This window comes from Triturus cristatus, chromosome 10, assembly GCF_964204655.1.
Source record: "Triturus cristatus chromosome 10, aTriCri1.1, whole genome shotgun sequence".
Classification (NCBI taxonomy): Eukaryota; Metazoa; Chordata; class Amphibia; order Caudata; family Salamandridae; genus Triturus; species Triturus cristatus.
Window position 1 is genome coordinate 232,842,045 of NC_140593.1, and position 576,716 is coordinate 233,418,760.

Here is a 576,716-nt window from a genome sequence, read left to right on the forward strand (position 1 = left end):
AAGTGGAAATTATAGTTAGGTATTCAAAATAATTTAGAAATTCACTGAAAAAAACATAGGTTAATGGGATGTTATAGATGTCCCTTCAGAGTCGAGTTATTGCACTATATCAAGAACCTAATATCTAGGTGAAATTTAAATGAACAAAACCACTGAAATTCACCAGTTATAGTTATCTCAAGTAACTGTAACTCGTGCCCTAAGTAGCTATAGCTCGTACCCCCGCCATGCACAGTGCTTTTATCAATGATGTGAGTGATGTTATCATTGATGTCATAGAACATGTCATGAGTGATGTAATATGTGAGATTATTAGCAGTACTTGGCTTGGTTTGGAAAACCCTAATGAAACCACTACTAAAATCCACAAAAAATAAATACTGAAAACAGGATAGCCTAGAAACAAGACATTCAGCAAAACACTCTCAACAAAAAACATCATTCAAAAACTCTACTGCTTTTTTCGAAATAGGCTGTTACAAATCTGACCACAGACCATTTACTGTAGTAGTCCATGAGGACAAAATCCAATTGATACTGAGAAGACAGGAAATTAAAAGGTACTGCAATGTCTATGCCCAGTTTATTCCATTCCCTCGCTGGAAATTCATTAGGATTTAGAGTAGAAGTGCAAACTTTGAACCTTTTCTTAGAGGTGTGACAAATTATGCAATCCGTGACAGCTTCCGCAATATCTTTGTCCATTACAGGCAACCAGAACCCATTTCATACTCTTTTCTTTGCCATTGTGGTACCCAGATGGCCTTCATGAGCTCTTCCAATCAACTTGTCACACACCAAGAGGGGGTATCAGTCTGCTCCCTCTCAATAGGATGCCGTTTTTATCTGACAATTAGTCTGCAACCTTAGCATAACACTCATGTGGACACTTCCTTCCTTAAGTCAACCATCTTGAACAAACCTTGTCACTATTTCTAAAGCTTCTTCTTGTTCAGCTGGTTTCTTCCAAAGATCCTGAGTACAAGCATTCATTTGTTTGAGCTCAGCTGCAGTTACAATTTTTTTTCAACATTATCATCTGCACTCATAATCTCACCAGCCTCAATAGGATGCCTGGGCCTAAAGTCTGCCCTGTTGTTAGTATTCCTACTACAAAGTTTTGCTGGATCATTGTCTTTGCTAATCTAGCTATATGTGAAGAGGCCTTTTCAATGTTTTCCCTGTTTGTGGTCTGTCTGCAGAGTGAAACTTCTGCCCTAAATATAACAACAAATCGTGTGTACTGCTACTGCCCAGTAGTAGCATGCTAATAATTCTTTTTCTATCACAGGATAGTGCAAATCTGAACTGCTCAATACTCTTGACACAAAACTGACAGTAGCTTCATCCACACCTGTCTTTTGAATGATAACAATTCACCAGCCATGCTTGCTTCCATTAACTGTAAATATACAGAGTAAGCTAAGGTCATAGACCCTAAGCACCTCAGCATTTGTCATTTCACATTTTACCTTATCAAATGTTACTTGACAGTCATCACCCCCATGAGAATGGCACGTTTTTTTTTTAAACCATGTTTAAGAAACTTTGGGGCATATTAGCAAGGAAGTGGCGGAGAGAGGCGTTAGCCTTCTTGGCTTAACGCCTCTCTCCGCCACTTCAGAAATGCAAGGCTGCACCATATTATCAAGGATATGGTGCAGTCTCGCGTTTCCCCCTGTGATGGTGCTAAGTTTTACAACTTAAAGCCAACGCAGGCACCCTTGTACCAGAGTGCAGGAGTGTCTGCGAGCAGGGAGGTTTGCTAATGTGCAGGAAGGTGTCCCTTCCTGCACATAACCAAACCTAAAATGCCAGTTTGTAACTTACGTGTGTGCTGCTTCATGCAGCACACATGTAAGTTACAAAATGGCATTTTAAAAAAAGGTTTGTTTATGTATAGGAAGGGACACCTTCCTGGACTTAAACAAACCATGGTATTTTGATTTTTCATGTGTGCTGCACAAGGCAGCACACATGGAAAAAGCAAAAAAAGAGGAGAAATAAAGCATTTCTCCTCTTTTCTCCATCTTAAGACCAGGATTTTCCTGGTCGTAAGTTCAGCGCTGCCACCTTGGATTTAATTAACACTATCCAAGAGATGAGTTCATCGTCCAACAAGAGTGAACTCATGAAATTTTTAGGGGTAGTTGAGTATTACTCGAAATTGGTAAAGAATGTTGCTAATTGTGCGGCAAACATTAGATACCTATTAAAGAAGGGTGTTGATTTCAAATGGACTGAATGCTGTGAAAAGGAATTCAAGGATATCAAAAGTAAACTTAATGCTGCGCCATCTCTTGCTAGCTTTAACCCTCTGATCAAACCAATACTCATCACTGATGCAAGTGAAAAGGGTTTGGGAGCAGTCTTGCAACAGCAAGGTGAGGATGGTATGCAAACTATTATGTGTTTGTCACGTAGTCTCAAAGATCCTGAAACTAGATATTCTGTTGTAGAGCGTGAGTCCCTTGCAGTATATCGGGCTATAAAAAAATTGAAAAAGTTCCTTTGGGGTATTAATTTTGAAGGGAGAACAGATCACAAGACCTTTGGTGGAAATATTTAGCAAGAAGGGTCTAGATTCAATATCCAGCAGAATAACCAGATGGGTGATAGGGCTACAAGAATATAATTTCATGATAAAATACATACCAGGAGTTGAAAATAATGTAGCAGATGTTCTTCCACGTCTCACGCCCATAAATTTATCTGATGAGGATGATTGGGAAGATTCTAATGAATTGGTTTGTGTCATTGATCAGAAAATTATTTGTGAAAAAGATGGTGTGATGAAATGGCTATGGATATTGTTCTAAATGAAATCTTAGATCTGGTTAAGAAGGGTTGGAACAGTAACAAGCAAGGATCTGAGGACACTAAAAAGTTTTGGGCAGTGCATAATGAATTGTCAGTAGAGAATGATCTCTTATTTCGGGGAACGAGATTAGTTCCTCCCAGTAGTCTTAGGAAGGAATTAATAGATCTAGTTAATTCCTCTCATGCAGGTATTACAAAGAGTAAGGAATGATTGAGGATGTCATATTGGTGGCCAGGCATGGACATAGAAGTTAAACGTACAATTCATGATTGTATTCCATGTACATTGAGTGATAAGTCCAAGAGCACACGTGTTCAGCCAATGGTTTTAAGGAGACGTCCTTCAAATCGTTGGCAAGATATTGCCTTAGACATTCTTGGTCCAATTCATAGTAGTGGGTCACAAACCTTTATTTTAGTGGTAATTGACATGTTTTCACGTTGGCCTGAAGTTTTCTTTTTATCAACCATTGACACAGCTCACATAATTAAATGTTTGAGAAACTTGTTCTCTAAAGAGGGAATCCCTGAATCCATATTAACAGATAATGGAGTTAAGTTGGTGTCAGATGAGATGAAGAATTTTCTAGCATCAAAGGTATTGTACATAAGACGTTTTCTCTCTACCATCCCGAGGCCAATGGAATGGCGGAGAGAGTTAACAGAGTAATTAAAGAGACAATTGCATTATCTAAGTCCTTGTCTCTAAATTAGAAAAATGAAGTACTTAGGAAAGTTGAGGAGTATAGATTGTCTCCTCATTCCACCACTGGTAAGACACCTTTTCTTTTATTCTGAGGGAGAGTTCCTAACACCAATGTAGAACCTACATTAGTTAATAAATATGAGTTGGGTAAAGGTAAGGAAAAGAAATGTAACAATGACATGATTCAAAAAAGATAAGAAGAAAAAGGAAAATTAAGAAAATTTTATTTTGATGTTAAGAAGCTGTAAAAACAACTAAGGTTGTGGTTGGTGACTTGGTGATGGTCAAACGTCCTGGCTTGATGGGTAATTCTGTTGCAAAGTTCATGAAACCCATGAAAGTTATTAAGGTATTCAAAAATGAAAGAAGGACGACGAACATTCCTGTTCGGACAACGCAAAAGATGAAGAATTCCTGTCTTTCAATTCCAAGACCTCGAGACAGGTAACGATTGATAGACAACGTTGGCATTTACTTTTGAATGAAGTTGTTGCTGTTTACTTTTGAAGCACGGTCACACCAAGTAAAACCCGAAGGAGAATACCAGCGCTGAAGGCAAAATCAATTGAGCGCTAAGCCATGCACCAAACAAGCAAAGTCGAGGAGTGTCGCCAACAAAACACGCAATAGCAAGGGAGAGTCAACAATATAACTGATGTTCAAACTCTTCAATTAAAATGTTAGCAACTAAAAACAGAGTGCAGTCAGAAATCGGGTTTGAAACTGCATTAATTTCCAACAGCTGATGTATTCCGCTACTAACTTCAGCGTGATGAAATGCTGCCAAAAATAGAAATGTCACTCATAACCTAAGTTATTAATAAGGGAATGTCAATCAGTATTAAGATGAGCCCGCATCGGTTATGTATGTATCCAGAATTTAATACATATGCGGCGAAGCTCCCAATCTTTAGTAAAAATAAATTTTTGGACAAATCTTGTTAAAATTTGAGTTGTCAGGAGTTATCCTAATACTCACAGTCACATTAGTGAAATCCAAGGAGAAAGGTCTTTAGGAAGATATGTTGAGTTCATTCAGAGAAAAGACCTGTTTTCTAAAATCAATGAATTCCTCACCAGTCTTCAGTGTTGACATCTCACATGGCATCCAGCCAACTACGCCAGTGAAGAATTCTTCTTAAAAGACATTAAGACACAGGTAAGTTGATTGAAGTAGGTTTAATCCATAGAGATCCCATCCATACAGAAGCTGGCATCAACAGCAACTCAACCAGTTTACTTCCAAATCTCCTCACATAGAATTCAGTGACATCTCAGATGACACCACTAACATTCCTAACCTGACATCCAGTTATAACATGAGGCAAAGTAAGTGTATGCCATACTAATGACATACTACACACCTATTATCGCCACACTTGATAATAGGTGGCAGCGTCGAATTCAATGAGTGTTACGGTGGAACGCCCACCGCAACACCTACTGAACGCCCCCTTTCACAATAAGTTTAGCGTGAAAGGGGCACTATTATCAAGGCAGAATTAAACCACTTAACGTGGCTTTAAGCCACGTTAAGTGGCTTAACACTGCCTTGATAATAGGGAGCTGACCCTATCGCCACCACGTCACAAAAAGTGACGTTGTGGTGGCGATAGGGGCTTGATAAAATGCCCCTTTTAATTTTAGAGGCATAGTCAGGATGGAATTTCAAATAGAATTCACATAAGTCAACAAAAGAACATATTTTGTCTTTTGAGGATGGACATTGTACTACAGCCCTGACTAAACCAAACATGGGCCTTATCCCCTCATTGGGAAATTATATCATCCAAAAATGTGATTTATTTTTTCCAAAATTCAACTTTTTACTCATTTAGCACCACACCTGCTCAGCAAATATATTTAGGACGTTGATCGTGCTCCTGCAAGTGCTTAGCAAACACTAATACATATCTTGGAATTTAGTAACACCTTCACATTACCCTTTGAAATACTGATGGTGCTTATGCCAGTCCAATTGGCATTCAATAGTTTTTAAAAGTGCCAATTGGGGAACTGGTTGCAATGAAATGTTTAGAACCTTCTTTCAAATCAACTTGGTGACAGGTGGAGGCCAAATCGATTCTTGAGAAACGTTCAGCACCTCGCAGTATTTCCAGTAAATCATTCATCTTGAGTAGAGGATCTGAATCAACCCAGATCTCTTTATTGAGACGGTGTAAATTCACGGAAATTGTCATATTCCAATTAAGCGTCCAAACTACTTCTAATAGAGATAACCATAATGTTTATTCTACAAGTTCAATGGCAGATTTCTTGCTTTGTTTTATCAATTCCTTTTCCAAATCTGTTCTCAAACTAAATGGACCTGCTCATACATTGTGTTTTACTGGAGGAGCATTTTCTTTCACTTTGATATGATGCTTAAACCCCTTTATGAACCCTAGTTTATTTCAAAACACTCCAGGGAATTCATGTTCATCAATGCAATTTGGTCCTTGATGAGCAATACTTGTTCTTTGGCACTCAGTCTAGGAGCCATCCTAAATAGTTGTTGACTAAACCATCTAAAGACGTTTAGGCATCAGATCGCAAAGTACAATTTCCCTTGAATTTTACACCCCTTAAGTTCAGTGAGAAATCGGGTTGTTGGTTGAGGAGGGTGTGATGCCCCCCAGGTCCTGGATACCTGACTAGCACCAGAGTGTACTCCTCCTTGTCCAACTGAGGATTTCCTCAAAAATGAAGCAGCGCAATGCAACTCGACACAGAACCTCGCATTACAGCATCTCTCGGTTCCTGATTGGCAGGCTTATCAGGACCGGCACAGCATGATGCAGCTTGACACAAGAACTCACATTGCAGCAACTCTCAGCTCCAGATCGGAGGCCACATCGGAACCGACTCATTGAGACACATGACCTTGCATCTCAGCCCAAGTACAACCAGGTACACTTTCCAGAGGATCACACTCAGTCCTTTACCCGGCTTGTGCTCCATCTTGGTAGGTACAAACTTATGATTTTGTCCCGGTCCAGCCAAATAACCACAGTTGACACCTTGTGCTTTTTGGAGGGTTCTTTTTAAGACATTGTAATTTCATATGTCCGGTTCTACTGACTGGATTTTTTTTATTTTGGTGTCAATTTATTTATTGAATCCCAACTACATTTTTAGGCCTGGCCTTAGCAAAGACTTTTTGTTTTTACAAAAAATAAATCTGAAAAAATACATATATATGTATACATATGTACAGGGGCTTTCAGTCATCCCTCTCCGTCCATTGGTTGTATGTAGTGTCATTCAAGATTTGTTTCTGCCCACCGCAACAGCATAAGGGAAATGGGTCAGCCCACTTCAGCCAATGCCCGCACTTACTGTGAGTAACTGTATTTTTCCTGTGCAAAATGTAGCCATCCGTACATTAAGCAGTGCACATCAGAGCCAGGGCTCAAGAGAAAAGTTTTTTTTCTTAATTCTTTTTCCTAGCTGCCAAGGCAGCACCGCTTCCAGCGCACTTTAATGCCAGGACTCGAGAGAAAAATGTTAATTTTCTGAATACTCTTAACGCTCCTTTCCACCTTCACAAGCTGTGCCTGCCAGACAGAACTGCAATAGTGAAATAGCAGCACTACAAGAGATCTAAGAGTTGGGGCAATGCTTTGTAATGGATTTAGATGCCAAAAAATGCCTAGTTATATGTAATGGGTGTCCCAGTAAACAGGTATCCCCTCTCACACTATAATTTATTGTTTTAGGAAGTTCTGCCTGAATGCCTGGTTTCTACTCCTCAAACGATTATATAGCCCAGAGCTGGCTGGGAGAGTGAGACAGGTGGGAAGTTGGAGAAGGTAGGAGAGCACAGGTTACAAGAATAAGGTCAAGTCAAGCTACAGATTGATGGAAAAGGCAATTAGCATGTCATGTGTTGACATGATAATGCCTCTTAATTTTTTTCACATTTATAGAAAGCTAATAAAATTAACATTCCCCAATTTTTTCCGGTTTAATAGGATATTCCTATGTCCGGAAATTTATTCCAAAGCTTGGCCTTGTTTTGAAAGTAAAATGCTGCAGTGTATTTGCTAATTGGCAGACAGATCTCTGAATTTTGTACCATAATTTTCAATTGTGAATTGCATTTCTGAATAGTGATCTGCATTTGTCTGTACTCTGTACAATTACTCTCGTGAAGTTGGTATTAAACTGTGCTCTTCTGCTAATCATAGTGCGTTAGTTTTTATCTTGTAAAGAGTTTGATTCGAGTTTCTAAAACTGTGGTGTGAAGTTCAAGCATTTTTATGCCTAGCATAAACCAAGATCTTTTGATTTTTGTAAAATTATAATATACTTATAGGAGCTTTCAGATGGCCCTCTTCTACCATTGATGCAAATGTGTCATTCCCATTTTTCTTCCACCCAATACAGTACACGGAAAGAGGAATGGGTGAGCCCACTTCAGCCATTGACTAATTTCACTGTGTGTGACGACATCCTGCTCTTTCACAAGGAGCATATCTGTGCACAAAATAGTTCCCTTTGGCGCCATGGACTACTATGGCTATGCGTGCTTTTTGAGCCCAAAAAGGTATTTCTGTTTTTATGGAGTTTTTGAGGGGGTTTAAAATTGTCAAGGGCCAAACCGCTCCCACAACCATGTTTTATGGACACCATGGCAAAATCAAAACAACATTAACAAAGTCAAAAACCTGGCAACCAATACAAGTCCTAATGCCTTTGCCAGTTCTTTTACTTTTATTGTATTTGTTGACTGTTTAGCTCATTTTATTATTTACCCCTCGCACTAAATCCTGATACAGGTCCTGTTCATATCCCTGCAGAAAAAATCATGTTGAATTAGTCAACAAACTGTGATGTCTCACTTGTTTTATTGCTTTGTTATGAATTGGTTCTACCTGCACTTTATGTGTTTTCTCCTGGTCCAGGCTGGTCTTTTGATTTAGGATTAGAATCGCTTGTGATTTAAATTTAAAATATATCTTTAATGAAGTGAGATGCAGGTGAACAAACAGTGTGTGAAGTAGAGCTGTGTATCTTACTTCGTATTCATATACTATGGGCCCGATTCACAGAACTAACTTAAGACAAAATCCTAAATTTACTACCATTTTGGTATTCGCAGAAGGCCCTTACTCATTTTGGTATTCACAGAAGGCACTTACTCATTGATGAGTAAGTGCCTTCTATGAATACCAAAATGAGTAAGTACACTTACTCATTTTGGTATTCACAGAAGGTATTTACTCATCAGTGAGTAAGTGCCTTCTGTGAAAACCAAAATGAGTAAGTGCCTTCTGTGAATTCCAAAATGAGGAAATGGTAGTAAGTTTAGGATTTTGTCTTAAGTTTGTTCTGTGAATCGGGCCTGATGACCTTGTACCGCTTCAATCTACATATTCATGACTCTCACTGTAGGCTATAACCATTATTAAGGCCATGTCTTTATATGGTACGAGCATTTCATATTTTATGCTTCATATACTCAATTAGAATTCAGGGCTAGTGCATAAAACAAAATAATTGAATACAGTCATAAATAAATAAATAATCAATCAAAGTCGACTGCACAATTGATAAATGTTAGTTCACCACAGTTCTGTAACCTTCAATGAGTGAAATACATTTTATAACTGATTAGAATGTTTTAATTTCTTGTAATCTTTGCAGCATCATTTTCTTTTAATTTTTTGTATTTCTTCTTCCCTTGTTTTTCATGGTGATTCTTCTCACTACTTCTAGGAGGCTTCTGTGGGCACAGTGGTGCTAGAATTTCAGTAAAAAAATTGTGGAATTTCTTTTCACACCTCCGCCTGTATCTTGGACTTGTAATTGATGTAGTCGAAGGTTGTGGTTCTTCTGAAAAACAAAATTAATTTAGTAAGTACGCAACTTCATAATGCACAAAGGGAGCTACAAGCAGGCATGAATGTCTGTCAGTGCGCAGGGTATATGCCTCCCCCTAAAAACAGTTGAGACACATCTCACAGTGTTGGGCCATGCACACCTTCCAATCAGTCCCGGAGCTGACTATGCCACAATACAAACCAAACGCTGTTGATCACAACTCAGCCCTGGGTCTTTTATGTTGCTAAGCGACCTTAGTTTGAACACTGTTTTCTTGAACTTGGATGATAAAGCCATACTGGTAAAAATATGCAAAGTTTGAATAAAATCAATAGTTTCTACTTTGGGCTAAAAATGCATGTGTTACTTGTATGTTTATATTTGACGGTTTGTAATACACTATAAGGAACGTAAAAGCGACTAGGCTACAGGTGTGTGAAGTGATATGATGGTTAGAGTTGGATTGGGGTGTATACATGGCAGTTTCCAGTACACCTGCCTTGATTTGCTGAGATGGTTGTAAATCCTTAGTAGTTGGGTTAAGGGTCCATCAGAAGGGTCACTGACTTGAATGTAGACTTCAGGAGCAGTCTGCTCCATATTACTGGATGTCACAATTTTCCACCTGCACTCTTGAGCCTGCCAAGAAGGGTCATGGCCAGGGGACTTTCCAATGTCCGTCTAGGCTCTCTGGGGCATATTATCAAGAACGGCGTTAAAGTTATAGCCGCTTTAGCGGCAGGAAACTGCTGCTAAAGCGGCGATAATGGGCTTGATAATATGCCCTTGAGAATTCCAATAGAAGCCCATGTTGACACCAGAACATGGGCTTCTATGGGAATTCTCAAGGGCATATTATCAAGCCCATTATCGCCGCTTTAGCAGCAGTTTCCTGCTGCTAAATCAGCGATAATTTTAACGCCGTTCTTGATAATATGCCCCTCTATCTTTCGGACAGATGAGAATACTGGTTGAAGGCTTTTGAAAAATGTTGAGGACATGTTGATCTTTAGGACAGCCAAGTTGTAATTCCTTACAAATACTATATTTTCTATTGGCCCAGCCTTCTTGATTTGTCCTTATCTTAATTTACATGCGCTTGAAACATATTATGGTCTTGAATAATATTCCAGATCAATGACGTTCTGTGTGACAGTCACGGAGTTTTTTTTCAAAGACTACATTTCCTAGAAGCCCTTGTTCCTAGGAAATTTTCCTCATTCGCTGCTGATAGGTGGAGGAATCAGCACATTTGTGGCTTGCGTGCGCGAGTGATTACTCCTGATATATATGATCATGCTTAGCTCTGCATTGCTGTAATTCATAATTCTACATGCTTCAGCAACTCCTTGAGCCAGGGCACTTTTTAGTGTTTCTTTGTTTACTGAATTAGATGTGTTATCACTGCATCCCCATCCTAAATTCCTGATGCTTTCATTGAGCTGTGTTATGTCAGTTCATGATTTTCTATCCGTAAGTCCTTCCAACCTAGTTTTCTAATAAGCTCATTTCCTTTCCCTGTGTTCTTAACATTTTTCCCAGCATGTTAGCTTTGGTTTTCTATATTACTGATAGTATACGTGTAAAGATCCACCCCAACACAGGATAAGTGATGATGATCTTTATTTGTAGCAAGTAGAACATGCACCTCCAGCTTACTCTTCCAGCTTTACAGTACTAACACTCCCTTCAAAGATCAACATTCTAACCTAGCAACAAGTCCTACATTCCACTACTGAAAGAACTCTACACATCTTCCTCCTTACATATTTTATAAATAAATAGAAAATAGGAAGAACATACAATAAGAGATTATGAGCATTCTATTATAAGTCAAATACGAACACAACAGAAGTAACATTAATCCCCCACATTCCGATCTGGAGCATTACATTTAGAAACATTACCAGCGCTCCAAGCAGAACCATCAATCATAATGAGAATGTCTCTCTTCACCATTTTGATTTGTATCGGTTGCGAAAATTTACTTTCACCTTTAATGACAACTCCCCCTCGTTTTATGACCACCCAATCTCCAACTTTCAAATCATGATTCTTGACAGCTTTCTTGATATTGTAATACCTTGCGACAGCATGTTGTTGTTCTGTCACATCATTCTTCACCGCCTCACGATCAACCCACCACACATTCTTTGTTCTTAAGCCAACCTGGGACTTCTTTCATACCTGGTTCCCGTCCCTTAAGAGAGACAAAAGGTGACACCCCCGTCACTGAATGTGGTGTCACCCTATACGACCACACCAATTTCTTAAGTTCTTCTGACCACGATAAACCATTAGAAATAGAGAGATGGATATTATCCATTATCAAACGATTAATTCTTTCTACCAACCCATTGGCCTGAGGCCTGAATAATGCAACCCTCTCATGATTGATCCCCATTCCGCAGAGAAACTCTTGCATTCTTTTGGAAACTAGCTAAACCCCATTATCTGACACAAGTGTCTTGGGAATTCCTTCATTCATAAATATTATTTTCATAAATCCAATCACCTTCTCAGTTTCAATACAATCGGTGCTTTCCACAACAAACCATTTCGAGTGCTAGTCCACCAGGACCATCAAGAATTTTCTACGTGAACCAAGTTTGAAAATGGGGCCTAAAAAGTCAATCGCTACCCTCTCCCACGGACGCATAGGAAACCCTGGACACGCTAGTGGCGGTTGCCTTATGACTTTCGTCTTGTCACTTCTTGCACACGCATAACAATCCTTGACAACATTTTTTATCTCATTGTCCATACCCGGCCACCAAAATGACTGCCGAACACGTCTCTTAGTCATGTTCCTGCCCAAGTGTCCCTCGTGAGCTATGTTCACAATCTTACCCCTGAGACTAATCGGTGGTACTAATTGGTTTCTTCTCCATAACTTTCCTTCGCTTACACTCAATTCCGCTTCAACATTCCAATAACCTTTGAAACGAATATCTTGTATATGACTGTCTTTCCACCCTGCCGATACACAATCCATAACTTCTTGTAATACCACATCGTTCAACAAACCAGACTCCCATTCTTCTTTATCAAACTCCTGCTCATCATTACACTTAATTACTTCTACACTATCCTCCAAATCTGCATCAACAACATCTGCTGGCATTCTGGACAAGCAATCAGCTATGACATTTCTCAAGCCCTTCATGTATTCCATTTCAAAATTGTATTCCATTACTGACAGAATCCACCTAGAAATCCTTGGTGTGACATTACCTTCTAAGCCTCTACCTCCTTTAAACAAGTGTATTAAAGGCTTGTGATCAGTACGAACCTTGAAAGGTAACCCCCAAACAAAGTAGCGGAAATGCTTAATACCCCAACAACAAGCTAAAGCTTCTGTCTCTATCACAGAATATGATGCTTCCGCACCTTGCAGCCTTCTGGATGCAAATCCGATAACTCTTTCTTCATCATTGTACACTTGAGTTAGAACAGCTCCAATGCCAACGGCACTAGCATCTGTAGTAATAAATGTTTTTGCATTTACATTGAAGTGTCCAAGAGTAGGAGCATGGAGTATACCACATTTTATAGACTTAAAAGCCTTGTCACACCTTTTGTTCCAATCAAACACAACACCATTCTTCATTAACAGTCTCAGAGGTTCTACTATCTCTGTGAACCCGTTCACAAACTTGGAGCAGTATTCTGCCAGTCCCAGGAAGGATTTCAATTGTTCCTTATTAAGTGGAATGGGGGCATCACTAATGGCTAACACAATACTTTTCTTCGGCCTGATCCCTGCTTCGGATATCTCATGACCTAAATATGTTACGGAATTCTTCCTTAGTTGACTATTTTCCTTCTTAATTGTAAGCCCATGTTTTTCCATTCGTTTCAAAACTTCATCCATCACCTTGTCATGATGCTCATCACTTTTCCCTACGACCAGCACGTCGTCTTGAAAGAACAAAACATTGTCTAACCCAGAAAACACTTGCTGCATAACCCTTTGGAACACCGCTGAAGCAGATGGCAAACCAAATGGCATCCTGCAATAACGAAAGGCCCCCAACGGCGTTACAAATGAAGTGAGATGCCTTGATTCCTCGCAAAGATCAATTTGGTGGTAAGCTGATGACATATCTATCACACTGAAGACAGCCCCACCTCCCATGGCAGTCAACATCTCAGAAATGTTAGGTAGCGGTTGTCTATCTACCCATATATTACGATTCAAATCGCGCAAGTCCACACACAAACAAATTTTATTCCCATCCTTGGGGGCGACCACAATGGGCGCCAACCATTCCGAAGCCTCAATGGGTTCAATAATCCCTTGATCTAACAACTTGTTCAATTCATCTTGGAGGGGCCCTCTCATCAAGTGAGGAACATTCTTTACTTTATGAACAATCGGTACGGCGTTTTTCTTTAAAATGATCTTGTGAGAAAAATTCACTAGTTTTCCTAACTTGTCAGTGAAGACATTGGAGAATCTTTCCATTACATTAATTTCATAATTATCAACGTTGTGAACAAAGGTGGATTTAACTGGTTCACTAGCATTTGGATTTAACATAATCCCCAGATCCTTCTGATGACGCCAACCAAGCAAATTAGAACCTTGTTTCGTTAAGTATACTCGCTCATAAATTTTTTCTTTTGCAAAACTTATTAACATCCACTTGAAGCCCAAAATCTCTATTGTCCTACCCCCATAACCTACAGCCTTAATGTCGGGAATATTCCAGTCTTCTACTCTACTCTTTTCTCCCCACACTTCGAGATACATATCTTTGGACAACAGTGTATATAGGCTTCCAGAGTCAATCAACATTTTCACATTGTTCATGTCTAAGCCAATAATAGAGTGAGGCTTTTCCAATTTATCAGTGCTTTCCAAGGGAATATCAACATCATTGACGACACTACAACTTCCCTTATTAGGAAGAGATAAGCCATCCACACACAGCATTAGCTCCTGAACGCTTTCACAGGTATCGTCAATCTCTTGTACATATTGGGTTTTGGCATTGCATACTTTAGCAAAATGTCCCCTTTTTTCACACGCTCTACAAATAGTATTTCTGGCCATGCACTTGGTGCTTGAAGCTATATGGCCAGGATCACCACATCGATAACATTTAAAATTACGTATAAAGGTCGCTGGCATCATATTTCTTGAACGTGTGGTCACAGGTATTACCTTATTTGCACGGAAAGTGTCTACAGGTTTAATTGTAGGTCTAGATTCTGTTTTCCCTAAACTTTTCACAGTTTTAGTTTAATCAACGCACGCATGTATCTCTGATCCCTTAGAATTTAAATCTTTTGGTATTATCTCCTTTGGTACTACCGAGCTACTACACTTCTCGATCTCTCTTATCCAAAGATCTGTATGCTCAAGCCCCTTCGCTATTTGTATCGCTTCTTCTAACGTGCAATCTTTGATAAGGAGTTTTTCGCGTACCCTTTTATTATTTGTACATCTTACAATTTGGTCACGTATAAGTGAATCTGCCAATCTTTCGAAGCGACAAGTTAGGGAAAGTCCCCTCAGAGCACCCACATAAGTTGCTATGTCCTCATCTGGTTTTGTGTACGACAAAAAAATTTGTGTCTTTCTAGCACAACATTAATTTTAGCGACAAACCTCACTTCTAGCATCTGCATACTCATTTCATAAACATTAGTTGGTTGACCATCACCCATTCCTAGGGAAATCTCCGGCAGATCTTCATACAAACGCCGCCCTTCTACACCTAGGTGATGAAGCAAAATGGCTTGCTTGCGTACTGGGCCATACTTGTCTGCACCTGTTGCCAGAATATATGTTAGAAACTATTTTTTCCATTCTTTCCAAAGAATGGGAGGATCCCCAGGAGTGGGAAGAAAGGAAGGAGGAGCTGCTAACCCTTGGTCTGCCATGAAGGATAGGATGTGAGTACCCCTAATAAATTCGTAAGACACAGTACAACCAACTTTTACCTGTGGAAGAAATAATTAATAAATATAAATAACGGTTAGAACAATAAATTACTGTCTATATAGCTTGACAGTTCTGTCACTGCAGAATTTCGATGAGCCTTTTTTTCCTGTGGAGTGAAGAACACGACGAAAGAAATCACTAAACTGGTTTCAGAAAGTAAAATGTTGGTTGGACGCTTTCCCAACCTTCTAAAATGGCCGCCGTACGTGTTGTGTGTGACGTGCGTCATTTTTCGAGGGTGGTTGGGCACAGAAAACCAGGAAACAAGCAACTTCCTTACGTTCTTCCGCACGCATGGATCTTGCGCACAGACAGGAACTCGGGTGAAAAATCAAAAGATGCCGCGGTGATTTACGAGCGGTTAGTGGAAATCAGTTGGTTGCAATTTATCGATGCTCTTGATATGGTAGTTGGAAATCCACACCCCACAAAATAAGAAGTCTAGTCCAATTCCTCGTGCTGTACACACACACGAGGCGGAGATGAAAATGTGCACTTAATCTCTATTGCTTAGCAAGTGCCGTTAACTTCATGCGTTGCACGCACACGGTATTACTATTCGTGCTCCATGCTAACCAACTAACAAGTGTGGCCAAGAGGAGTGAATTTCCATTTTAGGCAACCAGTGGTGTAGGAACAGCAGTCCAATATCAGCAAACGTAACACGAGCCTAACTCACGCTGCGTTGCACACACACACGAATCAGGAACCGCGATGTGCACTCGACATTGAAATCATTCAACGAGTGGGAACGGGTCCAATTCACCTTGTGTTGCACCCACACTTGAAGCAAAATTATTTTTCCTCCTCCACACAAGGCAGTATATATAGATAGTCACTGTTAAGTAAGTGGGGGTTCAGTTGATAAAGCGACAGATCTCTGAATGCTGGAAAGTCGTAGAAGTAGGAAGCAAGCTTGAATTCAAACAAGATACAAAGTACATACCCAAACTTAGTATCTTGATAACATATCCAAGGAAATACAGCTCTTGAAGCAGTGGGTTCTTCTTCATATGAAATTTGATTAATCCAGGGGTGGAGGTACTTGCTGTCTGCCCCCTGCGCAGATTTAGTCCATCGTCGCCAATGTAAAGATCCACTCCAACACAGGATAAGTGATGATGATCTTTATTTGTAGCAAGTAGAACATGCACCTCCAGCTTACTCTTCCAGCTTTACAGTACTAATACTCCCTTCAAAGATCAACATTCTAACCTAGCAACAAGTCCTACATTCCACTACTGAAAGAACTCTACACAACGTTTCCCCTTCTTTAATGTTTACCAATATTTCTCACTTGCTCCTAGCCTTTTGTGGTTGTATTTTGAGCTCTTACATTCTTATGATTTGTGGGGCTTGCTTCTAAGCTATGTGTTTCTCACCCAGTGTGTATTATTTTAAGGCACCTTGTATAACATTACAAAAGTTGTGTGCATGCTTCTACATGTATGTTCTATATACAGAAATATTTCAGTAAGCTGGCCCCAATTACAAACACCACAAATACTATTTATTTATTTGCACCTGCAAGGAATTCACAAAACAGTCCTGGCAGACATTAAAGGGTTTATAGCTCCAAATTTCTCTGACACCAATGCAGTAGTAATTCCCAGGTAAGAGGTAGAAAGTGGATGGAAAATGTCTGGTTAGCCTTGTACGTTTGTGAATGCCCTCCAATCCAATCCTTTTCCCATCCTGGAAATGTCTAGAGATTTAATCTAGAAATGGGATCGAAATATTCCCCTTTCAAGATAGCAAAAGTGAAGGGGTCACCTCCAATCTTGGAGATGTAGAGAAAGGGGTTTTTCCATGGAAAAAAAATGTTTTCTCTCAGAAGAAAAAAATGTAAGCTTATATATTGGGCTTAGTTTCCACAGTGTGCTATGCAGAGTGATAAATTCACAAACTGCGAGCCAGAGAATATGTTGCATGTAATTCCGAGAAATATACCTATAAACCACGAGTACTACTGGAAATGCATATGAATTAAAAAAGCGGCAAATCTGGAGACTTTTGTAGGAATAGTTTTACAGTTTTAGACTTACCACATTTTTGTGCATTACCCTTTGTATCTATAAACTAATTGTGGCTGAGCAATGTTCTGAGCTCCATACTAACCATGTGAGTCTACCAAGCGCTTTATCACATATCTCTTTTAGCATTAATGTTGAGCTCTGATTACCTGCACACCATGGCAGTAGTTATTGTGTATGTTAAACCTCTTCTTTAGAGCTTTGACTTCCTTTTTTACCGACTGCTGGTCTTCTCTATTGGGGTAATCTTTACCTTAAACAATCTATGTGGATCTTTGGCAGCTCTCTATATATTATTTGCCATTTCTCTCCTTTGTAAAATGTCACAGCCAATACCATGACGCTGGATAAGAGCAAAGATAAGATTAGAAGCTGAGCAAGACTTTATAGATATAGTTATTATAATACTAATAGATGTTTGGTGTTTAGACAAAAGATCAGGAAAAAAATATTGTGTGGACTAAAAATCGTGTCATGAATATTGAGTCAAAAATATTGTGAAGGTAAGTTTAAAAATGTAAGCAAAGTTTTAGCATATATAACTCCACATATATGTACTTGGGTGATATATGTATATAGTCACGGTACATAGATGTGGTGTTGAGAATAGTAAATCTATACTTACCTATTTGCACTTACCTTCTCAATATTTTGGTCTTTGATATTTTTGACATAGTATTCTATCCACACAGTATTTCTGTTACCGATATTCTGTCAGTAAACCAGATGTTTCATACAGAGTACTTCATACTCTTACATTCTGCACCCGTCTCTCTACTACGGGCAGTTATGGTATATGTAGTTCAGTTTATTCGCATTTCAGTTATTTTTACCTAAATATTTATAATGCTAAAATCTCATGTTGTGTTTCCTTGACTAACAGTAATTTCTACGATAAAAAGAATCCCCTTATTTTGTTTTTTCTAAAGGAAATGCTTTAAGTTTTACAGCTTTGAGTCTACCATGATGGCTTTAGGTGTGCATCATGTTTGCCATAAATACAGAAAGTTGGCACTCTAGTTTTTCATTAGAACACTGCTGGAAGACACAGTTGAACACTGTGGAATCAGCTGACAGGCTGTTGTTGCTATTGGAATTACATGTTTTGAATATCAGACTTTATTCTCACATGGCTGAAGAAGAAAGTGTTGTGTAGTTCTTTTAAACCTATATAGGATCTGTGTGTTTAGACAACATATACTGCGGGATTGATGACCAGACAAATTACAGACACCCCCACGGGTATGTTTGCCTGTATACCAGCTAGCTCACAGTGCCACTGCAAACTCCTCTTACCAAGGAGAGAATAGTTCTTGGCAACTATCGAACATGACAACTCTGTCCCATCACAGATCGTGGAAACAGTACAGTACTTTTTGTTCAGTCACTCATGCTCACTTTGTCTCAGAGAGATACACAGAATAAACAGTGGGGTCGTTTTTCAATAAGCATTTATTGAACCAGCATCATTCTAATGTAAGATAGGTGTGCTGAAACAACCATAAGACCAAAACAGATATAAATGATTGTAAACACCAATAGAGTAAAAGGATTGTTGATTCCTACCATAGTGCTAAAACAAGGAACACTGGCAGGTATAAAAATACATGACAATAAAATGCGTACTCCTACGATGCAACCCTATCTGGATGTACCTAAGTGTACCTAGCATGTATGTAGGTGTAGAGCTAAGAATTCCTCTAAGATAAAGCCAACCCCAATACCTGAAGTGAGAGACTGTGGGACCCTGTCTTGGTCTCTTGCTGGACACCCCGCGGGGGATGTCAGACCACTGCGAGCTGGAGTGTCTGCGTGCAGGAACCTCAGCGTCTCTCGTCAGTTTGTCAGCATGGACGTCCTTTTTCTCCTCTCCCTGCCTCAGCAAAGATATGGTGTTGACATACCCAAAGTGGTATCCTCAGGGGATCTGCCTTGCTGTGTCATGTTGGACTAAGATGACGGAAAGGATTACCCTTATACATAGCTATTATGCAGGAGATGGTAGTCCTGCTGAGATTCCAACAATCCTCATGCATAATGAACGAGGCTAGTTTTTGGAGGAAACCCCACGTCATTTAAGCAGTACCGTAACTAGGTAATGGCAGGGGAAATACAGGTGAAAGGTCTGGTTACTCCCTGAGCCTATATCGGGGTACCTGTATGAAACATAACAATAGTGTCAACTTATAGGACTTGTACTCACTCTCATTTTAGCTTCTAGAACACCCAGACAACCTCTATGAGAAAATCATGAAAGAAAACTGTTTTCAGTTAAACATTGTTTACTGTATTCCAGCAGGGATCCACGTTTTTCACAGGGTGAAAAATCACTTGGAGACTCACCAGAGTTCATAAAATGGGTATAACACCACTAACAAATGATTATGTTGTGGCTAAAATCATTTATCGCCATTTATATGTGCTCCTTTTGTGACCCTCCAAACCTGACACTTATTACATTACTACATTACATTTCAATGAGGACCATTACCCCAAGTCCTGTAATGACTTTTACAACCTGTTGTCCATGTTGTGCCCAGCTAATGAAGGGGAATCCCTTTGGAACCCCTACATGCCAGGGTGGTCTCATCTAGCCCCCTTATTTGTTTTTTTAGATTCATTTTCAGGAGGCAGGGACCATGTTCCAGAGTCCTATAATGGCTGCCACAACATATTATTCATGTTGTGGTCAGCTAATCAGGATTGACTAGTCTCCTTTAAAATAGTAAATCAAAGCATATTTGGCAACCAACTGTCCAGCTATGTCAACTTTTTAAAACTGCTTCTTGACCTCCTTAAGCATCTTTTTAAATGCATGTTTTCTAAAAGTGAATAAACATATTTACACCCGATCACACAAAGCAGGCTTTCTGAGTAAAGTTCCAACTTTTTGCCAAGTTAAATGTAATTCCGTTCAGCCGTTTCTTCAGTACCTGCAACAGAAGCTTCCTATAGGAATTAACAGGGGGGAAATCAGATATTAACAAAACCATCAAATGCTCTGCGTACGGAAACTCTGACCTATCCTATATATATATATAATTACCAGCACCTACTGAGGCTTTATTTTCAAGAGTCCCCCCAAGCAACACTTACCCGAAAAACAGCATCTTGGGAACTGTAGTATTTTCAAGAACCACAGTGCAGTTGCTAGCAGTGACCACCGGTCAATGGACTTCCGCCAATGGGGGTGACCTCTGAGTATTGAAAAGTGGGGGAGGAGCTGCACCTTGATCACAGCGGCATTTGAGAAAGGCCATGACGGCCGAAATGCATTATGCGTAGCTGAATAGAATAAAGATTTCCGAGCATCATTCCCCGAGTGGCCTCTACCTCTTCGTTTGGAGTGGGAAGCAGTTTATGTTGTTGCGCCTGCCAGAGGCGCGTTGGAGGCTCTGTTCCACAAAGAGGCTGAAGTTTTCACTGGCACCGTCTGCTACGGCAGAATTCTTTGCTGTCAAGGTATTGACTTCACTCCGGCTCGCCAGGAACTGCTAATCATGCCATGGGCTGCTGCGTACAGCGGATCGTTACTTAACGAGGTTGTCAGGTTTATTGAAACCGCGACTCTCTGCCCGGCAGACACTTGCAAGACTTGGTTGGAACATTGAAGGGGACGCGAGGAGAATCATGAATTCAATCTGTCAAGGGCTCATGAACTCTCAAAACGCTTTTCTTATAATTACCAGCACCTACTGAGGCTTTATTTTCAAGAGTCCCCCCAAGCAACACTTACCCGAAAAACAGCATCTTGGGAACTGTAGTATTTTCAAGAGCCACAGTGCAGTTGCTAGCAGTGACCACCGGTCAATGGACTTCCGCCAATGGGGGTGACCTCTGAGTATTGAAAAGTGGGGGAGGAGCTGCACCTTGATCACAGCGGCATTTGAGAAAGGCCATGACGGCCGAAATGCATTATGCGTAGCTGAATAGAATATTGATTTCCGAGCATCATTCCCCGAGTGGCCTCTACCTCTTCGTTTGGAGTGGGAAGCAGTTTATGTTGTTGCGCCTGCCAGAGGCGCGTTGGAGGCTCTGTTCCACAAAGAGGCTGAAGTTTTCACTGGCACCGTCTGCTACGGCAGAATTCTTTGCTGTCAAGGTATTGACTTCACTCCGGCTCGCCAGGAACTGCTAATCATGCCATGGGCTGCTGCGTACAGCGGATCGTTACTTAACGAGGTTGTCAGGTTTACTGAAACCGCGACTCTCGGCCCGGCAGACACTTGCAAGACTTGGTTGGAACATTGAAGGGGACGCGAGGAGAATCATGAATTCAATCTGTCAAGGGCTCATGAACTCTCAAAACGCTTTTCTTATAATTACCAGCACCTACTGAGGCTTTATTTTCAAGAGTCCCCCCAAGCAACAATTACCCGAAAAACAGCATCTTGGGAACTGTAGTATTTTCAAGAACCACAGTGCAGTTGCTAGCAGTGACCACAGGTCAATGGACTTCCGCCAATGGGGGTGACCTCTGAGTATTGAAAAGTGGGGGAGGAGCTGCACCTTGATCACAGCGGCATTTGAGAAAGGCCATGACGGCCGAAATGCATTATGCGTAGCTGAATAGAATAAAGATTTCCGAGCATCATTCCCCGAGTGGCCTCTACCTCTTCGTTTGGAGTGGGAAGCAGTTTATATATATATATATATATATATATATATATATATATATATATATATATATATATATATATATATATATATATATTACCTACTGGCGGTCGCCAGTAGGTAGTTATAGTTAGGACCCTGTTTCCATAGGAAATCCGCAACATTCTATTTGGAATAACTTTGGCGCCGGTCGACGAATCCTCGCGAAATTTTCAAAATAGGTGGGGCGCTACGCTCCGCTCCTACCCTGAAAGTCTCGGGGGGATTCGTCAAGCAGGGGCCGAGAAAAAAGGGGGGTCCCAAAACGCGTTTTCCCCATGCATTTTTCCATAGGACCTTTAGACACAGCTACAGCCCGAACGGCTGAACAGAATTACTTGAAATTTGGCAGAGAGGTAGCCATAAGGTCAAGGAAGTGCCTTTTGCAGGTCTGGTGTAAATCTGTTCAGTATTTCCTGAGAAAATAGCATTTAAAAGCATATATATATGTGGGCGGAGCCTAACCACACATCTCATCCTGAGATCTGATTGGCTGTCAGCACTTCATCCAAGAAGTGTTGGCAGCCATCTTGGGACCAATATACATGATAGCACCTCATTAAAAAGCATTGCAGTTAATAGAAGGTTTTAAGACTTTAGTTACATTATACATCATTTGTTGATGGTACCATACTCATTTTAGGAATTGTGGTATGGTCTAAGGTGATTTCACCATGTGAAAAAGCCTTCTGCTGGGATATCATGATTGAGAGAAAAATATTTTCTCATGATTTTACCACAGAGGTTTGGAAGGTGATCTATAGGCTAAACTGAGAGCTTATTTTCTGTAAATTCACATTATCTTTCTCAGTCATGTGAGAATGAAGTCTGACATTCTCAGTAAAACATGTACATCCAACAAGGGCAGAGACTGTCAGTTGATTCCTTTGTGTTCTACTGCAGCTTCCCAGAGTGTTCCAAAGAACTACTAGAGCGCTAACAGTCCTACTTATGATAAACGTATGGCACACCTGAAGCCATCTTGCTTGGATTAAAGTGGTAACTCTTAAAACATTTAATTTAAAAAGGAACAAAATGAGGGGGTTCATCTTTCCATAAAAAGTATGATTAGTGCTGCAGAAAGAAAAATTAGGGCACATTTTGAGTGACTTCTCAAATCCTCTTCTATTTCATTAAATAATTCTGACATGCAGACTGAAACATGCACTTTCAATACCAGCAGCAGTTTTCCCTGGTGAGCAGTAGCTTTACTACAGTGATCTAATGAGCAAAAAGAGTGCTAACATTCTGAATTTATGGCAAATGTGTGACACATCTGAATGCCTTCTTGATGGAATCAAAGTAAAAAACTGAAAGTATTTCCTACTGAGGAGACTGCAGTAAATAAGGAAATTAGGAAACTTCATAACAAATAAGTCTCCCAAGATGGCCACCAGAGACAAAAGAGCCCAAATGTAGCCCAAATATCACCCAGATGTAGCCCAAGTATAGCCCAATGACAGAATGTCCCAGAATGTTCTTAAAAACAACTAGAGCGCTTACTGTCTTCATTATGACAAAAGTATGGCACACCTGAAGCCATCTTGATTGGAATAAACTGGTAACACTTAAAACATTTAATTTAAAAAGGAACACAATGAGGAGGTTCATTTTGCCATAGAAATTATGATTAATGCTGAAGAAAGAAAATGAGGGCACATTTTGAGTGACTTCTCAAATCCTCTTCTATTTCATTAAAACATTCTGACATGCAGACTGAAACATGCACTTTTAATACCAGGAGCAGACTTCCATGGTGCAGTAGTTTTACTACAGTGATCTAATGAGCAACTAGAGTGCTAACATTCAGAATTTATGGCAAATGTGTGACATATCTGGATACCTTCATGATGGAATCAAAGTAAAAAACTGAAAGCATTTCCTACTGAGGAGACTGCAGTACATGAGGAAATTAGGAAACTTCATAACAAATAAATCTCCCAAGATGGCCACCGGAGACAAAAGAGCCCAAATGTAGCCCAAAATCACCCAGATGTAGCCCAAATATAGCCCAATGACAGAAGTGTGCAAAACACTTATTATTTTGTGTTTTTGCAGTGTTATATAGTGCAGACTTGTCAGGTATTGGAGTGCTTTACATGAGCATTGGTTACATCACACAAGAACAAATTCATTTTGGTTGTAGACATGGGGAGACTAAGTGATTTGACCAGAATCACAGAATGTCGAGCTGAAGCAGAAACTTCAACCTGGTTCCCCAGTTGCAAAGTCTGCAGTTCTGGAAGTAACACCACATCCTCTCCCCTAAGTGCAACATTTAATCAAGTGGTCAACTGGATAAAAAAACATAAAGATAACAAATAATTTAAAAGTGCTTTGTCGCTATTTGAAAACTCAGAAAATATGTCCTTATTTTAGTCTTTTAGAGCACTAACCATAATTTTGATGCCAATAAGACCCTCTCATATATGTAATTTATAAAGGAAATGCTCTAGTTATTACAGTTTTGATTACATCAAGATGATGTCAGGCGTTCCACACTTTTGTAATAAATATAGAATGTTAGCAATCTAGTTGTTCATTAGGATACTGTTGAGAGGCAGAGGCCAGGGGCACGGACTCTGAAAATTGAAGGCAGGTAGGAGGGTGCAAAGGCAACAATTTAACCACACTGAGCAGGCAGGAAGGGCCGTGGAAGCACAACAGACTATGGAGGGCAGTGGAAAGGGGGGCAGGGGCAACAAACCAACAATACAGGACTTGCAAGAGAGGCTGTTGGAGGGAAGATCTATTACGGGTCAAGGAAGCTAGGGGCGGTCCCCAGATCCCCGGGAGCCACCACAGAACTGAGCAGGAGAGTGAGTCAGGGACAAAAGGGGCACCTTAATTTGAGCCGGGGTGCCTAGGAACGCTTGCTCCAAAAATGAAGAAAACAGACATATGAGACATGGAATTGGAGGCAGAATACAATGGCAGTTTAATGAGAAGATGCAACTTCAAAGAAACCGCAGAATAGAGACATAAAGTACAAAATACAGAATCCAGATAATCATACAGCTGTCATAATATTCTCTGTATCTCAATTAATGTACTGACAGAGAGAGAGAGAAAACACATCTATAAATGCATCATGAGAAACAAGTTACACCAAGGAAAATGTTACCTAGGAACACTCACGTTTACTCTTAGAGCAAGCATTCCTGCAATTACAATACAAAATCTTTTAAATGCAAAAGTAAAGAGAACAATGGTTAAACATAACATGACATTTCATATAGGTAAAATAGAATAAGATACTTCAAGCAAAGCAGAGCAAGACATTTTAAGCAAAGGAAGACAAGAGCTCCCAGCTCTTGGGGAAAACCTGCACTGCCTGTTAACCTACATACAGACGGCGAGGTAGTCCGTCGATATCTGTGGGTGCTCCCTTTTTATATCATTTTGTGGGCTCCTTTGCACGCTACATCTACCTACGTATGCTACCCAAAAGCTTCGTCTGCAGATTTTACCAGACATTTCGTCATTTACCCACTTAATGCTGACAATGGACTGGGTGAAAAGGTCAGTCTCTCAGGCCAATCGCTTATCGTAAGTTCCATAGAGCAAGCAGAAAATAATGGGTATTGTACGGGAATTCAATATATTCATGTATAAAATCTCCTCAGTTCTCCTAACTTGACGCTCTGCGGTTGCCACTTCCTTAAAAGCGGGAAACCTGCCCAGGAAGCAAGTACCAGTCCAGGATGCAGCCTACTGTATGTCGACAGCTTCAGGGGGATGTTGAACTTTGATACCGAGCACGGAGCACTCGGGTAGGGTGGGGGCTACTAGTTTGGATCAGAAGGCCTCGCAGACCTGCCTTCAGACTGCTATACACTAAAATTGCAGAGCTATGGTCAATTTAACAAAGAGGCCTACATATTGAACAGAAGGGCCTACACAGGGGTTTTATGCTGGCTGAGTGGTAAGGATGTCTCAGGATAATTATATAGCAACACAGGACCCGCTGGTCAATTTAATACGGCCTACAAATGCAGCTGGCAGGGCAAGGACAAGGGTCTCATACTTCAGGTGTGGACAGAACGGGCCAGGGGCCCCCTGTGATACAAAATCTACCCTCCTTCAAGGCTGTGGCAATGTAATAGACCATTGTGGGCAGAAGGAAGAGGCAATGGTAGTACAACCATACATGCCAACAGACCCGATTCAGCCAGGAAACGTCCAATGTTTTTAAGCTCAAATGGGCTTTATTTGATCTGTCTCCTGTCTACAATATCCTCTTTTTCAATGTAACTCAAAGGGGAAAATCAATACCCCAGTTTTTTTTCAAAATCTCCCTCTTACCAAGTTCAAAATGTTCGCAAGTATGGTACATTGGATCATGGAAGGAAATGGGATAGGGACATGGACTTGGATAACAGAGGACAGGAGGGACATGGAGAGGTGCACCAAACTGACCCTGCAGGGCAGGCATCGGGGTTTGCAGCAGCACAATACACCACACAGGGCATGCAGGACGGGAGTGCAGCACAACAATCCATAGAAAGCAAGAGGGAGGGGACAGGACCATGCACATGGACAACAGAGAACAGAGGGGCAAGAGGCAATGGTAGCTAGCTGACCATAATGGACAGACAGGAGAGAAAGCTGCAGCATAACAGACCATAAAGGGCAGGAGGGACGGATCAGAGGCATTACAATGGAACAGAGAAGCCAGGAGGGAGGGAGTAGGGCTGGGGGCAAGGGGGCAGGGCAGGAGCAGCAAGATAGCCATGGAGGTCAGGCAGGATGGGCACTAGAAGCAAGACACACCATGAAGAGCAACAGTGAGACTGTGATGGCATACACACAGACCATGGAGGGAAGGTGGGAGGGGGTCAGGGGCAGCTAACTGACCACACAGGGAAGGTGGGAGGGGCCACGGCAGCACAGAAGACCATGCATGGCAAGTGGGAGGGTTAGTGGCAGCACAATGGCTATGATGGGCAAGAAGGAGGGTGGAGGGGCATGCACAAAGGACGATAGAGGATAGAAGGGAGGGTCAGGACCTGTGCACAGACAAGAAAGTTCAGGGGAAGGGACCTCACAACAGACCACACGGGGCAGGCAGGAGGAGCAGTTGCAGCACAACAGACCAGGGAGGGCAGAAGGGTGTGGCAGTACAATGGACCATGTAGGACAGGAGGAAGAGGATAGGGGCATGGCATGTGGACAGGCAGGGTGGAGGTGGCAGGGACAGGTTACAGTCATCTGACAATGCTAGGCAGGTGGGAGGGGAGTGGCAGCTCAACAGAACACTCAGAGTAGATAGGAGTGGCAGGTCCATGGGACATGGTGGGCAAAAAGGATGGAGCAGGGGCATGCACAAAGACATCGGAGGGCAGGGGGAAGGAGAATAGGGGCAGCAAGCTAAGCACAGAGTTTAAGCAGGAGGTCAATGATGGGGCATAGAATTGGGCAATGGAGGGCAGGAGGAGTGGACTGGTACATCATACTAAATTGAGGGCAGTGGCAGCACATCAGACCATGCATGGCAGGAGGGAGGAGGCTAGTCCATGGATTCACACAACAGAGGATAGGGAGGAAGGGGATGGGGCAGCAAGCTAACTGTTCAGAGAAGGCGGGTATTAGGAACGTTATTGTTTTTAAAACATTGTGTCTGTGCGAACTACTTAAAATATGAACAAGTATGCAGCATAATCTCACTTTTATTCAGGAAGAAGAGGACGTTTGTGACTGTGACTCCGGGCTCACTTGGCAGAAACACCCCCTGACCCTCCACCCCCTATCGCAAAATGTAATGCCCGTGAAAAGGGTAGGTGAACACAGTGTTATATAGAACATAGTCCTGAGAGCACGATTGAAAATGAAAACTAGATATAGTGTATGGTATAAACTATGCACCAAAAAGTGTGATATAAGATGAACCGGGCGTGAAATATAATATGCAATACATTGTGCGCAATGACAGATTCATTGGAGAGCGCGAGATAGCACAGGCACTAGCGTGTGCTATGCGATATGCGCCTTGGAGTGTAATATGCACAGGGCAGTGTTGTGTAACCTAACTAGTCTCTAAAGTTGTAATATAAAAAATGTGCTGGGGAGTGTAACGTTGCATATGCACTGTGACAAAGATATGGATCCCAGATTGTAATATGTATGGCATAGCACTGTGCGTTATAACATAGGCATCGAGAAAGGCACGTTAGATGGGGCAATATAACCCGTGCAAAGACAAGTGTGGCATGACATATTCACGGGGTGGTGTTACAGTGCACATGGGCTAGAGAGTGTCATAGCATATGCACTAGCTAGTGGAATACAACACAGAGGTGTGTGGCACTCAGCAGGCAATGGTGGGTGTAACACAGCATTGGGCTCTGCCAGGAGCGCGCTGTGACTCTCAAGTGATGTTCGTCCCCTTTCCAGAGAGTAAAACAAAAAGTATTACACATCCGGCAGTGGATGTGTGTTTTATTAACCGTGAGGGGGGTTTCTTGCATAGTTTTGGTCGAATTTTTGTCGAATCCCCTTTGAATGGCTTGGTGTGCATGTGTATTAAATGTGCCCGTCAATAGCTACCCATGTTTGTATAAATAAACGACAAGGGTGTCTACCAGGATTAGGCACGGTAGGGCATCAGACATGTCAGAGCTTCACTAGTGGTGTAAATACATTCCACGTGGATTCATTGCATGCATAGTCGCCTTTTAATGAATATCACGCAAATCGTCATGGTGATAGGTACGTACGGTTTGTCCAGCATGTCCTAGGTGTGTCTATAAATATATATTTTTTAAAAATAATAAAAAACAGTGGCCGGCCCTGGGGATTGGGGTCAAAAAAATATAATTAGGAGACTGGCCCTGGGGGATGGGGTCATCAGGGCCAATAAATTAGAATAAGAAGGGGAACCAAACAGCCCCCCTTCTTAAAAAACTAAAATAAATAAAAGACTGGCATCGTGCCGGAGGCCATGCCCCCTCCGTGCAGCACTCTGCAAACGCGCCCCCAACAGGCATCTCCAGTATGCGCCAGGGAGCTGCGCTGCAGCCAGGTGTTCTGAGGCCAAGCCCCTTTTTACACCTCTCTGCAACGCAGCTCTGTGGCGCTTACTGGAGGTACCTAGTGGTCTAGTTTGACCCTAGGGACCCTTAGGATTCAAGGGGACTTAATCTCTCAACTTAGAACAGCCACAGGGCGCGTTTACACAGTGGTGAAGGGAGGGGACGGGGCCTGAGGTGACATGTGCAAACACGCACTATGGCACGTTTTAAATTGGGGATATAATTTCCCTTCAATACTGAGGGCCCCTGGGGGCTAACTAGCCCACCAAGTGCTTCCAGTAAGCGCCACTGAGCTGCATTGCAGAGAGGTGGTCCAGGCCGTGCCACTTTTTACACCTCTCTGCAACGCAGCTCTGTGGCACTTACTGGAGGTACCTAGTGGGCTAGTTGGACCCTAGGGACCCTCAGGATTCAAATGAACTTAATCTCCCAACTAAAAACGGACACAAGGCGTGTTTACACAGTGGTGAAGGGAGGGGACGGGGCCTGAGTTAACGTGTGCAAAAACGCCCTGTGGCCTGTTTTAAGAGGTAGTTTTAATCCCCATGCCCTATTATATACTAGGGGCTTACAGAGGAGGTCATGCTAATCACAGGGGGACCCCAACGCATAATGTTCCCTAGTGTATGTAGGTGTTTTCACTGTATTCTAAGTGTCTTTTAACATAGCACTGGCTCTAGGACTGGTTAGTCAGACTCAGTTACCACCAGTATCCGTCTGAAAAAGTTGAGGGTACAGGATGATTTTGCAACAAGGCTTCTTTCTGCTCTTCTTTTTGTTCTTTCTGCACGTTATCCTTCTTCCTGCACTTATCTTCGTATTTGAGGACTTCTGTTGCTTCTTTCTGCACTTCTTTTGTTTCTTTCTGTGCATTTTTTCTTCTTTCTTCACATGTCCTATCTCTGTAGGCATAGTTAGAAATTAGCATTTAAAAAACCTTTGAAATTCACAGAAAAAACCATAGGTTTCAGGCACGTTATAGTTAGGAATTAGCATTTAAAAAACCTCAGAAATTCACTGAAAAAACCATAGGTTTCAGGGGTGTTATAGTTAGCTGGACTTTTCACTTGTACAAAACCATTGAAATTCCCCCGTTATAGTTAGTTCAGCTAACTATAACTCGCGCGCCCGCAATGCACTGCTGATGACGTCACATATTACATCACTCATGACATGGTCAGTGACATCACTCATGACATCACTGATGACATCTCAAATGACATCACTGATGACATCACTGATGACATCATCCTTGTGATAGAGTGGCAGACCTCCTCTCACCCTAATATAACCTTTGATACACACATTCAAAAATAGAGACTAAAATTTTCAAAACAATGGACATACCAATACCAGTTACAACAACCTCTTCAGTAATTCTAAGATCCACATACACATCCACTCATTCACCAACAGTCCTATACAGTCACTCATACATGTACTCACTCATCATATGTACTCATACACCTATACATCCTGTTACACAATGCCACTCATCCATAGAGTTACTCACACACATAGTCACTCATGCTAATAAAGAATCAAACATACATTTACTTGCATATACAGTTATACACACACCACCATACTTACTTCTACGGAAACTTACACATACTTAGTCTTTTAAACAATCACTTAAAGAAACACATACTTATTCATACAGGAACTCTTTCAATCTCTCACTCTCACATATACTCACATATATACACCAATAGTCACATATACTAGTTTAAAACATATGTAGTTACTCATAAAGACACTATTGAGACAGTCATTCACTCACTAACACACCCATACACACACTCATCCACCCATACAGTCCTGCACACATGCTGTGTTCAACCCATACAAACAGTGAGTCACTCATTCATGCACCTATGCACTACGTAATACCCCCCACTGAACCATGCAGACACTCAGACTGATACTCAAAAAACCAACTAATAACCTATATAGACACCCATGTAGCTACTCACCAACCCATGCAGCCACTTATACACAAAGTGAGAGACTGATACAGATATTTACATATTTAAACATTACTCACTAAGCCATGTATTCACTATGATACACTTAATCAGTCAGTTACACAATCAATTTTTCAAAAACAAATCATCCATTTAGACACTTATATACCCATTTATTCTTCCATCGACCTTGAGATATACATATATAAAACATATTTAATTTTCAGAAAAACACACATTCACTGGATGATGTCATCAGTGATGTCATCAGTGATGTCATTTGAGATGTCATCAGTGATGTCATGAGTGATGTCACTGACCATGTCATGAGTGATGTAATATGTGACGTCATCAGCAGTGCATTGCGGGCGCGCGAGTTATAGTTAGCTGAACTAACTATAACGGGGGAATTTCAATGGTTTTGTACAAGTGAAAAGTCCAGCTAACTATAACACCCCTGAAACCTATGGTTTTTTCAGTGAATTTCTGAGGTTTTTTAAATGCTAATTCCTAACTATAACGTGCCTGAAACCTATGGTTTTTTCTGTGAATATATATATATATATATATATTACTTCCACTCCTTTCCCTTGCACTCGTTGTCGCTGCAAACAGGAGCCCAGACCACGATTAAGTGCTTCAAAAGGAATCTTTATTCGTCCGCTCTCAGGTAGTTAGACAGCCATTACGCGTTTCGAGCCCGTGGGCCCTTGATCACATGACGCTGTTATCACTCACACCTGGGCTTTTTAAACATTTTTTTCAAAAGTGCATTTTTTTCTTTTTAAAGTGACAAGGTGCTTGCTAGAGTTACCAATGGGATAGTGCAATATACAGGTAATAGACATAGAGGATATATTCCTATCTTTTGTGTTTGACATACATAAATACCACAATGTTAATATTTAAAATTCACTTCATTGTTGACAATAAATATATAAATAAATATATAAATATAATTTAATATATATACAATTGTGTAAAAAAGGGGAAAAACGCTTTTGATAAAATGTCATCTAAAAGCAGCCACTAATAAATTCTTGTGAAGAGTTTTTTTCCGCTGAAACATATTATTGTATTCAATAATCAATTTGGTTGTAATGACATAGTGTCTTAGTTTCAATAGATATTGGCAATTCAGTTTATAACATTAATGTTATTAGAGAACCCAATTATGTCAAACCTAGAGATGTTTTTTGCTAAAACCCCTAATGCATGTTGTTTTTTGGTAACATTTGGCGTGTGAAAGTGTCAAGTGCTTATTGTGTTTTTTCCTACCTCGTCCCTACCCAAAACGTGTGACAGTGATAAAGAACAGAGAGGCAGCTTGCAGGTTGCTTCTATATAAAATATACTATAGATATTGAGTCATTTGCAACTTATTTTTAAAAATAGATTAAAAGGGCGCATATTTTGGAAAAGTTGGGTCTAAAGGCAAGTGTATAAATCCTCTGTGCTATTTAGGCCTACAGGTTGTTTGCTGTCCAGTTGAAGAATGTATCTAGTTTCCAATAATCTTAGGGCTTTCTCCCTGTTGCCTCCTCTCTTGTTGTGTGGCACATTGTCAATCAAAAAGTATTTTAAACCTTTGGGATCTCCATTGTGGGATTCTTCAAAGTGCCGTGCCACAGGGTATGTGTGATCTTTGTTCTTGATGGCTCTCATGTGTTGGAGTATACGTTTGTGGCCTTGGAGAACTGTGCTCCCAACATATTGAAGGCCACAAGGACACTCCAGCACGTAGATCACATATTCTGTCTTGCATGTCAGAAATCTGTGTATGGGGAATTCTTTGTCACTAAAAGGTGTTTTATAGGACCGTTTGTTTTCTCCATATTGACATGCTTTGCATACCGTGCACTTAAAAAAACCCGTGCGTTGTTCTAGCCAGGTGGTTTTTTTACATACGAAAGGGTCATTATGGACCAACTCGTCCCTCATCGAGGGTCCTTTGCTGTATGTGATTGCTGGTTTGCTCGCTAGATAATGGCCAATGATGGGATCACCTAGTATGAGTGGCCAATTGTCTTTAATGATTTTACTTATGGCCCTCGATTGTTTGTTGTATTCCAATATAAAACGGAATGTTTCTAAATTGGAAGCAGTTTCATTGGTGGAACTAACATTAATGCTGTTGTTCTCTGTCTGTGGTGTCAAAAGGCAGTCCCTACTGATTTTGCTGCATCTTTTTATGGCCATATCTATAATTTTTCTGGAGTATCCCCTCTCAAGAAATCGTTTGGTGCTTGCCACCTGGGCACTAAACAAATCGTTCTCATTGCTACTTATACGCTTCAATCTTAGCATCTCCCCATACGGTATACTCTGTATAAGATGTCTAGGGTGGGAGCTAGTGGCGTGTAGTATGGCATTTCCCGCCGTTTTCTTGCGGTGAAGTTTAGTGGCAATTGACCCCTCTTTTATGTATACCTCAACGTCAAGAAATTCTGCCCTTTGCTCACTGATATTGGCTGTAAATTCCAGTTTTAAGTTATTGGAATTAAGTTTATTGACGAACATCTCTGCCTCTGACCGGGTCCCCTTCCAGACGATAAAGAGGTCGTCAATATATCTAAGCCAAAGTTTTACATGTGTGTTTATGGTTTGTTCATGTTCTTTATGGAGGACCAACTCCTCCCACCAGCCCATGTGTAAACATGCATAGCTGGGGGAGAAGCTGGCCCTCATCGCAACGCCCCGTAGTTGTTGGTATAGAGTATTTCTATACATGAAAATGTTGTTGTTAAGACAGAACTCAGTCATGTCTTTGAGCATTTTGTTATGATTTGAATAATGTGAGGGTCTTTGGTTGAGGTAATGTAATAATGCCCTGATGCCATCTTGATGAATAATAGACGTATAAAGTGAGGAGACATCTAAAGTAATTAATAAATAGTCATCATCCCAACTGAAGTCTTTGATTTTGGATAAAAAGTCACCAGTGTCACGTATATATGATGGTAGCTGATGCACAAAGTTCTGGAGAAAAAAGTCAACATATTTGGATGTTCGTTCTAGCAGGCTGTTCCTCGCCGAAATAATAGGTCTCCCTGGTGGATTCGTGGGATCCTTGTGTATTTTGGGGATGAAGTATATTATTGGGGTTGTTGGATGGTCATTGCGGAGATAGAGGTATTCATCCTGTGTGAGCAATCCTGCATTTTTCCAAGTGATCAGCTTCATCCTGTAAGTGTTGTAAGTGTTCCTCAGGGATAACTGATCACTTTTGCGGTAGCATACTCTGTCTTGTAGTTGTTTCATGGCTTCATCATTGTACTCGGATTTTTTCCATAGGACTAGATTGCCACCCTTGTCTGAATTTCGAATGACAACATCAGAATTGTTTTTTAATCTTTTCATCAATATGTGATATTGAATCTCAGTCTTATTCTTCTTGGTTCTGGCTATTCTTTGTGTCCTGTGATTGAGTTTTTTTATTTGACTGACCACATGTTCCTGGAAGATTTCGATTCCATCTCGAGGCATAATGGGATTAAAGGTTGAAGTAGGTATATATATATATATATATATATATATATATATATATATATATTAAGATATTAAGACCAAGAATCATATATATAATGATAACAATCATATATATAATGATTTCATGGAAAACATTAGCCTCAGCACGAGGCTGATAGGCCAGGCCTAAAAAGAATGAAAACCACAGGTCAATCCCTGGAATTTCTTCATATAGATTTAAGGAGAGTTAAATGCACGTCTAATTATGAAATTATTCCAACTCATCCTAAAATGGGCATATAGCTTGTTTCTGATGCTTGATCGGAAAGAAAATCAAATCGGCACTGTTCATGGCCTACTTTACTGCGAAAACGGTGTTATTGCAGAAAACTAGGAATTCAAGTGAAAAACCCTGTGGGTTTGGATTTGTTCCCTTTCCATTCTGCTTTCCATTTTTGAAGCTGGGCATTTGTGGAGGCAACGGTTTACCCAGCCAGTGGGGTATTTTTTAAACTGTTGTGGAGAAAGAAACACCGAGGTCTTAATCACATGGCAAATGCAAAAAAGATTGCACTGTGTAAGCTTTTAGCTGTCCGCGTTTAGATGGCGTTAAGCTCCCTGTTTGCAGCGAGTCACTGGTTCAGACTTCTGGACCTGTATTTCTTGGGGAGATCGCCTACAGAAAGCTGACTTCCTCTGCAGGGCGTATGTGCGAGGTGACAAGGTATCTATCTGCTGCAATCGCCCATCAGAGCTCAAAGAGTGATTATTGTAATTCCAAAATCTTTACATTGCACATCTCAAATGTCAGCTGACGAGTGTAAGGAGCAAGCTGGGTATGCAATCACTGAGCCAGTTTCACACAGCCATTAGCACGTCAGTTCAATTCACATCAATATTGTTTCTGATTTGCGTCTAAGCTACAGAATAACAGATACACATTAGAGTAGCTCCTCTCTGTTGCTAGCACAAGATGATACAAACCTATTGAAGAACCATGTCAATGAAAATAAAGGGCTAGTGAGTCAGTTGTAAGATGCTTTAACCAGTATCCTCCACCAATGACCCTGGGTATCAAACAAGCTGTGGGTGAGTACCTCATACCTAGTACTGAGCATGAGTATGAAATATGAAAAGATGTGGTATGTGGTTGTTCTAAATAAGAAATAATCTTCTTTATTTGAGCATCTTCAAATAATACTGACAGGAAAGTAGACGTCTTGCAACTGTGAAAATTAAAAACTCTACATTTCACCAATACACTACATTCTACCTCTTACATCACTATGCATAACATTCCACACGCTCCTTAGTTCTGTCAACTGTAAGTGAGAACCCCACACATCTTTCCCCATTACATGAAACTAAACTACAACAGCAAGAACAAAATACACTTGCCCTCAATACATTTATACACAATAACTAAATGAGAACCAAATGCATCTTCCCCTCTAACATTAAACTAAACTGCGACAGCATTAACAAAATACATTTGCCCACAATACATTTATACACTATAACTAAACACTATAACTTAACCTGGCCAAATTGAGATAACATAGATTATTCACATACAATATAGCAGTTCTCATGGATGGTCACTAAATTTAATGGAAACGGAGCGAGTCCTAGAGAATATAGTCACCAAATTTAACAGGAACAGAGCGCACCCCAGAAAACCTTCACTAAACATCTTGGGGCAGATTTACAAGCCCTTTGCGAGACATTTTCGCCACCGTTGCGTCACTTCTGTGACGCAGCGGCGGCGTAAAACATGCGCCATGTTGCGCCATAGTTACAAAGTGACGCATCCAGGGAGATGCGTCATGTTGTAAAGCCCTGCGCTACATTAAACCTGCGTCAGCTTTAATGTATGCAGGGTGGGCGTTCCGTCGGAAAAAGCCTCGGAAAAGTGACGCAGTGAAATCTACAAGATTTCACTGAGTCACTTTTCCGACACTGCTGCGTCAAAAGCCTGCGCCTGATTGAAGCAGGCGTAAGGCATGACGCAGCATGTTAGGTATGGACAGCCCCTGAGCATTGCTGGAGTTGCGTCGTGCTTGCAACACGACTCCATCAATGTGCCGCCCTTATGCCATCAGATGCGTCACGCATCTGTTTATCCTTGCGCCACGATGCGCTGCATTGTAAATGCGGCGCATCTGTGGTGGTGCAAGGGTAAACTTGCGTGACGCATCTTTCCTGGCGCATCCCTGCTGATTTGCAGGGATGCACCAGGAAACATAAATCTGCCCCCTTGTTTATCTACATTCTCACACACACCCTTCACTCTTTTTCCACGAAAGTTGGAAACTCTTTTCTTATTCCAATATTTACCATCTTCTAGGATAATGGGATGTTTCTAACAGGAACAGAGCACATTCTAGATGACCTTCAGGAAACATCTTGTTAATCCACATTCTCACTCACACCTTCCACTCTCTTTCCATGAAAGATGGAAACCCTACCTTTATTCCAACATTTGCCATCTTCTAGGGTTACGGAATGTCTATCCACTCTCATCACCTTCTTTGGACCGAGAACCTGAAGTTTTTACTTTTTCCCACCAAAGGTTTCCTAATCTTTACCCAATCATGTTCTTCCACAAACAAACGCCAAGACACATCCTTCACGTATTTTTGTGAGCTTCCTTCCTTCTTCCATTCACATCCTTAAAGATCTCTTCAGCTGGCATTTTCTTGCCCATCCAAGCCCTGTTCATCTTTGAGCCTGGCAATATCCCTTTTAGTAGAACAAAAGTAAAGACACTTTGGTTTCAGTATTAGGTGTGGTTTGTATTATCCACAACAATTTTTTCACCTCATGCAACAATTTTAATCCATTCACCAATGATACCTCTATGTTTTCCTAAATCACCCTGTTACAGCATTCCACAAGACTATTGCTTCTAGGATGATATGGTTACATGCTTAATTCCAAAACCTTATGAACCCCTCAATCCCACGAGAAACACATTGTGGTCCATTATTTGATACAATTTCATCAGCAACACCTTCCCTCAAGAACAAATTCTCCAAAATACCATGAACCATAGAAGATGTAACAGTGCTCACAAATGCCACTTATGGCCAACGAGAATAATAATCAACAAGCACAACACCAAATTTGACATGTCAACTGGGCATCCCAAAAGGACCAATTATATCAATAGCTAATTTGGACCAAGCTTTATCAGGCATGAGAATAGCACAAACATAACTAGGAATTGGTATCCCCTTTTTGTCACTAGGCACATAAATTGAACATTCCCTTCCAAAATGATCAATATCATGATCTATGCTCGGCCACCAAAACAATTTCCTGACCCTTCTTTTCATTACTCACTTCCCAATGTGCCCTCCATGAGTTACATTTATAACCTTCAATCTCAAAGACTCCGGAACCACCCAAATGTCTGATCTACAAACGCAATTATTAACAACTGAAAGTTCCGGTCCTACATGTCTGGAAACATCCAAGATAGCATCCAACCTTTTGACTTTGAGCCAACCGTTCTTCATTTGTTCCATCACCACATTGTCATCCTGTCTTAATGTCTATACAGCCAAAAAGCCTCTGTAACAGGATCATTGGTTATTTGTAACAACTCACTGACCACAATCTCTTTGTCCTCTTCACACAAAATATGTTTTTCCTGATCACTTCCTAACGGCAATCTTGAAAGACAATTGGCCATGACGTTCTTGATCCCAGGAATATATTCCATGTGATAGTAAACTTCTTGTTGTCTATATTGCTAATTAGCAATTTTGAGAGTGGCTCTGTCTGCCCACTTTGTAGTGAACATGTCCACAACAGGCTTGTTATCCACTCTCACACCAAATTCAGAACCCCACAGATATTGACAAAAATGATGCAAGCCTCACCAACAAACCAGAGCCTCATGCTCTACCAATGAATAGGATGCCTCAGCACTTCTCAAACTGCAGCTAGAAGAGACAACACCTCATCCTTTCCCTTCCTCCTTTGTAATAAAACAGCACATAAAACATACTGACTTGCATCTGTCACCTCTGTGCTGGGATCCTTGGTATTGAATGGCTTAAGGGGAATGGCACTAGCCACACAACTTTTGACATAATTTGAATTGCATCAAGCCCTTGAAGAATCGCGATTGAACTGTTCCATCTGGGACAGGAGCTTCCACAATAGCCTTCCACAAACTATCCTTAGGGTCTACGCAATGTGCAGACAACCTATGTCTCAAGGAATCTGTAAAAACATCTGAGACTGCCACTGCTCACCCGATTGCGGATTCAGTGGCCCATCTAATCGCTACTGCAGCTGAGCAGGACACAGAATTGCCAAAACAGTATGAATCGTTCCAGGACATTTTCAATGCTAGTATGAAAGAAACTCTATCTCCGCATAGAATTTATGACTGTCAAATAGACCTTGTGCCTTGGTCCAAAATTCCATACAGTTGTATCTATACCCTAATGGAGCAAGCAAAGCAACACATACTGGCATGCTTAGATCAATGTTCGAAAAATGGATTTATCAAGCCTTCCTAGTCTCCAGCTGCTTCACTGTTATTTTTTTGTCACAAAAAGTAATGGTGAATTATGTGTATGTATTGACTACAGAGCCCTGACCAACATCTCTATTAAGAACCGCTATCCGTTACCACTCATCCCAGTACTGCTTGACCAAGTGAGACCAGCCAAGATTTACCAGAAAGTACACCTCAGAGGCACCTATCACCTAGTGCCCATTTGTGCTGGTAATGAGTGGAAGACTGCATTCTGCACAAGGTATGGCTTGTTAAAAAATAATGTGAAGCCATTTGGGCTGTGCAGCGCCCCAGTGGGGTTTAAAGTTTTGGGAATTAAGTTCTCTAGGAGTACTTCGACAGAGATGTCATGGTCTACATTGACAACATTCTTATTTTTTCTGCCACCATAGAGGAACATATAAATCACATCAAAACCATACTAACCACCTTACGACAAAATGGATTGTATTGCAAGTTGTACAAATGCACCGTTCCTACCACTGAAGTGGAATTTCTAGGTTTCATTTTGACACCTCGAGGTATCAGCATGGCAGAGTTGAAACTCTAATCAATCACCGAATGACCCAGACCTCGGAATGTGGAGGACATACAAAGATTCTTAGGGTTTTTTTACAGGAGATTTATAGATCATTTCACCACCAAAGTTGTTTCCTTAACCACACTGCTGAATAAGGGGGTTCCATTGCTATGGATCCAAGAAACTGAGCATGCATTTCTCCAAATGAAGAAGTCATTTACAACTGACCCAGTTCTTAAGCATTCTGACACCAAACACCCATTAATTATTGAAGCTGATGCATCTGATAATGCCATAGGCGCCATTCTGTTCCAAAAAGATCAGAATACCAACCAACTGCATTCCGTGGCATACTTATCAAGAAAACTATTGGCAACCAAGGGCAATTACACCATTGCGGACCTATTGGTGATTAGCCTAATATTTAAAGAATGGCAACACTGCTTGTTAGGCGCCACATTTCCTGTAACGTCTACACAGACCATTGAATTCTCCCATTTTAACAGTGTGCCAATGCATTGATGCCCAGAAAGTTATGCTGGACCTTGTTTTTTTAAGAGTTTGATTTCCAGGAATACATTCTGTCCTGGCAGTGCTGATAATAAAGTGGGACTCTATCCTGCTCTGAACTCCCCAATGTAGAACCTAGTGAACCTCCCTTCATGGTAGCTCAAGAACAGATCATCAAGGTCACTGCTGTTTTTACCAATGACTTATTTTGTAGAATTCAGAAGGCCTTATTCATGTCTCAATTGGTGCACTGGTGATAGCAAGACAAGAATCGACAAAACACTGGATAATCTACCATTCCAGGGCAAATTGTACATTCCTATGAAACAATTGCGAAAACAAATACTGCAATGATGCTAGGATCAACCACTGCCTGAACACTCAGGACATGCGAAAACTGTATAGTCGGTCAGTTGTTATTTCTGGTGGCCCACTTGGAAGTCAGATACAAGCACATATGTGCGACAATGTGACACTTGCAGTCGAACCAAAGCTGATCATTCAAAGAAAAAAGGGTTGCTACAACCACTTCTCACTCCCGAATGAGCCTGGGAAGATATGGCAATGGACCTTATAACCACCCCACTGAAAGACCAAGATAAAGATATCATCTTGGTGGTTGTTGATCGTCTATTGAAAATGGCTCACTTCATTGCCAGCTCAGGATTACCAACAGCAGCAGCAGTTGGTACTCACCTGTTGACCCAAGTAGTATGCCTCAATGGCTTACCAAAGTCCATTACTTTGGACAGAGGCACGCAGTTTACTTCCAGGTTCTGGAAAGCCTGTTGGGTCACCCTCAACATTCAAAGCCATGTGTCTACAATTTTTCACCCAGAAACAGATAGCCAAAGAGAAAGGGTGAACCACGTTTTAAAACAATACCTACGTACGAAGTTATTTGTCAGTCGTACCAGGTTCTTGGGTGGATTTCCTATGGGAAGCCTAACTCGCCTATAATAACCTGCAACATTCTGCAACAGATATGGCCCCTTTCTATGTGAATTATGGTCAATATCCTCACTACATGCCTTTACTTCACCCACTACCAACGGATCATGTACCTAATGTGACTTACAAGCTGAAAAAATTGTCAACTATGGCCATCCGCCTTCATCGCACTGTACTGGAGACCAATGTATTGTATAAATGTTTTGCTGACCAAAATCACCAAGCAGGGCCAAAGTATCACACAGGAGATTGTGTCTGGTTATCCACAAAAAGCCTCTGCTTAAAACACCAGCACAGGTTTCAGCCACAATATGTAGGACCCTTTCTAGTTGTGAAAACAATTAATCCTGTAACCTTCAAATTGCATTTGCCTCACACCATGAAAGTATTTCCGGTCTTTCACACTTTGAAGCTAAAGCCTGCAAGACCCACTGTCCGTTCTTGCCAGCCACCTTCCATTGTGGTAGATAACTGTTTGGAATATAAGGTATGGGCCATCAAAAATGTCATGCTATAGTACTTTGTGTTTTGGAAATATTATGGCCTGGAGGAGGACTTATGGGAGCCTTGGACTACCATACATGCACCACACCTCCTGCAGCATTTCCATGCCACGCACAAAGTGCCCCGTCCATAATGTACAAGATGGACTTTTAGTAACGGGTACTGTAATGGTTGTCGAGGTGACACCCTCAGAATGCTACTATATGTGTGCCTGATGGCTGTATGGTGCACTTTACACTTATTTAGAAAATTGGTGGCTCTATGGACACTCTATTATTGGCACTATGCAGACCTTTTTAGAACATTGTTGGCTCTATGGACTCTGTCTAGAATGCTGTTGCCCACTGGTGATATGAACAGTATGAGAATGGAACAACATAACCATATGCACCAATATACTGTGTTTAAGTAGAGCACTTAGACTGTTATTGTTAAAGCTCATCTTGCATCTGACATGTGTTACTGTTCGCACGCACCACCTTTTGCACTGATCAGCTGTTGATTTCCAGCCCAGCCCAGAGCATAGTGAAATCTCTCTGGATGTCCTCCAGGACATCAGAGAAGCGTGGCAGCCATCTTGGGCGTGACCGCTGCTATAAAAGACAGCCGCACCCATTGCCAGTCACTTGTAATTGACACCTTTGCGCCTGAGAAAACCCCTTGAACTGTGTTAAGAACTCTAACTTGAATCCTGAGCAGTTGTAAAGTGTGTAGTAGATGCATTGCACAGGTAATTGCAAAAATGAACATTGTGTAAATGAATCAGAGTGAATGACAAGAGCCCGTTGATCTTGTTACTAACTTGACCTTTAAGTGAATAATTGTTCTTAGTCCCCAGTTAGGAGAAAAAGAGTTACTCATCTAAGGCCTCCATTGTTATTTCACATTGGTTTTCAGTGATATTGGCACCAGTCATCTAATAAGACTCTGTCTCATTGCATGTCTCCCCCTCGCCACAGTAGCCTCCCTTAAACATTTCCCTTCATCTGACCACTCCGACCTTCTGTTTATAGTGCAGAATTTGTGATGCCGGTAGGTGGGCCTATTGGGGGTACTGTTCCTGATGAACCAAATTCTTGACATTTTAACATCATCCTAAATAAAGAGCTGCCCAGAGCATCAAAAACCATGTATATTATCTCCCCCAAAATGTGCTGTAAGGTGAGGGGAATAATGAGAGATCTAAACTTGGTAGATATTTGGCATAGGAAATCTGGAACGTCTAAAGGGTTCACCTTTTACAGTAAAATAATATGGACACTGCCCTAGAATTGATTATTTCCTCATAGATTAAGCCTTAAATGACCCCGAAGAGTCAGTTGCCTATCTTCCAACTCTGCTGTCAGACCGCTCCTCTGAAATCATAAAATGACACTAGGCAGAGGAGACTAAATAGGGTCTTGCTCTTGGAGTTAAACCGAGGTTCATAAATGACATATAAGATCACTGAGTTTTTTGTGGAAAAAATGGGCACAACTAGTCAGTCTATTACTTGGGACGCATATAAGACTTACTTTAGGGATGTAATAAGTAACCTTTCAAGAAGCCGAATGTCAGAATTGCTAAAGCAGAATGAGGTGCTTAGGACGAGAATCCCAATGAAAGAGATAGAGATCCAAGGTGTTTCGATTGATGACACTTCTAAAATAGCAGCTCTTCATCTAGAATGGCAGGAAATGCAAGTAGAATACGAGGAAAGGTTGGCAAGGAAGAACAGGATAGGTGGAGAGCTAGTATGTTGCAGCATTTTACATACGGGGAACATTGTAGTGCCATTTTAGTCTGGAAGACTAAGTCAGATAGGACCAAGAACTTCATACCCTCACTAGTCGACTCCGATATAGGAAAGGTTTCAAACAATGTTAAGGAGGTTGAGGGAGAGATCCTGAAATATATGGGATTGCTGTATAGAAAACATCTCCCAGAGGAAAATGAAATTAAAAAATGGTTAGTGGATCAAGAGCTCCTGGCGTTAACAAAGGCGCAGGTCAAAACTTTGAATTCGGAGATCACTGACAAGGAAATACGAGGATAGGTCTTGAGAAAAAAGGGTAGCAAAGCATCTGGGCCCAATGGCCTTCCGGCCAAAGTCCGTACGTTTTTGCTGGATATATCAATATAAGTGTTTAAGGCATTGTTTAATACAAACTATCTCAATGGAGAGAAGTCGCCTCCTTCTTGATCGGAGGCTACCATTGTAATGGTGTTGAAACCAGCCAAAGAACCAAGTAGAGCAGCATCTTATAGACCAATGTTGCTACTAAATAATACTGATTATAAGATCTTCACAAGCATACTGGCCAACATAGTGGCAGACGTAGTTAGAACCATCGTTCACTCCGATCTGAGGGGCCTCTCCTAGGACGATATTTGAATGAACTGACTCATCTCTTGATTGGCACAATAGATTTAGCAGATGCTCAGAATAGTCCTTTGACAGTTGCTGCCCAAGATGCCACTAAATATTCAATTGGGTGTATCCTGGGTAGTCCTGAAATGTTTTGGGTTTGATCAAACAATGATTAAGACATTACAGAACCTAAATGATGCCCCAGTTGCTAGTGAAGGATGTGCTGACAGAGAATTCCCTATTTCAAAGGGTACTAGGCAAGCTTGTTCCCTTTCACCATCATTATTTTATTTGTATATTGAACCATTTGCCCCATGGATCAGGACAGACACCACCATTATTCTGTTTTGTGCCCTGGGTTTCACGGTCAAATTGGCACTCTGTGCACATGATATCTTGTTATATACTAGTAATCCTACCTATTCAATACCTAAAATAGTGGAGTATGTTGAGTAGTTTGGCAAGATTGCGAGGTGCCAAGTAAATAAGGAGAAAATGGAGGTTATGTTATGGGATGGGGGGAGAAAAACACAGAACTCCAAAAAGTAGATGAGGTATCTGGAAATTCAAATAGTACATAAATTGGAGGATATCCCCAAGGTTAATTTGAAAAAAAGTTAGCTGTGAAGTGGAGAAGCTCCTGTTGTGATTAAACAATCTACTACTGACAACCTATGGGAGGGGAAACCTCGTCAGGATAATGGCGCTTCCAAAAGTCTCTTTTTGTGTATAACACCATACCCTAATGTTTCCAAAAGACCATTTTAGTAACAACAGAGTAAATTAAGTAGTTCTCTTTGGGAGTGTAAGGGTATCTGGCTGTCATGGAAAAAGCATAAGAGAAAACTGACTGGTAGAGGTTTGGCAGTACCTGACTTCCAGATGTATTGCTATGCTTTTCAATTAAAAATGTGTCAAATGTTAGCTAATGGGCCGGATAACTCATCAATGGTCAGATTGTACGCAGCAATGGCTAGGACAAAGTCACTTTCTGTACAAATGTGGTAATCTCAAGTATTTTAAGAAGTCAGCTTAAAGGTCCTAGTTGTTGCATTAAAGGTATGAGTCTGCATCAAAATAATTCTCTATGTTCCCTACTATTCATCCTCGCCCCCAATTTGGGATTCACCTGGAACCCCATAATCTTTAAAAGATGCACTTAGTAGGCCTTTGAAACAAGCAAGGTTAAAGTATTGGAAGAGACTTGAGGGATGGGAACGGGCTGGTAGGATGGGATACAATTGCAGCGCTTACTAGGGGAGAACTCTCAAAGTACTTCAGCTGCAGTCATGGTGGTCATCGCAAATATGGACTGAGGAGGCTGGGGAAGAGTGGTAGGGCCGTTTGGATAGTAGTACAAATTTGAAGAACAAAGTAGCATTTTGGTACTAGGACCTTCTTGAAGCTGAAGACAATCATTGTCTAGAACCATATTTGATTTGGAAGGATGACCTAGCTTAAGACTGATATAAGACTATTGTGGCAAGTACCTATAAATACTCTATACTCTGTTGTAAAATGTACACTATTAAAGAGAAACCATCTTTTTACCATCCATAAGGGCTTATTGGAGTCCATGCAAGCTGGCAAAAGTAGTCGGCACGGCGCCTGCTTACCCAAAATGCAAAGCTCCACAGGCAGGTGACATACATATGGTTTTAGACTGTCCTGCATTGTCTTCTTACTGGAGCAAAGTGAGTAGAATCCTAACTGAAAAAACTGTCCACTATATTAAGGTAAATTGCCTGTTGGTGATCTTTGGCAGTGATCTAGTTGCTTAATATCATGGTAACCCAGGCGAGGCTTATCTTTTATCTGGTTGTGTTGGGGAGGGGAGAAATATGCAAAGTGTGGAAGTCAGTTGACCCAAAATCCTCGGATGAATTGTTGAAATATGTTAACTATGTCTCTCAAATGGAAATTGCGTGTGACACAGATAGCTATGAGAGAGTCTGGAAGAGCTACATTGATCGGCAATAAGATATGCCTTGTCCAATGATTACCCCTCACATGCTGTACCCGTAGAGTCAGCAAGCTACTGGAAGCAATCCCAGTAAGTCAGTTTCTTCTATTGAGGAAACAATGTTACTAGAAACTGATGGTGTAATAACGACAACAACAAAAAATGGATCACAACCTAAAACAGTCAAGCAGAAATTCTGAAGCATCAATAAATTCAACTCTTCCCATTTCTTTGGTGGAAGTGGGCCTAATATTTATCTCACTGGCTGAAGCGTAGTTAACAATCTTCCAGAAGAGTGGAATATTTCTGAGTGTATTGACCACGAACCCTCCACAGACGAAGGTGACCAAGGACAATTGGTTATGCTTAGCAGAGGCTCTTGCACCATAAATCAGATTTTGGAAATAATGCCTGAGTGCAAAACTGGCATACAAAACAAATTGACCCCTTTTGCATCACTCCTCGTTCATTATGGTGGCAATCCACAAATTATCTTAGTGGGTAGAATGTAATTTTGTTTACGAACATCGGATAGAATAGGCATCTAATAAAACTGGACCAAGGAAAAATAAATTTGTCTGTATATATTTTTTGAGAAACGGGCAAGCTAACTGTCACAGAAAGGCTGACTATCAGATAGCATAATCATATTTATTTCAGTGTGCCATAATCTCACAGTTACTCCAGTCAACACTGATTTCGACTATATTCAGATATTAAATCTCCAATTCAAGATGTGGGAAACTAAACAAAAGCTCATGCTATGCAATGTGTACGTCCCTCCAGACAAAATACGGAAAACAATGACTCAAAATACTCTTCTGGTTTTCACCACTAATCAGCTTACACATGACCAAAATATGAACTTCATGCTAATGGGTGACTTTAAGGATATATTTGAACTTTCCAATGCAATACTTGCTTCAACTGAGGAAAATAATAATTTACCTATACCTAAAATGAGCTCTAATTTCAAGATGAGAAATAGAGATAGTGAACGCTTTTGGTTCCTACTCACAACCTTCACACTGAGGAGCCTTAATGGAAGGATCCAATCAGACATTCCATCAAGGACAACCTGTTTCTCAGGAAATAGGAGAAATCTTCTAAATTACACCCTGGTAACTATGCCCATTTTGAACAGGTCTTATCATATCTATTAATTGATTGATTCAATAGCAACCACTTGCCACATATGTCACTTTGACTTTATATAATCTAGCTACTTGCTCCTGAGACCTTTAGTCTAGAAATGGGAATCACAGCCTACAATGGCTAAACTGATCAAGGACAATATTGAATGAATATGTAAAATGAAGAGGTAAGCGAGGGAAAACTGTACTTGACCATTCTACTTTATCATTATGCCCAGTAAGTTACACACTATCACCTTGAAGTGATCTCCTCAAAGATCTACAGAAACTTTCCAACAATACCAGTGCCTCTCTAAGAAATAAATGGAATATGCTTTTCAACAACTTAATATCCAAAGTCCCAGTAACTTCCTGCATCTTCATTTGTTACGGCATGTTTGTGGTTTGGAAGTTTAGGAACCAGGAATAATTATTTTTGAAGACTTGGCATACCTATAATCCTGACTAGGGTCTTTAGAATTTGGAGTGATTGTGAGCACACTCCTAGTTACATGGTGTTGAGTGATTAGATTTGGATATGACCAGATGTTACAATGTTTGTGTGGGGTTAACTGTAGCCAGTGATGTGCAAATGTTTTGAAGAAGCCTGTGTTCCCATTTTTTGACTAATCCTGGGCAGATACTTCATAAGTATTTGCCTTTATTTGGTATAAAGACTTACCATTAACAGCCACTACGACAGGTTGTGAACCAAGTGATATTGTGACCTTGTCTTTATACATACCCAAAAACATATGGGGTTTCCCCTTGTATTTGTTTCCACAAACTATATATATCTGTATACATACAGTATGTATTTTTAGAGCATCAAATGTATATTACTCTTGTGTGTGGCATGTCTCCTCGGGCATGTGGATTACAATATTAGTCTGTTATGTAATATAAGTGGCTCATGTAGACCTTTCAGCATGGATGCCCTCTGCACATTATTACTGGCTCTCCCACCTTTTCCTCCTTTTAAGGGTTTTTTATCTTTTCTTTTCTGTATCTCTCCTATGATGGCTGTATAGGACAGAGATCCCTCCTTGAGCCACATGCCAAGATGGGTGGAGGCATGACACTCGACTATAGTGGGTAAGCCCCTTCACTTTTGTGGTATTAAGTATCATTACTGTTGATATGTAACTTTTACCCATGCTGCCTGCCAATAAGGAGGCAGGTGCATACAGGGCTTTACTAATGAAAGCATCCAGTAATGAGAAGGGTTTCCAACTTAATGCCCTCCGTATGGCTCTTCTAAATTTGAGATTAGTCAATAACATTCAATGAATAGTCTGTACCTTAACCATCTACACCCAGCATTTATATTTCTCTGTGAATAATTTTTGTTTATATGTGTCTGCCTACAGGTTACCGCCTGTGAATCCTTCACCCTCTGACATTACGTGGGATCACTGGATGGTTTTGTATAGATTGTGAATATAATTTATGTCTTTTTTGATTTAAGGATTTTTTGAGCAGCAGCATCTCTAAGTCCTTAAGAAAGCCTTGATACCTTCTGGGTCATTGACTAAAAACATGTCGACCATTCTGTGACACACAAGCTGGTCTAATGATTACCGTAGTGCCAGATTGTTTTTGATCCCAGCCCAGGGACGCCCTAATAAAGCTCCTTCGAACCCTGTAGTTAGTTTTAACCATCACTTTCACTTGCTCTGCTGCCTTCACCACCGAGTTCCACAATTGGGTATTTAGTATACCTCTCTTAGTACAAAAACATCCCTGAGCTCCGCCCTTTCAGTGAGTGGGTTGCAGCCCATATCGTGACTAGGCATCAAGATACGAGGAGCATCCTTTTAAAATAGCCAGACTCCAGTAATTTGGGACACAATTTCACACTGTTGGTCATTGGGGTTTGATTGGAAATTAGGAAAATGGCTGTTGTGGGTCTAGACGTGGACTCCGTTTTCTGCATCTTTCTCTTGAGACCGATATTATCTTTGTCATTACTTCACTGGCCCCTTCTGCTGTAGATTGAATGCCTTGCCCCTCTCTCACTCCACCTTACCCTTGTCCTCCACGATCGTCTTCAAAGAGTTTCATTATCGTCTTTGAGAAACTCCCACAGACTCCACCCAAGGTCATCTGCTCTGGTCTCTAGCATGTAGCCTTCTTTTTCTGGCACTTTGTGTGGCAGGCATGGGTATCTTCTACAGCTTTTCACAGCTGTTGTTTACGGGATAAGGAGGTTTCTGACCTCTAGGGGTTGATGTTCTCCACCATACCTTCTTGTGAGATGGTAGTATGGGAGGACCACTGGATCTCCAGGCCTGCATACCATTCTCTATTTCAGTGTGTTTTTTTCCTCAACTGCCTTCCTGCAACTATCACCTCTTCTTCTTCAAGCTGTTGCCCTTTAGGTATGTATTTTCCCATCTGGGGGGATGATGCTGGTGAACAGCATTTTGTCTCTGGACATCTTGCAGGATAAAGAAGAGGGACATGTGCATTTCTCTATCTTTGGTACTGCAGGTGCAAGGTGAGCGCTTCACTGTGCTGTTGACAGGCTTTAGAGACTGCCATCCCGATGTCCTTCCTACCAACCAGATCATAATCATTGTTTCTGTGTCAGTGGTAATGGGGGAGTGCTATGCACTTCCCAATCACACTTTGATCTGGAGCCACTTATTAACCACAATGGATGGTGCTCAGTGAGCTATCTGAGTTGTCATCTGTCTTGCGGTTCCTCTATGTTGGTGTATGCTTGATAGAATGGTATTCAGCCAACATTCTGTGACCAAAGGATGAAGGGCTTTCAGATTTTCAAACCACAATTTGCATTGTTTCAATGCCAATGCAAACAAAATTTTATGACCTCTGGTTCGATTATAACAACGCATTGTGTCACTGTTAGACCTGTCTGCTTCTGGGAAGACTCTAACCACCATGATTTATTTTTTTGTTGTCCCCCTTAGCCTCCCAGGGTTTCTATTTTTATTTTTACATGTGTCCATCAGGAGTTTTCAATGCTGTCAGGGGGCTAGGTGCTCCTTGGCGATGACGCCATTTTTCCCTCATAACCTGTGAGGCCTAGTCAGGCCCCTTGAAAATCTAGGGACATCCAGAAACCTAAAATGGTGGCCACCAACTGCCATAACGGACACTACTGGAAAACAGGCCATAGGCTAACATAGGGAATTTTCTAGAAGCAACCAGTGACTTCTGCAGGTCCCAGGCCACCCTATAAAAGGCCAGTGACCAGCAGCCATTTTGTGCATTTCTTGGAATGACCAGTGTGGAGAGAGGCGACTGGAGGAGGAGGATTGTGCACCAGTTGTGACAAGATCGACCTGCGGGGCCGGCTGTCGCTTTACTGGGAAGTGCCCCCACCTTGGCTGACCAAACCCCACTGTTTCAGCAATCATCTTCAAGTTATCAGAGACTCTGCGACGAGTCTGTTAAGGACTGACATCCCTGAAGTGTGGCTACCAGGGATCTGTTCGACCTATCCTGAAGGTCGTGGGTATTGAGTACAATTGAGACCCAGCCCAAGCTAACTGACCCTAGATTCAGGGGGTAACAGACAAAGATACGCGTGACTGCAGCGCCCCAGTTCAACACCCTCCCCTGTGGGTGAAAGCGGCAGAACCAGCTGACGTCCCTACCTGGAAGCGACGCTGCCGCCGAGAGCATTTCCTGACGTGAGGGCATCGGAAGAGGGAGAGCCCATCTGTCTTGCCTCGTCATTTGAAGAGCTCCGTTGAGGCGCCGGAAGAGGCGGGAAGCGAAGCAGAGCCCAGCTGATCGCCTGCGAGGTGGTGAGGAACGCCGTCGCATCGGACGAGGTGCGCAGAGCCGGAACCGGCAAGAAGGACCCAGCGCGTCGAAAGAGGCGGGCGCTAGGCGGAGTCAGGAGAGGCCGGTCGCGTCATCGGAGGTGCGTCAAGGCAAAGCTCCAGCCAGCGGTAACATCGAAGAGGCAGAAGCGCCGCATCGGTCACCTCTGTGAAGCGCCTCGGTCTGAGGTAGGCTTCTCTGACACGCCTCGACATCTGCGGGAAGACTTCCCTGGCACCGCGTGACCCGGGCAACACCAGCTGCATTGACCAGAGCCTAAAAGTAAGCCGGGTAGAGAGGGAGCGGGAGGCGGAAGCATCGGGTGTCTAAAGACATCAAAGCGGGGGATTTCAAAACAAGGCAATTGACTTGAAAGCCGCCAGAACTACATACGAGGAACTGAGTTACAGAACTGCCCAGACCACTTAAAATCTATCTCCTAACTAGATAAGAGGGGGAGAGCGGTGTGCAGGGAAAATTACAAGGCTCACTAGTAAAAACCCTTATAGCCTGTTATTAATTGAGGAAGTAGAACCTCCACCAGTAAGGTGCAGCCTGTGAATTGACCAGGGGGGAACCTTGTTGATTCTGCTTTGTCTTCTTTTAGCCACATGGCTGGGGGTTTATGCTGAGAAGATCCACCCCTGTGGTAGAGGTCTGTTGAGTTGAGAAGAAGGCTAAGAGCTGAGGGGTAATGTACCTGCTTAAGAGTGGTTAAATAACATATTGAAACTGTAGAGTGCAATCTCCTATCTGTAACCTCATAGTGGAGTAGTGTATTGTACCATAGACAGCCACTTATCACAAATGTAATGTACCTTTGAATCTCATATATTGACCGGGAAAAGTATTGAATGTGATTTGAAATCTATGAGAACTGTATAAATTAATTATACACGGCTTTTATTCTAAACAAGAGCAAGAAAGTATATTATTTTTATAAAAGGTAACGGTATTTTTCCAAACAGAGGTGTTGTGTCTTTATTTTAGTGGTTCATCACTGTGTTACTGTGGGTAAGACTTGTAAGTACTTAGCCAACGCCTTGAGCTGTAGACCACTACTGTGCCAGGCTACCATATGTGGGCTTGGGTAATCTAGGTCCAACAGTCACATTACATACAACGGAACAAGGGAAAGATTAAACAAACATGTCGCTTCTCAATCAGAAGGCATCAGGAAAAATAAATGTTGTGCCATGAATGAGTTCCACTTCTTAACATGTTCAATTTCCAGGTTTCCAAATGCAGTGGGATGTCCCAAGGAACAATATGGGCTGTAGTTTTGCAAAATAATAAGATAAAAACGAAATGAGTACCATTGGCACATTCGGTTAAGATAATATATAAAGTTTAAATGTAAATAACTCTTCCTTTCTAGCACAAATTTTGACACCAATGACTGTCATTTTGTATGCATGTGAACCATGCATGTAAGGACACAGTATTGAACCAATGGTCCAATGGGAGCCACAAGCTCACAATGGGAAGTAAAGCGCCCACAAGCCATCAAATAAGAAGCAAGTAAATGAAAGTGACAATGAGGCCAACTAATGGTTAACATTAGGCAGACTCTAAGCCTATTGCAAGTTAGCAAAATAATTTGCAACAGAAAGCATGCGCTGTATTAGGTGTGACCTAAAAAGCACCAGGCAGTGAGCAAATACCCCTGCCTCACCCTCTGTGATGTCATGAAATAATTGCATAGCTTCACATTTTCTCTCAATTTTACTTAATATCTTGTGACAGTACAAAGCCATTTTATTTGATTTGATGTGATTTAAATATTTATAGAGCGTGACTGTCACTCCGAAAGGAGCATTCTGGTGTTATACGGAAAGGAGCGAAGGGTGTCAGGTAGGCATGAGTTGTATTTCAGTTATACAAGTGAGGAACAGAATGCATCAGTGGACGCAAATACCCAAGTCTTCAACGCTTTTCTAAATTGGGTTTCTGATTCCATCACGCTTAGTTGTGTAGGCATGAGATTCCATGCTCTGGTTCCCAAAACAGCCACAGATTTTCCTCCTTTGGTTTTATACCTAAAGGAAGGAGGTTTAGGAAGATTTGCTGTGGAGCATCTGAGTGTCCTAGCAGTAATGTAAGGAGTGAACCTAGCTGCTAAGTATTTAGGTCCTAAGTCTCTAAAGGCTCTAAAAGTGATTACCAGGAGCTTAAATAGAATTCTTTTTTGGATGGGCAGCCAATGAAGAGTTTTAAGGGCTGCAGATGCCAATGATCGGCGTGACATTTTCAGCGCCAAGCAGGCTGCTGCTTTCTGCACAACCTGTAGCTTTTTTACTACTTGTTTGTTTGCTCCTGTGAAAAGACTATTGCAGTAGTCTAATCTAGACAGGGTAAGTGCTACTGCCACCATCTTCCGTACAGAGTAGGGAATGAAATCAAAAAGCTTTGTGAGGGTTTTGATAAGGTTAAAACACAGTCCTGCCACTACAAGATCCTGTGGCCGAAACGAGAGAGAGGCATCGAATTTCACCCCCAGGTTATTAGCAATTTCTATTGTCTTGGGTGGAGCAGGTGTGCCTTCTGGCCACCATTGGATTGGGTTGAAGGGATTGTCCTTCCCTATCAACATTTTCTCTATATTATCCGTATTGGTTTTAAGATGGCTGAGTCCCATCCAACGGATGACCTCTGTTAGACATTGCCTAAAATTAAGCTCTGTTTTATTAGAGTCATTGTTTAGAGCCAAGATCAATTTTGTATCATCTGCATATGAGGTTGCTTCAATGTTGAAAGATGATATCAACGAGATTAGGAGGCCATGTAAATGTTAAACAGAAGAGGGATGAGAGAAGCCCTGTGGGACATCTGAGGTGATAGAGCGTTCGGTTGAGTAGAATGGTCCTAAGGTCACTGTTTGTCTGTGGTTGGTAAGAAAAGATTGTATCCAGGCTAAAATGGTAGAAGATATACCGCAGTTTTTGATTCCGGATAGAAGAATGTCATACGAGATGGTATCAAATGTGGCTGGCAAATCCAATAGGATCAAAACCACATTTTTCCCTTTATCTAAGGTTAATGTCAACATATTCACTATTTCCAGTAGTGCAGATTCGGTTGAGTGTTAAGGGCGGAAGCCGGATTGGCTGTGGTGCAATATCCTGGCTTTCTCAAGAAAGTCAGTGAGCTGTCCATTAATAAGTCTTTCTGTGATTTTACCAAGGACGGGTTATAATGATATCGTGCAAAGTTTGGACAGTGTGGAAAGATCTATATTCAGATTTTTTTTAATGGTTTAACAACTGCCAGTTTCCATTCTGCAGGGATTTTTGCTGTGGTTAAAGACGAATTTACTATGTTGTTAATTACTGAGTTGACAGTATCTATGATCTTGTGAAGTACAGCAGGGGGGCATGCATCAAAGGGAGATCCTGATTTGCAAGCGATGATAGCTTGACGTGGCTGATCCAATGAGATTTTATCAAAAGCCTGGAAGGATGATCCTATATAGGTGGAAGCGGGCTTTAAATCTAGCAACTGTCTGTGTAGGGAGTTAAATTCTTTTTGAATGTTAAGGATTCTTTGTTCAAAGAAAACAGAAATTTGATCACATAACATCTGTGATGGGGGAATATCCTTAGCTAACATTTGTGGGTTTAAATAAAGACTTTACGGTTGTAAAAATCATTTTCTGATCATGTTGAACATCTAATATTTCTTTTGAGAAATACTCTTTTTTTGCTAGCTTAATTTTTCGGTGGCATTTTTTCCTACTTATTTTGAAGAGGTTTAATTCTTCAGAACGGTATGCTCTTCTTCACCTCCGTTCCAGTTGGTTGCACTGGAGGTGGAGCTCTGCTAGTATAGGCGTATAGCAGGGAGCTGAAATTTCGGATTTATGTTTGTTTGTAGCTTGCTCTATGGGGGCCAGTTCATTACTAATTGCTGTCATCCATGTATTAAAGTGTCATGTGTCATCTAAGGTGTTCCATGATAGAGTAGGTAGGGATGCCCTTGCTAAATGAGGCTACTCTGGATTAGCTAACATCTTAGCGCTTAACTTTTATGAAGTTAAACAGTCCTCTTTAATTTCTTTTTTTGTCAATTTGCACCACATTCTTTGTTTGGGGATAAAGTTGAATGCAGATGAAAAATCCTGAAGGGCCACATAAAGTATGGAGAATTGCATCACCATACTGTATTTGTGCAGCAGATGCAGGAAAACTAAGTCTATGGACCTTATATGCTATTCCCATCCGCAAAACAGGGATGTGCAATTTGCACACCGATTGTGAATTGGAACAAGATTTGTGATTTGACCGACATAATACCAGATTGTTTTTCAAATTGCACATTTGCAGGGGGTCACAAAATGACCTGTCTAGTGAATATTAATTTGACTGGTTGCAATTTGCCACCTTCGCTGATTAGCTTTAAATGCAGGGATTGAGGCCTTGAAGAGACAATAGATCTCCATTCCTGCATTTGCATTACCAAATGAAAGACATTTTTTTAAAAGCAGTCCGTGCCCATTAAAGAAACCATTGCTATGTTTACAAATAAACAAATCCCACTTAAGACGACAGAGCAGGCAGGGATCCTCTGGACAGCTGGGCGAAGCTCATGGAGTTTCACTCTGCGGAATTCTGTGGATCTACTAGAAACCTCTGCCAAATTCTGCAGAATTCCACTGGCGGGAGGAGTATTGCTCAGCCATGTATAGAAGCATTAACATCCACTGCCTCTCGCATTTTCCCAATAGTCCATATCCATTCAGGACAACCCTACCACTTTTCAATATGGCGCTCAATCGAAAGCACACCCCTCTGGAGTTAGTGCTCCTCACCCTCCGGTGTGCCCCTCAGCACACAAGTTCTCAGACAACACTGACAACACTCACCTTTGCATGTCCTCCTTATGACCCCAACACCCCTCGGTGTTGCCCAAGCTTCGATCCGTCTCCTTAGCTCCAGGCCTCTCTTCGGCCTGTTCACTGCCTCCTCCGGGTCCCTTGCACTGCCATATTCCCTCTGTGCTCCCAGGCAGCACCAGTCAAGTGGGTTAGGGGTTGGAGTGCGAATGGGAAGGGAATGGTCTTTGTTGACTACTTTTCCTGAGGCTGAGAGACAGCGGTACCAGATGGGTCTCTGCGGATCACAGATGTGCAGACAGATCACACTGGAAAACACACTGTGTGAATGAACGTGGCCCCAGGGATGATACAGGATGCTACGGCACAGCTCAGTGTGCACTGTAAGTTCGGTCACACCGGTCTTGTCAGTGGCACATTTACACACTTGCTCCAGTAGCTCAGGGTCTTGTGTGCGACCCTCGGACGCTTACACTTATCGGTCCATGGTGATTGTGAACCCGGGGTTGGGTCAAAAACTGCTGACAGGACCACAGTCTGGCCTAGGAGTTTATATTATAGCACATTTGGTGACCAATGTAACTTTTTAAAATGTTCCAGTCCAGGAGTATGACGAAGAACCCAATCCTTCCCGTCCATTTTGTGGGTGGAATAATAACAAGCATTTGCAATGCATTAGGTCTCGCATTTACGCGAGTTTGAGCTATTGACATTGCAAATAACAATGCCTATTGGCATTGTCATTTACAATGCCAATAGCTCAAACTCGCGTAAATGCGAGACCTAATGCATTGCAAATGCTTGTTACAAGTTAAACTCGGTCAGATGCGCGGCTTGCAGCTATTTAGAGAAATCGTCACTTTAGGACCAAGAGCAATGAAATGTGTTCATACCAGTGGCGGCCGACACAAATAACAAGCAGGGAGGGGGTGGCAAATGGTGATCACTTTCGCGGGCGCTTTGATGTCCTCAGTGGCCGCGCGGCTCACTGAGGACATCAAAGCGGCCGTGAAAGTGATCACGCAGTGCTTTTCAGGCTGCCAAATGGTGCGCGCGCCCGGCGCACATGCACTGTAGTTGGAGGCCTGAAAAGCACTCGTTTGCACTTCCAGATCCCCGTTTTCTATAGCTCTCGCCAGAGCAGCGCTAAAGCGCTGACTCAGGCGAGACCTAAAAATCCTGCTTGAAGGTATGACTCATCCAAGTTATTCATCTCTAAGTCATTACAACATTTACAGTCTCCTAGAAGAGGTGACAGTTTACAGAAATATTGGCATTAGGGGGGAGTACCTGAATGTTGTGTTGTGTACTCAGACCCCCGATTCCCTCAAACTCCGTCCTAACCCTCCATGATCAGCCCATACACAGATGGCAGCACCAACGCTCAGACGTGAACTCCACAGCAGGAGGGGCTCTGTGAGACTGAGCGCAGTCTGACAAAGCAGGGCACCTGATTAAGTCACATGGGATGTCACAGGCTTGCCTGTCAAGCCTTGCTTTGGCCTACGTTTTTCTAAATAGTCTTTTGAGCTTCTCAGAAACAGATACAGGACTAACATGACTGACACACCGGAAGTCTCCACTCTGCCTGCGGTTTGCAGAGTTTTTGCCAAACTCTACATTTCAAGCAGAGCACAGAGTGGCAAAACTTTACGAACTCTGCCGGCGGAGCTGAGTTTACTGCCCAGGCCTGCCTGCTACCCACAATCCTGCTGTAACTTTTCCGAAAGGGAAAGATGTTTCACAAGGACAGATCCCTTCGCAGATCAGTACCAGCTCCATTGAGGTCTCTGTATCCCACCAATGGTTTACAACCTCAATTAAGGTCACAGATCATTAAAACATCCCTTTCAAAATCACGCATGGCAGGGGGACGCCCCTTTCATGCCCCAACTCATTTGCAATACAGACAGGGTCACAAACGCCTTTACATGAGCCAGAAAGACTATTCTGACTCATAAAAGGGCTTTTGTAAACACCAAAAGGTGTTTTTGCAGACGCACACCCTGTCATTGTGTGAATCACAGGCTTCGGTCCCTCAAAATACCTTTGTTCATCAGGTCCTTAATCTCTTGTGGACAGACCTGTATGCACTAGGCTCACTATTTTCATTTTCTTTACCAAATTTTCAACCTGCGCCAATATTATTGTACAATATAAGTCACCATTAATATCAGTGTTGCAAACTGAAAATTTCTTAAAGAACACCACAAGATGTGGAAAACCACAACTCTATGCAAAAACAACAGTTGATGGACAGAATGCAGAACAATGTCATACATTCACCCCAGTACAGAGATCTGGGCCTAAATCCATCGTTTTTTTGCTCACCATGCCGTTCCAGTTTGAACCCAGCCATATGCAAATCAGTCTTGACCCTGTGCCTCATGGGTACAGTCCAGCCCGAACTGCCAAGCCAGGTCCTCCCTGGACTGGAAACAAGCATCCTAGGACTGGTTTCAGGGTTTCACCCCTCTTCAGCCAAGATAGCTTGATTCCAGTGGCATGGAGAGCACGGGACTCACGTCTGAGCATACCCGTCCCACTCGGGGTGACAAATGCAAAAATAACAGTTGATGGACAGAATGCAGAACAATGTCATACATTCACCCCAGTACAGAGATCTGGGCCTAAATCCATTGTTTTTTTGCTCACCATGCCGTTCCAGTTTGAACCCAGCCATATTCAAATCAGTCTTGACCCTGTGCCTCATGGGTACAGTCCAGACCGAACTGCCAAGCCAGGTCCTCCCTGGACTGGAAACATGCATCCTAGGACCGGTTTCGGGGTTTCCCCCCCTCTTCAGCCAAGATAGCTTGATTCCAGCGCCACCTGAGTCAAGCTATCCTGGCTGAAGAGGGGTGAAACCCCGAAACCGGTCCTAGGATGCTTGATTCCGGTCCAGGGAAGACATGGCTTGGCAGTTCGGGCTGGACTGTTCCCATGAGGCACAGGGTCAAGACTGATTTGCATATGGCCATGTCTGAACTGGGGTGGTGTGGTGAGCAAAATAACAATGGATTATACCCAGATAAGTGACTGGGGGTGAATGTTTTGCCAATGTGCAACATTCCGTCCATCATCTTGTGTGTTTTGCTGTTCACCCTATGTGGGAAGGGTATGCCCAGACGTGGGTCCCGTGCTCACTACACCACCGGATTCAAGCTATCCTGGCTGAAGAGGGGTGAAACCCTGAAACCAGTCCTAGGATGCTTGATTCCGGTCCAGGGAAGACATGGCTTGGCAGTTCGGGCTGGACTGTTCCAATGAGGCACAGGGTCAAGACTGATTTGCATATGGCCATGTCTGAACTGGGGTGGCGTGGTGAGCAAAATAACAATGGATTAAACCCAGATCTGTGACTGGGGGTGAATGTTTTGCCAATGTGCAACATTCCGTCCATCATCTTGTGTGTTTTGCTGAAAACCACAACTCTTCCAGATGCTTGAATATCTCCTGTGAAATCATATTACGCACAGATGCCTTTCTCTTTCTCAAGTTTCTGACTGTCCCCATTAACTTTCCTTTGCAAAGAGGTCCTCAAACTTCACTGTAGCCAGTCACTATCCCCAAACGTGTTTCCATTGGCTCTGGTCTCTCCTCTTTCTCTAATGTGAGGCTGCTCCATCTAGATCAATAAAAAAACATGTCACTCTGGAAACTTCAGAAATAATAGCTTTTAGACTATATACTGCATTCCAGACTTTTTGCTTTTTTCAGTCTGTTGCAACAGCCTCATCTGTATGCCATCTTTTACATAGCTTCTCCTTCTTAGAAACCATAGATTTATATATTGTGTGAGCTGCCTTGATGTCACGTTTCATATTTGCATACTGTTTGAGATCCTCCGTTCTCTGCTTGCACTCATTATCTAACCAGTCACCTGGCTCTGCAAAATATATGTGATATGTTTCATTCTATTGCATGTTTACCTGGTGTGACCGAGGATGTTAACCTTTAATGGATTTTAAATATTTGACAAGCTCCTTCTGATATATTTCTAACCTGGTGCTTATTCTTTAGTCAATTCATCTGCTCTGAAGGTGGCCTGCCAATTTGACTCTCCATCAGACTCTCACAGTTGAAAAAAATTCCTAAATAATGTTTATATCTTGTATTTCTGGGTTAAATTCCTCTGTGTTCCTTTGTGTGTAAGAAAGGAGGGCACTGAGATTACTTTCTACATTCAAGTCTATTTCTGCATTTTCAGATCTTGACCAATCATCTGCTCTCAGTAGCATAGAATGTATCACTGTGCTTTCCCAATGTGTTTTATTTGTTGGAATCAATCTTGCAGTTTTTAAAGGGATTCTGTTTAGAAATTGAACCCTCTTTCTTGCACAAGGAATTCATACATTTTCCCTCTGAATTCTATTTTGGCAAATGAAGTTTGAAAATGGTAATGCACCGTGTGTTCTTAATGTCAACCCCATCATTTGAGTAACTGCTCATTTACCTAGTTTTCTATGAAATCTTGTCACAATTTGTTATGTTTCCATGATGGTTTCTTCTTTTTCTTTTCTCCCCTTCCCCTCTCTTCTCCACCTCCACCCCTACATACATTGTTATCACATTGGAGCATTTTACTTAAACGTTTCAAGGTGACAGTTTAATGGCATTTGATTGGTGAATAAAACTGTGCTTTCTTATATTTTCTACTTGTTACCTCGTACCTTGCAATATCTTCTGCCTACGAGCGACTGGAGTTTTGCCTGTTACATCTCTTCTGAAGGTCAGGCTGCAACAGCCATCATCTCCTCTTCTTCACTTATGTTGATGAGGTCCCTGCTGTCGCTTGGCACAGCCCCTCATTTCTAGCATTGAGCGCCTGCTCTCTTCTACTTGCTCGTGCTACTCTGCCTCCTTCAGCTGTCTTTGCGATGCACAGGTCTGCTGTGGCCCCCTCAGTGGGAGAGCCTTGTGGGTGTGTACCAAGCTTTTCCCTCCTCAGAGCATTCACCTGTCAGCTGAAAGGACCCACACAGTGTCTTCTCTAAGGTGCTCCAAGAACCGTTTTGGTTCTCGGTGGCCCTTTTATGTCTTAAGTATTTGCAATAGAACATATGTGTTCCAGCTTCTAAGTAAAGAAGAATTTATTGACAACTTGATCCTCTATTAGCAACCTGTTGAACACGCCGCGTTGAACACTATGCAGTGTATTGGGTTATTCACTCGTATTTGCTCCCATTAAAAAGTCCAGTGACACTTGACAGTGCTTCTTGTTATTCTGACTTGGCATTATACTAACCTTGGCACCTTTTCCTTTGTACCCTCTCTAACATTCAATTTGATCAAGCACAAACGTTTTTGCAGAATAATGGGAACCACCACTAGAGTTGAAAAAAAATGAAGAATTTTCAATGTACTTGTCAACCATAGAAGCAGAAATAAAAATTATAATAGAAAAGAGGAAAAGCATTCTGTTACACTTACTAGGGTCAGAAGGGCAAGAAAGCTTTAAGTCACTTCTTAAGGTGAAGGCCTAGATGATCAAGAAAACTATGATGTCCTTGAGTAAGCCATGCTGAGATTAAAGTAATGTGTCAATGCCATTATCAGTAAATCATTGGAATGCTACCATTTCTATACTCACCAACAAAAAGAGAATAAGAGTTTTGATGACTTTATCACAGACCTTAGAAGTTTATCCAAGGCTTGTTGTTTTGGTAACATATGACAAGAAACCAGTAATAGTCAATGCAAATGATAAGCATATTAAAGAACACCTCTGAGTCACGAGAGACCGCTTGTTAGATGATGTTATCAAATCCCTAGAAACAATAGAACAATGACAGGCAGCTTAAGCAAGAAAAATACGTTTATTACTCCTGTTTCAAAACCAACAAAATCTATCTTGCCAAACCTTGCAAGAATGACTCCAGATTTAGTTGTTATAGCTGCAGGAGCAGTTCTCAGGTAGCTAATTTCAAAGGCTTCTCTGCTCTTAAGAAAGAATTTGACTTTAAGAAAATCTAGGACACTTTGCAAAAGTGTGTTATGAGGCAACAAATCTGTGAGAAACAAAATAGCTCAAATTGCCCCAAAAAGATTTCTAGTACAGACAAAGATGTGGAAAACCAAGATGGTTATAGAGGAATAGTGTTGATGGTTCAAGGCTCAAATGAAATCCACAAAGGAAAACCTTATGTACCTCCTCTGTGCCCACGCATTGTTTTTTATATTGAACTAACCATGATGGCAGACTCCGGTTCACCTTTCCCCATCACACCTAGTTCAACTTTTGACACTTTGTTTTATTCAAAAGTCTTGACACTTTCTGAGCCTGATGTAAGGGCAGTGACATGCTATGGGAACTTGTTCAAGTCCTTCTGAAATTGTGTGACAAAAGACAAATTCAAAGGGAGAACTGTGATGGTGAAGTTTTAAGTGGCATAAAGAGGTGTTTAGATTCTAGGATGGAGGGATCAGAAACTCTAGATGTCTCTTAATCTTAGTGGGATAAAACCAGTAAGGTTATCACAGAAAACGAGTATGGCGCTAAATATTTAGTTCTTTCCCTGAGGAATTTAACAATAGAATTGGCAAATTGAAGGGATTTGCTCATCAGATCAAACTTAGGACAGGTGTCATTCTAGTGAAGGGGAAACTAAAATGTTTTGTTCAGTGTATGTAATGACTTGCAGTCTTTATTAGAGAAACTACAGAAAGAGGACATAATAGAGAAAAGAGAGGGACAGATGTATCATGCATTTTACACGTCGCAAATGGCCCATTGCAACATTTGTGACTAGTAAAATGCATTTTTAAATGTACCAACCCTATTTTGCAAGTCACTAACCTATTACTGACTCGCAAAATGGGATTTGCGAGTCGCTGTTAGGGTGGGGCGTGCCAAGGAGCGCCCCTTCCTAATAGAGAGTCGCAATGGCATGTACCCATGAATATGGTTGCAAAACATTTGCAGTTTACCATCAATTTCAAATTGCTGGTAAGCCATTCGCAAATGGCCGAGGTACCCAGCCTCTTTGTGAAAAGGGGTGCGTTCATTTTTCAGGGCAGGCCCACGGATCACTGCCCACTCTCAAAAAATTAAAAGAAAACTTTTAATTTTTATTTTTGAAAAGTATTTTATTTTCCGTTAAGGAAAACGGGCTGCATGTTTTTTTTAAATATGCTTTATTTAAAAATCAGTGATAGAAATGGTGATCTGCTGACCCCAGCAGGTCACCATCTCTGTAAATGCTGGCCATTCCCAATGGGTCAAAAATTGCAAACCTGCCTCATGAAAATTAATGCGACAGGTTCCTTGTGACCCATTTGGGAATCACAAACAGTGTTTCAAACAATGTTGTACATCAGGTTTTGCAACTCCCAAATTTGTGTGTCACTAAAAATCGCAATTTGCAAGTCGCAAACCCTAATGGTTGTATATCTGGCCCAAAGTCCTCAGACTGGATATCCCCAGTTGTTCTGATTAAGTAAAACAGCGGTGATTTGAGACTGTGTGCAGATCTCTAGCTCTCAATGCCAGTATATTAGTAGATAATCATCCTCTCCCTAAAATAATGACTTGTTATCTTTGTTGGAAGGGGGCCAAAGTCTTTTCTTCACTAGACATGCGCAGTGCTTATCATCAGGTGGAAGTTGTTAAATCCTCAAAATATGGAATAAACAGCCTTTTATTCATTGCTATAAATCATGAGTTGTGGGAGTTGTAGTTCATGTATTGCAGATACATTATAGAAACAAATTCATATCTTGCATACGTTAAAAATACAACCCTGGCGTAGTCCAGAAAATATGACAATGTATGATTGTAAAACCTGTAACTTTCATCACAAATAAAAGTATCCATGGGATTATACAAGGTTATAACTATTACAATCTTTACGGGTTGGACATCACTCGTCTTTTATTAACTATCATGCTTGACAGTAGAAGAGTGTCTTGTCTTATTTCTTGGTAAGCTGTGCTAGGGGTATTTATGAAACATAGTGTCACCATCAAGAGGACCACTGATAACATTCCTGCCCCTAGTGGATTGGCAAATAATTTAAATCCTTCAGGACTAAAGGTGAATGTACAAATGTTGAGTTCTATGCTTGATTACAACTCTAAAGAGATATGCACATGAGAAAAAGAAAGTATCAAAGTGAAAACATTGGTGAAAATCCAATTGATGCCAGTGAAAGTTCTACCTGATACACAAATACAAATACAATTCTTTGTCTTGGTTTTGCCTGTTCAGGGTTTTAGTTCTATATATTCTGACGTGCTTTGATTCCATCTTTCTCAGAGAACTAGGGGGTGATTGGTTGCTTGTGTACTGATCAATAATGTTGAGCTATAGGATAACTGTATCATTGATTTTTATAGCATGTAACTGTTCAAATATGCAGTTTATTTTTCAGCTGACATATACTGTCAATATACATCATTATACACAGGCTTTGAGAATATATACCTGTTAGAAATGGGGCTTCTGGTTGGCTAGGGTATAAACCTAATCCAGGCAGAACCCACCACTCTAGCACGGCACCAAGTCTATGGGTATGTGGGTGGTATTTTGAACAGTTGACTCAATATTGATGCCACCACTGGACTCGACCTGCAGTGCTGGTAAGGACCCCGACGAGGACCCTGAGATTAGTGAGGACTCAGAGAAAGAGGATTCCCAATCCACACCCCAAGAAGGCAGTGACACTGAACAGTTTGAGGAGGAGGAAGAAGATGACTGGGCAGAGATGCCAGTAGAGAGAGAGAACCCCATAGATAGGAAGTCCCTTGCTGGGTCTAGTGCCAGGAGCAGTGTCACTGCCCACACGATGTACCCTGAGGAACTCAAGGATGGCCCGACAGAGATGGACCTGAGGTTGCAGCTGGCCCAGTTGGCTGCAAAAGAGAGAGGGGCAGAGGCTGAAATAGCCTTAGCTGAGGAGAGGCTGGCAGAGGCTGAAAGGGCCTTTGCCAAGGAAAAGCTTGCCCTTGAGGAAAGGAAATTGGACCATGAGCATAGATTGAGTGTTCTGGACTTACCAGCACTGCAGGTCGAGTCCAGTGGTGGCATCAATATTGAGTCAACTGTTCAAAATACCACCCACATACCCACAGACTTGGTGCCTTGCATCAAGGAGGGGGATGATATACATCAGTGGTTGCAGGAGTATGAGGGAGCTCTGGTGGTGCACAGGATCCCTGAGGAGGATTTGGGAACTGTCCTGGGGAGTTATATTCCTGAGGATGGGAGGGATACCCTACTGGCTCTAGAAGGGAGTGGCAGGCAGAGGTATACCGCCAGGAAGGCAGACCTGATAAGAAGGTATGGCTTCACCCCTGAAGAGTATAGGTCAAGGTTCAGGGGCAGCAGGAAGCTGTCTCACCAGTCTTGGGAGCAATTTGTGGAAGAGTTTTGCAAAGCACTGGATGAATGGGTGAAGGGTTGCACAATAAACACTTTTGAAGGGATGTGCAATCTGATTCTAAGAGAGCACATGTTCCGTTGTTGTTTTCCAGGATCACGCCGGCACCTGTTGGAGTGTAAGTTCTCTGACCCCAGGGAACCTGCAAAAGAGGCAGGCCTCTGGGTGAGTACCAGAGACTCTGGAAAAGCACTTACGAGTGATCATAAAGGGAGTGACTCCGGTTCCCCCCAATCGAGGGTAAGAGAGGTTCATAGCAGCCCAGACAGTTCTCAGTGTAGTGGTGTAGGTAAAGGGTTCCATGCCCCGTCTCAAAGTAGGAGAAGAGGTGCCCTATGCATAATCCCAGCTCCTGGATAGTACCTCAAGGGGGCACCAGGAGGGGAGTCTAGTCTGCACTGGAAGACAAAACACTGAGGAGGACCTCATAGTGTCAGAAGAACATGAGGGGGGGGCAACTGATACTAGCATCTAACCAGTTCTGGTGTCTGGCAGTACCACTCCAAAGTGGAGAGTGCAGAATTCCAAATGGAGGGGTAGGGGGAGGAAGGACGCCCCTTCCTAATAGCGAGAGTCAAAAACACTATTTTGTGTGTCAGTGACTCGGAAAATAGCGTTTGTACATGCCAGGACCCTTTTTTGCAGTCGCAAACAGGCCGATCTCCCATTTGCGAGCACAAAAAAGGGTTGTACATCTGGCCCTTTATTACTGTTAATCAGTGCTAAAGTGCATGTGCTCTTTCCTCTAAACAAGTAATGATTGGTTTACACCTGTTTGGCACATTTCATTTATTTGTAAGTCCCTTGTAACGGTGTGTCCCATATACCCAGGACATATAAATTAAATGCTACTAGTGGGCTGCAGCACTGCTTGTGCTACCCACAGAATTAGCTTTTCATACCTGTCTAAGGCCTGCCACTGCAGGGCTTGAGTGTGCAGTTTACTGCCACTTCAACCTGGCATTTAAAGCTATATTCCAAGCCATAAACTCCCCTTTTATTACACATTAGTCAACCCTAAGGTAGGCCCTAGGTAGCCCTAAGGGTAGGGTGCTGTGTAATGAAAAACTAGGACATGTGCCTTTAAGTGTGGCATGTCCTGGTAATGACAAACAGCCTATTTCATTGTTCTCTGCTGTGATGCCTTCTCTTCTCATAGCCTAGCATTGGGAATTCCCTTATACATTTTTAAGTGGTAATTTCTGATCAGAAAAGAGTGGTGTTGTCATATTTGGAATATTTAAAACAGTGGTGATAAATCTTACTAACTGGTGTAGTTGGATTTGACATTACTATTTTAGAGATGGCACTTTTAGAAAATGGTTATTTCTCTGTGCTTCTGACCCTTTGTGCTTTGCAGCCTGACCCCAAAATATGTCTAGCACTGGGTGACACCTACACTTGGTGCATACTTTCCAGATAGCCAGAACACCAGAGGGACTGGGTTTGACAGGGGATCTTCTGCATTAATTTGCAAACTGATGGTCTTCCTGGACTAGGAGAGGGAGAGGATGTTCCCCCTTTATATTTGTATAGGTCCTGCCCTCACATAAAGGGCTGATTTACCTCCTACTGATGTCTGGGGCCAGGGCTGGGTTGAAAGGGATTGTTGCACACTTCTAAAGGTTCCTTTGAAATCACCCCTGTATCAAAGAAGATTTTGAGTATAAGTACAATGGGTCTGACCCCATGTTATTAGACATTGTGTGAACTTGTAACTAGATGCTGCTGGCTTTAAAAACTGCATTTTGCCAGAGGACTGCTGTGCTGCAAGAAGGAACCCCCATTTGGACTGCTTGCTTTGTTGTGCTGTCCTGCTGCCTGGTGGGTTGCTGGGGGACTGCCACTTTTCATCTTGCCCTATGTGCTGGACTGCTGCCTGCCTGCTCCTGAGTTCTCCAGGGACTTGTTGGCTTGCCTTACCGAAGTGTTCTTTTCGAATCTCAGGAGTTTGAAAAAGGGATTCCATTGGAACCGTGCTTCCTGCTGTAATTTCGGATGGTGTGGCTCCACAGATCCAAGTCACACCACATAAGCTGATACCAACAAATTGAAGCAAGTTTCAACAACACATTGGCTGTTGAAGCCTGGCCTGGGTTGATGGTACACAGACATGAAGCTTGTTTTGGATTGGCGGTTCAAATTGAGGAACCGCAAATCCAACAATTTGTTTTATAAAGCACAGCAAAGGGCCAAGTTATGCCAAGAGAAGCCAGTGTACACTGGCAGTTGTCTACTCCTGGTGGGCTGGACCTAGGGCCTGGACAGAGGCCATGCATTGCAGGCAACCCATCCTGGGGTATGGCAAAGATTGTGTGCAACAAAGATGACTGACCACAGCAGATTGGATGGTCAGTCCAGGCCCTTAGAACAACACATCCGTAGGTATGGCCATAGGCTGTGCACAGCTGGAGTTGTTTACTTACAACAGGCTGGATGCAGAAACAGTCTAAAGGTCAGACCTTGTGGGGAATGCCCCAGCGCACAGCTAAATGCTGTGCGCAGCAGGAGTTGCCCGCACATAGCAGGATTGGTTTCAGGGACTGGCAGGATGCCTGGCCCTAAAGGTAACACCCACTGCTCATGGCCAAAGGTAGTGTGCAGTAGGGGGTTGTCGACTGTGGTGATTAGTGCACCAGGCCCTGTGGCCATCCTCTGTTGTTTAATCCCTCTCACAAACGTCCTTACTTTCACACACTAGGTCACTGATTCTCTCATCCACTGTTTATCTCACCTGTCTCCTCTCGTGCACATCACTTGCACTCATTCTCATTCATACTCACATACAAAATTAATGTGTATCTTTTTTTATCCATTAAAGTTGGCTTTAAAAAGACCAATTCTATGATAACGTTAGGCCTTTATGGTTTGTTATTTGTTTAGGAAAACAAAACAAAAATGCAACTTCAACAGTATTAGAGCAACTGGAAAAAATGTATTATTTATGTCTTCTATGTGGAGGAGCTCTTAATTTTTTTCGGGCTCTCTCACTTTGCTCTCTACAAGAGATAACTGTCGAGCAGTGCAAGTTAACAGTGGCAAAGCAGTAGTCAATCTCATCTTGCTTTTGCTGTTGTAGGGCATCTTATAACAATCTCTAGTCCGGCAGGATGGTGTGCTGTAATGCTGAGGCAGTGTAGTTGCCTTTTCTTCATCCCTCTTCCTCTTCTTTGCAATGTACTAGCATTTATTCTACGCATTATGATGTTTGTCATCGAAGGAGCCCCAAAGCTCAACGTGCCTAAGCTCCACCCAGATCGGCTTCTTCTGGTGCACGCCATCTTTTTCAATTACAGTTTTTTTCACCTAAAGGGAGAGTACAAACATTTCCACACTGCAGACTCTGGTGGTGATTAGGCCTGGGAGGAATTTCTATTACGCCAGAGTAAATGGCATAATTACAGTAATTTTGTGTAACGAAAGTTACGTGAAATTACTGGCGAGTACGCCATTACTCCACATTGTGTCATTTCAGGTAGAAGTTTTGAAGCAAGATGTGCCATTCGGGTAATTGTTGAACATGAACATCATTTCTGGTAGATTTTTTACGTAAGCAAACTTTTCGGGTAATTTTAGATCACAAACAAATCAGAAATGGTACGGCAGTGTTTTGGAAGTGAGCTGCAGTTCCTTTAACTTAGGCAGTCCCAAAAAACTTTTTTTTTTACCTGAGTAGACCATTCAGGTAATTTGTGAGTGCAAACCTACAAATCCAAATGCGAGCAACTGAGAACCAACTCAAAATTTAATTTTTGAGTTGAATATTTACCCAAATGGACTGAGTGCAAGATCAGACCTGGGTGTAATTTCAACTACTCAGATAATCAGAGAAATTTAGGTAATTCTGTGTTACTCTTTGATGTGGAATTATCAATAATTATGAAATTACTCCTGCATGCCTAGTTATGAGTAATTTGGGTGGGGGTAATCCTACCGCAAGAGCATAATTAGCAAGCGGGCGCTCGTTATTTGTGTTGTAGTACATTTGACACTAATTCTTAGCAGAAAATGCATCTGGATGCAAGGATGCATTTTGAGCTAAGCAATTAGCGCTAAATACAGGGAGTAAATTGAGGGAAAATACCAACCCAAGGGAACACTTGGCAAGTGCAAGTGACTGCTTGTGCCCGCTATTTGTATTCTGTGGCATTTAGTGCCATTTCTTAGCACAAAATGCATTCTCCTGCCCATTTTGGACACGAGGAGGCCTTTTTGCGCTAAAAAATACCCTAAACACAGAATTGCTCATCTAACGTATTTTGGCATAATCTCGTGGAATTCTGATGTAATTTCACGTGAGTATGCTACATGGAATCACGCAGGTTACACCCACCCCATCAGAGATGCATCTTGCATAATTATGTGTAATTTCACATAAGTGTATGGTAATTTTGCGTAAGTACGCTCCACAAAATTACCCAAGTTACGGCCACCCATATTTATGATGTATAGCCTCGAAGTGCATGTCTTCCTGTTCTTCATTGCTCTCCTCTAGATGTTCCTTTGGACCTTCTCCTATTGTGCCTGATGAGACGTCTTTGCTTAAGAACTAAAATGTTTGAGTCTCAAAAAGGAAAAGCACAACCATAAGGCAAGATAGTTTTTTGCTGCAAAGCTCTCTTATGGCAAGGAATGTAAAGATATGTGCAAAAAGACAAGGACTATTCCACAATGTGGAAATGTACATTCTCAAGAAGCAGGGAAACCTCTCCAATGGTCTAGATGGATTTGCAGATCCACCTGGTGCCTGATGCATCAATTCACAGAAAGCTTAAAACTTGGAAGCAGTGAAATGTACCACTACAGGTTTGAGTTTTAAGTTGCATTTGGGAATCCCCAACCCTCAAACAATAAAGTGAAATTGCTTTTCTAACCAAACACAATTTTGTAATGACTTACAGGATTAGTGGTTCCGATTTTTGGGTTGACAACACTTGGAAAGAATTGGTTTTCTGATCTCACAAGAGCTGCAAACGCAGAAAGAGAGTCTTAGCACTGTTTCATTGTTTCTATTGGAAATGCAGAGGATTCTTAAATCCAGGAACACCTAAAAATTGAATGATTCATTTGATTGGCTAAACACTCTAAACAAGTCCAGCTTTTGCAGGACACCATTTTAACTGTGTTCTCTAAGAGAAGAAAACTTTAGCTGTAACCAACATGGCAGCTCAATAGACTGAACAAAGCCACTAACTAGCAGGAACCAGTCAAGGTTGGTCCTCTTCTGAGAGTTAGCAAGATGATGATGTTGTGGTACTGGCGTCAACTTCAAGGGCTGGTGGTGTTGATCGTTCAAGATGAGAATGCCAGGTGTGTAAAATCTTACACTCTTCAGAGTAGAGAAGAAAGAGAATGGCCAATATGTCATGTGTATTTATGTGGCCAATCCCATTGGCATAGCCAGTGTGTCAAGGACCCTAGCATATGGAAGCAGATGGGTCTCCTAGCTTCTGTTTGAAGTGTAAAATACAGTAATAATCAGGGATCAGTGGGCTCCTCAAGCCTCTGGGCCCCTGCTTCCTCTTCACCTGCTGCACCAAAGGAAGCTGCACCTCTAACCAGGTCCGGCAGTGTGGACATCCAGGGATGTACTTATATCCTGCATGCAGCATAATCAAACACCTCAGATTTATGCACCCAAACAAGTACTCCAGAGTAATGAAGGTGAGACAACAGCCACCCACAGTGTGGTGGGTGCAGGGCCTGTGATCAACAGGACATGTGCAGTGAGGGTTGACAATCTGCACCAAATTGGGCACAATTCCAGTTCAGAGGTCACTTTTGGTATAATCAATAATGCCTCCCGTGATGTCATACAAAGTGCAAAGAGGTGGCATGAGTTATGGTTTACAACATAAACCATAACTGGCAAATTTCAGTGGTTTACTCTGTTTGAGGAAACTGTGGTCTCTTCTATAGGAAAACACCTGAACTGAATTACACTAAATTTGTCATGTATCTAGAACTTTACTAGTAAAGTGGATTGCTTGATTTGGGTCAAAATCCAAACAGTAGTTTTTGCAAAATCAGCAATAATTTTTTTTATTGCGTGTGCTTCAAATAGTTAAAATATAGAGAGATCTGGAATATTAGTTTGTGGACAGTCCTTGAGGTCACCGACTATGGACAGATCCAGTTTAAAAAAATAATGGCTCACCTTTTGGATGATGGAAATTTTCTCTCATCGTTCATTTCAGATCTGCAAATTCAGAGCTGAGTTAGCAGACCTGTGAAAAATTGGGTTGTTACTTCAGGGGTGTATGAGCCCTTCACAAGCAACAGCCACAATCCCTGTCAGGGTGAACCACAAACGTCACAATATTAACCTCTGCTTAACCCTCTGGTAGCTTTCCTCTAAAGCAGTCAGGTTTAAAGTATGCAGCACTGAGACTGTATTAATGTTAAAACACAACACAAGACAAATCCCACACTAACTTAGAAAAGTAGAGTAAAATTCAATAAATTGATACACAAACAACAAAAATTAAATCAGCAGAATCGAAGTCATGAATTTTGAAACGTTTTAGTGCAATCTAGTGCCTAAAAGATCAAAGCGCCAACCAAGGACATCTAATCACGCAAGACTGGGGCAAAGTCGAAGGTCGGCAGCTGACCACAATGGAGCGTGGTCCAGATACATGCGGTGGATTGGGCCCAGTCTCCACTTACCTTCAGAGTCAGAAGAAATTTTAAAGAAAAGGTGAAAGAAGGTTAAATGTAGTAAGGCAAGGCAGCTGGCCATGTCCAAGGAGATGTTGTTATTGGGGAGTCACTGGGTGAAGCTACCCTTCCAGACAGGAGCCGCTGAACAGGATTTTCTGCTGCAAAGAATGTGGCAAGAGCTACCACGAAGTTAGGCCAACCGGCAATGCACCTTGGGTGGATTGACGAGCAGATAGTTCCTAATCTCCTCTCAGTTCTCAGAACACTTATTGGTAGAAAATTCCCACAAAGTCCCAAACTTTAGATTTTTGCTGGGTGGGAATTTTTAGCACTACTTCCTAGTGTCCAACACTGGGGGGCACCTCTTGGAGTGTCAAGACTCACTTCGGGCTAGGTCAAAGTGCACTATAACAGTTGCTGAAGATTTTTGTGTCCCTGTAGCTCTAAATAGGAGGCCAGAAAACTAGCTCTTGAAGACATTCTGGTGGTCCAGGGTTTAAGCAGAGAAGCAGGTCTAAAGGTGCAGGGCAGTCCTCTGAGGGCACCGGACAGACAGCAGGACAGTCCTCTTGGAGCAGCAGGGCAGTCCTCTGAAGTATACAACTGACCTCAGTCATCAGGAAAGTCCTCTGCAAGTCCTCCACAGGTCCAGAAGTGAACTACGGAGTGAGTCTCAGGGTTCTATTTTTATATCTGGTGCCAGCTTTGAAGTGGAAGAATCTTCTGTAGCCCCCCTCCCCATAGATGGAGTTTCCTGCTTCCCTGCCCAGGCACCATAGGGTCTAGGGCCATGAAAGGCTAGTGCAAAGTATTTTGCGTGTGTGCAGAGGCAGCTCTTTTAAAATATAAGTGGGGCTGTGCACAACTCCGCCCCTCCGATTCTGTCAGGATGGCCCATTCTGCCGACAAATAGCCTCCCTTTGTTTTACTGTCTGGGAGGGATATATAAAGGCCAATGGCCAACTACACCTAGTCATGTGACCCAGGATACAGGTTGCAGGCACCAATTGGTTAGGAAAAGAAAATGGCAACTTTTTAAAGAGGGATTTTGAAAAAATGTGACTTAAAATCTGACTTTACCATTAAAGAGAATTTTAAATTAATACTCCTGAGATTTCAAACGTGACTTTTCTACATGTTCCTATCAAATGTTAGCCCTTATTCAATGTAATAAGGTAACCCAATATTATCCTATGGGAGAGATAGGCCTCAGAGTAGTGAATAACAAATGTGTGAAGTTTTCACCACTAGGACATGTAAAACTTAAAAACTTAAAAGTACATGACCAACTTTTCAAATACAATGCTCCCTGCTCTATTAACAAGGAATTTTTAGGCTTGGCTATAGGTTTATTTGCCATATCGAATCTTCAATTTGAAACGGCATATAGGTTGCAATGGCAGGCCTGAGGCATGTTTTAAAAGGCTTCTTAAGTGGGTGGCAAAATAAGTACCACAGGCCTACTTGTAGCATTTAAGTTACAGGCCCTATTGTACCATTGTACTAGGGACTTAACAGTAAATTAAATGTGCCAATCAGGTATAGGGCAGTTTTACCATGTGTTGAAGAGTAAGGACAAGCACTTTAGCACTGGTCAGAAATGGTAAAGTTCACAGAGTCCTAATTCCAACAAAAACAAATTCAGAAAAATAGTCGGGGTGAAGGCAAAACGTTTGCGTGTGACCCTGCAGAGAGGGCCAAATCCAAAGAGATCCAAGTTCTCTGATAGGCTGGTCTCCACAGAAAAAATATCTGTTTTGATATCTATTACAGGATGCTTCCTGAAAATTTAGGTCATCTAAGGGGCCAGAGTGAGAATGCCATGACCCTCAGGCTTTTTGGGGAGCCTCAAAAGGCCGCTAGAGTTCAAACTTAAAAGAAACTTACTTCTTCTCTCTTAGACTGTGACCCCAATACAGAATTGACACGATCAAGATCAGTGTAAAGCCCCAACTCCAGACAATTTGCCTCAAAGATCAAGGACTCTAAATCAAATTTATCAGCCCTGGTAAATTTATAGACCTATGTTGTGTCCCAGGCTGTAGTTCACAGACTCAGTGCAGAGTTTGCAATTTTTAAAACTTATGGACCCAAGTTGCATCTTCTGTCATAGTTCAGAGGTTCAGTATGGAGTTTGAGATCTACACTCCCTGTGGTGTGAGTCTATGTTCTAAAAATTAAGTCTTTGAACTTTAGGAATATTTGGACACCATTTAAAAACAAATAAAATGCTCTATGTTCTGAATAAATACTTTTTTGTGGTGTGGGCTGGGCTCTAACTGTTTTAGGAGGTGTTTTCCTAATGAACTCCAAGTGCCCTACCTAGTTATAAAACATAGTAAATCTGTACCATAAATTTACTTCTGTGGGCATGTGCAGATTTACTAATTTTTGGAATTCCCCAATTGCCAATGGAAGTAAGATGGAAAACTGCACCTGGTGCAGATTTCATGCAGAGTCCATTGAGAATTATGTGATTCTTAACTTTTGTTTCCATTCTCTCTGTATGGAGTTTCCTAAAGAGGGAATGGATTCCCTCATGCAAATGCACTTTTTTTCTCAGCAGTGAATATGTTCTTATGGAGGAAGGCATTCATATATATCCCCACCAAATATAGAGAGTAATCCATTCTCCTTCCCAACCTGGAAGGAGAGTTTTGACAGCTGTGTGAGGGAGTAAATCCTAACAATTCCCAGGGTGAGAAAGGGGCAGACTGTAGTTTGGGAGTGCAAACAAATGTCCATGTTTGTGGTCTTTCCAAAACTTTTGATTCAACCCACACCTTTAAATGCCAATTTTCCCACCCCTTGAATTGGATTATGGCTGTGGAGATGTCAACAGGCATGGCAGACACCTGAGCCCCTGTGAATGGGCTTAGGACTGTCAGAAATTTGACTGTGAATTCCTGTCAGGCAAAGAAAAACGAAATGGGTAATAAACGTAAAATATACCTTCAGGAATAGAATTCTTTCTTTTTAAAAATGAGCCACCTCTGTGGGTTTGAGTTTGAGTCCACAGACTCATCACACCTATCAATGAAGGAGGGTCTTCATCTAAAGTCAGATTTATGGCAGAGTGTGAAGATGTTTCCACAAGTGTAAGAATATTCTGAGGTTTTCATTGACCAAACTTGATATGTCTTACCACAACATTAAAAATTTCTTCTTGCATAGAACCAAGGGTTTTATCCACCATTTTCTAAAAAGCAGGATACCTGTGCAGGTCAGAAAGGCAGACACAGCTACTTAGAAAATGGAACAGTGACTGACATAGTTGATATGGAGCTTCCTGGAACACATTGTGCTTCTCCTAAAGAAGAAGTGATTTACTTTGTGGAACCCGAGAAGCACACAAAGGATTCCTATCTTTGGTAGTTTTTCATTGAGAGAAAAAACTGAATGTGAGAAGGGTTATCTGCAAGCTCTGTGACTAGAAATTAAGCAGGGGACATTGAGGTCTGTACTTCTTTGGAAATTCAAAAATGATACAACACCTAAAGTTGAGGCATGAGAATCTATTTGAAGTTCTAGCATGAAACCAAAACATGTAAAATAAAGGACACAGAAATATCACAAAATGTTTCTGCACAGGTTCTGCAGCAGGCAGAGCAGGAACCAAACCACATCTCAAAATCATTACCTTATATAAAATGGAGTGCAAATGTGTAGTTTGGAGAGCAGAACCCTAGGATTGGGAATGTGAAGATAGAAGAGCACTACAAAAAAATCCTTCTTTAAAAATATGTTTGAAGTATATAAGTGGCCATATGCCACTGACCACATTTGCACCCAAATTCACTAAAACTTTTTTTTAAAAACTCAAAATAAAAGGTTCTTTTCAGAACCACCCACAATTAAAAGTATTTTTTAAATCCTATGCCCTTCAAGGCCACCGATTGTGGGTTGGGCGCAAAGCTCGGTCAAAGGCAACGCCCTATGACTGTACCTCGCTGCACAAGTCCAATTTCTGTGCACAGTGGACAAGGACCACCTGGTGAGGTTGGGTGAGGGGTCTGGCCATGTGCCATGTATAAATGTCATGTGCTGAGGGGTTTATCGCCTGCTGTAAATTGGACACAGATATAAATTACACAGGGTACACCCGGTAATCCTCTGAATCTGTACTAAGAATATGCTGATTGTGACTGATGCGCATATATATATATAGATATACGGTCCTTCCAAAAATATATTGATGTGGGGAGGATACCTAGAGGACTAAGGATCCTCACAGCCCCCAGTTATGAGGACCCCAATCCGGATATTATGAGAGAGGAGGCAGAATGTAATCTTGATTCGTCCAGGAAATTAACACTCATACTTATCAAATATGCAGACATTGACAGACCAAAATTATTAAAGGAAATTAATGACATCAATGAGGAATTGGATAAAATGGAATCGAAGGATGAACAAGAAAACCTGCGTAAGGAAATGATGGTGAGAATTTAAAAAGATGAGGACAATATCAAAGAAAGAAAGGCTTTTACATTTTTACGGGACAAACAGGATTACGAATTAGGACAAATATTTACCTCTGCAAAGCGTTATGACGCCATTAGGACATCGAAGTTCAAAAGTGTAGAGGGGCAAACCAAGACAATAAGAGTAACCCTGGGCGTAGTTTGCGAAGTAGCGCTACGCGTAGCTACGCGAACTGCGTAGTTCACTGTGCAAAATAAAATACTGTTCGTACTGATTGCACAGTGCTGGATGCTTGTCCGCACCATGCAATCAGTGCAAACTGCATCTTGCACAGTGCAAGCGGTCATTTTCTGCCGCTCGAGTAGATTTCTACTCGAGCGGCAGCTTTCTCAACGCGGACTGGTAGTTTCTCATCGCGAGCGGTCGCGAGCATACGCGACCACTCGCAATGAAAAACCTGAACTCCCTGCATTGAGAGGCTCGCTGGGAGGTTTATTTTCCACGCTCGCGATCGGCAGCTTGATGTTGCTGATCGCGAACGAGGAAAAAGTCTCGCCGGGATGTCATTTTGTTTTGCTCGCGGTCGCCAACTTGGCGTTGAGGACCGCGAGCAACCAAAAAATGACCGCTGCACTACGCTACACTACGCGTGTTTGCACTGTGCTACGTGCAATTCGCGTAGTGCGAAGTAGCACAAACTTCGCAAACTATGTGAGCGTAGCGTAGTGCTTTGTCCAGGCTTAAATAAGAGGACACAGAGATGAAATAGACACATCACAATCTGAGGCAAGCTCATTGGGAGACAGTGAGTCTGAATCTGAGATGCGCAAAACCAGTGATGAAAGACAAACACCTAAACCATCTCCGGGGGAAGAATGACATTTTATGTGCCACGAAAGAAGGCAAACCTTACGGCCAAGGCCACAACAAAGGAACAACACAGAATGTATGCCAACTACAAGCGCCAACAGAGGCGCAGGGCAAACAAGAGGCTGTCAAAGATCGAACAGGAGAGGAGGCAGAAGAGTATGGTAACACATCCATATCAGACTGAAACATCAAACAATACAATCATCAATTTGACCAATGTGACCTTGTCAAGACATGACACCAATATGTTAAATTTGGGACTATCATATGCCCCTGGAGTAAACTTTGATTATGCAACAACGAGACTAGATATCTAGAAAGGGGTCAGAAAACTGAAATTAAAGAAATATCATATACAAATGAAGACAAATAAAGAACAAAATAATGCTTGCAGAGACTTAAATTCTGATGAAATGTCCAACAATACAGCTGTTTCGCAAACAGATCAAAAGCTGCTCCAAAATATGGAAAAGCTATGGAATGACAATACCAGCGGGACTTCAGTTGATACAAGGCCAATGCTAGCAGCTTGCAGTACCACAAGGGACACACAACGAACCTCGTTCAACCCCATCATGATCAGGGATTCAATGAATCTATTCCATGAATCCACAACAACGCAGATTAAAAAACTCAATAGAGTGGTAGCTATGAAGGAAAAGAACGTAAAAAATAAAGATCAACAATATAACAATTTGATCAAAGAACTGAAGGAGAGTAATGAGATTGTAGTTCGCAACAGTGACAAAGGGGGCAATATTGTCCTCTGGCCACAAAAACTTTATAATAAAGGAGCATATAGTCAGCTCAATGACAGATTGTGTTACAATCGGAGCAGCCAGGCCAACCTCAGCGTTTCATGCAAGGAATACCATGGTAAATTACATACATGGAAACATGCCAACCTCATCACTGTAGATGAAAAAGAAAAATCCCACCACTCCCTCACTGTACTTCATTCCAAAGATGACAAAGATCTAAACAATCCCCCTGGCAGACCAATCATCTCTGCCAGGGATGGTTTATTGAAACATACTACTAGATACATTGGCTATTTCCTACAAGATTATGCCAAGATGTTACCAACATATGTACGTGATACAAGTGACTTTTTAAGACAGATCTCCAAATTTGAATGGCAAGAAGACTATATATTCATAGCATTGGATGTAACATCGTTGTACACGAGCATAGAACACACAGACGGAATTGAAGCAATTAAATATTACTTATCACGCAGACCGGAGCAATTTAAACAACATAGTAATATGCTTATTGAGATGATAAATTTCTGTTTGTACAACAACATTTTTATGTTCAATAGCCAGCTATATCAACAGACAAGAGGAGTAGCCATGGGGGACAGCTTCTCACCCAGTTATGCCTGTTTGCATATGGGCATGTGGGAGGAGCTGGTCCTCAGGGGCGAACACAATCATTACATGTTGGAAAATGTCAAACTGTGACGACGTTACATTGATGATCTTTTCGTAGTATGGCGAGGAACTGAACTAGAAGCTATTAACTTTGTGCATGCCTTGAATACCAATGAGATCAATTTATGGTTCACTGCTACCATTAGTTCAAGTTCGATAGAATTCCTTGATACCCAAGTGTATATCAAGGATCACAAAATAGAAACTAGGCTTTTTAGGAAGAAAACAGCTGGAAACTCAACGCTCCATGCGAGCAGTATGCACCCCAAACACCTTATAAATAGCATACCGTACGGCAAAATGCTTCGCTTAAGGCTAATCTGTAGCACAGAAAGTGAGCTAGTGGTAGCTCAAAACAATAGCAAGAAAAGATTCCTAGAGAGAGGGTATCAGGAAAAATCGATTGACGGGGCTATAATGAAATCTATGGAGCATAGTAGAACAGAAGCCTTAAAAGAAAAGCAGGGGGACATTAAGGAACAGGAAGATAATAGCTTTCTTATGATTATGAAATATAACAATCAACATAGAACAATACAAAAAATCATACAGAAAAATTGGGCCATGGTACTCTGTGACCCAATAATTGGTCCCCGGCTTTCACAAAAAGTATCCATTACATACAGCCGAGCCCCCTCAACACTTGATAAGATAGTGAAAACAAGTCCTTAAGTGATTGAGAGTGGAAGTTGGTTACAAATGAGAGAAGGCTTCTATAGATGCAAAACATGCAAGGCATGTACACATGGTATCAGCAAGAACACCTATGTTACACCGTTCAGTGACAGAGAGTAAAAAATCACCAAACTTTTGACCTGCAGAGCAGAATTTGCCGTATATGTACTGCTATGCCCTTGTGGGTATAGGCAGCACGGTCCTGCAGGTACATAAACGTATTCTCCAACATTTGTACGCCATAACGAATCAAGACAACACCTATCCAGTGGCATGTCACTTTAAAGAAAAACATAGTTCCAACAATGCAGATCTCAATTACTATGTAATAGATGCTATCCCTCCAAGTAGACGTGGCGGAGAGAGAGTCATGTAACTTAGGAAGTTGGAGACGAGATATATTTTACAACTCGACTCTAAGGTCCCACAAGCGCTCAATGCAACTGAGAATCTGCATACATGTTTGAGTTAGGACACTGAGATAGTCACAGCAAGTATGTTTCTAGAGATAAAGATGAGTAATATCCACATAAAATCATCAGATGGCAGGATAATGCAGTATGAGATGAACGGTTTTTACACAACTATAAATTTAGGATTTTAGCTAATTGATTATTTAGTATTTTACTTATATTTATTGGTGGCAATTGTTATTTATGTATTTATGTATATATTTATATTCACTTAAAAAACCATAGGTTTCACACATGTTATAGTTAGGTGGATATTTCACTCGTAAAAAAACAATGAAATTTCCCCGTTATAGTTAGTTCAGATAACTATAACTCGCGCGCCCGCAATCCACTCCTCATGACATCACATATTACATCACTCATGACATGGTCAGTGGCATCACTCATGACATCACTGATGATATCATCCTTGTGATAGAGTGGCGGTCGCGCGAGTTATAGTTATCTGAACTAACCATAACGGGGGAATTTCATTGGTTTTTTACGAGTGAAATATCCACCTAACTATAACATGTGTGAAACCTATGGTTTTTTAAGTGAATTTGCAAGGTTTTTTAAATGCTAATTCCTAACTTTAACGTGTGTGAAACCTATGGTTTTTTCAGTGAATTTGTACGTTTTTTTAAATGCTAATTTATTTATGTATTATTATTTTTTTGGTTTACACCGTGCGCGCACGGTGTGCGCACACCCGCGGTTTAAAAAAAAAAAAATTCTGCCTTCGGGGTCCTTCAGGGACCCCCTGACAAAGGCTAGGGGGTCAGGAACTCTCTACCCTGCCCCCTTTTCACGTTCGCCACCTTCCTTTTTCACTCTCGCACTGAAAACAAACAAAATGGCGGCCGACACTTCCTGATTTCGACCGATTCGAACGTTGACTAACATGTAACCACCAATCAGAATTACGCTCACGCACGTTAGGGTGCTCGCACGGTGCGCGCGCGGTGCGCGCACGGTGCGCGCGTATAGATATTGATATGCTTTTAAATGCTATTTTCTCAGGAAATACTGAACAGATTTACACCAGAAGCAAAAGGCACTTCCTTGACCTTATGGCTACCTCTCTGCCAAATTTCAAGTAATTCTGTTCAGCCGTTCGGGCTGTAGCTGTGTCTGAAGGTCCTATGGGAAAATGCATGGGGAAAACGCGTTTTGGGACCCCCCTTTTTTCTTGGCCCCTACTTGACGAATCACCCCGAGACTTTCAGGGTAGGAGCTGAACGGAGCGCCCCATTAGTTTTGAAAAATTTGCGAGGATTCGTCAACCGGCGCAAAAGTTATTCAAAATAGAATTTTCAGATTTCCTATGGAAACACGATCCTAACCATAACTATCTACTGGCGACCGCCAGTAGATAATATGTATATATTTATATATTTACATATTTATACATGTGTACAAATGCAGATTATTAAATTCCGATTGTGTTTTTGTAAATAATGTGTTGCTAACTCAGTCTTATTTGTATTTATATATTTATATTGTATGATTGTTAGCCACATGATTTGTTTGAGCATTTACGCGTAAAAAATGTCTTCTATGTCTATGAATTATTTGATTGGACACTGTCACTTTAAATGGATTGAGCACACGAAGTAATGCTGTCATGTGATCAAGGCAGGGAGCTGTCGAAACGAGTCATGGCGACTTACTAAGGAAATAAAATAAGAAAACCAGCACTTATCTTGGGTCCACTCTCGTTTGTTGGTGTTGAGAAACTTGATGAGACGAGACTGTTTCAAATGCAGGATGATATGCACATGTATTTGTACATAATTATTTGTGGGATCATACACAAAATACCCAAATGCCCACATATATAGAGACAATCACTTGTTCAAACCATATCTGATCAATACTGCCCATCTGCACTAGCGGTATCTATCAACATCTGTATATATATCTGGAAACGAATAATTTAGTGGATAAAAATGAGTCTGTAAAACAATATTAAGACAAACTGAGTTGGAAACATGAATAATGATGATTTAACCCCTTCAGCGCGGCGCGGATTTCCGCGCCACGCTGAAGGTTCCGTGCGCGGGCGGGGCCATGACGGAACGGTTCCGTCATGCGCACAGCGCAACCGACGTGCATGACGAAACCGTTCCGTCATGCGCGTCGAACGGGTTAAAAGTAGATTTGTTTACATTTTAGCACATTGCACTTTACACTTAGGCACTTTTTTCAATTTTATTATATGAAAAACCAATCAGGATACAGAAAATAACAAAATTTGCATAAAACATACTGTAAAATGGGATTTATCCAGGTATTAGCAAATGTTTTGGTATTTTACCAGAATAGAAATGAAAGTCTATAATTTGCTGCTATTTTTTTAAATGTTCGAAATGGCCAAGACAATTCAAGGAATTAACAGAAATATGTAAAATTCCTCATATGCAAATAGATGTGAATAAGCAACGCAAACGGAGATGTCTTCTGTGTCTATAATCATGTGGTATCCTGAACGTGAGCACACTTCCCTTTAAATTTTGCACTTACCCAAGTATCCATGTCATGTGATCAAGGCTCTACGGAGCCGAAACGCGTAATGGCGACGGGTGAATAAAATACCTCTGAGCACTGATCTGGGTCCGTGTCCGTGATTGTTTGGATGAGAAGGTATCCAGCCAGCGGAGTTTTCATTATACAGATATATATATATATATATATATATATATATATATATATATATATATATATATATATATATATATATATATATATATATATATATATATATATATATATATATATATATTATATATATATATATATATATATTATATATACATACATATATACATTACCTACTGGCAGTCGCCAGTAGGTAGTTATAGTTAGGACCTATTTTCCATAGGAAATCCGAAACATTCTATTTGGAATAATGTTGGCGTCGATTGATGAACCTTTGCGAAATTTTCCAAACTTTTGGCCAGCTCCGGTCCACTCCTATCCTGAAAATTTCACGGTGATTCGTCAAGCGGGGGCCGAGAAAAAAAGGGGGTCCGAAAACGCGTTTTCCCCATGCATTTTCCTATAGGACCTGTTGACGCAGCTACAGCCCGAAGTGCTGAACGGAATTACACCAAATTTGGCAAAGAGGTAGTCCTCAGTTCAGACTTGTGCCTTTTGCTCAAATGGTGTAAATCCGTTCAGTAGTTCCTGAGAAAATCAAAAGTAAAATCACATATATATCTGGGCGGAGCCTAACCACACATCTCATCGTGAGATCTGATTGGCTGTCAGCACTTCATCCAAGAAGTGTTGACAGCCATCTTGGGACCAATATACATGATAGCACCTCATTAAAAAGCATTGCAGTTAATAGAAGGTTTTAAGACTTTAGTTACATTATAAATCATTTGTTGATGGTACCATACTCATTTTAGGAATTGTGGTGTGCTCTAAGGTGATGTTACCATGTGAAAAAGCCTTCTGCTGTGATATCATGAATCATGTTTGAGAGAAAACTATTTTCTCATGCTTTTCCCACAGAGGTTTGGAAGGTGATCTATAAGCTAAACTGAGAGCATATTTTCTGTAAATTCACATTATCTTTCTCAGGCATGTGAGAATGAAGTCTGACATTCTCAGTAAAACATGTACATCCAACAAGGGCAGAGACTGTCAGTGGATTCCTTTGTGTTGTACTTCAGCTTCCCAGAGTGTTCTAAAGAACAACTAGAGCGCTAACAGTCCTACTTATGACAAACGTATGGCACACCTGAAGCCATCTTGGTTGGAATAAAGTGGTAACTCTTAAAACATTTAATTTAAAAATGAACAAAATGAGGGGGTTCATTTTGCCATAGAAAGTATGATTAGTGCTGTGGAAAGAAAAATTAGGGCACATTTTGAGTGGCTTCTCAAATCCTCTTCTATTTCATTAAAAAATTCTGACATGCAGACTGAAACATGCACTTTCAATACCAGCAGCAGACTTCCCTGGTGAGCAGTAGCTTTACTACAGTGATCTAATAAGCAACTAGAGTGCTAACATTCAGAATTTATGGCAAATGTGTGACACATTTGAATGCCTTCTTGATGGAACCTAAGTAAAAAACTTAAACTATTTCCTACTGAGGAGACTGCAGTAAATGAGGAAATTAGGAAACTTCATAACAAATAAATCTCCAAGGATGGCCACCAGAGACAAAAGAGCCCAAATGTAGCCCAAATATCACCCAGATGTAGCCCAAGTATAGCCCAATGACAGAATGTCCCAGAGTGTTCTAACGAACAACTAGAGCGCTAACAGTCTTACTTATGACAAAAGTATGGCACACCTGAAGCCATCTTGATTGGAATAAAGTGGTAACATTTAAAACATTTAATTTACAAAGGAACAAAATGAGGGGGTTCATTTTGCCATAGAAATTATGATTAGTTCGGAAGAAAGAAAAATTAGGGCACATTTTGAGTGACTTCTCAAATCCTCTTCTATTTCATTCAAAAATTCTGATATGCAGACTGAAACATGCACTTTTAATACCAGCAGCAGACTTCCGTGGTGAGCAGTAGCTTTACTACCGTGATCTAATGAACAACTAGAGTGCTAACAATCAGAATTTATGGCAAATGTGTGACATATCTGAATACCTTCTTGTTGGAATCAAAGTAAAAAACTGAAAGCATTTCCTACTGAGGAGACTGCAGTAAATGAGGAAATTAGGAAACTTCATAACAGATAAATCTCCCAAGATGGCCACCAGAGACAAAAGAGCCCAAATGCAGCACAAATATCACCCAGATGTAGCCCACATGTAGCCCAATGACAGAAGTGTGCAGTTTTATATAGTGTAGACTTGTCAGGTATTGGAGTGCTTTACATGTGCATTGGTTACATCACACAAGATCAAATTCATTTTGGTTGTAGACATGGGGAGATTAAGTGATTTGACCAGAATCACAGAATGTTAAGCTGAAGCAGAAGCTCCAACCTGGTTCCCCAGTTGCAAAGTCTGCAGCTCTGGAAGTAACACCACATCCTCTCCCCTAGGTGCAACATTTAATCAAGTGGTCAACTGGATAAAAAAAACATAAAGATTACAAATAATTTAAAAGTTCTTTGTCGCTATTTGAAAACTCAGAAAATATGTCCACATTTTAGTTTTTTAGAGCACTAACCATAATTTTGATGCAAATAAGACCCTCTCATATATGTAATTTCTAAAGGAAATACTCTATGTATTACAGTTTTGATTACATCAAGATGAATTCAGGCGTTCCACACTTTTGTAATAAATATAGAATGTTAGCAATCTAGTTGTTCATTGGGATACTGTTGAGAGGCAGAGGCACAGACTCTGAAAATTGAAGGCAGGTAGGAGAGTGCAGAGGCAACAATTTGACAACACTGGGCAGGCAGGAAGGGCAGTGGCAGCACAACAGACTATGGAGGGCAGTGGAAAGGGGGGCAGGGGCAACAAACCAACAATACAGGACTGGCAAGAGAGGCTGTGGCAATATAATAGACCATTGTGGGCAGAAGGAAGAGGCAGTGGTAGTACAACCATACATGCCAACAGACCCGTTTCAGCCAGGAAACGTCCAATGTTTTTAAGCTCAAATGGGCTTTATTTGATATGTCTCCTGTCTACCATCTCCTCTTTTTCAATGTAACTCAAAGGTGGAAAATCAATACCCCAGTTATTTTTCAAAATCTCCCTCTAACCAAGTTCAAAATGTTCGCAAGTATGGTACATTGGATCACGGTAGGCAGGAGGAATTGGGGTAGGGACATGGACTCGGATAACAGAGGACAGGAGGGACATGGAGAGGTGCACCAAACTGACCCTACAGGGCAGGCATCACGGTTTGCAGCAGCACAATACACCACACAGCGCATGCGGGACGGGAGTGCAGCACAACAATACATAGAAAGCAATAGGGAGGGGACAGGACCATGCACATGGACAACAGAGAACAGAGGGGAAAGAGGCAATGGTAGCTAGCTGACCATAATGGACAGCCAGGAGAGAAAGCTGCAGCATAACAGACCATAAAGGGCAGGAGGGACGGATCAGGGGCATTACAATGGAACAGACAAGCCAGGAGGGAGGGAATAGTGGTCTGCACATGGAAACAGAGGGCTGGGGGCAAGGGGGCAGGGCAAGACCAGCAAGATGACCATGGAGGTCAGGCAGGATGGGCACTAGAAACAAGTCACACCATGGAGAGCAACAATGAGACTATGATGGCATGCACACAGACCATGGAGGGAAGGTGGGAGGGGGTCAGGGGCAGCTAGCTGACCACACAGGGAAGGTGGGAGGGGCCATGGCAGCACAGAAGACCATGCATGGCAAGCGGGAGGGTTAGTGGCAGCACAATGGCTATGATGGGCAAGAAGGAGGGTGCAGGGGCATGCACAAAGGACCATGGAGGATAGAAGGGAGGGTCAGGACCTGGGCACAGACAAGAGACTTCAGGGGAAGGGGCCTCACAACAGACCGCGCAGGGCAGGCAGGAGGAGCAGTTGCAGCACAAGAGACCAGGGAGGGCAGAAGGGTGTGGCAGTAAAATGGACCATGGTGGACAGGAGGAAGGGGATAGGGGCATGGCATGTTGACAGGCAGGGTGGAGGTGGCAGGGACAGGTTACAGTCATCTGACAATCCTAGGCAGGTGGGAGGGGAGTGGCAGCTCAACAGAACACTCAGAGTAGATAGGAGTGGCAGGTCCATGGAACATGGTGGGCAAAAAGGATGGAGCAGGGGCATGCACAAAGACATCGGAGGGCAGGGGGAAGGAGAATAGGGGCAGCAAGCTAAGCACAGAGGCCAAGCAGGAGGTCAATGATGGGCCATAGAATTTGGCAATGGAGGGCAGGAGGAGTGGACTGGTACATCATGCTAAATGGAGGGCAGTGGCAGCACATCAGACCATGCATGGCAGGAGGGAGGAGGCTAGTCCATGGATTCAGACAACAGAGGATAGGGAGGAGGTGGATGGGGCAGCAAGCTAACTGTTCTGAGAAGGTGGGTATTAGGAACTTTATTGTTTTTGAAAGGTGTGTCTGGGCGAACTACTTAAAATATGAACAAGTATGCAGCATAATCTCACTTTTATTCAGGAAGAAGAGGACGTTTGTGACTGTGACTCCGGGCTCACACACCCCCTGACCCTCCATCCCCCATCGCAAAATGTAATGCCCGTGAAAAAGGTAGGTGGACGCAGTGTTATATAGAACATAGTCCTGAGAGCACGATTGAAAATGAAAACTAGATGTAGTATATGGTATAAACTATGCACCAATAAGTGTGATATAAGATGAACCGGGGCATGAAATATAATATGCAATACATTGTGCGCAATGACAGATTCATTGGAGAGCGCGAGATAGCACAGGCACTAGCACGTGCTATGCGATATGCGCCTTGGAGTGTAATATGCACAGGGCAATGTTGTGTAACCTAACTAGACTCTAAAGTTGTAATATAAAATATGTGCAGGGGAGTGTAACGTTGCATATGCACTGTGACAAAGATATGGATCCCAGATTGTAATATGTATGGCATAGCGCTGTGCGTTATAACATAGGCATCGAGGAAGGCACGTTAGATGGGGCAATATAACCCGTGCGAAGGCAAGTGTGGCATGACTTATTCACGGGGTAATGTTACAGTGCACATGGGCTAGAGAGTGTCATAGCATACGCACTAGCTGGTGAAATACAACACAGAGGTGTGAGGCACTCGGCGGGCACAGGTGGGTGTAACACAGCATTGGGCTCAGCCAGGAACACGCTGTGACTCTCAAGTGAGGTTCGTCTCCTTTCCAGAGAGTAAAATAAAAAGTATTACACATCCGGCGGTGGATGTGTGTTTTATTAACCGTGAGGGAGGTTTCTTGCATAGTTTGGTCGAATTTTTGTCAAATCCCCTTTGAATGGCTTGGTGTGCGTGTATATTAAATGTGCCCATCAATAGCTACCCATGTTTGTATAAATAAATGACAAGGGTGTCTACTTGGAGAGTACCCACCGGCGGGGGCACTGGGATTAGGCACTGTAGGGCATCAGACACGTCAGAGCTTCACTAGCGGTGTAAATACATTCCATGTGGATTAATTCTATGCATAGTCGCCTTTTAATGAATATCACGCAAATCGTCATTGTGATAGGTACATACGGTTTGTCCAGCATGTCCTAGGTGTTGCTATAAATATATATTTTTTTAAAATATTAAAAAACAAAGATGGGGTCCCCGGGGCCATAAGTGGCCTGGGGAGGGGGGCAAAGCAGCCCCCTCCTAAAGAATAAAAAAAAAAGGCCATGACCCGGGGGTTGGGGTCCCCGGGGACGATTAAGGCCTTTGGAGGGCCAAATGTATTTTTTTCAACAAAAAAAATTAGGGTGCAGGCCCTGGGGGATGGGGTCCCCAGGGCCAGTAAATTAGAAAAAGAAGGGGGGCCACACAGCCCTCCTTCTTAAAACAAATAAAATAAATAAAAGACCGGTATTGCGCTGGAGGCCATGCCCCCTCCTTGCAGCACTCTGCAAACGCGCCCCCTGGCCAGTTGTAAGTTGGGGAATTAATTCCCCTTCAATACTGAGGGTCCCTGAGGGCCAACTAGCCCAAAAGGTATCACCAGTATGCGCCAGGGAGCTGCGTTGTGGGCTAGTTTGACCCTAGGGACCCTTAGGATTCAAGGGAACTTAATCTCTCAACTTAGAACGGCCACAGGGCGCGTTTACACAGTGGTGAAGGGAGGGGACGGGGCCTGAGGTGACGTGTGCAAACACGCCCTGTGGCGCGTTTTAAATTGGGGAAATAATTCCCTTTCAATCCTGAGGGACCCTGGGGTCCAACTAGCCCACCAGGTGCTCCCAGTAAGCGCCACTGCTCTGCGCTGCAGAGAGGTGGTGCAGGCCGTGCCACTTTTTACACCTCTCTGCAACGCAGCTCTGTGGCGATTACTGGAGGTACCTAGTGGGCTTGTTGGACCCTAGGGACCCTCAGGATTCAAATTAACTTAATCTCCCAACTAAAAATGGCCACAGGGCGTGTTTACACAGTGGTGAAGGGAGGGGACGGGGCCTGAGTTAACGTGTGCAAACAAGCCCTGTGGCGCGTTTTAAGAGGTAGTTTTAATACCCTGCCCCATTATATACTAGGAGCTTACAGAGGTGGTCATGCTGATCACAGGGGGACCCCAACGCATAGTGTTCCCTAGTGTATGTAGGTGTTTTCACTGTATTCTGAGTGTCTTTTAACATAGCACTGGCTCTAGGACTGGTTAGTCAGACTCAGTTACCACCACTATCCGTCTGAAAAAGTTGAGGGTATAGGATGATTTTGCAACAAGGCTTCTTTCTGCTCTTCTGTTTGTTCTTTCTGCACGTTATCCTTCTTCCTGCACTTTTCTTCGTCTTTGAGGACTTCTGTTGCTTCTTTCTGCATTTCTTTTTTTTCTTTCTGTGCGTTTTTCTTCTTTCTTCACATGTCCTATCTCTGTAGGCATAGTTAGAAATTAGCATTTAAAAAACCTTTGAAATTCACTGAAAAAAACATAGGTTTCAGGCACGTTATAGTTAGGAATTAGCATTTAAAAAACCTTAGAAATTCACTGAAAAAACCATAGGTTTCAGGGGCGGTATAGTTAGCTGGACTTTTCACTCGTACAAAACCATTGAAATTCCCCCGTTATAGTTAGTTCAGCTAACTATAACTCGCGCGCCCGCAATGCACTGCTGATGACGTCACATATTACATCTCTCATGACATGGTCAGTGACATCACTCATGACATCACTGATGACATCTCAAATGACATCACTGATGACATCATCCTTGTGATCGAGTGGCAGACCTCCTCTCCCTCTAATATAACCTTTGATACACACATTCAAAAATAGAAACTAAAATTTTCAAAACAATGGACATACCAATATCAGTTACAACAACCTATTCAGTAATTCTAAGATCCACATACACATCCACTCATTCACCAACAGTCCTATACAATCACTCATACATGTACTCATACACCTACACATCCTGTTACACAACACCACTCATTCATAGAGTTACTCACACACATAGTCACTCATGCTAATAAAGAATCAAACATCCATTTACTTGCATATACAGTTATACACACACCACCACACTTACTTCTACAGAATCTTACACATACTTAGTCTTTTAAACAATCAGTTATAGAAACACATACTTATTCATACAGGAACTCTTTCAATCTCTCACTCTCACATATACTCACTTATATACACCAATAGTCACATATACTAGTTTAAAACATATGTAGTTACTCATAAAGACACTATTGAGACAGTCATTCACTCACTAACACACCCATGCACACACTCATCCACCCATACAGTCCTGCACACATGCTGTCTTCAACACATACAAACAGTCAGTCACTCATTCATACACCTATGCACTGCGTAATACCCCCCACCGAACCATACAGACACTCAGACACTCATACTGATACTCAAAAACCAACTAATAACCTATATAGACACTCATGTAGCTACTCACAAACCCATGCAGCCACTTATACACAAAGAGAGAGACTGATACAGATATTTACATATTTAAACATTACTCACTAAGCCATGTATTCACTAAGATACACTTAATCAGTCAGTCATACAATCAATTTTTCAAAAACAAATCATCCATTTAGACATTTATATACCCATTTATTATTCCATCGACCTTGAGATATACATATATAAAACATATGTAATTTTCAGAAAAACACACATTCACTGGATGATGTCATCAGTGATGTCATTTGGGATATCATCAGTGATGTCATGAGTGATGTCACTGACCATGTCATGAGTGATGTAATATGTGACGTCATCAGCCGTGCATTGCGGGCGCTCGAGTTATAGTTAGCTGAACTAACTATAACGGGGGAATTTCAATGGTTTTGTACGAGTGAAAAGTCCAGCTAACTATAACGCCCCAGACACCTATGGTTTTTTCAGTGAATTTCTAAGGTTTTTTAAATGCTAATTCACTGAAAAATCCATAGGTTTCATTGGTGTTAGAGTTAGCTGGACATTTCCCTCGTACAAAACCCTAGAAATTCCCCCGTTATAGTTAGTTCAGCTAACTATAACTCGCGCGACCCCGCAATGTACTGCTGATGACGTCACATATTACATCACTCATGACATGGTCAGTGACATCACTGATGACATCACTGATGAAATCCCAAATGACATCACTGATGACATCACTGATGACATCATCCATGTAATAAATTAGTGCATCTTAATATAACCTTTGATACACCGACTCAAAATTTCAGACGGCCATTCTCAAAAACCATAGATACTCCAATAGCAATAACTACATACACACTCATTGACTCTTAGGTCTACACACACCTCCACTCACTCACTGTAGAGTCACTCATACTTACAGTCACTCAGTATAGGACTATCATATGCATTTATACACCTATATAGACACTCAGACACCGCCAATCATCCATAGACATACTCACACACCTAGTCAATCATGCAAATAATTAATCACACTCCAATTTACTCACCTATACAGTTATACACACACAAGTTCACGTACTCATAAAAATACTACCACTTTCTTATGCTCTTATACAATTACTGATACAAGCACACACTCATCCATACAGCAACTCTCACAATCACACACTCTCACATATACCCAGTTATATACTCTTACACACATATACTCTGCCTTTCACATATGTAGTTACTCACGCATGTACCACTGAGATATACATTCAATCACTAACACACCCATACATACACTCACCCAACCATACAGTCCATCTCAGATGCACTCTTAAAACCATGCACCCATAGAATCACGCACTCACACATGCACAGAGTCACACACACCCTACCCACACAAACACTCAGACACCCATACAAATACTCAGACAACCAATCAATAACCCATATAGACACTCATATAGCTATTCCCAAAACCATGTAGCCACTTATACACCAACAGACAGACAGATACAGACATTCACACAGTTTAGTCACTAGTCTGCAGTAAGATACATTTAATGACTCACTTATAGAGTCAGTCACACACCTAGAAAATCATCCATTCACACACTTATACACCCACTCATTCTTCCATAGGTCTTTCCCTATATATATTGAACATATTAAAACTCTACAGAAACACAGACTCACTGGATGACGTCATCAGTGCTGTCATCAGTGATGTTATTTGAGATGTCATCAGTGATGTCACTGACCATGTCATGAGTGATGTAATATGTGACGTCATCAGCAGTGCATTGCGGGGGCGCGAGTTATAGTTAGCTGAACTAACTATAACGGGGGAATTTCTAGGGTTTTGTACGAGGGAAATGTCCAGCTAACTATAACACCCCTGAAACCTATGGTTTTTTCAGTAAATATATATATATACGTCAAGGTGTATTGAAGAATGAGTAGGTGTATGAGTGTCTGTATGGATGATTTAGTGTGTGGGTGACTGACTGTATAAGTGAGTGATCAAACGTGTCTTAGTGAATGTATGGGTGAGGGACTAATCTGTATGAGTGGCAGTATTGGTGAATGAGTGGACATCTCAGCAGCTGTATTTGTGAGTAACTGGCTGTATGAATGCTTGTATGGGTGAGTGAGTGGATGTATATGTAGACCTATGAATTAATGAATGAGTATATACATACTGGTATTGGTCTGTCAATGGTTTCAGGAATGTAGTCTGAAATTTGGAATGGGTGTGTGATAGGTTATATTGGGATGTGCGTAGGTGCAGCAGAGATTATGTGGAAGATGTCATCAGTGATGTCATCAGCGAAGTCATTTGAGATGTCATCAGTGATGTTACTGACCATGTCATGAGTGACATAATATGTGACATCATCAGCAGTGCATTGTGGGGGCGCGAGTTATAGTTAGCTCAGCTAACTATCACAGCTGAATTTCTCTGGTGTTGTGTGAGTAAAATGTCAGCGTAACTATAACATCCCTGTAACCTTTGGCTTTTTCAGTGAATATCTAAGGTTTATTGAAATGCTAATTCCTAACTATAAAGTTCTTGAAACCTGTGTTTTTTTCAGTGAATTTTGAAGATTTTTTTAATGCTAATTCCTAACTATAACGTCCCTAAAAACTGTGCTTTTTTCAGTGAATTTCTAAGGTTTTTTAAATGCTAATTCCTAACGATAATGTCCATGTAAAGAGGCAAGAGAAGTGCAGAAAGAGGAAAGAAAAAAGCAGAAAGAGGCAAGAGAAGTGCAGAAAGAGGCAAGAGAGGTGCAGAAAGAGGCAAGAGAGGTGTGGAAAGAGGCAAAAGAGGTACTAAGGAGGCAAGAGAGGAGATGAACGAAGCAAGAGGGGTACAAAAAGAAGAAGAAATGTGCATAAAGAGGCAAGAGAAGTGCAGAAAGAGGCAGGAGAGGTACAAAAAGAGGTGCAGAAAGAGAGGGGCAGAAAGAGGCAAGATAGGTGCAGAAAAAGGCAAGGGAGGTGCAGAAAAAGGCAAGAGAGGTAAAGAAAGAGGCAAGAGGAGTGAAGAAAAAAGCAAGAGAGGTGCACAAAGAGGCAAGAGAAGTGCAGAAAGAAGCAAGAGAGGTGTAGAAAGAGGACAAAATATGCAGAAAGAGGCAAGAGAAGTGCAGAAAGAGGCAAGAGAGGTGGAAAGGAGGCAAGAGAAGTAATGAACGAAGCAAGAGAGGTGCAAAAAGAGGAAGAAATGTGCATAAAGAGGCAAGAGAAGTACAAAAAGAGACAGGAGGAGTGGAGAAAGAGGCATGAAGTGCAGAAAGAGGCAACAGAAGTGCAGAAAGAAGCAAGAGAAGCACAGAAAAGTACAAGAGGGGTGCACAAAGAAGCAAGAGAGGTACAAAAAGAAGAAGAAAGGTACAGAAAAGGAAGAAATGTGCGGAAAGAGGGAAGGGTGGTACAGAGAGAGGTAAGATAAGTTCAGAAAGAGGCAAGAGAAGTGCAGAAAGAGGAAGAAAGGTGTGGGAAGAGGCAAGAGAGGAGCGGAAAGAAGCAAGAAAAGTACAAGAGAAAAGCAGAAAGAGGCAAGAGAAGTGCAGACAGAGGCAAGAGAGGAGCAGAAAGAGGCAAGCGAGGTACAGAGAGAGGCAAAATAGGTGCAGAAAGAGGCAAGAAGGGTACAGAAAAGCAACACAAATGCAGAAAGAAGCAGGACAGGTGCAGGAAGAGGCAAGAGGTATGCAGAAAGAGAAGTGCAAAAAGATACAAGTGAAGTGCAGAAAGAGGCAACAGAACTGCAGAAAGAAGCAAGAGAAGCACAGAAAGAGGCAAGAGGGGTACACAAAGAAGCAAGAGAGGTGCAGAAAGAAGCAAGAGAGGTGCAGAAAGAGGAAGAGAGGTACAGAAAAGGAAGAAATGTGCAGAAAGAGGCAAGGGTGGTGCAGAAAGAGGTCAGAGAAGTGCAGACAGAGGCAAGAGAAGAGCAGAAAGATGCAAGAGAAGTGCAGAAAGAGGAGGAAATGTGCAGAAAGAGGCTAGAGAGGTACACAGAGAGGCAAGAGAGGTACAGAAAGAGGCAACACAAGTACAGAAAGAGGCAAGAGAAGTGCAGAAAGAAGCAAGAGGGGTGCAGAAATAGGAAAAAGGGTACAGAAAAAGGAAGAAAGGCACATAAAGAGGAAGAAATGTACAGAAAGAAGCATTAGAAGTGCAGAAAGAGGTAATAGAACTGCATAAAGAGGCAGGTGAAGTGCAGAACGATGCAAGAGAGGAGCAGAAAGAGGCAAGAGAAGTTCAGAAAGAGGCAAGAGAGGTACATAAAGAGGCAAGAGAGGTGAAGAAAGAGGCAAGTGAAGTGCAGAAAGAGGTAAGAGATCTGCAGAAAGAAAGAAGAAAAGTGCAGAAAGAAGGAAGAGAGGTGCGGAAAGAGGAAGAAATGTGCAGAAAGAGGCAAAAGAGGTGAAGAAAAAAGCAAGAGAAGTGCAGAAAGAAGCATGAGAGGTGCAGAAAGAGGAAGAAATGTGCAGAAAGAGGCAAGAGAGGTATACAGAAAGATGCAAGAGAAGTGTATAAAAAGGCAAGAGAGGTCCAGAAAAAGGAAGAAATCTGCAGAAAGAAGCAAGAGAGGTGCAGAAAGAGGCAAGAGAGGTGCAGAAAGAGGCAAGAGAGATGCAGAAAGAAGCAAGAAAGGATGAAAAAGAGGAAGAAGTGTGCAGAAAGAGGCAAGAGAGGTATAGAATGAGGCATGATAATTGCAGAAAGAGGCAAAAGAAGTACAAAGATGCAAAAAGAAGCGGAAGAGGTACTGAAAGAAGCAAGAGATGTGCAGAAAGAGGAAGAAAGTTCAGCAAAAGGAAGAAATGTGCAGAAAGAGGGAAGGGTGGTGTAGAAAGAGGTAAGAGAAGTGCAGAAAGAGGAAGAGAGGTGTGGGAAGAGGCAAGAGAGGAGTGGAAAGTAGCAAGAGAAATGCAAGAGAAAAGTAGAAAGAGGCCAGAGAAGTGCAGAAAGAGGCAAGAGAGGTACAGAAAGAGGCTGGAGAAGTACAGAATGAAGCAACACAGATGCATAAAGAGGCAAGACAAGTACAGAAAGAGGTAAGAGAAGTGCAGAAAGAAGCAAGAGAAGTACAGAACGAAGCAAGAGATGTGCAGAAAGAGGCAAGAAGGTGCAGAAGGAAGCAAGAGAGGTGCAGAAAGAAGCAGGCAAAGTACAGAAAGAGGTAAGAGAGGTGCAGAAAGAAGCAAGAGAGGTACACAAACAGGCATGAGGGGTGCAGAAAGAAGCAATAGAGGTACAGAAAGAGTAAGAAATGTGCAGAAAGAGGCAAGGGAGGTACAGAACAATGCAAGAGAAGTTCAGATAGAGCTAAGAGAGGTCTAGAAAGAGGCAAGAGAGGTTCAGAAAGAAGCAAGAGAGGTGCAGAAAAAAGACAAAATCTGTAGAAAGAAGCAAGATAGGTGCTGATAGAGGCAAGAGATGCAGAAAGAAGCAAGAGAGGATCAAAAAGAGGAAGGGAAGACATGTGCAGAAAGAGGCAAGAGAGGTACAGAAAGATGCAAGGGAAGTGCTGAAAGAAGCAAGAGACGTGCAGAAAGAAGCAAGAGATGTGCAGAAAGAGGCAATAGAAATGCAGAAAGAGGCAAGGGAGGTGCAGAAAGAGGCTAGAAAAGTGCAGACTGAAGCAACAGAGGTGCAGAAAGAAGCAAGAGAAGTGCAGAAAGAGGCAAGAGAGGTACAGAAAGAAGCAAGAGAGGTGCACAAAGAGGCAAGAGGGTGCAGAAATAAGCAAGAGAGGTGCCAAAAGAAGCAAGAGGAGTAAAGGAGACAATAGAAGTGCAGAAAGAGGCAAGAGAGGTGCAGAAAGAGGCAAGAGTTGTGCTGAAATAAGCAAGAGAGGTGCAGAAAAAGGCAACAGAAGCACAGAAAGAGGCAAGATAGGTGCAGAAAGAGGCAAGGGGATGCAGAAAGAGACAAGAGAGGTGCAGAAAGAGGTAAGGGGATGCAGAAAAACCAAGAGAGGTATAGAAAGAAGCAAGAGAAGTGCAGAAAGAAACAAGAGAGTTGTTGAAAGAGGACAAATGTACAGAAAGAGGCAATAAAGGTGTAGAAAGAGGCAGGGGAAGTGCAGAAAGAGGCAAGAGAAGTGCAGAAAGAAGTTTGAGAGGTTGAGAAAGAAGCAATAGAGGTACAGAAAGAGGAGGAAATCTGCAGAAAGAAGCAAGAGAGGTGCAGAAAGAGGCAGGAGAGGTGCAGAAAGAGGCAAGAGATTCAGAAAGAAGCAGAGAGGATCACAAAGAGGAAGAAATGTGCAAAAAGAGGCAAAAGTGGTATTGAATGAGGCAGGACAAGTGCGGAAAGAGTCAAAAGAAGTACAGAAAGAATGCAAGGAAGGTACAAAAAGAAGCAAGTGAGTTGCAGAAAAGAGCAAGAGTTGTGCAGAAAGAGGCAATAGAAATGCAGAAAGATGCACGGGAGGTGCAGAAAAAGGCTAGAGAAGTGCAGAAAGAGGTAAGAGAGGTGCAGAAAGAAGAAAGAGAGGTGCACAAAATGGCAAGAGAGGTGCAGAAAAAAGCAAGAGATGTGCAGAAGGAAGCAAGAGAGGTGCAGAAAGAAGCAGGTGAAGCGCAGAAAGAAGCAAGAGAGGTGCAGAAAGAGGAAGCCATGCACAAAGTGAGGCAAGAGAGGTGCAGAAAGAGGCAGGAGAAGTGCAGAAAGTGGCAAGAGTGGAGTAGAAAGAAGCTAGAGAGGTGCAGAAAGAGGCAAAAGTGGAGTAGAAAGAAGCTAGAGAAGTGCAGGAGGTAGCAAGGGAGGTGCAGAAAGAGGCAAGAGGGATACAGAAATAAGCAAGAGAGGTGCAGAAAAAGGCCAGAGAAGCACTGAAAGAGGCAAGAAAGGTACAGAAAGCGGCAAGAGAGGTGCAGAAAGAGGCAAGAGGGTGCAGAAAGGGGCAAGAGAGGTGCAGAAATAGGTAAGGGGGATGCAGAAAAAAGCAAGAGAGGTGTAGAAAGAAGCAAGAGACGTGCAGAAAGAAGTTAGATAGGTTCAGAAAGAAGCAAGAGAGGTACAGAAAGAAGATAGAGAGGTTCAGAACGAAGCAAGAGAGGTGCAGAAAGAGGAAGAAAGGTGCAGGAAGAGGCAAGTGAGGTACAGAAAGAAGCAAGGGAAGTACAGAAAGAAGCAAGAGAAGTGGAGTAAGAAGTAAGAGAGCTGCAGAAAGGAAGAAAGGTCAGGAAGAGGCAAGTGAGGTGCAGAAAGAAGCAAGAGAAGTGCAAAAAGGAGAGAGTGAGGTGCAGAAAGACACAAGAAGCAAGAGAAGTGCAGAAAGAGGCAAGAGAGGTGTAGAAAGAGGCAAGCGAGGTACAGAAAGAGGCAAGAGAAGTACAGAAAGAGGAAGAGAGGTACAAAAAAAGGCAAGAGAGGTGAAGAAAGATGCAAGAGAGCCGTAGAAACAAGCAAGAGAAGTGCAGAGAGAAGTTAGAGAGGTTCAGAAAGAAGCAAGATAGGTGCAGAAAGAGGAAGAAAGGTACAGGATGAGGCAAGTGAGTTGCAGAAAGAAGCAAGGGAAGTGCAGAAAGAAGAGAGTGAGGTGCAGAAAGAAGAGAGTGAGGTGCAGAAAGAAGCAAGAGAAGTGCAGAAAGAAGCACAAGAGGTGCAGACAGAGGCAAGTGGGGTACAGAAAGAGGCAAAATAAGTGCAGAAAGAGGAAGAAAGGTGCAGAAAGAAGCAAGAGAAGTGCAAAAAGAAGAGAGTGAGGTGCTGAAAGACGCAAGAAGCAAGAGAAGTGCAGAAAGAAGCAAGAGAGGTGCAGAAAGAGGCAAGCGAGGTACAGAAAGAGGCATGAGAAGTACAGAAAGAAGAAGGAAGGTGCAGAGAGAAGCAAGAGAAATGAAGAAAGATGCAAGAGAGCTGTAGAAACAAGCAAGAAAGGCTTGCGCACCATTAATACAAATTTAACACCCACATTTAGCAGTAAGTAACACATGACCATTCCAACTTTGCGAAGAGCCTTCCATCAGAAATAAGCAAGAGAGGTGCAGAAAAAGGCCAGAGAAACACTGAAACAGGCAAGAGAGGTACAGAAAGAGGTAAGGGGGACGCAGAAAAAAGCAAGAGAGGTGTAGAAAGAAGCAAGAGAAGTGCAGAAAGAAGTTAGAGAGGTTCAGAAAGAAGCAAGAGAGGTGCAGAAAGAGGAAAAAATGTCAGGAAGAGGCAAGTGAGGTGCAGAAAGAAGCAAGAGAAGTGCAAAAAGAAGAGAGTGAGGTGCAGAAAGATGCAAGAAGCAAGAGAAGTGCAGAAAGAAGCAAGAGAGGTGCAGAAAGAAGCAAGCGAGGTACAGAAAGAGGCAAGAGAAGTGCAAAAAGAGAAAGAAAGGTACAGAAAGAGGAAGCCATGCATAAAGAGAGGCAAGAGAGGTGCAGAAAGAGGCAAGAAAGGTGCAGAAAGATGCAAGAGAGCCGTAGAAACAAGCAAGAGAAGTGCAGAAAGAAGTTAGAGAGGTTCAGAAAGAAGCAAGAGAGGTAGAGGAAGAAAGGTGCAGGAAGAGGCAAGTGAGGTGCAGAAAGAAGCAAGAGAAGTGAAGAAAGAAGAGAGTGAGGTGCAGAAAGAAGAGAGTGAGGTGCAGAAAGAAGCAAGGGAAGTGTAGAAAGAAGTTAGGGAGTTTCAGAAAGAAGCAAGAGAGGTGCAGAAAGAGGAAGAAAGGTACAGGAAGAGGCAAGAGAAGTGCAAAAAGAAGAGAATGAGGTGCAGAAAGATGCAAGAGGCAAGAGAAGTGCAGAAAGAAGCAAGAGAGGTGCAGAAAGAGGCAAGCGGGGTACAGAAAGAGGCAAGAGAAGTGCAGAAAGAGGAGAGTGAGGTGCTGAAAGACGCAAGAAGAAAGAGAAGTGCAGAAAGAAGCAAGAGAGGTGCAGAAAGAGGCAAGCGAGGTGCAGAAAGAGGCAATAGAAGTGCAGAAAGATGAAGGAAGGTGCAGAAAGAAGCAAGAGAAATGCAGAAAGATGCAAGAGAGCCATAGAAACAAGCAAGAGAGGTTTGCGCACCATTAATACCAATTTAACACCCACATTTAGCAGTAAGTAACACATGACCATTCCAACTTTGCGAAAAGCTTTCCAGCATGCTGTAACACGTGTCGCTGAGTTTTGGTAACATTTGAACGTTTGAGCTAGAAACAAGGTTTATTTTGTTCAAATCTGCAGATTATGTGGCAGGTGATGGAGTATGAGGCAAATGTGAAAAATGTGTAATTATGTGAAAATCGGTGCACAACATACCACATAATTCCACTACACACTATGTGCATCCACTCCACTCCACTACAAAAAATCACCATCACCCGCGACCCAGCCATTTTTCTTTTTTCAAGGGATGAGGGCCGAGCGGCCCCCCTCCCGGGCCATTTTCGGCCCCGGGACCCAATACCTTGGGGTACGGCCACAATGCTGGAGACCGCCGGGGGATCCAAGGCCCCCACGGTCCCTGCCGGCTCCCAGCCTCCTGTGGGAGCCGGCATTGCTTTTGGGAAAAGGGAGCTGCTGACATGCAGCTTCCTTTGCCCAAGCAATTCCACTTCACTTCATGGAAGCGAGAGCAGTTTTCCTGCTCTCTCTTCCATGAAGCATAGCAGAAGAGTGCTATGACATGGCGGGAGTTGTGCTCCCGCCATGCCATAGCAAACTGCAATGTCCCTGGGGTGGGCATCCCGGGACATTACTAGAGCAGGCCCTGGGGAGTGGTGGTCCCCCGGGCCATGGAGGGCTCCTTGGGGGGCTGTGCAACCCGCCTCCCATCTACACTGTAGGCCCGGGGAGGTGGTGGTACTCAGGGTCGGGGGTCTGCAACAGAACCCTATATTTAAATAAAGTGTGCCCCGGGGAGGTGGTGATCCCCAGGGCAGTGCGGGGGGCTCGAGTCCCCGATGCTTCAGTTTTATAGATAGCCCCAGGGAGGTGGTGGTCCCAAGGGCTACAGGGGGCCACATGGCCCCCCACCCTTAATCATTAAAGCCCCAAGGTGGCGGCCCCATGACAGTGTGGGGGAGAGCAGGAACCTGTGGGGGGCTACGTGAGCCCCCCGCATTAAATGATGAAAGACCCGGGAAGGTGTCTAAGTCTATTTAACTCATTGCCCCTGGGACCTCACCCTCCTTGGGGCTTAAATTAACATAGCGCTTGGAGACTGCGCTTCGTGTTTTTTTCAGCAGGATTCGCGCACCCACCGCAACTCTAGCTTAAAATTTATTATCTAATCAAAGGCTAAAACATAAACCCTTGTGCACCCAATCAATGGGAGAGAAACGAGGAAGGAGAATGTATACGTGTCAAACACTGTAGCAAGAACAAGTACACACCAATATTATAAGTACAGAAACAGGGGGCCCGATTCACAAAGGTAAAGTGAGACGAAAGTCTAACTTTATGACTTTCGGCATTCACTAAGGGCATTTACTACTCGTAAATGCCCTTTCTGAATACTGAAAGTCATAAAGTTTTACTTTCTGTATTCACATAGGGCATTTACGAGTAGTAAATGCCCTTTGTGACTACCGAAAGTCATCAGGTTAGACTTTCATCTAAATTTACCTTTGTGAATTGGGCCCCCTATTTTCTTAAACAAGAAAACTTATATCACAAAATGATGTTTCTAATGATGAGCTATACCAGGGGAGCTATACCCGGGGAGTGCATTTGAAGGTGAGGTACACCAAAACAATCAGGAAAAACAGACAAAGGCTTGCTATACAATGGTGCAAACTAATTGTACATTGGCAAACAGTCGACTCAGTGTTTATGCCCATTCACCATTGTATTTAATCAAGCATTAAAATATGTAGGCATCAACGGTTTGACATGTTTCAAAATGATTTAGGATCTGGCCTTCATCAGGATAGAAGAAAGGCATACATCCTAATTTATATTTGTAAATGATGTGTTTCACATCATCAAATAGTGGTAATAAAATAAATATCCTGTATGGCCAAGGGCGGGCCCGTCCACACCCGTCGGAGCCCGGAAGAGGCTGGGCTGGGCCACCCCTCTCATATCTACTCCCTGGCATCTGATCTCTCCTTCATGCCATCAGCTATTGTGAAGCTTATTGCTATTTCTGGCCTGCTACCTGTGTTGTATTGTACTTTTGCATCTGGGCTACTTGAGTTTGTCTTCACAACATGAATAAACGTAGAGTAGCTGGAACCTTAGATGCATTCATCGTTAGGGCGGACTCTCTGTTCACCCATGAAATTGAAATGACCGAGCACCGCCTTTCTTTGGACCCCGCAACGCTACAGACCCGTCTATCACTAGGTGGCCCCAACTCAGGCAGTGTACCACATTCAACTCCACAAAAGTCACCGCCTATTATGATTCGTTCTGTTTGCCCAAATTCCCCTCCGCCAAATCTGGATGTATCTAATATGGCTGCCCCAGTTGTGTCTTGTATTAATACCAGAGCACAGGTTGCTAAGTCCCAAAGAAACGCCAAGGTGAAAGCCCCACCGATTAAACGGAAGCGGAGCCCAGTAACTTCAAAATCAAAAAGTACAAAGGGCCCTCGATCTGTCAATCCCGTAACTGATCATGCAGCCATTTTAACTAACTCTACAGGTACCCAGACAGACGCCGTTTTCACCAACCAAGACATGGAATTGATGCAGACACTGTTGGGGACGTTGCTCTTGTAAGCATTGAAGAGAAACCTCTGGAAACGGCCCTGGTTCATATTAAGGAGATGTTTGATAGGAATCTCCTCTAGGGAAAGCTAAAACACATGGACTCTGCAATAGCTAATTTAAGTGGCAGCAAGGTGAACTGTCTTTCTGACGACGTTGGAGGGGGAATTTCGTTAATGCCGGTGGTTAATAGCCTTGGGTCCAACCCACAATTGCCAAGTTCTACTCTGCATAAAGACATTCCATCTGTCATTTCTTGTTTAACATGCCGTAACTCAAACGAACTTCCAGTGTTAGATCCTAGTCTTGAGCAGAGGAATTTGCAAGACATGCCCTAGCACCTAATGCAAATACTCTAGATCCAGGTAGTAGTCATCATAAGTATCCACATTTTGGCACTAATTTAAGTGACCCAAGTAGTAGTGCCACGGACTGCTCTAGGAGTAGCTGCCCTAGACCCAATGTCGATGTTTTGAGCCTCTTGTCCTTATGTGTTGGTTCTGGCTGGTGTCCCAAATCTTACTGGGGACCAGAGGGAGTCTTGGGTTGACCTACGTAACAAGTCTGTGGATTGGTTAAGTAAGCACAAAAGATTCCACCCCTCAGACATGAATGAGATTCTTATGGCTAGACGAGTAGGGTGGGTTGTCCATCCACTAAGAAGGGGGACCCCTGAAAAATGATGCGGGCAGGACTACCAGGGGAATCATCAGGTTACAAAGGAAAGAAAGAGTACCTGCCACGGGTTGATCACAATAAGGCCCTAAATCAGGGTCCAGATACTAAGGGACCACAACCAATGGGCAAACCGAACCAAGATAGAATGGAATGGAGACAAACAGACAGAGTCTAAAATAATTTGAGTATTTTTAGAGAAAAAGTCTTTTTTATTTTATTTCATCATTAGTGTTTGTGTAGATATGAAAATCATTAATTTTATAAAGATTGTAAAAAATTAGACAGGATAAATCAGAGGAAATAATCAAACAAAATATCCAACAAATACAATTTCAATGTAGCGAATTACTAAACAGTCCCACAAATGCTCCTTCAAACGGACAATCATTCATACTATCACATATCCGACAGCAACATCAAACGACATGTAACATTAATACATATTCGTAAAAACACATAACAGGTTGAAATGGTCGTTTAACAACTGAAATTTAAGGAATGGACTTAGAACAGTCCATGCGGCTAAAAGGCACCAATGAGCACGTTTATGGTAGCCGTGAGTGCGGTAACAGAATGCCAACGCGCGTTTCGGTGAACAAGCCCCAACGGGGGCTGCACCTTCATCAGGGCAAAGGAGAGCAGGGATGGTGGGACAGGCACACCTAAAGGTCAGTAGTTTTCCGTGTCGAGGACTCAGCCACGCACTAGCAATCAAGAGTTTTAAACAGTAGCCAACGGTGACGGTAATTCTTCAAAAAGATAGCGGGTATCTAATGGCTGAAGGAAACCTCAAGCGATTCAGAATCCGTCATTTTAGTCGTCCAGGAGTAAAGGGGGAAGGTTATCCTTTTACGGGGTACTGGATGAGCGTACCAAGGGTCCCTCAGCCAAGTAAACTGATACAAAATTTGGGTAGATGAGAGATGAGGATGGAAGCACCCAATTACACTCGACTAGGAGACGACCACACGGGCTCGAGGCACAGATCTCTACGGAGGCACAGCGAATAGGCGGCTCCTCATCTCTCATCTACCCAAATTTTGTATCAGTTTACTTGGCTGAGGGACGCTTGGTACGCTCATCCAGTACCCCGTAAAAGGATAACCTTCCCCCTTTACTCCTGGACGACTAAAATGACGGATTCTGAATCGCTTGAGGTTTCCTTCAGCTTTAGATACCCGCTATCTTTTTGAAGAATTACCATCACCGTTGGCTGCTGTTTAAAACTATTGATTGCTAGTGCGTGGCTGAGTCCTCGACACGGAAAACTACTGACCTTTAGGTGTGCCTGTCCCACCATCCCTGCTCTCCTTCGCCCTGATGAAGGTGCAGCCCCCGTTGGGGCTTGTTCACCGAAACGCGCGTTGGCATTCTGTTACCGCACTCACGGCTACCATAAACGTGCTCATTGGTGCCTTTTAGCCGCATGGACTGTTCTAAGTCCATTCCTTAAATTTCAGTTGTTAAACGACCATTTCAACCTGTTATGTGTTTTTACGAATATGTATTAATGTTACATGTCGTTTGATGTTGCTGTCGGATATGTGATAGTATGAATGATTGTCCGTTTGAAGGAGCATTTGTGGGACTGTTTAGTAATTCGCTACATTGAAATTGTATTTGTTGGATATTTTGTTTGATTATTTCCTCTGATTTATCCTGTCTAATTTTTTACAATCTTTATAAAATTAATGATTTTCATATCTACACAAACACTAATGATGAAATAAAATAAAAAATACTTTTTCTCTAAAAATACTCAAATTATTTTAGACTCTGTCTGTTTGTCTCCATTCCATTCTATCTTGGTTCGGTTTGCCCATTGGTTGTGGTCCCTTAGTATCTGGACCCTGATTTAGGGCCTTATTGTGATCAACCCGTGGCAGGTACTCTTTCTTTCCTGAGTAGGGTGGGTTGGTTATTCTCCCAAGAACATAAACAGTGACTGTACTGTATTAATTTTCGCAGGCCCCACATGTTCCGCCGCCTATTAAGCATCCGTGAGCAACCATTTACACAAAGCTCTAGTATATGTGTGCTTCCCTTTGGTTCTTTTTACAAACCACAATTCACACCTACTAGGAATGTTTATGCACCGCCTTTGGTAACCAATAGGTTTCAGGCCCTTTCTAATTTGGATGCTCAGGATTGACAACCACCTTTATTGGTAGACCAACCACATTATGTAGAAAATCTCTTAGGTATTGTACCTTCAGCCCACACCGTCATGTCAGTTGACCAGCAACCTATAAATAAGGTCAACGCTGATACTGATCTGAGTGTCTAAAGCTGGAATGTAGCAGGTTTACGGTCGAGGCTTGGTGACCTGGATTGGCTGCGTTTAATAGCGGAACAAGACATAGTTATGTTCCAAGAGACCTGGGCCGCTCATGAATTACATATTGAGGGGTTTCATTGTTTTATCATAGTTGCCCCCACTCCCAAATTTGGCCGACCATCGGGGGGCCTATTCATTGGGATCAATATTGCCGCTGGAGGAAGTTTTAAGGTTCTATCAACCAACTGCCGCAACTTCCAAGTTTTGACTTACAATAGGAGAGTCTCTTTTTATCTGATACATTTTTACAATAATGATTTTCATTCTACTCCCAATAGGAATTGTATTGAGCTCTTTGATTTTATTTGTAATTTAGACTGCCAGCAAGGTTCAGATGGGATTACTGGCATTCACTTGGGTGGTGATTTTAATGTGAAACTGATAGATATGCCGCATGGTGTAGGCACACACAATATAAGCCCCCCCCTCTCGCAGGGGTACAGAGTTGACAGCATTCTTGAGCTCGTATAATCTCGTCAACGTTATGGATGATGTGGGCGCTTCACACGTTACCAACCATCAAGTACCAACATTCAGAGGAAGGGGTTGTTCCTCAATTATAAATTTTATTTTCATTTCCCCCCTCCTTGCGGATCACCTAATGGCTGCAGAAGTTATTGTTACGAGCCATGGGGACCACAGTCCAATCCAAACAGTATTGAGATTGACCCCTCGGCCCGTGTTCTATTCTGAATGTGGTGCCAGAAATATAATGCCCTCAACTGACAACTTAAGATTAACATGGAGGAGTGTGGATAGTGGCGAACTGTTTCAGTCACTAGTGAAGGCTAATATGCACCTTATTAATTCATGTTTATCGACTCTGGACCTGCACCCAGAGGTAGTCCAGGATTTTACTAAACTCTGTTTGGCAACCAAAACCCTTTTGTCGAAACCCATTCCTATGGCAAAACAAGGCCCGAGATGGTTCGACCAGGAGTGTTCTGAGGCTAATAGGAATCTGCGTAGGGCTTTATCGTCAAACCCAAGGTGTACCACAGAGGTGAAAATGGCTAGACGGAGGTATAACATAGCGATTGCTAACCGTAAAGGAGCACTCTTAAATGATCGCTGGGAAGCTCTATCTAAGGCTGCCACTTTAAAAAAGAGCAACATATTTTGGTCTGCTGTGAGGGATTTGCGATCTATCGGCCAGCTATTAACCACTATTAGCTGTATCATTACGAGAGAGTCGTGGGAAAACCACTTCTCAAAAATGTATGCCACCCCCACGTATTTGGCCCATTGTCCAGCATACAGATAACTCTGCCTGAGGTGGAAGAAGCTATCCACCAGAGCCTCAGAAATAAAGCCCCTGGCCCTGAAGGGTTACTCATAGACTTAATCAATTGGAAACCAGATTTTTGGGCACCTCTCCGTTTAAATGTTTTTAATAATTTGGCACATGCTCCGATACCTAGCACCTGGGCCACAAGTATCATCGTTCCAATTTTTAAAAAGGGGGACCGGTCCCAACCTAATAATTATAGGCCTATCTCCCTGATCGACAATATTTTTAAAATACTGGGCCGAGATTTATATAATAAGATTTTGGAGTGGTCAGAGGAAAGTGGCATTTTAGAGCCCTGTCAACTAGGTTTCCGTAGTAAGGTTGGCTCCAATGAACAGTGCTTGAATCTTAAACTGGTCATTGGAAAATATACCATCGTGCGGGCCTCTTCAGTCTATTTGGCCTTCATGGATTCGTCCTCCACTTTTGACCTTGTTAATAGGTCAAAGCTCTGGTCTATCCTCCTGGTCTATGGACTGGATGAGCCTTTGGTCCATTTTTTAGCGCACCTTCACATAGATCTACGGGCCCAGGTAAGGATTGGTTGTGGGGGCGAGGTCACTGGAGCCATTAAGGTAGGAAGGGGGGTCAGACAGGGATGTGTTCTGGCCCCACTCCTCTTCATTATTTACATTAACGGATTGAATAAAATGTTAAAATCCACGACCTAAGACGTCCCCAAAATCAATGGGAAAACTCTTCCTGTACTATTATACGCAGATGATGCGGTCCTCATAGGCCGCACTCCGAACTCCCTGCGCATCTTAGTACAGTCTTTTGTTAACTATATGGATAGCCTGGACCTATGTGTCAATTTAAAAAAATCTTTTATAATGTTATGTGGCCCTGGGAAATGCCAGCTTAGCTCTATCACTGTGGGCAGTCATACATTGGCAAGTGCTAGCACCTTCCCTTACCTTGGGGTGGTCTTTGCTGCGAACGGCTCATGGACTGAGCATATGGCTCACTCCAGGAGCAATTTCTCAAAGACCATCAATTCAATTCTTAGTCTTCCTCGCCCAAAGAGTACAGGTGCTATTTAAAAAAAACTTTAATCACAATGTGTCCCAGTAGCCATGTATGGAGCTGAGATTTAGGGTAACGCCAATAGCTCCTGTATCCAGCAAGAAAAGAATAGACTTTGCAGGAAGCTGTTGGGTGTCCCAATCTCTAATCCACAATACATTTGCCACAGGGAACTTAATTTAAATTATATAGAAGATTTTATAAGTGCCTGCCCTGCTTTTTTCTGGTTATTGGTTTGGAAGAACCAGGCTGCTTCTTTAGCTAGAGAGATTATCAGCGACTGTGTGAGAAAGGGATGGATATCACTTCGCTGTCTGGAGTGCACCAAAGCCTATGTAGTATTAATAAAGGCTGTATTTTTCTAAATCCCAGTACAGCTGAAACTCTGCATAAAAATGAGCTCAGAAGTGCACTTTATTCATTATACAATATAGAAAGGATTGGTATGGAATCTAAAAAATCTCTTGTCTTCAGCTACATGACTATAGAACAGCATAGGCATCCCCTACCTATCTATCTCACCTTACCTATGAGTCACTGGGAAAGGAGCCTTTTATTTCGGCTTAGAGCAGGTACTGATTAATTTGTATTATGTTTTCCTCTTGGTTACCATCCCAATCTCGATCATGTACCCTGTCCATGTGATGGTGTGAGCGGTCAATCAACTTTACATTTTTTGTTTCTTTGTAAATATTATTTAAAGTACACCTAGGGGCTTTTAAATCCATGTTTTAAAAAGAACAGGCCTATTAGCCTGGATAATGCCTACTTCTGGTTACTTACTTTGGCCGATGAAGAGCTGGTTTTCCGCACAAGTAAGTTTTTGAGAATTTCCAGCCGAGCACGCAAGACGATGTCTAATCCCTTAGCTCTTATATTTATGTATGGATATTTTGTATAAATTAATGTATGAATTGATATTTTATATTATTGCTAACTGTCTATTGCTACTGGATTTTTACTCTCCATTTGTCATTTTAATTTGTTATGTTGCTGTGCTTTTATGGATACCAAGTTATCCGAATAAAGTTTCTGAATCTGAATCTGAATCTGTACGGCAGAGGACTGAGGAATGTAGTACAACCCATGGTTAAGTATCTGAGGTGTAGATACTGTTGCACCCAGCTGAGCTAAGATGGCAGTCTTTCATTTTAGTATAAAAACGTGCCCATTAGGGTTCAAGGAGAGATGGAGTACATCACCAAAAAATTGAATTTTCCTGTAAAAGCACATTTAAAATGAAGTTTGTTTTGAATATGTTTATAATCTCAGAAAGTTTAAACCAATAAGTAACAACACCTACAAGCACAACAGCTTTAAATAGCACCACATAGTCAAACCGAAAAGCAATGCCATATTTATAGAGTTCTCATTGAAAGTGTTATTTGGAATGTGATATTGAATCTTACCTCTACCACCATTTGTGTCATTTGTATTTGCATCGGTCCCATCAAGTGTGAGATCATGAGCATTACATTTGGTGTGCAAATTATGGTTTTCATGTCTGTTGTGTGATATATAGTTTGTGAGCTCACCTTAACTGGTGAATATCAGTGGTTTGTCAGTTTTAATGTAAGGGAAGGGGTAGCATGACCCACTCAAAGCTTTATATTTCTTGGGTAATGGTCTATTGCACACTCATTAATGGTAATATATAGCAGATTACATACAGAGCATCAACAGATAAACTCTTTCTTTAAAGACAGTGAAAATAAATGTGACTCAATAACATACACTCTTTAAAACGAGTGTACTAATAAACACAGATTCCGGTGTTTATTTATATTTTGAAAGGTGGTATTCCATGTTATTACCAAAGATAAGCTTAACTTACTTTAGAAACAATGTTTAATCCTCCCAAATTCCAGTCTAAAAACAGTACATAGAAGAAATCAATTGGCCCCATGTTCATATGACCTTGCTATTGTGGTTTTACCCCACTGTACAGATTGAACCCTTTATGCTCATGTTTTGGTTAAATATTTTTATTTATAACTACTGCACAGGTAGTATGGCTCAAGCCAAATATGCAGAAGTGCAGAGTGAAATGTGCTACTTGTTACTATTATTGAGAGAGGGAACAGGTATCACGAACCACTCAAGGTTTTGTCTCTTGTGAGTTACAGACCCTCCCATGCACACACACACACATTCAACAAGGGTAATAAATAGCATGTTACACTCAGCACAAATGCATACATGCCATTTATGCTTTTTCACTAAGAAAATATACCTATATATAAAATAAATATATATATATTTGTTATAGGAGACTATTTATGGTTAAGCACTCAAACAGCTAAAAAACAATTTCTAACATATTCCATACATATTTTGTAAGCAACTTCAATTGGAGAGAGGTATGGCGCAGCTGCCAGGGCGGCTGACTCCAGAGCACAGGGCTCACAGTTCGATATCCGGTGCCAGTGCCAGTGGCAGCTCAGCTTAACACCCTATGACTCTGGGCAATAGTTCGCTTAATCTCCCTGACGGCACCCAGCGCTTTGAGACCCTTAGGGGTGATTAGTTCACGCTTTACAAATACCAGATAATTATTATTATTATTATTATTATTAATTGAAGGTAAGATATGGTGATGATTTTCATTCTGAAAGCCACAAGAAGTTGCAAGATATGCTTAGACAAACTTGCCCCAAGTGCACTGCTCATTACCTTACGCATGATGTCACAACTGACATCAGAAATGGTATCCCGATAACATCACTGGTGGACATAATGTATCACCTCACCATGGACATTGTTGATGACATCACTGAGGAAATCACATAAAACCTTACCTTCAGCCAGGCCATGGGCTCAGCTCCCATGTGGACATAAACCATTACTCATATCCTTTGACTGAGTGCAGGTGAACAGAGATACAATGGAGTAGAGACCAACTAAAACAGACAATCCACCCAGCCAGGCAAGGAACCAGATTTCTCAACTGGCATAGTTCAAGACAAGTGTTGGGACTGGCACTTTCTGTAGGGTCATTCCATATTTTTTCCATTTTTTTCTGAACCTGTTTTTGCTAGCTTTCATGACACTTTGCAGTCTTTCTTCATAACCAGTTGTAAAATTCTTGGGCTCTCTTTGTTAAACACAGTAAGATTGGCACATTTTATCTACTTAAAAACCCTGAAATATGGTACTACATGTACTCAAGGCCTGTAGATTAAATGCGATATGTGAACCGCAGCACTCATTGTGCCACCCACTAAAGAAACATTGTAATATATGTATCAGGCCTGCAACTTCAGCCTTTAGTGTAGTTTTAAACAGAAAGTCACCCTTAAGGTAGGCCCTAAAGGCTCATAGGGCAGGGTACATGATATTTAACATGTAGGATATATGTAGTTAAGTTTTATATATTCTGGCAGTGAAGCATTTCTAAAGTTATTTTCACTTTTAGAAAGTTGGCATTTTCCTGTCAAACCCAAATGTGCCTTTCTACCAGTGTCCAGGGCCACGTCACTATGAATGGCTCTCCTGTTGTGGGTTTGTGCATTTCTTCCACACATAGGGACAAAAAGAGGCCTGGGTGTAGAAGGGGTGGATCTTCTCGACAAGATGGCTGGGGAGGATCTCTGCCATGACATGATTACACCTAAAAGGACCTAGCCTGTAGCACACACATAGTAACCTGACTTGGCTTGCCTTTTGTCACCCTAAACGGTTTGGAGACAAATCCAGGGAAAGAGGAAGAACTGACCAGAACCAGTCTTTGGGGAGCCCCCATTTAAAGGCTGGCCCTAGGTATAAATATGATACCTTCAGAACCTTCCATTAGACCACTCCAGGACGTGTAGAAAAGTCAGAGGAAAAACTGCCCTTCTGCCTGAAGAAGGGAGACTGGACCTGCTTTCATTGAACTTAGGACTCCCACAAGTGACTCCCGGGGTCGTTGGCTGACCTCTTGTTTGAGCTACAGGGACACCATAAGCTTCCAGAGGCTTTCCCTGCAACTGCCCAGCTGGCCAGTGCTACATGGACCTGCCTGAGCCCTGCTACTGGTCTCTGCTGGATTAAATCTTGATCCCCAAGAGGTGCTTCCCATGTCCTAGACAAGAGGTCTTCAAACTGTGTGGCGAGCCCCCCTGGGGGCCATGGCAGTGTTCCCAAGGGGCTGCAAATGCCTCAGTTAGAACTTGTAAATGAAAATGGCTGGTCAGTGCATATCTGTTTATTTGCCGCAATTACGGGCTGTCTTCATTTATAAGCAGCAGCTGAAGTGCATGGCAGGGTCTGTTTTTTCACCTGCATGTAACTGCGTATAAAATAAGGCACTCCTTAATGAAAAATAATTTCAAGTTAATACTTATGAATCCTCAATTGAATAATGCAATCACTGCAGATATCTCTGTGTGAGGACTAAGAATTACAGAATTGAATCCTGGTGGGCATCGTGGGGAAAAGGGGTTTGTGTTTAACTCGTGCTATGAGGTCCCAGTCTGTAACAGAAAACATTGTGAATGTGAATATGTAAATCATTATTTTAAAACTGTATTACACACAGTATAAGCTAGGCACTGCAGAATAGTTTACTCAAAGCCCCTAGTACTATGCGGCAGGGGAGTGCCAAGGGTTGACAAATTTATGCAAGAAGAAAAGGCAAATAATGCGGCATATTTTCTGATGCTGTTACTTCATTATTTCATACTTTTTACACATGGTAATACTATTTGGGCAAAGATGTCACCTCATTAGTACCAGTTTAACAACCAAATACAGAAATAAGCAAATGAAAGGTGACCAGTTAATCTTTGTGAAGGGCCATCCACTAAGAGGGAACATATGTTGTCATATCTTTGTAACTTTCGATCCATTTGGCCTAGCAACAAATTAATTTTCTAAAATCTGCAACTTATGCACCAGCTGAAAGATTATGTGGCAAATCTGCCAGATCTATAATTATGTGAAAAAAGCCACAGAATTGTATAATTCCAGGGGATCTGAGTTTAGTATTTAGAAGGGCTTTCGAAGCATCTAGTTAGTAAAAGGTAGTCAGACTGTAGCTAGAGAAAGTATTTATTAAAAGGACACTTTCCAGAACTCAACACCCTCGTGTCACTTATTATCATGAAACTTGAAGTGACTCCATCAATTAAGGCAAGATGCACTATTCGTGTTGAGTAGTGTCCCCCTTAGCACAGCCAAATGGCAACGACGTTGCAAAAGATAAACAAAGTTTGTCACAAAGTTTTCAAAAAAATTTCCAATTCAAAGGTTTATTGAAAAACAATTCCTCGGTATGTAATTCCACGTTAAATTCACGGGATTTGTAATCTGTCACAATGATTAAACCAAGGACTTGTAAATATCCTCAATGCATTTCGGGTCTTCAAGGACCCTTCATCAGGAGAAGCCCTATAAGTACAAAGGAGAGATGTGTCGGCCTATTTTATAAAATACAACGAATGAAACAAAATTACAAGCTCGTGACATAGAGCCTAAGTCATGTGAAAAGACAAACATGACGGTGAAAAATCTCAAATGTGAGGGTAAAGGATCAAATACTGACGTGCAGGAAGGTATTCCAAAGTGAAAAAATAATAACAATGAAATGACGGTAAACTAATTGTGAAGGACAAAATGGTGAAATACTGGAGAGTATCCCAAAGTGTATCAATTGTGATGATATGTAAAAACGGAAAAGTGCCATGCTTATAACAATCGAAAAGATAAGGAAAATAACCATGCTAAAACAATGGTGAATAAGTGCCGTTAAAAAAGACCCCTTGAACCGCTATCCAAAAAGCGTGCTACAACTCAATACGTTATAAGGAAACTAAGTAGCATACACTTAACGAGACGTACCTGAGAGGTTAGCGTAAACTAAATCGTCAAAGTTTCCCCGCGTATAGAAAACAGTCAGCGTGTACTCGTGTACCAAGACTCCAACGAGTATGTGGGTTAGTAGAAAGTGACGAAAAGCTTTCTATTATCAAGATAAAGGATCGTAAAAAGTGAAAAAGGAGCCGTCTGTTATCAGAAGCAGTACGGCGGCCATATTGTAATGGTGTGTTTAACACAAAAAGAATGTAGCGTTTCGGCTGTCAATAAAAAACAAGCATTTGCAATGCAATAGGTCTCACATTTATACGAGTTTGAGCTATTGGCATTGTAAATGACAATGCTTTTTATTTAAGTTTGGTTTTTGTAAAACATAAATAAATGGCACTGTCATTTACAATGCTAATAGCTCAAACTCTCGCAAATGCGAGACCGATTGCATTGCAAATTCTTGTTGTTGAAGGTTCTGTTGTGCACAAAACCAATATGTAAAGATGGCTTTGGGTCAGCATATTACTTGTGATTTGTTGACTTTATGTTTATCTGCCGCTTCATGACGCACACCGTACTCGTGTAGTGATGCAGGAACAAACATATGTCATCATGCTGGAGTCTAAGCCAGAATGGCCTCCACGTCATGACATATGCATGTGCATTTTTGGTGTTGTATGTGTACATCATCATGCTTTTATCAGATTTGTTTTCTCTCATGCTATTTAGCATCTGCAACAAGTCTGTAACTCCGTTCAAAAGTGAGACCTATTGGCTTTGCCAGTGCTTGTTTTTCTTATTTTATGCCATTTTTAAGTAAGTTCAGTGTGCATTGGACAATGTTAAAATAGTATAGATTATTTTAGGTCACATTGGGGCATACTTTGGTTGTTTGGTTATTTCAGTTCTGGCCAGGTTAATGTACCAGGTTAGGTTATTGGCCGGGCCAATGGAATTGTGCGCAGGGGAGGACCAAATTATGTGGCAGGGTCGACCTCATTATGCAGCAAGATAAGGCAAGTTATGTGACCTATTGAGGAACATTTTGTGATAGTATTGCTTCATATTTTTTTCATGTTAACACAATCTGGTCAAAGGTTTCACCTCAGTAGTACCAGTTTAACACCAAAAAAGAGTAATAGGAACATGACCAGTCAACCTTTGCATAGGGCCTTCCACTGCGTGGCAACATGGGTCGCTGCGTTTTCAGAAAACACATTTTTTTGTATTAAAATCTGGAGATTATGCAGTAGATGATGGATTGTGTGGTTTATGCGGCAAATGTATTATTGTGCATACAACACTGCCGCCGCTGAATCACATAATTCCAGTGGTTCTGATTATTGGATATTTTTGTACTCACTATTTCCCAGCTTTTTGGCGCTATGGAAAATGTATCAATTTAGTAGCAGCTAGAATATCTGCTCTGCCGAACTTTCCGGTGAACGATGATTGTACGCATTATGTAATAACGCAATAATGTAACTCGTGATTATAAGAAGCGCTACAATACCTTAGGGCCGAGTTCGCGCTAAATGAATCTAAAAACAAACAAGCATTGAAAATGCAATAGGTTTTGCCTTTGATTAAGTTAAAGTCATTTGCTTTGCTAATGGTATTATATAGCAAAGCAAATGGCTTTAACTTAATGGAAGGCAAGACCTATTGCATTTAAAATGCTTGTGCTGTGTTGCGGTCCAATTTCCCCCTCTGGAAATTGTATGAGGGGGTAAGTACAGTGGAACCCCATCCCTTTTTCTTGGGCCCTACTTGACAGATCAAGATCACCCCAAAAGTTTCCAGAAAGGAGCTGAGGTAGATTACTTTGCTTTGTCGAAAAAAAAACCTGCTTTTGGCATATTTGTTCGGTAAGACTGGGGAAACTTAGATGGTACTAGGGGGCTTATTTGCAAGCCCCTCACACCACCGGTGCATCACTTTTAATGGGGAAAGGTGACTTACGGGTGGTGCAAGGGGCTTGTAAATAAGCCCCTGGGTGTCCTCATAAACTTGTGAAGGGTTTCTGGATTACATTGACGAGATGAGCCCCATAAAAGGTTTTAAAAGGCCTGGCTGTCAGGAAGAATGAAGTCAATCCAGAGTGGATTGGCTTCAAGTGGTGCAAATTTTTTTTGCATGGAATTGTGTGGTGTGAAATTGTATGGCGTGCAATTGTGTGCCATGGAGTGAAATTTTGAGACATGGTATTGTGAGGAGTGCCACTGCGTGACATGGAGTGCAATTGTGTTGAGTGGGATTAAGTGTTGTGGAGTGGAATTATGTGACGTGGTGTGGAATTATGTGGTGTTGAGTGAAAGTGTGTGGCATATAGTAGAATTCTGTCGCATAATTATGTGGTGTAGAGTAGAATTAGGTGGCGTGAAAAATTGTGGAGAAGAATTGTGTTGCATGGAATTGTTTAACATGGTATTGTGCGGCATTGAGAGGATTGGAATTATGCGACATGGAGTGGAATTATGTTGCTTGGATTGGAAATATGAGGGTGAGTGCACTTAGGTGGCATGGAGTTGAATTGTGTGGTGCAGAATTGTGTTGCATGGAGTGGAATTGTGCAACGTGGAATTGTGTGGCGTGAAATGCAATTGTGTGATGTGGAGTGCAATTGGGTGACATGGAGTGCTAATTATAGCATGGAGTGGAATTATGTGACATGGTAATGAATTGTGTGGTGTTGAGTGGAATTACGTGCCGTGGAATTATGTGGCATGGAGCCGAATTATGTTGATTTGAATTGTGTGGCATGGCATTACATGCCATGGATTGGCTTTAAGTGGTGCTGTTTTTTTTGGCATGGAATTGTGTGGTGTGAAATTGTATGGCGTGCAATTGTGTGCCATGGAGTGTAATTTTGAGACATGGAATTGTGATGAGTGCCACAGTGTGACATGGAGTGCAATTGTGTGAAGTGGGATTAACTGATGTGGAGTGGAATTATGTGTGGTGGTGTGGCATTATGTGGTTTGGACTGTAAGTGTGTGGCATATAGTAGAATAATGTGGCATGGATGTACGTTATGTGCAATTGTTTCGCATGGCAAGGAATTGAGTTGAGGGGAAATATGTTGATCAGAATTATGTGGCACGAAAGGGAAGAGGCATAATGTGACATAGATAGCCATTATGTTGTAGGGGCTGAAATTATGTGGCATAGTATGTGGCATGATGTGGATTTATATGTTGTGCACTGAAGTGGAATTATGTGGTATGGAGTAGAAAAATGTGGCATGGAATTGTGTGAGTGGAAATTTGTGGCCTGAGTGGAATTCTGAGATGTGTAATTGTGTTGCATGGAAATTATGTTGCATGGGGTGAAATGATGTGGTATGGAGTGGATTGAAAAGAGGTGGAGTGGAATTATGTGACTTGGAGGGGTAATATATGGCATGAAATTATGTGGTGTGGAGTTGAATTACGTTGCGTGGAACTTGGTTGCGTGGGATTCTGTGATGTGGAGTCGAATTGTGAGACATGGAATTGTGCAGCATGGAGAGCAATTGTGTGGCATGAAGGGCAGATGTGTAACTTGGAGTGCAATTGTGTGATGTGGAATGCCATTGTGTGGAGTGGAGTCATGTAGGGAGGAGTGGAATTATGTGACACACATGGCATGTGACTCGTGTTGGTTTGTACAGATTTCTATCTGATTTTCGTAGCGTTTCGCATTCTTGGGGCCCCATAGGTCATTTAAGTGCCTGCTGCATGTTTCCTCTGACATACGGTCACTTGAGAGCAATGTATCGGAGTTCAGAGTTGATCAACAGGACCCGATGTGTTCTCGGGCTCTGAGGGGAAACAGCAATTAAGGAGGATGTCTCTGTCTCCCTTAAGGCCCAGGGAGGAGGGAGATGCGAGCAGAGCATCAAAGGGCTGGGTGAGAAGGGAGGGGGGAATGCAAAGGTCAAAGCGCGAAAGTGAAAGTAATTCTGTCTGCCGTGTGGCACAGTGGCGCCTGTTGTCTGTTCCCAGCAGAGAAGAAGGAGCTGTAGAATCCGGCTTCATGCGCTTGTGGAGGAGGAATAATTATTCTGAAAAGTTTGCCTTGTCTCCAGGTTACCCAGAGTTTCGTCCAGACTAAAACCTCCCATGCTTGTTCTTTGTAAATATATAGAGCGCGTGCATGTTTACATTGAGGCAGAGAGCAATGGGGTTTTGGGGGTGGTGGGGGGGGATGGTTGTGGAGGAGGGAAGGCAGCTGAGAAAAGTATCACGGGGCAGCTGGCCGATCGCCTTGGCACTGATGTATGTCTGTGTATATCTACCTACTCACGGCTAAACTTTCTTTGCAGAACAAATAAAAGTAGAAATGAATGCGTGTGTGTGAATGTGTGAGTGCGTGTGTGTGTGTGCAGTTGAGTGAAGTTCGCATCAAGTTGGAAACTGATGCCTGCCAAAGCATTAAGCATGCAGGATGGCTCTCTCTGCTGTCTCTGCGTCTTTTGACACGCCTCTATGTTCCTTGGACAGTTTACCCAAATGTTCTTGTAACTAAATAATTTTTTATTGTAAATGGCAGACTCCATGAGAGATCAATCCAGACAGAGGCTTCGTAAAGAAGCAATGGGGTTTGGGGGGGGTGGGGGGTGGTTGTGGAGGAAGGGAGGCAGCGGCGAAAATTAGCAAAGGTCAGCTTGCCGATTGCCTTGGCACTTATTTATGGCTGTGTATATGTCACTGGTCACGGCTAAAGTTTCTTAGCAGGGCCTGCATGTCGGCCTTGCTTCAATGCGATCTCTTATCAGCACAGGGGTCCGTCAGCTGTGGCCAGTGTGCCCTGCAGCACTCACGTCTTTCACCCCTGTCAAGAGCCTCTTTCCAGTTACCCTGCAGAACATGGGTACATTCATGCGTGTCCACTCACCCCATGACATACCCCTCCTGGCAAATAATAAATAATATTTGAGACACGTTCCCTAGCTAAAATATTTCAGCGTATTTCCATTGATTAACTCCAGCTAATACAGATAGATGTGGATACCCTTTTGGCTGACCTAGAGGAGGGGTGCTGTTTGACAGGATGTTTTATATAACTGCAGCTGGGAGGAGAGAAGGGAGGGGGAGTCAATCCGAGGAACAGGCTCTGTGTTCTCCGTCTCACCCCTGGCAAGAGCCTCTTTCCAGTTACCCGGCAGAACATGGGTACATTCTTGCGTGTCCACTCTCCCCATGACATACCCCTCCTGGCAAATAATAAACAATCTTTGAGACACGTCCCCTAGATAAAATATTTTAACGTATTTCCATTGATTAACTCCTGCTGATACATAGAGATGTAGACACCCTTTTGGCTGACCTAGAGGAGGTGTTATGTTTTACAGGATGTTTTCTATAACTGCAGCTGGCATGATGACAGGGTTAAGAGGTGTAGAGAAAGAGGGTTTAAGAGAGGGATAGAGAGAAAGCTGGAGAGAGAGGTTTAGAGCTAGGGGTACAGAGAGGAATAGAGTGTGAGTATAGAGAGCGATGGGTAGAGAGACAGGTATACTGTGAGCAGAGAAAGAGGGTTTAAGAGAGGGATAGAGAGAAAGCTGGAGAGTAGAAATACGTGTTGTCAAGTAGAGTGGAAATATGCAGAGTGAAATTTTGCCGTGTGGGGTATGTTGAGTGTCTTGGAACTGTGTGGCATGGAGCTGAATTGTGAGATGTGGAATTGTTTGGCGTGGTGTGGCATAGACTGCAATTGTATGGAAATGAATTATGTTCCCTGGATTTAAATTATGTGGCATGGTGTGGAATTAAGGGATGTGGTGTGGATTTAGTTGGCATGGCGTGGAGTAGGATTATATGGTGTGGAGTGTAATTGTGTGGAATGGAATTGTGTGTCATGGAATTGTGTTGAGAGGAATGGAAGTATGTGTCATGGAATGGAGTGTAAATATGTGGGCTTGAATGATATTATGTGGTGGACTTTAATTATGTCCCGCTAAGTGGAATTATGTAATTGAGTGGATTCATTAATAGTGGAGTGGAATTATGCGGCATGGAATTACGTTCCATGGAGTCTAATTATGTGTTGTGGCATGGAATTAATTGGTGTGGATTTGTTTGGTGTGTCCTCCAATTGTGGGGTGTTGAGGGAAATTGTGAGACATGGAATTGTGTGGCGTGGTATGCAATTGTGTGACATGGAGTGCAATTCTGCAGAGAGGAAGTATGGGGGTGGAGTTGAATTATGTGATGTGATGTGGAATTATGGGGTGTGGTATGCAATTATGTGGCATGCAATTCTGTGCCATGGAATGGAATTATGTGGTGTGGATTTATGAGAAGTGGAGAGCACTTTATTTTGCATGGAATTATGTGTAGTGGAATTTGTTTGCATTCACTGAGATAGACATGTTACTGTGTGGCGTGAACTACAAGTATGTGACGTGGTGTGCAATTGTGCGGAGAGGAATTAAGTGCCGTGAAGTGGATTTATGTAACATGGTGTGAAATCAAGTGGTGTGGCATAGAATTAGGTGGCAAGGAGTGGAATTATGCTCTGTGGAGTAGAATTATGAGATGTGACATGGAATGGTGTGGCATGGAATTGTCTGGTGTGGAATTGTGTGGTCTGAAATTAGTTTGGTTTGGGGATCTTAAATTTAGGTGGTACAGTGTGGTCCAATGTGAAATTACGTGGTATGGAGTGGAATTATGTCTCATGGAGTGGAATTATGTTGCATGATGTGGAGTCGTGATGTTGCATGGAGTGAAATTGTGTGGGCTGGAGTTGAATTGTGTGGCATGGAATTGTGGGGTGTTGACTAGTGGAATTATGTGTTGTAGAGTAGAATTAGGTGGCGTGAAAGTATGTGGAGAAGAGTTGTGTTGCATGGTATTGTGCGGCATTGAGAGGATTGGAATTATGCGACATGGAGTGGAATTATGTGGCTTGGATTGGAAATATGAGGGTGGAGTGCCCTTCGGTGGCATGGAGTTGAATAGTGTGGTGCCGAATTGTGTTGCATGGAGTGAAATTGTGTTTCCTGGAGTGGAATTGTGCACCGTGGAATTGTGTGTCGTGAAATGCAATTGTGTGATGTGGAGTGCAATAGGGTGACATGGAGTGTCACTGAGTGGAGTGGAAACCATATAGCCTGGAGTGGAATTATGTGACATGGTAATGAATTGTGTGGTGTTGAGTGGAATTACGTGCCGTGGAATTATGTGGCATGGAACCGAAATCATGTCGATTTGAATTGTGTGGCATGGCATTACATGCCATGGATTGGCTTTAAGTGGCGCAAATTTTTTTTGCATGGAATTGTGTGGTGTGAAATTGTATGGCGTGCAATTGTGTGCCATGGAGTGAATTTTTGAGACATGGAATTGTGAGGAGTGCCACTGTGTGACACGGAGTGCAATTGTGTTGAGTGGGATGAAGTGTTGTGGAGTGGAATTATGTTACGTGGTGTGGAATTATGTGGTGTTGAGTGAAAGTGTGTTGCATATAGTAGAATTCTGTTGCATAATTATGTGGTGCAGAGTAGAATTAGGTGGTGTGAAATAATGTGGAGAAGAATTGTGTTGCATGGAATTTTTTGGCATGGTATTGTGCGGCATTGAGAGGATTGGAATTATGCGACATGGAGTGGAATTATGTGGCTTGGATAGGAAATATGAGGGTGTAGTGCACTTAGGTGGCATGGAGTTGAATTGTGTGGTGCAGAATTGTGTTGCATGGAGTGGAATTGTGCAACGTGGAATTGTGTGGCGTGAAATGCAATTGTGTGATGTGGAGTGCAATTGGGTGACATCGAGTTTCACTGAGTGGAGTTGTAATCATAGCATGGAGTGGAATTCTGTGACATGGTAATGAATTGTGTGGTGTTGAGTGGAATTACGTGCCGTGGAATTATGTTGCATGGAGCCGAATTATGTTGATTTGAATTGTGTGGCATGGCATTACATGCCATGGATTGGCTTTAAGTGGTGCTGTTTTCTTTGGCATGGAATTGTGTGGTCTGAAATTGTATGGCGTGCAATTGTGTGCCATGGAGTGTAATTTTGAGACATGGAATTGTGATGAGTGCCACAGAGTGACATGGTGTGCAATTGTGTGGAGTGGGATTAACTGATGTGGAGTGGAATTATGTGACGTGGTGTGGAATTATGTGGTTTGGACTGAAAGTGTGTGGCATATAGTAGAATAATGTGGCATGGCTGTACGTGACGTGCAATTGTGTCGCATGGCAAGGAATTGAGTTGAGGGGAAATATGTTGATCTGAATCATGTGGCACGAAAGGGAAGATGCATTAAGTGACACAGAGTGGAATTATGTTGTAGGGAGTGAAATTATGTGGCATAGTATGTGTCATGATGTGGATTTATATGTTGTGCACTGAAGTGGAATTATGTGTTATGGAGTAGAATTATGTGGCATGGAATTGTGTGAGTGGAAATTTGTGGCCTGAGCGGTATTCTGAGATGTGGAATTGTGTTGCATGGAAATTATGTTGCATGGGGTGAAATGATGTGGTATGGAGTGGATTGAAAAGAGGTGGAGTGGAATTATGTGACTTGGAGGGGTAATATATGGCATGAAATTATGTGGTGTGGAGTTGAACTACGTAGCGTGGAACTTGGTTGCGTGGGATTCTGTGATGTGGAGTCGAATTGTGAGACATGGAATTGTGCAGCAGGGAGAGCAATTGTGTGGCATGAAGGGCAGATGTGTAACTTGGAGTGCAATTGTGTGATGTGGAATGCCATTGTGTGGAGTGGAGTCATGTAGGGAGGAGTGGAATTATGTTACACACATGGCATGTGACTCGTGTTGGTTTGTACAGATTTCTATCTGATTTTCGGTTTGTACAGATTTCTATCTGATTTTTGTAGTGTTTAGCATTATTGGGGCCCCATAGGTCATTTAAGTGCCTGCTGCTTGTTTCAAGGGCTGGGTGAGAAGGGAGGGGGGAATGCAAAGGTCAAAGCGCGAAAGTGAAAGTAATTGAGCAGAGCATCTAAGGACTGGGTGAGAAGGGAGGGGGGAATGCAATTAGCAGAGGAGCAGCTGTGCACGTGCATGTGTTCTCGTGCACTCAAGGTTTAGGCCAGCCAAAAGTGTGGGTAGCACTTTGAAAATCCCACATATAAAATGTCTCTTCGAGCCTTTGGCTCGCGAGACCTAATGAATAGAGATACCCTGTCAGAAGTTAAAAGGAAAGCCACAAAAACGAAATGAAGGCAAACAATTAAGAGATGCCGCAAATGGACATGTGAGACGGAAAAAGATCGTAATATCAATGGCATTAAATAAAGTTGAATAAAGTTAAAGATTGAAAAAAGAATAAAAAAAGAGCAGGATGGGTAGAATACAGAAATAAGTGTAAAAGAAAAATTAAAGGTTAATAACTCAAATAGACTTAGGTAGACTTGATGTATCAAGGCAATGTGAAAAACACTAAAAGCAAACAGATAAAAAAGGAAAGAAAAAAGGAAAGAAAAATGGATGAAAATTCAAGAGGATTGGATGCACAGAGCAAAGTTTACAAAAAACAACTAAGTTCAATGCGGTCATTCAGACCGTGTGGAGCCAGAGAGTTCATTTTGTAAATCCATGCTGTTTCTTTCTGAAGTAGATATTTACGGTTATCTCTTCCTTCTTTGATTGGTACCATTTCGCATACCAAAAATCTCAATTGACTGATGTTGTGACTCATGGCAAGAAAGTGCATGGCTACCGTGGACTTGGTATTTTTGTTACGGATGTTGCTTTTATGTTCTGTTAAGCGAACTTTGATTTTTCTCTCAGTCTTACCTATGTACACTAAGCCACATGGGCATTTGAGCATGTATATGAGATTTTTTGAATCACATGTCGCTGTGACATGCAGCTTGATTTTAAAACCTCGTGTTGGATGTTGGGTCGAGTTACCCTTAATGATGCTGTTGCAATGTCCACAGTTATGGCAGGGTATAGTGCCTTTATAGGGTGAAGTGGATTCAGTAGCTGGATGAAAGCGCAAAAGTTCCATCAGGTTTTTACTCCTTTCATATGCAAAAATTGGATTTTCCGCAAATATATCCTTGAAGTCGGGTTCAATCTGTAGCATTGGCCAATGCTTCAAAATGTTTTTTTTAATATTGAAACTCACAGTAGAAAATTTAGTGACCATTACTGATCTTGATGTTGACTTCTTGCTGTCACGGGTCTTTAGCAATTGTGATCTGGGTTTGGCTTGGACCCTTTCCAAAGACGTAAGCAAGGTTTCTTTGGGATAACCACGATCAGTGAAGCGTTTTTCCATGGTCAGGTTTTCTTGTGCCAATTGAGATGGTTCAGAGATGATTCTTTTGACTCTGAGAAATTGGGAATATGGTAAATGTTGCTTCAAAGATGGTTGGTGGAAGCTTGAAAAATGTAACAAGTTGTTCCTGTCTGTACTCTTTCTGTGTAAGGTAGTTTCAATCCGGTCATCTTTAATGTACAACAGTACATCCAAATAGTTAATGAAGTCATTGTGAATGTTGTGTGTAAACTTCAATCGGTCATTGATCCCATTGAGAGCCTCAATCGCTTCGATTAGAAGTTGTTCAGAGCCTTTCCAAATTAAAAAAATGTCATCGATATAACGTAGAAATAATAACATGTATGGTTTCCAATGAGTGTTGTTGAGAATGTGATCCAGTTCAAACTTGTGCATGAACAACTGTGCGTAGCTGGGAGCTGCACAATTGCCCATGGATGTACCGTTCAGTTGTAAATAATACTTGTTGTTGTAAACCAAAGTAGCTGTGATAGAGTGTAAAATGAAGTAATTCAAGCAGGAATATTTTATGGTCTTCCGGAATAGATGATTGTAACAAAAAGAATTCAATGGCTTCCAGGCCGAGATCATGTGGGATAGTGGTGTATAATGAGGTTACATCGATGGTGCAGAAAAGAGTATCAGTGTCCCACGTGATGTCACTTTCTTGAATGATATTCAAGAAATGAGTGGTGTCCCTTACGTAAGTTGACATTTTCTGTACTAAGGGTTGAAGGTGTCGGTCTAAATATTTACCTACAGGTTCATGTATTGAACCACGAGTTTTGACGATCGGTCTCATGGGTGGATCAGTGAGATTTTTATGGATTTTAGGCAACATTCTTAGAGAAGGACGTGTTGGAAAATTTTGTGTGAAGAATTTTTGTTCTTTTTCTCCAATGGTGCCACAACGGACTGCTTTGACCACAATATTTTGTAAAACCAATTGTATTTCAACTGTCGGATCCGCATCAAGTTCAGAGTAAGTAGTGAGATCTTGTAGATGTTCTTCTAGTTTCAATCTGTAATGAGTGGAATCCATTAAGACTAATGCTCCCCCTTTATCGGCATTAAGAAATGTAAGGTTTGGATTATCCGCCAATTTCTGAAGAAGTGCTCTATCTTTTACTGTCAGATTACAGTGAGTTGTTCTGTGTGGTTTGAATAGTTTCAATAAATCACGTTTGACAAGAGTCTCAAAAGTATCAAGTACTTTATGGCTGACAGGAGCCATGTAGGTGCTTTTGCTTTTCAAATCACCCAAGGTATCAACAGGTTGTGATTGAGGATCAGTCAAAACATTATCAAAAAAATGTCTGAGTCTCAATGAGCGCATAAACCGGTAAAAACTGACTTCTGTCTCCAATTGATTGGAGAAATAGGTGGGAACGAAAGAAGAACCTTTTTGAAGCAGTTTGACCTGTGACTCATCTAGGGGCACAGATGAAATGTTGATAACTAAGTTTTCTTGATCAGTTATCGATGACTCCTTGTGACTCTCTTGTCCAAGGATGGAGCAGTCGGCCTTCCGTTTTTTGCCCCTCCTGGGTCTGCGTTGCCTGATTGACCAGTCCCTAAAAAAGGAACCGCAGTTGAAGTTGTTGAGGCAGACGTGGATGGTAGTTCTCACTACTTACTCTGAACTTGATGCGGATCCGACAGTTGAAATACAATTGGTTTTACAAAATATTGTGGTCAAAGCAGTCCGTTGTGGCACCATTGGAGAAAAAGAACAAAAATTCTTCACACAAAATTTTCCAACACGTCCTTCTCTAAGAATGTTGCCTAAAATCCATAAAAATCTCACCGATCCACCCATGAGACCGATCGTCAACACTCGAGGTTCAATACATGAACCTGTAGGTAAATATTTAGACCGACACCTTCAACCCTTAGTACAGAAAATGTCAACTTACGTAAGGGACACCACTCATTTCTTGAATATCATTCAAGAAAGTGACATCACGTAGGACACTGATACTCTTTTCTGCACCATCGATGTAACCTCATTATACACCTCTATCCCACATGATCTCGGCCTGGAAGCCATTGAATTCTTTTTGTTACAATCATCTATTCCGGAAGACCATAAAATATTCCTGCTTGAATTACTTCATTTTACACTCTATCACAGCTACTTTGGTTACAACAACAAGTATTATTTACAACTGAACGGTACATCCATGGGCAATTGTGCAGCTCCCAGCTACACACAGTTGTTCATGCACCAGTTTGAACTGGATCACATTCTCAACAACACTCATTGGAAACCATACATGTTATTATTTCCACGTTATATCGATGACATTTTTTTAATTTGGAAAGGCTCTGAACAACTTCTAATCGAAGCGATTGAGGCTCTCAATGGGATCAATGACCGATTGAAGTTTACACACAACATTCACAATGACTTCATTAACTATTTGGATGTACTGTTGTACATTAAAGATGACCGGATTGAAACTACCTTACACAAAAAGAGTACAGACAGGAACAACTTGTTACATTTTTCAAGCTTCCACCAACCATCTTTGAAGCAACATTTACCATATTCCCAATTTCTCAGGGTCAAAAGAATCATCTCTGAACCATCTCAATTGGCACAAGAAAACCTGACCATGGAAAAACGCTTCACTGATCGTGGTTATCCCAAAGAAACCTTGCTTACGTCTTTGGAAAGGGTCCAAGCCAAACCCAGATCACAATTGCTAAAGACCCGTGACAGCAAGAAGTCAACATCAAGATCAGTAATGGTCACTAAATTTTCTACTGTGAGTTTCAATATTAAAAAAACCATTTTGAAGCATTGGCCAATGCTACAGATTGAACCCGACTTCAAGGATATATTTGCGGAAAATCCAATTTTTGCATATGAAAGGAGTAAAAACCTGATGGAACTTTTGCGCTTTCATCCAGCTACTGAATCCACTTCACCCTATAAAGGCACTATACCCTGCCATAACTGTGGACATTGCAACAGCATCATTAAGGGTAACTCGACCCAACATCCAACACAAGGTTTTAAAATCAAGCTGCATGTCACAGCGACATGTGATTCAAAAAATCTCATATACATGCTCAAATGCCCATGTGGCTTAGTGTACATAGGTAAGACTGAGAGAAAAATCAAAGTTCGCTTAACAGAACATAAAAGCAACATCCGTAACAAAAATACCAAGTCCACGGTAGCCATGCACTTTCTTGCCATGAGTCACAACATCAGTCAATTGAGATTTTTGGTATGCGAAATGGTACCAATCAAAGAAGGAAGAGATAACCGTAAATATCTACTTCAGAAAGAAACAGCATGGATTTACAAAATGAACTCTCTGGCTCCACACGGTCTGAATGACCGCATTGAATTTAGTTGTTTTTTGTAAACTTTGCTCTGTGCATCCAATCCTCTTGAATTTTCATCCATTTTTCTTTCCTTTTTTCTATCCTTTTTTATCTGTTTGCTTTTAGTGTTTTTCACATTGCCTTGATACATCAAGTCTACCTAAGTCTATTTGAGTTATTAACCTTTAATTTTTCTTTTACACTTATTTCTGTATTCTACCCATCCTGCTCTTTTTTTATTCTTTTTTCAATCTTTAACTTGATTCAACTTTATTTAATGCCATTGATATTACGATCTTTTTCCGTCTCACATGTCCATTTGCGGCATCTCTTAATTGTTTGCCTTCATTTCCTTTTTGTGGCTTTCCTTTTAACTTCTGACAGGGTATCTCTATTCATTTTTTATTGACAGCCGAAACGCTACATTCTTTTTGTGTTAAACACACCATTACAATATGGCCGCCGTACTGCTTCTGATAACAGACGGCTCCTTTTTCACTTTTTACGATCCTTGATCTTGATAATAGAAAGCTTTTCGTCACTTTCTACTAACCCACATACTCGTTGGAGTCTTGGTACACGAGTACACGCTGACTGTTTTCTATACGCGGGGAAACTTTGACGATTTAGTTTACGCTAACCTCTCAGGTACGTCTCGTTAAGTGTATGCTACTTAGTTTCCTTATAACGTATTGAGTTGTAGCACGCTTTTTGGATAGCGGTTCAAGGGGTCTTTTTTAACGGCACTTATTCACCATTGTTTTAGCATGGTTATTTTCCTTATCTTTTCGATGGTTATAAGCATGGCACTTTTCCGTTTTTACATATCATCACAATTGATACACTTTGGGATACTCTCCAGTATTTCACCATTTTGTCCTTCACAATTAGTTTACCGTCATTTCATTGTTATTATTTTTTCACTTTGGAATACCTTCCTGCACGTCAGTATTTGATCCTTTACCCTCACATTTGAGATTTTTCACCGTCATGTTTGTCTTTTCACATGACTTAGGCTCTATGTCACGAGCTTGTAATTTTGTTTCATTCGTTGTATTTTAGATAGGCCGACACATCTCTCCTTTGTACTTATAGGGCTCCTGATGAAGGGTCCTTGAAGACCCGAAATGCATTGAGGATATTTACAAGTCCTTGGTTTAATCATTGTGACAGATTACAAATCCCGTGAATTTAACGTGGAATTACATACCGAGGAATTGTTTTTCAATAAACCTTTGAATTGGAACATTTTTTGAAAACTTTGTGACAAACTTTGTTTATCTTTTGCAACGTCGTTGCCATTTGGCTGTGCTAAGGGGGACACTACTCAACACGAATAGTGCATCTTGGATTCATTTATACGTCCTGGTTTAGGAGATGTTTTCCTCTACAGCACGCCTCAACTTGTGCAAACTCATCATACATTTGGTGTGCGTGGTTTCCCAACATTTTTCCATCAATTAAGGCACATACTGGGTCCCAAGCAGCCCTTACATTTAATGAATAAGCAATTGCACACATTTACACTTCTTTCAGGTAGATGAGGAGACAGCTTAGCTTGAACCTCAGAGAGATGACAGAAGGGATATGAGACAACATCAAGGCCCATGTTTTTAGGAAAGAGCAGAGGAGACATCCTGTTTCGCAAGGCAGTAGCTATCAGTAGTGCAGCAGGTAAAGTGGCTCTGGATCTTAGGGTTTTCAGGGGCCCACTGGATCAGAATCATGACTGTCCTACTCCCCAAAAGAGGCACCATGCCTTGCTAGCATTAGAGCTGAGGAAATCCCTGCTGCAAAGTGAGGGCAACATGTGGGGGCCCATTTTTTCGGAAAGGGACAGAAAGTTTGTTTCAGGACTGGGGTGACTGATAGACATGGTTGCAAAGGCAGAGAGACAGCCTGCTACTCAGGGTTGCAGCTAGCCTATCATTTATGTAGCAGGTACAGTTGCATTGGGGCCCAGGGGTGTGAGGAGCCCACAACATCCTAATTATGTGAGGTGAGTTGTTTGGTCAATTTCTAGGGTGAGATGTATTTGCTCTTTCAACCTGCTCACATTTAGTGCATGATTTGAGCAACAGAAAGGTACCCCTGAAATGATCTTGTGTTCTGAGCCCCCTGTGCTCAGCCTTACCACTCACGCTCCACCAAGTCTTGATAAAAAGTTTTGGAGGGGGGCCTGACTGCAAAACATTTTCCTTAGTGGGGCTTAGAGCAAGTAAAATGGAAGACCTCTGTCCTAGACCCTTGGCGGGCATCAGTGTGGACTACTCCTACTTCAAATCTACAGAAATCTGCACACCAGGTGAAAATACAGATGTTTGGGGCTCTTCACAACCGCAAGTGGGCTCCTCACATGAGCAATGGTCACTCTGTCACCTGCTAATGCAAAGTTAAAAAGCGACCTGCTCCTCAGGCCACATAGTGACCATCCATATCAACTGCCAATGCGAAGCTCCAGCGACAACAGTGACCGCTCCTCGAACTGACATACATCTCCTGTCAGCCCCCACCAACGTGAAGCTCCTGCAGAGGCACATCACATGGACTTCGACTCTAAGAAGTTAAACTGTTCAGTGGGATGAACCTGGTCCTGTTTCAGAATTGGGCTCCATTGCGGTTGGCTTGAACTTGTGACTTTGACCCAGTCGAGAATGACCAGATGACAGCGATTGGTGCTTAGAGCTTCTTGGTACTATTTTTACCTGAATCTTTAAAAATGCATAACTCCATATCTGCGGATTGGACTTTTTCCTTTTGGTGTAATTTGGGATATTCTGTTTCACTCTAATTTTCTAAATTGGTTTGGGATTTTTCTTGTTCTGTGTTATTACTTTATTACTGTTTGAGTGCTGCATAACTACTTTATACATTGCCTCTAATTTAAGCCTGACTGCTTTGTGCCAAGGTTTAGCACAGGCTAATTTAGTGACTTGTGTGATTAACCCGGACAAGGATTAATTAAGTTTGGCCCTCACTCCCCTCAACAAATGCCCTCATTTCTTACATTGGTGGCAGCTGTGGGATCCAGTACTTGTGTTTGTGCAGCGCCAATCACTGATTTGTGTAAAACCAAAAATCTCTTTTAAAATTCTGACATCAGAATCGATTTTTTTTATAATTCTCCTTGATTGGCCTTTTTTTGGAATTCAATACCTCCGTCACATTTGTGCACCTGTAATACTGGCAAAAATGAAATTGGAGATCAGCATCGTTTCACCACACCAAAAGGAACCACGAATAACGTGCAAGCTGATGAAATTAGTTTAACAGATATGGATGCAACAACCAAAGTCAAGACCAAGGAATGTCTCTGGGAATGGAGATGGCCTGGGGAGGAGGAGAGAGTCCCCTCTGCAACCCTGAGGGACATCTTGTGGGCAGCTAATAGAATGCATGATCTCTGGGGCACCCAGGACAATGCAGAAGTCACAATCCAAAAAGCAAAGGTAAACCAAAAAGTGAATGCTATTATGATACTAAACACTGGAACCATAACCTTGAGATGCCCACTTTAATTATGGGTCAAGATACCACATGTTATGGCCCTTTCACAGGATAGCAATATTGCAACAGAGATGGGATGCTGCAAAACTGATCAAGTACTCGACTCAGATAGTCACAGCAGTAAGCGGTAGCTGAATGTAGTTTTGTAAGGGTCCATGACCAGAAGGGACCACTCAAAAACGGAAGACTGTTGCCATCAAGGAAGATGCCTGTAGTTGGCTATCAGACAACACGCATGAACTTTCTGTGCTAGGAAGTAAAGAAACACTCAACAGTAAAATGAACACATGAAACTGTCCATATACCTTTCACGCACAGGTATGCCATATAGGTGCCAATGTTTTGGTCCCAACATCACCCATCTCTGATATAGCACTCACAAATTCTATCCAACAGTACTCATTTGACAGAACCTTGTGCCCACATGCACCACAGCCTAGTTATACCATATAGTTCGGTAATACCATGCTCACATCAGTCCCCTCCACCAGGACACACCACACACCAACCTATAGCAGAAAACAGTAAGCTGCAACTCCTTACATCCTTCCAACCAGTGGCAGCTTGCCCTTATGGGCATCAGGTATTACCCCTAACCCCACCCCCACCATGTTTATGATCTATGTTTATTATACCATTAGTGTGAACTAACTTACTATTCATTACAGGTATAATTTTAACAAAGCAGACTATTGCTGAAGCCAGAGTCAGTAAATGGCTGATAGCTGGCACAAATGCAGACAGGCACATGCACCAGCCATCAGGGAGATTGTTCAGCTATGGAGCAGACCTGGCCCTAGACTCAGGGGCCTGCTGAGCCTCATGGTCTCCCCATTAGTGACGCGCTGCAGTGTCACTGATACAGGTAGTCCTAGGCGCTTAAAACTTAAACTCTGCAGGGCTACTCATCTATCACGCTGCCTGTCACCTCAACCTCTACCCCCCTCTTTGTTGCAGGGTGAGATGGGGTCAGGAATGCCACTGATAAAACCTCACCCTGTGATGAGATGGGAGCGGGCGATGTGAAAAAGCAAGAAACTGGTAGCGGAAGCCTGCACATCAATGTTTAGACTCCATCTTTCAGTATACTGCATCTGTGATCGAGGGGGGGGGGAGAAGTTGTGTTCCTGTGTACCAGAGCCACCATAGGAAGGTAAGTTAATTAAAAAAACTCTGAAATGTTATGTGTGTCTGTATATGTGTATATGTAAATGTAAATATGTGTGTGTGAGAGAAAGAATGAATTACAGTGAGCGAGTGAGAATAGGTGACAGTGAGTGACAATATAACTGTGGTTGAGAATGAGTAAGAGTGAATGAGACTGTATGAAACTAAATTAAAATGAGAGTATGTGAGATAGAGTGAGTAAGAATGAGAGGGCATGAGTGTCAGTGAGAATGGGTGAGTGAGAATAAATTAGGCTGAGGGAGTGTGAGTGGAGTGTTGACATACTTGAGTGAAAGCTTGGTAGTGTGAGAGAATGTGTGCATGTGAGTGAGTAAGAGTGAGTCACAGGGAGTGTGTAAGTATAAATGGAAATGAGCGAGAATGAGAGCGTGAAACTGTGAGGGTGAGTGTGAGTATGAGTGTAGTGGCAGTGAGTGAGGATGAGAATAAGGAAGTGTGGAATTATGTGAAGGAGAAAGAGTCAGGGAGTGTGAGTAGGTATAATACATTGTGAGAAAGTGTGAAGGAGAAAGAGTAATGGAGAGTGAGTGAGTGAGTGAGTGAGTGAGTGAGTGAGTGAGTGAGTGAGTGAGTGAGTGAGTGAGTGAGTGAGTGAGTGAGTGGGAATGTGAGTGAGTGAGCATTTGTGTGAGCGTGTTACTGTTGTGAATGGGTCACTGGTCGTGGCACACTTGCGGTGATTCTTGGATTATGTAGGCATCCATAGCAAAATGCTGGCACTTTAGAGGTAATTCTTGGCAAATGAGATAGCTGGGCAACAAAAAAAAACTGCTGCTGGCACATTACATGTGATTCTTGGAATAAGGGGAACTCTTGCCAATGGCGTTCTGGACCTAATTCTTGGCATAAGGGGCACCCATGGCAAAATGTGGATGCACTAGAGCAGCGGTTCTGAACCTGTGGACCCTTGGGGGTCCACAGCAGCTACTCAATGGGCCCGCAACTAGAGGTAATTTTTGACTGGAATAATTGGGCACCCATGACATATGGGGAACATCCATGACAAAATGTAGGCTCTGACATTCTATACACCATTTTCACATATTTTACCCATGATATATGGATGAAGTCAATTGCAAAATTCTGGTGCTGACATATTGTATGTAATTATTAGCATAAGGGGACAACCATGACATAAATAATACATACAAGACACTTCTGGCCCTGGCACAATGAAGATAATAATTGTCTAGCTGATTGACATGCTTCTGGCCCTGGCACAATAGAGATAATAATTGTCCAATAGGGGGCGTGGTCTGGCCACGCAGGAAGATGGCCGCCTGACAAGTGAGCTCCGTCGCGGGATGGACCCTTAACAGAAAAATTCCTACCTCACGTCTGCTTTGGAGTCCTCTTCTTGTGCCCTGCGACAGCCGGAGAGTGGTGGGCACGACTTGGGTGTGCTTCCGGCGATGTGATGGCGAAGTCTCCCCGGTGTTTGCTGCTCGGATGACGGAGTGGTGTGGAGCTGCGCGTCCGGCGGGGCTCGCCTGACGTATTTACACAGGCTGCTTCTCCTTCCTCCTTAAGCCGCGCCTATGCCACGAAGACCGCCTGCCCCCATGAGACCGCGCCTTTGCTGCTACTGAAGAGCGCTCGTCTCCTCATGAGGCCGCGCCTTCGCTGCTGACGACGGGCGCCCGCCTCCTCATGAGGCCGCGCCTTCGTTGCTGACGACGGGCGCCCGCCTCCTCATGAGGCCGCGCCTTCGTTGCTCCTGACGACTGTTTGCCTCCTCATGAGGTCGCGCCTTTCTCAACCTGCCTGCAATACTTCTCTTCAGGAATGTCACCTGACAGGAGTTAGATTTTTTGGACGTGTCGTCGCTCAGCCACTGGTAGGATAACTTCCTTCTATACTCCTGTTGTGGCACACATGTCATTCGCCTCATTCAGCCAATGAGCATATTATCAGGCCAGCAAGCAATTTGCGCTTCATCACGCTAAACTGTTCTTCAAAGCTGGGAAATTTTTTGCTGCAGTTACAGCTTCGCGCCTTTTTGACTTTTGGTTACAATTGACGCTTCATGGCCTCCTTTAGCGCAGTATATATGTCCTACACAAGAGAGTGCTTTCTTCTAACGCCATTATAGCGCTCATGTCAACTCCTTCAGTCAGGCTGTGCCTTTTCTGCTTTGACTATGATTACTTTGCATTCTACAGCCCTGTTCATATTGCTGTGCATGTAGCTGTGCTTATTGTTATTACCATAAACACGCGTATGATGTTTCATTTTATCTTACCTCTATTTACATACCTGTGAATATAGCGACAGTTGTTATCATATTTACAAGTGTAGGCAGTGGGGGTCATTAAGCAATGATACACTTTTACATTTTACTGTCTAGAAACGCGTTATAAGTTTCTTTTTGCTTATTAATGCTGTACATATACAGTTATCAGGTGTTTCTTTTGCATGTCTTGGTGTTGTTCTGCAACTACATATAAGCATTCCTTGGCAGCAAGACGGCTTTACGTTCTTTCAAAGTTTTTATTAAACATTCTCCTCAAATGCCTGCCTCTAAGCAAGAAAACAAGGCTTCTAAACCACTTTTTTTTGCAGAAGCTCTCAAGCAATCCACCAGTATGCCTACAAAAGGCAATGCCTCCTCTCCTTCCGTCTCACCTCAGGCGTCGACCTCTAATGGTGGGCAGGCGTCGGCGGCAGCTTTGCAACGTATCCTGCACGAAATATCCGAGGTCAGTCGTCGGTTAGATGACATGCACCTCACAATCACATCACTAGCTGAAGAGACTAAATCTATTAAGACAGAACTCACCACCTTTCATACGAAGTTTGAATCCCTTGATTCTAGGGTTTTGGCAGTGGAGAATCGATTGGAATCTCTTCCAAATCAAGACCGGGACCTTTTACTCTTCCATAGTAAACTCATTGACCTGGAAGACAGAAGTAGGAGGGACAACATTCGTTTTTTTGGCTTTCCAGAACGCATTGAAGGGCAGAATTCCAGTGTATTTCTGTGTCGTATACTCCCAAAGCTAACTGGTATTCCTTTCAATCCACCCCTGGAGATACAACGTGCTCATAGAATTGGTCCTCCACGTGATGATCCTGCCGCACGTCCACGACCGATTATTGCCTGTCTTCTTCGTCATGAACAAACAAGACAAATATTATCTGCGGCTCGGCTGCAAGGCTCCTTTTCCTTTGAAGGTCATCGCATTTTTATGGCAGCTGATTTCTCCAAGGAAACTAATGAGCGGCGGAAAGCCTTTCTCTCCATGCGACCTCAACTGCGTCAGCTAGGTATCAAATATGGCCTATTCGATCCAGCACGCTTTCGCGTTACCAAAGATGGAGTCTCTAAGGACTTTTTCGACCCCGAACATCTTCAACAGTTCCTGGACCGTCTTCATCCTCAAGAAATGGAGGTTCTTACTACACCCTCACAGCAAGCTCAGTTCCATTCACCCTCTAAGTCTTCCACTACATTGTCAGATCGCAACAGGCGCCCTCCTAGCAGCCCCCGACCAAGGGGAAGGGATTTTGAACGTCTTCATCGCTCACAAGAAGATAGGAAAGCTGCAATTCAATCGGTCTCGGTTGCTACGTTTTCACAAGATCTACAGAGAGACAAGTCACGGTCTCCTCTTAAAACTCCTTCGGATGCGGACTGAATAATCCTTTCACTTCTAGAAGTTGTTGTCCTTAATACTATTGGCAGTTAGTTGTAGATTCTCTTGTCTTGAGAGTCTTATTTTTTACTGTTAATTATTTACCACATTTTTCACATGTTTTGCTGTTCTTATAATATCTGCTTGTCCCTTTTTTACCTCTCTCTTTCTAGCTTTTCATCTTATTTTCTTTTCTCCTTCAGCCTGCTTACTGTTATTCCTCTGCCTAATAATAATTCCACTCTTTCTTCTTCTTACATTCATTGCTTTTCCTGTTACAATTTATTGCCTTAAATATTTCCCCAACAATTTTGTATCTACTGGGGCGTCTTGGCGCTTAATGGTTTAATTACAGTTTTATTATTCTACTTGCATGATTCCATGTTGGTTTATTTAAACACGCATTGTATGCCTTATGATATTAGGTTACTTTACATTTAATTATCACTGGATTCTCAACCTCTATTTTGCTCTACCTACCTTTTTATTACACCTAGGTTCTTTTCCACAATGTTATTCTGGGCTTCCCTTCTACATCATTATTACTCTCCTAATCTTTTCTCTTTTCTGTGGGGTCCTTTCCCGTGGCGGTGCTCTAGTGCGCCCAGGCCCGCGGGTAACAGTCTACGGTCTCGTGTTCTCTCTTTGCTTTTACTCAATATTTTCTAGTTCTCTTTAATATTATATCACCTCTCTAAACCTTATCTCTCTTTTTCTTCTTTTTTCATCATTCTTCTTATCGCTTTTTTCATGTATTCCATTTAAATCGTAGTTTCGTTTCTATTTATTTTATCCCTGTTTCCCTTTCTTTTTGTCATTTCTTTTCTTTTTCCTTTGTTTGTTTTAACACGTTGTTTTGTGCTTCATTCTACGGTTTCTGATATTTACGTTGTTCTAATATGGCAAAAACACACTCTCTTAATGCAATTACTTGGAATGTACATGGTCTCACCCATTACATAAAACGGAAAAAAGTTCTCTCCTACCTTCAGACTAAGCATGTAGATGTAGCCTTGCTTCAGGAGACCCATTTGGATGCTCTAGAATCAGACAAACTTTGTAGGGATTGGGTGGGTAAAGTTATACATAGCAGCATTCAACAAGATGAATCCACGGACACAGGCCCCCTCCGCAAATGTGGAGTTGCAATTCTTCTTCGCAAGTCCCTTCCGGTCACTGTTTCTAAAACATGGTCAGATGTAAATGGCCGCTATGTTTTTGCTAAACTTAAAATTGGTGATTCTCACGTTTGTGTAGGGTCTGTATATGCCCCTACAGGTACCAAGAAAACATTTTTTCTTCAACTATCCCGATTGTTGCTTGAAATTAATGCATCGCAATATTTGATTGGTGGTGACTGGAACGTGACGCAGGATTCTATTCTAGATAAAACTGGTCCATTAGATAGGGGTAATGCGTCAGATAGAGCTTTGCTAGGCGATATTGTGTCAGATATCGGGTTGGTTGACCATTGGCGTATCAGTCACCCAACGGATAAGGAATATACTTTCTTTTCGTCGACTCATGGTACGTTTTCTCGCCTTGACTACTTCCTTATCTCACAGAACGCAGTTAAGTTGGTCACAGATTCCTGCATCCTGGAAGCGGCATTGTCTGACCATTCTCCGGTTCTCCTTTCCCTAGACCTGGGACTTTCTAATCCTGGACGTAAGCCCTGGCGAATGAACATTCAGCGCCACAGAACTCCTGTTGGTAAATCCCAACTGCAGTCACACCTTCAAACTTATCTTTCTAATAATCAGGGATCCGTGACTTCCAGCAGGACTCTTTGGGCTGCTGCTAAGGCTACTTTAAGGGGTCAACTAATGCGCGATGCAGCACTCGCTAATAAGCAAAATGCGAGGAAGCAAGTGGAACTCGAACATGACATACAAACCTATTCTCGCCTATATATCACCTCTCCGTCCCTACAAAATCGGAAATTGCTTGAACAAGCCCGAATGGCCTTAAATAGTCTTTTTACATCTAAGGCAGAATACGCCTTACAGAAAATGAAAGGTCGACATTATGAGCAGGGAGAAAAGGCGGGAAGGTTATTAGCCGCACAGTTGCGTCAAAGGGAGGCATCTATGGCCATTCCGGCCATCAGATCTGCGCAAGGACACTTGTGCACAAAACCTCATGACATTGTCAATGAGTTCGCCTCCTTTTATGAATCCCTCTATACTTCTGATAATCGAATGGATTCGGATAAGATGACGGCATTCCTTGCGAAAGTGCATCTCCCTTCTCTTTCAGCGGATGGTAAGGCCATCCTTGAGGGTGAAATAACCAGGGATGAGGTTTCCAGTGCGATAGCTGCTCTGCCCTATCACAAGGCCCCAGGTGAGGATGGGTTTCCTCCTGAATTCTATCGTTGGGCGGGTCTCAATATTATTGACACTCTACATGCTGCATTCCAGGAGGCGGATGCTGCATCTTCACTGGGTTCCCTTTCTAACAAAGCTATCATTGTCGTGCTACCAAAGCCGGGCAAAGATCCCCAGATTTGCAGTAGTTATCGTCCCATTTCTCTGTTGAACTCTGATATTAAAATTCTGGCCAGTATCCTTGCGTCTCGTTTGCGTAAAGTCTTACCTTCTTTGATACATCATTCCCAAGTAGGCTTTGTACCGGGACGCTCTTCCCGGAATCATCTGCGTTCCCTGTCCCATGCACTGTGGTCGGCTCAACATCTCACAGATGATGCGTTAGCCCTTTCACTTGACGCAGAGAAAGCGTTTGATCGCATCGAATGGAACTACCTTTTCACGGTCATGGAAAAATTTGGCTTAGGTACAAAATTTATTGATAAAGTGCGTTTACTTTACGATCATCCTTCTGCTCAAGTGAACTGTGGTGGATTTCTATCTGATACCTTTACAATCAAGAGAGGGACACGCCAAGGTTGCCCACTATCCCCCCTTCTGTTTCTTTTAGCTATGGAACCTCTAGCTGCAACCATCCGTCAATCTGATGAAGTTTCTGGTATTCCCCTCCCTATTGGACATTCTAAAATATACCTGTACGCTGATGATATTTTACTCACCCTTACTCGTCTTCCTCGGTCGATCCCCTCTCTTCTTCAAATTATTAATGATTTCTCTTCCTTTTCAGGTTATAAGATTAATTGGGACAAAAGTGAGGCTCTACCTATTTCTAATGGTACCACAAAAGCTGCCATCTTTGGTTTTCCTTTTCGTTGGCAGGCCTCACGCCTCAAATACTTGGGTGTCCTAGTTAATAAAGGGTTACAGGACATGGTTACAGATAATCTATCTCCTCTTATCTCCCAAATGCGTCGGGATTTTGATAAATGGAAGGCTCTGGGTCTTTCTCTCTGGGGTAGGGCTCAGGCTGTTAAAATGGTTACTCTTCCGAGATTTATTTACATTCTAGGCATGCTTCCCCTACAGATTCCCTTATCCTTACTCCGATCAGTAGATGCCCAGATTAAAACCTTCATTTGGGGTAATGCCAAGCCACGTCTTGCTATAACTAAGCTGAAGGCTCATCAGTTATCTGGTGGCATTGGTCTCCCATCCATTGAACACTACTCCTTGGCGTTACATATCTCCCAACTCTCATATTTTTTACCTGGTATTAAAGACTTGCCACAATGGGTCCAAATAGAACGACATCTTCTATCCTCAGAATCGAATCTTACTCCTTTGTATGGTAGTGGCACTAGCCGTCTTGACCCGAAAAATCCGATTTTATCTGCCATGCATAAATCCTGGCAGAGAAGTCATAGGCTGTTGGGTTCGAATCCAAGAATTCATATCAAAGCCCCCCTATGGAATAATTCGGGCATTCGTATCAATGGTCGTATGTTATCCTGGCCTGAATGGCGTGCTGCAGGTATCCTCTATCCGGATCAGCTTCTGCATGATGGGGATTTTAAGCCATTCTCTCAGCTAAGAGTAGAATTTGATCTTCCCCTACACCATTCTTCTAAATACCTCCAGCTTCAGCAATGTCTGAAGATCCATATGGGGTCACCGCCATGGATATTACAAGATTCCCCTATTTTATCCTATTTGCACGTTTGGGGGAAATTTAAAGGTGTTACCTCCGGCATATATAAAATTTTATCGTCCCACCTCTTCTCTAAACCCCTTTCACATGATCTTCAGCGTAAATGGCAAGTTCGCCTCTCAATTTCCTTTTCTGACATTGAATGGGATCTGATTCTGGAGAATTTGAACAAGGGAGCCCGTGAATCAAGGCTTAAATTTTGTCTTTTTAAAATACTACACGATTGGCACTGGTCTCCAGTCAAATTGCACAAAGCTGGCCTTCTTTCCCATTCCAATTGCTGGAGATGCTCCAATTCAGGTTGCGATATTACTCATATCATTTGTGATTGCCCTAGTATCCGATCTTATTGGGCTTACATTGGTACTACTTTGAATTCCACTATGCCCCTAAAATTGCCACTTACACCAACTAATATCCTCCTGCATGATGTCCGCCACTCCCCAAAGCTCTCGAAGCCACAACTCCGTCTTTTTCATATCTCACTGGCTACTGCTAAAATATGTATCCTGCGTCATTGGAAATCATCTTTGCCTCCCTCTCAGGAAGATTGGTTGGTAGCGATGATACAGACTGCCTCACATGAACGCACAATCTATAACCTTCAGGATCAAGCTGACACCTTTCTCCGAATTTGGTCTCCATTTCTTAAATCAAATTCTGCTAACTCCCCTGCTTCTACTTCTATCCAAGCACATCATTAATCTGCTTTTACCCTCTCTTGTCCTTTGTTTATTTCTTTTCTTTTTCTTGTCTTCTGTATTCTCTGTTTTATTCGCTACAGTGTTCATCTGTCTTTATCTAATCATTTTACCTTTGTTTTATCTATTTATTTATATTTCCTGCACTTCTATTGTCTAAGCTCCTTCCCTTTTTCCTCCCCTTATAGGTTATGTCTTTATAATATATCATTCTATGTCTTAACATAATTATTACTTCAATTAGTATTTATATATTTAAATGCATATTTATATCATATTTATCTAATATTTATTCATCAGTATCTTTTTGCATTATTTCTCTCAACATGGATCTATTTTCTTTTCATTTTCTGTTGTTTATGCTTTGATGTATTTGTTTTATAAAACTTTAATAAAAAAATTTCAACACAAAAAAAAATAATTGTCCAATAGATGGACGTGTGCAAAAGGCAGTGAGCACTGTTATGGCTATTTGAATTGTGCTGGAATCAGTGGATGTTAGTGATTTTTTTTAACTAGTGGAAGGAAATACTTGCCCTGAATTCCAGTGAATGATTGAGCAAAGACAGCAAGGCCAAATTGTTCTAGGAGAGTTTGGGGGAAGTTCTTTCCCGAAGGAAAGTTTTTTTTAAATGGGCATAAATGCTCTCTATTAAAGTACACACTTCACATACATTTCCTCCATAACCAAATGGTCTGAAAGGACTTTCTTTATATATTGAAGCACTTTTGGAGAATATCAAGCCAATGAATTCCAAAAGGTTGACCCCGTTTTTCAAAAAGTTCAGTTTGTGCTCCTATACATCAATTCTATTCTACAGTTCTTGTAAAGTGCATGGCTACCCAAAGACCTCCCTGTGCTAGAACAGATATTGCATATCACCAGACCACCATGGAAGGGGGGGGACTAGTTTCTAAACAACCACGTTTTCAGTTTCAGAGATTGGCTTATACCAATAGATCGGTTGATAAAATAAAGAAACAGAGGGAGTCGCCAAATGATCTGCCTCATTAATGTTCATTAAGCAGGTTGCAAATTGCAGCTCCCACCAATTTACTCCTTCGGAAGGGCTGGTGGTCTGCATGGGACAGAGGACTACCATCCCTCTGAAAGTGTTTCAAAATATTTGCTTTTGAAGGAACCCAAGATTTTAAAGGAAATGGGGCCACTTAAAAAAAAAAGATTTCTATTTTGAAAATCTTCAGTGATAGCAGGCAGTAATGTCCTGGACCACTGGCCACTCCCCCCTGGAGCTACCACCATGATTTCCAAAGGAGACCCATTCCCCTTTGTGAATCAGTAGCCTTCACTCATTGGGAGAAGTTCAGGGCCAGACTGGGAAACAAAACCGGCCCTGGCAAAGTGCTCGGCCGGCCCCCACGGGGCTTGGGAATGCTGCCGAGCTCTTTGCCAAGGCTGGTTTTTGGCCGATTTTGTTACAGGGCCGATTTGGCAGCTATGCTGCAAAAACAGCCCTGTAACAAAAACGGCCCCTGGGCCGGACTGGCCGTAGCGGGCACCGGACAATCCCCCAGTGCCCCGGACGGTTGGGGCCGGTTTTGGGCCCTTGGGGGCCGTTTTTGTTACAGGGTCATGTTTGCAGCATAGCTGCAAAATCGGCCCTGTAACAAAATCGGCCGAAAACCGGCCCTGGCAAAGAGCTCGGCCGCACCCCCAACCTCACACGGGGGGCGGCCGAGCACTTTGTCAGGGCCGGTTTTGGTTCCCAGTCTGGCCCTGAATGGCCCCCAGGGGCCCAAAACCGGCTCCAACAGTGTGGCGCACCGGGGATTGCCCGGTGCCCGCTACCGCCACTCCGGCCCTGGGGAAGGTAAGTGGTTAATTGTTTGCAATTGGATTGATGGTTGGAAACCATTGATATATAGGTTACAGATTTTCAAATTAGAAGGGACATCCCAGACACGCCCTGTCCAATTGCCAATTGGTAATAATTTCTAAAAGATTTTGCAAGTTGCAAAAACTGGACTGTATCCTAAATGGGTTTAGTAACACTGTAACCCCTCAGAAGATTTGTGAATGGTAAAAACCTTTGTACACAGACGTGGCCCTAAATTCCCAGTGGATTCCAGTGGCTCCTTGGAAGTGGTTACAGGCCTGCGGTTACGTCGACTTGTTACAGTTGGACCAGTAGAGTTATCGAGCTCCTTTGCAGTTGTTGATGGCCAAGGTTGTACACAGGGTCGGATTGGTAAAGCGGGCACTCGGGCAATGGCTGAGGGGCCGGTATCCGAGTTCCAGCTGTGGGCTGCTTTTTTGGGCAGCCTCTGGGGGGCCAATTTGGGCAGTGTCTGTGTTGTTCAATACCTCCAGCGTCACAGTGGGTGCCTGAGTGGCCTTTCTGGAGGCAGATGGGTGTCCATTACCTCCTTTTTATCAACAGGCAGAGGTGTCATTTCCTTTCTCTCGCTAGGCCGGCCCTTTAATGTATGCATATTGAGCAGGGGAAGGGGGCCTGAGCAGAAGTGGCTTCACTTGTTTTCTTGTGTGGTTCACCAGTGTGCACTAATCTGTGCATTTTTTATTTTATCTAAGTAAAGAAAACATGCCTCTGTCAGATACCCGACCCCCTCTTCTTTTTATAAAACTTCACGGAAGCAGTGTTTTGAGAAAAGGCAATATGCAAATGTGGGCCGCTTTTTTTAACGTGACAGCGGATTTTTAATCCCAATCCAACCCTGGTTGTACAGTGTTCATATCCCCCACATGGTACATCAGAGTTAGACGCATACACAAATTGGCAGGGACTGAACTAAGCCCACAGACCGTCCGCGTTGTGTGGCACAGTGCACTGTGGGATTGCAAACGAGCGGTCTGCACGTGCAATGAGCTGACACTGTGCCTCGAGCTGGAGTCAGCGAGGGCTGGGGCAGTGCGGGGGCGCGGGGAGGGCAGGCCGCGCGCCACCCTGCTGCTTTTGCAGAAGGCATTAGACTGCAGCCGCGCGCTGCCTTCATCCCACGCCTGTTTCCATCATGGATACCTGACAGCGACACAGTGTTTGTGGTGCCTGGACTGTGTTGCACGCCAGATTTGTAACAACAGTCTAAAGACGAGTATCATGGGAACGGCGTTATAATCCCGGAGTTTAAGTACTTTTTAACAGACCCCACGAATCCTGCCTTAAATGGACTGTCAATAAATTGCCACTTTCTGCAAATGAATGGCGTCTTTAGCAAGACGCGCCTCTAAACAACTAGGAAGGGATAATGCCGCACTTTGCAATCTTGCAAAATTCCCTAGTCAGTTTACTGGGCTGATGTGTGGGTATTACGGGCTGCCAATAACAGGTTTGAAAGTGATCGCTGATCAGCAGACGCTTCTGTGTGCTTGATAGTTTATGGTATGGCTCTGATGGGGCTGTTCAGCAGCATATCATTGAGTAGACCGGTTTATGGGAACTCTGTATTAGCTCAAAACAACATAACAGCAGAGTTGTTGGCCTGGTGGTATCGGCGTGATAATGGCTCGGTGAGTTTATCACTCGCCCTGAAACATTCGGTGAGGGCAAGGTCGCCTCAGCCACCTATCCTCAAAAAGTAAAAATACTGCGTGCCATTAAATTGGACAATGCAGTGCCATTTGCTAAGGACAGTGCTGAGAAACGCAGAAATGTGGCATGAAGCGCAAACAAGGTATTGCCTTTAGGTGCTCAGCTAGCAATGACAAGCGCTGTTTTTTTCAGTGTGCTACTTGTGTGGCACTTGTGGGTATGCATTGTTAACACGTGACGTCACATTGCAGGTGTTAGTTCGCTTTTCCTGCCTGGGGTGTTGCGATGATCAGGGGCCGCCTGTATGCCTTTTCCATTAAAGCAGGATAGACATGCAGTTCTACACTTACAGTGAGATCAAACAATCCAATCTCGGAGGGTGCTTCCTCGTGGGAATCGATAGATCTCTTCCGGCTTTCAGTCAGTCGAGCCCTCGGTGAAACAATGGCTCTGTTATTTTGTGAAGCCACAAACAATGATTACAAAATGGCCGCCATCATGAGCACTTGAGATTTGTAACCAATTCATTATATGTTAAATGAAGGGATGCTGTGTTCTTTTCTACCATTCGCATGTTGTCCAGTGCGGGCCACAACGACCATCGCACATGGTTTGATGCGTCCTTTCCATGCCAAGATGGTAAAAACCAAGGGGCAGATTTATGAGCCCCATGCGCCACTTTTGCGTCACTTTTAACATGGGAAAGTGACGCAAAAGTGGCGCAAGGGGCTCATAAATCTGCCCCCAAGTGTCCTTTTATATCCTGCGACACAGCTTTCCTAGAATCATTTGCTCAGTCATCAATGGATTACACCGCCATGCGCACCTAAATGTATTTGCAAAGTCACCGCTAAACGTTTGCACGCAAATAGTATTGCCCGAACTGCAAAGAAATTGTGCACAAAATCGGTTTACGTTTTGGCCGCATTTTAGTTCCATGGAAAATCTTGTGGGAAGGCCTGTAAGTCTGCAGCCCCCACCCTCTCCATTTAATTCCAGACTCCCAGAATGCCCGCGCTTTTTACAAGAGACCGAACTTTTTGGATCCCCTTCAAAAATGACGCCAAAAAGCAAACTCTAGCTTAATAACAAGCAGAACTCTGTGGAGACTGCGAAGCACATAATTCTAGGTGCAAAACCTTTGCATGTCATTAAAATGTGTAGGTCGCTTAACGGCTGCATTCAGGATGCCCAGCCCGGGCCTGCCGCTGGCAGCATATTTGGACAAACCACTGAAGAATGAATTCATTAAAATATACATTTTGTGGTCACAAAATGCCCAGCATTCTGGGAGTCATTCAGTCCTTGCATTCCCAGCAGTTTACAGCGGAAGCTGCCGGGCCTTCGCACCTCAGCTGAGAATGTGGAGACATGTGGGTGTATTTCATGAATGTAGGCAACATAGCAGCCACGTACCCTACCGCCCCTGTTAGTTACACGCTACACGCGTATTATCTACGGCTGTTAGCTAGGCCTGGGTGGAATTTCAATCACACGAGAGTAATCCGAGTAACATCGGTAATTCTGCGTTACTATTTGATTGAGGATCACTGTTAATAATGCAATTACTCTCTCAAATAATTAAGAACAATATGGGGAGGGAAAATACCACTGTGGGAGCACATCAAGCAATTCTGAGTGACAGCTAATGCTCACTATCGGCGTTCTGTTGCTTTTAGTGCTATTTCTGAACACAGAATTAATTCTCGTGTATTTTGGACGTAAGGGTGTATTTTGCACTAAATGCCAGGAGTAAGCTTGAGATGAATCCCAACACAAGGACACATGTATTTTTTGCTCACCATTCATGCTCTCTTGCATTTAGCGCTATTTCTTAGCCCAAAATGCATCCTTGCTTCCATTTTGGATGCGAGGAGGTTTTCTCGCGAAAAGAAAATACTGCTAAATGCAGAATTGCTCTTCTTGGGTAATTCACTATCTGCACCGACTCATTCTCTCTGCACGACTAGTAAGGCAGGGGCCGGCATCGGACACGCGGCATGTTTGACGGTGGTGCCGGCCCCCGATGATGACACAGAGGCGGGCCCGTCACGCGTTATTGTGATGCAGCGGCTGCGCCTCATTAGGGAATGGTTTGTCCGGTTCCGGCCCCGAAAGTGATAATAATCACTTCCGGGGCGAACGTCGCCAAAGTGCCAGGGGCCGTTTAGAACCGGCTCATGGCCTGGATTTTGGGGCAAATAAAAGGCTGGGGAGCGGCGAAGTCTGCCTCTTTGCTCACCGCAACCACAGCCTGCAGCAGGACTCGCTCAGCCTCGCTAGGAGGCTGTATTTAAATTTCACCCACCCACCATCCCCTAAAGCAGGGTTTCCAAGGTGTATTGTTGTGGTTTTTCTTTTTCAGGTTGACTTGGTTATGTTCATCATGTGTATTGTTGTTTTCTTTTCCCTTGTTTCAGGTGATTATTGTTTATTTTACAGGAGTTGTTGATAGTCGTATTTATAGTGCTATTCCTTGGTCATGATTGGTGAGCATTACATTGAAGGTCTTTAGAGGGCGGCGCCATTCTTGAATGGGGTCGCCAAAGGGGGAGGGAGAAGTGGTCTCTCATGGAACTCCAGGGGCAGTTACAGACGGTTGGCTGGAAGGGTGCGGGGGGAGGGGAGCTACGCTTTCCAGTAGGCTGGTTGGCCACCCCGCACGCGCACAAAGGCGCAAGTAAACGGCGTATAACTGCAAGGGCCCCTTATGGAGATAATCTACGGGGCGTAGGTGGTGCTTGGGGGGAAATACCCTCCCGGTAAACGGACCCCCTGCGCATGTGCACTCCGGTTGGAGGGCGGGCATAGTTTGATCAGGATCTGGCGGCAGTCATTGACCTTGCCGTAGGCTCAAATAGGGATACGCAGAAAAATAAGCTTTCTTTGATTATGGTATGTTTAGATTTGGATAGGAATGTCTATGTATTAGAGATATGTTAAGGTTTGCAAACATGACATATGTACCTATCAATGTAATCAATGTAATGCGATGGATTTTTTCTGCGTATTGTGTAAATAATGTATATAAAAATAGTTTGATTATTAATTTTAATAAATACGGCTGGGGATTTAACTACCACCTAATCCAAAAAATCCCTTGTGATAAATGATTTGCCGCCTTAGGGGTGCATGGGAGACGGTAATCCTGGCACCGGTAAAAGGGGCCATTCAGTAGGGGTTGTGGTCATAGGAAGAGGGGGTCTAGGCCGTACCTGGCCATATGAGTCAGGAGTCAAGCTCAGGAGAAGGTTCTCTGTATTTCAGAGTCACATTAAACAGGCCGTGCTGAGGGTGGGAAACAACGGAGTTGGAGACAAGCTGTATCATGTGACCAGAAACCCCCAAAACAATAGACTTACAACCAGGCCTTGAAACAGGGATGCAAAAACAAGGTGATGGGTGGAATGCTTGAACTAATCTCGGCCACTGGCAATCGCTCGGCCACATCCCAAGCTATTGTTTTTCGCCCACCATGCCACCTCAGTTTGGACCCAGCAAGATGTAAATCAGGCTTGACCCTGTTCTTTATGTGAACAGTCCATTCAGCCCGAGATGTCAGGCCAGGTCCTCCCTGACACAGAACACAAGCAACCCGAGACCGGTTTTGCCCTAGTTATGGGTTCAGCAGCCGGGTACAGCTTGGTTCCAATAGCACAGCAAGCACAGGGAGGACCTGGCTTGGAAGGTTAAGGATAGACCGTTGCAATTGGAGCACTGTTAAGACTAATTTGCACAAAGATGAGTCCAAACTAAGGTGACATGATGTGCCAAATAATGATGGCTTGGGAATGCGGCTCAAGTGTTTACCAGTGGCTGAGGTTTATTCAAGCAATCCATCCATCACTTTCTTGCACACTTTAGTGTGTTGCCCTAAGAGTCACAAGTATGCCCAGACATCGGTCCAGTGCACACTGTGTCACTGGAACCAAGCTGTACCTGGCTGAAGAGCACATAACTAGGACAAAACCGGGCCTGTGTTCCAGATCAGGTAGGACCTGGCTTAGCAGTTTCGTCGAGCAAAAGAGCAATGGATTGGGATGCAGCCCTGAGTAATTACCAGCGGCTTGGATTAATTCAAGCGTTCCATCCATCACTTTTTTGTATGCTTTAGTGTGTCGTCCTAACAGGGATGAGCATGTGTACTTTGTGTGTGTGTATATTTGTATGTATGATGTTTCCTTGTCTGTGTGTCTGTACAGCTGCTTTTATTGCACTAAAAGCAGTTGTTTAAGAGCCCATATTTCATATATTTGCAGGTGAGTACGTACCTATGTAAACGTGCATGTGCACATGCATATACATGATATATAGGAGCAGGTGTATGTGTGTGTAAAAGTTATATATATGTATGTGTATACGAATGTGCAAAGCTAGGGGCATATCAGCAACAACCGGCGATAATTATCGCTAAGCGCACTTAGCGCTAGGATAATTATCGCTGGCTAGCGTGGATTTTTATCGCTGAGATAGCGTGCTCTTAGCAACGCTTATCTCAAAAGCGATAAAAATCCTAGCGCTAACTGCCTAACGTGAGATTATCGCTGGAAACCCAGCGGTAATCTCATGAAATGTGGCGTTAGGTTGTTGATAGGGACTCACAAACTTAGCCATGATATCCACCTTCCATAGGATATCATGGCTTAGTTAGTCCTGAAGCAGGCGTAAGGAAAGTAGCGATAACAGGGGTTATCGCTACTTTTCCTGCCGCTATGCTTCATAGCGTGGGGCTTGATGATAGGAGAAATGTCGCTTAGCGACATTTCTCCTGTCATGTTAGGTCAGGAACGCCCACTTTGCATCTCATTAGAGATGCAAAGCTGGGCGTTAAGAATAGGTGCGCTAATGCAAGTTTGACGCGTTAGCTTGACCTTGCTAATTAGGCGATAAAATTATCAACGTTTTTCGGCCGAAAAACGGCCGCAAAAAAGGCGATAATTTTCTATCGCCGCCTTGTAAATATGCCCCCTATTACTTTGTGTGGCTATGTCAAATGCGTGCATACTACCTCATTTCTTATGTCTTTATAACTATATACTGTAAAGCGCTCTGATACCCTCGTGGGTCACGTTTGCGCTACATAAAACCTTATAAATAAATACATAAATATGTAAGTGTGTATGCATGTACATGTCTCCTCTAGCTACAACTGCAACCGTGAAACACGCCCTTTCACCGCAAATCAACAGATCATATGTGGAAAGGTTTTGCATTCTCGTGCACACGTTAGTGCATCTGAAATAGAACAACAATGTAAACGTATCAAAGAGTGCACGCGGTGAATGCATGGCGATGACTCCGCTTCTCAGCACACTGGTTTACACAGTGGTGAACAGTGAACAGCGGCTCGTAGGGCCAAGGTCTGTTCCAAGAGGGAGTTCCATACACACTCTTACTTGACAGAGACAAGTGGGGTGGGCTGGGGTGGTGGGTCCCGGACTACGTACCCCCTCGCGAGGTAGACCCTCCCCCCAGGCATTACCTGTAATATGGTCTCATCTGGAGGCCTTGCAGAGCCTGGAGAAGCGAGAGCCCCTCACCCTCCGCGCGCTGCACACCACAGCAGACGAGGGAGCTAGGGGAGGCGAGGGGACGAAAGAGGAGATGAGGAAAGAGTGAGAAAAAGGGAGAGAGAGAAAATGAAAAGTTAGAAGGGGAGGGAGTGGCAAGAGAGAAATTGGTATGTAGAGGGGTAGGGATGTGAGAGAGGTGATAGATGGGAAACATGATAAACAATGGAGATAGGTCGATAGAGGGAGAAGATGGCCAGGTTGGGGGTGGGGGGCGAAGAGCGAGAGGGATACGACCTCGAGAAGCGAATCCATGGGCCTCGGAGAGCCCAGGGGGCGCTACGCGCATTGTGCAACTTTTAAGCCGTTTTCAGCAAACACCGGACAGAGCCCTGCCGCAGGCGAGGCTGCGCGCCAAGAAAAAACACGGTGGGCGCTGAAAAGGGGAGCGCGAATGCCTCGTATTTGTTTATCCCCGCATCCCTGCCTCCCTTTTCACATTCATTTGAATAGCTTTCAAGCTCGGAGATGGAAGCGCGCCTCCTGCCCCCTATTTCAGCGGCAGCGTCCTGGCAACAGAGCAATTTTCTATCATCAGCGATAAATGGCGTCGAGCAGAACATTCTGATAAAAAGGAGAAAAAAGCTTCAGCCCGAGAAGCCCCTGATTGCTGCCCTTCCTGTCTGTCATCCCCGCACCAAATCCTCCGCTGCGAAGCCGATCCGCGGCTGTCAGAGCTAATAACGTCTGCGGGGAGGGGGCACGAGGCGCCCCTTTATTACAGGGAGTGCTCATTTCAGGATCCCAGCGGCTTGCTGTGGTACCCGCGAATTATCGAAAAGCAAGACATAGGAAGTTATCCGATGAAACAATTATTATTGTCATAGCAGACAATCAGCAGCACAGGTCCTAATGTTCCCCTGGTTAAGTATTATTGGTGTTAGTCTATGGTTCATTAATTGCATATAAAAATATGTGCTCATACTCCTGTGCATAGTATACACCAGCCCTACCTACCTACCTACCTACCTACCTACCTACCTACCTACCTACCTACCTATCTATCTATCTATCTATCTATCTATCTATCTATCTATCTATCTATCTATCTATCTATCTATCTATCTATCTATCTATCTATCTATCTATCTCTTTGTCTCTCTATCTATCTTTTTGTCTGTCTTGCTATCTACCATATTTGCACCTGGAAATATGTTTTTATTTATAAACTGCCCGGTCTGTCATACTTCCCGTTTGCCTCTCGCCCGCTCCAGCTCTATATTTCGTTCTCTCTCCTCAGTTTCTCTCACACACCTTTCTCCTCGATCTCCGTGTCTCCTTTCTCTCCACTCTGTCTGTCCAGATGTCTCTCTCTTCTTCTCTGCTGCGCTTTCTTTTCCCTCATTTCCCTCTTTTTCCTGCCATTTATTTTTCTGCCTTCCACAATCTTTCCTCTCTCTCCTTCTGTCGGTCTCACACACACCTTTCTCACTATAACCCTCCCTCCGCCTCTTTTCTCGTTCTCTTCTCATTTCCCCCTCTTTGTCTCCGAACCCTTTCTATGAATTGTTCTCACTTCACCATTTCTCCTCGCTGCCTGTTTCTCACTCGCCTCTGCCCCTCCCCCATATCTCTCTCATTCTTTCCCTCTCTCCCTTTCTTTCTGTTCCTCCTGTCCATACCTATAATTTTTCTCCTCGCTCTACAGTTTTGCATTTAATAGTTCAAAAATCTCGTTTGATTCTGTATTTCTATAAGAATCGATCCGTGACTCCAGCCATCTCTTTACGCGACGCTTTCTCAAATATTCCAGATTCGAAATTCTCGCTTTCAAAACGGTTCGAAATTCTGGGCAATTCCAGACATTAGGTTGGAATTAATTATTTGCATGTATTTTTTTTTTAAACGGTTGATCGCAATCGCCACTTAACATTATTTTATAAACACACTCCTACATTGTTTCCTTGCAGTGTGTGTCAGAAAGTTACCGCCACTGGACAGGACGCAATGTCTGAAACTCGGGGCTGATCGCATGTGGACAGTTTGAAACGTGAATTCACCCTGGTGTTTCGCGCAGCGCCTTGACACTTGCATTCATCCTGGTGTTTCATGCAGCGCCTTGATACCTGCATTCATCCTGGTGTTTCATGCAGCGCCTTATACGTGCATTCGTCCTGGTGTTTCGTGCAGCGCCTGATACGTTTATTCATCCTGGTGTTTCGCGCAGCGCCTTGAAACGTGCATTCATTCTGGTGTTTCGTGCAGCACCAGCGTTTGCATAAGAACCCAATGCAAAGCCGTTAACTAGAGGGTAAAATGTGATTGTGTTTACTAACCCGTCGTTGCTATCCCCGTGCATACAGAGGCAGACTATGCCAAAATGTTAAGCATCACAGCACCAGAAACATTATTTTCGCTTGCATTGGACGGGGTCGTTTACTCGTTTCGCGAATTTCCGCGCTGGCAGTTCGCGCGAAGTGTCTTGAGGAAGTGCCAGATTCACGGACACCGAAAAGGAGCGAGAAGAGAGAAACTGTCAAGAAATGATCACGGTCGTATTCGATGGAAGAAGTACATACAATGTGCCCACAATAGCCATCATAATACAGATGCCTGAATAAGTGGAAGAGCCGGATTCTGAAATAACCAAAACAGCCCTAGGCTGGCACATGAAATGCTCCCGGGGCGGCCTTTGTGGGTACCTCAGCACCCTTTATCTTAGCCACTGGAGATGATGAGGGGCTTCTCCACGTGGATGGAAGGTATCCCAGAATGTCAGCGCTTTCAAGAGCCCACATCTCAATAAATTGGCTATATATATATATATATATATATGTAAATATATAAATATATAAAATATATATATATATGCATACATATATAGATATAGGTATAGGTATATAGATAGATAGATATTTATATACATATATATGTTACTGTGTCACTACATCATATATATATTATATATATATATATATAGATATATAGATATATATATATAGATATATATATGCACTTATGCACTTCACCAAATGTCACCAAATTCCCACGGCTGCTGCTGGCTGACAAGCAGGACACGGACACCAGATGTTCTTCTTTATTTGCTGGCGCTTAGCATGGCTGATGACGCGTTTCGACCATCAACTGGGCCTGAGCACATATATATTGCAGCTGGCTTCCGTCAGTACAGAAACGTGTTTAAGAAGGCAAAAAAGTATTCGCTAAAACTCCACAAATGATGTCACCAAAGATGTAAATGACCTTTGGTTCTCTTTACTGCTCGCCGCAGCAAACCACATAGTAAAGGCCATTCTGCTTACAATAAACATGTTTTCGGGGAGGAGGAACATATACCTTTTCATGCTACATTACACCTAAACAAACCGTGTGATATAATATGTACCGATTGGATAAAGTGCGCATTATGGTCCAATAATAGCATGTTCATGGTTGTGGTGACATTTCCAGGCCGGCAGTGTTTGGGGGTGATTCAGCTAGCAGCAGTCCCTGAATATTTTCTTTACAGGCCGCCAGCTCACCGTTCGGTGGAAATGGAAATATTCACTACTTGTGAATAACTCGGAATCTACCCATATGTGCTGTCCTTCAGTCTTTCACATTATGTTGCAACCACCAAAGACTTTTAACTGTGTTATGCAATCGCGGTTAGCTGCTCGGTGCCTTGAGTACGTGGATTTTAAGTGTGGGAGCTGCACGTCACCTGCAAAGCCAGCGCCGCCTTGCCTCCTGCAAGATCAGTTTATTGAGTAAAAACTGCTTGAGTCATTGTAGCACTTATTTTTAAGCGCTTTGAAACGGTAGCCGAGCTGCACGAAGATACATGTAAAATATATTCTTATTTCTGTCATTAGAAATAGTGTTAAAAGTAGCAGCAGCTGGGTTAATTAAATGCACGAATGCTAGGCACTCCGTTTGAAAGTACACAGACCAGGTCCCCACCTCTGCCCCGCCGGGAAAGCGCCACCCAGGAATAATAACGGGTTTTTGGAATACAAAGTGACACAGCGGATTTGAAGAGAATGCATATTTGGAGGCTAGAGAGCGCTCCAGCGTCTGTTTACATGTATTAGGTGTACCGCTGTGCCAGGGCCACAGAGGCAAGTCGTGAAATGTACTCCTTCCGGGTCAGCCTCAACAGAGCGAGGTGTGCAAGTGCTGTGTGCCTGGTAGACCAGGGCAGGCATCGCCCTGCCGGGGTCTGCTGAGGGCAGCGTCGCTGGACTGTCCAATCAGGAAGGAAACAGAGCGAGGGTGCAGGAGGCGTCTGGGACTCCCCCCACTGGAACCTGTACATTGTATGGGCACAGAGGCCAGAAGCGTGCACGCACCTTTCCTTTGCACCTCACAGCAACCAGGAAACTGGCCTGCCAATACGCACATACACGGAACCAAAGGCCTTACCCAGGCCGTGCTTTCATTACCCATCACCTTTTATCCAGGACGGCAGGCAGCAGTGATTTAAATGGGCGGTGGGTACTCTCCGGTACTGGGGCCCTGCACTTCCTTAATTTGAAAGGGACACCACGGGCAGAATAACTTTCGCCACTGAAATAAGTGGGTCAAAGGAAGCTAAAGCGACCTGGTAAGGGTCACACGGTGCGTCATTCAATGAAGCCAGGAGGAGAAAAGAGTCATGTTTCACAAGCACACATAGACACCAGCCCACAGTCCCTCCAAGTTGGCTTTCTAGGAAAGAATCCGCTCAGAGAGAGAAAAACGCGGTTCATTCTTGACCAGAACGTGAACGTGCAGCCTGTTGTCGAGAGTGACTATTAAAGCTCAGGGCAGTGACGTGTTGGGTTATTGAAAGAGAAATACAATTTCTCAGGAACACACTGAAGCAAAGCACGGAGGCAGAGGTAGCGCTGGTAGATGAAGAAAGTGACGAGGTCATCATTGAGAAAACAACCTTCGTCCTCGGGAATCGAACCTGCTTTTTTTAATTATTCAAAATTAAACGTTCACGTAAAATGTCGATCCTTTACTTTTAAAAACGACTTTAATCCATACGCAACTTAATACAGCACACAAAATTAGGAAGGCACACAATGGTAACCGTGCCTCTCTAGCCTCCCTGATCTAGATATTAGTGTAAAAAAAGTGTTTGTGCTATTTAAAAAACGAATACCTTCCGAATATGATAGACGAATAATTTCCTGCGGTCCACTGACGTTCTTTGATATGGGCAAGAACTAAAGCCTTCATCTGCCCAACATTCAAGCGCGCATGCGCACAGGTTGCTTCGAAGCCGGCCCAGCAACCAAGGCCAACAAGCAAGATGCTCCAAGGTGTGTTGAGCCACACTGGGAGATTGCACAGCAGCGCACACCTCGGGGGTTATTTCAGCAGCTCGTGCAGAGTGTGCAGGAGATGTGAGCAACAATCCAAGGCCCAGAGGTCAGAAGAGCATGCCTAGCAGGAGCGCTGATTGTCTCTGCACACCAAGGGGCCCAGGATTCAAAGGGCGTGAGTGCATGAGCTTGTTTGGCCCTCTAGATTTTCTTTTGGGCCCGTCACAGGGGTGGAGATAGATACTTAAAAGCACCATAACTTCAAACTCGCCAATAGTAGTTAGGATTTTCTTTCCCTGGGGGTGGTTACAGCTGCCTGCGTTGTAATATTTTCCAGCTATAATAGGTGCTGGCACCTCGATGGGACACGGGCAGCAATAACCAAGTGGAACACAATTCCATGTGCCACACTGGCAGTGCCAGGGCCAAATGACTCTCCACAGGCCCTTGTAGGACTTGATTCCTCCCCTGGGCCCAGCACAGCCCTCACGGCCATAACTGACTCTAGCCCTGCTCAGCTCAGGGCACTTTTCAGGCAGCTGGGCTGGAGGTGCAGGGCAGTAACTCCCTTCTCCTTAGAGGCAGCGCACCCTCCATGCAATACAACTTATCTCCTAGCAAGGATGAGGCCCAGGCGCACTTCCAACCCTCAGATGGAAGGCAACAATCAGAGATTCTAGCCTTGGAGCTCACACGTCTTCCCACCCACACTGGTGCGTGGTTCCTTTCTGTCAGTGGCAAGTCCTGGCACCTTCAGCAGGCAACTCCCTAGTTTTTATCTCCAGTGGTGACCAATAGGCTCTGGATGGAGGCCACCAAGCGGACTGTGCATGACTCCTGTGTGATGGCATCACTCAAAGGGCATGGACGCTTGGAGGCTTCCTCCCAGCCAGGTTGAGCCAGCCCAGCTACTTTAATTGGAGGACCTGGCGAACTCAGCTGCTTCTATTGTCAAGCATCTGAGGCAAGGAAGCCAGGAAGAGGGGGCAGCGTTTTGAGTGCCCTGGCAGTGAACAAGAGGCTAACTTCAAAGGAGGAGTGTGACACCCCTCCCACAGGATACTGCAACCCCTAAAGTGAGCCTCGGAAAGAGGCTCCGGACTGTACCACTTCCGGTGTAGGGGTGGAAATGTGCCGTGCATGTCTCTGGAGAGAACACAGACCTAGCCTACGTTCGACTGCTGATAAAACCCGGCTATGTCTCTTCAGTTGTTTTTTTGTGCCTCATTAAACACAACAATCACAATGAAAGCCTCCATTGTAAAAGGTTTGAGATGCTAGAGGTGGCTTTGAGGTCAGGCAGGACACCCAAAGGGCTCTTCCTTTTGGAGGGTGACTACTGTCCTCTCACGAGGTTGAGATAGACAGGCAGTGGTGGCAGCATTCATTCGAGTGGGAATGGCGCCCTTTTTGCCTGTCGTCTTCAAGGGAGTGATGCCTTCTAGCCTCTCCTGTTTAAAGGTCTGCTAGTCTCCCTCAGCGAGGCCTTCCCTCCATGAGTGTGAGGTATGGGTTGGCAGTGTGACACTTTGTGTGGTTAAACTATGGAGCATTTAACATTGAGCGTGTGTGTTTCACTGGTTGGGCACAGGAATCGACCTTGGGGTTCCTTCAGTGCATCATTTTGAGCCGGTGCTTACTGGTGGGGACCAGGAGCACTTATTTTTGGAGACTTCCACTTATTTGTCAAAATCGGGGGGAAACACACACATCAGAAACACTGAAAATGAGCTGCAGGCCCCAGAGGGTTACTAAGCCTTCCCCTAGAGATGTCTGCATCTGGATTCTGGAGGCAGAAGGATGGAGATGGACATTCTTTCTTGTGTCTCACTTGAGAGTAAACCCTAGACTTGTTCTACCCCCCACAGCCCAGTCCCCTACCCCCACCCCCCTCCCACCTTTCCACAAGGTCGTCACCAGAATAAGGTTTAAGAAGCTGGACAATAGGGATACATTCTCATTCACTTTGAAATTTAGCTTCCTGTTTCCGGCTTAGGCACTCCCAACTCCACTTCTCTTCCTGCTGCATTTCGGTGACAAAGACGGTGGCTGAACAGTCTGGTTTTATACACAAAAAATCAAGATCTGTTTGAAATCTGCTGTAAATAGTGATCCATGGCAGAACCCTGACAATTTGGACATTGCAAAGAATTGACTGGTGAAATGGCGAATGAATACCGAATAGTTGCTTGGCTGAGAGAACAAGGGATTCTCATGACTAGTGTCAGGACTTCCAAGACAACTTTGTGCCACAGTCAGGGTCCTTCATTTGTGGCTTCACTTTCAATATGGGGAAAAACCAGAGACAAGGCCCTGAAAGGAGAGCTGTAGATACCCTAAAGAAGGGGGGGGGGGGGGGATATGCACGAGGAAGGAGATTGCAGGACCACATGACCCAAAGGAGAGCATGCTTTACAGAATCATCAGCCCACCCGCCTGGTGACCAGGAGCTGGACATGGAGCCTGGATCCCAAACCATGCTGGAAGTGGATCTAACTTTAGGAAAGAGGTCAACCTGCTGTGAAGTGGGATTGTGCCACTGGAAGAGGATGTTATTTAGAATCGGAGGCCATAGCTGTGCAGGGAGGACACATAACCGAAATCAATGCTATATGTGTCCCTGGGGGCAAATCTACTCCAGAGGATCCCTTTGTGGTGACCCCTCTCTGGTTCTACACTTCTCTCAGGTCAAGTGTTAACAGCTGTACTTGATGCTCAGTTTTTGGTTCATTAGTGAGGTGGCACCAAAACACCAGAGGTAAATCACTGCACGTGTCTCATTTGGAACCTAGTCAAACCTGATTGTTCTGGGTCCCCTCCTACCTCAAACCAATTGCCCCAACAGACTCCTAGATGAAACAAAGATCTTGGAAGCTTCACCTAATCCCTCCAATTTGACTAGCCATTCACACCAAGTGTTTCCTGGCTCCATCCAGGCAAACACGCATCCAGCTCCTCACTCACAGAGTATACACAGACCCTCTATCCACAGGCCATGCAGATGAAGTGAGAAGCACTGGCTAAGGGAGAGTAGCAGAGCCTTTTAAATAGAAGAGGCCAATATGAAACTGCTCTCTTGAAGGACACAGGTACAAGATGCTGCCCCTTCCTCTGTGAAGCCATGATGCAATTCCTGTCGGTCTGGCAAATCCACCAAGATGGCACTGACGATGATGACCTTCATGATTTCAGAGCCCTGCTCAGGGGTAAATCGAGAGACCCTCAGTGAACATGTGTGATTGTAGTGTTTAGAGGCAAAAGTAATCAAAACAAACAGAGATTTTGGGAAACCACATAGGACAGGGCAGCCAGCCCTCCAGAGCCACTCAAGGAATATTTCCATTACAACAGTCCCTAACATCTCCTTATCTGAAATGGTGGCTGGGGGACCTGGGTACAGTATGACATGAGACCCTCCACTAATCCATCGCATCAACAGCCAATTATTTAATTCAACATTAGAGGGCAAAGGAGCTTCCAGTAATTCCTAGGTTACTTGCGGTAATCTTCATTACTGTGCCTCTTGGTCATCCTCATCACAGCCCTTACTTCGTGGGAAGTTAACCTCTCCTCAATATAGGCTTCTGCATAGTTAAAAAACTGCTGACTAATGAACTTTTTTTTAAAAACAACTCCAGTTGTGTTTATTCCATGCATACAATGCTGTGTGGAAACCCTTCACAACCTTCCCTCTTTCAAGCTAATTTAAATAAATATGTCCTGGGTAGAGGAGAGGTGGGATTTTAGAACTGTGACAAAGATGACCCAGATTTGGAGTAATTAAGATTACCGGTAAGTAAGTTAGGTATTACCTCTTTATTGTTTCAGTCTTGTTACCACCCTTATTTCATGAAGACATCGTCCTTTTATGAGCAGAGCTATATGAGTAACTCAAGTAATGCTTAAATAATGTATATTTTCCTAGTAAATTTTGAAGGAAAGTCTTCATTTGATTAAAGACATGGAAGGGACTATTATGCTGTCTAATCTTGCATTTATTTGTATAGCAGCAGTCACAAAGAACTGTGAAACAACAAATCCCAACAGGCATAGAGAATACTTGTCAATGGGACACAAAACGTAGTTCATAGTAACAGCCAATAGGAATACTGCATAACCTATCATACCTATGTTGACTGCGAGCAGTCCTCTTTTCTTGAGCAAGCAGTTAAGAGAATTAGTACACAAAGGAAAAATAGAGAACACAATATAAATTCCAAAGCAAAAGTGAACAGATCTTGGTAAAAGTCAGTGAATCTGAATGCCAACGAAGGAGCTGGAAATCCAAAAAGATATGTGAAATCCGTGGCAGAAGACTTTAAAGAAGAAGCCTGAGGGTCTGCTGAGTTGTTGTTAGTCGGCCGCAGGCGGTTTTGCAGACGTAACTGTCAGGGTGGGAAAACACACCAAGTTGTTGCAGCATTGATGTGGGATAATACTTGCCTCCGTGTTTTTAATAAAATTGAGACTTTCCCTCATAATTTGTTAGGAAAATACACATTTTATTGCAAGACTGGAGGCTCCTATTATGCTTTCTTAAAGCATGTTAATTAAAATAGACAGCTGATCTCAGAATGTCCTCAAGATGGGAACCCACCCAGAAGGCTTTAGATGCAATAGTTCCCCTGGAAGAATAGGCCCCAAAAATATTAGTATAAATCCCTGCCAGGGACATGACCCCCTTAACCCAACGGGCGAGGGCAGGGGAAGAGACTGGTTTGTGGGGTTTTCTGTAGGAAATGAGAATTTAAGTGTCTGAGGATGTTTTAGAGAAATAGTATGTTACTCATCAACTTTGAGGCAATTTCCAACACAAAGTTTTAGTTGATCAGGGAAGTACAGGTAAAACACAGTAGTCAAATGAGTTTTTGTACGTCTGGTTATAGTAAAAAGCACACCTGTAGGAGTAAACTGGCGAGAAGAAATATCTAAAGCTTCAACATTAGATAGACGCTTTATTGATATTAGACACAACAACATTATACGTTTTGCAGACAACAATTTTACTGAGAAATTGCTATTATCAGGCCAGGAGATAAACAATTTCAAACAACATTAACATCCCCTTTTTGACTATATTTAGGAATAGGAGGATCTCAAAATGTTACTCCCTTTAACAGTCGACAGACTTGTGGATTCTTACCTACCAGTTTTCCTTTAATTGTTCATGGAAATGACTGACCTGTAAACGTTTATCCTTCGATAGGTCTGACCTGCACTTGCTTCAGCTGTGAGGAAATTGACAATATAAGTTATATCAGCTGAAAAGGGATTGAAAGATTTTCTCAGACACCAGCTTAAGCATAAAGACCATACTGAGTGATAAGCTTTCGTGGTACCTGGAGCCCAGGATTTATTGACATACTCTGTAGCTTCTGGAGAAATGAAAGGGAAAGACTGGGAATTCATGTTATCTTCAAAGTGAAAAGAGAGAGGGAGTTGTCTAGCACTACATTGTGAGGCTGACCCGATGGGTCCAGGAGGAGATCAGGAAATTATGGTAACAGGACTGGGAAGTTGATTGTTAGTTCTAGGAGAGGAAGGAACCATAGCTGAGATTGCTAAAAAGGAAATACGATAACCAGGGTGGCCTGCTGTCATCTGCCTTGAGCCAAGACCCTGTTGATCATAAGCAAAGAAGAAAAAGCGTAATTGATGTCTTGGGACCAGTCTTGCAAGAAGGTTTCTGAAGCCGAAGCCACGGGGTCTGGGCACCAGCTGAAGACCTGGGGAAGGTAAGAATTGTGTCAGGTCGCAGAAAGATTAATCTGGAAAGGACCCCATTTGTGAAGTAAAGACTTGAAGATGGATGGATGAAGTCTCTAATCATTTGAATCTCAAAGATAATGAGAATGCCAGTTGGCTATGGTGTTGAGGTCTCCTGGTAAGTATTCTACGTGAACTGAAATATGATTCATAAGACAAAACTCCCAAAAAGTTTTTCTAGTTCTGCAAGGGGTCTGGATTTGGTACGAACAAGATGATTAATGTATTGGACTGCGGTAATGTTGTCCATGCAATGGAAGAATTTACTCTGTTCTTTGCTAGGCTCCTGATTTCAAAGGAGCTGGCCAGCATCTCTAAACAATTGATGTGCAATGTGGACTTTTCGTGAGATCATGCACCCCCAGTTGAGACTGGTCCACATTGGGCTCCCCACCCCGTCCGACTTGCATCGGATTCTAATACAAGATAGATGTCTGACGCAAAGACTGTCGTGCCGTTCCAGGCATCTAAATGTTCTATCCACCATTGGAGCACTAACTGAGCTTCTGAGTCTAGACCGATGGAGTTGGAATAAGGAAGACCCTTGCATAGGTGTTGAATGTAGTGGCGGCTGCTGCCAATCTAAAGTGGAGAGGCGGCACAGTAATTGGGGGGGAGCTAGGGGAATAATAATAAATAAAAAATGCTTACCTGCCACTGGAGCTGCCGACCACACCCGGCAGTCCATGGGACACAGCACATGCTCTCCAACCAATCCAGACGCTGCTCTCATGCTATACCTAGCATGTGAGAAGTGCCTGGATTGGACTGAGCAGGCTGGTCTGTCGCTTGCTCATGCAATCCAGGGAGCCTGTGGCTTTTCTCCAACCCGACTAAGCAACACAGCTGGGTTGGAGAAATGTAAGTGCACATGTCTGTTTGACATGCCTAAGACGGTCGGCCAAACTGACATGTGCACTTATAGGTGCCCACCACTCCACCTCCCTGCCATGTCCCGGCCCAGCCCCACCCTAAACTCCATGGCTCACGCTGCACAGGCAGTGATAATAAAAATGACAATACAATTGTTTTATTATCATTTTATTTTACATCTGCTGGCAGTGAGGCAATGCTCTTCCGCTATTATGGAGGAGTCGCGCCTGGTCGAATCTTCAGTCTTTGGAGGGCTTGATAGAGGAAACGGCCTGAGATAATGGCCTGGATGGAAGAAGAAAGACGACTCACCATTCTAACTGAAGATTTGATAGAGATGGATGAACTGCGAAAAGTGTGGAGAATCTCTGACTTGATGGTTTTGACCTTTGAAAGAGGTAAGTGAAGCATTGTGCTGGGAGAATTGATCAGAACACCTAAAAATTCCATTTGAGTGGAAGGAACATTAATTTATGTCCCTGTATTTATGAGGAAACCTGGATCTGAAGGAAGAGGGCAGGTAAGGCGCACCTATGATTGAAGAGTATGTACATTTTGGCACATTAAAATAATGCCGTCTAGTAAATGATAAGTCTGATCCCGTGAGATCGGAGATAATCTACAACTGGTTTCATGAGTTTTGTCAAGCACCATGGAGCCAAACAGAGACTGAAGGGGAGATACGAGAATTGATATGTTTTCCCAGTCATTGGAACTGAAGAAACTGGCATCTGTTGGCGTGTTCTCCTCTAACCTTTGTGGCTGCCGGCCTCATGTTCTGACCTTGTTTTGCTAGCCTTAGGACTTGAGCACGTTTGGCACTGCCATACAGTGTCAAAGCGCTGTGCTCATTATATACATACTATAGATCGGTGTATATATGATTGGCTGATTCGAGTTAACAGCAAGTCCCTTGTCGCGGGGTAAGACCTATACCTGGGGCATGTATTTCAAATGTGCCTTTTTGGGCCTGACTCACTGGTTAAACCATCCATGGAGGTAGCTTATCAATTGTGTCACAGGTTTGCCCTGGTGCGGCATGTGTGCACTGATCACTGTTACTTGGTTTGGCATTTAAAAAGCTATGTGCCAAGGTTTTGCATGTATCCTGCTATATCTGAGTTCTCCCTGGTGACAGGGTGCAGTGTTGGGAAGAGGTTGGGCAGGTGTGTGTGTGCGTTACCTGCAAGAGGGATGAATGACACAAAGTGGTGTGTTCAGTACAATGGGGCCCGCTTCTTGCATTGGGTTAGCATGATGGGGTGTAGGGAAAGCTTTTGAACATTATTTCCTACGGACAGAATAGTAGTAGGGTAATGGCTGGTATTGATGAGCTCGTAATGGCGAATCCTCTCCGGTAGTGCGAGTGGGTTCGATATTATGGTGATGGAAATGCCACTTTGGAAAAGTGGGCATTTCGATGCTCATGGCGCTGTATGCCTGTCAACATGTCTCCTAATTCACAACTGGGTGCTAAGGGAACAGCACATCTGTGCATTTCTGATTGAAGGCCATAAACTAAGGGCTCAAGGGAAAATACCAACATCTGACTCTTAGAGAGGGCCTGTGCATTTTAAAGGTAGCCTTTTGAGCTGATCATATCTTCAAAGGCCTTTGTGGGTATAACTACTGGGGCTTCCGCCTCTGAATGTAAAGATGCTTTTGGAATTGGAACCATACTGCGCTGGTTCGATACTGGGACATTGACTCAAGGAATTATCAGTGCAGGAGGGACTGCAGCTGGAATATCTGCAGACCTTTGGTGGCTTGGAGCTTGTCGTACTCCAGGAAGGGGGCTATCACTTGGTGGATTTTGCCTGGACATTACTGGCCTGAAGCTAAGTGCCAACTGTCGTGGCCTGGGTCTCAAAGCACTCTCCAAGGGCTGGTGAGCTGGCCTCCTGTCCATGAGATCCCAAGGACAAAAAGGATCTCACTCTCTCCACAAGATCTTAAGGACCGCAGTGGGTGCAGTAGAGACAGGTGGAAGTGATCATGGTTGGGACAACGACCTTCCTGATATACACCATCATCTCGCAGTGCAAGAGGAATGTGCGCACAAAGATCAGCAGCCATCTGAGGTGCCTGGACATGAGGAGTTCCAGGAGTACAGGGGAAGTTTGCAGAGTCCGAGGGACCTGTGCTTGCAACCAGGGACCCTGTGCTAGCTTGCGTTCCAGAGTGTGTAGTTTCCGAGGGGAACCTGAGCAGGGAGTTGAGACTGTCTTCAGCCTCCAGATCAGGAGGAAAACAGTGACTGACATCGCAGCCTCTGTCTGAGGTCATTGGCTCCCTGTCCCTGGACCCACCCATCCCACAGGGTGCTTTGTTGTGGAAAACACCATGGCGAGACCCAATGGATTTAATTTCCCTTGTGGGCATCTACAGCTGACTGTCGGCGTCTACAGCAGGTCACACTTCAGCTTGAGGGGAAACATTTCTCCAAATGTGGAAACGCACCAGCTTCAAGGGTCACAACATTTTATCTACAGGGGGAGAGTGATCCTTCACTCGTGCAGGTGCGTCAGGCTCCTGGGTTTTTAATCTGGATTTACAAAACTAAGTAACTGTTTCTTTCCATGTTAGGTGCAACTGTCTAGTCTACAGGGCACCAGCCGGGGCAACGTGTAGCATTGGCTGGTGGAGTTGAAGGACTGAAGGGCTGGGTCATGAGAGTAGTCAAAGACCTGTAACTGTTTGACAATTAAGTATAACTGTTGAGTGTATATGCAATGTGTATCTCGTTTTGATTTCAGTGTGTGTGTGTTATACAAAGACAAGTGTTTTTATACATATGGTGTGGGTGTGAAGTCTGTTTGTGGCGTACGCAGTGTGTTGCAAGGAGGGGTGTTGTGCTAATACTTTACACTCAAGCCTGACTCTTTACTGCCAAGTTACCAGCGGGTGTGCACAGGTTTTCAGACAAGTGTATCGTACTCATCCAATTTGGAATCGTGGATTCTAACTGGCTTTGATATGTCCCAGCCAGCCCAAAATCGCTGGGTCTAACATTTGGTGGACGCAGTGGGATAGGAGTGGGTTGGCACAATCCCTAGCAACACAGAGGTTCACTACGACTCTGGTGTACAATATTGTTTTCCTACCTTGGGTTACCTTTCTGTGTAGCTATTCTAGTTAGGAACCCTTTCTGTGTTCACAACAGCCATGTCTAAGTTGGGAAAGTCAGCAGATGTATCTGCATTAGGGGAGTTTGAGGAGATTTAACTGGATAAGTTGTAGACTTATAGGATACCCCAGCTCAAAGTGTTCTGAAGAGACCTGAAATGTTCTTTTCAGGGCCTCGGCAGGAAGGAGGAGCTGCAAAAGGCATTGAGGGCCTGACTGGAGGCCAGAGGTACAGTTGAGGATCCCAGTGAGTGTGAGTTAGTGGAATCTGACAAGCAGGAACTGCCGAAGGGGAGCGTAGTACCCTCCAGGTTGAGCAGTAGTGGCTCCTCTAGGAGTCTATCATGAGAGGAGCTGGTGGACAAGCGGGAGAAAAGCAAGCTCAAGTTGGAGCTGGCCAAACTTAGGCGGGAAAGTGAGAATGCCCATGTGGCGATGTTAGAAATGAAATTGATGTTGGCTCAAGAGTTGAGCATGAGAGAGCTGGATGTAAAAAAAGCCAGGAGGGCTGAGTCCAGCCCAGATGGTGGCAGCGTTTCATCTGTGTCTTCGGATAAATGAGTTCACATACCTAAGGGGCTGGTGCCTGATTATGTAGTAGGGGATGGCATTGACCGGTGGTTTGGAGCCTATGAAAAAGCTCTACAAATGCACAGGACCCCTAAGGGGGTTTAGGTGGCGAGTTTGTAGAAGCATATTCCACCGGAGGAGAGGGATACCTTGTTAGCCCTTGCAGGAGGGACCGGGTGAAGTATTCCACCCTGAAGGAGGCCTTGGTCTGGAAATATGGGCTGAGAATTACAGGCAAAAGTTTAGGGGTAGTGTGAAACTGATTCCCCCGACCTGGGTAGATTGTGTAGATTAATTTTGCAAGGCGTTGAAAGGTTGGGTGAAGGGCAGCAAGGTGGTCGACTACAAGGGGCTGTACAATTTGATTGTGCAGGAAGGCATGCTTAGCCCTTGTTTGGCTGAGCTGTGCCAGCACTTGATTGAAAAAAGGCTTTTTGATCCTAGAGAGCTTGCTGAGGAAGCAGTTCGCTGTGTTAACACCCGGGTCCACAAAAAAATGTCTGGTGGGCATCCCGCAAAAGGTGGGTTAGCTCCACCCAGACAAGGAGGAGGGGACTGGAATAAAAGTAAGGAGGTCTTTCCAGGCCCCCAGACTAAGTCCCCGGGTAAGGATTCCTAACCCTCTGGTAATAAGAAGAAGCAGTTCCCTCCAGGTAAGCCTGTAGGGAAGGGAACCCCCCAGTGCTATGCCATATCTAATATGGCCATCGAATCCTGTTGGAGTAAGGAATCCCTGAGATGGATGATCATCTCCATCTTGAAATGATGATAAATTCGAAACGGCTTGAACTGTCAGAGATTGATGACAGGTCTCATCTTTTTGTTCTTCTTTTTTACAATGAAAAGGGAACTGAAGAAACCTGCAGGGTTGGGAGAGGAGAGTTGAATCACTTTTTTTGTGTAGCAGAGACTCAATTTGTAATGAGATGAGACTGGACATTTTGGAGAAAATATTTGGTGGGGTTGGAGACACAGTTTGAAAATGTGTTGTATAAAGTTCTATAGGTTAACAGTGGAGGGTGTTTAAGACACAAGGATCTGAATTTTGGTCAAAACAAACTTAGTCGACCTCTACAGGAAGATGGGCAGAAAAGGGACTAACCTTTTTGATTGTTGTATCAGTAGATCCTTTGGCCACTTTCACGGAAACCTCTGCCTTTTTGAGGGTAGAACTGAGGCTTGTATTCTTGGGAACTCGTGCTGTAGGAGGCTCGAAATCCTAGGTTGCGGAAGTTGCGGCCGGCAAAGCAGATCATGCCTTTGCCTGACCTGGCAAAAAGCCGTTGGGAAAAGACTTTCTTGAGCGACTTGTCAAGGAAGGCAAATGTAGACACATTTTTGTTAAGTTCCTTTATGAAAGAATCCCCAAATAAAAGTCCTTCTGCCTTGATTCCTAGGTCCATGGTGGCAAGGTTTGCTAAATTGGGATCCAGCTTTAATAAAAGACCTTTTCTCTGGTCATGTGTAATGGCAGGTTTGCCATTGCCCAGCAAACAAAAAGCTCTTTGAACCCACATAGGGACATCCTCAGGATCAACATTAGAGTTTTCTAGTGTGGCAGCTTCCGCCATGTCAAAAATACAAGACAGTGGCCCTAAAATGTCCAATTTCTTGTCCTGGCAGGTAGCCTAGGCTTTGTCAACTCCTTTTTGGGGATCAATGCCAAATTTAGAAAATATAAGCATTAACGGGTCAATTGTAGGAGTAGCAGAGAAATTTGAAGGCAAAGAGTGTCTAGATCTTTCAGATTTTAAATTGGCCCTAGTTTGTTGTTAAGAAGAAATCAGAGTCTGAAAGCAATAAAATCTCCCACATCCTCAGCAAGAAATCATTCCGTGGAATTAGGGTGGTGTATGAGCTTGGGGTCACACATAGGAACGCCATCTGTGTCCAACACGTTGTCCCTCCAAAACGATCATGTGTGTGCAAGACCACCTTTTCCCCAAAATCATCTTTGTCATCATCTGTATCCGGATCAACCAAGTAATCATCTGTGTCGTTAACATTTGAAATGCGAAGTGGAGACGATTTGTTAATAACATTTTATAACTTAAATTTACATTTGGAATCTGTCACCTTATTCCTCTCCTTAATTGGAGGCTGGGAGGAACCAAGTCCTCATCCTTGTGTGAGGCAACTTCACTAGTCACAAGTGCAATATTAGGTTTAGATTTCAATTGAGCATTAGTAGCCACAATGGGATACCCCATAGCTTTGCGTTTTCTGCATTCTCCGCAGAATGGACCAAAATCGTCTTCAACATCAGATTCATGACTGAATTTTCAATGTTCTTGGTAACTTTATACATGGAGGCAGCAACAGCCTGCTCCACATAGGACTGCATAAAATCATTTAAATTGTCCTTAAAATTATCCCCATCCTCATCATTCTCCTGTAATAAAGAAGAACTATTTAACTTCATAATAATTTTGGGAAAAATTGTCTGGCAAAAAAGGGGTTAAAAAGAAAGAGGAGGCGAGAAACACTGTCTCCTCCTTATGGGTGTGAACACGATGAGGAAATCCTGACTAGAATAACAAGAGGCGGAAGGAAGGAAGTCTGCGCCGCTGCGAGGAACCAATACTCAGAGACTCCGCGTAAGAAGAGCAGATGCCGATCGGAGTTCGGGGGTAAAGGCTACCTGAATTCAGGAGCAATAACAAGAAGGCCCGCAATAGAATGCGTAAACTCCTGAGAGGCAAACCTGACGAGGGAAACATCTCAAACACGGCAGCAAAATGGCTAATGCTATGAAATTGAAATATCAGTATTTGTAAAGTGCGTAGCTACCTCTGAAGTGGTGTCCCGGCGCTGGGGGCCCTCGGGATTAAGCAAGCTATTGCCCAGAGTCACTTGGTGCTGGGATAACCTGCCGCCAGCACCGGGGACCAAACCGTGAACCCCGTAGTCCGGAGTCAGGCACCCTGGCCGCTGCGCCACACCTCTTCTATTGGAGATGCATAGTCAGCGCGTGCCACTCACAACGTGCAAGGGGTTAAATTGCAACGATACAGCGATTGTGAAACAAACAGCGACCAAAGTAAGGCATTAATAACTTAAAAAATAAGAAATACAACCACCACAACAATATGAAGTAGATAACAGTAATAAATAGTACGTATCTTGACTGCGTGCAGTGAGAAAAGAGAACTGTTCACAGCCTACATAGGTATTATAGGTTATGCTGTATTCCTATGGTTGTTACTATGGACTATGTTTTCTCTATGCCTGTTGGGATTCGTTGTTTCACAATTCTTCTTGCTGGTATACAAATAAATGCAAGATTAGAAAGCATAATAGGAGACTCCGGTCTTGCAATAAAAATATATTAGTCAATAAGCATTTTAACAGAAATTTTTAGTGCCCAAACGTAGAAGTTTTTAGTCCACAACCCAAAGATGAAGGAAACAACGCCCACATCATAAAGTGGAAATGAACTATTTAAAACCGAGTCAAAAGCCCAGACCCAGGGATTACGGGAACACCGCATCACGAGAGGGAAAGGAACCAACGACAAGAAGGAAAGATGGATAAAGAATACCCATCCCCCTCCTCAAATAAGGAAAATAAATATACGTCAAATTGTAATCTCTCCATGTAAGAAGAAAAGTCATGTGGACTAAAGGGACTAAAACCCAATATCTTGCCCCATCAAAACTGGGAACAACAAATGTAAAAGGTGAACATTCATGTGGACAAAAGGGACTAACACCCAATGTCCTGCCCCCACAATTAACAAGGGACAACCTGGAACGTATGTGCTTTCCGTGGGAGGAGAAATGTCATGTGGACTAAAGGGACTGAAACCCAGTGTCCTGCCCCCAAAATAAACAAGGGACAACCTGAAAAAAAGCATATATGCTCTCCGTGTGAGGAGGCACACAAGGATAAAACCCTGCAACAACAAACAAATAACGTGCGCCACAAGGTGTCTTATGCACACAGGGAACCCAGCCCTGCATCAAAATTGATTGTGTGGCACAAGGTGTCTTACGCACGCAAGGAAAGTGTCTCCTTCCAACATGTTTAGTGTAAATGGGATCATGACCCATAACCAAATGTAGTGGGACAAGACCCATACAAACCAACCCTGCGTAAGGGTTAAACGTAATGTAAAAGTGCAGAGACTCAAAAACAAACCCCATGTAAAGGTTACAAATGTAAATGAGAACAGTGCCCATGCCCATCCCTCATGTAAGAGAGTAAGAAAAGGAACCTAAACTGTGGCATACTATAAACTTTACGATAATTACTTTAGGTCATGGAAACACCAATTATATTACTGTTGTATATACTTTTAAACTGTATACGATCGCCGGTGAGCGAACTCTCACCCGAGTACCACCACCAATCCCTCTGCTCACAACAAAACTAACCACAAATATGCTGTAACCAAAGAACATTAACAGTGGAAATCAATGCTGACAATAACATTGGAAATCAATGCTGACAATAACATTGGAAATCAATGCTGACAATAACCACTCTGAAACTAAATATGAAGAATAAAATCCTCCAGTGACCGATGTCTTCGTGCGTTGACAGCAAGCCATTGAAAAGTCACTGCTTAGACAAAAACCTTCAACAAAGTCAAGACAGAAAAAGAAGACTCTGGGGCAGTGTCGTGTGCATCCTGGGGTCACTGCCAATACCAGCCGTGTGTCTCCAGTCTCTCTAACCGTGCAAACTTTCTGTCAATAAACATCCAATAAATGATCTTGTGTACCAAACAACAAACTGTGGAAAACCAGATGAGAAGGAGTGGAGCCGATCCTCTCACTGCGACATCTACAAATGTTCAACTGTCAATAATGGAGGAACAACGTGGTTGGCATATCGAAGACAGATCACCATAGGATTAAATGTACCTCCGCCAACCCTAAGATGGTGGCACGTTATCGACGTCGCACCGGGTGGCTCCTGGTGAAAGCATGCTTTCCAACGTTGACAGCAGCAGGCTGTAGCGCGTAGAGGAGTGTCGCCACAGAAGATCCGTGGCAGGCAGCAAGTCATAGGTAAGTGCGCGTGCTGATAAGACTCGCGGCTGAGTCTTTCAAAAAGTCAAGTAGCGGTTGAACTGGCAATGTAGCTCAAAAGACTAAAACAGTAAAAGTCAAAAAATGCCTAACCAGTGATGTCCCAAAAATAGCACCGAGACCAGGGCAAATCCGCAAGAGTAGCCAGAGTAAACTATATGTCAAAACGTGCTAAATTAAAGCCATCATAGTCAAAGAGGTCTCAGAATAGTAAAAAAAATTAAGGACAATTAATATCTCACCTCTCTTTGTCCCTAAACATTTGAAATACATTGCTGCTGTGTGGTATACTTCTTACTGTACTGTCAGCTAGGGCTACTATAAAGCCATGTGTTTGCACACCTCCATGTGTGATTTTGTTCAAATCCCAGAGTCTAGGAAACAGTGCTCCAACGCAGACGGAAATAAGGCACCCACATGTTAAAATTGTAAGATTTGTTTGATATAAATTGTACTTGCGAGGCACACACTGCGCAGCATCCAAGAAATAAAAGTAGTGTCTCACTGTACTTGTATGCTTGCTCTGCGCAGCATCCAAGAAATAAAAGAAGTGGCTCACCGTATTTTGAGTTACAAATCTTGTTGTAGTTGCCTCTTGAGACAGGGTACAGCACGCTTGACTAGGGGCTGTCCATTGTAATGGACACTGGTAGGGCTGCACTGCACGCTGTACCAATTTCCTTAGTTCCCTGTGTAGCATAAAGTGTTTCAAGAGATCTTCTTGTGTAGTCACAGGTGACTCATACTTGTTGCGTCTTTTGCTTGTTGACTGTGCCTGTAGTCTTCTCCCTGTTGTAATTTCTTCTCAACATGTTGTAGAAGGCATCTTGATGTCTTTGAAGTCCGCTTGTAACAACCGAAGAGCGTGGGGATGTCTTCAACTCGTTGCCAAAATTAATGTAGTAATGATGACACTCTGGTAAGTTGTAATCCAAGTAGGTTTATTCACAGGTAGTATCAGTAAGTCCGTATCAACAGGTAGGTCATCATTAACAGGTATATAGGTCCTGTAGGGCAGCCACACAAGAAGCAGCCTGCTAGCTGCGCAGCCCCATCCACCAACTGTCACTCCTCAACCAGTCACCCAGGCATTCTACTCAAGGTCCAATCACCAACATTCCATACATAAGACACACACACAGGCTGAGCATCTAGGACAAAGAAACATAGGGAATAAAACATCATGCAAGAATACTACAATAGATTCCCCCTAACTTGTTGCCTTTAGATCTTCCTGTTTTGCTGACTTCTTTTTTACTGGCCTTAGGACTCTGCACACTTTACCACTGTTAAACAGTGCTAAAGTGCTTGAGCTGTCTGTTAAAAACATGGTAACATTGGCTTATACCCAGTTGGCATGTTTATTTCACTTATAAGTCCTTAGTAAAGTGCACTACATGTGCCCAGGGCCTCAAATTAAATGCTAATAGTGGGTCTGCAGCACTGATCGTGCCACCCACTTTACATGTCTAAGGCCTACCATTGCAGACCCTGTGTGTGCAGTTTAAACTGCCATTTTGACATAGCAAAATAAATCTTTTGCCAGGCCCAAACCTTCCTTTTTAATACATGTAAGTCACCCTGGGGTAGGCCCTGTAACAGCCCAGAGGGTAAGGTGCAATGTATTTGAGAAGTAGTGCATGTACTTTTAAGTTTCAGATGTACTGGGAGTAAAACAACTCTTGAATTAACTACTGCTAGGCCTACCTTTCCCATAGGATAGCATTGGAGTTGCATTATTACATTTTATAATTTTAATATCCAAATGGGTAGAGATATCCAGTTCATGTTTGGTGTCCCTGGAATCCTAATTTTAAATCCTAATTTATGGCGAAGTTAGATTTTAAATTGCAATTCTGAAAATTCAATTTTTAGAAAGTTGACATTTTCTTGCCTTTGCCATTTGGTGCCTGCAGCCTGTCTCTCGTCACATGAGTGAGTATAATTGGCAGTTGGGCTTTGTGTATTCCTCCTAGTCAGCCAGACACAATGGGAGCTTAGGTGGGACTAGATGGGCCATCACTGGCAGGATGGGAGGGAGGAGCTGGGCCCAGACTCACTTACACCTGAATAGACTGTTGTCTGTCTCCGCACAAAGGGCTGCACACCCCCTATAGTTAGTCTGGAGTCAGGGCAGGGAAGCCAGGGCATATGGGCATTTCAGAGGCATGTACTAGAAGCTTCACCCCACTTCAAAGGCGCTACTATGCATAAAAGAAGGACATCAGAAACCAACACTTCAGTACATTTCGGGACCTGTGGATACTCAGCCAGAAAGAAAGACTGCTGTGATGCTATAGGGACAGCCACTCTGCTGGACTGGTGCTCTGAAGGAACTGCTGCCCTGCTATTCTGCCCTCTTCCCTGGGTGATGAGGACTGGACCAGCATCATTTGAACCCAGAACCAGAGTGAGTGGTCTCCTGATTTGAAGCCTCAGGGACATAACAGGCTTCCAACAGCCTTGCATCTCCACCTGGACTCTGTCATCTGTGAGTCTGCCCTGCCAAGTGATGCCACCCCAGTCCTGGACCCCTGGAAGAGGGCTTAAGCTGCTTTGCTAGCCTCTGTGGTACCAGCAGAACTGATGGAATTCTTCTGCTCCGTGGCACAACCTTGAGCAGAACTGACCCATTTCTGTGTGGATTGGACCCATCACAAAGACTCACATTGCTGACTCATCACCTTCATAACTACCACTGCACAATACATTTTCAGTGCAGGCCCTCATATCGCTCGTCAACGAAAGCCACAATGATGACAATGGACTCGGCATTGCAGCCTCGCAGCTCTTCGGAACCGACGGATCACCCTGACTGTCCGCCGCATACACGATGCCCGACTTCACATATCAAGCCCCATCAACAGGATCCTCGACAATGACACAGGCCCTCGCACTGCAGCCTCGCTACATCTCGGAACCAGTACATCGCTTCATCTGCAGGACGCATCTTCGACGTGGACACCCACAATGGTTTGCAAACCAGGATTCTGTTTAGTGGGTCTAATTGTGTCACTGTAGTCGGCTCACGGTCCATCGCGGTTGGCCTGAGCTTCTAAATTTGTCCTGGTCCAGCACGACCAGATCTCCACAGTTGGCGCTTTACACCTTCTGGTGCTATTTTCTCTAAAAAAATTACAATTCAATATCTCCATGTCTACTAATTGTATTTTTGTTGTGTTAGTATTGTGTTATTTATTAAATTAAGATTTGTTTTTCTAACTTGGTGTGGGATCTTTTTTGTGCAGTGTTTTCACTGTTTTATGGTTTGCACAAATACTTTACATGTTACCTCTAAGGTAAGCCTGACTGCTCTGTGCCAAGCTACCAGGGAATGAGCAGATGATAATCTGGATGTTGCTTGTGCTTTACTCTGACTAGGAATGTAGTTCTTGCTTGACCAGGGCTCACACCTCAGTCAACCAGTAACCAAATGTCTAACATTGATGGCAGTGGTGGGATCAGGACTGGTGTTTGTGCAGTGTCACACAGAGATTTGGTGCGCACTACCATCCCATATCTAAGACCAATTCGAATTTTAAATTCTACTTGATTGGCTTCTTCCCACCCCCCTCCCCCCAAATTCTTTCCCTGACTTTTGTGAGTGAAACCACACCTGCAAGAATGGAATTTGAGCTGGCAAACTTGGATACCTACACTGCAGCCCAGCTCAAGGAGTTCTTCAAGGAGAAGGGACTTCCTGCACAAAGCAACACCAAGAAGAGAGAGTTGCAAAAGGTGCTGCGGGCCTGGGTAGAACATAACATTATATATGTATTTGTAAAGTTCACATTCCCCGTGGGCATCTTGGCGCTGAATAACAGATTTTTATTTTTACCCACCTCAATGGTATTCATTTTTTCGAACTCAGAAGGATGAAAGGCTGAGTGGACCCACCAGGATTTTAACCTGAACATGAGGTCAAACACAGGCTCCTACAGTGGGTACATTAGACCACTGAACCACCAGAGACAACCCAGAAGCCCATCAGTCAGTGGTTGAAACCACAAAAGGGGATGATGTGATGGGTGAAAAGGAAGAGGGCCTCCCTGAGATCCAACCTGCAGTTGAGGAGATGGCATAGCCCCTGGAGTGGAGACCCCTGTCAGGGCAGGGAGCGGTGTCTCTTCCCGTAGCCTGTCCCCAGAGGAGCTGGAGGAGAGGATCGAGGAGAGGGACTTCAAGCTGGGGATGGACAAACTCAGGCTGGAGGAAAATAAACTGGCAATTGACATAGCACAGGAGAAGGCTGAGGCTGAGAAGGCCTGGCAAAGGAGAAGGCTGAAGCTTGGGGAGCCTTGGAAGGGAGGCAAATAGCCATGGAGGAAAGGAGAATGGCCCATGAGCTAAGTTTCAGAGAGCTGGACCTCAGGGCTAAGCAGGTGCAGTCCGGCAGTAATGGTGGCAGTGTACCTACAGTGCCCTCTAGAGGGCCCATGTTCCTAAAGGACTAGTACTGGACTTTGCTGTGGGAGACAACACTGACAAGTAATTTAAGGCTTATGGAATTGCCTTATAGATGCACAAGATCCATAAAGAGGATTCTGTGGTGGCATATCCCTAGGGAGGGGAGGGGCCCCCTACTGGCCCTGAGAGAAGGGATACAGGATGAAGCATCCCCACAGGAAGGAGACCCTTGTCAGGAAGTATGGTATGACCCTAGAGAAGAGCAGATAGAACTTTAAGGACAGTCAGAAGCTGGCCCAACAGACTTGGTTCGATTCTGAAACAAAAACGTGGCAGTCAGGTAACACAATGGCGCACCACCTGAAGTATGCACCGTAATACTACAACCCTATTGCCCACCTCTAATGGCCAGCTGCTCATTGGCCGCACATTAGAAATATTTTACACAGAGAAACAGGGGCAACAACCAAACATGTATACATAAACAAACATTCCAAGATACGACTAGTAGATCCTTTTCATGTGTTCATCCAACAAGCTACAGCGCAGCCAACGCGTTTCACCTTAACAAACTCTTCCTCAAGGCAATTTCATCCACCCACTTGTATCTTCTACAGATTCACAATGTACAATCAAGAAAACAATGGTCCATTCTTCAGGTATATATTAAGGTAGAGTTCTATGCCAGTATTAATCATTCCTTCTTTTCCAGTGAAAATCTTAAACCTTGTATGGTGAAGAGACTTGCGTATTCAAAGTTGTGCAATTAGGCATTCACACAACACTTGTGGCCATTCTCCATAAGCTGAATCTAGAAGATTCTTCCCAATGATAAAACTTGTAAATGGAATCTGGAGGCGCCTTGCTTCAAGATTTAAGGGATTATATATATCCACTGTGTAAGGCGCAAACAGTCTTGCGTCATAATCTAAAAGAACGGACCTGGGTTCATAGTGTGGATTCCATTTGCAAGGCACTGGATTTTTGGCTGAAGGGCAGTGCAGTAAAGGATTATCAGGGGCTGTACGATTTGATTGCAAATGAGCATATGTTCAGTCTATGTTTTGCAGATCTGTACCAACACCTGATTAACAGTAAGCTCTCTGACCCAGGAAGCTTGCTAAGGACAGGCTGAGTCAACACCAGGGTCCATAATAAGGTATTTAGGAAGATCATCACAAGGCTGGGTAGGGGCCCCATGAGAAGAAGTAGAGGGGGACAAACATAAAAGCAAGGAGTCCTCTAAAGGGCCCCAAACTAGTTGCACATGTGTGGACTCCCACCCCCCAACTGAGAAAAAGATGAGATGGTTCACTGGCAGAAAGTCTTTAGGAAAGGCACCCCTGCCAAGTGCTGTGAGTGCCAACAGGAATGGCACCTCACGGGGATGCCAAGTGTCCCAAGCAGGCACAGCCTCCCACCGGTGGGCAGAGACTGGGGTTGGCTAGCGTAGCATAGCGCTTTGGGAGGAGATTGTCCCAGATAGTGTGGGGGGCAAAGTGGAGGTTACCCTAGTGCCCCTGGGTAATGGAGAGATGGTGCAGAGAACTCACATGCTTAGTAATACTAGGAAATGCAGGTAGCGGGTCACCATCAATTGAAAGAGGGAGGAGGCTTTTAGAGACACTGGAGCCTGCATGACAACTGTCAGATGTCATATGGTGTCCTCAGAGCAGGTAGTCCTCAATGCATCCCACCACGCTGTTGCAGCTGACAACCATGAGAGTCACTATTCAGTGGCTCTGGTTCTGTTTGAATGGGGGGCTCTAAAGTTCCTTTAGGGAAGCTGTGAGTCCATCCATGTCTGTGGATGTTCTGCTTGGCAATGAGCTGGAGCACCAACTGGAAGGAGGTGGAGCTCAGGTCCCATCTGCAGATGTGCGAGTGGGAAAGCCTGACCATACATTCAACGGCAGCCTGGGAGGGTAGTCAGAAGGACCTGGAGCCTGGAAGAATGGCCTAGATACCAGCCACAAACAAAAGAAGAGCAGGAGGTGTGTGAAAACCGCTCCTAAAATTCCCACAATTCGGGAAGAGGCTGACCTTGAGGTGGACAACTCATAGTCTACAGGAGAGGATGTTGCCACTCTGAGGAACCTACCTGAGCTGGCCAACTGGCAGAAGGAAGGGGGTCACACCAGGACCCCTTGCAAAATGGTTTCAGGAGTGGCCACAGTACAGAGTCTGTTCTTATTAAGGCTGCAGACAGCATCGCCGCCAGGTAGATCAGGGTGGGGCAGCCATTCTGGTGATGCTTGATTTGTCTGCAGCATTCAACACCTTCCCTCCGTTATGTATGATCCAATGCCTGCAGCATATCGGTGTCTGTGAGTTTGCATTAAAGCTCCTGTGCTCTTTCCTTACCAACAGAGTGCAAATTGTCAGCTGCTGAGTTTTCAAGGCAGAAGCCTTTAGTCTTCCTTGTGGGGTCCCCCACAGCGCCTCCTTAAGTCTGACTCTTTTTAATGTGTTTATTGCTCCTCTGGCTGAATTGGTGCGCTGCTATGTGTGCCAGGTGCTGCCATACACAGATGACACCTAGATCATCGTGTCTAATTCCAACAACCTGACTTCTGTAGCTGAGAAGTTGAATCACTGTACGTCTAGCATTAGTAAGTGAATGAAAGACAATGCCCTAAAACTAAATGCTGACCAAATAAAGGTATTGGTGTTTGGCCCTCAGGAGTCTATTTGGTCTAACATCTGGGGGCTTGAGGATTGTGTCCTCTTCCCACTCTGGTCAAATTAGCCAAAAGCCTGGGTGTTTGAATGCCTTGAACTTCAATACTCAGAACAGTAGCGCTACTAGCAACTGGTTCCTCATCATCCGGACCCTTTGACAGATCTTCTGTATATCCCTGTGGAAGTGCGCCAATCAGTCATCATCACACCAGTCACCTCGTGATTGGATTATTGCAAATCACTGTATCTCAATATCAATGCTTTCTGCCTTAACAACTTCAAGTCACCCAGAACGTGGCTGTCCGACTTATCCTTAACATCCGAGGAGCCTCTTGTTCAGAGAAGGGATTAATTCCCTTCACTAGTTTACAGTCAGAAAGTGGATTCTTTTGCTGACTCTTTGTGGGGTCTTTCTTGCCCTGCATCAGAAAGATTCCAGCCAACTTAATTCTCTGTTCCACTGGTACACCCCTGGTAGTCTTCTAAGATCCTCCTTCTGCAACAAGGTGTTGGTGCCCAGATTTTGGAAGGCCAGAAGGGGAAGCCGTTCCATCTTGGTGACTGCTGCCAAACTGTGGAATACTTTGCCTGACCATATTTTGGAAGCTGACTCACTTGCCACATTTAAAAAACTCTTGAAAACATGGCTTTTTTCCTCCCATATCCTTTACCAATCTCTGGGGTGACTTTAGACTGCTTCAGGGTGCCTTCCAACAGTGCTTTGACACCTCAGGGCATAGTGAGCTCTATAAATTCTTTTGAATTTCATTTCATGATGAGACATGAGGTGGAAATTAGGAACCTGGTGGAAGAGTCCAATATTGACATAGCCTTCATAACAGAAACATTGCATAGGTTGGCGTAGGAGGGAGGGAGCTTAGCAGTGATTCATGAAAAGAAACTTGTTGCTTCACCTGGGACAATGGACGGGCTATTAGACACAAAGGGTCTCATTTACGAGCCCTGTGTGCCGCTGGAAGGTCACTTTTAATGAAGTTCTGGCAACTAACACTTCAGAGTCATATGTATGAGGCCACGTAAAGCCACCCTGTGTGGCTTTTCATAGCCTCGTAGATATGGTGTGAGACAACGCAGCGCAAGTGACTACGTTGCCTCACACTGTGATGGGGAGGTGTGCCATGGGTGTTACAGTGAGTGTTCCCACGTAACACCCATGACATTTTACAAATTCACAGATATACAACATGCTGTAAACCTGGGAATGCATCAAAAGTCTACACCTCCCCATTGGTGGCATAAGGGTGGTTTTTGGAAGGAAGGTGTCCCTTCCCCCACAAAAACAACCTATTTTCAACACAGGCACCCTTGCACCATGGTGCAAGAGTGCCTGCGATGGCGCTAGGCAGCCATGTGTGTGCCAGAGCATTTAAAGAGGGCAAGAATTAGCCTCATCTCCTAGATGCAGCGCATTCTTGCCCTTTTCATTTGATGTAGGGCAGCACAGCAGGAAGGCTTGTGGTGCTTCCCTGTGCCAAACATTAGTGAACATGTGCCAGAGTTTCTACTTTTAATCATCCTGCCAATCTCTAAGGAACTGATCATGCTTCTACTCAAATTTAGATCTCCCAGTCCAGGTGTAAGTTTTATGGCCTCTATTCAAGAAACTTTGGCTGTAGCTCATCTTGACTTTAGTGACCTCATTTTACTTAGACATTTTAATCTTCATTCTGCGGTGGACTCCGATAAGGCTGCTTTCGATGACAACAATATTTGCACAATCTTCTGCATGCCTCAGTATATACATGAGCCCATTCATTTGGCCGGTAACATCTTAGACCTTATACATTCGGGTGAGGATTTAGCTCTATCCTGGAGCTGACTTGGACTGGCCATAAGGCTATCACTTTTAATATTAATCCAAAGAAGAATAGGCAGGTAAACTCTGGGACACCCTCTACAATTACTTATGGGCTTTGGTCTAAAGTAGATCCAGGTCTTTTACTCACCTGCTTGAAAAGTCAGTGCCTGAACCCCATGAAAATAGCAACACCTTTGCGGAAGACTATAATGCTTGGCTCACCAATGCATTAGACAAGATCTTACCTGTCAAAAAATTCATAGCACACCACTCCCTCAGAACGGTGGTAAATGGCTGAACCCACTCTGGCTAAAAGAAGACACAAGAAATTAGAGAAGCTGTGGCGACGCAATAAGAGTACAGAAGAGGGATATGCTCATACACAGGCACTCAAGCACTATAAAGTCCTAATTAAGAAGGCAGGCTAAATACTACCAAAAAAGGATATTCAAAGCTAAGGATCCCACTGAAGAGGGGTTCTCTATTTATAAATCCCTGGCACTATGCTACTGCCATGAAGCTGCACACAGTCGGTCGCGTCTGATGACAATGTACAATGGTTGGGCAACAGCGGCGGAGTGGAGGGGTGGGGGGGGGATTAATGATTAAAAAAACGTAACTTTTGCCGACTAGCCGGCCACCTTGCGCCTCTGAGCTCTTCCTACTCTCAGCAGCCCCATCGCGGACTCCCCATCGAATCCAGACGCTGCTTTCATGCTATGAGAGCAGCATGGGGACTGGCCTGGGCTGGCTAGTTTGACGCTTGCTCAGGAACAGGGAGTCTCTGCTATTTTTTCACCCGGCCGTGGAATACAGCTGGGCTGGAGAAACCTACATGTGCATGACTGTTTGAGCGGTCTAAGACGGCCGGCCAAACAGACATGCACATTAAAGTATCCACCACTCCTCCTCCCAGTCCCCGCCCTGTCAATAGAGCACTGCCTGGCCCCGCCATGCCCGGGACTCCGCAGCATTGGCTGACAGTGGAAAATAAAACTATTATAAAATTGTTTTATTATCATTTTATTTTTCATTCCACACTAAGTGGGGCGACGCTCCTCTGTCATTACAGCGGAGCCGCCGCTGTACACATGTCCATCTAACAACATAACAGGTTTATTTACCAAACACTGCCCGACTAGGCACTTCTGTTTTTCAGAGGCCTTGCTGGTTAATGAATTGAGGTTCCATGCGAAGCGAACTGGAGGCCAGACATTCTCGGTTGTCACTGCTCTGCGCTGGAATATCCTACCTTTTACTCCTCTCGCGGAGCCCAACCAGGCTGCAGTTCTGTGAAGCACTGAAGCCTCATCTATGTCAATTGTAGTTCTCCTCTTCAGTTACTTGCTTTTCTCAGGTGTAGCGCCACTGGTAGCTGCACACTCTATAAAATTTAAAACATAAACACAAATAAATTAACATTTGCATTTGAAGTATTAGTACAGAGCCATTGGGATCAGTACAAACTCATAGCTTATTATTCTTCAATTATGGACCCAGTCGCGGCGGGGCTCCCACCATATTTACGGTTTGTAGCAGCTGCCACAAATCTTGTTGAAGCAACTGAAAATATTGTGTTGACTTCTCCTTTAACTGTTGCTGTGCTTTTTTCTCAGGTTGCGATCCTCGTCACAAAACCCCAGCACCTCTCTACAGCACGATTGTCTCAATATGAACACTGTTGCGGTCTTCTTCCCATATTACCATGGTCCTGTGTCCTACTGGCTGAGCAGAACAACTTCTCTGAATAACTGAGCTTGCAAAAGAGAGGTAGAGATCAGCTGGCTCCATAAAAACACTGCAGACATGACAAAGCGATTTGCCTGTGTAAATAAGTGGCTAACTCATACTAGCCACAAATGTTGCTCGCTTGCAGCAAAGACACACCCAACCCGCAAATAAAGCAACAATTTTTATAGTGTTGAATTATTGAATTGTAGTCTTATTACTTATGAATTGCCTTGTTTATTTGTGATGTTGTAATAAACATGGCCTCTTTTACCCACAGCACTGTTTACCGAATCATTGATTTGTGGGTTGTGATGGGAGCGGGGCTGGGAGCGACCTGGGGGTCCGGTTCCTATGGAGCCTGGTCTATAACACTGGAACATCCAAGCATTTTAACACTACCAAATGCTCAGCGCCATCAACTTGCTTTGCACCTCCAAAAGCAGACTGCATCAGAACAGAGTGAGGGGGATGCAGGGTGGGATTTGCATGCAGCATCGTATGCATGGAAGAAAGACTAACAACTGAAACTGGATAAAAAAACGTTTAGTCAGCATTTGTTGCACCAGGATATTAACTGGTTTAAAAGCCTGTCTCTAGGAGAAGGTAACACCTTGTGAATTAAGGATGCTGACGAGGATGAACAGAAAAGGAGGTACAGCTATTTATATTCATACAGAGCTTTGCCGTCAAAGGCTGGGGTGAATCCAACTCTGTAAAATACCCACATGGGGCTACCCATCATTGAACACTTTCCCATTCTATGAGTGATTCGGTGTATTATTTGTGAGGCTTTTGTTTTCACCCTATTTTTTGGGCTGGAGAGTGACTGGCCACAATGTTATGCTGTGTTATGTTATATTTTATTATATGTCATGCTCTGTGTAATTGTAAAGAGTGCATCTCACCCGGGAGGGTATCCTGGCGCTAAAGAGGAATGGGGGGGGGGCAGAGGGTGGAGGGACGGGAGCGTTGCGGCCTTGACTGGGTCCTATGTGAAGAAACACGTTTTCAGTATTTTTCCTGAATTCTAGGGTTGAGCTGGCAGTTCTAATGTGGAAGAGGGGTTCATTCCAGGCTTCAGGAGCCAGGTAGGAGAAGGCCGAACGCTGTGGATGCACGGGACTGTGGCCAGCAGGAAGTTAGCGGAGACTTCTGGTGTACATGTAGAAGCGGATGAGGCTGTTCAATGGAAGTCTGGTGTCATTTCTGGCATTTCGTGTTACACGTAAATAAACTAGATTACGCAATTACGCCATATCTCCTAATTGAAATTGTGTTTGGGTAAAATCCTATTGCAATAACAATGTGAACAATTTTGAACATGCGAATGGCTTTTTTCCACATTATGGGCCTCATGTAGGTAGCATACCAGTTACCACTTCTAAAATACCGAACGATACCGAATCGGTATTTTAGAAGTGGTAACTGGTATGTAGGTAATGAGTCGGTATTTTTTACCGAATCGTTACTAGTCGGTAATTACCGAATCGGTATTTACCGATTCGGTAATGAGGCATACCTTCCCATTGATGGGAAGGTATGCCTCATTAAGGGTGGCAGGGTGTCACATTGACACCCTGTTGCACCCCTGATTCGGCCATGTGTGCACATGTGGCACACATACATGCCCTAAGGGCATGTATGTATGCCACATTGCACACTGCTACGCGCGTAAAAATGCATTTACACATACATTCATTATTTACCACCAACTATAAGTTGGTGGTAAATATCGACTCTTAAACACACACACACACTCCCCCTACATCTCGATTTTGCTTTCGGAATTTACCGAATCGGTAAAATTACCGATTCGGAAAAGTTACCGATTCGGTAACATTACCGATTCGGTATTATTACCGAATCGGTAATTTTACCGATTCGGTAAATTCCGAAAGCAAAGTTTGTCCCCCTACATACCAATGGCCAAAATACCGGTCGGTAACGGTATAATTACCGAAAATCGGCCGTTACCGACCGGTATTTGGCTTCCTACATGAGGCCCCTATATGTGCTTTTGCACTATATCATTTTAGGAGCTGGCTGGAATTCTGAAAAATAACACTTCATTTTGCATTTCTGGGGAGGCATTTTGCATAATTCCCGCACACAAATCTTTGCAAATGTTGGTGTTTTCAGGAAAATTTAGCACTGTGCATGTAAAGACATAGAGCAAGTACAACAGATAATTTCGGATTAAATCAGCTGGAAATCATTCTATTACTTTTAAGCACACTTCTGTTTAATTCACCTTTAAAATGACCACAACTGGGCTGTTGGCTTCAAACGACTCAGTTGTAATTTTAGCATCCAGTCCAGCTGGAGGCATTTATTTAATGCTGTTCGTATACAACTGCGGTGTCTGTGGCGTTGGTCCCCATGAAGTATTGTTTGGGATGTTTATTCCAATTCCTACTCATTTCACGTTGCTTATAACATAGGAGGTCAGGCCTGACCAAGTCTAATTTGGGAGTGTTTATCCATTTCATTACTCTTTTTTGATATGTTTATAACATGAGCAGGAAGGGCCCATCAGGACTTTTTTGAGGGTGGGTGCCCCAGTGTGTTTATAACATGGGGGGGCAGGCCCTTCATCAGGTCTTATTGGGGGTGTTTATCCATTTGCTTACTCTTTCCATTCTGTTTATAACACAGGGAGACATACAGGCCACCAGGTCTTATTGAGGGCATGCTTACCAATTTGAATCTTTTCATTATGTTTATAACATAGGAGAAACTCTCATGCCTGTTAGAAGTAGTTTTAGGGTACCACTGATCTATAACTTAGCCCTCATCCTGGGGTTAACCACATATTCAAAGGTGTCCAAATGCTGTATTATCTCCCCAGGTTGGCTAACCTCTCTCTCTTTCTCATCCTAGGATGCCCTCTTCCAAAGGAGGTTGCTATTACCCCCTGGTCCCCACGTCCTCGACACCTTCATAACAAGTGAGATTTACTATCTCACCGACAGAAAAAAAGAACGAAGGAATGCTGGACCTACCCTCCCCCTCCGACTGGGAGTACATAAGGCGTACTGGTCCCAGCATTCCTCCTGTTGTTTTTTTCTGTCATGCTGACAGTTAGATGGACGTGGCGGGAGCGGGGGCGCTCCTGCCTTTTGCTGGATTACTTACGCGGAGGCTGCTGGTTCGGTCTTCGGTCGGCGGTCCTTCGTCAGAGGCCTCTCCCTCCCTGCCGGGCTTGGGGGGAGTGGCGCGGGCTTTTCCTGGGTTGTTTCTGCCACGCGGCGGTGGTGATACCGCATTGGCTTTCCTCTGGCCCGATGGCCGCCCCTCCTGGCCTGCCGGGCTTGCTAGGGGGTGGCCGGTTTGCTGCTCCCGGATTGGATGCAGCTTCCTTCCCCTTCCGGTTTTCGGCATGCCTGACTTCCTGTTTTGGCGGCTGGATGGATGTCAGGCGCCTCGATGTTCCCGGCTGTGGGCTGCTCGTTATAAACTGGCCGGTGGGGTGAGTACCGCATAGCGGTTTTGTGCTGTAGGGTTTCTTGGTTTTTGGCTGTGCTTTTTGTTTTCTGCTGCCATGGGGAAACGTTCGAGGAAGAGGCATCATCGGGAGTGGTCTTCCTCTTCTTCTTCTTCTTCTGCTGCTTCCAGGTCTCCTTCCCCTGCCAGGTCTCGACGCCGTGATGGTGGTGGAGATGCGCGTATTAAGCGCTTAATACGTGAGACTTTGACTGAGATGGGTGATGTTGGGTCCCGTCGCAGGTGCTCTGCTCCGGTTTCTTCCGACTCTTCTGGCGATGAGTCTGCTTGGTTGGGGGACGGTGATTTGAAGGGCAAATATGTGGACAAGGACGCTTTGCTGGGTATTCTGAAGCATGCTAAGGAGAACATGGGGTTCCCTGATGAGGACGCTCCGAGTACCTCTAGGGGGCCTTTGTTACGTCACTTTCAGAGTGCTGCCACGGTTGATGTTCCTGTCCATCCATTCATTAGAGATGTTCTGAAGCGTGAGTGGGCTGATCCTGATCGCATTTTGATTCCGCGTTTCATGGCTCGGCTTTATCCTCTGCAGAATATGGCTTTGGACCTTCCAGATTCTATCCCTATTGACTCCTTTGTGACTAGTTTGGTGGGGCGCACTTCCCTGGCTGCGGACGCCGTGCTGAAGGATCCGGTGGATAAGAAGGCTGATGTTGCGCTCAGGAAGGTTTATTCTGGTTTGCACCTGGCCTTGCGGGCTGGCGTGGAACATATGTTTCTCAATCTCTGCTGTCTGACCTGAAGTCGCTCTATCAATCGTTGGACAGTGCCACAGACTGTTCCGGTTTACTTGAGCATATCGAGCGTCAGGTGGAGCTCCTGTCCGATATCTCCTTTGACGTGGTGTGTGCTTCTGCACTGTCTGGCGGGGCTTGTGTGGCGTCTCGTCGCAGTCTTGTCCTTAAAGACTGGAAGACTGACTCTGCACAGAAGGCGTGCGCTTTTGTTTGCCTTTCCAGGGTACTATGTTGTTTGGTGGGGAATTAGAGGCCAAGTTGCATAAACTGTTTAAGGAAAAGAAACATTCTTCTTCGTTTAAGGTCTCCTCTTCTGCTCCTGTCCCTTCTAAATCCAAGTCTTTCTTTCGTCCTGCCTCTCGTAGACAGTTTGTGAGAAGCCAGGGAAGGTTTGCTTCTGGCCGTGGTCGGGATCGTAAGGCTAAGTCCCCTCCGCTTGCCAAGCCGCGTTCCTGACTCTTTGGCGGTGGTTCCCGGGTTGTTGGTTGGAGGGCGGCTGCGCTTCTTCCTGACGGCCTGGGTTCAGTCTTGTTCCGACTCCTGGGTGTTGGAGATCATTCGCCTGGGTTATACTCTGGAGTTTTCGGTTCTTCCTCCAGATTCCGGGGTTCGGCCGACTCCCTGGCCTTCGTGCCGTTTGAAGCGGGCTCATCTCTCTCAGGGGATTGTGGATCTTCTTCGGAAGGGTGCCATTCAGGAGGTTCCTGCTTTTGAGATGGGAGAGGGCGTTTATTCCCTGATCTTTCTGGTTCCCAATAATACGGGGGTTTCCGCTTGGTTTTGGACCTGAGGGTGATGAACAAGTGGGTGTCCAGGGTTCCTTTTCGCATGGAGACTTTGCAAAGGGTGATTCCTTTGGTGCTTCCGGGTCACTTCATCTGTACCCTGGATCTTCAGGATGCTTCTTACCATGTTCCGATCCATCCTCGGTCCCGCCGGTTTCTGCGGTTTTGTGTTCTGGGGTGTCATTATCAGTTCATGGTGTGCCCTTCGGTCTTCGGTCGGCGCTGAGAGTCTTTACGAAGGTGGTGGCTCCTTTGGTCACGTGGCTTCATCTCCAAGGGGTGATGGTGTATCCGTACTTGGACGACTGGTTGGTTCATGCTCCCTCTCGGGTCCTGTTGTTGGAGGCCCGGGAGGTGGTGTGTTCGGCGTTGCAGGCCCATGGTTTCCTGATCAACTTCCCCAAGTGTCAGCTGACGCCGTCTCAGGACATGGTTTTCATTGGGGCCCGCTTCCGTTCGGATCTGAACCGGGTGTTCCTCCCCGAACCTCGGGTTGTGACATTGGTGTCCCTTGCTCTGCGTTTCAGGGTGGGGGGTGCCTTTCCGGTGCACCTTTGTTTGCGTCTTATGGGTCTGATGGCGCCGACTGTTTTTACGGTGGCCTGGGCGCGGTTTCATCTGCGTCCACTTTGGGTGTACCTCCTGTCTCTCTGGAATCCCCTGTCCCGCGATTTGGAAGTTCTTATTCCGGTGTCTCCTGTGGTCCTCCCGGTTCTTCTGTGGTGGTCAGTGAGGGGCCATCTGTCACAGGGTCTGCCTCTGCAGTCTTCCCCTTCTCTAGTCTTGACGACGGATGACAGCTCCTTGGGGTGGGGTGCGACCTTGGGGTCTCGATCCCTTCAGGGTCGTTGGTCCCTCCTGGAGAGCCGCCGGTCGTCCAACTGGCGAGAGCTGACGGCTGTGTCCCGGGCTGTGTTGGGTTTTCGGGGTCTGTTACTCGGTTGGAACGTGTTGGTTCGGTCTGACAATATGGTGACGGTGGCTTATCTCAATCATCAAGAGGGGGTTCGTTCGGCCTCTTTGAATGTGGTGGTTGTTTCCCTGTTTTGTTGGGTGGAGGGCCATCTGCTGTCTCTGACAGCAGTTCATATTCGGGGAGTGGACAACTGTGTGGCGGATGTCCTGAGTTGTTGCTTTCCGGATTCTCTGGAGTTGTTTCTCACCCCGGTTGCGTTTCGGCGTGTGTGTGGGAGGTTTGGGCTTCCTTTTCTGGACCTCTTTGCCTCCCGGCACAATGCACAGCTTCCTCGCTTCTGTTCCCGGTTTCTGCAGGAGGGTTGCTGGGGGGTGGACGCCCTGTCGATTCCTTGGCCATCCTGTCTCCTCTATGCCTTTCCTCCTCTGGCTCTGGTTCCCCGATTTCTGGCCCGTTTGTGTCAAGAGGATTGGGAGGTGGTGGTGGTCCTGCCGTTTTGGCCTCGGAGGTCCTGGTTTCCGACGGTTCGTCTTTTGGCGGTGAGGGGTCCCTGGTTTCTTCCCCTGTCCCCGTCTCCTCTGAGGTCTTCCCTGTCTCTTCTCCGATTGCGGCTGTCGGTGTGGAGGTTGTGAGGCAGGGTTGGAGGCGGCGGTTTCCCGGAACATTTAGCGGTGGCCCTTCAGCGTTCCCGGCGGCCTTCTACCCTCAAATCTTATGATCGACATTGGGGTAATTTTGGTTGTTGGTGTTCGGCGTTGTGCCTATCCCCTTTTGTACTGTTCCTTGCAGGCTGTGCTGCAGTTTTTGTGGGAGCGTTTCGAGAAGGGTTTGGCTGTGTCCACTCTACGTGCCCAGTGGGCCGCGGTTCGGGCGTTTCGTTCCCTGTGGGGAAAACTTTCAGATGTTGGGGACCTGGTTTCTCGTCTGCTACGCAGTTTTTCAATTTCTCGTCCTGTGCCTCGCCCTTCCTTTCCCATTTGGGATTTGCCCTTGGTTCTTCGGGTTTTGGTCGGTCCGCCTTTTGAGCCTTTAGCTGAGGTGGATTTGAAGTTTCTTACTCTCAAAGTGGTTTTTCTGGTGGCCGTCACCTCTGCTCGTCGTCTTGGGGAGTTAGGGGCCTTGATGGCGCGTGAGCCTTTCTTGTCCTTCACGGAGGGTGGGGTGGTGCTTCGCCTTGATTCTTCTTTTGTGCCGAAGGTTTCTTCGCAATTTCACAGGTGCCAGGAGTTGGTCTTGACTGCCTTGGGCTCTGTTTTGGATTCTCCTGGTGGTCCCCGGTGGTCCTTGTTGGATGTGTGCAGGGCTTTGCGCGTTTATCTTGATCGCACGGCGGTGTTTCGCAAGTCGGACTCCCTTTTTGTCTCCTTTGGGGCTGCTTCACGTGGGGGTAAGGCTTCTTCTGTGTCGATCGGGCGTTGGCTGAAGCAAGTCATTTCCTTGGCCTACTCTCTGTCTGGGTCGCCTCCTCCTTTGGGGGTTCAGGGTCGTTTCTACAAGGGGGGTGGCTGCCTCTTGGGCGGAGGTTCGGGGTGTTCCTCTCTCTGAGATTTGTAGAGCTGCCACCTGGGCCTCTTCTAATACTTTCATCAGGCATTATCGGCTCCTCAATCTGTTGGGGGATGATGGGAGTTTTGCGTTGGGGGTATTGAGCTCTGTTCGCTCCTGATGTTTTTTTCTTTTTTGTCTCCAATAAATCTCTGGGTTTGTTTTGCTGTCCTGGTGGTTTGTTGTGTTTTCTGGAATGAATGCCGTTGTCTGCTTTGGTATTTCTCACTTGTTATGAAGGTGTTGAGGACGTAGGGACCAGGGGGTAATGTCCTATTACTTACCGGTAATCTTCATTACTCCGGGTCCCGTAGTCCTCGACACCTTCATGACTTCCCTCCCTCCCTCCCTGTCTGCCGGCCTTCATTGTGGCTTGGTATTTCAGGAGGAAGGCTGGGACCAGTACGCCTTATGTGCTCCCAGTGGGAGGGGAAGGGTAGGTCCAGCATTCCCTTGTTTTTTTTTTCTGTCGGTGAGATAGTAAATCTCACTTGTTATGAAGGTGTCGAGGACTACGGGACCCGGAGTAATGAAGATTACCGGTAAGTAATAGGACATTTCTCTCCTCTGAACTGCCAAGAGGCATAGTTTCCATCCAGGGGTCCTGGGAGCCAATTGGAAAACCCTGAGCTCCAGTGTGAGAGGTTCGGTTAACTCATGAAACAGGCCACACCTAAGGAGATCCCTGGCCCAAGGTGGTGCGAGGACCTTAGATGTTTGCAGAAACCAGGAGTCGGATCCCTGTGCTAGTCACCAAGCATCTGTACGAAACGAAATATGTGATCATGAGTTTGGAATTTGACTCGAAAGCCAGTGCTCTCTATTGGGGAAAATGAGCTATGGAATCGAGAGACACAACAAGCATTGTCTCCCAGGGAGAATAAGATATCTCAGGCAGATATGGGCTAACAGGTAAGTCTCATTAGACCAGTAATCACACACTCCAAATACGACAGGGAAATCTAATTTAAGGATAGATGAGCATGATTTGATTAAGGGCATAACTATGACCAGTGCTGAAAATGGAAAATAGAAGTGCAGGTACTCTTTACATAGAGTACCTGCTAGTTTCTGAGACGTGCCAGTACTCTTCAATTAAAAGTATTGTATTTCTCTTGAGAAGTGTCGGTACTCTCCCTCTCAAAATAAGAAAGTGCCGGTACACCGTACCAGACAATACCGGCTCATTTAAAGCACTGACTATGACCGCTCTTACATAGTCTCCAGTCCACAACATCCCAGGGCCCAGATTTAATAAGTTTTGGTGCCACACAATGCAGCAGGACAACTTGCTGCGCTGCATCAAACAGACAGAGCAGGAATGCACCATATTGACTAACATGTGCACTTGTGACTGTTGAGCGCCAACCCACGCCCCCTTGTACCATGGTGCAATGGTGCCTGCATTACAGGCAGGATTGTTTTGCATAGGAAGGGGCACCTTCCAGCACAAAAACAACCCTCAGAGGCATTTCCCTCTATGTGTGATGTGGAATGCAGCCCATGTAGAAAGAGGAAACAACAACGGGAAATAAAGGTATTTCTTCTGGTAACACTTCACCTGGGAAAGCGCAGCATTTTTACGCATTCCCAGGTTTACTAGTCTTAGCAAATCTGGGAATGTGCCACAAAACATGGATGGATGCCTGGGATTTGCCCTTCCCCTTGCATCATGGGAAATGGGTCTTTTTCAGGTCTGGTTGGGACAATCTCCCTGCTTTCTTACAGTTTCATTTTGCTTATAAACAGAAGACATGCGCGCATAACATTTTATTTGTGGGTATTTAACCCACCCCGCGCTCTTTTCATTCTGTTTATTGTATAGTAGGGCTAGAACCATCCGGACTCGTTTGGACGTCCTGACCCGTTTCTTCTGTTTCCAGTTTTTTTTCTAGCTTGGGAGGACACACATCGAATAGGTCTTATTTGGTGGTTCCGACCCCGTTTCCTGCCCTTTTCCCTCTGGTTTACCAGGGGACACCAGGCTCTCAATGGGTCTTTTGGGGTGTGCGTGTCCCTTTTCTTACTCGTTTTAGTCTCTTTAGACCATGGGAGGTCAGGCCTTCCTCGTTGTTTTTTGGATGTGCGCTTCCCTGTTCTCACTCCTTTCAGTCTCTTTATACCACGGGAGGACAGGCCCTCATCTGGTCCTATTTTGGGCGTTTATCACATCTCTCTCTGTTTATCCCACGTCAGGCGCTTCCATCGTGTTTACAGCCCCCCTCCTCCAATGATTGCTAAATTCTGCTGCCCTAAAGGTAGAGCAAATAATTGTCTAATGACCCCGAGACATAAAACGTGCAGGCCTGTGAAGAGCGCTAAAAATAAAGATAAGTAGCGGGAGAGGGCAGCGCCATTATTGGCTGCAATTACAGAGGCCACTTTCACCGGCGGACGAGAAGCAGACGCGGGTTTCTGTGTGACAAAGAGGCGCGAGCTCGCGGGGGCGCAGACCTGTTCATTTAGCCAAAGGGGGGCCGAGTAATGCCCACGTTGAATATCACCGATAAGAGGCGAGAAATCGAAACGGACCCCGAGATAAAGCTCGGGAGCTCAGAGAGAAAGAGGAGGTACAGTGAGAGGGGGACATTGGGGGTTCAATGGCGCATCCACCACACCGACATCTAAGCGCAGTAGAATACGATATGTGAGGTCTTCGCTTTGGGGTGTCACTCAGCAGGGGAAACTGGCCCTCGAAAGGCTTCCAGGCGCTATTTAGATCCTTTGGTGATGAGCCGGTGTCAAATTATGGCTCGGTGGCACCTGGGCGGCCACCTGGACCGACCACGAACTGTGCGTTGGGCTCAAATGTGAAGGGCTGCTATAGGAAGGCTTGTCACCAGAGGGGCGCCGTAAAGAGAATGTTGGTAATGCTGCTGGCCATTTAGAAAGTGCCAAGGCAAACTGGGCTGCCTCCAGTGCTGGGTCTTGTGGCTCAGTGGACTGATGCGTCCCCTGTAGCGGCCTGTGTTCGACCTAATTGTCACAGGCTGAAATCCGGCCTTGCCCACTCAGCCTTTCATCTTTCCGAGGTCTATAAAATTAGTACCATTGAGTTGGGTAACAATAAACATCTGCTATTCAGCGCCAAGATACCCTTCTGGGTGTGCGTTACAGATACGCGTTATGGTGATAATAATGCCCCCCTTGCTGACAGCCGGAGGTGCAGGTAAGCCTGGAGCTGAGAGTTTTGGAGTCCGGGCCTTGCATACTCGGGGTCCCTGCTTCATCTTCATCACAGGCAGAAGAGCCTCGGCATGTACGTGAGAGGCCTGGGAACAGCACCGGCCTCGTGCTGCCAGGGCATCAGTGCACGGAGGGCAGAGGAGGGATGAGGGGAGGGGGAGGGGGGGCTCAGCTGGTGAAACGAAAGTCGAGGGAGTGCCCGCCGAGAGCCGCCTTTATTATGTCGATATGGTCTGAATGGAGTTAATGTACTATTTTAAAATAGGATCTTGCCAGCTTAACGCTGCAGGCGTCGGAGGGAGGTGCGTCACACAGGTGCCTGGTGAGGGCAGGGAGGAAGGGGTTGTTAAACCCCTCTGACACGGAAGAGGACTGACTGCTTTCTACGCCCTTTCCTCGAAAACACATGGCTCATTCTCCAAAAGTCAGGAATGGACTACCAGTGCAAACATCAAGCAGCCATTCTCTGGACTTTGGGCTACAAAGGCCCCTTTTGGACTGGAGTGGGAGGCCCCAGAGTAGGCAGCGGCGTGTAGGCAGTTCTCCGGTTTGTAGTGAGACCCTTCACTGAGGCTGGGCCTGGCTGAATACCAGTTGTAATTCGAGGTTATGTGTAATTTCACGTGTATTGCGTCATTCCTGCAAATGATGTCCCATAATACCTGCATATGACATCATCTATGTGAATTACTGATTTCTTCGAACACAATTCTTTGTCTCAGCCTGATTTCCGGTCCTGCGGGTGAGCAGCCTCTGAACACGACGGTACATTTGGGTAACACCAACCCCAAATGACTCTACAGGCTCGACTGCCCTCTGTTTGATATTAATAAGCATCACTTTCATAAAGGAAAGTTAAACCTGAACATTCCACTGAATCCACACCACACTTTTGACCAATCCTCGCTTACAGCAATCTCTTATTTCTACAGACAAAATATACATGTATCACAGCATAAAACGACTGCACTGCAAACTCACCTAAACCTAATTAAACCTGTTCCTTTCTTTTTACTCCAGCAAGCAAACAGTATGTCCGGTGTTTACTTATGTATTTCAATAACACGCTGTCCTGTTTGAAAACCACATATTTCATGTGTGTGTGTTTGTGTGAGGGGGAGGGGTGTGCCTGTTTATTGTTCTTCTATACTGACATTAAGAGGTTCTTGGGGCATTATAAACTGCATGTCTGAATGCTGAGAGGTTTGTAAATACCACCAGATCCTCGAGATGACAACCTAGGGGCACCTTACACAGTCAGCCTAAAATGTATCTTTTTATTTTGCATGTTTGGGTTGGTGAAATTAGTCTGGCAGCGTTGCTGATTTTCAAACAGGGAAATGTTTACTGAATGCAGCCCTGAAATATTGGACTGGACAGGTAATGGCCAAAGGGAAGATAAATGTATTTAAATATGTAGTCTGAAATACACGGTTTCAAATAAGATGTGCTTTGCTTTTGTAAAAAAAAAAACACAACAAAAAAACATTTTAGTTATAGAAATTAGAGCTTGTCGATGTTACTCTCAGCAACGCTGAAGAGACAAAGGGCTTCTCTGTTATTAGAAATGCAGCTTTCATACAGGATTAAATATGCTCGCACCTTTCAGTCAAACCTGCAATGTTAAGTTAACTTTCGGCCCTGATTGCCTGTGGAATGTTCACTTGGTTCCATTTAGAATGTTTAGGTTCTGGTTGGCTGTTCACAACTAGAGTGTCATTTAAATAACGAGCAATGGCTGAACTCAGAAGTGTTCAACGTTTCCCTTGTAATGTTCAGCTAAGTAACACCTGGTTCCGTTGAAATCTGAAAGGCCTGTTTTGGTTTACTTTTCATGATGAAGTGACTAATGAAACAACGGGCTGGGGTGAAGCTCTGCAGAGGTTGTCTGTTATAAACGGTGTTATTTCTGCAAAGTGTGGTATATATTTTTCGAAACCAGCGAAAAAAGGGCATAGATCAAACATGTAACTAAGTATGAAAGTTTGAGTAGGGGCAGCTACCATGCGAATCTGTGATTTATAGGCAGGACAACTGAAATCAAGTGATTCTGCGGCAGTTGCCTTTTCCACATATTTCATGATTTGAGCACTCGTGCATCTGCCAGATAAACCACCACCTTCTTTCACCAAAAACACTGGTTCTACAGATGCCGCATATATCAGGCCGAAGAGGTGACACATGGCTACCGTAAACCGACGTGGAGGTCGCGACCTCCGCTGCCGGTGGCCTCCAGGCCCGGCAGGGGGTCGATGGTAGTGATAGTGAAATGTGTGTGACGTGTGATTGCATTTCTCGTGCTGTTGACAAACACCCGTCTCCTTTCTAGGTGAACTACCAAGCCCTGATTTTGGTAAACGCAGGGGCCTAGAGACATCTTTTAGATAAAAAAAGCAAAAAAACAATCATTCACTTACGAAATACCATAAATGTTCCGCCTCTCCAAATAAAGCTATTTTCGGTGGGGTTACGACGACGTACTGATTTTACGTTACTGGCATAAGCGTAGGAGCAGCGATTGTGCCAAAGCCATTATTTCAGAGCCTAACCGTTTTCGACTAGTTTAAGGTGTATTTAACATAAAGAGAAATTCAAACGTGATTTGATTTTTGGTCGGAACACCCAACACTTTGGGCGATATATGTACAGGCTTAACAGGAGATCCCAAAGTCACATATATGCGCAAATACGTCACTAGGCTTTGTTATTGTGTTAATAACGCGGCAAGATCAGACATGCTCATTTAAAAATATAGCCAAACTTTGAGTCCCTTTTCCGCCATAACACGATCTCTGTTTTCGTGATATGGATCTTAAAATTAAAATGTATACATTGCAATATGTATACATTTGTGCTAAAAAAAAAAAGTGCGCGGCAAGACTCGTACCCAAATAAAGGCCCCAGGAGCCCCGAATGAAAGGATGCCGCCGTGTATATATTTTTAATTAATTGCGCCGTGCTCTAGGCCATTGGTGAGACGCTGCCCGGTAATCTCTGTTCTAAATATAGCTCCCCGGCTTCCTGCTGGCGTTTGCTTCCACATGTGGCAGGGCACATTTATCGTGTCCAACAGAAAAAGATTAACTGCGACACACCCCTGGGTGCGCGTCGCTCTCGGGGTTGGAGGAGCGCGTTGCCCTCGCGCTGGCGCCTCTGTGTGAGCACCGCGTGCGGCGGGCCCAGCGAGTCACGGGTCTGGGCTCGCCACCTCGGCGCTTTCTTACACGATGCACGGTGAAAGGGAAGGCGGTGGCACAGGACAGGGTGTTATGGGGAGGCGGGTAATGCAGCTACATAACCTGGTGTCACGGGGAAACAGGTGCGTGCAGGGAGGCGCGAGCATGCAGTCTCAGGACAGGGAGTCACCGGGAGACCAGGGTGGTGCAGTAACCGGACAGTGAGCACAGGGAAGAAGGACATGCAGCCACAGGAGAGGGAGTCACAGGGAGGCGCGAGCATGCAGTCGCAGGACAGGGAGTCACAGGGAGACAGGGTGGTGCAGTAACAGGACAGGTAGCACGGACAGAAGGTACATGCAGCCACAGGGCAGGGGGTCACAGGGAGGCAGGGCATGCAGCCAAAGGACAGTGAGCCACAGGGAAGCAGGATTATGCAGCCACAGAGCAGGGAGTCACAGGAGGACAGGGCTGTGCAGGCACAGGACATGGAGTCACTGGGAAGCAGGGTATGCAGTCACAGCCACGTGATAGGGAGCCACAGGAAGACAAGGTAGTGCATCCACAGGGCAGGGAGTTACAGGAAGACCGAGGAGTGCAGCCACAAGACAGGGAGTCACCGGGAGACAGGATTATGCAGTCACAGGACAGGGAGTCACAGGGAGGCAGGAGTATGCAGTCAAAGTACAGTGATACAACAAACAATTGATGGACGGAATGCTGACAATGCAGACATTCTCCCCCAGTCAAGAGATCTGGGTTAAATCCATCGTTCTTTTGCCCACTACACCACCCCAGTTTAGACATGGCCATATGCAAATCAGTCTTGACCCTGTGCCTCATGGGAACAGTCCAGCCCGAACTGCCAAGCCATGTCTTCCCTGGACCGGAATCAAGCATCCTAGGACCGGTTTCTGGCTATCAGCCGTCATCAGCCAGGATAGCTTGACTCCAGTGGCGTAGTGAGCACGGGTCCCACGTCTGGGAATACCCATCCCACTTAGGGCGAAAAGCGTTACAACAAACAATTGATGGACGGAATGCTGACAATGCAGACATTCTCCCCCAGTCAAGAGATCTGGGTTAAATCCATCGTTCTTTTGCCCACTACACCACCCCAGTTTAGACATGGCCATATGCAAATCAGTCTTGACCCTGAGCCTCATGGGAACAGTCCAGCCCGAACTGCCAAGCCATGTCTTCCCTGGACCGGAATCAAGCATCCTAGGACCGGTTTCTGGCTATCAGCCGTCATCAGCCAGGATAGCTTGACTCCAGTGGCGTAGTGAGCACGGGTCCCACGTCTGGGAATACCCATCCCACTGTTTGTTGTAACGCTTTTCGCCCTAAGTGGGATGGGTATTCCCAGACGTGGGACCCGTGCTCACTACGCCACTGGAGTCAAGCTATCCTGGCTGATGACGGCTGATAGCCAGAAACCGGTCCTAGGATGCTTGATTCCGGTCCAGGGAAGACATGGCTTGGCAGTTCGGGCTGGACTGTTCCCATGAGGCACAGGGTCAAGACTGATTTGCATATGGCCATGTCTGAACTGGGGTGGCGTAGTGGGCAAAAGAACGATGGATTTAACCCAGATCTCTTGACTGGGGGAGAATGTCTGCATTGTCAGCATTCCGTCCATCATTTGTTTGTTGTAACGCGTCAAAGTACAGTGAGTCACAAGGAGGCAGGGCATTAAGCCACAAGACATGGAGTCACAGGGAAGCAGGGCATGCAGCCACAAGACAGGGAGTCACCGGGAAGAAGGTGCATGCAACCACAGGGCAGGGAGTCACAGGGAAGAAGGTGCATGCAGCCACACGGCAGGGGTTCACAGGGAGGCAGGGCATGCAGCCACAAGACAGGGAGTCACAGGGAAGAAGGTGCATGCAGCCACAAGACACGGAGTCACAGGGAGGCATGGCAGGCGGCCACAGGGCAGGCAGTCACTGAGAAGAAGGTGCATGCAGCCACAGGACAGGGAGTCACAGGGAGGCAGAGCATGCAGCCACAAGACAGGGAGTCACAAGGGAAGAAAGTGCATGCAGCCACAAGACACAGAGTCACAGGGAGGCAGGGCATGCAGCCACCCGACAGGGAGTCACAGGGAAGAAGGTGCATGCATACAGCCACAGGACAGGGAGTCACAGGGAAGAAGGTGCATGCAGCCACATGACAGGGTAGTGCAACCACTTGACAGCGAGTCACAAGGATGAAAGGCATACAAACACATGACAGGGAGTCACAGGGAGGCAGGGTAGTGCAGCCACACGACAGGGTGGCACAGGGAGACAGGGCATGCAGCCATAGGCAAGAGAGTCATAGGGGGCAGGGCATGCTGCTATTGAACAGGGTGTCATAAGAAAGCAGGGGCATATACCCCCAAAACAGAGTGGCACAGGGTAGGCAGATTCATGCTGTTGAAGAACAAGTGCTGGGGAAGGCTAAGACGAGAAAGAGTGCGTCAAGAAGTAAATAAAGTGCAGACACACAGAGGCAGGACATGCAGTCTTAGGGCACAGTGTCATTGGAAGACAAAAGCGTGCAATCTCGATGCAAGGTGGCATGGGAAGGGACGAACATCGGGGTCACATGATTGCCAAGGGCATGAAATCACAAGACAAAGTGCAACACGGACAGAGGCATGAAGCGACGGGACAAAAGTGCCTCAGGGACGCAAGAAAGGGCAGAAATAAGAAAATGTGTCATGGGGAGGCAGGGGCATGCAGCCACATAAATGAGTGTCGCGAAGGTAGGAACATGCACCTATGGGACATGGTGTAACAGAGAGAGATGGGCATGCGACTACTGGGCAGAGTGTCACGGAGGTAGGATCATGCATCTATGGGACAGGGTGTAACAGGGAGAGGTGGGCATATAGCCACAGAAGAAAGTGTCACGGAGGTAGGAGCATGGAGCTTTGAGACAGGGTGTAACAGAGAGAGATGGGCATGCGGCAACAGAAGAGAGTGTCACCGTGGAAGGAGCATGCAGCTATGGGACAGGGTGTACGAGAGAGAGACTAGCATGTGGCCACAGAAGAGAGGGTCAGGGAGGTAGGAGCATGCAGATATGAGACTGGTTGTAATAGAGAGAATGGGCCATGTGGCCATAGAAGAGAGTATCACCGATGTAGGAGAATGCATCTATGGGACAGGGTGTAGCAGAGAGAGTTGGGCATGCAGCAACAGAAGAGAGTGTCCTGTAGGTAGGAGCATGGATCAATGGGACAAGCTGCAACAGAGATACATGGGCATGTGACCACAGAAGGGAGTGTCCTGTAGGTAGGAGCATGCATTTATGGGACAGGGTGTAGCAGAAAAGATATGGGCATGCTGCCACAGAAGAGGGTGTCACAGAGGTAGGAGCATGCATCTATGGGACAGGGTGAAATAAAGAGAGATGGGCAGACGGCCACAGAAGAGCGTGTCCTGTAGGTAGTGTTGAAATAGAAATGTTTTAGTGGAAATATTTATGCATACATTGTCTCCCTGCTTGCTGTGCTTGTTCTGTAAAGACTCTGATGCCCAAACTAAAGATTCCAGTACATGACACTAAGACCACGGTTATGATGATGCAGAATATATAAGATCTAATGTCAATGGTTGAAGCATTTTTTAATATTGATAACGCATGTATCAGCTTGTAGTGATAGCCCTTCTATTCTGTAAGAAGACATTTGCTTTTAGACTGTAGCAAAATAGGTTGGTGAATGCTAAAAGGAGGGTTTGTTGAAATAGAAATGTTTTAGCCGAAATCTTTATGCATTGCATGTCTTAAGTTAACATTCTTGGCACCATTTTGTATTGAGCCGACATTTTGAGCCATGATCGAAATTAACTTCTGTCTCACTCTGTTCGCCTCAGCAGAAAGCAGCTGCGATATTTTTCTTTATTTCTCCAAGGTTGAGCTAAGCTGTCCTAATGAATAGACTGTTTTGTCATCACTTACCTTTTTCACTAGAGAGGCCTGCTCCCACCCTTAGAGCGGTGAGCACAGGCAGAATAACCTTGACGTTGAGATAGCATGTACCCGGTCCCAGGATTGCAGCTCATCCTTCTGTATCTTCTTTGTTCACCATCTACCAACTGGAAATGTCCAGTCTGGGTGTGTCTCTAGTGATCCTGAAGATGTACATTATGTGTTACCACGTTTGCAGATGACAGTCCCTCTACAGCAATCTAAGGAGGCTGGTCAGACCGGACTCCACTTGAGCGTATCTCCAATAAATACCTTTGTTTGTATTCTTTACTGTCTGACCGACTCTTCATTTACTAGGAAGGCTGAGAGGTGGTTGCGAGGAAATTTGGTCACTTCCTTCATTTGGCACCCGAACAGGGACTCCATTGGGTGAACCATCCTTGCTTGCGGACGGTTGAGGAGGATGGGGCCACGTCAGGTCGTACAGGCAGAGCGGGAATCCCTGCATGAGAGAGTCTTGAACTCGCAGCTGCCCCGTCTGTCTGACTGGGCGGTGCCTTGTCCAGTGATCATCCCGACTGGGGTCCTGAACGGCGAAACCCTTGGATCTGACCGTTTGGTCCGAAGAGTCGGCAGTGGAGGATAAATACGTTTGACCTGTGTGCATCAGGTGAGTTTGCTTTGGTTTTTAGTGGATATGGCGCCATTTTGGTTTGTATTTGATATGGTCTGAGGACCGTCTTTGGACATGCGCTTGAATTTGTTTGAGTTCTTTATGAACTGTGTACCATAGTATTTGTATTTAATGAGGTCTGAGGACCGACTTTGGTAAAGATATTTGCAAAGATCTGCTCAGCATAAATGGTAAACTTGTTTTCTTTTGAAAATGCTGTGTCTTAGTAAAGTATTTTGGTTGGGCTGTCGTTGTTGTCCTGCTGATGCTCGATTGGAAGATGGTCAGCCAGTGCCTCCAGAAGGCACTCCAAATTTTGACATGTACGTAAAACATGGCCTTGGCCCTATTATGTCTAGTACGTTATGGCACAAATATACGAGGGACAATGCTGAGTTGCAGTGGCCGTTGACGGGCACTTTTGATGAACAGAAAATTAATTTTATGCAGGACAAATTGTTTGCGAAAAGGAGTAGGCAGCCTTTTTTTGATTCCATCAGAACATGGCAAAACGAAGATAAACAGAGGCGAATTAAAGCAGAAAAAGAGGTCCGGAAGGGGAGAATGCAGACAGTGACTCAGATAGCTGTAGTGCATGATAGAGAGAAAATAGAAAAAGGAATAGAGTGTGCTGATAGGAAATTTTGGTTACAATGTGAAAAGTCTTATGTTGCCCGAGAAGACAATGATACATTTGTGGAGGAATTGTTAGATACTCGACTTCCACCCCCATATGTCCCACAGAAAATATATCCTGCTATCCCACAGCCTCAGTCATTTGTTCTTTCTGTCTCTGCTGCTTCTGTGTCTTCTACTGTTGATCAAGCTGTTGTAGCAACAGTCCCTTCCGCCTTTTCTTTGACTTTGCATCCTGTGGCTACTATGACTGCCAGTCTCCCTGATACGCCTATTGTTTCGGCATCTATCTCACCAGCCCTCACACCTACGACACAGTCACTAGAGTTGTTGGTGCCTGTTCCTTCTGTTACTACTCCTTCCCTGTTCCTCCATTCCCCGACTTTACTGAGTAGCGAAACTGCCGTACGTGGACTATTGGACGGAGACTGGGCGACTGCTAGGAAGCGACTGGCGCGGATATTGATGCGATCGGATGTGGGAGATGAAGAGAAAAGGGTGGTAGCCAATCAGGCCACTCAGTGGGCTCGCCACCACATTTACATTTAGATGTGTGGAGTGTGATGAGAGATTATGAGCCGTTTGTGCAGCAGCATGCCCTGAAGCACATGTCCGCTACTTTGATGTAGCACCCCAGATTATTTATGATATTAGGGACCATGTATATGGTGCAGATATGGCACCTAGTGAAGTTTTTAGGTCTCGCCTGACCCAGCGCATGCGCTGGTCTGGCAAGACTTATTTAGAGGGCTCCAAAAAGTGCTACCAGGCCAGCCTAGAGCTACAGTGCATGTGTGCAGGCGCACGCCGCGCTTTACCGCGATTACTTTCACTTTCGCGGCCGCACAGCCGCTTTGATGTTTGATGGTGATCGCGATTGCGATCACTTTCACTTTCGCGGCCGCAGGGCCGCTTTGCATAGCCAATAGGTCTCGCTTTTGGCACCTTATAAGTATTTAGTTATGCAACTGTTGCATGGCTAAACACTTATAAGGTCCCAAAGGCGAGACCTATTGGCTATGCCTGTTAATAATGTTGTGACGCTGGTCGCTTATCTAGGTAGGCTGCTTGAGAAGAGCCTGAAGACAGTATCCCAATTTCCGATGACGGAAGTCTACCCCATATATCACCCTGAAATACCAGAGCTACGGGATCAGCATAACATTATTATTAAGACCATGGGTAGAGGCTCGGTTCCGAGAACAATGGGTTTATACTCAATGGAAAAGGAGTGAGGTTTTATCCCTTAAGACTCATCTACCTGATCCTAGGAAAAATCCTACTGCATATTATAAGGAATTGACTGAGGCTGCTTCATCGACAGTGATGACACTTGCGGATATTGAGATGTTCTCTGGTTTACTGGTGCCCGTTGATATTTGGAGGCAGGTGCACACACAGGACCACGTTGTGGAATTGGGTGGTACCTGGGATCAGATTAAAGCATGGGACCAGGAGAGGAAGCCTGATGAAAAGCCTAAGGCTGAGATACTAGCTTTGCTTGGCCGAATTATTACCTATATGCACTCTCTTATTCCACCAAGAAGGGTAGATTGGGACAAGTTAACGGCATGTCATCAGAAAAAAGATGAAAGTGTGTCTGATTTTTTCAGTCAATTTGAAGGTGCGTTTTTGGATTTTAGCAGACAGGATTTGTCGGTGGAGGGAGGCGTCCGATTGTTCGTTAATAGATTTGTTACAAACTTGCTTCCTGAGATCGCGACTCGGTTGCAGGCCTCGGAGAGCATTTGGACCACCTCCTCCCCTTCTGTTATATTGAGTATGGCACAGTATTATGAGCACAGGGAAAATGAGGAGAAGGAGAAGGTGGAGAAAAAGCACAAATAATTGAAGACAAAAGTGTTGTTGCAGCAGGCTTCTCGAGGGAATGGTAGAGGACGTGGTGGTACGGCCCGACAGCTATCTCGAACTAGTAGGGCCAAATCAGTGTGCGTATTGTAAGGAGGAGGGACATTGGCGTAGCGAGTGTCCGGTGTTGTTGCAGAAAGTCGCAGCCCCGAGAGGACGAGGTTTTCGTGGACAGAGTCATGGAGCTGGTGTACAGGATAGAGCTCAGCATGGCGCAGCCTCACAGGACCGTCCCAATAGTAACTACTTCGATGACAATAGGGGCAGACAGTATTATCATGATGACTATGATATAGACGAGGTGACAGGAATGTCTCACAGCTGGACAGCCAGGGTCAGAGTGAGGGACCAGTCCAGATACCTGTTGATCAGCATGGTCCTTACGTTACTGAAGATTTGCATGGCTCAGCGAAAAAAAAATTGGTGGATACAGGTACAATGAATAGCTCTATTTCTTGTTCACTGGTCCCTGGGGCAGCTCTGTCTGGCCGCAATAATGTTTCTGTAGGATTTTCTGGTGCACTCGCTGTGAGCCCCATTCCCAAGCCTCTTACATTGGCTATAGGTCATTTCACAGTGGATTCGCCATTTTTGTTGATGTCTAATTGCGGAGAAAATCTGATGGGCTTATATTTATTAAAGAAGTTGCACACAACCATTTATTGTTCCCCGGAAGGTGTTTATATGACAATGGGGTAATCACTAGAAGGCACTGTTCCGGGGTGGGTATGGTCGTGAGTCAACCAAGTCCAACCACAACAACAGAAAAGAAAAAGAGATAGATCTAAGGGTCTTTGATCTAGGGTGAGGTACTCCGGATGGGGGGAGACAGCAAAAGTGTCTCTTGTTGCCCTCACACACCCCGAAGGATGTCATGCTTCATCATCGGGCTGTGCTCCTCGTCGGGCCGGCGGTGCAATGCCCTACGGGTCCCCCGAAGGGTCTCTTTAGCGGAGATCTTTTAGAGAGCTGCCGATGGGTGCATGCGGGTATGTGGAGGGAGAGTACCGGGGTCAGTGGTGAGGGTAGTGTGTGCAAAGATAAAAATACCTAAGGGTTACCTAGGGGAGTATTTTAATAAAGAGGTACCCTTGGTACAATAAAAATCGTGAGTAAATTGTTACTTTTCAAGACGTAATGTGTCTGTGGTAACTGGAGAAAATGGTCGACATGTTTCGCGCCTTTAAGTGGTCAAAATGATCCCTGGCGTTTCATCAGGACCAGTAGTGGTGAATAGTGTGGAAGAGGTGCACAGACTAAGTGTAGTGGGAGGGGTAATAATCACCCTCTCACTAGGCAACAGGGGGGGGGTGTTTAAGTGTCTCCTAAACAGGTAGTGTGTGATAAAGGAGTCTGTTGTGCCCCCTTTGCACTGGACCTATAAAAAGAGTTGGGATTACTCCTTGAGTTTAAAGCGGCGTAGGAGGCCCACACCATCTAGGGGGGTTGCTCAGGTGACGGCACTGGAAACCTGCCCGGTCCAGACGCCAGCTCGAAGCTCGAAGGCGCGAAACATGTCGACCATTTTCTCCAGTTACCACAGACACATTACGTCTTGAAAAGTAACAATTTACTCACGATTTTTATTGTACCAAGGGTACCTCTTTATTAAAATACTCCCCTAGGTAACCCTTAGGTATTTTTATCTTTGCACACACTACCCTCACCACTGACCCCGGTACTCTCCCTCCACATACCCGCATGCACCCATCGGCAGCTCTCTAAAAGATCTCCGCTAAAGAGACCCTTCGGGGGATCCGTAGGGCATTGCACCGCCGGCCCGACGAGGAGCACAGCCCAATGATGAAGCATGACATCCTTCGGGGTGTGTGAGGGCAACAAGAGACACTTTTGCTGTCTCCCCCCATCCGGAGTACCTCACCCTAGACCAAAGACCCTTAGATCTATCTCTTTTTCTTTTCTCTTGTTGTGGTTGGACTTGGTTCACTCACGACCATACCCACCCCAGAACAGTGCCTTCTAGTGATTACCTCATTGACTTTCCGGTGCATAGGCACTGGACCATTAACCAGCTCCTGGTCCCCCCCTCTTCCTTTTTGTTGATACTATATGACAATGGGTCCAAATGTGGTCAGCTCTAAGCAGTCTCTGTCCAAAGATGCAGCCCTCCCTGCTGAATTTAAGGATGTGCAGCCCACGGTGTGGTCAACGGGTGACACTGACGTAGGACTATTGCAGATACCCCCAGTTTCCATTAACGTTAAAGATAATGCCATTTTGCCTCATATTCCTCAGTACAAGATACCGCAGGCAGTGGAGAGAGCTTTGTTGCAAATTATACAAGACCTGATTAAGTCAGGGGTCGTCGAAGAGACAACTGCTAATGTGTGTAATAGCCCTATCCTTCCCATTCTTAAGAGGGCACCTTCGGGTTCCTCTGAGGATCATCCAGACGTTTATCATTTTGTGATTGACTTGCACAAATTTAATAAAATTGTGGTTCCTAAGTTCCCGGTGGTACCTGACATTACTGCCCTTCTGACAATGATTCCTTCCTCTGCTAAATTATTTTCTGTCATTGATCTGAAAAATGCATTCTTCAGTATTCTGATCCATCCAGACAACCAGCACTTGTTTGGTTTTACGCTAGCTGGCAGAAGCTTTAGATTCTGTTGAGTTCCTCAGGGCTATATTGAGAGCCCTAGTACATATAGCCAAGCCTTGAAAGCCCAATTGGACTCCCTCACGCTTCCTTCAGGTAATGTATTGCTTCAATATGTAGATGACCTTCTCAGCACTTCTGACACTGAAAAGGGTTGCCAAGACAGTATGGTTAAATTGTTGCTGCATTTGGCACACCACGGACATAAAGTGTCCCTTTCCAAATTTCAATATTGTTGACAGGATGTCACCTATTTAGGTCACCTACTGTCGAAGGAGGGTAGGGGATTGACCCCTGAGCGCATCAGTGCCATTGTTAAAATGCCTATCCCTAAAACTCAGAGGGAGGTGCGCGCTTTTGTTGGCATTACTACTTATTGTCGCCAATGGATCCCTAACTACTCATTACTAACAAAGCCTTTGCTGGCATTAACTACTAAAGATGTGCATGAACCCTTGCCTTGGATGCCTGAATGTCAGCAGTCTGTGGAGCAATTAAAAGTTGCGCTTTGTTCTGCGCCTGTTCCTGGTATGCCTGACTACACAAAGCCGTTCGTTCTGTACGTACACGAGACGACTGGTTGTGCGCTCTCTGTTTTAACACAGGCCATTAGAGGAAAGCAACGGCCATGTGCCTATTTTTCTGCTCTTGCTGACCCTGTCGCAAGAGCCCTCCCGAGCTGTCTAAGAGCGGTCGTGGCTGTAGCCATCTCAATAAGACAATCGTCTGGGCTCGTACTTGATACTGACCTCACAGTCATGGTGCCCCATGCTGTGGATACCCTTTTAAATAAAACCAAGACGCATCAACTCACCAGTGCACGTCTGACCGGCTATGAGTTGACTCTCTTTGCACCACATGTCACGATTAAAAGATGTGCCACTTTAAACCCAGCCACTTTACTACCCCTCCCTTCCGAGAGTGAGGAAATTGACAAACAGGATTGTATCTTTCGGACAGAGGAAGAGACGAAGGGATGGGTAGACCTGACTGATGTTCCTTTATCTGACCCCCAAGGGGAACTATATGTCGATGGCTCTTGTTTTAAGTTACCAGATGGCACTACCACTGCTGCATATATATATATATATATATATAGAGGCTTTTGTATCGCGCTCTGCTACTAAATAGTATAGTATCCTGGCGCGGAGAGAAAAGGAAGGGGGCAGATCACAGTAAATGCAAAAGAGGGACAGCCATTAGGCGTTGATGTTAAAGAGGTAGGTTTTTAGGCCTTTCCTAAATGCCATGATGGAAGGGGCTGTTCTCAGTTGCAGGGGGAGGGCATTCCAAGCTCTCGCTGCTCTAACAGAAATGGATTGTCCACCAAGCCTACTATATTTGAACTTTGGTACAGTCATTTGATGAAGATTGCTTGATCTGCAGCAGTTGAGACGTCACAAGTTCCCTATCAGTCGGCCCAAGCTGTAGAGCTCATTGCCCTTATTCGAGCCTTTGAGTTGAGTGAGGGACTGGCTGTCAATATCTACACTGACAGTTAGTACATCTTTGGATTTGCCCATAATTGTCGGTGGCTCTGGGCAGAGAGGGGGTTTCTCACTTCCCATGGGCTGAAAATCCAACATGGCCTTCTTATACATAGGCTTTTGACGGCTTTGACACTCCCCAAGAAATTAGCGATCATAAAGTGCAGCGCCCACAAGACAATCACTGACAATGTGGGTAAAGGGAATGCCTATGCAGACCAGACAGCTGAGGAGACAGCCTGAACTAAGATGAAAAAGATGTTTGTGGCAGGTCTCGCTAGGTGTGTGCCCGAGGAACCATGTTTGAGGATGCGCTGGAAAGTGTCAAGGAGATACAGAGTGAGGCAACGTTTGAGGAATTAGCAGTATGGCAGGAAAGTACAGCACGTTTGGATAAGGAAGGGTGTTGGACTGATAAGTCAGGGAAGCAGAGATGGATGCTGCCAGATGCATATGTTCTTCCTGTAGTTTCCATGGCGCACAGGCCAGTTCATATTAGTGCATAAGTTATTTGCAAGTTGTTATACCCTGTATGGAAAAATGATAACATTCCAAAAACTGCTGCCCATTTGGTCAAATATCGCATGGTGTGTATGATGCACAATCCTGGAAAAGGTACCCGAAAGCCACCTGGCAACTTTGCACTTCCCAATTTCCCTTTTGAGGTCCTTCAGAAAGATTATATAGAAATAGACAGAGTCAACAATTTGAAATATGTGTTAGTGGTTGTTTGTGCATTCAGTAAATGGGTTGAGGCTTACCCCACCAAAGAAAATACAGCCATAGCGACTGCAAAATTACTCCTGAACGAGGTTTTTCCTTGCTTCCGCTTGCCCCGTTTGATTTGGAGCAATAACAGAAGTCACTTCAACGCGAGAGTCATTCAGTTAGTTTGTGAGGGACTACATATCAGACAAAAATTACATGCTGCGAATCACCCCCAGTCAGCAGGTTTAGTTGAGAAGTACAATGGTACTCTCAAACTGAAATTGGCAAAGATTCAGGAGAGCACAGGGTTGCAGTGGCCAGATGCTTTACGATTATCCCTTTTATCCACAAGCACTACAGCACATTGCAGAACAGGACTGTCACCGTACAAGGTCATGTTCGGGCACCCAGCAAATGTCTGGGGCATCCCGCATCCTCGTCAGTTTTCAGAAATTGAATATCCTCTGTTAGTGGATTATCTGTATGAGTTAACCAAAAGTCTGCATTCTATTCACCAACAGATCCAGGATTTTCCCCCACCAGTACCTGAGGGGCCAGGACATGACATTCATCCTGGTGATTATATATTGATCCGGAATATTCAGAGAAAGAAGAACCTGGAGCCGAGGTTGAAGGGGCTAGTCCAGGTGCTCCTTGCCACCCGCACGGCAATCAAAGTCAACGGCCGAAAGAACTGGATTCATTGTCAGCATTGCCACAGAGTGCCTCTCTCCTTGCCCTATGATCAGTGGGTCAAGAATGGATTAGGGGACTCGGAGTGGGAGCAAGTCCCATGATTTGTCCCCTTTTCGGATGCTAAACTCACATGGACCCAAACTGAGGCTGTGAACGATGAGGTACTAAATGCAGCAGTACCCCCGGAGATTAAGTCAGTTCAAGAGTCTCCTTACACTGGCCCCTCTTTGTCTGACCCCCTTTTTACTGACCCCTCTGTGCCTGGAGTAGCTAGGTACAATTTGTGCCCCCGACGGAGGAACAGTGCGCCAAAGGAGAAGTCAGATTAGTAGGTATGGACTGCGCAGGTCAGGGTTTACCTTACCTTTGGTACCAACAGTAATTTAGGGACAGATGAAATTGGTGCATTGTTCGGACACTGGACAGGATAGAGCGATCGTGGTCCCTTGGAGGGGGAGTAAGGTATCCTGGACGACGTGGGATTTCTTCAAGAACTAGGATCGAACAGCTCCACTGCCAGTGCTCAAAAGCGCCAACGTTGATGAACAATAGGAGTCTACCAGTGAGGCTCAGATGGACACTGGGAACACTCGTCCCTTTTTGTCATCAGTCCCATTGTACTCCCTTTCCCTACTTTAGAATGTGCCTGTTTGGTCAACCCATTTCTGAGGAAGAACAGACCTTTGCACCTCCGCGTCACGAGCGGGGTTGGCCCGCGAAAAGAAAAATAGTTTTTGCATCAATAGTTGTTATAGCACTAATAATTGTATTAGGGATATCGTTTTTCCTGGGTAAGAACTATCTCCTGCATTCCCTGATTGGCAGAACGCCTGATCCCCCTGAACACATGTTTGTTACTTTGGCCCCTCATAAAGGGGAGCATCGAAAACCTTATGCAGATTGTTAAACCTGGCACCATTGACATGGGTCTTCCCTACATTTTTTGCCTTTGCCTCTGTGTTTTGCTGTATGTTGGACTCCTTTTTGCTGGTCTAGATGCTTTGGGCACTTTGCCACTGCTGTTCAGTGCCAAAGTGCAAGTGCTCTCTTTGTAAATTACTGTTATGGATTGGTGTTTCCATGATTTGCTATTTAATTTACTAGTCAGTCCCTAGTACAGTGCACCGTGTGTGCCCAGGGCCTGTAAATCAAATGCTGCTAGTGGGCTGCAGCAATGATTGTACCACCCCCAGAAGCAGCCTGCAAAACGTAACTCTGGCCTGCCATTGAAAAGCCTGTGTGCAGTCTGGAACTTCCATGTCATCTTGGCAAGTGCACACACTTTCCAGTCCCTTAACCTTCCCTTTTCTACATATTAGTCACTCCTAAGATAGGCCCAAGGTACCCCTGTGGACAGGGTGCATTGTATGTGAAAGGTAGGACAGGCCCTAATGTGTGTGACATGTCCTGATAGTGAAATACTGCCAATTTCGTTTTTCACTATTGCAAGGCTACCTGTTCCCATAGGACAGAATGGGGAGTTTGGTTATAACATCTTATAAATATAACTGGCCCTGGGAACAAGGTGGAAAAATAAAGTTTAGTATGCCTGAACTCAGAATGTTAAAATTCATCTTATAGTGAGGGTGATTTTTACATTCTGTATTTTAAAATACCACTTTTAGAAAGTAGGTATTTTCTTGCCTAACCATCCAGTGTGCCCCTGCTAGGTTTGTGTATTGCATGTCTGGCTTTTGGATGACAGGGGCTGGAGAGGAGCAGCAGTTCCAGAAGTCTGATGAGTCAGGCCTTAGGCCTGGTCTTCATTTGGAGTGGTGGGAGGAGTAGCACCTGCACCTGAATAGGGCTGTGCCTGCCTTCCACAATGATGGCTCCGCCCGCCAGGGCTCACACTGACAATGGAGGTTGTTGTGCACTTGCAAAGTGCCCCACAGAACTGGTTTTGGCTGGGTACAGACACTCTCTGCCTTCAGAGAACAAAGGATTTTTGGGTATAAAAAGAGGGGCCCAGACCCCAGACTTTTAGATCACTTCTGGGAATCAAGAGGAAGCTTTTCCAAGGAGAAGAGCCGGAGAAGCTGAGGAGGAATACTGCCCCTGTGCTGTTTGCTGTCTGGGGTTGACCTGCTGTGGCTACTTGCTGCCAAGGAAAGAAGAAAAAGACTTTGCTGTTTGCTTTGTCACCTGCTTGAAAGAAGATCTCCAAGGTCTTGAAACTGAGCTTGCCTCCTGTTCTGAAGTCTCAGGGACACAATGACTTCACCACCAGCTCCCCTGAATTTACTTGCTGGGAATTCGAATCTGCAAAGAGGTGCCTGCGTCCAATGCTACTAATTACTGGATCTGTGGATTGCTCCCCTCAGTTACACATAAGAGTGACATTCTATTATCGATGCCATTATCCTATCTCGGAAGTTGTGAAGGGTGGATTGAACTGTTTACTATGGTGTGTTATCACTTTCAATTCTCTGCTATAAATATGACACCTGCTGACTCTCGCACTGCGGTAGAATTTATACGTTTCCATCAAGGGTTTACTTCAACGGGGTTAGGAGAACAAGGAACACCTGGTACATTGTCTCCAACAGCTTGTATGAATGTATTATGAGAAAGTAAAGAAGGAAACATGGCTTCAAAATTAAATTTTAGATTTCCAAGGGTTCAATACCACTGAATATTTCCGACCTTTCCAAATCCGCAATATTACTAAGGACAAAGTAATGTTGGTGTCAGTAGTTAACACAACAGCTGGTTTCTGTGTTCAGGGAATTGGCAAGGTAAAAGTGAGAGAGAGTAATTGCAATTATACGTATACGCTGAGTATGATTAGTAGCCCACCTTTGCTCCCAACATCTAATGTCTATTTTGTTTGTGAATCCCAAGCTTATGTTAGGCTTACTAGGGGATGGTCAGGTATATGTTACATCTCTTTTCTTTTCCCCCCGGTGTATATAGCGCAGTCTAATTACCATAAGGACCATCGATTGCAGCGAAGGAGTGCATATCTGCCCCGAGTTAGAAGGGTTATCAACACAGAAGATATAAATGAGACAGAGATCACTTTGCAACAGTTCACAGACACCATGAAGGGTATTGTACCCTTTTGGGGCCCCATGTCCAATAGTCTCAATATTTGTCGATTCACAAGAGTTGTCAAAGGGGTTAATAATACAACAGCAGGGATACTGACGAATATCACAGCTGAGCTCCAGGCTACGAGGCTTGTTGCTTTACAAAAACGGATGGTGTTAGACATCATCCTTGCTGATCAGGGAGGGGCCTGTCACATCATTGGCAGTAGCTGTTGTGTATACATCCCAGACCATGCCCCCAATGTGTATGCTGCCATCCAGAAGCTACACAGGCTCTCCTACGACATACAACAAGAGAATAGCACTTGGACTCTATCTGGATGGTTCTGGAGTCTATTTACGTCCTGGGGTTGGAAGATTCTTATCTTCTTGGTTGCAATTGCTGGTATTATTTTCACCTGTTGCCTTTGCATAATTTGTCTCCCTGCTTGCTGTGCTTGTTGTGTAAAGACTCTGATGCCCAAACCAAAGACTCCAGTACATGACACTACAACCACGGTTATGATGATGTAGAATATACAAGATCTAATGGCAGTAGATGAAGGCATTTTTTAATATTGATAACGCATGTATCAGCTTGTAGTGGTTGCCCTTCTATTCTGTAAGAAGTTATTTGCTCTTAGACAGTAGCAAAATAGGTTAGCGAATGCTAAAAGGAGGGTCTGTTGAAATAGAAATGTTTTAGCTGAAATCTGTATTCATTGCATGTCTAAGGTTAGCATTCGCGACACCATTTTGTATTGAGCCGCCATTTTGAGCCATGATCGAAACTAACTTCTGTCTCACTCTGTTTGCCTCAGCAAAAAGGAGCTGCAATATTTGTCTTTATTTCTCCAAGGTTGAGCTTCGCTGTACTAATAAATAGACTGTTTTTTCATCAAATACCTTTCTCACTGAATAGGCCTGCTCCCACCCTTAGAGTGGCGGGCACAGGCAGAGTAACCTTGACGTTGAGATAGTATGTCCCGGTCCCAGGATTGCAGCTCATCTTTCTGTATCTCCTTTGTTCACCAGCTACCAACTGGAAATTACCAATCTGGGTGTGTTTCTAGTGATTCTGAAGATGTACATTATGTGCTACCACGCTGGCAGAGGTCAGTCCCTCTGCAGCAATCTAAGGAGGCTGGTCAGACTGGACTCCACTCTAGTGTATCTCTAATAAATACCTTTGGTTTGTATTCTCTACTGTCTGACCAACTCTTCATTTACTAGGAAGGCTGAGAGGTGGTCGCGAGTGACCTGGGTGTCCCTTATCGGGTCACTTCCTTCAGTAGGAGCATGCATCTGTGGGACAGGGTGTGACAGAAAGAGACTTGCATGCGGCCACAAAAGAGAGGGTCAGGGATATAGACGTGCTGCCACAGAAGAGAGTGTCACGGAGTTAGGAGCATGCGTCTAAGGAGCAGGGTGTAATAGAGAGAGATGGGCAGACAGCCACAGAAGAGAGTTTCCCGTAGGTAGGAGCACATTTCTATGGTAGAGGGTTTAACAGGGAGAGATTGGCATGCAGCTACAGAATAGAGTGTTAGGGAGGTAGGAGTATGCAGCTCTGAGACAGGGTGTAACAGAGAGAGATTGGTATGAAACCACAGAAGATAGTGACACAGAAGTAGGAGCATGCACCTATGGTACAGGTTCTAGCAAGTAGAGATGAGCATGGTAGAGAGAGTGTCAGGGAGGTTGAAGCATGAATCTATGGGACAGGCTGTAACGGAGAGAGCTGGGCATGCAGCCGCTGAAGAGAGGGCCACGGAGGTAGTAGTGTGCATCTCTGAGACAGGGTGTAACAGAGAGGGAGGGGCTTCCGGCCACATAAGAGAGGGTCAGGAAGGTAGGAACATGCATCTATGGGACAGAGAGTAACAGAGAGTGATGGGCATGTAGCCAGAGAAGGGAATGTCAGGTAGTAGTAGCATACATCCATGGGACTGAGTGTAACAGAGAGAGATGCACACGGCCCCAGAATAGATGGGTCAGGGAAGTAGGAGTATGCATCAATGGGACAGGGTGTAACAGGGAGGGATGGGCACCCCCACAGCTGCAGTCAGTCTATAGGGAGGCCTGGACAGCGGGACAATTGCCCGCCACTGCCAGAGAAGCGTTGATTATACCGCTCCTGAAAAAAGGAGGGGACCCGGGGGCCAGGACAGCTTATCGTCCGCTCTCCATGCTAACGGTGGACTATAAGATTCTGAGCAAAATACTGGCCGAGCGCTTATTGGCCCACATGCCCACCCTGATTCACCCGGACCAAGCTGGGTTCATTCCGCGACGGAACACGTCGACGTGTATCCGGAGACTGTTGCAGGTCATGGAGGTGGACAGCGTGGATTACCCAGCCGCCTTGACCCTGTCGGTTGATATGGAGAAGGCCTTTGACAGCGTGGAGTGGCCGTATTTGTTTAGGGTCTTGCAGGAGTTTGGCTTGGGGGATGGGTTCGTGCGTTGGACGAGGTTGCTCTATACCAACTCGGTGGCTAGGGTGCGAACGGGGACCACGATCTCGGCTCCCTATCCTGTACGTCGGGGAACGAGGCAGGGCTGCTCGCTATCGCCGCTGCTGTTTGCCCTGGCAATCGAGCCGCTTGCGGCCCATGCCCGAATGGGATGCGCGTATGCTGGGCTGATCCTGCGGGGGGAGACCCATTATATTTCCCTCTACGCGGACGATTTATTGCTTTTCCTGGCTGACGCGGAGGGGGCCCTTCAAGGCGCTAGGGTGCTACTGGAGGATTTTGGGCGCCGCTCGGGCCTAAGGGTCAATTGGGACAAGACTTGCGTCTACCCCATTACTCAGTGGGAGCGAATTCCCCCCTCCCTGGGGGCGATCCGCTGTGCGGATAGTTGTCTGCCGTATTTGGGAGTGCGCATTTATCGCACCCAGCGCGACCTGTTGGAGGGGAATGTGGGGAGGGCGATCGCGGGCCTGGCGGGCAGTATGGGATTCTGGAGCACTCTCCCGCTCTCGGTGGCCGGGCGGGTGGCGCTGCTGAAGATGGTGGCGCTCCCACGCCTGTTGTATTTTTTCCGCACACTCCCTGTCTGGGTGCCGGTGTCACTCTTCCGCAAACTTACGGCCATGGTTACGGGCTTTATCTGGGGGGCGGGCAGACGGCGGGTGGCGCTGACCACGCTGCGCCGGCCCAGAGCCGAGGGGGGGCTTGCGGTACCTGATTTCGAGTGGTACTATTTGGCTGCCCAGCTACAATGGCTCACGCAGGCAGTGGCACGGGAATTTAGAGGCCCCGAGGGTCCGCAGGGTAGAATGATCCCGCGACACGTGCTTTCCTTTATCGTTTTCCAACAGCGACTCGAGCTGTCACAACTAACGCTCGAAGAGCGAACGCTCCGGCTGTGTTGGAACCGGAGCCTGCGGAGGGCCGGCGCTGCTCGCCCTTACGCTCCGGAGATCCCCTTGGGTATGTGCACGGCCCTCCCCCACGGCGGGGACTGGTCGGGGCTGGCCCGCTGGGAAGATCTAGGGATACAGATGGTGGGAGACCTGTACCTAAATGGAGAGCTTCGGCCATTCCAGGAGCTGCAGGACTCCTTCGGGATTCCGAGGGGCGACTATCTCCTCCACGCGGCCTTGGTGGCGGCGCTGCGGAGGCACTGGGGAGTGGGGCTCTCGGAACCGCAGACGGCGGCTGGCTGTCAGTATGTGGTCATGGCGGCGGGCACATGCAAGGCCATTACTTGCCTCTATCAGAGAATGGCCACGGAACATCTAGCTCCTTTGACTGCGCTGAAGGATAAGTGGGAAGCCGATATCGGAAAACCTATCCCGGAACTGACATGGCCTGCACTTCAGAGACGGGCCTGGAAGAGCACGCGTAACGCCCGGTTTCAGCTGGTGCAGTATTTCACCCTGCATAGGGCATACCTGACGCCGGCTAAATTGTTTCAGTATTTTGGGGGCCCCATGCCGCAGTGCCCTCGTTGTGGAGAGGAGGGGGCTGACTTTAAACACATGTTTTGGTCCTGCGATGTTTTAAGTGGCTACTGGGAGGAGGTCGTCAGATGCCTGGCCCAAGTGACAGGGCGGGAGTTGCGGGTGGAGATGGGAGTCTGTTTGCTGCTTTGGTTTCCACACACGCCGCGCACGAAAATCACTAGCAAGTTTTGCGACCTGGGGCTGGTGGTGGCCAAGCGAGAAATTACGCTCCACTGGAAGTCGAGGACGGGTCCCAGCGTCGCGAGGTGGAGAGCGACATTTACCAAGTGGGCGGGTAGCGAGGGCACGTTCAGGCTGCAGCTTGCACTTAGGCGAAACGATGACAAGGCTCTGGACATGGCTCGGGCGTGGGAAGCACTAATGGTTGATCTCCAGGGATGGGGAACAGCGGGGGAGGGAGGCCCTGCGGCACTGGAGCAACAGGCAGGTACTTAGGGGTGGGGGAGGCTAGCTGATTGGCTCATGGGGGCCGGGGGCTCTCCTTTTCCTCTTTGCCTGGGGCCTGTCTGTGGTGGCTCATGGCTCTTAATACGGCTCCTTCTGAGAGAGGTTATCCTGGTAGTAGTCGTCCCGGCACACTGACATGTGGGTGGGGGGGGGCTGTATTATTTCAGGGGAGGGTTTGGGGACGGCGCATTGGTAGGTGGAAGTGGCCCAGATTGTATTTGGATGTGATTTTATAAGCGGATGGCGGCCACTGGCCAGATGAACATTGTGGATGTCAATTGTGTTTGAGTAATGCAATAAAAAATGTTTTTGCAAAAAAAAACAGGGAGGGATGGGCATACATCAACAGAAGAGAGTGTCTTGTAGGTAGGAGCATACATCTTTGGGACAGGCTGTAATAGAAAGACATGGGCATGCGGCCACAGATGAGAGTGTCACAAAGGTAAGAGTATGCATCTATGACACATTGTGTAACAGAGAATGATGGGCATGCAGCCGAGGAAGAGATTTTTACGGAGGTCAGAGCATACAACTATGGGACAGGGTGTAACAGAATGAGAATTGCTTGTGGCCGCAGAAGAGAGGGGCAGGCAAGTAGTAGCATGCAGCCATGGGACAGGGTGTAACAGAGAGATAAGGAGATGCGGCAACCGAAGTGTGCATCACGTGGGTTGGAGCATGCATCTATGGGACAGGCTGTAACAGAGAGAGATGGGCATCCAGCCACAGAAGACAGTGTCCTGTAGGTAGGAGGATACATCTATGGGAGAGGGTGTAGCAGAGAGAGATGAACATACAGCCACAGAAGAGAGGGTCCTGTAGGTTGGAGCATGCAGCTATGGGAGAGGCTGTAGGAGAGATACATGGGCATGTGACCACAGAAGAGAGTGCCATGGGACAGGCTGTAACAGAGATACATGGGTATGTGACCACAGAAGAGAGAGTCAAGGAGGTAGGAGCATGCAGCCATGGGATAGGGTGTAACAAAGAGATATGGGCATGCTGCCACAGAAGATAGTGTCAAGGAGGTAGGAGCATGCATCTATGGGACAGGCTGTAACAGGTAGAGATGGACATGCGGTCACAGATTAGAAAATCCTGGAGGAAGGAGCATGCAGCTGTGGGACTGGGTGTAACAGAGAGAGATGGGCATGTGGCCACAGAAGAGAGGGTCAGAGAGGTAGGATCATGAAGCTATGAGACAGGGAGTAAGGGAGAGAGATGGGCATGCAGCCACAGAAGAAGTGTCATGGAGGTAGGAGCATGCATCTATGGGACAGGGAGCAACAGGGAGAAATTTGCATGCGGTCAGGGAAGAGAGTGTCTTGTAGGTAGGAGCATGTATCTATGGGACAGGGTGTAACAGAGAGATATGGGCATGCTGCCACAGAAGATAGTGTCAAGGAGGTAGGAGCATGCATCTATGGGACAGGCTGTAACAGGTAGAGATGGACATGCGGTCACAGATTAGAAAATCCCGGAGGAAGGAGCAACAGAGAGAGATGGGCATGTGGCCACAGAAGAGAGGGTCAGAGAGGTAGGATCATGAAGCTATGAGACAGGGAGTAAGGGAGAGAGATGGGCATGCAGCCACAGAATTTGCATGTGGTCAGGGAAGAGAGTGTCTTGTAGGTAGGAGCATGCATCTATGGGACAGGGTGTAACAGAGAGATATGGGCATTGGGCCACAGAAGAGAGTGTCAGGGAGGTAAGAGCACACAGATATAGGTCTGGTTGTAATATAGAGATAGGGGAATGTGGCCACACGAGAGTATCACTGATGTAGGAGAATGCATCTCTGGGACAGGGTGTAACAGAGAGATTTGGGCATGCGGTGACGGAAGAGAGTGTCCTGTAGGTAGGAGCACGCATTTATGGGACAGGGTGTAACAGTGAGATATGGGCATGCTGCCACAGAAAAGAGTGTCATGGAGGTAGGAGCATTCATCTGTGGAACAGGGTTAACAAAGAGAGACTTGCAAATGGCCACAGAAGAACAGTCATGGAGGTAGGAGCATGCAGATATGGGAACGGTTGTAACAGTGAGATAGGGACATGTGGCCGTAGAAGAGAGTATCACTGATGTAGGAGAATATATCTATTGGACAGGGTGTAACAGAGACAGTTGGGCATGCAGCAACGGAAGCAAGTGTCAGGGAACTAGGAGCATGCAGCTATGGGACAGGGAGTAACAGAGAGAGTTTGGCATGCAGCAACCAAGAGAGTGTTCTGTAGGTAGGAGCATGCATCTATGGCACAGACTGTAACAGAGATACATGGGCATGTGGCCACAAAAGAGAGTGTACTGTAGGTAGGAGAATGCATCTAGGGGACAGGGTGTAAGAAAGAGAGACTTGCATGCGGCCACAGAAGAGAGGGTCGGGGAGGTAAGAGCATGCAGATATGGGACTGGTTGTAATAGAGAGATAGGGGCATGTTGCCATAGAAGAGAGTATTGTGAGAAGTTGGCCTGGTATATGCTGTCCACTAGTTATAGTGGGCAACTTGCACCAGTCCAAACAAACTTTATTGATGATTAGGTTTAAGACAACCTTTATTGAAAGCTATCTTAGTGGTAGCTATGGAGGGCAGCCTGCAGGCTAAGTCTCGAAGGAATGTAAAGCAGCTTGGTTTACCAGATTATAACCTCTTGAATGACCAAATGAAAGGAGAACCACACAAGGGGGCAGATTTACAAGAAAGTGACGCATCTGTAGAGATGCGTCACTTTCCCTGCACCAACATGCAATACCCTTGCGTCACCATGGATGCGCCGTATTTACAATACGGCGCACAATGGCGCAAGGATTGACAGATGCGGCAGAAATTCTGACGCATCTGTTGACGGAAAAGTCACGCATTGCTGGAGCCTTGTCGCAAGCACGACGCAACTCCAGCAATGCTTAGGGGAACCCTATGCCTAACATGCTGCATCACTCCTTACGTCTGCTTCAAGCAGGTGCAGGGCTTTGACGCAGCATGGACGTAAAAGTGACTCAGTGAAATCTTGTAGATTTCACTGCTTCACTTTTACGGGGCTTCCTGTGACAGAACGCCCACCCTGCATACATTAAACCTGATGCAGGTTTAATGTGGCGCAGAGCTTCACAACGTGACGCATCTCCCTAGATGCGTCACATTGTAAATGGGCCGCAACTTTTACGCTGCCACTGCGTCACAAAAGTGACGCAACAACGGTGCAAAAGTGACGCAAGGGGCTTGTAAATCTGCCCCAAGGTATATATATACATTATCTACTGGCGGTCGCCAGTAGATAGTTATAGTTAGGATCGTGTTTCCATAGGAAATCTCAAAATTCTATTTTGAATAACTTTGGCGCCGGTTGACGAATCCTCACGAAATTTTCAAAACAAATGGGGCGCTCCGCTCAGCTCCTACCCTGAAAGTCTCGGGGTGATTCGTCAAGCGGGGGCCGAGAAATAAGGGGGGTCCCAAAACGCGTTTTCCCCATGCATTTTTCCATAGGACCTTTAGTCGAAGGTACAGCCCGAACGGCTGAACAGAATTACTTGAAATTTGGCAGAGAGGTAGTCCTCAGGTCAGGGAAGTGCCTTTTGCAGGTCTGGTGTCAATCTGTTCAGTATTTCCTGAGAAAATAGCATTTAAAAGCATATAAATATCTATACGCGTGCACCGTGCACGCACTGTGCGCGAGCTAAATTCTGATTGGTTGTTAGATGTCGGTAAACATTGGAATCGGTTGAAATCAGGCAGTGTCGGCCGCCATTTTGTCTCTCGCACTGAAAAGGAAAGGGGGAAAAGAGGTGGAAAACGTGAAAAGGGGGCAGGGAAGAGAGTTCCTGACCCCCTAGCCTTTGTCAGGGGGTCACAGAAGGACCCCCAAGGGGAATTTTTATTTTTATTTTTTTCGAAGAAAAAAAATCGCGGGGTGCGCGCACCGTGCGTGCAGCGCACCGTGCGCCCAAAGCGCGCGCACGGTGCGCGAAGCGCACCGTGCACGCACGGTAAAAAACCTTGAAAAAAAAAACTTTTATAAATACATAACTTAGCATTTAAAAAACCGTACAAATTCACTTAAAAAACCATAGGTTTCACACACGTTATAGTTAGGAATTAGCATTTAAAAAAACCTTGCAAATTCACTTAAAAAACCATAGGTTTCACACAGGTTATAGTTAGGTGGATATTTCACTCGTAAAAAAACAATGAAATTCCCCCGTTATAGTTAGTTCAGATAACTATAACTCGCGCGACCACCACTCTATCACTAGGATGATGTCATCAGTGATGTCATGAATGATGCCACTGACCATGTCATGAGTGATGTAATATGTGACGTCATGAGCAGTGGATTGCGGGCGTGCAAGTTATAGTTATCTGAACTAACTATAACGGGGGAATTTCATTGGTTTTTTACAAGCAAATTATCCACCTAACTATAACCTGTGTGAAACCTATGGTTTTTTAAGTGAATTTGCAAGGTTTTTTAAATGCTAATTCCTAACTATAATGTGTGTGAAACCTATGGTTTTTTAAGTGAATATATATATATACATATACATATATATATATATATATATTACCTACTGGCGGTCGCCAGTAGGTAGTTATAGTTAGGACCCTGTTTCCATAGGAAAACCGCAACATTCTATTTGGAATAACTTTGGCGCCGGGCGACGAATCCTCGCGAAATTTTCAAAACTAATGGGGCGCTACGCTCCGCTCCTACCCTGAAAGTCTCGGGGGGATTCGTCAAGCGGGGGCTGAGAAAAAAGGGGGGTCCCAAAACGCGTTTTTCCCATGCATTTTTCCATAGGACCTTTAGACACAGCTACAGCCCGAATGGCTGAACAGAGTTACTTGAAATTTGGCAGAGAGGTAGTCTACAGGTCAAGGAAGTGCCTTTTGTAGGTCTGGTGTGAATCTGTTCAGTAGTTCCTGAGAAAATAGCATTTAAATCAATATATATATCTGTGGCAGCTTACGGTGCGCTTACCGTGCGCTTACGGTAAGCTTACCGTACGCGTACGGTGCCGGGCGCGAGCGCGATTCTGATTGGCTGTTAGATCTTAGTAAACATTCGAATCGGTCGAAACCAGGAAGCGGCGGCCGCCATTTTCTCTCTCGCACTCTGAGGGGGGGAGGAAAAACAAAGGTTGAAAACATGTAAAGGGGCAGGTTAGACAGCTCCTAACCACCTATCCTTCATTAAGGTGTTCCAAAAGTACCCCCAATGCCAAAAAATCAATTCTATATTTTTTCGAAAAAACGGCGATTACGCTTACCGTACGCGTACGGTAAAAATTAATTATAAAAAAAAATTATCCACATTTCCCACCCCCCGTGTGCAAAAGGTGCCCGCAGCGCACCTTTTGTGCACGGCTTATCCCTTAATAGAACATTTAATAGTTTACCTTTCACAACGAAGCGCATAATATGTCCTCCGTGTGCGGACGGTGCGCGAAGTGCATCGTGCGTACATGGCCCATCCTGCGTAACGTGGGCACGCGGTGCGCATAGCGCACCACGTGCCCACCGTGCGTGCACGGCACTAACTGCGTAAAGTGGGCGCGCGGTGCGCAAAGCGCACCGCATGCTCACTGTGCGCGCACGGTGCGCGATGCGCACCGTGCGCGCACGAAACGAACTGCGTTAAGTGGGCGCGCACGCCACGAATGGCGTAAAGTAACTTAGCATTTAAAAAACCGTACAAATTCACTGAAAAAACCATAGGTTTCACACACGTTATAGTTAGGAATTAGCATTTAAAAAACCTTGCAAATTCACTGAAAAAACCATAGGTTTCACACATGTTATAGTTAGCTGGACATTTTACTCATAAAAAACCAATGAAATTCCCCCGTTATAGTTAGTGCAGGCAACTATAACTCACGCGACCGCAATCCTCTGCTGATGACATATGTGTCTTTATGAAAAAAAAATATTTGTAATATATGTATAGCTAAAATTTAATGGAAGAAGACATGGGCAAATAAGTGTCTAAATACAGTATTAGCATCAGCAGAGGATTGCGGTCGCGTGAGTTATAGTTGCCTGCACTAACTATAACCGGGGAATTTCATTGTTTTTTTATGAGTAAAATGTCCAGCTAACTATAACATGTGTGAAACCTATGGTTTTTTCAGTGAATATATATATATATATATATATATATATATATATATATCCCAGCATTTGGCTTACTTTGTCGAAATTATGGCGCTGCACACCCGTGCGGTGGCCTTACGGTCGAGCCAGACCGTTTCCATATGTATCCAAACCCTTCAAAAGAAGAAGTCCAGGGTCGCACTCCGCAGAAGTTTGTAATATAAAATCTTTTTATTTCATTTCTTCACCCATTTGTGATCACAGAAAATCCACAAAATCAACGCGTTTCGGTCTTGACCCAAGACCTTGATCACGATAATGTTCCCCCACCTAACTCTCAACATATAACGATTCTTACAGAGCCTACGGCACTTCCTGTCATGTGATAGGAGGAGCATTATGGGATTTGTAGTTCTCAAAATTCAATCAATACACATTGAAACAAATCATCGATAAATAATATATACATAGTTTACACAAGAACCAATACTGTTTGAAAAAATACAAATCATCATTAAACTGGTTGTGTCAAGTTCCAAACATTTTTTGGTGCCCATCATTGAATTCAATAACAGTATTTCTCATCCTGTTTTGTTTCCATTATTACAGAAATAGTCCAGAAATCTAGTGCATTTATCTGCATCTGTATGCCAAACCTTCATTATTTGTTCTACCAATTATTATGTTTATATTTTTTTAAAGATTTCATATTTGTGATTCCTGCACCTGTTTATTAAGTCCCCTCCAGTGGGGTGTCTTGGTCTTACGTATGGATCTCTCCCATCTGCCATTAATACATTTCTAGATTAGCACCAATACAATAATACGGGAAAGACAAGAAAGAAACGAAAAAATGTCAAAAATATATATATATATATATTGATGATAATCAAAGAGTCGAAACGTAGCAGTCCAGTTGCATAAAGTTTAAAGGGTCTTGAAAAGAGTTCTCTTCAGAGGTGGCTGTATAATTCCTCACTTTGATTAAGGCCATTAGGTGTTAATGTCCTGAGTTTGATGATGTAACGAGATTATTTTTGGCGCAAGATTTTTTCTCTGTTGCCGCCTCTGATGTTCAATGGAATTGTTTCAATGCCATAAAATTTCAAGAGTTTCCAATTATTCGTGTGGGCTTGTTCCATGTGTTTTGCCACAGCGTTTGTGGTGTCCTTATTTGTTATAGCTCGTGTATGTTCTAAAATAAGCTTTTTAAGTTCACAAGTAGTGCTGCCCATGTATTTTAATTTGCATGGGCATTCAATAACATAAATTGTGAATTGACTTTTGCATGAGATGAGTTGTCTAATTTGCCAGTTTTTTCCATTTGCTAAGGTAAACTCTTTTGTTGGTTTGGCAATTTCACACACCTTGCAATTCTGGCATTTGATAAAGCCATTGGTTTTTAGCCATTGTATGCTCTTTTTCCCTTTGTAATGACTGTTAACCAGTCGGTCTTTCAAATTTCGGGCTCTACGATATGTTATCATAGGGTGATTAGCAATGATTTTACTCACAGTTTCATCCATTTGCAAGATCTTCCAATTTTTTCTCAAAATCTTGCTTATTTTTTTGGCGTCATTTGAATAATCCATGATCATTCTTATAGGTTCAAAATCCAATTTAGTCTCTTGTTTGGATTTCAGACATTCTTCTCTTGATTTGTCATCCGCTCGTTTCCAACATTTTTTGATCAGTGTTTTATTGTATTTTCTTAATTCGAATCTTTTTGATGTTAACTGACTCTGATTCTTCCATTCATCCTGTTCTGTGCAGATCCTGCGGATCCTCAAAAATTCACCATAGGGTATACTTGCAATGAGTGAGGGTTGATGAAAACTATTTGCTTCGAAAGTGGCATTAGTGGCTGTGGTTTTCCGATGTAGTGTGGTTTCAATTTGGCCATTTTTATGTAAATTTCTGTGTCCAGAAAGATTATCTTCTCATTGCTTATCTCATAGGTGAATTTGAGTTTTGCCATGCTGGAATTTAGAATCTGGAAGTATTCGCCAAATTCTACTTTGGTGCCATCCCAAATTATGAGTAAATCATCTATGAAATGGTTCCACATAATTATTTTATTAACATACTGATCATGTTGTGGGTGCCAGGCTACTTCTTTTTCCCACCAGCCCATCACTAGGCAAGCGTAGCTTGGGCTGAAGGAAAAACCCATAGCCGTACCCATGTTCTGGCGGTAGATTTCATCCCCAAAGACAAAGATGTTTTGCGTGAGGCAAATAGATATCAGTTCCAACAGCTTTTTGTTGTGATCGTTGTAATGGATATTCCTTTCCTTTAGAAAAGATTCACAAGCCTTTATGCCCATTTCATTCTCAATGTTCGTATATAGGGCTATGACATCCATAGTAATGAGGTGATAACTGTCTTGCCATGGTGTGTCTTGTAGGTTTCTCAATAGATTTGTCGTATCCTTTATGTATGAGTTTAATCTACATACATAAGGTGCTAGGAAAAAGTCAATGTAATTGGCTATGGGTTCCAATAAGGTGCCTTTAGTTGATAAAATTGGTCTCCCTGGTGGTCTTTTGGAATCTTTATGTAACTTGGGAAGGAAATAAATTGTCGCGATTATCGGAAATCAGCTGTTGGATTCAGTTTCAATTTCTCATAATATTCTACATCCTTTAATTGACGGTGTGCTTCTGTAGCATAGGAAAGACGAAAACATCTCATTACAGGCAGCCTGCACCCAGAAGGGAGCAGGTTTGAGCGAGAAAAAACGAAAATCAAAATAATACCCTCAATTGACACCTGGAAATAAAGTTGATATCTTTCAGGAAGCAGTAGTACAGGATATACACAAAATGAGAACATCTAAATATGTGGACAACCTGACAAAAATAGAAAGGGAAGCACTTACATGCCTCACAGAAGATAACCAAATTGAAATAAAAATTGCGGATAAGGGAGGCAATATAGTCGTTTGGGATTACAGCGCCTATGCTACAGAAGCACACCGTCAATTAAAAGATGTAGAATATTATGAGAAATTGAAACTGAATCCAACAGCTAATATAAAAAGACATTTGGACAAAAAATTATGGACATGGGCCAGGAACAACTTGTTAGATGAGGATGAAGTGAAATACCTTACTGTTCAATTTCCGATAATCGCGACAATTTATTTCCTTCCCAAGTTACATAAAGATTCCAAAAGACCACCAGGGAGACCAATTTTATCAACTAAAGGCACCTTATTGGAACCCATAGCCAATTACATTGACTTTTTCCTAGCACCTTATGTATGTAGATTAAACTCATACATAAAGGATACGACAAATCTATTGAGAAACCTACAAGACACACCCTGGCAAGACAGTTATCACCTCATTACTATGGAAGTCATAGCCCTATATACGAACATTGAGAATGAAATGGGCATAAAGGCTTGTGAATCTTTTCTAAAGGAAAGAAATATCCATTACAACGATCACAACAAAATGCTGTTGGAACTGATATCTATTTGCCTCACGCAAAACATCTTTGTCTTTGGGGATGAAATCTACCGCCAGAACATGGGTACGGCTATGGGTTTTTCCTTCAGCCCAAGCTACGCTTGCCTAGTGATGGGCTGGTGGGAAAAAGAAGTAGCCTGACACCCACAACATGATCAGTATGTTAATTAAAATAATGTTGTGGAACCGTTTCATAGACGATTTACTCATAATTTCGGATGGCACCAAAGTAGAATTTGGCGAATACTTCCAGATTCTAAATTCCAGCATGGCAAAACTCAAATTCACCTATGAGATAAGCAATGAGAAGGTGATCTTTCTGGACACAGAAATTTACATAAAAAATGGCCAAATTGAAACCACACTACATTGGAAAACCACAGCCACTAATGCCACTTTGGAAGCAACTAGTTTTCATCAACCCTCACTCATTGCTAGTATACCCTATGGTGAATTTCTGAGGATCCGCAGGATCTGCACAGAACAGGATGAATGAAAGAATCAGAGTCAATTAACAGCAAAAAGATTCGAATTAAGAAAATACAATAAAACACTGATCAAAAAATGTTGGAAACCAGCGGATGACAAATCAAGAGAAGAATGTCTGAAACCCAAACAAGAGACTAAATTGGATTTTGAACCTATAAGAATGATCATGGATTATTCAAATGACACCAAAAAAATAAGCAAGATTTTGAGAAAAAATTGGAAGATCTTGCAAATGGATGAAACTGTGAGTAAAATCATTGGTAATCACCCTATGATAACATATCGTAGAGCCCAAAATTTGAAAGACCAACTGGTTAACAGTCATTACAAAGGGAAAAAGAGCATACAATGGCTAAACACCAATGGCTTTATCAAATGCCAGAATGGCAAGGTTTGTGAAATTGCCAAACCAACAAAAGAGTTTACCTCAGCAAATGGAAAAAACTGGCAAATTAGACAACTTATCTCATGCAAAAGTCAATTCACAATTTATGTTATTGAATGCCCATGCAAATTAAAATACGTGGGCAGCACTACTTGTGGACTTAAAAAGCGTATTTTAGAACATACACGAGCTATAACAAATAAGGACACTACAAACGCTGTGGCAAAACACATGGAACAAGCCCACACGAATAATTGGAAACTCTTGAAATTTTATGGCATTGAAACAATTCCATTGAACATCAGAGGCGGCAACAGAGAAAAAATCTTGCGCCAAAAAGAATCTCGTTACATCGTCAAACTCAGGACATTAACACCTAATGGCCTTAATCAAAGTGAGGAATTATACAGCCACCTCTGAAGAGAACTCTTTTCAAGACCCTTTAAACTTTATGCAACTGGACTGCTACGTTTTGACTCTTTGATTACCATCAATACATATATATATTTTTTTTTTAAACATTTTTTCGTTTCTTTCTTGTCTTTCCCGTATTATTGTATTGGTGCTAATCTGTAAATGTATTAATGGCAGATGGGAGAGATCCATACATAAGACCAAGACACCCCACTGGAGGGGACTTCATAAACAGGTGCAGGAATCACAAATATGAAATCTTTAAAAAAATATAAACATAATAATTGGTAGAACAAATAATGAAGGTTTGGCATACAGATGCAGATAAATGCACTAGATTTCTGGACTATTTCTGTAATAATGGAAACAAAACAGGATGAGAAATACTGTTATTGAATTCAATGATGGGCACCAACAAATGTTTGGAACTTGACACAACTAGTTTAATGATGATTTGTATTTTTTCAAACAGTATTGGTACTTGTGTAAACTATGTATTCATTATTTATCGATGATTTGTTTCAATGTGTTTTAATTGAATTTTGAGAACTACAAATCCCATAATGCTCCTCCTATCACATGACAGGAAGTGCCGTAGGCTCTGTAAGAACCGTTATATGTTGAGAGTTAGGTGGGGGAACATTATCGTGATCAATGTCTTGGGTCAAGACCGAAACGCGTTGATTTTGTGGATTTTCTGTGATCACAAATGGGCGAAGAAATGAAATAAAAAGATTTTATATTACAAACTTCTGCGGAGTGCGACCCTGGACTTCTTCTTTTGAAGGGTTTGTGTATTGACCTCTTTATGAGATTAGAGAGCAAGGCACACAATATTACAGTTCTAAAACGACAGTAAATAGCACAATATACAATGGGCCCCAGGGGGAGACCAAACCATATATTAAGAAAGGTGGTATAAGAACCACAACTTGACTAGACACAGTGCCTAGAGGATGTAGAATCACTGGGACCCCAAGGAACCAGGGAACCCACGGTGGATGCGTGCAGTGTGAGAACACAGCCGCGAGCTCCGTACAATCCTATTGGAAAGTCGCGGTTGGAATTTTAAAGATTATGGACACTTAGGAGAGGACTTGGAGCAAACCCTTTTAGCCTTAGAAGGTTCTAAGGCCTGCACCCATGTGAGCACTGGAGTACTCGTGTTACCTAACCCAGGGAAGGCGGGTGCATAGGTGTCAAATGGTGTCGGGAAGCTTCGCTCTTTTCAATGGCGAGTTGCTGCACTGTGCTGCTGCAGTGGAGAATGAAAAGTGTCCGATGTGATCCAAGCCTGGAATGAAGACGAGACGAACCTGAAAGCAGAGTCTTGTTCACTCGACAGTGACCAAGGGCACGATAGACGAAGGTCCACCGATGTCGGGTGTTTCAGGTGCGATGAGGTGAAGCTTGAATCCACTGCCACGGGGTACAAAAGGGGGTGGTGATGGACGGAGCATCAGAACCAATCAAACACTCACACCCAGTCAACAGATCTGGGTTTGATCCATCACCGTTCTTTAGCCCACTCTGCCACCCCAGTTCAGACATGGCCATATGCAAATCAGTCTGACCCTGTGCCTCATGGGAACAGTCCAGCCCAAACTGCCAAGCCATGCCTTCCCTGGACCGGAAACAAGCTTCCTAGGACCAGTTTCTGGCATTTCAGCCGTCTTCAGCCAGGCTTGCTTGAATCCAGTGGCAAAGTGAGCAAGGGACTCACGTCTGAGCATACCCTGCCAACTTATGGCGAACAAAGCGGTTCAAAAGGGGGTGGTAATGGACGGAGCATCAGAACCAATCAAACACTCACACCCAGTCAACAGATCTGGGTTTGATCCATCACCGTTCTTTAGCCCACTCTGCCACCCCAGTTCAGACATGGCCATATGCAAATCAGTCTGACCCTGTGCCTCATGGGAACCGTCCAGCCCAAACTGCCAAGCCATGCCTTCCCTGGACCAGAAACAAGCTTCCTAGGACCGGTTTCTGGTATTTCAGCCGTCTTCAGCCAGGCTTGCTTGAATCCAGTGGCAAAGTGAGCAAGGGACTCACGTCTGAGCATACCCTGCCAACTTATGGCGAACAAAGCGGTACAAAAGGGGGTGGTGATGGACGGAGCATCAGAACCAATCAAACACTCACACCCAGTCAACAGATCAGGGTTTGATCCATCACCGTTCTTTAGCCCACTCTGCCACCCCAGTTCAGACATGGCCATATGCAAATCAGTCTGACCCTGTGCCTCATGGGAACAGTCCAGCCCAAACTGCCAAACCATGCCTTCCCTGGACCGGAAACAAGCTTCCTAGGACCAGTTTCTGGCATTTCAGCCGTCTTCAGCCAGGCTTGCTTGAATCCAGTGGCAAAGTGAGCAAGGGACTCACGTCTGAGCATACCCTGCCAACTTATGGCGAACAAAGCGGTTCAAAAGGGGGTGGTAATGGACGGAGCATCAGAACCAATCAAACACTCACACCCAGTCAACAGATCTGGGTTTGATCAATCACCGTTCTTTAGCCCACTCTGCCACCCCAGTTCACACATGGCCATATGCTAATCAGTCTGACCCTGTGCCTCATGGGAACAGTCCAGCACAAACTGCCAAGCCATGCCTTCACTGGACCGGAAACAAGCTTCCTAGGACCGGTTTCTGGCATTTCAGCTGTCTTCAGCCAGGCTTGCTTGAATCCAGTGGCAAAGTGAGCAAGGGACTCACGTCTGAGCATACCCTGCCAACTTATGGTGAACAAAGCGGTACAAAAGGGGGTGGTGATGGACGGAGCATCAGAACCAATCAAACACTCACACCCAGTCAACAGATCTGGGTTTGATCCATCACCGTTCTTTAGCCCACTCTGCCAACCCAGTTCAGACATGGCCATATGCAAATCAGTCTGACCCTGTGCCTCATGGGAACAGTCCAACCCAAACTGCCAAGCCATGCCTTCCCTGGACCGGAAACAAGCTTCCTAGGACCGGTTTCTCGCATTTCAGCCGTCTTCAGCCAGGCTTGCTTGAATCCAGTGGCAAAGTGAGCAAGGGACTCACGTCTGAGCATACCTGCCACGGGGACCAGGAGATGTCAACGATGACCACAGTCCGCAGGCGAGCTGTCTCACGAAGGATGTCGAGTGCTGGGCAGTCGGTGTCCGGATTGGAGACCCCAACAAGCCTTGGCAACGAGCAATCTACGCGGTGTTAGTAAAATGGCGTTGGTGTGGACCAGCAAGGTCCTGTGGACTACCCAAGCGATGGAGAGTCAGGGCACGTCTGGAGCAATCAGGTAAGCCAGTTGAAAGTTAAAGTACCCTTCTCAGGATCCCACAAGTCGACGGACAAGGGATCGCGAAGGGACCTCGAGAGGAATCACTAAATACCAGCCCACGGGACACTTGAGGAGTATAGGCCAGTAATCTTCAGTGGAATCCCTGCTCTGGGTCTGGACTACAAGTAGCCCAAAGCACAGCTTCAGGGATCACCAAAAAGTATATGCTGCTGCAAATGTGCACGGCGGCCAGGGGTTCGGGTTGCACGGTCCCCACAAGGGCTTTGGATCTCAGGATTGCAGAGAGCGTGGATCGGCCGTGGGGAAGCTTGAAAATCCACCTCCTGTGTTGCAAAGTCTTCGTAGTCCTTCAGGATCTGTGTAGTTGCAAACCGTACAGATGCGTCTTTGGTGCCTGCCTTGCAGGGGAGTAACTCCTTTACTCCAAGGGAGATTCTTCGGTCATCCAACATCGTGTAGATAGTAGAAGTTCTGGCATTCTGTAGCAGAGTTTTGTCCAGGTAAATCTAAAGTCCTGTAGCCAGGGGTTCCTACTTCATACCCAAGGAAGGGGTGGGACAAACTCTGGGTACCAACCTATGGGAGGGTCAGGAAAGAGGGGTGGCTACACCCATGTCTTTTGTCCAGTTTCACGCCAGAGCAGGGGTTGGTAGCCCCTGCAACCGGTTTGAGCTGGACTTTGCACAGGGACACCAAATGTGCCCCCAGTGCAGACATCAAAGCACACTTGGAGTGCACCCACCCAGCCCCAATACACTAAAGTTTGTCTGGGAGGTGGTCACACCTCCCTGTGACAGAAAACCTATTGTCCAGCCATCCCCTGCTGGAGTTTCGTCCAGAAGCAGGAGGGCAGACTTGTGTCTGTGGCTGGCAGCATCCATTTTGTGATGCCAGGGTCTGTGAAGCTGGTACCGGGTGTACCGGTGCTGTCATGTTTCTCCCTCTAGTAGGGTAGTAGTTACTGGTGTGAAGGTATGATTCCAAGGTGTTTGACACCAAACACGACATGTTTCCATGCAGCCATTCCAAAGTTATCATTTACCGCGAGGTTATAATGCACCTAAGAGTATAAGGTTTGGCTGCATCACAAACAACCCCAGAATAGAGGTTCCGAAGGCTGCAGAGGGGCTCTGCTCATGCATTGGCACCCTCCCACATAAAACCCAGCACCCTGCCTTCAAGATTGATAAGGCCTGCCATAGGGGTGACTGATAGGTTTATATGTGCAGTGATATGGATAGATATAGTGAACCTATATCTAAGTAAGGGGTGCATACGCCACCTTACACAGGCTGCTGTAGCAGACCTGTTGTGTCATTTTGAAGGGTCTCTTTTGATCAATCTCACAGCGGCATTTTGCACCATCTGCAATCTTCTGATCAGATATCCAGGCAGCCCCAGGTAGAGGCTATTCGCATAATCCAGCTTCGATGTCACTGAGGCATGAACAATGATTCTGCGACAACTCTCCAGACGTAAGTGTAAAAATGTTCTCAGGCTTCTCAGTATACCGAAGCACGAGGATGCAAATGCCGTACTTGGGTTGTGAACATCATGTCGGTTTCTCATTTCACGCCTCGGTTTTTTGCAGTGGTTGAAGGGCAGGGGGGGAGTCCCATTTCATCCGGCCACCACAATCTGGCTGATGGGGAAGCTGTCTTGACAAAAAACAGGACCTCAGTTTTCTCTGCGTTGCACTTTAATTTATTATTGTTCATCCAACAGATGCCCTTTAGACATCCCTAAATCTTGAGAAGGAGTTAACTGAGTGGGCCTTGAAGGAAAATACCAACTGGGTATCGTCTGTGTAGGAAATAACTTTTATTTCCCATTTGGCAATGAGCGAGAAGAGGGGAGCCAAATATACATTAAGGAGTAAAGAGCTCAGGGCCGACCCCTGTGGTACCCCACACGGTAGCGGTTTGGCTTCTGACTTAAAAGGATAAAGAGTGACCCTTTGCCTGTGGCCACTCAGATAGGACTGTAGCCAGGAGAGAGCCGTCCCCTTCACTCCCGCACTTTAAAGCGTGGCCAGTAGGATTTGGTGATCCACTGTATCAAAAGATGCGGACAAGTATAGGAGCACTAGCATGGCTGAGGCACCTTTTGTCCGCAGTCATTCTAATAGACTCTGCCACCTCCAGCAAAGCTGTCTTTGTGTTGCAGCAGGCCCGAAATCCGGACCGCGTCTCGTGTAAAATGTCACCCCTATCAATGAGATTGGACAATTGACGTTGAACCAATTTTTCCAGTATCTTAGCCAGTGCTAAGAAGTGAGATCGGGCGATAGTTGTTAAGCTCACCCGGGTCAAGATTGGGCTTCTTCATTAGAGGCAGTAACATAGCATGCTTCCAAGACTCAGGGAAGGTGCCAGTTGCTAGTGAGGTGTTCCATAAGTGGATCAAGGTGGAATTGATAAGGTGGTTCAGTGCTCTCCACAGTTTAGAGGGGCAAGGATCTTCTGGAGACCCCAATTTCCATTTCATGAACTCTACCAGGGATTCCTGTTGTGAGATGGGGGAAATTCTGAGAAGGAAATCTCCTCCTCATGGGTTTCCACATCTTCTAATTCAGTTGTTTCCATTCTAGTTGTGAAGGCATCATAGACCTTCTGGATTTCATCCTCAAAGAAGTCTGACAGCTTTGCACACAATGACAGTGACTGAGATATCTTGCTCTCAAGTGCTATTGGCTTAGTGAAAGAGCTAACTAGCCTAAAAACGTATTTATAGGAGTTCTCCACGGAATTAATTTGATTTAAAAAGTAGTCTCTTCTAGCAACCCTCATAGATTTATGAAGTTCTTTTAGAGCTTCCTTAGAAATCAATTTGGCGGATGGACAATATTCTTTCCTCCATAGGGGTTCTTTTTGTTTGCATTTACTTTTTTCCACTCTGAGTTCCTCAGAGAACCATGGGGCCGAAGAGGTATTTCTAGAGGTTCCACCTAGCCGAGGTGGGGCTATGTTGTCCAAGGCGGCAGAGATCCACCCGGCCACGGCAGTTGAGTCCATGTTAGGGTCGTTGGATAATTGAGATTGACTTTTCAACAATACTGGGCCTAAGGATTCCAGCGTCAGTTTCTTCCAGTTCCTTTTTGGTATATTACGGGTTTTTCCAACTACTTGTGGTGTTTCCCTAATACATGAGAAAGGGACCAAAAATGGTCTGTCCAAACCATTTGTTGCAGGGACTCAATGACCAAGGACGAGATGTTAGATATGAAATATTATTTCCGTAGCCTGAGCCAGAATTTTCCAGAATGGGCGTACTCTTTGAGAATTGGGAATGTATAATATCTGTTTTTATGTTGGGGCGAGTAAGTCCCTCGCCAATCATCTCAGGAGACTGGTCAGACTGGGCTCCGCTGCAGCGCATTACTAGTAAACTATTTGATTTGAATTCTCTGCTGTCTGACCAACTCTTCAATATTGGGAAGGCGCAGAGGTGGTCATGAGTGACCCGGGTGACCCTAATCAGGCCACTTCCTTCATTTGGTGCCCGAACAAGGACTCCATTGGGTGTCCCATCCTCGCCTGTAACCGGGTGTGGAGGATGGGGCCGCGTGAGGTCGGGCGGGTGGATCGGGGATTCTCACATGACTGAGCTTAGTTCTCGCAGCTGCCCCGCCTATCTGATCGGGCGGCGCCTCATCTAGTGGTCATCCCAGCTGGGGTCCTAAAAGGCAAAACCCTTGGAATTGGCCGTTTGGCCTGAAGAGTCGGCAGTGGAGAATAACTTTGTTTGACCTGTGTGCACCAGGTGAGTTTGTCTTCATTTGTGGTACATATGGCGCCGTCTTAAATAATTTTGGATATGGTTTGGAGACCATTTCTTGATTTGTTTGTGAACTTGATAGGTCTGCGGACTGCTTTGGAGATACAGGGTGTCTGTGGACCCTCTGCCAGGTGACTTGGTGAATTTGGCTTTTTCTTGAAAACGCCTGGGGTTTGACTAGTGTTTGGGACTTGTGATGTGGAGTCTGATTTGAAAGTTGGTGCAGGACTGGCTATTGGTCTTTGAGCGTTCGATACGATCCAAGGACGGACCTGTGGGAAGAAATTGGTAAGTCACTTGTCGGGTATAAGTAGCAAACTTGCTTCTCTTTAGTCTTGAAGATGCCCTGTCTTAGCAAGTTCTGCTGTTTGAGGTGCCGTTGTTGTTCTGCTGGTGCTCGATTGGAAGAGAGGCAGCCTGCGCCTCCAAAGGGCACCCCAAACTTCAATATGTACGTGAAGCACGGGCTTGGCCCTATTATGTTTAGTACATTATGGCACAAATATTTGAGGGACAATGCTGAGTTACAGTGGCCTTTGACAGGTACTTTTGATGAACAGAAATTGAACTTCTTGCAAGATAAATTGTTTGCAAAAAGAAGTAGGCAGTCATTCTTTGACTATCTTCAGGTATGGCAAAAGGAAGCTAAGCAAAGACGAATAAGAGCGGAGAAGGAGGCCCGGAGAGGGAAGACGCAGACAGTAACTCAAAAGGCTATAGCATACGAGAGAGACAAGATAGAGAAGGGTATAGAGTGTGCTGACCGGAAGTTTAGATTGCAATGCGATAAGGCTTATGTTGCACAAGAGGAAGGTGATCCCTTTGTGGAGGATCTGTTAGATGTACGGCCACCACCTCCTTATGCCCCACAGAGAATATATACAGAAGCTCTGCCAACCCAGCACCTCGCCTCCCATGCTCCTAACTCTGGTTCCCCTGCCCCTGCCTCGGCTGCTTCAGATGAGGCACCCCTTGTTTCCTCGCTGGCTCCATCGGCCGAGACTGCAACGATTACGGACCAATCTGCTGTGCCTGTTGCCCCAAGCTCTTCTCTACCTCTCTCGCCTACACCCACCGCACAGACATTGGTGTCTCTAGTTACTGCAAAACCTACGAGTATGTCCTCTCCTCACTCCCTCTCCAAGCCCTTGTTGTGCGCTGGGACACCGGTGTGGGCACTGGATGATGGGGATAGGGCGGCTGCTAATGAAAGAATAGGGAGAGTGTTGATTCGGTCTGATGTGGGTGATGCAGAGAAGAAGATGGTGGCTGACCAGGCCTCCCAGTGGGCCCGGAGTCCGATTTACAGTGTAGAGGATGTGTGGGGTGTACTGAAAGATTATGAGCCGTTTGTGCAACAGCATGCCCCCAAGCATATGTTGGCTACTCTGATTGGGCTGTGGGAGCAGTGTTTTAATGGTGTTGCCCTCCCCAAATTATTTATGACATTCAGGACAGCATGTATGCGGCTGGCATGGCCCCTAATGACGTTTTTAGTAATGTTACCACGTTGGTTGGATACCGAGGCAGATTGATCCGAAAGAGCCCAACTGTAGTGTCTCCGTTCCCGATGAGGCAAGTACATCCCATCTACCACCCCAAAATACCAGAGCTTTGAAATGGGCAGGACCATGTCGTCAGACAGCGAGTAGGGTCCCGTTTCCAGGAACAGTGGGTTTATACTCCTTGGAAAAGGAGTGAGGTTTTGTCTCTTAAGACTCAGCTGTCTAACCCTAGAAAAAATCTGACTGCTTATTACAAAGAGTTGACAGAGGCTGCGTTGTCGAAGATGATGACGTTGGGAGACATTGAGATGCTTTTTGGTTTGGTAGTGCCAGTTGATATTTGGCGGCAGGTGCATATGCAGGACCACTTAGTGGAGTTGGGTGGCACTTGGGGTGACATCAGGGCATGGGATAAAGAGAGGAAGCCTGGTGAGAAGCCCTAAGGCTGAGATACTAGCTTTGCCGGGCCGAGTTATCATGTATATGCACACCTTGATCCCTCCTAGAAGAGTAGATTGGGATAAGTTAACAGCATTTTGCCAGAAGAAATATGAAAATGTATCTGACTTCTTCACCAGGTTTGAAGAGGTGTTTTGGGATTTTAGTGGTCAGGATTTGTCAATGGAGGGAGGTGTCCGGCTGTTTGTTAACAGGTTTGTTACGAATCTGCTTCCTGAGATCGCGACTCAGTTGCAGGCATCAGAGAGCACTTGGACTGCCTCCTGCCCATCAGTAATATTAAGCATGGCACAGTATTATGAGCACAGAGAGAACGAAGGGAAGGTAGAGAAAAAAAATAAGGAGCTGAAAATGAAGGTGTTGATGCAACAGGCGTCCCGGGGGAACGGTAGAGAACGGGGCAATGATCCGGTCTGGCAGCTGCCACACACTGGCAGCAATTCTACGCATGTGGGGCCAAACCCATGCGCATATTTTAAGGAGGTGTAGTGAGTGTCCGACGCTGTTGCAAAGGGTTGAGGCTCTGAGTGGGTGGGGGTCCAGAGGACGGGGCCGGGGAGCAGGTGGCTATGGTGGAGGCCGGGGAAGTGATGAACAGCCAGGTCAGTCTGAGCAGAACTATTGTGATGATCCGAGTGGGCGACAGTGTTACCATGACGATTATAATTTGGACGAAGTGTCGGGACTTACCCACGGCTAGGACAGCCAAGGGCAGGGTGAGGGATCAGTTCAGATCCCTGTGGCTCAGCGGGGACGTTATGTTATGGCTGATCTGCAAGGCTCAGCGAAGAAATTCTTGGTGGACACAGGCTCTGTTTCTCGTTCACTGGTTCCCGGGGCAGCCCTGTCTGGCCAAAATAACATTTCGGTAGGCTTCTTAGGTATCCTGGTTGTCAGCCCCATCTCTGAGCCACAGACCCTGACTATTGGCCCTTTTACTGTAGATTTGCCCTTCTTATTTACATCTAACTGTGGAGAGAATTTAATGGGTTTGGACTTGTTGAAGAAGTTACATGTGACTGTTTCGAGCTCCCCGGACGGTGTCTATATGAACATTGGACCCAATGTAGTGAATTCCAAGCAATGTTTGTCAAAGGATGAGCCCCTTCCTGCTGAGTTTAAGGAGGTGCCGACAACATTATAGGCTACAGGTGATACGGATGTCGGGCTGTTGCAGATATCCCCGGTCTCCATCACAGTTAAGGACAATGCTGTTCTGCCTCGTCTTCCCCAGTACAAAATACCAAAGGCAGGGGAACAAGCGCTAGTGCAGATTATACAGGATTTGATTGCGTCTGGGGTTGTTGAAGAGACGACTGTGAATGTGTGCAATAGCCCCATTCTACCCATTCTAAAAAGGGCACCTTCGGTTTCCCTGGATGATCACCCCGATGTCTACCGCTTTGTGATTGATCTGCGTGAGGTGAATAAGATTGTGGTCCCTCAGTTCCCTGTTTTCCCCGAAATCACTGCTCTTCTGACCATCTCCTCTGCCACATACTTTTCTGTCATTGATTTGAAGAATGCGTTCTTTAGAATCCCCATACATCCAGATAGCAGGTATCTGTTTGGGTTCTCCCTGGCCGGCAGAAGTTTTAGATTCTGTCGGGCTCTTCAGGGCTCTACTGAAAGACGCAGTATCTATAGCCAAGCTTTAAAAAGTCAATTGGACTCCCTCGTCCTTCCCTCATGTAATGTCCTATTGCAGTACGTGGACGACCTCCTAAAAGCTTTGCATACTGAAAAGCGTTGCAAGGATGCAACGTTTAAAGTATTGTTACATTTGGCCTATCATGGACATAAAGTGTCCCTTTCTAAATTTCAATATTGTCGACAGGAGGTCACCTACTTAGGTCACCTACTGTCGAAGGAGGGAAGGAGACTAACACCTGAACGCATCGCTGCTTTAACTAAAATGTCCATCCCTAAGACGCAACAGGGTGTGCAAACCTTTATAGGTATTACTTCGTATTGCAGTCACTGGATCCCTCACTTCACTTTACTAACAAAGCCCCTGCTGCGCCTAACCACTAAAGATGTGCATGAACCCCTGCCTTGGACACATGACTGTCAGCATGCTTTTGATCAACTAAAAATAGCGCTTTGATCTGCCCTTGTGCTTGGCACTCCAGACTATCAGAAGCTGTTCGTGTTGTATGTACACGAAACGGCCGACTGCGCGCTCTCTGCCTTAACACAGGCCTTTGAAGGTAAGCAAAAGTCATCTGCCTATTTCTCTGCTCTGCTTGACAACGTCACCAGATCCCTCCCGAGCTGTCTAAGAGCGGCCGCGGCGGTGGCCATTTCTATCCGACAATAAGCAGGGCTCGTCCTTGATACTAATCTCACAGTCATGGTCCCACATGCTATGGACACACTCTTGAACAGAACAAAGATGCAGCACCTTACCAGTGCACGTCTGACTGGCTCTGAGCCGACCCTGTTTGCACCACATGCCACCATTAAAAGATGTGCCACCCTGAACCCAGCCACATTACTACCCCTCCCTTCTGAGAGTGAAGAGATGGACGTGCATAATTGCATCTTCCGCACTGAAGAAGAGACGAAGGGACGGGTAGACCTGACTGATGTTCCCCTATCTGAACCCCAAGGGGAGCTATATGTTGATGGCTCTTGTTTTGAATTACCAGATCGCACAACAACAGCGGCCTATGTTATCATCACCTTACGCACTGTAGTCGAGACATCACGAGTTCCCTATCAATCTGCACAAGCTGCAGAGTTGGTGACCCTTCTTCGTGCCTTCGAGTTGAGTGAGGGACTGGCTGTCAATATATATACTGACAGCCAGTACGCGTTTGGAGTGGCTCATAATTTTGGGCGGCTCTGGGTGGAGAGGGGGTTCCTAACGTCCCATGAAATGACAACACAGATCGGCCCACTAATACAAACACATTTGTCAGCCCTGGCACTCCCTAAGAAGTAAGCAATAGTGAAGTGCAGTGCTCACAATGCAATCACGGATGATGTTGGGAGGGGGAACGCATTTGCAGATCAGATAGTGAAGGAGACAGCATGGACCAAAATGAAAAGGATGTTTGTGGCAGTTCCTGCTAGATGGGTGCCCGAGTGTGCGATGTTTGAGGATACACTGGAAAATGTCAAGGAGATTCAGAGTGAGGCAACAATTGAGGAGTTAGCAATATGGCAGGAGAGCACGGCTAATTTGGATGAGGATGGGTGCTGGACTGACAAATCCGGAAAGCAGAGGTGGATGCTACCGGATGCATATGTCCTCCCTGTGGTTACCATGCTGCCTGGCCCGGCCCACATTAGTGCAAAAGGGCTTTGCATGCTGCTAAACCTTGTATGGTGAAATTACAATATTCCCAAAGTCTCGGCTCATCTGCTGCATGATCTGCCTGATACACAATTCTGGGAAGGGTACCCCCAGGCCTGTTGGCAGTTTTGCACCAGCTTCATTCCCTTTCGAGGTTCTCCAGATGGATTTCATCAGAACGAGTCAACAACTTGAAATATGTGTTAGTGGTTGTCTGTGCATTCAGTAAATGGATTGAGGCCTACTCCACTAAAGAGAACACCTCCATGGCGACGGCGAAGGTACTATTGAAAGAGTTCTTCCCGCGTTTTGGTTTGCCCTGTTTGATTTGGAGTGACAATGGCAGCCACTTCAATGCCAAGGTCATCTAATTGGTGTGCGACGGGTTGCACAATAGGCAAAAGTTTAATGAGGCGAACCATACCCAATCAGCAGGTTTGGTCGAGAAGTACAATGGTACTCGCAAGCTGAAAATGGCCAAGATCAAAGAGAGCACAGGATTGCAGTGGCTAGACGCTTTAACCCTAGCACTAATGACAACGAGAGTCACAGCCCACTCTAGAACAGGATTGTCCCCGTATGAGGTCGTGTTTGGCCGCCCGGCAAACGTTTAGGACGCCCAGCGACCTTGCATGGTTTCTGACATAGAATACCCCTTGCCTATAGAGTACCTCTAGGAATTGACTACAAATGTGTGTTCTATTCACCAACAGATCGCTGAAACATTGCAGCAAAATCCAGAGGGGTCCGGGTCACGAGATACAGCCAGGCGACTGGATATTGATGCGGAACTTCCAGCGGAAGAGCGGCTTGGAGCCACACTGGAAGGGACCCCTGCAAGTCCTTCTAGCTACCAGGACAGCGGTGAAGGTTGATGGAAGAATTGGATACATAGTACCCATTGTAAGAGGGTACCTCACCCGTAGCCCTACGACCAGTGGGTCGCGGACGAGATTGGGGATTGTGAGATGGAGCATTTGCCACGGTTCATTCCCTTCTCGGACGCCTGGCTCACGTGGGCACCAACGGAGGAAGAGAGCCATGCAGTGCTGAATGCGGCAGTGCCGCCTGAAATTAAGGCCATCCAGGAGCCCCAGCCTGTTGGCCCATCTGTGATTGCATCACACCCAGTTGAGCCCCAATCCATTGACCTGCCTGAGTCCGATCCTTTGCCCCCTGGTCCCTTTGAGCCTGAACCTCTGTTCTCTGACCCAGCAGTACCTGGAGTCTTGAGGTACAATTTGCGCCCCCAAAAGAGGAGCAGCACACCAAAGAGAAAGTCAGATTAGTAGGGATGGACTGCATTGCTGAAGAATCGGGTGAACATACCCTGCCCGTGGTACCAACGATAGCTTAGGGAAAGGGAGATTGGTGCATTGTTTGGGCAGTCAATGAACAGGGCGAATGAACTGCGTTTCTGAGGAGAAAATACTTTGCCCTGCAACGAGGGATCTGGATCCAAGCTAAACGAACGGCTCCACCGCCGGTGCTCAACAGCGCCTACGCCTAATGAACAATATATTGTCTTATTTCCTTGCTTTTATTCCAGCTTGGCTCCAAGTTTAAGTCTTTTCCACTGCTTTAAGAGAATGTATCCCTCTGGTCGCCCCATTCAGGAGGAAGAACAGCCTTTCGCAGCTCTGCGTTCTGAGCGGGATGGGCCTGTCTGGTCCTCCTGGTCTGTGAAAAGTAAAGCTGTGTTCGTAGCAATTATTCTGATTTCTTTAATAATAATACTTGGGGTGACGTATTTTCTTGAGGGGAAATATCCTGTGCATACCTTGATTGGTACTACGCCTGTTCCCACAAACATATCTTTGTTACTCTGCCGCCTCACCAGGAGGAGCACAGGAAGTTCTATAAAGATAATGTGTTCATTCAGACCTTGCATCAAACTCACACTGCTTATAATACAACAAAATGTTGGGTATGTGGCTTGTTACCTTCAGTAACTCATAGAAGTGAGAACTTTCTATCCATGCCATTGTCATGTGTTAGTAGCTGTGAGGGGTGGTTTGCATTGCTTAGCATGGTCCGTTCATTTCACCAGGCTGATACATTGGAACGAAAAAGTACTAGTTCCTATACCCTGACACAAACTGTATGTTTCCGGAACAGAGTACCCCCCAGTGCTCCCACAGGCCAAGAGCCATTTGGCAGGATGTTCTTGAGTTTTTGCATGCATGCGTACAAGGGAGTGAGGAAGGGAAATTGGTCTCAGGTAGAAAGGGACAATTTCCTACATTTCAATGCATCAGAATACTACCAGTCCTTTCAGCCCTGCAATGTTATTGAAGATAAGCCGATCCCCTTGTCAGTGGTGGATGTCACAGCTCCCTTCTGTGTCCAGGGGGCTGGGAAAATAGAGGTAGGGAGAGCGGATGCAACACTACTTATAGCTTGAGAGCAACAAATAGTCCACCCCTGATTCCGCCACCTAATGTCTATTTTGTTTGTGGAGCTCATGGTTATGTTTGGCTTCCTGAAGGGTGGTGGGGCAGATGTTACATTTCTTACCTCTTGCCACCCGTGTATATAGTCCCTCCCAAATACCATAAGGACCATCACCAAGTGTGGAGATGCCTATGTACTCCGGATTAAGAGAATTATTAGCACTGATGACATAGATCAGACAGACCCCACACTACAGCAGTTAACGGACACAATGAAAGGCATCATACCATTCTGGGGCCCTATGACTAATAGTCTTAACATTATACAGCTCACTACGGTGGTGGAAGGAGTCATTAATATAACTGCAGGAATTTTGACAAATATCACAGTAGAGGTTCAGGCTACGAGACTTGTTGCGCTTCAAAATTGGATGGTTTTAGACATCATCCTTGCTGATCGGGGTAGGGTCTGCTGCGTCATCGGCAGTAGCTGCTGTCTGTACATCCCTGACCACGCCCCCACTGTGTACGATGCTATACAGAAATTGCATAAAATAGCCTCAGATATACACCGAGAAAATGGTACATGGTCATTTACGGGATGGTTCTGGGGCCTATTTACCACTTGGGGTTGGAAGATTCTTATTTTTCTGGCCGCCATATCAGGTATCATTTTGACATGCTGTCTATGCATACACTGCCTCCCTGCTTGTTGTGCCTGCTGCGTATCACTGCTCAAGACGCACCCTAAGACCCCAAGGCGTGATTCCAATGCTAAGGCTATAACGATGCAGGGTATTCAGGACTTGACGGGCATTGACAAGGGTATTTTCAAATATTGATTATATGTGTTTCACATTTTAGAATATTAGTTTCGACTAACAGTCCATATGTTAGCAATGGTGGTCTCTGTGAGAATGCTTTTTCCTCGCTTTAGAATTGTAAAGACCCTTACCTGATGGCACCAATAAAGCTTAGCATGAATGCTAAAAAGAGGGTCTGTTAGATTTGAAATGGTTTTTCCGTAATGCACAGACTCGAAATGTTCCCTTTGCAATGCTCATACTCTATCCCGTGCTAAGTTAGCATTCGTGGTGCCATCTTTCTTGGTGCCATCTTGTTCGGTAACTGAGATCGAGCTCCCTTCCCATAATGCTTGCCTCAGCAGAAAGGATGTCTTTGCGCCTCCAACCTGTACTTCTCAAGGTTGAAGCTTCACTGCACTAATGAATGTATTAAACATTGTTGCATACCTTTGCTGTTAGATAGACTCGTTCCCACATCTTAGAATGGTAGGCAGCAGCTGAACTGCCTTGAGGTCGAGATAGCATGTACCCATCCCTGTGCCACGGCTCATCCTTCTTTGCTGCCTTTGTTCGCCGTAGCCTGAGCCTGAATTTTCCAGACTGGGCGTATTCTTTGAGAAATGGGAATGTATAATATCTGATTTTATGTTGGGGGGAGTTAGTCCCTCAGCAGTAATCTCAGGAGACTGGTCAGACTGGGCTCCACTGCAGTGCATTACTAATAAACTATTTGGTTTGTATTCTCTACTGTCTGACCGACTCTTCATTATTGGGAAGGCGCAGAGGTGGTCGTGAGTGACCCGGGTGACCCTAATCAGGCCACTTCCTTCAGGGATATTTGAGAAAACTAGATCTAAAATGTTGCCAGCACAGTGGGTAGGGAAGCTTACATGTTGGGTGAGATTTGCACCATCGAGTGACATAATCAGCTGAGATGCATGAGTACAGTTGGGATCCAAAATATGCAAATTAAAGTTTCCTAGGACCGTATAGTTAGCCTATTGTAGTGAGCAATGAAATTACAAAGATCTAAAGTTAAGCTGAGAGAGCCGCCTGGGGGTCCATAAATCAATAGTCCTGCGAGAGAGGATGTGGGTCCAGTCCTTATGCAAAAGTTCAGACCTTCAATCGTGCCCATATTTTGTCGCTCTGTAGAAGAGATCTCCCAGGAGTCCCTCGCAATGATGGTAGGAGTATGCATCTGTGGGACAGGGTGAAACAGAGAGATCGACATGCGGCCACAGAAGGGAGTCACAGAGTTAGTAGCATGCATTTATGAGACGGTGTAACAAAGAGAGATGGGCATGCGGCCACAGAAGAGTGTCCTGTATGTAGGAGTATGGAGCTATGGGTCAGGGTGTAGCAGAGACAGTTGGGCATGTGGCCAGAAGAGAGTTACTGATGTAGGAGCATGCATCTATTGGACAGGGTGTAACAGAAAGAGATGGGCATGCTGCCACAGAAGAGAGTGTCCTGTAGTCAGGAGCATGCATCTATAGGACATGGTGAACCAGGGAGAGATGGAAATGCTGCATCAGAGGAGCGGGTAATGGAGGTAGCAGCATGCAGCTGTGGGACTGGGTATTACACAGAGATATGGGCATACGGCCGGAGAAGAGAGTGTCACAAAGGTAGGAGCATACATCTATGGGACAGGGTATAACAGAGAGAGATGGGCATGAGGCCATAGAAGAGAGTGCCCTGTAGGTAGGAGCATGCATCTGTGTGCCTGGCTGTAACAGGGCTGAGATGGGCATACAGCCACAGAAGAGAGTATCATGGAGGTAAAAGCATGCATCTATGGGACAGGCTGTAACAGAGAGAGATGGGCATGCTGCCACAGAAGAGATTGTCCTGTAGTCAGGAGCATGCATCTATAGGACATGGGGAAACAAAGAGAGATGGGCATGCGGCCACAGACGAGTGTCAGGGAGGTAGGATCATGAAGTTATGAGACAGGGAGTAACAGAGAGAGATGAGCATGCAGCCACAGAAGAGAGTGTCCTGTAGGTAGGAGCATGCAGCTATGAGAGAGGGTGTAACAGAGAGGGACTTGCATGTGTCCACAGAAGATAGTGTCATGGGGTAGGAGCATGCAGATATGGGACTAGTTGTAATAGAGAGGTAGGGGCATGTGCCCACAGAAGAGAGTTTCAGCACTGTAGTAGAATTAATTTCTGGGACAGGGTGTAACAGAGAGAGTTGGGCATGCGGCAATGGAAGAGAGTGTCAGGGAGGTAGATGCATGCATCTATGGGACAGGGTGTAACAAAGAGAGACTTGCATGCGGCCACAGAGAGAGTGTCATGGAGGTAAGAGCATGCATCTATGAGACAGGGTTTAACAAAGAGAGACTTGAAAGCGGCCACAGAAGAGAGGGTCGGGGAGGTAAGAGCATGCAGATATGGGACTGGTTGTAATAGAGAGGTAGAGGCATGTGGCGACAAAAGAGAGTATCACCGATGGAGGAGAATGCATCTCTGGGACAGAGTGTAACAGAGAGAGTTGGGTATGCGGCAATAGAAGAGAGTGTGCTGGAGGTAGGAGCATGCATCTATGGGACAGGGTTAACAGAGAGAGACTTGCATGTGGCCACCGAAGAGAGGGTCAGGGAGGTAGGAGCATGGAGCTATGGGACAGGGTGTAACAGAGAGAATAGGGCATTCGGCCACAGAAGAGAGGGTCAAGGAGGTAAAATCATGAATCTAAGAGACAGGGAGTAACAGAGAGAGAGGTGGAGATGAGCCAAAGGAAGAGAGTATCATGTAGGTAGGAGCATGCAGCTATGAGACAGGATGTAACAGCGAGAGATGGGCGTGTGGCCTCAGAAGACAGTGTCACAGAGGTGGAAGCATGTGTCTATGGGACTGGGTGTGACACAGAGATATGGGCATGCGGCCAGAGAAGAAAATGTCACAGAGGTAGGAGCATGAATCTATGGGTCAGGGTTTAACAGGGAGAGATGGGCATGTGACAGCAGATGAGAGTGTCCTGTAGGGAAGAGCATGCATCTATGGGACACGGTGTAACAGAGAGAGATGGGCTTGCGGCCACAGAAGAGATTGTCAAGAATGTAGGAGCATGCATCTATGGGACAGGGTGTAACAGAGAGAGACGGGCATTTCTGCCATAGAATAGAGTACCTTGTAGGTAGGAGCAAGCAACTGTCGGACAGAGATTCACAGAGTTAGTAGCAAGTATTTATGAGACTGGATGTAACAAAGAGAGATGGGCATGCGGCCACAGAAGAGAGTGTCACAGAGGTAGAAGCATTAATCTGTAGGAAAGGCTGTAACAGAGAGAGAACGGCATGTGGCCAGGGAAGAGAGTCACAGAGGTAGTAGCATGTATCTATGGGACAGGGTGTAGCAGCGAGAAATGGGTATGTGCCCCAGAAGAGAGTGTCATGGAGGTAGAAGTATGCATCTGTGTGACAGGCAATAAGAGGGCTGAGATGGGCATGCTGCCACAGAAGAGAGTGTCAGAGAGGTAGAAGCATTAATCTATGGGACAGGCTGTAACAGATAGGCATGAGGCCACAGAAGAGAGCGTCCTGTAGGTTGGCGCTTGCAGCTATGGGACACCATGTAACAGACAGAGAGATGGACATACTTCCACAGAAGAGAGTGCCCTGTAGGTAGGAGCGTGCATCTATGGGACAGGCTGTAACAGGTAGAGATGGACACGCGGTCACAGATTAGAAAATCCCGAAGGTAGAAGCATGCAGCTATGAGACAGGGTTTAACAGAGAGAGATGTGCTTGCGGCCACAGAAGAGATTGTCAAGGATGTAGGAGCATGCATCAATGGGGCAGTGTGTAACAGAGATAGATGGGCATTTCTGCTATAAAATAGAGTACCTTGTAGATAGGAGCAAGCAACTATCGGACAGAGATCGACGCGCGACCACAGAGGAGAGTCACAGAGTTAGTAGCAAGCATTTATGAGACTGGATGTAACAAAGAGAGATGAGCTTGCGGCCACAGAAGAGAGTGTCACAGAGGTAGAAGCATTATTCTGTAGGAAAAGCTGTAACAGAGAGAGATGGGCATGCAGCCAGGGAAGAGAGTGTCCTGTTGGTTGGAGCTTGCAGCTATGGGACAGGGTGTAACAGAGAGAGAACGGCATGCGGCCAGGGAAGAGAGTCACAGAGATAGTAGCATGTATCTATGGGACAGGGTGTAGCAGCGAGAATGGGTATGTGCCCCAGAAGAGAGTGTCATGGAGGTAGAAGTATGCATCTGTGTGACAGGCAGTAAGAGGGCTGAGATGGGCATGCGGCCACAGAAGAGAGTGTCAGAGAGGTAGAAGCATTAATCTATGGGACAGGCTGTAACAGATAGGCATGAGGCCACAGAAGAGAGTGTCCTGTAGGTTGGCGCTTGCAGCTATGGGACACCGTGTAACAGACAGAGAGATGGACATACGTCCACAGAAGAGAGTGCCCTGTAGGTAGGAGCATGCGTCTGTGCGACAGGGTGTAACAGAGAGAGATAGGCATGCAGCCACAAAAGAGACTTTCAGGGAGGTAGGAGAATGCAGCTATGAGACAGGGTGTAACAGAGGGCAACTTTCATGCAGCCACAGAAGAGAGTGTCCTGTAAGTAGGAGCATGCATCTCTGGGACAAGGTGTAACAGAGAGAGATGGGCATGTAGCCACAAAAGAGACTTTCAGGGAGGTAGGAGAATGCAGCTATGAGACAGGGTGTAACAGAGGGCAACTTTCATGCAGCCACAGAAGAGAGTGTCCTGTAAGTAGGAGCATGCATCTGTGGGGCAGGGTGTAACAGAGAGAGATGGGCATGCGGAAACGGAAGAGAGTCACTGCAATAGGAGCATGGATCTATGGGAGAGGGTGTAACAGAGAGATATGGACATGCGGTCAGAGAAGGGAATGTCACGGAGGTAGTAGCGTGCATCTATGGGACAGGGTGTATCAGAGAGAGACTTGCATGCAGCCACATAAGAGAGGGTCAGGTAGGTTGGACCATGCAGCTATGGGACAGAGTGTAACAGAGAGAGATGGGCATGTGGCCACAGAAGAGAGTGCCATGACACAAGCAGTAAAAGCGAGCTAACAGAATGAGGCCACAAAAGAGAGTGTCTTGGAGGTAGAAGCATGCATATATGAGACAGGCTTAAACAGAGAGAGATGGGCATACGGCCACAGAAGAGAGAGTTATGTAGATAGTGCATGCATCTATGGTACAGGCTGTAACAGAGAGATGGGTTTGCGGCTACAGAATAGAGTGTTCTGTTGGTCGGGGCATGCCATTATGAGTGTTGGTGTTACCGGGAGATGGACATGAGTGTCTCAGAGGTAGGAGCATGCATCTATGGGTCAGGGTTTAACTGGGAGAGGTGGGCATGAGGCCACAGAAGAAAGTGTCATGGAGTTAGGAGCATGCATCTATGGGACAGTGTGTAACAGGGAGAGACCGGCGTGCGGCCACAGATGAGTGGGTCACGGAGAAAGGAGCATGCATTCCTGGGACAGGGTGTAACAGGGATAGACCGGCGTGTGGCCACAGAAGAGAGTGTCATGGAGGTCAGAGAATGCAACTATGAAACAGGGTGTAACAGAAAGAGATGGTTGTGTGGCAACTGAAGAGAGTGACATGGAGATAGGAGCATGCATCTATGGGACAGGGTGTAGCAGAGAGAGATGACTGTGTGGCCACAGAAGAGTGTGTCACGGAGGTCGGGCGTGCATCTATGTGACAGGGTGTAGCAGAGAGATGGGTATGCGGCCCCAGAAGAGAGTTTAAAGGAGGTAGGAGCATTCAGCTATGGGACAGGGTGTAACAGAGAGAGATGGGCAGATGTCCACAGAAGAGATTGTCATGTAGGTCGGAGCACACAGCTTTGAAAGAGGGTATGACAGTGATAGATGGGCTCGCGGCCACAGAAGAGAGCGTCGGGGAGGTAGGATCATGCATCTATGGGACAAGGTATAATAGAGAGAGATGGATGTACGACCACAGAAGAGAGCGTCAGGGAGTTAGGGGCATTCATCTATGGGGTAGGGTCTAACAGAGAGAGATGGGCTTCCAGCCACAGAAGAGAGTGTCAGGGAGGAAGGAGCATGCATCTATTGGTCAGGGTGTAACAGAGAGAGATAGACATGTGGAAACAGAAGAGAGTGCTCTGTAGGCAGGAGCATGCATCTATTGGTCAGGGTGTAACAGGGAGAGATGATCGTGAGGCCACAGAAGGGAGTGTCTGGGTGTAGGAGCATGCAGCTATGAGACATGGTCTAACAGAGGGAGATGGGCTTCCAGTCACAGAAGAGAGTGTCCTGTAGGTAGGAGCATGCAGCTATGAGACACTGTGCAACAGGGAGAGATGGGCATGCAGCCACAAAAGAGAGTGTCAGGGAGAAAGGAGCATGCATCTCTGGGACAGGGTGTAACAGAGAGAGATAGACATGCGGAAACAGAAGAGAGTGCTCTGTAGGCAGGAGCATGCATCTATGGGACAGGCTGTAACAGGTAGAGATGGACATGCGGTCACAGAAGAGAAAATCCTGGAGGTAGAAGCATGCAGCTATGAAACAGGGTTTAACAGGGAGAGATGGGCGTGCTGCCACAGAGATGAGTGTCAGTGAGGTAGGGGCATGCATCTATGAGATAGGGTCTAACAGAGAGAGATGGGCTTGCAGACACAGAAGAGAGTCTTGTGGAGGTAGGAGTGTGCATCTGTGGAAACAGGGTGTAACAAAGAGAGACTTGAATGCAGCCACAGAAGAGAGTGTCAGGGAGGTAGGAGCATCCAGATATGGGACTGGTTGTAATAGAGAGATAGGGGCATGTGGCCACAGAAGAGAGTATCATCGATGTAGGAGTATGCATCTATGGGACAGGGTGTAACAACGAGAGATGGGCATGCTGCCACAGAGGCGAGTGTCAAGGTGGTAGGGGCATACATCTATGAGATAAGGTCCAACAGAGAGAGATGGGCATGCGGCCACGGAATAGAGTGTCATGGAGGTAGGAGCATTCATTTATGGACAGGGTCTAACAGAGAGAGATGGGCATGCGGCCACAGAAGAGAGTGTCGTGGAGGTAAGAGCCTTCTTTAGCTCACTTGGGCATCCTAGTTCAGACCCAGCTATATGCAAATCAGTCTTGACCCTGTCCCTTATGGAATCAGTCCAGCCCGAACTGCCAAGCCAGATCTTCCCTGGACCAGAAACAAGCATCCAGGCATCGGTTTCGGGGTAACACCCCTCAACAGCCTGGCTAGCTTGAATCCAGTGGCTAAGTGAGCAAGGGACCCACGTCTCGGCATACCCTGCCAACATAGGGCGAACAAAGCAAACACAAGGAGATGATGGATGGAGCGCTGAAACTTTTCAGACACTCATCCCCAGTCACAGATCAGGATTGAATCCATCATCATTCTTTAGCTCATTTTGCCACCCCAGTTCAGACCCAGCTATATGCAAATCAATCTTGACCCTGTTCTTTATGGGAGCAGTCTAGCCCGAACTGCCAAGCTAGGTCTTCCCATGCATCTATGGGACAGGGTGTAACAGAGAGACATGGGTGTTGGACACAGAAGAGAGTGTCAGGGAGGTAGGGGCATGCATCTATGGGACAAGGTGTATCAGAGTGAGATATGCATGTGGCCACAGAAGAGTGTCACAGAGGTAGGAGCATGCTTACATGGACAGGGTGTAACAGGGAGTGATGGGCATGCTGCCATGGTAGAGAGGGTCACGGAGGTAGGAGCTTGCATCTATGGGACAGTGTGACAGGGTGTAACAGAGAGAGATGAGCGTGCGGCCACAAAAGAGAGTGTCAGGGATCTATGGGACAGGCTGTAACAGAGAGAGATGGGCGTGCGGCCACAGAAGAGAGTATTGGGGGTAGGGGCATGCATCTATAGGACAGTGTGTAACAGGGAGAGATGGACATGCTGCCATGGTAGAGAGGGTCACGGAGGTAGGAGCTTGCATCTATGGGACAGTGTGACAGGGTGTAACAGAGAGAGATGAGCGTGCGGCCACAAAAGAGAGTGTCAGGGATCTATGGGACAGGCTGTAACAGAGAGAGATGTGCGTGCGGCCACAGAAGAGAGTATTGGGGGTAGGGGCATGCATCTATAGGACAGTGTGTAACAGGGAGAGATGGACATGCTGTCACAGAAGAAAGTGTCGGGAGGTAAGACCAAGCAGGTATGAGACCTGGTGTACCAGAGGGAGGTGGGCATGTGGCCACAGAAGAGAGAGTCTCGGAGGTAGGAGAATGGATCTATGAGACAGGCTGTAACAGACAGAGATGAGTATGCGTCCACAGAATAGCATGTCAGGGTGTAGGAGTATGCGGTTATGAGACGGGGTGTAACATAGAGAGATGTGGATGCGGCCCGAGAAGAGAGTGTCAGGGAGGTTGGAGCATGCATCTATGGGACACGGTGTAACTGGGAGAGATGGACATGCTGTCACAGAAGAGAGTGTCAGGGAGGTAGGAGCATGCAGCTCTTGGACAGGGTGTAACAGATGGAGGTGGGCATGCGGCCAGGGAAGAGAGAGTCTCGGAGGTAGGGGCATGCATCTATGGGACAGGCTGTAACAGAGAGAGATGAGTGTGCGGCCACAGAAGAGAGTATCAGGGGGGTTGGCGCATGCATCTATGGGACACGGTGTAGCAGAGAAATGTGGGCATGCAGCCACAGGAGAGTGTGAGGGAAGTAGGAACATGGATCAATGGGACAGGCTGTTAGAGAAAGAGATGGGCATGCGGCCACAGAAGACAGTGTCAGGGAGGTAGGGGCATGCATCTACGGAATAGGGTCTAACAGAGAGAGATGGGCATCTTGCCACAGAAGACAGTGTCACGGAGGTAGGAGCGTACATCTATGGGACAGGGTGTAATAGAGAGAAATGGGCAGACGGCCACAGAAGAGAGTGTCAGGGAGGTAGGGGAATGCATCTATGGGACAGGCTGTAACAGAAAGAGATGGGCATACGGCCACAGAAGAGAGTGTCAGGGAGGTAGGGGCATGCATCTACGGAATAGGGTCTAACAGAGAGAGATGGACATGCAGCCACAGATAGAGTGTCATGGAGGTAGTAGCATGCGTCTATGGGACAGGGTGTAACAGAGAGAGGTGGGCATGCAGCCACGGAAGAGAGTGTCAAGGAACTAGGAGCATGCTGCTAAGGGACTGGGAGTAACAGAGAGAGATGGGCATCCGGCCCCAGAAGCGAGTGCTAAGAAATCTGCTTTGCACATTGCTATCGGGTCAGATTGACATGAATATGTTTTTTTTTTTTTTTTTTTTTTTTTTTTTTTAAAACCTTTATTCGTGCATCTTAAAAGAACAAATACGGGCCTACAACCGTCAGGCCGGCCACGATACAGTAATGCACTGATACCCACATTACAGCCCCCGTGCATCAACGGTCAGGATTAACAACAGGTTATGAGTCACATACTGGAGATATCTTTGAAACCCGGGGAAGGAGAGGTGAAGGTTAATTTTAAGTTTTTTGATAATTTTATCAGAGAAAAAAGTCAATGAAGGATAGGAGCAAAGGAGATTCGAGTCCGCAAGATAGCTTCACCACACGGGCGAGCAGCAACATCAGTAAGAACAACAATGGAAGTAAAATCTCAAACAGTGAGGCGGTGCAGAGATATATCAGGATAGTCACATGAGCAAGTACGCGCCCCTCCAGAGCCGCCCCCACTCGATCCACCCCACACCCGGACCCCGAATCGAAGAAAGTAGAGCACAGAGACATAAAAGAAGAAAGGCCCATAGAACTAATTGAGAACAGAGTATTACCCCCCCACCCTACACCAATGCGGAGGCTACGGCCTACCCCCCCCCCAGCATAGTGCCTGTCGCCCAATGAACCCGAAATATAGAGAAGAGAGAAAGTAGGAACAGAGTAAAGAAGGGAAGAAAACAGAAAAGAAGGTGGGGAGGAGCCCACTGGACACCAGAGCGCCCCGAACCATCAGCCAGTTATGGCCCCCACACACTGAGAGCCCTCTACTCCAAAAAACGGCATGCAAAGATACCATGGCACCACAGTTTAAGCGAAGGGATACAAGTCGCGACGAGTGCGCGCAAAACATACATACAGTTCCAGTTCCAGGCCAGCCCGTCCATAAACCATAGCGATAGAAGTCAGTCTAGCCCTGGCCCGATCGCGGGCTTGGGATTAAACCAGCTCCTGCGTGAAGGCCCCGTGTCCCGAGCAGACAAAGACAAGATGGCCGCTTGTGAGAGGATGGTGAAGTAGGATCACGAAATGGCCACCGACCATCGATTGAGGTCCCTCGTTGCACCACATAAAATCCAAACCTGGCAAGTAAGGTACAGGAGTTCCCCAAAAAGGCAGCAGTGGGCCACCGCGGACGGTCCCTCGAAGCCGTCAGGTATCGCTCAGCAGGATAGCCTCGCGAACGCGGTGAGGCAGGGAACAATGAAGCAGGCAGCCATGACCAGGGGGACAAAGTATCCGCAGTTGAGGTGGAGAGCGGTGGACCCTGGGCGCCGGGAGCGCTAGATGAAGGCACCAGTGTAGCACAATCATACACCGCCGTTGCGTCCCCGCAAGAGGACAAGAGCACCGGGAGACCCACGCCCCGTGGATGACAAACAGTGCGCTCACGACCCGCAGCCGACAGTATGGGGTCAAACCGCTCACTCAGCGCCTGCAGGCCAGCGCACATCTGTAGTTGAAAGTCCCGCAGGACAGCCAGAACGGAGCCGCATGTCAGCGGAAGCTGGGCCCCAACATCGGCAGCAATCCGGGACGGCACCGTGGAGCTGGTGTCCGGAAGAGGGAGGGCGAAGTGGGCAGCGGGCGAGACCGGAGTATCACCCCACAGCCGCGAGCAGGCACTCAGCGCCATGTTTTGCCGCTATACGTTGCAATGGCCAGGGGGGGGGGGTCGTGGCAAGGGGTCAATTCCCCTCAGGTCTACGCCGCAACAGGAAAGGCCGACAGTCGCTTCTCTTCTCGCCGGTCCCCCTCGCCGCTGGCTAGGCAATAGGCAAAGGGGGCAGCAGCCTCCCACAGCCCGGTCCTCAGAGCGGGGCAGGAGACCCACCGCACCGGGGCCCACCCCACCGCTCCAGCCCGTCAGGCACAGGGTGCAGAAGGTGTCCGGCCGTCTCTCCCCAGGCTCATCCGGCAACGATCCATGGTGCGAGGCGAGATCGGGACCGCGGGGCTCAGGTTAGCGCTAGCTGGTCCGGTAACTGCGGAGCTTCCAGGAGGCCGGCAAAGGCCGTAAGGGCGCAGGGTTTCAGTGCCGAGGACAAAAGCACCCAGAACTCGGGCATCCGGGCGGGTTGAGACTCCGGGAAAGCAGCAGCGCGGTCAGCGCGTCTTCGCACACGGTGCACCTCAAGAATCGGCGAGGATGGGCATCAGGATAGTAGTCCGAGGCCACGGACCGACGGAGCCGGGCGCTCAAGCGTCTGCTCCGGTCGCCATCTTGGCTCCTCCCCCATAGACATGAATATGTTTTGATTTGGGACCACTTCTCTATTAAGGCATTGATTCCCACTTGTGGTTTACACTTGCATCGTATTGAAAGCGCATGTCAATAGAAGCAGCACTAAAATTGATTGTATTGTTATATTGGTGTATATTTGGATTTCTCCCAAATCCGGCACAATTTTTGGATACCACAGTGCACTATCTTGTAGTTGCTTCATCTTTGTATGATACTCATGAACAGGCACTAATTATGCTGAACAACCCTGTTCTTTGCTTAATTACAGATAGTTGAAAAATCAGGTACTTGATGTATATATCAATTGATACCATGCCAGGCAATTGATCCTCAGTCCTGATGCTGATCCCATATTGTTACGGGATCAAAACATCGTCAACATACACTCTGGCCCGGTACACTATGCTTTGTAGTATTTTTGTTTTGGGTGCAGTAGTGTTTTGCTTTCAATAAGAAGTGACGTAAAGGTGTAATATTAATGTTGGTCACTGTTTTGCTTGCCTGTATATGTCTATATGTTTTTTATTGCCAGTTTTTAACACCTGGTTTTCTGTGCATTATTGTTTTTTTGCTCATTGTTTGTTTCAGTTCATTGTTTGTTTGCTCTCTTGATCTTTGGTTTTTGAAATTATTCCGGCTGGGTAATTCATATTTTTGTTTGAATTGTGGTAATAAAATTGAAACCTCTGTTCAGTGAATCTGTTTATGTAACTGATTTTTGTATCCAGAACAACTGCATTTCATTTTTTGTTAAGGGGTCCTTTTCTCTAGAATTAGAGAGATAGGAGCATGCATCTATGGGACAGGGTGTAACAGAGAGAGATGGGCATGCAGCCAGGGAAGAGAGAGTCTCGGAGGTAGGGGAATGCATCTGTGGGACGGGGTTAACAGGGAGAGATGGGCAGGTGGCCACAGAAGAGAGTGTTAGAGTGGTATGAGCATGCAGCTATGAGACAGGATAAACAGGGAGAGACGGGCAGGCGGCCACAGAAGAGAGTGTCAGGGTGGTAGGAGCATGCAGCTATGAGACAGGATAAACAGGGAGAGACGGCATGCGGCCACAGAAGAGAGTGTCAGGGTGGTAGGAGCATGCAGCTATGAGACAGGATAAACAGTGAGAGACGGGCAGGCGGCCACAGAAGAGAGTGTCAGGGTGGTAGGAGCATGCAGCTATGAGACAGGATAAACAGGGAGAGACAGGCATGCGGTCACAGAAGAGAGTGTCAGGGTGGTAGGAGCATGCAGCTATGAGACAGGATAAACAGTGAGAGACAGGCATGCGGTCACAGAAGAGAGTGTCAGGGTGGTTGGAGCATGCAGCTATGAGACAGGATAAACAGGGAGAGACGGGCAGGCGGCCACAGAAGAGAGTGTCAGGGTGGTTGGAGCATGCAGCTATGAGACAGGATAAATAGTGAGAGGCGGGCAGGCGGCCACAGAAGAGAGTGTCAGGGTGGTAGGAGCATGCAGCTATGAGACAGGATAAACAGTGAGAGACAGGCATGCGGTCACAGAAGAGAGTGTCAGGGTGGTTGGAGCATGCAGCTATGAGACAGGATAAACAGGGAGAGACGGGCAGGCGGCCACAGAAGAGAGTGTCAGGGTGGTTGGAGCATGCAGCTATGAGACAGGATAAATAGTGAGAGGCGGGCAGGCGGCCACAGAAGAGAGTGTCAGGGTGGTAGGAGCATGCAGCTATGGAACAGGATTAACAGGGAGAGATGATTTATGAGGAGTCCACAGATTGGGTTGACTAAGAAATTAGTTAATTGGCGCATATTGAAAAAGCAGGAGAGGAGTAATACCTCTGACGCCAAGAGGATTACCTCTGAATGTATTACTGTGAATAAGAAGTGTACATACTTGTAGCAATAGTCAGGGGAATTTATTTATATATGATACATTGTCATGTATATAAGATGTATATATGTTGTATGAAGTTGTATATAGAGGTTGTTGGGTAATGAACTGTCTTGTGTTTGTTTATGAATATATTAAGTGTAAAGTACTCTGATGTCTACTAAGAGATATCTGCTTCTGAAAATCAATTATTGAAAGTTTTGTTAAAAGAAAAAATAGATTGCCAAGAAAATTCATTGTTTCTTGTGTTTAAATAAAACAAGAGATTTATCCCTCTACGCCTTTTTCTTTATACATACTAACAGGGAGAGACGGGCAGACGGCCACAGAAGAGAGAGTCAGGATGGTTGGAGCATGCAGCTATGAGACAGGATAAACAGGGAGAGACGGGCTGGCAGCCACAGAAGAGAGTGTCAGGGTGGTTGGAGCATGCAGCTATGAGACAGGATAAACAGGGAGAGACGGGCTGGCAGCCACAGAAGAGAGTGTCAGGGTGGTTGGAGCATGCAGCTATGAGACAGGATAAACAGGGAGAGACGGGCTGGCAGCCACAGAAGAGAGTGTCAGGGTGGTTGGAGCATGCAGCTATGAGACAGGGGAAACAGGGAGAGACGGGCATGCGGTCACAGAAGAGAGTGTCAGGGGGGTTGGAGCATGCAGCTATGAGACAGGATAAACAGGGAGAGACGGCATGCGGTCACAGAAGAGAGTGTCAGGGTGGTTGGAGCATGCAGCTATGGGACAGGATAAACAGGGAGAGACAGGCATGCGGTCACAGAAGAGAGTGTCAGGGTGGTAGGAGCATGCAGCTATGAGACAGGATAAACAGGGAGAGACAGGCATGCGGTCACAGAAGAGAGAGTCAGTGTGGTTGGAGCATGCAGCTATGAGACAGGATAAACAGGGAGAGACGGGCTGGCAGCCACAGAAGAGAGTGTCAGGGTGGTTGGAGCATGCAGCTATGAGACAGGATAAACAGGGAGAGACAGGCATGCGGTCACAGAAGAGAGTGTCAGGGTGGTAGGAGCATGCAGCTATGAGACAGGATAAACAGGGAGAGACGGCATGCGGTCACAGAAGAGAGTGTCAGGGTGGTTGGAGCATGCAGCTATGGGACAGGATAAACAGGGAGAGACGGGCATGCGGTCACAGAAGAGTGTGTCAGGGTGGTTGGAGCATGCAGCTATGAGACAGGATAAACAGGGAGAGACGGCATGCGGTCACAGAAGAGAGTGTCAGGGTGGTTGGAGCATGCAGCTATGAGACAGGATAAACAGGGAGAGACGGGCATGCGGTCACAGAAGAGAGTGTCAGGGTGGTAGGAGCATGCAGCTATGAGACAGGATAAACAGGGAGAGACGGGCATGCGGTCACAGAAGAGAGTGTCAGGGTTGTAGGAGCATGCAGCTATGAGACAGGATAAACAGGGAGAGACGGGCATGCGGTCACAGAAGAGAGTGTCAGGGTGGTAGGAGCATGCAGCTATGAGACAGGATAAACAGGGAGAGACGGGCATGCGGTCACAGAAGAGAGTGTCAGGGTGGTAGGAGCATGCAGCTATGAGACAGGATAAACAGTGAGAGACGGGCAGGCGGTCACAGAAGAGAGTGTCAGGGTGGTTGGAGCATGCAGCTATGAGACAGGATAAACAGGGAGAGACGGGCTGGCAGCCACAGAAGAGAGTGTCAGGGTGGTTGGAGCATGCAGCTATGAGACAGGATGAACAGGTAGAGACGGGCATGCGGTCACAGAAGAGAGTGTCAGGGTGGTTGGAGCATGCAGCTATGAGACAGGATAAACAGGGAGAGACGGGCTGGCAGCCACAGAAGAGAGTGTCAGGGTGGTTGGAGCATGCAGCTATGAGACAGGATGAACAGGTAGAGGTGGGCATGCGGTCACATGGCAGTGTGTCACAGGAAGAAAGGGGAGTGCTAGTAGAGGGCAATATGTCGCAGGAAGGCAGGGGCGTGGACCCACAGAACAGGGTATGGAAGGAATGCATGGACGTGCAGCCAGGGCCATTTGGGATCAAGGAATGTCACTGGTAGGGTATCGGCATGCAGCAGGTGGCAGGATGTCACATGGAGGCACGGGGTATGAAGAAAGAGAAGAGGGTCTCACAGAGCCGTAGTAGCGTGTGGTCTTATCAGAGGGTGTGAAAAGAAACAGTGAAAGGCAGTTACAAGTCAGGGAGTCATGAGCAGGGGGTGCAGCAGTGTCGTAGATGTGGAGGTGGAACAATACAGCCACAGCTCAAGGTGCCAGGCGAAGAGTAAACATGCGTCCACGGGACAGGGTGCCACAGGGGGGCAAGTGCATGCACCCATCGGGTAAAGGTGACGCAGGCAGGACAAGCAGCCACGGGACAGAGTATCAGGGGCTAGCATAACCATTGATGCACGGGGCAAGGTGTCACAGGGAGGCGAAGACACGCATCCACAGGGGAGAGTGTCGCAGACACAAAGGACGTGCACCCCCAGGAGAGTGTCCCTCAGGGAGAAAGGGGCATGAATGCTTACAGAGGCACGAGCCACGGGACCGCTTGCCACGGGGAGACAGGAGCATGCAACCAGAAGACAGGGCCCAGGCGGGCACATGAGAAGGCAGTAACTGGACAATATGCCCCAGAGTTTTCTGAGTATGTAGGCATGGGCCTCGAAGTCACGGGTAGAAAGACACATGCGGCGAGAGGGCATTGCGTCACAGTGACAAAGGGGCATGCGGCAACACAACATGGCGTCACTGAGCCGCGAGAGCATGGCCGGCGGTGTGACGTCATCTCTCTTTGCAACATGGCAGAGGGCTGGGCCCAGCTCGTCGGGGTCCATGTGTCAGGATCGTGTCCTCGAAGCTCCCATCTCTACAGTCTTTTGGGCACATTTTTCCTACAGTATTGGTTCAGTGGCTTTAGAGAGGATTGGCTGGTCGCTGTCTTTAGTTCTTGAAGACTGCGCCTGCACGGGCCGGGTGGAGGGGGTGGACAGGCTCAGCTCACCGACAGTTTAAGCAGTACATTGGTGCTGTCTCTGTTCAGGCCAGTGACTGCGGGAAGTCCAGTGTGCTACAGCACAGCCAGACCCTACAGTGCGCCGAGAGGCGCTGCTTCAAGACCCCCACCCTCTGTGCGGGGACTACACGCAGACAGGCGCTGCTGCAGCCAGGCATGTCATGGGCAGTAAAACCAGCCAAGAGTGAGCGGGGTGGACGAGAGTCGGCTCAGCGTCAGAGCTCGGCTTCTAGTCGCTATATGCATAATGTATTTCAACAACGAGGTCCCTGATTAAAGAAATGCACATGTGAGTAATAAAAGTGCACGCATCGTATAGACAAGTGAGAATATGTTTACCTTCACAGGCGCATAATGCTCGCCTACACAAGTGCATGCATTTTACGTACAAAAGTGCACGTCTCTACCCACCAGGCAACTTTTTGCACTTACACGTGTTCTGTTCTTACCTGTACGTGGGTTTACTTAATTGCACGCGCGCACGCCTTTCAAGCGTGATATGGTTTTACATTGCCAATCCGGCTTGAGGTTTTTAAATGTCACCAGAACACAGACAGCAATATACGACCGTGTAAACATGTTACCAGTTTATAATAGTGCATATTTATTTTGGAGGCTGCACACAAACGTGTTTATTTAAACGAGGACATTTTTTATTGAAAATTGCAAGTGAAAAATAATAGTGTATTATACAATCTTGTTGTCTCTAGAAAGAAGGCAAGAAACTCTCTAATTTAGCAGTTAAGAATTAAACCCTTCAGGGAAAGCATCCTTTGCTTAGTTCGAATATATACATTCCGTCCGTAGAAGGGAGATTTTATTGGACGTGTTCTCTACAAGGTGCGCAGCTTGGAGCCGGAACTTCCAGGGTTTGTTTAACTTTCATGAATGGAATGTCCATTCAACAATGGCGATTCACTGGGCTCGGGATATTTATATGTGTCTGAGCTTTCATTGCACACAATACAAGCAGTATAAAAGCACCGCGTTTCCCAGGGACTCTGAAATATGGAAGCTGTGTCATTGGTCCCTGTGAAATTTCGAAAATATTTCAGCTGTCCCTTTAAAATGTGGGCTTCGGAAATCTATGAACAGCTCTAACCACGCTCTACCGCTTTACACCCATCCATATTTTAATCAGAAGTAAGTCTATACATTCAAGGTAAATTAAACCTATAAGGCCTAATTGTGTACTACACACGCACACAAAGACAGACGCACACACTCTCTCACACAGGAACCTGTGAAATATAGGCAATATGTCGAAGTTACCTGTGAAATATGAATTTCATTATGATAACGAAAGCCCTCGAACCACTCTGCAGTTAGACATGCAGGATATTATATGTGACAAGGTTATTTAAGTTATCAAGCTGCAAATGTATATTGTTTTATACATTTCGGCCAGAAACAAAAATGTTGATAAAATCTGCTAAATTTGCGAATCATATGGCATGTTATATAGCTAATTATGTGGCAAATGCATTACATCGATAATTTTGCTTTAGGCTCAGAATCTCCTAAATCCACTAACTTTCACTCGCTGTCCATTGTCTCATTAACTCTTTATTCAAGAAAGGTTATCACAGCCTAAACTTTCTAATTCCAGTCATGGCCCATTGTTGGCTGTTTTTTTTTAAGAATAACAGATTTTTCAAATCAATAACGACTACAAAATAAATATGTAATGCATCAATTCATAACGGATACCATCTATAATATGGTTGTATATTACAATCTCAGAATTCTGGTGACATTCACAAATCACTCCGTATTCTCTGTATATACACATTTGTGTATAGACATGTTTAACGTGCGTGTGTATCTTTAGGGACTGGTACACGTGTCGTCTATGGGGCCATCAACACATGCATACACCTTGCCAGGCATGCCCGAGTGTGTACCTAAAGAAGTGCAAACGGCTCACGTGTTCACACGCGCGTGAATCCTGCCAGGAATTAATCAATTTTCCGCTGGACATTTCGAACATAGATCGGTGCGAGTGATTTACATTTCCCCTGACTGAATATCAATGAATTGGGAATGGTTTCAAGGTTCGTTTTCTCCCCCAGTATGGCCATTATATTCTTATTATTTTCCGTCCAGCGCCAGCATTGAATCCTAACATCGTTTGCACCTTTGTATCGGATGTATGTCGTTACAACGCACACTTTTACAACGCATGCACTTATTAATTAAAATCCGTTTATTCGCGGTGTGTAGCGTTTAACATACCTGGCACTCTAACCATACACAAAGACCTGTGGGGCACTCCTGCCGGTGTGGGCTTGTATTAATGACTTGTGTATTTCACCGACTTCCTTCCCACTGGAATCGAAAAAGATTCAATCCGAAATTCCTGCACCTCAGCACAAACCCAGGCAGCGCCTACACCTGCCGGCTCTTCGAGGAAGCGCTATCCTGACAAAGACGACTCTTGCCCCAGCCCCGCGGCCCTCTCAGAATAACAAAAGGCGGCGAGCCCTTTCTGGGGCGGGGACCGCCCCTCTCCAGGGGGGTAAGAACACCCTACACCAGCCCGCTGCCCCCGAACAATGGGCGCCTTTCAGGTGTCCCAGCGGGGGCAATAATTAACCAGGCGGCAGATGCCCCCTGGCATGGAAACCGGACTTCGCCACCTCGGGTTAGGCCGACACACAAGCCTCTTTACAATGGCGTCGCCTCTGCACCCGAGGGTCTTTACAATCCCACGGGGTGTGGCGCCCTCGGAGATGGCCTTTCTCAGGGGGACACCTGCGCCAGGGAGGCAAGAGAGCTATTTACAACACCCGCCCCCGAGAGCTCCTCTCGTCAGGCAATGAGGCAACGGGCTCGAGGAACTGTGGCAACGGAGATGCGGCCACAACTTGCATTCTTGTGTGAGCCCTTGCTGCGAGGAAGACGTGTGTGCACGGATATGTGCACCTTTATTTTCCGCTACTCTAAACACCCACCAGTATACATATGCACCAACCTCACACAACAAAGACACACAGACACACATAAGAATGCAGATTGTTGCTGCGGCTCTCCTGCCTTTTAGCCACAGTTCTAAGCATCTCTGTGGCGCGCGTTGTTGGGTCATTCCAACGTTTGGAAACACACCCGCCTTTGTGTTCGAATGTGCATTTCTCGCTTGTTGAATAACAATTGTGCTGGAATAGGGGTGCGTCTAGATGTTGTTTTGTTTACTTGTGTCCAGATATACATGTGCTGCATCCCTTCAGTTTACGGGTGTTTTCTTTTTATGTAGATGCACGTATGGCGTTACTGGCATGTATATAGGGATATTAGTGGCATGCATGTTAGCACACAGACCTTTATTATAAAATGTACTTTTTGTTTTGTCAAACATTCATTTTTATTAACTTGAGAATTTATTGTTCTATTTTTCATACTTTATAAGAATGTGTTAAGGCTGTTTCACTGAAAATGTGCCCCTAAATATAAGTGCACTAATTTAATAAAATGTTGAGTGTGGCCTCTTTTAAAATACCTTTAAAGCAGTATATTGCTGGTGCATGTTTTGTGAATTACCAGGAATTGCATTTGTTCGAAGGAGGCTGATATGAAGGGAGAAACGGACGGTAATGTGCGCCCTTGTTTTTCCTACAATATCCATGAACTGGCAGAGGCCGTGGGAAGGGGCGCAGGGGTTGGTGCGTTCGGGCGCGCGCACCTGCAGGTAAGACACGGGGGGGCGCTAACAAAGGGCCCCGACTGCAGCAGACGCCCAGCCCGCCCTGCCGGTGCCCACGGCAGGTCCCAGCAGGCCCCCACCCTCGTTCCTCGCCTGCCCCCTCCGTATCAGCGAGGCCTCTCCATTCAGGGCAGCTTTGTGAGCGCCCGGATCGAGTTACCCTCCCGCGTGTTAAAGTGCGGACTCTTGTTAAAAGCAGCCGAGAACAAGGCAGGCACTTAAAGCTCCTTTCAGAGGCACTGGAGCGGGCCCGGGGGCTCGAGGGGTTAAGCGAGGCGCGGGGCAGGCGCGGGGCTCTGCCGCAGTCCACCGGGAGGACAGGCAAGGCACAGGTGACAAAGCAGGCGGTCTGAAATATGCAAAAATATGCAGCTGTCATCCATCCACAGTCAAACATAAGAACATGGCATGTGTATCCTTCCACCCTCGACCACAAAACAGGGGACATGAAGACATAATAAAGCAAAATGTCGTGAAATGTGAAACATCTTCAGTAGCCGTAGGTCCAAGCCGCACAGTCCAGTGCAATATGAACATACTTGTATTTTATGCTTCCCAGTGACACCAATCCTCACCCTCCATCGAGCACCAAAGGGAATTCGAAGACGTAGGTTACATTACAAATAAGAGCAAAAATGTTGTGGAACTGTGCAAACACCTTCCATTTCCACAGGCCCAGCTCCACTGCTAATGAAATGTACAAATGGTTTCATGGTGTGCCTCCAACTGGGTCCTTGTGCCACCGTCCGCCGAAGAGGAAAGGGAAGACGGACTCAGGGATACACCACAGCAGGAGGTTATCTGAAGCGCGCAAACACCTGAAGTTATCCCAGCTCCACAATATGGCGAAATGTAAATACGTGCATTGTGTGCTTCTGAACAGTCGCAATATGAGGCAGTTGTGGGGTTAAATGTATCCGAGACGTTTTTGAAACCCACAGTGTATTATTTAAATTAAAACGATGGCGCCGCGTTTTTTCCTCTCTAAGGTGAGATGTGAACTGGCGCAAGTTGCGCCAGCTGCCGGCGCACGAGATGTCTGTCCCGTGTCCGCGTCTCTCTTCCCGACACCGCTGCCCCTTCCATCCATGGCACCGTCAGACAGCAGCCCCTACCTGGCTCCTCGCATGGGGTCTTCACGAGACAGGCCGAGGGGTCGCCCCATCGTTCCCGGCCAGAGGCGGCAGCTGCGCGGGGCGAGAGACCCCCTGCGCGGCCCTGGAGTCTTCGTTCAGTCCATCTCTGAGCAGCAGTGACGACGGCCGCAGGATCCGCACATATAAATCCGCTCGCAAATAATACATAGATTAATAATAACAAGGTATGAAGTTCTTTTTATAGTGGGGGAGCGAGAAAAGGAAGAGAATTGAAACTAAACGCGGCAGTTAGACAACCATTTTGATAAGAGGATAATTGAGGCGACACTGGTGTATAATTAGGGGATAATTTATGCTATAGCCACTTTTATTCCACCTCCCAAAATAAACCCTTTCCATAATCATTACACGCAAATTGTTCTGAATTTTATAGCAGCAATTTCGAACAAAGTACGGGCGGTTAATCATGGGAAATTTCCGCGTGTTTCCTGATTAGGAGGGTAATTGCTTCTCTTCAGACAGGGAAAATACCTGTAAAATGGCACTATTTTCATCATTAGCCATGTTGACAATTAAATAAAAAATCAATTGGGATTGTAATCTGCTGACGTCGAGGAGGAAGCCACTCGTGCGCGGGGAAGTTTGTGCTGTAATCAAGGTTTGCTGGGAGCGCTAAGCGCCAGGGTCATTTGCATACATTGGAAGCGTCGCACTGGACAGCCTCTGTGCCCTGCAGGCATCGTGCGGCTGCTGCTCCCAGCCCCTCTTACGGATAACAGTGTTATCGGATTTATAGGGCTGAACCTGCTCTGGAGAAAGGCACGCTTGAGATTCACATTAAGCGTCCATTGTCCGCCTTGAGAGCGTTTTTGCAGGCGGCGGGACGCGGTTCGCAGACAACTCTCCTGCAGTAATGCGCGCAATTAGGGCCCTGTCAGTGGGGTTGAGGCTGGAGGCCAGGTGAGCTGCGCCCCTTTTCGGATGACACCTGAACGGAACTGTGCTTCGATCCTGCATGAGTTGAGGGGCTGAGGAGGGCAAACCCACCTCACAGTGTCTGTAAAAGGGAAGCTTGCATGAAAAGAACCCACGTAGCCGGGGCCACTTGGGTGCAGCGTGGGGGGTGCACGCGCGCGTGCAGCAGGCGCAGGAAGGGCTGGAGGTCTTACAAGGTGCTGGCACGGGCGAGGAGAGGCTGATCACGAAGGTGGGCATAGCAAACAACAAATACGGGTGTTTAGCACGCAGATAAGGGATGCCTTCACAAGGTGGGCGCAGCACGAGAGACTGGCTCAACACAATAAGGCTGCTCCTTAAAGGACCAGCGCCTAATGTCGACTTAAACACACAGGGTGCATCCGTGCGGTGCAGCGCAGAAATAGGTTGCTCTGTGAAGGCGGGCTTGGCACACACAATGATGCTCTGTGAGGGTGGGCACAGCACACAAAGAGGCTGCCATGTGAAGGGTGCCTCGGCACAAGATGTGGACTCAGCACGCAGGATCTGTGAGTCGTGAACGTGGGCGCAGCACAGAGGGAGTCCTTGTGTGAACGTGTGACACCACTTAAGGATGCTGCGCAGTGAACCTGGATGTTCTGTGGCGCAGCACCGCGGATGGTGGTGCTCTGTGAGGGCAGCCAGAGCGCAAGGGCAGCTCGGCGTGTAAAGAAGGCGCAACGCCCGAGGAGGTTGCGCTGTGGGGGTGTGCCGGAGGATAGCACCCGAAGGCGCGGCTATCCGAAGGTAGGAGCAGCACCACAGCAGCAGCGGACCAGGCACTAGTGCAGCAGCCCCGGGACTGTGACGTCACATCTTGAGTGACCAATCGGGAGGCGATGCCCTTTGGAGACAAACCATTCTGACTTGTGGTGTCTGGGCGAAGTCTAAAAGCAGAGGCGCAACTTTAGCGGCAGCGGATCCACCTTAAAGCGTCCGCCTTAAACTGCGAGGCACAAAGGAAAGCCCGGCGCAGAGAAGGGGGAGCGCGGGAGCCGGCGGAGCCGGGCTAGGGCCCCCATGCGCCGCTGGCGCTAGGAGGAGGGGGCGGGGGAGGCGCTGGCGGGCGGCCGCGCACAAACTTTGATGATGACCATGACGGCCATGGCTGACGGCTTGGAAGCCGCCGACTCCTCCAAGTCCGCCTTCATGGAGTTCGGGCAGTCCGCCTCCCAGCAGCAGCAGCAGCAGCAGCAGAGCTCCCCGGCCATGGCGGCGGCCGGCGGCCACTACCCGCTGCACTGCCTGCACGGCGCAGGCCCGCTGGCGCACCAGCACCACCCGCAGCACGCGCAGCACCAGCACGACGGCTCGTCCTACTCCGGAGGGGGCTCGTACGGCCGACCCCCGCTCGCAGCAGCGGCCTCCGTCTACCCCTACATGGGCCACTCTCAACACAGCCCCTACCTGCAGCCCTACAGCAGCGGGGGCGCGCAGAGCAGGGCCGACGACCCAGGTGAGGCCCGGGCACGGGGAAGGGGAGGAGGGAAGGAGGGGACCTTTAAGGGGCAGCCACGACCCACTCCGCTGAATACCGGGGTACAGCACGAAGGCAGACAGCACAAGGAGAGACAGCAGGGCTCGGGGATCAGGGCACCACAGGCCCACACTACTGAGGCCAGCCACTGCGCCTGGGACGTGAGAGGCGTCAGGGCACGGGGTCAGGGCACAAGTGACTGCACACATTACTGACACCAGTCTTTTGACCACAGCACCAAGGCAGAGGCGAGACAGCAGAGCTCGGATATCAGTGCACCACAGGTCCACACTGCTGAGGCCAGCCACTACACCGTGGACCTGAGCGGGGGCAGGGCACGAGCTCAGGGCACAAGTGACTGCACGCTACGGAGATCAGTGCATCACTGGGGCGATAAAAGTGATCATGGCACGGGGGCCGCGTTCCACTATTTCCACGCTACTGAGATCAGCCACAGCACCGAGGCAGGAGTGAGCAGTGCATGGAGATCAGTGCAGCCCCGGCCGCGCACTGCAGCCCCGGCCGCGCACTGCTGAGAGCGGCCACAGCACCGAGGTAGGAGTGAGCAGTGCTTGGAGATCAGTGCGCGGCCACAGCTTCGGTAGAGGGTTCTGGCACGTGTATCAATGTGCCGCCACCGCCCAGCTTCAGGGCAAAGCACACCCGGACACGCATAGGCACCTTGGAGGAACATGTTGGCCGGGTCCACTCCACGCACAGGGACAGAGCGGAACGGGGCAGGCGTGCCTCAGTACCGCAGACAGGGTTCCGAGCACTGCGCTACCGCAGGGCACTGCACGAGCCCTAGAGCTTCAGTGCCAACAGGGCAGTGCTCAGTGCAGTGCACAAACACCAGGGCTTCAGTGCCACCCACAGGGATCTGGTCACCGCGCTACGGCAGAGAAGGGCACAGACCAGTGCAGGGGCACCAGGGCATCAGTGTCACACACAGGTATCTGGGCACGGCGCTACCGTAGGGCAATGCGAGAGCACCAGACCCTCGGTGCCACACACACAGTGATCTGCGCAGCGCGCTATCACAGGGAAGTGTTCAGTGCAGCGCACGAGCACCAGGACTTCGGAACCACACGCACCGATCTGGGCACGGGCTACGAAGGGCAGTGCTCAGTGCCGAGCAGTGGTCCCCAGTGCCACACTCACTGGTGATCAGGACAGAGCTTATGTTCCAGAGATCAGGACGAGCAGATGAACCTGGCAGGCCTGTAGGAGGCGCACAGACATGCGATGGAACAGGCACCGGGGGACTGGGGCCTCGAAGCAGGCATTACTAGACTCTAGGCAGAGAGCACACATCGGCGGAGTCACGGCACTGAACAGGCGTCCTTTGAGCAAGCCATCATTTGAGTCGCCAGCCAGCACATTGGACAGGCAACGCGTCAGGGCACTGAGCAGGCCTCGGCACAGTCGCAGCACGGGACAGACGTCGTTATCTTTAGGGAACCGAACAGGCATCCCAGTCAAGCAATGGGCAGCGCCGTAGATATCGTCACCTCTAATGCTTTCTTTTTCACACTCGCTGTTCAGCGGTCCCTGCACAGGTACCCGTGATGGTTACCAAGGCAGCAGGATGCCTGCCTGGGCCGAGGGGCAGAGAGATGCACAGGCAGGCACAAAGTGCACATATTCATAAACAATTATAGTACGCATCACGTGACATCACCGATGATAACAGGAGACCCACGAGCGCCTTAAAAATGCTACTTTAACACATGCGCTCACGTGGACATCTAGCACTGTCCGACAAGATTCTATCTTATTGCAACGGTACTTGGCGTGCATCCTGCAGAGGCTCTGTAGCGCCTAAAGTGGCTGCAGTGCAGCCAGGCGCCTTCCTCGTTGTCCCAGCAGCACGCCACTGGCCCCGGAGTGATTGATAGTCGAGGTGACAGGGCATTGTTTACATTTACGTGACCCCACTGCCCTGTTCCGACACTGTCCGGCTACATTACACCCGAACACCCAGGGGCTCCAGAAGAACACAAGGAGCGGACCCAAAGGAGCGCCGCGAAGCCGGCCACAGGAGCACGTCACTGTGAACTGCAGCCCGGTGTTTACAGGCAGAAGAAGGCACGTTGAAAGGTGCTTCCACTGTAAACACGGGGCCAGCCTGCTGCAGTGTGCTGCGAAGGCCGCCGGCCTCCAAGGGGAAAAGCCATCACTGCGGCCAAAGAGGCTGGAGACAGTCACAAGAGCAACAACCCCCATGATAATGACAATGGCTGTGTTAATAATAACAACAATACGGGTCAGAATAATACCTGATAATACACTAAAGGGACTTCAACGCGTATTAATAATAATAATAATAATAAAAACAATAACAAAAACAAAAATAATAATAATAGTAATAAAAATGGTAATGCTGATGATAATAATAAGTGTACTAACAATATTTGCATTGTTGTTGCTATTTACTATGTTGTTACTGCTGTTGCGGTTGTTATTTTTTATGTCGTTGGTATTAGTGTTGTTATTTTTGATAGCACTGTTATTATCGAATGTGTATGCATAGCTGGCAGCATTTTATCCCAATTCAAGTGCAGTAGTAGTACTAGAAGTAATCATTTATTGTTTTAGTTTATATTAAAACCATATAGATTAAAATGCATTACAAACATACATTATGAATCAGTCCTACCATAAAAAACCCTTGAAATGTACAATAAAATATAACAATACAAAAATGTCAGAAATAGCAGGGCATGGCTGTAGAAAACAGAGTATAAAAGCCAGAGTATATCAAATAAGAACCACTCAGCGGCTGACAGCCCCCACATTTTTTTCGCCTTATTTACCAATCTAGTGACCAGCATGACATGTTTAGGGGTGTCATCTTTAAACCAGAAAACGGTTGCCTCTTGTATCGTCCTTATGCCTTCCAATTTCAAGGTTGGCCTTAAGTGCGTTATTGGAAACTCCGATAAAGCTGGACATAAACAAAGTATATGCTCCGGAGTTTCCTACACCCCATTGTGGAGTCCACACACATGCGACACGCTCCCGCTTCTACTCCATATAGCATCAAATTGCATAAGTGGTAAATATAATAGCTTTAGGCGCAGGGATGACTTCTTTTGTGCAGCAGTGTGCCCATTTTTTTCTTTTCACCCACTTTGGGAAGATAAAGGAATGCATCTTCCCCTTGTGCATACACATATTCAACTGTAACAGAAAAACACACTCATTTTGAACACACGTTTTCACTTAGTTGGCCGTGTAAATGTATTAGCTGTTTTTATGTGGGTGAATGACACAAAAACACAGACACATAGAAAGAGGTACGAATATATCATGTCCATGTGCTGCATACGAGTCGAGTTCAATTAAAGCAGCGTGCAGCATGCCCGTTGTGCACGAGACTGTCCCTTCTAGTAAGAAGCTGCACGAGGCCTTTGTATCGGGATGAGTGCTCTGGTGTTGAAAGCAGACAGCCCCAGGCACGCGGAACAAATTTTCTTAATGACATATATCAATGTTTTGTTTTCAGATCAGCAAAAAACAACAGTGATCGAAAACGGCGAAATCCGATTCAATGGAAAGGGAAAAAAGATCCGCAAACCTCGAACTATTTACTCGAGTCTCCAGCTGCAGGCGCTGAACCACCGCTTCCAGCAGACGCAGTACCTGGCGCTGCCCGAGAGAGCAGAGCTGGCCGCCTCCCTGGGGCTGACGCAGACACAGGTAATGGTCAGGTGTTCACCCAGGGTCAGGCCCGAAGCTGGTGAGGGGCTGGGACCTCGAGAGAGCCGAGCAGGGCTCCCTCGAGGCTGACGCACACACAGGGGTACACCCAGGGCCAGGCCCGGACCTGAGGAGGGGCTGGGACCCCAGAGAGCCGAGCAGGCCTCACATGAAGCTGAGGCAGACACAGGCAATGGCTGCCAACCTAGGAGGGAGGGTGAGATCCGAGCTGGCCGCCTCCCTGGGGCTGACTCAGACACAGGTAATGGTCAGGGGTTCACCCAGGGTCAGGCCCGGAGCAGGGGATGAGCTGGTGCCCCCCTAGAGCCGAGCAGGGCTCACCTGAAGCTGAGGCAGACAGAGGCAATGGCTGCCAACCTAGGAGGGAGGGTGAGATCCGAGCTGGCCGCCTCCCTGGGGCAGACGCAGACACAGGTAATAGTCATGGGTTCACCCAGGGTCAGGCCCGGAGCAGGGGATGGGCTGGGACCCCAGAGAGCCGAGCAGGGCTCACCTGAAGCTGAGGCAGACACAGGCAATGGCTGCCAACCTAGGAGGGAGGGTGAGATCCGAGCTGGCCGCCTCCCTGGGGCTGACTCGGACACAGGTAATGGTCAGGGGTTCACCCAGGGTCAGGCCCGGAGCTGGGGAGGTGCTGGGAACTCGAGAGAGCCGAGCATGGCTCCCCTGATGCAGACACAGGGGTACACCCAGGGTCGGACCCGGACCTGGGGAGGGGCTGGGAGCTCGAGAGAGTCGAGCAGGCCCCCTTGAAGCAGAGGCTGCCAACATAGGAAGGAGAGTGAGACCCGAGTTGGCGGCCTCCCTGGGGCAGACATGGGTAATTTCCAGGGCTTCTTCTAGGCCAGGCCGGGGCCTTGGGATGTGCTGGGACCTCAAAAGAGCGGGGAGCAGGAAACACCCCACCCCCACCACACACCCTCTCTGGAGTCTGACAGACAAAGGTGTTGGCCAGGGCTCCCCCCAGAGGGTTCGAGAACTCATGTGATGCGAGCAGTAGCTCTCCGGGCTGAGGCAGACACAGTCAATGGCTGCCCACCCAGGAGGCACGGTTAGTGCGCAGAGACGCAAGCAGGCCCTCCCCGAGGCAGAGGCAAACAATGACTGCCTGCCCAGCCCAGGGGGGAAGGTTAGACCCGAGAGAGACGAGCTGGCGGCCTCCCTGGGGCTGACAGAGACAGGGGTAATCACAGGGCCTTTCACAGTCAGGCCCAGGAAAGGGCTGAGACCCTAGATATATGGTCTGCACCTTCCCTGGGGCTGACACAAATGTCACTCTAGCATTTCTAAAGCGCCTACTACCTCCATGTGGGGCACTGGCAGCAAGCTACAACCATGGGATGTGGTCGGGGGAAGGGTGCGTTTAATTTGCACCTAAGCAGGAAGTGTTTCCGGGTCATGCAAGAGTGAGCAGAGAGGTGCCCGCACCTTGCCTTGGAACAATGCTTTGCCTGTGATGGATGAGGGCTGTGTGAGAGGGTTGCAGGTGCACAGTATAAAGTGTACCGTCTTTGCGATTTGTCTGTCCAGTTCCCAAATATTGTATTTGTGATGAATGTGTATTTTGAGTCCAATGTTTACATGCTGGCTCTGAGATCTGGGAGGTGCTGCGAATATTGCGATGTGAGATAGCGATCCGAAGCAATGGACTGGTTTACAGCCATCCTTTGTATGGCCGCCTTAATAGGTTTCCAGCTGAAACATGTCAACTAATCTGAATATATGACTAGTCCTGACCTGTAGGTGTTGGCTGTCTTAGACTCCTGCAGTGGCCAGCAGTGACCAGCAGGCCTCTCTAGGCACAGCATGCCAGTCCAACTGGGCCGGAGTGGGTTTTTACAGAGGCTCAGCTGAGTGTGTCCCATTCATGCTGGAGACTTACTGTTTGCATAGGGACACAGGCCAACCCATGAGTGGCCCAGACCTGAGCGAGGCCGATCCGCTCTGTGGAAGTAGAGTTTAGGTAAGCCTAGGAGAGACTGTCCCCACAAACCCAGGAGTGGCTGTCGCACCCCCAGGAGTGGGAGTAGGGGAGAGACCTCAAGAGAGTCATCGGTGCGCATAAAGACACGGGCAGTGGCAAGTCCCTGGGCCTGCAGAGGAGGTGGTATCTGAGGAGAGTGTAGTGTGTGGTGTGTGGCGTCCTGTGAGACGTCCTCTGGGGCCTACTTCACAATTCTGCGACGGATGTCGCTCATCCCACATGCAGACCTTTAGTATAATGGTCTTTGCAGGCACCATATCCCTGACTCTCCAGCACCGGTGCACGTGCCTGTTCAGGTACTAGTCGAATATCCCCCCAGTCAGGTTAGGAACCCAGTCATTCAATCCTGTGAACCTATGACAGGTACCCGCAATGGAGAAGTATACTTACAGGTGAGTAACCTTTCCTTCTTTAACACCGAATCATGTATAGATTCTAACGCTTGAATCGTTCCCCATAATAAACAGAACACTATTACTAGTCTACGAAAAGTGGAATGGGTGGATCACGCTGGAAGGCACGTGTCCGAAAACTGTAACCACAGAACATTCCCTCTCACCCTTCACATACCCTCTGACACCCCATGCAGTCTCTCGGACATACACACAAGCGTAGACACACAACCCGCGCTCATGTCCATGCCAGGAGTTAACGCATCGAGTGACACCGTTGGAAGGGAAATGCCACCCGGCCTAGTTATGGGCGCGCGATACTCTAGGGGTTTGAGAGCATCAAACGCGGAGCGGGCATTCGTTCATTCACACTGAATATTGACCCGCTGTTGGTGTGCCCCGGGCTAATCTCGAACAGCGGTCACTGCACTTTCGAATGACAGCAAGTCTCAGACTTGGTGTGGGGACCGGTTGTAGTCAAAGAGAGACGGAGCGGTCTGACCAGCCATCGCCCCCATTGCCTTGCTCTTGCCGAAGTAAAGGATTGTTTGCCCTGGAGTTAGAACCTTTAAGACTTCCAGAGGTTTACATCTGGGCTCCTCCGCAGGAAGCAGGGGCCGTGGCCGGCTGCACCGATTCGGTTCACAATGAGGCCGTGTTTGGAGAAGCGTTGGTGTGTTTTGCTGCTGGACATTTGTGGGTCCAAACCTAAGGCGCGCGCACCCGGATATTTGCAAACTATTACGAACCTTCGTGCCCGTTTTCATTTGTCCTTTCAGTTGTACCAGAACAGCTGTCCATCTGGGCACTGCCCACAGCGCGGCGGTACATGTGGTGGGCACAGCACCAACCGGCTGTTTACGGTGCGGCTGTACGTGTGGTGGGCACAGCACCAGTATGTTGTACACAGAGCGGGTGTCAACACTGGCACTGTGCCCCTCTGTTGTACAGAGAACGGCTATATGGGCACTGTCCAGAGCTGCTGTACACGGAGCAGCTGTATTGGTGGCACTGTGCCCCCTGTAGAACACAAAGCACTCTCCATCGGGGCACTGCCGCTAGCTGTTATACACAGAGCAGCTGCACGCGTGGGTACTGCACCCCTCTATTGTACACGCATAGGCTGCCCATCTGGGCACGGTACCCCTCTGTTGAAACAGAGCGACTGCCCCCCACAACCCCCTTCTACACACGCTACTGCACGTCTAGGCACTGCACCCTACGTGCCTACACACCGCGGCTACCGTCTAGGCGCTCGCTGCACCCTACAATGTACTGCAACTCTCTGGGTGCTGCACCCCTCTGTGCACTGCCCCTCTGCTCTACACGCAGCGGCTGGTGATATAGAGGCTGCTCTGTTGGCTACGCACTTTACGTACTGCGCCGCTCAGGTGTGCTCACGGATGCTGTGGGGGTTGCTCACCATTACGTATTGCACATTACTTCTGTGCACAAAGCTGCAGTCCATCCAGGCGATTCTGAGCTCCTCACCCCGGGCTCGAGACCGAGCAGGACGGTGCTCCTGCCCGATCTTTCACTGTCACTGGCCTCCAAGCCATCCCAAACCCCTGCCAGCAGCACCCAGGCGCTGAGCCGGCCTCACTAAACCCAAAGCCTGCAATTTGTCCCGTGTGACGGACTTCAGCCGAACCTGGCTACACTCAAAACAGACGCATGGTGAGGAGCGAACCCGCGTGGTGCACACAGACTCAGCATGAGCGCACCAGCACACGGACGCACTCACGCATACACACACCGGTCTGCCACAGCTCACACGGTGCATTTGAAAAACCTGGAGTCCTTCCAAACGTAAAGCAGCAAACACGTGTGACGCTGCACACTCAAACTGGCATAGGTTTGGCTTCCAACATTAAAATATGCCATTCATTCATTGGGCAGCAGTAGTCTCACAGACGGCATGTATATATATCACACACACACACACACACACAGTGTGTGTATGAAAAAACTGCTTTGATGTAACCAAAATAAGACTCTCAGCGCTTAGCAAAACTCCACACAATAACTGATGAACGCCGCATATACACATAGATACCAACAACAATAATAGCAATAATGATAATACACTTATTTGACTATTTCCAAATATATGGCAGAGTCGCGCTTACGCACACCAGCGTGTGGACATGCCAAGGCGTCATTCAACACGCCAGTTAAAGGTGCCATCTTCACCTAAGAACACCCTTGTCCTGTTGAACCCCAGATATTTGCAAAAACAACAGTTGATGGACAGAATGCAGAACAATGTCATACATTCACCCCAGTACAGAGATCTGGGCCTAAATCCATCGTTTTTCTGCTCACCATGCCGTTCCAGTTTGAACCCAGCCATACGCAAATTAGTCTTGACCCTGTGCTTCATGGGAACAGTCCAGCCCGAACTGCCAAGCCAGGTCCTCCCTGGACTGGAAACAAGCATCCTAGGACCGGTTTCGGGGTTTCACCCCTTTTCTGCCAGAATAGCTTCATTCCAGTGGCATGGAGAGCACGGGACTCACGTCTGGGCATACCCGTCCCTCTCGGGGTGAAAAATGCAAAAACAACAGTTGATGGACAGAATACAGAACAATGTCATACATTCACCCCAGTACAGAGATCTGGGCCTAAATCCATTGTTTTTTTGCTCACCATGCCATTCCAGTTTGAACACAGCCATATGCAAATCAGTCTTGACCCTGCTCTCAATGGGAACAGTCCAGCCTGAACTGCCAAGCCAGGTCCTCCCTGGACTGGAACCAAGCATCCTAGGACCGGTTTCGGGGTTTCACCCCTCTTCAGCCAAGATAGCTTGATTCCAGTGGCATGGAGAGCACGGACTCTCGTCTGAGCATACCCGTCCCACTCGGGGTGACAAATGCAAAAACCCCAGATATTGTCTCATGGATTGAATTAAATAAATTATCAAGGAAAATAAGAGACGGAACCTCTGGGGAGTGAGTGTGTAAGGAAGTGCGAGTCCACGGCGGTTGTGTCTGACAACACAGGCCGCAAAAACCCCTTTCACAGCAACCGAGACTCAAAAATCCAGACTGCCAAAAACAATATGACCCCGGTGTCTCGCTACAGACAATGCATCCTTTACTGCAGACCTAAATCCAGTCCAACAGTTTCCACACACACTATTGTGTTAGGGAGGAGAACCTGGGTTACACAACCCACCGCACATGTTATCACACACAAAGAAACAAAGGCACACATGGCCCATATTAGTGCTGCACACGCGCTAACATGGTTGCCTTTTCCCTCATTCATTTGCTCATCGAACCCATAAATCAGCTACACCCCCATTTCATGAAATAATTCATAGTGCAATGTCGAGCATGTAAAGAACACTGTTTGAACGTGTCGGCGTGCCCTTAACCAGGCGCATCTATCTGAAAGTCACATGTAAATATCATTTGCGCAATAATGGAGGCATTTGGAAGCTACTACTGCGCTTCACTTAAAAACATGTTAATATGCATCAAAATCCTGCCAGATAAAAACAAGAAAGTTTTCGGGAAATAATTTAAAGATTATTTACACAAAATAAATGCAGCTAAGTAGTAGCTATTGTCAATATGAGTCGCGTGCCTCCCCCCCTCAGACCTCGGGCCTCTTCCAGACACACAGGCCGGTGTTACATGGTGTGTAGGCGGTGTGTTGGGCAGTGACTTTGGGTCAGCAGTGCTGTGTGTTGTCCGGGTCGCTACACCAAAGGAGTGAACAAAATAAACCATGCCCAATTCCCTATTGTCAGGACGTGTGCAGCTTGCTTTGGCATACACATTGTCTGTGAGTTCAATTTAGAACAACGGCAGACTTTCACTTTCATTTTATTGTTCCATTGGGGGAAAGTGAAAGTGAATTGCACCAGGCTGGTGACCAGGCAGGATCCGGGCTGAATCGAAAGTATGTATGCACTTTCCTATCCTACCCACCGTGTAGATTGAAGTGGGCATTGGAAACCACGCTCGTTTGCTCCGAGGAACCTATGAGAATGGCGGGCTTAGGAAAGCAAAGCTGTTCCAACGCCTGGTTCAGGGGATTTTACAATGGACCCGCGAACCACTGGATTCGCGGTTCGAGAGATTCGGGGCGGGACGGTGGGACAGAGTGAGAATGGGATGTGGAGGTGTGATGGAGAGGGGGGGGGGGGGGGGGCAGAGAAAGAGCTTGCTGCTAGCCCAGGGGATTTGACGCCTATTCTCTCTCCCCCCACAGGTGAAGATCTGGTTTCAGAACAAACGCTCCAAGTTTAAGAAACTCCTGAAGCAGGGCAGCAACCCCCACGACAGCGACCCGCTGCCGGGCACGGCCGCCCTGTCCCCGCGCTCGCCGGCCCTCCCCCCGGTCTGGGACGTTTCCGCCTCGGCCAAGGGAGTGAACATGGCGGCCAACAGCTACATGCCTGGGTATTCGCACTGGTACTCCTCCCCACACCAGGACACAATGCAGAGATCCCAGATGATGTGAAGCGGCGCGAGGAAGGGCCAGGTGGGCACGCTCGGGTGCCAGCCCCAGTGACAAGCCCGGGGATGCGGAGTCGTCGGCGTCTGGGTGCCAGGCTCACCACTTTCCACTTGAATTCAGAAACTGCCCAGGGTTCACTGAGCAGCCGCGGGACTCTGCCCGGGATGTGCCCTCTGGGTGCAGCGAGGACGGCAGCACCCCCTTACAGAGGACGAGGGCACCGGACGAATGCCCTGCCTGGACACTGCTCTGCAGCCCGTGAGCGTCACACTATGTGTGGACTTCTCTGAATCCGCGTCGTTTTTATACCTCTGTAGTTTATACCTCTGTAGATGGACTATCGAAGGGAATCTGTGCCCACTCATTACAACACGACCACAGCTCGAGAATTGCACGTTTGTGAAGACGAGGATGAGCACAAAGTAAGCACCACACCGGAAAGTGACCCACAAACCACTGTAATGATGCCCACGCAGCGCCCGGCAAGAGAAGCAGAGGAACGCACGATTTGTGAAGGATTGGTGTGCTCCTGGGGGCATTCGTTTGCAATAGCTAGGGACATTTATATCAAGCAGATGTCTGTATATATTGTTACATTTTAGTTGTATATACTTTGTATGTTTCTGTCTTCTTTCCTATTTGGAGTAAAGCCACAGAGCGCCCAGAAGCCTCCTGTACTTCTGTCCGTTACATTGAGCTCCCCAGGTTCACCGGTGGCCGTCCTCGGGCGAGAGCCAGCCCCCCTCTCTTCCCCCCTTCCCCCGGAGTAGCAGCAGTGTTCATTTTCAACGTGTTTTTGATTTATTTTGACTCCATTATAAAATCTTAATTTTATATTTAATCTCAGCATTTTGTGACTTTTGTTCCTAAAGTGAATCAAATGTACGCAGCATGTAACTCTCCATATACCACTTCCCCCAGAATAGAAATTGTCAAACACATACTCTGGCAAGAAATCCCACCAGCTGTTCACAAAAATGTAAACACGAGGCATACATTCTAATGTTTTCCCTGTTCCATAGATAATGCATATCTATCTACCCATCCATCCATCCATCTATCCATCTATCCTTTCTGCAACCTATGAATCTTTTTGCATACATGTATACATATTTGCATATATATTTGTATATAAATACTTGTGCGGCACACACACGCATGTGCATATTAATATATATGTGATAACTTGTACATGTAAATAAATGGAGTCCTAGAAACACAAGCTATGCATATTAATATATATGTGATAACTTATACATGTAAGTAAATAGATTCCCAGAGGTACACATTATATATATATATATACATACACACACACACACACAGATGAAATAAGTTCGTGCCCCCAAGCATCAATTTACAATAACTTGAACAAGTAAATAAATGGATTCCTAGAGATACACATCATGCATATTAATATATAAGTGATAACTTGTACATGTAAGTAAATAGATTCCCAGAGGTACAAATTATATATATATATTATATATATATATATACACACACACACACCCAGATGAAATAAGCTCGTGCCCCCAAGCATTATTTTGCAATAACTTGAACAAGTAAATAAATGGATTCCTAGAGATACATATTATGCATATTAATATATATGTAATAACGTGATAACTTGTACATGTAAGTAACTACTAGAGGCGCAATATATATATATATATATATATATATATATATATATATATATATATATATATATATATATATACAGAGAGAGATTAAATAAGCTCGTGCCCCCAACCACCAACGTGAACACGCACTCTCATGCGCACACCAGAGCGCACATCTAGGCACACGCTGTGAAGAGCGTGCCCTCCCATTATCGTGTAATGGGGGCACATAATGAACATGAAAAGAACTCTCCCCATTACGGCAGGAAGCCCCTCGCTGTGAGAATTAATGGCTGCGGAGCGGGCCTCCTTGAAATTGCCAAGCTCGCAGCCACGGAGCCATTTCGCCGAAGTCAATGGGCCTGCTCGGAGTGCTCGATATAATGACAGCCGCGCACGGCGCACCGAAAGGACACTGTGTGCAATTAGACACAAAGCAGCGCGACTTACCCAGCCCAGGGCGCGGTGGGCGCTGTGCGAGCCGCTCGGCGCTGTCACGGGCGGCAGCGCGGTCCGGCCCGAGCAGTCCCGTCAGCTTCCCTCTCCCACATTGTTACTCTGGGGAAGAAAAGAGGCCCCCTTCTCTCGCCCTCGTCCCACTGTGAATCTTTGGGTTCGCGGCTCCCCGGGATCACTCCCAGACAAAGCCTCCAGCTGCAGCCCCTTCCAGTTTGAAGCAGACATTGGGGACAATTTAAGGTTTTTATCCGCAAGAACGTTTCTTCCATTCTCCTAAATGCAGCCATAATTAGAGTAATTTTTCATGTAGCCCGCTGATTACAGCGTTTTTACCGTCAAAGATAATTACCTGTAATTTTCTTCCACTTTTAATACTAAAAAGCCATCTTTATTTAGATTCAGGAACAGGAAAGGCGAAACAAAAGAGGGAAATTATTCTGTTATTCATACACAAATTGCAGAGATGTAGGGCCTAAAATTGAAAATTAACCAAAATTATAAAACTGGAAAGAATGGAAGAGGCTTGAGTAGTGCAGCTGGGAGCGAGGCTCGCTGAATTATTCAAACATCGGTGTAAGGCAGGGAGAGGGGGGTGGGTGGCAACGCTCTAAAAGCAGCCAGATTCTGGCGGGTACAGGGCCGCCGAGTACCCCAGAGAGAGCACCAAGAAGGGATGGGGAGTATTGGCGGTCTACTCTCCAACGTGCTCACGCAGGCACGCACGCACTCAACGCACGCAGGCACGCACAGGCGTAGGTGCATGTTTATATCTTACTATGATGGATATGCGTTCGAAGTGTGGGCGCCTCCTGCATGCTCTCAATCGAGAGCTCAGTGAAAAAGAGTGCCCCAATACCGTATAAACCCCCTTCAACAAATATTGATGAATTTTCAGGGCTTTAAGTGGGGTCGGTCCCTCGCGGGTCTCAGATCCTGGAGCACTTAAGAACAGACATTGACACGTGTCCCTTTAGGACCCTTTTTCATCTCCTCAACTTAAATGACAGAAATACTGATCAAAGTCTGATCAATAAATGTAGGAAATAAACTTTAATGTAGTTCATGTCAGATCTGGTTCCTGTTTATATTTCAAGTTTTACTTAATCTTGCACTCCCTAAGTATGTTAGCTATTTCCAGGATATTGTGTTTCTGTATTTATTTCGTGTAGCATATTTGACTCGCCTGCAGGCCACGGTTTAGATTAAGAGCTCTGGAGTCGAGGCTGAAGCAGCGCTCGTCATTGGGGTCGAAAAGATATTTCAAATACATGGCCATCCAGTCCTTGGCCTCTCTGCATAGCATATAGCGCAAGTGTCACATATTAAAATTGCAGTTGTCATTTTGTACAAATGTGTGGCAGGTACAATGACCTTCAAAAGTCGACCAAGCACAAGTAAAAGAAAATGCATTGCTTACAGGTGAGTGCGCGTGTTATGTGCTCAGGACGAGGGAGATCTAGTGAAGGAGATGTGAGAAGGTGCATTCACAAGAGTGTGAAAAGAGGGTGCTAAGAGTTGGGGTGTAAGATATGAAGATGAAGGAGATGTGGAGAAAAAAGGGTGTACATGTCTAACATAGAGTAACCGTAACAGGAGTGATTGACACACTGACGATCTCTACCCCTCCCACAGGCCTCAGAAATGCGACATTCACAGTTTTACAGTGTCAGAACTGAAACATTGTATGCATTATTTTCAACAAAATCATAGTTGTTACTCATTTATCTTAAACAACCAACCACCATTGACAAAGTCAACAGTACTGGCTGGTTTTCCAGCGGTGTATTTTAGGTCACTTATGTTATGTATCTGATGTGATAATGGCTCATGGGGGAACCAACATTCGGGGGGGGGGGGTAACACTATAGGTATCGTAGATATTTAGTTTATGTGTGTAAGCAACTCCCTTGATTACATAAACCACGCCCCTTTTAGAGACCCTCGACTTTTCTTCATCCCACTAAAGCCCCGTGAATTGCCTTACAAGACTGGCCAAATGTGACATAAGGGGCCTTCCACCATTAGCTAGCACGGTGCCACGGGTCCTAATGCACCTAAAGAAATTGCCCTTTCTCCAAACCTTGTTTGGTCCTCAAACCCTCGGTGCCGCTGGACCCGCTGCACTGATGACCACGCCTCCCGTGTCCCAGATATGAAGAGGCCTCTGACTACGACGGGGCGCGAGGAGCCCTGCCTAGTGGTAAACATAAACAATTAAGTGATTGAAAGAAGCTGGGGATAATCAGAGTTGTGGAAGTCTGGTCTCAATGGGGAGGGAACGGGGGGCGGGCGGCAAACACAAAGCGGAGAGGAGGCCTCCTCTGTGCCAGTGTTACCCCTTGGACACGCACCGCATCTCAGTGAACTGATAAATAGGTGCGCTTTGCACGATATACATGTTCATAACGTAACATAGGTTATCCTTGGAATATTAGCCCCCCCCCCCCACACACACACAGACACAGAATCCCTCCTGGAATTGACACAGCAGTTCCTGCCCTTCCTTCTCCTCAGCCGGTGACTCAGCAGTCCCTGAAGGAGCTGGATCCCCCTCCCCCCCATGACAAAGCTGTCCCCCGGGCGAGACTCGTAGGAGATGCCACAGCTGCTCCAAAAGTGTCGACGTAGTCACCGCTGGAGTAGTCACTGCTAGCCCTAAGAAGTAGCTGCTACGAGCAGACGCCACTCTGCCCTTCCATGCTTTGTCTGCCCTCTCTCAAGGCTCAGCCCTTTGTAGAACCGCCACCTCAGACACAGCAGCGGGCATGCACGCTTCCAGCCTCACATCGGCCACAGCAGTCCCTGAGGGTCTCAGTCCGCTCTAGAGCAATGGTAAAATAACAAAGAAAAGGGAAACATTGATGTTGCGGACTTCACCTACGCAAGATTCATAACGTCAGCTGTTTGCAACGCTGCGAAGCCGCAAATCTGTGGAAACGAGCGCTCCAGAAACAAAAAGTCACTGACCTACTCACTGACAAGCAACAGCTGCTGAGAGTTCCCAATTTATGAACAAGTCCGGCAAGCGAGGGGGTATGAGTCTGCAGAAACGATGCACTTAGTAGTACGGCGGGGACACACGATTTGTTATTTTAAAATGCCAGCAGCACGCGGAGGAAACGCTTCTTGCGCGCATTCTGCGCGACATTAGCGCGCACGCTGCGGAAGTGTGGCGTTGCGTCTATTGTTATCTCACAACTGAAACATGCACCCCATATCTGTGTGTACCTGCGACGGAAAGCAAAGCTGCAACCGAGCTGCGAGGAGAGAGCGGAGGTACCAGAAAGACTTACCCGTCCATGGGCTGCGGAAACAGTGCCGAGAAACCTGCTTCCAGCCGAAGCGCTGCAAACGCGGCGCCTGCATCTCAGGGCAGACGCTCTCCCTCTAGATTCGTGGTTGAGCGAGCACATCCAGGTGTGAAATTGTTTGCACACCCCGGCACCTCTTATATTGCCAGCAAAATTAGCTGTTATTACTGTCACTGTTTAGTGATGGTTAGCTTGATACATATACAAAAAGCCCCGCTGTAATCAAGACCGGCGCATCTTTGCAAATTGCAGATAATTGTAAACGTCCAGATTATGGTAATAGCAGCCTAATCCAGCCTGCAATATAATTATTACGGAGTGTTACAGCTGAAGCTGTCCAGTAGGGCCAATTCAGCCATTATACAGGCCCTGCCTTTGCACCGCAGATGCGCTGCTGAGTGGTAAATGTGGCATTGCAATTTCACGGGGCACTCACTGGGTAATGGCAAGAAGAGTGAGGGCTGGGGAGTGCGACGCGAGCCCTCGAAGCAGCATCCCCGGGACCCGGAGAGACGCGAGGGCCCTGCACTCTGGCTGGGGGGCCAGGCGTCTGCTGCTGCAGCCAGCATTCTTCAGCAGCAGGCCCTGCTGTGGCCGGAGCAGTCCCGGGTGTGCCCCAGCTGGAAGTGAAAGGCTAAGGCCTGACACCGAAGGATTATTAAGGATAGGCAAGGAAGCTGGGCTACTAACGGTACAGCGAGTGCAAGCAAGGGGGGCAGGGCCAGCGAGACACTTGTATGCGAAAGGCAATACAATTCAAATACCGACAGTTCTGTAGGAGATAGGCAGGGAAGCTGGGTCACCAAAACAGAGTGATAAATACAATAATGGATAGGCGGGGAAGCTGGGTCACCAAAACAGAGTGATAAATACAATAATGGAAAGGGAGGGAAGCAAGGTCACAAGCAAGAGGACAGGGCCCCGAAGGCCAGTTAGTGAAAGACCATTCGAACCAGGCGTGGAAAGTGGAATAAGTGATAGGTATCACTCAATCATTCATAACGCACTGCATAGCACGAGTGAGGGTCTCAAGGAGCTGGGGTTGCTAGCTGCTGCGAGGTGATCTGTTCATTTGAGCAGCCAGGTCTTGAGTTCCCTCCTGAGATGCTGGAGCGACGAGGTGGTCCTGAGGTGCAGGGAAAGGTTGTTCCGAGCTTTGGCTGCCAGATGAGAGAAGGAGTGTCCTCCGCTGTTGGATCAACGGATCCAGGGTGCATCTACGAGGAAGAGGAAGGCGGATCATAGGTGTCTGGTTGGTTGGTGGAAGATCAGGGGCATGTTGATGTTTGCTGGTCCTTTGCTGTACAGGGCTTGGTATGCGTGGGTCAACATCTTGAACTGGCATCTCTTCTGGATGGGGAGCCTGTGTGGCTTCTTAAGGTGAGGTGTGATATGGCTCTGTCTTGGGTTCAAGGATGATTCTTGCCTCTGAGGTTTGTATTGTCTGTAGTCTCTTGAGGAGGTGTGCAGCGACTCCTAAGTAAACTGTGTTCGCGTAGTCCAGACTGTTGGATGCGAGGGTCTGGATGGTGGTCCTTCTGGTGACAAGTGGGAGCCTCCTCAAGATCTTTTGGAGCACGAGAAGGGTGTGGACGCAGGCAGACGAGACAGCATTTCCCTGTTTCTTCATGGATAGCTGGATGTCCAAGATGATGCCAAGGTTACAGGCGGAGTTTGTTGGGTCAAGGGGTGGTTCGAGTTCTTCTACCCCTGGAATGGAAGCAGGATCACTACCAGTAGAGTAAGTGAAAGGCACGTAGGTAATAGAATGTAGACAAAGGAAAAGTAAAAGAGCTCATGGAAACTAGAATTATAACACACAACAGGAGGAGTATAGGGCCACTGAAACTCAGGAAACTGGGACCAGTCAAAGTACAGTAAGTGAAAGACAGGAGGGCGTTGGGGGGTAAGTACAGTAACTGAAGGGCAAGCATGATTGGCAGGGGAAGCAGAAAAGTGAAAGGCAATCGGATAGTGTTAACATAAGGACAGTAAGTGAAAGGCAAAGAGGCTTGGCCAGAGAAAGTGCCGTAACCTAAAGGTAAGTGAGTATGGCCTTTAAAAGCACAGTAAATAAAAGGCAGGATGAAATTACCAGTCGAAGTAGTGTAAAGCAGAGGGACAAGAAATTGAACCGCCCCGAGTGAAAAGCTGGAGGACGCGGCCATTGCTGGTGAAAATGCAATACAGTGAAATCTAGAGTCACGGCCAGTGGAGGTATGGAAAGAGAAATTAAAAAAGACAATGCCCATTGAAGAAGACTGGTTCCAAAGCAGGGGACATGGCCAGTTAAAACAGAACAAGAGAACAGTGAAGAACACAGGTAGTACACTACAGTAAGTAAAAAGCATGAAGACCTAGTTGGAGAAAATATCTGAGGGCAAGAGGACGTGGCCAGTAAAGGTATGGAAAGAGAAATGAAAAAGGACTTGGCCATTACAAGTAGACTGGTTCTAATGCAGAGGGCAGAGTCAGTTAAAGTTCAATAAGTAAAAAGCGAGAGTTCACGGCCAGTAAAAGCACAATAGTGAAAAGCAAGAGGACATGGCTGGTGAAAATATAATAAGACAAATTACAGAGGGTTACTGAAAGGGGAGAGCTAGTGAAAGTACAATATGTCAAAAGAAAGATGGGAGAGTCAATGAAAGCGTAAAGAGTTGAAGGCAAGAAGACATGGCTGCTGAAAGCACAGAAAATGGAAGGCAGAAGACATGGCCGGTGAAAGCACAGCAAATGGAAGGCAGAAGACATGGCTGGTGAAAGCACAGCAAATGGAAGGCAGAAGCCACGACTGGTGAAAGCACAGCAAATGGAAGGCAGAAGACATGGCTGGTGAAAGCACAGCAAATGGAAGGCAGAAGACACGGCTGGTGAAAGCACAGCAAATGGAAGGCAGAAGACATGGCTGGTGAAAGCACAGCAAATGGAAGGCAGAAGACATGGCTGGTGAAAGCACAGCAAATGGAAGGCAGAAGACATGGCTGGTGAAAGCACAGCAAATGGAAGGCAGAAGACATAGCTGGTGAAAGCACAGCAAATGGAAGGCAGAAGACATAGCTGGTGAAAGCACAGCAAATGGAAGGCAGAAGACATAGCTGGTGAAAGCAGAACAAGTGAAAGGTAGAAGCCACGACTGGTGAAAGCATACCAAGTGAAAGGTAGAAGACATGGCTGGTGAAAGCACAGCAAGTGAATGATGGCAGACACGCTGGGGAAAGCACAGCAAGTGGAAGGTAGAAGACATGGCTGGTGAAAGCACAGCAAGTGAATGATGGCAGACACGCTGGGGAAAGCACAGCGAGTGACTGATGACAGACACAGCTGGTGAAAGCACAACATGTGAAAGATAGAAGACATGGCTGGTGAAAGCACATGCAAGTGAAAAGTAGAAGGCACAACTGGTGAAACCACAGCAAGTGAATGATGACAGACACAGCTGGTGAAAGCACAGCATGTGAAAGGTATGAATTGAAATTAAATGTATTGGTATAGACCTCTTCCGAGATCCACAATATGTTAAAATTGTAGATATAGATTTCCAATTCCATAGTACCATGATATATCACAAAATACCTTATATACAAAAGAGATCATTATTCCTATTTGATACATCTCTAAAATAGCAGGAAAAACATTTAAAAAAAGTGAGAAACTTTGTAACATACAAATTTATCAGGTGGGGTTCTTATAAGCTCAAGCAGATCCATAGTTGTAAAAAGCTGCTATTTGGACAGACAAATAGGACATGTACCAAATCTTGGATTCCTCCAGTACACAAATCAAATTGGCCGGTTTTGTCAAAGTTACCGCCCCAATTTTTTTGTGAAATCTTTTAGCGGTAATGTCCTCAGTCTTAGCATCAGGATGCAACGCCTAACCTTATGATCCAATGTAAAACTCAAATATTTTGGGATCTCTTTAAAATCCACCCTAGCTAGTGGAAGCTTATAATGCGATAACTGTTGACAATAAAGGTTATCCACTTCATACCTCAATCTCGGAGTCGATTTTTACAGAAAGAACTTCAGAAGTACTGGAGACCAACTTTGTAAAAGATTTTTGGAGCATTGGAAGTGCTCCAAAGCAATCTCTAAATTTCCTTTAAACGTATTTATTCCTGGATCAGCCTTAAAAGTTTCTTGACGTATAATTGCTCTCAATGTACCTTCAGGTGCATGCAGTATGTTATAAACCCATCTGACAAGGTTTGCCATAGCTCTTGTATATGCACTCACTACCCCTAATTCCAGACGGAGTGCGTGAATGAGCATACGTAAGAGCTTTCCCTCCTTGAGATTTAGAAAACCCCATTGATTTATGAAAATATATTCTAAACCATACATTTCGTTTGTTTGTTAAACTTCCAGGAGGGCTGGAAAATGTCACCTCCCAGTGGATAAGTAAAACTTTTTTTATAGCACTCGCATGGGATACTTTTTTTAATTCAGTCCATTGAAAATGCGAAGCAGTTCCAATAGACTGGGAGGAAACTCTCCCTAAATATCTACTGGGGTTCCTCCCAATTTCCAGGTAAAAGATATAGCTTTTTTCCTGCCTCTAAATGGTACTATTTTTGTTTTTGAAATATTTATTCTTAAAAAAAATTATTTGTGTAATTAAAAAGTGTCTCCATATTGCGCTGTACCGCAATTGGGGTTAAATCAAATGTAACCACGTCATCAGCATACATTAAAAGATGGAATTATTTGTGATGCTAATTGAGGTGGAAAATTATTTACCTCCTGGAAACGATCCGTTAAATCACTAAGAAATAGTGAAAAGAGGAGGGGAGCAAGTAAACATCCCTGTTTAAGGCCGTTTTGCATGGAAATCTCTTGAGTTGAACCCTTATCTCCTCCCATCTGTGCCTTACACCATGTGGATGTATGCAGCGCTACTATTATTCTTAATAAGGTTATCAGAATACCTAACTTCAATAATTTTCTCCATAGGGAAGGCCTATCCACCTTATCAAAAGCTGTAGAGAAATCCACAAATAAACTGTAGACTACCTGAGCTGTACTAACTACTTATTTATCAATAATAGTTTGCAGGATAGCGATATTATCAATCACAGAGTGATTTCGACTAAAAGCTTCTTGGACCATAGGAATCAACTTCCTGGCTGTGTCCCAGTCGTTCAGATGGTCCAAAACGCTGGCCGCAAATATTTTCCCTGTAGCATCAAGAAGGGCAATTTGGCGCTAATTACACAGGGAAAATCAGGAAACTTTTTTCAGTAGATGGACCACTAAACTGCCCAACCATGAGCCCAGAATTTGGGCAGTTTGATAGCAGTACATAAATAGAGGGGCCAAGAATTTACTCCATTCTTCAATGTTTTCCTTTAGGACCTGCACTGTGGTCCTGTCTGGTCCCATTGCTGCTGTATCGCTCCCTTTTCTTCTATATACGCCAATTTGCTACTCAGTAGGTGACGTTATCTGCTGATTGATCTTGCTGCAGGTTCCATCCCATAGAGATTTCCCAATGCCAAAAGTTTGTAAGTTTTTTCATACAGTTTGGATAGGTAAGCAACCCATTATTTTTGTGGGACGGTAGTTGCAGAATTTTATTTCCACTGGCTTCTGCAATTATGCCCTAGAATGCCTTGATGTTTTTTTGTCGCACTGCTTCTTGCAAGTCACATCTGTCCATTTTCTTTCATGCAGAGCCTTTTTCATCTTTTCTTCAGGGTGGAAATTTCGGCCTTCCTAGCCGGAGAGAAGTTTGTAAATTGGAGCCTGATTAGCCTATTTAATTTCCTAGAAAGGAGGTTTACTATCGAGTATTTCTTTATAAAAGGGCTATTTTCAATGGGAAGAGGCTTCCTCTGCATAGTACTCGATTTTAACATTTTAGTAATTTCAAAATAGGAGATTGGATTGGCTCTCTTGTTGGTTTGCTCAAGCAACTGGAACTCAATTATCCTATTAATTTCTTTGTTAATTTTCTTCTGATTCTCGCTGCTCCAAAATATTCGAGCTGGCTTTTGTTTGACTAATACCTCTCCCCTACCATGTGATAGAGGCCATGTAGAAACTGGCTGAAGACGGAGGACTATTTCTAGAAGAAATATTGCATGGTCACTGCTTTGGACAAATTGTGTAGAGAAGCTGCAAAATTGATTGAATAAGTCATAACTGCTGATAACATAGCCAGTATAGATAGACCTGTTGGTCCTGCTCACGTGTATGAACTTGGCACATCTCCTCTCATTCTCCCGTTTAAAATTATCCAGTTGATTTCATTGATTTGTTCCAATCTAATTTCCCTCTTTTATTAGCTCTGACATGGTCTGGGACAACTGCCTCCGGGATAGAGCAGGATTCTTCAAGTTCGGAATTCCGAAATGCATGCAATAAAGAATTAGATATTTTTGCGTTGAAATCACCCATTAGGAGTATCTGTGTATTCTCATTTGAACCTAAGGTGATATCTATTTGGACGAATATGTTTGAGAGTATTGTATTGTGTCCACACTCAGGAGGAAAATAAATGTTAAACAGAATTATTGACTTAGCGCAATCATTTTTATCTAAGCTTTTTAGTTTAAGACATTGAACATTAGGGCTAGTTAGATGAATTATTTCAAAGTCCCAGCTTAGTTCTTCTGCTAACCGGATAGCCAAGCCTTCCTTTGCATGTCCTCGTCTGGTCCTTGTAGCTGGAGTATTAAAGACAAAGTAGTTTTGTTGGGCAAAATTATCGACTAACCAGGTTTCCTGTAGGCAAACTAATGAAGGTTGGATACCTAGCAACCAAGATATTTTATCAAGGTTTAAACCTGCTATGTTCCACGAGACGTTAGTGGAGTTTTGTAAAAAGGAAGCTGGGCAGTCTTTTCTTGTTTGTTTCCTTTGAAGATGTTTGGTAACCACGACCATAGATTATCATTTTGACTGTAACTTGTGTGTTTTTCATCATCTTGGTTCCATATCCGTCTACCTTCATTCTCAATGTTTATTATTAGTTTATCCGGCAGTCCCAGTCTACACTGTTCTTTTAAAATTTTAGTAGTCTAGTAATTGACTTTAGACTTTCTTGTGTCTGTACCAGGTGACTCTGGCACGAGTTTGTTTCCTACCGTTACTACATAAAACCCTTTTTTATGTTATTTTTTGCTTTCTTTCAAAACAATAGCTGGAATCCCGTTAGTCCAGAATGCCACCCGGGCTATATTGATATCCAGACTATGAGGAAAAGTCACCAACTTTATCTCTGGTGATGTAGGCGATAGTAGAGAGGGCGGGCTTCTTAGTAACTTTAAAATCTTCTGCCAATTCAATGGATCATAAGATGTGGAAAAAAGATCGGTTATCTCAAGCGTTTTAGAGGAAATTTGAAGGTCAGCCTGTGCTGTTGGCACTGCACATGTGTTTACATAATTTATAGACAGTTGCGGCCAGTGGTTGCTCCTGATTGAGCCAATGTTTTTAAATACTGGTGCCAGGGGATTTAATTCCTGCAGAAGGTCTTGACTAGTAAGTGAGCCTCTAATAGCTTGCTCTAGGGTATTCACAAATGAACAGATTTCTTTTTTCCCCGCTAATTTCTCTTCCTTTTTTTCCGACTCTAGCGGATTTCTTTGCAAATTTTCAATTGCCCCTTTTCTTTCTCTTAATGGTCCCTACTTTCATTCTGGTAGGGGAGTTCTTTAATGAAGTTGACTTTTGCTCTAACTCCTCATTTGGCTTCATCTCTGTTGATGGATCCATTATTCTTGATTCTTGATGAGTTGGCTTCTTTTTAATGTTAAAGATCGGATAACTAGGGAGGGTTTTCCTTCTGATGTCTTTTAATGCTGTTGTTAGATGCTCTTGATTGACTGTTACTTCTTTAAAAAATTTCCATAGGGAGTACACTATCTCTGTCTTTTCCTTTTTGTTTTCCTTTATTATCTTTCTCCGCTTTCAAATAGGCTTATCTACTTTAGGATCAATAGTTGTTTTTCTATTTAAGACTTTTATTTCCTCAATGCCTTAAGTTTTTTGTACCTCTGGCTCTTCCCTTTGCCCTATTTTATGTTCTGGTCTTCCAACAAGGAGGTTAATTTGATGGTCCGCTAGATATTGCAAAACCGTTGATTGCATTTCCAGAAGATGGTCCATATTTGTTGTAGATTTTTATAACAATAGAAAAATTGATTCAATTATGTTCTGGAAAGTTAAAAAGGCATCCGATAGGATTTCTTGTTTGCAGTAGGAATCGGTATAGACAGAGGACAGAAATGGGAAGAGTGGAGAGTGGGATAGATTATCCTCTACATTAGATGGATTACTTAGAGTACTACCGAACAGTTCCAGCCTCTCTTTAGGACACGTAACCTCACTTTTACGCAAATATTGACTTATGATTATATCTGGAAGTGTAAAATCTTGGATATAATTTCCTTTTTCAGAATCCAAATGGGCCTGTCTAATTGGATCTTTCAAGGTTGAACTATTTAATTGGTTCTTTTCTTTATTTGATTCCATCGGGGTCTTTTGTTGTTTTTCCTCATTTTCTCTTTCTCCTTTGCGCCATTTTGTCTTCCTTTTTCTTCTACTTCAATATGGAGTGGCTTGGAGCCTTGCGGTAATGGAGGAGGAAACAAATCTGTAATTGTATGAGATCTTGATAGGGCTCCAATATGTGCTGATCTCATTTTGCTTTTCCTCAACAATTGCTCCGTTCCTAATCTTTTCATGAATATTCAGCTCCTTAATTTTTTAAATGCCATTCTTTGCATTTTTATGAGACTATATTTATTTCCATGGTGGCATTAGTGGCACTGGCCTCCAGGGTCAAGCGTCTCAATATTTATTTACCCCCTCACACTCCCAACGAGGCTTTGGGCTGAAAGAAGAGGGGAGGCTAGACTACTTGCAAGCTGCACCTACTCGCATGGGGGCTGATCCTGTGTATTAGCATTTACCGCCCTCCACCTGTACCGCTTACGGAGGGTCTCTGCATTGTTCTCAAAGCCACCCCCAACCTCACGGGTGTCAGGACAACAAACACTAGGAGTATCAAACAATATTCCGCCAGAAGGTGCAATCAACAATCAGAAGGTCAGGCATGCAAGACTATAGTTGGCTGGATCACGTAAACCCATAAACAGATCAAAAGTTACTTCCAGCAATTGTACTCCAGGATTTCTCCCACCGTAATCCATATAGCAACTTTCATAGGCTCCTTTGCTCTCCCCTTTAATCCTCTATTTTTCCATGGACAACCAAAAGCCCATCTGCTCATCGGCTAGACCATAAAAGAGGCAAGGTCCGAGATAATTGCACAGCTAGCCTGAAGGTGCCCAGGCTGTCAGAGCCCTGATCGGCTCAAGGGCTGTTCTCCTCGCCTTGCGACAGCTGCTTTCTCTGACAGCTTTTCCAAGATTGACAGCACTGCTGGGGCTGAGGCTGTCTCCAATCCCTCTCCCGAACCGCAGGCCACACTCGGTCTCCACTACACCATCTCACCTTTGCACCAGGCCGGCTCAGCGGGTGGGGGCACCAACTCTGGAAATTTGAGGGAGATGCAGCTGGCCTACGGATGCAGCGGAGTTTACCAGCTCTACACATTCATACACACAGCACACATTTGGGCCCATATACATTCATTCACACAATGAGCTAGCAAATATCCACTGGTCATCAATTTTATTTCACCTTAGGAAACCTTTACACCAGTATTCTTACCATTCCTGTCTCCTGAGTAAATGTACGTGCGACAAGATCTAGTCGTAGATTAGAATAGGGAGGAAAGACAACAATGCATTTAACTTCAATTTAAAGAACCATAGACTCAGGGAAAGTTTCAAATGTTTATCTGAATTAATAATTGTGTGAGTCAAATCAAGATACACACGAGTAGACCAGAAATCTCCATCAGGCAAAATAGTACCATTAGCTTATAATCAGTTTACACTAATTAATTCTTCCAATGACAGCACCAGAGGAGAGAAAGAACAGAAAAGCAAATAGAGAGCATTTATCCTACAATATATATTTACCTAGAATAGTGTGAGGACCCCGACATCAGAGTGTCAGAGTTTCGGGATGGGAAAATGACCTCTTCTAGTGTAACACCAGCGTTACACCCCTCTCTGGTGCTACTCTGTCCGGTTCAGGTGCGTCCGGACCTTTCCCTGGATGTGCCTCCTGGGTTGTTCCGCAAATTTCCCTAGTGTAGGATTCTTCAATAAGGTTGCAGCAAAATTGGGCTGCATCTCAGCACAGCTTCAGCACCTCCGCATCAAGTGTGTCTAACTATCTAGAACTTACCTCTGTTATACCAAATTCAAGTGTATGTTCCACCCCCAAATGTTTCAATTCTATGTTCACCTGCAATTTGATTTGAGTGCAATATTTTCTTAAGTCCATTGTCTAATTCCCCGCCCCTTAATTTTAATACCCACAAGCTTTATTCCCACAAGCATTTCATATTAGGATCGATAATTTTAAGGTACAATGTTGCGGGGTCTTCCTTTCGTAGGGTCAGGAGTTTACTTTCTCATGTCCTTGCTGGGTTTGGGTTTTAGCAGTCCGTCAAATGACTTAATTGACTTGAGAGCAGAACTGTAGGGCGCATGCTTGGTTGCCACAAAGGATGAGGACATCAGTTACTCTCCAAGGCCCAAATGCGAACTATTTATAAAGTCAGAGAGGAACATGTTAGAATACAAAATTAAATGAATTCACTGTATACCACTTACTTATACTCTTACCCCATTTACTTAATAAACCCTTTGCATTAATAGCTTAGTAGAACTTGCATGGGTTAGTTTCAGCTCGGCATGCGCATTAGTATGTTACTTTGAAGCGGCCATATTAGAAGCTATTGCACAGCTGCAAAGATTTCCCCCCAAGCGACAGAAGAACGTCACACCACATGATGTGGTAGACGCATGCGCAGAAGACTTCCCGTGTTTTCGGCGGCCATTTTAGAACACTCGGGTTACTTATTAAGAAAGCACATAGACAAGCTTTTTCTAGATATGATTATGTAAAATATAGTGCAAAATGAGTACTTACGGACAGATTGGTTATAGTATTACAGGTTAGTCGAGAGGATTGCATACGAGCAAGTTTCTTTAGATCTGAAACCTTGCTCCATCACTACTAGTCCCCTGCAGGAGAACCTCCGCCGGCATCAGTCTCGCCTTCACTGTCTCTGCCGGGGGCCCTTTGGCAGCAGCGACCACACACACCGCTGTACACCTAGGTGTGGACACCCGGCCAACCTGGCCCCCGTCGGTGGTCAGTAGCGGCAGGACAGGAGCCTTTTAGGTAGGGTGCAGGCTCATACAAATTGGCACACCGCTCTTCGCCGCTCGCCAGTCGACACTTCGACTGGAAACCGGAACAGCTGGTGAAAGGTAGAAGACACGGCAGGTGAAAGCACAGCAAGTGAAAGATAGAAGACACAACTGGTGAAAGCTCACCAAGTGAAAGGTAGAATACATGGCTGGTGAAAGCACAGCAAGTGAAGGGTAGAAGACACGACTGGTGAAAGCACAGCAAGTGAAAGGTAGAAGACAACTGGTGAAAGCACAGCAAGTGAAAGGTAAAATACACAGCTGGCGAAAGCACTGCAAGTGAATGGTGGCAGACACTGCTGGTGAAAGCACAGCAAGTGAAAGGTACAAGAAACGGCTGGTGAAAGCACAGCAAGTGGAAAGTAGAAGACATGGTTGGTGAAAGCACTGTTAGTGAAAGGTGGAAGACATGGCAGTTGATAGCACAGCAAGTGGAAGGTAGAAGATGCAGCTGGTAAAAGCAAAGCAAGTGAAAGATAGAAGACATGGCTGGTGAAAGCACAGAAAGGGAAAGATAGAAGACACGGCTGGTGGAAGCACAGCAAGTGAAAGGTAGAAGACATGGCTGGTGAAAGCACATAAAGTGAAAGTTAGGAGGCGACACCGGTGAAAGAACAGTAAAGGGAGAGCAAGGGGACATGACTCTGAAAGCTGCCTTTAGCCCCTAGAACACCCTATTATTTGAGGGAGGTAAGCCTTACAATCTAGTGACCAGTGGGAGCTCCATTACCCAACTTTAATTCCATGTGTTTGATTCAGACTGTTCGAAAATAATGTTGTAAAAAGAGAAAATAACTTGAAGATGCTCAGTAGTGACTGTCCAATTGGTAACTTTTAACTTTGAAACTTTTATCCATAGTACTCCGAGGCACCCCCTAAGACTGAAATATTCACACCGCTCACCGCTGCGCACACCCCTGGACCCATCTATAGTGATGAACCATTAAAAGATTGTCATTTGTTTGTTGTTTCATCTGAGATGTGGTCTTCCTAACCTAAGTGCAGAGCAACAATGCAAACTAAAGCTCAGGATTCAGACCTAAAATCTCAGTATTTGAATATAATTTTCACTTTAAGGCTAACAGTGGCTGCCGTGTTTGAATTTTCGTGGTCTCTCCATGATGCCAGGCATTCACCGATGAGAGGGTAATAGGGTCACCTAGGCAGATGTCAGGGGCAGCCAGGTGTGTTGAAATGGGGTGGACCTTACCTATTCCCACCTGCTTTGGCATGGCTGCCCCTGATGACTGCAGACAAGCCTGCACCGTGGGACCATCTTTTTCTTCCGCCCCAGTTAGGGGTCCTTGTTTCTGGTGCTGCTGGGTCCTTTGACTGTCTCGGACCACAGCCGTGATCCCTGCCGAAGTCACCCTTTCCTGTTGAGCCTGCTGACCACTCCCACATCGGATGGTCTTTATCAGCTTGTTGAGGAGGTTTTGCATTGGCAGCTATTGCAGCCTGAGCTCATCATTTTACACACAGAAAGCAACAGCTGGTCGATAATGGGAAGAAAAGTCCTATTTGAGAATTTGATGGTAGAAATCTTGTGGTTAGCTAAGAGGTGTCCAGGTGTGGTCTTTGCATGGTCCCACAGCGTACCAAGATGAGTATGGAGGTCTGGTTGATCTGCTAAGTGCCTTACTAGGTAGGCCAGGTGTCTGAATAGCAGAATGAAGCAGTTACTCCATACAGTGAAGTTAATAAATATTTCTCATGGGTGCCTCCAAGGGGAGTCACTATTCCACAGCAATGGGGATCACCTATAGTACTATGTTCATGGACTGTTTGTTGGGAATTTGGTGGCCTTTGTGAGACAGGATTTATCTCAACACTAGGTATGGCAATTTGTGGGGTGAGCCTGGCCAATCCGGGACCCATCCAGGCCTGTGGCAGGGAAGGAGTCATGTTTGGACACAAAGCAGATGAACAACCTTGGCATCAGGAATAGAAATGCAGGCAAATTCAAGATTAATTGGTTTGAAAAGCCTTTCAATAAAACCAGGGCCGGGTTACTACGATATCCAGAGAAGGGCTGGGGACGCCCACTACAGCAATTTTCCATAGCCTCCCAAGGTACTCCATATACATGGCCCTGGGGATGTCAGGGACGGTGTCTGCACCAGAGAACCAAGGTATGGACCTGTTGCCCATGCTTATCTACCATTGAGTGCCAGGGGATCCCTTCTTTGAATTGACTCTGGCATGGTTGTTTTGGGGTCAAGATTTCATGAGGGCCCGTGCTTCCTCTATCATGAAGGGGCAGGTAAGACTGCCTTGTGAAGCACAACTTATGAGGGGGGACTGCAGGTGTTATACGGCCTTTGAATCATTTGGAATAGTCAATTCCAAAGATGCATGTGGGATGGTCAACAATGACTCCTTTTAGAACAATTGTTAAGAGATTCCATGTAATAGCTATCTTTGTCCTCCCTAAAATATTAGTTTACAGTGGCTACCCAAGATGACTGGTAGAATTAGCCTGGAGATGACTTGGTTCACTAACAGAGATGCTTTGTTTAAAGAATCAAAAAACGTAAAAAATGAATCTCCATGACTGGGATGTGTCACCATATTTTGCCTCAAAAGCACCAAAATCAAAAAGCTCTCCTGAAACTGTTGTTTTCCTTTAAAAATAGTTAGCATACCATTACAAGGCATGCATTAAAAATATTAAAGCATCTGATATAATTGGTTAGAAGATGCAAATACTTTTTATTTTTTTTAAATGTTTTTTTGTTGAGCAGAGCATCAAGGGCAATACATGATATATACGCAAACATATTAGGCTTCGTTCATGCTAAAATCCTTAACTTCATCATTTCCAGATATCAAACTGTGGTACATTGAGAAAAAAACCCCCAAAAAACTATCTCTATTTACTTTTAACAAACATGGCCATCAAAAACACTTCTATAATATCAAAGTGCTGAAGTGCGAGAGAGAAAGTGCAAGTGCAAAATATGTAGAGCAATCACAATTTTAAAGTGCAAAAGTTCTTAGCAGCATACATTACTACATCCTCCAAATATTTTAGTCCCAATAGACCATCAAAACAATTCCAAATCCCGACTAACATTGTCCCGCTATTGGGTTTTCCACCTTACTTAAAAACTTCCAGTTCTTTTCAAATTTTCTGGTAGCTCCCAACCGCTTTGCACGCTTCTTCAGAAGCCCGCGTTCTTTTCATCTTGTTCAGCCATTTTTCATAAGTGGGAGCTTCCCTAGACTTCCAACTTTGTAAAATTAAAGAGCGGGCCACAGAACAAGCAATAGAGAGAAAGTTTGCTCCGTCTTCCGTTAAGAGTGTTCTATCTTTGCTCGCACCAAACAGAGCGGCTTCAGCCTCCGGCAATAATCTCTTCTCAAATTCCCAGTTTTAAAGCCAAGAAAATTTCCTCCCTAAAAGGCCCCAATCTCGGACACAGAAAAAAAATATGGAGCCAGCCCCCTTTCCCGCCTGCCTGACACCGAAAACATCTATCTTCGGCATCTGAATACTTTTTCTTCAGTACACTTGGGGTGAAGTAGGCCAGCCATCAGGATAAAAAAGCCATCCTTTTGTAATTGGCTGCTCTTAAAGACTTACTTCCCCAAAGGCATATAGCTTCCCATTCAGGGATAGAAAAGGTACATTGTGTTTCACGGGCCAACTTTTCCAGATGGTTCTTAATCAATGGAAGTTGGCCCTGATTCCACAATAACCGATACCAATTCCCCACCCCACCTAATTTGGCCCCAAAGAGCGTTATCATCAGTTTATTCGGGGTGTATAAATTTCCTTTCATTATATTAACAAAATAGACAATTTGAAGGTATTCAAAAAAGGTGGGCTTCCTCTGGCTCCCATCCTTCAATGCCACCTCCTGCTAAGAGATCATCCTATTCTGTATTGAAAAGTCACTTAGTGCCCCAAGCCCGCAACCTTCCCAATGCTTCAAGTGACCTATTTGAAATTGGAGGCCGAGGCTCTTACATTTCTGTAGCTTTAAAAACTGAAATCCCGTAGAGCCCATCAATTAAAAAAAAGCCTGGAGTCTGAAAGAATAGTCTTTAAGTGTCTTATACTGAGTTCTTTTCGGCAATTTGGAGGTTTTTAGGAATATTGGAATCTGAGAACCTGTTTCCTGTACCATTTTTTCAATAAAAATTTTATCTCTAATACCCATTGAGCCCATTAGACCCGCCAATATGTCCAGAAAAGCAGCATTGTAGTATGTTTTCAGATGGGGTAAAGTCAGACCTCCTTGCTGTATCGTTAATTGAAGTGATGTAAGTTTCACCCTTGGGGTTTTCTTTCCCCATATAAACTGTCTAATTAAAGTTTCCATTTCTTTAAAGAAACATGTCTTAATTTTGATTGAGGAACGTTAATAAATAAAAAAGTAAGTAACGGCAATACAGACATCTTAATAAGGGAAACCCTACCCACTAAAGTCAAAGGAAGCAGCAGCCACTGATCTAAAAGTCTCCTTATTTTTTCCAGCATTCTTACATAATTCAAATTATATAGCTGTTGATGTTCATTAGACACAAATATCCCCAGATATCTTATTGGGTCTGACTTCACAGCTTGCGCCCTAAGACAAAGTGGAAGAAAATTCATATCTCCATTTAAAAGCAGAACCTCAGTTTTATTGGGGTTTATTTTATAACCCCAAATTAACTCAAATTTACTAAATTCACTCAATACTGCTTCCAAATTACATTTAGTAGGCTTCAAGTATAGAATGATGTCGTCTGCAAAAAGTTTTAATTTGGCCATGTCCTGAATTGGGGCCTGGATTGCAGCATTATTGCGTATTGTAATAGCCAATGGTTCTATGAAAAAAGTAAAAAGTAGGGGGGAGAGCGGGCAACCTTGTCTAGTTCTCCACTTGATCTGTACTACGCCTGTCCGTTTCATATTAATCACTACCTGGGCTTGGGCCCCCAGGTAAATATTATGTAGCATTGCAATAACTAGAGGGGGAAAACCAAATTGGTGGAGTGCAAAGAAAAGGGTATTTCAATTTACCAAATCAAATGCTTTCTCAGCATCCACCATCGTTATACAGGCCGGGATAGAATTGATGTTACAAAAATCCAGAGCCTGTATTAAAAATTCGGTATTGGCTGCCATATATCTTCCTGCTATAAAACCTGCCTGATCTTTGTGAATTACATCCTGTGCCGCCTTTAAGAGGCACTCCGCCCATACCTTCATAAAAATCTTGTAGTCTGAGTTGAGGAGGCTAATAGGCCTGTATGAGTTTAGATCTTTTGGGTTCTTATCCTTTTTTAAGAAGCACATAACAATTGCCTCTTTAAAGGCCAAGGGAACCTGGTCCCCCTTCATAACATAATTAAAACGTTTTTGCATCTGTGGGATTAATTCTTTTGAGAAAGTCTTATAAAAGTCTATTGGGAACCCATCTTCCCCACACGCCTTAGCGCCGCCCGTTGCCTTAATAGCTGCCCCAATCTCGGTGGTTTTTATCTCAGAATTTAATTGATCAATCCGAGGACCAGGTAATCTGTTTAGCTTTTGTGGAGGTGGCCAGCAATTTGCCGACCAGCTGACTATCCTCATAGATCTTTTGTTGGAAGGTTCGGGAGCTATTGATCTCTTCTAAGATGAAAAAATCTCTCAAGGCCTTTCTTGCATTTTCCAGCTGCTGTGGACATGACCAAGTCCTCTGGGCATGAGCCTTCTCCACTGCCCCCTGCAGTTCAGCTATTTTTGTCTGCCGTGCACTAGATTGGGTGGCCGAGAGGGAGATTATTTCCCACCAGCTGTGGCTTTAAAGCCCTCCCATATCGCAAAGAGTTTGGCCATTTCTGTATTGATCCTAAAAAAAAATTCAGAGATCCATACTTTACAATTCTCCACCCATTCCTGATCCTGAAGGAGAAGGCGGTCCAGCTGCCACCTGGGTCTTTCTTCTCTCCCTGCTCCGAGTTCAAGGTCAAGCTATACATACGCGTGGTCCGACAAAGGGTTTATCCATATGTCTACCCTTGAGACAAGAAGGGACCTAGATATAAAAAAAAATCTATTCGGGAGGTAGTCTGATAACGATGAGAGTGACAAGTAAAAAATGTTTTGTCCAGATTAATACTCCACCAAGGATCTATTAACTGGTGTTCTTGTATAATAGCCTCAACAATTTTTTTCGTATTTGGTTTCAATAGTTTTTTATTTTTATTTGAGGTGTCTTTCTTTAAATCCTGTATGTAATTAAAATCCCTGCCGATAATAATTTTCCCTGGCACCCCCATTAAAAGTTCATTAATCTTAACCAAACTCGAGGCATCGTCCATGACTGGACCATAATAGTTTATAAAGTTTAGAACCCTCCCTTTCAACTTGGCTGCTACCCAAATCCATCTTCCCTGTGGATCGCGTTGGACTTGTTCAACTTCCCATGGCAGTTTTTTAGAGAAATAAATGGCGACCCTTCTCATGGCCAAACATGAAGACGCAAAAAACGCAAGTGAAAAGACCAGAGTTATGTGCAATTTAGGTGAATCAGTCTTTAAATGCGTTTCTTGAAAAAACAAAACGTGGGGGCTCAATGAGATAAGCCATCTAATGAGTCCACCATATTTTTTCTTATTAAGCATTCCATTAACATTAATAGACAGAGTTATATATATATATTAACCATTTCAATTTTCTAAAATACATTTTTAATAACTCAGATAAAGAACTTGAATATACCACTATATATACAACTGATTGCCCGTTTTACTATTACCACTCCTTTCTCCTAGAACAAACCTTCTCAACATGCCCCTGTTACTGCTACTGCTCATTTTACTGCTATGACCCCCTCGCCCACCTCCTGCCCGGATCCCGGGACCCCCCAGAAGAGATGCAGAGGTCCCAACGGGCCCCACTACCCACACCTCTCCCTCCCCACTTATAGCTCGGGTGCCCTGGTCCTGCACCCTTGGTGACCTACTCCCCACACAGAGAAGAAACCCAGTAGACAAAACTCCAATATTCCATACAAACTCATCGTGAGACAGTGATTTCTCTCAAAAGCTCCTGAGCTTCTTCTACCCGTGAAAGCATATGAAACTTTCCTTTCACCAGCACTCTTAATTTTGACTGCTGGGCAATGGATGCCTGCGCTCCCTGAGCTTTAAATAAAAACAGCAAATTTACAAATTCTTTTCGTCTACGTGCCGCCCCCGGTGACATATCTGAAAAAATCCGACACTTAGTTTCTTCGTCAATAGCGAACTGTCTCTGTTGGATCGTTTTTGTCAAGATACTTTCCTTAATTCTGTAATCAGCGAAGTTGATTAAAATGGTGCATGGGTACTTAGCATTCGGAATAGGATGGGTGGGGACTCGATGAGCCCTGGTTAGTGATAGGTCCGCAGAGAAGTATGGAGGCACTTTTTGTTTGATGAATGTCTCGACCCAATGAAAGGGTATTAGTGCCCTCCTTCCCCTCGGGTATTCCCACTATTCGGAGTTTTGAACGCCGTGAGTGATTTTCTAACTCTTCCAGTTTGGTCTCCAGGGCGATCTTGTCTGCTGTTACTTGACCAATGTTTTGGATTGTGGAGCTCATTTGGTCCTCTAGGTGGGCTATTCTAGACTCTGCTTCTTCAAGCCTAGCGGGAATACCAGAGATAGATTATTAAATTTTTTCCAGCCAATGATGGAGAACAGCTAGAAGATGCAAATACTTGACATTATGAGTAGGACATTAAGTAGGACATTAGCACATATGTAAAGGCTTCAGAGAGTGACAGCCCACTTAAATGACATTAATTTTGTAAATCTGGCTATGCATCAAAAACAAAGGTTTTTTTCCCTGGACTACCACAGACACCCTGTCAGTATACATTAATAAGAGGAGGAAACAATGGGATTGAGAGCAGTGAGATGGTCAACTCTCAGCACAAAATACCTTCTGCACAAGAGAGAGGAAGTGCCACTGCTGTTTGTACTGCTTGGTGATGTGTTGTGTTGCACGAGCACCAACGCAAACGTTTAATAAATCCAGGCCAATGTGCTTCATTCTCAGTCCTTGTCTACGATCAGAAAGAGGTAAAATATTGGTATTCCGAAATGTTTTGTGTGTCAGTGTTTTAAATTCTATTATCAATTTTCGCCTAAGTTTATAGTCTTGTTTCCTATAGTGTGTAGTACTGAACCATTGACTTACATAGGTGCCTCTGTTCGTGGTCAACAATCCTAATTCTTTATCCACAGTTTGTGTTGAAATTTGTTCACCTTAACTTAGGTTACACAATGCCTGAAATTCGTCTCATATCAGGGTTGGTGATAGGTAATTGTTGGACTCTAAATGATCAAGCCTTTGTGCTACTAACCTCTCACATATGATCATTTCAGACATATATCTGCTGGTGATGGGATGAAATAAGGTCTGCTGCACAGGTCTTTAAAGCCTGGTTAAATTAAAAACTCATTGTGGGAAATGGTTTTGTGGGACCGCAGGTTAGTTAGAGGGTACTCGGCTTAAATTGTGACATCTAACTGATTTTTATCTCTGATGTTGTTGGACCACCTTACTATTAGACCTAAAGCCAAACCCCCCAAGTACATCCTTTTAGCACTCGACTGCAAGGCCAGTGAAACAGAACAGTTCGAGGCTTACTGGGGGTGATGTGGCAAGAGACTCAGGGGCATATTCACAAGGAAATATTGCCGAATTAACGGCACTTTATCGCAGCCAAAGTCATGATAAATTTACCTCCCCATTCACAAGCTGGTACTAACAGCCCACAGCACCAGTAAATCTGTGATAGCAGCCGTAAAAAACATCGCCACAGACTACCCGCGCAACTATCGTTAATGAGATGCAGAGTGGGCGTTCCCGTGCCAAAAGCCGCGACAACACCACACCTCAACATTCTCAATGACCAGCCAGATCTGTGATAAAAACACAAAATAGGCGATAAGGCGCGTTAGCACCAGGAAATCTACACCTGCTCTGACCTGGTGTAAAGTCGGACGGCAGCCTGCACCACAAAAGGGAGCACAGCCCAGGGCCACATCAGAAGGGCAACAGATGCCATGGAGCCACCCATCATGCAGCCCGGAAAGCCAGGACCACAACCCACACCCGTAAACCCCCCCGACCACCACAGACACAGTGCAGACAAAGACAGCGGACCCCCAGGAAGCGTACCAGCCGCACAGACCCAACCTCTGACAATGTAACCGTCCACCACAGGCTGAAAGGGAAACCCATCCCAGTCATCCTGACCATCAACGCCTAACAGGCCTATGGCAACAACGCAGCGGACAACCAACATCCCACCCTACACCAAGCTGCTGGCCTGTTGGCCCCTGGCACCCCCAACCAACACCCGCCAGAGTTGGAGGAGTCTCACAGCCAGCCACATCTAAGTCCCTCACACCTGTCCTGGACATCACCATCACCCTGGTACCCCAGTCCCCATACATCCAACACAATGCGCAGGTCACGCTGGAGACCAAGCAGGGACCATACGCCATAGCAGGATACACGCAACCCACAGCACACATGTCCTACCTGTGCCCCCTGGTGACACAGCACACAATCACTGCAACAGAAAGCACACGTCCCACCCCAATGTGCAGGCAACAACAGAACACCGTGGAACCTCCGACAATGTCGCCTTCAAATACACAGCCAGTGTGCATGATTCCTTCATCCTCCGACCGTCCATCACCAACCAGCGTACCCAGGATGGCAGCAAGGGAAATGCACAGCCCCTTGGCAAATTCCAAATGAACACCCCACTCACCTCAACTTCACAACCATGCAAATCACAACTCTGGCAATGCACACGTCACAAAATCACAACCAACATGCACAACATCATGCCCACACACCAGACACGACAGAACAACTCATAATGGTTACCTGGCCAAGCCATGAACATGAGCCATGAACGGCATGGCACCTCTGCCACACAACAGCTGAATGTGGGGAGATGTGGCTAACAGGCATGTGTGAAGGATGCAGTAGTACCATGATTGGGAAAGTACACAATGCCAAGCATGGCGGAGATGTGCTGGACAGACCGCAGTATGCTGCACGCACCCATATCCATGGTGACATACACCTCTGGTGTATGGAGTGTAGTGGACAGTGGACGCAACCATGTCACCACAGCCAGTGGGGGACCTCACAGAAATCTTTCCTGTTACACCATGCCTAAGCGTGACCACAGTGGGATGACCCGGTGTATGCCACACCAGCATAGGGGTGTGAATAAGAAGCACGTAGCCCTGGGCGTGGTCCTCTTCTGGAAAGCCCAACGTCTGTACCAAGGCGGTGCCTCTCACTCAGCCACGAGGCAGACGCGGAGTTGCCTGCGACGCTGTGCGCCTGCCATACCCTGGCACTCTGGACCACAAACCTGTTAGGCCCCCCGCCCACCGGCGTGTGTCAAGGAGGGCCCACCACGTTCCGGTGCAAGCTCCAGGCCTGAGTCCCGCGACCTTGGCAGCCTTCTCAGACCATCACGGCTTCCACCACACAGGCTCGCTTTAGTCCTTTTTCATTGACGTACTCTACTGCCGCCTCAGGCCTACTCTTCGGCCCAGTAGGTCCCATATGTGAAACTGTGTCCTGAGTCATGAATGGCAGTGACCCCAAATCCGGGCCAGCGGCAACAGCAACAGACCCCACCCGATCAGTGAGGCATAGTTCCATATGGGCTTCTTGCGACACGTGGTGCCACTAACCCAGTTCAATGCCAGCCGGCGACATGTGGTGCCAAAAACCCTGTTCAACACCAGCCTGCGACACGTGGTGCCACTAACCCTGTTCAACGGCAGCCGGCAATACGTGGATGAGGGACCAGGACTACCCTGCGGACCAGTAGGTCCCACATCCAGCACCTGGGCACAATTCACGAATGGCAGAGTCCACACCAGTGGTCGCACAGAGAGGAGTAAGAGGAAGATGTGGCTCAGTCCGGACGAAACCAGGGTCACATGCACGGAGGTGTCCGAACATGTGGTGCCACTGAACCTGAACTACGCAGGCCGGTGGGGCCATCCAACCTATGCCGGCGACACTCAGTGAATGGGCTGTGCTGACTGCTGCCTCATGCCTACACCACGGTCAGGTAGGTCACACATTTGGAACCGAGTCTTGATTACACCATGGCAGTGAACACCATTTAAGGCATAGGACAAGTCACTATACTACCTTCGATGTGATGCCAACAAGTCTGTGCATGGCATCACAACCACACATGTCTGTGGGCCTACGCGGACTACTGCCCTCGGTTTACGTTGCACACGAGTGGGTCATAGATTTGGAACTGAACATTGGTTATTCAAAAGGCAGAATACATGTCACCGCACGCACGGAGAGGCGTAAGAGTATGACACGTTGAAGTGCGGAGGGAACAGGATTATCGTTACGGAGGTGATCGAACACTACAGACAACTGCCCTGGTGTCACTAACTCTGTGCCTCGCCAGCCAATGACATGTGGCTGTGGGCCACTGCTGACCTCTGCCTCCGGCCTACATTGCAGTCCAGTAGGTCACAGTCTTGATTTGGCAATGGTGGAGTTCATGTCAATGTACCAGCATCATCGCAGAATGCATCCCCGCTCAGCACCTGTGCCACTAAGTCTGTTCCCCGACATTCATGGACACTCCCTGGTCGTACCTTGGTGGCGTTTGAGTCTTTGGACTAGGGGTTAGTTTTCATCCTCATGTAGCTGATACAGAATTGGTGGTGAAAACGAGGGTAGTGCTTTCAACTCCCCCATTTGCTGCTTCCAGATAACATCAAACCTCTGCATCATGCCCTGGAGGACACCTTCCACTGTCCTCCGCAACCCTCCGCAACACACACCTCAGACATTGATGAGGACACGCCCAGGTCGCATGGCCCATCTGACTGCACCGCAAGGCACCGTCCCGTGGCTGGGTGCCTGTGACGGCCACAGTGCATCCGGGGCCACTAACTCTGTGCTGCTCAGGTCTGGGACCCCTGCTTCTGATATATTGGATGACCTCTGTCACGGTGGTCTTGGGATCATCAACGCCATGTGTCTGTGGCCCTGTGCTGTCCTCAGCCTCCGGCCTCAACTGCGGGCCACCAGGGCCCACACATAGATTCAGGTCCTGACCGGCCTGGATGTCGCATCACCGCAGGAGGCACACGCCACCACCGCAAGGACCATCTCCAACCGCCATCTGCCAGAGTTGATGCGGTGGTCCTGACTGACCTACGGAGTTGCTCAGACCTGTATTGGATGCCATCATCGGCCTGATACCCTGCTCAGCACTCCAGGTGCCAGTGACTCAGTGTACCACAAGCCATTGTCCATTAGTGATTGAGTTTTGTGCTGTGGAGATGTTGTGCAGCTATGTCACCTCAGGCAGTGTGGGAGATCTGGGACGTTGATGAGGAAGTTGATGCAGGTGTAACACACCCCACTGCATCTGCATCAGGACCAACCCGAAGGGACACAATCCCAGCAATTCCTTCACTGCTCATCTCTAGTGCCCCTACCTCAGTGCACTGCAACTCACGGAACCTCCTGACTGAATATTGGGGGACCTCTGTCCTTACTCCGGCTCCCACCATGTTGCTGTGTAGTTGACTCTGTTATGCATGTGTTTTCTATTTCCATTGCACTGGTGTCCAATGTTCAAGTTGTTGCCAGCACCAGCATTCTGTGCGGACTGGCTTGCACTCACCCCTCACACATCCATCACAGGCGTCACTGTACATGTGGCCCTGCCAATAAAGGGGCCGGGCACACGTGCCCGTAGCCAGTTCGACATGATATCTACGTGTTGTCTCTCTGGTCTTGTTGTATGCATGAGGGCCCTGGGCCCTAGGACATTACAGTGTGCTGTGTACATCGGATGCAGACATGTCACCGCAGGCAGCGGGTTGGAGCTTGGACATGTAGCTTTGTCGTCACCCACTCAATTCATAAGGGGAGTGGCCAGGGCCATCGTACGGCACACCAACATGGGTGTGTGACTGCTATTTGCGCGCTCCTGGGCATGGTTCTGTACTGTGAATGTGCATCTGCATGTGTCTCTATGGCAGTGTGGGTCTCCTTTGTGGGGTGTGGTTGGTCCCTGATTGTGATAGACACCAACGTATGCTCACCTTCCATGGGTTCGGCACCCACCCCCACCTGTTGGGACACCTCCTTTTGTCACGATGACACATGGTATTGGGGTGCCATGTGTGGGTGGGTGAAGTGTTGTGTGCCTGCTATGCTTGCGTGTGCTTCCTGCTGTGTGTTCTGTTGCAGGGGCTGTGTTCTCCTCTGAGTAGCTTGTCTGCCCTGGTCCTGGTGGTGGTTTGTGTGGGATATCGATGGGCTGTTGTAGGGCGTCGGTGTCGACGGCGTGGTGGTCCTCTCCAGCATCACAGATGTGCTGTCTGTTGTGCTCTGCTGGAGGAGCTGTGTGCCCCTCTGCAATGTGAAGGGGAGATGCATGTTGACATTGTGTTGACATGTATGTTGGCGCATTGTTCTGGTTTACATGCAAACTGTTTAGCAATGTACATTGTGACTGTTTGTGAGGTGCTGGATTGTTCTGCAGAACAGTGTAGTTTTGGGCTACATGACGGATGTGAGATCGTACGCGTACATTTCCATTTCACAGTTTCCTGCTCTGTCAGATGTGGTGGGCATGTTTCTGTGCATGTGCGGAGCCAGTTGTATCCTCTGTTCTGCAGTGTCGGCTATGGGCATTGTACCACGTTGTTGTCGATGTGGGTGTGCTGTTCTTGCTATGTGTGTGTGCTGCAGTGTGCCAAGGGGATGTGGGACATGATCCTGGGTAATTATGGGTGTGCAGTGTGCTACGCCTTGTTGTGCATGTGTGTCATTGTGCCCATCTCCCCCGTCCACCCAGTTCCTGCCCGTTACTTTCCCTGTTGATGTTGTCAGGTCCTCTTGAGCTGTGTCCGTACTCCCTACTCCTTGCGCCACCTCCACACTGATGACTCTGGCCAGGTTTTTTAAAAACATATCTTTAGTGTTATAATACAAAAGTAATTCAATAATTATCATACAATGTTTAAATTCTTTAAATGTACATTAATTAATTATTGCCAATGAAAGACCCTGTTCAAGCCCAATTACTCCCTATTAAAAAAAGTATTTCAATTACATATACAGTTCAAGGCTTAGATTTTCAAGACATTCTGGGCCATATTGACCATTGAGTTGTGTCGCCCTTGCACCATGCAAGGGGATGCAAGGATGACGCCACAACAAAATCAGATTTATCAGGTCACACAAGGCCACCTTGCATGGCCCTGCATGGCTTGATAGATCAGGAGTAACGCAAGGCAGTGCAAATCACTGCCTTGCATTACTCTGCCCCAGGGAGATGTTCCATGGGTGGAACGTGGGTTTTCCCACGCATCTACCCATGGATATTGGCGCACCCCCAGATTTACCATTAGCAGTAAACCTGGGAATGCTTCAAAATGCTAGGCCTCCCCAGGTGAGGCATAATGAGGAGAACAATCTTTATTTATGCCTCTCAGGATTGTTTTTGTGCAGGAATATTCTAAGTTTGGTACAGATTTGTTAACCATTTTGCTGTGTTATTGTTTTGTTTTACTGTTTGGGCCCTAGTCTGCCCCGCAGTATGATTTGCATGTATTTTTGCTTCTGTATTATTCACTTTCTCTCACTGTTGCAGTGTTACAGGTATTCTGGGCTTTGGTTTCAAGAGTGGCGGAAACAATAATGTTTGTAGAAGAATCTGAATGGAACAACTTTTTTTTAGTTCCTCATATGAGTACCTTGTAAGTGCATGTTCTGGAGAAATGTAAAAATATTGATAACGCGGAAAGCATCTGTTTTTAATAAACAGTTCAACCCGTAACTTACAAACCAGGGATCTCCATCTTCACCCCAAATCTTCTCAGGTTGATGGATCCTTGCCACTATTTTAGAATGGAGCATCAAATCAAATCATCTCATTCACATTGATCATTTACTTTAAATTTAGGAGTCAATGATGAGAGGTTTAGCAAGGTTTTCAAAAACCTTTATTTTCTTTGTTTAAAGTTTAGTATTGGTCTTTCATTTCTTTATCCAATTAGGCAAGATAACTTAGTTTACAGAAATACAAAATAAATTGAGGTAAGGGAGACATCAATTAAATTACTGGATGTTCCATAAAGAAACAATCCCTAATCTAATCTAAAGAGTCCTTAATCTAATCTAATAGAAGCCATGAAGAGTTCTTTGGGAAAGTGTAAGAGTTTAGAAGCTTGAGGTTAGAATTTCTAAGAGGAGGAACTTCCCATGAAGAGTAGTTCTGGAAACTCAGCCGAGTCTTCTACAATCACAGTAGCAACTGTCGAAATCAGGTTAAGTATAACAGTCACAGCAGGAGCTTATGACGTTCGAAAAGAAGTAGTCACCCAACAAAATTGTCGGGCAACAGCCGTCACCATCAGCAGTAGCTCACAAGGTCAAGTGCTCAGGGTATAGAATGAAAAAAGAGACTTGCTTTTCTAGCTAGGAACACGTACTATTATAAGCCTACAATATGTATCTATGCTTCTGGCGGTGAAATCATCTTGAACCAATAGGGACGAATCTTCAGGTGGATTGTTGCCTCTCCTTTTGATTCCCATGCTAAACACACAGGATGATATGAAGGTATCTAAATTGTTGCTAAGCATTCATATGATTGTTACATGCCGGTGATGTACTAATGAGAACCTCTGCAAACCTACTCTGTTAGCTTTTCCATGCTCCATTGTTGATCAACCTGACACATGCCCTTTCTAGTGGGAGCAAGACAAGTATTCAATTAGCCAGACACTCTTACAAGAAATGCCTTGCTAAAGCGAAAAAAAGATGGGATGATTTGTACTGGCTAGATTTGAAGGAGGCATGTTACGCCAGGGACACTAGATTGTTCTGGAACGTGATCAAGTGGAACAGAGGTGGTATGCCAGATAGTCCATCAAACCATGTCACTCAAGAGGAGTGGATTGGGCACTTTAAACCACAATATGCACGTAATCCCCTATATAAATGCCCGGGGCCGACATCGCACGTTTTTTACACGCACGGTCCCTTTAGTCCCAAGGATGTTCTAGCTGCCATGGCCTGTGTAGCCGCTGGGCGTGCACCGGGATTGGATGGGGTCCCATCTGATCTCTTCCTTAATAACAAGCCTTGTTGGAGCAAGTATATTGCATTAGTGGCTAATGCTGTGGCTGAAGGCGCCCCAGTGCCTAAATCATGGGGGTGTGCTATTATAATTCCTATCTTTAAAAAGGGAGATAAAACACTCCCAGGAAATTACAGACCTATTAGTCTAATAGACACAATCCAAAAGGTCATCGGGAGGATGGTCCTGAATGAGTTATTGGTTTGGATTGAAGACAATAGGATACTCTCCATTTTTCAAGCTGGTTTTCGCAAATTTACCAGCACTGTGGACCAGGTTTTTCGCTTTGTCCAACTGCACTGGAAGGTAGTAACGCTAGGTAAAGGCAGTCTCTATGTCGCTTTTGTGGACCTAAGAGCTGCCTTTGACCTCGTTCCTCGTGAGCGGCTGTGGAGGGTCCTCTAAAAGCTGGGGCTTTCCTTGGAACTTTTGACTCTAATCGTGCGGCTCCATGAGCCTATTTTTGCAAAAATTCAGTGGGGAGGCCCGGGTGAAATCACCCCTGAGTTTCCGGTAGAGCGCGGTGTGCGCCAAGGCTGCGCCATGGCACCCACGCTCTTCTCCCTGTACATCAATGGAATAGTAGATTATATGCTACGAGTCAACACCGACGCTCCCAAGCTGGCTGGAGTGATTACCCCAATATTGATGTTTGCTGACGATACTCTCATTGTATCTAAAACTCCGAGTGGCCTGCAAAGGGCATTGTCAGTTTTTAAAGATTTTTGCAGAAATTATGGTCTAGAGGTTAATGTGACCAAGACTAAACTCATGGCCTTTAACCCGCATTCAAGTTATAGAGCAGGAAAGCTCTTTATGAATGGGCAAACACTCGAAGAGGTTAATAATTTTGTCTATTTAGGCATGCATGTGACTCACGACAATAAGTGGAATAGACATATGGAAATGTCTACAATGAAATTTAGGCAGATAACGGGAGCTCTGACCAGTGAGCACAAAAAATCCTTCACTAAGCCTATTAAACCCGTGCTCCAAGTATATGAGGCAAAGGCTCTAAGCTCTGTGTTGTATGGGGCCGAGCTATGGGGTTTCGACACATTGACATCTCTTAACAGTCGTCGAAAATAAATTTTTCCGTAGCATAACTGGCCTCCCGCAGAGCACGCCCCTGGTACCACTGCGGTATGATCTAGGTAGGAAGGCTATCAAGGACCTAGCCAAACTCCGCCCGGTCTTATACTGGCGGAGGCTCTGGACCACCCCGGAGCTTCATTCATACGCAATGGGTCTTATGGACGTAATACAGGCCGATACGTTCCATAAGATCGGGTGGCTGAGGAACCTCCGGGAGACATTGATAGACCTGGGATTGGAGGGGCTATGGAGTGACCCAGTGGCTGCCGTGTTTCCTCCCAAGAGACTCCTGAAAATGCTCTATTGGGAACGGGTAAACTATCGGGTCTGGAGCGATTCTAACTCCCCTACGATGACTAGCCGATATTTGGAGGCGAAGGTTACTCCAGCTTTTGAACCTTATTGGGACCTGATTACCCAACCTAGAGCCAGGAAACTTTACTTCCAATTTAGAGCAGGTTCTCTTCCACTCAGGGCCCTTACTAGCGGGTGGTTTGGTGCAAGTGTAGGAACTTGCCCTACCTGTGGCTTTCACGAGGAATCAACTGCCCATTTTTTGTTTGTTTGCCCTGCATACGCTATCCCTAGATGAACATGGTTGTCTCCTATGTGTAAAACGTTGGCCACAAGGAGCTCTGCTGTTGCTCTAAGACTTTTATGCACAAGCACTTTTCCAGTTGTTTCAATTGCCCTAGCTAAATACTTGGGTTGGGCTTGGTCCTTAAGGCACAAGGCTCTTAGGGAAATTGTGGGAGTACCTCCGTAGGGCTTTATGTTCCTGGGACGTTGGCTGAAAATTTTCTTGTTCCAATTGATGTTTTATTTTTCCTTTTTGTTTTGCATTTTAAAATGTGTTTCCATCTTTAGTCTGCCGACATGTTTAATTGTCTTTTAATAGTAACTTTTAGGTATTTATTGGATGATTTTATGTATTATATAGGGCATGTGATTAGTAATATTTTTGTGTTTTGTACATGTTTGTGTCTTGTATGAATTCTTTTAAATTCGAATAAAGACTATGATGATGATGGTTTATCAATGGACTAGTCTATAAAATGAAACATCCTCTATTTACAGTTTCCTGGTTAGGTCACGAGAATTAAGCTTCTACTGTACATTACTGATTTTATTACACTGTCATTTATTCCAACATTCTGTGCAAAGCATAGACGGATTAATCTAAAATACAATGAAGTCATATGGTGTGAAGAATGCAAGAATTACATTTTTAAAACAACACATTTCACAGTAATGACGAATTCTAATGGTTTAAATCAGCTTTAGTAGTATTTTCTAAGAAGACATCTATTTTATTAAATGAAAAAAAAGAAGAGGAAAGTAAGAATAAATTAGGCCTACACTCGGGCGTAGGTAAAGTATGATAGGAATTACAGCTTTCTGCTAAAATAATGATGCTGGTTGATAACATTTGCATGTTTAAGCAAGACACATCTACTTTAATATGCATTCTTCATGTTAAATTCTAAGTAAATGTCAGCTTTGATAAGTGGTTATTTTGAACTTAGTTTTCCACCTTATCAATTACCCTCATCTGATGATGTTTTCCTAACCATCACACACATTTGTTTCTCATTAGAGTCCATCCTAAAGGGCACCTTTATTAACAATTGAGTCTTGTCTTTTCCTTTTCTGGCCTCTAAATTTCAAGGACTTCATATAATCATTATTCATAATGCCTCTCAGGCCCAAATCTTTCTCATATAATTTCCTTTGCATCCTTTCTCTCCTTTTACACATTAAATATTTACAGCCTGAAAACAAGGCTTAAAAAACATTAGACAAAGCCCTAATATCATAATTGGCATTAGAATAGCCTTTAAGATACCTTTCACTGCCGTTGAAAACCAATTTCCAATTGTAGCAACCCGCTTTCCTCAATTTTTGAACAGACTTGCTGTTTCCAACTAAGGTTCGAAACCTGCTATAGTCTTTGCAAATCTTTCTATCTTCTCACTTTCATCAGGTATGTGTGAACAGCAGTGAGTTAATTTTAAGCATTTTTCAGACTCTGCCCTTCACTGCAAGCAAAACGTCTAATGCAAGTCGGTCTTGGAGTACCATAGACCTTACAGCGATTAGTTCTGTTTTAATTACAAGCAAAGCTCCTGATGTGCTTGTTGCCATTTTGATGACAACCGTTGCTAGCTTTCTAATCTTTATGTCATTTAATATGTTACCTAAAGGTGGAATAATGATTCCAAAAATATCTCCTACTAGTTCAGTTCCAGCTTCTGCACTAATTTTCTGTATATGTGCTGGTGTCATGGTTAATGTATCTAGAGTTTTCACATGAAACATTTTGGGAATTAGTATGCCTAAATAGCAGATCCCTTCCCAATTGGGTGGCAATAAAAAGTAAACATTCTGTCCACAAATGTAATAAACCTCTGGAATTGTATTTTAGTCTCCCTGTAGAACTTGCCATGTTCCTACCGTTAATTCAAATGTGTGTGCACAACTGCTAATTCCTACATGTCTATTTCTCTTAGATGTCCGTCTTCTGTAAATGCAAATTTTCCCTTTGTGTTAGCTGTCCAGTCTTAATTTGGAATAGACCATTTTCTTTGTAAATTTGTTTTCTTCCATTTTCCAAACGTTCTCAAAAACATCATTGCTTTTGTTGCTTATTTGTGTCATGTTAGTGTACCTCTCCTCTAAAGTCATTATGCATATTTTCTCCAGTGGTTGCATTAAGCAGGTAAAATTATTCTTGTAAGCGTTAACACTACCTATAGGTTTATGTGGAAAGAAATAATACCAGGCAGTGTCCATGTCTTTTGCTTGTAAGTACATGCTTTCTATTAAAGGCACGCTTGAAAGCATTAGATTGTAATAGAAATACTCAAAATATACTCTCCTGTAAACTAATGAGAGTAGGATACTGCAAGAAATAGCTTAGGATGAAATCAAATGATAGTACCATAATTCTTCAGAAACAGATGTGGGTATATGTGCACAGACATAGCAATCATTTGCACTTATAGCATTAGTGTATTCTTGTACTAACCTAGAATAAATATTAGTGGACAAATCATACATTTTATAACTAATGAAAGTGTTCTTAAATGTCTCTTCTTTACTGATAAGTGCATATGGATTACTGGCATTCTTTACTGTGTATTCTGGCGCTGGAGTTAAGTAGAACCCTAATAATATTAAGCTAATTACTATTACTGTTATTACAAAAACTGAAAAGATGATAGATTTACACTTATTTCAAATGCAACACATTCTCTTTGAGTCAGATTTAATCCAGAAGCTTGTAATGGATTTTAGTACAAAAATTCTTCTAAACAATTTTCTAAATAGACAATCTGTAACCCTACTCAGTGTTCTTCTAAAATGTTATCCCTGTTCTTCTACAGCTGACTCGGATCTGGGTTGATCTTTTTTAAAAGAAAAAATTAAAACAATAAATGTCTAAAGGCACAATTTCATAAATGTTCTTTTCTCATTGAGTGGACTTGATTTTTCTTAATTTGCTCAGCTCTTTTACCAATAGTCTCTTTATTTGATCTCAAGGAGGTTGAAACAGTTCAGGATTCACATTGCACAAATCCTCCAATGTGACATTCAAAGCAGTGTTCATATATTATGACCATTCAGATACAGAATACCTGAGACAAGGCACCCGTGCTCTTTTGGATCTTCTCAGTCTTTGTTGATTTGGGTCAGTGACACTTTTGTCTATAGATTCAGTATCTTCAGATATTGTCTACAGAATTTGTAGTTTTGAAGCACTTCTTTGTAGATTCTTAGTCAGTGACCATTCAGTTTGTCGATTTATCTTCCTCAATCCAGTACTGGTTCCTTCACCCGAACCTTCCTCTCCGGCAGGAACGGGTTCAGCTACACTTTCACTTTGAGGGTCGGTCTCTGCTTCTTCGTTAAAGATCTAAGGGTCTTGATCTTGCATTTCTGCTTGTCAATCATCACCACTCTCTTCTTCCTGTTGTTGAACTGGAAACGGTGCTACTGGTCTAGATGGCCTCTCGACTGGTGGTACAGTCACCAATACTCTTTGTTCAGGATCATAGACTGCCAACACTTCTGGATTTCTCGCTCTCTTAGTGTGTGAGGCATGAATCCAGTTGGGAATCACAGCACAGTTAATAGCAGTATTTGTAGTCAGAATTACATGGAAGGGGCCTTTCCACCTGGGTTCAAGTCAAGTCTTTCGAACGTGCTTCTGGATCACGACCCATATGCCAGGATTGAGGTTGTGGCATTGTTCTTGATGAGCATCTTGTGTTGCAGTTGAAACCTGATGAAAAACAGTACGAACCACATCAGCCAATCCTTTGCAGACGTTCAGGATAATATTGTCAGTGATATTTAAGAGAGCATGTGTAGGAACAGCACGTAATCTCATTGCTCTGCCAATCAGAATCTCATAGGGCGATAATCCTGTTTTTCTGTCTGGAGTACTTCGAATGCTCATCAACACTAAAGGTAATGCAACTGGTTATTTCAAAGATGTTGAAGCACAAACCTTCACCAATCTAGACTTGATGGTGTAGGTTAGCTGGACTATTACACCTGAAGCCTCGGGTCTATAGCTGCAATATAATCTTTGTTAAATTTGTTAGTCTGTGCAAATCATCTTCAGGACCTCATTATTGAAATGAGTTCCTCTATGTGACTCAAAAGAAATTGGCATGCTTAATTTGGGTATGGGTTCACACAATAGCAGCTTTGCTACAGTCAGACTTTCATTTCTTCTAGTTGGGTAGGCTTCCACCCATCTTGGAAAGATACACACAATCACCAGGATATATCTCAACCCATTTTAAGCAGGCATCTCACTAAAATTCACCTGCATCCTGTTGAAGCGATTACCTGATCTTCCTATGTGTGTCAAAGTAAAGTTTGTTCTTTCCCCTGCATTCAACTGTTGACATATCACACAACTGTGACTAATTTCATCTGCTATCTTTGGGAATCTGGGGTTGTATCAACTCTATCTGAAAAGCATCACCATTGCATTCCTATCCAAATGTGTGTATCCATGGTAGTATTGTGTGATTGGAAACAAGAAGCTGTCTTGCACAACAGGTCTTTCATCTGCTAACATCCAAATGCCATTTGTGTCGCCTTTACCCAACCATTTTGTTCTGCTTCAGTCACATTTTCCTGAATCTGTTTCAACTCATCCCAAGTGTCGGTGATTCTCATCAACATTGTGAAAGAACTCTCTTCCTCGGACTCACATGTGAGCCCTCCATTGACTGTGCAGGAGAACAAAGAACAACATCAAGCCATGGAATTGGTGTATCTGTTGCATATGGCAATGTACCTGTTCCCGCTTTGATGTGCTGCACATTTGACCACTGCAATCTCTCCTGGCATTTGTAAGGCATCAAATACATCTTTGACATAGGCTCCATTCTGGATCATAAACCTGTAGAAGTAATAAATCCCCTTTGGGACCATAACTGCCCAAAATCATGGGCACCACCAACCCTGTCCTGGCTATCCGCAAAGACGAGGACTCTAATTTGTGCAGCTAAACTGCATGCTGTGGTAAGAGTAACCAATTTGGTAAATTGTGCTGAGGTGGCTCTATGAACACCATGAAGCTTCAACATCATAATTTATAGTACACACAGCATGTGCTGCTTTCAGTGTGCCATCATTACTGGTCAAGAATGAGCCATCCACAAATAGCACATGATCTGGATCAACCAGGTGTTCCTCCTTAATGTCTGGTTGGGGCTTGGTGCATAAATTAGGTGAAATGTAGGCAGTCATGTTCAGTTTCATCACAATCAGCATCATTTGAAGGTAATAGTGTTGAACGATTCAATACCACACATCTTTTCACTGTTATATTTTCCAAAGATAGCAGTTTCTGTTTGTAGCGTGTCAGTGTGTTGTGGGTAATGCACTGCATTTTCGTTCTGGTTAATAATAGCTCTACAGAGTGTGGGGCTATAGCAGATAATTAGTATCCCATCACTTTGTTCTCACTCTTTTGAAAACTAGTATTTACTGCGGCCACCGCTTTGAGGCAACCGGGAAGACCTGCTGCTACAGGATAATGAGTAGTAGAAAAGTAAGCAATTGGTTTCTGGTTATCACCATGTGTTTGTGTCAATTTTGTGAAAGCGCACCCCCATCTCTCACTGCAAAATAGTGTAAAGTCTTTTGAATAATCAAGCATTCCTAGTGCTGGGGTAAGGCACAATTTTTCTTTCTATGCTTTGTACATTTGTTGTCCCATGAAATCGGATCAAACACAACTCTGTGTGTCATCATCAGTAGAGGGTTTGCCATTATGGAAAAGTGTGGTATCCACTGTCTACAGCAGCCAACCTTTCCCAAAAACATCCTGACTTCCCTTTGAGTTCATTGTGGGTTTATCTGCAAGATCGCTTTCACTATCTCTGGAGACACTTTCCAAGGTCCCTTCACAATGATGTGTCCCAGATATTGAACTTCTTTTAGACAGTACTGCAATTTCCTTGGAGACACTTTGTGTTGTGTTTCAGCCAGGTGAGTGAATAGAGCAATGGTGTCTTGTTTACAGGCTTCTTGTGTCTCTGATGCCACAAGCAAGTCATCTATGTATTGACCACAGGTAGATGTGTATGGCATTTGTAAGGTCTCTAAATTTCTTTTAAGATCTGATTTCATATGGAAGGACTCTCTGTATACCCTTGTGGGACACAACACCATGCTCATGTCTTCTGCTGGAACACTAACAAGTACCCGAACTGACTCTCCTCATGTAAGGTGACAGAAAAGAAAGTCTGGTCGAGGTCAATAATATCAAATCATTCTGTAGTGCAGGAAATTTGGAATAATATGGTGGCTGGATTTGGTACCACAGGACAACAAGGGACCACCATTTCATACATTTGTCTTAAATCCTGCACTACCCTAAATTTTCTATTGGGTTTCTTTAAGACCATAATTGCAGAGCTACATGGACTTCCAAACAATTCCCCCACTATTCCTTTTTGCAACATATCTTCAATTAATGGTGGTCCTTATGTGCAATATCACAGGGGTCAAATGATAAGGTGGGATTCTGAGATAGATCACATTTGCTTTTATTTTTATTTGGACTGATTGTACACATTTATTAAGTTGGATGCCCTTTCCTGTAAAGTCACAAACCTCTGTGTTTACTAACTCTTTAAGATGCTCAGGTAACTCTTCGATAGTCAGCAGTGGAAAATTTCCGGTTTCGTTTTGTTGCCTGATCATTTCAAAATCCACATCTTCATCATGTATTTGAAATACCACACCATTTGGGTGCAGAAAATGGTGCAATTTAATTTACACAGCAAATCTCTCCCTAGCAGATTTACAGGACTTGAATCGCATACAGCAAATTGATGCTTCTCTATAAATGAATGTTTATTCGTTACTCCTACAACTTGCATTGTTTTCCCCAAGAGAGGTAGGTCTGGAACTTTTGCTGTTCTCACAGTGGATCTGATAGCATGAGTATCTATCAAAAATGATACAAGGGTGGCCATAAACCTCAGCATCTACATATGTGCCACACTGGTCTAATGCTAAGACTGCACCAAGTATGCAATCTTCCTCCCCTCTCAGGCACATTCAGTGTGAAACATCAGAACCTGAACCATCAAATCTGAATACAGGAAATTGCTGTGAAACATTCTGGCCTAAATTCTGGAATTGTGGCAATACATTTTTAAATGAATTTCTATTCCTCTTTGGCATCTGATACAAATTAAATCAAGGGTTTCCCAGATTAGTAGTATTTATTTGAGCTAGTGAAACAGGCATTATTGGAACTTGACCCTTCTTGTGCATTTGTACCTGTTGGGGAGCCAGTCTAAGCTGCTGGCTGTGAGGGAAATCTGTTGCTCTAAGGAAGCGCTTTCCAGTGGGCATAATTCTTTACTCTTCTGTCTGCGACATCCCCTCTCAGCCTGTGGAGGGCCAGCATTCCAGCGGAGTCGACCACTGCGGTGGTGAGCCGTTGCTGTATTTTAGGAGCAGCGTCTGGGCACCACGAAGGGCAGAATTCCCTGCAGGTCCACAATCTGTGGGTCATTACTTCTACTTAAGGAAGCCAGAGTCCCACTGCTCGCAGGAGCCAGTCTAAGCTGCTAACTGTGAGGGAAATCTGTTGCGCTGAGGGAGTGCCTTGCAGTGGGCATAATTCTTCACTCTTCTGCCTCCGACATGCCCTCTCAGCCTGTGGAGGGCCAGCATTCCAGCGGAGTCAACCACTGTGGGGGGTGAGCTGCTGCCGTGTTTTAGGAGCAGCTGTTGGTGACTACAAAGCCCAGAATCCACTGCAGGTCCTCCAGCTGCAGGACATTATACCTACTTAAGGCATCTAGAGTACAACTGCGCGGGACACTCCCGGGTGAATCCTGAGACAAGGACGGGCCCGTCCTTGCCCGTCATTGCCAGGATGAGGCAGGGTAGGGCCACCCCTTTGATTCTTTTCATTGTGATCCTTTTGAGGGTAAACTGTATTGATGTTTACTGTGTCCAGATTACTGTGTGTTCGCTCACATACCTACACTGAGGACTGATTGATTCATCTTCTGCTCTGCGGCCGTTGAACCCAGGAGGGGGGTGATAGTCACCAAACTGATTAGAACCTATTTGCCTCAATACCCTCCGTTTTAGAACTTGTTGAAGCACTTAGGAGTTCATTGCTTTACAAATGAGCCGAGACGTAGAACCAACTGCTGCTTTGTGAAGAGAAGTCCTACATTTTCTTATGTACATAGGACAACATTTTTATTTTACTTATACTCTGATCTGTGTATTAGCCTAAGTCTGATTTGAGTCAATTAGGTTCTTGTAGCACGGGTCCTTATGGACTTAAGAGATTGATTGAAAATTTGACTGAAATCGGTGTCAGCAGCTATCCAGGGTGCGAGGTAGCTATTGCTAACCCTGGGTCGCCAGGCCCAACTATTAAAAATCTGTAATTCAGGTGAAGGGAAAACTCAGGGGTCTGTGTAGTGTTGAATCCTGAAAGAGCCCGTAGGGAGGGTCAAGAATAATCACTGGTATTTGCTTTTTTTTTGGTAGGTCCTTCGCCCAGATCTCGACTATTGGGAGTGGCCTGTATATTGGAGAGAGGGCACTATGAGGAAACCGAAAGTGACAGAACCTGTTCAAGGAATAGCTACACATAGCAAAGCTACCCGGCGGATTGATAGGCACACACTTAGTGAGATAGACCAACTAATTGAGCAGGTGGAATTCACTATAGGGGCAGTTGCTGCTCAGAATAATCAGCCTGTAAATACAGAGAAAAAGGGAGGAAAATAAATCTTTAGCTATTTCCATAAAACCCTACCCTCTCCTTCTACTAATTGCTCCAGCCCGAGCTAGTTGATGCAGCTGTGGCCAGGGAAAATGCCCCAGCTGCATCAATATTTTACCAAAATCGGTTTCTCCCCTTACTGGTGAGGGGATTGGCCTATAGCTACCCCAGCACTTGAGGGGCGACCAGAGGTGGGAATAGAGGGAAATTGCAGGACACATCAAACACCACCAATAGCGGACCTGACAATTTGTCTCCCCTTCATTATGGAGCTAAAAGTTGAAGAGGGAGAACTGAAATCAACGTTAGGTCAAATTATGGATAAAATGGAACGGCTTTTGTCAGTGAGTCAGATTCCAACGCAGCATGCGGGAACATCATTGGCATGATCTGGCAGTGAGAAGGCATGTAGCGTAGTATTAATAGAGCATGGGGTTGTAAATAACCATAAGGAAAGTCTGCTTAGACCAGCCTATTTGTCCCATGTTGTGCCCATTGGAATTTCAAATAATAGCCCCTTGCTATATTCCAACATTGTAAAGTCAGGGTTCTGGCCTGGAAAGAACCCTCCTAATTTTATAGGTGGCAGGGAAGGGGCTAATCCCAAGGATGGGTTTAACTTGGCAATGACCAATGTACCTAAATTAGTCGACCCTATAGAATTTAGGACGAGGACTCTCTAAAGAACAATGTGGTCCATTGGATAAGACACACTAGGGGTTGCTACTCAGTCATTAGGTATTATATTTTGAATGCCAGAAGATGTCCAAACGCCTCTACGTTGCTGGACACTATTGAATTGGTATTTAGGGATAGGAGTATTGCAGATGGACTCATCATCCTTGACATGTGGTCCAATCCTCCAAAGAATTTGCGTATACAGTTTAAGTACATGGGTGCAAGGGATAGGAGTCCACTATCCCTAGAGGAAGCCGATCAGACACGTGATGGGAGGTCCGAGCTTGACATTATTGATTGACTCAGACGTGACCATGGCATTCCCCCGCAGCCGCGAATAAAAAGTACCAGTGAAATAAGTTACTTATATAATACATCTTGGGTAGGGTCCCAGGGGGCACAAAAACAACAGGGAACTTGGGGGCTTTAGAGCCGAGAACTGTAACCAGGTAAGAGGTCACTGATGAGGTCCCTAATCTTCCAAATCATAATGAGATGATGTCCCCTCCTGTGAATATTAGTGCCATCTATCTAGGAGGGGCACCTGAGGAGGTGGATTCTGTACCACCCACCTCTGTTCAGACAAACCCCACTTGCTTGATTGCTACAAGAATCGATGTCAAGGAAAAACACCACCCTCCCAGTAGCGTTTCATCAATCTGTGCTCCACTAAACACTCAAATATTTCTTGAAATGTCTTAAATCTAAGCTATTGCTTCCACCATGGGGCCAGTTGATTGACAAATTTGACATCTGTTTTTTTCCAAGAATCCTGGTGCACAGTTATTGTATATAGTCTGGGTTGCCTGACATATTTTACCCCCGCAAAGTCAAACAAAGTGGGGAGACCAGCGGGTGGGCTGATAACATTGGTTAAGTCCTCTATGAACTGTACAATATGACAAGTAAATTTAGTCAATGTCAACATACTTGGTATTGAAGCTAGTTCGGACAGAAAGCCCACTGTCCTATTCCTTAACATCTATGCGAGAGGGGAAATGGGCAGGGCTAGATCAGTAACAATTGACTCCCTTAAGACCCTGTTGGACAGGCAGCACCCTGGAGCCCATTGTATCCTTGCTGGAGATTTTAATACCACTTTTGATGCCCTTGATAGGGATGATTTTGGAATAACAATTGAGGAAGACGAAAGGTGGGGTATTCCACAATTGGAGATTGCCCCAGTTAAAAGGTTGACTCGGGCCGCTTTACAGTTTACGGCACTCACAATCGAATTTGGCATACGAGCCATAAATAGGAGGTCTAAATCTGGCAGACAAGGGGCATATACCTTTTCCAACAATAGATGTAAAAGTCTCATTGACTATATAATGGTCAGTTTGAAATTGTGGCAGTTTGTAGATGATTTGATCATATTGGAAAGGGAGGAGAGTGATCACAACCCCTTATGCCTCACAATGGTACACTTGTTCAGTAATTCCAGGAGTGACTGTACAATTGTAATTAATACCAGAAATATTGAACATACTGGAGATAGTCGCCACCTGAAATGGAGGCAAATTAGTGGGAAACCCACACTTTTATCATTCATGATAGAAGATGTCATCGATTTCTTGCCCAAATTGTTGCATTGCAGGGAGGTAAACAAAGACAAACTTGAGGTCATTGAAATGCATTCAAAGTTCCTTAACGACATTGCGGCCTACTTTATAGTTCCACATACAGGCAAAAAACTGACAAAGTCTGGAGGTGGTAGCTGGTTTAGTAGAGATTGTAGAAAGTCAAGGAGATCTTTGGCCAAGGCTAAGTGAAAAATTACTCCCTGATATCTTCCTCTAGGAAATTGCACAAGCAGGTGTTGGCTAAAGCCAAAAAAGATTGGAACGATGCAAGATGGCGGGACTTATTGGAGTCCTGTGCATCAAAAGATGATTCCCTGTTCTGGAGACAAGTGACTGGAGGGGAGCATACTGCTGGGATAGAGCCTCAGAATTTTGTCCTGCCAAGGGAATGGTTCACCCATTTTCAGCCCTATATCAGGAAGCGGCGCCGCTTCAGGATAAGGCATTATTGGTACCTGTCAGGGAGCATCTACCTGGTGGAGGCTTGACAGTACCTCCCATAGCTAGTTTTACGTCACCACCTTTCTGCATACAGGATGTCATAAGTTCGCTGAACACGTTTTCTTCTGAGAGAGTGGCTGGCCCTGACTGTGTGCCTGTAGATGTTTTCCTGCACTATACAAATGTGTGGGCCCAATATATACTGGTTATAATGAACGAGATACCCCTGGGAGCCCCTATTCCAGCATCGTGGCAGTGTGCCGAGGTGGTCCCTGTGTACAAAAAAAGGGACAAGAGTTTGCCTGCCAATTACAGGCCAATTAGTCTAATTGATTGCCTACAGAAGGTTTTTTGCCGTATGGTCTTGACTAAAATTATGCACTGGGTGGATAGTAATGATATAATAAGCCATCTGCAGGCAGGGTTCAGACATAAGACCTCAACGATTGATCAACTCTCTGTTTTGCTATTATTTATTGGAAGACGATCTTGATCGGAAAAGGTGATCTTTATGTCACCTTTGTCGATCTAAAACCGGCATTTGATCTTGTACCACGAGGCGAGCTGTGGGTGACTCTAGGAGAAATGGGTGATCCCTCCAACATATTCTCTCTGCTGGTCAGATTACACGAAAATAACTTTGCCAGGGCACGGTGGGGCTCCCAGGGACAATTGACTGGAACAATTCCAGTACTGAAGGTTGTCCGCTAGGGATGTGTCCTGGCTCCCACATTATTTTCTTTATATGTGAATGGGCTGGCACAACATCTTTTAAATTTAATGGCTGATGCTCCAAGTTTGGCGAGTGGTAAAGTGCTGTTACTGTTATTTGTGGATGATACTCCGTTAATCTCAAAAACACCGAGCGGCCTCCAAAAACTTCTGGCTAGCTTTAGTGACTTTTGTGTGGAGAGGGGCTTGCAGAATAATATTGACAAGACTAAATTTATGACCTTAAGTCACTGTAAACAATTTAAGGGAAAACTATCCCTAGGCAGTGAGCTTTTCCTACCTAGGGATTAAACTTACATCTAACTTATGCTAGAGTCAACAGATTGATGTTGCTAAGTGAAAACACAAACAAAGAGCAGGAGTTATTTTAAAAGAACTGCATGCTAGTTACACTAGGCCCATTGCCTAAGGCTTTGGGGGTTGCACTGTATGGGGCTGAGCTTTGGGGGTGCGGTGACACAAAGGGGTTGGCAAAATCTGAGTATAAATTTGCTAGAGAGCTGGCTGTGCTCCTAGTGAGAACCCCGCTGCTGCCCTTATTTATGGATTTGGGCATTCAAAAAGTAACCCTGAAGGTTCAGCTGCATCTTCTATTATATTGCAAGGATTTGGGTAACCCTGGAGCTAGTGCACTATGCAGCGGCACCAACTGAACTGATTAGATTGGACAGATCAAAGAAAGTACCATGGCTGATCTCTGTAAGGCAGTTATTGAAGGCGATCAGCCTTGTTAAGCTTGGCCTTCCTGGTGATTGACAAAATCCCACCAAAAGTGGTAATGAAAAAATATTATTGGGCCTATGACCTGCAGAAAAAAGAGGAAAGAGCCAGGAATGCCTCACTTACCAGTGAATTTTTAAACTTTAACTTTGCCCACAGGTATGAGCAGAATGTATGACGTTACAACGCAAACATTTGCAACGCATGCCTTTACAGCGCAGTTTTTACATCACCACATCCATTACAGTGCATTATTTTACATCGCATGCCATTACATTGCATTTTTAGAAACTACATTTACAATGCATTCCATTACATCACATTATACCATTACAACGCATACCATTACAACGCATACCATTACATTGCATTTAAGGTAAGTGTTGGCTAGTGTAGAGGTAAAAATTACTATTCTAACTCCAGTGAGTGCAACAGTAGGGTAAGTGTTGGATAGCGTAGGGGTACTATGCGTTGTAATGGTATGCATTGTAATGACATGCGATGTAATGCCTGCGTTGTAGTGACATGCGTTGTAATGACACACGTTGTAGTAACATGCGATGTAATGCATGAATTGTAATGACATGCGATGTAAAGGATGTTGCGTTGTAATGACTGTGTTGTGTAAGGTAGTGCGATGTAATGACTGCGTTGTAAAGGTTATTTCCTGTATGAGCAGTATTGGGATAGGAGAACTGTCCCTCTCAACAGAAAGCTCTATCATTAATTTAGAGTGGGCTCGCTTCCTTTAAATGTGTTCACTGTGAAATGGAAGGGTGGCGACAGGGTGGGCTGTCCGTTCTGCGAAGGACAAACAGAGACCATTCCGCATGTGGTATTTGTTTGTCCTATGTATGTTAAGTTCTGTTCTGCTTGGATTCTCTTTTTTTCTGTTCATGCTTCTTTGTCCATCTGATCTCTAATGTTTCATTCCTGAAACCCTAATGTTTTTTATTGCTGGGTCATCTAACTGGACTCTGTACCTTCTTTGCAAGAAAAAGATTTGGCTAAAATCAATCTCGTTTTTTCCATTAATTTGCCATGAACTGAAGCTGCTTTCCTTGTAATCTCTTTCCACAGGTGGATTCATTCTTTTCTCTGATATTGCTCTCGGTGCTCAAACTCCAAACACCCCCTTACTATTTCTTCTAATTCTATCTTCAATTAGGAAATGTTCAGTGCTTTTCCCTCTCACTTTCTGATCTCACTTGGGTCTCTGTACATTCTGCCTTCCTTATTCCCGCAGTTTCTTCTAACAATGTTTTTATATATCCTTCTTCAGTTTTTTTTATATCTTCTGATGACATTGGGGTTGTGGAAACTAATGTCCCTCCATCTATTAGTGTTTGCACAGTTTGTGGTGGTTTCCACACAACTATCTGTGAATTTTGGGAAGTTGGATCAAATCCTGTTGTAGGTAAGGGTTGTATGACGGAACCACGCAAGACATTACCACGCATGGCTTTACAACGCGGTCATTACAATGACTGCGACAATACCATGCAAATATATTTTTATATACGTGTATATATAGATATATAAATTCACTTAAAAAACCATAGGTTTCACACATGTTATCATTAGGTGGATATTTCACTCTTAAAAAGCCAATGAAATTCCCCCGTTATAGTTAGTTCAGATAACTATAACTCGCGTGCCCGCAATCCTGCTCATGACGTCACATATTACATCACTCATGACATGGTCAGTGGCATCACTCATGACATCACTGATGACATCATCCTTGTGATAGAGTGGTGGTCACGCGAGTTATAGTTAAACTTTTTTTTTGGTTTTTCACCATGCGCGCATGGTGCGCGCACCCCCGCGATTTAAAAAAAAAAAAAAAAAAAAACAATTCTGCCTTCGGGGTCCTTCAGGGACCCCCTGACAAAGGCTAGGGGGTCAGGAACTCTCTACCCTGCCCCCTTTTCACGTTCGCCACCTTCCTTTTTCACTCTCGCACTGAAAACAAACAAAATGGCGGCCGACACTTCCTGATTTCGACCGATTCGAACATTGACTAACATGTAACCACCAATCATAATAGTGTAAGTCTGAAAGACTTTGCTTTCTGTAAAGATAGTGAGAGCTGCTTGTTTTTTAATGTCACTGTGGGTAGTAAGAGTTTTTCTGTTATGTTTGGTATGTTTAAATATTCACACATTTTTGTTTGCTTTACAGAGAGTGGTGTTTGCTGTTCACAACGAGGAAAAGCTTGAGAGCAAAAGTATCTTTTCTGTGCATTAGCCCACTGGGGCATGATACCTGGTAATAGACTGTAAAAAATAGATTTATGTATTCATCAAGGTTGAAATATTTTTAGTAACAATGAATGTTGAATCCTTGAGCCCTGAGAGAGCTGTGTCAATAAAGTTCCGTTGTTTTTAATTAAAAATCTAATGTTAAAAATTGGAGGCTTATAAATGTAGATGGCAAGCAGGTAGCAGCCCGCCCAATGAGGCAGAAATACTTTTTAAGCCACAACAATACCCTTTCGGTTCTAACATGAACATTAGACAGTAAAAACGGGCAAATAATAACGTTTGACACGGGTAAATAAGTGTCTAAATACAGTGATGTAATATCTGACGTCATCAGCAGAGGATTGCGGTCGCGTGAGTATTTCATTGGTTTTTACGAGTGAAATGTCCAGCTAACTATAACATGTGTGAAACCTATGGTTTTTTAAGTGAATATATATTCACTTAAAAAACCATAGGTTTCACACATGTTATAGTTAGCTGGACATTTCACTCGTAAAAAACCAATGAAATTCCCCCGTTATAGTTAGTGCAGGCAACTATAACTCACGCGACCGCAATCCTCTGCTGATGACGTCAGATATTACATCACTGTATTTAGACACTTATTTACCCATGTCTTCTTCCATTAATCTTTAGCTATACATATATTACAAATATTTATTTTTCATAAAGACACATATGTCATCAGTGATGTAATATCTGACGTCATCAGCAGAGGATTGCGGTCGCGTGAGTTATAGTGGCCTGCACTAACTATAAAGGGGGAATTTCATTGGTTTTTTACGAGTGAAATGTCCAGCTAACTATAACATGTGTGAAACCTATGGTTTTTTAAGTGAATTTGCAAGGTTTTTTAAATGCTAATTCGTAACTATAACGTGTGTGAAACCTATGGTTTTTTCAGTGAATTTGTACGTTTTTTTAAATGCTAAGTTAAGTATTTATAAAAAAAATTTTTTTTCAGGTTTTTCACCGTGTGCGCACCGTGAAATTTTTATTTTTTTTAAAAATCGTGAGGCGCGCGCACCGTGCGCGCACGCTGTGGGCGCTCGGTGCGCTTCTCGCCGCGAGCGCCCATGGTTCGCAGTGCGTGCCATGCACGCATGGTGCGTGCACCTCGCGATTTTTAAAACAATAAAAAAAAGGCTAGGCGGTCAGGAACTGTCCACTCTGCCCCCTTTTCACGTTCTCCGCATTTTTTTTTCACCCTCTCAGACTGCGAGAGACAAAATGGCGGCCGACACTTCCTGGTTTCGATCGATTCGAATGTTTACCCACATCTAACAACCAATCAGAATTGCGCTCGCGCACGGCAGGGTGCGCGCACAGTGCGCGCACGGTGCGCGCGTATAGATATTGATATGCTTTTAAATGCTATTTTCTCAGGAAATACTGAACAGATTTACACCAGGCCTGCAAAAGGCACTTCCTTGACCTTATGGCTACCTCTCTGCCAAATTTCACGTAATTCTGTTCAGCCGTTCGGGCTGTAGCTGCGTCTAAAGGTCCTAAGGAAAAATGCATGGGGAAAACGCGTTTCGGGACCCCCCCTTTTTCTCGGCCCCCGCTTGACGAATCACCTCGTGACTTTCAGGGAAGGAGCTGAGCGGAGCGCCCCATTAGTTTTGAAAATTTCGCGTGGATTCGTCAACCGGCGCCAAAGTTATTCAAAATAGAATTTTGAGATTTCCTATGGAAACTAGGTTGTAACTATAACTATCTATTGGGGACCGCCAGTAGATAATATATATATATATATATATATATATATAAATTCACTGAAAAAACCATAGGTTTCACACATGTTATAGTTAGTGGAAATTTTACTGATAAAAAACCAATGAAATTGCCCCGTTATAGTTAGCGCAGGCAACTATAACTCACGCGACCACAATCCTCTGCTGATGCTAATACTGTATTTAGACACTTATTTGCCCATGTCTTCTTCCATACATTTTTAGCTATACATATATTACAAATATTTTTTTTTCATAAAGACACATATGTCATCAGCAGAGGATTGCGGTCGCGTGAGTTATAGTTGCCTGCGCTAACTATAACGGGGCAATTTCATTGGTTTTTTATCAGTAAAATTTCCACTAACTATAACATGTGTGAAACCTATGGTTTTTTCAGTGAATTTGCAAGGTTTTTTAAATGCTAATTCCTAACTATAACGTGTGTGAAACCTATGGTTTTTTCAGTGAATTAGTACGGTTTTTTAAATGCTAAGTTTTTTTCCCTTATAATAAGCCCTGTACATTTGGTGGCCTACGGCCACCAAAAGCACAGGGGGTGGGGTAAGTGTGGATAGTGTTTTTTTCCATTGTAATAAGCCCAGCACATTTGGTGGCCTTCGGCCACCAAAAGCACAGGGGGTGGGGTAAGTGTGGATAGTGTTTTTTTTATTTTTATTTTTTTACCGTACGCTTACCGTAAGCGTACGGTAAGCGTACCCCGCGAAATTGCCGAAAAAAAAATAAAACCGTTTTTGCACTTGGGGGATGTTTGGGGACTCCCTCAACATGACTATGTGGGAGGGAGTTGTCAAAACAGCCCCTTTACATGTTTTTGGGCTTCCGATTTTAAAAATCTCTCTCAGTGCGAGAGACAAAATGGCGGCCGCCGCTTCCTGGTTTCGGCCGATTCGAATGTTTACTAAGATCTAAGAGCCAATCAGAATCGCGCTCGCGCACGCCACCGTACGCTTACCGTAAGCGTACGGTAAGCGTACCGTAAGCTGGCTCAGATATATATATTGATTTAAAGGCTATTTTCTCAGAATCTACTGAACAGATTTACACCAAACCTACAAAAGGCACTTCCTTGACCTAGGGACTACCTCTCTGCCAAATTTTGAGTAATTCTGTTCAGCCATTCGGGCTGTAGCTCGTTCTAAAGGTCCTATGGAAAAATGCATGGGAAAAACGCGTTTTGGGACCCCCCTTTTATCTCAGCCCCCGCTTGACGAATCCCCCCGAGACTTTCAGGGTAGGAGCGGAGCGTAGCGCCCCACCTATTTTGAGAAATTCGCGAGGATTCGTCGACCGGCGCCAAAGTTATTCAAAATAGAATGTTGAGGTTTTCCTATGGAAACGTGGTCCTAACTATAACTACCTACTGGCTATCGCCAGTAGGTAATATATATATATATATATATATATATATATATATATTCACTGAAAAAAACATAGGTTTCAGGGGTGTTGTAGTTAGCTGGACTTTTCACTTGTACAAAACCATTGAAATTCCCCCGTTATAGTTAGTTCAGCTAACTATAACTCGCGCGCCCGCAATGCACTGCTGATGACATCACATATTACATCACTCATGACATGGGCAGTGACATCACTCATGACATCACTCATGACATCTCAAATGACATCACTGATGACATCATCCAGTGAATGTGTGTTTTTCTGAAAATTAAATATGTTTTATATATGTATATCTCAAGGTCGATGGAAGAATAAATGGGTATATAAGTGTCTAAATGGATGATTTGTTTTTGAAAAATTGATTGTGTAACTGACTGATTAAGTGTATCATAGTGAATACATGGCTTAGTGAGTAATGTTTAAATATGTAAATATCTGTATCAGTCTCTCACTTTGTGTATAAGTGGCTGCATGGGTTGGTGAGTGGCTACATGGGTGTCTATATAGGTTATTAGTTGGTTTTTTGAGTATCAGTCTGAGTGTCTGCATGGTTCGGTGGGGGGTATTACGTAGTGCATAGGTGCATGAATGAGTGACTCACTCTTTGTATGTGTTGAAGACAGCATGGGTGGATGAGTGTGTGTATGGGTGTGTTAGTGAGTGAATGACTGTCTCAATAGTGTCTTTATGAGTAACTCCATATGTTTTAAACTAGTATATGTGACTATTGGTGTATATAAGTGAGTATATGTGAGAGTGAGAGATTGAAAGAGTTCCTGTATGAATAAGTATGTGTTTCTATAAGTGATTGTTTAAAAGACTAAGTATGTGTAAGTTTCCGTAGAAGTAAGTGTGGTGGTGTGTGTATAACTGTATATGCAAATAAACGTATGTTTGATTCTTTATTAGCATGAGTGACTATGTGTGTGAGTAACTCTATGGATGAGTGGCATTGTGTAACAGGATGTATAGGTGTATGAGTACATATGATGAGTGAATACATGTATGAGTGACTGTATAGGACTGTTGGTGAATGAGTGGATGTGTATGTGGATCTTAGAATTTCTGAAGAGGTTGTTGTAACTGGTATTGGTATGTCCATTGTTTTGAAAAGTTTAGTCTCTATTTTTGAATGTGTGTATCAAAGGTTATATTAGGGTGAGAGGAGGTCTGCCGCTCTATCACAAGGATGATGTCATCAGTGATGTCATCAGTGATGTCATTTGAGATGTCATCAGTGATGTCATGAGTGATGTCACTGACCATGTCATGAGTGATGTAATATGTGATGTCATCAGCAGTGCATTGCGGGCGCGCGAGTTATAGTTAGCTGAACTAACTATAACGGGAAAATTTCAATGGTTTTGTACAAGTGAAAAGTCCAGCTAACTATAACACCCCTGAAACCTATGGTTTTTTAAGTGAATTTCTGAGGTTTTTTAAATGCTAATTCCTAACTATAACGTGCCTGAAACCTATGGTTTTTTCTGTGAATTTCAAAGGTTTTTTAAATGCTAATTTCTAACTATGCCTACAGAGATAGGACATGTGAAGAAAGAAGAAAAAATGCACAGAAAGAAAAAAAAGAAGTGCAGAAAGAAGCAACAGAAGTCCTCAAAGACGAAGAAAAGTGCAGGAAGAAGGATAACGTGCAGAAAGAACAAAAAGAAGAGCAGAAAGAAGCCTTGTTGCAAAATCATCCTGTACCCTCAACTTTTTCAGACGGATACTGGTGGTAATTGAGTCTGACTAACCAGTCCTAGAGCCAGTGCTATGTTAAAAGACACTTAGAATACAGTGAAAACACCTACATACACTAGGGAACATTATGCGTTGGGGTCCCCCTGTGATTAGCATGACCTCCTCTGTAAGCCCCTAGTATATAATAGGGCAGGGGGATTAAAACTACCTCTTAAAACAGGCCACAGGGCGTTTTTGAACACGTTAACTCAGGCCCCGTCCCCTCCCTTCACCACTGTGTAAACACGCCCTGTGTCCATTTTTAGTTGGGAGATTAAGTTCATTTAAATCCTGAGGGTCCCTAGGGTCCAACTAGCCCACTAGGTACCTCCAGTAAGTGCCACAGAGCTGCGTTGCAGAGAGGTGTAAAAAGTGGCACGGCCTGGACCACCTCTCTGAAATGCAGCTCAGTGGCGCTTACTGGAAGCACTTGGTGGGCTAGTTAGCCCCCAGGGGCCCTCAGTATTGAAGGAAAATTATATCCCCAATTTAAAACGTGCCATAGTGCGTGTTTGCACACGTCACCTCAGGCCCCGTCCCCTCCCTTCACCACTGTGTAAACGCGCCCTGTGGCTGTTCTAAGTTGAGAGATTAAGTCCCCTTGAATCCTAAGGGTCCCTAGGGTCAAACTAGACCACTAGGTACCTCCCGTAAGCGCCACAGAGCTGCGTTGCAGAGAGGTGTAAAAAGGGGCTTGGCCTCAGAACACCTGTCTGCAGCGCAGCTCCCTGGTGCATACTGGAGATGCCTGTTGGGCTAGTTGGCCCTCAGTATTGAAGAGGAATTAATTCCCCAACTTACAATTCGCCAGGGGGCGTGTTTGCAGAGTGCTGCAAGGAGGGGGCGTGGCCTCCGGCACAATGCCAGTCTTTTATTTATTTTAATTTTTTAAGAAGGGGGGCTGTGTGGTTATTCTAATTTATTGGCCCTGATGACCCCATCCCCCAGGGCCTGTCTCCTAATTATATTTTTTTGACCCCAATCCCCAGGGCCGGCCACTGTTTTTTATTATTTAAAAAAAAAATATATTTATAATCACACCTAGGACATGCTGGACAAACCGTACGTACCTATCACCATGACGATTTGCGTGATATTCATTAAAAGGCGACTATGCATACAATCAATCCACGTGGAATGTATTTACACCACTAGTGAAGCTCTGACATGTCTGATGCCCTACCGTGCCTAATCCCGGTAGACACCCTTGTAGTTTATTTATACAAACATGGGTAGCTATTGACGGGCACATTTAATACACATGCACACCAAGCCATTCAAAGGGGATTCGACAAAAATTCGACCAAAAATATGCAAGAAACCCCCCTCACGGTTAATAAAACACACATCCACTGCCGGATGTGTAATACTTTTTATTTTACTCTCTGGAAAGGGGACGAACATCACTTGAGAGTCACAGCGCGCTCCTGGCAGAGCCCAATGCTGTGTTACACCCACCATTGCCTGCTGAGTGCCACACACCTCTGTGTTGTATTCCACTAGCTAGTGCATATGCTATGACACTCTCTAGCCCATGTGCACTGTAACACCACCCCGTGAATATGTCATGCCACACTAGTCTTCGCACGGGTTATATTGTCCCATCTAACGTGCCTTCCTCGATGCCTATGTTATAACGCACAGTGCTATGCCATACATATTACAATCTGGGATCCATATCTTTGTCACAGTGCATATGCAATGTTACACTCCCCAGCACATATTTTATATTACAACTTTAGAGACTAGTTAGGTTACACAACACTGCCCTGTGCATATTACACTCCAAGGCGCATATCGCATAGCACGCGCTAGTGCCTGTGCTATCTCACGCTCTCCAATGAATCTGTCATTGCGCACAATGTATTGCATATTATATTTCACGCCCGGTTCATCCTATATCACACTTTTTGGTGCATAGTTTATACCATACACTATATCTAGTTTTCATTTTCAATCGTGCTCTCAGGACTATGTTCTATATAACACTGTGTTCACCTACCCTTTTCACGGGCATTACATTTTGCGATAGGGGGTGGAGGGTCAGGGGATGTTTCTGCCAAGTGAGCCCGGAGTCACAGTCACAAACGTCCTCTTCTTCCTGAATAAAAGTGAGATTATGCTGCATACTTGTTCATATTTTAAGTAGTTTGCACATACACACGTATTAAAAACAATAACGTTCCTAATACCCACCTTCTCTGAACAGTTAGCTTGCTGCCCCATCCCCCTCCTCCCTATCCTCTGTTGTGTGAATCCATGGACTAGCCTCCTCCCTCCTGCCATGCATGGTCTGATGTGCTGCCACTGCCCTCAATTTAGTATGATGTACCAGTCCACTCCTCCTGCCCTCCATTGCCCAATTCTATGCCCCATCATTGACCTCCTGCTTAAACTCTGTGCTTAACTTGCTGCCCCTATTCTCCTTCCCCCTGCCCTCCGATGTCTTTGTGTATGTCCCTGCTCCATCCTTTTTGCCCACCATGTTCCATGGACCTGCCACTCCTATCTACTCTGAGTGTTCTGTTGAGCTGCCACTCCCCTCCCACCTGCCTAGCATTGTCAGATGACTGTAACCTGTCCCTGCCACCTCCACCCTGACTGTCCACATGCCATGCCCCTATCCTCTTCCTCCTGTCCTACATGGTCCATTGTACTGCCACACCCTTCTGCCCTCCCTGGTCTGTTGTGCTGCAACTGCTCCTCCTGCCTGCCCCGTGCGGTCTGTTGTGCGGCCCCTTCCCCTGAACTTTCTTGTCTGTGCACAGGTCCTGACCCTCCATTCTATCCTCCATCGTCCTTTGTGCATGCCCCTGCAACCTCCTTCTTGCCCATCATAGCCATTGTCCTACCACTAACCCTCCCACTTGCCATGCATGGTCTTGTGTGCTGCCATGGCCCCTCCCACCTTCCCTGTGTGGTCAGTTAGCTGCCCCTGAACCCCTCCCACCTTCCCTCCATGGTCTGTGTGTATGCCATCACAGTCTCACTCTTGCTCTTCATGGTGTGTCTTGCTTCTAGTGCCCATCCTGCCTGACCTCCATGGCTATCTTGCTGCTCCTGCCCTGCCCCCTTGCCCCCAGCCCTCTGTTTACATGTGCAGACCCCTACTCCCTCCCTCCTGGCTTGTCTGTTCCATTGTAATGCCCCTGATCCATCCCTCCTGCCCTTTATGGTCTGTTATGCTGCAGCTTTCTCTCCTGTCTGTCCATTATGGTCCTGCCTCTTGCCCCTCTGTTCTCTGTTGTCCATGTGCATGGTCCTGTCCCCTCCCTCTTGCTTTCTATGGATTGTTGTGCTGCACTCCCGTCCCGCATGCCCTGTGTGGTGTATTGTGCTGCTGCAAACCCTGATGCCTGCCCTGCAGGGTCAGTTTGGTGCACCTCTCCATGTCCCTCCTGTCCTCTGTTATCCAAGTCCATGTCCCTACCCCATTTCCTTCCATGATCCAATGTACCATACTTGCGAACATTTTGAACTTGGTAAGAGGGAGATTTTGAAAAAAAACTGGGGTATTGATTTTCCCCTTTGAGTTACATTGAAAAAGAGGAGATTGTAGACAGGAGACAGATAAAATAAAGCCCATTTGAGCTTAAAAACATTGGACATTTCCTGGCTGAATCGGGTCTGTTGGCATGTATGGTTGTACTACCATTGCCTCTTCCTTCTGCCCACAATGTCTATTACATTGCCACAGCCTCTCTTGCAAGTCCTGTATTGTTGGTTTGTTGCCCCTGCCCCCCTTTCCACTGCCCTCCATAGTCTGTTGTGCTGCCACGGCCCTTACTGCCTGCTCAGTGTGGTTAAATTGTTGCCTTTGCACCCTCCTACCTGCCTTCAATTTTCAGAGTCCGTGCCCCTGGCCTCTGCCTCTCAACAGTATCCTAATGAACAACTAGATTGCTAACATTCTATATTTATTACAAAAGTGTGGAACGCCTGACGTCATCTTAATGTAACCAAAACTGTAATACCTAGAGCATTTCCTTTAGAAATTACATATAGGAGAGGGTCTTATTGGCATCAAAATTATGGTTAGTGCTCTAAAAGACTAAAATAAGGACATATTTTCTGAGTTTTCAAATAGCGAGAAAGCACTTTTAAATTATTTGTTACCTGTATGTTTTTTTATCCAGTTGACCACTTGATTAAATGTTGCACTTAGGGGAGAGGATGTGGTGTTACTTCCAGAACTGCAGACTTTGCAACTGGGGAACCAGGTTGGAGTTTCTGCTTCAGCTCGACATTCTGTGATTCTGGTCAAATCACTTAGTCTCCCCATGTCTACAACCAAAATGAATTTGTTCTTGTGTGATGTACCCAATGCTCATGTAAAGCACTCCAATACCTGACAAGTCTGCACTATATAACACTGCAAAAACACAAAATAATAAGTGTTTTGCACACTTCTATCATTGGGCTATATTCGGGCTACATCTGGGTGATTTTGGGCTACATTTGGGCTCTTTTTGTCTCCTGTGGCCATCTTGGGAGATTTATTTGTTATGAAGTTTCCTAATTTCCTCATGTACTGCAGTCTCCTCAGTAGGAAATGCTTTCATTTTTTTTACTTTGATTCCATCATGAAGGTCTTCAGATATGTCACACATTTGCCATAAATTCTGAATGTTAGCACTCTAGTTGCTCATTAGATCACTGTAGTAAAACTACTGTTCACCATGGAAGTCTGCTCCTGGTATTAAAAGTGCATGTTTCAGTCTGCATGTCAGAATTGTTTAATGAAATAGAAGAGGATTTGAGAAGTCACTCAAAATGTGCCCTCATTTTCTTTCTTCAGCATTAATCATAAATTCTATGGCAAAATGAACCCCCTCATTGTGTTCCTTTTTAAATTAAATGTTTTAAGTGTTACCAGTTTATTCCAATCAAGATGGCTTCAGGTGTGCCATACTTTTGTCATAATGAAGACAGTAAGCGCTCTAGTTGTTTTTAAGAACACTCTGGGACATTGTGTCATTGGGCTATACTTGGGCTACATCTGGGTGATATTTGGGCTGCATTTGGGCTCTTTTGTCTCTGGTGGCCATTTGGCAGACTTATTTGTTATGAAGTTTCGTAATTTCCTCATTTACTGCAGTCTCCTCAGTAGGAAATACTTTCAGTTTTTTACTTTGATTCCAAAGGCATTCAGATGTGTCACACATTTGCCATAAATTCAGAATGTTAGCACTCTTTTTGCTCATTAGATCACTGTAGTAAAGCTACTGCTCACCAGGGAAAACTGCTGCTGGTATTGAAAGTGCATGTTTCAGTCTGCATGTCAGAATTTTTTAATGAAATAGAAGAGGATTTGAGAAGTCACTCAAACTGTGCCCTAATTTTTTTTCTGCAGCACTAATCATACTTTTTATTTAAAAAATGAACCCCCTCATTTTGTTCCTTTTTAAATTAAATGTTTTAAGAGTTACCACTTTAATCCAAGCAAGATGGCTTCAGGTGTGCCATACGTTTATCATAAGTAGGACTGTTAGCGCTCTAGTTGTTCTTTGGAACACTCTGGGAAGCTGCAGTAGAACACAAAGGAATCAACTGACAGTCTCTGCCCTTGTTGGATGTACATGTTTTACTGAGAATGTCAGACTTCATTCTCACATGACTGAGAAAGATAATGTGAATTTACAGAAAATAAGCTCTCAGTTTAGCTTATAGATCACCTTCCAAACCTCTGTGGGAAAAGCATGAGAAAATATTTTTCTCTCAATCATGATATCCCAGCAGAAGGCTTTTTCACATGGTGAAATCACCTTAGAACATTCCACAATTCCTAAAATGAGTATGGTACCATCAACAAATGATTTATAATGTAACTAAAGTCTTAAAACCTTATATTAACTGCAATGCTTTTTCATGAGGTGCTATCATGTATATTGGTCCCAAGATGCAATAAAAATATTGATTATTTACTGCTATCGAAGGACACACTCTTCCAGCTCTGTAAGAATGGTATATTGAGACAAGGCTGTCACCTTTCCACTCGTGCAGCATGTGTGGCTCTACCCAGTCCACCCCTCAATTCGCTTGTTATCCTCTACCTCAACACTCGTTCCCTTGTCAAGCATCAGATTGACATCTTTCTGTTGCTTGACACAGAGAAACCTGACATCCTTTTGCTGACAGAAACGTGGCTATCTTCCACCTCAGCACCTGATATTATAGCAGCTCTACCACCTGACTACTATATTATCCAGGCAGACCGCGCTAGCGGGAAAGGAGGAGGTGGAGTTGCGGCGATCATTCGCTCTAGTCTGGATGTCACTACTCTTACTTGTCTGACACTAGTCAATACAGATAATCTTGTATTAAAAATTGTCACTACTCACATGACTATAGCATGTGTTCTTTTGTACAGACCGCCCATCTCAATGGCATGGTTTCCCTTGGCCTTTAGTGAGCAAGTTGCTAATCTAGCTCTGGATCACGCCAGGGTCTTGTTAGTAGGTGATTTCAATTATTGGTACAAAGATCCATTAGAGGGCTCTCAATCGGCGGAACTGACCGACCTTCTGTCTAACCTCAATTTTAAGCAACTGGTGCTTTCCCCCACTCACGATAAAGGACACATACTGGATCAGGTGTGGTCTAATACCACTTGTGTGACCTCTCCGCTAACTTTGCCTTGCCTATGGTCAGATCACCTTATTCTTAAATTTAAAATTTGTGTTACTCACACTAGGACCACTGTGCCAATTGCAGGCAGATTAGCCAGGAATTGGAATGCTATGGATAAGACTGCTTTTTTACAGTCACTAGCCAATGATGTCCCCTTCCTGGACAATGACATAAATCTGTCAGTTTCCTCCTTAACTGACTGGCTACAAGTGGCCAGCAATCTCCATGCCCCGTACAAAAGAATCAAACTCGCACAGCGCACGGATGCCAATAGATGGTTTTCCGCTGATCTGAAAAGCAGGAAACTGGCTTTACGTCACCTTGAGCGCTTGTGGCGCCGTGATTATGACACTGAGGGGAAAATTAAATATACTAGGGCGAGGAAGGACTATATGAATGCCATCTCTGCAGCTAAGGTGGAGTATTTTTCTTCCCGCATTCTTGATTCCTCAAACAAATCTAAAGACATCTTCTCTGTCTTTAATGAACTGACCAACCTGGAGAACGTTCGTCCTAAAGTAATCCCCCTGTTATTTTAGTGACAAAATCACTGACATAAAAACAAGCATTCCCCAATCTAAGGGCCCGATTCACAGAACTAACTTAAGACAAAATCCTAAACTTACTACTTTTGGTATTCACAGAAGTTAGGATTTTGTCTTAAGACAAACTTAAGACAAACTTAAGACAGACTTAAGTTAGGATTTTGTCTTAAGTCTGTCTTAAGTTTGACTTAAGACAAAATCCTAACTTCTGTGAATACCAAAAGTAGTAAGTTGAGGATTTTGTCTTAAGTTAGTTCTGTGAATCGGCCCCTAAGACTTTAACAACAACTGGCATGGCAATAAAGACTGGCTCTGCCACCCTTAGTAATTTTCAACCCATGACCAGCTTTTGGAACTAATGATAAGAGTCAAATCGGGTTCCCCACTGGATATCTGTCCCCCGCGTATCCTGAAAGAATGCTTCTCCACCTACCCAACCCCTGTCCTTGCCCTTCTAAATGACTCCATCTCGTCGGGCATATTCCCGTCCGCTTTCAAAGAAGCCACGGTCATACCACTATTAAAAAAAAACGGAGCGGATCCTGGTTGTAAGGCAAACTACAGGCCCATCTCCCTATTGCCTTACCTGGCAAAAATCCTGGAAGCACACGTGGCGAAAACTCTTTCTAATTTTTTGGAGGAGTCCTCCTGCTTTGACCCTCATCAGGCTGGATTCCGGCCTGCACACTCTACGGAGGCAGTGGTCACTGCAGTGTTGGACACACTTCGAGACTGCGCAGACAGACATTCTCCCCAGGCCCTGGTGCTTTTGGACTTGTCGGCCGCCTTTGACACGGTCGACCATAATATTTTGGTCGAGCGTGTCGGACAGGCCGGCATACAGGGCGTGGCGGCCTGCTGGGTGAGGTCTTTTTTGGAGGATCGCTCCCAAGTCGTGCGTCTGGGGGACTTGACTGGTGTTAAACAGTTCATCTCATGCGGAGTGCCACAGGGTTCTTCCCTGTCACCCCATCTTTTTAACATATACATACTCCCCCTCATACAAACCTTGAGGGACAAACAGGTGAGAGTCTTTAATTACGCAGACGACCTGCAGTTACTCTTTACCATTGACAACTCTGAAAAATCCGTAAGTCATTTCCAGTCAACAATGAGGTTTATTAAATCCTGGATGGATCAAAATCAATTGAAACTAAATCCAGGTAAAACCGAATTGGTATTGACCGGGGACAGTGCCAAGTACTGGGGCCCTCACTACTGGCCTTTGGATCTGGGTCAAGCTCCGCAACCCTCACCATCGGCCAAAACGCTTGGAGTCATTGTGGACAGCGACCTTTCACTAAAGGCACAAGTAGGACAAGTGGTCTCCAAGTGCTTTTATCAGCTAAAAAAAATTAGGAAGGTCAGGCGATTTTTAACGCCAGAAGCAATTACCCAGGTTGTGATCGCCACTGTTCTGTCCCATCTGGATTACGCGAATGCCATTTACTTGGGTCTCCCAAACTATTTACTCAAGCGTCTCCAGATGGTGCAGAACCATGCTGCTAGGCTGATCCTGAAGCAGCCTAGGTGGCAGGCGGCTACTCCTCTTCTTATTAAGCTGCACTGGCTTCCGGTCATGCAACGCTGCTTCTTCAAAGCAGGCTGCATGATCTTTAAGTCACTACATGGTAAAAGCCCTAAATTTATTAATCAACTAATCTCCAGATATGTTCCTCCGCGTAATCTTCGCTCACTCCACTTAGGCTTTCTTCAAACCCCTCCCTTTAAACTCAAACGCTCTGGTGGACGTAGATTTGCCACACTGGCCTCTTGCCTATGGAACACCTTTCCCCTGGAAATCCGGTCCTGTCAAAATCTCTTACTCTTCCAGAAAACGCTGAAGACATGGCTCTTCAGACAAGCATGTTAATTCATTTCTTCCGCCTTTGATTGTGTTACTGTCAAGTTAGCGCCAAGAAACTAATCAGTGTTAGCGCGCTTAACAAATGACTTAATAACATAACATAACATAACAAGATGGCTGCCAACACTTCTTGGATGAAGTGCTGACAGCCAATCAGATCTCAGGATGAGATGTGTGGTTAGGCTCCGCCCACATATATATATGATTTTACTTTTGATTTTCTCAGGAACTACTGAACAGATTGACGCCAGACCTGCAAAAGGCACATCCCTGACCTGAGGACTACCTCTCTGCCAAATTTCAAGTAATTCTGTTGTTCAGCCGTTCGGGCTGTACCTTGGACTAAAGGTCCCTATGGAAAATTGCATGGGGAAAACGCGTTTTGGGACCCTCCTTTTTTCTCAGCCCCCGCTTGACGAATCCCCCTGAGACTTTCAGGGTAGGAGCTGAGCGGAGTGCCCCATTAGTTTTGAAAATTTCGCGAGGATTCGTCAACCGGCGCCAAAGTTATTCAAAATAGATTTTTGAGATTTCCTATGGAAACACGATCCTAACTATAACTATCTACTGGCGACCGCCAGTAGATAATATATATACATGTACCATTTACATCTTTGGAGGAGTACCGTTTTATGCAACTAAGCCTCAGCGCCGCAAAAAAAACCCACACGGGGAAGAGGAAAAGGAGGAGGCAGAGGACGAGACAAAGGAGAAGAATCAGGAGAGGGGGAAAAGGTCAGCGACAACTTAACGCCACATGGGAGAGGCATCAGGCGATCGAAGAGAAACAAGTGATGGGTGAGCAACCAAACTCTAATTTTACTATCATTAATCTTTCTCAACATACCCTGACCCCCCAGGAAAGATCGGTCTTGGAGTTAGGCCTCTCTTTCTGTCCCACTGCAAACTTTGACTTTGCCAAAACACGTATTGACTTGTTTTTATTTTTACGAAAACTAAAACTACTGAAGTTATATATTTCCAAACAAAATGTACTTTTCTCTAATACAAGGCCTCCAATGTCTCAGACCCCCGCTGACACCACCTTAGCCATACGGGACATTGACACTATGGCTGATATGAGGGAAATACAAATTGGTACCAGAGATTGGGATACAGATCGAGACCTCCTGATTAGTTTGGATATGGAAGTCAGTAAAAGATCTAGAAATGACTATAAACCGATTTCCAAATTTAACCCTGTAACATTACATGATGGATTAGACACATTCCATGAGGCTGTTTTACTTGACCTATTGTCCCTTTGGAAAAATGAGGGCAACAATTTTGCCAGGAATCTGACCGCTGCGCAAAGGGCTGGTATGCAGTCCTTGAAAGCAGCAACTGACTTTGTTATCAAACCCTCTGATAAAGGGGGTAACGTGGTCCTATGGGACATTAACAAGTACCGAACAGAGGCTAAGAGGCAACTTGAGTTCTCAGGCTGCTACCTTAGATCCTGCCAGGCAAGATACAATAAGACTATCTTAGAATACCATAAACTTCTGAATGGCTGGCGCAAGGATGACATGCTAAGCCAAATCGAGTATTTATTCTTGCTGGTCAAGAAACCTGTAACTCCGGTATTCTACATGCTGCCAAAGGTGCACAAGCACCCAACAGATCCCCCTGGGAGACCCATTATATCATCAAAAACAACAGGAGAGGAAGGGATCGACACGGCTAGTCCCCTCAGTAGAATATCAATAAACAATAAAGCCAGTGTACAAGAAGGGGCACTCTAATCAATGTGAAACATCGATCAATCGAGCAACGAGCCTCAGATTCCCTGTGAACCGTTATGTTCATAGGAAGTAAGCTTGGCAAATTTGGAACAATACCCAGTGGGTATGAAAAAAGCCCTCACTCACCAACCTGGTTGGTGACATGCTTCATCATTGGGCTTCCACTGGGACGACCGAATGTCATCCCAGTGTGCTGCGACGCCAGGTTAATGCGGAGCTGGGTTGGTTGTGTGGGGAAAGTGAATTTAAAATAACCAATCAAGTCAAAAAAGAAACTTTAATAATTTTGCTTAAAAGGCAAGGAATAAAAAGGAGTGAGGGTCAAAAAAATAAAAGACCTGGTTCACTCCGTGGCGGTCAACATGTTTCTGCCTCATAGATTGTTAATCGGGCATTCGTCAGGACCAGAGGGGGATGTGCGTAGCCCCGGTGGTGTGCACGCACTAAGGTACACCCAACCGTGGGCTGATGTGTGAAAAAATCAAAAAACACACTGAGTAGTGTGAACTCCGCCAGGAAAGTTAATTGTGGGGAGAGGAACGAGTTTACTCTGATGATATCAAGTGACAAACAAACACAAAGACAAAACATGAGAGAGATATCAATGTCTGTCACACAAAACGTGATCTACAGATCAGCAAATTGAAACTGATGTGCTCGAAGGACAAGTGAGTGCCTTTAGGTCTACCACAGGTGCAGTCATATGTGAGAAGCTGTGCACCTAGGTATAATAGAATATCGGTGTAGGGGCAACGAAACGTTGTCCTCTCAATGGTGACTAATAGTCAATGCTCGGATCGCAGGTGAAATGTGGCAGTGACACTCAATGCGAAGAAATCGCGCTAGGGATTAGGTTAACTGCACGCGATGCTCAGTGTGCAGAAAAAGGGGACGGGTCTTACAGCGAGGCCAGTCCGTTGGAAGCCTCATGGGTCCCGGTAGGGGGGTGGCACACCCTGCATCTTCTTGATGCAGGGTGTGCCATTTTGCTCCCACCCCCCTACCGGGACCCATGAGGCTTACAACGGACTGGCCTCGCTGTAAGACCCGTCCCCTTTTTCTGCACACTGAGCATCGCGTGCAGTTAACCTAATCCCTAGCGCGATTTCTTCGCATTGAGTGTCACTGCCACATTTCACCTGCGATCCGAGCATTGACTATTAGTCACCATTGAGAGGACAACGTTTCGTTGCCCCTACACCGATATTCTATTATACCTAGGTGCACAGCTTCTCACATATGACTGCACCTGTGGTAGACCTAAAGGCACTCACTTGTCCTTCGAGCACATCAGTTTCAATTTGCTGATCTGTAGATCACGTTTTGTGTGACAGACATTGATATCTCTCTCATGTTTTGTCTTTGTGTTTGTTTGTCACTTGATATCATCAGAGTAAACTCGTTCCTCTCCCCACAATTAACTTTCCTGGCGGAGTTCACACTACTCAGTGTGTTTTTTGATTTTTTCACACATCAGCCCACGGTTGGGTGTACCTTAGTGCGTGCACACCACCGGGGCTACGCACATCCCCCTCTGGTCCTGACGAATGCCCGATTAACAATCTATGAGGCAGAAACATGTTGACCGCCACGGAGTGAACCAGGTCTTTTATTTTTTTGACCCTCACTCCTTTTTATTCCTTGCCTTTTAAGCAAAATTAATAAAGTGTCTTTTTTGACTTGATTGGTTATTTTAAATTCACTTTCCCCACACAACCAACCCAGCTCCGCAGTAACCTGGCGTCGCAGCACACTGGGATGACATTCGGTCGTCCCAGTGGAAGCCCAATGATGAAGCATGTCACCAACCAGGTTGGTGAGTGAGGGCTTTTTTCATACCCACTGGGTATTGTTCCAAATTTGCCAAGCTTACTTCCTATGAACATAACGGTTCACAGGGAATCTGAGGCTCGTTGCTCGATTGATCGATGTTTCACATTGATTAGAGTGCCCCTTCTTGTACACTGGCTTTATTGTTTATTGACCCATTATATCAGCCAAACAGAGTTTCCTCGAAAACACTTCCATCTATCTTGATTATTTTCTTTGTCCTTATGTCCTGAATCTATCATCATATTGTAGGGACACCATGGATTTTCTAACTAAAGTACAGGAAATTCCATGGAAGGAAACATATATCTTAGCGACAATTGATGTGGTTGGACTATACACCTGTATTGAACATGATTTGGGCATACAAGCATGCAAATACTATTTTAGGGACAGACCCACCACTATGTACGATCATACCGAAATACAACTGCATATGCTACAGTTTTGTCTGTACAATAACTGTTTCCTTTTTGAAGATGACTGGTATGAACAGTATACAGGTACCGCGATGGGAAGTTGCTTTGCTCCATCGTATGCATGTCTTTTTATGGGGTGGTGGGAGGCGGAACATTTGTGGCATGATAATAACATACAGTACATGGACAATGTTATGATGTGGACCCGCTATATAGATGATATTTTTCTAATATGGGACGGACCACAAAGTTCTCTAGATATTTTTATCCAAGGCTTGTCGGTAAACAAATTAAATCTACAGTTCACCAACAAAACCGATCGAACAAGAATTGAGTTTCTTGACATTCTAGTGGAGGTCGAACATGAAACATTAAATACGAGCCTCTTCAGAAAGCCCATGTCCAGTAACAGCATTTTACATGCATGCAGTCATCATCCTACGGGACTTAAGAACAGTATCCCCTATGGGGAACTGTTAAGAGCTAAACGTAATTGTAGCACTGTGAATGCCTTCGAGCGAGAAGCACAACAAATGAGGGCTCGCTTTAAGAACAGAGGGTATTCGGGTGGGACCATCAGAATAGCAACTGATAAAGCAGAGAAAATAAGCAGAAACAGCCTACTGTTACCTAAAGAGAAGAACAGTGATAAACATGAGATAAGACTCATTACCACTATTAATCATGCCTCACAGGAGATTCATAAAATAGTCAAGAAGCACTGGCACATAGTCAGAAATGACGTTGTTATAGGGAAAAAGGTTAGTCCTACACCACATATAACATACAAGAAGTGCCAGTCGGTAAAAGACATCTTGGTGCATAGTCACCTCACAATCAAGTCGAGGCCACGTGGAACCTGGTTAAAAGAACTTCCAGGTTTCCACAAATGTGGGAGATGCAAAGCGTGCAACAGCAGTACAAATGTTAAGACATTTATCTTAGCTAATGGTAAAACAGGGAAAATCAGCTGTTTTATAAACTGCAATACAGATTTTGTTGTCTATGTTTTGGTGTGTATTTGTGGCCTACGTTATGTGGGAAGCACAATCTTCCCGGTGAAGAAGCGTGTTCTAGAACATTTGCGCGCGATAAAAAATGGCGATTTGTCTTATGCTATAGCCAAACATTGTGATCAGGCACATCCTAATGTCAAAGATATTAGCACTAAAATCTCATTTTTTGGCATTGACAGGGTTGTGTCATCCACGAGAGGAGGAGACCGGGAACGTCATTTGCGACGCCTGGAATCAGAGTACATAGTGAAGTTACAAAGCAAGACTCCAGGAGGCCTCAACCATGAGGAAGATCTCCATGTCCACCTAGGCTGAATATCTCTCTCCTCTCTCCTCTCTTGAATTTTGTGTAGTTGTGCTATCTGTCATTCACATACGACATTAGGACGCCACTACGTTAGATGCCACGGCTGTGAGATCCTTACTTGTTTGTACTATGCACATGCAGCTAAGACACTAGGGTCTGATTATGCCTAATCTAGGCTTATATCCCCCTTCCCAGTTGTGTTTTCTCTATTGCCCCGGTTTTTGCTTCTAAGCCATTCCGGTACCGATTTATTATGTTTTCAACTTAAAATCGATCATGGGCAGACTTGACTTTAGGTCTTTGATTCATTTGCATTCCGTTTGAAACTTTATATCCTGAACTCCCATACAATATGCCACGGGCACTGGCCCGAGTGTTTGTTTTCAGATATATGCCACTTGGCATTTCTTCGATTTTCATGAACTTACATATTTTCTTACATACGAGTCAATTTCTTTTATTGTTGATTGAGCAATAATAATTAATTCACTCATGAATTTAAATTTATCTTATTTAGAAAATAATTTGTGACTGTGTTGCTAATTACTAACGATAAAGTTTTGTTGTTTGAATTGTATAGTCTTTCTTCCAACAAGTGTTCAGGATACACTTACATAGTTGTAAATATGTCTTCTATGTTAATGGTGATAACCCGGAAATGCTTCTTTAAAAAGACAGGGCTGCCTGTTATCTATTGTATGACTTTTTGACAAAGACAGTGTGTCGAAACGCATCAAGTCAATAAATACTTTATCTGCTTAAATATATCCTGAGTGCGACTATTTCTTGCGTTGTTCGCAGCGCGAGATATTGACAGATATATGTATATATATATATATTCACTGAAAAAACCATAGGTTTCACACATGTTATAGTTAGCGGAAATTTTACTGATAAAAAACCAATGAAATTCCCCCGTTATAGTTAGTGCAGGAAACTATAACTCACGCGACCGCAATCCTCTGCTGATGCTAATACTGTATTTAGACACTTATTTGCCCATGTCTTCTTCCATAAATTTTTAGCTATACATATATTACAAATATTTTTTTTTCATAAAGACACATATGTCATCAGCAGAAGATTGCGGTCGCGTGAGTTATAGTTTCCTGCACTAACTATAACGGGGGAATTTCATTGGTTTTTTATCAGTAAAATTTCCGCTAACTATAACATGTGTGAAACCTATGGTTTTTTCAGTGAATTTGCAAGGTTTTTTAAATGCTAATTCCTAACTATAACGTGTGTGAAACCTATGGTTTTTTCAGTGAATTTGTACGGTTTTTTAAATGCTAAGTTACTTTACGCCATTCGTGGCGTGCGCGCCCACTTAACGCAGTTCGTTCCGTGCGCGCACGGTGCGCTTCGCGCAACGTGCGCCCACTTTACGCAGTAAGTGCCGTGCACGCACGGTGGGCACGCGGTGCGCTACGCACACCGCATGCCCACATTACGCTAGATGGGCCATGTACGCACGATGCGCTTCGCGCACCGTGCGCACATGGAGGACATATTATGCGCTTCCTTGTGATAGGTAATCTGTTGAAATTTTTTGGGGAAATGCTGTGCTCTTATATGCCATGCACAAATGGTGGCCTTCGGCCACCATTTGCACACGGGGTGGAGAGAGTGGTTTTTTTTTTTTTTAATAATTTTTTACCGTACGCGTACGGTAAGCGTACGGTAAGCGTAATCGGCGAAATTTTCGAAAAATAAAAAATTACTGTTTTTTGCCTTGGGGGATCTTTGAAGACTCAACTAACATGGTTATGTGCATGGGCGCTGTCTAAACAGCCCCTTTATGTGTTTTTGGCATTTGTTTATCAGCTCCCCCCTCAGAGTGCGAGAGAGAAAATGGCGCCCGCCGCTTCCTGGTTTCGACCGATTCGAATGTTTACTAAGATCTAAGGGCCAATCAGAATCGCGCTCGCGCACGCCACCGTACGCGTACGGTAAGCGTACCGTAAGCGCACCGTAAGCTGGCTCAGATATATATATATTGATTTAAAGGCTATTTTCTCAGAATCTACTGAACAGATTTACACCAAACCTACAAAAGGCACTTCCTTGACCTGAGGACAACCTCTCTGCCAAATTTCAAGTAATTCTGTTCAGCCGTTCGGGCTGTAGCTGTGTCTAAAGGTCCTATGGAAAAATGCATGGGAAAAACGCGTTTTGGGACCCCCCTTTTATCTCAGCCCCCGCTTGACGAATCCCCCCGAGACTTTCAGGGTAGGAGCGTAGCGTAACGCCCCACCTATTTTGAAAAATTCGCGAGGATTCGTCAACCGGCGCCAAAGTTATTCAAAATAGAATGTTGCGGATTTCCTATGGAAACGTGGTCCTAACTATAACTACCTACTGGCGACCGCCAGTAGGTAATATATATATATATATATATATATATATATATATATATATATATATATATATATATATATATATATTGTTTTCATTGAAAAAAAGATAGTTTTTTTAACACAGAACTTCACTGAAAAAAACAAATGTTAAAGTAACTTTATAGTTAAGTGAATTTCTCTATGACATCGTTAACGTTTTGAACTAAAGAAAACACAGAAATTCACCTGTTATAGTAAGCAACATTAAATATAACTTGTGCCCCCGCCATACATTGCTTATGACCTCAAATATACCATGACTCATGACATGTTCTATAACATCATTTATGATATCACTCATGACATGTGACAGCCATTCTTCAGTATATTGTGCAAAGGTTTCTACATCTTTCACCCACAATCACATATGTATATCTAGTGTACCACTACCTTGTTATTCCTTTCGCAAGATGAATTCAACACCCTCACCCAATACATTTTTTCCCAAATAAATTGTAACATGCTATCAAACCTGATTTCATAAAAGTTTATAAAGTAACACATTCCTCTTGAGACACCTTTGCTAAGACTGAGCTCAGTGTTTCACTCAAACATCTCATAGGGATACAATATATGCACAATGAGGTGCATAAAACCACTACGGCTTGAATTGAAACATTCCACATTCTTTGTTTTATAATTTGAGAAATACTGCCTCCTTTACTTACAAGTACATAAAGTTGGAACACTTCAATTTTTAACACTATCTTGAAACCTTGCTTGCATCTCTCTACTTTATAATATGTACCTTTCAAAGCTATATTAACACATCTGCACCACTCAAAACAACTTTTCACTCTGTAAACATGGTGTAGAATAGGTTTACCAACATTAATACACTTACTCACACTTCACAACAAAGTTTATAAAATATATATTATTATATACCTGAACTTGAAGTTCTTTCTTTAATACAGATGAAGACACCAGTCTCTTTCATCTCATTATAAATTCACTTCTGCTGAGCATAACTCAAACAGACTTCCTTCTCCTACAAAGCACGAAGGACAAACTGAGCTATCTCTGGTGCCCAACCAAATTACATCACAGCATTTCTCCAACCATGTAAAAAGAATGGCAACTATTAGTTGAGCCTTGGCCCTTTTTTTTAACTTCTCATCATACGATCTCGCAAAACTCATGCAGAATCGTAAAAAACATCCTGACAGGCCCAGTTATTTTCAATGTGAGTCTTGCGAGAGGCTCACAGGATAGCAAAACACCTTGCGATAGGCTCAGCCATTTTCTATGTTGGTCTCGCTAGTGTCTCACGAGATCGCACAAGCCTGAGGTGGCAAATCTCTCCCACTGAAGTTTGCACACTATTCTCGCATGACTTTCACGTGATCACAACTCAGTTGTAGAGAAAAAGTAGTATATGGGAAGCACTCGCCTCTCCACAAAAAATCGCTGTTGGATAATGCGTGTACATACTGGAGTAGCAGGAGGGACCACCCTCTGCTTTCAAACCTTTCTATAAAAAAACAACAATCCATAGTAGGGTGTGTGCAGGGACTGGCCTCTCCGCTGAGACCCCTCCCCTGCATAATGGATGTACTTAGTAGGATGTGTTGTGAGACTGGACTACCCTTTCAGAACTCTCTCTGAGATAACGGGCGTGCATCGTAGTCAATGGGGAGGGACTGTTCTCTCCTTTCAGAACTCTCTCTCAGATGACAGGTGTTCGTTGTAGGGTGTGTGGAGAGAGAGAGGCCTCTCCGCTGAGACGTCTCTCTCAGATGACAAGTGTGCATAGTAGGGTGTGTGGATGGACTGGCCTTTCCTTTCAGAGCTCTGTCTCAGACAACGGATGTGTGTAGTAGTGTGTGGGGAATATCAGGCCTGTGCTTTCACACCTCTGTGCCAGATGACAAGTATACGTAATAGTGCGTGGGGAGGGACTGGCCTCTACTGTCAGACCTCTCTTTCAGATGACAAGTGTGCATGGTAGGGTGTGTAGAGAGAGAGACTGGCCTCTCCGCTGAGACCCCTCCCATGAATGACGGGCATGTATAGTAGGGTGTGTGGATTGGCTGGTCTTTCCTTTTAGACCTCTGTCTCAGATGACAGGTGAGTGTAGTAGTGTGAGGAAAATGACAGGCCTGTCCTTTCAGACCTCCATCACAGATGACGGGTGTGCATATTATTGTGTGGAGAAGGACTTTCTTCTCCTGTCAGACCTCTCTCTCAGATGACAGGTGTGCATAGTAAGGTGTTTTGAGAGAGACTGACCTCTTCACTGACACTTCTCTCTCAGATGACTGGTGTGTGTAGTAGTAAGTGAAAGGGAATGTTCTGCCTGCTAATACCCCTTATCTCGGATAATAGGTGTGCATAGTAGGGTGTGGAACAAGACTGTACTCTTCTCACAACTCTTACCAAGCTGATGGACGTAAATAGTAGACTCTGATAAACATAATCTCCAGTAATACTCTCCTTCCTACATTAGCAAGTCTGCATACTACAGTGTGTTCAAAGATCACTTACTCCTTTCTACTCTTCATGATCCCACAAGAATATCGCTAGACCACAATGTTTAAAAAAAGTCATTAACCTTCTAATCATCACAGTACTTTTCTCTTACACTTTCCCTAAAGAAAAGGACCACAATATGCATTCCTACTAATAAAGTGTAATGACAACTCATTACTCCTTTTTTCCATTCCTGTGAGATCGTAAACATTTGTTAGGAACATTATATAATTATTATCTTCACTGTAGTTATCCCTTAGACACCTCCTCTCGAAATCTAGGGTGACAGCATGCCTTTCTCCTGCCCCTTATATAGCTTTTAACTTAATTTCCACAATACTTTCTATTGTTCATAGTAAACAGTAATGGGGATCATTTAATTTCTAACACTCCAACAGCCAGCCAATCAGAGTGCTCACTCTCACAAGACTCGCGAAAGCAGGAGGCTCCCATAAGAGGGTGAAGGCTCATGGGAAAACTGACATTTTGACCAACTACAGGGCTCCAGTTTTGATTTAGCGCTCTTGAGGGACACTTGTGGGATTCTAGCAAGTCCAACTGCCAAAATATACAATTCTTTTTTACCCTTAATATCTCAAAAACTTCTGCACAGATTTATACCACATCACAGAAAGGACAATTTGAGGACCAAGATCTAGCTTCCTGACAAATTTAGTGTAATTCCGTTCAGCAGTTTTTGCTATAATCTGCCTTAAAGAAGTCTATGGGAAATGCATGGAGATTTTATGTATTGGGACTCCCCTTTTTCTCAGCCCCTGCTTGATGGAGCACCCTGAAATGTTCCAGGAAGGAGCCGATGTGTAGGAACGTTTGTTTTGGAAAGTTTCATGAAGATTCGTCAAACAGAGCCAACATTATTAGCAACCCAAAAAACACTCTGTCTATGGAAAAGCAGACTGAACTATCATGACCTAGTTGTGATCACCACTAGGTTTTTTATATATGTATATGTAAGGCTTTTTATATATGTATGTATCTAAAAAGCTTTTGTCATTTTACAGTTCGGCATGGACAGCACTCTGCTATTCCTATTGTAAAAGATTTTTCTGTATAAATGGCAAAAGGTTTGTCCCTTTCTAACTCGGTGTGGATGGCACTGAGCTAAGCCTATGCTTAAAAACGTTGCTAGAAAAACAGACATTTGAGGTGAGCAGATGCAGAGTGTTGCTGGTGTTGATGTGTGGTCAATATAGGAGCTGCCCTCCACCTAAATGTGGGAACTGCGCAGAGTTCTCTGCTTCCAGTTTTTCATAGATATCTATTTGTATTTTTACATTTGTATTTATTACCTACTGGCGCTCGCCAGTAGGTAGCTATAGTTAGGACCTTGTTTCTATTCAAAAAGCGTTTTTTCTTTTGCCAATATCTTTGGCGCCTGGTGACGAATCCTCATGAAATTTTCAAAACAAATGGGGCGCTCTGGTCAGCTCCTGTCTTGAAAGTGGGGTCAGGCCCTGGGGGAATGGGGTCCCCGAGGTCCCAAAAACCTGGACATCTCGCCGGAGGCCTGCCCCCTCCCTGCACCACCCTGCAAACGTGCACTCTGGTGCGTTCTAAGTTGCGGAATTAGGTCCACTTGAACACTGAGGGTCACTGGGGCCAACTAGCACACCAGGTACCTCCAATAAGTGCCACAGGGCTGGATTGCAAAGACGTGGTCTGAGGCCATGCCCCTTTTTACACCACTCTGCAAACGCAACTCTTATTACTGCTGGTGGGGCGACGAGGTCCTCTTGTGTCCTGAGGACCTCAGGACATAAGTGGACTTCATTCCCCGAGTTAGCTGAACTAACTATAACAGCCGAATTTCTCTGGTTAGGTATGAGTGAAATGTCCAACTAATTATAACATCCCTGAAACCTGTGTTTTTTTCAGTGAATTTCTAAGGATTTTCAAATGCTAATTTCTAACTATAACGTCCCTGAAACCTATGTTTTTTTCAGAGAATATATATATATATATATATATATATATATATATATATATAAATATATATATATATATATATATATATATATATAGAGAGAGAGAGAGAGAGAGAGAGAGAGGGAGAGAGATAGATAGAGAGAGAGAGATGTATGTATTTTAATGCAATCATATGTGTTGCTGGGCTATTGTTCCTATTCCAATCCGGAAAGTAGAGTCCATTCTCAAACTCAGGGGGATTATTGGAGGATGATACTCTCCACCCTTGACCTGTGTGACCAACTGCCCTCATCCACAAATGTGTCTTCTGGAGTCTTTTAACTTGTGAGTTTGAAATGTTTATTCATTTTAATCATCTTTGGTCTCTCCATTTTTCAAGAATAGAGACTAGTTCTTCTCACCGTGACAACTGTACCAGTTGCACTGGACACATGTTCTGAAGATGTACCTGTTACCGAACATGTTAATTAATTTATTGCCAGCACTTGATGAAGTCCTGTCATATGAAACCAACCCATTGCAGATGTTGGAACTGAAGCTATAATTGCTACCTGTTTAATAGTAGCTGGAAATGAGGATGGAGCCAACAGCACCGCCCTCTCCAGAGTTTGAACGCTGCTTTTCAGTTCTGCCATGGCCTCAAATTAGTATTTTCTAGATCACTTGCTTTGCTGATGATTCAAATCTTTGGAATTGAGACATCTAGTGTTGAGAAACAAATGAATGTGGCCGGTACTTTTTGTACCATGGATTGAGTATTGTGGCACATATGTACTCTTAAGATGACACAATCTCTTTTTGCAGCCTTTGATTTGTGTTCAAGTGAAGGATCGAGCTGTTGACCAAAGAAGCTACTACTGCATTTACATTGCTATATGTTCCTTCTTCCTTTTGTGAATGTTGCTGCAGCAGGTCTAAAAATGGGATTGCTTGGCTCATGATACTGTCCTCCTTTCTGACTACCCATGTGAAAATATCAAAATGCAGTAACATTTGGATCAAGCCACTATTTGTCTTCCTCCATCGTCATGGCTTTGGCAGTTGCATTACGATTCCTTTGTAGTATATACTCATTGATAGGCCTGTACTGCTCAACCAAGGATTGCAGCATGTAGAGTTCCAAAGTGTTGGCTCTTGCTGTTTGAGTGTTTTTACAGAGGCTATATGAGCACCCTGATTGAACCTCTACTGCTTCTGGGCTTTGAACGAGTGACCGAAATGAGTACAAAGTCTATGACAGCTGACCAGTTGGTTGTTGACTACTATTTCTTTTTTGAGGAACCGTTGCACAATTAGTTGATGCAATTTGCTAAACACAAGACTCTGATGTATCCTCAGTCAGCCAGGGATTTGGCACATGTAATCTGTTGCTTGACAACTGGTCAACATGTCTGTTGTGAGGTGGATAAACAGAACAACGATCTCCTTCAATTCTTCGCCAACCAATTTCAGCACTTGATAGTGCTGCAAAGGCATACTAAGAGTGGAAAAATAAGTCCGGCTTGACACCCTCCATTTTACGGTGACGCCTTGGGTAGCGTAGCTCTGATACTCAGTTGTAATCACAGTTTTCTTTCTAATAACTCCACATGTGACATATACAGGTAAGGCTGGTGGTGTGGTGATTTGGGGTGAATGTATTCCTCTGTTCCTTGTGCTATTCTGAGGTTGCTGTGGGTGATGACCACACAGTATAAGCAACAGTCACAGGACTGCTTCAATGACACTTACATCTTCTTCCTCACAACCCAGGGGCGGCTCCGCCACTGGGGTGGAGGAGTGTCGCCCTACTGTTTTCTCGCAGTGCGGGAAGCAGAAACATAAAATGGTAAAACAAGTGTTTGGTTGCGGTTAGGGCTGCTCTATGAACAGGGCTGGCCAGGGGAGGAGTGGCGTGCCCACTCCTGAGTGAGCATGACTGGTCTGGTCGGCCCTCTGGGGCCGCTCAAACCAGTCATACACACTGTGCCCTTTCTCCATGCAGGCTGCAATGCAGCCTAAATGGACAAAATGGCCTCCCCATAGGCGCCTGGCTGGGTGGCGTCCCCACCAATCACAACGCTGCTATTGTATTGTGATTGGCTTAGGGGAGGGGAGAGAGGCTTCCAGGAGAGGAGAGGAGAGCAGGAGCAGGAGCCAGAGCTGTAAAAACACGGGACCGGGCAGACGGACAGGTACTTTTTTAAAATTAATTAACCCCCTTCCCCTCACGACCCTCCCCGCCCCCACCCACAATTAATGCCGACCATGACTGTCACAACCATTCCCTTCTTTCAGTTAAAATTCTTCATCTCACTAACCAGCAGCTATATTTTTCCAAAACTTTCCCCACACAAATTGCATGCTGATTCTTCACTTGCCATTTCCTTGGTGGGAATGTCTTTCTTTGTGGTCATCTTCTTTAACTCTTGTATGGGTCAGCAGCATGAGCAGAAACACTTAGCAGAGAGGTACTGCTAGACTCCAGTTTCAGCTATGTCACAGACTTCACTTCATCTCAGTCAGTAATTATTATCATATGCAGGACGTAAAAAATAAGAAGGGAGAGAACGAGTTTTGTCAATTCTTGTCAATGCAATACATGTTACAAATAATCACCATCCTCCTCATAACCATATGACAAAAATTAATTAAAAGAATATAAAAATACCTGGGGACACCCGATTGCTGTCGGTGCTGCTGGTGGGACCCAGATTATCTCTCCCAGCTGCTGGGGAGGCGGCCGTATTGCTCTACAGGCCGGGCATATAAATGCTGTTGAGAACTCCCACAGCTCAGGACACCTGAGTGATGTTGATGCTGCTGGTGGGGTCTGGACTATCTCTCCCAGATTGACCAGTAGCTGGGGAGGTAGCTGCATTGCTCTACCTGCCAGGAAGATGCATACAAGCTTCTGAGAACTCCCACAGTGTGGGACACCTGACTGCTGAAGGTACTGCTGGTGGGGCCCGGACTAGCTCATCCAGATCTCCCAGCAGCTGGGGAATCATCTACATGCCGTATATATACATATATATGTATATGTATATGGGTGGGTGGGTGAGTGAGAGGCTACGTGAGTGGCTGTATTGGTGAGTAAGTAGGTGTGTCAGTGACTGTATGGGTGGATGAGTGGCAGTGTAAGTGGCTCTATGGGTGGGTGTGTGGGTGTGTAGTGGCTGAATGGGTGAGTGAGTGGGTAAAATGGCTGTACCATGAAATGAACATCACTAATAGGATTACCATATCATATGGATGTGCAACAGATCCAGGACCCACTAGGGTATTATTTGCAGCATTATACGCACATGTATAATTAGGGCTCCCGGTTTTATGGTATTTATTTTTTTGCCATTTCCGTCTGTATTTATCCATATTTATTTTTTGGGCATTTTATCTGTATTTATCCACATTTATTTTTCCCACAAGTAAAAGACGACGCTGCAGCTAGTATTTTTCCACATTTATTTAAATTGACAATGCACACATGCACTCGTTTGTTATTGGTCAACACAATATATTCATCTGAAATCTTTGCCATTTTGCAGAATGTCCCAAATATGCCTAAAAGTGCTATCAAAAGCCGTTTCTCAGAGCCTTGCAGTTTCTGTCATCTGTACAGAGTGCCACATTCTCTCCCACACTGAACACCATACTGTCCCACTGAGAGAAACTCACACTGCCTTCAGCTACAACCCAATTGTGCCCCACTATAAGCACCTGGAAGCAACTCAATTCAGATTATGCACTAGACAGGAGTACTATGCTGCCTGAAAAAGCATTTTTGTCTGTGCCCAGCACTGCTATTGTAAACTGCATGTTATCGTTTTTGAATTGGGAAAAATATCGGCATTTTCCATGCCCTGACTAGCACAGATTGCACAGAGAGGGTGGCTTGCACTTTACTGTTTCCTTATAATTCCATGGTTAATAATGTTTTAGTTTTTGCCACTGTCAGCTTGAGATCCTGACAGCAATTCTGGCCAGACACACAGGGGCAAGGGATGCACTAAGAGAATAAAGAAACACCATTTTAACAGTACAGGTTTGACTGAATCCTATTCACAGTAGAGTATAAAAAACCAAAATTCCCAAAAAAGGAACAGGGAGAAACACATTAGGTAATTTTCGTTTGTTTCCTTGACATGAAAATGCACCTAGTTAGACTGGTATCTCAGAGATTGAGAGGTTCTTTCAGGACCCAAGGAAGCCTCTACATTAACAGCAATTCAAAGTATTAGGTACATATGGACTAGGGGCTCTAATCAAATTTAGCAGTAAGTCTGATCTCAGCACAAGCATAAGTACTCTTGCTGTTTGGCTGTATTGACACCCTCTGAGGTGATTTAGATTTACTAGTGAAATCACTGCTGTTTCCATCTAATTATTTAAGGCGAATAACGTTTTAGCATTTAGAATTAAATTAAGTGTAATAAACTATACTATACTAGAGGTCTCTTGCCTAAAATATGAATGTTTTGTTTTAAGTGTAATGCCATCTACCAGGTTGAGATTCCACAGTCTTTGAGGAGAAGCTGGGATGTAGAAGGCAGGGTCGAAAAACAATCCAAAGATGCTGAATATTTAATCATCATAATTTACCAGGGACAAAAAAAGCAGGTGTGTAAGAGAAGGTTAAATATCAAGGGTGCATTTCGTGAGCAGTGTTTGCTTCTATACGCATAATGATCAGTTTGTGCACCCAAAATATCAACATTGCATTCGCTCAGCTGTGCTTACTATATTTTCTTGTCAGTTCCCTACCTCTGAGTCCAGAAGATCAGGAAACCGCCCATCAAAATTGGAAATGTGCAGAATTAAGGGCGTTTTGTGTCTATTTTTGAGAGAACATCCATCAGGCATGCAACAACCACAGGGCTCAACAGTCGTGTCTGTCAGCCCGGGCTGAGACAGCTTCCCGGGCACAGACACAGACAGTTTTTGAACTGCCAGCCGCACCCGACTACTTCACAGGTCTTTAAAAGACCATTCTCTTGCTAACGAGGCTCTGTTGTTTTTTCACCCCTTCTTAGAGCCCCTGCCTCTCCACCCTGCCTATTGCTGGAAGAATTAGCCCCCACCCCGAAATTTTTATCAGCCCCCCCAACCTCTCCCCGAATTTTGGCTCTGGTTGCACCTCTGTAATCAAGTAATGTGGATCTGCTCACTAACAACAACAGGCATGAAGAGAAACATACTTAGTACAACAAGCTATACAGTCGTTTCTGCACTCACAGAAATATTGCGCTGTGATAGTGCCTTCACAACGCTTTCCATTTCTGAGCTCTAAACTTCTTATTCCAATGTCCTCATTGATTGGTTGCCATAGTGTGTTCCACCCCCCCCCCTCCACTCACAGGAATATAGCGCTGTGATGCATGTCTTGACCATGCGTTTCCATTTCTCAGCTCTAAACCCTTAATGGAACTTTGCCACTGTGTGTTTCATCCACCATTCATTTTAATATCACGCTGTGAATAAGTGGTAAATGCATTCACCTTGCCTTCCATTTCTGACCTCTAAATAAATTCTCTAACTGGCCACAGTGTCTTTCATCCCCCATTCACTGTTATATAGCGCTTTCATACGTGCATTTGAAATGCTTTCCATTTCTCTTCATTTTTTAGCTTTAAGAAGTTTTATGCAAATACTGTAACTTTCCACAATGCGTTTCATACATGCTGGTTAGTGACTCTGGTATACACAGAGATTGTATTACACATGTATATTTTCTGTCCATCAGACCCTGTTTAGTTTGACACGCAAGGAGTATGTTTATAGAAGAATTAGCCCCCCCCAAAAAAAATTTATCAGCTCCCCCCACCCCCTAAACTTGTCTCTAGTTGCGCCTCTGACATCAACTAGAAGCTGCACTTGACTATACTAAATGACTCATTATTTTGAATGTCTTTTTCTCACCCCATAAATACAGAGAACACCAGAGGCAATACTTACTCTGTGAGACAATTACCATACCATCCTGTTTTGCAACTCTCTGCTGGAGCACAGCAGCGCAGCAAAATGTGCTAGTATTTTCCCGTTTTTAAATATAAATACAGACACAGGAAAACTTGTTTTCCATCTGTATTTATATGTAAAAATCAGTTTAAACGGAAAACCGGGAGCCCTATGTATAATATACTACGGGAAGGTTAAGATGCAGAACAAGAGGAGATTGCTCCGCACACTCAGTGGGATTTTTAGCGCACTCTAATTTAATATATTTATGATTTATCTAGACTGGCGTATTTGCACAATTTTATGCAGCACTGAAATCATATTTGCACAAATAACCATTGCCTGTGAAAACCTCATTTTGTCTTTACAATTGGTGACAGTTTATGAGCACTGAAAGCGTATTTGCACAAAGTATTACTGCCTGTGAAACCTCGTATTGTCCTTATATTTGGCGACAATATATGAATCTTTCGGAATTTTCCGCAATCCTGATTTGTTTCCATTAGATTCAGTGACATCTGCATATTTGCACATTTTCATTTAGTACTGTCTGCCTATTTTGCACATTTGTCTTAAGGCATATTATTGTTTGACACTGTGATGTTTATGTAGTAACTTACAATTGGAAGTGATATTTCTTCTATGTCTATCTGCCTTACTTGCACGTGATTTGCACTGTCACTTTAAATCTGTGGGTCTCTTCTCACAGCGTCATGTGATCAAGGCCTCTCAAAGGCCGAAACGCGTCATGGCAGTGGTGCGTGGTGTTTTGCTGAAATAAACAACCCTGCACAAAGCTTTTGGTTCCGTGTTCGTCTTTCCAGGTGTAGTTGGAAGTATCAGACGGACTTCTCTGCACATCTATATATATATATATATATTCACTGAAAAAACCATAGGTTTCACACATGTTATAGTTAGCAGGACATTTCACTCGTGAAAAAACAATGAAATTCCCCCGTTATAGTTAGTGCAGGCAACTATAGCTCACGCGACCGCAATCCTCTGCTGATGCTAATACTGTATTTAGACACTTATTTGCCCATGTCTTCTTCCATTAAATTTTAGCTATACATATATTACAATTATTTTTTTTTCATAAAGACACATATGTCATCAGCAGAGGATTGCGGTCGCGTGAGTTATAGTTGCCTGCACTAACTATAACGGGGGAATTTCATAGGTTTTTTATCAGTAAAATTTCCAGCTAACTATAACATGTGTGAAACCTATGGTTTTTTCAGTGAATTTGCAAGTTTTTTTAAATGCTAATTCCTAACTATAACGTGTGTGAAACCTATGGTTTTTTCAGTGAATTTGTACGTTTTTTAAAATGCTAGGTTACTTTACGCCATTCATGGCGTGCGCGCCCAGTTAACGCAGTTCGTTCCGTGCGCGCACGGTGCGCTACGCGCACCGCGCGCCCACATTACGCAGTTAGTGCCGTGCACGCACGGTGGTCACGCGGTGCGCTGCGCGCACCGCGTGCCCACGTTACGCGAGATGGGCCATGTACGCACGATGCGCTTCGCACACCGTGCGCACATGGAGGACATATTATGCGCTTCGTTGTGAAAGGTAATCTTTTATATTTTTAGTTATTTTTATGCCATGCGCAAATGGTGCACTTCGGGCACCATTTGCACACGGGGTGGGGATAGTGTGGATAGTTTTGTTTTTTTTGTTAATTTTTACCGTACGCGTACGGTAAGCGTAATCGGCGATTTTTCGAAAAATAATAAAATTGAATTTTTGCCTTTGGGGGTTCTTTGGGGACATCTACATCAATGCTAGGTGGTTAGGAACTGAATACACTGCCCCTTTAGATGTTTTTTGCCTTTGTTTTTGCTGCCCCACTCAGAGTGCGAGAGAGAAAATGGCGGCCGCCGCTTCCTGGTTTCGACCGATTCGAATGTTTACTTAGATCTAACAGCCAATCAGAATCGCGCTTACCGTAAGCGCACCGTAAGCTGGCTCAGATATATATATTGATTTAAATGCTATTTTCTCAGGATCTACTGAACAGATTTACACCAAACCTACAAAAGACACTTCCTTGACCTGAGGACTACCTCTCTGCCAAATTTCAAGTAACTCTGTTCAGCCGTTCGGGCTGTAGCTGTGTCTAAAGGTCCTATGGAAAAATGCATGGGAAATACGCGTTTTGGGACCCCCCTTTTTTCTCAGCCCCCGCTTGACGAATCCCCCCGAGACTTTCAGGGTAGGAGCGGAGCGTAGCGCCCCACCTATTTTGAAAATTTCGCGAGGATTCGTCGACCGGCGCCAAAGTTATTCCAAATAGAATGTTGCGGATTTCCTATGGAAACAGGGTCCTAACTATAACTATATATATATATATATTACTGAAAAAAACACTGGTTTCTGGGACGTTAGAGTTGGACATTTCACTCGTACAAAATCAGAGAAATTCGTCTGTAACTATAGCTCGTGCCCCCGCAATGCACTGCTGATGACGTCACATATTACATCACTCATGACATGGTCAGTGACATCACTGAAGACATCACTCATGACATCATCCACTTATTCTCTGATACACCTTTCACACCCTAATATAACCTTTCATACACCCACTCTAAAATACAGACTATCATACACAAAACCAAAGACACACCAATACCAGTTAGTACATACCCACTCACTGATTCATAGGTCTACGCACATCCACTCACTGAACCATACAGTCACTCATACATGCAGTCACTCATCAATACAGCCAGTGATATATGCACTCATACACCCATACAGACACTCACATATCGCCACTCACCCACAGAGATACTCACACACCTAGTCGGTAACCCAAAGACTCAATCGCACTGTCATTTACTCACCTATACAGTTTAACACACATAACCTCACTCATTCATACATACATACTTACTCTCTTATACAATCACTGACACAAGCACACACTCATCCATACAGTCATTCTCACAATCCTCACTTTCACCTATAGTCACTTATATACTTCGACACTTACATATACTGCCTTTCACATATGTAGTTACTCACACATATACCACTGAGATATGTATTCACTCACGAACACAGCCATATGCATACTCACTCACCCATACAGCCCCTTGCACACGCACTCACAAACCCATACACCCAGTGATTCACCCACTCACACATCCATGCAGGGAGTTACACTCACCCACACACACAAACACTCAGACACCCATACAGGTACTCAGATAACCAATCATTAACACATATAGATACTCATGTAGCTACTTACCAACCCATGCAGCCAGTTACACACCAACTGACAGACTGATACAGACATTCACACAGATTAGTCATTCACCCATGCATTCACTAAGACACGTTTATCACTCACTTATACAGTCAGTCACACAACCACTAAATCATCCATTCAGACACTTATACACCCACTCATTCTTCAATACACCTTGGCATATCTATATATAACATTCTTTAACTTTTAAAAATCACCCAGGCTCTGGATGGTGTCATGAGTGATGTCATTTGAGATGTCAAGAGTGATGTCATGTGTGATGTCACTGACCATGTCATGAGTGATGTAATATGTGACGTCATCAGCAGTGCATTGCGGGGGCGCGAGTTATAGCTAGCTCAACTAACTATAAAAGCCACATTTTTCTGGTTTTGTATGAGTGAAATGTCCAACTAACTATAACGTCCCTGAAACCTGTGGTTTTTCAGTGAATTTCTAAGGCTTTTTAAATTCTAATTTCTAACTATAACGTAGTAGTTGTGTTTGCAGAGTGGTGCAGAAAGGTGGCTGGGCCTCTGACCAGCGCTTAGGAATTCTGCTACGTAGGACTTACAGGAGGTACCAGGAGGGTTTCTTGGCCCCCAAAGCCCCTCAGGAGTAAAGTGGACTTCATCCCACAACCCGTAGTGTGCCAGGAGGTGCGTTTGCAGAGTGGTGGAGAAAGGGGGTTATGGCCTCCAAAGACCTCTTAGCAATACCACTGTGTGGGACTTACTAGAGGTATTAGTAGGGGTAGTTGGCCCCCAAGGACAACCTTGGGGGCCAACTACCCCTCCTATTACCTCCAGGAAGTCCCACACAGCTGCATTGGTAACTTCTCAAAGCAGGCCACACCCCCTTTGGCCACCAGTCTGCACACGCACTCCACGGCACGCTCTTGGATAGGGAGTGAAGTCCCCTTCGCTTCTGGGGGTCCTTAGGGGCCAACTAGCCTACCTGACACCTCCAGAAAGACCCAGATTGCTGAGAGGTGGACACAGGCCATGCCCCCTTTGTGCACCACTATGAAAATGCGCCTCCTGGCATGCTCTTGGTTGGGGCATGAAGTCCCCTTGCCTCTTGAGGGTCCCTGGGGGCCAACTAGCCCTCCTGTTATCTCTAGTAAGCCCCACACAGCTGGATTGCTGAGAGTGGTCCGAGGCCACGCCACCTTTTTACACCACTCTGCAAACGCGCCTCCTGGTGCACTGCTGCTTGGGGTATAAAGTCTACTTTAGTCATGAGGTCCTCAGGAAAGATGTGGATCTCATCGCCCCACTAGCAGTGTGCCAAGAGGCGCATTTGCAGAGTGGTGTAAAAAGTGGCGTGGCCTTGGTCACCTCTCAGCAATCCCACTGTGTGGGGCTTACTGGAGGTATCTGGTTAGCTAGTTGGCCCCTAAGGACCATTAAGATTCTAGGGGACTTAATCTCCCAACCCAGAACGCACCAGGAGGCACGTTTGCAGAGTGGTGCAGGGAGGGGACGGGACCTCTGGCAAGATGCCAGCTTTTTTGGGAAGACAGGCTGTGTAGCCCCCTTCCCTTAAGTATTTTTGGGCCCTGGGAACCCCCATCCCCCAGGGCCTGAGACATAAGTTGTTTTTTATTTAAAAAAAACAAACGGGAAGGGGGCCGATTTCTGCCACAGGGACCCCATCCCCCAGGGCATGGCCACATATTTATATATTTTTTAAAAATATTTTTAATGGAGGGGGCTGTCTTGACCCCCTCCTGAGGCCTTTATCGGGGACCTCATCCCCTGGGGCATTGCTTCGTTTTTTTCAAAATAAAAAATAAACAATGGCGAGGGGGCCTCGTGGCACCCATTCCCTGAGCCACTTTTGCCCGCGCCTTGACCCTCGCCTACTAACTAGTACTGCTCCATTCAGATGTCCTAGCTGCACTTTCAAGCTAAACGTTTATACCAAGCAAAAACCCCCCCTAATCCAATTCACGCAGCACAACCACGACGACTTACAGCTAGCACTTATAAATGCCCGCTCACTTCCCAAACATAAATATGAGATAGCGGACTTCATACTAAACCAAAGACTAGACATCTTATTCATCACAGAAACCTGGGGAGACCCGGCTTCTGGTCCTGATTTCGGTATTGCCACCCCCGAAGGGTTCTGCACATTTAGACAGGACAGAGCCACAAGGAAAGGAGGAGGACTCGCTATCATTTTCCGAGATACATTTTTAGTAAGGACAGAAACAATTCCTACCACAACATGTGAAGCCATCACATTTACCATAACATTTAAGCACTCGCAATCCTTCAAAGGAACACTTCTATACCGTCCCCCAGGCCCCCGAATCGACTTCCTCTCGGCCTTAAACACCTTCCTGGAGCCTCTCGCTGGGGCATCAGATTTCACCTTCCTGGGTGACTTTAATTTTCACCTAGACTCCCCTGACGACAACGACACACTAACTCACATCACAGAAATGGAGGCAGTAAATCTTCGCCAGTTAGTAAATGGCCCTACTCATTTAGCCGGCCATACGCTTGATGGGCTCTTCACCAACAACAAATATATTTCACTAACAGAAACCTTACCACTCACATGGACTGACCACCGTGCCATTCTATTCAAAATTCAGACAAAATCTGCCCCCCACTGCTCCAACACCCCTACCCCACCAATACAATTCAAAGCCTGGGGTTGCCTGGACCAGCTACGCCTAAAAACACACCTGGAATGGACCAACTATGATTTCACTCCAGACCCATCACTTGCCTCACAAAACTATTCCAACTGGCTTAATAACGCCTTTAACCTCCTTGTACCACGGAAAAATGTCTCTAAAAATAGAACAACCCCTTCAGCTCCCTGGTTCTCAGAGGTCCTCAGGGTAGAAAAACTAGGCTGCAGGAACCTAGAGAGACACTGGCATAAAAACTACAACATCCTAAACAAAGCCCGATACAAGGAAGCTATGTCCAAATATAAACACCTCATCGTTCAGGAAAAAAGCAAATACTTCCTCAACCAGATTGAGACAGCTCAAAACTCCACCACACAACTTTTCAAAGTGGTCACTAAACTTTCAGGCTCCGCTATAAACCCCCCAACCGTGCCCACCCAAGAACTCTGCAATGAACAAGCAGAATCCTTCTCAGACAAAGTTAACAACATATATGTCAACTTCGCCTCTCAATCTAAACCTGATCCCTCAACAGTCACCTCTGACAAAAAGGAATATACTCCTTCCTTCCCAACTTTTAGCCAAGTGCTACCAAAACAAATCATGGACCTCATTCTAACTATCAAGTCCGGTTCCCCGACTGATCCATGCCCCTCATCGGTTTTAAAACTTTTTCCTGAACTTCTGGCCCCAAACCTCACGGACATCTGCAATGCCATGTTTAACACCGGCAACTACCCAGCCACTTGGAAAAACTCCATCATCAAGCCACTTCTGAAAACGTCGCACCTTGACCCTCTTGATACAAAAAATTACAGACCCATCACAAGCCTTCCCTTCCCTGCCAAAATATTTGAAAAACTAATGAATACACAACTTGCCAACTATATAGAAGACAATAACCTCCTGGACGACACTCAATTCGCCTTCAGGAAAGGCCATGGCACGGAAAGAGCCCTCATCCTAGCATCAGACGAATTTAGATCCATCTTAGACCAAGGGGGAACAGCAGTATTGGTACTGCTGGACTTGTCAGCAGCCTTTGACACGGTCGATTATTCCACCCTGATCGACCGTGTCTCGAATATAGGCATCAAACATAAGGCTAAACAACTATTGACCTCATTCCTTGCCAACCGCAGACAACTAGTGAGCCTCGGCAACTACAAATCCCCCCAGTTCACTCTCCCGTGTGGCGTGCCACAAGGCTCATCCTTGAGTCCGACACTTTTTAAAATCTATGTGTCGGACCTGGCTAGGGTCATCAAAACCCACGGGATGAGTCTCACCTCCTACACCGATGATACCCAATTGGTGCTAGCAATCCATAAAAATGGAGGAGAAATTGCTGCCAAATTCCAAACAGGCATGATCGCATCAGCTCCTGGATGGCTAAAAACTGCCTAAAGTTAAACTCCGACAAGACCGAGGTCCTGATACTCGTCAAATTCCATCCGGTCTGGTCCCCCGTCTGGTGGCCTACTGAACTAGGCCCACCCCCTCCCCTGGTGTCTAAAATTAGAAACCTGGGAGTACTTTTCGACAATAAAATCAACTTCACCTCACACGTCAACTCTATTGTCTCATCTTCCTTCTACACTCTAAGGATGATCAAAAAACTTCTACCCTTCCTCTCACTTAACGCAGGGAAAACCCTCATCAATACCCTAGTCACCTCCAAAATCGACTATTGCAATGGTCTTCTAATTAACGCCCAGAAAAAAGTCATCAACAGACTCCAAATGGTGCAGAATTCAGATGCAAGACTGATAACAGGCACCCCCAAGTACCATCCTATCTCAGCAACAGTATGAAGCCTTCCCTGGCTACCCATAACAAGCCGGATTAAGTTCAAGGCCCTCTGCCTTGCATTTAAGGCTATTCATAACAGCGGACCAGTCTTTCTGAGGAAAGCCTTATGTGGTTACATCCCCAGTAGAACCCTCCGCTCCTCTACGGCCTACCTCCTGCACATCCCCCGAACAAAGAAAGTAGCCTGGGGTGACAGAAGATTTACGGTCACTACCGCTAAACTGTGGAACACCTTGCTCCAACATAGCAAAACATGCCCTTCCCTACTAGCGTTTAGGAAGCAGATCAAGACCTGGCTTTTCAATCAATAGACCCTCTCACTCTGGCCCAACCTCTACCTAGTCCGCAGCGCCAAGACACCCCAGGATATTTGCGCGCTCTATAAATTGCTAAACTAAACTAAACTAAACTAAACTAATGGGGAACCCATCCCCTGGGTCCAGCCCTCAGGCTGGGGACCGCCAGGGGAGCCCCAATCCCCCCGCAGTCCCTGCCGGCTCCCCACCTCCTGCGGGAGCCGGCTTTGCTTTTGGGCAAAGGGAGCTGCAAACATGCAGCTCCCATTGCCCAAAAGCAATTCTGCTTTGCTTCGTGGAAGCAAGAGCAGGTTTGCTGCTCTCGCTTCCACGAAGCAAGGCAGAGGTTTGCAATGACAGGGTGGGAGCAATGCTCCCGCCCTGCTATTGCAAACTGCAATGTCTTGGGGGTGGGCACAGTGGTACATTGCTGGAGCCAGCCCTGGGGGTGGCGGTCCCCAGGGCCATAGAGGGCTCAAGGAGGCGGGCCACATGGCCTCCCTCCCTTCGTAAGCAAAGCCTTGGGGAGGTGGTGGTCTCTAGGGCGGGGGTCCTTAAAGGACCCCATCTTCTTTTAATTAGTGCCCTGGGGGGGTGGTCCTCGGGGCATGTGGGGGTCTTGAGCCCCCCCACACTACTGTATTTTCAGAGATCCCCGGGGAGGTGGTAGTACCCGGAGCTGCGGGGGGGCTGTGATCCCCCACATTGGAATAACTATCGCCCTGGGGAGGTGGCTGTCCCCGGGACTGCGGGGGCCCCCACAGGGCCCCTGCATAAACAAATAGGAATGCTCCCGGAGGATCCTTAAACAAAGCACGGGACACCGCACCTAATTTTTTTAAAAAGTTCGGTGGGATTCGCGCACCCAGGGCAAATCTTGCCCAATTCTTTTTAAACAAATGCTGTTTGGGGCCAGGCCTAGGGGGTCAGGGTGTTTCTACCCTGCCCCCTTTTCTTTTTTTAAATCATTTTGTTCCCTTTTTTCTCGTGATTCGGTTTTACCGAGTCCCAAGATGGCTGGCAACACTACTTGGTTTGGAGTGTTGACAGTCAATCAAAATGAAGCTCGTGATCGGGAGGGCTCGCGGATCGACCGCGGTCACCAGATAGCGATATTTATTATTTTTTAATTTCTCAGGAACTACCAAGCGGATTTACACCATTTAAAGCAAAGAGTGCACTCTTGACCAAGAGCTACCTCTCTGCCAAATTTGGTGTAGTTCTGTTGAGCAGTTGGGCTGTAGCAACAACAAAAGTTCCTATGGAAATGAACATGGAGAAAACTCGTTTTGGGACACCCATTTTTTCTCGGCCCCCTCTTGACGAATCACCCCGAAACTTTCAAGACAGGAGCTGACCACAGCGAGCCATTAGTTTCGCAAAGATTCGTCAAACGGCGCCAAAGATATTTGCACATCAAAAAACACGTTTCTTATGGTAACTAGGTACTAAATACATAGTAAAGCGATATGAGTGATAAAGCCTTGCATGGTAAAGACTTGCACAGTAGTGTCGTGGTTCTTGTACTGACCACCTTGTAAAGCCATGTGTGGTGAAGGCCTGCATGGTCCATCATACAGCCTACTATAACAGCTTAAAAAAAGCGTTATTTAGCTGTTTTAAGAGTAGGGGCGCCTCTTCCAAGATGGCGCCCATGGTTGCTTTTTTCTCTCTCATGATTTCATGTTTTCAGTGTTGGCACTTTAACAGGCTTGCAGCAGAAAGTGCTTTGCAGTTTCTTTGAGTGTTAGCAGTGGATTTTGGCAGTGCTTTTGGAAGCATGGAGGAAGCAGGTCCCCCAAGAGCTACACCTTCCATAAAAGAGTTTCAAGTCATGATAGATAAAGCAGTAGAGACTGCTTTGCAGAAACATAACGGCCCTGTCCGTTCTAAAATCCCTCAGCTTGCGCATCCTGTTGTGTTGGATCCAGATGGGGATGATGAAGAGGTGAGTAGGAGGGGGCGTTTTCTCCATGGGGTAGAGCTGTCCTCTTTGTTGCTCCATCTACAGCAAAATGTGTGTCTTTCTGACCTGCTCCAACTGTAGTTGAGGAAGAGGATTTTTTGCATAGTATCAGAGAGATGAGCCTGAGATGGTCCCACTCAGTTGGGCTATTCGTAAAGTACTTATTCATGAATGTAAGGAGGTGGAGAAGAACACTTTTCCTTATTTTCTCTCTAAAAAATACCCTGTGGAGAACTTTGCAGAAGAGTTTCCAATTATAGTTTAGGTGGATAACTTCATGGCTGAACTTTCAACCCAGGGCAATATTTTTGCAGAGGATGCCTTGCCTCCGGATGCAGTTGACAAAAAGTTGGAGACTGCTTTCAAGAGCTCTTATACAGCTTTAAATTTTGGTATTCATATGAATACCCATTTTAATTATGCTTTGCAATCATTACTTGAGGATTTCCTATCGCTGGCTGTTCAAAGGAAGGGGGGTGGCGATCCTTCTGCTCTGTTGAGTGTGATGGAACAGGAGGTTCTTTTTTTGTCACACCTGTCGTTTGATAATCTATATGTCTCTGTGGCTGCATCTGAAGCTGTGGTAGTGGCATGGTGTAATTTTAGGATGGGTTCTTGGAAGGTGACCCAGCCCATAAAACCACTTTGATGATACTAAATGGTTTGGGCAGCAGTTAGAGGATCTGGTCAAAAAGACTGCCAAGAACAGAAAATTGCTGGCTCCTGTTCGGTCTGCTTTCTGCGGTTAGGTGTTTGGTTACAATAAGGCCTTTCCTCTTGGTAAGGGGTCGTATCAGTCCTTTTGATGTCAGCGTCATGGCTGGGGCTCTCCAGTTGCAAAGCCCAGTTCCAGCCAGGAGTTGGTGCTTCCACTGCGCAGCCTCTCCTAAAGAATGACAATGAAGGTTTACCACCAGTGGGTGGTCGGCTCCTGTTTTTCAGGGAAATTTGGTAGCATTCTGCCCCATATCAATGGGTGGTCACAGTGGTTTTGGAGGGTTACCACCTAGAGTTTTCTGTCCTGCCTCACACTTTGTTCAAGTCAACGTCTCTTCGAGGGATCCAGTGAGGTGTCAGGCTTTGTTGGACAGTGTTCAGATATTGGTGGAAAAATCATCAGTGGTTCTAGTTCCTGCATCAGAGAGAGGTGAAGGGTTTTATTTCATTCTCTTTTTGGTGCAGAAGACATCGATTGATTTTTGACCAGTGTTCGATTTGAAGGCCCTGAATCAGTTTCTGGTTCATAGGGTATTAAAGAATGTCACCCTGCAATCAATCTTTCCTTTTCTGACCAAAGGGGATTTTCTGGCATAACTAGACATGATGGATGCATATTTGCGGGGAACAACCTTTACAACGCAACTTTTACAACGCACTACCATTACAACGCATTTTTTACAACGCATAATCCATTACAACGCATGATATTCCAACGCATGACACTACAACGCATTTTTAAAAACTACCTTTACAACGCATTCCATTACAACGCATACTACCATTACAACGCATACCATTACAACGCATAATATTACACTATACTATCCAACACTTACCCTACTGATGCACCCCCTGGAGTTAGAATAGTAATTTTTACCCCTATACTATCCAACACTTACCCTACTGATGCACCCCCTGGAGTTAGAATAGTAATTTTTACCCCTATACTATCCAACACTTACCCTACTGATGCACCCCCTGGAGTTAGAATAGTAATTTTTACCCCTATACTATCCAACACTTACCCTACTGATGCACCCCCTGGAGTTAGAATAGTAATTTTTACCCCTATACTATCCAACACTTACCCTACTGATGCACCCCCTGGAGTTAGAATAGTAATTTTTACCCCTATACTATCCAACACTTACCCTACTGATGCACCCCCTGGAGTTAGAATAGTAATTTTTACCCCTATACTATCCAACACTTACCCTACTGATGCACCCCCTGGAGTTAGAATAGTAATTTTTACCCCTATACTATCCAACACTTTCCCTACTGATGCACCCCCTGGAGTTAGAATAGTAATTTTTACCCCTATACTATCCAACACTTACCCTACTGATGCACCCCCTGGAGTTAGAATAGTAATTTTTACCCCTATACTATCCAACACTTTCCCTACTGTTGCACCCCCTGGAGTTAGAATAGTAATTGTTACCCCTACACTATCCAACACTTACCCTACTGTTGCACCCCCTGGAGTTAGAATAGTAATTTTTACCCCTACACTATCCAACACTTACCCTACTGTTGCACCCCCTGGAGTTAGAATAGTAATTTTTACCCCTACACTATCCAACACTTACCCTACTGTTGCACCCCCTGGAGTTAGAATAGTAATTTTTACCCCTATACTATCTAATACTTACCTTAAATGTAATTTAATATTATGCGTTGTAATGGTATGCGTTGTAAAGGTAGTATGCGTTGTAATGGTAGTGCGTTGTAAAGGTATTTTTTAAAAATGCGTTGTAGTGTCATGCGTTGTAATGTCATGCGTTGTAATGGATTATGCGTTGTAAAAAATGCGTTGTAAGTGCATGCGTTGTAATAGTGTGCGTTGTAACGTCATACATCCCATATTTGCATGGGCTTAACTTTCCCCTTCACCATCACTACCTTTGGTTTGCTGTGGATCGAACTGCACTTTCAATTCAGGGTCCTTCCCTTTGGCCTTACCTCCGCACCAATGGTGTTCACCAAGTTGCTAGCATCATTGGTGGGTATCATGCTCAGTAAAGGAATTACCCTTTTCCCTTACCTTGATGATTGACTAATTGTTTCTTCTTGCAATCTGCTTCTGACTTTCAGATTCCTTTTGAATTAGGCAAAGTCACATTTACACCCCACTCAGACTTTGCAATTTCTGAGGGCTAGGTTTTGCATGGAGAGTGAGGAGGTGTTCCTATTGGAGGAGAGACTCCTACGGTTAATTTGACATCTGCAGGATCTTTTGGCTTTGACTTTGGCATATGCCAGGATGTGGTTGAGGAGTCAGGGAGCGATGGCGTCTGTCTTGTACATTATGCCTTGAAGCACGGTGACTTTGTATCCTCTGGTGCCCCATCTCCTGGCACATTTGCTTCCTCAAACTCAAATGTAGGGGACATTAATTCCAGTAAAAGCAGAGATCTGACTGCCCGGTAACGTACCAGTCTTCCCTGGCACAGTCCTGGTACCCACCCTCCCTCCCTGAGGTATGTTAATGCTTTCTGTTGTGTTTTTACTTTACTTGGTATTGGGACAGGAAGTGCTGTCACTGTTTCCCCTTTATGGGATGGCTGGGTAAATGGCAGCAATCTTAGGGGAATCATTTTTTGTCAGCTAGGGAATATGTTCTGCTGTTGGCGATAAATCACGGGTGTAAGGACTGTGTCTAGGAAGACCAGGACTCAGAGTAATGAAGAGTAACAGTAAGTAACTGGGGCATTCATGAAATTCTTAACCCTCTTTCATAATTTGTGTGATATGTTGTGATGTTAATTTCCACCATCAACAGATCTCACGAATGGCAGGGTGGGTGTGGTTACATCTACACCAACTGTTACAGTGCATAAAGGTTTGTTGACACAAGCCCAGGTCCCAGTGACTTTCTTCTCCCCACTGATTACCTCACCAGTATCCTCCAATAGTGCCGTTCATCTCTACTTAGCCCTTCTCTCACTTTTACTTAATTTCTTTTATAGCAGTACTCATACCAATGCAAGGTGTCAGAGAGCTTTACATCACACACACATAATTTAAAGAGACAATGAATGAATGCATAAATCTAGATACAGGAAATGTGACATAAGACAATGAGGGCCACAAGGACTAGGAGTCACATGTCACTTATACTCTGATACATTATATGTAAAGAGTGGTTTATCTTGAGAAACATGGGGCAGATTCAGTATGTTTTTAGACAACTCAGTGAAGTAACCAAAGTTGCTGTTCTGTGTTGTGAAAAAAGGAGAGAGTACAGCAGCGTCATCTCTACTAAGAAAGCAAGTTGTTGCTCTTTCCTCTAATGGTGGCTTACCTTCAGCTACCTTGCTCCAGCACGCACAAACTTGCACCATAGTTTAAGGGTGTGAACATGATGTCAAGCATAGGTTTTGAACTGGAAGGCTGGAATTAGGTTTTGTACAAGGTTTAACACTTTACCACTTTCTATGTGTGAGGAACAGTTATGCGTGCTAAGGAGGCGTATTTTTAATGCAAATCCCTTTCTACCAATGATAGTACATAACATCAAATCAGATGGTGGTTGGTTGTTAACATCTCTGTACCATCCATGGTATGCCCCTTGACACAAAGTAGAGCAAAGAGCTAATTCATGTTACTTTAGGGCTACTTACCAACACAATTTAGGATTTGCTCTGGAAGTGAATTTTTAAAACAACACTTTGCACCAAGTTTGTGCCACATCAATAATGTATATCTGGCACAAAATCCTAGTAAATCGGCTGCCACAAACAGTAAAATGGAACCCAGGGGTCGGGGCAGTCTAAACTAATAAAATGTATTACTACCCAAAGAAATCTTTTTTAACAATGTTAGAATGACAAAAGATGAAGAAAAAAGGTTCAAAACCTATGATTGCAGTTTGCATGCAGCACTTTCTTTTTATTTGAAAACTTTTTATTGGCATTTTGGGAACAAACAGAAACATGGAGACATGAAGAACAAAGCCATAACGGGTGTAGGCATCTGACCATAGCAGTGGTGCAAGATTATACAAAAGTGCAATAAATCAGTAAGACATTAGAACCAACATGCATTATCTCAAGTGTATAATACAGGCCCCTCAACAAAGCCACATCAGTGCTAGGTTTATAAGGAGGTTTGGCAGCTAAATTCAGCGCAGAAGAGGAGGGGAGAAATGCCAGTTTCTGAGAGGAAGGTAAGATAGGAACAGAACAAACCTAAACAGAGGAACGGTCATTTTGAAGCGTGTATAACTATGCCTTGCCAGAGAGGTCAGTGTGCACAAATTGCTCAGTTTAGGGAGTTGGGAGGGTGCCGGACATGAATGGGTTGGTATTAGTAGAGTGGGGGGACATGGGTATCTTATACGTCAATGGGTGTCTCTATGATGGGGACATTTAATCAAACAAATGGAGGGGGAGTAAAGCACAAGTGTCCCAAGTGGGTGAAATAAGTTATCAGAGGCTGCCATGTGCGTGTAAATTTTGTGTCATAAAGGGACACAATATGGGACAGCAGTTCCATGGCCATTACATGCCAGAGGCATCCAAACATCTGAGCAATTGAAAGAGCTGAGGTGTCCTTCCACTGGAGGGCTATAACCTGTCTGGCCACCCCTAACATGTGAGCTATGAGCCCCCAATCGGCATGTGTTATGGCGTGTAATGTCAGAGGGTGGATGCCCAGGATCACCGTATTGAATGAGTGAAAGAGAGGATAGCTTACCACCCCTTTGATGTGGCTCAGGACCTCCTTCCAATAGGTTTCTATTAGGGGGTATGACCACCAGATGTGGAGCAAATCAGCTGTTGCCAAATTACACCTCTAGCATAGCAGAGAACCTGTTGGGTAGATGGTGGGCAGGTGAGCCAGGGTATATGCGTTCTCAGCTTGGGGTATACTCCTATACAGTTTGGGGGTAGCTTGTTCCACTGCTTTGGAGAAATACCCTCAGTAGTATCTGCATGCCGCTGGATTTGGTAGGGATGTGTCTTGGGCAAGGTGAGTGTTGGAGTAGTGGCAAGAGATCAGGCCCCTTGTTGCTCTGAAAGACCAAACCATGGTCTTGAAGGATGTGAGAGCATGCATGGCCTCCTGGGCATTGGCAGGGAGGAGCGCCTAGTGTCTCAGCTGGTAGTATTGTAGTTGAGCTGACTCCGGGACCCTAATGTCATGTTTGCATTGCTCAAAGGTTTTGATATGGTAGGCTTCAAATAAGTCTCGGAGGTTGCGGCAGTCCCCTTCCCTCCAATCTGCAAAGAAGTGGGCCTATCATGCCAGGGTGAATTCTGGGTTGAAAGCTAGAGGAGTATTGGCAGAGGGGAAGGTGGTAAGATGTCTTTTGAGAGCAATTTTGTCCCAGATGTCGAGGATTGTTTTTGGTGGGGATGTCTATGTAGGTGCTCTGGGGATGAGGTTGTTTAGGGAGCCACGTCAAGTCTCAAAGAGGTCTACAGACTGCTGTGTGGTCCATGTGGAACCAGTGCTTCTCACTCTCTCGAACCAGCCACTCCGAGATAAAGGGAAGGTGGGCCACCTAGTATACTTGAGGAGGTTGGGGCATGCAAGGTCTCTCCGGTCCATAGGGAGCATCAGTATGGAATTAGAAAGCCTCGGGCGTCCCCCCCACCCCCAGATGAAGGTGCGGATGTCCTGTTGAAGGTTAAAGATAGCATCCTGGGGGACAGCAGTGTGGAGTATCTGGAGTATCTGGAATAGGTAGAGTATTTTGGAAAAGATGGACATTTTGACAGCGTTGAGTCAGCCCAGTCAGGAGACCTGTAGTGGCTGCCATTGACGAAGGTCTTCCAGGATTGAGCGTCGATACTCTGGCCAATTGGTACTCTGGAAAGGTGTGAAGCCAGAGACTTCTTTAAAGACAGTTAGCACAGAAACCAGAGCGGGGTGCGAAGAATCAAGGCAGGAGGGGGTCAGCAAGAGATCATTTGTGAAAAGGGCTACCTTGTGCTCATGCCTGTCAAATGGAGGCCCTTGATGTCTTCTCCCTGGCGAACACAAATTGTGATGGGTTCTACTGCCAGTGTGAAGAGTAAAGGCGATAACGGGCATCCCTGTCTAGTACTCCTTGCCAGGTAGGTCAGTGGAGAGGAGTGCCCACTGACACGAATAGTGGCAGTGGGTGCAGTGTAGGCTGTCAGGATTTTTAAGATCAGGCCAGAGCCCAGTCCAATGTTAACAAGGGTCCTCCTTAGAAAGCTCCAGTTGAGTCGGTCGAAAACCTTCTCTGCATCAAGGGAGGGAAGGAAAGTGGGGATGTTGGGCTCATGGGCTTTTTCTACCAAATGTGCAAGGTGGCAGATATTATCCGTTACCTGCCGGTTTATACCCCACCTGGTCCGAGTCAATGAGCCCAGGTAGATAGGGCACCAGTCGATTAGCAAGTATCTTGGTATAGATCTTGGCATCCGTGTTCAAAAGAGCCATCGGATGGTAAGAAGCGCACAGAGTGGGCCCTTTCTAGGTCTGGGTATGAGTACAACCTCTGCCCCCGCCATAGTGGGTGTTAGGACCATGTCTGTCGTGAAAGAGTTGAAGAGAGCCAACAAGTGCTCCTGGATTTACAGTAAATTACAGTAATTTACAGTAAAACAACCCTGGGAGAACAACAGGCCAGGGGTTTGGCCCATTGAGAGTTCCTTAAGAGCACACTGATGTTCAGGAGAATCCCAGAGTTTCGAGTGTAGAGAATCTATGGGCTCCCAAGGGCATTCATTTAGGTATGTATCTATGCTTTCTGGGGAGTATTGTTCCCTGTATAGAGAGCTTAATAGAAGCTATGGAATGCCTACTGTTTTGCAGTTAACAGCCCATGTCCCTTCCTCCAACCAGATTTTAGAAATATGCGTTTGTGGGATTTGTTTGCGCAAGGAGGGAGCTCAACTTATCACTCCCGTAGTACTTTTGCATTAGGGCCAGCAACAATCGCTCTGCTTTATTTGTCAGGAGAGCATGCAACTGACCCCTAAGCGAGGCTAATTGCCATTTGGTGTGTCTAGATAAGCTGGCGTGGCCAAGGCGCTCCAGGGCCTTAATGTCTGCCATGAGACAAGATTCAACCAGTCAGGCTTCCTGTCTATGGGAAGCCTGTCTATGGGCGGATGGTGATAGAGGAGATAGTCCCCCGTATTGTGGTCTTGAATCAATCCCACAGGGTATGATCTCAAATTTTAGGGCAGCTGTTGGTTTCAAAATAAGCAACGATTTCTCTTTGGATGACAGTGGCATCCACAGGGTCCCTAAGTAAATGGGGTGGAAGCCACCAGTGGAGGACATGTGGGTGCAGCAGAGCCTGGGTTCGCTAGAGTAATTTCTAGATGGGTATGGTCGGAGATGGAGATGTCCGATAGGCAAGCAGAGACCAGGCTTCACAGCAATGTGGGTGTCAAGAAGAGGTAATCAGTGCAAGAGTAGGAGGAGTACACATAGTAGTAAAATGAAATAGAAAAAACACAGATCTCTCCATCAAGTGCATCGATCACCAGACAACCATGCTGTAGTTATTATCGTCTGAAAAATGCAGCTCCCACAAAGATCTCTGCAAGGTTTTCTCATCTCGCCTTAGCCTGTCATTCAAATGGTGTCCCCTGGACCTTTGCGTCCGGTGCAGTGGCATCAGTTGCACCACCCTAAAGCCGGCATTAATAGGAGGAGGTTACCAAAAATGTTCCCAAGCCACCCCTCTCACCCAGGCAGGAAAGCAATATCATAGTGAAGAAAAAAAATTATAACAATAATGGCCAAGTATATGTTCTGCACAATTTTTCTACAATGTATGCACCATGGATTTTTTTTAATTCACCTTCACTTGAGTCCTGAGACTTGATAGTTCATTGCGCTTACTTAGGTAAATAATTCTACATAAGGTTGCTTTATGATCGTCACTATCTTGGATTGTCTACTCACTCTGAGGTTTGTTTTCTTTTGGTTTAGTTGCATGTGAGACTGAATGAGAATCATATGGCTGTTTCACTAGCTTCATTAAAATAAGTATTGTGCTGTCCCTGTGATAGCTTGTGTCTTTCCTGTTAGTGGAGGGCAACCATCATTATTAAAAACCCCTGCATAAAGGCGTTGGGCTGATTTAGGGGAGGTAGTAGACATTACCTTTTATACTCAGGTAGGAAAATATGTTCTAAGAACGGGAAGGAGAAATTGTTTGGCTCTGGGTTGGCAGGCACTATTAGTAGTCAATAGTTAAGGAGGATAGAGCAAAGGAAGTAAGTATACTACTATTACTGTTGGGAGAGCGGATGCTGCTCAGATAAAATAATATCAATACGTTAAAGAGGTGGAGGGTTGGTCATGGTCAGTTTTCCAAACTGATTGCAGAGGGGTAGACTGGAAGAGGTAGGGTAACCCATCTAACCTGGCAAAGGAACTCAGGTAAAGAGAGATACTAACGATAGGATAATGGGCTTAGATACGCTTCTACGATTGTTTTTTGATGAGCCATGTGTGGGGCTCACCCTCTGTAGTTACCATGCTGGTGGAACATCCTGCTAAATGAACAGAAATGCTACACTAACCATTAATGGCTAGTAGTAAATTAAAAAATGAATAAAAATACACACATGAAAGAAAACGATTTATTAACATAAAAATGTAAAGTCCCACCCTCATCTACCACAACAGCCCCACCCCCTCTCCCTTAACCTCAAAAGCCCACTATAGAATCTATACTAAGTACACCATTCCCAACTGTTGATGCTACCCTCACCTCCCTTAACAGGCATCCTCCCTAATATAGCCGGCCCTCAATTACCTCCAGCCTCCTTAAAATGTCATTCTGAGTGCTCACAATGCCCCACTGGGCCTGCTTCACCTCCTCCAAGCTTTGCAACATTTGCTGCAGGAGGGCTTCTGTGGCTGGGGGGTGAGTGGCTGCTTGGGATGTTGGCTGCGTGCAGTGACAGTGATGGCGTGGCCAGGAAGCCACTGACTGGTGTCCTGAGGAAGCCTCCAAGGTGGTGGCAGCTTCCTCCTCCTCTTCCTCTTCCTTAAAGATTGCTAGACGGCGATATTCCAACACAATTGCCTCCATTTTCTGGAGGCGCTGCCGTGTGGCAATATCCTGCTGTGATTCTGGGTCCTGGGCTCTGGAAGGAGCAGCTGAATGATCCAATGAAAGAAAAAAAGAATATGAGTTGTATTACTCACCACAAAAACTTGCTTATATAGTCAGGCAGTCGTAAAACTTTGCTCTTTCCCTTGGGCCACTGGGATTTTTATATGTAATTATTTGTCACAGGGCCTTTTTTCCCCCACACATAATTTACATAATGCAGTTTGTGGTATGAATGAATCCATGACTACCGCCCTAATCAAAAATTGATTTTTTGCTAAAATGTATGAAACATTAATTGAATTAATGGGGTAACACTTCCACCATACACTTAATAAGCTATTTAAGAATGACTTAGCTGCAAAATATACGCATATATTGCCATAAAAAATATGTCCCGTGATATCTACGTTGTGCAATTTGGTTGGCTATGTATATTGTGCAACATTCATTCAGCCAACCTGGCAAGGCAGCATGTTTTTATAGACAACAAGGTCCAATGGCCCTCCTCTTATCTTTCTCCCGCCTTAATCCTGCCATGAGTTTAGACTGAGTCCCACACTGCACCCTCCACCCCAACTTTAAGTGTACAACAAGTATTCATATTACTGGACTATGGAGCAAATTATTGTTGGATAAGTTCTTAAATGTCAGGGCCAGGGCTAGGTTTAGGTTTGGCTATGGACAGGTTAGGCCATGTGTATGGACAGGTTAGGTCATATGTAGTAGGCTAACTCACGTGATTGATGGATGGTTGAGTTGGAACAGTGTAATGAAGCCACAAGTAAAACTGTGAGAGAAATGTGACATCCAAGGAGTTGGGATTGTTAGCTGTCTAGGACAGAATGGAGAGGTTGTAGGTTTGAGTGGGCAATGGACAATAAACCTTGTCTTCTCCCAATTACTTTGGTAGAGAGGTTGAGACAGAAACATAGGAAGATGGATAATTTAAACAGGATTGGTAAACAGGTTTCGAAGCAAGAAAGGAATACATTAACAAATGCAGCAGTTCTCATTAAGAGACAGAAGTGACATACCGCTCGTCCCAGCATCTGCTTGACCCCCCTCACAAGGATGGTACTTGACCTCCACAGGATGGTACTTGACCTCCTCCTCATCAGTCTGGAGTGCTTGAAGTTCTAGTAAAAGAAATGCACTTATTTAGCATATTAGTACTAACCATAGCAGTTGAACAAGTTAAGAACCAATACCAGTTAGAACTGACATAATTGATGTGGTATTCCCCCGAACGTTTTGCCTTCGGCCCTCTTATTTGGTGAATTAATTGTTATTGACTTCAGGACTCTGTGCGCTTTACCACTGCTAGCCAGAGCTGAGGTGCTTGTGCTTTCTCCTTCAAACATAGTAAAATTGACCTACAGCTAATTGGCACATTTAATTTACTTTTACATCCCTACCTGTACTCAGGGCCTGTGAATTAAATGCTACTAGAAGGCTTGCAGCAATGATAGCCTTTTAAAACTTGTCTCAGGCCTACCACTGCGGCTTGTAGTGCTGTTTTAAACCTGAATTTCGACCTGGCGGATAAACCTTTTGCAAGACCTAAATCTTCCTTTTAAGTACTTATGTCACCCCTAAGGTAGGCCCTAAAGCAGGGGTCTCCACCCTTTTCTGTAGTAAACCTACTTTTGTTCAATGAAAATCATCATGGCCTACTATTATTAGTTTTGTAACGGTGACCACATCAGATAGGATTAAAAAGTGGCCACTCTTTGCAAGAATACTACCAGCAGCATAGTGTAAAAAGGCTTAGTCAATTTACAATGCCTTTATTATGGGTAACACATAACAGCCATAGCTGCAAAGCCAGAGCTTCAAGGTTGCACTGTTAGTAATAAGTCTCCTGAAAGCCATATGATTTATCACTCAAATATCAGCTTTAAATATATTTTGGAAACCCAACCATTTGTTCCAAAAAACAGCTTATGAGTTTTGAAAAAACTCGTTTCCATCTCAAATACACACTTTTCAACTTTGGATTCCATATATTCACCCAGGCAAAAGCCGCAAATTTAGTAAGTGGGGCTGCGCACAGAACAGCTACTTCCAGGTAGCTGAAGAGCTACCAGTAGCTTATGGGCTACTCGTTGGAGAAGCCTGCCCTAAAGGCTTATAGCGGAGGGTACATTGTATTTAAAAAGTAAGTCATGTGTATTTAAGTTTTACATGTCCTGGAAGTGAAAATGTCCTAAAGTCATTTTTAAGTTTTACATGTCCTGGAAGTGAAAATGTCCTAAAGTCATTTTTCACTGTTGTAAGGCCCATCTCTCCCGTTGACTAACACTGGGTTACCATATTACATTTAATAAGTGCTAACTTTAAATTGGGAGCAGATAGAGATAGGCTGTTTACACTCAAATGAATTGTGATTTAAAATCCTCATTAATGGTAAAGTCAGATTTAAGCCACAATTCTGAAAATGACACTTTTAGAATGTTGTAATTTCCTTGTCCCAACCATTTGTGCCTTCTACTACTATCTTGGGCCACATGACTGTGAATGGCACTTCTGTTAGGGTTTCTGTATTGTTTCCAGACAGTAACACAAAGGGGCTAAGGTGTGGTCTTGAAGGGCCGTCCTGGCTGGGTGGCTTGTGAGAAGTTGTACCCAGCTCCTTTAACACTTGAAATGTATTTACCTCCTGCACACACAAAGGCTGGTATCCGATATAATTCATGGACCACCGGAGCCACTCAACAGAACACTCCTTGACATGTGGAAGTTACAGAAGAAGGACTACATTGCTGCTAGAGGACTGTCCTGCTGCGTGAAGGATTGCCTTGCTGGCAAGACTGGACCTGCTTGCCTTCATCCCCGGCTAACCAGAGTGACTACAAGTGCCAGTTGGCTGACCTCCTGTGTAAACTACAGAGGCACAACAAGCTTTCTCATAGTTCAGAGTTCATGGGCTCCAGCAGTAAGATGTTTGCCCTTAACAACTCAAGCTGACATAATCGATAAATCATTGAATTTCCCGTCACTAGAGTAATGGGTAATTACTGATACTACTCTGATTACTCAGGGGCAATTGACATTCCTCCCTTGCCTAGCTTCCATCTCCCTCAACTAATAACCCAATTTCTTACCTTAGTGGCAGAGGTGGGATCCAGTACATGTGTTTGTGTAGTGCCACCATGTGATTTGTGTAAAACCAAAAACCCCATATAAATACTCTGACATAAGATTTTAAGTTTTTTCAAATTGTCCTTGATTAGCTATTTTTATTGTTTCCAAAAGTAAGTATTGCCTCATAACGTTCTTGCTACATTGGAGTTGGAACTGAGCAGCATTGACAACCTCACCTCAAGATGACAGAGATGAAGAGACTCTGCAGGGAGCCAGGGCTGAATGTAGGAAAGAGGGCTACTGAAGTGAGCTTTCAAATAGCCCTCGGAGCCTTTGAGGAGATCAGGTGGGTGCCGGCTGCTACAGAAGTACAGGAAGGAAATACCCCTGAGGATGAGGAAATGGACATTGAGAATGAGAAAGGAAATTGCCTGGCCATAGGCCAAAAACTGCAGCAGCAGAAGTAGGAAGAAAACATGCTCCCAGAAGTGAGGTCCCTGCTAGGGCAGGGAACAGTGTGTCTTCCCACAACTTGTCCTCTGAAGAGCTGGAGGACTAGCAAGATGAGAGGGAGCTCAAAATGTAGCTGGCCAAGTTGAAGTTGGCTGCAGAGGAGATGAAGGTTGATGCCTTGAATGAAAATAAACGTCTGTTAGCTCAGAAAGAGAGTTTGAAGGAGCTTGACTTGAAAGCTAAGCAACTCTCATAGTCCAGCAGCAATGGTGGCAACCACAAACCAGTGTCCAGTGGAGACTGAAAGGTCCACATCCCTAAAGACCGGGTGCCTATCTATGTGGTGGGGGTGATACGGACAAATGGTTTTCAACTTCTCATGTAGACCTAAGGATTCCTAGCGTTCCAGAAGAGGATGGGAGGGGGGGGGGCGAGTCTCTGGAAACATATGCCTATGTTGGGGAGGGATATCCTGCTCACATTAGAGGTAGATGACCAGGTGAAATATGCCCCCTTGAAAGCCATTCTTGTTACCAAATTTGGACGGGCCCCAAAGAAGTACCAAACAAGATTTAGGGACAGCCTAATGCTGTCAAACCAGTCATGTGTGGATTTCATTTATTACTCCAGAAAAGCACTGAATATTTGGGTTAAGGGCAGCAAAGTGAGTGATTATGAGGGGCTGTATGATCTGATTTGGAGAGCGCATGTGTTCAATACTTGCTTTACAGAGCCGCACCAACACCTGATTGAAAGCAAGCTTCTTCACTGAAAGAGCTTGGAAAAAAGACAGAACTCTGTGTCAAGACCAGAGTGTCCAATAAGCCACCTGGTGAGAATAGCTATAAGCATGGGCAGAGTACCCATTAGAAGAAAGAGGGTAGAGACAAAAAGAAAAGCAAAAAGTCCCAAAAGGCCTCCAAAACAAGTCTCACAGGAAAGATTCCCAGTCCCGACCTGACCAGAAGGGAGGTAGTTAGCCTGAGAGGTTTTTTACCCAAAATGCTGTGAGTGCCCTAGGTACGGGTATATCAAGGGGGACTCCCTCTGTCCTAAAAGGCATAAGACCGCTACTGGTAGCCAGACACCAGGGATGGCCAGTGCAGCGCTTGGGAAGGAGGTTACCCAGTTAATAGAGAGATGTGCCAAAGACTCAGATGCCTAGCAATACTAAAAAGTATAGGCAGTGGGTGACCACCAATGGACAGTGGGTGGTGACTCTGAGAGACACATGAGCCAGTATGACTTCTGTCAGGTGTCATCTGGTATCCTCGGAGCAAGTAATCCCCAATGTTTTCAACCAGGTTGTATGAGCTGACAACCACAAGAGTCAGTATCCTGTGGCTCTGGTACCATATAATGGGGGGTGGGGGGTCTCAGTTTCTTTAACAGTAGCTGTGATTTCAGCCTGTAGATTGTTTGTTTGGTAATGACAGGCAGCACACCATCTGGAAGAAGGTGGAGATCTGGTCCCACCTAAAGATATTAGGGTTGCCTGAGAGGGTATGCCTGACCACACGGTCCATGGCAGCCTGAGAGGAAAATCTAGACCTGGAGCCTAGAAAAATGGCACTGGTACCTGCTAAAAAGATAAAGGGCACACAGCATGGGAAACCTACTCCTAAGTCTCCCATGATCCAGGGGGATGCTGCGCCTGAGGATGATGCCCTAGAACCTACATGGGAGGGCAATTCTGCCCTGGCGGGATCTACCCAAGCTGGACGACCTGCAAGAGGAAGGGGGACCATTCCGGGAGGAATTCTACAAAGCCCAGAAAGAGTGCCCTACTCTTGAGGGCCTAAAGTGCCAGGCAAAGGACTAAGTGGCTGGCGATGCCTCTGGTGATGACCTGATCTATTGGGAGAACGATCTCCTATGTAGCGAGTCTAAGGTTCCTAAGTCTGGGGCAACTTGTGTGTTGGAGGTACCCCAATGATACAGAGCCTTTTTACTTTGACTGGCTAATAATGTACCCCTGGCAGGACATCTGGGGTATTTCAAGACCTTTGTGAGGCTTGTGATCCACTTCTATTGTCCCTGGATGAGATTGAGTTTAGACACATCCTGCAGGTCTTGTCTTACCTGCCAGGCCAGTTGAAAGACAGGGGGGAAGTGGAAGGCTCCCTCTGGTTCAGCTTCCTGTTGTAGCCACCCCTTTGGGTGGGTGGCCATTGACATTGTGGGGCCACTGGTACCCAAGACTGCCCTGGGCAAAAGGTTTAATCTGATCTTGGTTGAGCATGCCACTCGGTACTCGAGGCTATAACTCTGATGACAGTGACAGCGCCCACAGTGATCAGGGCACTGATGAGAATCTTTATCCATGTGGGATTCCTCAAGTAGGTGGTGTATGACCAGGGTATCAACTTCAAGTCAGAATACATGAAGTCCATGTGGGACAAGTGTGAAGTAACTTACAAGTTTTCCACACCATATCATCCCCAGACTAATAGGCTTCTTGAAATGTTCAAACAAGACTCTCAAAGGTATGATAAAGGGCCTGTCAGAGCCCTTGAGGTGGAAGTGGGATGTCCTTTTGCAATGCCTGTTTGCTTACAGAGAAGTGCCTCCTAAGGGAAAAGGTTCAGTCCCTTTGAACGTCTGTAAGGTCACTCTCTCAGAGGGCATCTTAGCCTGTGGAATAGGGGTGGGAGCAAGCTCCCAAGAATTCCCTCCCCCCCAGAATGTAGTCAGCTACATGTTGGCTCTCAGAACTCAGTAGAAATGGTCCTGGAAGAACGCCACTGAGAACTTGAAAGCCAGCCTGGAAGTTATGAAACTCTGATATGATCAGAAGGTCACTCTGGTTGAGTTTCAGCCTTGTCAGAAAGTGTGGATGATGGAGAAAATGGAGCCCAGGGCCTTGCAGGACTGGTAGAGTGGGCCCCAGGAGGTAAAGGAGCATAAGGGGGAGGTCACTTACCTGGTGGACCTCAAATTCTCCAGGAACCCTTTAAAGGTCCTATACGTCAACCGCCTCAAACTCCACTTCGAGAGGTTCAAAGATAACCATCCTCCAGGTGATGGATGATGGGGTGGAAGAGAAGAGTGAACCTCTCCCCAAACTCTTATATTTCAAGGAGAAGGATGGGTCAGTGGAAGGAGGTGTCCTCTTACCCACCTGAACCCAGAACAACAGAGGGACTTTTGTCACTTGCTGTGGGCACCTGTCTTTTCTAACTTATCCCAGTGCTCACCACCTGGGGAGCTCACAACATTGACCCCAGAGACAGCATCCCTGTCAAAAAACAAATATACTGGCTGTCTTACAAAGTGAGACCAAGCATTAATGAAGAAGTCTCCAAGATGCTGGAGTTAGGGGTGATTAAGCACTCCATCAGCCATTGGTCCAGTCCAGTGATTCTGGTACCTAAGGACGCAAAATTGGGCACCACACCAAAACTGAGTGAACTAGTCTGTGTGGACTACTGCAGGCTCAAATCAATAACTAACACTGATGCGGACCCCATCCCCCGAGCTGAGGAAATCATTGAGTGGTTAGGAGCAGTCAAGTTCCTGAGTACATATGACCTGATGCCAGGGTACTGGCAGTTACCTTAACCAAGGGGGATAAGGAGAGGTCTGCATTCTTCACCCCAGAATGCCACTTCAAGTTCCGGGTGATGCCCTTTGGGTTACAGAATGCCCCAGTCACCATCCAGAGGTTGGTCAACCGGTCCTGTCTGGGATGGAGGATTTAAGTGTTGACTATATAGACAACATTGCTGTATTTAGCTCAAGCTGAGAAGATCACCTGTTCCACCTCCAGGGAGTGCTTCGGGCCCTCCAGATGGCAGAGAGGCTATCAAGGCCAGAAAGTGCCAGATAGGGCACTGATCTGTAGCTTACTAGGGCCACCAGGACTGTGGGAGCAGGATGGAGCCCTTCTAGATCAAAATCCAGAACATCCTGGCTTGGGAACCCCCCAAGTCGCAGGCTGAGGTGAAAGCCTCTTAGGCCTTAGTTCCTACCGGAGATTTGTCAAGGGGTATGGCGTCAATTTTGCCCCCTTGACAGAGCTGACTTCTAAAAAGCAGACTAAGATGGTGATCCTTCGGAAGCATGCCTGAATGCTTTTTGACACTTTGAAGGAGGCTATTTGTACAGCGCTAGCGCTCAAGACTTCTGATTTCTCTAAAGAATTAATTGGCCACAAGGATGGCTCAGACCATGGCATAGGGGCTGTGCTCTCAAAGCTGAATGAAGAGGGCCTAGGCCAACCTGTAGCCTTCCTCAGCTGGAGGTTACTTCCCAGGTAGCATAGGTAGAGTGCTATAGAATGGGTAGCCTTTGCAGTGGTCTGGGCACTGAAGAAGTTAAGATCATACCTGTTTGCAACTCACTTCTGGGTTCAGGCAGACCACAGATCTTTCAGACAGCTAATGGAGATGAGGGGCGAGAATCCCAAACTGTGAGGGGGCCCATCATCCTACAGGGAATGGACTTTATAGTACAGCATTGCCCTTGAACTGACTACGCCAATGAGGATGGTTTTCCAAGGTCCTTCCGCCTTAGCGATGAGAACACCCATGGGGGTGGGTAGTTCTTCCTGCTTTCAGCTTTGGTGGTGGGCACAGGTTAAATTTGACACTCTTGATCCCAAACCTTTTGCCTTCACCCTTTCTGTTTGCTGAGTTTGTTTCTGTTGGCTTTAGGCCTGTGTTTACCTTACCACAGCTCCACAGTTCTAAACAACTTGTGCTCTCCTCTTCAAACTTGGTAAAATTCTCTTACAGCTAATTAGCACATTTTATTTACTTGTAAATCCCTAGTAGTTGGTACTACATGTGCCCAGGGCCTGTCAATTAAATGCTTCTAGTGAGCCTACAGCTCTCATTGTGCCATCCACTAACATAGCCTTTTAAACATGTCTTAGGCCTGCCACTGCAGTCCGTGGTGCAGTTTTAAACTGATCAGTTACCCATAAGGTAGACCGTAAAGGCTTATTGGGGAGGGTGCATTACATTTAAAACGTTTTACATGTCCTGGCAGTGAAAAACTCCTGAAGTCATTTTTCACTGTTGTATGGCCCATCTCTCCTATTTACTAACACTAGATTACCTTATTACAATTAATAAGGGCTAACTTTAGATTGTGAGCAGTTAGAAATATGCTGTTTACACTCAAATGAATTGCAATTACAAATCCTCTTTAATGGTAACATTTGATTTTAAGTCACACTTCTGAAATTGCTACTTTTAGAAAGTTGGAATTTTCTTGTCCCAACTATGTGTGCCCTATTCAAGTGCCCTAGGCCACATTACTGTGAATGGCTCTGTTGTTGGGGTTTGTGTATTGCATTCAGGCAGTAACACAAAGGCAGCTTATATATGGGTAGGATGGGCCACCCTGGCAGGATGACTTGGGTGGGGATGAAACCAGCCCCACTTACACTTCAAATGGCGTTGACTCCTGCACACACAAAGGCTGTCACCAGGTGTAAGTATTTGACCTCCAGAGCCACTCATCACAACACTCCTGAACCTGTGGAAGTTACAGAAGGACTACCCTGCTACTAGAGGACTGATCTGCTGCTTGAACAACCCCCTTGCTGTCTGAGAAGAAAGGCTGGACTTTCTTGCCTTCATCTCAGGCTCACCAGAGTGACTCGAAGTATTAGCTGGCTGACCTCTTGTGTGAGCTACAGGAACACAACAAGCTTCAGAGGTGTCCCTGCAACTGTCCCTCTGACCTGCTGCAACTGGACCTGCCTCAACCTGTAACTGGATCTGCCTGAGCCCTGCTAGCCTCAGCTGGAGTGAGTCCTGATTCCCTGAGTTGCCTCCCCAGGTCCTGGCACAAGAGTCCTCCTCCTAAACACAAGGTGAAAATCCTGAAGTTTTGGCTCCCTACGAGATTGAATGTGTCCTTTTGCGCCAATACTCTGCCACTTGTGATGACTGCAGCACAAAACTCTTGCGAAACCTGTTCTTTGTGCTGATGACAGTCAGTTGCAACTGACAATGTGAGACCTGCACTTCATTATACAGCATCGACAGCCTACGACGACTGCCAATGTGAAGCTACAGCAATGGGCATCTAAAACAGCTTGACTGGCTTTTCGCACTACAGCGATGATTGCCAGCAGCATCCGACCTGCTCTTCGTGCTACATCTCCAACCGTCCGCAATGCTGAGCCTCCATGCAGCTTTGTCCAACATGAACAGAAATCTTTGCGCAGACTCAGACAGTAACATTTCAGCAGGACTAACCTGGTCCCTATATCCAACCCATGCTCCATCGTGGTCAGCCTATACTTGTGACTTCGTCCCTGGACTAGCACAAACAAATGGTCACGAGTAAGCTTGTGTTTTGGGCACTAGTTTTACCTAAGACTTCTCAATTTTTTATCTCTGGTTCTACTTATTGGACTACTGCCATATTAGTATTATTTTATTTATTAACGTTTATGCTATATGGGATTTTTCGTTGTGTTGTGTTTTCCCTCTATTAATGTTTGTGTGCTGCATAAATACTTTACATGTTGCTCCTAAGTTAAGCCTGACTGCTTTGTGTCAATCTATCAGAGGATTAAGCACAGGTTAATTTAGTGAATTTTGTGGTTCAGCCTGATTAGGATTGTGGTTGATGCCTGAGTGGGGCTTCTACCCTATCAACCAATAATCCAATTACTTACATTACCTAATGAATGTGAAGTTATTACTAGTCAAAGTTTCACTTCAAAAGGCTTACTTTAAATTTTAAGGCTCAAGTAGTCAACAATTCCTCGCTATAAAACAGTTTTTTAATAATGGAGTGCAATGGTTAATGATGCATCAAAAACAATGATTAAAGGAGTAGAATGGAATGGAAAGGAGACATTTAAAAGAGGTGCAAGGAAGAGGTTTCTACAACAAGAAAAAAATCTACAGACAAGAGGAACTTAGCTGCAGAAGGGAATGTAAAAGAAAATACAAGGAGGTATGTAGGGTGAACAGACACTAAAGTAGATAAGGGTATGTTGGGAAAAGGGAAAAATACATAAATAATGCCTTAATGCATACTAGGTGAGAATTATTAAAAGTAAGAAATAATAAATATGACTTACCAGCAACTGAGGGAATGGCTGGTGTGGAAGAAGTGGTGTCATCTTCGGTCGGGTCTCCATTGTCTGTAGTGGAGCTTTTCTTGCCCCCCCTAGTTCTTTTTGGTTGTCCTGAAAGGGGGTAAGACAGATAAGACACTGATATGTTCTACTCTCAAAAAAAGGGTATTTTACAGAAAAACAAACCTATTGCCAGACTAACCAATTCTGTTCCACCCATTTTAGACACACCCTAAAAATTGTTCCCTAACCTTCACATTCTTTATATATATATTTGTATCTATAGATATAGTTAGGACCTATTAAAAAGCTGTTTTTGATTTGCCAATAACTTTCATTGGTCGTTTGATGGATCTTCGCAAAATTTTCAAAACTAATTTGATGCTGACTTCAGCTCCTGTGGTGTGATCCGTCAAGCATTGGCCGTGAAAAAAGGGGAGTCCCAATGCGCTTTTACTCCATGTTAATTTCCACAAAAATGTTTTTCTACAGCCCGAACTGCTAAACGGAATTACACCAAATTTAGCAAAAATGTAGCTCTTGGTGCAGAAAGCACTCTTTATGTTAAATGGTGTAAATCCATTTAGTTGTTTCTGAGAAATTTAAAGATTTCCCAGATATACAATTGTGGCTGTGGTGGATCCGCGACCTCTCCCGGCCTCGTGCCTGAGATCTGAAAGGCTGCCAACTCTTCAAACCAGGAAGTGTTGGCAGCCATCTTGTGACTCGGTTGAACTGAGTCACAAAAAAAAACATATATAAAAAAAGGGGGGCAGGGTAGAAACACCCTGACCCCCTAGGACTATTCAGGGGATCCCACAGGGACCCACATGGCCAAAAAAAGCATTACAAAAAATATATTTTTGGCAGGAGTCATGCTGGATCCGTGAATCACGCCAAAACTTTTTAAAAAATGAAGCTCGGGTTGCTGCGCTTCATTTAATTAAGCCCCCAGGTGGGCCAGGACCCATGGTGCAATTGCAAAGAATAATGTGGGAGCCACGTGACCCTCCCACCACCCTGGGGACCACCACATCCCTAGGGCTAAACACCCAAAACATGCGGGGGGCACGTGCCACCTGCAGCACCAGGGACCGCCACCTCCCTAGGGCTATATTGAATTAAAACGAGTGGGAGGGCTCAAACCCCCCAAGCAGCCCTGGGAACCACCACCTCCCCAGGGCTACTATACAGGATTGTGGGGGGCCATGCAGCCCCCTCACAGCCCTGGGGACTGCCACCTCCCTGGGCTATATTTTAAATAATGTATGCCACCTTCCCGGGGCTTGTTTACTTAAATGCGGAGGGACTCGCAGCACCCCACAGCCCGAGGACCGCCACTTTCCCTGGGTAAAAATGAAGTAATGACGGGGCTCTGTTGAGAACCCCGTCCCCAGGGACCACCACCTTTCCGGGGCTATACAGAAGATGGGAAGGGGGCCTCGCTGCCCCTCTTCAGGAAGCGCTCCTTGGCCCTGAGACTGCCACCACCCCAGGGTCGGCCCCAGCAATGTCCTGGGGTGCCCACCTTGCAGTTTGATATTGCTTGGCAGGAGAACCACTCCTGCCAAGCCATAGCAAACTCTGATCTGCTTCATGGAAGCAAGAGCATGGAAAATGCTCTTGCTTCCATGAAGGGGTGCTTTTGGACAGACATGCAGCTCCCTCTGTCCAAAAGCAATGCCAGCTCCTGCAGTGGTGGGGAGCTGGCAGGCACCACGTGGGCCTTAAGGCTCTGCCAACACTCCCCAACAAGAAGCCATGCCCCGGGGATGGGATCCCAGGGGCAATATCGGCCAGGGGAGTGGGCCACGCTGGCCACCTCCCCATTTAAAATAGAAAGGTGAGGGCCTGGCCCCAGGGATGTGGTCCCCAGGGCCGAAATAGGCCCAAGGAGAGTGCCCCCCCCTGTCTTCTTAAAAAATAAATATTTACAAAGGACCGGATCAGGGGGATGGGGTCCCCAGGGCTGAAATCTGCCTTGGGAGGATGGCCGCATGGCCCCCCTTCTAATTATCTTTAAAACATGAGCATGCCCTGGGGTGGGGTCCCCGGGGCAATATTGGCCCAGGGAGGAGCCCGCACAGGCCCCCTTCTCGTTTAAAAAAATAATAATGACGGTCTGGCCCTGGGGGATGGTTTCCCCGGGACTGAAATCTGGTGCCGGGAGGGGGGCTGTGCAGCCCCCCTTCCGTTTTTTCCAGAAAAATAAAAGGATCAGGCCCTCGGGGATGGTGTCCCCAGGGGCCAAAATGGTCCAGGAAAGGGGGGCACGCGGCCCCCCTCCTAAAAAATAAGCTATGACTTGCGGGAGGCCCCACCCTCTTTCTCCACTACTCTGCAAATGCACCTCCTGATGCGCTCCTGTTTCGGGGATAAAGTCCCCTTGGCTGCTGAGGCTCCTTAGGGCCCAAGAAGACCTCCTGTTACCTCTAGTAAGCCCCACACAGTGGTATTGCTGAGAGGTGGTCTGAGGCCATGCCCCTTTCTCCTCCACTCTGCTGCAAACATGACTCTCGGCACACAGCTGGTGAGATGATGATGTCCCCTTGCCTCCTGGGGGCCTAAGGACTAAAGTGGACTTCTGCCCCCAAGCAGCTGTGCTCCTGGAGGCGCATTTGCAGAGTGGTGGAGAAAGGTGGTGTTTCCTCTGACCACCTCTCAGCAATCCAGCTGTGTGGGTCTTACTGGAGGTAACAGGAGGGCTAGCTGGCCCCCAAGGACCCTAAAGAGCCAATGGGACTTTGCCCCCCAAATAGTAGTGCACCAGGAGGCGCGTTGGCAGAGTGGAGGAGAAAGAGGGCATGGCCACTGAAAACCTCTCAGCAAACCCACTGTGTGGTAGTTGCTGGAGTTAACAGAAGGGGTTGTTAGCCCCCAAGGACCCTCAATAGCCAAGGGGACTTCATCCCCTACTAGTAGTATGTCAGAAGGTGCGTTAGCAGATGGGTAGAGAAAGGGGGCATGGTCTGCTATCAGATCTCAGCAATCCTGTTGTATTGGACTTACTAGTGGCAATAGGAGGGGTAGTTGGCCCCCAAGGATGTATTTGGGGGCCAACTACCCCTCCTGTTACCTCCAGTAATTTCCACACTTCAGGAATGCTGAGAAGTTGTCAGAGGCCATGCCCCCTTTTTCCACCACTCTGCAAACGTGCCTCCAGGCGCATTACTAGTTGGGGAATAAAGTCCCCTTGATTCCAGAGGAACCTTGAGGGCCGGGAAGGCCTCCTGGTACTTCCTGTAAGTCCTACACAGCGGAATTCCTGAGAGCTGGTTGGAGGCCCAGCTCCCTTTCTCCACCATGCTGCAAACATGACTACTAGTAAAAAAACCTTTTTTCAAAAATCATTAAAAAAACACAAAGGTTACAGGGACGTTATAGTTAGGAATTAGCATTTTAAAAAAACGTAGAAATTCGCTGAAAAAAACAAAGGTTACAAGAACGTTATAGTTAGCAAATAGCATTAAAAAAAACTTAGAAATTGACTAAAAAAAACAAAGGTTACATAGATGTTATAGTTAGGGTCAGATTTTACTCATACAAAACCAGAGAAATTCAGCTGTTATGCTTACCTGAGTTAGCTATAACTCACTCCCCCGCAAAGCACTGCTTATGACCTCACATATTACATCACTCATGACATGGTCAGTAACATCACTCATGACATCTCAAATGACATCACTTATGACATCAGTGATTACATCATCCAGTGACTGTTTAAAAAAGTTTATGAGTGTTAAATATATATACTAAGGTGTATTGCTGAATCAGTGGGTGTATGAGTGTATGTATGAATGACTCAGTGGGTGCATGTCTGACTGTATAAGTGAGTGATTAGGTGTCTCAGTGAATGTATAGGTGAGTGACTGGGTGTGTAAATGAGTGTATCTGTCTGTCAGTTGATGTCTAAGTGGGTGTATGAGTGTGTTAGTGGGTATATGAATGGCTATATGAGTGATTGATTAGTTGTGTGACTACCTCTATGATTGTCTGGGTGTCTGTGTGTGTGGGTGAGGAGGTGTGTGACTGCCTGTATGGATGAGTGAGTGGGTTAGTCGGTGACTGTATGGGGTACTGTGTGCGTGTCTGAGAAGCTGTATGGGTGAGTGAGTGTCTGTATGGCTGTGTCGGTGATTGAGTGCATGTGTCAGCATGTTTGAGTAACTGGGTATGTGAAAGGCAGTATAGGTGAGTGACAGGGTATATGAGTGACTGTATACGTGAGTGAGTGAATATGAGAGTGGCTATATGGATGAGTGCGTACTTCTGTCACTAACTGTATAGGTGAGTGAGTATGTGTTACTATTTGTATGAGTAAGTAAGTGGGTGTGTGTGTAACTGTTTTGGTGAGTTAGTGGCTGTGTGACTGATTGTATGGGTGAGTATTTCTATGGCTGACTCACTTAGTGTGTGAGTGCCTGTATGAGTGTATAAGTGGATATGTCAATGGCGGTATTTGTGAGTGAGTGGGTGAATGAGTGGCAGTATGGGTGAGCGAGTGGATATGTGTGTAGCTCTATGAATCAGTGTGTGGGTGTGTAAGTGCTGGTACGGATCTGTGAATGGATTTGTGAATGGTTGTGTGGGAGCGGCTGTGAATGTATAAAAGAATTGAAAGGGGTGTGAGTGAGTGCATCAGACATGCTGTGGATGGTGTCATTAGTGATGTCATTTGAGATGTCTTCAGTGATGTCATGAATAAAGTCACTGACCATGTCATGAGTGATGTAATATGTGAGGTCATAAGCAGGCAATGCGGGGGAGCGAGTTATAGTTAACACAGGTAACTATAACGGCTTAATTTCTATGGTTTTGTATGAGTAAAATTTGACCCTAACTATAACGTCCCTGTAATCTTTGTTTTTTAGTGAATTTCTAAGTTAAAAAAAAATTCTATTTGCTAACTATAATGCCCTCATCACCTTTATTTTTTTCAGTGAATATATATATATACACACACACACATGTATATACATATATATGTATATACATATGTGTGTGTGTATATATATATATATATATAAATATATATATATATATATCTTCCAGCCTCCTGAAAAGTAACAAACGTGAAATAAAATATAAAAAATTAAACATTAATTACCTTTCCCCGCCACCTGGACACCAAGCAGATTGAGCAGTTCATCTTCTCGGTCAAGGACGTCAGCCCATCGGTGCATCACCTGCCGTTGCGTGCGGGAGATCCCAGTGTGGCGGTACATGCTGCTCCGCACTTTCCCCCACCTCACTTTACGCTCTGCCAGGCTGTAGCCCTTGCCAGGCCTGCCACCTGCTGCCAGCATGAGCGGGAGGTGGCGCTGTGTATAAAAGATCAGTGCTGCCAGCTCCTTTTTACCGAAAATATGGCGGGGCTTTACCCCCTTGCGCCTCCGTCGACCACAGGGGGTTCGAGAGTCTTCTGCCATAGCTGGGAGGAAAAAGAAATGTAGAAAAACAGACAAACAGGGAAAATAATTGTAAAAATAAAAGCAGAGGGGCCGTCAAATGGAAACAAAAAGTGAAAATAAAGTTGAATAAATCAGAGAAATAGACAAGAATGAGGTGGATGGATGTGGATGGAGCTGAGTAGAGAAACACGAGGTACAGCGAGGCCGGAGCAGGATGCACTCATCAAACCGGCTGCACGCTTGTGCTGCGCGGCAAGCCTTTCTGTGCTATTTTTTGAACGCGAAATGAGCCTCCGAGTCTCCGGTGTCTTTTTTTAAACGCAAGGCGCCGGAGAATCATTACGTGTAATTACATGTAATTTCATGTAATTTTTGGTAATTTTCTTGAAAGGAAATTACGCCAATTTCTGCACACCCTTATTCAAGATCTGTTGTCATATATTTGTTAGCATTTTTTTTTCAACTTCCCCAACAGTAAGCTAAATCATAGTTGTCATTTTACCAGTAATTCCCTTCTATCTTGGTTTAGGATACTTTATCTAATAAAACAGTTACATTAATTTTGTTATCCACATAAGGCTTGGCAGTCTGGCCTGGAATGCAACAACATTGCAGTCAGACTGTCCTGATGATTCTAGAGGTGAACTCCCACCATGTGTGCATGAAACACTTTGGTGGTTATTTATTAAGAATTCCGCATGCGCCAGACCGTCGCTGCACATCTGTGCACGGCGCCTGCCTGCTTTCACAGTGGTAAGTATAAACCAACGCAACGCTTTGGGTCGGTTTCTCTTTGTGTCACGCATGCGCCGGTACAAAACCAAGTAAAACAACACGCTTATCACCGAGAGCTAGCCAACAGCTTATCTACGTTAACTGGACGCTCAGCTACACGGATGTGGCGTAACGACCAGAGACGCCGAGTGGGGAACCCTGTTCGAGTCTCGGGGTCGGCTCAACATTCTGTCGTTCTGAGCAAATCGCATTACCTCCTTCTGCCATAACCCACAAACATTAACCTGTTCTTGTGTAAGGTTGCCGGTGCTCATGTAAAGCGCTCCACAATACCTTCGGGACGAGCTCGCGCTATTTAAAACCGAGCTGGCGACTGTGGAGCTGGGGAACCAGGCTCGAGTCTCGGCGAGGGCTCAGCATCCTGTGATTCTGGGCAAAATCAACTTCATCCACCCGGGCCTACCAAAAATGAATGTGTTCTTGTTTAATGTAATTGGTGCTCATGTAAAGGGCCCCAGTACCTTCCGGTCAAGCTCGCGCTATATAAAACTGCAAAAAAATAATAATAATCGCCTGTGAATAGCTCTGGGTTCGTTTATTTTGCAAGGTTGGGCCCTAGACTGAAACTTGTAAGGAGGAAGAAAGGGTAACAGGGCGTACATCACATCATTATAAGTGAAAGTTAATTCAAGCACAGGGTATTTTACATGCCATATCTTTTATTACTTACAGCTCATCTACTTTTAAGGCAATCATCAGGCTAAAGTAGGGTTATTCTAGCCACATTAAATATAAACATAAAGAACCAAAAGGAATAGCCGAAAGGGCAGAATATCTTATTTCAGCACCTTGTCAGGGGGAGTAAGCGCTATATAAAATAGAAATAATTGTCTATCTACTAAGCCGTTTAAATGCAGTTGACAGAAGCAATGTATAGAATATATATACGTTTTCAGCATATGGTCGCAGTGAAACTAGACCCTACCCCCGAGGAAAGGGTTGGGTACAAGCTAAACAGTACTATAGAAAGATACTGCCATAGAAAGTGGCATTTTACAACATGTTTAGATGGTGTGTCATGTTATTCTATCTGCCCTTCAGGTTTTGTAGAGTTCGACGCCTGTTCGTGGATATTAATCGCTTAAGGGGCTTCAGATCCAGAAGGAGTTTTGTTAGACCTGACAGCCTTAGGGTGGTCTTCCCCCCAACTTTATGCTTACCTCTCCACTTCTCTGACCTCGTTTTTGCTGGCTTTCGGACTCTGTGCACTTTACCACTGCTAAACAGTGCTAAAGTGCTTGTGCTCTGTCCCCTAAACATGGAAATATTGGCTCATACCCAATTGGCACTATTAATTTCCATGTAAGTCCCTAGTAAGGAGCCCTTCATGTGCATAGGGCCTGTAAATTAAAGAGTACCAGTGGGCCTGCAGCACTTGTTTTGCCACCCATGCAAGTAGCCCTCTAACCAGGGCTCAGGCCTGCCACTGCAGACCATGTATGTGCAGTTTACACTGTCATTTCGACCTGGCAAGATAAACCTATTGGCTGGCCCAATCAATCAATCAATCAATCAATCAATCAATCAATCAATCAAATATTTATAAAGCACAGCAAATCACCAGTGATGGCCTCGAGGCACTGGAGATGTCGGCTGCTGCATGGTGGGTAGTTCCCTTGGACATCCAGGTCTGAAGTTCTGTCCTGAATTGCTGGAGTGATGGAGCAGTCCTGAGGTGAAGGTTGTTCCATGCCTTGGCCACCAGGTGTGAGAAAGAGCGTCCTCCGCTGTTGGTTCGGCGGATCCGTGTATAACAAATAGGTCACCCATAAATTAGGCCCTGAATAATCCAGAGGGGAAGGTGCAATGTTCTTAAAATGCAAAGCATGTAACTTTAAGTTTTACATGTTCTGCTAGTGAAAAACTCTCAAATTTGTTTTTCACTACTACAAGGCCTATCTCTCCCATAGGATAAGATTGGATTACCTTATTATATTCCAAATCCAAATCCAAAAGACTTTATTCGGATAACAACGTATCCATAAAAGTCGCAAGAATAAAAACAATAGGCATATCAGAAAACACAGATAGCAAATAAAAATACATAATATTAGGACAAAGTGCAGATGTGCTTCATAGATTACACATTGATTTACGGGCCCTTATGGCCATTCGCAGAAAAGTTCCAACGCACAAAATTAATTCATCATCAGCCAAGTTAAGTATACAGCTAAGAACATCGGGTAATTGAATTGGAGCCAATTTTCTAAAAAATGGAATCAGCAACCACTGGGCATACTTTACATAATATCTACAGAAGAATAAACAAGCATTTGCAATGCAATAGGTCTCGCATTTACGTGAGTTTGAGCTATTTACATTGCAAATAACAATGCCTTTTATTATTGTTTTTGTTTTAAAAACATAAATAAAAGGCATTGTCATTTACAATGCCAATAGCTTAAACTCGCGTTACTGCGAGACCTATTGCATTGAAAATGCTTGTTTTTTCAAGTGGACGTTGGATCTCGAACTGTGAAGCAGCAACAGGTCCATCCTTCTATTTTTGATTTTTGGGACGGAAGACTGCATTTTGACTGCGGATGAATAGACGCAGTAAGAGGCAAACTTAATTGCGGGTTGTCGAATGCAAAACGATATTTGTTGGTTTATTATTGAAAACTAATCAATGAAAGACACTTTTGAAACCTTGGGCAAATGTAGCTTAATTCAGCCAGTTTCATTTTCCCTGAGTTTGAACGCAAAAAAACAATAGGAAAATGTCCTTGGCTATTGTTACCTTAGAACAGAAAATGACATACCCATGATGCTATCGATCTGAATACATGAAGTTGCTGACCATGTATATGTCTCAATCCACAGGTAAAGAAAGGTAGAAGTTCCTTAGGCTTATACTGTTCCGCTCTCCATTGCAACAATTCAAAGACATTGGAAAAGGGAGTCCAGCACAGAAGGGGCACAGTATAAAGATGACAGATGCACCAACCTTACTGTTCATGCAATCTGTATAGCAGGGCTTTAAGTGGGCCGGGTCCTGTTGGTGCTCTGGGGCAGCTCAAAAATGCAGGTGCTGAGACGGGTCTCTATCGGGCTCTCCATTTTTGACCTCACCATTAGGGGAACCAAAAAATCTTAACTCTGCAGCAGTGCCACCATCACTGTGTTTGATGCAACTTCAAAGAGACTCGTTGTAGTTCTCTTACAGTCTCATCCTTTCAGAACTAAAGAATTTTCAATTATATATATACACAACAAAGCCATAGTTGCTTACCTTATGCAAAAAACAACCATTGATAAAGTCAATTGTCCAGGCTTGTTGTAGGTGTAATGTTAGTGAATGCATCTGGGTGCAATGACAGAGCAGCAAAATACCAGTCGGGCGGCACACTATGCTATTGCTAAGCACAGATTTTTTGCAGAACTGTTTTTCAGCCACACCCTCAATTAATTCAGCCACGTCCCTTTGAGAGACCCACCCTTTTTCATCCCACTTAAAGCCCTGTGTATACGACCCACCTTGATTGAGAAGAGTCCTCTCCTTCCGGTAGTGTAAGAAGACTGATTATGCACTGAAGCCTCGACAACCTCTTTTTGCTCCAAATGGGAACTCCGTAAGCTACTGAAGTGTATGGGATAGCGCCAAAAGCGCATTTGAAATCACCATCCAATCTGGGAGCTGGTACCAAAAATGGCATCTGTGATATTACTGGGTGCTCTGGTCTAAAGATCGTCCCGGTGACACCAAAGAGGAATGCGGATTGCATAGAGACAATCAAGGTGATTGGGGCTATATTACCTTACCTCAGTGTGAATCCAGAGGGAGTGATGGTGGTGAAACAAGCCAGTAGCTCAGTTTTTGGCAGATGTCTAGATGTGTAACTAGTTGTATGTACCATACAGTTTCACAGAGATATCTCGGCGGGGTAATGCCACACCCGCAGAGGAAGTGGTCTGACGGCTAGATTGCCGACTGTAAAGCGCTCCAATACCTTTGGTTCGAGTTCGCGCTATATAAATCTGCACTTAAAAAAACAACAACAAAAAAGCCTTATAAGATGGTGACGCAGCTTTCGTGATGCATTAGATACCAGTGGTTTGTCACAGCACTTGATGTACCCGCTTATGCCATAAAAGCTCACCGCCAAGAAGAGACCACCACAATGTTTACTATTAAAGATGGCAACATCTTTAACTTCTGGAAAGAAGTCAGTGCTGAGCTGTACAACATCACCTCCCACCAACCCCTTGTGCTCTGGTTTTCTAGTGGTAGACCTCTTCTAAAATGAAAACGGGCACCGTGGTGAAACAAAGCACGGTGCCCATCTTCATAAAACATTTGAACATTTAAGCGGCTATAGAATATGCCCACAAACAGCAAAAACGCTTTACACACACTGACCTGCCGTTCAGCATAAGCACTGGTGCCCAAAGCTCTGCTCACAAACCTGTGGCCAGTGAACTAAAACACCCGGGGCTGGGAGAAAAGAGCACTAGAAGAAGGGATGCCTGTTAGCCACATAAATGAAACAGAGGGATGGTTCTGGCACGGGTATAGCCCCTGGTTTCGCTAGTGGTTAAAAATTCAAATGAATGCTGTGGTGAAACAAAACACGGCGCTCGTCTACATAAAAAGAATGTGCGTGGCGGCCCGTGGTATATAAATGGAAAAAATACATTATGTGGGCCAGCTGCGAGCGTTGGTGACCATAGAGCTTGCTAGAAGCAGGAAGCAGGAAACAAAACAAGCAGCATGCGCTGTCCAACCCTCGCGCACACTGGCTCCTTGCGCATGCGCCGCTGCCATGTTTAGGTCAGGCAGCGATGCGCAAGACAAACAAAAAGTCCGAACAGTGCGGACTAAAACTGTAGTTGGTGGCCGCTGCTTCCGGACTACATGGAAGTCAGTTGGGCCACTAAAAACAAAGGTAAGAAACACTAAGGCAACACTAAGCCAATGGCAAGCAGCAGTTGAAACTACCTGCTGCTTGCCAACATGTAGAGATTACTTTACATCTCGCTGAGACAGCGCATGCAGCGCATTCGCTGCCAAGGCGAGACCTAAAAATGTGAGTGTTTGTCCACTCTTTCTGTCGCATGGGCATGGCAGGGAGTCAAGTTTTGCATTTTACCCCGGAGGGAAACAGAGCACATATTTTATAGTCCCAGCTCTTAGACGAAAGAGTAAACCTGTCTCCCAGTTTGACATTGGTAATGTAATATAACCAGGTAGACGGTGTTCAGATTGCACAATGGGTATATAAAGCAACAGTTTGTTTCCTTGATTCCCCTGCAATTCTTTGTGTATTGTAAAGTGCATATAGTGTTGATCTGAGGACTTTTTTGTCTATAGTTTCATCTGTGATTGGATTTAGAAACAAACCCTGAAAATTAACACTTTTCAAGCTTCTGTTAACCCCAGCAAGCTATGGGATATCCAACCCCTTATCAAAGCTAATACAGTCGTCTATTATGTGCCTAGTAAGCGAGGCTGCAGGATTTCTCATTAAGGCTAACCAAAACAGCGCAAGATAGGCCCTTATAAAACCTTCAATGTAGCCTAGTTTTAATTCACTATGGCATATATACTGGGGTGTCGAAATTGGTACGCCCAAGAGCTTTCTGAAAAATCTGTTTTCCTCTAATTGGACACTAGAGTTTTTAATGATACCCCAAACCTCTGCACCGTAAGTCTCTATTTGTACGCACTGTTGTTTAAAAATCTCTAAAATCGCTGGGATTGCCCCGGTTCTTTTTGGGCGTGGGAGACTGAGGATAGAATTAGTGACCTTTGAGAACTTGTTCTTACAAAACCAAAACACCATATGTTCAGACCAGGTGCCGTTCGCAGCAAAGACCATCCACAGATATGGGAAGGTAGCAGTGCTAACTCATTTTTGATCTCCCACAGAAATAGGTCTTAGGGAATGCTTCCTTGGCCCACAGGACATTATAAAAGATTTCTTAAAATTTGTGCATAAATCAAGGGTATGCATAAAACCCGTAAATCCCTGTGCTAAAGTGCGTAGTGCATTTGGTGTGCATCCAATTAAAACTGCATCATCTGCGTATAAGAGCACTGGGAGGGTTTTGCCTTTAACTCTGGGTACGTCATCAGTGAGTGTAATTAAAATTGTATCCAAATTATTGATATAAATGATAAAAAGAAGAGGGGCCAGGACACACACTTGTCTAACCCCTCTACCAACATTAATAACGTTGGACACCTTGCCCCCGCTGCCAATCCCAACCCGTGCTTTCAGATCTGTTTGTACATAGGCCAAGACATGAACAAGCGTCTCGTCCAGGCCATAGGCTACGAGAATGGACCATAATCAGAATCTGTTAATGAAATCAAAGGCGGAGGTCAGGTCCATGAAGACTAAATAAAGTGGCGAGTGCTGTGCAATTGTATACTTCCCAATTATCAAATTAAGATTTAAGCACAGCTCAATTGTACCTACCTTGCTCCTAAAACCTAATTGACATTGCTCTAAAATATGATTATCCTCAGCCCAGGTAAAAAGTTTATTATATAAATCTCTGCCTAAAATGTTGAGGGTGTTATCAATCAAGGAGATTGGCCTATAACAGCTTGGTAAGGAACGATCACCCTTTTTAAAAATAGGTACGATAATACTAGTAGACCAGTTCTCTGGCAAAGGGGATTTGATTAGATTTTTAAAGACATTCAACAACAATGGGGCCCAAAAATCTCTTTTATATTTAATCAGGTCAATGGGTAATCCATCGTGACCTGGGGTTTTATTGCCCGTGCTCTGACAAATGGCCTCCTCGACCTCTTCTATCGATATTGGAACCCCAGTTAAAACCTTAAACTTAAGAGAGTCATCTTCTGTGACAGGCGCAGAGTAAATCTTAGAGAAATGACTTTCCCAGGTTGAACATAATATGTTGCAGCTTAAGGGGGATGATGGCTGTCCCACTGTTCTTAAATCTCTAACCTTGGTCCAAAATGTGTTCCCGTTTTTGAGACAGGCAGCATTAACAAGTTCGTTCCAATGCTCACATAGTAATTCTGCCTTTCTTTTGGCCATTGCCAGTTTACATGTCTGCCTTGATGTCTTAACCAATAAACCATCCCTTGGGCGGTGTGACAGGACCTCCTGTAGCTGTCTATTGGCCAGTGAACACTTGTGGTTAACCCACCTGGGATCATGTTGTACTATAGTTATAGGTTTAGACAGCAGGGATTTGATTACTGAGCAGAGTTAGGTGAAGGCATGAATTACCTCGGGATATGGATCCCGGTCCTCCAGACAGGGGGAACAACCTTTACAACGAAACTTTTACAACGCACTACCATTACAACGAAACTGTTACAACACGAGTGCATTGACAACGCAGGGCATTACAACGCAAGTCCTTACATCGACTTGCACTAGATGGCGTGCTAACATTAAAAATAGTGTAGTTTACTATCCCAACACCTTCCCTACTGTTACGTGGACTGGAGTTGGAATAGTAAATTACACTTTTTTAATGTTAGCACGCCATCTAGTGCAAGTCGATGTAAAGACTTGCGTTGTAATGTCCTGCGTTGTCAATGCACTCGCGTTGTAAAACTTTCGTTGTAACAGCATGCGTTGTAACAGCATGCGTTGTAACGTCATACATCCTCCAGACAGAGGTTGATGAGGTTTAGGTGGCGCAAACATCAACAATGACCCTGATATATAATACGGACCCAGTTGTTGGCATGCTCAGTTTATGTTTAAATCTTTTTATTGGCATTTCAAAATACACAGTAGAAAAAACTTCAACCAAAGGAAAGAATAGCACCCTGTTCAGTCTCAGGTTGATGCGTAAGTCTCTCAGTTCTGTCTTGCACACTGGGACAGGCGTACAACCAATGTGGGAATGCCATAGAGTTCTCCAATAGGGTGCTATGGAACAAAAGTAAAGTAGTGAAACCCCCCCCACCCGCTCCCCCCCTTCCCTCCCTCAGTTCCACGTCTGTCAAACCCAATCTCTCTTAATTCCATCAGCGCCCTGACGTCACTCTTCTTTCTGTGTCTCAGATAGTCTCAGTAAGCGGAGATAGCGGGGACATGTAACTTCCCTAAACTCGGTGGCCAACAGTGACAGGAAGGGCTTCCACAATTCTCCGTACTTGGATCCCTCCCCGGAGAGCGTCAATGTGAGTTTCTCCATGCCCAGGACATGCCACAAGCGATATAACCAGCCCGTGAAAGTCGGTGAGGTGTGGGAGCGCCAATGAGTAAGTATGTTCTGCGTCGCTGAACCCAGCGCTATGGCCATTAGCCTACCTTTGCATGACTTAAATGGGTATGTCAGAGGGATTGGGAGACCTAGCAATACATATGCCGGAAAGCGCGGGATCGCAGTGTCAAGATGTTTGTCTATTTCTTCAAGCACCTGAGTCCAGTACGCCCGAACTCCCTTGCAATCTCAAAGTAAATGAGTCAGGGTGCCTATCTGCCCACAACCCCTCCAACAATGCGCCTCCCTCTTCTTATCCATCGTATGTAGGCGTTCCGGAGTGTAATACCAATAAGTCACTACTTTTGTGAGGGTATCTGTGAGTCCCATATGGTACGCGGAGTGCCGGGCCCTGTAGTATATACCCTCCCACTCCTCGTGAGTCAAAGATCTACCTAGCTCCCTCTCCCAGCGCATTCGTCCTGCATTGTATGTGTGCGTGAATCGCCTTTGGAGTGTTCTGTAGAGGTCAGTGATCAATTGCTTGTATGAAGAGCGCGTTATTACCCACCGCTCGTACGGAGAGAGTCGCCTGTCTGCCCACGGTCGGACCCTCCCGTCCAGCGCCCAGTGTCGGACCTGAAGATATCGAATGCGTTCCACCTCCGGCAAGCCGTAGTCCTGCCTGAATTGCTGGAACGGGCGCTCCCCCTCAGCGTCGTACATATGATATAAGAAGCGGCAACTTGCCGGCTTCCATCTATGAAAGGCCGCCGGATCCATACCAGGGGAAAAATCTGGATTGTCCAACATAGGGGTAAGCGGGGAAGGGAAGGTGGTAAGCTCGTGAGCCACATTAGTGCGATCCCAGATCTCCAGAGGGACGCGAGTAATATGGGAGGCATAGAGGTTGGGGGGCCTGTGCTGTCTCCGCATGAAGGGAATCTCCTGCAAAGGTCTAGCAGCTACCGCCTGATCCTGAAACAGCCAATGCTTTTCCGACTCCCAGCGACTCCACTCCACTAGGTAGCGTAGTTGCGAGGCTTGAAAATAAAGTTGGAGATCCGGGATCCCAAGTCCCCCACTCTCGGGAGTCAGAGTGGACAGTCGTCTCTTCATGCGGGGCTTCCGTCCATTCCAAATGAACTGGGCCAACTCCGACTGCGTCTGCTGGATCCAGCCAGCAGGCGGGTACAGGGGTATGGTGCGGAAAAGATAAAGGATCTGTGGCAGGATGGTCATTTTGACCGCCGCAATCTTGCCCAACCACGAGAGGGGATAGTATTTCCACTGCCCAAGCACTCTGCGAATCTTCTGGCGCAGAGCAGCATAATTGAGGGTCACCACCTGGGAGAGCGTAGAGGCCAACTGAATCCCCAGGTAGGGAATCGAGTCCTTTGCCCACTGAAAGGGGAGCGAATCTTCTAAGTACTGACGCGTGGAGGGGGTCAACGAAAGGTCCAGCGCCATTGATTTGTCCGCATTAACCTTGAACCCCGCCACCTGTGCGAAGGCGTCCAGATCCGCCATACACGCCGGTAGCGCCTCCCGAGGATTTGATAGAGAGAGTAACACGTCATCTGCATATAGGCTGATGGTATGGGTATATCCCCCGAACTTAATCCCGGAGATTCCCGGATTTTGCCTGATTTTCTGAGCCAGAGGTTCCAAGTATGCAGCGAAAAGCAGCGGCGACAGTGGGCACCCCTGCCTCGTGCCCCGCGTGATGGGGAAGCTAGTGGACGTGTGTCCGTTGACTCGGACCATGGCTGATGGGAATTTATAGCACTTGAAGATGTGGGAGCGGAATCTCTCCCCAACCCCATCCGCAGCAACACCTGCTCCAGGTAGGGCCAGTGGACCCGATCAAACGCTTTTTCGGCGTCGATCGCGAAGAACATATATTCTCCCGACGTGCGCGAGGCCTTCTCGACCAGGTGCATGACACGTTTCGTGTTGTCTGGGGCTTGCCGTTCCGGGATGAACCCCGCCTGATCCGGGTCGATTAGGTTTGGCATGCAGGGCGCTAATCGACTAGCCAGGATCCCCGAGTAGAGTTTAAGATCAACGTTCAACAGGGAGATGGGGCGGAACGCTCCACAGCGAGTCCGGTCTTTCCCCGGGTTGGGAATCACCGCTATGTGAGCCCGCAAGAGGTCCGGGGGAATCGCTCTCATGACCGAGAAGGAATTGAAGAGCCGGGTGAGCAGGGGCGCCAGCAAAGTACAGAATTTCTTATAGAAAATGGCGGTGAAGCCATCAGGCCCTGGGGCCTTCGCCAGCTTCAACCGGGAGATAGCCGCAATCACCTCCTCAGGGCGTATGTCTCTGACCAGCTGGTCTGCCTGGACCCCGGTCAGAGTGGGGAGCTCGACGGAATCCAGAAAGGCCGCCCCATTGTCCACTGCCGACCCCGAACCGTCGTATAGAGCTGCATAATAAGCTCGGAACGATTCTGCTATGTCCCTGTCGTCTGTGACTCTCGTGCCATCCTCCCGGCGAATCTCACGCACCCCCTGGCGTCTCCGGACCTCCCGAAGTTTGTGTGCGAGTAAGCGTCCGCACCTATCACCCCCGTATAGTAAGCGCGTTTTAAACGGAGAGCAGCGTATTCCGCTCTATCCTGATCAAGAGCCGTCAGCTGCTGCCGGATGGCCCTCAGTTGCCGCCACGTCCTGGGGGCACCTGTCCTCTGATGCATTTGTTCCAGCTCTTTGGTTTTTTGTGTGAGTTCCTCCCGCTTTCGCCGCCGCTCAGAGTTGTCGGCAGCCGCTATAGCAATAAATTCCCCCCTGAGAACCGCTTTCAATGCCGCTCATTGCGTCGCAAGGGTCGTGGCAGTGTTGTCATTATGCGTGAGAAAATCCTTGATCGTCCCGGTGATCTGCCGCAGCACATCCTCCCGGTGCAGCAGTGAGTCCCGAAGACGCCATACTCTATCCGGCTGTACCATCGGTGGCAAAGACAACGTGACATACACCGGGGCATGGTCTGAGAGTGAGATCGCCCCCATCTCAACTGCCACTGCCATTTCTCGAACTGCGGACGACGCTAGAAGATAATCCAGCCGTGCGTATGTTTTATGCGCATGCGAGTAATAGGAAAACTCCCGGTCCTGCGGGTGAAAGCTACGCCACAAATCTTCGAGCCCTAACTCCCGTAATCTAGCAAGCCCAGTCGTAGAAATCGCCCCCGTTTGATGTGTACGTTGGCAAGATCTATCGCGTACGTTGTCAAAAACAAGATTTAGATCGCCCCCCAAGAGAATGAGCCTATCACTCGTCGCCATCACTTCCGTGAGAGCGGATTGCAAAAAGCGCTCTTGCCCCTCGTTGGGAGCATAAAGTGAGCCAATGGTGAAGGTCAAGGCCCCGAAGGCAAACCTATAAATCAAAAGCCGTCCTCGAACTTCGGCTTCCTTCTGCAGGACCTCCCCTCTAAAACGCTGGGCCACTAGGATCGCAACTCCCGCTGTTTTAGTAAGACTAGAGGAAAAGAGTTGGACCGGGAACTTGCGGGATTGGAGCCTGTGACAGTCCTGAGCGAGCAGATGGGTCTCCTGAAGGAGGCAGATGTCGGCCTGCGAGTTCTCAAGGCACGACAGCACTGCTCTGTGCTTAACCGGGCTGTTGAGGCCCCGAACATTGAGTGTTAATACCTTAAGTGTAGGAGGCGCCATGTGATCTCACCCGGAATGTCAGGCTGTGCCATGTAGAGGGTGCTGCTCGTGCCCGGAAACCGCCCACCGATCGACGTTCCCCCTTCCCCGCATGCTGGCTGCCCACTGTGCCCTACTCCCTGACAGACGCGGAACCCCCTTCCCTCTTTCAGTCACCCCCCCGCCCCCCCTCCCTCCGAACATCTCAACATCGTAACAACAAAAGTCCAGAACCAGTGTCCTCCACTTTCCAGTGGATGGTGATGGAAGGGCGCAAGGAACGGTAACACAATGAAGAGGCCCCTCTCCCGCAGACGACCCTTTCAAGGATCCAGCAAAGCAGCCCACCACAGCCATTACTCAGCCACACCAGGCGAGGTGCTGCACAAGCCGACGGAGACAGTCTCTAATGCATCCTGCTGCCCTCTGAGGATCTCCGCTACTGGGGGTTTCTTCGCACGTTTACGACGGCCCTGTCGACGCCAGCCAGGTCCCACCGTTGCGGCCTCCGTCGGACCCTCTTCCGCCCCACTGTCCTCCCGTGGTAAGGTCACCCCCAACAGCTTAGCCGCTTCCGACAGGGACTTCTGCTGATATAGTGTATTGTCAATGCGGAACGCCAATCGGAACGGGTGTCCCCAGCTATATTGGATGTTGCGTTGTTGGAGGTGTGTCGTGATAGGCTTGAACAGCCTACGTTTATGAAGCGTAAGCGCCGACAAATCCTGATATAGCACTGGTGCGTGGTCCCGAAACGTCATGGGATGCTGCCAGCGGGCGTTACGCAGTATATCGTCTTTGGTGCGGTAGTCCTGAACACACACCAGGATATCCGATGGGTCGGCCGCCGCGGGCCGCGGGGGACCCACTCTATGTGCTCGGTCAATTCGCAGCTCCGTCTCCAGTGGGCGCTCCAAGATGTGATTGAAGAGTTCCCTCGTGAAGGTGAAGAGATCCTTCAAGTCCTCAGTAGTATGCACCCCTCGAATCCGTATATTATGGAGCCGGGACTGGTTTTCCAGGTCCTCCACGTGCGACTGAAGGTCCACCTGCTGGTCGTGAATCTGGAGGATTTCTTGTTTAAGTGCCGCCAGCTCCGAATCGCGGCCGTCCCCTTTATCCTCCAGCGCAGCAACCCGTTCCCCAATACTGTCCACATCTCTGCACACTTCCTTAAGCTCCGCAGTGAATTCCTTTTGGAGGTTTTGGGTATCAGTCCGCAGGCCGGTGAACATAGACTCCAAAAACGACTTGGTGATGGGTTCCGATCCCTCCGGCTGCCCGGGCGGGCTACCCGCCGTGCTCGACGCCATGATGCCTGTCGAGGGCCCTGCCTGAGGCTTCGCAAACAGCTCCTTCAGGGTCTTGTCTCGGCGGCCTTTCGGGGGGACCATAACGTGCTTCAGGTCCACCTTTCTCCCATCCGGGGGGGCTCAGCACCACCCGACCCCCAACCAGCGCCGGTCTCGGGTCCCTCTCCCCCGGCTCCGCTGCCTCCGATGCCTGGCCAAAGCTGGCGAGCCTCACTGGTCCGGGACGTGTCTTCCGCTAATGCCCCGGGTCCGCGACTTCCTCAATCCTCCTCTCGGCCCTTGCACAACCGGGTAGCGCCGCTCGTACTCAAAGAGCCACTCAGTCGCGTCTCTCCCGCTGCGGCCCTGGGGCGCTCAGCCGCTGGTGTCCGGGGGGGGCCGAGGGCCCAGAATGCCTCGCCGGCCCGTGCCCGGGCTCCCCTCCTCACGCCTCGTCCCCGCCTGTGTCTCCCCCAGGGACTCTTCGGGGTGCCCCCGGCCGAAGGTTCCACCTCTCGGCCACCACCGCGCTACTCGTCCCTTCAGGCCGGCCCCACAGAGCTCTTCCACCGCAGTGACTACGCTAGGGCCCGCATTCACCATGCACCCTTCCGGGCTCGTCTCCAGCGTCGACAAGGGCCCCGCTCTACCTTGGTCGCGTTGAGCCCTGGGCCTCCACTCAGTCTCCACGCGGTGGAGATATCACAACCAGGGGGGGGCGATCCGGAGGACCCCACACCCCCGGGTCCCCGGCTCCGTCAGTCCACTGATTCTAGCCTGCACCGACCCCGGAGGCCCACTGGCGTGTGAACGGGAGTCCCTCCTGCTGTAACCTTCGCCCCCTGGGGCCAGCTACCTCTCAACTGTGGGGCTCTCACCCTTGCGTGGTCCGACGGGTGCACCACTGGCTCTCGGGGCCCCTGGGTGTTGCACTGTTAACTGCGCCCGGAGGTAGGCCACCTGTCTCCCACAAAGAGCCGCCACACGTCTGCCCCGGGCCCCCACCGGCGGCGCCAGCAGCGCGATCACTTGCCTGCCTGGCGTCTGCCCCCCCCCGTGGGGGCCCCGGGGCTCCGGTCCAATCCAGCGTCCGCCGCACCTCCGAGGCCGCCGGTCCTCTGCCCTCCACTGTCGGGATCGTCGCGCTGGTATCACCCAGGTTGGCCGCTCTGCTCCGCCGGGTCCCCTCGCCACCAGGCCCGTCCTCTGTCTCCGTCGCCCCTCCGTGGAGGAGTGTGGCTCAATGGTTAGAGCGGCAGACCTTGAAGCAGAGTTCTGGCCAGGGACCAGGGTTCGATTCCCGCCTCGGTGGGGCTCGGGCTCAATTTCCTCGGACCTGTCTATTCTCGCCTCGGTGCCTATTCTAATCACGGGCCCCACGCTGCAACTCTGGGCAATAGCTTGCTTAGCCTCCACACCGGCCCCAACAGCGCTAAGGATGCCTGGCTTCACCCTGGGGTTGCCCAGGAGTGGACACTTCACAGGGAAAGCCAGGAGGGGTTCCACAGCGGTATGAGTATCAGCGCCAGGAAACCGCAAAGGCGACACCGCAAGGTGGCCGTCTGGTGACAGTGCGCTCTATAAGTACCTTGACATTTACATTTACATTTACAGGGGGTTAGGCGCCGATCGCACCCACGTCAGGTCCGCTAGGTCTCGGGGACCATGGGGCCGCAGACTGCCTCCAGTCGTCCCCGCCCGGATGTCCTCGAGAGCCATCCGCCCCTCCTCGCGGCAGGCCCCGCTTGCGCCGTGCCGCCCTCGGCTCTGCGGCACGGGTCTCAGCTGCACTCCGCCGATCGGCCTCCGTTCTCTCGCCGTCGCTGTCCCGGCGGGCACTTCCTGGGCTATTATCTGAGGTGACGGCCAGCTGGAAACAGCCGGACACCGTGCTTTCTGCGAGTCGCCCGCGGGAGAGGCGAAACCACATGTCCACCTAGGCCGCCATCTTGCCCACCGGCATGCTCAGTTTAAATGCTTATTAGATGGGGATTGGAGTTGGTGATGCGTACCTGGGCACACAAAATATAAAAATAATAATTACTAACTACATTACTGTTAGACCTGACAAACTTAGTGTAGTATTCCCCCAAACATTAAGCTGCTCCATTTTTTTGGCCTAGTTTTTTGCTGGTACTAGGACTTTGTGCACTTTACCACTGCTAACCACTGCTAAAGTGCTTGTGCCCTCTCCTCTAAACATGGTGACATTGGCTGATACCCAATTGGCACATTGTATGTATTTATAAGTCCCTTGTAAAGTGGTACCACCTGTACCCAGGGCCTGTAAATTAAATGCTACTAGTGAGCCTGCAGCACTAGTGCGACCACCTTCCAACCATGTCTCAGGCCTGCCATTGCAGTGCCTGTGTATTCAGTTTTAAACTACTATGTCGACCTGGCAAAAGAAACCTTTTGTCAGGTCCAAACCTTCCCTTTTGTTTACACATAAGTCAACCCTCGGGTAGGCCATAGATAGCCCAAAGGGCAGGATGCAATGTATTTAAAAGCAGGACATGTACTTTTAAGTTTTACATGTTCTGGTAGTGAAAAAAAGTGTCAAATTCATATTTCGCTACTGCAAGGCCCATCTCTCCCTTAGGATAACATTGAAATTACCTTATTACATTGTATAAGTGTAATTTCCAATTGGTAAGTGAAAAAATCTTTAAGTCCAGGGTCTCTGGAATCACAATTTAAAAACCAACCTTATGGTGAAGTCGGAAACTGCAATTCTGAAAACACCACTTTTAGAAAGTTATATAACAAGGGGGGCATGTGGTTGGATCCTTAGATTCAAGCGAGTTTGGACCACAACTAAAATACAACAAATAAACTAAGTACCTCGTCCAAACTAATTATAAAAATAACATTATAAGTAGATCAAGACATTTAATTTCATGAGCACATTGATTATTCATGTTTCATTCAATCCATTGGAAAACATAAAAAAATAATAATGATGGCCTGGCCCCGGGGGATGGGGTCCCTGGGGCCAAAATCGGGCCGGGACGGGGCTGTGCAGCCCCGTTTAAATGCAGTTGACAGTAGCAATGTATAAAATATATAAGTTGTCAGCATACGGTCTTAGTGAAACTGGACCCTACCCCCGAGGGAAGTTTTGGGTACAAGCTAAACAGTACTATAGAAAGATACTGTCAAAGAAAGTTACATTTTACAACATGTTTAGGTGGTGTGTCATGTTATTCTATCTGCTCTTCAGGTTTTGTAGAGTTTGACGCCTGTTAGTGGCTATACCGCTTAAGGGGCTTCAGATACAGAAGGAGTTTTGTTTGACCTGACAGCCTTAGGGTGGTCTTCCCCCAACTTCTCTGATCTCGTTTTTGCTGGCTATCGGAATCAGTTCACTTTACCACCGCTAAACAGTGTTAAAGTGCTTGTGCTCTGTCCTCTAAACATGGAAATATTGGCTCATACCCAATTGGCATAATTAATTTACATATAAGTCCCTAGTAAAGAGCCCTTTATGTGCATAGGGCCTGTAAATTAAAGAGTACCAGATGGCCTGCAGAACTTGTTTTGCCACCCTAGCAAGTAGCCCTCTAACCAGGGCTCAGGCCTGCCACTGCAGAGCCTGTATGTGCAATTTACACTGTTATTTCAACCTGGCAAGATAAACCTCTTGGCAGGCCCAAGCCTTCCCTTTTTTATTAATCAATCAATGAAACATTTATAAAGCGCAGCAAATCACCGGTGAGGGCCTCGAGGCGCTGGAGATGCTGGATGCTGCATGGTGGGTAGTTCCCTTGGACATTCAGGTCTGAAGTTCTTTCCTGAATTGCTGGAGTGATGGAGCAGTCCTGAGGTGCAGGGGAAGGTTGTTCAATGCCTTGGCCACCAGGTGTGAGAAGGTGCGTCTTCCACTGTTGGTTCGGTGGATTTGTGTAAAACAAATAGGTCACCCATAAGTTAGGCCCCGAATAAACTTGAGGGCAAGGTGCAATATATTTAAAAGGCAGAGCATGTACCTTTACGACCTTTACGTTTTACAAGGTATGGTAGTGAAAAACTCTCAAATTTGTTTTTCACTTCTACAAGGCCTATCTCTCCCATATAATAAGATTGGATTACCTTATTATATTCTTTATGTGTAATTACCAATTGTGAAGAGACTTTCCAAGTTTGGTGTCTCTGGAATCACATTTTGAAACCACAACTTGTAGTGAAGTCTGATTTTAAATTTCAATTCTGAAAATGACACTATTAGAAAGTTGGCATCTTCCTCTTTAGCTATTTGGTACCTGCTGCATGCCTCTGAAACATGTCTGGGGAGGGTGACAGCTTGGTCCAGTATATTCCCACTAGACAGCCACACACATTGGGAGCATAGATGTGACTTCATGGGCCATCGTGGCAGGATGGGAGGGAGAAGCTGGTCGTAGCCTCACTTACACCTGAATAGACTGTGTCCTGTCCCCAAACAAAGGGCTGCATACCCCCCTGTAATGAGTCTGGAGCCAGGGAAGGAAGGGAGGACCTCTGTGGACTTCAAAGACCTGTCTTTAAAGTCTCCCCCATTTCAAAAACACAAATGGGTATACGTGCTGGACTTCAAACACAACCACTTCAGTATGCTTCTGGACCTGTGAAGACTGTGCTAGGAAGAAGGACTGCTGTGCTGCTGAAGGACTGCCACTCTGCTGCACTGCTGCTTTGCTAGACTCCTGCCTTGCTGTGTTGCCGTGCAGCCTGCTGCTCTGCTCTTTTGGGTGAGAGGAACTGGACTTGTATCAATTGAACCCTGAGTGAGTCCAAGGGTTAGCTGGCTTGCCGCCTGGTGAAGTCTCAGGGACATAAAAGACTTCCAAAGTACCTGCTTCTGCACCTGGACTCTGCCATCTGTGAGTCTGCCCAATGTGGTCCCTTGGAAGTGGGGCTTAAGGTGCTTGCTTCAGCAGCACCCACACATCATCTATTGAACAAGTGTAGAGGTGCCGTTGCGTGGATCGGAACCGGCGCATGAAACCTGCTGCATGGATCAGAACTGGCACATCGCTCCTGTTGCGTGGATCTGAACCAGCACCATTGCTCCTGTAGTGTAACTAGAACTGGTGCATCGCCTCTGCTGCATGGATCGGCCCAGGCGCATTGCCTTCAGAACCACCACTGCACAAGGTTTCCACATCTCTATCAACGGATTTCTTGACGATGATGACGAATCTCCAGATTGCAGGCCTTCGCTCATCGGAGCCGATGCATTGTTGCTGATGCGCCGATCAGGACGGACGCATCACCCCCACTGCATGGATCGACACTGACACATCGCTTCGGCTGCGGCCTACATCTTCAAGATCGACGCTGCCGGGATCAAGATACTTTTGTTCAGCAGGCATCACTAGGTCCCAGTATCTGGCCCACACTCCATCGCAATTGGCCTGCTCTTTTTACTTATTCCCGGTCAGGCGCAACCAGATATCTCAAGTAAGCTCTTACTGCTTGTAAGCGCTATTTTATAGTTTATTCTTCAAAAATTAATATCTTAAGTCCTCTGTTTGGATTTTTGTCTCATTGGTCTTGTTTTATTTATTAAATTAAGTAATATTTTTCTAACCTGGTGTGGGATCTTCTTGTATGGTGTTTTCACAGTTTTACTGTTTGAAGTGTTACACACATACTTTACACATTGCCTCTAAGTTAAGTCTGAATTCTCTGGGCCAAGCTTCCAGATGGTGGGCACAGGTTAATAGGCTAATTTGTGGCTTGTTTATGACTTACCCTGACTAAGATTGAGGTTGCTGCATGACCAGGGCGCACACCCCAGTCAACCGCCACCAATCGTGGTTGAGGAGCATAGCGTGGCTCTGCTTTGAAGATGCGTCACGTAGCCGAGGCAATGTTTGGATTCTGAGATGCGGTGAGGCTGTGGTGGGAGGCCTTGTGGCATCAACGCCAAGGACACCTTGTGGCATCAGCGCCAAGACACCTTTGGGTATTCGTGTGCTTAATAAATATATTACCATAATATAACATAATATAACCTGTAATCCAACTTCTGACAGTTACCTAGAAGTTGTTGGATAAACACTGTACCTGGGTCCAGGCATGCTTGCATTTTAAAGCATGCAGGTCAGGGCAACTACACTTTATAGGGCAGCTTCTTCCATCCCTGGTGGTAATTATGTTTTAATTCTTTTTGTGAGTCTTCATGGAAGCAGATACGTTGACAGTTCCATTCAAAATAGCTCAGAGATGAGAACAAAATATTTCTCCTGGCTTAATGCATGGATACAAAGAAAACATTAGTGTTTGTTGGGTGTTCCAAGAGATTATATTGTGAACTTGGAAGCTGGATGGCGTTCAAGGTGTTTGGGGACACTGCATCGCAAAGGTTCATCACCTTCAATGATTAATGTGAGCCCCTTGGTGAAAGGCTCCTTCCCCAAAATCCATTGGGCATTGTGTAAAATCATCAGCTTGTGCACTAAATCACAACATATTGATCCGTTGGATTATGAATAGGGTTGGGTGATACATTTCTCTCTGCCGTTGGATTTCTCAGAGTTTTTCTCACCCCGCATTACACTTGTAAAGTGGAGTTCTGGCAAAACTCCACGTGCGGCTCGCTAACAGTAAGTTGGCGAGTGAGAATTTGCATCCTCTAGCGTGAATTTCAGGTGCTAGGATGAGAGCCAGCGAGAAGTTCTCCATGCGGGCAGTCACGACCATTCGCGGGGAGAATGCTGGCGCTCAAGTAGAAAATCTACCCGAGTGGCATAAAAGAAGCAGCGCCCTCTGGCGCGCTGCATGTTGCAGTTCGCACTGATTTTGCAGCATAGAACAAGCTCCCGGCACTAAAAATCAGTGTGACATGCTGATTCCGCCCCCATGTGGAACTCTGTTAAATCTTGCATAGTTTTCATGTGAAACTCTGCGACTTCCGCCCACCCCTAATTATCCACACATGAAAAGTAATATTGCATTTCTATTATTGCTAATATTACAGATTGTTTGGAAATTAATAACATTATTCATCCTACCCAGACAGACTTTTGTGCTGGGTATAGTACTGGAACAACTCTTTTGAGGGCCAAAGAAGATCTAAAAATGATCATGGACCATGGCAGATCAGCAGCACTGATCCTTCTGGATTTGAGTTCTGCTCTTGATACGATCTCCTACCCTATTCTACCCCATCAACTGGAAGAAGCTGGTATCATAGGAACAGCTTTTAGGTGGCTTGCCTCATTCTTGGAGAATCGCAATTTTCAGGTTAACAAGGGCCCATTCATGTCATCTAGCCATCAGTTGCTTAGTGGGGTTCTGCAGGGCTCGTCTTTGATCCCAACGCTTTTTAACATTTATATATGCCCATTGGCAGACATTACTTGTTCCTACGACCAGAAGATGGTATCCTACGCATATGACACCCAGTTGATTGTCACATTCGCACCATACATAGACATCATTTCCGCTGGGCTTAATAGCTGTCTAGAAAAGGTGTCTAAATGGATGGTAGCCAGTTGCCTAAAGATGAATGGTGAAAAAACAGAAGTCTTCATACTAGGGAACAAACCAGCACTCTAGGATCATATTATCTGGCCATCTCCCTAGAGGAATGCCCAGTCCCCAAGTCAGAAGTAAAAAGTCTAGGGATGGTTCTTGACAATTAGCTAACCATGGCCTGACAAGCAGAAAAGGTGGCTGGGAGCTGCTTTGGTCTCCTAAAAGCCCTGAGAAAGGTGCTTTAATGGCTCCTGATAGAGGCGCACAGAACTGTGATTCAAGGCCTGATTCTGTTGCGCCTTGATTACGGCAACTTGCTTTATTTAGGTAGTCTACAATCAGTGATTGAAAAACTTCTGATCATTCAGAAAGCAGCTGCCCGGATACCTTTGGGTATCCCAAAAATACGTTCAACAGAAGCGGCGCTCAAAACTCTTCACTGGCTGCCAATAGGCTGCAGGATGCAATTTAAGGCTTTAGTCATTATTATTGTGCAAAGCATAGTACAGGGCCTCCGGTCCTTTGGCAACTGGCCACTGTTTACCAGGCCAAGAGGCACTGGAGGACCTATAATCTTAAGTTGCTCCTTGGCTCAAGAATCAAGCGAGCCAGGAGAGGAGGTCGGTTTTTAACATACCTTGCATCTAAGTTCTGGAATGCTCTGTCCACTAGCATCAGATTGTAGGGCAAAAACTTAAAACACATCTTTCCCCTAATTTTTAATCCTTAAGACTTCACTCCTACCCCTTTGCTGGTGCTGGAAAGCTTGATTCTTGGGTAGCCATGCACTTTATATAACTGGTGAATAAAATAGAAATGAATAGAATTGCTGCCTCTATGAAGAAGCTGATAATGACTGAATGAATATTTGACATCATCGTGACCCCAGTTACTGTGAAGTGGGAAACACGGGTCGACATTAGACCTGCACTTTATAATCAACACATAATCGCTAGCTGGAGAGACATTGTCCTGCCTGCATACACAGAAAGAATACATTTGGGGTAAACATTTCTGGTTACAAACGGTGTGGAACTGAGAGGAACCCAGATCTCGGGTACCGGAAACTATTAAATGTGAACTCCCTGGGCCATTGATCTCTTCCCCACCCACTACAGGTTACCTGGTAGTTAAGTGGGGCAGCCTCACTTGCCCTTTTACTGTTAGTTTTGGTTGTTCCTGAAAGAAACACCCAGCTCCCCCTTGCCTTCCTTCTCACACTAATCACAAAGATCATAGCAGGTCCAGTCGGCATGAAAATCACAAAGTGCGGAACCAGACACAGAACTGACGTGCTGGGATACACAAGGACTGTCTGTAACTTGAGCATAGAGATGGAGCGGAAAAGGTATATTTAGTGTATCAAGATTTCCTGGCCACAAACCTGGGGTTGCACACCAGTGGTGACCTGGAGATTTCTTTGAGCTCTAGGTTTGGGGTGCTGATCGCCAACAGCAGTTGCCAATTTGGGACTACTTACATGGGGAACAGTAGATTAGCCTATCAGGAGGGGATTCCTTCAACTAATTGACTTTTCAGGAACAGAATTGGTGATGCCTGTACCTGAAGAAGATGCTCCTCAGAAGAAGGCATGGCTTTGAAGCGGTCCAGTGAGTCGAAGCCTGAGGAAGACCCAAGCAGCAAGATCTGCGTGACTTCAAGCACTGAAACAACATCACATGTCTGACTGACTGGTGCCGTTGCTGACACTGTTGTGATTTATCTGAGTTTGCAATTTCATGAAGTCATCACATACAGAGTTCATGTCAGCTGGGATGAGGCCTGGGCCACACCATGTGAACATAACAGGCCAAGCTCCACATACCGCCTACTGACTAGGACACATGCATGAACCGCCTGCACACGAAGACCTCTTTGACTATTTCACCAAATACAGAGAGGTACTGTGGCATTGCACCCTCAATAGTTGAGTACATATAGTGTTCTTAACTAGAGAGGGAGAAACTAGGACTTTAAATAAGTGAGGGAACACCACAAGATTCAGTCCAGTATCGTCCATTGTGATTTTCTCTATTGGGCCAAATGGCAATTCAATTGCCAAAAGAGAATGTCCCCAAATCACCCTTGGTACTGTTTCCAATTTATAATTCATAATCCCTGCCTTTTGTCCTGTGTATTTTCCATTGTGCATAGTATTAAAGCACTCCTTGTTTTCCTAACCGTCTCTACTGACTAGACAGCAGATTTTCGATAGTTGCTTGATGTTCATTCAGTGCTGAGTCTCTAACCGTGCACTACCTCCCTGAGTAATCCTTGGGCTGCTCAACTTTGTTAACCCGAGAGCCAAGTGCTAAAGTATGTACTTAGTAATCAGTTTTGAGGCCATTTGTAGGGTTAAGCCCCTGTACACCAGTTCTAAACGGCTCTGATTGATAAAATCCGAGCCCAGTAAGCCTTAACTGCACAAGGACTCCTGGGAAAGTTCCTTCAAGTCTTGGAAGTATCTTGATTCTGAACTTCATGAAGAATTTTAGAGATCTGAATGTATACAGGAACTCCCTCTGACATGTGGATCGATCAGCACCAGAAGATAGGACCTGAAAGCCTGACTATCATTAGATATGTGTGGGATGAGACAAAAGAGTATGGCAGGAAGGTGAAAGGCCCCGATTGAACTCATAAAAACAGCCTAGCAAGCTGCTGTGTACAAATGCATGTGGCGGTTATATTCTGCAAGATACAAATATGCCTATAATTTCAGGTGGAGCTGCAATCCTGTACCCAGGACCCAGTACCCAGGTCTTATTTGGAGTTTGGCAGACAGGGACAAATGTGGTGGATGCCCCAACCGCTGCATTACAAGTGCCTTTGACTAGAATCTGCTCGTAATTCCGTGGGCAGAACTTCGACCTCTTTTGTGACAGTGGACTTTATCTGTCAAACTGTTAATAGGGTTATTCGTTTGTTGTATGCTTCAACACAGACAGATTTGTTGGTAAACTTTTCATTATTGTGCCCTTGAACTCTGATAAAACCTGCCTAGAACTACTTATGTGGAATCAGGAAATGGCATATCAAGTCCCAAGGCCCAAAGGTCGTCTAAACAGACTCAATCAAATGCCGCCTCCACATCCATTTATGATATAGGGAAAAATAGTGGATGGAGAAGATTTATATAAATCAAAGTATCTGCAATGTTCTCCACCAACTTTCTTGCTGAATTAAAACACTGTTGGTCCTGGAGAACAATGTGGACCAGGACCATGCCACACCTTGTGACCAAAATATTTACAAAAATATTTGCATCGCAATTCAATAAAATTAAGGGGTGATATGATACACGGTGATAGTTGACAGAGAGTTGCGTCCACTCATAATGAATTGTGTTGCTAAATTCCACAGAAATTTTAAACAAAGCCATCAACGGGTGGATGGGCGAGATATTGCATAAAAAAATCTCTTAATACTATAATGTTATCCCATATTCCGAGCTGCCCTCCTATTCTTTAAGATTTTTACTACCGGCTCAATCCCAAGATGAGAGAATTTGGTGACATTTGCTTCTGTTCAAGCTCCCAAGGTTTAGATAGTACAAAATCTGTAAAATACACATCTAAAATAATCAGCTGAAATATAGCGTACGACTTAAATATATCAAAGAAAAAAATCCCAAAGACTTGGACAATATAAAAAATCTGTAGTAAAATCACTATTATCAACCCGGCTCTTTTTGATACTAGCTTGTGCATGCTAGCCCACAGTTTGAGTAGCCAACAACCTATTGCGACTTTCTAACAGGGCTGAGCAATGCAGTTGTCCAGTCCATAAATCCCTTTTCCCTTTGAATATAACATTGACTTAAACACACCCTCTTTTCTTAGGCAGGCCATTTCCCCCAATTGACCTAGCTTTCAAGTGTCTTCTTCCAAGCCTATATATTCCTATGTTTAAATCATTTGTGCATAATTCAATTCCTTGTGCTTTTCTAAGTTGAGAAATGGTTTTTAATCACCCTATGTAAGCCTTAATAGAAGCCCAAAATATGTAGGCCTCTGTTGGATCCTTATAAGAAGAGGAAAACAATGCAATATTAAGTAATCTCTTTGGAATGGTGAAAATATTTCCTCAACTTGTTTTCAAGTGTGAAACCTAACAATGTGTGGTCCAACAAGAGCCTTGAAGCTAATTCCATTTGTCTATGTGTGCCCGCCCAGCTGTTTAGGACTTAAACAAATCATTTAGAATGAAATGTGACTGATAGCGTGGCGAGTAGAAAAAGCACATCAGATCATGAGTGTTAGACCTGGCACCATTACCGTGGGTTTCCCCTCTATTTTTGCTTTTGCCTCCTATGTTTTTGCTGTGTGTTGGACTTCATTTTTGCTGGTCAAGATATTTTGGGCACTTTGCCACTGCTGTTCAATGCCAAAATGCAAGTGCTCCCTTTGTAAATTGTTGTTATGGATTGGTGAATCCATGATTGGCATATTTGATTTAAAGGCCAGTTCCTAGTACAGTGCACTATATGTACCCAGGGCCTGTAAATCAAATTCTGCTGGTGGCCTGCAGCACTGATTGTGCCACTCACTTCAGCAGCCTGTAAATACAACTCAGGTCTGCCATTGTAGAGCCTCTGTGCAGTCTGGTATTGCCATATCGACATGGCAAGTGCACCCACCTGCCAGGCCCTAACCTTCCCTTTTCTTACATGTTAGTCACCCCTAAGTTAGGCCCAAGGTACCCCTGTGGGCAGGGTGCAATGTATGTGAAAGGTAGGACATGCCCTGTTGTGTGTGGCATGTCCTGCTAGGGAATTACTGCCAATTTTGTTTTTCACTCTTGCAAGGCTACCTGTTCCCATAGGGCAAAATGAGGAATTTTGCTTATAATATCCTATAAACATAACTACCCCTGGGAACAAGGTAGGAAAATAAAGTTGAATATGCCTGAACTCAGAATGTTAAAATGCATCTTTTAGTGAGGGTGATTTGTACATTCTGTGTTTAAAAATACCACTTTTAGAAAGTAGGTATTTTCTTGCTTATCCTTCCAGTGTGCCTCTGATAGGATGTGGATTGACAGTCTGGCTTTGAAGTGACAGGGGCTGGGGAGGTGCAATGGCTCCAGAGAGTCTGGTGGGTCAGGGCTAGGCTGAATAGACCTGGGCTGCATTTAGAGTAGGGGGAGGTCATTTCCTTTCACCTGAATGGGCCTGGTCTGCCTTCCACAATCATGTCTCCACCTCCTGCCAGGAAGCTGCACTAGGAAGGACAGAACTGGTTTTGGCTGGGCACAGACACTCTCTCCCTTCAGAGAACAAAGGATTTTGCTATTTAATATTGGGGCCAGACCCCAGAACTTTAGATCACTTTTGGGACTTCAAGAGGAACCTCTGCCAAGGAGATGATCTGGAGAAACTGGAGGAGGAGTACTGCCCCTTTGCTGTGTGCTGTCGTGGGTTGGCCTGCAATGGCTGTTTCTGCCAAGGAGTGGAACTGTGTGTGCATCCTGCTTGAGAAAGTATCTCCAAGGGCTTGAAGTGGAGCTTTCTCTTTGTTCAAGAGGTTTCAGGGACAGCAAAGACCTCACCAAGCTTCTGGGCACCGTCTCTGGAACCGCTGGTTTCATTTGCCCTAGAAAAAAAGGGTAACGACTCAGTCACCGAGTCCGTTGCAGGATTCTGTGTCCTGAAGGCACCGTAGAAAGCACCACCTCGTTTCGCAACTCAACCCTGGTCTCACCGACTCCGTCAAGGAGCCGCTGCTTGCCCACTTCGCTACAGCTGCACTGATATCATCGACTCTGTCGTTACCCGACTCGAACATCAACCGGCTCCCTCGCTGCATCGTGACCTGCCAGCACTGCATCAAGCGCCGCCTCACCCTGCAATGCAAGCCTTGGTCTCACCGACTCCGTCAAGGAGCCGCTTCCTGCACTGAGCTATGAGGACACATCCTGCTGAAATGCTTCCATCTCACCTTGCAACCGCGACAGTTGCCCCGACTGACTTGCATCGCTGTGATTACCACAACAAGAAAGGTACTGTTTCCGAGTCTGGTAATGCTTTAGCTAACCTGCATCTACCCGGTTGGCTGCAATAGTTATACTCTGTGGTATTCAGTATCGCGGTAGCCCCGGACGGAGCTACCTAGTCGGAGGAACTGTATTTTCACTTTTTGTCCTGCAATTTAAAGGTTATTTGGAACAGTAACTATTTTTACAGTATTATATGTTGTATTTTTGTCGTATTTGGCCTTGTTGGTTTAGAAAAAGTGTGCTTATTTTTCTAAACTGATGTGGTGTGCATTTGTAGTGTTTTCACTGTGTTACTGTATGCATGCACAAATGCTTTACACACTGCCTCTGAGATAAGCCTGACTGCTCGTGCCAAGCTACCAAGGGGGTGAGCAGGGGTTATTGTATTGCTAACTCAGCAAAGCAGCGCGCGCAAGGTAAATTGTTTTATTTATTTAATTACTTACCTTACTCCTGTCTGTCATCCACGAGCATGAACAGGTTTCAAGGAGGAGGCTTGGTTCCATTGTTGAAAGTACGACATGACTATCGGGCAGTACCTAAAGAAAGTGCACCTAGGTGTTGTGCTTAATAAAACAGCCATTAAAAGACAAGTAAGAATTATTTGAACGTCCACACCACGTCCCATTAAAAAGATAACACAGTGGGAAAAATGAAGAAAAATGGAAAATAAAAGGATTGATAACTCGTTCAAATTTTATGGGACACTGACAACAATTAACAACAAAAACCATACTAAATAAACCTCCAACTAAAAATCAATAGCTTGCTAACGTGAACGAAACATGCCGGCAGTGAAATTAAATGGTAAAAGGGGTTGTATTAAAATTTAATGGTAAAAGAGCAACTACATCTTTAATGCAACGGCCACGCTCTGTTTCTTCCCACATATGCCAGAGCCCTTCCTTCTTCAGCACCACTTCTCTTTCCCTGTAATACTCTTCCTGCACTCATCCCTCTCATGGTGTTGCCTCATAACACGATTTACCAGTAACTTTACAATGTGATTCCAAGTTATGTGTGTGGAATTTTTAAATCTCTTCCGCCAGTTTCTCATGTGCCTGATGGCTCGTTCAAATCTGCCAGCTGCCTGACACACTAAGAAAAATATGGGTCCCTGTCACAGAAAAATAGTAGTCGGATGGTTCCAGTGAAATGACATAAAATGGCGGGGGCAAAAGAGTGCCACAAAATGAGTGGTATGCTGACCTCTTAAAGGAGAACAGCAGCTCGCGCCATGAGCCTAAAACCGTTTGTAGAAAGTACATTCTCAGAACTCCTGCGTTTTTTCTCTTTAAAAAAAGCTCTCAGAATACTCTAACGGTGTGGCGAATTCTCAGCAGAGGCCCAGATTCCCACAAGTAATTTCAAATATTAAATAATGTATAGGTGCAATCATGAGAAAGTGATGTGTGAAGGATATCGAAGTGCACTGCATCATTACAAATGAGCGCTCGCCACCACCGGGAACTGAACGACAGCCTGGTGAAGCGATATGTTAATGTAAGAATGTTCAAACCTCGGATGAATTCTGTCTCGGGGAAAGTGTTCGTGGAGTGATAAGATAATTGCTCCCATGGTGTGTTGGCGTGTCTCGGGCTTGTGCTCGTTGGGTTGCACTTTGTTTTCTCTTCTTTCCCTCAGAGTGACATCTAGGACCAGATTTAGTAAGATATGGCGCACTTCTGCTCTCTCATAGTGCTGGCGCACTTGTCTGACAATACCCGTCTTTTCTTTAATGTCTTAAGTAAATCTCATTCTCATAAGACGTCATTGGCAGCTATTGCATTGGACGCTGAGAAAGCTTTTGATAGAGTCAACTGGCAATTTATTTTTTCTTCCCTTTCTTGGTTTGGTTTCGGCCCTAAGTTTCTTTCTTATGTCTCAATGCTCTATTCTTCACCTAGGTCCTTTATTTTGGCCAATGGCCTTGTCTCTTCCTCCTTTCCTCTTCTTCGTGGTGTTCGGCAGGGTTGTCCGCTTTCTCCGCTCCTATTTATATTAGCATTAGAACCTTTTTTAACTAAAATTCGTATGAACGCTGATATTTCTGGTTTCCCTTATGGTTCTACACAGTTAAAGATCTCTGCATATGCAGATGATATTTTGTTATTTCTCTCGAATCCTCATACGTCTCTCCCAGCATTTTTATTAGAAGTTTCGAACTATGCATCAGTGTCTGGCTATAAGCTTAATGTAGACAAGTGCGAAATCCTTCCTCTTAATAAATTCTGTTTTCATGCCGATTTCTTAACTTCTTCCTTCAACTGGAGCCCAAACAAAATCAAATATCTTGGTCTTTGGTTTACACCTTCTATTAAAGACACTGTGGCTTTGAATTTTAAAAATTTACTAGCAGCTCTTACTGCCTCTACGAAACAATGGCATCCTTTGTTCTTATCTTGGTGGGGTAGATTAGATTCTATCAAGATGATGCTGGTACCATTAGTCTTATTTCTCTTGTCGAATCTTCCGGTTCACATTCCTAAGTTTTATTACAAGAATATCTATTCCGTATTATCTAAATTTTTATGGCAAAACAAAACTGCCAGAATGTCTTTTTCTAGACTTAAGTCTCCTAAGCATTTAGGTGGTGTCAATTTTCCTGACTTTTCCTCATATCATACTTCCTTTTTTCTTACTCATTCTGCTTCTTTCATTTCTGATCATACTCCTGACCCCTCTTCTTGTCCTTTGTGGGTAGAGGTTGAAACTTCCTTTTTTCAGCCCTTTGCGTTTGAGGAGTTTGTTTCATTGTCACAAGTTCCAAAGAAATTTTCTCTTCCTATTCTTCAACATGTTTGCAAGACCTTTCAACCTATTATTTTACATAACCTGGATGACCGTGCCCGTTTTTTACAATCTCCTATTTGGTATAACTCTCTTATCAAGATTAAAAATAGATCTATTTTTTGGAATGATTGGCTATCTCTAGGTCTTAAATGGACTCATCAACTCTTTCATGATGGTTCTTTTATCCCCTTTTCTGTTCTTCAAGATCGTTTCTCTCTCCCCCTCTCCTCTTATCCCAAATATATTCTATTAAGAACGGCGGCTCAAGCTGCTTTTGATGCTCTTACGGGCACATCCATTCAATATAACTCTTCTCTCATTTCCTTACCATTTTTACATTCTTCTCCATCTCCGTCTCAAATTTACAAAAAATTACGAGATTCGTCTGCTCATCGAGTGAAATCTGCTGTGGAATGTGCTTGGGAATCAGATTTAGATGACTGTTTTCCGTTTACTACCTGGGATAACATTTGGATCAAAATAAGGAAATCATCTAGAGCGGCAAATACAACTCAAACTCTATTTTTTATATACAATAGACTTTTAATCACCCCACATAAATTACATCACATTGATCCTTCTATCCCATCCATCTGTTGGTCCTGTTCGGCTTTAGTGGCTGATCTTAAACATATGTTGTTTACTTGCCCTGCTGTTCACCTTTTTTGGGGCAAAGTTTGGCAACAAATCAATTCCATTTTTTCCACCAATTTCCCCTTTTCTCTTTCTCATATTTTTCTCGGGAGTCTCTCACAAGTGTGGTCCTCCTCCAACACTGATACCTCTATTGTTGATCTCCTTCTTGCTGTGGCATTTCAACAAATCACGAAAGCTTGGAAGGATACCTCCCTTATTTCCTATCAAGCATGGTGGTATGGGGTTTGTTATAACCATAGACTAGATAGAGCTTATGTCCACCCTATTTCCCTTGCGATTAAAAGGGACTTATTATGGTTACCCATTACCTCTTTTTTGAATTTGTCTGCCCAACCCATTCCCTTACATAATCCTTGCAGGGAGGAAGTACCTAAACCTCCTTGATGTTCTTGTTATTATTAATAATTTTGATAGTATTAATGTATGAAATTTGCCAATTTGTTCTATCTCTTGTTGAATATTAATTCCTGTATTATGAAATCATATTTTTTCTTTATACTGCCAATTATTTAATATATTGTTGTAATATGTTTCTGATGATATCCCTTTTTCTTTCCTTCTTTTCTTCTCTCTCTTTTTCTCTTTACTTCTTTTTATTGTTCTGAAATGTTTTACATTGTATTTTTCACCTCAAATGTATATTATTATTGTATTGCAACTTTTTCGTTCTTCAATAAAATCCTCTTTAAACTGAATAGTGCTGGCGCACTTCAGGCACCCTAGCGCCAGCACAGGCACCCTTGCACCATGGTACAAGGGTGCCTGTGTTAGAAGGAGAATTATTTTTGTGCAGGGAAGGCATACCTTTCTGCACAAAAACAATCTCTCGAGTCATTTTTCATTCTCTATGTGTGCTGCAGATTACATTTTGGCACTTTTTTACACTTAGGTTACTATTTGTTCACTTTAATAAACCAGTTTGTTGTGGTAAGCCAGGTGGATATTACGGTACAGAGGCCAACTGGCCCATCTGAAAAAAAAACATGAAAAAGTTGCTTGGGAAAAGCACCTAAAAACATATCCGCTGGTTAAAGAGGTGAAGAAGTTGAACTGGTAGAAGGAGGTGGTGGTGAGGAAAAAGAAGATGTCATGCAAAGCTGCCATGTAACAGTCACTGGTAGAGTGTAGCCATCACCCGCAGTAACCTTGGCAAGACAGAAAGAAAAGAAGGACACAGGCATGCAATAAACATCCAAGCAGCTTGCCGGCTACCTGTAGGTCACCTGTGGAAGTATCCTGAGAAAGAAAGCAGTCACAAACACCCACTATCAAATTCATGTACAGCAAGGATTTGCTGTACCACTGAACCAATGGTAATGTCCGTTTAAGCAACAGGAAACTCATCAAAATGTAAGCGATTGACCTCCTGCCTTTTTCTTTAGCTGAATGAGAGGGGCTTCGGGAATTTGTGAAGATCATCTGTCCAAAATGGAAGGTTCCAAGCCGGGCTTTTTAGGTCTTGCATGGCGTAGGCTGTGCACATGCGCAGTCTCGCTGGCGAGATTTAATGATTTGGGGTATTTTGTGTAAAGGGCATTAAGCCCGCCCCTCTTTTCCATTGGCTGGCGTCACCGTTTATGCTAAACAGTGGCCAGCCATTGGAAAAGAGTTGGTTGTGACGTTTTTGTTCGGTTTTTTCTGCCGTCCCACTTGGACAGCCTCGCCTGCTTTCCTTCTGAACTAAAAGGTTTCTTACCTTTATGGGGCCAAACACATGGCCCCATAAAAATAAGAAACCTTTTACTTCAAGAGGAAAGCAGGCGAGGCCAAGTGGGACGCACAAAAAAGCCAAAAGTATACGTCATGGCGAGCGCTTGTTTCGTTGGATGTTGGGATTTGTAGTCCTATTTGAGGCATTATCAGGCCAGGACAATAAGTCCCAAATTCAAAGACGATTCCTGGATTTGAGCTTCCCACACTTGTAAATGAGAAACGTGAGAGATCTGTATAGTGGCGATTGCCTTCTACATATTATGCCACCGATGTCAATGATCTGCCAGTTGCACTGCAGTAACAAAGACTTTCATGCAACTGGTACCTGCATTTCTAGTAAGCACTGTTGACCTGTTGGTTTAACTCTTACTCTCTACGTTTTACTCGGATCTAGCCCTCTCCTACCTTAAATGTATTCTCGCTCTGAAGAACCTAGACCTTATGGGTCTGGCGGCGCAGGGTACGCTTTAATCTCCTGAGTTCACCTGCTTTGTTGAACAGAGATACGGGACACTCCGTTAGGCGTAGAAGGTTCGGTTTATTAGCTGCAGCTAAGTACAGTTGTCCCAGAAGTACACTCGGTATGTTCTTAGGAGACTGCCACTTTACTTTGTGGCGCACAATCTTTTATAACACACATATTCACGAAGAACACTCCCAATGCATACAGGGTTGACCAATGAGAAGAATGTGAAAACAAGATATTAAGTAACTCAAATAAGCCTCCCTTCCAACTGTGTTTGTCACCCTTCCCCACAAGTTAATCAGTGGTAGTGTTTATAAGTCGACTTGCAGGTGACAGGACACATTTGTATGCCCCGCAGGACAGTTGTGAAATGAGAGAATACGAGTAAAGAATAGCGAAGGCCAGAGGATAAGATAAAGTCAGGAAAGAATGGTGCGAACCAACAGATAGTCGAGACAGGGATCAGTCAAACCAGACGAGGATTAGTGGAGTCGGCCAGACCCTGACACCAGCTATAAACAGAGGCAGGAAGTTATTTGACACGTTGCAGTAGGACGAGGGAAAACAACACCTCGTTCACTGTGCTGCCTGAGTGAGGGCAACACAAAATGACGGAAAGTCACAAAATGGTGGCTAAATACGAAAACTGAATTACCTCAGCTCTTGTGATAGGAAGATTTGCTCTTCATCTTGGTGCTATGTGGGTCGATTCGTCATAGCTGGGGCCCCAGTTCAATGATGCTTTAAAACTATATGACAACAGGTATAAAACCTGAAATAACAAATATCAAAACACACGCCGCACACTTATGGGAGCCGCCATATGCACCGATGCATGCCGGGAAAACAGAGACCTCTAACCGAATAAACCCAAAGCGGAAGGGATGCTACTCCAGCGGCCATCTTAAAGCTTTTCATTTTATGAAGTAAATTAAATAGAAAAACGGAGGTTTAATTAAAGTTTATTTATATTTGCCAGTAATTCAGAAGAAGTAAGCCAATAACATTACTTATTGAAATTGGTAACTAGCATTTAAAATAATATTAGCTTCCTTTGAACAGACATTTTGCAATACAAACTCGGAGAGCTAGAATGGGAAAAGTCACGCAGCTCTTGCCCTACACACATATGTAATGGTCTTCGAGAGTCAATGACAGCCTGTTGTTTTTTTTTTTTTTTTTGCAGATTTATATAGCGCGAAATCGACCCAAAGGTTTTGAAACGATTTACATGAACGTGGGGAGATTAATTGATTTTCCCAGAATCACAGTATACTGAGTCCAGGCCAAGGCTCGAGCCCGGTTCTCCAGCCTCAAGGTCGGCAGCTCTGGCCCTAAGGATACATCCTCTCCCCATACGTTTCAGTTTGACACTTTTCTAGACATCCTGCATTTCTGCAGTTTTATAGGACGTGGCTTTCTTTTTTACTAATGTTTTTTTCCCCGTTTGTTCAACGGCATTAACTGAAGTGAACTAGGAATGTCTCTCATAATACTCCAGAGCCGTTTTTGGCATGGGCGAGCTAGGCCTTGGCTGCCAATGTTCAGAGTGCTGTAAGGATAATGCAGACACAGCTTCCCTGTCACTTGGCTTCAGTGACACAGTTCAAACTGCAGTTAAGCATTGTTTAGCAGGTTGCAGCAGCTATTTAGGTCACACCTAGGTAGCGCTTGCGCTGTCTCTTCAAGACATGCTGTCTTTGGTCTATGGGCTTAGATCCCGCCTCCAGCTTTTGTCAGTGTCCTTTAAAAACATTGCTTCCATTTGGATAATGGATTCTGCTTGTCCCACATTTTCTCAATTGTTATTTCCCATTGAGTATTGCTGGATGACTTGTTTCCTTTTTAGTTTACTGTTCCAAGATGGTAGATGCCCATCATAGAGCAGTAAATAAAAAAATAAAGACCAAAATGTGCACAAAAGCACGTTTATACAAAGGAATGCCCCAGTAGCAAATTGCAACTGCCAGGCCCTTCCAAGAAAGTATTATTTATTCTTTTACTAGAGGGCAAGGGAGGAGTAGATTGAGTGGGAGTATATCATCTAAATGCTGCTGATGAGCGATTATGAGCTGAGATTGGTAGGGCTGGAAAAGAAGGGGCTGGAGTAGAAAAAGAAGGGGGGCTGGATGGGGACATCAAGAGGAAGCAAAGTACGAGATGGACAGCGCGAGAAAAAACTGAGTGCACGAGTATCCAGAACACACGGGAGACTGGGCGAAAAATAAAAGATACCACATGCACTCCCATTGAGTGCTAAAAGCAAAGTGTAGTTCCTGGAATGGAAGCGGTCAAAAGATACAAGATATTCATTCAAAAGGATTGTAAATAAACAATGCTTTATGTGAGGAACAGACACAATAAGAGCAAGGAACTCCATTGAATAAGATGCAAGCAGATGATACTGACAGGAAAGCCAACCAATTATAAGCAGTGGACTGACTCAAAGCCCCTCTGCAAGTGTCGGTATTGTCCTCAATAGATCCAACCACTTGAAGTACCAGCTGCACAACTCTAGTGGTAGGAACTTCTCCTGTAATGATTCGCACCATTTTTTTTTACACATTTCCTGTTAATCTATTTTGGGACGTACTTCTTTTGTATTTGTGGTCTACGTTACCACAACAAGAGTACAAAAGAGAAGGCTGCTTAGCGACATTTCTCATGAATGTCAACTCGTAAGAATTAGGGATTTGAAGGACTAGACTGCTGAAGTTTGTTGGTTGATGGCATCTTTTGCAGTTCTAGAGTAAGACACAGGGTTGGCACTTTGCCAGTTTTTTTTACTGATCAGTATTAAGTCCAGACAGGTAAAAGCAGTGAAATCTGGTATTTTCTTTCTCTTCTAAAACCTAAACGTAAAACAGCAAAACGCACAAAAAAATCACTTAACAACTATATCCCAGAGCAGTCCAAATTGTTTCAGAATGCTTATTACATCAGAGAGATAACTGCTGTATCAAAACATATTCATGACGATTTTACACATTGTTTTTCTCTTGGCTGTTTCAGAATAGCTCAATGTAAACAAATGGCGTTTTTTTTAAAAGAAAGGTGGCAAATCTAATGGGTCTTTTTCTCTGTCAATGGAGCTAATATATGCCTGTGCTAACAAAAATAGTTTTTAACATAATCACACATATGTTATAAGTATTTAAGAGGAATAAAATATCTCCAAGAAATTCTGTAACTGGTACACCAGTAGTAAGCAAGACCATGATCGACTGGATAGATACCATCAAACCCTTGTTGGCAGAGGAGGGGCGGGGGGTGGTAGACAAGGCTATGGGGCACCATCAGTGGTGGTTTAGGTTGTTTGCCTCTGGTCTATTGGGGTCCATTCTTGTAGGGGTCTGCAAGCTGGTTCAAGTATAACCCTTTTCTGCACTTGACTTTCAGGGTCGAAAGAACGAGCTGTCCCTTTTCTCAGGAACGTAGTGTGGAGGACTCAGTTAACCAACAGACACAATAACATATTGTCTAGTCCAGTGCTTATCTTTTAGTTAAAAAAACAAGCATTTGCAATGCAATAGGTCTCGCATTTAAGCAAGTTTGAGCTATTGACATTGCAAATAATGCCTTTTATTTTTTTTTTCGTTTTTAAAACATAAATAAAAGGCATTGTCATTTAGAATGCCAATAGCTTAAACTCGCGTAAATGTGAGACCTATTGCATTGCAAATGCTTGTTTTTTCACTGTTGCTGTGCCAGCGCTGCACATTCAAGTGCTGGAATTGATTGGCGAACCAATGAAAGAGATGTGTAAAATCCAAATAAAAGAAGCAAAGTCCAGAAATGATAGGAAACAGGTTTAATCCAGCAGGCACAGTACTCTCCTGATCAGAGGCAAGAACGACAATGACAAGATTCCAGTTCTGAGTAGAATCTACGCCAACAACAAGGCATGTGCCAGAATAAACATTAAAGGGGAAGGGACAAAGGAAAAGAGGCAAGTAATGAAACATGCGAAGTAACACATTTCCTCCCTTGGATAAATTAGGAACAAATATTTACACATTTGGCTACCCTCCTAATATTCCACACTTTGCCATCTTGAGTGACAATACTGTTGCGTTTAATCTTAACAACTTTGATGGGTCTACCAAATTTAGTTTCTCCTTTAAGTAAATTACCCGGTCTACGTATTCTGACCCAATCTCCAACAACAAACTGAGGTTGTTTCACTCCCACCCGAACATCATAATAATGTTTACTTCTCTCTTGTTTTTCTTTCACTCTAAGGGCCACATTCTCTCTCTTCACCACAGAATTACCAACATTCCCAACATTCTTCTTCTAAATCCAACAGGCACACAACTTGGAGATGGGCTCCCTTCCTTTTAACAATTTGAAGGGAGAAACTTCTGTAGTGGAGTGGGGTGTTATGCGGTACAGCCACAACTTCTCTCTTAATTTGTCCTTCCACTCAGACCCAAAATTTCGTGCCCACAGAATGTCTTGTGTCAAAACTCTATTGTATCTCTCTACCTCACCATTACCTTGAGGTACGTACAAGGCCGTGGTAACATGACAAATATTGAAAAACTTAAGGAAGTCATCCATCTCGCGAGATTTCATCTGTACTCCATTGTTTGTAATCAGAACCGCTGGATACCCTTCGCAGGCAAAGTCTTCCTTGAAAAATATGATTACATTACTAGAGTTGGCATGTGGTACAAGCTTAATTTCAGGCAAGTTAGAGTGCTAGTTAACCATCACCAAGGAAAACCTACAATCGTGAGGTAAGAAATTAAAAGGGCCAGCATTGTCAAACCAATTTTTTGCCACCGAAACTCAGGCCATTCTACGGGATTAAGGGGAGCAGAGTTACATTTCAACATCTTATCACTGTTAACACAGTCGGGGCACTCTCTCACAACTCTGTCCACAAACCTGTCCAAACCAGGCCACCAAAACACGGATCTGATTAACCTCTTCATGGAAGACATCCCAAGGTGGCTCTCGTGAGCCACAGATAATATGTGGTCACAAAGAGACAAGGGTGGAATGCATTTCCCTTGTCGGAACATGAGATCCCCTTCAATAACAGGTTCACTCGATATCTTCCAGAAAGGAAATAGATCCGCTGAAATATCACTCTTGGAAGGCCAACCTTTGCTAGTATAATCAATGACTTTAAGAAGTACATCATCTCCTTCCGCAGCACTCCTCACATAGTTTCAGAAATGGTACCAAATTTCCCGGACACAACTTCACAAGTGTTGGCCACAATCTCCTCATCATCACGCATTTCATTCAAGTCACATTGGAGTCCCATCCTCATCGCCTGTGTAAAATCCAAATAAAAGAAGCAAAATCCAGAAATGATAGGAAACAGGTTTAATCCAGCAGGCACAGTACTCTCCTGATCAGAGGCAGGAACTACAATGACAAGATTCCAGTTCTGAGTAGAATCTATGCCAACAACAAAGCATGTGCCAGAATTAAACATAACAAGTGGTTTAAAGGGGAAGGGACAAAGGAAAAGAGGCAAGTAATGAAACATGCAATGTAACAAGAGTGCTCTACTGTCAATCCACCTTATGACTGACATATGGATCAGTGGCCAAGCCGCACACTACGTGTGCATCTCTTCACACTGGATCTCCTTCAAGGAGGTAAAGCAAAGGAGAGCCCTGGTCTCACCATTGAGGATGCTTTTCCATACATTTGGTGCCATATAACAGTGGCAATGTTGTCAATGGAGAAATCAAATACAGCTGCCAACATCTTGGAAGACTTTAGCACCACAGTCTATGAATGTTTCCAAGCCAAAGGTCTCAGAATTGGATTTGTTGCCACTGATAATAGCAGTGTTGGAAATGGCCCTTTTTGCAAGATTACCCCAAACCTTTTTCCTTCCTCTTCATCTTTCTCTGACCTTGTTTTTGTTGACTCCAGGACTCTGAGCATTTTGCCACTACTGACTAGCACTAAAGTGCATGTGCAACTCTCCTAAACATGTGTATAGTTTGTGTATGCATGATTGGCATATATGTGATTTAATGGCAAGTCCTATGTAAAGTGGTATACCATATTCCCAGGCCTATATTTCAAATACTAACAGTGGGCCTGAAGCACTGATTGTGCCACCCACATAAGTAGTCTGTCAAACCACATGCAGCACACAAACACACAGACATGGGGACAGACAGACACACATGCACTCAACAGACACAAGACACCCTCACTGACACATCCACTGATATGCAGGCAGACACAACATCCACTGCACCACATGGCTCACATACAGACAAACAGGCAGACAGCACAGCATCACACACAGACACGACAGACACCACACCAGTAGACACAGACATACCACATACTTCACAACCCTCTTCCTCCACAACTCCTACCCTTGCATCTTCTGGTACACAGTCTGCCCACATTCTCCACCTCATTGCCCTTGACCTCTTCTCTACCCAAACTGACCAACCCCCTCCCAAACCTAAACCTAAGACCCTGCTACCCCTGCCTTACTCTTCCACTTCAACCCAAAAAAAACTACCCAGCACCCTACTGAGAGCCACACTAAACCCCAAAGAACCTGAAAGAGGAACACTCTCCATCCTGCCACCACCCACCCTGCCCTAAACTCAGAAGATCATCTTCCCCATCCTACCCCAGTACTTCTATAGGGAAGAAAACTAAATCAAAAAAATCCCCCTACCCCCTCTTCACTTCACCACCCTTCTGGGAAATAAGATCCCTAAAATGTTGAGACCCAGCCCCCCCACAACTGAATCGTGCTCTCCCAGTCACCCAGCCAACCCTCCCAATCCTGAGCCCAGCCCTTCCAAGGACCAACCCATCCCACCCTAGTTGTTTAATTTTGTTGCATTACCTGCCACCTAGATGCCCCTTCCTGGGGAGGGTTTTCTTTCCAATATTATTGCAATCAAGTTTGGATGAGCAACAATCTACTGTCCCAAAACATGTCATTTCTGTACTGGCCATTGGCCTTTGTTTTTAAAAGTAAAAAAACAAGTTATTGCTGAATAAAGCACTTCCTTGTTTTGGTATTCCTGTGTCCAACCACTGCTACTGATGCTAACTGTTATTCTTGTGTAATTTGGGATATGTGACTGCAGTTGTGGTTGTTTAACCATGATAGTATATGGTTCATACAGTAGGTAAGTCTATTGGGATCTCGTGTGGAATTATTTACCTACAGTGGCTGGGTGACAATGTCCGCCTGATATATCTGTAGGGGTGTGGGGTAAATGGCCAAACCTTGCATTTGACATTCTATGCACTCATACTTATTGCAGCTTTCTTTGTCCAGTGTGCAAGTGTGTCAATGGACAGAACTCAATGAAATGTATGTTGCACATGTATTTGATGTGTACAAAGTGAATATCCTTGTCAACACACTTGGAGGTGTTTTGTCTCTTCATAGATGATAGGTACTTTAGACACACATGTGCACAAAGCAATGTGTCTATTGCAAATTATGTCTTACTAGATATGGGCCAATTGTCGTTTCTTCTGTGGATGTTGTAATAAACTTCCAATAGCACATTTGGCACACGTGGATGCCATTTTGTGTCAATACCGATTAGTCCCAGTTGAGACTAATTTGCACTGTCCTGTCCACATGGAGACTGTGTCCTAGCCCTGTTGGCTTCCAGGACTGCTCCTAATTTTGAGAAGCATTTTGTGAAATGGGTCCATACACTGTGGCCTCCTGATGTTGTGATACTTGGATGGTTGTAATGAAATTAACTCTAGTTGCCTATTTCATGTGGGTGATGTGTGTGGGTCCATTGAGTAGGTTGAGCTGTGCTTGTCTACTTTGATATTCCTTACATCTGTATGTGGTAGTGGCATGAGGACCTAGCTTATGGTACAGGAATGGGTGTCATAGGAGTTGATAGGTAGTTCAATTATTATGTGATTGTCTTGAATTACACTTCATTGCACATAAATGTACATCATCTTCTGGGCTCAACTCACAGTTAGAGTATGTTGGTCTGTGCATGGACATTGTCACTTAACTGGACATAGGGCACAAGATGCTGATGTGATGTGGCTTTAAATTCTGTCTTGGTGCACACATGGCCCAACAATCGATCTTCCACTCAGGAATGAATTTCACTTTACCATGGTTTCCATCCTCCAAGGGATGTATGTACTATCAGAGGGTAATGTTTGTTGTAAGGTGTTGGTCACGGTTGTTAAGGAGTGTTTGTATGTCAAGCGATGTGGAGTGTGTGTCTATGTCCAGGTAGGGTGTGTCACCTGCAAACAGTTGCAGTTACACAAGCTTTAGGACTTCTGGGTTGTGGTAGAGTGAATCAGTCTAGTGATGTTTGCATTGTGACTACTTTATCCTTTTTATCACAACATGAGTTTGAGTGGCTTCATTTAACAGGGAACTAGGGTGGGGACTCATAGGGATGTGTATCATGTCTATGTGGCCACTCTTTACAGCCATATGAGCCACATGAATGTGCTTTTCACTTAGTGGTACACATTTGGTATGTGGATACTTCTGGCATGTGACAAGCTCAAGATAGGTGAATACACAGCATACATTGTACCTAAGATGACAGAGTATTTGTTATTGGCCAAGGCGGCCAAGGCTTTGGTGACATAAATCTAACTTCAATACATAGGGCTTTGAAGTAGGCTCGATGTTGACAGTAGGAGATTGTGGCTGTAGTGTTACGGATATCTCAGCAATTAGTTCAGGGCAGTGGTAGGTGATGCAGCTGCAAAGTTTGTTTGCTGTCTTTTCAAGATGTAGTTGCACTGAATGGAGTTTAGTTGGTAGCTTTCTGTGCAGACAAGTTTTCCTACTGCCAAAGCAATGCACTATCATTCACAAAAAAACTTCATATACTGATTTACATTTGTCAGTGCTCACGCCTCTAATGCACATTCTAGCTCCCTCATGTGGTACTTCTCAATGTATACCTTTTCACCCTGACACCTCACTGCGACCACTGTGAAGTTTGGAAAGTCAGCTGGACCATTAGTCTTTGCTCCCAGCAGTGGTCATAGGGTATTGGGTTCAGGGAGGATGCTGTGTGCCAGTGTATTGGCGTCATTGGCACATGCATTTATGTGTGCATTGATGTAATGTTGCCATGACATGTGGCACATGTAGCAGTGGTGAGTTTACCATACATATATCCATTTGTGGTCCTACCTTTATGTCGGGCCTGACCATGTAAATTCTGATCGGACTCTGGTCACCCGATGCTGAGATTCCCTCCTTCATCATGCTCATCATGCTACAGGGCAATTTCACATTGGTGCACCCAGATACATCTGAAGAATTTTGAGGGCCCTGGACCAAATGCATTTTTGGGGCCCCTGTTCAGAACAGCTTTGAATTCATGATCCAGTTTCAGCTTTTTCATGCCCTCTTTGGCCAGGTCACTGACAGTGCACAGGCACACTCGTCAAAATTGTAAATGTGTATACATCTGACATTCAGTGATAGTGACCTGTTTTTTCAATACTGTAACACTGCAGCAGCTCACTAACATTACTGCAAATAATCTCTGTGACACCCTCCCATTTCTCATATGAGAGGACCTGTTTTGATCTAAGAAAACTTTTTTTATGAATGTTACATGAAATATGAACACATTATCTACAAAATGTCTGAAATAGATTCTCACTCATCACCCACATTAACAATAAATTAAAGGTTATTGGTCTGTTTGTGAATCATCCAAGGTCATCAGGGCAAGACTCTCTGCAGAACAGAACTGGCTCTATCAGGGCCCCCCAGAAAGGCGGGGTCCTTAGTCAGAGCTTACTTTGCCCATGCCTTAAAACGTCTTTTGGTGACCATGCCTATGTACTCACTTTAATGTGTACGGGTAGGTGTGTCACTTTCCGGCTGTGAGGTCTGCGAAGGTTCTGATTTTCCTGGTCATAGAGTAAGTACAAACGCGGGATGACCTGAGCAATAGGCTCCTTGGCTGCAAAGGAAGTGTGAAGCTGTGTAGTGGTGAGTTTCGACTTTATAAGCCTCCCCTTCGCTAGCTCTGATGATCTGGATGGACCGACACAGACGGCACATCGAAACACACGCATTGTAATTGGGCGGGCAGTTCTGGGGTCGGAACGAGCTCCAAAAGGCTCCATTGGTGCTTACCAAGAGCTGCACAGTCGGAATTTCCTGTTGTAGGCAGAAGGACCGCATCGGATTGTAAGCCATGTATTCCAATGCATCATAATTGAGCAGTCTGAACGTCCGACCCCTACAAGACCACGGAAGTACTTTCGACTGACATCATAATCGGCCCCTAAGTGTGATTTTTTTCTACAGTGTTAAACCTTTTGTAATGTCTAATTAATTTTATATAAATGCAAATGCATGCATATATTTATATATGTATATGTAGGTATATATACATATGTATGCATTTAAGTATATATGTCTGCGGATTAAAAGTTACTTATCCTGATCAGTGTGGCTCCTGAACCATTTATTTGTGGATTCGCCTATATATATATATATATATATATATATATATATATATATATATATATATATATATATTCCAATCGTAATCCTCCTTCACGGTTCTGTCGAGGAAACAGACACACCAACGCTGTCTTTATTTAACGGGTATATTTAATGGCAAAGAAACAGATGCCTTTCGATCTTGCGTTCTTTTTCACATAACCCATTTTTTGACATTTCACTTCCTTTTGTACAACGTCAATGCTGACGCATTTGTAATAGACATAAACAAAATACTTTGCATTCCATGATTTCTCCTCAATTAAACAACAAAACTTTATCGACAGTCATGTTTTAAACTCAGTGGTTTCAATCAGATTGTAAATCAGACCATTATTATGTCAAACAAATAATAGTAAATACTAATAGAGGGTTCAAATTTAATTGTATGTACTCTCATACCTTATTATTTTCTGACTGGTTTATAATTGCCCAATAATTTGCTTGCTAACTACAGGAGATAACTCTACAATTACTGGTATAGTACCCAAATTTCATATAAACTGTAGTACACCATAGGTGAAGGTCAAAATATGTTGCTACATGGGGGTCGCCTTCTACTCTTCCAGAGGTACTCCCAGCATGATTTGCATGGAGGCCTTCCTTACATCTGCAATGGAGACAGAAAACTCAATATTATATACTATAGCTGGCAATTAGGTAAAAACCAGGCTCAATAGACATATATATCCGGTCTGATTACTTCTTGGAGAAACAAAAACAATTTCAGACTAAAAGAAAAAACATTTCTCATATTTGTACATTTGTTAAATAATTTCATAAACAATAGGGGTTAAACTTGAGGAGCTCCTGACTTAAAAATGCATGTACAGTTCCTCGTCAAGGTTCATACCATATATCAAATACATATATCTATACACCTACATTCCTATATGACTGTATCTATATCTCTCTATATTTCTGTTGTAGTGGTATTATAGAGGTTGCCACCATATTTATGCTTAGGTCAGAGTTTCAAAGTGCTTTTTTAATGTTTTAATAATAACTTAGCTGTTTGACAAACCTTCAAGAATCTTTCCAAACAAAGGTTCACCTGCTTCAGCTCCATGCAAGTTTCAGGTGATCTGTCAAGCATGGGCAGAGAAAAACAGGGGCGTCCCAAAACATTGGAAAACATTGTTAATTCCCATAAGAAATTTTGGGAAGCGATACATAGAAAACAGCTCAACTGCATTACATCCAATATGGCAGAAAGTTAGACCTTTATTCAGAAAATGTACTTTCACTATTTAGGGGTCGATTCCGATCCGGGACGGACTGCTCTCCGAGAGCTGTTTGTAGCCTTACCGTGCGACCGACCCGTGCCCGGAGCCGGTCCATCCTGTTGATGAAGTACGATGCGCATAACTGCCAAACATCCGACTGACACGTAGGCTGTGTTTCAAGCTTCATTCTCCGTCCGAGCCGTAACTCCGAACCGAGTCGCCCGGAAGCAGTATCCATAGCAGTTTCTGCCCGGACAAGTACGATGCATACTTCCTGCGTCCCGGACGGGTCGCCATGTACGGCACGTCACAACATCCGGAAAAGAAGCATATCAGGTCCGATTCACACCAGAACTCAATCCACGGCTACGAGACGGACCAGCTAGCAACGGGTGCGAGACGGAGCAACAAGCAGCATGTACGAGACGAACACATCATGAATCCCATTGCGCGGGTCATACTAGTACTCTGCATCTATGACCAGATCAGGAACAGATGCCGAAAGCTTAGACACCCACCACACAAACAAACGACACATGCCCGCAAATTGTCACACACACACAGGGAATCCATATCCTGGCCACTAACAACAGGCCACCATAGGGCCATTATGGCCAGCACCACTACCACCCCCACCCATTGGGCTTATGTTGCCCATCACAACTGCCACCCTCACCCATAGGGCTTATGTTGCCCATCACTACTGCCACCCCCACTCATAGGGCTTATGTTGGCCATCACTACTACCACCCCCACCCATAGGGCTTATGTTGCCCATCACTACTGCCACCCCCACCCATAGGGGACCTGTTGCCCAGCACTACTGCCACCCCCACCCATAGGGCTTATGTTGCCCATCACTTCTGCCACCCCTACTCATAGGGCTCATGTTGCCCATCACTACTGCCACCCCCACCCATAGGGCTTATGTTGCCCATCACTCCTGCCACCCCCACCCATAGGGGACCTGTTGCCCAGCACTACTACCACCCCCACCAATAGGGCTTATGTTGCCCGTCACTACTGCCAGCACTACTGTCACCCTCTCTCATAGGGCTTATGTTGCCCATCACTAATGCCACCCCCACTCATAGGGTGGGTGATGTGCCACACATCCATCATACACCAACATTAGGTATGTCAGCAAAATACATCCCCCCTAACATCATGACAACAGTGTGTAGTCTGTGACAAATGCCCACAACAGTGATCATGACTTCGAACATACAATGTAACTGCCATCACATGTGTGACCAAAAACTGAGTGTGGCCTACACAAGGCAAGCATCAATCGCACTGTGGCAATGTAAAAATAACACCCCCTCACTGTGTAGAACAAAAGTTAAGTGTGTGCTTCCAAACTGCAGCAGATGTTGAGCATTGTGGTGAAGGAGTCCTAAACCCCCCTCATCACAGTGACCAAAAGGTAAGTGTCATCATGGACAAAGCTGCAAATGCCAAACAGCATGTATGATTTTTGGTCCCAACACATGAAACACTTTAGGGGCAAAGTAGTGGTTGTGTCTCATACCCACAGAGATGTGGTGAAGCTAACAGTGCTGTGAAAACTTAACCTACTCTCGGCCATGTGCAGACAAGCACCACCCATGGGGACTGACAATGCATACAGTATACAATGACACAAGAGCAGAAGTGACCATCACAAAGCACACACACATCTCGAAAATAGACATACAAATCAAAACATCCTGTGTAGACTGTAGGTGTCAGGTCACAAACTCCCATCCCATGCCAACAATGGCACCTAACAACCAGGATGAATGTGCAGAATGATGTGATATGACTCACAGGGACAGCAGAGTAAATCACAAAAACAACACCCAGACAATGGCCCACAACAGCAATACCAATGCACTGGTGCAGATGCACAAGCACAAACAGGTAGCCTCACACATCTGACACAACATGTGTGTGTGTGACTTAGTATCCACAGGCAACTACACAACACATGAGGGGGGCTTAACCACAGTGAGATAGATGTGGACACAGTGCCATACATAAAGTAAACCATCAATGGGCCCCCCTTAGTGGGCAATCAGGAATTGTGAGATGAGAGGGAGCACAACAGACACATGTGACACAAGCTGGAATGAACAGCAACTAACACGGCAAGAGACTGACACACAACAGCACTACCCCCAGGTACCAGACATTGGGGTGACACAAGCATGCATGACACCTCCACTGTGATGACAAAGGTAGATGTCGTACAAACTGTGAAATCCAGAAATGTGTCCTGTGCCACAAACGTACATCACACATACACAACCACAAATCACTCGGCATGGGCAGTCATCCATGGACAAATGGGAGCTAGGGGCACATCCATGCAAACATTTACATCAGTCCACCCTCAACACCACACACCCTGAACTGCACCAATGTGCATCTGTGAAGCCCACATGGACAGGTGACATTGCACATGCACCCATGACAAACACAGTAATGTTGGGAGGAACTAAGGTGCACAGACTCATCACACAAGGACAGTTTGCAACCCTGGTGAATGATAGACATACTGTACAGTATGCGGTACATGGCCATGACGTCAAAGCTCTCGTAACCTGCCAATACCTGCCACAGTCCCAGGACAATGCAAAAGCCAAGGAGAACCACAAGGCACACATGCTGACACCTGCAAACATTGCAGCCCTGAACCGGACAAGTGGGAGCAGTCACACACACATACACATGTCTCAATCACTGAAAGGTACCACTTAGGGACAACTACATGATATTGCGAACAAACAAGTGCCTTGGGGACCCCTGACTGTGTCTCATCTGCGTCTGACAACATCATCACCACTCAGAACTGACAAATCCCAATGATGAAACACCAATTAACAGTAGTGTGTCATGCACCCACACATCTGGTAGCCCATGGCAAAGTTGTGGGATGAACACAGTAGTACCACTCAGCAAGCATCAACAAAAGGAACACATCAAGGGAACACTGCCTGTGTATGAAAAGGGATGTGGACACACACACATGCCCACACAACACAGAACATGGGCCCAGGCAATGTCACGGAACAACACCCTTACTTGAGGAGACTCAACTCCTTTGGAAGCTCAGCTGTGCCAAACATAGCCCCAGCAGGACACTTGGTCAGTCAGCCATCAGTTACCACACAAGGAAGGCTCTGGTCACAACAGCCTGGGTACGGCAGTGTCCCTTAAGTCATCTGCACATCCTCAATACATATGTCCAGCAAGTTGCACAGAGGACCCAGTTGCTTCTACACCAATGATGCTCACACTTACATGTCCAGTGGAGATGCACCCACAGTCAGGGAAATAGACAAATTGGACAATGGGAAGCACATCATATGTGCATGTGTGCAAGCCACAGATGTGACCATGCAAATGAAATGTTTACAGAGTGTCCACTAATTGTTAATCATGACACACCCAGTTAGCTGCAAAGGATGATATGGATAACGGTCAGAATAGGATACATATTTCATAGACCACATGGAGTACCTCACATCAACACCTCAGTATTCAACATTTGAAATACAGCATTACAACTGCAAGGTCATGCTAAACATCACCAACATAATGTACAGCAAAATCAGATTCACAAGGATAAAGAAAAAACCTTTATTTAGCAGATGAAAAATTAAAAGTCCATTCAAAACAAAGGCCAATGGCCAGTCCATATCCAAATGACAAGAACTTAACTTGAGTGACAACTGTCACACGTTGCCTGCCTGCACTGATAAGGACAGGGGACATCCCCTCGGAGGGGCATACATGGGGCAGGCCAGGCACCGCAGGGACAGGATCAGGGCACAGCAGAAGGAGGCAGTGGGTACTCACTGCAGTGCCCAAGTCAGATGGGGTGGTCGTGGACTCCACTGCAGTGCCTAACTCAATGTGAGCGGAATGGGGCTCAGGTGAGGTCGGCAGGAAAGAGGGGGGGACACGGTCCCCACATCAGTGGCACTAACTGTCTGACCGGAGGTGGAAGAGCAAGTGGTGGGGGAGGGCCTCAGCATTTTGGGGATGGTGTATCTGTAGGTGGGGGAACCTGGGGCAGGGTGTGGCGGGGGAACCTCTGGAGTGGTGGTCTGGGGGATGGAGGATGGAGACTTCTCCTTGAAGCTGCATGGTGGGGGTGGGGTCTTGCTCTTCCAGCTCCGGGGGGACTTGCGGGTGGGGGCCTCAGTCTGACTGCGCCTGGGGGAGGGTGTCCAGGTGTGAGGGGCACTCCCCTCTATGTGTGGGGACTTCCTCTTCCCCTTGTAAGATGGATCTGCTGGGTCAGTGGGGAAGAGGCCAAGGTCACAGAGGAAGAGCTTCTGTGGAGATGGGGTTGCAGGTGAGGCAAGGGAAGGGGGCTGGGAGGGAGATGTATCAGAGGACTGCGGAGTGGTTCTGGATGACTGTGTGTGAGACTGCAAACCATCCCCTGTGAGTGTGGTATCAGTCCCCTGCGCTTGTTTGTGTGCACGTCTAGCCCTTGGTTTGGGTGTTTGTGTGCTGCCCGTGTCTGTGGGTTTGTGAGAATGTGCAGGTGTTTGTGTGCTTGGGCTAGGTAGGGTGCTAGGAATCATGGGTGGTGCAGGGGTAGGAGGGGTGCAGGACTGTTGGGGGAGGGACACCGCTGCCGTCAGGGAGGAGGCCACGGACTGATTGGTCCACTGTAGGGCAGACATGCTCGATGAAATGCCCTCCATGAACGACACCAGTTGTGTCAACAGACTGGTCTGTGCATGGAGGACACTCAGCATTGATGTCTGCCCTACATGGATCTGTCTAAGCAAGTCCACAGACTACTCACTCAGGGCAGCAGGGGACACAGGGGCAGGGTGTGCAGTGCCTGGCACAAAGGAGACATGCTCCCGAACACGGGAGCCTCCATAGACCTCTGGGATGGAAGCCGATGGGAGGGTGGTGATGGTGGTGGTGGGGGCAGTGGCGGGGACAGCCTCACTAGCTAGGGTTTGGTGGCTGCTGATACCCGCCTCCACAAGGGAGTCATCCTCCAAGCTGCTGTGGCCCTCAGCTGCGGTTGATGGTGATGAGGACTCCTCGGTGTGGCTCCACTCGCCCTCCGTGCCACTGGGTCCCTCCGACTCCTCGCATTCTGTCCCAGTCAGGCTCTGTGGCTCCTCCTGGTCCGTGGAGCTGTCCCCTCCTGTGGCAGTGGATGTATCTGGATAGAATTAGTAAAAAAGAGAACAACATCAGTCACCTTCACTGACTGCACACACCACAGTGAGTACATCACATCACAGGGCAAGCCCTGGCATCATCAGCTGAACACTGCTCAAAGTGCACACACTCTTTAGAATAAGACAATTGTCAGTCTCACCATCAACCATGGCACTCATATCCCTCCTGGACTTGCACCCATATGTCTGTTGCATGTTGGATGCTAATACCCCAATGTGCCGACATGCACCACCCACACATTTGTTGGACATGCAAGTGAACATGCAGGAGTATGTCACTATACACACAGCACATCTCTTGCCACTGACTCAGTACAGGTGTCAAGATGAAGGGATGGGCAGAGACTCATTTCACATGCTTGTGATGCATGCCAGCAACACACACTATGATGTTCTCATGTCCTGACAGTCAATGCCACAACGGGGTGCATGGAGCACACTTGAACACAATGCAGGATCACTCATAGCAAGTTACATGCCATGGCACTGGCATGCCTGGAAGGTCAGTCAACACTGTCTCCTGCCACAGGGGCAGGGCATCCAGACAACAACAGTATGCACTGTGTCACAATCATGACTCAGGGGTAAAGCAAACTCTGCAGCTGACAAGTGCACTTGCCCATTCCCTGCAAACAACATATCCCGGACCCAGAAGACCCCACATCATACAAATCAGACATATGAGTCTCTGCGAAAACAACTCCCTGTACATTAGCACATCACAGTCTGCTGTGCATGTAACCCAGCTGCCTGAAGTGCACAGTTGCATACACCATTGTGCACTGTCAAATGATCACACACCTATATGTCACACAGGCCTTGTCTCTCATAGTCACATCTCAGATGTCCTGCTGACCCTCAAACTCATGAACACCCCAGTTGTACGTAACAGGAAGCTACACCACAATGACACAGAGGCAGACACCTGAAGGCACATGTCACTAAGCACAACCTGTAAGTTGATACACAGGAGTGGGATTACAGAGTGTTTCTAAATGCCCTTGAGCAGGCATGACTGCCCAGGTCTACGTAAAACAGTGTTTAGCCCTGGACAGTAGTCAGGTGGCTAAGCAAGTGTGACACACTTGATATACATACTCCTGAGGAACACAAATTGGAGTCCCCTGCTGCATGGGTTTGTTTGAAATACCCCAGCCACATGTGGCGAGTCAGACCAGCAATTGGAACACATATCAAGGGCACACACAGATCACATGTCAGATCTCAGGCATTGTGTAAACAATTGACCTACCCATGAAACACACAACAGAGTCACGGTAACAGATGCTGTCCGGAAGCTGAAGCATAGCTTACTGCAGGGACACAGTGCCCTAGTGACACAAGCAACAGACTGTAGGGGCCACACCTGTGGATCAGATGAGGAGGGTGCATCACACAATTGAGGGACATGAGTATTGGACTTCAAGACCTACGTAACATGGAAGTGTGACCAGGCCAAAAGACTGCAATTAGCATGTCAGATATAGTACACAGATTAGGCATGGACTTACCCCCTCCTTGCTGCTTTCTGGCCTTCAGCTGCCCACCCAGGTCTGGGAAGACCACCACCAGTATCCGGAGCATGTGGGGGGTCAGGGTCCGGTGTCCGCCCCTCCTGCAAGGAGGCGACAGCTTCAGCTTGACCCTTGTGATCCTCCGGGTCCAGCCCCGAACGTCCTGCTACCTCTTCTGGCAGTTGCGGATCCGACGCTTGTAGACCCCCACTGGTTGAACTGCCTGGGCGATGGTCAGCCATATCTCCTGCTTCTAGTGGGCATCAACCTGTGAGGAGGACAAAGTTAAAAGTCCATTAACACACATACCCAATATTTGTGCTGCACACAGTTGGATATACATGTCATCATCACAAAGGAAAATGAGTGACACAGGTAGTGCACCCATGGAAAAGGACAAATGCCCTGCATGTCTTACATGTTAACAATGCCGGGGTAGTTGAAGCTTGCACAAATGCACTTTAGCTGCAGAACACCTTTTCATTACATGTACCTACATATTTTGGGGATGAAAGTACTCAGTGAGTATGCTTGCCACTGGTGTACACACTGCTAGTACTGCTAGTCAGACAACATGCACAACTAGGAAGGCAGTGTACTGCACACTCACCTGTTCCCCTGGTTTCCCATACAGCTTGCTGTACTGTGGAAGGTGCCCATCCAGCAGGGCCTGGTTCTCCTCCTCAGTGAAGGCTGGGGCCCTCTCCAGAGTACGAGCCATAGCTGTAGCCAGAGGATGCAGAGACAGCAGCAGTGGTAGCAGGGATGTGGTCCAGTGGCATGTAGTGCAGGCAAGTGAGCTCCCTGGGGTCCAGCCAGCCTTATATCTGTAATGCAGAGGCAGACTCTGTGCCATGTGTCCCCAGTGATAGGTCCAACACAGTTGTATTCTATGAATCTGGCCAATCCATGGAAATGTACGACTCGTACACGTCTTCCGCATCGTTCAAATCTTCACCATCATAAAACCCTAGAAATTGCAACATTGTTGTAGGCATCCAACTGAATTTCTAGCGCACAACTTGTACAAGTTTTGGATCTGCATCCGTCTCCATGCAGTCCAGAGCCAATGGGTGCGCCCGGCTCGGTCAACTGACTGTACAACGCGTATTTTGAAAATACACATGCACCCGTCTCCATACGATTCAATGGCCAAGGCGTACGCCTGTCTCAGACCATGCCTGCCCGACAAGCATGCATGATAGTCACCCGCGTCGGGCCTCATTGAAGTCAATGGCAAAGCATACGCACGGCTCGGTCATGAACCGTGCAATGCGTACGCATTGTCACCCGCGTCGGGCCTCATTGAAGTCAATGGCAAAGCGTACGCACGGCTCGGTCATGAACCGTGCAATGCGTACGCATTGTCACCCGCGTCGGACCTCATTGCAGTCAATGGCAAAGCGTACGCACGGCTCGGTCATGAACCGTGCAATGCGTACGCATTGTCACTCACGTCAGACCTCATTGAAGTCAATGGCAATGCGTACGCACGGCTCGGTCATGAACAGTGCAATGCGTACGCATTGTCACCCGCGTCGGACCTCATTGGTGTGACTATTTGACGGCTTCAACACACAATTACTTGCCAGGAACTCAGGTGCACACCTACCACACTACAGCATTGGCCAAACAGTGTCCCATGGCATGTAAGGCTGCATTCCCTGTGTTGGGGGGGCAACATTTGGTTTGTTGTGTGGCACTTTTGTGCAGCCACTCCCAGGCAGTGCACGTGTTCATGGGGGCAGAATCCTTTGTGTGTTGTGCACATTACCACTGTGATGTGCAACTGTACAGTTATGGACATGAGTCATGGACACAGTTGCAGGTTGGATATGTTTCGGACATGTCACATACACCCTGAGTCCTGGGGGTGATTGCATGTACGTCACAGTGAAACCTGTAGACACAATTCTGATGTACACCCACAGTCTATGTGCATGTTGTGACTCAGATGTGGCTGATCAAATGTGCCCAATGGGAGACAGTCTCCACATCCATGTGGTTTGTGCATCAACCTTGATGTTGTGTGTGTGTCTAAGAGACGTATATGTAGGGCCTGCAGAGACAACAGTGGCCACTACATGTGGGGTTCACGGTTGCCTTGTGGCATGTACATGATATGCCATGTCATGCCAGTGTCGATGTGGCAATACAGGGATCCTGGGTATCTGCATGGCAAAGATCTGTGATGCCTGGGAGACATCCGGCCTCACTTGTCACTGTGGTGTGTGTTTGTAATGTCACAGCAGCACATAGATAGTGTGACACAGCCCAATGATTGGCCATTGCTCTATTTGGGACTTATGTGGACATGTGGACTTGAGATGTGAGGTGATGGCCATGTAGGTGACATATGTGATTCAAAAGTTGGTCGCACTCTGCTCGTCACACCAGCAAGTTGCCCCAAGGAACTGTGGTAGATGTAGTGGCGACGGCGAGTACTCCTATGCCACGATGTATGTAGAAAAGTATGTGTATGCATTAGCCATCCCTGGACACGTGTTTCGAGGTAGTTGCCTCTCGTCAGCAGGGAGCAGGTCAGTGTAAAGGGGTGCCGCGTGGACTGCCAAAATGTAATTAAAACAGGTGAAGTACCTCTCATGGTGCGCAGGTGCAGGTCCAAGGCTCGTCAGCCCGTTGGCTCAAGGGAGCCATAATAAATGATTCAAAAGTTGGTCGCACTCTGCTCGTCACGCCAGCAAGTTGCCCCAAGGAACTGTGGTAGATGTAGTGGCGACGGCGAGTACGCCTATGCCACGATGTATGTAGAAAAGTATGTGTATGCATTTAGCCATCCCTGGACACGTGTTTCGAGGTAGTTGCCTCTCGTCAGCAGGGAGCAGGTCAGTGTAAAGGGGTGCCGCGTGGACTGCCAAAATGTAATTAAAACAGGTGAAGTACCTCTCATGGCGGGCAGGTGCAGGTCCAAGGCTCGTCAGCCCGTTGGCTCAAGGGAGCCGTAATAAATGATTCAAAAGTTGGTCGCACTCTGCTCGTCACACCAGCAAGTTGCCCCAAGGAACTGTGGTAGATGTAGTGGCGACGGCGAGTACGTCTATGCCACGATGTATGTAGAAAAGTATGTGTATGCATTAGCCATCCCTGGACACGTGTTTCGAGGTAGTTGCCTCTCGTCAGCAGGGAGCAGGTCAGTGTAAAGGGGTGCCGCGTGGACTGCCAAAATGTAATTAAAACAGGTGAAGTACCTCTCATGGCGTGCAGGTGCAGGTCCAAGGCTCGTCAGCCCGTTGGCTCAAGGGAGCCGTAATAAATGATTCAAAAGTTGGTCGCACTCTGCTCGTCACACCAGCAAGTTGCCCCAAGGAACTGTGGTAGATGTAGTGGCGACGGCGAGTACGCATATGCCACGATGTATGTAGAAAAGTATGTGTATGCATTAGCCATCCCTGGACACGTGTTTCGAGGTAGTTGCCTCTCGTCAGCAGGGAGCAGGTCAGTGTAAAGGGGTGCCGCGTGGACTGCCAAAATGTAATTAAAACAGGTGAAGTACCTCTCATGGCGCGCAGGTGCAGGTCCAAGGCTCGTCAGCCCGTTGGCTCAAGGGAGCGGTAATAAATGATTCAAAAGTTGGTCGCACTCTGCTCGTCACACCAGCAAGTTGCCCCAAGGAACTGTGGTAGATGTAGTGGCGATGGCGAGTACGCCTATGCCACGATGTATGTAGAAAAGTATGTGTATGCATTAGCCATCCCTGGACACGTGTTTCGAGTTAGTTGCCTCTCGTCAGCAGGGAGCAGGTCAGTGTAAAGAGGTGCCGAGTGGACTGCCAAAATGTAATTAAAACAGGTGCAGTACCTCTCATGGCGCGCAGGTGCAGGTCCAAGGCTCATATGTGTCCATGCCCAACAGCACACACCTCAGTACATTGTGTATTGTCATGATGTGTCATGATATTTTGCTTGGTCATAGCCACATGGGTGGATGAACAATCGTCCTTTGTGCATCTCTGTTCTGCAGTGCACCAGCTGTCCATAGACCGTTCCCGGACCTTGAAACCATGCAGGAACACGACTGCATCCGGCGGTACGGCTTCACCAGGCCACTGATTGAGGAGTTGGCGGATGCAGTTGGCGCCACATCTGCTACCTGGCCGGACATATCGTACAGCACTGACCCCTGAGGTGAAGGTGATGGCAGCCCTGCACTTCTTTGCTACTGGTACCTTCCAGTACACTGTGGCTACTGCTGATGGTATGTCGCAAACTATGTTTAGTCGTGTGCTACACGATGTCTTGGAAGAGATGTTGCATTTCCTTGACCTCTACATCAAGTTCCCTAGCCCAGGTCAACTCCCTGAAATAAAGGATGCCTTTTATACACTGGGGAGGATGCTGAACGTCATCGGATCTATTGATGGTACACATGTGGCCCTGATACCACCACAGGCACATGAGCAGGCATACCGGAACAGGAAACATTCCACTCCATCAATGCTCTGGTGGTATGTCTTGCAGACATGTGTATCACACATGTGTGTGCACGTTTCCCCGGTTCTGCGCACGATGCCTACATCATGAGGAGTAGTCGCATTGCAACGCTGATGTCACAGATGCCATACCAGCGTGCCTGGCTTGTCGGTGTGTACTGACTGTTTACCATTGTGTGTGTTTGGCAATGTTGTATTCCACCCTCTTTCAAAATTCAGCTAATTGTTCAATTGTTTGTGTGTATGTGACTCCGAATACCCCAACATGCCGTGGTTGCTGACACCCCTCCGGAACCCTGTGATACCAGCCGAGATGGGCTACAATGAGGCACATGGTCGGAGCAGGAGGGTGATTGAGCGGACATTTGGTCTCCTGAAAAGCCGCTTCCATTGCCTGGACAAAACTGGAGGGGCCCTCCCGTATGAGCCTGCAAAGGTGTGCAAAGTTATCCTTGTGTGCTGCATGCTACACAACGTGGCAGTGCGTAAAAAGTTGCCTCTCATCCAGGATGACGATGACCGACCTCCGCCACCTGTGGAGGATCCAGGCCTGGGACACGATGCCAGTGATGATGATGATGAGGGTGATGTCCGCACACAGGTCATCAACAACTTCTTCACCTGAATGTGAGTGTACAGGGTTGTTATGTCAATGTATGGAGTTAGCCTGAAATGTGTTGTGGCTGCTCTGTTACTGCCTGAGTGTGTCTGTGTGACACTTGACTGGATGCGTGCAGTGATGTGTCCATTCAGGTGGTCTGTACTCCACAATAGTGTAGTACTGCTAACTTGTTTCTGTGTAGGTTTCTTGTGACATGTTTTGTGTATGTGTATTTCATTTCTCTCATGTTCTGCTGTGCTTTTGACTGTGTCTTGTGTCTGTCCTTCCAAGGGTACTTTGCCTGTTGTTTGGTCAACACTGACCCCCAACACCCAGAATCCGACACCAGTGTGGGAGTAGTCAATTCCCATCAAGTGATGTGCCACACACCCCTGGACTTCAATTCTCAGACACTTTGTGACCGTGTGGCCACTGTAACGTACAATTACCTTGCAACTATTTTAGAATAAACATGTTGCTGATGTTTAATGAACCTGTGCTATGCTTTGTTAGGTGGGTTGTCTGTCTTCCCACATCTGAGTGACTGACTGTGGATAGGTGTTGTGTCTGTGCATACCAATGTGTTTCAGGTCAACCTTATTGTGTGGAATGAGTAACATGGCCATGGTGAGTATGTGTTGTGGTGCCATAGTGGTGTGTCACATCACCATGACTCACATAACGGTGGTCACATTGTTGTAGTATTTGGCATGCACTGTGTTGTTTAGCAGATCAACATCTCCATGACACATGACAAGTTGGAATCACAACAGAGGCAAGTATGGTGTACTGGTGAGTTTATTTACGAAGATGTGTGAGGATAGTGCACAGGATGGTGGGTGCTGTACATTGGGTTTTGAATCCAAAGTTCACAGTAGAGTTGGAAGTGTTGGTAGATGAAATGTCCAGAGTAAAGTCCACAGTCATCTGCTACATTGGACCAACATGAACCCTCCATGTCATGTAGGCGAGTTGTGTCAGATACGACAAGGTGAACGGGTTGCACACAAAGAACATTGTCCAGAACAGGTTTAGAGGCCCTGGGGGATGTGCAGGGACATCTGCGTCTCACATGTCCTTCTTCGGACGACCCCTCTTCTTCTTGGGGGGCATCCTCAGGTGAGGCCTCTGCGGTGCAGGGGACTCTCCGCCAAAGTCCTCCTCCCTCCCTGTGGCACTGGCAGATGGTGTGACAACAGATGTTGTGGCCACACAGGGAGGTGTGGACATGTTTGTGCTGATCTGGCGGAGGCATTGGAGAATGTCCAGATGCACCGCAGTAAGTACATCCCACTTTGCCTCCATTCGGGCATGGTTGGCAGCCTGCTCCTGTTGTATGTCCTTGAGGATCCCCACTACCTGGCCAAATCCTCCGGTGCTATCCTGGTACGCATCTATGATGCATGCCAGTTGGGGGTTATCATGCAGTCTAGACCCCTCTGCAAGGCGCGCCCTCTGCCTCCCACCCCTCCCAGCACCGCTATCCACACAGGGAGGACCAGCGACGGCACGCACAGGTGACACTGGGACCCTTTGGGTGGTGTTGCTGGTGATGTTCTCTGTAGCTTCCGGGGGGTCCTGTGTCCCTGTGCTGTCGGTGTTCTGTGGCCTTGGTCTGACCGTGTTGGTGGGGGTGCCCTGTCTGTTTCCAGATGCTGGAGGCGTGGGTACAGGGGGTGCAGATGTTGGTGCTGCTGGTACTGCATAATGACTCACACCGGAGGTGCCAGGTTGTTCGTCATCATCCGAAGATGACAGAGACAGATTCAAACCAGAGAGCTGAGTGTTCACCAGAGTCTGGGACTGGGACTCCTCTTCATTTGTTGCTGTGTCCCCAGCACCACCTATGTTAGGAGGAGACACACAATGTAAGTTAGGTTTCTACAGGCATCAATGGTTCACAAACATTACATTTTCTACTGTACGAACGGATGCCTGCCTGTACACTGCTTTGTCCAGGGTTGTCACGGACAGAGATTGATATTGTTGTTGCATATTGCCCAGCCAAAAAGAAACATTTCAACGTGCATGTCGAAGTGTGTGCATGCCCAGCTCATGGATAGATTTGTCTGTACATGAACATTACTACTCAAGGGCCATCACGCTGCTGACACAGGTATGTCATCCCTGTACACATGTGAGCTTTAACAAGAACATACGTGCTATTCCACTGAGGATATGTTGTACTATTGGGGCATGTGTGGTAGCAGAGTTTACTAGTCTTTGTGCGCCAAATTGGTGTATTGGTAGGACATGGTCACAGTCCGGTATGCCTGTGATCTCTTTGGAGGAAGTGTTTTTTTACAGTGTTCCTAGTTCCCATCTCATTTCATACAAGTGATGATGTCACCATCGTTAATGAGTCTGATGCTGAGTTTTGTACGTGCATATGTGATTTGACTTGTCAATGTTCTCCATGGTGACATGGATTGGGTAAGGTAGCACTCTGGCTTTTCAATGCTCATGACAGTGAGGGTCGTTGGTGTGTGTGTTGCAGTTTGGCTGCTGTGAGTAGCATGTCTCCTCCAATGCAGTCCAGGTTAGACCTTGTGTCTACAATGTCTATGTCAGTGAGTGGTGTGTTGTGTGAAGGATGAATATGTTTCAGCACGATGTAGGAGTGGAATGCAGCTCACAACAGCACCGAGTGTGAATGCGAACATGCTATGGTGTCGGCTATATTGGTGTGTCCATTCCATTCAATGTCAGATGTCCCCTGCTATGATGTATATGTGAGTTCTTGTGTGTTTTATGCAATGTACCATATATGGCTCTTCACACTTGTCATCTACAAGACACACCTCCCTAGCCCGGCCCCGGGGGCACCCCTGGACACTGCATCCCCAGACAATGATTTTGAACATATGGTTGCAATGGCTGTGTGTGCGACCAGGTGTTTTTTGCCCAGTGCATATGTGTGATTGTCAGCCACATCATTTCTCAGGTCCAGTGTCAGACATCTTGTCAGTCCATTCACACTCCCTGTGAGGCGAGCATGGTTCAGTGTGAGCTTGATGGGCCATGTGAGTGGCTGGGGATTGTCTGTGACTGCAACTCCCATCAGGCTCTTAGCTACACCCCCCTTCCCAGCATGCCCATACTTCCTTCCTCTTGACTCTGCTTCCTTGTGAGGGGGTGTGACAGCCATGGCAAGATGTCAGTCAGTGCAGTCCTGGTGTTTGTTGGTGCCTTGTTCCCAGCATGGCCTTGTGCTCCCCACAACAGAGCAAAGTGTCAGACATCCTGTCAGTCCATTCCCACTCCTTGTGAGGCGAGCATGGTTCAGTGTGAGCTTGATGGGCCATGTGGGTGGGTGGGGATTTTCTGTGACTGCAACTCCCATCAGGCTCTTGGCTACCCCCCCCTTCCCAGCATGCCCATACTTCCTTCCTCTTGATTCTGCTTCCCTGTGAGGGGGTGTGACAGCAATGGCAAGATGGCTGACTGTGCAGTCCTGGTGTTTGTTTGGCTACAAGTCCAAAGAGAGCCCCTGTGCTTCACGCAGCAGCACCCAGTATGGTGTATCTTTTGCTGATATTTCACTGAGGTGTGAGTCAATGCATTCTACCCGGTGAATTGTGTGGAGTTTGTGTTGAGGGGGGGTGTCTCCACATGCTGGTAAGTATGGTCAGAGCTGTCAGTCCTCCTTCCCACCCAGCCAGACGTCCCACCATGAAACATGCTTCCATTGGAGGGCGTGCAAGTTGTCTTTCAGGATGTCAGTCAGTGGTATCATGCTTCTGATTGGCACACAAGCCCTACCAGGGCCTTGTGCTCCCCACAGCAGGAGCCAGTGTCAGCCATCTTGTCAGTCATTTTCCACTCCCTGTGATGTGGGCATGGTTCAGAGAGGTCTTGATGGCCCAATTTTGAGGGGGAGCATTATCTGTGACTACAAACCCCATCATGCTTTTGGCTACACCTACTTCACCTGCCTTCCTGTCAGTCAGCAGCACTGTGAGGTAGTGTGTTTGTGGTGGCAAACTGTCTGACAGTGTTTATTTGGCTTTGTGCCACTGCCGTGCTCTATTTGTTTGTAGGTTGGTACATGTCATGACACAGTTCAAAGTCACTATGAGATGACAGGTATTGTGCATGTATGACTAGCATACATATCTTGGGATGATTATCTATTGGTTACTGTGGCTTTGCTAACGGTGCATGGTTTCACTGTCCCCTTGCCACACAATATTGAGTATGTTGTTTGTGTACTCACAAGGCTCTGATATATCTGCTAGACCATGGACTCTCTCTGGTGGTAGGATGTCCCGCACCTTCTCCTCCCAGGTCCTGAAGTAGACTGGTTTGGCAGGAGGGCCATTGCCAGTGCGCTGACTCAAGGCGTGATCTTTCTCGATGAGTTTCTTGACCCTCTCGTGCACGTCATACCACCTGTTCTGGATATCATACTTTGTGCGCAACATTGGTGCTTGTGCGTTCAACTTGTCCACAATCCTCGCCCACATCTTTGTTTTCTTTGACATGGGGGTCCTTTGGACAAAAGTACCAAACAAATGTGGCTCTACTCTGATGATCTCGTCTACCAGCACTTCTAACTCATCATCTGTGAACTTTGGATTCTTCTTTGGGGGCATGGTAATGGGTGGTGGTGGTGAGTGATGTGTGTGTGAGGGTGCAAGTGAGTGTGGGTTAGTGTTGGTTTTGCTAGCTGTATGTGTGTGTTCTTTTGGTGAGGTGCTAATGGTGTGTGAGTTGTGTGATGGGTGAGTTGTGAGTGTGTCTGTGGTTGCCGTGTGATGGTGTTTGCTGCTGGCTGTTGTCTCCTATTTGCAAAGGATCATGGTAGTGATTGATGTCCTTTATATAGGTGGAGTTGTGGGTGTGTCTTTGTTCCAGGTTTTTTTGTTAGATATTTATTGTCTTTGTCATTGCTTGTTTGGTCCTTATTTTGTATTTTTTCCTTTGGGTTTTCTAGGCATGAAGGAGACGTTCTTCTGACCGAGACGGACGCTGATGTTGGCTCGTGCGGGCTTCTCCGGCTCGTTCACGCTGCCTTCTGTGTTTCACATGCGTCGGCTGCGGAGATCTCTATTGCTTGGGCTCCCTGTTTTCTGTGCGTGTCGGTCATGCGGCTTGGGCTCCGTGTGAGTCTGTCTGGGTTTACACGCATTGCATCGTACTGCGTGGATCGGACATCGCGGGTACGTGTCAGTCGGGTTCATTCCGGGTACATGTCGGTCGGTGCAACTCGCGTTGGTTTTCCGGGCGAATCACTGTTTTCCCTATGGCTAGGTAGTACGGCTTGTATTCCGTACGTGTCGGTTGTAATTCACACGCGTTGCATCGCACTGCACAGGTCGTGCGACACCGGTCCGTGTCGGTCGGTATCCGTTCCGGGTCTGTGTCAGTCGGTACGATTTGCGGCCGGAATCGGCCCCTTAGTGTGAATCGGTGAAGCCATTTTTGGAGGAAATTACCATTTAAATTATTATGATATCTGGAAACTTGTCCTGTGTGACTCCAGCGGGGCTCTCGCGGTAAAGAAAATTAAAAAAACAATGCAATCTGATTGGCCGAGAAGGTTTTTTCCCATCAGTTATTTCGGTCCCTTAGGGTAGGTACTGTCCCATGGGACTGGGCAATCTGATTAGATGGCCGCAACTCAAAGAAAAATGTTGCAGTGACTATGATAGGACATGGCGACTCAGACCCATGTCCTGAACTTATTTCAATAAAACAACAAGTAAGGGGGCATAATAGGGACCGCCTGATACTCATGGGGGGACCCACAGGGATAACTCCAGGAGCGAAAAAGAAAACAATAGCTTTTTTTGGGCTGCCGGTTCCACAGTGCTTCCATGGGACCCAGAACAGTGCCCGTAAAGTAACGTGGGACTCCCGCTAGAGCTGTGGTACAGCAAAAGTGTGAAAGCATCAATAAGTCAAACTTGCATTGTCTCATGGCACAGTTAGTAACGCTTGACTTGTGGTACCCCAATAGTACTGTGGTACCGCAAAAAATCTAAGTACATTAATAAATACACAAGAAAATGTTAGTTGTGGGTCTACGGGGATAGGCCAACTGCCTAGGGTTGGCTAACTGATGGTGTTGGGTGCAGAGACTAGTCGCAGGCTACACACTGCAGGTAACGCCACTGCAAACATGACCAAAGGCTGCACGCAGTGAAGAGATGGCTGACATGGAGGGGGGCAGGAGCACAGGGCTAGCCACAGGCCAAGCCCTGCAGCCAAACCCATCCTGAGCCTGGTCTAAAGGTATGCTCAGTGAGGCAGTTGGGTGAATAAGGTAACAAAAACCACAGAAATTCACTGAAAAAACAAAGGTTAAAGTAACATCAGAGATAGGTATGGTAATAAGATCTTACTTTATGTTAAAAACAAATTTAGAAATTCATTGAAAAAACAAAGGTTAAAGTGATGATATATTGAGGCAGGATAATAATATCTTCCTTAATGTTACAAAATCTCAGAAATGTACTGAAAAAACAAAGTGTAAAGTGACATTATAGTTAAGTAAGAAAATAAGATTTGAGCTTAAGTTTAACAGAACCCTAGAAGTTCACTGAAAAAAACAAAGGCAAAAGTAACATTATAGTTAGGTGTTATGATAATATAAAAACTAAACTAATAATATAAAAACTAACTGTAGCTTGTAAAATTCACCAGGTACATGTCAGTGAGCTAACTATAACTTGCACCCCCACCATGCACTAGTCAAGACCTTGCATAATATATCACTAATGACCTGGTAAATGACATCTCAAATATCATCAGTGATGACATCACTGCTCACATCCCTGATTACATCTACTAACGGATTTGGCAGTTTTCTATAAGCTTTTCATACTTCAAAGTACTCAACAAGGTACATATAGACACAATTTTCCATAATATCTGTAGTACAATGGGCATATTCTTTTGCAACTAGCAAAACAAGGACAATATGAAGCATATGCGTGAAATCACCAAAAAATAAGTAGATAGTATGCTCTTATTTATTTACTGGTATAGACTCGAAAAAAACCCCACTGAAGTTCACGAGTTATAGTTTACTGAGCTAGCTATAACTTATGCCCCCACTGTGCACCGCTTTTGACCTTACTTATTATTACATCACTCTTGACTTGTTCAGTGACATAATTTTATAATTTATGCAACATATTCAAATTATTATAACGGGTGAACCACCATACACAATGGATTCAACTCGGTAGCCACACTACATTAATTATAACCTTCTCCATGCACGGCTTATACTCTTTTGTATTATATCACTTATACCATCTAAAATGATAGTATGTACAGAAACAGTTATGACATTGCAAATTACATCTTTTGGTAGAACAAAGTGCATGGTTGAGTGGCGAGTTATAGTTCATGTTACTATAGTGTGGCTACCCAGTTGAATACACTGTGTATGGAGGTGTGTGAGTTATAATGATTTGAGGGTGTTTGGGTAAATTATAAATTAAAGGGATGAGTTTACAAATTACATTTTTGTGTAGTTGAAGTTTGGTTTGTATAGAAAGAATAAAAAAAGTTTTCCTAACTATAACAAAGGGTTAACATTGGTTTTTCATTTAATTTAAATGATCTTTTATTTTTAATAAATATTCGGTTCAAATTGCCAGAGTTTACTGTTGACCAGTGGAGTGTAATTAAGTGGAGTGTGGTACAGTAGAGTAGAGGAGAGTGTTGTGCAGTTTAATGTTGTAGAGCAAAGTGTTGAAGAGTAGAGTGGAGTTGAGTGGAGTGGGGTACAGTGGAGTGGCATACAGTGGAATAGCGTACAGTGGAGTTGTATACAGTAGAGTGATGTAGAGTGGAGTGGTGTAGATTGGAGTGTTGTAGAGTGGAGTTGGGTACAGTGCAGTGTGGTAAAGGGAGTGAAGTAGAGTGGAGTGTCACAGACTAGAGTAGAGTAGAGTGGAGTAGAGTAGAGTAGAGTAAAGTGGAGTGGCATAGCGTACAGGGGAGTCAATTGATATATAGTTTAGCGGCCTCTTATAGTGGCATGGAGTTCACTACAGTGGACAGGAGCAGCCGCAGTAGACTAAAGTGTTATACATTGGAGTGGCATCTTGTATAGTGAAATTGTGTGCTGTAGAGTGTTGCAAAGTGTCATAGAATGGAGGAGAGTTTTGTACACTGGTGTATAGGGGCATAGAGTGGAACAGAGGGTTGTTCTGTGTAGTGTAGGGGCATAGAGTGTAGTAGAGTCTTGTAGAGTGGAGTTTCATAGGGTGGAGTATGGTGGGGTAAAGTGGGGCGGTGTAGAGTGAAGTGTTGTACTGTGCCATAGAGAGGGGTAAAGTGTCATGCAGTGGAGTAAAGTGAAATGGAGTCCAGTGGAGTGGCATAGCATAGAGTGGAGTAGGGAGTTCTAGAGTACAGTGGTGTGGAGTTGAGTAGAGTAGAGTAGAGTCCCCACTGACCCCTGCCTGCTGTATGTCCTCCAAGAGCTGCCGCCGCCATAGCACCCGAACTACGGCATACTATCAACTTCACTATAGAAACCAGCACATTCCCCAATGACTAGAAACACGCAGAAGTCAAGACTCTCCTCAAGAAGCCCTCCGCAGACCTAACGGACCTCAAGAACTACAGACCCATCTCTCTCTCCCCCCCTTTGCAGCCAAAGTCACCAAGAAGATCATCAACATTCAGCTCACAAACTTCATAGAATCCAACTCAATCCTCGACACCTCCCAATCCGGATTCCACAGCAACCACAGCACTGAGACCGCCCTCCTAGCCGTCACAGATGACATCCGCACTCTCCTCAACCAGGGCCACACGACAGCCCTCATCCTACTAGACCTCTCATCAGCTTTCGACACCGTCTCCCACCGCACACTTACCACCAGACTCCACAAAGCTGGCATAAAGGTAACTGCCCTATACTGGATCCGCTCCTCCCTCACGGGCCGAACCCAAAGAATCAGACTCCCAACCTTCCTCTCCGAACCCACAGAGATCTGCTGCAGAGTACTCCAAGGTCCACGCTCAGCCCCATGCTCTTCAACATCTACATGGCCCCCCTCGCCACCTTCATCAGAAAACATGGACGCAGCCTAGTATCCTAAGCTGCCAACACCCAGCTCATCACCTCCCTCACTAAGGAATCTGACATCACCAGACACAGCTTCCAGGAAGGAATGAAAGACATTGCATCCTGAATGAGCAGCAGCGGCCTGAAGCTCAACTCTGAGAAAACGGATGTCCCTGTCCTCGGATCCACCCCCCTCAGCATGAGACAACATGTTTACATATATGTTTATATATATGTTAAGATAGATAGATAGATAGATAGATAGATAGATAGATAGATAGATAGATAGATAGATAGATAGATAGACAGACAGACAGACAGACAGACAGACAGACAGACAGACAGACAGACAGACAGACAGACAGACAGACAGACAGACAGACAGATAGATAGATAGATAGATAGATAGATAGATAGATAGATAGATAGATAGATAGATAGATAGATAGATAGATAGATAGATAGATAGATAGATAGATAGATAGATAGATAGATAGATAGATAGATAGATAGATAGATAGATAGATAGATAGATAGATACCTACTAGCGGTCGCCAGCAGATAGTTAGGACCATTTTACCATAGAAAGAGGGTTTTTGGGTGATCCGTCAAGTGGGGGCCGAGAAAAAGGGGGGGGGTCACCAAATGGGTTTTCCTAATGTTAATTCTCATTGGAACTTGAGACACATCAACAGCCCGATCTGCTGAACGAAATACCACCAAATTTGGCAGCAAGGCAGCTCTTGGAAGTGTCTTTATCCAATTTGATGCAAACCCGTTCAGTAGTTGCAGAATTATTAAAAGAAATTCAAATTTCTATATATAGGGACATGGAGGCTTGGTGAACCCTTCCGATCTCCTGCTGAGATCTGATTGGCTGCTAACACTTCAAACCAGGAAGATTGGGAAGATTCCCAATCTTGGGAATCAGCTGGAGCCAGGGAACTGGTGAGGAATACTCTGACCCCCTGGGCCTCTTGGAGGGGTCCAGAGGGACCCCGCCTGGGCAAAAAACCCTTTTTTCTTCAATTTTCGGTGGGAGCCCCACTTCAGACGTGGCTCCCTCTGAAACAAAGCAAAACCAAAGGGGATGATGGACGGAGTGTCGAACATTGCAAGCACTCACCCCCAGTCAACTGATCTGGGTTTAATCCATCATCATTCTTTAGCTCACTCAGCCACCCCAGTGCAGACATGGCCATATGCAAATCAGTCTGCCCTGGGCCTCATGAGAACAGTCCAGCCCGAACTGCCAAGCTATGTCTTCCCTGGACCGGAAACAAGCATCCTAGGAAAGGTTTCAATTCCCTCTGAAACAAAACAAGAAATGCAGGCTCCCCTGCTTTTGTATTGTTAAGTACCCAGGTGGGCCTGGTCCCGGGGGCATATAGGAAGTAAAAGGAGGGGGGTGCATTGGGCTCCCCTCTTGGGGTTTAATTATGCCGCAGGAACCATCGCCTCCCCGGGGCTCATATATTAAATGTTGCAGGGGTACATGGGGCCCCAGGGATCACCACTTCCCTGTGGCTATTTTAAAAATGTGGAGAGGGGCCATGAATAACCCCCCAGGACCACCACCTCCCCTGGGTTTTCTTTGTTTCTAAAAGGAGGGGGCCACGTGTCTCCCCTCTCTGGCTGCTCTCCTCCCTGGGGACCACCACCTTCCTGAGGTGGCCCATTATGAAGAAAGTGGGGGTGCATTGCTCCCCTCCTGGAGCCATAGATGGCCCTGGGGACCACCACCTTCCAGGGATGGCTCCTGCTATGTTCCAGGGTGCCCATCCCCGGGACCTAGCCGTTTGCTGTGACATGGCAGGAGCTTTAACCGCTCCCGCCAAGCCACAGCAAACACTCTGCTTTCAACAAGCCAGAGCAGTGAAATGCCTCGCTTGCTGGATGCAGGGCATTCATCTGTATAGCTGTCCACTGTCAAGCGAGCAGGGAATGTAACACATTGCTTTCAAACACAGGGGGCTGCATGCTTAGTAACTCCCTGAGTGTGAAATCAATGCAGGCTCTCGCAGGAGGCAGGGAACCGACTGGTATCTCGGGGTCCCTGAGGCTCCCCCCCCCTTACCTGGGAAGAGCAGACTAAATAAAGATTAGTAATGAGCAGAAAGAGGCAGATTAAAGGTCAGAAAGAGGCAAGATAAAGGTGAGAAATAAGCAGAAAGAGTCAGAATAAAGGTCAGAAATGACTAGCAAGAAGCAGAATAAAGGTGAGAAATGAGCAGAAAGAGGCAGATTCAAGGTCAGAAACAAGCAGAAAGAGGGTGAAAGGTCAGCAACAAGAAGAAAGAGGCTAAATAAAGGTGAGAAACGAGCAGAAAGAGGCTAAATAAAGGGTCAGCAATGAGCAGAAAGAGGCAAAATAAAGGTCAGAAATGATCAGAAAAAGGCAGAAAAGAGGTCAGAAACAAGCAAGAAGAAGGCAGAATAAAGGTCAGAAATGGGCAGCATGTGGCAAAATAAGGGTCAGAAACGAGCAAAAAGAGGCAGACTAGAGGTCGGAAACAGGCAGCAACAGGCAGAATAAAGGTCAGAAGCAAGTAGAAAGAGGTAAAATAAAGGTTAGAAACTAGCAGAAAGAAGCATATATAAAGTTTAGAAACAAGCAGAGAGAGGCAAAATAAAGGTCAGAAATGAGCTTTCTGAAATTGCTGAGACCTCGTCGGAGGCCATGCCCCTTTCTCTACCACTCTTCACAGGGGCTTCCTGGCACACTACTGGTTGGGGGATGAACAACCCTTAGCTCCTGATGGTTGTTGAGGGCCAAGAACCATATTGATGCAACAAGTAAGTCCCCCACAGCCGAATTGCTGAGAAATCGTCAGAGACCCAGCCTCCTTTATCAGCCACTCTGCACAGGGGCCTTCTGGCGCACTACTGGTTGGCGTATGAACTTCCCTTGGGTGCTGAGGGTTGTTTTGGGCCAAAAAACCCTATCATTGCAACAAGAATGTCCCCTACAGCTGGATTGCTGAGACCTCATTGGAGGCTCTGCCCCCTTTCTCAACCACTCTGTAAAGGGGCATCCTGGCACACTACTGGTTGGGGCATGAACGCCCCTTGGCAGCTGAGGTTTGTTCGGCTGCTGGTGAGCCCCTCTCATGTCTCGTTGTGCTCCCTGTGCATGCAAAATGATGTGACGAGCATGCTTACGGGAAAAATTGTGCTCCGTTGCGAAGTGTGGAGTTTATCTGTAACCCCACATTCTCCACAGAATGCAGAGTTGCCAAATTCTGCAAACTCCGCGAGCGCAGCAGTATTTCACACCCAGGCCTAGAAAAAAAGCAAAGGTTGCAGTGACATTATAGTTAGGAAATATAATTTAAAGAACTGTAGAAATTCACTGATAAAAACAAATGTTACAGGTATTTTATAGTTAGGCTCACATTTCACTCATACAAAACCACTGAAATTCAGCAGTTATAGTTACCTGACCTAACTTTAACTTATGCCCCTGCAAACCACTGTTTATGACTTCACATATTACATCACTCATGACATGGTCAGTGACATCACTGATGACACCACTGATGCAATCATCCACAGAAGCTCTCACACACCCAATCACACACCTATACAACCTCTCATACACCCACTCACACTATCACTCACATACCCATGCACAGACCCATAAGTTCTCACACAGCCACTCACTCATCCATAGAGCCACTCAGATACCCACTCACTCATGCAGGTACTCATACAACCACTCACCCACCCAAAAAGCTACTCATACAACCAGACACTTATCCGACCAGCTACTCACAGTCACATAGTCACCCAAACAGCTACTCACACACCCACTGTTCACCTATACATCTGCTCACACGGCCATTCACTCACCCATGCAGCCTTTCAGCACAACCACTCACTCACCCTTACAGACACTCACACATTGCCTCACACACCCACACAACCACTTACATATCCATTCACAGATCCATACAAGCACTCATACATCCCCTCGCTCACCCTTACATCGATTCAAACAGATACTTACTTTACAATACATCTACTCACACACCAACTCACTCACCCAGACAGCCACTTACACAGCCACTTACACACCCATACTGACTCACTGTGTGAGTGACCATGTTGCTGAGTAAGTGAGTGGGTGTGTGAGGATCCACCCACTCACTCAGCAACAGTCACTCACTCACCTACAACAGCTACTCTGACACCAAATTATACACCCATACAGCTACTCACACACACATACCGGCACTTAGACATCCACTCACACACAGATACACACAGTCACATAGTCACTCACATAACACATGTTACAAGTAGCATCACTCATTATTAGTAGAGAAAGTGTACTATTTTAACTTTTGTAGTCTCTTGGCATATATGTTTAACACTCATAACAACATAGAACACCCATACTCACTGGATGGTGTCCTCAGTGATATCATTTGAGATGTCATCAGTGATGTCACTGACCATGTCATGAGTGATGTAATATGTGAGGTCATGGGTAGTGCATTGCAGGGGCTTAAAATATAGTTAGCTTGGATAACTATAACTGCTGAATTTCACTGGTTTTGTATGAGTGTAATGTGAGCCTAACTATAACGTCCCTGTAACCATTGTTTTATAGTGAACATATATATATATAGATATACCAAAATGTTGGTGGTTTAAAATTAAAGTGATGTTAAACTCTCTCTTAAACTATTTTAGTCCCTTCAAAAATATTTTACAACTATTAAGTCACATACCTCTCCTTACCTTTGTAACCCTTTGTTGTCATGCATGCATTAACATCTCACTGCTCATTTACTTTGGCCTGCTCTTCAATAAAGGTTTTTAATTCAACAGCTTCTGTTCCAACAAAATGGTGTTAAGGTGTGCCTTAATTTTGTCTTGGATAAACAAATGTTAGCACACTAGTTGTTCATTAGAACAGTGCAATGCCTACAGTTGCTAATTAAGGAGTTAACTGACAGACTGCTGCTTGTATTGGAAGTACATATCTTCCACTGTATTTCATGTTTTATTAAAATTGAAGAGGAAGACATTTGAGAACTCATAGTCAATGAGTTCTCATTTTAACATTCTAGAGCACTCACCATAAATTCTATGACAGGAATTGCTTTGTGTTAATTTCTAAAGGAAATGCTTTAGAATTTACAGCTTGAAATCCATCAAGATGGCTTCGGGTTATTTTCATGAATACAACATTTTAGCAGTAGTGGTCCGTGGAAGGAGTTCGGTGCGACAGTGAGGCGGGGTGGGGGAGGGGCAGGGTGGGGAAATGTAAACACCGGAATATGGATGAACCGAGGTAAGTACATATTTAAATAAATAAAACGAATTTCGTTGAGCGCGCTGCATCGCATTTTGCGATGTAGCGCGCGCAAAGGAATTGGTTTTATTTATTTAAATGTGTACTTACCTCGGTTCATCCATATACCGGTGTTTACATTTCTCCACCCTGCCCCTCCCCCGCCCTGCCTCACTGGCCCACCGAACTCCCTCCATGGACCGCTACTGAATATTAGTGCTCTAATTGTTCATTAGAAAACTGTGATTTAAGGTAACTATACTCCCGCCCCCACCATGCACTGTTTTTCATCAATAATTTATTTGCAAATGATGCTGTGATATTATCAATGATGAATCACTGACAGAATATTGAGGAGCTAAATATCGACCTACAAAAATATCGGTGACAAAATATCGACTACCAGAATATCGAATTCCTATCTACAAACAGGTAAGTACAAAAATATATAGATTCCTAAATATAGTTGTAAATAATATAGTTTGCTAAAATATCGACTTTTTAAATGTCTTAAAAGTAATGGAAAATTAATGAAATAATAAATATAATTAAGTAAAACATACTTAAAAATACTTAAATAACCTTAAAATTGATAAATAATAAATGTAAGTTAAAAAAATAAACATGCATTTTTATTTTTTATTACATATATACTAACTTAATAATATTAAAAAACAATCAATATTTTTAATAATTAAATGTTAAAAACGTCATTTTAAATATAATTACATATATGTATATATATAAAAATAAATCCATAATATAAATATAAAAATTAATTATATAGAAGGTAAAACATTAAAATTAATTTTAAAAAAATACACTACGTTAAGGGGTCAATTCCGATACTGTATTTTTTTTTCCCGTACGACTCGTATCCGTACGAATTGTACAAGTCACGTCCGACCCATGAAGTACGATTCGTACAGGAAAAAGTATATACGGATCGGCCCGATCCGTACGAATCGTAGCGGGAAAAGCTGTACGAGACAGACCCGGACACTTTTCCGTACGAATCATAAAAATACAGTCCGAGCGTACAAGTACGATCCGGACCGGCTTTCCGATTTACGAATCGTACGGAAAACGTCCTGTACACGGGGAATGACTTGTACATATGCAATGCTGGTGTACGCACCGTACATACGCAATGTTGTTGTACGCACCAATGTTGTATTACGCACCGTACATATGCAATGGCGGTGTACGCACCGTACATATGCAATGTTGTTGTACGCACCAATGTTGTAGTGCGCACCGTACATAGCAATGTCGGTGTACGCACCGTACATACGCAATGGCGGTGTACGCACCGTACATAGCAATGGCGGTGTACGCACCGTACATACGCAATGGTGGTGTACGCACCGTACATAGCAATGGCGGTGTACACACCGTACATAGCAATGGCGGTGTACGCACCGTACATATGCAATGGCGGTGTACGCACCGAACATAGCAATGGCGGTGTACGCACCGTACATAGCAATGTCCGTGTACGCACCGTACATACATAACGCATGGGGGTGTGTGCCTGTACGACTCGTACCCCTTTACCGTACTGAACCACAGACACTGTAAAACAGCACAAGGAGGGTCTATTCGACTCGCACAACACCACAAAACACGTCTACAGTGCACTAAAAATGGAAATGACTGACCTGGACACATCCAAACAGGCAAACAGAGGGGCAAACTCACATCCACCCCTTATAACACACCCACCAAAAATTCAAGCTGAGGCCCACCCAAAAATGGACCAATAAAAAGGGCCCACACACACAAACCATGAGCCTTTGCAACAAGACTCACTGCAGCTAGAGAGCACACACCAACAACTGCACCCATCCACCTTAACATATACACCTTCACACAACCTCCTTCACACATACCCCCTCTTCACATTCACACCCACACCGTCACATTCAGACCCACACACCCACAACCATCCACACCCTCACCCCACACCATGCCCACAGACAAGAATCCAAAGTTCACAAGGGAGGAGCTGGACATCCTTGTCAATGAGGTCATCAGAGTCGAGCCACAGCTGTTTGGAACATTGGTCAGACAGACCAGCATAGCTGAAAAATCACGCCTGTGGCAGAGGATCGTCGATAGGGTGAATGCTGTTGCACCCATCAGAAGGACCAGGAATGAATGCCAAGCCAGGTGGTACGATCTGCGGAGGGCGGTCAAGCGCAAAATGAATGATGACTACGCCCATAGCAACATCACTGGAGGTGGTGCACCCCGCAGACCAGTACATTTCCATCCCTGGGAGGAGAAGGTGATGGCCCTGCTTCCGCCGGTGGGAGTAAATGGACTAAAAGGACTTCCAGAGCCTGGTGAGTACACAAACAACTTAGGTAACATGGGGGTAATGGCATCCACACCTCAACCACACCAAATGCACGCAACTACCCCCAAGCCCTCACTGGCCACAACCACAATCAAAAATAACGCTAATGCCACTAACATGTGTATGCTCCATTGAGAAAGCAAGGCCATGCTATATCCCATGCTACATGAAGCAACAACCCAAGAATGGATGTCCGGTATGCTGGGTGGGTGGGTGGCACAAAACACATTGTTGAACTCTAAATCAGACACAATTGCCCTCATCCCATATGGCCCAGGTACATACCCATGCACCATGCGCAATGCACAGGGATTGGGAAAGTACTGACAAGACAGCTCGCACTCGGCCTGGGTGTAGGCAGCACAAGGCCCTCCTGTGACCAGTGGAAACACAAACATCAAGACAACAAGGTCAGATATCAAGGACAGGAACTCACACTCACTGTCATGGCAGCATGCTCCATGGGGGGACAGCTACATCACCTGGGAGCCCCACTGCCAAATTACACTACACCCACCAGCAGGCCCTGTCACACACACCCCTTACACAAGCAGACACCCCCGGGATAGGCAATGGATTTACCCACTGTCACAATGGACATGTAACACAACAACACCAATACATAGCCAAAGAAGCATCCAAGCCAAAAATCTACATGTCAAAGACTCAGGAGAACATATCAATCTGTCCCCCGCAACATACTCATCCACAAGTGAACATTGAGGAGAATGCTAGGCACATACAACTACATGGAGGAACAGTGCCAACTTGAATGTGTATGATACATGCATGTTGCATGAAACAGCATTAACATTGTCTGTCTCTCACACACAGGGCAACATGATGAATCTACCCCCAACAATGGGGGTGAAGATTCACAGTCCCTGGCCCGGGAGGAACCTGATCCCACCGGCAGCGATGCCTCTCAACATTCCGCAGATGACCCCGACTGACCTGGACCCTCTGGTGTCCAAGCCCCTGCAGAACCTGGTTTAGGACCATCTGTGCCAACCACCACCCCCATTCCTGCCACATCCCAGGAGACACTGAGGAGCCCTGCCCGCAGTGAACAACTGAGCCAGTCTGACCAGGAGGGACAAGGAGCGCTGGGCACCCAGGAGGAGGCAGACAACACTGCCACTGCCATCCCTCAGGGGTCCTGTAGACCCGATGTGCCCAAAACGGCAGGCCAGGCTCGTGTGGGCAGGGGTGGTGGAAGTGGAGGCAGGCGGAGGCGAGAACCTGACCAGCCAGCTGAAGGGACCGGTTACACATACACAACATCATGGAGGCATACCGGGAGTTCAGCCAGGTAGTGCTGACCCTCACAGAGATCAAGACCCAGCAGGCCGAGCAACACGCCAGTCAACAAGACAACCAAGGACAGATGGAGGCAAGACTGGCTGAGCTCCTGGCGGTGCAAAGGGACATAAGCCATTCACTCCGTCGGATCGCCGACAACATGGCCAACCCTCCCTGTGCCACCAGGTGAAGACCACCACCAGCCGGAGGGAGGAGGAGGAGAAGGATTCGTCCGACGGAGCGTCCCAAGCATCGTCAAGGCCTGCATCTGAGGGTCCCAGGAGGAAGGTGGGTCGTCCACGGAAAGACCGTGAGAGGCAGCGGCACATCCACATCTCCCAGGTCACCTGGCCTGGCACATGGCCTTCATGTGCGACAGCATCACCTCATTGGCTGATATCATCTGCCACATGGACCTGCTGGTCACAGTCTGACTAATGATGCCAAACACTGTGGTCTGGACTCTGATGACTTCAAGTGGCAAGCATCCCATCTCCCCCTGTGAACTTTGGATGCTATGGTCCCTGCATTGCACCTTTTTCAGTGCACAAATCACGCCACAGAGCTATAATTAAATAATTAATACGTGAAATTTTATGTTGCAGTCATTTAGCATGAGTCCACAACATACGTGTGGGGATATGTCAAAGTATGCCTGAGTGTGGAACTAACTCCAGCCATCCATACACTTGGATCTGAGTCCGGTCGAGGACACACATGTGTCTCAATGTATCACCAAATACAGACATGGAGCCCAATACTCACCCGTGATGGCCTCAAGCTGTTGAGGGGGGGCTTGCAATACTGCTCAGACAGACCAATTTGGAAGAGTATCATGAAGGTGTAGAGGTCATGGGTCATGTTGATGTCCCCGGGGAGGGAGTCCCAGGTCTGTTTGGCGAGGTGGGAGAACTATCTCCTGCATGCAGTTTTTATGTGGATGTGATGAATGGTGGCCAGGGCAAGGTGGGCTGTATGGAGTTGGGCCAACGGGGTGTTGGATGACAGACGTCCAAAGTTTGTTTTGGGTCTGGGGTTGTGGACTGCCTCCTGAGTGTGGTTGAGGAGTCTGAAGGTGATCCTGCAGCAGACAGTGAGCCATTCTAGCTATGTTGAAGATGAGGTGTGCGGATGCACCCTGGATGTGGACAAGTTCTCCTGCAGTTTTGCTGTTGCTCTACGTAGAGGCCGGTGCTGTAGTTGAGCCGGCTGGTGTCGTGGACCTGGGGGACAGTCTGTCTTGCCTTGGAGTGGATCTATCTGTGGATCATTTGCAGCATGCGGAGGGTGTTGCAGCATGAGGTACAGATGGTGCTGAGTTGCATGGTAATTGTGAGTGATGGGTCCATGATGAACACTAGCTTGCGTGCGTGGCCACTGGGTGCTGGTGCGGTGCCCAGAGCAGTGCGACACAAGGAGTTGACCCAGCCATAAGGGGACAATCCTCAGATGTTGACCTCAGTCCTGTCCAAGTCCAGCCTCAGGTGGCTGATGTTCAGCCATTCGTCAACGGATCTCATGCCTTCTTGAAGTTTGGATCTGGCAATGGCTGCCTCTTTGGTGAGTTTGAGGAGCAGCTGGGTGTCAATGGCATACGAGATGATGATGAGGTTGTGTGCGCATGTGATTGTGGAGAGGGGGGTCATGGAGACATTGAAGATCGTCACGCTGAGAGAAGAGCCCTGGGGCATGTGCCACATGACCCCAGTGTACTACATGCTGCAGGGTGGAGGTAGACTCCCTGGGCCTTGCTGGTGAGCTACTTTATGATTTAATCCTGGGCCCTCCTCTGGATACCAGTGTTAGAGATGTGTGAGCTGACAGTGTGGTAGCACATGGTGTACAATGCCGTTGAGAGGTCAAGGGGTGTGGGCTCACCATTGTTGAGCAGGGCAAAGTTGTTGTTGGTGGTGGCAATGATGACGGTTGCAGTGGTGTGATTTCTGTGGAATATGGTCTGGTGCCGGTTGCCTGGAGCTGGTTGCGTGGAGGAAATTTGTCAGTTGCTTGTTGAGTGTCTTCCGGATGACATTTGCTGGGTAGGGAAGCAGGGTGATGTACCAGGAGATCCTGAGGTACTGCCGTCCGTTGTTTAAGAAGGGCCTGGGTCTCTGCATGCCTCCAGCACCCATGGAATGTGGCTAACTCAAAGGAGACATTCAGGACGCGCTGGACATGGGCTTAAAAGATGGGGAATGATGTGGTTGAGATGTTGTGTAGGAAGGGGCCTGATGGAGAGTGGATGGTGCACATGAGCCAGGTGGTGTACTTGCTACTGACGGGAGTCCAGAACATGAGGGGGGTTTGTCCTGCGGATAATAGTGCTGTCTGCATTTGTGTGCCAAGGCTGTTGTGTATGGCCATGAGCTAGCAGTGGTACAAAGTTGCAAGGGATGTGATCTGCCTTGCAAGGGTGGGGTGTCTTGGATGGAGATCTGCTGTCAGTTCACTCACAATGCTGATGAGCTCCTTGATGTTGTGTGTTTTGGTGTCTCTGCACTATCTGAAGGATCTCCACTTGTCCTTGCTGATGATATGGTGATGGCTGTGTGTGGCCTTTTCCAGGCCTGTAAGGTAAATGATGGCTCTTTGTGTTGCAAGGTGTGCACAAGAGTCCGGCTAGGTCTGTAGGAGTCCAGTAGGTCTGCCTTGTCTCAGATACCTTAACTGTTGTTGTGCTTCACAGGAAAGTCCGTTAATGTGGCAAGATTGTTGGATCAGTTACTGATCCAGTGTGTGAGGATTCAGAGTGTTGCGTTGGTGTTGTTTTGAGTGTACCACACAGCTTGTCTGTGGTGACTTACATCAAGCATCTATGGGGGATCGTTAGCAGGGTGTGGGGGAGTGTGTTGCTTGTTGGAGACATTGATTAAAATGTTGATGGACCAATGATGGATGGTGGTGTGGTTCTCCTCCAGCCAGAAGTTACTGGCCCCCAGCCACATGTAGCCTGTGGAGGTGAGGGTGTGCGTGCAGATGTACATGTTGATGGCTTAGCGCAATTGTGGATGTAGGCCTGGATATCTGTAGATGAGTGTTACTCTGAGGGTTGCCAGGGAGTTGCTGCAAACCCGGATTAGTGACTCTGAGGGTGTACTTGGGAATAAATTGCAATTCATCCTCCGGGATTATTGGTGCCGTCCCTGCGGGTGATCTTGTATCTGTCTGAGATGGCAATGAAGAAGTCGTGTGCTGAGGATGCTTATGTCCAGGTTACTGTCATGAAGGTGATGGGTGGGGCTGTTGTGTTGAGGAGGTAACAGAGTCCAATGGCGTGCTGGTGGACGGAGCGGGTGTGGAGTAGGAGGCACATGACCTGGTTGTTCTGACAGGGTCTGGTAGGCTGGGCAGCGCTGTGTAGGCAGTTGGAGTTGCACACTCAGCATGCGAAGGTGTCGTGTGTGCGCTTAGGGGTTGCCTGATAGCAGGCGGATGATTGTCTGGAGGACATTGCTTGGAGGTTGGCTGCAGCATGAGCCTGTTGTGTGACGTGGGTCATGCAAAGAACAGAGGCTCATGCACTGTGCACCTTGCAGGCGTAGACGGTCCTGCCTTTGGCACGGCGTTGGCGCAACAGTGGCACAGACAAGCTGCTGGCTGCATTAAGAATGGGTGGAGGGGGGAAGGGAGGAGCATTTTGGAGGCGTGTGGGTTGCAGAATTAGGGCACTTGGCGGGGCGGTGCCGCAGGTGACGCAGCAGCAGGCGGAAGGGATGAGAAACTAGGCAAAAAGTAGCACACAAAGACAAGGAGGTCAGAAAGGCACAGTGCAACAGGTGTATGTAAAGGAAGAAGTGTCAGGTAACTCATGGGTCACTACGAGAAAATGTATGACCAATCACCAAAAATGACGGTCACAGGGTCAGGCAACAAAATGCGGAGCTGCACACAGGAGACACACCATCAGCATGTGTTCACGTCCCTATGTGGGGAGCAACCTGCAAAAATACATACACAACTAGGGACTTCATGCACAATAGATATTATTAGCCATGAAGAACTGCATGCATGTTGCCGAAATACACATACACATATGCTCAATATTTGACAAGTATGCCATAGATGACGCATGCAAACTGGCAAGAGAGCTGCAGTGACAGAGATGAGGCACTTTGGATTGTGCTGAACACCTTTATTCCACATACACACACAAAGGGAAATGCATCCATGTGAACAGACTCACAGGTCAGTTGACAGAACATGTGGGACATACGCTGGACCCCCCCTTCACGACACGGATGATGTCAATCCCAATGAACTGGCAGACAAGTCAAGGGGATGAGCCAAACACATCCTGCTGCACACGGAGAGGCTGCGATCCCCCATAGAGCCTGTTGTTGTGATGTCCCACACTATGTCCACCCGTAGCATCCGCAATGTTTCAGAGGCAAGGTTTACACACATTCATGCCTTCATCAGATGCCACACTCCACTACAGATGACAGTCAAGAAGGGTGACTATCATGTCATGGGAGTGATGCTACATGTTATATGCTCCATGGTAAGAAGACATGTATGCATGGTACCACAACATGCACAGAAGCAGGCCCACACATTCCCAACCCGTACCACCACCAAAAATCCTTGCTGCAATCCTTACCCAAACTGACATTTCCACATGTCCGTGCATGGAACGCTGATTCAGCACATGTTGTAATCATCATGAGGAATGGCAGGACAACGATGACACGAGCAGACAACATGCGGAAAAACCTGGGAATGACAGACACACAAGAAGTCACCTAAAACTATTCTCGCCGCACACATGGACATTTACAAAACATGAACAATGTTGGACACATGTAAATTTCAAAGAAAATCTCTCCGCAAAACTGTGTAGCATGACATCATCACTCGAGTGACACATCAGAACACACATCAAAGTCACTTTGCATTCAGTCAGCTGGACACACACATTGCAACACATGCCACTCAATGCTACACGCTTGCACACTCATACCCAGGGACTCACCATTTTGAAAAGAAGTTGCATATGAGCTGACTCCGGATATCATCCTCCTCCTGCTCCTCATCACTAGCCTTGTGAGCAAGCCCTTGATCCTCCATGGGTGGATGTTCCTGCTCATCCGGATCCAGGATGAGTGGCACTGCCTTCTCAACTGCCATGTTGTGCAGCATGCAGCACACGAGGAAAATTCGGCAGACCTTCTCCGGGGCATAAGGGAGGGACCCGCCTGTCTTGTCCAGGCACCGGAATCGGCTCTTCAGGAATCCAAACGTCCTCTAAATCACTCACCTGGTCTGCCCGTGTGCATTGTTGTACCGGTGATCTGCAGCTGTTCTTGGGTTGCGGAGAGGTGTCAGCAGCCATGGCATGTTGGGATAGCCAGAGTCCCCTACATGGAAACATCATGTAAAAAAGTGGGTCAGGAGATGCCGTAAGAGCCAAAGATACTGCAACACACAGGGCAAACAGAGTATACCCACCAATAAGACATGCTTGTTCGTTGTGCAGCCGCAGCATCATTTGTGGCACCCTGCTACGCCTCATGATGTAGGCATCATGTGCTGCTCCTGGAAAACGTGCACAGACATGGCAAATCAGCATGTTAGCAAGACACACCACAGGGGCATTTATCGAGTGGTAATGTTTTCTATTGCGATAGGCTTGTTCCTGTGCCTGTGGTGGTACCAAAGCCAGATGTGTACCATCAATGGACCCAATTACATGGGGCATCCCTCCCAGGGCATAGAAATCACCCTTGACATCTGTCAACTCCTCAGGAGTAGGAAATGTGATGAATTCATCAAGGTGCTCCAACATGGCTGCTAAAACATCACGCAGGATACGGCTGAACATTGTCTGTGACATTCCACCAACATCAGCTACGGTGAATTGAAACGTACCTGTGGCAAAAAAATGTAGGGCTGCCATCACCTTCATCTTGGGGGTCAGCGCAGTAGGATACCTGTGTCGCGGTTGGAGGTGTGGTGCCAGCCTGTCGGTCAAGTCCTCAATCAACTGTTGAGTGAATCTGTAACATCAGATGCAGGCACGTTCCCTCATGACACCCAAGTCTGGCATTGTTCTTGGGACAAGCGGTGCCCTGCAAGACATTGTTTGTAAGAATGAAGATTGAGAGTCTGCCAATATCAATGTCAATGAACATAGCACATGCTACACTGCAATACACATCAGGTAACTATGGAGTCGGGTGTGTGCAATACATACAGGACACATATGCCAGCTTGCTGGCACTCCTACAAAAAGCCAGATACACCTGTTGATTGTCAAGTCTACATGACATGCCCTGAAATGAGTTGGTGGCCAGTCTGAGTGATGAGCCACAGTTATCACCGGAGTGACACACAACCACATAGCTGCATTGGAAGGATGTCATCTCATCAACACAGCTGACTGCAAGGCACACGCACAGGTCACAAGGAATGTCAAATGTACATATCAAACACATTGCGATGAAGGGGTACATGTGACAAGAGAAAGACACAGCCATTGAGACAATGCAGACATGTATGACTGGGAAAATATGATGTCTGATGCACACAGACCCTACAGCGGTGGGAATCCACATGTGGTATGGTGTGCGTAGATGTGTCCCATGCCCATCTTCACACAGATCCATGTTGGATGCACCAACAGCAGATGCAGTTGACGGAACACTGACATCAAGCTCATGGAAACACATGACACACACCTGACATGGTCACAAAGGGGCACGCAGATCGTGACATGTCAGTTGATAGAGTGTCCCTGTCCCTGGCATCAGAAGACAGGTGCGGGTGGTGATGACTGTGCCATCCCACTGCTGCTGTGCATGACACAGTTGGACTACAGACACACGTGGCAGGTGTCAAGGTGATGTGTGCCACATAGTGCCCCATCACACATGACATGTGTCCACAGGTCATCACACATCAATTGTGCAACTAGATGAGATGACCTGTGCAATATCACTGGCTGCCACACCTAGGGCCTGCACATAACAGTATGCAATGACAAGTACTTGATTGACATCCTTGTGCGACTTGTAGCCCTCCATTCCTGGCATGTGTGTGCCTGTATTACCATTGTAAGCATGTGAAATGCGTACCCGTACGTGTGAACTAGTGCGTACCCGTACGTGTCAAACGCACTGTACTACTAGTGCTTACCCATACGTGTGAACTAGTGCGTACCCGTACTTGTCAAACACACTGTACTACTAGTGCGTACCTGTACGTGTGAACTAGTGCGTACCCGTAGGTGTGAACCAGTGCGTACCCGTACATGTCAAACGCACTGTACTACTAGTGCGTACCCGTAGGTGTGAACTAGTGCGTACCCGTAGGTGTCAAATGCACTGTACTACTAGTGCGTACCCGTACCTGTGAACTAGTGCGTACCCGTACTTGTCAAACGCACTGTACTACTAGTGCGTACCGGTACGTGTGAACTAGTGCGTACCTGTATGTGTCAAACGCACTGTACTACTAGTGCGTACCCGTATGTGTGAACTAGTGCGTACCCGTAGGTGTCAAACGCACTGTACTACTAGTGCGTACCCGTACGTGTGAACTAGTGCGTACCCGTACATGTGAAACGCACCGTACACCCGCTATCATCGCGTGTGTACGCTTCATTTCACCATTGTACTTGTGCCATAGGGGTACGTGTGAAACGCACCGTACACCCGCTATCATCGCGTGTGTACGCTTCGTTTCACCATTGTACTTGTGCCGTAGGGGTACGTGTGAAACGCACCGTACACCCGCTATCATCTTGTGTGTACGCTTTGTTTCACCATTGTACTTGTGCCGTAGGGGAATGTGTGAAACGCACCGTACCTGTGTGTGGATTTCAAAATTACATAGGGGACACATAAGGGACAAGTATTAGGCCCTAAATGCATGCTGGTTGTCATGGAGACAGAGTTTTCAGTTGAAAAGTGTCGATCATGTGTCCTGGAACAGTCAGTTGGCCACAAAATACAATGTTGCTAAGTGGTTGTTGACTTGACATGATGCTCAAAATTTGAACGATGCGAATGCTGTCATTGGTGTATATTTAAAGTCATTGGTGTATGTTTAAAGGGATTGGAGTAAACGTAGGATGCAAATGAGTCTGACCAATCACTATGTACTCCTCTAAATGAAGGCCCCTCAGCAAGACAGATATAAGGCATCCAGAACCCATGAGAGGGCACTTGCCTGCACAACTTTCCAGTCGACCACACTGCTGCTGTCTCTGCTTCCTCTGGACCATGTCACGTACTGTGGAGAGGGCCCAGCCATTCACCCAGGAGGAGAATGAGGCCTTGCTGGACGTCCTCCTCTCACAGTACACCAAGCTGTATGGGAGACCAGGGGAGCAGGGGAGTGCTGAGTCCACTACGTTTGCCTATGCACCTGTTTTATGACTGTCAATATTGTGTCCAGGTGGGACAGACATGCAATGTTGTTTAGAATGGGTCCCAGGTGGGGGGGGCATGCTGATGTCTCTCATGCAGAGCATGATGTAGTTCCTGTGTGCACTCCTCACTTGCATTGTGCTTACTGTGACTTTCACTGCATAGTGCATGACACTTTCAACCTGGCAAATCCTTGGTGGCTTTTTTTCCTATTGTCCTGAGGTGATTCAGTGGTCCCCCCGGTGTGACAGGTTACTGTACCCAGAGATGTGTATGAGTTGAGTGGCCCTGGGGTGAGAGTGTCCAAATGATGTGTACGACCTCATGGACATTGATGTGTGTGAATGTTCCTTGTCATGTGGGTGAGTGTCTATGTGAAGTGTTGCACCACAGCTGCATGGAGGAGGCAACAGATCAACCCATCTGATGTGACAAGTAAGCCGTGCTGTGTGTCTGACTTGCAGAGCTAGCATGAAACCTGTGACACCCCACTGGCAAGTGGCACATGTGCAGAGTGAGGGTTGTGTCCGCTGTTCTCAATGACAGGCGAGTGATCTGTGCTTGGGTGTGTCTGTCTGGTATGCTGATGGTGCGTCAGTGGAGTGGGACATGTGACTGCTTGACACGTGCTGGCCTTCAGCCTGCTGTTGCATGTGCTGCACAGTGTGTGGCATGATCAGTGAGTGAGTCGCACCCCTCATGCCAACCTGTTGACTTTCAATGCCATGTAGTGCATTGGGGCTTGCACACAGGCCAATTTCTTGTTGTGTATGATGTAATTCCTGTCTGCATCCTATGCCCTGTTCAACATTTCAATGATGTTCAAATGTGTGTCTCTGGGACATGGAGCAGGTGTATTGATGTTGTGTCACTTTGTCATCCTGACAGGTAACTGCCTACGAGAAGTGGGTGATCTGGAAGAACATCGTCAGGGCCGTGAGATCTGAGGGGGAGCGTAGTCGGCAGCTGCCACAGGTCCACAAGAGGTGGCAGGACATCCGGTGCTGGACCCGGCGGATCGCCTGGGTCCAGCTGGGGCTCGACAGTCCTCGTCCCCACGGCGGCCGCCGATGCCTGACCCCCCACATGAGACGTGTCCTGGCGGTGGTATTCCCGGAGCTCGATAGGCAGTTACAGGAGAGACTGCAGCAAGGAGGGGGTAGGTACATGGCTGTATGTCGTGTTATGTGTCGCCAGCTTTTGGAAGTGCTCTGTAGCCTGGATACACTCCCAGAGTTAATATGTGCAGTGCATTTTCGGTTCTCCAATGTCACCTGGTGCTCTTTTTCATCCCTTCCCCTCCTTGACATGTGTCCCCTGGTCTGTGTGTAATCAAATTTGCACATGATCATCTAGGGTGCCAGTAAATCTAAGTGCACATTGCTTTCTGCATCATGTGGGAGGGTGGTCTGTGACTTGTGTTGGTACCTTGCCTGTGCCATGTTAGGGGTCCATATTTATTGTCACTGATGATGAATCTCAACATAGGAGTGTGAGCTTTCAACTGAACACCCTTGCAGCATGCATGACCAATGTTGTGACCTCAGACATGATGTGCATGAGTGGGAGATATGCATATTGCCATGATGGTTGAACATGGTACAGTCAGCTCATTCCAGGACCACGAAGCAGTGTGCCCACTACAGTCCCCTGAGACACCCTGGCCTCCTAATCATGTATGTCATCCAACACTGTGCACATTCTCTGTGGGTTCAGCATAGGTCTGCCTCTGTGGCATTGTTCCCTGGCCTAGTTAGTATTTTGCAAATGTGTGCTACATGTGTCCACTGGACAGGGATACACCATTTTGCTTGTGCATACTCACACTGGGCAGTGCCTGTGTGGCTATTCACAACAATCTTTTGATGGTTGTTTGTCAAAAATATGTGTTGCCAGCCCCACAAGGTGATGTTGTGTAAATGAAGCTATTTCTCCAGCACTGTTATTGTAACCCTGAATAAGAGGTGTCACTTCTTGATCTGTATCAATCACATTGACTCAGGCATGGAGTGGGGTGTGCGGGAGAGGCATACATGTGCAACCCTGATTTTTCATTGCCAGGTCTGAATTGTGTGTGAGACTTGGCTGTACAAAGAATCACCGTGCAGTGCCCCTGTGATGCTGGCCAGTGCTTAATGTTCGTGCTTTGCAGCCTGTGTCAGTTTTTTAAAAACATGGGGGCATATCATCAAGGGCCATTTCGCTGCTTTCCTGGCTTTTATAGCCAGAAAAGCGGCGATATTCACAGCGCACTATCAGCAAGCTCGCGCTAAGCCTTGTTAGCGCTAGTTTCCATGAGTTTGCTCCCGGTTTCTTATCGCCCTGCATGTCATCGCTAATGGCATGCAAAGTAGGCGTTCCGGAGCTAAACTACATGGAAATAGTCGCTAACAAGGCTTTTTGATTAACAAGCCTGCAGCAGACCCGTTTAGCGATCAGATTAATCGCGCTAAGCTCCCTTATCGCAGGATCTTAACACCTGCTTAAAAGTCGAGTACGCTATCTACTTAGTGGGAGGTGGATTGTATGGTTAAGGTCACGGGGGCGAATCAGCAAGGATCTCCTTATCTCCTGCATTTTATCTCTTCTTTTCAGGCGATACTGGTGCTTTTCGCCGCTATTGCTGGGTTTCTTATCGCCTCGGAGATAAGCCTTGATAATTATGCGCTATCTCGGCGTTGAAACCCAGCGATAGCCGGCGATGTGTGAAATAGCGCTAAGCGCGCTTTGCGATGTTCATCGCAACTTGTTGTTAATATGCCCCTTGATTCCTGCTCATACATTTTTAGCACCTGTGTGTGGTTCAGATGCAACGCTGTTTGGACTTGGTTGCTGACATCTGTGTGTACATTCTGGCTTGCCATGAGGGTGTCCCCACAGTACAGCTAGGCTTTTTTTCAACCCAATTGCAGTCCCATTAGCGTATGCATTGTCCTGGGTGTGGACATGTGTGCCACTCCAGATGACAGGCCGTAGGTCATATGTGTAGCCAACTGTGTAATCAGGTGACGAATGGCCATGTGACAACTGAAATAATTCAAGTGGTTACTCTTAAAAAATTGTACCTTGGCACTGACAGCACTTGTCAACAGTTCTTCATGTTTTAAATGTGGAAATTTGATGATTTGTGTTAAGAACACTGATGTGCCTGCATGAAAAAAGTCTCCCAAGGAAGTGCACACCAAATCACATTTCCACTTTCATGGAACACACTGGCAAATTTTCTAAGAAGCCACTGTTAGAATTAAATGGTGTTGCGGATTATCCATATACATGTTCCCACAGTGCTCTTGATTTTGTGAGACTCCTTTGTTGTTGGTGATACAAACTGACGAGTCTTAAGACATCAAGACCTCCGTGGGCCCATGTATATGTACTTTCAGCAACACCATTAATTTCTAACAGTGGCTTCTTAGAAACGGTGCCAGCTTCTTCAATGACAGTGTAAATGTACTTTTGTGTGCACTGCCTTGTGCGACATATTTCATGCAGGCACATGAGTGTTCTTTTCACGAAATGGCGAATTGGCACATTCAAAACATGTAGATTGTGTAAAGTATTGTGAGTCCCAAGGTAGCAACATTTTTTCGTTTTGTGTTCCAAAGTACCTACAGGTCTCTGAGTGTGGTGGCACCTTGAGTATTGAGGTGTGTCAGTTTACGTTGGGTGCACCACTACTGTTTCTTTCAGGGTAAACAAGAGGTGGCATGACTTCATTGTATTGCTGTGCTCACCGGTTCACAGACACTAGCTTCTCAGTGTATTTCTCATTCAAGTTGTGGCCTTTTGTGTTCTTTTTTTCCTGGTGTCCAAGTGGCATAGTGGGTCTACCAACTGGGCAGTACAGGGCTTACATATGTGCGGAGTTATCTAGCTGTTACTCATGATGCATTGCCTGAAATGCACTGTGACCAATTGTTCTTGTGCTCATGTGTCAGATGTATACAGGTGACTGATGCATTTCGGTTTCTTCTCCTTGCCCACAGCATCATCAACCGCAACCGAGGGAGACACCTGCATGGACCTGGAGGAGGGACCCAGCGACAGTGCCACCAGTGCTGGGGAGTCAGAAGGAGCCAGTGGCACGGAGGGCGAGGGGAGTCAGTCGGAGGACCTGTCTGGAGGCGAGAGCAGCTACGACGCTGACGGGTCCAAGGCTGACCTCCCTGAGGAGGCGGAGGCTGCAACACCAACTGGCAGCATCCCCACATCTGTCCCCGCCTCCTCCATTACCATCTCCGCCCTCCCAGTTGCTCCCGTCCCTTCTGTCCGTGCAGAGTTCCACCATGTCTCCTTCGGCCCAGGCACCGCACCCCCTGCCCCTGTCACCCCTGCTGCCCTCAGTGAAGAGTCTGTGGACATACTGCGGCAGTTGCAGGTTGGGCAGGCATCGGTGCTGAATGTCCTCCATGGACACACTAAACTGCTCACACAGATGGTGTCGGTCATGGAGGGCATGTCAGCAATGATGTCTGACCAACGCAGGTTTCTGCGGTCCATGGACTTTTCCCTGACGGCAGCAGTTTCTCTCCTGCAGCGCTCCGTCCCTCCCTACCCCGGACCCATCCACACTGCCCTCTCCCATGCCTGCCCAACGCACACCCAGACAGTCACAGGCACGCACCCCACCAGACACATCCAGCACACCGCTAAGTAAGGCACTGCGCACACCTCCTGGCACGCACACTCAGGGGGATGTAGGCACACCCACAGGGTCTGGGGGCAGACGACATACATGCAGCCACAGTCGCAGTCCGCAGTCCTCACAACCCTGTTCCTCAAAAACCACTCCCCTTAGCTCCCCTGCCAAACTCTCACCCAAGGAGACCTATATGGTTGAGCTGGGCCTCGCCCCCCCTGAGCCACCACCCCACAAGCGGGCGAGGAAGTCCCTGGGCACGGGAGTTGAGTCCCCCACCATGTACACCCCTTCCTCCAAGAGCGCTGCACCCCATCCCTCGCCCACCACACTCTCCGTTGGCCCTGGGGTATCTTCAGGTGCAGGGGTTAGGATGGAGGCCCTAGCAGCAGTGTGCAGCGCCGAGCTCACCTCCACCTTTGGTGCTGCCCCACCCCCAGTGGTGGAGATGTCCACCCCTACAGCCACCACACCTACCCATCCCCCTCATCTCCCTGCGGTGCCTGGTCCTGCCACAGATGATGCCCCCCCCGGTCGACAAACCTTGAGGTTCCTTTGTGCAGGCAAGGTAGGGGTGGACGCGGTCCCCTACGTCCACCCTTGGACTTGAGAAATGGACTGGCCTTTGTACATAGTCTCTTTTAAATGTTTTTTTTCTGGTGCTGAATAAAGCCTTTTCTTTTACTTTCAACACTATTGCATTTCAGGTACTTGATGTTGGTGCTGAGGCTCATGGAGTTCGTGTTCTGGTAATGTGTTAGGGTTCTGAGAAATGTTTTTGTATGATGGTCATGAGGTGGACCATGGTATCTGTGTGCCATCACAATGTCTCTGCAAAGAATCATTGGTAGTGTGTGTTCATTTAGTTTGGAGACATTGTCCCAAGGAGTGTTCCTTCCTCTGTGGCACCTAACATCTTCCCTGCAAACAGTTGCACAATTGTTGTGCTGACCTGTGTCCACATTTCCTTTGTTGGTGACGGATCCCTTCAACAATGGCCATGCCTGCTCACCGATGTCTCCTGCTGAATCGTCTGTGCCATCCTTGCTAGTCACTGTACTTGTGTTTTGGGTATGTAGGAATGCCTTCAGGGACAAATTGGCCCTTTTCAGCACTATGCATGTGTGTACTCACGGCCTACCACACAAATGGTACTTGTTATGAAGGGTATTTGGGCACCTGACTCACAATTGTGGGCATTGTATCTGGTGGAATTGAACCCTATTCCTTCCATGAGACAACATCTTGGTGGCTGGACCAGCACCTGAACATTCCTATCAGTCCTGGGATGTGCGTGACAGTGTGTGTTCCCTTTGGCTATCTTAGTTTTGTATGCAGTTACATGACTATACAGTCTGTTGACATGAAATCAGGATGTGTATTGTGCTGCATCCGCCATGAGTGGCTACGCATGTGTTATATGTCCTCACACCCACATGTGGTGTGTCATGCAGTGTGTGAAAGACATCCATCCTCCTGAGAGTGGGACACTGCTGTCAGTGATGTGTTGTAATAGCAATAAAATCATAGTCCAAAGTTAAGGATGCGTCCATACCACCATGTAGGTGTGGTCATCTGATGATGATGTACACCCCCCCATATCTCTGTCCACTGCTGGGAGTCCTCTGCACCCACCCCTCATATGTCTTGACACTGCTGGGAGTCATATGCACCCATCCCTCATATGTCTGGACACTGCTGGGAGTCATATGCACCCAACCCTCATATTGCAGGTCACTGCTGGTAGTCATATGCACCCACCCCTCATATGTCTGGACACTGCTGGGAGTCCTCTGCACCCATCCCTCATATGTCTGTCCACTGCTGGGAGTCATATGCACCCACCCCTCATATGTCTGGACACTGCTGGGAGTCCTCTGCACCCACCCCTCATATTGCAGGCCACTGCTGGTAGTCCTCTGCACCCACCCCTCATATGTCTGGACACTGGTGGGAGTCATATGCACCCACCCCTCATTTGTCTGGACACTGCTGGGAGTCATATGCACCCACCCCTCATATGTCTGGACACTGCTGGGAGTCATATGCACCCACCCCTCATATTGCAGGCCACTGCTGGTAGACATATGCACCCACCCCTCATATCTCTGTCCACTGCTGGGAGTCATATGCACCCACCCCTCATATCTCTGACCACTGTTGGGAGTCATATGCACCCACCCCTCATATGTCTGGACACTGCTGGGAGTCCTCTGCACCCACCCACACACCCCCTTGGAACAGTACACTGCTGGCCTGAACCTACACACACACCAATATGAAGATAACATGCTGGACCAGTCCTCTAAGCCCACATTCCTGGTGTGTGTACGCCTCGTATCCCAAATGTACTGGTGCCGTAACGGGGTACGTGTGACACGCACCGTACCCACGCATTCATTGCGTGTGTACGGTCCGTATCACAGTTCTACTGTGCCGTAGGGGTACGTGTGGTACTCACCATACCCACGCATTCATTGCGTGTGTACGGTCCGTATCACAGTTCTACTGTACCGTAGGGGTACGTGTGGTACTCACCATACCCACGCATTCATTGCGTGTGTACGGTCCGTATCACAGTTCTACTGTACCGTAGGGGTACGTGTGGTACGCACCATACCCACGTATTCATTGCGTGTGTGCGGTCCGTATCACGGTTCTAATGGTGCCGTAGGGGTACGTGTGACATGCACAGTACCCACGCATTCATTGTGTGTGTACGGTCCGTATCACAGTTCTACTGTGCCGTAGGGGTACGTGTGGTACGCACCATACCCACGCATTTATTGCGTGTGTACGGTCCGTGTCACAGTTCTACTGTGCCATAGGGGTATGTGTGGTACGCACCATACCCACGCATTCATTGCGTGTGTACGGTCCATATCACTGTTCTAATGGTGATGTAGGGGTATGTGTGCAACACACCGTACACGTCCACTTCCGTTGTTGCGGTATGCAGGGGTTGCTGGCCACGGCCCCCCAAGTGACCAGACCGTGGTGGTAATGTATGACCTCCATATTATAAGTTTGGCTTTGAGTATGGGGTTTGTTTCCTGCCCATCACCCCCACCCTGGCCCCTGGGTGTTGTTCTCACCTTCTGCGGCGTGCGCGTCAGGTGCGGTGCACCAGGTCGTAGGCCAAGAGGACCGGGATGACACGTATGACGGGGTTCATGGCGTGTACGTCACGTACCGGGGCTCCAGTGCGTAGCGGTTCGCATCGGACTCTGCTTTTCCGGCTGTCTTTGACTCTTGTAAAAAATGACCCGTACGGAGTGGCGTGGGGGCGATTCGTACTTGCTGTGCCAGAAACCGCTGCCTGAATACGTTCGGACGTCGCGTACAAGCTGTTCCGGATCAGAATCGTAGTTTTTTTTGACCCGTACGGGCTTTTTTACGAAACGTACAGAAATAGGCTTTCTGTACGAATCGTACTTCCTAGGTTGTATGGAAAGTTTACCGGGTACGATTCGTACGGGGTAAACGCTCCATACAACGATTCGTACAGCCTTTTTACAGGATCGGAATCGGCCCCTAAATGTAAAAATACTGAAAAGATTGCATAGCTTAACCCCTTCGATGCGTGCGTCGGCCAACGGCTTTTAGCGAGCACTACCTCCATAGTGTAGCGCACGTCCGTTGGCTGACGCGGCCCCGCCAGCGCACGGGAACGCCTGCACCGCGGCGGAATTTACACCGCGGTAAACGGGTTAAAAGATAAAATTACTATTTCCTTTCCAACAAGTGGTACAGTAGGGATCGTGTTGGATAGCGGGAGGGTAAAAATTAATATTCCCACTCCAGTGAGTGCAACAGTAGGGAAAGCGTTGGATAGAGGGTGGGTAAAAATTACTATTCCCACTCCAGTGAGTACAACCGTAGGGAAAGCGTTGGATAGCGGGAGGGTAAAAAGTACTATTCCCACTCCAGTGAGTGCAACAGTAGGGAAAGGGTTGGATAGCAGGAGGGTAAACATTACTATTCCCACTCTAATGAGTGCCACAGTAGGGAAAGTGTTGGATAGAGGGAGGGTAAACATTACTATTCCCACTCCAGTGAGTGCAACAGACGGGGAAAGTGTTGGATAGCAGGTCGGTAAAAATTACTATTCCCACTCCAGTGAGTGCAACAGTAGGGAAAGCGTTGGATAGCCTTCGGGTAAAAATTACTATTCCCACTCCAGGGAGTGCAACAGTAGGGAAAGTGTTGGATAGCGGGAGGGTAAAAATTACTATTCCCACTCCAGTGAGTGCAACAGTAGGGAAAGGGTCGGATAGTGGGAGGGTAAAAATTACTATTCCCACTCCAATGAGTGCAAGAGAAGGGAAAGCGTTGGATAGCGAGTGGGTAAAAATTACTATTCCCACTCCAGTGAGTGCAACAGTAGGGAAAGTGTTGGATAGCGGGAGGGTAAAAATTACTATTTCCACTCCAGTGAGTGCAACAGTAAGGAAAGTGTTGGATAGCGTAGGGGAATAATTTAATATACCCACTCCTGCAATATAATTAACATGAATTAACAATTAATAAGTTTTTAAAAATTAATTTACCTCCCACCATTTTCCCCTATAAACATTACCTACAATATTGTAACATATTAATAAATTAACATAATTAATTAACAATTAATTAATTAACTAATTACAAATAACAATATAATTAATAACAATCAAATCAAAATTAATTCACACAATTAACACTAAGAAATAACTTAAAATAATTATAATAATTGCATTAAAAATAAAGTACTTCCTACCCTACTCCCCTATCAACCCTCAACCGACTGATAAAAAAGTACACAATTAACATATTTACAAAAAAATTGTTAATAATTAATATCTAATAATTACTAATGAATAAAAAATATACACAATTAACATAATTACCAATAAATTATTAATTGTTATTAATCAATTTATAATGAATTAGTGATAAATTAATTAACTTGATTACCAATATAAATTATTAAATATTAAATTATTAAGTAATAAAATAATAAATTAATTAATTTCAATTAAATTACTTCCCACCCTATTCCCCTATAAACCCAAAACCCGCTACAGACTTCAATTACGCAACAAATATTTAACGTATAATTAATTAATTCTAAATAATGCTAAAAATATATATTATAATTAAATTACTTCCCACCCTATTCCCCTATAAACCCACAACCCGCTACGGAATTAAATTACCCAAAATTTAATTAACATAAATTCATTACTTTTACAAAATTCAAACGAACATTACAAAAATAATACATACTTTTAACACATGTACTAACACTTAAAAAACACACACAAAAAAATTGATATTACTAACTTCTATATTGTGGAAATTGATATTGCTTACCTGCATTTCGATATTCTGCAGCACTATATTTTTGCAATTTGATATTCTGTCCAATCGGTATAAAATACTCGATATTCTGTCCAGTCGATATTTTTTTTTCGATATTATGACTAGTTACCATCAATGATGTCATAGAAGATGTCATGAGTGATGTAATATGTGGGATAATTAGCAGTGCATGCTGAGGGTGCAAGTTATAGTTACCTTTAAGCCTGGGCGTAGTGGGGCTACATGGAGCAGCGCGTTGTGTGCCCAAATCTACGCACACTCGTGTGCTCCGAGGAGCCCCACTACGCGTCGCCCGCCTCCCGCCCACCCTCCTTTTAAAATAATGTCATGTATGATAAAATAATTAAATATAAAGACTTACCTGCAGTGCGGCGTCTCCGGGGCTCCCTCTTCCTCATTCACAACTTCATGTCACAAATGCGCATGCGCGGATGCCCGCGCATGCGCATTTCTCGCAAGAGGGAGCCCCGGAGACGCCGCGCTGCAGGTAAGTCTTTATATTTAATTCTTTTATCATCCATGACATTATTTTAAAAGGAGGGCGGGCGGGAGGCGGGTGGCGGGTGGCAGGCAGCTCCGCTTCGCCCTGGCGTGTGCGTAGCGCTGCCTGCTACGCCTACTTCGAAAACTGCGAAGCAGGCAGCGCTACGTACACTACGTGGGCGAAGCTTAGTACTACGCCCGGGGTTAGTTACCTTAGGACATAAGTTATAGTTATTTGAGTTAACTATAACTGGTCAATTTTAGTGGTTTGAATGTTTTAAATGGTACTTTTTTAACTGACATTTTCACCTAACTATAATGTGACTAAACGTTTGTTTTTTCAGTAAATTCTAGGTTTTTAAAATTGTAATGTAATATTTTATTACTATACATTAAGTTAACCCCAGCTGTAAATGGCTTGTGGCCAGGCCCTTTAGCCAAACACCTCCCCCACCTCAGGTACCCAGCCTCCTATATATAAGGCACATCTATTATCATTCTCAAACAAATCACCAAAAACTTTAATCAAATGTACATTTCAATAATATACACAATGCAATGTTTATTAATATTTATAATTACACATATTTAATCAAGTTTTATTAAGACATATGTCTGTGACTCTGGTTCTATAGTTTTTTTATTATTACATTGTGTTTGTAAACAAATGTGTAAACAAATAGTCAGAGCCAAATTGTTTCTTTAACCCCTTCCATGCGGGGCGGATTCCCCCGCTGTGCTGAGCGCTGCTTGCGCGGGCGTGGTCATGACGGAACGGTTCCGTCATGAGCACAGCTCAACCGACGCTCATGACGGAACCGTTCCGTCATGAGCGCCGAAGGGGTTAACCCCTTCAGTGCCCATGACGAGCTGGACTCGTCATGGGCTGCGGTGGCGCTGTGCCCATGACGAGTCCAGCTCGTCATGAACTCCGCCCGCTAATACAAAGCGCGGCACTGGGCGGGGAAAGGGGCGGGCATGCAAGGGGTTAAGTGCCCATGACGAGATAGTCTCGTCATGGAGCACGGTTGCGCTGTGTCCATGACGAGACTATCTCGTCATGAACCCCACCCACTAGTGCAACGCCCGGCACAGGAGGGGGAAAGGGCGTGGCACTGAAGGGGTTAAGGAAAAAAAAGTAAAACAAACATGTCTATGAGAGTTTCTTTTAACATTTCTCAGCACCAAAAAGCAATCATAACAACAACCAGAAATGGATCTTCTTGTATTTTTAATACACAAGAGGACATTGTTCTTTTTATTACACATCTTCAGGCCACATGTTATGCAGAAATACAACCAGCCCCTAGATACTGCAGCTTTCCCAGCTGTAGAGCAAAAGCACCAGATTAATAAAGGTTTAAAAGAAATATATGGTAAGTTCTCTGGGGTCATGGTTTCAATGACCCACGAGACTTACTATTTTTTTAATGCTGCTGGGTGGCTGCAGGACTCCCTGCAGCCCCCACAGCATTAAGAGCAATTTGGAGGTGCCCTTGCCCCTACCAGGGCCATCACCAAAAACAAACAATATGTAAATATCCCTTGTAGGGCATAATTGGGCACTCCTTGAAGGCTCAGTGAGCGCTTAATGAGTGACTGTGGCCACTCATTTATTATTCATGTTTACCTGTTTTTTTCTGGGTGTTCCGGTCCAACCTGGGACATCCAGTGTGTTGTATTTGTTTGCTAAGGGGGCCAAGAGGCAGTCCCAGCGCCCCCATGGCACCGCTGGCTCCCTGCAAGTGAGACTATGGGGCTGTGGAGGAGCCGGAAGGAGCGGCTCGTGCAGGTAAGAGTGGTGGGCAGTGGGGCCATGTGATGTGGGATTTTGACAGATGATGACGAGGGCAAATTAATTATTTATTTAATTTCCCTTTGTGGTCGTCTGTCGAATACCCTACCAACCCACTGCTCTTACCTGCATGGGCCGCTCCTGTGAGCCGGCATTTATTATTTATTTGCAGGCACCCCAGGTCATTATTCTTATTGGGGCTGTGGAGGGAGCCCTAGGGCTCCTCAGACCCACCGGCTCCTTGCTTCTAAAGGAGTTGGCATTATCTATTTTTCCTATTTTCAAAGTGGGGTGTCCCAAACCAGGCCCCTGGTTGGGGCTGCGGGGGAGCCCCAGAGCCAGTACAGCCTCACCAGCTCCTGTGCTTGCACCCATCAAGGGGGCAGCTGGAGCCAGGCTTACTCCCACCCTGCTGGTGCAGTTTTCTTTTGCTTCTGTTTGGTGGAAGCAATTCTGTATAAAGTGTTGTTCTCCCACTGGGCAGGAGCAGCTTTGTGCTCCAGCCCAGTAAGAGAACATTACTCTTTCACTGCCCATGCTCTCAAGCAGCGAAAAGAGGGCATCCTGGGGTTGTGGGCCATAAAATGGATCAGGGAAGACATTCAAACAATTGTCCACCCTCGAGTGGGCGGTAGTTCATAATCAGAGGACCACAGTCATTACAAGCCAGATTATCAGGTTTAAAACAAAAGATTCCTTTGAGCACAATCAAGATGAAGAACTAATCTAACCACTAACAAAATTAAGATTATTAACAATGAAGCCTACATGACACAACAATATGGATGAGGATAAACATGAGTGAAACAAGATCTGATTCTGTAGTGAATTCTCACTGAAATTTACTCGCCCTCCACCCCTTAAATATAAACAAAGGACCTGAGGTTTGGGATACCACGGGCCCACAATGGCTCAAGGAGGGGGCGTGCACGACGTGTGTTTCTCTGCCTCACTGGGGTTGACTGCAACTTGTGCCCCAAAGTAACTATAACTCGCACCCCTACCATCCACAGTCTTCTCATCGATGTTTTAAAAAAAATGTTGTGGTGATGTTATCAATGATGGTATAGAACATGTTATGAGTGATGTAATATGTCGGGTAATTTGCTGTGCATGGCAAGAGCATGAGCTATAGTTACCTTAGGGTAGTTCCTAGAAATAACTATAACTGGTGAATTTCAGTGACCCTTTTTAGCTTAAAAAGTTATGCTGTCACTGAAATTTTCACCTAACTATAATGTCACTTTTAATGGGGACCCCATCAAAAACTCATGAAAGGATTTACAGCAAATCACAAAAAGCACACGTTCTAGACCAAGATCTACCCTCCTGCCAAATTTAATGAATTTCTGTTCAGCAGAATATACAGTAATGCTGCTTAATAAAAACCTATGGAGAAATTTGATTTTGGAACCACATCTTTTTTGGGCCCTGCTTGACAGATCACCCTCGAAACATTTCAGGACCGAGCTGAGGTAGACAAACATTTGTTTTGGAAAGTTTCACGAAAATTCATCTAACGTCATCAAATTTAAAAGCAAACCAAACATATTCTTCCTATGAGAAAGCCACACTGTTTTATATATATATATATATATATATATATATATATATCAATTCCACTTTTCCCTAGTGCATCACCGCACCGAAGACAGGAACACGAACACTTTGCTCTGCTGTTGCCAGGATTTTCTTTATTTCATGTGTACAAAAAGGTGCTGCCTATATATATATTCACAGAAAAAAACATAGGTTTCAGGGGTGTTAGTTAGCTGGCCATTTCACTCATACAAAACCATAGAAATTCCTCCGTTATTGTTAGTTCTGCTAACTATAACTCGCGTGCCCGCAATGAACTGCTGATGATGTCACATATTGCATCATTCATGACATGGTCAGTGAAATCACTGATGACATCTCAAATGACATCACTGATGACATCATCCAGTGAAAGTGGTTTAGTTTGAAATTTAAATATGTATTATATATATACCAATCTGTATTGAAGATTGAGTGGATATATAACTGTCTGGATGGAGGATTTAGTAGCTGTCTGACTGTTTAAGTGAGTAATCAAAAGTGTCTCACTTAATACATGGATTAGTAACTAAACTATGTGAATGTGTGCATCACTGTCTCTGTTGTTGTATAACATGCTGCATCAGTTGGTCACTAACTACATGAGTGTGTATATTAGTTATTGATTAGTTGGGTGAGTATTTGTATGGGACACTGAGTTTGTGTGTGGTTGGATGGGGTGTGTGTAACTCTATGCATAGATGTGTGACTGGGTGATTGACTAGGTGTATAGGTTTAAGAGTGCATGTGGAAACAGTTGTTTGGGTGACTGAGTGTATTTATTTGTGTGTTGGTGAGCACATATATGTTTTAGTTGTACATCTTCAACAAAGTAAAAAAATAAAAGGCATTGTATGTGAGAGTCAGTGATTGTGAGAGTAACTATATGAATGAGTGTATAATTGTAACGGTGATTTTTTAACATTTTAACTATAAGTTACTATGTGTTTGAATAAATGATGTGTTGTTGGATAATTGTGTAAGTGAGTAAATGTAAGTGTGATTCATTTTTTTCATGAGTGAGTAGGATGACTGCATAACCGACTAAGATGACTGCTGATGTGTCAATGTCTATATATGTGTATAAATGCATTTGATAGTGTTCTATTAATTAGTGACTGCATGTATAAATGATTCTGTTGTTGAATGGGTAGTTGTGTGTGTAGACTTAGGAATCAGTGAGTGGGTATGTAGTAACTGGTATTGGTGTGTCAATGGTTTCAAATATGGTACTCTGTATTTTACAGTGAGTGCTGAAAGGTTATACTAGTGTATGATGAGGTGTATCAGATTGTCACGTGGAAGATGTCATCAGTGATGTCATCAGTGATGTCATTTGAGATGTCATCAGTGATGTCACTGACCATGTCATGAATGATGCATTATGTGACATCATCAGCAGTGCATTGTGTGCATTGTTAGCAGAACTAACTATAACAGAGGAATTTCTATGGTTTTGTACGAGTAAAATGGACAGCTAACTAGAACACCCCTGAAACCTATGGTTTTTTCTGTGAATTTCTAAGGTTTTGTAAATGATAATTTCTAACTATAACGTCTCTGAAACCTATGGTTTTTTCAGTGAATTTCAAAGCTTTTTTAAATGCTAATTTCTAACTATGACGTCTCTGAAACCTATGGTTTTTCAGTGAATTTCAAAGATTTTTTAAATGCTAATTTCTAACTATAACGTCTCTGAAACCTATGGTTTTTTCCAGTGAATTCCAAAGGTTTTTTAAATGCTAATTTTTAAGTGTGATAGTAGTTATACCTATTTTTTTGTACTGATTTTCTACAGTTTTTTAACTGTTTATTTATAAATATTTTACTCATTAAATAACATTATATATTTTTCTGAAAATTGCAAAACAAATTTTTTTAAAAACTTCAAACTGGAATATTGATCCATTTTTTTGTTTTCATTTTTTATTTTAATATATTTATATTATTTTCTTTGTAAAATGTTTTTTTTCCAAAATGTTTTCGGAGTCGCGCACTCAAAGCGTACACATCACGGTGCGTGCGCGGATTTTAGCCATTTTAGAAAAGTCATGAAGGATCCGCGTACGGTGTGCAATGGCTGCGTGTTTTTCAGTTACATCATATACATTTAATATTATGTGATGTGCGCGATTGGTATGCGACCAGTCCGTGGCTCCCGCGCATTCGCGACACCTGCACATTACGGTACGAGATGCTTACACGGTGGAGGGTCCCGCGTGACGTCATATACGTGCTGGGGCGCGCTGGGTGCAAAAAAAATGTATGTTCCAAAAAGATATGTATGTGTCTTTAATATACATATTAGGGAAAGAGATTATCTAAGATATTCATAAAAATAATGTATTTGTACTTATAATTAACATATTATTTTTAAATATATTTTCGCGAAGTCGGGTGCGTGCATCCTGAGTGCAGAGAACCAGGTCAACAGAGCTGCTCTAGAGCCTAAGAAGCAGGTCAGCAGAGCTGCTCTAGAACCAGAGACCCAGGTCAGCAGAGCTGCTCTAGAGCCAGAGACCCAGGTCAGCAGAGCTGCTCTAGAGGTCGAGAACCGTGTCAGCAGAGCTGCTGTAGAGGGAGAGAACCAGGTCAGCAGAACTGCTTTAGAGCCAGAGAACCAGGTCAGCAGAGCTGCTTTAGAGCCATAGAACCAGGTCAGCAGAGCTGCTCTAGAGGCAGAGAACCAGGTCAGAAGAGCTGATTTAGAGGGAGAGAACCAGGTCAGCAGAGTTGCTTTAGAGCCAGAGAACCTGGTCAGCAGAGCTGCTCTAGAGCCAGAGAACCAGGTCAGCAGAGCTGCTTTAGAGCCATAGAACCAGGTCTGCAGAACTGCTTTAGAGCCAGAGAACCAGGTCAGGAGAGCTGCTCTAGAGCCTAAGAACCAGGTCAGCAGAGCTGCTCTAGAGCCAGAGAACCAGGTCAGCAGAGCTGCTGTAGAGCCAGAGAAACCAGGTCAGCAGAGCTGCTTTAGAGCGAGAACCAGGTCAGCAGAGCTACTTTAGATGGAGAGAACCAGGTCAGCAGAGCTGTTGTAGAGCCAGAGAACCAGGTCCGCAGAGCTGCTCTGTAGCCTAAGAACTAGGTCAGCAGAGCTGCTCTAGAGCCAGAAAACCAGATCAGCAGACCTGCTGTAGAGCCAGAGAAACCAGGTCAGCAGAGCTGCTTTAGAGGGAGAGAAACAGGTCAGCAGAGCTGCTTTAGAGCCAGAGAACCAGGTCAGCAGAGCTGCTCTAGCTGACACTGACTGACTGACACTGATTGATTGACACTGACTGACACTGATTGACTGACACTGACTGACACTGACTGACACTGATTGACTGACACTGACTGACTGACAATGACTGACACTGATTAACTGACACTGACTGATTGACACTGATTGACTGACACTGACTGACACTGACTGACACTGATTGACTGACACTGACTGACTGACACTGATTGACTGACACTGACTGGCACTGACACTGACTGACTGACACTGACACTGACTGACTGACACTGACTGACACTAACTGACTGACTGACTGACACTGACTGACACTGACTGACTACTCTCTACTCCTCTACTACTCACTCTCTACTACTCTCTCTCTACTACTCACTCTACTTATCACTCTCTACTACTCTCTACTACTCACTCTCTACTACTCTACTACTCTCCACTACTCACTCTCTACTACTGTCTCTCTACTACTTACTCTCTACTACGTACTCTGCTACTCTCAACTACTCACTCTCTACTACTCTCTCTCTACTACTCTCTCTCTAATATTCACTCTCTACTACTCCCTCTCTACTACTCACTCTCGACTACTTGCTCTCTACTACTCTCTACTACTCACTCTCCACTACTCACTCTCTACCCGCTCTCTACTACTCTCTACTACTCACTCTCTATTACTCACTCTCTACTACTCTACTATTCTCTACTACTCTCTCTACTACTCACTCTCTACTATTCTCTACTACTCACTCTACTACTCTCTACAACTCACTCTCTACTATTCTCTACTACTCACTCTACTACTCTCTACAACTCACTCTCTACTACTCTACTACTCACTCTACCACTCTCTCTACTACTCTCTACTACTCTCTATTACTCACTCTCTACTATTCTACTACTCTCTACTATTCTCTCTACTACTCACTCTCTACTACTCACTCTCTACTACTCTACTATTCTCTACTACTCTCTCTACTACTCACTCTCTACTATTCTCTACTACTCACTCTACTACTCTCTACAACTCACTCTCTACGACTCTACTACTCACTCTATACTACTCTCTCTACCACTCACTCTCTACTACTCTCTGCTGCTCACTCTCCACTACTCAATCTCTTCTACTCGCTCTCAACTACTCTTTACTACTCACTCTACTACTCACTCTCTACTACTCTACTACTCTCTACTACTCTCTACTACTCACTATCTACTACACACTCTCTACTACTTGCTCTCTACTACTCCCTCTCTACTACTCTCTACTACTCACTCTACTACTCTCACTCTCTACTACTCTCTACTACTCACTCTACTACTCACTTCCACTACTCTCTACTACTCACTCTCTCCTACTCTACTACTCTCTACTACTCTCTCTACTACTCACTCTCTACTACTCACTCTCTACTACTCTCTCTCTACTACTCACTCTCTACTACTCACTCTACTACTCACTCTCTAATACTCACTCCCTACTACTCTCTACTACTCACTCTCTACTACTCTCCCTCTACTACTCTCTACTACTCACTCTACTGCTCACTCTCTACTACTCCCTATTACTCTCTCTGCTACTCACTCTCTACTACTCACTCTCTACTACTCTCTACTACTCACTCTCTACTACTCACTCTCTACTACTCTCTACTAATCTCTACTACTCACTCTACTATTCACTCTCTACTACTCTCTACTACTCTCTGCTACTCTCTACTACTCACTCTCTACCACTCACTCTCTACTTCTCACTCTCTACTACTCTCTACTACTCACTCTCTACTACTCACTCTACTACCCTCTACTACCCTCTACTACTCACTCTCTGCTACTTTCTCTACTACTCTCTACTATTCTCTACTACTCACTCTCTACTCTCTATTACTCACTCTACTCTCTACCTCTCTCTCTACTACTCTCTACCTCTCTACCTCTACACCTCTACCTCTAAACCTCTACCTCATCACCTCTACCTCTCTCTACACGCGCACATATATATGTCATGTGACCAAGGCCTGTGACGGGCTGAAACGCGTAATGGCCGCGTGGTGTCTGTTATATTAAAATAAATAATTGGACCTGTTCACCGCACCTTGGGTTTGCTTCTGTTTCTTGAGGAGACATCTTCTGCCTACGAGACGGAGTTTTTGACATATATATATATATGCATATATATGCATATGCATTTATATATATGTATGTTTATATCGATATATATATACACACATATATAAACATATATATAATATGCATATCTATATAAATACAAATATAAATGCATGCATACATATACATATAAGCATACATATGCATGTTATGTACATGAACGTTTGAAAAACACTAATACAAGCAAAGCTAAAAAGCCACTTAATTACAAACAGAATTGCTTTAACTTAAACGAGGGCGAGACCTATTGCATTTTCAATGCTTGTTTACTTTGGTTCCATCAAGAAGGCATTCAGATGTGTCACACATTTGCCATAAATTCTGAATGGTAGCACTCTAGCTGCTCATTACATCACTGTAGTAAAGCTACTGCTCACCAGGGAAGTCGGCTGCTGGTATTCAAAGTGCATGTTTCAGTCTGCATGTCAGAATTTTTTAATGAAATAGAAGAGGATTTGAGAAGTCAAAATGTGCCCTAATTTTAATTTCTGCAGCACTAATCATAATTTCTATGGCAAAATGAACCCCCTCATTTTGTTCCTTTGCAAATTAAATGTTTTAAGTGTTACCACTTTTTTCCAATCAAGATGGCTTCAGGTGTGCCATACTTTTGTCATAAGTAAGACTGTTAGCGCTCTAGTTATTCTTTAGAACACTCTGGGACATTCTGTCATTGAGCTATACTTGGGCTACATCTGGGTGATATTTGTGCTACATTTGGGCTCTTTTGTCTCTGGTGGCCATCTTGGGAGACTTATTTGTTATGAAGTTTCCTAATTTCCTTATTTACTACAGTCTCCTCAGTAGAAAATACTTTCAGTTTTTTACTTTGATTCCATCAAGAAGGCATTCAGATGTGTCACACATTTACCATAAATTCGGAATGTTAGCACTCTAGTTGCTTATTATATCACTGTAGTAAAGCTACTGCTCACCAGGGAAGTCTGCTGCTGGTATTGAAAGTGCATGTTTCGGTCTGCATGTCAGAAGTTTTTTAATGAAATAGAAGAGGATTTGAGAAGTCACTCAGAATGTGCCCTCATTTTTCTTTTTTCAGCACTAATCATAATTTCTATGGCAAAATGAACCCCCTCATTCTGTTCCTTTTAAATTAAACTACTCACTCTCTACTACTCACTCTCTACTACTCACTCTACCACTCTCTACTACTCTCTACTCACTCTCTACTACTCCCTCTCAACTACTCACTCTACTACTCTCTACTACTCACTCTCTACTACTGACTCTCTACTACTCACTCTCTACTACTCGTTCTCTACTACTCTCTACTACTCACTCTCCACTACTCACTCTCTACTACTCGCTTTCTACTACTCTCTACTACTCTCTATTACTCACTCTCTACTACTCTACTACTGTCTACTACTCTCTCTACTACTCACTCTCTACTACTCACTCTCTACTACTCTACTACTCTCTACTACTCTCTCTACTACTCACTCTCTACTACTCTCTACTACTCACTCTACTACTCTCTACTACTCTCTACCACTCACTCTCTACTACACTACTACTCACTCTCTCCTACTCTCTCTCTACTACTCTCTATTACTCTCTCTCTACTACTCACTCTCTACTACTCAGTCTACTATTCTCTACTACTCACTCTCTCCTACTCTCTCTACTACTCACTCTCTACTACTCACTGTCTACTACTCGCGCTCTACTACTCTCTACTACTCACTCTCCACTACTCACTCTCTACTATTCGCTCTCTATTACTCTTCACTACTCACTCTACTACTCACTCTCTACTACTCCACTACTCTCTACTACTCTCTCTACTACTCACTCTCTCCTACTCACTCTCTACTACACACTCTGTACTACACACTCTCTACTACTCGCTCTTTACTACTCTCTACCACTCACTCTACTACTCACTCTCTACTATTCCCTACTACTCACTCTACTACTCACTCTCTACTACTCTCTACTACTCACTCTCTACTACTCCACTACTCTCTACTACTCACTCTCTACTACTCTACTACTCCCTACTACTCTCTCTCTACTACTCACTCTCTACTACTCACTCTCTACTACTCACTCTCTACTACTCTCTACTATTCACTCTCTACTACACACTCTCTACTACTTGCTCTCTACTACTCGCTCTCTACTACTCTCTACTACTCACTCTACTACTCACTCTCTACTACTCCCTACAACTCACTCTACTACTCACTCTCTACTACTCTCTACTACTCCACTACTCTCTACTACTCATTCTACTACTCTCTACTACTCACTCTCTACTGGTCTCTACTTCTCACTCTCTACCACTCTCTACTACTCACTCCACTACTCACTCTCTACTACTCACTCTCTACTACTCACTCTCTACTACTCTCTACTACTGTCTCTCTACTACTCTCTACTACTAACTCTACTACTCACTCTCTACTACTCTCTACTACTCACTCGCTACTACTCGCTCTTTAGTACTCTCTACTACTCACTCCCTACTGCTCTCTACTACTCACTCTCTACTACTCACTTTATCACTCTCTCTACTACTCTCTACTACTCTCTATTACTCACTCTCTACTATTCTACTACTCTCTACTACTCACTCCACTACTCACTCTCTACTACTCACTCTACTACTCACTCTCTACTACTCTCTACTACTCACTCTCTACTACTCTCTCTCTACTACTCTCTACTACTAACTCTACTACTCACTCTCTACTACTCTCTACTACTCACTCTCTACTACTCTCTACTACTCACTCTCTAGTACTCTCTACTACTCACTCCCTACTACTCTCTACTACACACTCTCTACTACTCTCTACTACTCACTCTACCACTCTCTCTACTACTCTCTACTACTCTCTACTACTCACTCTCTACTACCCACTCTCTACTACTCTCTACTACTCTCTACTACTCACTCTCTGCTACTCTCTCTACTACTCTCTACTGCTCTCTACTACTCTCTACTACTCACTCTCTCCTCTCTATTACTCATCCTCTACTCTCTACCTCTCTACCTCTCTACCTCTACCTCTCTACCTCTACCTCTACCTCTCTACCTCTACACCTCTTCCTCTCTACCTCTCTCTACCTCTCTCTACACGCACACATATGCACATATATATATGCATATGGATTTATATATATATGTGTGTATATATATACATACATATATAAACATATATATAATCTGCATATCTATATAAATACAAATATAAATGCATGCATACATATACATATACATATATGCATACATATACATGTTATGTACATGAAAGTTTGAAAAACACTAATAAAAGCAAAGCTAAAAAGTCACCTAATTACAAACAGTATTGCTTTAACTTAAACGAGGGCGAGACCTATTGCATTTTCAATGCTTGTTTACTTTGGTTCCATCAAGAAGGCATTCAGATGTGTCACACATTTGCCATAAATTCTGAATGGTATCACTCTAGTTGCTCATTAGATCACTGTAGTAAAGCTACTGCTCACCAGGAAAGTCTGCTGCTGGTATTCAAAGTGCATGTTTCAGTCTGCATGTCAGAATTTTTTAATGAAATAGAAGAGGATTTGAGAAGTCAAAATGTGCCCTCATTTTTCTTTCTGCAGCACTAATCATAACTTCTATGGCAAAATGAGCCCCCTCATTTTGTTCCTTTGCAAATTAAATGTTTTAAGTGTTACCACTTTATTCCAATCAAGATGGCTTCAGGTGTGCCATACTTTTGTCATAAGTAAGACTGTTAGCGCTCTAGTTGTTCGTTAGAACACTCTGGGACATTCTGTCATTGGGCTATACTTGGGCTACATCTGGGTGATATTTGGGCTACATTTGGGCTCTTTTGTCTCTGGTGGCCATCTTGGGAGATTTATTTGTAATAAAGTTTCCTAATTTCCTCATTAACTGCAGTCTCCTCAGTAGAAAATACTTTCAGTTTTTTACTTGGTTCCATCAAGAAGGCACTGACCATGTCATGAGTGATGTAATATATGACGTCATCAGCAGTGCATTGCGGGGGCGCGAGTTATAGTTAGCTGAACTAACTATAACGGGAGAAATTCACAGGTTTTGTACAAGTGAAATGTCCAATTAACTATACCACTCCTGAAACCTAAGGTTTTTTAAATGCTAATTTCTAACTATAACTTGCCTGAAACCTATGGTTTTTTCAGTGAATTTCAAAGATTTTTTAAACGCTAATTTCTAACTATAACGTGCCTGAAACCTATGGTTTTTCATTGAATTTCTAAGGTTTTTTAAATGCTAGTTTCTAACAATGCCTTCTAACAATGCCTACAGAAGTATGACATGTGAAGAAAGAAGAAAAAACGCACAGAAAGAAACAATAGAAATGTAGAAAGAAACAACAGAAGTCCACAAAGACGAAGAAAAATGCAGGAAGAAGCAAGACATGTGCAGAAAGAACCAACAGAGGAGCAGAAAGAGGCCTTGTTGCAAAATCATCCTGTGCCCACAACTTTTTCAGACGGGTACTGATGGTAATTGACTCTGACTAACCAGGCCTAGAGCCAGTGCTATGCTAGAAGACACTTAGAATATAGTGAAAACACCTACATACACTAGGGAACACTGCATTGGGTTACCCCTGTGATTAGCATGACCTCCTCTGTAAGTCCCTAGTACATAATAGGACAGGGAGATTAAAACTACCTCTTAAAACGTGCCACAGGGTGCGTTTGCACAGTGGTGAAGGGAGGGGGGGCCTGCGGGGACATGTGTGCAAACACGCCCTGTGGCCGTTTTAAGTTGGGATATTAAGTCCCCTTGAATCCTGAGGGTCCCTGGGGTCCAACTAGCCCACTAAGTACCTCCAGTAAGCGCCACAGAGCTGCGTTGCACAGAGGTGTAAAAAGGAGCATGGCCTGGACCACCTCTCTGCAACTCAGGCCTGTGGCACTTACTGGAGGTTCATGGTGGCTTAGTTGGCCCCCAGGGGCCCTCAGGATTGAACGGGACTTAATTCCCCAACTTAAAACGCGCCACAGGGCGTGTTTGCACAAGTCACCTCTGGCCCCGCCCCCTCCTTTTACCACTGTGCAAAGGCACCCTGTGGCACGTTTTAAGTTGGGGGATTAAGTCCCCTTGAATCCTGAGAGTCCCTGGGTCCAACTAGCCCACCACGTACCTCCAGTAAGCACCACAAAGCTGCGTTGCAGAGAGGTGGTCCAAGGCCATGCCCCATTTTACACCTCTCTGCAATGCAAATCTGTGGCAATAACTGGACGTACCTGGTGGGTTAGTTGGCCCCCAGGGACCCTCAGGATCCAAGGGGACTTAATTACCCAACTTCTAACGGATCCACAGGGCGCGTTTGCACACTTGTGACATTAGGCCATGCCCCCTCCCTGCACCACTGTGCAAACGCACCCCCTGGTGCATTGTAAATTGGGAGATTAAGTCCCCTTGAGTCCTGAGGGTCCCTGGGGGCCAACTAGCCCACCACTTACCTCCAGTAAGCGCCATAGAGCTACGTTGCAGAGTGGTGGGGGGGACCCCAGCGGACGGAAAGAACGTCCGCCGGTTTTCTGCCGGTAGGCAATCCGTCCGATTGCCTACCGGGCGGAAAAGCTGTTAATATGTTGGCGGTGTCTGGTAGACACCGCCATCCATATTAGAATTCAGGCAGGGACATGCCTTTCTGTGGCAACACAGCACCACGGAAAGGCATGTGGTCTTTAACATTGGGGGCCCGTAGTGGGCCCCCAGCGATTCTGGGGGGTGGAGGGTGCACATGGGGAGTACCTATGGTACCCCCCTGCATTTCAATGTACAGCGTGGCAGGCACCGTGCAGTGCCTGTCACGTTGTGCATTGAAAGGCACAACTTGCTCTTGTGGCATTGCGGCGGGTGGTGCTTTCAGCACCGCCCGCCACAATGCTACAAATGCGGAATGCGCCCGGCAGTGTGGCGGGAGCATCCTAATTGTAGTTGTGGTACAAAGTCCGCCTGCCATACTAATGACCCCCTTAGTGTTTATTGTGAAGAGTTATCAGATTCCATTCCAAGTGATTTTTGAAATTCTGAAGATTTCTCAGAAAATCTCGTGAAAATCAGTAAATGGCTTTCTTTTTTGCCCTTAGTTTTTTCTTGAAAGCTAGCCATTTTCTCTGCCTCTTGAAGCAGAACTGAGTTGAGGTTGTAGAGCAAAACATCAGGGTTGTGATCAGCTGGGATTTACATAATTTTCAAGACAATATTATTTTGCAAAAAATTGTAAATCTGGTCGTTGAAATTTCTGATCCTTCTTTTTAGGCGTTTGGGTTGGCTCTAGGATGTTGTTATGGTGAAAAGAGGTTTAAAGAGAATAGGAAGTGGTTTGATAAGTCAACGGGGAAGGAGTATATTTTTTTGACACTCACTCTTTTTGAGATCATCCAGTTGAGTATATTGCCTTTCATGTGGGTAGTGCTTGAGCAGACGTTTTCGCTGTCTTTATTGGTTAAGAAAGTTTCCAGTTGTGTGCCTGCAGGAATCAAGGCTGTTTTGTCAGTGGAGATTGAAATTTCTTGGGAATATGTGGTTTGAGGGGGGACAGGAGTTTTCTGTGATTAACGTAATAATTTGTTTTACAAATACATAGTTTTCTCATTTTGGGTGTTAGATTGTGTGTATTACTGTCAGTTTTAGTTCTATTATTTTGACTTTGATAGATTGGTAGGTTGAAGGCTGGGTTGTTTTTACAGGTTTACATTGAATCAATATTTTGTGGATATCTTCAATGCTCCCCCATCTTCCTTTTTGATCTATGCATAGAAAATCTTGCAAACTGGTGGGATAAGAAAGTCTAAGCCAGGATGGCAAGCGTCTGTGAGCCAGGTGTCTGTAAGGAATAGAAGCTCTAGACTTTGTGACGTAACCACATCTTCAATTTTAGATTACATTTGGATGCTGATCTGCAGTGGGGAGTAGGCTTTTGAGGTGAAAGTAATCTTTTCTGGAAATGGTGGATGCCTGAATCAGGATTGAGGTGGAATTTGTATGATTCACTGAGAGTTTAATGGATTGGTCGGAATAGTTAATTGTTATGGTAGAGATCTGATCAGTATATGAGGGGGATGGAGCCCCTGGGTTGTAAAAGATCAGCAGATTTTCAATAATGTCTGAGAGATCATGGAAAGAACTTTTGAGGTTAAAATCTTTGTTGTTGTCAAGAATGTAGCTAATGTTAGGGGGACTGTTTCTGGAATGATGGCATATATTGGAGGAAGGTATTCTTGTTTTGGGAATGAATTTATTTTGAGCTCAAGTAGAATTATTACCCAAGACTTGAAAGTTATTCAGAAAGAAGTTTGAGTTCAATGTGGGATGAATTGAGCTTCTGCTCAACATATTGCATGTATACTTGATGACAAGGGAGAAAGAGTGAACTATTATGATGAAAGTGTGGGATGAGCAGTGGAGCATGTTACTTGCATGAGAAGATGTGAGGGTCTGACTGATGTTTGGTTTGAGGGTAGCAGGTATGTAATCAGAGGGAGAGGGTGGAGGGATAAGAACCTGGTTAGTGTGAACAGTCAAGATTATGGCATGTAAGTGAGTTGTAGATGGGGTTAGTGCTGGAGAGAATAATAGTGTGAGGCTCCAGGGCAATACATCCTAACTGATTTGGTCATTGGGAGGTGGGGTGGCCTGAGGGGGCATATACTGTTGGGGAGATGTACAGTAATTAAGAAGTGGATAGGGTATGATTTTTGAAAGAGTGTAAGGTAAAGTATGTTGTTAATATCGAGCTCAAATTGAGGAGAGAGGTGGTGTGAGGGAGAATACATGTTAGCAGGGGGATTAAAGTTAATGGATTTAGGTGTTCTTTGCTAGGGGCATGCAGAGAAGTAACAACTGAAGGAGTAGAAGGGACAAAGGACCTTCTCAGAGCTTGACAAAGGTCATTGAAGCAGTGGTCATATTAAACCAGAGCAAGAACTGAGAATTATACCATTATATTCCCATTGCAGTACATGCATATAGTATTAGTGTTGGGAAAGTTAGTAGAAGTACTAATAATTAATCTGTTTGCAAGGGGATTGTCCTTGGACCCTGAGAACCTCAGTTCTTTTCGATTGCCAAGCATTTGGTAGTCTGTGTAAAAGAGAAAATCTGTCTTGAGGCATCCACTTTGACTTCTGAAGTATTGGTCAGAAATAGTGTTTCAGTGAATGCTTTCAAAATCATGTTTGAATGTCTTAGTGGCATGTTTCAAGAGGTCAGATGGATAGGAGGTTTTATGTGCATTTATACCATATTTATCAGTTGTTTATGCAGGGGATTTGCATTTGAGGGATTCATCGTGAGTCAATAAGAGTTAGAATGCACACAGTCGTTTAATCAGAACCAAGCAAGACTGAGCAGATCAAGTGTGTCAGAGGTGTAATCTCCCATTACCTGGATGGGCAAAGCAAGACTTAAAGGCCATTTTTTGCAGAGGTAATGGTCCTAAGACTATTGCTGTACATGTTCCCAGTGTTCCATTGGTCCAGAATTCATAGAACTAGTAAGAGGGAGTAGATGTGTGTAGAGATGCGATAAATGTATTAATATCAATCTCCAATTGCCAGGATGGGTGAAGTTTGGAGTGCAAGTACCTTGTTTTGATGTGCTGGTAGTGGTCTTGGCATTTTTCATGAATCTGGTTTCAATCAGCTTTGTTGAAGATGGCAGATGGGAATGGAGGAGGGGTGGTGAAGTTTGTAGACCCCAGTTGGTAAAAACATTCATTTTAGGTGATGAAGGGTCATTAACGAAGGATTAGACAACTTTTAGTTTGTGAGGCTTGAGGTGGATCTTTGTTTCTAGGGTTTATAGGCCAGTGTAAATGAATGTCACCAGACTAGTGGGGTAGGCCTAGTTCTGTGGCATTTGATGTCTTCCTCCCTGACAAGAAAGCAGTTCAATTGGTGGTGGTGTTTGTATTTTTGTATCGCAGAATGCCCTAGGTCAATCTAAGTGCGGTGGGCCTTGAACTATGGTTTAGAAGATCAACCTTGAGGACCCAAAATGCCTGCCTGCCCCCACTGTGGTTAGGAGGAACAATGCTACATCAGGCACGACACCACCCACCGGGCCCTCACATCAGCAGCCCATAGTTGCAGCACAGAGACAAGCCCTAACATTCAGAGGCTCAGCAGAATTGGTGAAATGGACAAAGCACAATGTTTTCCGCTATTGTAAGAACTGTTGTTAGTGAACATACCAAATGGGGACCAGTCATGCCAAGGAACCGCACAGTCGGCCAGCACCATGTCACTATGGCAATGCTTCTGCAGAATGCGGCTGACCAAGTTGATCCCTTGATATATGCAGGATGATAGTGCTGCTTCCTCTTGGATCTTGCTACGCCTGTTTGGAAGGGGTCAGATAAAAGATTCTAGCACGGAGTATCAATGACAGCTTTTCCTGCACCTGTCTTGGGGAAGCTGTCTTCCACGTCTCAATCTTGCACTGAGGGCAGGCAGGACAGTCTTGCCACTCTCCACCCACGTGTAGTGAGATCATTGTTGACTCAGAGCTGGAATTAACACGAATTGTGGTCATAAGCCTTCAGAGCCTCAGGGAGAGGCATCTTTACAGTCAACTTGGATGTATTGCTGTGTTCAATGAAAAGATATGTGTGCTAAGCCTTTTGGTCACGCTAGGGTCTCTTTATACCTCTTTAGGTCAGTTTACATCTTATTGTACGGTGTGCATTTTAGATTGTTTTCAGTCCTAAAGTCTAAAAAGTAATCAAGAATTAGGGTAGGCTTGATGCCATGGAGAATTGATGTTCTTGATCTTGAGGTAGATGTTATGTTATGGCAGTTTATAAAGCGCAATGGTTACTCCAAATGGAGTGTCCCCTTGCTGAATTCCATTCGGGGCTGAGATCATGAATGAGCACAAGTGAACAGCAACATTTTAGGGAGCGAGATTTTTTCTGTACAGCCACGTTTTAAATTGTTCCCTGAAAGCTGCTTCTGATGTCTCCTGTCTTAGGTACATAGGTAGAAAATTCCATCTCTTGGTTGCCAGGTACCTAAAAGAACTGCCTCCAAAATGTTTCCTATTGAAATTAGGAATGCACGCCAGGTCAGTTCCAGCGGATCTCACGCTGCACGTGGGTTGGTAGGAATGTACCATGGGGTGGAGATATTTCGGGTCTTTGCCCTGCAGTATTCTGTGGATATAGCATAGGGATTTGAAGGAGATCCTCTGCTCAACTGGGAGCCAGTGGAGAGTCTCCAAAGCACTACCTGTTGGAAAGAGTCTAGGGATGTTTAAAAGCATATTGGCTGCTGCTTTTTGTACCTGTTGGAGCATATGAATACTCCTCTTTGGTGCCCCCAGATAGAGGACATTGCAATGATCCAGTCTGGTTGATACAAACACCTGTACCACTGTCTTTCCTTCATTGTCTGGGATGAGACCTATGATTTTTTTTCCAGCTTTTTTAAAATCCCGAAACAGGTGCCTGTGAGAGCTGAGATCTTGTCAGAGAAGAATAAAGTGAAGTTGAACCAGACTCCAAGATTTTTAGCTTTCTGACTCGGAAAGGGTGGAGATTCTATCAAGCTGGGCCACCACCTGGAGGACCAAATGGAGCGTTGTTTTCCTACCACTAGAATATCTGTTTTGCTGGCATTAAGCCTAAGGGAACTGTGTTTCATCCAGTTTGTCATGTCCTCCAGGCAGAGCTTGAAATTCTCTGCCGCTTTGCCGTTGTCCTGGGCCAAAGTAAGAGTCAGATGCGTGTCTTCTGCGTATGACACCGTCTGCACCCCATGTTATTTCAACAGGTCTGCCAGAGGTCGCATATACAGATTGAAAATGGTCGGGCTCAAAGCAGAGCCTTGAGGCACCCCTTGTTTCAGATGTTGAATAGATGAAACATAGGGTTGCAGAGTGGTTTTAAAGGTGGGGCCTTCCAAAAAACTCACCAGCCAACCCAGGACCTGACCACCTATAGCTGCATGGTGAAGTCTGTCAAGAAGTAGACCATGAGAGACTGTGTCAAAGGCGGCTCTCATGTCAAGCATGATTAAGATCGCTGTTTGACCATCAGCAGCAATTTTGCGTAATGAATCTTAAGCTAGGAGTAACGCTGATTCTGTGCTAAATAAGGGTCTGAAACCAGACTGTGTCTCATGGAGCAGATCGTGTTCCTCTACAAACTGCATTATTTGGTGGTTGACAAATTTCTCTGCCACGTTTACAATATAAGGAACTAGTGAGAGAAGTTTTAAGTTCTCAGGCTGCAAAGGGTCTGGGGTAGGCTTTTTGAACAAAGGAATAACCATGGTGTGCTTCCACTCTTTAGGACTAAGCCATAACAGAATGACAGGTTGAGCAGTTCCGTTAGTAGTGGAGCAATAGAAGCACTGCCATTTCCCAAGATAGCTGGGGATGCAGGGTCAAGAGGGGATCCAGATTTAACTCTCAGCATTAGACTGTGCGTGTCAACCTCTGAGATGGGTTGTAAGTTGAGGAGCTTACCCATGGTGTCTGGTGAATAACTGGAGAGAAGCAGCTTCAGAAAAGTCCTAGCGCTCTCCAGACCAGAAAAGAGGCATAGATGTTGTTCACTTTATTCACAAAGGATGCTGCAATTTGATCACAGCACTCAGTAGATGGAGGGATTGTCGCAGTGATACGTTCTAGGGAGATAAGGGACCTAATTACATGAAAGAGCTCCCTGGTGGAATTTTTGGAGTGTTCAATTTGTAGGACGTAGTAATTCATACGGGCCTGCCCAAGGTCCTTATGGTACTTCTTTAAGGCTGCCAGGTATGTGGATTTATGATGTGCCTTATACTCTTTGCACCATACGCATTCTAACTTTTGCAAGCCCTCTTTGTTTCTTGGATTTCCTCTGAAAACCAGGGTGTGGAGTGTTTAGATGATTTGAACCAGAATGAGCTGCAACGCAGCAGCGAGAAGTACAAAGGTGAGATCTGTATGTTATCTGCATAGTTGAAGACAGAAGTACTTAATCAGTATGGTATTAGGGCTGAGGAACAGGATGAAGAGAAGGGGAGCGATTTCTCTGTCCGGAGGGATGCCAGTATCCAAATGGTAGGGTCTGGAGCATCTTGGCAGAAAGCAGGTGGTGTGGTTATGGTTAGAAAGAAAGATGTAAATCCATATTCTACAGTCTTGTTAGCAGTGTTAGGTGATGGGAAGTATTGCATGCAACACAGAGGTCTAGTAGGACCTTGATGGCTGCTCAGTTTGAATCATCTTGTATTTTTAGCTTCACTATGGTAGAATTTAGGATTTATGCTGTCAATCTGCTGAGATAGAAGCCAGCCTTGGCCCCCAAAAGGATGTTTTTTTTTGGTATATTTCACCATCTTGGTTTTGCCTATCTTTTGTATTAGCTTAGCCTAGAAGCATCTATGATCTATTGATCTGCAGTTGTCAGGGTACTTGCTTTCGGATCAGGTTCCTTTAAAGAGGTTTTAGGAATAAGCGTTTGCGTGTATTTAGCAGTTTACTAATAGTAAATGATGCACTGGTTATACTTTTGAAGCTAGCTTCTACAATGCATCTGATAAATAGGATTTCAATGAAAATTGCCGAGGGATGTATTCGATGGTGATCCATATTTGTTACTGTGTTATATTAGTTCTTGAAACATTGACCAGACATGGGTTAGAATGCCATTAAGATGCTTCTTTTGATATTTTAAGGTTTTGCATATGGTTAGGAGGGCATGTTGTTTGTTGGTGTCTCTAAAGTGAAGAGTGTAATCCTTTGGGTTTTCCAAAGAAATAAGAGAATGCAGTATCACAGAGTATTTGGGAGGGAGCCATTTCTCTTTTGAGCCAGCAGTAGGGTTTTAAATTCTTAGGTCATTCAACAAAGCCGTTTGGTATCATGATGCAGTGGAGAGGTTAGAGTAGTATTTCTTTTTTGGTTTTCTGAAACTTGTCGGTGGATATTTAGTTGATGGGTGTTTCAATTTATGCTGTCAGGGCCTATGCTTTTTTTCATCTACATTCAGGTATTCTGTGGGTGGTTTTGAGGGAGATTGTAAGTGGACGATTGACTGGTTGCCAACAAAGTATGGATTTTTTTTGTAGGATGAATGTGTTGCATGCTTTTGCAATTCATTTATTGAATTTTGTAAATAGTTTAATAGACAACTGAATGTCTCTGGCCTGGATTTCTAGATGACTGATGACAAGAGCATCTTGTGAGACTAGTGTCTGAGACCGGAACTCAAAGGTGGGTGAGATTAAAATGAACACAATGTCTTGTACTAAAGGAAAGATAAACTGATAACTGTGAAATGTCTGATCTTCCCATTTATAGAAGAAATTCCTGGTTGGATTCCAAACTTATTTAAACATAATCCAAACCAGCAATCAGTTTATAAGAAGTTAAGCTGGGATACATTTACTGCCTGAGCTTGAAGGGGGCGGGAGCTGTACTAGCAGTTGTATTCCTTCCCTGGAACAGGAATACGTTGCCCATTTCCCATAGCAGTGCTATTTGAAGATCTTAACAACGCTATTTCATGAACCCTCACACTTTTTGACACCCCTGGTAACAGAGCAACCTTCTTGTATGACCTAAAGCCGTCATACCCAGTCCTGACCTGAACTGCAGGACAAAAAAACTTTATCCAGCATATGCGAGAGCTAGCGTCAGTGTTAGGAGTCTGCAGGGTGACCAGTCTGGTTGGGGGACCAACCTGATTACTCCCTGTCTCTTGATAGCCTCAAAGACAGCACCTGCTTGAAGTCCACTGAGATCCTAGACCTCGATGGCCCATAGCAGGAGAAATCATTATTTGAGGCTGTTGATTCCTCTAAGTTCCAGGATTACTGTGGTTAGGAATTTGTTTAAGCACGAAGAAGGATGCAGTGGGAATACAGGCCCAGATTTGCAAACACCTTGATCCGGGTTTGTGTTACTTTTTTTTTAATACAAACCGACTCAAAATGTTGTGGTGGTATTTACAATCCAACGCAAATCGGAATTTTCTTTGGCTTGTAATCCAAAGTAACACAAAGCTGCAGAATGCGTTGTCATGCGTTGCTTTGCATCAAGGGGGCGTTCCATGGATGGCGCATGAGCAACCATGCTTGGTTTTTGGCATAAATCCCCATCTATAAAGAATTGTAGAGAGGGCTTCACAGAAAAATATGAGGAGAAATATTTTAGTTTCCTCTTGTTTTCCCTCTTTATATAAGTGTGCTCCATTCTACTGCTCTCACATGAACAGGGATATTCCTTAAAGCATAGTTTTTTTACAGATAGGTAGCCCTTCCTGCACACATAATTATGCTTATCACAGATTCTCAGTTTTTTTCTTCTTTGATGGTTTTCTTTTAGGGAGCGTCAGGCACCAAATTGCTGCTGGGTGCAGCTTCAATTAATTTTTTTTCTATTTTTCAATACATATTGAATGAGTGAAAAGAAAAGTGGACCCGTGTCACTTCATAGGTTCGCATATGTCTGGTGGCACACCTGCGTGCCTACAAAATTATGCAGCCTCAACCGGCTGATTCATCTCATCATTTTGTTTTCTTCTTTTGGTTTAGTGGCACAGCAGATGCTGTTCAGCAACGCTAAAAGACAACGGCACAGCCAATAGGTCCCAATAGTGCGACCTATTGGCTTTGCCAATGCTTGTTTGCATAACAAACGATACTAATGGAAACACGCCAAAGAAACTTCGTTAATTACAGAACTAGTGACACATAAAAAAAAGCCTGTTATTCAAAAGTAGACACTATATTTTCATAGACTTCTGACTGCTCAGCAGGACAACACATACTTCAATGGTCAATGTGGCAAACAGGCAGAAGTAAATAATGAAAACAATTTTCATAGAAGCAGGGGCGAAAGCTTGCCCTATTAAAAGGCTTCATGTACTGCACATCTTCCGATGATCTGCTCCCACTTATACACAACAAAGGATATGGACTCACCGAAGAATTTCTAGCCTACCCCTTATCTGCTCGACAAACATAATCACAGTCTTCTGTCCCACATGGTTACTTGTTGCTATGAGACGATTCTTTTCCTCCATATAAAATAATGTTCAAAGTTATATATACTAGGTTATTCGACACCTTTCACGTACATTAGCTAGTATGTCAATCAAAATCAAGATAGCACCAAAATAGCGCCAATGCACTGAGCCTAGACTTTGTAAGGAATAATTCTTGCAAGCTCGAGAGCATCAGCTACAACATTTGTATAGAATAAATAAGACTAATTGAAAGGAATTTTGCAGCTCAGTGATAAAATAAGTTTAACATACTTCTGAAACAAATGCATAAGTTAACTGTTAGACCTGTCATCCTTATGGTGGTCATTCCCCCAACTTTTTGCCTTTTGCTTCTCATTTTGGGGAACTATTTCGAAGTCCAAAAACTATGCATGAAAAATCGCAAATTGCGAATATGTAAGGAATCGCAATTTTGCAATCGCAAAATACCACCAAATCAAACTAGGTTGTAACCAGGTTAAAACAATCAAATCAGGTGGGAAACATTTGGGAAAGTATTTAAACAGGCCCAGAAGGCCTCAGAATTTTTCACAATGGCTGCGCTCTACGTCATGGTAGAGAAGGATGAGGCTCAGAGCAGCAGCACAGAGGAGAAGGAGGATACAGTAGTGCATTTTCAGAGTGCGCGTTACTCTGTTGGGGCAGACAGAGGAGGAAATCTATGACAAGTATAGATCAAATGCGGCACTGATACAAGATCTGAGTGCAGAATTAGACCCACTACTGCAGTGTCAGACTCGCAGGACACATGCCATCCCCACCCATATGCGGGTCCTGTGTTCCCTGCACCTCCTAGCGTCAGGTAGCTTCCAGGGGTAATAGCTGCAGCTGGAGGTGTATCCCAAAGTTCACTATTGCAATTCTTTAACGTGTTCCTGGACGCTATGTTGCTGAGGATGCACCACCACATAAGATTTTCAAATACCCCACAGGAATTGCTTGAATCTAAAATTGACTTTTACCAGATAGCCAACACCCCCCATGTAATTGGTTGCATAGATTGGACACATAAAGCTATATGCCCCCCCTCAGTGAATGAGTACATTTTCAGGAATAGGAAGTGTTATCATTCACTGAACATACAAGTGATATGCAATGCTAAGAACATCATCACAGACATAGTGGCAAGTTACCCAGGGAGTACGCATGATTCCTACATCTTCAGGCACAGCAGCATACATACACTTCTCCTTGGGGGTGAATTTGGTGAAGGATTCCTGCTTGGTAAACACATGTCACTCTCATGCAGATAATCATTTCCGTGTGAGACATAGCAGTGATTAATCTATTGGCTGTTTCTCCATAGGTGACAGTGCATATGCTGTGCACCCATTCATCTTAACACCACACCTGAATCCAAGTACACCAAGTGAACAACGGTTCAATGCAGCACACAGGACAACACACAATGTGATTGAGAGGACCTTAGGACTGCTGAAAAGTCGGTTTTGCTGCCTACATAAAACAGGCATCGCATTGCAGTATACGCCAGACACCTGTTGTAAAATAGTCGCCACTTGTGCCATGTTGAGTACATAGCAACTGCCAGAGGCATACCACTTGAACTATCGGATAGTGAACCCGACGAGGACGAGGAGACATTACATCCACAACAAGCAGGAAGTGCATCAAGGGCAGCTGAAGGAAGACAGCGACGTGCAGAAATTACACTGAATTATTTTTGAGGTGGGTATTTATCAAATCCAACACAACATTTTTACTTTGACAACTAGATTTATTTAACCCAAAATCAAGCAGTAGTGTTATTGCACACATGCAAGGCCTAAACATTCTGATGGGTAGAGATAAATGTTTGTCATGGTACTTTACATCAGTCCAGACAAATATATTTCTGGTTGCTTCACCAAAACGAATCCTGGGGACATGTTCACACTATTTCCTTCGTCCTCACACTCTCATTGCCCATTCTGAGTGCTCAGACACATCCCTTTGAGGGCTCTCTGATGCTGGCGTATTACGTGTGCTGCGCCTCCTGCTTTCCGTCACTGGTGCCAAGCTGCTACTGCGTCTGGAGGCATCCTCACTATCCCCCCACCCATGACACTACTGGCAGCAACAGAATTGGTTTGCATCTGCTCCACAGCATTTGTGACTTGGATCAGTCCCCTGGCAACATCTCCGCAGCAATTGCTCATTTCCAACTGCAAGTCTATTGCCCGTTGGGATAGTTGTGCAGTTGTTATGCTAAGCCAGTTGATGGCCCTAGTGTACCCATGCAATTGTCCAATAAATTGGTGATGTTTTTTTGCGATGGGACACCTGATCATCTTTCGACACTTTGCATAGGTCCCTGAGTGCAACAGTCATCTCACCAAATTGTTCATTGCTTTCCCTGCGACCTTCCTGCACAGCTGTTGTGAGATGCTTGATACTGTCACTCATCTCCCCCATGTTGCTTGCAAGAGTGGAAAGGTTTGCCTGCATTAACAACATGTGTCTTACTTGCAGGCGCTGTACTCTTAACATGGCATTCTCTAGACCTGCATAGGATGTGGAACTCTCGCCTTCGTCAGTACTCATCATTGCAACTGTCCTGCGACTCCTGATTCTCATGTTCCTAGGTTGCAGCTATACACGTGGTCTTGCTGTGGGTGTATTCACAGGCAGCACAAAAGAAATCTGAGAGGCAATATAAATAAATAAACCGGGTATATGGCACAAATGCCTAACAATGACGATATTAGGCGAGGAGAGATCTTGAATGTTCTTAATCCTTTATTTCAATAGATAGAAATTTCCAAGGAACAAAATGCAGTTAGATAGAAACAGCCAATGCGTCACCCATTTCATACATTTTTATCTGTTGTTTTGTTTCCATATAATATACATCTTTTATATCTAGTAAACCTGTACTGAAATCAACTTTGATTTCTTGGATTGATATATTCTTTATCTTGGTTTCTTTTTTGAAGTAATATTGTTTTCCTAAACTCCTAGCTTCCATTGCTTCCTTTTGTGTTTCTTTGTTTCTCTTAGGTCCAATCTTGAAAGTAGCATGTTTTACATAACTGTGCTCCTCTTTGCTATGTCCAGTCAAACAAATACGTCTTGAACTTTTGATCTAAACTGAACTTCCTCCTTTTAAGGACAGTCTTCTTTGTCTTAATACACAGGTATGAGGTGCTCATCTAAGCAGTATTCCTGTAAATTATAGGTCATTGAAATATACTAGGTTCAGTGTTTTTTCTCTTTTCTTCTTTATACTTATCGTTTAATTTGGATCTGTTGTTTGTTCTCTTTTCCAATATTCAGTGAGCAGCTTCTCTTGTTTCATACTTTCTACAAGAATTGAATCTATCCATTTTTTGGAAAGAATTCCAAGAATTTGGATGGTAAGTAGAATTCTTTTTTGTATGTTTGCGATAGATTGGACCACTATATACATACTTTATATATTTTTTTCATTTTCCACTCCCTATGAATACGAACTAGGTATTGTTTACCTTTTTGATAATTAAAATCATGGTTTTATTCAATGTGCTTCTGGCTATCATATGCTGTTTTATTAGACACTTATGATATAGAATGAACATACATGCATTTATGATTGTTCTACTTTCTAGGTTTTTGTTTCTTTCTGTACTGTATTTTAACATAAGTTTGCTTATATTGGCTTTTTTCCAATTTTGTTACATTTATCTTGCGTATCTATTTCTTACTTGTTATTCAAATTGTGGATATTTGCTGATTTGTAATATGCTATCCAAATTTTTTTTTCTTATCTGCTGGTTTTCTGTAGTAGTCTTTGTTGCCTCCAAAGATATTGTGTCTTAGAATTTATGTTGTAAATATTTGTTTGTACTTTCTGAAAACTGATGTCTATGTATTTATGTATATTGCAGCCCTGAAGAAGCCCGTAATTGGTGAAACGCATTGGCTGTTTCTATCTAACTGCATTTTGTTCCATGGAAATTTCTAACTATTGAAATAAAGGATTAAGAACATTCAAGATCTCTCCTCGCCTAATATTGTCATTGTTAGACATTTGTGCCATATACCCGGTTTATTTGTTTATATTGCCTCTCAGATTTCTTTTGTGCATAATTCAATATTTGTGGTTTAGTGGTGGCAAACCATATTCTGAGGTGGGCATATTTAAACAAGTTTATTTGTGTTTCCATACTTTACTATTAACTACACGAGTCAGTGCTTTAGTACATGTTCCTGTCCATCATTGTTCATTTAATGTATTCACAGGCTGTGCTGTTGTAGGCTTAGGTTGTTCCTCATCCCCTGTTTCAAGTGCAGGCAATGGGGCCACTGTGATCCTGCATCTTTTTGGAGCTGGTGTTGTGTGTGCTGGTGAGACTGCTATGTCTTCTCCTGACTGAGACTCACTCTCTGGGGGTGCATGTCCTTCACTGTCATCTGACTCCTCCTCACATGCATCTGTGAAATTGAACAGTGCATAACTAGTTAGCATATTTAGACATGTTTTCACTTTTTTCCATTGTATTGTTAAATTAAGTTTTTTTGGCACATGCAGTGTGCGGAGACTGACTTGCCTGTCACAATTGATTGAAACTACCCACTGGCCTTCCATTGCGGATTTGCTGACTTCAATTCACATAATGCAATTTTGTGATACAAGTAAAACATGGTCTGGAATACTATGTTCTACACTAAGCCAGATCAGACTTACGCAGTTTGTTTGTTAAAACTACAATTTGGATCTTGATTTGCATGCATCTTACCTTGGGAGGTACTGGGTGGTGCTGAGGAATCTTTTGTAGTCACCCCAACTACTGCCTCCGGCTGCAGGGTGGACTCCGCTAGGTCCTCCATGGCTGTGGGTGATGTTTGGGTGGAATGGCCCGCCTCCTGTTTTTTTGGCTTCAGCAAGCCTTTCTGCAACCCTTTCTTTGGCATGACTCCGCAGGTCATGCCACCTTTTGCGCAAATCCGTAATGCTGCGCAGTGAAACTCCCACTGTATTTATTTTTCTTTCCATTCCCAGCCACAATTGTCATTTTACAGACTCTGGGACCTGCAGTGACTGTTTCCCAAACAGTTTTTCATGGCTCCTCACCACTTCTTCTATCAGTATCTCCAACTCCTTGTCACTAAATTTCATTTTCCTTTTGCGCTCCTTCTGTGGTGTTTCTGAAGCCATGCTGGTAACTGCACCTGTTTTAAAGTTCCAAAGTTTCCAAAAATGCAGTTCTCCAACAGTCTGCTTCCTCCTCCTCACTCTAGGCACACAGGTAACAGCATGGGCATGGTCACTTCCTTTTTCTGACATCATAATGCTGAATGGTATTATGGGAATCGCTATTTGCGACTCGCTAATAGCGTATTTGCAACAATTGCGAGTCATTATTTCAGAGTCGCAAATAGCGATTGCGAATATTACCAACTCACAAAAAAATAGCATTTTTTTAATGCATTTCAATTTGCGATACGTAAAGTGCGATTCAGAAAAATTTGCAATTTGGGAAACGCAATGTTGATACATATGCCCCTTAATTTCTCATCAAGGGCCAGATGTAGGTAATAAACAACAAAAGAGGAGAGAGCCGGTCAAAATGTAAATAAACTGGGAGCCAAAGAGAAGAAGCCCACTAAGTTGAGACAAATCCCATCAGCCCACTGTTTTGGCAGAACATAATCATCTGGGAGTAAGGTGGATCAACTCATTGCAGTGCACCCTATTTCAGGGGAACCATCACTGTGTATATGCAATGAGTTTGCAGCCTTCCAGAGAAAAAGTCTCAAAACATAGTGGTACTGAGAAAGATGTGAGATGCAGTGCAAAACAGAAGAAAAGTGTATTAAAAATGGCTACCTGATAACACCACCCAACTTTATTCGGTGTCAAAAAGTGCCAAGATTAAAAAAGCAAGTGAAAAACTGATAGTTTGAAAAAATAACTATCTTATAGCAATAGAGGTCGACATGTTTCAGCCAAAAGGTTACAGTTACCTGGCTTTTGTCAGGACCATGTATGGTAAAATGCTACTGCAGAAATATGTGTTTACAAAGATACTTTGATAAGAACATCACCGTGACAATACCCTACCAAAATCAAACAGTCATTGATTTGTCCAGTAGTTTAAGGGATGTCAGAGTGTTCTGAAAAGAAGAAAAATATGTGTTTACAATTTATGAAACACAAATAATTGACTCTCAGTTTCAGTACAGCACTTTGCCTACAAAGTACAAAGGCTAATAAGTCCATGAATTTTGGACCCTTAAACATTAATTAGGAAAATGAATGTACTCACCCAGCATTATGTGGGAGTACGCCTCACCTCACCCGGCAACTGCTTGGTGTACTGAGGCCCCGCTCTGTATTAAGTGTAAGAAAACACATCCTTAAAAATGTATATGTGATCCTTCTTGCGAAAATTAGAATAAAACTTCGTTGTTGGCCTTGAAGACAGACCACTGGCCTAAACAAACAGAGACTCCATTCAATGCAGATTACTTGACCTCAAGGTTTCAAACAAATAGTATTTGAAAATCAGAATTGAATATATCAGTCTATAGAAATATTTTTGAAAAAACCACTCACAAGCAAGCTTCTGAAATAGTATACCTGCCATGCATCAAATAAAGGTAGAACATGGTAAAATAAGTCTCCTACTGAGCATTTCGAGGTACAAAGTTCTAAACATGAAGAAAGGAAGCTCACCTATCCGTCGGTACCCCTCTCCTTGTCCAAGCTGAAGGGGAGGTACCGATGTATCTGTCAGTGTCCCTTAAATAGTGTAGCTAATTGGTTGAATTGTAGCACATGACAGGGGACTAACTGCAAATAGACATGCTCAAGAGAGTAGTGTCACGAAAGACTACTATTTTATTGGTACCGGTTAGTCACATGTCTCGCATGGTGAAGAGACTCACGCAGTGGTTGAATTGTGGCACCTGACAGGGCACTAACTACAAATAGACATGCTGAAGAGAGTAGTGTCATGGAAGACTACTGTTCTATTGGTACAAGCTAGTCACATGTCTAGGGTGGTAGAAGGACTAACATATTGGTTAGATGGTAGCACCTGACAGGGGACTGTCTACAAATAGACATGCTTAGAAGAGTAGTGTCTAGGGAGACTGCTGTTCTATTAATACCAGCTAGTCACATGTCTATGATGGTAAAGAGACTAGCGTATTGGTTAAATACTAGCACAGGACAAAGGACCAACTACAAATAGACATGCTCAAGAGAGTAGAAGACTACTGTTCTATTGGTACCAGCTAGTCACATGTCTAGAATGGTAGAGAGACTAGTGTCTTAGAAGAAGAGAGTAGTGTCATAGGGAACTACCATTCTATTGGTACCAGCTAGTCACGTGTTTAGGGTGTTGGTTGAGTTGTGACACCTGATAGGGGACTGACTCCAAAGAGACATGCTCAAGACAGTAGTGTCATAGAAAACTACTGTTCTATTGGTACCAGCTAGTCACATGTCTAGGGTGGTAGAAAGACTAGCGTATTAGTTGAATTGTAGCACTTGATAAGGGACTAACTGCAAATAGACATGCTCAAAAGAGTAGTGTCTAGAAGAACTACTGTTCTATTGGTACCAGTAAGTCACATGTCTAGGGTGGTAGAGAGACTAGCGTATTGGTTAAATTCATTGACAGGGGACTAACTGCAAATAAACATGCTCAGAAGAGTAGTGTCATAGAGGACTACTATTCTATTGGTCCCAGCCAGTCATATGTCTTGGATGGTAGAAAGACTAGAGTCATAGAAGAAGGGAGTAGTGTCACAAGACTACTGTTCTATCACTACCACTTTAAATCAATGCCTAAAAGATAGTGCATCCTTACAGATTTATCTACAAATTACACTCCGCTTACAGATATGTTTGGTGGCCAAACAGGCTTGAAACATTGATAATCAGATGTAGCAGCTGGTAGTTATGTTTGATACTATTTTCTTAAAAAACACTACTCATAGTGATGCATGCATAAAGATGTTCTGAGTTCGCAAATATGATGAATCATAGATGAAAGAGATGAAAAATGTATCAAGTACCTTTATAGCGAGATCCATGGTATCTCATCATTGAGGCCATTCACATCGCATTTCAAGCGAAAAACCCATTTCTGTTTCTTGATGAAAAGGAATTTGGCTACATCAGTGATGTGTGAAGGTATGAATGGTCGTTCAAGAACTACCAACCGCATTTCTTCTGCTTTGTGTTTCAGATTTAAAAAATGGTTAGTGAGACCAGTTGACTGTTTGTTACAACGTATAGTGCTCTTATGCTCACTTATCCTCAGTTTTATTTTACGTGTGGTGTAGCCAATGTACCTTAGTGAGCATGGACAAGTAATCATATAGATCACCTTGTCTGTATTGCAATTAGTGTGTGTCTTAAGAATCCACGGGTGAGTTGTGCCTATATCTACTGAAGTCGTTTTTTTTGGTTTGGGGACAGGCATTGCAACAACCACAGGGATGATGTCCTTGAACCTGAGGAAGGTCCCATAACGTATTGGTGTTCTCAGCAATCATGTTGCCACTCTTAGGTCTAGTGTGAACTAAACTATCACACAGACTTGGACCCCTCTTGAAGGAAAAAAGCGGTAGTGGTAGTTTATCAGTGGCTACTTTAAGTATCTTCCAATGCCTCCTTACAGTTTTTTGTACTTGATTGGACAGTGTACTGAAAGTGGTCACAAAGGTAAGTCTGTCACTTTGGTCTTTTTCACAACGAGGGCTCAATAGTGCATCTCGATTGTTGTTTGCAGCTCGTTTCCAAGCTTGCTTTACCAGACGTCTCGGGTAGTCTCGTTCTTTGAGTTGTTCTGACAAAATCATTGCATGTTTGTCAAACAGGGATTTTTCAGAACAGTTCCTACGCAATCTTAGGAACTGTCCTACTGGTAAGTTCTCACGAAGGGCTTTGGGATGATGGCTATGAAAAGCCAACAGAGAGTTTTTTGCCATTGGTTTCTTGTACAGCTCACAACCCAGTTTGCCATCCTTAGGAAATATACTAATATTCAAAAACGATAGTTGAAGGTGACTGTACTCTACTGTAAATTTCAAGAAACGATTTTGTCCGTTAAGCCATTCATGAAATGCCTTAAGTTCATCCGGGGTACCACGCCATACTACCAAAATGTCATCTATTTATCTCTTCCACAGCACCACATGATGTAAAAAGGGGTTGCTGTGGTCGAGAACATGTTGTTCCTCAAATAGATGTACATACAAATTGGCCAGGCTTGGAGCAAAAATACTCCCCATGGAAGTCCCGGAGATCTGGAGGGAAAATTTGATCCTCAAACTTGAAAAAGTTTTCCCTCATAGCCAGCCGGGCACATTCCCTAATGAAATTGACTGGAGTGATGCTGTCCAGATCTCGTATATCCAGAAGACCTCTGATAGATTGTAAAGTTTCTTCCTGGGGTATACAGGTGTATAGTGACTCAACATCAAAACTGACCAGAAGGTCAGTGGTGATGTTAAAATCTATCTCAGGAAGTAGACGAAGGACATCAGTGGTGTCCTTCAAATAAGTACCCATCTCTTTCACCAAAGGTCTCAAGAAGTGATCCACAAAAGTAGATAAAGGATCTAACAGAGAACCAATGCCTGAAATAATGGGACGTCCTGGTGGTGGTCTTTGATTTTTGTGGATTTTTGGAAGACAATAAAAATATGGCATAGTAGGATGGTCTACCACTAGAGATTTAGCTTCCTGTGGTGTAATCCAACCCTCCATACTTGCCTCATCTACTAGTTGTCTTATTTCCAAGGATAGTCTAGTGGTGGGATCAGAGGATAGTGTTTTGTATGAATTTGTGTCTCGTAATTGCCTGAGGCATTCTATCCGATAGACATCCATATCCATTACAACTGTGGCACCACCTTTGTCTGCTGGCTTTATAATAATCAATTGGTCGCGGACCAACAATAGTAAAGCCATTTTCTCTTTGTTAGGCAAATTCTGATATTTCTGTTGTTTGGTGTTACACAAAGCCATGACATCATGAACAACAGCCGTCTCAAAAGTGATAATTTTAGACGGTACCTGATAAATCGGAGGGGTGAAAGTGGAAGGAGGTCGTAAACCAGTATTGGTGTGAAAATCTTTAGAGGGGCTGGAATCATCCTTATTTTTGAAGAAAAAATGCAAACGGATTTTCCTAAAGAATTTCTCAAGTTCGCATCTTAATTCAAAGGGATCCCCTAGATAGGTGGGAACAAATCCTAACCCTCTATTAAGGACATTTTGCTCCTCCTCTGTTAGTATACGTGTGCTAAGGTTAACAACCAGATTGGTGAGCTTTTTTGTGGATTCATCTGGCGTTATTGCCCTGACCGACTGCGGGTCATTGGCACCGTTGTTTCTGGTTCCCAATGTACTGATTGTTGTCCTCTTCTCCTTGCACGGTTGAATCCGCGGCCCTGGTCTAAAAAAGGCTGATTGGGAAAGAATTGTGGATTTGGGAAGAATGGTGGTATCTGGTGTGGAAACGGCTGTTGGTAACCCCAGGGGCCTGGAGGCCAACACTGACCTTGATTTTGATAAGGACCCGGATTACCCGTCTGTTGTTGGAGCAAAATGCACGTCCACCCCCTCTCCTGCGTGACGGAGTGGAATACGTGGTCTCTGAATCACTATACTCTTGATCAGAATCTGATGTAGAATAATTCGAACCATAGCGTTTTCCTCCTTTGTTATATTCAGGAGCCACAAATGTGTCACTAGTGTAGGGATAGATCTTTTCTAGTGAGAAACGGGCCAAATCCTTCTTGAACTTATCAATTTTGGTTATCAATATGTTATCTTTGTATTCTTTATTTGTTTTGTTAGCCTCATCCAGGTTCTTCTTGAAGAGGGCATTGGTGATAGTTGTTTTAATCTGACCCTCTAAAACCTGTATTTCTATAAGGAGAGCATCAGCTGTCTTCTTGGCAGTACTAATGATGAAAATGAGCCAATCGCGTGTGCAGCGCCACGCGATAAGTGAACAATTCTTTAAGAATTCTTTATCAGCTAGAAATAATCTAGGTGTGTTAGTAACAATCAAACCTGTCGGTGCGCATTTACCCCGTAAATATTCAGTCATAATCACTCCGTGTATCGTAGTTCGGGAGTGAGTTTTTTTCAAAGTGAGTAGTTTTGTCCAGTCATCTTGGGAATTACTGATACTCTCCGGTAACGCATCCAAGATGTTGGGATTATTTGTCAAAATAGAGTTCAGAATATCATCATCAAATGCTAGCCCTGCAAAATCGGCAATGGTCTGTCAGATAAAGTCTATCAAGGAAGTGAGCGGAAAAAGAAGGGACTTCAATTAGTGTCCCTCACATAAAAAAAGACCCGCAGCCGTAGCTGCTCTCAGATGTAGGTAATTCCTAAATACCGAGTTCTTAATAGCGAATTTTACCGATTCGCTATTAAGAACTCGGTATCTCCGATGCAGGTAAAAAATAGTTAATAATTACTGAATCGGTAATAATCGATAAGAATCAGCGATTCGGTAAAATATGGCAAAAAAATACAGATTCCGCATTACCGAATCGGTATCACCGATTCCTTAACACCGATTAGGTAATTAGCGAATCGGTATTTCCCAAAATCGGTACATTTCGAATCAGCCAATCCTGTGCTTCCTCATTACCTCACAAACAGGAAGTGGCCACACCAATGCAGGTGCACTGAGCCTGAAGCTGTTTGAGAAGCAGGGAGCATAGCAAACAACCCAAGAGCAACTCTTCCAACTTTTGCTGAGAACACAGAGCAGATATGGACAACCAGGAGAGGGAAAAGGAGGCAGGTGAACGCAAGAGGAAGCATAAATTTAGTGAGAGGGAGCTTGAGGTCCTTATTGAGGAGGTCACAAAGGACCATGACAAACATTTTGGGAAACATTCTCTCCACGTGCCTGAATCTCAGAAAAGGAAGATATGGCTGGTCATCCAGGAAAGGATCAATGCCATTGGAGTAACCCAGCGCTCCATTGAAGACCTCAAAAAACGCTGGATGACCTCAGGAGGCTTGCAAAGGCGAGGCTGGCAGAGAGAAAGAAGCAAGCCAGCCTGACAGGTGGAGGGAGAAACACAGCACCTGCACCATCTGCCCTTGAGCTCCTGGTGGAGTCCACCATCCAGCCGGAGAGTGTGAGCGGGATTGGGGATGCAGACAGCTCAGCCAGAGCTGGCAACAGACAAGGTAAAATGCATGCACAGCATGCTGTGTCCCCCACTCCCTTACCCCAATCCCCAATCCCCAATGAGGCAGTATGAACCCCACTCCAGTACATGTTTTACTGAAAACCAGCATTTTATTATGGGAGATGTAGTCAGAAGTAACACATGTCATAACAGTCAGTCCACTGAACCCAAAGGCATGTGACACACATCAGCAATTAGCAAGCAGAGGACAGTTAGTTTGATTGGCAGTCATGAAATGTATTATTACGCAAATGCTGCCAGATAAGTGAGCAAATGTACATTCTGTCTCCACAGGCAAGCCATCGGGCAGGGCTGCAGAGGGGAGCACAGGAAAGACACCCAGGAGAGAGAGGACACAGGAGGAGGAGGTCCTGTCGCCTGCAGAGCACACCACCCCACCACCACACCACCATCACCACCACCGCCATCACCACCATCACCATCACCATCATCACCAGCGTCACCACCGCCACCATCACCGCCACCAGCACCAAGAGCCAGGAGGCATGCAGTGGCTTGTCTCCAGAATATGGAGGTGTCCGAGGAGGACAGCATGGGAGGCCACAGTCCCCCACCGAGCGCGCACACACAGGTGCCAGATGCCGCAGGGCAAGGGCATCCAGACCAGCTTCACAGGGCGAGGATCAGAGTGTATTTGCCCGTCTTGAAGGGGAACATGCTCAAGGTGCAGCACCTGCAAGGCAAAGCGATAAGGTCAGTCCAGCGGCAGATGGTACAAATGAAATGGGCACATGCGGCAAATCGAGAAGGGCATCAGTAGCATGAACAATACTGTGGCTGAGGGCATGAGGGACATGTCCGAGGCAGTGAGGCTGCTGTGCAGTAAAATGGATGAGGACCGTTTGGCGAGGCGCAGGGAGAGGCATAAAATGGACAACTACACTAAGGCGGTGAACCGCCTCTCCACTGCCACCTCTCTGCTCTGCAGGCGCTCGGTGGCCATGCAGGAGGAGATGGCCCACTGCAGCCATGACGTGGCAAGGGGGCTGGTCACAGTGACCAGTGCACTTGAAGTGCTACAGACAAACCAGGTAGCCACAACAGGTGCAGGTGATGGGGGGGATAGTGAAGAGGCTACTAGCAGCAGTAGCATCACGCCTCCCTATAACAGAGTCCAGGAGGCGCAGCGAACGGCACAGCGCTGCCACAGGACAGACTGCCAGTGAGGACAGTGTGCCCAAGGAACGCAGCAGTGCAGCGCGTGGGCGCAGGAAGTAATACCAGCCATCACATGGTATTGCGATATGGGTGATGTAACCCATTTCGCCTTTGTAATCTGCATTTCATTTTGACCTGGCATGTTAAGCCCTTCATGATGTGTCGGTGTGCTATGCTAATTAAACACCGTCACTCACTTACAGTAATTAGCTGTGTCTCCTTACTTACACAGAAATAGTTGCGTGTGATCTCAGCCCGTCTGTGTCTCTCATCTGGTACTGCTGCCACACCTGCTGCGCTGTGCCCTGGCTGTGGACAATCCTCACCCTCGTCCTCAAGGTCAGTTAGTTCCACTACTGTTCCTTTCTTTGTGGCAAGGTTATGCAGCATGGCACATGTTGCTATTAATTTACAGCAGATGATGGGGCAGTACTGACGTGCACCTCCACTATTGTGGAGGCAGCAGAACCTGCTTTTTAAGAGTCCGAATGTGCGCCCCACAATGTTGCGCGTAGGTCTATGTGCCACATTGTATCTTCTCTTACTTGGGGTGGATGGGTTGAGGTATGGAGTCAGGATAAATGCCCGCACTGCATATGCGCTATCACCTAAGTGGGAAAGGAAGTGCCATTAATAACAGTCACCAACACATACATCAGAGGTATACATCAGGGTGTGTCACATTGATTTACCTAGCAGGTATCCTTCTCCAAATTCACCCCCAGCCAGACGTGTGTAGATCCCACTGTTCCTGAATATGTGGGAGTCATGGGTACTCCCTGGAAATTTGGCTACAATGTCAGTGATGATGTGGTCCGCATTGCATATAACCTGCACGTTGATGGAATGTGTAGATTTTCGGTTCCGGTATATGTACTCTGTAGCTGCAGGTGGGCAGATTGGTATGTGTGTCCCATCGATGCACCCTATCACATGTGGGAACTGTGCCTTTTGGTAAAAATCCGTCTTTGTTTTCTGCAGTTCCGCCTGTGTGCTGGGGAAGCGTATGTAGTAATGCATTCTTTGCATAATGGCATCCAGGAAAGTGTTAGAGAAACGGGACAGGCAACTCTGGGACACCCCACCTGCCACAGCTATCACCCCCTGGTAACTACCTGAAGTAGGTGCAGGCTATAGAGCACCTGAACATATGCTGGTATAACGTGCACCCTTGGTTTCTGATGCTCCAGGAGTGGGTGCAGGTCCCGTATCAGGTCTAGGATGGTTTGGGGGTCTAGTCTGTACCTCTCATGGATTTCAGCCTCAGTCAGTTGGAACAGTGTAACGCGCAGTCTGTACACGCGCTCCTCCCATCTCCAGATCCTCAGTCCTGCTGCTTGTAAACGTAGCCACCTTGCAATTACGTAGAGGGCCGCCATTGTGTTCACACTGTTGCATTTTGGGCCTGTTTAAATACAGTGCACCTGATTGCCACCTGCTTTGAGTAAGTGGTAATTAGCGACTCCTAAATACCGAAAATTCGGTATTACCGATTTTTGGTACATCGATTTGCGAGTTTTTAAACGATTTCTTATTTAGTGATTCGGTATTTGGGGGTTTCGGTGTCTGCTAATCGCTAATTAAGGAATCGGTAACTGGTTTTCCTTATTTTTACTGATTCCTTATTTGCGATGGCGTTTGTTGTTACCTACATTGTACATGGCTAAATACCGAATGGTAACGCAGAAATTCAGCGAATTTCTGCGTTACCGACCGGTATTTAGCCACCTACATCTGGCCCCAAGAGATTAGTAAAGTTATTTTCTTTATTTTTGTCTTTATTTCTGTTAGTCCATAAACGAAATAAGTTTACAGAAATCTCGTCAAGGAAAAGAGGTTAGTCTAATGCATGAACTTATTGCATCAAGTGCGCCGCTGAAAGGAATAACTTCCCTAGTCTACAGACTTCAGACCAGGGCTTCAGATTTCAAGAACCCATGAAAAATTCGGATTCAAGGAAAAGAGTGAAATCAAAAGAGCATAAAGCTTCAAAGTCAATTAAAAGTAGCAGAACTTCCCATAAGGAGTAGTTCATTAGTCTCAGCTGAGTCTCATTAAGTTCAAGAAGAACAGCATGCAGTTGCAGTAGAAATCTGTCAAATAAGTAGCAAAATAAGGCAGAGAGGAAAACATTAGCAGCAGTAGCCACAACTGTCAAAAGTCCGAGTCACGGTTAATTCTCCAAAGGAAAAGCGTTGAAACTGCCTAGGAACATGCACTAATATGAAAGTCAAGAATACATGTTGAAAACATTGTAACAGGCTCCTTTCTTCACGGACCAATGGGGTAGCGGGGTTCTTCGGTAAGCAGGTTCAGCTCCTCCATTCCCACGGAAATATATACTGCTCATACTGTTTATCATGAGGCTAGCTACAGACAGTCTCACGTAGTTAGATTCTGGAAACATCAGACTTGGTTCCCATAGGACTTGAACACCAATCAACCTTCTACATCTCACTTGTTTCACTGCGAGTACAATGAACTACTAACTAAAAGGCAAAATCACTGTTAGGTAATACATTATCTCTAAGGCGAATCAAACATTATTGTTTAATAATATAAAAGTTATTCTATTTACCGGTATATGAAACATAAGAAAATAGGAAGTTCATGATATTCAGAATAAATTGTTGCTTATTTAAGTAATACATTTAGTTAAATCAAGGTATTCTGCAGTTATGACAACATTTGTAAACATGTCACTTTAAGATCAAGCTCCTAAATCATGTCATGCACATTTCAGCAATATTAAGTTTGTTTTTAGTTAAAGGAAGCTTGCTGCAGAGCCTTTCTGTGGCCTAATCAGACAACTGTGACTGCCTATTGTGAATCAGCACATTTCAAATGTATGTCAGTAAATTTTAAATGTTATACTCTTCATGTTGCATTTAGCTTACTAACTTAATTAAATTGTCATCCAAATAAGCACATACTGCAAATATAAATTTCCTAGAATTTTTATGAATTCCAAAATAATTGTAAATTAACTCCAGATGTAGGAATAAACCTATGGTTCTAAATTACTGTCAGCGAGTTGCTTGGTGAGCTGAACACTTGCACGAACAAATGCATTATTCGGTATGTCATGAGTCTGAATTGATGCAAGGTAGACATAGCCTTCTATCCTTCTTATGCCAGTTTATTGTGGAAGAAAAATTTAATAATGGTAGTACCTGTTGATTACTGCACTTAGAATAATAGTTGTGTGGTGCTTAGCTTTGTATGAGAAACGTTCCAATTTTTAAATGTGCATTTTTGTGTATCTAAGAATGTTAGTCTTTTTTAAATTGAGAAAAGATTTCAATACAGGGAAGGATACCTCTTTAGGAGGAGCAACTAGGAATCATTGCAATCATAAGACATACAGCCTTCATCAAACACAGAGACAGATGAAACAACAAGACCATCATCTCAACTCCTCTGTTTTGATCATTCCAAAAATAAAGTTGGAAGATGACACACAACCCAAAATATGATCAATATTGAAACCATTAATTATATAATTTTTCTAAATGTTTGTGCATTCAAGAGGAAACATTTTCAGGCTAACTTTTGTATTGTGTTCCGGGATTGAGAATCTGATTTCATAACATTTATTATTATTTTTATTAACACCATTTGTTGAGCGCATGGGTACCCAAATCGGGCTTCTCAGCGCTAGCCACCCTTGCTGAGACTATCCCCATTACATTGTAAACAGATAGATTTTTCCTCCTGGATTACAATTTGGCTGTTTTGGAATACAATCTTTGGGGCATCATCTCATTAATCCACACTTAGTTTCTGTGCACTTGCTGTTGAGACTGGCATACTTTCAATGAGGAGGGCTGAACTGATCATATCTTACATGGATTTAGCCTGGTGCTCTGCAAAGCCTTTGGCCTGTAGATAATGCAAGATTTTGTCTGGGACCCGTGAGTGCCACCGACCAAAGATTCAAGTTTTAACACAACCAGTAGAAAATAGTTCAATTATTTGGGACAGAGTTGTAGCTTTGGGGAAGATCTGCTTCAAATGGGCTATTGGATTTGGAGCTTACATAGTATGGTAGCTATGTTGTTGTGGAGGCTTTTCACCAATTTCACATAATTTGCTTCAGGTTCAGATCTGTTCAAATGGAAGATGATGCAAGAAGGGCTGCAAAGTTTTTAATCATAATTATAAGTTGTGTCCTAAGTTCACAAGGTCTGCTGGAGCTTATTGAATTGCGTTGTTGATGTGGAATCTGCAGTTAGTCTGGATGTGGTATTCTGTTAAGTGTGAGTTATGATGATGTTTGCAGAGGTGGTTAGCATGTAATTTATTGGTGAAGTGGTCATTTTGCGTAGATTTGGTCATTTATGAGGATAATATTTATGTTGTTTGCAAAACAGTCACAATATATTTTTTCCTTTGGGATGGAACAAGGCTTGCATGTAAATGTTGTAGGAATGTGGGATAGTAAGTTGGACTGAGATGGCAAATAGGCACATCAGATGGTACCTGCGGGAAACTTAGTTTTGTTTTCATTACCTTGAAGAAAGTTCGATCAAGGCAGCAGTATTTGGCATAAGAAGCAAAGATGGCGAGGAAGGGGCAGTCATGGAAATGTTTAATCATAGGATTCTGGGAACAGCAAGTGTTTTTGCTGTCCCTGCGAAGGTTTAAGAGCTCTCTGCCCCCATTATGAGTGTCCTGTTAATTACAATATATACAGTAATGCCTCTCACTGCACTTATCGAAATTACAGAATCACTCACTGCAAACACAGCACCCAGCAAGTTAAACAAACATACCAGAATTTACAAGGAGCCCACCAGCCAGTTAGTAGCGAAATTGGTTTCTTTATTGGTAGAAAGTTCTAGCATAACACGTTTCAACCCTCACTGGGTCTTAATCATATGCAACACATGGTGTGAACAATGCTCTCCTTTTAAGTTCACAGTCCTTAGACACTGAAGATGGACTACAAATTTTTTGCATTGTAAAAATCTAATAGTTATACTGAAAGTAGTAATTTCTTTGGGTATATTGGTCATTAGTAAATCCATTTTGTTACTAGATAGCACATAATATTAGCCATGAAATGACATCTACTTCAAATATTGTTGCTGTTATCATGTATTTTAATTTTCTGACCAAAATAACCATAATGTATTAGTAGATGTCCTCTCCCATTGTATCATGTACATTTTAATTTAAAGCACTTGACTTGAAATATCTATTCATAGCGCCTTCTGCCGTTTCCACAAATTGTCATACTTTAGTAGCCTCAAAGACATAAATTTCATATAGAGTAAAAATAGTAATCAAATCCATAAAAATACCGAAGGCGCTGAATCTATCAATACACATGTCAATGTTCAAAATCTTTAGTCACTTCAAACGTTTTCCACCAACTTATTCATCTTTAGGCTCCCGGCATTTGCAGAGGTCTCTTCCTCTTCATATCCTGACTGACATCAATAGTTTACAGCAGCAATGGACCTTGAGCAAGTCTCCCGTCCGTTATTGACAGTGGCCTCACCTCCATCCATTGACAATGTCACCACTTTGCAGCCGGCGGGTATCCTTATCTATAGATCCAAAACACCGGGGCTCGTAAGCGGACGTCACCACTAATATATTCCATCATGCACAGCGCTTTAATACAGCGGCAAAACACGCCCACCACCGGTTAGTAGTATATAATATATACATACATATATGCATCGATTTCTTGGATGTGAAAGTTTACATCAAAGATGGAGAAATAGCAACTACCCTGCATAGAAAAGTCAATTCAACACTCCATGCCAGCAGTGCTCACCCAAAACATCTTATTAAAAAATATCCCATTTGGTGAACTATTGCGCCTCAAAAGAATCTGCAGTACGGAGGCAGATTTAACCATCTGAACAGAACAGGCTCTCTCTAGATTCAGAATGAGAGGATATAATGAGGCAACGTTAAAGGAGGTTGTCAGAAAAGTGAATGACAGGCCTAGGGATTCCCTATTCGATGCTGGCACCAATGAAGGAACATCTAATGCTGATGAAAATGATGCCCTGAGATTTGTGACCACATTTAATAAGCAGGAGAGGAAGATAAGGTCGATAATAAAACACAGTTGGCCTATACTGTTTACTGATGGTGTGCTAACTTCTAGGCTCCCTATGCAGCCCACCATCACTTACAGAAAAGGTGCATCAATGAGAACTCAAGTTGTCAAGAGTAGTCCGGAACTTGCAGGAGCTGCGATGTGGTTATAAACCAGACAATGGTTCACCAAATGCTCCTCGTGGAGGGCTTGTAATTTTGGTGACAACACTACACACTACTATACCCCTTTCAGCCCTGAAAAAATCACCATTCAGGGGAGACTAAATTGTAGAACAGAGTATGCAGTTTATATCCTGACATGCACCTGTGACTTGGGATGTGTTGGCAACACCAAGCTACAGGTGCATGTCAGGATTTTGCAACATTTGCGAGCAATCGTTAATAACGATGCCTCCTATCCAGTTGCTCGCCATTTCAAGCAAGAACATACTAATTACCTTAATTGCTTGAAATGCTTTGTAGTGGTGGCCATTCCAAAACCAAGGAGAGGAGGAGACAGGGAAAAGCTATTAAGGCAAAAAGAGTCAAGAATGATACTGGAGTTAGATAGTAAGTGTCCCAATGGTCTTAATAATACAGAGGATCTGCATCACTTCTTATAAAAATGACTATTATGATGATTTTTAATAATGACATTTTATATCTGTTCCCCTTATATAAAGATTAGATACGTGTAGAATTATAGAAGAGTTCTTGCGACACTAGGCCTCCCATTTCCATCTAGGCTCTGTTTTTATTTGCCAATTTTAGGTTAAGAATCTTCACAACGGTATTTAATTATTGGTTTTAGCACTCGCACTTTAATGGGTCGTGTTGACCAAAGGGAGCACTTTCAGTATATAGCACTTTATTTGAGTCTACGTAACAGGTCATTATATATGCCATTGCATTTAAGTAGCAAGATGAACTATGGTTTTAATGTTGGCAGTATTTTGTACATTTGTTGATGTTTACATGGTTTTTTGCGATATTTGCACATACATGCCATTGCATTCAAGCAGTAAGATGAACTGAAGTTCTACATTGTGGGCAATATTTTGCACATTTTCTAATGTTTACAGTGTTCCTTGCGATATTTGCACATGTTTTTTAGAAATCTAATTATTGCGCAATCAGTAGGCTATCCAAACAAATATATAGGAATCCCTATACTTGATTATGCAATGCATTGAGGGATTTTAGCCAGCAATACCATTATGTAGTATTGTTTGGTTTTTATTTGTATTCTCTCTCTTTTTTTTTTTTCAAATGACATGTTTTTATATTTCAAGCAGGAACATGTTGGATTCATTTACTGGTAAATTACAATAAGGCTTTTATGTGTAATATCCATTTGGTTTTTGAAATAATATTTAAATATTTCTTGATATCGCCATTTAATATTGATTGCAATTGAGCAACATGAATTACAATGTAAATTGCACATTTTGTACTATGACATTTTTTTGTTTATATTGACCGTACGAGATTGGGACTATAATATGCAACAATTTGGAAAACAGACTTATCAGTATGCAGAATAACAAAGTTAGTGTTTCTTTTATGTCTATATACCACGTGGGGTTGTTACACTGCATATTTAAAAAAGATGGTGAACTAGACTCTGTGATCAAGGACAAGTGTTGTCCAAAATGCGTCAGATCGGAGGACCGAATAAACGACAGTGCCAGATTTCGTGTGGTTCGTGTTTCTCTGTTCGCCTGTGTGTGTGTTTATATATATATATATAGATACTTCTGGTTTGCAGTTACTCCGGCTTTCTTCCAAATCACTGGTGGTGCACGTTAAAGCGCTACAGCAGCGCTTTTATTAAAAAATCACAGCTCCTTTTATCGCCTGACAAAGGCTGTTTAAAACAGCCGAAACACATCCTGTCCGTAATGGCCTAATCGAATAAACAGAGTTCCTTACAACCCAGAGTTGTGATATATATATATTTATATATATATATATTTATTTTTTGTGGCATTCTCCATCCTAATTTTGCCGCACTCCACACAGCGCATGCCACAGTTCGTGAGGACGGACTTGCGCAACTATAACAGATATATATATGTTTACTTAAAAAAGATATGATGGGCCCTCATAGGGTTGTAAATGTATTGGTTTTTAATTCGTACAAATATATATGCCCCAAGCCTAAAGCAATGCTATATCTAGGTTGGTAATAAGATAATAATTTACTCTAAACGAAAAAAGAAATTCACAGAGAAAAGCTAAGAATATAGTGACATTATAGTATGGAGTTGAAATGAGATTAAAACTAATGTTTAAAATGTGGAAAACCACAGAAATTTGCCAGGTATAGTTTAGTGAATCAACTGTAACATGCATCACTGATACCATCATCCAATGATTGTGTTCTATAAGCTCTGTGGATTTTAATGAATTGGACAAGCTACACTTGAGCCCAATTTTCTATCATCAACCCAGTAATAATGGACATAAACTTTGGTCACATCTGTCAACCCAACAACATTTGCTGAATGATGCCCTCTTTTTATTGGTATTCACTCACCTAACAAACAGAATGCCTCCATAGTCTATAATGGGGTCATCTACTTTTAAAACATTGAACACCCTCCAAAAAAGAATTTATTCTCAATCCAGGTATGCACTAGCCACTAATAACAGACCTTCTGACAGGCCCTACGGACAACACTCCTTAGTTTAATAACAAGCACTCCACACATTCATTCGATGAGCAGAAGTGCAAACATTAGAACCATTTTTACAGCCACAATGTAATTTAAATCATCTCTACGTGGCTCATCCCTACAGTCTACATTATTCATAAATCCACAATGCCTCAAAATCTTCAGTGAAATTCTGGAAATAAACATCTAAAGCTTATAAACTGCATGCTTTCAATCTGCCCTTCCAAACCCACCCTTTGGTCCGACCATCACTTGATTGTCTTCTGCTGGACCATACTGCCTCTAGGGCATGGAAGAGGGTGAAGTCTTCGAACTGGATAGGCCTCCTTGCGAATATGTGCCCATGTCTGATTAATGAAGTCAATCTTGAAGTAGAGGCTATCAACGTCTGGCTTCTCGGCAGTGGACTTGTCAGCCCCTATGCAGGCGTGGAACAAGGACAAGGGCAGATCCCCTGCCCCGTAGTTTTCCTCACACCTGGCTGAGGAACACAAAGCCTGTAATAAGTTTGAGCACATTTGGCACATGGACTCCTCTGCTGACAGCAAAGCCATATAGAAATTGACTCTCAGAGCTTATCATGTTTCTCTTAAACAGGCCTAATACCAGTCCTTCACTGCGAAAATCATTAATAATGAGCAGAGATCCTGCTCTATTTTCCAGATTGTGAAGTCCTTTATCTCTCCACAATCTCGGCATTGAGCTATTGCTCTCTCTCAAGAGCTTTGCATAAGGTTGGCAACTTTTTTTTTTAAACAAAATTTCTGATATATAGAGAACACTGCCTGTCACAGCCGTCTCTCCCCTCCTGCCTGGCACCACCACAAGTTTACTGGGTTCAGGCCCATATCCTTGGAACACTCCAGGGATGCCATCCTGAAATGCAAATCTAGGTCCGCCTGGAGCCTATCCACCTGCAGACGCTGTGGACATCATCCACCCGGTGTTCAAACCCCATTTTTAATCTTTCTCTTTTCTCAGGGGTTGTGCCTGACACTCTCTATGAGGGCTCAGGTCTCTGTGGTGGTAGGCCAATGCTTTGCAAATGTCCCCCCCTCCTGCTTTGGAGGCGAGGAGAGTAGTGATTCATGCCTTGATCACTTTGCGTCTGTATTACGTGAATGACTTGTACTCGGGGGCAGCTGAAGCCCAGGTGAAGCACCTACAGGTGGTACAGAATGCAGCAGCCAGACTGCTTCTTTGTGTGCCTAGACGAGCTTCGACGGCAGCCGCACTTAAGGCCCTGCATTGGTTTCCCATCAAGAAATAGATTCTATTTAAAGCCTCAGTGAGGATTCACAGAACAGTGTTTCTCTCCAGCCCTGGTTACTTGACGAAGAGATTCACTCAGTATACTCCTTCCACAGCATTGCTCTCTGCTTCAGCCTCACTCTTGGTTATCCCATGCTTTAAGCTTGCCCGAAAACGCATCAAGGCCTTCCCTTTTCTGGCTGCTAAGGCTTGGAATGAGCTCCCCCTAGAATTGTGCTTGATTGCGTCTGAGCTCACCTTCCAAAAACAACTTAAAACATTCTTTTTTTCTGGGGCGAAGTGAGTCTTCTGCTGTGGGGTTGCGTACTTGGGCTTTGCCCGCAAGCAATGGTACACTCCTTGGAGTAGCCATGCACTCTACAAATGCCCTCATTCATTCATTCATAAACACCCTTTTTACATCACATTTGTCTGTAGCACTGTATAACAACTATTTAGGCACATGCCCAAACATCCTCTGGTGGATAATGCATTGTAAACAGAAGCTATGGCATCTCTTGCAGATTTGTTTGCAATAGGTTTTGCCTTTAAGCTCCACTGACTTTGAATCATTCCTCTGAAACCCACATCAGGTAAGTTCAGCCTTCACCTTATTTAACATGGAATACTATTTGCATCCACAACTTTACTGGTTAGTAACTGAGAACCATATAACTTTTAACATACACAGCCATGGAATGGAAAGGTAAAGCCTCGAGGGGGTCATGATGCCCCCGCCCTCCCTTAACAATGGTCATAAATACCATATTGCCATCTGTGAATCTACATATATTATTTATGCCATGATAATATTTATGCATATTTGATTTAACCAAAACCAGGATGTCCAATAGTATATTTGTTTAGTAAGTTAAAAGCAAATTGAAGACGTATTTTGTCTATTAGACATGTTTCTATGTGTAACGTAATTGTAACGTCATCCATGAGGCACTAAACTGTGTTTTCCTCAGTTTATCTCTACTGTGATAATAAACTGGAATTTTACATTTGCACTTTATTAATGAAAGTGTGAATGTTGGTTTATTATGGCATAAATATAAATATTATGGCTTGGCCAATGTAGTCATAGTTGGGTAAGACTTTCCATAGGAAAGGCATTTTTACTTCCTCACTTTGGACTAATTTACGAGAAACTTTTTTCTCAATATATTAATTCACATTCGTTTCTTCATGGAAAGTGTTGCACTGGTCCATCAAGCAGGGGCCAAAAAAGAAAAGGTGGAAGGTCTCAAAAGTGTGATTTCCCATTTTTAATTTCCATAGGAAAGTTTTCTGTTCGATACAGAAAAAAACAGCTGAATAGAATTACACCAAATTTGGCACAAAGTTCGAATTTCACACCGAAAGCATGTATTCGTAATTTTCTGCAAACCTGTTCAACTGTTTTTGAGGAATTAGCATTTAAAGGAGGGGCTTGGTTGGATCTTGAAGGGGTTAGCACTCAAAAAAGATAGAAATATCTGTACAGTTGGTAGCAGGGGATCACTATTGCATGACTGCAATACGATTTTTTTTTTAAATAGCTACTACTGATTGGCCGCAGGAGCGTTTTGTCCCATTGGCCATTTTGGTGCTGCGATACCGATTTCGTACCAAAATTATCTGATTTGCTGGCCACAACTTCTGAGAAAATGTTAGTGTTGTCATTACAGGACTCGGGACTCTGTCTTCCAGTCATGAAAAAAAAATAAGAAAGGCACATAAGGGGATAATGTGAGCATACCCTGATGCCCCAGACCCATATTGGGGGTCCTAAAGGGACTCTTCCATAGTTGAAATTTAAATTTCATCTTGTTTTTCTTGTGTGAGCCACATTATCCGTGGAAGCTGCCTGGTTGGTACCCCAATACCAACCTGGTACTCTATACCAAAGAACAGTAGGGCAAGGCCAAGCCACCGCTGCCCACGACTGAAAGATTCTCTTTTTTTTCAGTGAATTTCAACTTTTTATATATGTATAATTACCATTGGCAGCACAGACTGGCCTGTGTCCAAGTCCATTGTCAGATAGTCATGGGTGTGCATCCCCTGTTGTAAGTCCACCCCGCAGCAAAATTAGGGGATCTGCTGATCAAGCGGGAGACAGGTCACCCTCCAAACCTGGAACACACAGTGGCATTGTCAGTAAATTTTGGCAGTGAAACCTATTGGCTATTTCGATTTGCTTTGGCTTATATAGGCACAATGCAGACTTGCGATTGCCATTTTGGAATACCTAGTAAAACAATACAAGTGCATGAAATAATGGGCTCAGAGGATGGCCATCGTTGGATGCATTTGTAATGTTTTAACATTGTTGTTCAAAAATTACCATCATGGATGTGAACGCATTCTGTCGGCTGACTTTGAATTCATTTTGGTGTATTTTAAAAAACCCTGTTTAAAGATGGCCGCTATGGGTGCATCTATGATGACCACCTTTGAATAGGATACATGTTAGATGACAAATAACCCACACATAACATGAATGCACAGTCCAAGAAAGCCACTTTGAAAGGGTAAAAATTAAGATGGCCACCCATCAAGAGCATGGCCAATGCTGAAATGTCAATGAAAAAGATTCTAGAAAAAAGAACAAGAAGGCCAGTAGGGGGTCTAGGGCTCAGACATGTCTGTGGGTGTAGTTACCCTAGGTGGCTGCTGAACCTGGGATAAAATACAGCAGCTAGCGACATTGCACAAAAAGGGTAGATTTTCAAGGAAAAACTTTGATACCTCCACATAAAGTTTAAGGCCTTTCGTGTTGTAGAGGATAGGATCTCCCACACAAGTATGGAACCATTTTTCATAATCATAAAATATGTAAATGCTGTTGTATTGGAAATGTAATATAACAAGATGTACAAAAAATGACAAATAAAGTTATTTAAAAAATGTATGGAACCATTTTTATTGTGAGAAGTGTGAGAAGACTAGGTGCTATGAATTTAGTGGATCCCTGTAGATTCCAGCCATTTTCCTCGACAGAATTATGAGGAAAATGTGAGATTTAACCAAAGAGTGAATTTTACAAGCCACTCTGGGTAAGAAAATATAGTTATATCCACACAAGTTCCACCACCCTGGACTGCCCTGAGTGTCGATTGTTTTTAAAATGTCTGGTTTTAGTATGTTTCAGTGGATGATAGCCGAACCTGTACACAAATACTGCAGCTACCCATATTGTCAAAATGGGTAAAGACTTGATGTCTCCGTGTTCGCATTTTGGGGCCTATTGTGATAAAGGCAAAAGGCCTAGTCACACACGTGGGAATGCTGGGTGGTGGAATGTTGTCAATCACTGCAGATTCTGAAGCTTTTCCTCTCAGAAATGTGAGGAACTTGCATACTCTTGTCCAAAATTGAGATTTGCAGAGCGTTCTGGGTATAGAAAAGTTTGAAGGATCCATGGGCTTCACACCACTCTGGACTGTGAAATGTCTATATATTATAGTTTTCCCTTGGTATTATCTGAGACTAGCCCCAAATACTGCAGCTTCCCACATTGCCATAAAAACAGTAAATTTTTATGGCAAAAGCATGATGTGTCTATGTTGCATATTGGGGCTCAACGTGTCATGGGAGATAGACCCAGCCACATAAGTGGGGTACCATTTTTATCAGAACACGTGAAAATACAGAATTGTAGTACATTTGTTATTATCAGTTGAATTTCTCTCCCTTTTTGGTTTCCAAATTTAAGCCAGTGCAAGATAGAAATCATTTTGTGTAAATACCCACTATTCATAAGCTCAAAATCAGGGCAACAATAAAAAATACATATGATTTCTTTATTCCCAATTTCCATTCATGAGATTTTGCCATACCAATCAATGCATGATTGGAACACAATGAAAAATCATTGTAAACGGCAGTTCAGTTGTTGACTTTGGGTAGCGCATATTTTTGGTTAACACACACACACACACACTATGAGCCTGATTATGATGGTGGGTGGACAAGCATCTGAACGCCATCATTTTGGCCAGTTGTCCGACCAACTATATGTCTGTGGTTCCACCTACCTGATTACAATGCGACCGCTGTGTAGGCGTTCATAAAAATGCATTTTACCATTGTGGCTTGTGTTGCAGCCTCGAAAAGGGCCATCGTAATCCCTACGGCGGTGCCCAGCAGGCACCTCCCCATTGTAGGGATTACGGTTGGACAGCCGCTCTGAAGGGCTTCTTGAGCCTGTCGGAGGCATCGGTCGGACCCTCCGCCTGCTGTTGTCTGACCGACTGCAATGCGGTGGTCAGACTGCTATGCTGGATGTCAGTGGGACCGCCACCAACGGCCTGTCAGTGGCGGTCCAACCAACATCATAATCAAGCCATATATGTCACTGTAACCAGATGTGCCTGATATGTGTAACAATATATTGCTTTAGCAAATTGGCTGTCATCACCAAAAATAACAGATGTAAACATTGTCATAAATGTTTATATGTTTCACTATTATTTTACATTATTTTTCATATCAACAATTAGTTTCTTTGTCAAAACCATGAGTGATCTACATAAACAAACCTTTTCTGAATTCTAAATTTGGTCTAATTTTCAGACAAGTACAGTTTTCTGGGTTCACCCATGATTTCATGCTTGTTTCCACCACAAGAAACAAGTTGATTGAAACAACAAAAAATAGCAAAAATCGATCACCACTTAGAAAAATGCAAAAAAATGGTGGAAACATTCTTTCTTACAACTTTGCTTGTTTCTGAAAACTTGTGATCTGAACATAGAAAACGTTTTATTGCTGCCATTTTCAGAAAAAAAGCGACACTTTCTTGTTCAGCACTTGTTTTCCCATTTACAGAAATGCTTTATTTTGGTAATTTCCAGATTCCCTCCAGGGGACTCCACAAGCTCTGGGTACCTTTAACATCACTATGGTGGGAAAACAGGACACAAATTTGGCCTGGATACCTAATGTGTAAAAGCTTAATCATGGAGCATTTCAAACATAAACAGGCACTGGCAAAGCCCCTCAGTCTGGCCTTTTAAAATAAAAGTGCTATTTTATTTCTTAGCTATATTAAATTTGTGGTTGTGAGGATTGGTGAGTGGGTGATTGCCACAATCAGTAAAAGGGTGGATGAATGAGCGAGTACAATCGTTGAATAAATAGATAGTGAATGGATGCATATAGAGATTAATGGATGAGTGCCTTGGTGCAAGGATGAATGAGTGAGTGACTCAGGTGTGGAAAAATGAAACAATAAAAAGGATGGTTGGTGGATGAATAGATACATTCATCTAATAATGAATAGAAAGCGAGTTCATGGATGGAGGAATTAGTAAAATGATGAGTGAGTGCACTGTATTCCATATGTCATCCATTCACCCACTCAGCAATTCATCCATCAATGCACCCAGGCATTTACTCACCTATCCACACATAAAAACTCAGCAATCAATGAATGTTGCTTTCCTGTATAAAACAACAGAACTATTGGCTTTGCCAGTATGTTGTGTGCTCTTTATTTTCACTCTATATGCATTAAGAACTTATTTTAGAAAACAATAGCTTTTGATTGGGCATGGAGCTTATTCTGTTTTCGCTCTGTAATATTGTGTATAGGTCAAAAATATACTACCAGTTTCCAGTTCGTAAACTTTATTCGGATAAACATTGTATCCATAAAAGTACCAAAACAATAAAAACAATGTAAATAACAGGAGAGGAGTAACAAAAAGGTGCCGAATCCTGACCCTGTAAAACCCGGGTACAAATGGTTGTACTGAGCGTTTTCTCCGTACGACTCGTACCCGGGAATTCCACCGTACAAACCAGCAAGTACGATTCGTACAGAAATACCATTTCTGTACACATCGTAAAAAACACCGTACGGCTAAAAAATACATACAATTCCGATCCTGGACAGCGCGTATGCGACGTCCGCACGGAGTCAGGCTGCGTTTTACGTACCAGCAAGTACGATTCGTACCCACAGCACTCTGCACGGCTATATTTTTACAGGAGCCAAAAAGTGCCAGAAAAGCGAAGTACGCCCCGATGCACGAGGAACAGGGGGCCCGCTACGTGACATACATGCCATCACCCACATCGTACGTGTCATCATGTACGGTGCGTACCCCAACATTGCATATGTATGGACCGTACCCCCCACCCCCCGTGTATGTACGCACCGTACCCCAGGCGTACCCCCCACCCGCTTAGGTACGCACCATACCCCAGGCGTGCCCCCACCCACGTATGTACGTGCCGTACCCCCAGCCCCGTATGTACGCACCGTACCCCCACCCCAGCCCCGTATGTATGCGCCGTACCCCCACCCCAGTCCCGTATGTACGCGCCGTACCCCCACCCCAGCCCCATATGTACGTGCCGTGCGTAGCGCTGGGGGTACAGCGCGTACACACGGGGCTGGGGTGGGGGTACGGCACATACATACGGGGCTGGGGTACGGCGCGTACGTACGGGGCTGGGGTGGGGCGCGTACATGCGGGGCTGGGGTGGGGGTATGGCGCGTACATACGGGGCTGGGGGTACGGCACGTACATACGGGGCTGGAGTGGGGGTACAGCGCCTACATACGGGGCTGGGGTGGGGGTACGGCGCGTACATACGGGGTTGGGGGTACGGTGCGTACATATGGGGCTGGGGTGGGGGTACGGCACGTACATACGGGGCCGGGGGTACGGCACGTGCATACAGGGCTGGGGGTACGGTGCTTACATACAGGGCTGGGGTGGGGGTATGGCGCGTACATACGGGGCGGGGGTATGGCGCGTACATACGGGGCGGGGTGGGGGGCCGTACAACTCGTACCCCGGGCACAAGTGTACCCGGGGTAGGGGTCGTACACAGTTCGCTCCGTACGGGATGTTTTCCATACGCTTGTGCATTCGGAACACCAGTACGGATCGGACTTGTGCGCTCGGACTTCAGTTTTATGACTCGTACGTAAAACTGTCCGGGGACGTCTCGTAGACTTTTCCCGAGGCGATTTGTATGTATTTTTCCCGTACGAATCATACTTCACCGTTTGTACGGTACTTGTACGATTCGTACGTAAAAAAAATACAGATACGAGTCATACGGGAAAAAAAATACAGGATCGGATTCGGCCCCAAAATGTTAATAAGAGTTTACAATTGCAAAACACAATGTTACAAGCTCAAGGTTGTAGGCAAGATGAAAAATTAATTATCAACAATTGTAGACTTAACCATTCGTGACTTAAAAACTCAGGGATTGAGCATTGTCTTGCGTGCCCTAGTAGCAATTCTCAGAAATGTGCTTAGATGAAAAACTAGCTCTTCATCGGTCAGGGCAAGCATACTTAGGCAGAATCCAAGCTAATAGGCCTGCTCTTGTTAAAAAAAAAAGGGTAAAGAAGCCCCTACCACTTTCTGGATTAAGTCTTGACGGCTGAACCTAGACACCTTTGAGGCAAAGGAGTAACTTAAGATGCAATAGTAAATGACGCCCTAAGTCTTACACAGTTATTACTGTCTGCCGTAGGTCACGTAGAAAGAGCCACAAACAGCCCGCCACAAAATGGAGCACATGGACAGGTCCACAAAATACAAAGACAGTGCTGTTGCCTCCTCCAATCTCGAACCCTGACACACAAAAATGCACACATGCAAAAACATGTTTCTGGTGCTCCAATAGAAGGTTATGTCACATGTCCACCTATGCTCTGTCCTCATGCCACTGACACAGAAAATATGTGTCCTGTGAGTAGCACTGTTAAAAACACAGCTTGTCTGCTGCAATCTCACAATGACACCACAGTGTAGCGTTTTCCCCAGCCTGGGTACCCGCAAATGACTATGCCAAACACGTAGCTTAGAATTACACTTCTTTATTCATCTGCGTGTAACTGCAAACACAGCATTGTAAACCAGCCTTTATTACATTCCGCTCCAACACTTACGTCACAGTTCTATGGAGTCCATCAGGAGCCAAAAGGGTTCCATTATTTCTAACTCACAAGACACTACACATAGCAGAGCAACACACGTTTAGACATTCCTTTCTGCAAATAACAGATCAGAATGTTTAGTGCCTTGTGCAGAGATCTGTTAGTAACCTCCAATTTATGGGCTACAAACCACGCAGGGCCAACTCGCTCACCCATCTTCCCAAGGACTAAAATGAATATTATTTATTTAAGTGTTTTGGATGCCATCCGTTTGCCACCTAGTAGGCAGTTAACGGTGCAAGAGTTTGAGTCCTGTGGTGGAGAAAGTCCCTTTTGCCTCTCACTTTCTCCGTCTCACACTCTGGGTTATATGGATAGCAATGCTTTTCATTCCTGTATTTTGAGCATTCTTTTTCCGCCCCCTCTATATACTGATAGACAATTTACATCTATCAATGAGAATAAGGAGAAGGGTGATGGTGATGGTAAACCTAGCAGAAAGAGCTGAGGCTGACATTTCAATTTTCCTCTCCTGAAGCAATGTAGCATTATCATCTACATGTGGTGGTATTCATGTCCATTACTGCCAGATTCATGCCAGATTTGTGGGCTATCTCTGTAAGATTCATTTACACACAACAAACCCAAAAGGCAGTCATGTATGTACAATAGTTATCCGGAAAACCAGGTATGGATCCAGCCTTCTTGGACGTATACTGGACACCTGCTGCTGTAGATGAACAGTGCAAGAGGAGCTGACAAACTTCCACCTCTACGGAATTACTGTATGATTATCATGCAGATGAACATTGCAGAATGCCCTGACAGGCTTTTCTTCTAAGCCATTACCTTTCACACAAATGTTGAAACATACATGAAGACCACAGGAGTTGACAAGTGTCAGAAGGAGCCTGTAAGCTTCATCTTTCCTTCCTGAAACCCTGTGGGGAGGGAGGAAACATTATGTAGAAACTATGCAGCAGGAGACTGCAAGCTCCCTTCCCTCCTCCTTCCTTCAGTCCATAATTTTAGAAAGCATTAAAGAAAGAGACAGCAGGCTTGTCTTTCAGTCTCCTCGGCTTATGAATGGTTTTCACACAAACACCGCATAATGGATAAGGATAAGGAGACAGAAACATTATTCGCCCTGGCACCGGAGCAGTGTAGAGGCCCTTTATTAAAAAATACTGCAGATATGCTTGAAGCGACTGTCTCCATTCCCTAAGTCAGAGACGTGTTCAATCAATCAATCAATCAGATAATTTGTAAAGCGCACTACATACCCGCAAGGGTTTCAAGGTGCTGAGTGGAGGGTAGGAAGGGGGTGCTGTTGCTACTGGTCGAACAGCCAGCTCTTGAGTTGCCTCCTGAAGGTTAGAAGGTCTTCGGTTTGTTGTAGGATGAGGGGGAGGGTGTTCCAGGTCTTGGCGGCACGGTGGGAGAAGGATTTGCCTCTGGCTGTGGTTCTACGGATGTGTGGGACGGTAGCCAGGGAGAGGTCTGCGGAGCGGAGTTTCCTGTTGGGTATGTAGAAGGAGAGTCGTCAGTTGAGATAGGCTGGGCCGGTCTTGTGGAGTGCCTTGTGTGCGTGGATCAAGAGTTTGAAGGAGATTCTTTTGTCGACAGGGAGCCAATGCAGGTTTAGATCAGCAATGCAAAGACTCATTTATAAACGCCCCCTCCACCATGGCGTGCTTTGTAATAGGTACCTGTTGATATCCACGGAGGATACAGTTGAGATGGGATACAAGAGAATATGAAACAAGCATTTTCAATGCAATAGGTCTCACATTTGCAAGTGTTTAAGCTATTGACATTGTAAATGACAATACCTTTTATTTATGTGCTTTTAAAAACACATAAATAAAAGGCATTGTTATTTTTTAATGCCAATATCTCAAACTCTCGCAAATACGTGTCCACTTTAACGGTGGCTGTGCCCCTTTCTTTAGACGCTGCGCCCGTATTCAGTTTACAGTGAGCAGCGTCTAAATAAAGGGTCGCGGGCAATATTAAGGTGAAAGCGCGTATGGGGCGTTTTCGCCTAAAGTTAAAAAAAATTAATTCATTAAGAAAGCTTCTATAGCGTGGCCGCTAAAGTGAAAGGGTACCTGCTGTAAAATAAATATTTACATAAGCACGACCACTATAAAGAGGACTGCGCTGTAATTTAAATAAATACATTACTAAAAGCGTGAGGCGTGCTGCGATGTCCTGGGTGGAGTAGGTGAACATCATTAAAGAAAATATTGCTCACAGACTTATAAAGCAGACCATGTAAGGACACATGTAAAAAGTCCAGTCATTATGGGAGGTTACAAATGCAGACAAGGCAGTAGCAAGGAGGGACTATTTAAGCCTATTTACAAATGAAAAGCAACGATTTCGCAAGGACAGTAACAGGAGTTAATTGAAAAGTTGGTTGTGAAATGGGCGGAGCTTCTATGCCTAAGCTTAATACAGCATCCCCCCCTTTTGTACCGCAGAGCACCGCATGCGCTGCCCAATGCTAGACCTTAAAATGGCAGCATCTCTGCTGTGCTGTCCTGCTGGAAAAACCATGTACTTATCATGTTACAACAGCTTTCTGCAGATGGCTAATTGAGCACAGACTAACACACTGGTATTGACACAAATTACAATGCAGGCTACACTATACATTCTGAGCTGTATTATTGGGACTGGAATGTGCGACCCCCCCCCCCCCCCCCCACACGGATCCCTTTAACAGGAGCACTAACCTCCTGAGCTAGCTCTGCAAACTTCAGTTTACTGATCTGCTTGCTCTCTGAAGGGGGGTGCAAAAGGCGAAGCTGATGCATAAAGTACGAAGAAGTGCAGCTTAACCTAGATACTGAGCCATGCCACCAGCGCTGGATGACCCAAGAAAAAGGGAGCAGGAGAGAAAGGATGGAATGAATGACAATGGAGATATTTAGGCCTGGAGGAGTCGTGAACGTTTTTATTAATGTCTCTTTGTAACATGAGATTTGCGTGACCTGTCATTAATGCAGCTGAGGAACTCCTCAGCCAATCGTACACCAACATTTCCCCCATCCAATAGCAGAATATCACAGTACACAAAACAACATTGTTACTGGAAAACGTAGAAGCAAAAGTAAACCTACGTAGAGATGCCTTCTGTGCTGCCTCCCTGGCGGAGAATTCAAGCGTAGATTGAACACTAGAGAGCCCAGTGGCGGCTGGTGACATTTGAAAGTGGTGTGGCGTAAATACTGCACTGTGGTGAGCGTGCAGAGCGCGCGAGCCTAAACCACCTGTGGGTGGTTCGGGGGTTTACCCCCTGAGAAAATTTTGAAAAACGAGTGGGCAAATGGTGCATTTTCAAACAAATTTGAGAAAGAGGTGGCTTGGCAAACATCTCTGGGAGTAGCCAGACAATACTGCAAAATCATCTCCACACTTCATGGATGCCAAAGACACTTCCTTGCCAATGGCACTCTTTGATATGCTGCCACGTCCTCCGCAGCAAAACTTGAGAGACGGCCATGTGTTTAAAACTACCACAACTGGCTACTCCACAAAGTTCACAATGATTAAGATGTGCTGACGTAGTCAGATAATATAAAGAGACTCTGAGAAAGGCTCCACGTGCGCCCTGCCATGATGTCGCAATGTTCAAACAGGCACTCTAGAAAGTAAACAAGCATGTTCTTTGCAAACCAATAAAAGCCGCAGAGACAGCAGAAAGAAAAATTACATCGTCCTTTGTTTTTATTGTGTTTCTTAATCAGATTTTATAATAATGGCCTCTTTAGTAAATTTTGCATTTTATATTAAAAAGCAAAAGCAAAGTGTCAGTCGAGCTACATTCACTATTGACCGAAGACGCAGGAATGCACCCAGCACCCTTGCGTTCAGCAACACATAAACCCTGTTTACTTTACGTTCTTGGGAGCTACCTGTGCTTTAGCTGTTGTCTCTCCTCTAATCTGTTCGCTAGTATTTAGCAGCTTACCCAGCTTGTATTAAACCTCTTTCCGTAATGGCAATTAAGACGTGTTTCTCTTGCAGGGGATTGCCAGTGAAATCCTCCCTCCTTCCCTCTTTCTCTTACTTCCTCTCTTTCTCTTGCCCCCTTCTCTTTCTATCTCGATGCCTCACTTTCCCTTTCTCTCGCTCCTACTTCATGCACACTGCTTCACACTCGTCTCAAGCTCCGAGTGTACCTCGTGCACACTGTTCCATACTTGCTTCTCGGTCCTGCTCCCCATTGCCCTCAGTGGCCCAAACTCCCTCTGGCCCAGCTCTCCCTGAGGTTGTTCTGCGCTCACTCACTCTCTCTCGCTGCCTCTGGGCCCAGGGTACTGTTGTATCTGCATGGATGAACACATTACTTAATTCTGTTCCTGATGTTGGTAGTCTGATGACATTGGTACGTAAAAATGTTTCCAATTCCCAACATAAACAAAAAATGTGGTTTGACAACAAGCGTGGTGTCAAAACTGTGCCTGTCTTTGTGGGTGATCTTGTCCGTATTAGAACTCCTTTTCATGTAAACAAAGGTGAATCTAAGTTTGGGCTTCCCGTACATATTACTAAGGTGGGAAGGAATGCTGTGCAAGTTGAAGGAGGAAAATGGTGGAATGCTAACAAAATTGTGAAGGTAAAGAAAGCTACAGAGTTACTTTGTTCACCTTCAACCTTGCATATTGTTGAGAACACAGAAACATTGGAGGGTTCTCTTAGAAGAAGCAATAGATCGAGAAATGTACCTTATAGATACCGTGATTGAAAGTTTAACAGATGTTTATACAAATGGTTAGTTTTGGTGTTGTATTTTGTTTTTTTGGGGCTATTTTGTTCATTGCTATTTTATTTGTTTTTTTCTTTCATGTTTTTTTGTTTATTTTGTTGGGAGGAGAGAGGATATGTTGTATCTCTCTTTCTTAGGTTCACTACTCTGTCCATGTATGTACCGTGTCATAGAATCTTATGGTTGCTTGGTAACGCATGGTTTGTTGTAATTTGAATTGTTTGCGGAAGTTGGTGGAGGAGACAGCCTTTCATCGTGCTCCTGTCTGCTGTGTAGCTGTATCTGAATAAACCTGATTCAGAATTACACTCGTCCAAGAAGTTGCTTACTACAGGTACCAGCGCCTTCACCTCAGCCTCTGATTGGCTGACGGAATGCCCGTGCATAAAAATAAATGATTACGCTGCGCAATGTTTGAAATCCAGCTGCTAAATACACTGATTATCATCTGCTTAAAGCTTTCTTATCTTCAGCTGGGTGCTGTTTAATACATTAATATATGCGTTAAAGCACTACACTGAGAAGTACTTATTAAAAGCGATAGTGTTTATGCATGAACTTACAACCACTCTGCCCCCACCCTAGTGAAAGTGCCATTAGCGAACTAGGAGGCAAAACCGTTGTCACATGCACCCTGTATGTGTTCCAGGTTCTTGAAGTTAATGGAACATGTATTTTAAAACAAACCCAATATATTTTTGTACAGCTGGAATTTGTAACACAGGATTTTGAAGGTGCTTTAATTTGGACAGTGAAGAATAAGAAAGACTTTGACTTTGTTCATCCTGTCCTGTATAAAAATAATCTGCAGTCAAGTGCAAGCTAAATCCTTCAAAGCTTCTCATTTAATGAACAGAACACATAACTAATGATCTGCACAGTGCCACAGTACCATATATTCTACAACGCTGCAAATGAATGTGCCTGTCTGGCAATGTGCATCCTTTCTATCAGAGTTGAAATAAAGGAAATATTTCCAGTTGAGTGGGCGCCTCTTGCAATCTACGAGACTCAACAATAATTTAACGCAGAGATGTAAACCAGGGGTTTGGAGAAGGGGGGCAGACTCCAGACATCTCTCTCAGCGCCCGGTTATATATTACTTGAAGAATAAAAGCAAGGCCTGACCTGCAATGCACTACCCCTCACACCCCGGGACCCCGCTCTCCAGGCCCACTTGAAAGGTCACAAGGGGTGTTTGGGGGGGGGCAAGCGACCGCAGGGAGTCCCCCCCGGGCGGTTTGGGAGGGGGCGTGTGGGGGGGTGTGGCTGGCCTCGAGCCGGCCATTTTTGAACTTTTTGTAGCCCAAATGTAGCCCAACTTTAAAGGTTTTGGGCGCCTGCTCCCGGCCACCATTTTAGGTTTGGTGACCTGGTGGCTGGGAGCTAGGCTAGTGGTGTTTTCTGTCGTGTAGTTTTTTCAGAGCAGTTAGTTAAATTTTAGCGGCTTGCGATGGCGGAAGGTGATTACCGCGTTCTTGAGGCCCTCTGGCTCCTGAGCGAGGTGGGCCGGATGGACCTTGTGATTGGAGGAGTTGCGGGGCCGTCGCGTCCGATGCGACAGGCCTCGGCAGGCGTGGCGGCGGCGGTGGCCACCTGCACTTCGCCGAAACGACTGAAGCCTATGACGGTGAGTGAGCGGGGCCGCCAGCGCTTTAAGACGGCGGCCCCAGCTAACGTTATGCAGCCGATGGTTCACGTACCGCCGGGTGATGCGGGAGGTGTGAGTGGGGAGGGCCGGGAGGTCTGGCGTGCTGGAGAGGTTGCGTCGAGTGTGCCGGCTGCAGCGATGCGCTCCTATTCCTCCCCCGCAGCGAGAGGCAAGCGCGCGGGGGCGGGTCTACAAGAGGCGTTCTTCCTCCATGCCGGAGGTCCCGGCACGTTTGAAGAAGGAGGCGGGAGGCGTCAATGTACAGGGAGCTGGTCTGGCGTGTCAGGAGGGCAGTTATATGGCGCGTGCAGAATTTTCTCCTCGCGCGTTTGTTTTCAGTGAGGCACAGGACAGGGTAGGCAGCGCTGGGGGCTTGAGAGACCAGCTGTCCTGTGCCGGCACGTTTAAGGAGCGTTTTTCAGGGCAATTGAGTGAGGAGCAAGATTTTGGGGCGATAGGCATGTTAGACAAGGCTGGTGAGCAGGGGGTTGTAGGGGTTGTAGAATGTGAGAGTTCTTTATTGTTTTCTTCCCCTTTATCTGTAACGGGAGGGCCGGGGTCTGTAGGAGCAAGCTCGTTGGGAGAAGGAGAGTGGGCTCAGGTAGGGGGTGGGGTTCCCAGCAGGACTTACTTTCTTTCAGAGAGTATGGGGGTTCTAGGGCTTCGGTTTCTTTGCGTGGGGGGATCGTGTTCTCTGGGTTTTGAGGAGGGTCAGAGTCGGGCTGGGGCGGGTGGGGGTAGTAGTGGGGATGAGGTTTTGGTTTTTGGGGATCTGGAGCCGGCCGGGGGGGGCTTAGCTTGGGAAGGTTTGGATATATTTCCCTCTTGGTCTGAAGGGGTTCGGGCTATTGGCGGGGAGGTTGCGTCGGGCTTGTCTCAAGTTCTGGGGCGTGGCGTGGGTTTGGATCCAGGGGTGCGGGCAGGGGTGGGGTTTAGAGGTCCGGATCGCATGGGGGCAGGCAGCTCGCGGGGTTACGCAGGGCATGGTATCTGCGTCTGCGGTGGTGCAGGCAATGCTAGATTGGAGTGGAGACAAGGAAGGTGTGGCTTCACCGTTTTCAGGCGGTGTGGTGCAGGCAGGTTTTTCCGGAAGTGGGCAGTCTGTGGAAGGTTTTTTCGAGTGGTCAAAGGACAAGTGGCATGGTTAGCTTGCAGGGACCCAGCACACCAGTCCAACATTTTTCTTTGCAGGACAAGAAGCTTAGCAGCGCAGCAGACTCGGTAGGGCGAGGTGCGGCCCACTTGCGCCGAGGAGAAGGGAGGGTGAGGCCTGGCGCGGCACATTCCGTACCTGCAGTGGATCCCGTCGCGGCCAGCGCACGAAGGTCCGGCGCGACCTCGTTGGCCCCAACATCACGACAGTCAAGGTGGACAGCTTTTTCAGATAAAATGGCTTGTGATGCCAGTCATCGGAGGGGGGAGGACCGGCGTGTACAGTCGGCTCCCCCACAAAGTGGTCATGCAGGTCATGTGGGGTCTGGTAAGGCCCGCACGGTGGAATTTGATGAGGTGTTGCAGGTGGAAGAGCCACTCTTGCTTGATTATGATGAGGATACCCCTGAGGAAGGGGAATTGCGGGATTATGAGGAGGGGGGGCCCTCTCATGTTTCTTGTCGTTTTTTGCAGGATTCCAGGGGAGCGGTACCCCTAAAGCAGCCGGTGGTGGTGAAAGGCAAAGGAAAGCGCGGCCCATCGGTGAGGGTTCATCCTGCACGGGATTCATATGAGAGGCCGGCGCGGAGATCGGAGTTGGTCCGAGCGTCCTCTTTAGAGCCAGGTGAGAGCGCTATAACACAGGCCAAACCTATTATGGTGTCTGTGGGGTCGGGGGGGGAGGGGAGTGGGGGTGGAACGGAGGAGAGATTATATAGGGGTAAGTATGTACAGGACACAGGAGTAGGCACAGAGGATAGGGAGTTGTTTTGGATACTAAAGTTGATAGTGGGATGAGCACAGGGGCTGCGGGTGGCAAAGAACCGTTGGTAAGTAAGGAATTGAAGATTAAAAAGCTTCCTTATATGGGGGTGACTAAGCCATTAGGCGCACACCTAATGCTCGCAACTAAGGAGCGCATATGGAAAGGGGAATATGTTGAGATTTTGAAGCTTTTGCACAGGGAGGTGAGATCTAAAGAGGGCTCTAAGGAGGAGGAGTATGAATTAGCCAAGTGCCCTAAGGTACCGTTGACAATTGAGAATTGGACAGCGGCATTTTTAATTTAAACCAGTGTGTACTGCGAGAAGTTGCCTGAGCGCTGCGTGGCTATATTTAAGTACATGGATGTCATACGAAAGGCACAAATTACGGGTAGTGGTTTCGCATGGGCACAGTATGACGAAGAGTTTAGAGCTTGAATGGCTTGGGACTCAGAGGCAAAATAGGGTGAGTTGGATAATGATTTGTGGCAACATACAATGGGGGCGGCGCCAGGGGGTAAGACCATCTTCACAGCTAGTGGTTTGCCTTTAGTTTATCGACCCTTTCAGGGAAAGCCCTCCCGGGGTGGGGTGGGAGGCTCTGCCGCGTCACAAACTGGAGTTGGGGCATGTTGGGATTTCAACAAGGGTTTATGCACACGGGAATTTTGCAAATACCGACATGAGTGCTCTAAGTGCGGGAAAAGACATCCTCTCGTTAACTGTTGGGGCATCAGACCGTCCGGTGGGCAACAAGGGCAGCAGGCAGGTGCAGGGATGTCTGGCAATGCGCAGCAATCTCAGGTTGGACAGGGCGGACGGGGAGCACAGGGTTCTGGGCCCAAGGGCTCCTACGCCAATTAAATTGGCGCAGCTTGAACAAGCATTGAAGGGCTATGTAGATGTGGAGGCAGGACAGACACTTTTGGATGGTTTCGGGGGGTTTTCATTTGGGGTACCACGGGCCTCGGCTCAGGAGGTGGGCGGATAATCTAAAATCCGCATCAGAGCATAAATTGGTGGTGCGTGAGAAATTGAACAAAGAAGTGCGTGAGGGGAGGATGGCAGGCCCGTTTGATGATTGGCCAGTTCACAATTTGATAATTTCCCCTATTGGTGTAGTGCCCAAAAAAGAGGAAGGGCAGTTTCTGCTGATTCAACACTTGTCATGGCCAGAAGGGTCATCAGTCAATGATTTTATCAATGAAGACGTCGCATCGGTGTCATATTCCTCAGTTGACATCGCCATGTCACTTGCAGCTGCAGGCATGGCAAAGTGCGATATCAAGTCGGCTTTTAGGCTGCTCCCTGTTTATCCGGATGATTGGCCTTTGCTGGGGATACAATTTGAAGGCAAATGGTATGTGGACAAGGCTTTACCAATGGGCTGCTCTGTGTCATGTGCTTTGTTCGAGCTTTTCAGCACTTTTCTACAGTGGTGTTTCACGCAACGCACAGGTCACAAGTTGGTAACGCACTACTTGGATGATTTCTATTTTGTTGGTGCCCCGGGTTCCTCGGAGTGCCGGCATGCTCTGGACACTTTCCACGAGCTTATGGAGGACCTGGGGGTGCCCCTGGCACCGGAAAAGACAATGGGGCCTGATACGGTGATATCCTTTTTGGGTATTGAGCTTGACTCAGTGGCAATGCAGGCCCGTCTGCCTGAGGATAAAAAATTCAAAATGTTGGCTTTGCTGGACAGCATGCTGGCTAAACGGAAAGTGACAGTGAAAGACATTCAAGTATTGTTAGGTCATCTGAATTTTGCGTGCAGGGTTGTCAGGGCAGATCGGACTTTCTGCAGGCGCTTGGGCCGGGCTTTGGCGGGTCAGCATTTGCCACACCATCACGTGCGCTTGTCAGCGGGGGTGAAGGAGGACCTGCGTATGTGGTCATTTTTGTTGCACTCATTCAACGGAGTACCACTGGCTAGGGATGAAGATGTACAGTGGGATGTGCAGATGTTTTCGGATGCGGCAGGCAGTGATGGATTTGGTATTTACTGGCAAGGACGTTGGTGTGCAGAGAAGTGGCCTCAGAATTGGAGGAATGGAGGGAGGAGTATCACTTTTTTGGAGCTTTTCCCCCTCCTGGTGGCTTTGACCATTTGGGGCAAGGAACTTGAGCATAAGAAGGTGCTTTTTCGTGTAGACAACATGGCAGTGGTGCAGATAGTCAACAGGCAGTCAGCAAGGGATGAGCAAATTTTGAAATTGTTGAGAGTGTTTGTGCTGGGCTGTTTGCGTTATGACATTTCATTCAGGGCTTTGCACGTGCCCGGTGTGGACAATGACATTGCGGATGCTTTGTCTCGTTCGCAGTGGGGGAGATTCCGTGGGCTGGCCAAGGAGGCAGACGAGACACCGACCCCGATGCCGGAGAACCTCTGGTATGTCGGCAACGTAGGGTATTTCAACTAGTGGTAGGTTCTCTGTCCGTTTCCACGCGTGCGGCTTATGCTTTGGCGTGGAGGGAATTTTTGGCATCGGGAGCTGGTAGAAGGTATGAGCCGTGGCGCAGTTCAGAGGATATTGTGCATTTTATTTTGGACCTCATTGATAAAGGTTTGTCTCGGGTTACTATTGCTGGGAAGTTAGCAGGTATATCGTTCATGGGTAAGCTGTTTTGGGGTTATTCCCCTTCTGCTGGGGAAATAGGAAGGAGGATGCTTGAGGGCTGGGCTAGGGAGCGGGGAGGAGCCCTTATGTCTCGTTCACCTATTTCTTGGCAGACTTTAGCACGTTTGTTGGAAGTTTTGCCTGTAGTTTTCAGGGACGATTTTGAGGCATCTTTGTTCGCTACCCTTATGGTGTTCATGTTTTTTGGGGCTTTTCGGGTTTCTGAGCTCCTTGGGTCCAAAGTAAAGCGGGGCATTTGTTGGCAGGAGGTGTTCTTTACGGACACGGGTGTGAACATTTGGCTGTCCAGTTCAAAAACGGATCAGAGGGGCATCGGTAAAGGGGTGTGGTTAGAGGCAGGTACCCCCAGTTGTACTTGTCCGCTGCGTTTGGCAAAGCAATGGAAAATCTTGTCGGGGGGAGGGGAGCGATTTGGTTTTTAAACATATGAATGCTCCCATGTCACAGATTATCAGCTGCGCATGGTGTTGCGCAAAGGGTTGCAGCGGATTGGTTTGGATGGGGCTCAGTTTGGGACTCATTCTTTTAGGATCGGGGCGGCAACTGAAGCGCATAACAGGGGTTGGTCTCAGGGTGACATCATGCGGTTAGGGCGCTGGTCATCGAACTGTTTTCATAAATATGTGAAAAGTTAATGCAGTAGAGGCGCATGCGTCAACCCCTTGTTTGTGAGTCTCATTCTTTTTTCTTTTTCCAGGTTCTGTGGCTGGGCCCCACGCGAAGGAATTGACGGTGTGGATTGTAGGGCATTCTTTCATCAAGTGGGCACATGTACAAGCGTGCAAAAGTTATTTTGGGGGAATGTTGGGGTTCAATGAACGTCTTTTTCGGATTATCTGGAAAGGAAAAGGGGGAATGCTTTGGAGGGAACTTATTCCGTCCTTGAATTCTGCCATGGTACGGGGTCAATGCCCTGATATTCTGTTAATACATTTGGGCGAGAATGATCTTTGTAGTGTCAAAGGGGTGGTTTTATTGAGGGCAATGAAGAGGGACCTGGCCTTGTTGAAGGAGCGTTGGTCGGGTTGCCATGTGCTTTGGACGGAATTGGTGCCGTGGAGGGTATGGAGAGGGGCTTTGAACCCCAGGGCTATTGACAGGGCAAGGAAGAAGGTGAACGCAGAAATTTCTAGATTTTGGGTTTCGGGAGAGTGACTCACAAAGAAATACGCTTTGAGGCGGTGGAGTTTTTCAGGGGTGATGGTGTGCATTTGTCAAGGATGGGTATGGATCTGTATTTGCTCGAAATTAGGGAAGTTTTGTCCCGATGTGTGAACATGCAGAATCTTGGTCAAGGGGTATAAAGGTTTTTTCTTTTGTTGGGGGGCAGAAAGAGGGGTGGGTAGTGGTTACACCACCCCTTTCTTTCTGGGTGGCGGGGGTTATGTGAATTTTTGACAGTTTTACCGGAGGTTGGTTGAGTTATTTGTTGAGTTGGGTTATCGACAGGGAAAGGATAGGTTGGTAAGTTTAGTTCGGTTCCACAGTTTGGGTGGTCGATAGCTGTAAAGGGGCAGGCAGGGGAGTTTGGTTAACGGAAGGTTTGTATTTAGAGAATTTTGGTGGGGTTATACAGGAATGTAATGTTTGATATTGTTGTAATGTTGTAATGTACGGGCGGGGGCGGGTTCGAAGGAATTTAGGGGAGGGGGCGGGGTGCGGGGTTAGGTACATGTTTTATTTAGTGAGGTTTAGTTTTGGAAGGCGGTTGGCCAAGGTTTTAAAATTGTAATGTGCACCTGTTCCAATAAAGCGGCCTTTTACACACAAATTTTTGTCAGTGGCCTGCTTCCCCCCCACCCCTCCCTCCCAAATCCGTGGACAGGCGCTTTTATGGATATTACTTCTCCGGCACCTGGGCAAAGAGGCAGAGGCAATTATTAACATTTAAGTGGCCCCCGGGCACCCCCGCCGGCAGCTGACGGGGGGCGGGAGGTGGGGGCTGTAGGACGCTCATATCTGCCTATAGTGGGTAATAAACTCAGGCCTGCACCAGAAGTGCATGCCTGCAGCAGGATCTGCCCCCAGGAGCAGGTGACAGATCGAGCCGGCCCGGGCAAGGCAGCTCTGCCATGAAAATCAGAGCGCGCCGCGGACCACCAGTGTTTCCTTCATTGCCTTGAAACCGGCGCCCCCGCTGCACACAGGAAAATAATGAGGCGATGCGGGGACCCCTCAAACTCGAGCCAAAGCACACAACAGAGATTCGCAACTATTTTATTTATTGTAAGCACCAATATAAAATCATTTGTTTATACTTATCGACCTATTTCTATAGACTATAATTCCAGACAATGAACATTCCACCCCACATTTAGCAAGTAGAATTATTGCTCGCAGTTTGCTTTCAATGGATTTTCACTGCAGGTGCTAACCCATCCTGCTGAATACCTCTATCCATGGCGCCTGCAGCAGCCACAGACTCGCCTGTGGCCTCCGCATGGGTACACATGTAGGCCGACCGTACTGCAGCCACGTCGGCATGCTCCGAGTTGCGGGTGAGAGGGGGAGGGGGAGGTTGCTGAGTGGGGAATAAAATAAAAAAATAAAAATCTTTACCTACCTTACCACCGGGTTCCGTGTGCGCTGCAGTGTCCTTCACTTCTACATGGTGTAATGCTGCAACGGGTCCCGTGCCGCGTGTTCCTGCAGGAACAGGAAGCAGCACCGAAGCAGGCAGCCTCCCTCCCCTACCCTAAACCAATCACAATGCTCCAATGGCAGCATTGTGATTGGGTGAGGCGAAGCAGAGAGCGCCCAAGACGGGCCATTTTTTCTGTGTAGGCTGAAGGGAGAGTGGGCGGTCCTGCTCGAGGGCAGGGGGGGAGTGGCTTTCCCACTGTTGTGGGTATTGACTGTTAGGTCTGCCCCAGGCCGACCGAACAGTCAATACCCACAACAGTGGGTAAGCCACTCCCCCCTGCCCTCAAGCAGGACCGGCCAACCAGGCACTTCTGCTTTCTCGCAGTGCGAGAAGCAGAAACATAAAATGGTAGTTTTTACCATTTTATGTTTCTGCTTCTCGCACTGCGAGAAAGCAGTGGGGCGGCGCCCAAACGCTCCTATGGAGGAACCGCCGCTGAGAGAGCCACAGTGGTGTGGTATCAATGAATGCACCCGTTCGTTCATGCCTACTTCTCTGACAAAGAAAAACACTGAAACTGTAAGTGACACTTCTCTCATGCAACTCTTCACACACACGTGCCAGTCTGATGCCGATGTGCTGACCACTACCAAAGGAGTGGATAGAGAAGGCTGCTCACGAGTAACAGTCCCATCAGCTCTTGAATTACAGTCTCTTCTTCAGCCTTATAAATGAAAGAGGAATGCACCTCCCCGCCCCATCTCCTCGAGTCCATTACAACAAGCAACCTGTCTGATATAACCCATCGCCGAAGGAGAGACCAAGAAGAACACGCAGCGCCTCATAAAGGTGAAAGGATGCCACCAACCCAGCCTGAAGCCAGCTATGATACCTAGAAGCTCAGGTCAGAGCCAGAAATGTTACGAGCTTTGTGAAGTGCTCACAAGAGCTAAAGCACAGTTTCATGAAGTGACATGAACCCTTTTGCTACCACTTTGAAAGAAGACAGTGAAGCTGGAATGGCCAAAGGCACTGAGGTTCACTGCTTTCCAGGCAGCTGAACAAGTGAGCAGAGCAGGAAAAATGGTGTTAATCAAAGTGCAAGACTGCCAATGGTGAAGTGGGCTGACTCCCACTCCCACATGCTGTATGCTGTGATGTGTTGCAGCAAAACATGAATGACACTTGAACAGACCAATAGATGAAGACGGCTGACCAAAAGCCCCTATATTTTATAATATGTGCTTTTTTATTGTTATTTCTTTGGAAAACGTGAGGCTGGCGAGACAGCTAAAACTGTCTTTAGGCCAGACTTAAAATGCTGTCAGTACCGAGGTGGCAAAAGCATCAACAGTAAGTGGTTAAATTACATACACAGGGCCTCATTCATGAGGAACTGGCGTAGGGCAGTGCTGCAAGTCTTCTTTCTGCACTGCCCTATCAGGGGTGGCTCCTCTGCTAGGGCAGAGGAGGGTGGCCCCACTGCCTTTCAGCACTGTAAAAAAGGACAAATAAAATGATTATAACCTGTTGTTATTATCATTTTATTTTTCCATGCTGAGGCAGTTTTGCGGGGCAGGGGCTGGGAAATGCAGGGGGGAGGAGTGGTGGCACTCTAAGTGCCCATGACTGTTTGGCAGGCCGTCCTGGACCAGCAAAACAGTCATGCACACTTTGCATGTTCTCCACATAGGCTGCATTACAGCTTGGATTGAGTACATGCCCTGGCTCCCATTACCTGTCTGAGCACCGAACCACAGCACTCAGACCAATCACAACACTGCATTGCAGCATTGTGATAGGCTAGGGGATCCTGGGTTTGCTTCCTGGTTCCTGCTTGCACCGAAGCCAGGAAGAGGACGGAGAGGACGGAGGAAAGGAGGCTGACGGTCAGCCAGCCGGCAGGTAGTGTTCTTTTTTTTGTCTTTTATACCCCTTACCCCGCTTCCCGCTCCATTGCTGCTTCACGGGAGCAGCAGCTACTGTGCCCTATGCCAATGTGAAAGGACAGTAATGCCCCTTATTTATTAAATATTGTGCATTCCTGTATTTCCCCTTGAGCTGGAGCACAATTTGCTGCCTAGCAACAATGTAGGCACCCTTGCACCATTGTGCAAGGGGGCCATTGTTGCAGGCAGGATAGTTTTTGTGCAGGAAATGGCACCTTTCTCCGCAAAACCAATCCAGAGAGGTGTTTTCCACTTTCAATGTGTGCTGCAAAATGGAAAAGAGGATAAAACGAGGAGAAATAAAAATATTTCTCATCATTGCGCCTGATTTGGGGAGGCGTAATGTTTTGCCGCTGCTACAGGTTTCCATAATTAAGTAAATCTGGGGAAGCGTCAAAATTCAGGGGTTTTGCATGGCAAAACCCACTGCAACGCCAATGAAACCCCTCCTTGACGCAGAGTAAGGCAAGGCAGTAACTTGCGGGGCTTTCTCTTACTCCATATCTATGAGTCCACGCGAAGCCACACAGAGTGGCTTTGCCTCCTCTCATAGATGTGATAGAGAGGCTTGCGGTGACACTCTGGCGGCACAAGCCTTTCGTAAATAAGCCCCACAGTTTGCAGCTAAAGATCAAACATGAGTCTTAAACATAAGTGATTCAATTGATTGAGACCCCACAATTAAATTCCTTTAGGAACAGGAAGAAAACACTTACTTTCAAATGATCTTTGCTTGATCGCCGGTTAAATGTTAGAAAATGTTGCCTATTTTACTCTTCTAATGCTCTTCTTAGCACTTACATTTCCAATGTAGACCAGCCCATCAGAACATTATTCGCACTAACCTAAATTCCTTTTATGAGTCTCATGTATGTGCTAGATTACACTGATTGAAAGAGATACATAAATTGAATCTACACCTAATGTTGAGCTGGTGCCAGTGTCTACGATCCCTGCCAGACGCCCTTGATGAGTGTACCTAACGAGACTAAAGTCTGGGCGACCAGAGAGTTTTGTTTTCCTTGCCAACAAGCTCCGGGCACAAATGCTATTTCATGCTGATGCAACAGCTCGGCGCCATTGCCCTATTTTAAAGGATTTTGCTCCATGCTGTACATTTCTCCAGCAACAATAATATCTGTTCAAACAATTCTAACCCCAAATATACCAAGGTTATCAATCTACAGGTTTTAGGCGGTTTCTTCTTTTTCTTTTTTAGTCTTAGAGACCCCTGTGGTTATAACGCGCCATATAAATTAAATAAATAAATAAATAAATTGTTTAGCAGTGCAACTCTCTACAAGAATTCATGTAATCACAAAAAATGTAAAAGTCAAAAAACATAAAGGGAGGTGAGGCAGGTGAAAATGCTCCGCCTCTGTTCTGATGGCATTTTATTGGACAACAATTGTGTTCCTGTGCGTCTATTCCATTGCATACCAACATTAACAATGATGCCCATGCAGTGCAATGCAGGAGTATTGTTTAAATACATATTTCTCTCCAGCCTCCTTAAAAGAAACCACCCTTGCTTCTTACAAACAAACAAGAACGAGCTGCAGCTTTATGGCTGGTGCAACACTGCATAACATGCTGGGAAGTCCTTTCATTAAAGATAGGGCGAACAGGCGTCCTGGATTTGTTGGAACAGACCCAGGTTTTCAAGGGTTGTCCCAGCAGATTTCCGTAAAATTGGCTCATGTCCCGCTTTTTTGAGATGGTGAACTGAAAATAGCGAGAGGCACTTTTTTTTTAGGTGTTCCTAAGCAGGGCTAGTTAGCAGCTATTATGAGTAAGCAATTTAATTAATAGATATGATGCTGGTTTTAAAAATTACACTTTATTTTTCTGCATTGATGAGCGCTGTCATTCCTTGATGTAAAATCATAGTCCTTCATAGTCCTTACACTGTTTTTGCAAAATGCCCCGGTTTTTGGGTCACATGATCTGGCCACCCTATTCAAAGAAGGCCGCTGCTTGATGGTTAGGCACTGCCTGTTAAATGTTATTCCTATACCCAAATGAATAAAGATTAGATACAAATGTCTGCTGTTGGGACTGGTTTGCGTAATACGGCGAATAGCCAAACGATGGCTCAAGCCACGTGGTCCGGGAAAAACAATGTGGGAGAAGGACCTGCTGCAGTAGGCCGTGGAAATTAGAGTGAGAAGCAGAAATGCTTAGGAACTTGATGGTGGGCGCAGACGGGGAAGGAAGAGTGTTGAGGAAATCGCTGCAAAACACTAAGGGGGATATTCACAAGGATCTATCACCGAGTTAACGGCACTTTATCACAGCCAAATTTGTGATAAACTTATCACCCCAATTACAAGCTGATGTTAACAGCCCACAGCACCAGTTTACCCCCCCTGATAGCAGCCGCATAAAACATCACCACAGATGACCCCCGCAACTATCGCTAATGAGATGCAGAGTAGGCATTCCCGTGCCAAAAGCCGTGACAACAGCACTCCACAACATTCACAACGACCAGCCAGAAATGCGATAAGAACACAAAACAGGCGATAAGGCGCGTTAGCAGCAGGAAAATAACACTTTCTCTGACCTGGTGCAAAGTCGGATAACAGCCTGCCCCACAAGAGGGAGCCCAGCCCACAGCCACATCGGAAAGGCAACAGATGCCATGGAGCCACTGGTCTTGCCGCCCCGACACCCAAGAGGGCCACAACACCCACCGCCACCACCCCAGGACCCCTCCTCCCCGGCAACCCCCAACCAAAGACATGCCACATCAGCTACACCTAAACATGTACAAAATAATCTGCTTGATGTCGCACAATCACAACTAGTGACATGCATGTTTCATCACAAAAATGAGCATCACACATTCACTTTCGAAGCAACAAATGAAACTTTATTAAAATTAACACTGAAATGAAATGAAAACACATGGCAGCTCCCCTCGGGACAATCCGTAGGTCTCAGCCTGCAAGACAAAAATCATGATGAGATGGTGTGTCCTGTGCACATCTAAGGACAGACAGAGAGCGAAAGAGAGAGAGAGGAAGAGAGGGAGAGAGAGAGATAAAAAAAGAGGGGAAGAGAGAGAGAGAGAGAGAGAGAGAGAGAGAGAGAGAGAGAGAAGAAGAGAGGGGGAAAGAGAGAGAGAGAAGAGAGGGGAAAGGGAGAGAGAAGAAGAGAGGGGGAGAGGGGGAGAGAGAGAGAAGAAGAGAGGGTGAGAGAGAGAGTGCCACCCAGCGATGTCAGTCAGGGCCCGTTGGACACTATGGAGCGGGCCTAGACACCCATGGATGGTGTCCAGATTGGTAGCCATGAGGTTGAATTCCACCCGCACCTGCTCAGCCGTCTCCCTCTGGGCCTCCAGCACACAGCGTTGGAAGGCCGTGTGTTGTTCCTGAGGGGCTTGGGAGACTGTCGTGGCTGTGGGTGCCTCCTGCTGGGTGGTTTGGGTGGTGGGTGGGGTCTCCTTGATGCAGCTGGTCAGCCCTGATCCTGGAGGTGAGTCGCGGATGATGTCAATGATGTCTGGGAGAGCTTGTGCGTCGATGCTGGGGTTGTCCTCCTCGTCATCAGTGAAGAGTGGCTGGGACTGCTCTGCAGGGAGTGTTGAAGGTGGCCTTGCGATGTGAAGGGGAGATGGTGTATTGCAATGTGTCCACATGTATGTAGCCGCATGGTACATTTTGACATTCAGAGTTTCTCCTTGGTCTCAGCTTGATGTTATTCCATCGCCTCTTGACCTCGTCCATTGTCCTCTTGTGCTCTCCAATGGCATTCACCTTGTCTACGACGTCCCGCCATATTCCTGTTTTGGTGCCCAATGACACCTTGGAGGTGACGAACAGTTGTTGATAGTGTTCCATCACCTACATGATTATGCTCCTGTTCGCCTGCGGACTGAACTTTGTCTTCCTCTTCTTCTTGTCCTTGCCCTTCCCTGTCTCCGAGGTCCTGGGCTGGTCATCCAGGGTGCTTTTGGGGTTGCACTCGTCCTCTGCAGCTGCTCCGGCTGCCTCCATGGTGCTTGGGTGTTAGTGAGTTCGTGTTTTGGTGTTTTTTCTACTTTTATGGTGATTTTTCCCACCTTCCAGGTGAGTGTTGCAGGCCTGGCCCTGCTTATCGCTGATTTGCTCATTGTGCTTTGGCCCATCGCAGGTTTTTTTGTGTTGTGGATTGTGTTTTTATCTCCATCAAGGTGATTGTATCGCTTACATTGTCCGCGGTTTAGGCAGACTATCGCATGGTACCGTCTTGTTGTGAATTCCACGTTGACAAGGGGTTATTTTCCCACAATGGGCTGCGATGTTGAGAGTGGCGTTAAGCTACACTTGCGGTAGTTATCACACGTTCTTGTGAATATACCCCTAAATGTTTTGGTATTGATATGTGCACGTCGATCCAGGCCCCAGACTGGAAAATACTAAGTCGCCATGGTTTTTTTTCCTGCATTGTGTTATTGTTCACTGAATGTATAAATAAAAAAATGGTTTAAAAAAAGATATCCACGGAGTTCCGGGTGGCAGCGAGACAAGATGGCCACTTGCTAAAGTACCTCCCCAGCACAGAGAAACCTTCGCTCGTCGTGGCACATTGTTTCGGCACTACACGGCTGCACAGCATGGGACACAATGTCGGAGGCTCCCGGGAGCGGCGAGGTAGATTATTAGATCTTTAATTTTGTGTAATTGATACCTTTTTCCTTGCCGCTCCCGGTGTGCTCTTCATATTGGCCACCATTTTGAGGGCTCCTGAGCTCCAGTCTCCTCAGGAGCTGGGGCATCTGAGATACTTCCTTTCCTTCCTGCATTAGAAACATTGACTAACAGGCAAACATAAGAGCACATGAACTTAAAAGCATATATTGCTCACTCTCTTGTTCTCCTCAAGGATTTAAGTGGCTCTGAACAATATTTAAGGCAACACCAGTGTTCAGACTCATATTGGTTCCTACTGATTTCACACACACACATGATGACTTTTTCTTTATTAGTATTCACATAATAAGACTACTTTCAATAGATGATTGTGTCATCTGCTGTGCATTTAGTTCCAATTGAGCCATGGCGGCTACTTAGTGACTAGGAAAAAAGCTGTTACTCTCTGGCATTTTCCTTTATAGTGCATACAATTTCAAGTAAAGTTCAGGCTTCTACTACTTCTCATGCCAACGGACGCAAGGAGTCTGGTGCCAATGCCAATAACAGGGTTAAGAAGGACCCCGCTTCTCCAAACAAATCGCCTCTGCCTCTGATGCTAGAGGATATTATGGATGAATTGAGAAATATATGAACTTTTATTGCAGATACTACTTGGACACTTCAAAGAATTGAGGATAAGTGGTCGGGATTGGATTCAAGACTTACTGAGGTTGAACAAAGAATCAGTGACACAAAGGATGTTGCTGCTAGGGTGGAGACACTGTCCAAGGAGGTTCTTCAACTAAAAAAGTTATCAGAAGATTTGGAGAACTGTTATAGATGCAATACCATACGAATGGTATGCCGGAGTCTTCGGAAGGTCCTGACATGATCAGTTTTTTGAAGTTGCATATGCCAAAAAAAGTAGGCTTGCTGAAAACTACAGACTTCAACATCCAAAGGGCACACAGGATTGGTACCCGCAACATCTCAAACTTGAACAGATCACGAGGAATTATTGCCTACTTTCTTTAATACTCAGATCTAATGATGATTCTTACTGCAGCTAAACAACAAAAACAAAGGATGTGGTCGGGTCAGAAGATATTTCTCAGTCAAGATGTATCAAGACCTATGGCAAATCGTCAAAAATAATTTCTGGATCTCAGACCTACACACCCATCCATGAATGCTTGTTATGGTCTTATACATCCCTGCTTCTTCAAAGTGACATATAAAAACAGGACAATTACTTGTGAGGATCCTGTGGAGCTCAAGAAATGTATTCTCATGCACAAAGGAGAAGACATGGAACTTACTAAATGTTAATTGTTCCATATCTCTCGTTTAACATGCATTTGTATCCTTTTCTCATGCAGGTCCCAACCCTCCCCTTGTTCTGATGGAATTGTTTCTGTTTAACATTATTAATTTATCCCAATGTCCACATTTTGTCCAGCTGCGCTGTCATCTTAATGTATGATAAGTCTTGGTGGTGCCGTGTTGGTAACATTTTCTTCACTCTCATATCAACTTCCAATGTTTGCTGTTACCAAATGTTTTTTTTTTCAGTGTTCCTTCCAGAGCCCTGTCTACTCCACTCGTTCCCTCTTCTCATATCTCTCATTTAACATGCGTTATTCTCCTTTTCTCATGCAGGGCCCTACCCTCCCCTTGTTCTGATGGAATTGTCTCTGTTCAACATTGTTCATTTATCCAAATGTCCACGTTTTGTTTGGCTGCGCTGTCATCTTAATGTATGGTATGTCTTGGTGGTGCCGTGTTGGTTATGTTTTCTTCATTCTCATCTCGTTCTTCCAATGTTTGTTGTTACCAAGTGAATTTTTTCTCAGTATTTCTTCCAGAGCGCGAGCGCTGTCTGCTCCTCTTGTTCCCCCTTCTCATTATTATTGTCTTTTTTGTTCTTGATTCTCATGGCTAAAGCCTTGTGGCTTTTTGCCATCCCTGTACTCTGTATTCACCAGAGGAGACTGTGTACTCCTATTGCTCTTCTCGTCCTTTCAACAATCTTTTTCTTATCTTTCTTTTCCATTTGTATCTATTCTATATTCTATTACTATACAGCAAACTTTTTTATTTTCACAAAAGCTCTATTAGTTCTTCCTGTTTTCCACTCAGTCCAAGTGACGTGGATGATTATGTTTGCCTTTTCCACTTCTTTCTATTTTTTTCTCCGGCATTTTTCTTTTTCTTTTTGTCATATTCTGTTGTATATTGGTAGTCATGCGTATTCAAATTTCATAAAGCTATATCTTCTAGGGGGCTGGTGAACGTTTGGAGAATTTCACACCCAGATGTTTTAGAGTTCTCCTTTTTCTCCCCAGTACATAATTCCCACTCTAGATTAGATTACATTTTTCTCACACAACCCACTCTTCAATTCTTGACATATGCCGAGATAGGTTCAATACTTATTTCCGACCATGCCCCTGTCATAATAGATTTGGACTATCCCACTCCTATATCCACTTCACGCAGATGGAGATTTAATAATGCTCTTCTACTTGACAACCAATTCACTGAGCAATTTGCATTGTTTTTACAGGAATTTCTTAAGAACAATCTTCCCTCGGACTCACAGATTAATTTTATTTGGGATGCATTTAAGGCCATGGCTAGGGGGTTTGTAATGAACTTTGTTGCAAATAAAAAGAGGAAGGCACTTAGAAAGTCAACGCTACTCTTAAAACAAATAAAGACCCTAGAACATGACTATTTCTCCTCAAATCACTCAAATACCCTGTCTAATCTCATTAAAGCTAAGCTGCATTATAATACACAGTACTGGGATAGCGCTTGCAGTAGTTTGCTTAAGTTTAATGCAAAAATTCATGGCGGGCATAGAAAGTCTGGTAAATCTATGGCCAACTATCTCAAAATTAAAAAACAAAAATCCAAGATTGTTGCTCTAATAGATGGCGGTGGGGTCAGGCATGTTAATGACTCCAAGATACTAGAATGCTTCACAGAATACTATACCAAGTTCTATACTCCTGAATCCCCACCTTCAAGTGATCAAATTGATGCCTATTTCCAATCCATTCCCAAACCCCCATAGAAGCTGGTTGACTTGTCTTCTCTTGATAGTCCATTTACGGAACAAAAAATTTCTAATGCCATTCTTCACCTTCCAAAAGACAAAACACCTGGGGCTGACAGTTTTTCTGTAAAAAAAAATCTTCACTTCAAACATCTGTTAGTTCCTAAGTTATTCCTTCTTATCAACCACTTTTCTAATCTGGGAAAGACTCAAGGCTCCTTTACTCAAGCCATGCTTTGTCTCATCCCTAAGAAAGACAAGGATCTCTCTCAATGTGGAAATTACATACATATCTCACTTATTAATACGGATTGTAAGATCTTTGCTAAATTACTAACTCTTAGCATCAATCAGTCCATCCCCGAATTGGTTGCGAAACATCAGTCAGGGTTTGTAAAGGGTCGTTCCATTGTGGACAACTCTAGAACTTTTCTTGACACAATTCATCAGGCTTCCAGGTTGAACTCAAAAGTTGCCGCCATAACTTTGGATGCAGAGAAAGCATTAAATAGAGTTGATTGGGGGTTCATCTTCAGAGCACTGAAATGGCACAGCTTCAGCCCCCACATTATTTATTATATCCAGCTATTATACTCTGCCCCCTCCACTTCTATTTGGGTTAACGGTCATCAATCTAACTATTTTTACCTCCAAAGAGGTACTAGACAAGGTTGCCCTTGGTCTACAATTCTATTTGTTTTAGCTTTAGAAACCTTCTTGGAAACAATTCATCACTCTCCACTGTTTACCAGTTTTCAATGTAAAAATATTGACATCAAATTTGCAGCATATGCGGAAGACATCCTATTACATATCTCTAATCCAAACACGTCTGTACCGGCGTTTCTCTCTTTATTAAATGAATACTCTACAGTCTCTGGATATAAACTAAATATAAATAAATCAGAAGTCCTACCCCTAAATAAATATTGCTTCCCAGATATCTTTAAAGACACAGGGTTTACATGGACCTCAAATTATATTAAGTGTTTAGGTGTCTTATTTCTGTCCTGGTTGGGTAGATTAGCAACGGTTGAAATGATGCTGCTACCAATTATCAATTTCTACTTATCCATGCTCTCGGTTACCCTCCCACTATCTTTTTTAAATCATTAACAGTTCCTTAATTAACTTCCTGTGGAATAAACGCAAGCCTAGAATTTCGCTATATTGCCTCTAGCAATCCAAGGACTCTGGTGGTGTAAATTTTCCGCTTTTACTCTGAAACAGATCTAGACTTCTTTTTCTACCAACCCTCATACAACGCTAACCACCTGGGGTCAATTGGAACAGGCTCAACTTACTCCTTTTTCTTTAAAAGAGGTGGTTCATATTTCTCAACGCCCAGGACCTTTTTCTCTCCTATACTTGCCAATTCTATGGTAGTTGCGAAACCTTTAATTGCTTCTTCTAATTCAAATATAGATATTACTTCACAATCACCTATCTGGTACAATAAATACTTAAAGCTAAACAATAGAGCTCTTTTTTGGAAAGACTGGATGGGCAAAGGTATTATAACCATCAGCCATGTACTTACAGATGGCTCTCTATTAGATTTTTCAGAGATTCAAAGAAAATATAATATTTCCTCTCAACACGCCACACAATGTCTACACTTTAAAACTTCCCTTCTCCTCCTCCTCACTCTGGACTCCTCTGTGGGTCCACAAATTCAGCCCCCTTCTCACACTTTGGATTTCTCCTCTCAAATAAAGGCATCTGGCATTTATAAAATGTTGTCCCGTCCTTCAGAATTGAGATCCGAATCCAAGGTGGAACTCTTATGAGAAAGGGCCCTTCACCAGGAGTTTTCCTGCCAGACCTGGAGCTCCATCTGGGTTAAGATCCACACTATCTCTCGTTCCGCAAGCACAACACAAACGTTTTATTATTTTTATAACAGGCTCTTCTTGACCACTGAGGCCCTCCATAAGTTCCAACTGACTAGCAATGCAAATTGCTGGTCTTGTTCTCACCACAAAAGTGATGTTTTTCTTTCTCCTTTGGTTAATAGGCTCTGGCGGCTCATTTGGAAGAAACTTAATGATATTCTGTCCACGTCATTCTCTTTTGATATTTCACATATTTTTTTAGGCAGCTCTTCCTCCCTGTGGCGTTCTCGAGGGAATATAGGAAAGTTTTTTGATTTGACTATAGCTATTGCCCTGCAGACTATCACCACAAATTGAAAAGATACCACTATAATTACTTTTATTGCCTGGTGGAATCTTTTATGTCATCATCACAGATTGGATCGCGCATATGCCACTTCCACTCCTTTACTGATTAAAAAAGATGTATTATGGTTGCCACTCACAACATTCCAATCCAAACAAGCTGTCCTATCCAAATCTACAGTTACTAGTTATAAGCCTCCATAAAGGTCGGTAAATCTTCATTAAGTTAACATGCTTATTATTGCAATGCTGTTATTGCTTATCATTTCCTTTTCCTCTTTTTCTCTTTCTCCTTTTCTCTTTGTTTTTCCTTCTCTTTTTTTTCTTCTCTTACAAAATCTCCTAAAAATGCATATTGTTTTATAAATAGTTTATATTTTTCAATTCGAGTTCAGGTATATTGAACTGATAAGCTTGCATATATTTCTTTTATTCGCCGTGCTTGAATTGTATTGTTTTGAATATTGTGTTTACTTTATATTTGTCTCTCCATATAATTTCAATAAAGCATTTTAACACACACAAAAAAGATGGCCACCAGGGAAACCATAATGACATGGTGTAGTTAGAAGTTAAGTTGGTCAAAAGAGTCTCAAATTGAGAGGTGTTGCTCCGTGAACACAGGTTTAGAGAAGAGCCTGAGAGCACAGGGAGAAGTGTACCTGCATTAACACAGGATGAGAATTGTACGTGTGTGAGTGCAAGGCAAGTGATGAGCCTGTGTGAGTGTGGGTTTAGAAGTGTGCAATAAGGCTGTCTTTAATGTGCTAATACAGAGATAAGCAAAGGCTGCTAGCACGAGTTCGCATATTTAAGCCAGAACTGTTAACTTTGCCAATGCTTGCATTCAGAAAAGTGAATTCTTCCTTTGCAAAAAAACTGGGTTCTTTTCATTCACTCTTGTGGATGAACATACAGGATTCAAAGTGGGAGGAAGCCATCAGCATATAATGTCATGTAGCACCACGTATTCTAGCACCATGAGACAAACGTGTGCTCAATGAAACCCATAACATGTATTCGAGCTTCCACGCCTAAATACAGACATTTGTGTAAATTGTGACCAAAGTACCTAGATATCATCTGTGTGATAGGGTTAATCACCATGGGAGAGGATGGTTGCATTCTCCATCTCTGTAGATCCCTATAACTCTCCCTGAGACACCAGTGGGTCAGCAACTCAGGGAAGGTGAGCTCCACAGTAGCGAAGCATCCATGCTCAAAAAAATCCCAGATATATTTCTATAAAAGTAGACATTGCATGATAAGTGGTACAAACACCAAAGTTCTGTTTTTGAATTTTTATTTTATATTTTATTTATTCATTGAAAAAACAAATTGGTGCCTGCTATCGGACGGACTTTGCATAGTAAAAGAAAAGTACCTAACACCATAAGACAATGATTACCTTTACAACCCTTCAATGGTGGGGCTTGAACAGTACAAAAGAAGAACATAAATAGAATATATAAACAGTATTTACAAAATGTATATTTTTACAGGCACTGGTTAGTGCCGGTAGTATTATACCAGGATCATTAGAGGGGTGGAGTCTGGCTACCAAAGAAGATGATTCCCTGGTGCTGAAACTCTGGAACTCTATGAGGCATTGGGGGAGCAGGTGGCGTGATCCCGTAGTGGGTGCCTGATCGGCTGACTGTGACAGGGAAGTGACCTCTCAGGGCATGACTGGATGCTTCTGCGGACCCCTATTGGGGATCCGCAAAGTTAGATGAGGCAGCCCAGGACCCAGCGTGATTGCGCAGCGAGCCCTGTCCCGCTGAGGGGAGGAGGCAGCCAGTGCTTTGTCTGGGGCCCCGGTGTCACATGCAGCCTCTGAGGGACTGGAGGCCTGGTCCATCACTGCATAATGGTGGACTGGTGCGAGACGCAGGGTGGAGCCCACCTCCCATCATCAGCCATCCTCATTTGCTTTGCGTTGCATGGAGTAGCGACAGCTTTTCCCACTCGAGCCTGCAGCACTCTGTGAACTGCCTAACAAAGTAGCCAGATAATGGAACACTGCCTCCCCAGACTGCAAGTATCCTGGCCGCTAGAATGCTAGGACAATGACGGTGGTCAAATACAGTGCCCAGTTGAGTCCTAGTCCTCGATGATTTTTGCCTGAAAGCTGCACAACACACGTGGATTTCGGATGCTTTGCCATTGTTATGTACTGAGGCCTCAACACACACATGGACCCTGTATCACCCACGCTCTTCTGGACATAACCCACTGGGTGCTCAGCCCTCGGGTTTTCAACTTCAGACCAAAGTCACAGTATGTTAGTTCTGGTTTGGGGGTCTTCATGGTCCTCCCTCCCTTTAGACCGCATGGACCCTGACTCCCTCTCTGGCTTGTTGAATTTGCTCTGATACATACCACTGGCTGTGCTCACACTTCTTGGGGGTCTGCTTCTTCTACCCCTGATTGCTCCCCCTCACAGTCCCCCCATCCATTACTGGGGTGGCTAGTCCCAGTAAGTATGTAGTAAGAAGTATGTAGTGAGTTAGGCACATACTGAGTGATACAAGTGTGGGTGAGGCCCTTGGGGCATGGTGAAGCCCTCTCCTCAACCTACCCTGATATCCATAGTGACCCTGTCCACTTAGATACTGCTATCCATGGTGTGCCCCATTAGGGATGGACCCTTTTCTGGACCCCATCTCTGAAATTTGAGCATGGCATCAGGGAAGCCATCTAGCCAGCTACTCTTCAGAGAAGTCGTGGCACAAGACAAATCTGTCACAACCCCAGCAGCTGTACACCAGGAGTCAATGTTTGACCTGCTTCTCAAGGAAATAACTGCAGCGTGGCAACAGTTGAAAACAATGGACACTAAGATAACTGAACTGACTACAGACACAAAATCCATCCAAGCGGAGATTGGAGCCTTCCATGTCAAAATGGATGGAATATATAAATGTCTCACTACACTGGAAACCTGAATGGCACACTAAGACTCTCGGCACTCCAAAATCTGGTGCCTAAGGAATAAGGTTATTGACATTGTTGCAGCGGAAGACTGGGCAAAAATTTCATTACAAGAACAGAGGCTACATTTTGCATTATCTTCTAATGCAGTCTCTAAGCAGCCGCATACATCACAATAATAAGTATTCTAGAATAGAATATTAGAAATATATAAAGGGCATGAGCCAAGTACAATCTGCCTCTTTTAAATGCGCCTCTGAGCAGATAAGTAGTCTACTTTTCTGATGTTTAAACATTTTTTACCTAATTGTATTATATGGTATTATTCTGGGTTAACCCCCTTAACCCCCTTCCTGCCTCCACACTGATTTATGGAAATCCTCCCTCTTTCATATTTGAACTCTTAAGTGTTTCTTGATCCGTGAAGCTTAATCTTTTTGCTATTTGTCTAACCCTATTTCATTTTTTAGCTCTGGTAAGTATCCTACTTATTTGAAAGATGCTTTGAATGTTTATATTGTTTCTCACCGCTTCTAGCGCGAAAACCGACTTTCCGCTTTACAACCGCTTCCCCGTTTATTTGATTTTATCTCGTCTTCCCGCTTTATAACGAGCGACATAGCTCATTTTAACTGATTTCTTTTCCCCCGTAATCCGCTCGCTCGAGCAGACTAGCTCTTCCAAGCCTCTGAGGAATGAACCTTCACAACAGCGACGTCGCACACTCGCGTTGCCAGGGTCCTTTCTTTACCGCCTTGGTGCGAGGCGCATTACACGAGTGCGAGGCATTGGTTACCATAGCAACGATTTGCAGCTAATCCGGAGGTTTCTCGAGTGTCAGTTCCTCGTTGAACTCCGCGATCAGCTGCTACTTTCAACGCAAGTCCTCTTTTATCTCAATTCTACTAAAAAGAAAAAGAAAAAAAAAGAAAAGGGAAAGCTATCTTCATATTTCAAAAGGCTATCTTCATAATTTAATAGTCCTATCAACTTTTTATATTAGCCCTGATTATTTATTTCTTTCCATCATGTCTGATTCAGATTCAGATGATGGCTCTGCCCCCACAGCTAATATTGACCATGAAGCTTTTAAGAAGCTTTTACATTCAGAAATGAGAAGCTGTATGTTTGACACCCTAAATAAGGTCATGTCCTCTAAAAGATCACTCCCCTCTGAGGGAGAAGAGATCCCTGCGATCCTCAACGATGACATTACTATTTTGAGGGGTAAAAGACTTAAGAAAGCAAAAAACCTTGAAGGTTTAACCATGGGAGGTCCCTGCACCTCAACTAATTTGGGAGGTCTTAGCACCTCATCTATCAATGGAGGTCACCGCACCTCGAACTCCCTGGGTGTCCTTCGCGGCACAACATATTCAGGTGTCTCTAGCGGCACAAAATATCCGGGTGTCCCTAGAGGCACAAAACATCTGAGTGCTCACGACTTTATGGGAGACAATGAATTTAATGATTTTAATGATGACAATGCTTCTGATACCCCTGATGAATACATTCTTGACTTAGATGAGGACGATGACCAAGACCTTTTCAACCTCGAGGATCCTGCCTCATCCTCAAAGGATATCATTACCGACCCCCTGGGTGAAGAAATGTTCTCCCCCCTAAACCTTAAGCACCCTAGAAGTTCGGAGTGGTACCCCCAAGAACACGTGGCCAAATTCATCAATAAGTGGCTGAGGTACCCATTAGAGCCTCATACACGTAATATCCTTAGCGCTGAGTGCTCTAGACCCTCTATTAAAAACAAAACATGCCAAACTCCAAACTTGGAACCGGAATTGATAACATTTCTTTTCAAACTTGGTTGGGATCCAATGAAAGGCATGGAAAGATCCCTTAAAGGGTGCCAAGACCGTCTTCTTGACATTCTAGGCCCGCTAACCAGGATTATTGATGCGGCAGAGGATAGCCACATAAATGGCACTCCTCTTGACATAAACTTAATCAGAGGCTGGAGCCAGAGGGCTTTAATTCTTCTTGGTAACGCTAACTCTAGCCTTAACACTGAAAGACGGAGAGTTGTCTTAACCCGGATCAACCCTAAACTTTCCGATATGGCTGATAAAGAAACTTCGGAAAACCCGAAAGGCCTTCTCTTCGGCGAAGATCTTATCAAATCTTTGGGAAAATATGTCGCTACCTTTACTTCCCTAGACAAGGCACAACAAAACATGCGCAGGGTCTTCAACCCTAAACTTTTTGGCAGGGCCAGAAGAAGGGGTCTCTCTTCCGGCCGATTTAACCAAAGGCCCTTCACAAGATCACGTGGTTTCGGAAGAGGCTTTCAACAACCCAACAACTCTCATTTCTACCCCCAGAGAGGGAGAGGTATGCGCTCCAGAGGCTACAGATCCAATGGAACCTCTTTCAACAACAACCCACCAAGTAAGTACTCTTCCCTTTCCTCCATCTCCTTCTTTCCCCCCAAAGGTGGGAGGGAGACTCAGATTCTTTTTTCAGAATTGGAAACTAATTACTCAAGATCCATGGGTTTTAAATACAGTCAGAGGTTTCACAATAGACTTCACAGAAACACCCACACAAAGTTCTCTCCCTTTAGTCATTCCACTCCCTCTAGATCAACAAAAGATAGTAGAAGAGGAGATCTCCTCTATGCTCCAGAAAGGAGCATTATAGAAGTTTCTTTGGAAGAACTCAGGTTCATAGGCTCCCTCTTCCTCGTAAAGAAAAAGGACAAGGGCTGGAGACCCGTTATAAATCTGAGACAACTGAACACGTTTTTGATTTACAGATACTTCAAGATGGAGGGGATCCATCTTCTCAGAGATCTTCTCTTAGAAGGAGACTGGTTGGTCAAACTGGACCTAAAGGATGCCCATTTCACCATTCCTATGGCCAAAATCCACCAAGCCTTTCTTCAGTTTCTATGGAAAAATCGTTTATATCAATTCCAAGCTCTTCCGTTCGGCCTTTCATCTGCCCCCTGGTGCTTCACCAAGGTTATGAGGGCAATTACCTCATACCTAAGAGAAAGAGGCATCCGTTTGATCATTTACCTAGACGACATCCTCTTAATGTCTCAAGAGCTTTCTCAAATTTATCAAGACCTGAAGATGGTTATGGCCCTGTTGGAAAGCCTAGGCTTCATCATCAAGAAAGAAAAATCGGTCTTGACTCCTTCCAGGTCTCTGGAGTTTCTATGTTTCACCGTAGATACCTCCAGATGTCTTCTCTTACTCCCTTCCAAGAAGATTACCAAAATCAGGAAGGAAATATGTCACGTTTTGAAGCTAAAAGACCTTCCTCTGAGAGATCCAGCCAGACTACTCGGTCTCCTCTCTTCCTCCATTCAAGCAATTTTTCCGGGTCTTCTAAACTATCGGGCCCTCCAAAGGGTAAAAACGAGAGCCCTAAGATCTGGTCTGTGGTACGAAGATCAGATTTCCCTAGATCAGGAAGCACAATTGGAACTGAATTGGTGGCTCGAGAACCTAGACGCATGGAATGGCAAAGCGATCTTTGGTTTAAAACCAGAATTTGTTTTAAAATCAGACGCGAGTCTCCATAGCTGGGGAGCTTGCCTTCTCAGTCAGAACACAGGTGGTCTATGGTCCCAAGAGGAATCTTCTCACCATATAAACTACTTGGAACTAACTGCTGGTCTTTACGCCCTAATGAGCTTCAAACACTCTCTCCAGGGAAGCTCTGTCATCCTAAAGATGGACAACATTTCCGCAGTCGCCTACATAAACCGATTGGGTGTTACAAAATCTGCGGATCTCTCAAACTTAGCAAAGAGACTTTGGATGTTTTGTCTGGAACACAAAATCTCTCTGAAAGCGGTTTATCTCCCGGGGAAGTCAAACATCTCCGCGGACTGGAACTCAAGGTTTCTCTTACATCGCAGCGATTGGAAACTCAATGTTTCAATCTTTAACTACCTGAACATAATTTGGGGTCCGCTGGAAACAGATCTTTTTGCGAGCAGACTATCGTTCCAACTCTCAAAATATTTCAGCTGGATGCTTGATCCCGGTGCTCTAGCAGTGAACGCCTTCCTCCAATCTTGGAACGGACTCAAAGCCTACGCCTTTCCCCCCTTTGCAATGATCCAAAGGGTTTTAGAGAAAATGAGACAAGACCAATGCTCCCTCGTCCTGATAACTCCCTTCTGGCCATCTCAAGCATGGTTCCCCACTGCTCTAGAACTAACCTACAGGATCCCCCTCCTAATCCCTTCCCAAGAATATCTCCTAACAGGCGTAGATGGCGGAAGTCACCCCCTAATCCAGACAGGGAATTTTAACCTTCTTGCTTGGAAAGTGTCAGGAGATCTAATTAAATCTCAGGACTTTCGTCCACAGCTGCAACTCTCCTCAGAGAGTCATGGGCCCCAGGTACTCACTACAGATACAACAACATTTGGAGAAGCTGGGTTCGTTGGTGCCTGGAAAGGAACCTGGATTCCTTGGAGGCACCTATTGTAGACATAGTAAACATTCTTGTTGAACAATTTGATAGAGGTCTCAGCTATAGAACTATCAATTGCTATAGATCAGCGATCTCGGCTGGCCACGTCCTCGTCAATGGTAAAACGGTAGGTAAAAATGTCATTATTTGCAGAGTAATGAAAAGTATTCGTCTAAGAAGGACTCCTAAGCCCAAATACGAGTCTCTCTGGGATGTCAAATTAATTCTAGATCTTTTTACTAATTGGCCGGATAATTCTCTCCTAAATAGGAAAAACCTCTCTATCAAGCTTGCAACTCTGCTATGCCTAATTTCCTGTCGAAGAGTCTCCGATGTCAAAGCTTTAGAAATTTCAAATAGATCCTATAACATGTTTGGTGTAAAATTTGAGATTTATAGAAGAACTAAAACTATGTCTGATTCTATATTTTATCCATGCTTTGATTCCTGCCCTAAACTTTGTGTAGTTGATTGTATGAGAGAGTATGATCGGAGGATGTCTGGTCTTCGTGCCCTTGACGTAAACCAATTACTCATATCATTTGTTAAGCCCCATAATGGTATTTCCTCAACCTCGATTGCTAGATGGGTTAAAACTGTCATGGGTTTAGCTGGTATCAAACTAAGAAAATATCAAGCTCATTCAATTAGAGGTGCTATGGCCAGTAAATCCCTATGGTCTGGAGGTAAGTTAGATGACATCCTCAAAGCGGCCGACTGGTCGAATGCTAGCACTTTTGCTCAACACTACTGCAAGCCTATCGAGCATATGTCTGATGTAGTCTTACAAAGCTACCAACATGCATAATGTAGCCTCCGTTCTTGTAATGAAATTGTGATTCTCCTGTTACCATGACTAGAGAATCTGGATTTCATTAAAGACACGGAGGCTGACATTATCCCTCCCATCCCTCCCTGGGATTACTACTCTTGCATTTTATATTGAAACTGTTAGTTTATCTTGTAATATCTTGAAAGTGCTAGATACTTGATATACAATGCTAGTTTGTATTACTATGTATTCCTTGTAGGAAGTATTTACTTCTTTCTCTTTTCAGGTAACTCTTCCTAACTTCGAGGCATTCGGATCCTTCTTCTCTTCGTCTCTCCTCGTGAGGTGCACCTGAAGATCCTTTGAAAGTTCTTTGGACATATCCAAATTTATTTTTATTTCATGTTCTTATTATCTTCCTTTCTCCGCATTTATAGAGGCAAATTGTACTTGGCTCATGCCCTTTATATATTTCTAATATTCTATTCTGGAATACTTGTTATTGTGAGGAATGTGGCTGCTTAGAGACTGCATTAACCCCTTCCATGCCCATGACGGAACGGTTCCGTCATGAGCATCGGTTGCGCTGTGCTCATGACGGAACCGTTCCGTCATGGCCCCGCCCGCGCTCGAACCCTTCAGCACCGCGGGGGAATTCCCGCCGCGCTGAAGGGGTTAAAAGATAATGCATAATGTCAGCATCAGTGTCTTTAATGAAATCCAGATTCTCTAGTCATGGTAATAGGAGAATCGCAATTTCTCTTCACTGCTAAATTACCAATCTGATCATTTTCACTCACTGAATGAATGAATGAATGAATAAATGAAGGGAGATTTATAAACGCGCAACTAAGCCCGAAGGCATCAAGGCGCCTAACCAAATAAACTCATAAAAGGCAGATCCAAAACTAAGGGTAGACTATGGCAAATAGCCACGTCTTAAGAGTTCTCCTGAAGGCTTGCTTTGAGGGAAGGGATTTAATTTCCGCTGGCAGGGTGTTCCATAGTTTAGGAGCCAAAGTTGAAAAAGCTCTGCCACCCCACTTGGCTCTACGAGCCCGGGGGACTGATAACAAGGATTTATTAGCGGAACGCAAGGTTCTGGAAGGGATGTAAGGGACCACCAGGTCCCTTAGGCCTCCAGGTCTGTTAATGGCCAAGGCCTCGTAGATCAAACACAGGGACTTAAATGAAATCCTTGCCTCAATTGGGAGCCAGTGCAGTGTCTTTCTGGCAGCCGATGCAGAAGCCCGCCTAGGCAGATCTAATACAAACTTAGCGGCGGCCTTCTGCACCATTTGAAGTCGCATTAACAGGCCCTTATTAATGCCTAAATATAAGGCATTACAATAATCAAGTCTGGAGCCTATTAAAGCAGTAACAATTTGTTTTCTGGCTTGCAGGGACAGATAGTGCTTGATCTTCCGTAAGATGTTTATTAAACCCCAGCAAGTGGAAATAGTCCTCTTTACTTGCTGACCCATCCCCAACGTAGAGTCAATCATGACTCTACGTTGCCCATAACATAACCAATTACAATCTCTGGTCCTCCAATGGATCTTTTACGTGAGCTAACAGGGACTTGGATATTCGGAGAACGTGAGGTAATTCCTTATGAGGACCTGGAATAAAAATGCCAAAAACATGCAAATGTCCATGTACCAATTCACTTTTGTTACCAACAAAAATAAACCGTAATATCATGAGGTTCACTCCAAGAAAGACTTAAATACGATAAGATTTGTTCATGTAAAGCCTCAATTTGAATGGTCAGGAAACATGAAACTGCATTTCGTAATCAGTTTTAATAACAATCAATTAGTAAATTAGCCACACAATGTCATACAGATTCAAACAAGGAAAACATTTGCTAGTTGCCTAGGAAGGAAATGAGAGAGAAAAATGGGAAAAATCGAGATTCAGCATTTAGATCATACAAACCAAATATGCAGAGTCGAAGTTCAACGTGCCACAGGAAAGAGTCAGTTAACCCTTCAGCTGAAAGGTTACATCCTACACACTTTATCAGCCGGTAAGTGCAGGTTTGAGTCAGATGAGGAAAGTTCAGTTCAAATGGGTTTGGCATTAAAGAGAAATCAGAGTTCCGTCCGACAGCATGCCAGGCAGGAAAATAGATAATGTCAGCCAACCCCGACTCCTCCTCTAAGGGGCAATTATACTTCAAAAAGTTTTAGTTTGCACGCACAAAGTATCCGTTCTTGTCATCCTATATGATTTCCATTGGTTATCCACAGTGGGCTGTTCATGGTGTGATCAATACCTCACTGAAAATTCCGGAAGCATTAAGTAATACTTTTGCAAAATCATCAAATTCAATTATTTTATATTTCCATCCTTTCTTCAGAAGTAAGAAGATTCACTTTGTTCACTGTCTGTCCATTTCCCAGACACACTCTCTGGGTTTGCAATTTTATTGATACATTTCTGTCAAAAGTGTTTCTGAATCAAGAGAGAGCCCTTTGTCTTTGAGCATAAGAAAGAAACTTCACCGAAGTTCTCACAGTGTTAAAGTGACTACTTCAGCTAGATTCTGGTTTTCAAACAAGGAAAGAAAAGCATCTGAGGACTACATGAAAGTTTAGTTTAGTTTTCTTCTAAAAGTTACATGTCAATATTAGGCACTACAAAAAATCATTTGCATGTTCATCATTTTCAAAACAAAATTATTTATGTTTCCATTCTAAAGTACACATTTTTATCACTCAATTCTAGAATAAGCTGAAAGCTTTCATACTATCTGTCATTGCTTAATTAAGAATTTTAATCATTTCAGGTGTTTTATTTCACGGACATCATTTCATTTTGACACCTCTGAAAAGTTATCAACATCACATTTTCACTGTTAATTAGGTTTAGTTTCTGAAATCACGTGATTACATGCATAGGTAAATAATATCTGTTTCTCTTTTTGTTTAAGTTTTCACATTTTCATGCTTTAAACACTTCTGCATGCCTTCATGATGCAGTATGAAATCTCACGTTTTTAATTTCAACCATTTTACACGATTCCATCAAGAATTAATAATCATAAATCTCTTTTGACGGTGAGAATTGATAGAGGCAACAGTTATTTAACTTTTATGCTCCATCAACCTTGAAGACAGAAGCTGCAGGGACTATTTACTCTTCTTTGGCTTCCCTGAATAGGTGGAACAGGATGAAGTCAGGGGCTTCCTCTG

General features: G+C 44.9%; 2 protein-coding genes and 1 long non-coding RNA gene across 4 annotated transcripts; 1 reads left to right on the forward strand and 2 right to left on the reverse strand.

Moving 5' to 3' along the window:
* Positions 1–8,836: 8,836 nt before the first annotated feature.
* Positions 8,837–279,715, reverse strand: LOC146789253 (uncharacterized). Of its 2 annotated transcripts, none has more exons than XR_014969773.1 (3): positions 279,600–279,715; positions 179,251–179,382; positions 8,837–9,364 (listed from the first exon to the last, which is right to left on the reverse strand). It is a non-coding gene; the product is annotated as an uncharacterized LOC146789253 (long non-coding RNA). The 2 variants fall into 2 exon arrangements; XR_014969774.1 differs by lacking the exon at positions 279,600–279,715 and adding an exon at positions 276,298–276,530.
* DLX6 (distal-less homeobox 6) lies at positions 262,902–275,063 on the forward strand. The gene is made up of 3 exons (XM_085630871.1): positions 262,902–263,629; positions 267,159–267,352; positions 273,974–275,063. The coding sequence occupies exons 1-3, from the start codon at positions 263,260–263,262 to the stop codon at positions 274,223–274,225; spliced, it is 816 nt and encodes a 271-aa protein (XP_085486997.1). The 5' UTR covers positions 262,902–263,259; the 3' UTR covers positions 274,226–275,063.
* Positions 279,716–375,292: 95,577 nt separating the features above from the next.
* Positions 375,293–391,660, reverse strand: LOC146789255 (uncharacterized). Its single transcript, XM_085630029.1, has 4 exons — positions 391,348–391,660; positions 386,244–386,351; positions 376,693–376,794; positions 375,293–375,702 (listed from the first exon to the last, which is right to left on the reverse strand). Exons 1-4 carry the CDS (start codon positions 391,544–391,546, stop codon positions 375,332–375,334), a joined length of 780 nt encoding a protein of 259 aa, XP_085486155.1. The 5' UTR covers positions 391,547–391,660; the 3' UTR covers positions 375,293–375,331.
* Between the last annotated feature and the right edge of the window lie 185,056 nt (positions 391,661–576,716).

Excerpts from the sequence above, each read along its gene's own strand:
- DLX6 (XM_085630871.1), top strand. The coding sequence starts at position 263,260 with ATGATGACCATGACGGCCATGGCTGACGGCTTGGAAGCCGCCGACTCC. Across the intron at positions 263,630-267,158 it reads GAGCAGGGCCGACGACCCAG|ATCAGCAAAAAACAACAGTG; the intron begins GTGAGGCCCGGG and ends TTTTGTTTTCAG. Across the intron at positions 267,353-273,973 it reads TGGGGCTGACGCAGACACAG|GTGAAGATCTGGTTTCAGAA; the intron begins GTAATGGTCAGG and ends CTCCCCCCACAG.
- LOC146789255 (XM_085630029.1), bottom strand. The coding sequence starts at position 391,546 with ATGCTGGCAGCAGGTGGCAGGCCTGGCAAGGGCTACAGCCTGGCAGAG. Across the intron at positions 386,352-391,347 it reads TGTCCAGGTGGCGGGGAAAG|GACAACCAAAAAGAACTAGG; the intron begins GTAATTAATGTT and ends ACCCCCTTTCAG. Across the intron at positions 375,703-376,692 it reads AGCAGATGCTGGGACGAGCG|CTGCTCCTTCCAGAGCCCAG; the intron begins GTATGTCACTTC and ends TGGATCATTCAG.